This window comes from Abramis brama, assembly GCF_963993115.1.
Source record: "Abramis brama genome assembly, chromosome: 22".
NCBI lineage: Eukaryota > Metazoa > Chordata > Actinopteri > Cypriniformes > Leuciscidae > Abramis > Abramis brama.
The window spans coordinates 17283272-17750097 of record NC_139984.1 but is presented as its reverse complement, the minus strand read 5'-3'; the positions used below and the strand labels follow the sequence as shown (position 1 = coordinate 17750097).

At 37.9% G+C, this 466826-nt stretch overlaps 20 protein-coding genes across 55 annotated transcripts; 6 read left to right on the top strand and 14 right to left on the bottom strand.

Annotated features, from left to right (window-relative positions):
• Positions 1–659: 659 nt before the first annotated feature.
• On the bottom strand, positions 660–45752 carry arhgef10lb (Rho guanine nucleotide exchange factor (GEF) 10-like b; the record flags this gene model as incomplete). 12 transcript variants are annotated; one of them, XM_084098041.1, is made up of 29 exons in its annotated part: positions 660–2227; positions 2439–2561; positions 2774–2945; positions 4436–4578; positions 6094–6251; positions 6388–6602; positions 8016–8102; positions 16406–16527; positions 16669–16769; positions 17933–18060; positions 19667–19782; positions 21420–21592; positions 23443–23588; positions 24917–25087; positions 26180–26272; positions 26446–26562; positions 27224–27403; positions 27833–27910; positions 28056–28159; positions 28445–28553; positions 31084–31197; positions 32450–32583; positions 33712–33840; positions 36838–36908; positions 37282–37309; positions 37433–37759; positions 42792–42858; positions 45014–45057; positions 45574–45752. In XM_084098041.1, 27 exons carry the CDS (start codon positions 42826–42828, stop codon positions 1689–1691), a joined length of 3915 nt encoding a protein of 1304 aa, XP_083954167.1. In that variant the 3' UTR covers positions 660–1688. The 12 variants fall into 12 exon arrangements, 10 of the variants coding, with proteins under 10 accessions (XP_083954167.1, XP_083954168.1, XP_083954166.1 ...); XR_014604056.1 differs by lacking the exons at positions 31084–31197; positions 45014–45057; positions 45574–45752 and adding an exon at positions 44354–44651 and having other exon boundaries at positions 660–1194; positions 1534–2227; XR_014604057.1 differs by lacking the exons at positions 31084–31197; positions 45014–45057; positions 45574–45752 and adding an exon at positions 44358–44651 and having other exon boundaries at positions 660–1194; positions 1534–2227.
• A 90-nt stretch (positions 45753–45842) lies between these two features.
• rcc2 (regulator of chromosome condensation 2) lies at positions 45843–56003 on the top strand. Of its 2 annotated transcripts, none has more exons than XM_084099778.1 (13): positions 45843–45992; positions 46999–47213; positions 47737–47830; positions 48885–49028; positions 51604–51735; positions 51855–51943; positions 52046–52160; positions 52571–52737; positions 52818–52998; positions 53081–53186; positions 53281–53353; positions 54462–54539; positions 54631–56003. In XM_084099778.1, exons 2-13 carry the CDS (start codon positions 47010–47012, stop codon positions 54733–54735), a joined length of 1488 nt encoding a protein of 495 aa, XP_083955904.1. In that variant the 5' UTR covers positions 45843–45992; positions 46999–47009; the 3' UTR covers positions 54736–56003. The 2 variants fall into 2 exon arrangements, with proteins under 2 accessions (XP_083955904.1, XP_083955903.1); XM_084099777.1 differs by lacking the exon at positions 45843–45992 and adding an exon at positions 46048–46383.
• A 502-nt stretch (positions 56004–56505) lies between these two features.
• LOC311073799 (large ribosomal subunit protein eL22-like) lies at positions 56506–57528 on the bottom strand. Its single transcript, XM_084099779.1, has 4 exons — positions 57431–57528; positions 57047–57157; positions 56815–56939; positions 56506–56702 (listed from the first exon to the last, which is right to left on the bottom strand). Exons 1-4 carry the CDS (start codon positions 57440–57442, stop codon positions 56558–56560), a joined length of 393 nt encoding a protein of 130 aa, XP_083955905.1. The 5' UTR covers positions 57443–57528; the 3' UTR covers positions 56506–56557.
• Positions 57529–57615: 87 nt separating this feature from the next.
• rnf207b (ring finger protein 207b) lies at positions 57616–74461 on the top strand. 15 transcript variants are annotated; one of them, XM_084099760.1, is made up of 19 exons: positions 57616–57621; positions 65988–66057; positions 66374–66564; positions 67542–67674; positions 68839–68983; positions 69100–69181; positions 69265–69340; positions 69447–69572; positions 69719–69765; positions 70579–70651; positions 70743–70811; positions 70922–70990; positions 71064–71185; positions 71266–71443; positions 72638–72823; positions 72906–72957; positions 73047–73164; positions 73642–73734; positions 73837–74461. In XM_084099760.1, exons 3-19 carry the CDS (start codon positions 66374–66376, stop codon positions 73979–73981), a joined length of 1905 nt encoding a protein of 634 aa, XP_083955886.1. In that variant the 5' UTR covers positions 57616–57621; positions 65988–66057; the 3' UTR covers positions 73982–74461. The 15 variants fall into 15 exon arrangements, with proteins under 15 accessions (XP_083955886.1, XP_083955894.1, XP_083955895.1 ...); XM_084099768.1 differs by lacking the exon at positions 57616–57621 and having other exon boundaries at positions 65920–66057; positions 69100–69175; XM_084099767.1 differs by lacking the exon at positions 57616–57621 and having other exon boundaries at positions 65924–66078.
• Positions 74462–74699: 238 nt separating this feature from the next.
• icmt (isoprenylcysteine carboxyl methyltransferase) lies at positions 74700–77943 on the bottom strand. The gene is made up of 5 exons (XM_084099776.1): positions 77708–77943; positions 77303–77391; positions 76986–77155; positions 75982–76199; positions 74700–75613 (listed from the first exon to the last, which is right to left on the bottom strand). Exons 1-5 carry the CDS (start codon positions 77924–77926, stop codon positions 75431–75433), a joined length of 879 nt encoding a protein of 292 aa, XP_083955902.1. The 5' UTR covers positions 77927–77943; the 3' UTR covers positions 74700–75430.
• A 520-nt stretch (positions 77944–78463) lies between these two features.
• Positions 78464–83598, bottom strand: draxinb (dorsal inhibitory axon guidance protein b). Its single transcript, XM_084097899.1, has 7 exons — positions 83489–83598; positions 81400–81872; positions 81131–81309; positions 80695–80806; positions 80292–80384; positions 79257–79346; positions 78464–79173 (listed from the first exon to the last, which is right to left on the bottom strand). The coding sequence occupies exons 2-7, from the start codon at positions 81869–81871 to the stop codon at positions 79061–79063; spliced, it is 1059 nt and encodes a 352-aa protein (XP_083954025.1). The 5' UTR covers position 81872; positions 83489–83598; the 3' UTR covers positions 78464–79060.
• A 5889-nt stretch (positions 83599–89487) lies between these two features.
• Positions 89488–90764, top strand: LOC311073924 (transcription factor HES-5-like). The gene is made up of 2 exons (XM_084100040.1): positions 89488–89593; positions 89699–90764. The coding sequence occupies exons 1-2, from the start codon at positions 89534–89536 to the stop codon at positions 90089–90091; spliced, it is 453 nt and encodes a 150-aa protein (XP_083956166.1). The 5' UTR covers positions 89488–89533; the 3' UTR covers positions 90092–90764.
• Positions 90765–92714: 1950 nt separating this feature from the next.
• On the bottom strand, positions 92715–94186 carry LOC311073853 (transcription factor HES-5-like). The gene is made up of 2 exons (XM_084099902.1): positions 94088–94186; positions 92715–93973 (listed from the first exon to the last, which is right to left on the bottom strand). Exons 1-2 carry the CDS (start codon positions 94145–94147, stop codon positions 93581–93583), a joined length of 453 nt encoding a protein of 150 aa, XP_083956028.1. The 5' UTR covers positions 94148–94186; the 3' UTR covers positions 92715–93580.
• An 8738-nt stretch (positions 94187–102924) lies between these two features.
• Positions 102925–104399, bottom strand: LOC311073737 (transcription factor HES-5-like). Its single transcript, XM_084099676.1, has 2 exons — positions 104301–104399; positions 102925–104186 (listed from the first exon to the last, which is right to left on the bottom strand). Exons 1-2 carry the CDS (start codon positions 104358–104360, stop codon positions 103794–103796), a joined length of 453 nt encoding a protein of 150 aa, XP_083955802.1. The 5' UTR covers positions 104361–104399; the 3' UTR covers positions 102925–103793.
• A 3446-nt stretch (positions 104400–107845) lies between these two features.
• Positions 107846–109587, bottom strand: LOC311073657 (transcription factor HES-5-like). Its single transcript, XM_084099561.1, has 2 exons — positions 109431–109587; positions 107846–109316 (listed from the first exon to the last, which is right to left on the bottom strand). The coding sequence occupies exons 1-2, from the start codon at positions 109488–109490 to the stop codon at positions 108924–108926; spliced, it is 453 nt and encodes a 150-aa protein (XP_083955687.1). The 5' UTR covers positions 109491–109587; the 3' UTR covers positions 107846–108923.
• Positions 109588–110998: 1411 nt separating this feature from the next.
• Positions 110999–112171, top strand: LOC311073646 (transcription factor HES-5-like). Its single transcript, XM_084099550.1, has 2 exons — positions 110999–111155; positions 111261–112171. The coding sequence occupies exons 1-2, from the start codon at positions 111096–111098 to the stop codon at positions 111651–111653; spliced, it is 453 nt and encodes a 150-aa protein (XP_083955676.1). The 5' UTR covers positions 110999–111095; the 3' UTR covers positions 111654–112171.
• A 3576-nt stretch (positions 112172–115747) lies between these two features.
• Positions 115748–116816, top strand: her12 (hairy-related 12). Its single transcript, XM_084099539.1, has 2 exons — positions 115748–115858; positions 115960–116816. Exons 1-2 carry the CDS (start codon positions 115790–115792, stop codon positions 116335–116337), a joined length of 447 nt encoding a protein of 148 aa, XP_083955665.1. The 5' UTR covers positions 115748–115789; the 3' UTR covers positions 116338–116816.
• A 3571-nt stretch (positions 116817–120387) lies between these two features.
• Positions 120388–128600, bottom strand: tas1r1 (taste receptor, type 1, member 1; the record flags this gene model as incomplete). Its single annotated transcript, XM_084098625.1, has 7 exons — positions 120388–121570; positions 122837–123207; positions 123622–123742; positions 124814–125035; positions 125154–125909; positions 127901–128189; positions 128440–128600. 7 exons carry the CDS (start codon positions 128598–128600, stop codon positions 121016–121018), a joined length of 2475 nt encoding a protein of 824 aa, XP_083954751.1. The 3' UTR covers positions 120388–121015.
• Positions 128601–129593: 993 nt separating this feature from the next.
• On the bottom strand, positions 129594–152010 carry iffo2a (intermediate filament family orphan 2a). Of its 2 annotated transcripts, none has more exons than XM_084099234.1 (9): positions 151151–152010; positions 141100–141160; positions 140644–140742; positions 138802–138978; positions 138491–138636; positions 135614–135821; positions 133965–134054; positions 133752–133888; positions 129594–133329 (listed from the first exon to the last, which is right to left on the bottom strand). In XM_084099234.1, the coding sequence occupies exons 1-9, from the start codon at positions 151696–151698 to the stop codon at positions 133206–133208; spliced, it is 1590 nt and encodes a 529-aa protein (XP_083955360.1). In that variant the 5' UTR covers positions 151699–152010; the 3' UTR covers positions 129594–133205. The 2 variants fall into 2 exon arrangements, with proteins under 2 accessions (XP_083955360.1, XP_083955361.1); XM_084099235.1 differs by having other exon boundaries at positions 135614–135791.
• A 7626-nt stretch (positions 152011–159636) lies between these two features.
• Positions 159637–214803, bottom strand: ubr4 (ubiquitin protein ligase E3 component n-recognin 4). Its single transcript, XM_084099010.1, is given in 105 exon segments — positions 159637–160820; positions 160924–161086; positions 161199–161289; positions 161982–162206; positions 162292–162486; positions 163440–163565; positions 163660–163802; positions 163889–164002; positions 164090–164308; positions 164392–164491; positions 165159–165332; positions 165430–165620; positions 165718–165837; positions 165907–166014; positions 166095–166222; positions 166327–166414; positions 166491–166571; positions 167070–167267; positions 167364–167485; positions 167566–167739; positions 167851–167932; positions 168014–168155; positions 168279–168388; positions 168473–168630; positions 168716–168845; positions 168924–169051; positions 169230–169314; positions 169436–169526; positions 169609–169952; positions 173419–173547; positions 173636–173761; positions 173939–174077; positions 174169–174408; positions 174514–174707; positions 174799–174886; positions 174981–175066; positions 175217–175361; positions 175456–175624; positions 175747–175959; positions 176153–176231; positions 176318–176545; positions 176953–177102; positions 177192–177401; positions 179497–179610; positions 180019–180223; positions 180319–180487; positions 180594–180731; positions 180961–181065; positions 181180–181357; positions 182084–182214; positions 182302–182413; positions 182501–182622; positions 182700–182837; positions 182919–183093; positions 183195–183329; positions 183818–183881; positions 184613–184829; positions 185385–185601; positions 185698–185861; positions 185951–186152; positions 186766–186940; positions 187031–187188; positions 187308–187535; positions 187952–188104; positions 188188–188346; positions 188439–188621; positions 188703–188873; positions 188969–189202; positions 190053–190200; positions 190293–190363; positions 190443–190634; positions 190742–190805; positions 191298–191685; positions 191769–191869; positions 191960–192061; positions 192713–192919; positions 193001–193158; positions 193243–193340; positions 193480–193598; positions 194290–194519; positions 194845–194967; positions 195083–195265; positions 195353–195481; positions 196323–196402; positions 196556–196688; positions 196774–197053; positions 197188–197357; positions 197456–197541; positions 197629–197785; positions 198215–198402; positions 200680–200797; positions 200889–201026; positions 201112–201211; positions 201860–202050; positions 202131–202190; positions 202283–202407; positions 202501–202625; positions 202707–202848; positions 205074–205176; positions 206014–206056; positions 206058–206157; positions 211936–212065; positions 212158–212261; positions 212421–212518; positions 214673–214803. Coding segments are annotated over 105 exon segments (15447 nt in total). The 5' UTR covers positions 214798–214803; the 3' UTR covers positions 159637–160755.
• Positions 214804–215626: 823 nt separating this feature from the next.
• On the bottom strand, positions 215627–226371 carry emc1 (ER membrane protein complex subunit 1). The gene is made up of 22 exons (XM_084098033.1): positions 226253–226371; positions 225961–226088; positions 225192–225257; positions 225013–225106; positions 224804–224932; positions 224546–224672; positions 223729–223884; positions 223457–223624; positions 222131–222202; positions 221951–222049; positions 221766–221862; positions 220709–220825; positions 219733–219932; positions 219502–219651; positions 218931–219092; positions 218734–218853; positions 218511–218648; positions 218237–218410; positions 217926–218136; positions 217317–217401; positions 217067–217196; positions 215627–216917 (listed from the first exon to the last, which is right to left on the bottom strand). Exons 1-22 carry the CDS (start codon positions 226342–226344, stop codon positions 216738–216740), a joined length of 2895 nt encoding a protein of 964 aa, XP_083954159.1. The 5' UTR covers positions 226345–226371; the 3' UTR covers positions 215627–216737.
• An 874-nt stretch (positions 226372–227245) lies between these two features.
• megf6a (multiple EGF-like-domains 6a) lies at positions 227246–288392 on the top strand. 2 transcript variants are annotated; one of them, XM_084099997.1, is made up of 37 exons: positions 227246–227386; positions 227763–227897; positions 228505–228614; positions 229843–229947; positions 258525–258647; positions 264313–264438; positions 267247–267369; positions 267808–267930; positions 270308–270445; positions 270778–270900; positions 271051–271173; positions 271947–272114; positions 272198–272329; positions 272916–273044; positions 273235–273363; positions 274507–274641; positions 274724–274858; positions 276701–276826; positions 278212–278343; positions 278523–278651; positions 279637–279768; positions 279844–279972; positions 280050–280178; positions 280476–280604; positions 280989–281117; positions 281276–281404; positions 281511–281639; positions 281711–281839; positions 281929–282060; positions 282955–283083; positions 283990–284118; positions 284197–284325; positions 284504–284632; positions 284731–284859; positions 286392–286520; positions 286602–286730; positions 286821–288392. In XM_084099997.1, exons 1-37 carry the CDS (start codon positions 227301–227303, stop codon positions 286868–286870), a joined length of 4650 nt encoding a protein of 1549 aa, XP_083956123.1. In that variant the 5' UTR covers positions 227246–227300; the 3' UTR covers positions 286871–288392. The 2 variants fall into 2 exon arrangements, with proteins under 2 accessions (XP_083956123.1, XP_083956124.1); XM_084099998.1 differs by lacking the exons at positions 227246–227386; positions 227763–227897; positions 228505–228614; positions 229843–229947 and adding an exon at positions 252117–252406.
• On the bottom strand, positions 288285–357509 carry kcnab2b (potassium voltage-gated channel subfamily A regulatory beta subunit 2b). 6 transcript variants are annotated; one of them, XM_084100002.1, is made up of 17 exons: positions 357338–357509; positions 351075–351157; positions 340034–340155; positions 339812–339850; positions 310304–310347; positions 310110–310147; positions 309447–309526; positions 307806–307850; positions 304788–304832; positions 303443–303486; positions 303126–303212; positions 296127–296212; positions 295638–295758; positions 295459–295553; positions 293899–294019; positions 292082–292170; positions 288285–291323 (listed from the first exon to the last, which is right to left on the bottom strand). In XM_084100002.1, exons 3-17 carry the CDS (start codon positions 340099–340101, stop codon positions 291234–291236), a joined length of 1092 nt encoding a protein of 363 aa, XP_083956128.1. In that variant the 5' UTR covers positions 340102–340155; positions 351075–351157; positions 357338–357509; the 3' UTR covers positions 288285–291233. The 6 variants fall into 6 exon arrangements, with proteins under 6 accessions (XP_083956128.1, XP_083956129.1, XP_083956127.1 ...); XM_084100003.1 differs by having other exon boundaries at positions 351075–351122; positions 357338–357421; XM_084100001.1 differs by lacking the exon at positions 357338–357509 and having other exon boundaries at positions 351075–351245.
• Positions 357510–387265: 29756 nt separating this feature from the next.
• On the bottom strand, positions 387266–442097 carry pax7b (paired box 7b). Of its 2 annotated transcripts, none has more exons than XM_084098487.1 (9): positions 441649–442097; positions 440439–440674; positions 440025–440169; positions 439651–439779; positions 421664–421860; positions 414024–414189; positions 413011–413207; positions 393835–394084; positions 387266–389303 (listed from the first exon to the last, which is right to left on the bottom strand). In XM_084098487.1, the coding sequence occupies exons 1-9, from the start codon at positions 441731–441733 to the stop codon at positions 389188–389190; spliced, it is 1521 nt and encodes a 506-aa protein (XP_083954613.1). In that variant the 5' UTR covers positions 441734–442097; the 3' UTR covers positions 387266–389187. The 2 variants fall into 2 exon arrangements, with proteins under 2 accessions (XP_083954613.1, XP_083954612.1); XM_084098486.1 differs by having other exon boundaries at positions 389041–389303; positions 440040–440169; positions 441649–441884.
• A 14974-nt stretch (positions 442098–457071) lies between these two features.
• errfi1b (ERBB receptor feedback inhibitor 1b) lies at positions 457072–463187 on the bottom strand. 2 transcript variants are annotated; one of them, XM_084099233.1, is made up of 4 exons: positions 463013–463187; positions 459957–460149; positions 459768–459854; positions 457072–459466 (listed from the first exon to the last, which is right to left on the bottom strand). In XM_084099233.1, the coding sequence occupies exons 3-4, from the start codon at positions 459784–459786 to the stop codon at positions 458520–458522; spliced, it is 966 nt and encodes a 321-aa protein (XP_083955359.1). In that variant the 5' UTR covers positions 459787–459854; positions 459957–460149; positions 463013–463187; the 3' UTR covers positions 457072–458519. The 2 variants fall into 2 exon arrangements, with proteins under 2 accessions (XP_083955359.1, XP_083955358.1); XM_084099232.1 differs by having other exon boundaries at positions 459772–459854.
• Between the last annotated feature and the right edge of the window lie 3639 nt (positions 463188–466826).

Sequence of the window (466826 nt, the reverse complement as noted above, 5' to 3'; positions counted from 1 at the left end):
ATTAGAAGTCTTTGATGTAAGCATGGTTTACAGTTCCTCAAACTAAATGAGACTCCTTACCAACCACACCACAAAAGAAACTTACTGTCCTAGAGAAAAATACCATCCTCAAAGTGAACCAAATTTTCTCTTCTGCAAACATAATAGCTGTTATATTCAATAATGGACTAGGTTGATACATCTCATCTGAGCATGAATTAAATGCTTCCTGTAATTGACTTGAATGGCATCACAGGAATAGCACAAACATTACTAGATGAAATGAGCATGCATTCTGCTTACAAAACATTTATATGATAACAATGAGTGACAGCTCCTTTAAATCCTGACAGGTCAGTTTTACTCCGCGCCTGCCAGAGATGTGATTTGGCATCCTCTTCACGTAGCACTAGTGTCACAACGTGCATGTATTAAGCGCCGCCTGAGCTGCGCCATACTGCGTTTGCTGATATGTTTACTGTGAGAGCCGGCAGTGGCTGCGCAGAGATAAAAGGCAGAAAATATGCTGAGATTCAACATAAAATATTACTCTGCAGTATTAATTTACAGCAGGTCTTCGCACACAATGCCATTTCAAAACCATTTCATGTTGAGTCAGTTTAAAATCAAATGCAATGCTTTTAAATGAAATTGTATTGGAAAAATTGCAGAAACTTCAATCATAGTAAATATGATTTATTTATTTATTTTTTAAAAAGTGACACTGCAAACAATGAGAACCACCAGAAAAAAGTACCTACACCGAAGACTTTGTTTCACATTTTACACTAAAATAACATTAAAACACATTTAAATAGACTGTCCACAAATATTCAACCTTACTTTTCTGTACACACCGCTTCGGTGGTGCTGCATAAAAAATATCTTTTATCATTTAAACAAGAAAGAATTGGGTCACAGGCAATAATCAGATACATACTAAGGATTACTTTATGTATTGCATATGAAAAAAAAACAAAAAACAATAACACTTACCCTGATTCCTTGCATGCAGATGTGCTATAAAAAAATTTAGTCATTTGGTGTTATCAGTCGTTTAGTGATATTTTCAGGTGAGATTATTTCATATTTAGATGTGGTGCATTATATAGCCGACTGAGCACATGCTATTATTATGACAGACGAATGTCAGTTCGGATGTTTATCAACTTAAAGGAATAGTTCACCCAAAATTTTTAATTCTGTCATCATTTACTCACCCTCATTTACTCGCCTTGTTCCAAACTTGTATGTTGAAACTGAATGCAAAAGAAGATATTTTGAAGAATATGGATAACCAAACAGCTGATGGGCCCCATTGACTTCCATTCAAATTCAATGGAGCGCATCAACTGTTTGGTTATCCATATTCTTCAAAATATCTTCTTTTGCGTTCAGCAGAAGAAAGAAATACATACAGGTTTGGAACAACTTGAGGGTGAGTAAATGATGACAGAATTTTTAATTTTGGGTGATCTATCCTTTTACAGGAATATTCCAGCTCAAACGACAGCATTTGCGGCATAATCTTGATTAAACTTGCCCCTCATTTACTTAAAAAAACCTTCTGGAGGAGAAGTGGAATAAATAATCCTCATAAACCATACAAATACAAGCTTAGAGTCTGTTTGTCCTTCAATGATCCAACAATCCTCCATCACTGCAAAAACACCTTATGAAAGCCAAAGGATGAATCATTTATTACTTCCTCAAACTGTAATGGGCAATTGCCAGACCATGAGCGTGTTCTCGCTTGAGTCATGTGAGTTAGAGGAGCTAGCAAGTCGGTGGAACCCTTTTCCACCGGATATAACGGCGGTTGAAGTCACTTTCTCCCTACGTGCTGATTCCTTAGATGAGGGCCCAGGCCCTCTGACCCAAACATCGGGGTCATCGCTCAGCTCATAGATGGAGCCGTCCTCTAGGCTGTGCTCCAGAGATTCCTGGGTCGAGTTGGACGTTTCTTCAGGCCGGCCCGTCAGGACTTTTCCTGGGAGCTGAGAGGTAGAGCGGAGGTGGTACTGCAGCAGCACTCCTTTGGCTTTAGCCTCTCCCTGAGAAGAGCCATCCGCCTGCTGGAGCGACTCCTGAGAGGAATTATTCGCCTCCTTATCTTCACCTTCAATATTTGAATCCGCACCCTCCATGGCAGAATCTCGCTTCAGGAAATCTTGAGGTAAAACGCTGGAGGTGGCCAGCAAGAATTCAACAGGGCCACTGTGAGCGTTGAGTGAGGTCATCCCTTTTCCTGATGGGAAAGAGGAACAGTTTAGCAGTTTTGTATTACATTCCAAAGAGGTCCATTATCAGCCACACAGTGGAAAATGAAACCATATCCGTACCAGCTGGAATGGTTAAGCAAAGAGAGCACTTTGGTCCGATGGGGGAAAAGCGGCTTTTGTGTTTAACCAAAAGAAGGCTTAGATGCAATACTTTTTTTTGTTTTAATTATGGCTCACCTGTTATTTTGGGGATGCCCTCCAGTCTGGGCACTGGCAGGGTGACAATAATGCCCTGAGCTGTGCCCACCCATAGAAGCCCCTGGCAGATGAGCAGGCTGGTTACACACACAGCTTTTTGACCTATGAAAAAAAAAATATATATTTATTACATTTTTAGTTTTGTATCCATTTTTCATTATATATATATATATCTTTTTCAAATTTCTCTACCAACTCCTGGTCAGTTTCAAACATTTTTGTGAATCTTGACACCTGACACTATCAGGGCCTGTGTGCCAAAACATCATCCAACTGAAATTAAATCCTACACCATAATCATAATTTGGACTTGCCAGGGCTCAAATATGCAGAGGGTGTTGAAATGTTGATCTCTTGGAGGTGTTCCAATGTTTCTGTATGAAACAGACGTAGGGATGATCCCTCTGAAAACGCCATCCACACCCCTCCTCCAGCGCGCACCATGTGGGTCACACTAACCATAGGGTCTGGATGAACTTCAAAACTCTGGGAATCATAAAAGATACAAAATAATGATGAAAATGCATAAAAAAGAGAGAGCAAGAGTAATTGTAGATTTAGGGGAAAAGAGAGAAAAAAAACCCATGAAAGTTTAGGCCAACATTCTTGACTCAAAAGTGAGTATAATTCAGTCAGACTATATACTGCCCAATTAAAGTCGGTTTGGGTATGTGAGGATGGGCATATTACATCAGAGTGACAACTGTTAAGGAAAACCGTAAAAGCTTAAATAAGTAAACAATCCACTTAGATCCACTAAAAATGCTTAGGAAATGGATTATTTAAGTGCAAAAAAGCACTTAAGTCAGAGTAATAAAACTAAGAGGCAATTATATTATGAAATATTTAGAATCTGATCATTTTCTAATATACTTTCTTTTTTCTTTTTCTTTTTTACAAAAGATAAATTTCATTTTTATTGGGGTAAGTTGTCAACTGTTAATATACACACACCATCTGTATTTTTTTATCAAATTAATGCAGCTTTGGTGAGCATAAGAGACATCACAAACAAATATAAATCATACCGACCCCAAACTTTTAAACAGTAGTGTGTGTGTGTGTGTGTGTATGTGTATATATACATATACATACACGCACTGTTTATAAATGTCAGGTTGGGGCAAGTTGTCACATTTTTACTGGGGTTACATATTGACAATTTAAATGTACAAATTAACATTTTTTATATTTATACACTTTGTTTATACAAAATATTAATAAATATTATTAATGTTAAAAAAACATTTATTGGACAAAATAATGGTTTGATAATTTCGCACCCATAATATTTAATTGCAAGCTCTATTTCTACAACATAAATCATATGCCCTGTTGTTTATCTTACAGAGCTATTTTTTTCCAGCTATATAATTGCAGTGTATGCCAGTACTTCCTGCACATTCGCTCTGTTTTACAAGAGATATTCTGACAGATGCTTCCTCTATAGGTGCAAACAACTATTGACTCGCAAATGTAAACAGGCTGACGTGTCCATATGAGTACCCACATCTTATCTTCCGGTTGAACTGAACTTCCAAAGCTGAATTTAATCCTGATATTAAGCATCAGGAAGGCAGAGGGAGGGTGCACTCCTTGCGGCAAAATAGAGAGGTTGGCTCAGCTGTCAGAAGTGATCAAAGGCTAGCACCCTAACATGCTGTTGGGCTTCTACAGGGAGGATACCTTTTATGTGTGGTTTAAGATGCTCTCTCATAATGCATCTAGCATGGGAAGCCGCCTAACAGAGAAATTAAATGTAAAACTTTGAAATAAAAGAATCATTTCAAGATTTCATAAACCAACCTTTGTTACAGAACAGATCTCGAGCTTAGATAGGTGACGTGACAGTTCACTCTTAAGACTCGTACGGTCTAATGAAAAGCACTGCGTCTTCATTGGGAAGGTGGTGGAATCCCATTCAACACATTTCTCAGAGGAGAATTATCTAATGTCAATCACATGTGGGTGTATACCTGAGTCTTGAGAGAGGATCCCTCAATCACAGAGACCTGGTTGGCACAGCTGGCCCACACATACTCGTCTATTCGGAGGAGTTTGAGGACGGGCGCACATCCAATAACCACATGTCTGCAGGAATCTGGATCCCACAACCCATCTGCAACCGCAAAATGCATGCTGGATTTAGAGCTGCTACTGGAAATGGCTAATATTTACACATCTTTTACAATGTAACAGTAGATTCAGAGAGAATATTAAGCATATTAATTACAGTTGCAGGAAAAAATATGTGAACCTTTCACCTAGAGTTCTAAACAAACTGGACCCCATTGGCTCTAATTATATGGAAAAAAAGACATCTTTTGTTTTCCACTGAAGAAAGAAAGTCATACAAGTTTGTAATGACATTATGGTGAGTAAACGACAAAATTTAAGTTGTTGGATGAACTATCCTTTTAACATTTTTATTTTTTAATAACCCCAACCCCAACTATTTTACAAGGTGCAGATTTTGTATAAATGTGTACAATGTAAGATTTGTACTGCATCGCTTGAAGGTCCACTCATCGAGTGTAACTGGTACAAAAATGTGTAAAATGAGATTAGCCACCATTTTGCCAAAACGTAAAATAGTTATGAATTACCATGAGAGTGTGTTGGCTAATTTGGAATCCCAAAATTTAGAGTCTGGGCAATGGAAGTGTAGCATATGAAAAAAAACAAAACAAACATTTTTAAGCACCTGTATGTTTTGCCAGCCCTACTTGCAAAATATTATGTGCACAGATGAAGCCAAAGGTGTTTGAAAGTAGTTAGCAGCTCTTAAGAAAAACTGGGATGGAGGGACATCATGGGGCTTTGCAGCCTTGGGATCTGCACAGCTTACTATCACTGACAGAAAAATCACTTCCCAGGTTTATCAGGTCATTTTGCAGGAGGATGTAAGGTCATCTGTTCGCCAACTGGAACTCAGAAGTCGAGAGATTCAACAGGACAACCATTTCAAGCACAGGACTACATCATATACAAAATACACCATCTGATGTGGCTCAGTCCTGACCTTAACCTGACTGAGATGCTTTGGCATGACCTCAAGTGAGTGATTCACACCAGACATCCCAAAAATATTGCTGAACTGAAATGATTTTGTACAGAGGAAACACTTTTTCCCACCCTGCCCTGTGAATCGTTACATTGTGTGCCCAATAAAAACATGCAAATGCATCATTGCTTGTGTGTTATTCGTTTAAGCACATTGCGTTTGTCTTTTGTTGACGATTAGATGGAATTTTAGGACCGATTTATGCATAAATCCAAGAGCTCACATATTGTTTCCTGCAACTGTAAATCCAAAGTAAATGAAAAAAGAATTAAATTTATAAAATGTAACATTGTAGATTTTATTAAAGGGATAGTTCACCGAAAAATTTAATTATGTCATTATTTACTCATGTCGTTTCAATCCTGTGTGACTATTTGTTCTGCGGAACACAAAAGAAGATATTTTGAAGAATGTTGGTAACCAAACAGTTTTGGTGACCATAAACTTCCATATATTTTTTTTTATGTTGCTCAGAACAGAAAAAGAAAGTCATACAGTTTTGGAACGACATGAGACTGAATCCCTTTAATTTCTATTTACACTGAAAATTACACTATAAAATTATTCTACCTTCACTTTTTCTGTTGTAAATGGCAACTTTTCCATTACTTAGTCCAGCAAACAGAAAGTTGGCAGAGTGTTTCAGGCACAGAACCGGGCAGCCCTCAGGGTTACAGAATGTTAGCAGACACTGAGCAGCGGTGTCCACACTTCCATAAACCAGAATGCTTGAAACACACACACACACACACAATATTACAAGCCTTTCCCAGGGAAAAAAAAAGTTATTAATTCTTACTTTCTGCATAAAATTAACAAGGTAATGACTCCAGACCGTACAGGTACGTATTCAAAAAGACTCACTTGCCGTCCAATAATCCTACACAGATGGTGTTGCCGATCTTGGAAAGAACTTCAGAGGTCTGTGTCTCTAGTTCTTCATCAGTGATGGGTTCTGGGATATACTCCAGACAAAGCACCGGGGAACCTAGAGAGAAACTCTTGACTGAGCGTGGAGTGGGTCGGTTAAGGGAGAAAATCTCCACCTGCCCATGCGAGTCGTCACCCCCACTAGCCACCTGTGCAGTCGAAGAGACAACAAAAAGAAAACAAACATGAGAAGGAGGACATCCAGTGCCTGAACTCAATGACATGGCCCTCAGAGAGGCTGCAGGCAAAAAAAGATGGAAGAAAAAAAACGTGGAAGCACAACCACGAGATAAATGATTTATAGAATGTCTTTTGATGTGGAATACTTGATGTTTGTTTCTCGAGCTGCCTTTCGAGAAACTTTTAATACTGCTTCCCTTTTCTTTTAAATGTCGATCAACCTATTCTAACAGTGTTTTTTTGAGGAGCTCCTGCTACGATCACATAAAAGTAAAATTCCATGTAGGAGTTGTGATTCATGATTTGAACTGCTTCATGGCCTCGAAACTTTTTAGTGGAAATTATACAAGAGACTTTTCACTGTTTGTCTCCATTTTTATATGACTCCTGCATGTTACACTGTTATGATGAATGAGTCATTGAATCATTCATTCAACTGATTCAACTGACCATTTCATTCAGGAACAAAACAAGTGACTGTGGACCTGTCCCAATACCCACACTTGCGGTCTTTGCACTTGACCACTTTTCTTTGTTCAATTTGACCCAAGTGTTCAAGTGGGCGTGAAGACAGCAAGTGTGCATAGAACTTTTGATTCCCAAATTGGACACACTAATAGCATAGTGATGTAAAAATGCAAGTTTACTTAGACGTTATTTGCACATTAAAATAATCTTCTAATTGTCTGTTCAGTAGTGCCTATTTAACAGACAGTACAAATTAGTAATTAAGTGTAATTAATCTAATAAAGTGATTAAAAGCAGTTGCAAATGTTTTACAAAATACACATACTCATCTCTGTACCAATAATATTTGCCACACTTTACGTTTTACTACCAAATAATATGCAATGTCTAATTCATTTTACTTACACTGTAAAGTGTAATGAGTATTCAGAACAACGGCACTCTACCTTGCGCGATATTTCTAAAATATAACTGAATACTGTGCATTGCAGAGGCAAATTATGCTTAATGTGCAATAGTACATAAAATGCTAAAAGGTTCAAACCCTGCAAGGAAAAGTCCATGTGCTATTTCCATTGTGCCTTTGAGCAAGTATACTGTAGTGTAAGTGAAAAAAAAAAAAAAACATATGCCAAATGACTACTTTAGTTAAGTGTGATAAAACTGGAGGTCTGTGAAATTTGCATATTGTCAGTATGTTTAAATGGGGAGCTTAGGCTGTTCTCTCTTGTACCGTACTGATGACAGCCCTGGTCAGAGGTAGACTATTCAAATGTTTGTGTCAAAGATGAGGTGAGGGACCCCCAGGTGCATCATCTGAGATGTACAGAGATACTGTAGTATGATATTCCAGCACCAGTGGGCAGATTGATTTATAAAGAAGAAAAGATGTCATTGTGCAAAAATGTACCTACCCAGAGGTAGCCCTGAGGCAAGGATGTGCTGGCAGCAGAAAAACCAAGAAGTGCACAGTGGACAGGGTTATATAGGGCAGCCTGCAACTGCAAAAAAAACAAGATAAAGAGATCACTTTTGAAAATCAGCATTAAAACAGTTAAATTGCAATACAAAAAAAAAAAATCATTTAAATTATATATACAGTACCAGTCAAAGGTTTTGGATCCAGTACCAGTCATAAGTTTTGGAGTAAGATTTCTAATGTTTTTAAAAGAAGTCTATTCTGCTCACCAAAGCTGCATTTATTTGATTAAAAATACACACACAAAAAAAACAGTCATATTGTGAAATATTATTACAATTTAAAACAGCTGTTTTATATGCAAATATATTGTAAAGTGTAATTTATTCCTGTGATCAAAGATGCATTTTCAGAATCATTTCTCCAGTCTTCAGTGTCACATGATCCTTCAGAAACCATTTTAATATGATGATTTGATGCTCAAGAAACATTTTCTATTATTATCAATGTTAATAAAAAACTATATTTAAAATTGCATATTGTCATTGCATTAAATTCTCATAATATTTAACAATATTACTGTTTTTTTGTTATTGTATTTTTAATCAAATAAATGCAGCCTTGGTAAGCAGAACAGACTTAATTTAAAAACATTAAAAATCTTACCGAATCAAAACTTTTGACTGGTGTATATATATAATGTTTTTAAACAAAATGTGCATTCAACAGGATATTTTAAAAAAGTCACGACATGAGAATATTCCTTCAAGACAATTCAGTTCACTTAGCGGCCATCTTGGTAACATCCCCAAGCAGCGATATCAGTAATAGACTTGCAAGAACAGCTACATGAATGATGAAAAAACAAAATTTGTCTGGGTTGCTGACAAATCTAATGAGATCAGCAAAATGTTGTGCCGGTCAACAAAAAAGGTAGGATATTATTCTGTTTACCCTCAAAGTAAGCATCTTCAGGCTCGATTTCATGAAGGCAAGCATTAAGAATGGCCTGCTTTTGACAACAGGAATATTTGATAAGTATAAAAATGGCATTCTGTCACTCACAGAACTCAAGCTTGTGCTCAGAGAGATGTCAGCAACCCTGACAAATGTTGTTTTTTCATCATTCATGTAGCTGTTCTTGCAAGCCTATTACTGACATGCTTGGGGATGTCACCAAGATGGCCGCTAAGTGAACTGAATTGTCTTAAAGGAATACTCTCATGTCATGACTTTTTTTTAAATATCCTGATGAATGCACATTTTGTTCAAAAACTTGATCATTAGAGTACTGCAACAGTGGGATCAAAGAAAGACTGTTTTTTGCATGTTCAAAAAGCCAACTCAGAGCCAAAGGATTATCTAAACTCGAGGACAGAATTATTCTTTTTTTTTTTGGATTGAAGGCTTTAAATAGGGCATGATAAATATGATGCACATCTTTTGATTTTCCCCTCAGTTTCAGAAAGTGATATTAAAGGGATTTCAGATTCTTCCAATTCATTTTATTTCATTTTAGGCTACGAAAAGCATGGTTGTTATGTTTTTGTCCATGTTTTGGCAGCTGAGGCGACTCTGATACATGCTGAGTTGCTGCATATCTAAAAGGGCTGGCCAGCACTTGGCTTGAAAAGAGAAGTAAAATAAGTTAATTGACTGCAGTGTGTTTTGGCTCAAATTAGACAGACATAAGGTTATTAAACACCCATTGCCATTCACATATAATTTATGCACAGCTATTATTCCAGGTTTAATCATTAACGGCCCATATGTCTAGTGACAAACCCACACCTGCCAACACTGTGTTAATTAAGAGTACACTGTTTACACAGCAAGACAACACATCAATCAGCACATGTTGTAGTGACTTATAATTATTATTTGATTATAATAGCTCCTTGTAATTACAGCTCATGAGAAGTAAACAACAAAGGTTTTAAGAGTTTGGGTTTTGTTTCATAATGGTACACTCTCAGAAAAAACATTGTTCAAAAGCTGTCATTTGACCCTTTCAAAAGGTTATAATATGTACCATTTAGGTACTGATATGTACACTTTTGGTACCAATATGTATCTTTTTAGGTACTAATATGCACTCTATATGTACAAAGGTGTACCTGTTGAAAGGGTACCACCCCAGTGAAGGCTTTTGTGCCGGTATGTAATGAATGTATTGTCATGTAAATATAATGGCATATCCAATTAAGTGTAACATGACACACAATACAGAAAAATGTAACTAGTTTCTGGGTTGCTATTAAAGTAATACTTTTAAAATAAAAACTGAGTCATTTGGACCACTTACCTGGTACTTTCACAATGCTTTTTGAGGCTTGAAAGCTCTAGTAATTGGTGGTGTTTGTAAGCACCTTTTTTATCAGCTTGAATAGACCATAATTTTTTTTTTTTTTTAGCTTGAAATCATTTTGCACACACTCAAGTCATGTTCTGTTATTGTGTTTCAATCTTTCCATAAGATAAACAGATTTATTACTATAAATTTTATGAAGTTTTCCCTTTTTATTACTTGTAGGGTTTAAAAATATTATTGTAATATTAAGTTAATATGTGAAATTGTCATGTTTAAATAACATTTACCCATGATCAATTACCCATGAGGTTTATTTACTTAATTTTAAGGGAATGGGTTTCCTCACTTTTGTTAAGTTAAGTCAACTGATTACTTTTTACAGTGTTCACTAAAGGACCAGCAAGCAACACAACAACACTAATTGAAATGGGGGACGGGGCAGGTTTTATCTTTAATGTAATGAGAACCCATTACATTGTCATGACACATTAGCCTATATAGCACATTTCCATGCTAAGAGGATGACCTGTTTAGATGAAACAGACCTTATTGTGTTTGAGGAGGATCTTGCGTGGGAATCGCAGGCTGCTGCTGTCCCTCTCCTGCTGTGAGCCTGATGCTCAGCACTCTGATGTGCAAAACTTGCTCTTCCTGGATATGCACAGTGGGAACGGAGCCCCTTTTCATCTTAAGCAATCTACTGGGGCCAAGGCTTTTATTCACATTTTCCCCTCCATGGAAAAAACAGGCAGAATATTTAATATGTACATGAATTAGCCCACTGGAATTATTTATGTAAGGTTCTGTGTCAGGCTTGTCATTTTCCTTTAGAATGTGCTAAAAATGTTGTGCTGCTGCATCTTACTGTAACATTTCAGAAAAACATCCTTTAAAACAGAAGACTCCTAATGACCTGATGACAGATTTTTATTGTCCTCGTTCCAGCTTTCGATCTCAGAGCTCATCGTTACTTTTTTTTTTTTCCGTACTGATAATATGGGGGTGGATAGGTGTTATATGAGAATACAGAGTTTAGACACAGCCACATTTGTCTCATGGGTGTTCATCCTGAACACAGACTAAACTTCACATCACATAAGCAACCACTTGTCTATTCCTGCATCTTCTCTGGAAGCCACAGATCTGCCTCGCTTTTAATCTGCAGTAACGAAGGTATTTTCCCCCACACTCTTTTTACCATCAAACATTTCCCACAAAAAAGTTTTTAGGGCAGGTTTTTTTATAGAGGTAATATTTAAGAACTTCTTCAGATCTATTCTGTCACATCAATTTGTGTTCACAAATATAAACACAGATACTTCCATTTGTATGGTCTCTAGAAGCTTCTCATGTGATGAAGACAAGAAATTCTCTTCAACTTCGCTTTGGACTTTTCTTGGAATTTAAGGATCTCACCCATTATTCAACAATGATTTAATTGGCTTGCTCAAAACTTTTCTTGTCGCGCACTGGGAGAAACCTATGGCTCATGAGCCAATACATAGTTCTTTGACCAAAATCATGTAGCTTTCCAGGTCTCTCACCCTTTACCAAGAAATGATCAATAAAAAAATAGACACATCACTAAAGATCAGCTTTCTGCAGAAAAAGCGAGAAAGCAGCCAGTTACAATTTCTTTGCTGATCAGGATACCGGAGTTGTGTTCAGTGCTGTTCGTGAGTGCCATGACAGCAATCAACACCAACCACGTTTTAATGGTAACCTAGAGCTCCTGCACTCAGATTCAAGCAGCTATTCTTAGCTTGTTTATGGCAACGGTGAAAAGAAAGATTTTTAGAACAGCAGCGAAAAAGTAAAACTGGTGCTATGCTTTTCCAAGAGACATTTCGAAACATTTCACCGGCCACTTTCACTTTTGCCGCAGAGACCTTTTATGTCCTATAAATGTGTCGTATATGTCCGTATAATCCGTGCAGTTAGTTAGTAGTAATAAAGAAACATGGATTCTGGAGAAAGTAAAGAGTGGTATGTGCTTGATATTTATCAAAAATAAATATTAAAAGCGCAATAAGCCACAAAAAAGAACTAAATCCGCTACTGATAGGATGCTTTCTGCTTTCCAGACAAGCAAAGGAGCCTCTGTCTTTGGTTGCGCGCCTAAATGGTCAAATTCACACAGATATATGTAATAATGCCTGCCTTGGTGAGTATTCACGTCGACGTAAGCACTCTGTGTTGTTAACTGACTGACTGACTGACTGACTGGCGTATCCAATTAAAGGACAAATCCAGTGAAAAATGAACCTAGGGGTAATTAACACATGGTTACCGAGTCGATCGTTCCCTGCAATGCGTCTTCATGAAAATCGAATGTATAGAGTTTTAACTTTAAAAACAGATTAGCTCATAACACTAGTATATGGGGCACAGAGTAAGTAAAAGTAAATCGCTAGTTAATACCACTAACAAGGCTCAAAATAGCCTCACACTAACACGGTAGCATAATGAGGGTCCCTACATGCAAACCGAAGCATTGAGAACTTTGTAAGTGTACAGACAGTTTAATAAGAAGATACTTTATAAAGACAGTACATTACTGTCAGGCTATTTTGAGCCTTGTTAGTGGTATTAACTAGCGATTTACTTTTACTTACTCTGTGCCCCATATACTAGTGTTATGAGCTAATCTGTTTTTAAAGATAAAACTCTATACATTCGATTTTCATGAAAACGCATCGCAGGGAACGATCGACTCGGTAACCATGTGTTAATTACCCCTAGGTTAATTTTTCACTGGATTTGTCCTTTAAGTGTAACATGACACAAAATACAGAAAAATGTAACTAGTTTCTGGGTTGCTATTAAAGTAATACTTTGCCAAAAAAATGAAAATTGAGTCATTTGGACCACTTACCTGGTCCTTTCACAATGCTTTTTGAAGCTTGAAAGCTCTAGTAATTGGTGGTGTTTGTAAGCACCTTCTATTTTTTATTTTACTTATTGTTCCTTTTTAGCAGCTTGAATAGACCATAATTACAGTTTTTTGTTGTTGCTTGAAATCATTTTGCACACACTCATGTTCTGCTATTGTGTTTAAACTTTCCATTAGATGAACAAATTTATCCTCAGCTATGGCATTAAAGTATAGCCACAATCAACAGCCATTTCTCCAAGCTCACGTTCACCTCCACTTCTGAGTGCAACGACCACATCTCAACGTCTAATCAAGAACCGATGCAGATTTTTATTTTCCAATAATCTGTACTTTATTGGTACAGATTTACTTTATTGTACAATAATCTCTCAGATGTATGTATGTAGCAATATGAAAGAATAGATCAGTCGCAGACTTAAATGAGAATATTTCATTACTACACTTCCAATCCAAATATTATATTTAGATAAGCGAGTATATTGAATATCATGGAGGCAAAGCAAGGAATCAAATCAACCGCAGAGAGTGCGTGAGCTATGAAGACATTTCTTCTAGGGACTTGTGAGCTACAGTACAGCAACATATTCAAACTCATTTTGGGCAAGGCTGGCACTGGAGTGTAACTTCAAAAAGGATGATGACAGAATGCAGATGAAAGCAGATGCATGTTCCGAAGGTTAAGACGAGTGTTTGTTCAGTACCAAAGAGGGAAGATGTATACACGCTAGCTGAAACGCAAGCTGAATGCAAATGTAATCATAGAGAAAGTGAAGAGTTAGCTTGTGGGAGAAAGTTTGATTTGATCACAGACTAAAATACAAGGGACTATATTTAGTCCTTAATCTAAAACCCTCTGCCAGCAATGAACAATGGGTCCTAAGGCTGCAAACTTATGACTTCAAAGTAGTACACATGCGAGGCAAAAAGAACATCTGCCGTCAGAAGACATAAAAAACATCAGGTGCAGGATCAGGATCAGAATGTGAGGTTTATAAGAACGACACCCAGCCAGAAGACGCATCAGCCACACATCCAGACTTGATAGCGGTATGGAAAGAAATCATTAAAGGATGATTGCATCACTCCTTCAGAATAGTAAAGCATATTCAGCGGCAGCAAATGAGCTGTGAAGAATTTGTTATATTGCTTCCTATGGAACACATTTGCTATGGGACATTAGGGATTTGGGAAGACGTTTGAGCCACACAAAAAAATAATTTCATAGCTGTCAGGTAGACAGAGCTAATGAACCAGAAGCATTTAAGCCCAAACCCATATTTTGTGGACAATGAGAAGACGTGGCCATAAACTATACTGATGAGTGTTGGTAAAATATATTGTACTATATTACATTCGTGCCATTGCAAGTTATCCTTACATTGTTTGTCTACTTTACAAAAAGAAATGTACAGAAATTAATCTTCTTAAAAAGAAGCTTAGCTGGAAATTATTATATAGCTACGTATGTTGGAAATCCAAACATTTATAAACACTTTTTCCTAAAACATGATGGCATCCAGTGTAAAACATTACTGATGGTTTGGAGCTTTCAACACATTCTTACTGATGCTTTTAATAATATCACAAGTCATCCTCATATGTTACAGCTAGATAACAGTATCTTAGAGGCAAATCCAAAACTCAAAATTCAAAAACTATGTTGAATACACTGTAGAAATCAACAAGCCACTCATTGAGAAAGAATATTGAGATACTAACCTCAACACAATGGTAGTTCTATGACCAATCATAACAGTACTATAAAAGCTAATGGGAGAACAGAACCAATAAAGATAATCAAAACTAGACTGGCAGAAGGTCTTGGTTAAAAAATGTGAAGTCACCAACCAGATGTTGTGAAGTTGCACACAGACCTGGAGGTGTAGAAAAGGAATGCTGTATAAAATAAAAGATCAAAGCTCTATGTAAATGTAAGGCAACATGTGTTTGGTTCAGACACCCTGTCTGATTGCAAATACTATGTAAGATTGCCAGTTCTCCATGGTGTGCAGTACTGATATGACTGTGTTGGTCAAGCAGTAAGCAGTCAATTACAGACTTCCGCATGCATACCAATGAATGTCTGAATGTTAATCTGAGTACGCTCTGCCATGTCTTCGATCAAACGCTGACTACCCAAAGGAAATTTTTTACCCCACATACAGGAAAAACATTGCTCATATGGTTGCTCTTTCAGGAGTTTGCAGATAAGGGTCATTTCAATATTAACTCCTATAATGTTGTAGGATAAATAAACAGATACAAACAAGACTATTATTGCAATACAGTACAAGAAGTAGAGTTCTTATTGAAATTTAAGGTCTTTTCCAGAAAAATCTGAGAAGATTTTATAATCTCACTGCTGTCTAAGATAGGGGTTTTCAAACTTGAGAGGGACCCCCTTTCTAAAATAGAAAAACAGCTATACATTTTCATGCGCAAAGACCCATTACTAAGAAAATTGTTTTCTCTGTGAGAGAAGTTATTAAATATTATATCAATATTATGATACATTTGCTTTAAAAAAATGTTTTATGTCATCCCCTCTGTACTAAAATCCAAAGCCAATTATTAAATATGATATGAAATATTTATGTTTTAATCAAGTTGACTGTGTATGTTTCTATCCATTATTACAGTAATATTATTAGATAAACCCAAAGGGAAATTTTTAAATACTATATTAAATTCATTTATATATTTTCTTTATTTATATATTATATATTTTATTTATTCTAAAAACATAAAACATATACCTTATGAATTAAATCTAATATATTATATTAAATATATTTTTATATGACACATATTAATAAATATTATTCCAAAGTATTTTTATTCAACCCATAAATAGTAAAAAAAAACTGTGTTAAATAATGAATAAACAATAAATGCTTAATATCTGCACACCCCCAGCATCCCCTTGAAAACATCTTGTCTAAGAGAAACAGCTGAGATCTCATTTTTTCTTTTCTATAAGTAGAACAGCACAAGTCAGACTTTTCACCACTAACAAAACATGAGGGTGAGTAAAAGATGACAGAACTTAAATTTTTCAAAAAACAACAACATAATGTGACTTCTGTGTGTAGCTGGATAGTTTGTTTCAACTCTGTGTTCTTTACTAAGTATACACAAATGCAAAATCTGTTGGAGTGGTTGGATATCTCTCACTTACCTTCAGATCTTGCACTTTTGGGGCAAACACAGGCACCCGGCAGGCCAGTAATGGGCACCAGAATGGAGGCTTAGTCTTTTCATCATCCTCTACACACACCCATCCAGGCAAGTTCTCTTCTCCTACACATACGGTAATAAGCTTAGCCAGAGGCACAATACTGTCACTGAAACTGAAAGCTAAAAACTGGAACATTTATACAAGAGAATGAACCCATGAAAATGATAAGTGAAAGATTCATGTCAAAAACCTGTTACACTTACTCAGGGCGATTTTAGCCAGATGCAGGCGATTGACCCAGGAGATTTTGCTAATTGGACTGGGCGTACCTAAGACCACGGTGAAACTGACTGGACGGCCAGATCTGTCAAGAGATACACACACACACACACACATGCATGCACAAAACTGTGAAAATCCAAGAGGGATTTAACACAATCAAAATCCAAGTGAAACAAAGCCTCTTTCAGCTCCACGCATGACTAAAATTGTACAGCTGTATTTGTGCCAAGAGTCAAAAGAGTTTGGTTCTGCTAAAAGGGAAAAAGTAAGGCAACAACAAAAGACACAATTCAGCTTAAAGCAGGGGTCTTCAACGGGGGGTCCACAGCGGTACGGCAGGGGGTCCGGCAATTACTGTTTGATATCAGAATAATATGTTTTATGCATTAAACAATATTAAGTTAATTTCACCCAAAGTTTTCATTGTGCTTCCCACGCTATGGTGTTTAATAGTAATGTAATGACTATGCTGCATTTACTTGAATAAAAAAGTAAAAACAGTAATATAGTAAAATATTACTACAATTTAAAATAACTTTTTATTTTATTTTAATGTATTTAAAAATGTAATTTATTCCTGTGATGGCAAAGCTGAATTTTCAGAATCATTACTCCAGTCTTCAGTGTCACATGATCCTTCAGAAATCATTCTAATATTCAGATTTAGTGCACAAGAAACATTTATTACTATTATCAATGTTGAAAACTGGTGCTGCTTAATATTTTTGTGGAATCTGTCCTAAAAAAAGGACTTTTTTTTTTTATGAATAAAATATTCAGAAGAAAGACATTGATTTGAAAGCAACATAAATATAATGCTGGACTATAATAATAATAAAAATGTATAGGCTGTATGTAACAGGAGGTCCCTGCTCTGTCTCATTATCCACCAAGGGGGTCCTTGGCCCATAAAAGACCGAAGTCGAAGACCCCTGCTTTTAAACCCTAATGGTCCATTAGAGCTCATGACCAGAGGTCTTAAAAGCTCTTAGTTCAGCCTTCCAATTAAACTTCCATTTGATCAACAAAAGTCTTTTGGCTGTGTGGAGTGATAGAGTAACTCCAAAGCCTGTCAAAGACAAATCCAAGAAAATGTAAATCCTTCTGGTACAAGTATGATGAAATGGATGAATGCGTTTCAGTTAGAGTAACTGTCTCATCCGCCCACATTTGAAGGGAATTTAATGCACATCTCTATTTTGTGTAACCTGTGCCCACTGGCATCAGTGGGTAGTCGACACTCACTTGTCAGGCTTCCCAGGAACCATCAGCCGTAGACGGCACTTGTTGGCACACTGGATCTCGTCCTCTTTGATGCGGATAAGCCTCTGAAGAGCCATGCACCAGTCCTGTCCCACCGTAGTGTTGAGATTCTGTACACGCACACAGTCACATTTACGGGAGACAGCTGTCAGACTGACTAAGCACCGGTTACCACAATTAGCACCCTGCTTTTGACATTAACAACACAATAAGCGCAGAGAGAGGTTAGAGAACGAAAGAGCCTCACACAGGGACTAGGTATAGGTATTATTATAGCTAGTATAATTAGCTATTCAAATAGCGAGGTCAACAATGCAGTTTCAAAATTCTTAGCAGGCGTGCTTTAAAAGGGATGGATTTACAGAAAAAACTTTGGTAACACTTTACTTAAAGCCTTTATTTATGATGCATTATAAAAGTATTTCGAATGCATTAATTATGCCTTGTAATGCATTGTATGATCTCATGAATAATTGTAACCCCAGTTATAATATATTATAATACATTGATACACCTTTATAAATACAATACATTATAAACAACCAATTTCAGATGTAACAAGGAAGGATTTATGAAATTATTGAATGCATTACAACATACATTATGAATACCTTTATTATGCATTATACCTAAAGGCTATCTCATTGAGGGTGCTAGCAGGCTGAAAGCTGCTAGACTGTGAGCACGGTAAACTCTCTCAGAGAAGTTGCGTCTCTAAAATTCTTCCCTTTGACAGCACCGCCAAGCTTTTGTTACAAATCCACCGTCTTCAACAATACATTTCAAGACAATTACCGTCGGACTTCAAATCGCCTGCTGTGAGCAATGTTTCTGTTAGTATACATAATCCGGTTTTTGTGTGGACTAGATGTGTGCAACAAAAGGTTGCAGATATATTTCACATAGCTGTCAGTAAACTTTGGATATTAGTCTGGGTAGATGTAAATTTAATTATTTTGTTTTTAAATATTTACATTTTCATTCATGAAAACAAGGCTGTGGAAGAGCTTATCTTATACTAACAAAGCTAAAATAGTCCAATTAAACATTTTCAGAAATGATGTTACAAAACAAATGTTTGAAATTTGAAATTTTGAATATAGGAAGGAACATGAAATGAATGACATAATAATACAGTACAAATCTGTAACTATATAAATGACTATGAAATATACATGATATAAGCAATGTTTAAGGCTGATCTCATGCTGCTTTTTCGTGCCTATGCCTCTATTTGAACACCCCTTCAGCAACATTTGGAGGCATCTCTATAAAAAGCCTAAGGGCTTCCTTAAATTGATAGTTCACCCAAAAATGACCCATATACTCGTATGGTAAACAGAAGTTCCGAATAGTACTCATATTTCCACATCTCTTGCCATCTTTTGCATCTCACATCTCTCATCAATCTTTTGCGGAACACAAAAGAATGCATGTTGAGGAACAGTGGAGTCCAAGCAACATTAAAACCCCATTGACTTTCAGTGTAAGGACAAAACAAAACACTTTTCTCAAAATATCTTCTTTTGTGTTCCACAGAATAAATAATGCGCAACATGAAGGTGAGTAAATTAAGACTTTTAAATGAACTGTCCTTTCAAGAACATCTAGTCATTCAGATAACTATGTTTTGCACATCCCTAATAGGAAGGGAATCATCCGCTGACAGTCAGAAATTGATCAGGTGTGCGACAGTGTGATGATTGAGGATTTTACCTGGTACGATCCCTGCAGGGTGCCCACCAACAACGTGACTTCCTCTACCACAGAAAGATCATGCTGTAACTCCTGCAGTTCCTGGAAAAGCCGCGGTGGTCCCAGAAACAGCTTTCCTGAACAAATAACATTTCCATGATAATCAGTAATTATATTCACATTAAAGCTTTTGGGTCTGAAACAATACGCCTCCAGCAGATTCTTGCAGCGGAAAGGCTGCGCTCAACTAACATTGTAATTCTGTGCAGTATTTGTATCAGGCTGAAAGCTCCAACACAGCAGGAAAGAAAAAGTTGAAGTTTCTGATGCAGAAAAAAAAGAAGAAGAAGAAAAAAAAAAGTCACCCAAGGACTTTTGGTTCATGTTATCCGGGAATTAGACCCTCTGTAGTGTCTTCTGACTGTGAGTGTATATTATCCCTGCTGAAGAATATGAGCTGGGTTTAAAATTGAGCTCTGAGGAAACCTTAGGTTTTCTGAACAAGATGAATGTACCAGGAGGAATATGCACTGATATTAGTTCTGGGAGAGTGATTTGTCAAAGGTAAAACAAGCGTAACTGTGGGAAAATTGGAATTTATTGTCAGTGTCAGAGAATAGTCAAAATCGACACAATTTATAAGGAGATTGAATATTAATACTATGTGACAGTGTTTCCTGCTCCACTATAATACCGCAAATACAAACTAGTGTACTCCAATTAATTTCCATTCTTTATAATTCATAAATTATTACATTATTGTACCAGTTCTTTTAATGAAACGCACATAAATCTTTAGGTTTGAATCACTGACTCATACTGAACTGTAAGCCACCATCTTCAGTCTTGTTCAACTCGAACCAAAAAAGCCACAGTGTCAATACTGACTGGTTCTTTATATTACATGTAGGTAAAGATAATATTATTATTATTATTTTATATATTCATTACAAATGATGTAATTGTAATACATAATTTAAGTGTATTTTATTACAATTAAAATATAATTTAATCAATACAAAAACAAAATAATACAAATTAAATCATTAAAATATTAAAACGTACACATAAATACTATAGTTCAAAAATGTATGTTTGATAAAATTTGTTGTTTTTGAAAGAAGTCTCTTATGCTCTCCAAGGCTGCATTTATTTAATCAATTCTGAAATATTAATATAAATTAATTAATTCTGAAATATTACAATTTATATTATATATTATATATTACTATATATAAGTACTATATAATATATTATTACCAATATTATTACCAATATTTACACTTATTATTTATTAAGTTAAAATAACATTTTCCTGTTTTAAATGTAATTTATTCCTGTGATGTAAAAGCTGAATTTTCAGCATCATTACTCCATTACTCTTAAACATGATCTTTCAGAAATCATTCTAAAATGCTGATTTGGTGCACGAAAAACATTTATTATTATTATCAATGTTGAAAACAGTTGTGCTGTGGGAAACCGTGAATCAACAACAACAACATAATTTTAAAAAAAACGATTGGATATTAATTTGAAAAACAGGTATTAAATTTCCTTTAAAAAAGAAAATCTTACTGACTCCAAAATTTTGAATAGTAGTGTATATATACACACATACATATATAAATCTGTAGAAGGACCAATTATGTGTCTGTACAATATAGAAAAAACTGCTATGAACAAGCTTTACTGACTACTTCAAAAAGCCAAGTTCGTTATTTTTCCCATGCTCCTCTAACCACATGAAAGGAGTACACTTAAAAATACCAACCTTGAAAGTTGGTGGAGCTCAGACGCTTGCTTCCACTGTGCTGGTACACGCTGTCTTTACGCTGGGGGGTCTCCTGGCCCACCTCCACCACTTGCACTTGCAGCAGGGGGGCACTCCATTTAACTGCGTATTTTGGACCGATGGGGACTAGGCTGCTGATATCTGGAGGGCCCCTGATTAAACACAAAAGAATTGTTTTAAGATCGCAAAACAAAGTCCAACTCGCAATTACAAACAATGCGTGATCAGAGGACGTCTGAACGATGGTGACGGAGATCCAGGAATTAGACGGGCAATTAGAGCTTTGTGATCAGAAGGATTCCCAGAGAGCCTAACACCCCCTACTGTGATTTCAGGAAATTATTATTCATGTATTCCTCTGTTATGCATGATCTGCACTGAGAACAGCTCGATGAGGTTGAGGAGTGCAGGAGAACTTTGAAGCCAGTGTAAAATCATTCTGATCCGAAGTCTTTGAAAACAGCATGACCCAGTGGTCATTAATGAAAAAACCTGCCAGATGTGAGAATGTTACCTTGGCTCCTCAAAGATGTTATCAATGCCCGTTTCAATGTCTCAGTGTGTCAGTTAAGAGGGAGTTAATAAGAAGATGGCCTTAAAGGGTTAGTTCACCCAAAAATTCTGTCAGTAATTACTCACCCTCATGTTGTTCCAACCCCGTAAGGCTTTCGTTCATCTTCGGAACACAAATTAAGATATTTTTGATGAAATCTGAGAGCTGGCTCACTTCTTCATAGGCTTCTATGTAATCGATATCTGCCATCCCAGAAAAGTTAGTAAAGACATTGTTAAAATAGTCCAAGTGACTACAGTGGCTCAACCTTAAGTTTATCAAGCGACGAGAATACTTTTTGTGCACAAAAACCCCCCCCGACTTTATTCAACTATTCATTTTCTATTATGTGGGCCTCTGAGTGAGTTCACGTAGTGTAACAGCGCAGCGCTTCTGGGTTCTACGTCAGAATGTAGGCTCACTATTGGCCGACGCTGGTCATGTGTGTGATGCGTGTGATGCTGGCCAATAGTGAGCCTACGTTCTGAAGATTTGTGTTCCGAAGATGAACGAAAGTCTTACGGGGTTGGAACAACATGAGGGTGAGTAATTACTGACAGAATTTTCATTTTTGGGTGAACTAACCCTTTAATTCATAAATTATGAGCAAGTAACTGAATTCTACTCATTTATTAATTTATATCTAATTAACCCAGAAATGAAAGATCTGACATAATTTATTCACCCTCATGTAATTCTAAATGTCTTCTGTCAAACGCAAAAGAAGATGCTAGGCAGGATGTTCAAGCTGCTCTTTTCCATTCAATACAAAATTACATAAAAGTACCATAAAAGTAGATCATATGACTCTATATAACATGTCTTCTGAAGCCATACAATAGCTTTTAATTTAAGATTATTATTCATAGAAAATCCTCACTCCCCCCACCAAAGCTCTCAAATCTCATGTGCAATTTAAATATTTGCATATGTACATATTTAATCTGGCACGTTGCAATCGGTTACGAAACACATGAGAACCAAATATGTCAAACCTGATGTGATATGTTTCGACGCGCCAGATTTGAACATGAATGAGATTTGAAAGATGCGTCGTCAGAGAACATTTTTAATGAAAAACAACTTAAATTTGTCTTTTCCTCAACAGCATGCTATCGTACAGCTTCAGATAACTTGGAATAAAGCGTTGTAAGGACTACTTTGCTATGACTATGATACTTTTTGTCATCAATTTTGAAGCTTGATGGCCCTTGGTCACCATGCACTTTGATTATATGAAGAAAAAAAAGCAGAGCTTCATTTTTTATTCCACAGAAGAAATCAAGGTTTGAACAGCATAAAGATGAGTAAATGACAACAGAATTTTCCTTTTTGGGTGAACGATTTCTTTCATTATAATGCAACATAATTAAATGAGCTTAGATCTCTCTCATGAAAGGACAGAGTTGTGATGTCCACATTGCTGGACATGTGAAGAGGAGTACTTACTTTACATTGATGTTTGCACAGACGAGCATATCATTCAGGAGGAAGACTTTGCGCTCCTTAGACTTGAGGACTTGACCCTTCTCACCATAGACGGTCTCAATCAATGTCTCAGACAGAATCAGCTGCTTCTGATCAGAGTTCAGCTGCTGTTTAAAAAAAGAATCATTTTAAAAAGTAAATGAATACATCCACACCATGACAGAACACTTGCATCACCTGTATGTCTGTGCTCTTCAGTTTAGACTCTTGACTTTGAAGTAATGTCTTTTGATTGATCTCCTTCTTCTTAATTCATTCTCGTTTTAACAGCCTTGAATGTAACACTTGCACAGTCTAACAAATCTATAGGTTAGAAAAACTGCTTATTTGCATATGAATGTGAGATATATTTGTGTAATGCATCTGCTGAGGGAAGTGGGAACTCTCTAGTGCCGTGGTTCTCAACCAAGTGCTCCGGGCCCACTTGGGGGCCTCAGCAAACTTCCAAGGGGGCCACAGGATGACTTAAAATAATCTAAATTAATATTTTAAATATGTATATTGTTAGTAATATATTAAATCAGTCTAGCTTAATTAAATGATTAATATTAAAAATTACATAATTAATTAGTTAATTTACCTATGACGGCACTCCCAGTTTAATTTTAAGTGATAATTTTCTAAAAGTTAACTTATTCTGTGATTGAAAACCCCAAGAGGGATGCAAAAGGGGGGGAAAAGTGTAAAAATATAATAAGTTTATAATTTAGCTTTACTCAAAAAGTGGGTCGAAATAAATGTGCAAAAAAATATGTTGTTAACTCAATACAAAGTAATAATTTTATGATAATATATTAATAACTTCTTTTGGCTTCAGAACAACGACAGTATACAAGCCACTTTAATTTTGCAAAGAACATGTTATAAATACAATCCAAATAAATTTGAATTGAAAAGTGTTTCGTTTTTCTGTAATAGTGGGTAGAAAGAAATACATAAAAAATATGGTGTTATGCTGTTAAGCAGAGTATTTCCATATTTTTTTCTTTTGGCTTTAGAACAATGAAAGTCAGTTTAATTTTGCAAAAAACATGTTGTCTTTATAATTTCACACATTGCAGAACATGGGCCTTCCTAAATGAAAAATATAGTTGTCTTTATGATTTAGGAAGGGGCTCCTCCATGCTAGCAGATAGATGACCTCAAAGATAACAGATATGAACTGAAAGCCACAAAACTCCTTTGATATCATAGGGTCTTTATTAGCGGCCACTAAAATCACTTTCATGGACAACTCCCCATCCTGACAAGAAACAATCTTTGTCAAAGTTATTTCTAGAAAGAGGAAATGTGGAAATAGCAGTCCAATCACACTGACAGCTCATGTCCTTCCACACTGCCTGCCAAATTATCTTGTAAAGCCAAGTCATTGTGTTTTTGGGTTGGTAAAACTTTGAAGTGTCCCATGTGTGTTTGTAGTGCGGTGGTCTCTAACCTTACTAAGGTTACGGTCACCGATGCTACGAGCAAGTTGTTGGATCTCTGCGAGCTGCTCGGCCAGCCGTTTCTGCTCGTTCAGCTTCTCGGCGAGAGTCTCAAGCTCAGTGAGGGCCAGCTGCAACGGCAGCCTGTCCTGATGCCCCACAGGGGTGTTTTTCAGCATGTCCTGTGGACCACACACAGATATGTCAGCATATATTCAGTCATTACTACCTAATCTGTCATTCAGCCAACGCTTCAGTCCCCTGCAAGCAAAAGATGTTTCTCAAGGGGAACAAGATCCACGTGATGTGGGAAATAAACCTACAAAAATTCCGTTAATCCAGTATAGACTTTTACTTTACTCAGTTCTCAATTTACATGCAATAGTGCACATTAAAAGGAACATGAAATGAAAACTGACCACATTTACTATAAAATCAAGTCCCACCCTCACTGGAAATATGTCAGATTACGGATATAAAATGGACTGTTAATGTGATTTTATGGCAAACTCTCTGTGATTTCTCCAGTTTAGACATTTCAGCACATTTTCAACTGTACACCCATATAACACCCCTCATATGAACTCAAATGTCCCTGAAAAACAGCCTGCGGTAACAGCCTCATCACCCCAGAGGCTACATGCAAATGAAGTCATTGCATATAAGAATGATCTAATGACAAAAACATAATCTTATACATGTAATCAGAACATACAAGAGGGATTTCACCAGCGTTTAGGTTTACATATTTGAGCATTAGCTGTGCAGTATCAGATCATGGTTTTGATAGTAAGCACATGTTATGTGTAAATTTAATGTGCTTTACTAGCAATCTGTCTTTCACTTCCCCATACAGAAAAGCCTGAGGAAATTCCACCATCATAAAATACTCTCTAAATAGTTCAACGTATTAGGGTCATTAACTGTGTCTGTCTATGTGTGTGTGTGTGTGTACCTGTTTTTCTATCCTGGTGGGGACTTCAACCTGAATGCACACAAACTCATGGGGACTCGTGTCACAGTGGGGACCTAAATTGAGGTCCCCATGGGTAAACAAGCTTATAAATCATACAGAATGAGTTTTTTTGGAAATGTAAAAATGCAGAAAGTTGTGTGTGATGGGTAGGTTTAGGGGTAGGGTTAGTGTAAGGAGATAGAATATACAGTTTGTACAGTATAAAAACCATTAAGTCTATGGAGAGTCCCCACAAAGATAGTAAACCAGTGTGTGTGTGTGTGTGTGTGTGTGTGTGTGTGTGTGTCAGAGCACTAACCTGCAGGAGGAGTATGAACTGAGGAAAGCGTTGGATTGGTTTGACCATCAGGCCATAGAGTGTGATTCTGTCTGTACTGGCAGCTTGCTTCTTCTACAACCCAGAACAACACAAAATGTTATAATGTCTATAACAATGTTATAATGTCTAAAATCACTTGAAACCTAATCCTAAATATGAATAATAGTAATGCTGCATTAGCAAGCAGCACATATTAAGCACTGAGGAGGAACGATAAACACTTAGGGGCAGGTTGAGGAGTTTACCTTGAGGAACTCCAGGAATGCTGGCTTGGACATACAAGCTTTCTTGATCAGAGCCATAGCATTGGTGAAGTTGTTGACATAGTCACTGTACACATCTAGCACCATTGACTTGGAAAACTGGAATGAAGACAATGATAAACTCAGTGGCGGACATAACAATCCACATTTCAGACATAATATCTGTGTACTAATGATCTGTGACCGTACAATGTGCACTGAGCTTGCATTTCTATTGTCAATAGTTATGAAGGGACTATTTGCATGATTGTTTTAAATTTTACTGATCCAACGGTCTTAAAAATAATGTGCTCAGCTGCAGGGCAGAGCCTGGGTGATGCAGAGGAAACTTGCACACTTAAAATAGAACTGCTGACTAAAGGATGTTCTGTTTTTCCATCTACAAAGATCCCTCATCACAGAGACCAACAGAAAACGAGTCAATTTAGGGTCTAAATACAGACCATTACACATTAATACACATATTTACTTTAATAAGCGGATATGACAATGCTTATTCATGCAAAAACCTTTTTCTTAAAATGTGGAGTGGAATACAAAAGGGCATTTTTGTGGCCATACAAATCCGCTGGATCAATGCTATGCAATTGTGCATAAGTGTGTCTTTTAAATCGAAAACAAGTATGACAAAATGAGAGTTCAAGCAGAGAAATCCTAAACTTTTTGTAACCAGAGCAAAAAAAAAATCTATGAACAAACAATCAGAAGCTGTGAAAAACACCACAAATTGAATGTTTTAGTAGAACAACAGGAGACATACTGAAGCAACAAAGAGATCTCCGATTTTCTCAGTGTTATCCCATTCTGCTACACGGGAGGCCAGAGCAATCTGAAACATGGAGTGACACTGCAGGATCTCCTTCAGCCTGTAAAAAATGGGCTGGATCTTCTTCAAGCTCAGGATCCGGGGCTCCGCCTCCATCAAAGGCTTCTTATATTCCTAAAATATAATTCAGGCGGTAGGTATGAGTCTCTTTTACATTCAGATTGTGATGTATCTATTAATTTAATAAAAACAAATGACATCTATTTTTGTCCATTTACAATAATACAATATACATTTTGTTTTTGTCTTCAACCTACTGAAAAAAAAAGCTTAAATCACCCTGCCCAAGTTAGTTAGGATGGTCAGTTTTGATGGTTTTAGAGGGGTTTTAGGCACCTTCCGCTGGACAGGCTTGGAGACCAGCTGGCTAACCAGCTTAAACTGTTTAAGACCAGCAAACCACCTTAGGCAGTTTTAAGCTTTTTTAACACAGTATTATTTTCCCCTTTGAGCTATATTCCTATTTTTGCCATCCTTTCCACTTCATAGAGAAAATTAAGGAATATTATTATTCAGATGTGATGTCAGGATTGTGTCACTGACCAGCAGGATCCTCTTGAGTGAGTCTAAGTAGCTTCTTTCACTCTGGAGGATAGAGCCAAGAATATGACGTCTGACAATCTGTACATACAAAAACAAAATGCAAAATGCTCATTTCAATTATATTAGGCTAAGTGACAGCACACCAGCAGCTTCTAGCAGGGCTAGAATGATACTGACAGGAATGCAGACAGATTCACACACAAGTACAAACATAAACACGCACCTGTTGGCCACTGAGTCCTTCTGGCATTGGAGAAAGTTGAGGTGGTGGATGTTTGAGTTCAGATACAGTCACATCCAGATATCCAGAATCATCCTCTGTGTCATCTGCACATTGACACAGTACAGCACAGTTAAACTCCTCATTTACACTGTCATTACTGACTATTCCAATTTCTGCCATATTGGCTCACTCCTCCCTCTAATGTACACACTATTCTGTAGCTCTGTGATAATATATGCCAACTGTTATCTCAGAATAATTCAAGCATTCAAAACATTCAAAGAGGTATCTAGTTTCTAGTATTGTTTCTGTACTGAATCCTTCCAGGTGTCAGAATAAACACCAGAAATGAACAAGAGGAAATGAGAGTCAAAAAGTCTGAGTCAAACCTGTGCAGTCTTTTTTACTCAGGAAGGACACTTTGCGCATCATGGCTATTTTGGTCTTTTCCAGTCCATCTTTCGTGCCATTCCTAGCTGCTTTCATTAGCTGTTGAACCTATGGGAGGAAACAGAGCGATAGGCAGACCGCAAAAGATGACAGCGAGGAACAAAATGAATCAGCAGAACTAAAAGAGAGGAGATAAATTCCTGTGTGGATCAGCGTGTTTAGCAGCAGGGCAAACCCTCAAGGTCCCTCTCTACTCAGTTGCAACAGGGTAGTTGATGTGACGTGGCTTTTTCACCGTCACAGAAGATAAAAAATAATTTATTTCACATTTTCATCATTTAGAATACTGTAAATGGTTAAACATTTCCTTGTTTTACATGAATTTGTTGTTTTAATACCCGAGTTTTTTTTTTTTTTTTTTTACAACTTTGAGCCAAATCTCAAAATCGTCCTATGGTGTGACGGTAGACAAAATTATTTCATAAATATTAACTTTTATAAATAAATAAAATAATGTTTAAAAATCTTAATGAACACTCCTGGCATAATTGTGCAAGTGTCTATTTCACTAAGTGGCCATCACTTTTCCTATAAACACATTTCTAAAAGTGTAGGAATTTCATAAAGTTTGTCACAGAAAAAAATGGCCTTTGGTGTTGTGCAATAACCTGATATTAAGTCGGGCAATGTCATGGACAACTACATTTAGTTGAAAGACCCCATTCAAGGTCATGTGACTGAAGACCCCTATGAAGCCCATGAGCAGTGCACATGGTAAGTATTTCTCTCAGAATTGTTCAAATATTTAACTATGTTTTCAGACCACTGAAGTTGTTAAGTTTTTTTGTCCTTTGGTGTGACACCCCTAAATTTCATTTTTTAATTCAAATTTGTATTTTTAACAGCAGGACTATGTAATATTATGCAAATGTATCATGCCAATTGCTAATGACAGTTCAGCTAGTATTAGCATGGTTATTAACTGCCACAAAAGCTCAAATGTTTTGATGTGACACTTTGGCCTGTCACACCATAGGACACAGATGTCACACAATAGGACAAGACCTCCTTAAGAAGCTATTAAAACAAATAGATAAAGTTTCAACAAAAAACAAATGTCCTCCTTTATAATTGTTACAATAAACACTATATATTCTGACTCTTTTTATGCAATGACTATCTTTGTCCTTTGGTGTGACGTTTTGTCCTATGGTATGACAAACATAAAACAACAGAAAAATATACTTATTTTAAAATATCTTTTAAAAAAAGAGTCAAGTTTGGCATTAGGGGAGTTACAATAATATCTCCTCTTAGATAGGTACAATTTCAAACAGTTTTGTAAGGTTGGCGAAAAAGTTTTATTGACATTGATGGTGAAAATGGTTCTAATTAGTACTTCCATGTAAAATAAATATCACTTTAAGAAAATAATGTTTAATAATGTGAACAATTCTGTCTCAAGTATTTTTTATGTTATTTAATATAATGTCTTAGTACTTTTTAAATGTCACACCATAGGACACATTTACAGTACTGTTGAGTGAAAACGTGAAAAAAATATGTGAAGTCATTTACAAAATGAGTGACCACTACTATTTTCTGAAACTGCAGTTTTCATACTCCATAAATATATGTATTTTTTCTTAAAAAGTTATGTTTTCCAAAAAAAGTACTTTTTCTTGGCCATTTGTCAACTACCCAACACTCAGTTTCATTTTCATTGTGCAGAAAAAAAATATGATGGACTACTTCATACCTACAAGGCGTACAAGCTGTGTGAATTTTGGTGAATACTGTCTAAATTACAGATGCAACTAAATGTACATTATCTAGATTTAGTCTAATGTGAAATATAAAACTGATCCTAAAAAACTGGGACAAAATGTGCTGCAGAGCTTCTTTTTTTTTTCAGCTATATTTCTGCTTCTTCCTTCTCTACGATGTTTTTCCTTGACAGTCATTCAATATGCATCAAAACCCCCCATATATATATATATAAATATAAACCGTTCTGTTTTGGTTTCGTTTTCATTCTGTTCCCTGTTCTGCTTTGCCTGAGTTCTGTTTGCTAGTTAGTTTCTATGGATTGGATTACGTTCAACTGTTGTCCCTTCAAAAGTTTTTTTTATGTTTTATTAAATGTTTTAAGAAGTCTTTGCTCAACAAGGCTGTATTTATACGACCAAAAATACAGTAAAACTATACTGAGATAATACGGTAAAATATTATTCCAATTTCAAATGACTGCATTTATTTGAAAAAGAAATATTTTGTAATATTATAAATGTCTTCGCTGTCAACTTTGATAATTTAAATGCATCTTTGCTAAATAAAAGTATTAATTTCTAAGAAAAAGCAAAAACAATACAGTAGATTTACAATACAAAATATTACAATTTATATTTTGAATATTGCACATGTATTATATGCGAGAGCCGTTTTGCTTCGTCTGATGTTTCTAGCTACTAACAGAACAAACATAAAATAATGGAAATTCTATAAAAATCCCAAACTATTTCTTTACAGAGTTGACACATCATGGTTATTACAGAAACTCAGTCATTCATAAGTTGACATTTTGTCCCATGTCTCAAGAATCAGTGATAACCACATATTTACCACTGTATAAATGTACCTTAATGTCATAGTTTTGTTTGAGTTGGCCAACATCTCGAGCCCCTAACCGCATGGCTAGCTCACGCCTGGTCTGGACACAGCGTTGCTTCAGACGCCGTACATCGGGGGAAATCTATATCCATTACCACAAAGCCATGTCCACGAGCAGTAAGGGGTGGGGTTGAATTGTATCAGTGAATAGAGAAAGGTGGCAGATAAAGAGAAGAGGAGGAGGAAAATAATGAGATTGAGGGGAGTGACAAACACAGGCAGACATTGATAACATCAAGGCCAACAAGAGAGGGAACTTAAAGACAGACATAACAGAGTAAAAAAGACAGCAAGACCAGAGATTTAGCCTCAGATAGTGTCTGTCTCAGTTTACGTTACTAAATCTTCACAAGTAAACAGCTCTGCTACTCACAAATTAGTCCTTAAACAGATGTAGTCAAATTCAGACTGCATAAGGCCCAGTCTGAACTCTCTGGTTAGTCTAGTTAAGGCTTTCTGTACCTGTTTTCATGCATGATGTACAACATCTGAGGATTAAGACCTGATCTTCTCTGCATGCATCAAAAGACATTAACTAAGAAAAGGAACAGGGTAAACCCGGCAAGGAAGGAGAACTGAAAGAACCAGGCGTCAAAAAAATCTTTCCTCTTTCCCTTTTTAAAGCTGAAGTGTGTAATTTCTGCTCTACTTGCATCACCAAACAGAATCAACATTAAAAATGACTGTTTTTAAACTGGATTCAAGAACACGCCCCAATCTGCCACTGGTCAGACAAAACAATAGCCCAAAACACACACCATTGGCTGAGCTACACAGAATGCTATATTTTAAAGTGATATGGAGGAGATTAGGAGGAGAAACGGTTAGACAGACTCGGCATTAGAAACAGCACTGACGAGTCGAAGAGATAACACCGGTGCCATGCAAAATTTACTTCAAAACGACACATCTACACAAACTACACTTTTCAAACTACACATCCCTCAGCATGATTATGATCACTGTTTTGCTTTAGAAACAGTTTCATATTAAATCTAAAGGGGGAATCTGTTAGACTGTGGTTGTCATAAGCTGTCAATTGTGGTGATATAAGCGAAACTGGCTATTTTAAAAAAGGGGAGGAGCTGCTCGATATGTCTCGCCCTGTCTTCCTGTTTCTGAGAGTTTCTAGGCACTTCAGTGGGCATTTAATAATAATTTAACACTTTACCTTTCAACTAAAAACTGTGCATTGATTCAAAACTGTTAGAAACATCATGAGGACTTACCAAATGAACTTACGAAATGGGTTTCTAGCTTTTAACAATGCACAGCAATCCATTTATAAATAGATTTTAGACACTCTTGATGGTGAATGGGCAGTGTCTTTGTACCTTATTGCGGGTGGGCTGCTTGGTCTCGCTGTCTGACTGTTCGTCGTAACTCTCAAACTCACTGGAACCCCAGCCGTTGTCTATCAGTCCGGACTCGCCAGACCTCTGCACCTCCTCATAGATCACATCATCCTCTGAACAATAACACAGAAAGAAGTATGTCAGATGGGAGGAAGATTGATGTCCTGAATCAAGTTACAGTAACAGGAAACATAAGAGGGTTGAATTGTACAGGTTGGTTACTACAGGATGAAAACAAGTCTTTGCTTGCTATGCAAATTGATTGATTATAGAAGGATTGCTCAAGGGAAAATTATATTGCTCAGAGTTTGCACTTTATTAGCACCTTCTGCAATTTTGTGGTTCTGGGTCTCATGGCCTCTTCATGACTCACAGATGCCCCTAGTGGGTTCAAGTAGTGAAATTCAGTGGCTCAGGCTGGTCACCAAGAAGATCTGTCACCGTCCTTTGTGCATTCATGCATATGTTTGTGTCAGATGTTTCTCCTAAATGTATTTAATGTGGATATTACAATTCAGATAGTTTGACCTTGGAAATATTGTTACGGAAATGTTTGAACTCAAACATTAATATATAGGCAAATCTGTCCACGGTTTGCAAACTTTTTGAGATCTCTTTCGAAACTCTACACTGTATGAAAAAAATCCGGTAACACTTTAGTATGGGGAACACATAATTACTATTAACTGCGACTTTTGCCTTAATAAACTCCTAATTTAACTGCTTATTAATAGTTAGTAAGGTTTGTGTAGCATTTTAGTTTACGTATTGAGTAGGATTAAGAGATGTAGAATAAGGTCATGCAGAATAAGGCATTAATATGTGCTTTATAAGTATTAATAAGCAGCAATATGCACGCTAATAAGCAACTAGTTAATAGTGAGAATTGGACCTTAAAATAAAGTGTTACCAAAAATCCATAGAAAAACAGATAATGCACTGCTATATAATTAGTTTATGGACAATTCATTCAACTCTACACAATATGTAATTCATATAGAGGTGAAAAACCAATGCAGAAAATATTATACTAACACACATATCTTTACAAACTTTTTTAGAGTGTAGAGTAGACACGTGTGAGATTACAGTTTTTTTCTCCCTGGAGAAAAGTTTCAATTTGCTCTCCATTTCACCTCATTGCTATCTTGAAGAAACATTTGAGATATCAAAGAGCTTTCATGTGTGAATATTCATATGGGTGATGACATTGTTGACCTGGATAGGTAACAGACACTGACCTGCATCTGGGGGCGAGTTGTTCTCACAAGGCACATCATCGTAGATGACCTCTGAGCGAGCAGAAGGAGCTGAGTTCACCTTCAGCTGTTCTGGTGGTGAATCTCCGGTTGATTCAGAAACAGCTTTCCCTAGAGGAGAGAGAGACTTAGAGCATCATTCATATATGTAAAAGAAAAACTTTTAACCACATAAACTCTTCGTTTACTTCGATGGATATTTGAGCATATTCAAAGCACGGATAACAAAAGGATGGGATACTACTTTAAGTGAGCAGGACATTGGGTGTAAGATCATATTTGAAGGACCAGTAACAGCAAACATCATTTGATAATCATTTATCAGAACTTTAGTGAGGTACTAAGCCCATTGCAGGTCGAGCGCAAATGAAATTCAGCCCTGATTAGCACAGAAAAGCACATTAATAATCCTTTTGGCACAGAATTAAGCTTGCATTCCGACAAAAGTGCTACAAAATAACTAACATACTCCTCCACAAGAACGACAGATTGACAATACATACACTTGTCTAAGTTGTCTCTACTGTGACAGTGTGTACAGATTTGTTGACAGCCTCTTTTTACCTAATGAAGAAGTCGCCTGCTGAGTCTCCCCCATGAGAGCTTAAAATACCTCAAAGTGAAATGTTCTTCAAACTGTTTAGGCTCTGAAGGATATATTGAGACTACTGTCTGGGATGTCAGAGGGAGATCATTTAAAATTCGGAGAACACATTAATTAGGAGTAGGAGTACAATATAAATATCTTTCCTGGGAATATTCCAGGTTAAACACAAGTTAAGCAGCTGTGGCATGCTGTTGTTTACCACAGAAAATCATTTCTCATCTCTTACTTTGTAAAAATGTGTGAAAAATGATGAAATTCTATGGGGAAATGGTTGAATTTCTGGTGTCGCACTTGCATTAGTGCATTTCTCTCAACATGTGTGGTGCGAAATGTTTTTCTGCAGTAATTGACATCATGTCACAGATGTTATTGATATAGCTTTACTAGTATTGAAACAGAATATTTTTGTATGTGGTTTTATGACACTGATTGTCAGTGTGATGTTGCACATATGTAAAAGTTTATACACTGAGGAAAAGACACAAATATCTAAAAGGGTGTAGATATGACAGCAGCAGGGAGTGGATATGGAAGTTAGATTTATTACTCATTACCATTCATGTCACAGCAAGCGCCTGTACTTACTGCATCAATACAGTGCACTACAATGCAGTAGGTATATCTACAGTCTAAAACTTCAGTACTACAATGCCGAAATACTCCAACAGTCTAAAATAAAATACTCGACAGGGTTGACAGTCATTCCTGAAGCTTGGTAAACAAATACAGCAAAGGGTTGACAGATCTAACTATGCTCTGTGTAAGGGATAATGTACAGTCAGCTGGTCATTAATGCAAAATAGACTGCTTATTATTACACGGCTATTGGCCAAATAAATAAATACACTACCATTCAAAAGTTTGAGGTCAGTAAGATTTGTTTTTTAAGGAACTTAATACTTTTATTTAGCAGATATGCATTCAATTGATCAAAAGAAACAGTAAAGACATTTATAATGTTACAAAATATTTCTATTTCATATAAATGCTGCTCTTTTGAACTTGATATGCATGATGTTTGAAGGATCATGTGACAGTGAAGCTTGGAGAAATGGCTGCTGAAAATTCAGTTTTGGCAATCATAGTAATAAATTAAATCTTAAAACATTTTAAAATATTAATTTAAAAAGATTTTTCTATTTTAAATTAAAATAATATTAGCAATATTACTGTTTATACTGTATTTTTAATTAAATAAATGCAGCCTTGTTGGCATAACGGCATAACAGACATTTTAAAATATCTTATTGACCACAAACTTTTGAACGTTAGTAAATGTTTCTGTCACCCATGGCATACTTTCATGTCTCTCGAACATGACGATCGACCGGGTGGCGATCGACCAGTCAGAATCAAGTATTCCAGAGAGCCGTGTAATAGAAAAAGGATATCTATGCAGGTATGATTACATTCAAATACAAAGACGGCACAACTATACCAACTGTCCTGGGGAGTGGGGATTGTACCTTTATGCAGTCGCAGAGTGAGCTCTGAAACAACACTGAACCATTCCCGAGAGTGAACCGGGGCTGCACACACATAGCAGAGACTGTTTAACAGCCGAGGGACACAGCTTTGAAGTCACTTCTACTATGACCATTGAATTTGACGTTACCAAGACCTTAATACTTTATTCCAAGTAATTTTGTTATTTTACAGATTATTTGGAACATGCATTATTTTTTTCTCAAAGCTGTTTTCACAATTTAGGAAAATAAATCATATTGACAAGGGCATATTATATTCATTGTATGATTTTGTTTGCATTATCACTTGTTTGTTGTGTTATTTGATTGGATTGCAACAGAATCATCAAGAAAAATCTCCAAAGAATCTGATTTATTAGGCTGACCCATTTGTGGACATTTGGCATGGGTGTGTTGTTTTCTTTCCCGTGAGATTCCTGTGGGTCTGGATTGGATTAGTCATAGCTAGTTTTCAGATCTCTGGTTTCTATGCTGATTTGTAGATTTTGCATTAGAGTGGATTTACAGGAAGGCATGGCATAGCCCCTTCTCAGAGCCACCAACCTGTCTGAACCAGTTTGTGGGGGGACTTCTGTATAAGTGTGTAGAAGCCCTCTGGCCCAAAATCTGAACCTGGAGATACATTTACAACAGACTTGTCAGATTTAAGCACTGAATTGCCTTCCCAGTTGGCATTTCAGTGTTTTTTTAATCCATGTCATTGATCAAGGTGAATCACTGTTGAATTTTGTTCCAATTTGTGAACTAAATTAACGTTGATGCTTACAACATTGCATTAAGTCATTCTTTCATCAAATTTCAACAATGATTTATCAGTATTTTGTTACCTTTTTACAACATCTAGCATTAAAATTATTTCAACAACATTTCAACATTGAAGGTCAGTCACTAGACGACTGGGTCTTGGGAATCATTTTGGGACATCCAGCTAGTCCAGCTAGACTGCTTTAAATAGATTCATCCCAAAACATTCATAACCACAAAAATATACAGAAATATGCTCTAGTGTAATACCTTCATAAATATTATTTCTTTTCCAAATGCTCTCTTGTTCATCTACTCGAGGCTCGGCTGAGATGGAACTCCTAAAAAACAGGAATGCAAAAGTATTGAAATACTGTTCCTTCATGTTTATTCTTATCAGTGTTAATAGGCACATCACATTATCACTAGATGTCACTAGAGCCAGAGCAGGTTGTTTAATAACTAATACAATACAAAAGTCTTCACATATGAGGTAAATAATTAACCCTAGGTCTTCACAGCTAAAACAGAATGTATAATAAAGTCCTTTAGGGAGAAACACTTCAAAGCATATAAAGAATTATAGTCTCTCTATGAATGACATCCTGTTTAGAATAATAAGGTTCAAGATATTCAAGTGAAAATTGTTCAAAACATAACACATTAGGCATACATCTGTCATAAATTCAGAAGTGTTAACACAAACATTCTTACCCATCAGGAGATTGTCTGGCTACCATGTCTGCAGGGAGAACAGAAAGTATGTTTAATTTACCGAATCTCTACCCATGTCTGATTTCACATACAGAACATTTTACACATAAATACAGTCATATTATGTGATTAACACATATTGCAGACTGACCTGGGCATGTTGTGTGAGGATTTGTGGGGATATTTTGGTCCTCCAGACCAGCAGGGGTCTCTCCATTTCCAGTTTGCTGATTATGCTGTGTAACACGCGTCATAGCTTGACAATAAAGTGCATTTGCGGCAGTGCTACCTTTAGTACTCTCTGAATGCTCAGCATCCACATGAGGAGTTTTTGACTCTTTATTCTGAACAGAGTTCTTCACTGTATTCTGCTCGTCTTCGCTGTCATCAAACTCGAACTTCTCACCAGTTTCCTCATCTTCATCACCATCATCTTCCTCCTCCTGTGGCTTCTGAGTCACACCAGGAACTATGGACTCTGAAATAACACAAGGGCTCAATTTGAGTGTTGGGATGGTGTTCTGAGTGGCTGTTTGATGTTCTGAGTGGCTGTTTGAGTGTTGTGATAGTGTTCTTAGTGGCTGTTTGAGTGTTGCGATGGTGTTCTGAGTGGCTGTTTGAGTGTTGCGATGGTGTTCTTAGTGGCTGTTTGAGTGTTGCGATGGTGTTCTGAGTGGCTGTTTGATGTTCTGAGTGGCTGTTTGAGTGTTGCGATGGTGTTCTGAGTGGCTGTTTGAGTGTTGCGATGGTGTTCTGAGTGGCTGTTTGAGTGGCTGTTTGAGTGTTGCGATGGTGTTCTTAGTGGCTGTTTGAGTGTTGCGATGGTGTTCTGAGTGGCTGTTTGAGTGTTGCGATGGTGTTCTGAGTGGCTGTTTGAGTGTTGCGATGGTGTTCTGAGTGGCTGTTTGAGTGGCTGTTTGAGTGTTGCGATGGTGTTCTGAGTGGCTGTTTGAGTGTTGCGATGGTGTTCTGAGTGGCTGTTTGAGTGGCTGTTTGAGTGTTGCGATGGTGTTCTTAGTGGCTGTTTGAGTGTTGCGATGGTGTTCTGAGTGGCTGTTTGAGTGTTGCGATGGTGTTCTGAGTGGCTGTTTGAGTGTTGCGATAGTGGGCTGAGTGGCTGTTTGAGTGTTGCGATGGTGGGCTGAGTGGCTGTTTGAGTGTTGCGATGGTGTTCTTAGTGGCTGTTTGAGTGTTGCGATGGTGTTCTGAGTGGCTGTTTGAGTGTTGCGATAGTGGGCTGAGTGGCTGTTTGAGTGTTGCGATGGTGTTCTGAGTGGCTGTTTGAGTGTTGCGATAGTGGGCTGAGTGGCTGTTTGAATGTTGCGATGGTGTTCTGAGTGGCTGTTTGAGTGTTGCGATGGTGGGCTGTTTGAGTGTTGGGATGGTGTTCTGGGTGGCTGTTTGATGTTCTGAGTGGCTGTTTGAGTGTTGTGATAGTGTTCTTAGTGGTTGTTTGAGTGTTGCGATGGTATTCTGAGTGTTCCCCAAGTGGCTTTCTCTGCGAACGTTCAGAGACAGAGAGGAACACGGATAAGCAAAGTGAACTTTGATGTCAAAATGCCCGGCTTGGTGAGTATTTGCTTAAACACCATTGGTTATTTCTTAAGTGAACATAAACAGTTGGGAAAGTTGCATGTGTATCAGTATAATAGATCTTTGCAGCTCTTAAAGTGACAGCAGCCTAATATTCCTGCTGCTGTCTGTGTCATTAATGAGTTATATTAAAAAAATGTCCTGGCTCTTCCAAGCTTTAGAATGGCAGTCAAAGGGTATATTTTTTTGGAAGTCCATCAAAGCGCATCTATCCGTGATAAAAATGCTCTAAATGGCTCTGGGGGGTTAATAAAGGCCTTCTGAAGTGAAGCGATGCGTTTGTGTAACAAAAATATCCATATTTAAAACTTTATCGACTAAAATAACTAGCTTCTTGCCGGCCGTACGCAAGTCGACTTACGCCAAAAGAGTAACACTTGACAATGTATGACGTAGGATGTAGGAGTAGCGTTTTTTTATTTATTATTTATTTCACAGGAATGCTATATTTGTTAAAGTGCCGTAACAAAGTATACAAGTCGTACAGACGACTCGTATAGATGGTTCAGGGTCAATTCTTTCTTTTGGGAGAAAATAACTTTGTTTATCGTGCACTTTCGACTTTATAACTTTGTAGAACGTTTACATTCACAAACAGCTATATTACACACTGCATGAAAAGGAATTTGAAACCTTAATAGGGGCACTTTAAGCTGTTCCTAATCACCTCTAAGATAGGGAGTGGAACATGTTGCACATATTGCTTGCCAATAAATAAAGAGTTGTCAATTCTTAATACTTTCTCATCTCTTAATTTACATAAAAAAAATTCGTAAAATACATTGTTGTAGTTGTTTGTGTGTTGTGATGGTGTTCTGACTGGCCCACCTCCAAGTCTCGTTGTACATTATCACAAACATGGATTTGGAGATATGTGGATTTTAAGAATAGAGAACAACCCTGGGCCTGTATATTTATTTTATTTTGTGAGCATTGTATTTATCAGTGTAAAGACTAAGCCACACAGCTCTAGGACCTCCCTGCTACGGACTGATTCCAATGTGACTTAGTATGTATGATGTAATTTCACATAAAAAGCATAAAGACAACAAACAAAACGTTGCGTCTTTATAATTCAGTGCACACTCTGTATCTAAGCAGCTACATTTGTATTCCATTATGATGTTGGATTGAGTCAAAGAGGAGGCTCAAAAATATGTTTTGACCATAACAGACAAAACCCTTATGAGTCATAAGATTTGTTCAGAAAAACACCCAAAACTCACAAGCTTAAAGCCAAAACTCCCTCCCTCTGATAACACACACCACAAACATTGAACAGATGGACAAAACAATACAGACAAAAACAATTTGCTACATACACCAAATGTATGAGTGTGTTGTGAGTTGAATACGGTAGAGTAAACTTGTTGTAAACTACAAAGTCAAGTTAAGCGACAAAAACATTGCATCACTTTTTGTGCCATTTTCTGACCAGTTGTTGGAACGTTAAGTTTAGCAAAGGAGCCAAAGCACAGGGATAGAGATTACACACTCTGCACTGGACGAAGAAAAACAGATCATGTGAAGAGCAGGATTACACATGTGACCATATGGTCTCTATAGAGAATACTCAACTGAAAGTATTTCATACCAGTAAATGTTTTCACTTGCTCCCACTATGAAAATGAGTTGTGCATAGCAGCAGTGTAGCAACCAATTACAACAAAGAAGAAATGTCTATGCTCACATTTCTCTGTTACAAATTTCCCTGCTTTAAGTGCCCTCCGATTTTTCCCTGGTGCACATTTACCTTATAAAATAACATGAATCAGTTACTCAAGTCAATATAAGCTCACACATGACTTTAAATGTGTGACTTCAAATGGCTCTAAAGGTCTGTAATCATGCAGTGCTCAGGTGCTCTATTCCCTTCAACAATCACTAAACCAACAAAACAATTGTTTACCATGCCTCTTGTCCTCATTCCCCTCACTCCAGCAGAAGTATGAGAACCTCTTAGACCCGGCCAGGTGGATTTTGGGTGAAACTAGAAATTTAAGCGATTGTCTCATGCAAGCAGTCTCCATGGCTTCAGGATAGATGTGTGTCAAGAGCAGGTGACATATGGTGGAAGAACTGTTCTGCTGCAGCATATGGTCAGTTACCTTGAGCGCTGCAGTTTTCCAAGCTCTCTGGAGATTAAGAGGGTAATGCCGTATTCCCTCAACTAGGTAACTGTGTTTCAGAGTTCTACCCACTATACTATTCTCTAATATACCAGAACAGGTGACAGACAGAGGTCATTAACAGCTCTTAAACTGTCATTGTGGTTTCTCTTTGTTTGAAAAGCACGCACCCTGATGTGTCATGCACAGATACCCATTGTTTGGGCCTTGTTTGTACCAGAGAGAGCAGTGAACAGTGTGATGTCACATGACGTACCTCCTAAAACATCTTGGCAGGACTACCGAATCATGACTAAGCACCACTTTGGGTTTGGAAGATTTGAATTTGAATCATACTATGTGGGTTAATTATGTATAAGAGTGTCCAAGATAAAGAAAATCTTCTAAAAATCTAGTTTAAAACACATATGCCAAGTTCTTGAATGTACTCGTCTCTTTGTATGCATGTTGGTATACCATTTTTAAGAAAAGTTTAGTTTGGTGTAATCATTGATTTAATTATAAATACATTTCATTTTCCTAACATCTTGAATACATGTGTGTGTAAACACCTTAATTATTATGTTAACAAATATATCATAAATATCCACACCACATGACATTTTACAACCTGAACTAACCTTGCCCTGTCATAAAATGTCAATTTATTTGATATTTTAAAAAACTTGACAATAATTATTCTCAAAGTCATAAGGGTCTGCAGCAGTAAAACTAAAACTATTAAAAAGTGATTTTGGTAACTGAAAAATAAATAAAATAAAATAAAATAAAATATGAAAAACAAAAATTAGAAATGTTGCTTTTGCAACTAACTGACATAAATATTCAAGCTGAAATACAAAAATGACTAAAACTGAAGAAAAACAATTAAAGCTATATATAAATATAAAACACAAAAGCACATAACAACATTACTAAAAACTTAAAGTAAAATATATAAAATATAAAAGCTAATTTAAAATATGAATAAATGATATTATAGTATATAAAAATGCTAAGATAACTTGATCTGCATGGGTTTTTTGGAATAAATTAAAGTGGTGGTAAAATGCCCTTTTCACAAGATGTAAAATAAATCTCTGATGTCCCCAGAGTGTATGTGAAGTTGTAGCTCAAAATACCCCACAGATATTTTTTATAGCATGTTAAAATTGTCACTTTTTGAGGGTGAGCAAAAACGCACCGTTTTTGTTGTGGCGCTTTAAATGCAAACGAGCTGCTGCTCCCAGCAATGAAGGCGGAGCTTCAAGAGCTCCAGCGTGTTAGCAGCTGGATTACCTCACACAGACAAGAACTGAACATTTCAAAAACTTTTAGCCTTTTATGTTCAAACCGGAGTCGGACAAAGATGGAGAGACTCAAGAAGAAGTGACAACCTGTAGACAACATTTCTGAATGGTTAGTTGATGAATTTATGTAGCTTATGTGTAGTTATCTTCTTGTCATTGATTAGCATATTCTGTCTTGATAATCTATAAATCGTGTTCCGGGGGGCGGGGTTTATGCAAATTTTAGGGTTAGTGATGTCAATAACCCATGAGGAATGTCGTGTAGTCCCTACCAGCCATTTGTTGTAGTCCTTAAAAAGCAATTTCTTTAAAAGCAAATGTCTCCCTTTGCTTTGAACTTTGAGTGTTGTAACTTTGCAGATGTTGTTTATGCTCAAACAGCAACATTACACACTAACTAAAGTTAGAAAAGTGAAATCATAATTAACCACCCCTTTAAATAACTTTTAATTATCGAACACATCAAGAAATCAACAAGCAGCATGATACATGTACTAACCTTTTTTAGGAGGGTTAAGAGATTCTGGAGATGCCATGAAGTTTAATATTTAGTCATGTCTGCACTCCTGTAAAAGAGAAATGTGTTAACATATTTACTCTAAAATGCTCAATCCAAAGTCCCTAAACACACAGGATATTCTATATGACAGTGAAACACAATACTGTAGTGTACTTTTGTTGTCCTATGTTGGACATTCAAGGTTACTAAAGGAGACAGGGTGAAAATGTTAAATTCCTCAACAGTGTGTGGCAGATCCAGGCTTGCCTTACCAACTGACTCCTCACACAACATCTCCTCCCACATTTACTGGGAAAGACTCTCAGCATGTGTCAGAACAACACAACTCAACCGAGAGGAATGACCGGAGGGTGATACAAAGAAATGTGCAGGGTTAGTTGCGTCAGTACTAGTATTTAGAATAAAATGAGACCACAAGAAAATGAGGCAATTCATTAACCACTTTGGATCTCTTTCATCCCTGTAGTAACGGCAAGGTCATGAGTTTGATTTCCAGGAAATGAATACTGTCTTTGAATACACCATAATTTGCTTGAAATAAAAGTGACTGAAAAACTTCACAAAAGTACTTGAAAAGAGTTTCTGTCGATCTTGTTTCCTGATAGATAACCCTACAGCTGGAGGTCAGTGTGCATGAATTATTCACTAGAAAGAAGGGCAGGGGCAAATAGACAAAGGAAAATAGCATCTTTCCCACTCGGAGAGAGCACTGCAAGGTTGAATGGTTGAGAGTAAAGCACACATAAGAACTGCAAGCCCATTGAATGGCCTAGAAACTCCTTTCAAATAAATAACACAGGAATCACCTTGGACACAGGCACAATGAGAGAGGCATCTGGACCGCCACACATATTAACTCTCCATGCCACCTCTTTTCACAGGCTTCTCCCTATTTTACACTGACATCATTCGCTACTTCCTGCTATGTAAATTCACAGTTAACCAATGCACTAGACAGCAAATCTGATCATGTAAAGGAAGACAAGCTTTTTCAATAAAAAACTGTAGCCTTGAGGTTAAAACTGACCAACACGAATGGTTTGATCCAATGTGAGTCAGCTGATATCAAACCACTGGTAGGTAAGGCTGAAGGACAGACCATGATCTCTGCTCTCAGATTAGCTTTAGCACTGGACTGATAAATAGATGTAAGATTCATTTAAATATCACAAATATGCTGTTGTCGTCCACTATTGCCATCAGGTGAAATATAGTTGTTTTTGCCAGCCATTCATCATAAGAGGCCAGAATTATAATAATATCAAATAATTATCACAGAATCTTCATATCACAAAAGAAAACAAAACGATTGTCAACATGTTCTTTATTATGAAATCAATAATATTAGTAAACGAATCAGATGGCACAAAGTGGTCAGATTACTATGCACACTAATTTTTTCATCTGAGAGTCTGGATGGTTTTTTATATTAATCTACAGTCTCACTCCCCCCCAGTGAGGCTTTGTTGCACTGTTATATTTTCATATGTAAAACAGCATAAGCACTACATTTTTTGCTCTTATTCCAAAGAAAGACTTACTCACAAGCCTGGCTTTATGTCACCCCTCTGATATTGTCCTTATTGATCACAAGTTATCAATACAGATCCATTGTCATGTCTGCTCCCATCTTTGCGCAGTGCAGCCATCTGATGACACCACTGTCTCTTCATCAGAAAGCACAGCAATTGTAAAGAGCTGATTTTAATTGTTTTCTTTTAGTGGAGGAACAAGTTCTGAGACTCCCAATGCATTAACTGACGCGGCTTCTCCGAAGAATATGAAAACTCTTCTCCCTCTTTCTTTTCCCTCAGTCCCTCCCTTTTTTCCTTTCTTTGCACTCACTCCTTCCCCCTGCCGTACATCAGGAGAGAGCACTATGCAAATACTCAAAGAAACAGCCAGCCAATAGCAGATGATCAGGCCTGCACTCTCACCAATCACAGAAGAGCAACTTTTCTTTCAATAGTTCCTTGCTGGGGGTTAGGAATTAAAATGCTCTCAGCAGGAGAGGAATTAAAATGCTCATGAGTTGATTATAATAGATAGATGGGTAGATGGATAGATAGAACTGGTCATTCAAGGTTCTTTTACCCAAAACGATATTAAAATAAAGTCAATATTTTAGATGTATGTGGCAGTTGTCTCTGACTATTAGAATAAAACGTGTTTTTGCCTTTAAGATCTTTATTTAAATGCACCTTGGTATGATCATCTCTTCACATGAGTTCAAACGGTTCAAACGCTGTAAAAAAAAAAAATTACAAGATCAATAAGTTGACATACAGTATATTTTTACATTTTACATATTTTTAACTCGTCAAAATAAGTTAAGCAATTTCAACTTTTTTAATAAAAGAATCAACTAATTTTTCAGTTTAAGTCAGTTTAATGTAATTTAAGTTGAAATTGATTGTACTTAAAAATTAACTCGGAGCTCAAGTAATGCCTCGGCTTCGAGCCTCATCCAAGGACAGCAAGCCAAGTTAGTTTACTATTAACCTTTAAGACTGAATGGGCAGGCGAACTTAACATGTTATTTTAGCAGTGCAGTTATTTAACCTCATATCATGATGGGAATCATCATTTTAAATAATGTGCACCTGCTCAAGAATAGTGAATCCTTGTGGGTTGATTTTAGACTGCATTAAAAACGTTTATATTAAAAATGACATTCTATTAAAATTGCACAACCTATTATTTTTATGTCATATGGGATTTGTTTATGTGGGCCACAATCAATGATCAGACGCACACTTACCATATACACTCCGTCTACAGAATTCCCTTTTCTTTTTTATTTAAACGGACACCGCTTTGCACATGTAAGCATAACAGAGGTTGTTGTCGGCAGAATGGATAGATACATATTTTCAGGACACAAAAACAACAATCCGATTTAAATGTGTCGACATTCAAGTCCTCCACGGATGTTTTCAAAGGTTGTTTACGATCCGCATGTCATCCAACTCAACAGAGGGCGCTATAGTCTCATCAACAGACTCAAATTTGTAGTTCGTGCTGCATCCCATACTCGTGTTTTTGTTTTGTGGACTACACGCTCACTGACATGAAAGTTACATGAGTGTTTTAATTGTATATCTGAACCTTACTTAACGTAGTGAAGAGAATAGAGGAAAATACCTCTTGAGTTCAACGCTTTCATTCCAAGCAACACAGGTAAACTTAAATTTTTTAAAGTAAATGAAACTTTTATGTGTGCTTCTACACGAATGACTTTAAAATCATGTTAAATGTACAAATCTTGGAGATTTTCTAGTGGAAATTCAGCGCTCTCTCCGCCAGACAGATGTGTGCGATATAAAGCCCCGAGTGTGCGCTGAACCCACGTGGTTTGATCGCGAGTCTGCGAGTCTTTTGTTCCGAATCAATCAAAAAAACGAGGAAGACGGACAGACATAAGTAGAGCATCTGAATCAGGAAATCTACTTGCATAATAAACGCATCTTTCAGCACAACAGACCAAGCCGCAGCCACTTGACTTAACACGACTATATTCCGTCAACTTAAATATTTGTATTTAAAGTAGAGGGGGGAAAGTTTTACTCAGGTGAGTTATAATATTCTCGATGTTTATGATTGCGGCTTCGGATGCAAATGCAATATAGCATGCTAACACGGCTACGTCTGCATCATACACATCTGTAAACGTTATGTTTTTCAAATGCACTTTCCATGGGACATACGTTGATGATTTGGACCTTTTTTACGGGACGGGGGCAGATATAACACGTGGGTAAGGGAATAGTTTAGTTACTAGTTTGGTTGAAGCAGAGCGGTGCTAGTTGGCTAACCGGCAGCTGCGTTATAAAACATAACAAAGAAACAAATGGAGACTGAGAGTGAGACAGACGCGTTGCTGCTGATTCTTTTGTTACAGCGCTGCTAGTGTGTTAGCATAGCACTGGACCTCTGCTTTTTACAACACTTTATATTTCTAGTATCATATATACCTAGAAACCATGCCTTGACATTACTAATACGCAGAACATGCGTGTGTTTTCTTAAGGATTCATTCGCTGTGAGATAATTATGATTTGAATCATATTGACTTTGTTTCTTCAGTCGGATGTTTTCGGCTCGTTTGATTCTTCTTTCTGTCCTTTTATAGTCAGACCAGTAAAATGCTTCCCAACTACTTTTTTGTTGTTTGTTTTTATTGTAGGATTTTGTACTATGCCACGCAAGAAGCAGACAGATGTGGCTGGGAACGGTGGATTGAAGAGGAAAAGAGGAGGTGGAAAGAAGAAGGAAAGGGAGTTTAGCAGTGATGATGAGTTTGATGACTTTGAACAAGAAAACACAAAGAAACCTGGGAAACCAGCAGCTAAAGCGGGTCTGCAGCCGGTCACTGTGGCTGATGATGTGAAGGAGAAGATTGTAAGGACATATTATTGCTTCTATCTACTGTATGCATATAGAAGCTGTCTACACTTTATATATACACATATACACTAGCATAAGTACAGGGGTTTTCAAACTTTGTATTGCCAAGGACCTCCAAATATGACAATCTTGTTATGGAACCGTTTAAAAAGCTGCTGTATATTTAATAAGTATGGAGGCTTATTTCCCCCTCAATTACATTTTCCAAGGTTAATGATGCACTGTTATGTTGTCATTGTTCTCAAAATGCATTATTAAAATATTATCTGATGAATGTTTACTTTGCGTTACTATAACGGTATCTTTTTTCCTTACTTTTAATGTTAGATGTATAAATCTATAAAATAATAATTAAAACAATAAACAAACACATTTACTTTGATAGCTTTGAAAACTTAAATTGATATATATATGTTTTTTTACCTGTTCCCCCTAGCACCCCCTGTGGTTCTTCAGAGCTCAGTTTGAAAACTATTAATTGATTTTTGATGGATTTCTTGCTTTTTCTGTTGTGCAGAAACTTGAGGTTCCCAAAGTCAAAGGTCAGCTGCTTGTTTTTGGAGCCACCAACTGGGACCTGATTGGCAGAAAAGAAGTGCCAAAACAGCAAGGTACGATCATGCACGAGCCAGAGATATTTGGGTTACAGTATAGTTTCAGGAAAGTCTCGCCCAAGTGAGTCATCTGTGCTAATCCGTTAATGGGACATTGTGACTCCAGGATTTAATTTGCACTTGTTTTTCACTTTTGTTTTCTTTTGAAAATGTAGTTAAGCACTTTTTTATGTATACAGAGATTTAAAGAAAATAAAAATCTGACATCCTCATATTGGCAATTTAAGATGAAGTGTTGGATAGTGCCATGCATAGATGACATAGACCTGTGCCGTTTTATAAATCAGTAAATGTGTATTTTCACTGTTTTGATCTTTATAACAACTAGTTAATTTATAATCTCAACAAAACATAGATATTGGTATTTAAGTTGGTAAGTAAAAATAGCAATATAGTGAAATAATATTGTTACAATTTAAAACAACTGTTTTCTATTTAAATATGTTTAAAAATGTAATGTATTCCTGTGATGGTAAAACTGAATTTTCAGTATCATTACTCCAGCCTTCAGTGTCACATGATCCTTCAGAAATCATTCTAATATTCTGATTTGGTGCTCGAGAAACATTTCTTATTATCAATGTTGAAAACAGTTGTGCTGATTAATATTTTTGTGGAAGCCGTCATACTTTTTTTTTTTTTTTTTTTTTTCAGGATTTGAAGTGTTTATTTTTTTTGTAACAGCCCTTACTCTCACTTTTGATCAATTTAATGCATCTTCAATGAATAAATGTATTATTTTTTCAAAAAATGTATTCGACTATTTCAAGTACTTGTTGGCTGAAAAGTACTGCAGAGAATTTACACTTCTGTGTGAGATAAACAGGATTTAGTTGGCCGTAACTGATAAGTCATATTTTGAACATCAGAACAGGGACATTTTTAAATAAACCACCAACATCTCACACAGAAAACCTAAGATAAATCTGTCAGGTGCTGAAATTAACTTAACACTTAAAATAAGAAAGAGGAAGTGTGTGGGTTGCAGTCATTTATAGAGTCTTCACTTTTGTTAGTGAGTATTCATGTGTGTCTGTGTGTTTTTTTCCAGCTGCTTATAGGAACCTTGGGCAGAATCTGTGGGGTCCCCACCGCTATGGGTGTCTCAATGATGTCGAGGTTAGCTGTGTGGTGTCTGGTCCCTGTGCTGCCCACAGTCTCATCATCACCACAGAGGGCAAACTCTGGAGCTGGGGTAAGTGTCCACACAACAGCAGTGTCAGCAGGTCTTAAAGTGACAGCAGCCTAATAAACCCTCTGCTGTCTGTCATTAATGTTAATCAAAGAACAAAAGACAAAGAGAAAATCACCCCCTGCTCTTGACTGAATAACTTGAGGCTTTAATACAGAATAATCTTATATTAGATTTATAATTTATGCAGGGAAGACTGTCCAGTGTTTGTTTATTCAGTTTCTGAATATACAGTATCTGTTAGACCTACCCGAAAATCTCAAAGCACTGTACAATGTTACATGGGTCAAAAGCCAAGTCGGTACTGAAATTTAAAAAATGTGATGATACCAACATTTCCCTCTAGCATTTTGAACAGATTTTTAAACACCTCTGGTTAGCCATTGCATTCACAAGCTCAACATATGTCTCTGATTGGCCATTGCGTTCACATGCTCAACATATATGTCTGTGATTGGCTACAATGATCAACGCTTCAAAAACATGTTGTCTTCACCGAGAGCTTACACAGATACACATGGGAGCGTTTGAAAGCAGGCATCTATTAGCGGATCTCTAAAATATCCACTGATACACGGATCTCCTGATCGACGCCTGTGGGTTTACAATGGGTTTATGTAAAGATTGTTTTAAGTTCACTTAAATTAAGTCGTATTTTTTTTTTTTAATGCCTATTAAATATTAAAATTAATAGCATTCAATTATACTGTAATGTTGAATGGCTAAAATTGAGAAAAGAATCTATTTAATAGAGACATCAGTATCAGTACTGTATCAGTGCTACTGACCTTCATTCATAGTGCTTAGTAAAAAGATGCCATTAAACAAATATTTAAAATATACCATCTTTATGTTGTTTCTATATTATTTTGGAGATTCAGTGTGAAAGTATTACAATATAAAAATATATTAAAAACGTATATGTTAGGTGTGCAGTAAAATTAGTTAAAAAAAAATTAGTAAAATTAATTATAAACTTTTTTTTAATCAATTGACAGCGCTAAATAAAACCAGTAATGTGAAATTATTAGTTTAAAGTAAATGTTTTCTATTTTAATGTATTTTAAATTGTAATTTATTCTCGTGATGGCAAATCTGAATTTTCAGCACTCATTCCTCCAGTCTTCAGTGTAAGGGGTTTTACAGTCAAAGACCCAGAACCAGATATGATGAATGAAGACCCGGAGTCAGAATTATAATAAATTGAAGAAAAGATTTACTGAAGATAGTTTGCAGTTTCATCAGCAGAAGTCAGCTTCAAGACTCACACAGGAGTTTGTAGGCCGCCCCCCTTTACAGTTACAAAGTACCCTTCACCAAGGTCTAAGCTACGTCCTTGCTTCAGGTTGCAGTTTCTGATTGGCTAAGAACATACAGTCTAAGCAAATTTCCACATGGATAAATAGGAGAGTATGTAGCCATTAGTCAAGATAGTTGTCGCACGATTCCTAGATTTAGGTCTGCGGTGACCTTTAGGTCTGCGGTGAGGTCTGAGAAAGGCGTCTTCGGGTCTGTTGTTGCATGCCGAAGTGTCCCATAGCTTCTATACAAGACCTGCACAGAACATCCAACGCACACACAAAAGCACTAGGGAATCGCAATTTCTCCAAGGTTGAAGAGGGCCTGAGCTAACTATTATCAAGGACAAACTACCAAAACATACTTATAATACATTCCCTCCTCAGGAAGAAGTACAGATACTATTCACTTTAGTTTCTAGAGAAATACACATGAAAGAGGTACAATTTTGTAAATCAGGTGAAGTCACATATAGTTGGACCCCGTAACCTTAACTCGTCAGCTAGAAAGAGATATATAGACAACACATGTTGAGGGTCACATCAGAATGTACCTAAAAGCAGCTGGTTAACACTCACAGCAAACATATGATTAAAAGTATATTTGAATCACTCATTGAATATAGAAATTATTTATGTGGAAATACTTATCCTTGATTATTAATCACTCATTACATATACAATCCACCAATCCACCCCCTTCATCATTGTCACATGATCCTTCAGAAATCATTCTAATATGCTGATTTAAAGATAAAGAAACATTCTTTGAATATAAACTTTAAAAAGAATAGCATTTATTTGAAATAGAAATCTTTAGTAACATTCACTGACCTCTTTCTTACCCCAAATGTTTGAATGGTAGTGTATATATTTTTCCATATTGACAATTTGTCACTAATAAACTGACACCATATCTACACTGGATGTGAGTGGCGCGACACAACAAAAGCAAATAGAACCCATTATAAATATAATCAGCGATGCTGTCTACACTGTATGTGGAGCGATGCGACCCTGCAAATTCCCAACAGTAAACTGATGCACTGGTCTATTTCTGACATACTTCACTCTACTACTGACACAAAGAACAAATGGATTTGCAACGGTCGCTTTGTGGTGGTGTGGCGCGACAACTGTCACATCCAGTGTAATAAAAATCCAGCAATCTTTATAAAAGAAAAAAAAAAACAGTACCGAAAAACAACTGAAAAAAAGAAATTCATGCATCAAAAGATGCGGAAATCTGGTTCCTAATTTCTGTTCCTGGTCCCTCTCAGGTCGTAATGATAAAGGGCAGTTGGGTCATGGAGACACTAAACGATTGGAGGCTCCAAAACTAGTTGAGGGCCTGGGGGAGGAAGTGATCGTAGCTGCTGCTTGTGGCAGAAACCACACCATGGCTTTAACAGGTAGGCAACCGTCTGCTATATGCAAAGTGTTTGTCATATAATTGCAGTTATTATAATTTGTTGCATTGTTATAATGATAATGTAACTCCATTGTGCTGTTCTTATGCTTTGTCTCACAGAAAATGGTACTGTCTACACCTTTGGAGAAAACAAACTGGGTCAGCTAGGTCAGGGCAATCAGACAGATGCTGTGCTCAGCCCTGCTACAGTAAGACTCTCCCTTGGTTTAATTTACTTAATGGGGCTTCACTGGAACATGTTTATTGTGTTTTAAATGCTCTACAAAGCAGCTGAATTTATTTACCTACAGATCCAGTACAACGGGCAGCCGATAGTCAAAGTGGCCTGTGGCGCAGAGTTCAGTATGATTGTGGACTGCAAGGGGAACCTTTATTCGTTCGGTTGTCCTGAATACGGCCAACTTGGTATGCAACAATGTAGTCCAATGATGCTTGTTTAAAGGGATAGTTTACCCAAAAATGAAAATTGTCATCATTTAGTCACCCTCGTGTTGTTCCAAACCGAGTTTCTTTCTTCTGTTGAACACATAAGATAATATTTAAAGACAAGTTGACGGCACCTTTTGACCTCTATAGTAGGGGGGGGAAAAATACAATGGAAGTCAATGGGTGCTGTCAACTGTCTGGTTACCAGCATTCTTTAAAATATCATCTAATGTGTTCAACAGAGGAAAGAAACTTGTACAGGTTTGGAACAACTTGAGTGAGTAAATGATGACACAATTTAAATTTTTGGGTGAACTATACCTTTAACTGAAAAACATTTACCAAATGCATCGGTTTGATTATTCAACTTTGTGTTCTGTATCTAAAAGGGCATAACTCAGATGGAAAGTTCATTGCTCGTGCCCAGCGCATTGAGTTTGACTGCGAGCTGATCCCTAGACGGGTGGCCATTTTCATTGAGAAGACCAAGGATGGCCAAGTTCTTCCTGTGCCCAATGTTGTGGCTCGGGATGTAGCATGTGGTGGCAATCACACGGTGAGTAGCAAGTTTGTGGATTGTGGTGCATGGCAGACATGGATGAATTAAGGCTGAACTATTTTGTTGCTTTCACACAGCTGGTGTTGGATTCCCAAAAGCGTGTTTTCTCGTGGGGATTTGGGGGATATGGACGACTAGGCCATGCCGAACAGAAAGACGAAATGGTCCCACGATTAGTCAAGCTCTTTGACTTCCCAGGCCGTGGAGCGAGTCAAATATACTGTGGCTACCAGTGTTCCTTTGCTTTGAATGAAGCAGGTAAGCATGCAATTCCTCCCTTGGAAAAAGACACAATTGAATACCCATAATGTATTTGTGGTTAATGCTTCTCTTTCCTCAGGTGGTCTGTTTTTCTGGGGAGTAACAAATACGTCCCGTGAGTCCACCATGTACCCCAAAGCTGTGCAGGACCTGTGCGGATGGAAGATTCGCAGTCTGGCCTGTGGGTAGGTAAAGGCAAAGGATTCTGAAAATGTCTTTATAAAACATTTTGAAAAGTTTACAGAATGTTGATTAGATGTTGTCTATAATTCCTCTCAGGAAGAGCAGTATTATCATTGCAGCTGATGATAGCACCATTAGCTGGGGACCATCACCCACATTTGGAGAGCTGGTATGTGTGTCTTCTGTGTAAGGCTTTGACTTGTTTTAAAGGTGCAATGTGTGATATTTCTGAGGATCTATTGACAGAAATGCAATATAAGATCCATTACTATGTTTTCAGTGCTGTATAAAGACCTTACTTAATGAGCCGTTATGTTTTTATTACCTCAGAATGAGTCATTTATAGCTACATAACCGCGGGCACCCCCCTTCTATGAAGGTCGACATACTGTGACGTCATGTTTCTACCGTAGCCGACAGCGAACAAACATCGCTACAGAGCGCGTTTCGTCACTAACTTGAATGAGAAGCAGCAGAAAAAGACGCAGCAGAATACTCAGGTTGTCCCTGACTCTGCAAACGTGGAGAAAAACATGCTGTCTGAACGACGCCTCGAACATCGTAACGTTAGCTATTTCCCCTTACCTAGATGCTCTTATCCATAGCTCTTATCTTATACTAACTACTAGCATGGAAACAGGCTCATTGCTTGACTTGCTACTCTCTGCTGACTCAGACGATGACATCTTCCGATCCTACGTCGGCCACTGTAGCTTCTCATTCGAGTTTTCAATTTGAGGGATGGGCCACGAGTGACTGTCTGTTTGCAATTCGCAAATCTCACCACTAGATGCCGCTAAAAATCACACACTGCACCTTTAAAAAAACTACACAAGTTTGGGGACAGTAAAATATATACAGTATTTTAAATAATACTTTTATTTAGCATGGATGCATTAAATTAATCAAAAGTGACAGTAAAGATTCAAGATATTTATAATGTTTCTACAAAAGAAGCACAACTGTTTTCAACTTTGATAATAATAAATGTTTTTTGAGCATCAAATCAGCATATTAGAATGATTTCTGATTCAGGATCACGTGACACTGAAGACTAAAGTAACGATGCTGAAAATTCATATAGGAATACATTTTAAAAAGTTTTAATTTGTAATAATGTATTAATATTTTACAGTATTTTTTTAACAAATAAATGCATTGGTGAGCATAAGAGACTTCTTTCAAAAACATTTAAGAAATCTTACCAACCCTAAACTTTCGAACAGTAGTGTATATTTTTTTTCCAAATTTCTCATATTTAAATTTTGTATTTTAAGGGCTATGGTGACAACAAACCCAAGTCCTCCACCACTGCTCAAGAGGTCAAGACTCTGGATGGAGTGTATTCAGAACAGGTGAATTCTGCTGGCAAAAACGTGACTCGTATCCTCACACAATTCTGTTCTCTGTGATATAAAGGTATGCAACTGAAAACTTTCATTTCAGGTGGTGATGGGCTATGCGCACTCCCTGGTTATTGCTCGGCAAGACACAGAGCAGGAGAAGGAAAAGCTCAAGAAGCTGCCCGAATACAACCCGCGAACACTCTGATTGGACCCCATTCTTGTTTTCTCCAGGGGCTTTTTTTTTTTTTTATGGAATGCCTCTGTTCACTAGGTCACCTGGGTAATCACAATTTGGTTGGGATGGGATTGTTTATTTTTCTTAATTTTTTTGAAAAATTTTTTTGGGACATCAAATTACATTTTTGAAAGACAATCCACGTGTCGGATTAAAGTATCAAAGAATTGCATTAACTGATATGTGTAGGCTCGGGTGTTTCAGAATGGTAATTGTGGCGTCACACGCCGGTTTTAATTTCACGACAAAACCAGCAACTGCTCAGAGCACTCGGGATTCCACTGGATCCATCCCCTTTACTTAAACATTCCTAATGGAAGTTTATCACAGATTGTTTTGTTGTTTATTTTTCCGTAACAATTACTGTGAGATCCATGTCTGCTCTCTTCCAAAAACTGGTGCTAAATCATTCTAATGCAGACTATCAATGGACTAATGTTAACTTAAAGACACACTCACTCCATTCTTGTGCCTTTTTAAGTGAGATGATTCAGGCTGAGGAAGTTCAGTTAGTCCTATGACATCTCAAGTTTTATGGGGCACTTCACCTTTTAAACATCACTTGCATTACTTCCAGCTCCATGTTTTCATCACCATAGATAAGAACATCATTTTCCTCAAATCAAGTAACTAATCGGTAAGATTTTTTTTTCTTTTTTTCTCCATTTTCAAGATGCATACTTCTGTTAATCTAATCAGGGAAGTATTTTCAACTCCTACAATGCAAATGAGACATCAGCTGTGAGATTTTTATTAAATTAATTCTCCCTTTTCTAGAAATGCAAGTCATAAATGTTCATGCCCTTGCTAGTGATATAAACTACAGAAATGCTGTTCTCGTGTTGATGTTAGCATGTTTTGGAAATAATGAACTTGATGTTGAGAAGAGTAGATTGTCCCATCATCAGGGACCACAATGTCTTTTCAGAGCATTTTTTCATGCAATACGTTAAATACTGTGCCATTTCTTTGTTCACCTGGGCTTAAACTGTGATCACATTGTTATCTTTCATAATCCGTATGAAAGTCCATACAAGAGTCCATCCAGTTTGTGGGCGAGCAACAAGCTTAAGTTTTATGTTCTATGAAAACAACAGTTTTAAATTGTGTACTTGCAAGAAATGTGTTAATTTGTTTAAACAGTATATGTCCAGGAACTGGAATTTAAACTCCTATTTTGATTTCTAAAATGTTATTTTGTTTTCTTAATATTAAATAAAGGTTCATGTAAGTTGGTATATGTTGTTACACAGTATTCTTTTTTTTACCCATGGATCTGATCTTTTATGTAGTTTTGTTTTTACTCAAGTTAGCAGAACAGTGTTCTCTTAAGATTGACATGAAATGAAAATTCACCTTATATATTTCCATAATGCATGCTAGATCTTATGAACAATTCAGCTGTGCATGTTTCTTTTTTTATTTACCTCAATGTTTAATCAAAATATTATAACCGGACCTTCCAGTGAAATGACAGACTTCTCTCTGGTGACACATGCAGGGCTTTTCCAATCATTTAGTCCATTTAAACTTGTCCCTGCAAGCTCACGTTAATCTGCCTCTACTTTTGAGTGCAACGTCCATATCTCGGCATTCAATCGGCAGCTGATGCATACAACCATGTCACCCCTACATTTTTCCACCTCAATATTCTTTTACACTTGATTGTATATCACAATATTGGAGAAAATATCTGCTGCTACTTCAGTTTCATTTTGGTTAACCAGTCACAGTTTAAAATGTAGTTGTATATGAATTTATTTAAATGTAAAAAAACAAAAACAGCAAGAATTTAATCCTCGTCCTCCTCTTCTTCCTCATCCTGGTTGATCTGGAAGTATCGAAGCTCATAGCTTTCTTTGGTGTTAGCCACAACACGCAACCAGTCTCTGAGATTGTTCTTCTTTAGGTATTTCTTTGTGAGATATTTCAGGTACCTGCAAAGTAGATAAATACAGTGGAATATATGTAATAATGCAAGGTGCAGCTAAAAAATAAATAAAAAAATGGCAAAACAAATATGTTTAAGATGTATCAAAACAGACAAACCTTTTGGAGAAGGGCACCTCAGAAGAAACTATGATTTTGCTCTTGCTTCTCTCAATGGTGACAACTCCACCTCCCAGGTTTCCTGCTTTCCCGTTGACTTTGATGCGCTCCTGTAGGAACTGCTCCTGTAAACACACAAGCAAACAAAAGACAAACTCAGACAGCCTGTGGTAATCTGACATTTCCACAGTAATAATCACAAATAGGCTTCACAAGGACTTGATCTACTCACAAAGTTGGCAGCATCCATGATACCATCTTCAACGGGATGCGTGCAGTCCAGCGTGAACTTCAGGACCTGCTTCTTCTTCTTCTTCCCACCTTTAGAGCTCTGCTGCTTCCTCTGCAATTAATTGCACAAAATGTGCGCTTTCAGTCTTGTGTCTACGACAGGCATGTCATTATCATCAGAATAACACAAATATTCCCTGTGAATGTGACTTCACGTCACCGGGTTCATTCAATAATAGAACAATTGTCTTACGTATTGGGATATTACTTAAGTTACTTTATGACAGCGATAGAGATTAATATGCAATTTCGTATGATTTGTGTACATGGAAATGAATGGAAACATCAGTTATTTTATTAACTTGGTCCGTGTGATCGAACTTACAACAGGCGCCATAGTGAGAAATTTCGTCGAAAGGAAGAATCACGACTGCGCAAGCGTGACGTCGCAGTGTTCGATTTGTCTGTTGATTTAAAGGAACAGTTCATCCAAAAATAAAAATTTGTCATAGGACCCGTCACATGACGCATTTCCTGTATTTGGCCCCAATGTTCAAAGGGGCATGGAGACCGCAAGTATGTGTTGACTTTTGATTACCATAATGGACACATTTAAAAAGCAAGTAAAGTTTTTACAGAGCTAAGGCAAAGTTTTATTTACACATTTTGATTTTCAGTAGCTATACTTTACACTTTAAAAAAACCTCTAAATATCTGTTCATTAGTCGCTATGTAACAGTCAACACGATTTAACAATTATGATACTTATAGAATATAAAAAGCAGTTGCAAATGTGCATTCATCTCTGCACCAATTAAACGTTGCACTACCAAATTCTAATATCTAATTAATTTAACGTACACTGGAAAGTTTTCCTCAACATCTCTTGATTTTGTGGCATGTGAGTTCCTGAACATGATGAATGATAGATACACTTTACCGCTACAATGCCATATTAGAGATAGTGTGGATTTATGGTGCGTCTACAATCGAATATGGGATGAATATAGTATCAAAATGTTTAACATGTGCAAGCACTATATATAATCCATGAACTTGATAAATGTTGCAGATATGTTTTACTATCTACAACCAAATGCCTTTCAACTTGCGTGTGCAAAATTCTAAATTGAATGAATGTGTAGCAATTTGTACAAATAGAGACATTTTTGTGAATACAAATGTTTTCTTCTGTATTAGTGTATCATAATTTGCACATGCAACAAAGAAGATGTGCGTTTGTGGATCAGGTGACACGCGTACATTCATTGACGTCTTTTCTGAGTCAATCTCATTTGATTCATTTGGATTTTGAGACTTTCCTTTCACGGTTTTTAAGCATTTCACAACCCACACACAAACAAGTACAAATTAATAGGCCTGGTGCTAATTATTAACAAAGAGCTGAGTGTGATGGAGATCACTTTGGAGGTGATGTATGATAAACTTACTGTTGTGTGATTCAGTTGAGAAGTAGTCTCATGTAGAGTAACGGCATAAAGTCTGGTCCACATTGCAGTGCTAGTCTAGTCAAATTTAGCGCTTTTCAAATACACATTGTTTCAAAGCAGCTTTACAGAAAATCATGTTAATGTTTATAATATCTGAATTTCTGCATGCCTCTCACATTTATCAGATTAGAGCTGGGCGATGATATAGTTTACATTTTGCAACAATACAAGCAATCAAGCAGTTGAGATCTGCTATATACATTATGCTGATACTGTATGAATGCGAATAAAGTTGGACATGCTTAAATATCCAACCTTATATAAAGAACTGGGCAAAAATGTTATAAAATTTTGCAATGAAATAAAAAATCAGGCACCTGAGACTATTTAATTACTTTCAGCTGCCTGATTTTTATATATATATACACACACACACATAATAGATATATATAATATACTATATATATATATTAATATATAGCCTATATATATATATATATATATATATATATATATATATATACAGTGCCTTGCGAAAGTATTCAGCCCCCTTGACCTTTTCGACCTTTTGCCACATTTCAGGCTTCAAACATAAAGATATAAAACTGTATTTTTTTGTGAAGAATCAACAACAAGTGGGACACAATCATGAAGTGGAACGAAATTTATTGGATATTTCAAACTTTTTTAACAAATAAAAAACTGAAAAATTGGGCGTGCAAAATTATTTAGCCCCTTTACTTTCAGTGCAGCAAACTCTCTCCAGAAGTTAAGTGAGGATCTCTGAATGATCAAATGTTTACCTAAATGACTAATGATGATAAATAGAATCCACCTGTGTGTAATCAAGTCTCCGTATAAATGCACCTGCTCTGTGATAGTCTCAGAGGTCCGTTTAAAGCACAGAGAGCATCATGAAGAACAAGGAACACACCAGGCAGGTCCGAGATACTGTTGTGGAGAAGTTTAAAGCCGGATTTGGATACAGAAAGATTTCCCAAGCTTTAAATATCCCAAGGAGCACTGTGCAAGCGATAATATTGAAATGGAAGGAGTATCAGACCACTGCATATCTACCAAGACCCGGCTGTCCCTAAACTTTCAGCTCATACAAGGAGAAGACTGATCAGAGATGCAGCCAAGAGGCCCATGATCACTCCGGATGAACTGCAGAGATCTACAGCTGAGGTGGGAGACTCTGTCCATAGGACAACAATCAGTCGTATACTGCACAAATCTGGCCTTTATGGAAGAGTGGCAAGAAGAAAGCCATTTCTTAAAGATATCCATAAAAAGTGTCGTTTAAAGTTTGCCACAAGCCACCTGGGCTGGGAGACACACCAAACATGTGAAAGAAGGTGCTCTGGTCAGATGAAACCAAAATCGAACTTTTTGGCAACAATGCAAAACGTTATGTTTGGCGTAAAAGCAACACAGCTCATCACCCTGAACACACCATCCCCACTGTCAAACATGGTGGTGGCAGCATCATGGTTTGGGCCTGCTTTTCTTCAGCAGGGACAGGGAAGATGGTTAAAATTGATGGGAAGATGGATCATGGAGCCAAATACAAGACCATTCTGGAAGAAAACCTGATGGAGTCTGCAAAAGACCTGAGACTGGGACGGAGATTTGTCTTCCAACAAGACAATGATCCAAAACATAAAGCAAAATCTACAATGGAATGGTTCACAAATAAACATATCCAGGTGTTAGAATGGCCAAGTCAAAGTCCAGACCTGAATCCAATCGAGAATCTGTGGAAAGAACTGAAAACTGCTGTTCACAAACACTCTCCATCCAACCTCACTGAGCTCAAGCTGTTTTGCAAGGAGGAATGGGCAAGAATTTCAGTATTTCGATGTGCAAAACTGATAGAGACATACCCCAAGCGACTTACAGCTGTAATCGCCGCAAAAGGTGGCACTACAAAGTATTAACTTAAGGGGGCTGAATAATTTTGCACGCCCAATTTTTCAGTTTTTTATTTGTTAAAAAAGTTTGAAATATCCAATAAATTTCGTTCCACTTCATGATTGTGTCCCACTTGTTGTTGATTCTTCACAAAAAATTACAGTTTTATATCTTTATGTTTGAAGCCTGAAATGTGGCAAAAGGTCGAAAAGTTCAAGGGGGCTGAATACTTTCGCAAGGCACTGTATATATTGTTAAAAAATATGCTATTTTTGAGAAATGTTTAAGAACAAGAACATTTTGACATCAAAACATGCACACTTAGTGCGGGTGTTTAAACTTTTGCTTTAAATGCAATTTGTTTCATATCAAAAGGAACCTCTTGTATGTCGCTATGTTGTCAGTGTCCTCTTTACTCCGCAATGTTTTTCACTGCATGAGAAAACAGACGTGTGGTGAGAGAGTGTGAGAACAGCGTCAATTACATGAGTTTCACACTCAAAAATGCTCAAAATTAGATTACAGAGCTTGCCAGTTCAAGAAAATGTTTTCCCAGTTTTGTGTGCAGTATTGATCAGATGGTCAGTCAGATAATCTTTGCTGTGAAACTCCAATGTGTTTTAAACAACCAGCCTCATACTCACCATTTTAAGAAGTTTTGTGTTTCTGCAGAGATCAGCTTCCTGTGTGGTGGAAGACAGTTGGCCACAGTTTCTGAGCTGACCACCTGCGGCCTTTTCACCCTGTCATTACAAGAGTTTCAGGAGATTGAGGAAGAGTTCCCACATTTTGTGAACGAACTGAGGGGAGCAGCTCCCCACTAAGCAAAATGATGTCCAAAACACGTCTTTTCAACGTCTTTGTCACAAAAGTCGGACGTTGAAAAGACGTCCACTGAGGAGCCAGAATGAAAGTTTTTATGACGTCTTTTTTTGACGTGTTCTGCACGTCCGATATCTAGACGTTCATCGAACCTTCGTACAAGGTTAAAACTAGTTCAGATGTGGCCATTGTGGACATATTTCAACATCATTTATGGTCTCATTTATACATAATTACTTTGACTATTGCTGTCAGATGATCTTAGTGAGAATTAACAGAGGTTTAGATGTTGATATGTGTTTAATTTGAAGTGTCACCATTGTGGCGATCAGTGTTTGCTTTAGTTGGGCTCTTGGTCCCCTTTCTTTTTACTTTAACTTTTCTTTGGCTGCTGTAACAGTGTGTTTGTGTAACACAATTGTTTTGGCAGAGAAAGCCTAGAAAAAGTGTGAGGTGTTATCAGCGCAATGTTGATGATGACATAATCATCACAAAATGGGCATCTAATATTGTGTTTAAAGTTTTGTGTTTATATTTGGCGTTCATAACCACCAACCTTGTGGAACTGCATTATTGGTGCCAAAAGCATTAAAATGATCACTTATTTAAAGGTGTATAAAAAGCATGTGCACATGATGTTTTGAGCAAATGTATCATATAGTCACACACAGACATCAAGATTTTGCATATGATTCACAACAATGGTGACAATTAAAAAAAAAAAAAAAAAGCTTCATGCTGCAATGCATGATGGGTAGCTTTCATAGTACAAAACTTATCCTTAATTCCCAAGCTTTTTTGTTTTGATTGTCACCGTTGTTGTGATTCATATCCAAAATCTTGATGTCTGTGTGTGACTACGTGACACACTTGCTCAAAACATCATGTGCACATGTTTTTTATACACCTTCAAATAAGTGATCATTTTAATGCTTTAGGCACCAATATTGCAGTCCCACAAGGTTGGTGGTTATGAATGCCAAAGCATCTGACAACATTAGATGCTTGTTTTGTGATGATTTCATGATCATCAATAAGCTGAAAACAGCTGATCTTACTTATTATTGGCTTTCTCTGCCACAACAATTGTGTTTTACACACAGTTAAAGCAGTCAAATAAAAGTAACGGGGACCAAGAGCCCAACTAAAGCAAACACTGATCACCACAATGGTGACACTTCAAATTAAACAAATATCAACATCTAAACCTCACTAAGATCATCTGACAGCAATAGTCAAAGTAATTATGTCTAAATGAGACCATAAATGATGCTGAAAATATGTCCACAATGGCCACATCTGAACTAGTTTTAAACTTGTACGAAGGTTCGATGAACGTCTAGATATCGGACGTGCAGAACACGTCAAAAAAAGACGTCATAAAAACTTTCATTCTGGCTCCTCAGTGGATGTCTTTTCAACGTCCGACTTTTGTGACAAAGACGTTGAAAAGACGTGTTTTGGACATCATTTTGCTTAGTGGGTCAATATGGAGGACCAGGAGTGCCACTTAAAAATAAAATGAAGAATCAATTTATCAATTTAATAATTCAAACATAAAAATGTATATAAATAAATCACTTTTAAATGGACAAATTAATAGACATTTTTAAAGTTGTTTATTTTATTAGCTCAACAGTATAAAAATGATCTAGAAAGTAAGTCTTGCATTATGAGTTGCTTTGTACACTGTAAAAAGTGAATAGTTGGATCAACTTAAAAAAATTACTTCAATTGGTAACACCTAAAGAAATTAAGTTTTCTCAACTTAAATTATCACGTTTTTCATGATAAAACGTGATAATTTAAGTTGAGAAAACTTAATTTCTTTAGGTGTTACCAATTGAAGTAATTTTTTTAAGTTGATCCAACTATTCACTTTTTACAGTGTACGGTCATCGGGAGGGGACATGTTCGGTTCACTTAGTTTTGTCGTGGCCATGACACATTAACTTGTGGGAACGTGATAATAAGTTGTGGCCACGACGAGATCATTTTGTCCAGGTAATGCATCCTTATTTCGTGTAGTAGTGGGAAGTTCGGATCATTTTACTAGCTCGGATCTTTGAATCTCGTTCATCAAAATGAACGAATCTTTTTTCGAGTCATTTCATTCATTTCATCAGAATGTATTTAAAATGTTACATGTTAGCCAAATTCCCCAAACACATTAAATGCTGATCGCATTTAGAATAAGAAAAAAAATTGCAATGCAAGGAAAAGGCCAAATTATGAGAAACAGAATCGATTAATTCATTGATCTTGGTCTTCAGGCTATGCAGTCTGTTAGTTTACCTCACCTCCCGAAGCCGTTCGTTCACCCCGTGACATCCTCATAAACTGAGCTTTGCAGTCTGTACCGGATACAGAATTGATTAGTTCATGTTTTGAGTCTATCGACTTCGGGTTCGAGTCATTCATTCATCACGTGACAGAAGAACGAAAGACTCAGAAGAATCTAGATTAAAAAGTTTGTCGAGACAGACTTTAAGTTGGCTTGAGAAAGTTTGGACCAGAAAGTTTGAAGAAGTTTAAAGTAGTTTGAAGTTTAAATTAGTTTAAAGTTTAAATTAGTTTGAAGTTTAAATTAGTTTAAAGTTTAAAGTAGTTTGGAGTTAAAGTGTCCTGGGTGGTTGCTAGGTGGTTGCTAGGGTATTCTGGGTGGTTGCTAGGCAGTTGCTAGGGCGTTCTTGGTGGTTGCTATGGTGTTGCTAGGGTATTCTGGGTGGTTGCTAGGCGGTTGCTAGGGTGTTCTGGGTGGTTGCTAGGTGGTTGCTATGGTATTCTGGATGGTTGCTATGGTGTTCTGGGCGGTTGCTAGGCGGTTGCTAAGGTATTTTTGGTGGTTGCTATGGTGTTCTAGGTGGTTGCTAGGCGGTTGCTAGGGTATTCTGGGTGGTTGCTAGGGTGTTGCTAGACGGTTGCTAGGGTGTTCTGGGTGGTTGCTATGCTGTTGCTAGACGGTTGCTAGGGTATTCTGGGTGGTTGCTAGGGTGTTCTGGGTGGTTGCTATGGTGTTGCTAGGCGGTTACTAAGGTATTTTGGATGGTTGCTAGGGTGTTCTGGGTGGTTGCTATGCTGTTGCTAAGCGGTTGCTAGGGTATTCTGGTTGGTTTCTTAGGGTGTTCTGGGTGGTTGCTAGGGTATTCTGGGTGGTTGCTAGGGTGTTTCTAGGCGGTTGCTAGGGTGTTCTGGGTGGTTGCTATGGTGTTTCTAGGCGGTTGCTTAGGTATTTTTGGTGGTTGCTAGGGTGTTCTGTGTGGTTGCTATTGTGTTACTAAGCGGTTGCTATGGTATTTTGGGTGGTTGCTAGGGTGTTCTGGATGGTTGCTAGGCAGTTGCTATGATGTTCTGGGTGGTTGCTATGGTGTTGCTAGGTGGTTGCTAGGGTATTCTGGGTGATTGCTTGGCCGTTTCTAGGCGGTTGCTAGGGTGTTCAGGGTGGTTGCTATGGTGTTACTAGGTGGTTGGTAGTTGTCACAGATGGTTACTTGGAGTTTTTATAGAGTTATTTTTAGCATGATCTTGGCATGATTTAGCACTTAAATAAATCACTATTAGCATGTAGCTATTCACTGCTAGCATGTATAGGTATGTTTGAAGTGCTGTTTGCTAGCATGAGTCAAAAGAGCCAACCCTCATCTCTATACAATGTTCTGATACAGAGATATAGGTCTTGCAAAACGGTTGCTAGGGTACTCTAGTTTGTTTGATATGGAGTTGCTTGGGAGCTGGAAGCTTTAAACTTAAGAAGTTTAAAGTAGTTTAAAGTAGTCAGAGAGTATCGTCACTACCAGCGTCAATGGATTTGCGACACGAGACACCAAACCCTCTTGAAACCAAGGGGGTAATCCAGCACCCGGAAAGCGTACCTTCTATGAGGGCATCCATTGGCTAACAAGCCATCACCTGCTGTTAGCATTCCATTGATTCCGTTTTTGTAAAAATAGGCCAACGATTGCGTCATAACCACGCAACTCTCTGTCGCACAGTAGAGAAATTACCATATACTGTAGACAAGAGGAGAAGCTCGCAGTCAATCGGGGGGACGTGGAGGCATAAAGTCCGATAAAGTCAAGGGAGAAACCCCTAGAGAGTCATAAAGTTGCTCCTGCTCCAAGCTCATGGACAGCTCCTACTCACGCTCTCCGTCTCGGCAAGATTCAGAAGGGAATGATTCAGATTTCTCTTGGCACAGCTACTAGAAGTCTTACAACTGTCAGACAGGTTGCTCACGTCACATCTACGTCATCAAGCTCAGTTTGAGTCTGCGCAGTATGCTCAGCCATCAGGAAGTGAATACTTCTAAGTGACTTCACTTGTCTCCGTTGAAGTCTATGGGGTCGCTGTGTCCATTTCTTTTACTGTCTATGCTAGAAACAAACTTCTTCGTCTTGCAGTGAAAATGAGAGTCGAGAATCGATATGCTCCATTGCTTCTGTGTTGTGGTTTTATTTGTGTAAAAGAAATGGACACAAATGAAATGGATGCTGTGCCGAGGCACAACCCACGTAAAGTTGATAATTCCGCGAATAACTGCAATTGCAAATTTCAAACAGAGATGGAGACAAAGAGGAAAAACTACGGACTGCAGCTTTAATTTTAGATACCTCTGCTTTTGACAGACAAATGGCATCTGGTTTGTGTTGTGTAATCAAGGTCTGAGTATTCTGGCCCCAACATATCAGTTCGTCATACAACAGATAGAGGAGTGTGAAGTCATTGTTTGTTTTTGAAGCCATATCCTGCATTTAGGAACCCTCACAGAACCTTCACACGGCATTCTCTGTCACTCCACCCAGCAGAAGCACTCGGACAGGACAAGGTACATACATATTCTTTATAGGTGAATGCAATTAAATGTGTATATATTTCAATATGCATTCATTCATGTCACTTTATGTTTCTTCGCAGCCTATTCAAAGGCATGTTTCTGTTTTGGAGCTATCTTCTATAATAATAAATATTGAACTTGGATCTCAACTTTTTCACTGTATATTCTGAATCAATGACAGCCCAAGGATACTAAGCATACTCAGAGTAATATGTACTATAGATAGGCTATAAATGTGCAATGTGTAAATGTGCTCCTGTAGCATATAGTATATCAGAATATCTGAAGGTCTTTATTATATTTTCAGATGTCTGGAGAGATCTTTTCCCCTCTGGATAATCTCTATGACCCGGACAGTGCCAACTGCCATCCTCTGGTGTGCCACTTGTGCCAAGAACAGTATGAGCATCCATGTCTACTGGACTGTTATCACACTTTCTGTGCCAGCTGCCTGCGCGGAAGGACTGTGGACAGCCGACTGACTTGCCCTCTCTGTGGGTAAGAATTTACTTCATTTAATCATTGATCACCTTATTCTGACAATTCACACACTATATAAATTATTGCAATGGGGTGGAAAGGGCCCACAGTGTTAGAACAGATTTAAACGCAAAGATAAAGCCTATGACATGTATGCATTTGAAAAAGATTGTATTTATAGATTTGAATGAGGAATGTTTCCTCTTGAACATTGTTTGGCCAGCTCTATGGTGCCAGGGGCATCTGTAGGAGGGATTACCTGTTAACAGCTGCAACTGGTCTCTGGGCACATTCCGCCAAGGCCACTGTGGCATCAAACAATAAACATAACACTATCTGACACTTGACATTGGATACACGGGTCCTGGGCTGGCTACAATTAGAGATGGCTGAAATGCCTGTGCGCTCACCCTTCTGCTGCCATATAGTAAGTCTAGCAGCAGTTTAAGCACACTGTAGATCTTGCACTTATGGAGGGAATCTATAAAAAAATAGAAAAAGGTTGGTGTTCTTTATAAAGAAGCATGTTAGAGTAAGTATGAATTTGTTTTAATCTGATTCAGTGTTAATTTGTCAAATGTCTCAGCATTTTGAGTGTTACATTGTCATTGTGATCGCATGCATTTTTATGCATCAGCAATGCAAAGGACCGTGTTAATGTTATTATATAGGATAATATTGTTGTTTAAAACATTTTGTCAAATACACTGTAAAATCTTCTCATAAAAGTGAATTAACAGGGGATCTTTGAACTGTTAACCTAATTAGTATTTTTTATTTTATTTGTAGAGTTGATTGAGTCCCTTTCTGTTTGTGTCTATTTCCGTCTCTATGGGGGTTTATGAATCGCTATCTCAGAATTCAGAAGAGAGCTATTTGTGTCGTTGTTGCTATGAAGGAGGGATAAACACATCAGTGCCAGATGTATGACTAAGACATTATCAATGGGTCAAAAGTTCTGCACAGACACACAAAACTGTCTGTTTCTTTTGTAGACATCAGTCAGTTGTGAAAGGAATAAATGCACTTCCTCCAGAGGATCGACTCCTGAAGTTCTTGTTGGACAGTTCAGCAGACAGTGAGGAAACCGTGCAGTGTGCTAACTGTGATTTGGAGTGCAAGAAACAGGTCTTGTTATCACAATACTGTAACGTGCACTTAAAGAATAATTTATTGGTTCCCCATCCTTAAAGTCACGATGTAACACAAATAGTGACAGATATTTTATTCACATAAACATTCATCAACTCGCACATTAGTTGTGGTAAACAGGCATGTTTGCTTAACGTGTGAGAACCAATAAGGTTCATTCTTCTTGTGTTAAAGGGTTAGTTCACCTCAAAATGAAAATGTCCTGATAATTTACTCACCCCAATGCCATCCAAGATGTCCATGTCTTTCTTTCTTCAGTGGAAAAGAAATTAAGTTTTTTGAGGAAAACATTTCAGGATTTTTCTCCACACAATGGACTTCAAGGGTAACCAAATTGTTGAAGTCCAAATCAATGTAGTTTCAAAGGGCTTTGAAGTGCCTCAAAGGGCTCTGCACAATCTTAGCTGAGCAATAGGGTCTTATCTATCGAAACGATCTGTCATTTTCTTAAAAAAAAAAATATATATATATATATATATATTAATGAGTTTGATTTACTAAAAAGATATTAGAGTAATTTGTTCGAGAACCGGACTACAGCAGTTGCACTTTATATTTTTTATTCACTAAAAAGTCACTCATTGGGAATTTGACTCAGCTGATCGTGCTGTTGATTCAGTAGCAGTGTTTGCCGCATTCAACTCTGGGTTGCACTTTATTTAACAGTATGTGTACTTACGTGTACTTACAGTGTACTTACCGAAGAAAGTACTGGTTAATATAAGGTGGGTTAAGGTTAGGTTTAGGGGTAGGTTCAGGCCAGGGTTAGTACCTAGTTGTGTAAGTACATACTGTAGTATGTACATGGGGAACAGGACTGTAAAATAAAGGGTAGCACATATTTATACACATATGTATATGTACTTACATATGTACTTATTGTAGTAATGACTATAACTGGGTAATAACTAGGCACTAACCCTGAACCTACCCCTAAACCTAACCCCATCCCTTATTGTTACCTCACATTACTCAGTATCTTCATGCGTAAGTTAGTACACTGTAAGTACAACCAAGTACAACCAAAAGTGCAGCCAAATAAAGTGCTACCAAACTCAAATATTACAGATGATATATTTTTTTTTTACAGATGAGTGTTTTGTTTGTTTAAGTATTTAATTCTTCTGTCACAAACCCCAGGATGTGGATGCAATGTATTATTGCAACACTTGTTGCCAACCACTGTGTCGAGACTGCAGGGAAACCACCCATAAGGCCAAGATGTTTTCCTGCCACGAGATTGTCTCCTTGGCAAAGCGCACCAAAGAAGCCCACAAAAAATGTGGTGTGTGTGAAGCTCTATTTTGAATTAGTTCAAAGTACTTAAATTAATGACATTTCTTTTGTCAAGAACTCTTTAATGCTAAAGCTTTGGGATTTGTGCATGTTATCTATTTGCAGCCCTCCATGAGGAACTCTACATCATGTTTTCTACAGAGAAAAAGTCCATGCTCTGCATCAACTGCTTCAGAGACATGCAAGTGTGAGTTCTAAACTTAACTGAGTATGTAATTAGCATATGACCCATATGATTTCAAAATAATGTGGGTTAGTCTTATTCCATAGGGAGAACAGAGCACACTGCATTGATATTGAGACAGCATATTTACAAGGCTGTAAAAAACTGGACCAAGCCGTCTTAGTGAGTTTCTCTCCCATCCTTTTTTCTGCAGTAATATGTACTTTCATCTGTGTCTGTATTGTGTGGAGCTGTGGAGCTCCTATTGAAGTCATTTCACTCTCCTCAGGCTGTGAAGGAGCTTCAGACTTCAGCTCGGGAAGCAATTATTCTGCTCAAAGCCATGATTGGAGAGGTCAGAACCAATGTGGATGAAGAGGAGAGCGCCATCTGCACTTTGTTCAATAATATGCAGGTGCCATGCACAAATACTCAGTTAATCTGCTACACTTTTATGGTTTTGATTTGAGATGTAAAATTCATTTGGAATGATTAATAATAAAATTGCTGATTTGCACATTTATTTATTTTTTTTATATTTTTTTATTATTTTTTGCTCAGGAAAAACTAGCAGAGAGAAAAAAGATCCTACTCAAAGCAGCACAAAGGTAAATACATACATACATATATACATACATATATATATATATATATATATATATATATATATATGTAAATAAATAAAAAATTTAGCACTTTATTTTACAGTCCTGTTTCCCATGTACATACCATGTACTTATTATAGTAATTACAATAACTGGGTAATAACTTGGTACTAACCCTAAACCTATCCTTAAACCTAACTTTAAACTATGTAGTTAACTTATATTAACCAGTACTTAGGCAAGTACACTGTAAGTACACGTAAGCGCATGTACTGTAAAATAAAGTGCAACCAAAACTAAGACATACAGTATTGTCCAAAAGTGATGTCCGGCCATTGAAATATTATAAAAAATGTGTTAAATATTCTGTAAGCAAATTGAATAGTTGTGCTTGAAGTCAATTGTTTTATTTGTGATAATGCAATGAAACATGCCAAATTGTGCAGACATAATTTTTTAGCCATCTAGATAAAGAAATTATTATTATTACTGATAATGATGTAGTCAATGAATGCTTTTTCCTATGCATTCTTTGCATAGTAAAATCAAACCTGTAGCTGGAGTTTGCCTCTTTTTTTTTTCTTTTGCCAAATAATTTTGTCTGATAAATACCTTAAAATATTTAACAAATATAAAATATTCACAAAATTCACAAACCAAACCCCTCCGAACATCACTTTTGGCCACTACTGTATATTCTGCATCACTTACATGTGTATATATAATCTTGCAGAAAGGGATTAAGGTGAAGGAGAACCAAAGATCCTGATAAAGGAACACTTGTTATTAATCTTCTTTTGTGTGTTTATTTTCTAGCCAGCATGAGGAAAAGGAGAAAGCCTTTAAAGAGCAGTTATCACATCTTGCAGCACTCCTCCCAACTCTCCAGGTAAGTGTGTTTACTTCTCCATCTCCATTCATCTTAGCTTTTCAAATATTCCTGCTTGCTTTCAAACATGTTTCTTTTAACTTCTCTCCAGGTTCATCTTGTTACATGTTCTGCCTTTCTAAGCTCAGCAAATAAGTTTGAGTTTTTGGACATGGGATATGTGAGTAAAAACAAATGATTTTTTTATTTTCATTTAATCATAAAAAGAAAATTATTTCAAGGCATGCAACTGAGATTGATTGATTGATTGATTGATTTGAACTCACACAGCAATTAATGGAGAGACTAAAGAAGATTGTAAAACTACCACACAGACTGAGACCAGCTCAAAGCAGTAAGGTTAGTTTACTAAATGCAAGTATGTTAAATAAGTCAGTGCATAAGTTATATCTGCTGTTATCCATCCACGCAGATAAACACAGAGTATCGCTCTGAGTTTGCGCGCTGCCTGGAGCCTCTCTTGCTGTTGGGACATCGGCGTTCACTGTCCACTACAGGGAGTGTGGCTTTAGGTCTGGGAAACGCCAGTGGACTGTGAGTCTTGGTAGTAGGTGCTACTAAAACTTTAAAAAAGTTACTTAAAAAAGTAACAAAATTAATATTTTTTTATTTAGGATGCAATCATCCCTGTCAGTGCAATGTCACTCTCCAGCCATTAGTGACATGTCACTGTGCTCCTCGGTGGTGCGCAGGCCGACCTCACACCGTTACATCAGCACCAAAGTTCTGCTGGCGGAGGGTGGAGAGACGCCCTTTATGAACCACTGCTGCAACTATGAGAACAGCTACAGGGTGAGCGTTTCTCATGTGCTCCTGGCCATTATATTTTACTTTCAGACATTTTCCTGGCTAATTACATTTATTGTGTCGTTGCAAAAGAAAAGCAACAACAAAGTAAAATGAATGGTAACCAAATCCCAACCCTCGCGTGTCGGTCAAAAATGGCCGAATTGTTTTTATTTTTTGCCAATTAAAGGTGCAGTGTGTAAAATGTATGTACTATATTTTAGTTTGATGGTTTTATTTAATATTTTGTATTTTTAGGGGATTTTTTTTAATACTAAATTATATTTACACTGTATTTATAATCCATTTATTCACTTTTTGAGCATAGACCTGAAAATTAAATTTCCAACTTAAACAGACTTAAGTTTGATCGCTTTTCAAAAACGACACTTGGCAGATTATTGCTGAAATAAAAATTTATTTGGTTTTAACAGAATTTTACGTGTATTTTGCAGCCATTTTGCAGCGGCGCGAAAAGCCTGCTCACATAACACGTCCCTTTAGGTGAAAGACAGGAACAGGAGGCACGCGCGCGCACTGTGTGCAATCGATGTATCTTTCACTCGTGTGATCTTTCACGATGACATAATTTTGACAGTAGATTGTCGCGTCCTGATTCGTACTCGTAAACAAGACTTCGTACTCGTAACCCAGCAATCGTAAAACTGTATTTTGTGTGTGTAAATTAAACCAGTCGTAATTTTTTACAGGTTTTAGAATTACGCACGTACGGTTTGGATTTATGCACGTATTATTTTTGACAGTCTTTTTATTCCATAAATTGTTATGAAAAATACACAGAAATATTATTTACATTTGAAATATACATTTTCAAAATCATGTTTTACTCTAAAACTGCAAGAAAATTAAAGCCATAAATCTAAAAAAGTTGTGTTCCAAATTTGAGCTTGATATCTCAAAAAATTAGCTTTCAGTAAGATTTTGTTTGGCTGCAGTACCAAGTTTTCACTAGATAAAATTCGTCTCCCATTTATTTCCAATGCGGTCATTTTTAACCACGAGGAGTACAAGTGTGACTATTTTTTACAGGACCATTTAACCTTTTTGAATCATGTTCATGATTTTTTTTTTGTGTTCACATAGCAAGTGCCTAAACCTTTACCAAGTTTTGTACCGTTCCAATAAAGTAAAAAAAATATTGTACTGCAACTGACAGATTCTCCATGTGTGTTGGACCAGACTTTACAGACCCAAATCCAGAAGCTCAAAGACCAGGTGCAGGAGATTCACAGAGACCTGACCAAGCACCATTCCCTCACCAAACCCGACACCATGAGTGAGATTTTAGAGCGTTCTGTACAGGTGAACGGACAGATATCTATAGAGTACTCCTCAGTGGAGCTCATGCGGGCCATTTTCGAGGAGGTGAGATGGTAATAGTTTAAGACTGGCATTAGGAGGAGGCGAAAAAGAGGAGGGCTCATTATACCATCGATTTTGTTCTTAGATCTGGGAGGAGACGTTACAGAGGGTGGCAAATGAACAGGAGATTTATGAAGGTAAGTGAATTCATTCGATTTTCTCACTTAAATCTTCTCACTACTGAGTTTAAGTATTTAGTGATTCTTGTTTATTGTTCATTTTTTAGCACAACTTCATGACCTGCTTCAGTTAAAACAGGAGACCTCTTATTTGACCACTATCTCCAGACAAATAGGCCCTTACATTCGCTCCATAGCGAAAGTGAAAGAGCGTCTGGAGCCCAGGTACAAAGAGCTTGATGTATCATTCACATGGCTTATAGAGTAATATACACATATTACTTTATTTTCTACATTTTTGAAAGAAGTCTCATGCTCACAATACAGTATTTATGTGAAATATCATTACAATTTAAAATAGTTGTTTTCTATTTTAAAAGCTGAATACTCCATTACTCCAGTCTTCTTTAAAAATCATTCTAATATGCGGATTTGCTACTCAAGTAACCTTTTTTCAGGATTGTTTGATGAATATAAAGTTCAGTAGAACAACTTTTTTTAAATTTTGTAACAATGTAAATTTTGCTATGCCTAAAAAAAAGTTATCAAACAACTGACAATTTAATTTACACACCAAGGCTAATTTTTACCTGCAATCTGACACTTGGCAAGCTCACCATTCATAACTTACATTATCATTCACTCATACCCATGTATAATAATTATGGATTTTAATTTTTTATCTAATTTGATCTCTAACAGGCTGAAGGAGCCTAAAGAGCTGAAAGATGATCGCACAGAGATCATGCTGAAGCTCTATGAGGACAGCACCTCGACTGCAGACACACAGCCCAGGCGAGTTCCCTTCAATTTCTCAGAAGTATATTACAATGTTGACATTTGCAAGTTAATTAAAAGCAGTTCATTTAATGGCTATTCCATGCTTCACTGATACAGTAATGAGCTTTCCTGTAACACTGAGGACAACTGGACTCCAAACAGCCTATCAGAAGAGACCAATCCCAAGAACAAGGAATACTACAGGCCAAACAAACAGAAGAACACCACTGATACAACCAATCGCAAAGAGATATCAATGTGAAACCGCTTTTGTGTTGATCCTACAAACGGTTGTCAGCTTAGATGTCTGTTAAACTGAACAATAAGCATGTGTTAATGTAAATCTGATATACCGAAGCTTGAATAAAAACAGTTCACAGTGCTTGCATTTTAGAGAATCACAGTAATGTCAAATAAAAGTGATAAGCGTTCAGTGTTTATTTTAAAGGTTTGTTACATTTTGCTGAAGGTGTTAATAATGTACAGTTATCATTCAAGAGGTAGGGTGGTCCTCTCCCATCAGCTCTTTGCACGAGCGTAGTGCAAAAAACCTATTGCATGTGTTCAAATGTCCATTACCTGTACCTACGCATATATTATAGTGCTCGTCATTGGTTGAAAGTGTGCAAGAAATTCCTATTCTTTACCCAATGTCTATTTAAGCTACATCATGCCAGGAGGACAGCGAAGCCTTCCTCCTAGAAATGTAAAATCGTAAAGATAAAGACTTTGGATACAGCATACCCCTCCGGTGTTCGGCCCTCTGAATCCCACCTTCGTAGAAACAGATTTTTCTTGTTGAATTATCATGCAAGTGTGAAGGAAAGTGAAAAGACATGGATATGGTAATGAGTGAGTGTGGGAGTGAAGATGAAAGAGACTAATGCATTTGACAACTGTTAGATGAGAGTACATATGCATTGCGAAATACTGCAAAACTGGAGGGCTGTAAAGACCAATGGAAAGAGGAATGAAGCCTGTAATTTATCAGATACCTTTATTTCTCTAATCATAATATTAAAACTGTCCAACAGCATTGACAAATCACAGATATTTAGATTGTCTGAAATCAGTAGGCCTGTTGTGACTGGCAGAATTAGTGCAATCCGCTTCGGCAGATCTTAAATAAAAAGCCCACTTTCTGAGACATTCTAAACTAATTTTTACACAAAATGGACAACGTCTAAATGGCCACTGCAGTAAATATATCTTGGGTCCAATTTAAAGCTTCTCTGAATAAAACTCTTTACCTCAAGGTATTTAAAAAATCTAATGAAATCTCTGGACGTTCATAAATTAGTAACAAACACTTGTCCTGAGTCTCACTCCTAAGGTTTCTAAACACAAAACCAAGGGATTTAAAAAAGATGGAGCAGCGTATGAAGTTACATGGTGCAAATAGGAGGATAAATGATATATGACGTATGTAAACGAGGAACAGAAATATGATGAAGTGCTGAGGAAGGTGGTTTTGGTGTACTAGTGTCTCTGATGGTGTTGAGGGTGGAAGCTCCATCCTGCTCAGGGCAGACCAATGTGTCTCAGAACAGATCAGCGGGTCAGTTTTACTGTGCTGCCACCTCATATATCTGTGCCGGCCCCAGGGGCCGCGCCATGATGCCACCAGGCAACTAGCTCACTCAGAGTGCCAGTCAGAGGTGTCCAGGTGTGCACTTTCAGACTATTTCCTCCCCTCAATGCAGCAACGGCCTTAAGAGTTAACCCTGATTCCTGAGATAAAGGGCAAGCCAGTGAAGACCTTCTTCTTGTACTCAACGTAGTCTTCTCCAAAGAAATGGATGAGAGAAATCTCCTCTTCCTCAATACGCTCTCGAAAGAACCGCCAGCTGGCGATTGTATATCCCAGTATACATATCGGGTTGCACAGCATTATCTGGAAAAAATGACAAATAAGAGCACAGGTTTTAAAACAAAACACATGAACATCTTCTAAACTAACAACTAAATTTAAGGGATGGTGAAAAATATAGGGATAAGACACATCGCAGCTGTGCGCTTCTGCTGAATAGCTATTCAAGCTTAGCTTGAATAAAATCTCACACTTTAATTGTATTTATAGCTCCTCCTAACAGGCTGTGTGACTATGAGGAATGATTAACTCAAAATGTACATCCACTTTATTTAAATGAAATACATACTCTTTCTCTATTGTCACGTGCCAGTGATTATCCTTCAGCGTGCCATAGGTTGCCGCCCCCTGCGCTATACGAATAAATTCCATTGAAATAATGGTTAAAGTACCTGAGTACCAGTGCTCCAGTAAAACCAGCCCACATAGGAAGGATGTCTGAAGAGAGCGTAAACTCCTGTGGTGACCAGCACGTGGCTCTGGGCTTTCTCATTCTGCACTATATGGTTAAAGTTGGACCCTGCCGTCAACATGGCAGCTTTGCGCAGGCTGTCCCCACAGAGAACCATCACCAGACCCACCAAACAGAGCCAGTTCACCTGCTTTATCTCTGTCGAAAAAAATAAAAATTAAATTCATTTAAGGAAGCATTTCAACTGTTCCTGAAAAAAAGAAACAATTAAAATGAACAAATAAATTAACTTTAATTATAATATATATATTATTTAATGATAATAGGCTAATGTTTTGGCAATATATTATATTTAATAAGTATATAAGAAGCTTATAAAAGCTTCCGCCATACAAATTGACAAAACTTACATTATTTTGTTTCCTTACTAATAGGCTTGTCACAATCATGAAGTTTAAGCTGACGACTGTCATACACATAATTGCAATTATATACAGTACTGGTCAAAAGTTTGGGAAACATTACTATTTTTAATGTTTTTGAAAGAATTCTCTTGCGCTCATCAAGCCTGCATTTATTTGATCAAAAATACAGAAAAAAAATGTTATATTGAGAAATATATTTACAATTTAAAATAATGTTTTTCTATAATTTAATATACTTTAAAATATAATTTATTTCTGTGATGCAAAGCTGAATTTTCATCAACCAATTACTCCAGTCTTCAGTGTCACATGATCCTTCAGAAATCATTCTAATTACTCTGATTAGATCAAACAACAGCGAACACATGATTTATCAATAATTGTGACAGTCGATCTTGCTTACAAAGTAACTGAATGTCCTAAGAAAAAAAATCAGTGACATTAATTATTTAACAAACCTAATATTTGTATTTTAACACCATTAATGCTGTCAAGTTTACCAAAAAAAGCTAAATCAATTTTGATCAATTGGGATTTACTGACAAAGATCATAACAAACCTGGAATAAGGAGCATTTCCACAGTGAACTCTATCCAGGAGGAAATAGCTGCTAATGTGTACTCAATACTATGGTTGAGCAGGAAGGAGTCTAGAGACAGACTGCGTGGGTTGATGATGGCAGTAACCAGGTACTCAGAGTAGTGGAAAAATGACAGTGAACACATATACCTAGTGGAACAAAACAGGAGTTATTCCATAATCGAGCAAATTCATGTGACTTTTAAGGCAGGCCATCCTTGTTTTCATTTCCTATTTTTATTACATGTGTATGTTAACCTCAAAAAGGCCTAACCCATTTCCCAAAAGTTGAATTACCAGCCAAAGTGTGTCCATGCTGTATCTGCCAAACTTAAAATGAGACCACATCCAAAGGCAAATCCAAGAAAGCAGGCTCGAACAGCAACCTGATCAAGCAAAAAGGCAGGAAGTGTTAGCTAGATCCTGACACTGCAAATCCACATACAGTAAGCTGTCTTCTAGGAGAGCTTGTTCATATGAGAAACTCTTACAAGATCCCATTAGAGTACTAATGTAATAGGATTATACCTGCACACTTGCACACAGGACATTACCAATCGCTGTCCTGGCAAAAACAGACCTAGATATATCTTATCTTTATTCATTTAAAACATACATATGGATATGACAGGGGTTCCAGCTACGCAATAATTGTTCTATTAGTATAACACACATCCTTCAGACTGTCTCTCTGAGTCTTACCTTGTATAAAGGTCCCTTGTATATGATTAGCAGGAAGCCATTGATAACTGTAATGTACGCCGCAATGGCTATTTTTCCGTTCACATCCGTGAGGTAATCGAATATCCAGTCAATGTGAGAGCCGAATTTTACAAGTAAAGGTATTATAATTACGGCCAGTCCTGATATAAAGCTAATTATACTTATCCTCCCTTCTAGCACCAACTTGCTGCCTGCCATGTTGAAAACAGCAAGATCTCGCCGAGAAATCTCGCGAGGCTTCCGAGCTCACGCTGACTTGCTTACTAATTGATTTGACAGCGTTTTCAAGCTCACTGAACTGTAGCTGTGTATTAATTTATCCTGATGTGCGACTGTAATTTCAAAAGATTCAATTATTTAGTTACTATTATTATTACATCATGCATTTTAACAGTAGTCTTTATAAAGCAGTGATAGTAATGGCTGTTTTGTAGCCACAATTTACCAATGAAGCTGCTGTTTCCCTCAAGATGTAGAATAAGGGTCCTATTGTTCATCAACATTAAATGTTAATCTACAGCTGTAATATGTGGAATTTTAGGAGGTGATGATGGTGGTAAATACTACACAACAACACACTTCCAGTGTCAGATCAGTAAAGAACTGAACTAAGATGAAGAAGCACAAGATCTCCCATGCATATAATAATGAACGCTTGGCTTTCATGAGCATGATGAGAAGCATTATTTCAGTGTAGCACAAAGCGGTGGAGTAATTCAGATTTGAGCCAAAAGTAAGATTTACTGGTTTAATAATGTGAGATGAAGATCTCCCCTGTGTTCTTCTTTGTGTCCATTCCAAAGCTGCTCGTCTGATTGGAAGCTGGGGACCTGGCAGGCGTTGTAGTCCCAACATTAAAAAGACTGTCTTTGCATGCATGCTCAAGTCCATCTATTCACTACTGTTCCCTTGTGATGACAACAACAGATCGATGCAACTCAACCGCATGAACACAAAATGCAAATGAATCATGTTTACATGCAATAACTTCTAATACATTTGGTACAAATTTTCAAAAATTCCACAATGACACATTACTCAATCTTCATATCACAAATTACATATCATAACAGAGTAGCTCAATTTTCATTAATTTGAATGAACAGATCTTGTAGTTACTGTACACACAATCTGTTTAGTAAAACTCATGCAAATATGTAATCAGTCTATGCATCCTCAAAATATTGCTGTCAATATTTTACAATTTTTGGAAACAATTAAATCCAGGAAAGCAACCAAATGATACAACTAAACATGTATAAAATCCAAAACAGTGGAAAATGTAATTGCATGCATTTGGAAAGGAAAATATGACAAATTCTTCTGCCTCATTTAAACAATAAGGACCATGCCACGGTTTAAGCTTATACCCTCAGGATCAACACATTGTCCCTTTTTGCTTGTGATGCGGTAATGCCTGTGCAATTTAGCATAGCAACGAAGCCCTGTGAAGATGTAAGGAACATTTTAAAAGATGATTTCCACTTTGTCAGCATGTGTAATAATCAGTTTGAAAACACTTGCTCACCTTCCTCGCACATGCAGCTGTCATAGCACTTGTTGTTGAAGCCACGGTTGTGAAGCTCACATACATGTTTTCTGAGATTACAGCACGACCCTGCCATTTCATATAAATGAGGTAAAAATGGTGTGATCATTTATTTGACTTCAATGACTTTCAACTTAATTCAAAACTTTGGGGACAGTAGGATTTTGTGATGTTTTTGAAAGAAGCCTCTTATTTTCACCAAGGCTACATTTATTTGATCAAAATTACAATAAAACAGCAATATTGTGAAATATTATTACAATTTAACATAGCTGTTTTCTATTTTAATTAGTGCTGTCAAATTGATAAATCACGATTAATTGTATCTAGCATAAAACATTTTGTTTACAAAATATATGTGTGTGTATATATCATTATATTTATGTATATATATATATATATATATATATATATATTATATGTCTGTGTGTGTGTATATATACAGTACACACACATATATTTATACATATATATATATGTATAAATATAGGCTAATAATATTTACACATATATTATGTAAACAAAAACGTTGCAATTAATGCAATTAATCACGATTAATCCATTTGACAGCACTAATTTGAATATACTTTAAAATGTAATTTATTCCAGTGATGACAAAGCTGAATTTTCAGCATCATTCCTCCAGTCTTCAGTCACATGATCATTCAGAAATCATTCTAATATGAGGATTTGCAGCTCAAGAAACATTTTTTTTATTATTATCAGTGTTGAAAACAGTTGTGTTGCTTAATATTTTTGTAGAAAACGTGCTTATCTTTGCTTATTTTTTTTAAGGATTCTTTGATAAATAGAAAGTTCAAAAGAACAGCATTTATTTGAAAAAGAAAGCTTTTGTAACAATGTAAAGGTTATTATATTATATTATATTACATATTGCATATTACATATATTACATTACATTCTATTTTTAATTACTCAAATTGCTATAGCTCACTGGAGAATATATATAGTATAAGGTGCTTGTTGTAATAATGCAAAAGGTGAAAAAGTCACCTGGTAGACAATCCAGGTGATGTTTACAGCTCTCTTCTGATGTAAGAGTAACAAGTTCAGTGCTGGGACTTTTTGTGGCCTGTTTGTCAGATCCTAGATAGAAATAGAGTGATGGTCAAGTGTTATTAGAACATTTTTTTCGCATATTAGGGCATTTGCTGTTTTCCATGCACAGGCTGATGAGATATGGGAACACTTAGATGAATTTGCCGAAAAAATTCTTAAATAGTTAATTCTTGTGGTTCCAAATGCAAAGCACCATTAATCTGTTAACTGCAAAGCATGCAAAAATTATCTCAGTTCGCCATTTCAAAGCAAGCATACTTAAAAATTGCGACTTCTAACTAAAACTCACAAAAGCAGAAACAATGTGTCTGTATTTGTAAGTGAAATATTAGTCTACCTTGCTTCTTAGAAAATTGCTTTTTGTCTGCAGGCCTCATATATTCATAATCAGCCCAGTCGAAGAATGTTATGTTGAAAGTGGGCGTCACATCCCCACCTGAACTTCTGTCCTGAAGTACAAAACAACATATTCAGTATTCATGTCACCATATGAAGTATTGAAATTTCACTTTTTCATATGAAAGTAAATCACTTTGGCCAATTGTTAATCCTTTGAGGTTCAATGGAACAAATTGTGATGGTCTGTTGTATAGATTGAGACAATAAACAAGAAATTGTTTCATGTGTGGATTAAATTGATGACAACCTATTATTCCTCATAATGTAGGTCATTGGGATTCAGTTTTATTGAGCCTTTTAGACACTGACAGATGAGATGCTGAGATATTTTTAATCAGTGTTATTAAAAAGACCAAACAGCTAGATGATGTTACCTGTGGTTTACTGGAGGGGGTTGGCTTTGTGGACGGCTTCCCACCGACTGCTGCAGTCATGGGTATGAGGGAGCCAGCAGTGGCTGCAGGGAACACTGACTCTGTGGGACTCCCAAAGGAGTTCATATTGAACCTTTGATCAAAAGAAACCCTCCGTTTCTTCCCTGATGCCAAAGACTCTATGCGAAGAAAATAGCAAGTAGATAATTACAAAATGGCAGGACAGTTATAAGGGAGTTTTACTTTAGAAAGTTTCTTTTTCTTATTACCTTCATCATGAACAGCCCTAATGATGTGCCCTCCAAACACATTGCGCCCAGTGGGATGTCTCATTGCCTTCTCTGGAGTCCCAGCGCCAGGAGAGATATTCATTTGCTCTGGAATTAAGGAATCAAACCCCTTGAAGGTCCTCTTTCTTGCACTCATTACTCGTCTTTTATCTCCTGGCTCTATCTCTAAGCGGACGGGACTGAGGCCCTCCAGGCCTGGCCCTTCATTTTGGGTGTGGAACACAGTAATATGGGGCATTTCTCTGAGCAGACCTGCTGTCATCCTCTCCTTGCGACCTCTGTGCTTCCTGTGATGACGGTGTTGATGTATGGATGCCTCTGGCATGGGCGGGATAATGATATTGTCGCTGAAGATTTCCATGGCTGAATTGTGGCCCATTTCGGTGCTCAATGTCATGGTCCCCAAGTCAAGGAGGAGAATTGAGCCAAAATACCAACATAAAGCCACCATTCTAAGAGTAGAAAAGATTAAACAAATAATACAGTAATATAATACAGTAATAAATAATAAATAACACATCACAGAATAAAGTCATATTTTCTCATGTATATATTAAAAACTTCTGGAATTTTAAAATAAATGAATTATATTTATTCAGCAAGTATGCATTAAATTGATCAAAGGTAACAGTGAAGTCATTAATGTTACAAAAGATTTCAATTTCAAATAAATGCTGCTTTTTTAAAAGTGGTTGAGGAGAGACCCCGACATGATTGTAAAGCACTTTGGGAGTACAGTAGTACATATGAAAAGCGCTATATAAATGCCTCATTCATTCATCCATTCATGATAATACTTAGAAAAAAATCTTGAGCTTATTATGATGCCAGTCTCCATAAATCCATTATTTCACCAAGTGCAATGTTGCTATGTTGGGCAAAGACTCTGCATGAGCAATGGTGTCTGGCGACTTAAGAAATGTTATATTCCCTATCTGACTTATTACAATATATAATTCAGACAGACATGTAAGCGCATTCGCTCTAACTGTAATTTTTGTAAGCATCTTAGAGATGAGGATGAAGGGAGCTGATCCAAACCCAGGGATTTTTACCCTCAGAAAATGGATTACACACACACTGAGCAGATGAGTGTGACTAATTAAACAAGCGAATTTAGCTTTCATGTACTGACAGACTAGAGTTGTGACAAATCCAACATTTCCCAACTGCGGCTGCATTTACATACATGAACTACAAACCTTGGAGATTTAACCGAGAGCTTAATTTGGATGCTATAGATAAAGCCTGAGGATGTTGAAAGATTTACTGGAATATTATTCACTTTAGTTTAACTTTTTCTGATATTGGTGAAAAACCCTCAAGCTCGTATATGGCACCATGCCACGTAAACAAGTAAGGGATTGATGTATTTTTATGAAAATATTACAAATTACAGGATGCACTAAACACGGATAAAGTAGGCTATATTTAAAACATTAGTTTCCGTAACCAACATAAAAAGAAAATGCAATAATTTGAAAGTTGTTGCAGTAACACATTTCTCTTTGAAGCACAGCATAATGGTAATTTGCAAGAAAATTAAACAAATAATAAGTGTCTCTCTGTTTCCTATGTACTTAATTATTCAAATTCTGCAAATGCAGCTGATCATGTGTTCATATTATCTTCATTAATTTCAAGATCTCATGCTGTGCACGCCAATGCTGCTCAGGAGCCTAAAAATATCAAAGCTTCACCCCTTTTTTTCTCATTAGTCTGTGTAAACAGTGACATGATTAATTCAATGGGGAATCTGGGCTTGTTCTTCATTGTACAGAGACTTTTCCTATATTTCTTATACGACTATCGCAAAACTATTCACTTTAAAAGCAACTGTAATATGCATATCCATGCCATATAATTATCTTGCAATAAATGCAGTAATACTGTTAACATAATAACACATGGAAAGCATCCATGCGTCCAACCACGAATTAACATCTAGCCTACTAATCTTTAAGTTTTAACACGGCAGAATTGTTCAGCTATGCTTGACAAAACAGCTCAATAACGACTAAAGAACATTAACAAACATTCAAGAGAAAATAATGAAGAAAGTGGTCACCTGTTCTCCGGTGTGTGACACGTTATTTCTGCTTGCAGTCCACAATGAGCGCGTGTGAGTTGTAGAGGAGTGCGCGCGCGTGCGATTGTGAGAAGCGCAGTCTCGAGCTCTCTCACTGAAGATTGGAAGTCACGCCTATAACCTAAATACCTGAACAAAAGAAGCGCTCTCTTTCTGACTGAACCAATGGTCTAGGCGTGACAGTTTTAATGGTGTAGGTTTTGACGAATCTTTGATGTTGTTACCATTCGTGTTATTACACTAAATAACGACTATGTGTAATTTTCAGAGGTGGACAGTAACAATGTAAATTTACTTGAGTAGCCTACTGTAGCCTACTTAAGTAGCCTACACTTTTTGAGTATTTGTACTTTAGGCTACTTGAGTATTATGTTTTCTGGAAACGTTTTACTTTAACTTCACTACATTTGAAAGACAAATATCGTACTGTCAAGACTATTTCTGTCAAGGTCCTTGAGTAGAAAATAGTAACGTCAGTCAGGGGATGATTTTGGTTGGAAATTAAAGTCGGGTTGACGTCAGAAGTTGAACCGACGTCAGATTGACTTCAACATCCAACGTCGGAGAGATTTAACTGAGATTCATCAGAAAGAATAAGTCTAAGTCAATGGACAATACGTCTAATAACATCTAAATTACAGCCTACCTATCAATCACTGATCTGTGAAATTTGAAAATGCATTATAGTCTCTGAAAACGTTTTATGCTCTGCAAGGGTTAATTATGTGACACCGTGAGATACTGTCAAATAATGTCACTGCAGCCATGCACTGAAAGATATTTCTGAACTACACATTGCTGTTCTGACCCAGTGCATTGCATTCTTGTAAGTGTGATTAAACTGGGAGGGGTTCATTCCAAGTACATCTCCCAGGGGTTTGATCATATAAAGAAACCAGGCCAGGAGCACAGAGAGTGATTGGTGGATGACAGTAGTAATGTGGAGCTGGAGGTTTTTGGGGTCCAGTGGAACAGCAGTGGAATGAGTTGCACACATCTCCAGGGGAACACATGTAGGCTGCCCCTCAGCAGGAGGCAATAAATCAACCGTCCCCCTCATGCTTCTGTTTTTTAATGTGAGTGCATCACACACCGCTGAGATGTACCAATGGTAAGATGTACCAAGCTCAACAGATCTCTGTGTTTCAGTCTAAATCGCAATGAACATCAAACTGTAAGGATTTAGGTTAGAATAAGCTATGTGTCATTGTAAGTGGACATTACTTTAATGCTGTCTGCAAAAAAATGCTGGGGTATTTTTTGTGTTTTGGTTTTTGTTAAGTAACAGCTATAACTCAAGGCTATAACTCAGGGGCATGTTTGTGAGGGGCACATTGTAACATGGCCATATGACAGCATAAAATGTTATCTGATCTAATCAAAAAAATATACAAGACAAACTAAAATATTTTGTCAATAAAATACAATTATTAACTTTTTCATATACAATTATTGCATTTGTTTTATAATTAAAAATAAAGTAATTTTTGAGTTTGACAACAAACACACCACAGAACACAGCTATACAGCATATAGTTCAAAACATAATAATAATTAATTTCTGAACATTGACTCTAAGTCTTTATTCACCTTTTTCTCATGGTTTCTCAATAGAATTAATAAAAGTATAGAATAGAATAGCATAGTTCTAATAGGGGCACATTGTAACAAGGTGTTACAACATGCCCCACCTGTGCAACTGGGATTTAAACTCTGCTAGTGTCTTCTGTTGGCTAGATCAACTATCTCAACTGTTAACAGTTATAAGATTGAAATAATATTAGATTTGTCTAATTTTAATAAACACGAAAAAAAAAAAAAAAAAAACAGAGATGAGAAATTTACTTTTGCTATGCCAAACCCCGTTTTGAATGTTCAGATATGCTATTATTTGCATGATTCATGTAATTAATTAGGTTACTGAATGAATTACCAAAGTTCAAGAAGTGGTCAAGGCCTTGATATAACTGATTTGACATGCTCTGATCCCCGAACTTCAAGCTCAATATACTGTCATTGTAGTGACTCTTGGGGACCTCAAGAGAGCAGTACAGAACAGCTTATGTCCTGCTACTGTAGGCCTATATAGTTTTGACACTCAGTGGGAGACTGAACCCACACAACATGACTACTAAACATGGCAAGTAAAAACTAAACACACTCTTTTACTTCAGAAGTGGTATTCCTTGTGGATTGTGCACCTCTATAATATCTTGTGTGATAAAATAATATTTGTGTGAATGGTAGCACTTATTTATAAGCATTTATTAACCTTTGTTAATGTTAGTTCATAAAAATGTTAATGTTCATCTTCAGGTGCATTAACTAATGTTAACAGATCGACTCTCAGTCTTAAACATGTATTTGTAAATGTTGAGAATAACTTGCAGTAGCCTATTGTTAATCCTTAAACTGATTAGTTGACTAAACTTAAAAAAGTGAGGAAACACGTTGCCTTAAAATGAAGTATTAAACTTCATGCGTAATTAAAATAATTAAGTTATATGGAATTGTCAAGTGCACATAACTAAATTTTTATAATTATGCATGCAGTTTACTACTTTTTGAGTTAAGTCAACTGATCACTTTTTACAGTGTAGTTCATGTTAACAAATGTAATGATCTAATATTAACAAATGAAACCTTATTGTAAAGTGTTACCATGTGAAAAGATTGTCTAAAAGCTGGAAAGGATGCAAGTAATACACATGAAATGGATTTATAGAGAAATACTTTTTTATTTACATTAAACATAAATGTGTCTCATTAAATCATCTTTTTTTAACTCTTTAGTAATCAAGACTAACATAATCTCTTGCATAAACAGCATACAAAACATTCCTTTTAATTAAGGAATATAGTTTTAGTTTATCATTCATCAATTCTGAATGTACATTTTTCTCTGTATATTGCATCAAAGCAATTACCTGCAATTGTTGATATTACAACAAATCTCAACATAAGATCCATTTCTGGACCAATAAAAAATTCTCCTCAGCGTTCATTTTGATTTAAATTTTGTCTTTACAAAAGACTTTTCTGCATTACGATTTTGGGGAAAAATAAAATAAGATAGGAGAATAATGCTTCCATTTCAAGTAGACAGGGTGAGTTCAGTTCAACACTTCTGGCAGACCAAGATTTGGCAAATGCAGATCCATCTCTTTCATGGCACTGGTTCTTGTCACTGAATACACAGAGGAGCCACATCTTCTGCTGAGTCTGGGAATATGCGAAGTGTCTCCCTCGAATACTTGGAGTATCCATTGTGGAAGAGCAAGGTCTTCTTTGGGGTGAAGAAAGAGAGCGTTTTTCCCCAAAGGTCAGTGGGAGAGACACCGTTGTGCATCCGCTGCCCCAGAACATCCATCATCTGCTCTACACCATCTGAGCATTTCCTCTCCAGACTCATCATTTTACACCTAGAAGACAAGGAAACATTTACATGAGTTACATTTAGTCTAGAAACTTGATTATAACTGTCACAGACGTTTATTAATAACATCATGTCAAGGCTTATGGCTGTTAACTTACGTTTTCTGCAGATCTCTCATGGTGAAGGACTGGGTCGAGATGTGTTTAATGTCGAGATGTGATACGCATTGACTTTTCTCTTCCCACTGGCTTGAATTTATACACAGCCTGGCTGAATTTAATGAGATGTAAGTTCTCACACTTTTTAACCAATCAGGAAACTGCAGTTTGACAATAGTGCAAGGGCGGATTGTTTAAATAAATAATGCCAAGGCCCTGAGAACCAAATGAGCAGGTGGGAGGGAACTCTTGTTTTATTTTGTCTGTCAGTCAAGGACTGAGATATTGCTAAAAGAGCAGCATTGAGACTCTGAATTAGCATTGACCTCATTCATGTTGTCAGCCAATAATATGTGGTGGGAATGTGCACTGAAACATCTGTCCAAAAGCAAAACTCAGCCTAAAAGTTGATAGCAAAGAGATTAATGTTTAGACATTTAACATCAACTTATTTATTTATTGCACACATTAAACATCAATTTATTTCTATTTTATTTATTATTTAATATTCATACTTATATAAATATTTAATATACATTGATGGATTTTTATATCTCTAAAACAAGCGAAACTAAGTTAACAAAGAGATTAGTGTTTAGATATTACCTATTTATATATTTTTTATTTATTTATTAAACACACATCAAACATTTTTTCTCCTTTATTTATTTATTTATTATTTGTTTAATATACATATTTATGATGGATTATATTGCTCATTGATCTAAAACAAGCCAAGATTAAAGTTTATATTTAAGATCAATTTATGTCTATATATTATTTATTTATGCACATTTGTATTTATTAAATACACATTAAACATCAATATATTCCTATTTTATTTATTTATTATTTTATATTCATATTTAAGATTAAAAATATGTAATCAATTTAAAATTATGGATATTTTGTTAATAACTCTAAATAAACGAAACAGCTTAAAAGTTGATACCAAGGAGATCAATGTTCAGACATTAAACATATTTATTTATTTATTAAATAAACATAAATCTATTCCTATTTTATTTATTTATTAATATACATATTTATTTGTATGAATATTTATCAAATATGATGTATTATTTTGCTCATAGTTCTAAAACAAGCAGGTGATAACAAAGAAATTTTACATAGCCTACATTTATTTATTAATTATTTTTTTATATACATATTTGTTTATTTAATTTACAGTCTTAAACAGGAATTCCTATTTTTATTTATTTATTATTTAACATACCTATTTATTTATATACATATTTATTAAATATACAATGATGGGTTATTTTGCTTATACACAAAAGTTTAACATTTTTAAAAAAACTAATAAAAGCATGAAAGTGTTATAAATATAATCGCATATGCGATTCATTTCTACATTATGATAAATTTTGTCTAAAAATGTGTTCGAGTGCGCAGATGATGTTCCAGCACACACTAGAGCTGGGAGCTGTTGTTTATGGCTGGTAATTGAATGATGCCTCCAGATGGCGAGCCTGTCTGCCTGGGGGTGCTGTGAGAACAGTGCTGGGTCACTCTGACATTGTGTAATGAGCCACGCTTTCTTTTATCAGTCGGATCAGCGTCATTATTGAATAAGTGTGGGAAGCCGTGGTGCACCAGCGCTCCCAGGTTCTCACTGCTGAGAGTGGAGTGTGAGAGAGTCGTCCAGCGTCAAGCAGACAGCAGGCCAGACAGCTGTAAGTGTCTTAAGTATGTGTGAGGAGAGTGTGCCAAGACAGAAGTGTGCTGTTCAGACCTCATAAAGCTGGGAGGGAAACTGCACACACTTCATTTGCTCTTTACTTTGCAAACCAATATACAATATGAATAGCAGATTAAATGATCCTGCAGAAGCAGTGGAAATCAATTCCTATATGTATAAGTAGCCTATGTGTGTGTAAACTATATTTATATATACTATATATAAATATTATATATATAAAGCTACATATATATATATATATATATATATATGTGTGTGTGTGTGTGTGTGTGTGTGTGTGTGTGTGTGTGTGTGTGTGTGTGTGTGTGTATGTGGTACAGATCCTTTTCCTCTGAATATTTTGGAAAACATACTGTATGAACCATGTGGCTCATGTCTCTCAAGAGACAACAGGACAATTTTGGACTTGAGGACACAACAAACTGTTCTTTAAAGACCAAAGCGACTTGCAGTCACTTAGATCACTTTACGAGGTCACAGATTTCCCACATTCACAGGCCACTAGCTGAATCAGTCTTCATCCTTCTAAAACCCCCCCTCCACCTGCTCCCCAGAGATGTGCTCATTGTGTTGGAGCAATAAGGGCTTCAGCCGCCATGTGTCAGCCTGAACGCTCCCATTGGCTGCAGACTGTGAGAACCTCCAGCAAACTCCAGACTCACACATTCATATGGAGATTTTGGAGTATAAATGGAGGAGCGAGGAGAGGGAGTTCAGCACAGCTCAGATCTGATCCTAACAGAGAACTGAACACAAGACACACAGCCATGGCTCCTACAATCACTGGATCAATCATCAGCAGAGAACAACTTCCACTCACAAACAAGGTAAACATTCAACATTTCACACCTGACTCTACTAAATCATGTATTCTTATGAAATGTGACTGATGGATGAGTGTTTCTAAATGCACGTTCTTAATGTTTCCTCAGCTGAGAAAGCCAATAGTGGAGAAGATCCGCAGAGAACGGATCAACAGCAGCATTGAGAAGCTCAAGTCTCTTCTGGGTCAAGAGTTCCTAAAGCAACAGCCCGACTCCAGACAGGAGAAAGCTGATATCCTGGAGATGACGCTTGATTTCTTGAGACGCTCCCAGAATCCCTCAGGCTGTTCTACTGCAGCTCATGACGGACACTCCAGATGTGTGCAGGAGGCCGTCAACTTCCTGTCTCAGTGTCCAGTGCAGACTCAGTCCCACAGAAGACTTCTGAAGCACTTCCTGCACATGCAGCCGTCCACAGAGAACAACACTCATCAGCTCCATTCACCAGACGCAAAGAGCAGCAGCAAAGAGGAAACTCTGGCGCTCTGGAGACCCTGGTAGAGCCACAGGACCGTATGATTTATCAGACAGAATTCATAATGCCAGTCTGAGATTTGGCATGGACTGTAATTCTAATGTAGGAATTGATTTCCGCCTCTGCAGATTCTGCAGGATCTTTAATCTGCTTTCAGAGAAAGTTGCTGTTTTATTGAAACTGTGTGACCAGTCATATTTGATCAGAATGTACAGAATCATTTGCTGTGTAAAATGATTATTACATTTGTGAAAAATAAGATTCAAAGTATTTGGTCACAGAAATGTTAAAGTCTGATTCAGACGTTTGAACTCTCGTAGGTCTTTCACCCATATTGGGTTTATTCTCTCTTACATCTAAAGGATGACGACACTGCTTTCATTGACTGAAAGCTTTTGATTTATATTTCACTTGTTTGAAATACATCTAACGCTTCTCTTGTTATATGAGAAATATTTCTTCATTTGAAAGATGTAATTGTGTGTTGTAAGCACAAATGATTGTTTTTTAATGTTTGCATGTGTTTACATGAATGAGACATTTCCCCTGTAAAGGGCAGTTGAATATTGTCACTGTTAGTGATTGACTTCTACTCTTTACTTTCAAAGTCAAGTTCTTTCCTTCTCTGAAGGTATATCTTCTGTGCATTACTTCATATTGAAGTACAACTTGAAAATAAATTTAAATATATTTTCTGCCTATCTGTTGTTGTCACTGAATTCCTTGTCCATCAAATTAACTCACAAATCACATTACATTTGCACAAATTCAAATAGCTGTTTAGTCAGTTTGTACTTTATGGTGATTCACATACCTTTACCTATAAATATACTTTATTATACTAGATTATGCATTTTCAATTCAGATTCATGAGAAAATTCATAGTGTCTCTATATTCAGGTCTAGTTTGCAATTCATTCAAGTCATACTTATCTACACTGAGAAAAATAAAAGTTGTTGGATTTACCTTGAAACAATTTTCACTAAGAAGTTGCTAGTAAATTTCACAATGAAATGACAAGTAACACATTGAATTAAACATGAGTTTTTGCATAGAAATACTGAAATGGCATTTACTTGTAAAATATAATCCAATAATCTTTGTTTTATTTACGAATTAAAAAGAAAAAGAAAAAAACATTTACACTGTTGCACCAACAGATGCACCAGATGGCCTCACATTTGTCTCTAAAATACTTTGGTATAAGAGGAGTTCATGGTCATCTCAAATACTGCAAGATGCCCTGGGCTGCAAAACAAGCCCAAATCCAGTGTGATGGACAGTTTGCATGAGGTGTTTGTGCTGATATGCTGAGGTCAGTTTTCGCCAAACGTGGCGCTGTGCATTATGGCCAAACATCTCCACTTTGGTCTCGTCTGTCCAAAGGACATTGTTCCAGAAGTCTTGAGGTTTGTTCAGATGCAACTTTGCAAACCTAAGCTGTTCTGCCATGTTCTTTTTAGAGAGAAGAAGCTTTCTCTTGCAACCCTTCCAAACATGCCATACTTGTCCCGTCCTTTTTTAATTGTACTGTCATGAACTTTAACATTTAACATGTTTATTGAGGCCTGTAGAGTCGGTGAAGTTCTTGGGTGTTGTGTGATTTCTCTGGGCAGTGCACAGTCTGACCTTGGGGTGAATTTGCTGGGACGTCCACTCCTGGGAAGATTGGCAGTTGTCTTGAATTTTTTCCACTTGGAATAATCTCCTTCACTGTAGAATGATGGACTTCAAATTGTTTGGAAACGGCTGTATAACCTTCTCAGATTGATGGCAGCAACAATTGCTTCTATAAGACTGTTGATGTCTTTACTCCTTGTCATTGTGTTAACACACACCTGAATGCTCCTGACCAGCAAACTGCCAAAACTTCTGCTTTTATAGAGTTGGTCACACTTCCTGATGATCTGTTAATCAAAGGCATTTGATTAGCAGCGTCCGACTGCTACTTACCCTCTTAATTCCTATGGAAGCAGTAAGGGTGTACTTAGTTTGTCACACATGGCTTTTCCATTTTGGCCTAGTTTTGTTAAATAAATAATGACACTGTGTGATATGTCGTGTTCATCTGAGGTTTTATATGCCTAATTTTAGGACCCGATTTTGAAGTTCATATGGTCATATGCTGAATTGTTCTCAATGAAATACTTTTGTTGAGTTGTATGAATGGGAAAACTAAAAAATGAGGTCTCATTACAGCTTCATCCCCATCAGTCAGGGCTTCTTTCAGAGACACTCTTCTTCTGTTTCCTTATCAGTGGATATTGATTTGTGATGGATTCTGGGTTACTTATCACACAAAAACTATTTTTTGTGTAAGACTCTATGAGCTGTATACAGGTATACCTGCATGGAAAAAAATGTTTTCAGATTTTTATCATATTTTAACAACACATCATCTTCCACGTCCAAAATGCTGATTTCAGGTCAAGCCTAGGTTTATGGCTGAAGTTTAGGAGTGTAAAGTTATTTAAACACTGCCAACAGTGAAATACTGATCAGTAAGCTTTTGGAGAATTTGATCCAAAATATAAAATAATGCATTTTGAGTTTTTGACAAAACTGTTCATATACTTAACTATATTAAAAATATTTATGATGTATAGAGTTAAATTAAACAGAACACTGGACAAGAACATTGATTGTACAATTTATTTTGTCATAAGCAATATGATTACTGTTCTTAATACGAGCAAATCTGACAATGAACATTTGCTTCAGCTTTGAAGAACATTCATGCCTTAAAGTAATAAAGCAGTAACATATTAGATACATGCATCTTTTCACAGTTGTGAAGAACTCATGGTAGAATGTTTGTACTTCCTTTGAACGAGGAAGAAATGAACAATGTCACAGACATTTAAAATTCAATTAGTAATCAAAGACAGTGCAATGTGCAATGCAAGATACCTTCACAGAAGGAAAGAACTTGACTTTGAAAGTAAAGAGTAGAAGTCAATCACTAACAGTGACAATATTCAACTGCCCTTTACAGGGGAAATGTCTCATTCATGTAAACACATGCAAACATTAAAAAACAATCATTTGTGCTTACAACACACAATTACATCTTTCAAATGAAGAAATATTTATCATATAACAAGAGAAGCGTTAGATGTATTTCAAACAAGTGAAATATAAATCAAAAGCTTTCAGTCAATGAAAGCAGTGTTGTCATCCTTTAGATGTAGAGAGAATAAACCCAATATGGGTGAAAGACCTACGAGAGTTCAAACGTCTGAATCAGACTTTAACATTTCTGTGACCAAATACTTTGAATCTTATTTTTCACAAATGTAATAATCATTTTACACAGCAAATGATTCTGTACATTCTGATGAAATATTACTGGTCACACAGTTTCAATAAAACAGCAACTTTCTCTGAAAGCAGATTAAAGATCCTGCAGAATCTGCAGAGGCGGAAATCAATTCCTACATTAGAATTACAGTCCATGCCAAATCTCAGACTGGCATTATGAATTCTGTCTGATAAATCATACGGTCCTGTGGCTCTACCAGGGTCTCCAGAGCGCCAGAGTTTCCTCTTTGCTGCTGCTCTTTGCGTCTGGTGAATGGAGCTGATGAGTGTTGTTCTCTGTGGACGGCTGCATGTGCAGGAAGTGCTTCAGAAGTCTTCTGTGGGACTGAGTCTGCACTGGACACTGAGACAGGAAGTTGACGGCCTCCTGCACACATCTGGAGTGTCCGTCATGAGCTGCAGTAGAGCAGCCTGAGGGATTCTGGGAGCGTCTCAAGAAATCAAGCGTCATCTCCAGGATATCAGCTTTCTCCTGTCTGGAGTCGGGCTGTTGCTTTAAGAACTCTTGACCCAGAAGAGACTTGAGCTTCTCAATGCTGCTGTTGATCCGTTCTCTGCGGATCTTCTCCACTATTGGCTTTCTCAGCTGAGGAAACATTAAGAACGTGCATTTAGAAACACTCATCCATCAGTCATATAGTTCACATTTCATAAGAATACATGATTTAGTAGAGTCAGGTGTGAAATGTTGAATGTTTACCTTGTTTGTGAGTGGAAGTTGTTCTCTGCTGATGATTGATCCAGTGATTGTAGGAGCCATGGCTGTGTGTCTTGTGTTCAGTTCTCTGTTAGGATCAGATCTGAGCTGTGCTGAACTCCCTCTCCTCGCTCCTCCATTTATACTCCCAAATCTCCATATGAATGTGTGAGTCTGGAGTTTGCTGGAGGTTCTCACAGTCTGCAGCCAATGGGAGCATTCGAAAGGCTCAATGGGGCCGAGGGTCGCCACATGCTATAATGACATGCTTATAGCTCAGGAAACAATGAGCACATCTCAGGGGAGCAGGTGGAGGGGTGGGTGTTGAGGATGGAGTGTGTGTGAGAAAGTGGAGACCCCTCGTTTAAAGCTTTGCTTGTTGTCTGACATTGGGGTCATTTATTGACAAAGCACGTGCCATTGTGCCATGAGTATCTTTTTAGTGTAATTTAGATGTCCATTTTCTATATAAACCAGATGTATGTCGATACCTGGGGGCATTTGGGGGTACTTGAAAAGATTTCGTTTTTTCCTTGCTAAATAATTAATAAAATATACAATATAACATAACTAATAATTTCTAATATATATATATATTAACTTTAATAATATTAGTGACTTTAATATTATTAACAATAATGATAAATAATATAAACCATTATGAATTAATATAGGAACACATTTCTGTTTTGTGCTGATAAAGTGGTAATTGAGCCTTACTGATGGGGCTTTAAGGGTACTTTGAATTACCATTCAAAAGTTTGTGATCAGTAAGAATTTTTTTTAAAGAATTAATACTCTTAATCAGCAAAGATGCAATAAATTGGTCAAAACAGATAGTAAATACATTTATATTGTTACAAAACATTTCTTTCAAATAAATGCTGTTCTTTAGAACTTTCTATTTGTTGTCACGGACACTAATTACGTTCAGCTGTGCACTCATTAGTCACCATCATAAACACCTGTATATATGTTCAGTTCTGTGTCAGTTCAGTGTCATCTATGTTAAGTGTGTTGCTCTCCGTTTGCCATTCTGTTGGATCTGTTGTAAATAAAACCTTTGTATGTCTTCCTCATCTGTCTGCCAGCAACCACCCGTGACAGAGAGACTTCTTTCAAAAACATAAAAAAAAAATCTTACAGACCCTATTTTTGAAAGTAAACATTAGGATAAACACCTTTTGTAAATTTTTGCTTTTTATGAGGCAAATGACAAGAATTGCAAACATCTCTCATTAGTCATGACTCTGAAATTTACATAGGATAACCATCATTTGAAATGGCAGTTTCAATGTAACAAAACATTATCTAGTTCAGTCTTTTTCTATGTTTTATATACAGTCATGTGAAAAAGAAAGGACACCCTTTAGAATTTTATGGTTTTACAAATCAGAACATAATAAAAACCATCTGGTCATTATCAGGTTTTAAAATTTTGTAAATACAATCTCAGATGAACAACACATGATATATTACACCGTGTCATTTATTGAAAAAATAATAATAAAGCCAAAATGGAAAGGCCATGATTCAATTGCTTGTATAGACACTTTTAACAGCAACAAATTGAAGGAATTGTTTATGACAGTATCATTCTCTCGCATCATTCAGGAGGAATTTTGGCCCGCTTTTCTCTACAACGTTGCTTCAGTTCATTGAGGTTTGTGGGCATCTGTTTATGCACAGCTCTTTTAAGGTCCTGCTAAAATATTTCAGTTGAGTTGAGGTCTGGACTTTGACTGGCCCAGTGCAACACCTTGATTCTTTTCTTTTTCAGCCATTCTGCTGTAGATTTGCTGGTGTGCTTGGGATCATTGTCCTGTTGCATGACTCAGTTTCGGCCAAGCTTTAGCTGTCGGACAGATGGCCTCACATTTGTCTCTAAAATACTTTGGTATACAGAGGAGTTCATGGTCAACTCAAAGACTGCAAGATGCCCTGGGCTGCAAAACAAGCCCAAATCCCAAATCCAGTGTGATGGACAGTTTGCATGAGGTGTTTGTGCTGATATGCTGAGGTCGGTTTTCGCCAAACGTGGCGCTGTGCATTATGGCCAAACATCTCCACTTTGGTCTCGTCTGTCCAAAGGACATTGTTCCAGAAGTCTTGAGGTTTGTTCAGATGCAACTTTGCAAACCTAAGCTGTTCTGCCATGTTCTTTTTAGAGAGAAGAAGCTTTCTCTTGCAACCCTTCCAAACATGCCATACTTGTCCCGTCCTTTTTTAATTGTACTGTCATGAACTTTAACATTGAACATGTTTATTGAGGCCTGTAGAGTCAGTGAAGTTCTTGGGTGTTGTGTGATTTCTCTGAGCAGTGCACAGTCTGACCTTGGGGTGAATTTGCTGGGACGTCCACTCCTGGGAAGATTGGCAGTTGTCTTGAATTTTTTCCACTTGGAATAATCTCCTCCCCTTTAGAATGATGGACTTCAAATTGTTTGGAAACGGCTGTATAACCTTCTCAGATTGATGGCAGCAACAATTGCTTCTATAAGATTGTTGATGTCTTTCCTCCTTGTCATTGTGTTAACACACACCTGAATGCTCCTGACCAGCAAACTGCCAAAACTTCTGCTTTTATAGAGTTGGTCACACTTCCTGATGATCTGTTAATCAAAGGCATTTGATTAGCAGCGTCCGACTGCTACTTACCCTCTTAATTCCTATGGAAGCAGTAAGGGTGTACTTAGTTTGTCACACATGGCTTTTCCATTTTGGCCTAGTTTTGTTAAATAAATAATGACACTGTGTAATATTGTCACGGTTGATTTATGCACTGTTTCCTCTGTGTCTCGTGTCACTGTTTGTTTACATGTCTGTGAGTGTGCGCGAGTGGGCGTTGTCCCGCTCGCGTGATTGTTCAGTGCTCCAGCTGTCATCAATCACTCTCATTCCCTGTTCAGGTGCAATCCATTCCCGCTCTCCATAAATACTCATTCACCTCTCCTTTCCAGTGTCCATCCGTTGTTTGCAGTCCTGTGTGTTAGTGTTGTGCCGTCTCTTCCGGATCTGAACTTCCTGTGGATCGCGTTTTTTCTGTTTCACCGCACACGAGCACCGAGCACTGAGGATTCCACGGATTCACCGCACCCGAGCACCTCTGCACTTGACCATCGAAGTCCCTGCGAGAGTGAGCCTGATTGTCTTCCCCTGAGAGCGTCTGTTTGCCTGTTTCCTGAGAGCGTCTGTTTGCCTGTTTCCTGAGAGCGTCGGTTGCCGGTTTCCTGCGTGCATCGGATCGCCAGTCCCCATGAGATCGTTCAGCATTGACTTTTGAGTGATATTACTTTTGTTCTTGCTGTTCGAAATAAACTCTATTTTACCTGCTATTGCTTCCAGTATTCTATCATGACAGAACGGATGGACCCACACATGGAAGCAGCAGGGGGATCTTCAGCCTCATTGGAGGAGTTTATTCGAGTATGCATCGGCCGTATGGATGCACAGGAACGCAGCCAGGGGGAGACAGGACGAGCAATTCAGGCTCTTGCCTCGCAGGTGTCCGAGCTCACCCAGCGATTCCATCAGCTGCAACCTCCCACTGCGCCAGCACCACCAGACGCACTGGCAGTTCCCCCCACACCAGCTGTGCCTCTCTCCCAGTCGGAGCCCAGACTCCCTACTCCTGAGTCATACTCCGGTGAGCCCAACTTCTGTCGTCCATTTCTAACACGTTGCAGCATGCATTTCGCCCTACAGCCTAAGACTTTCGAGAGAGAGGAGTCGAAAGTGGCGTTCGTATTGACGCTACTGACTGGGAGAGCGGCGCTTTGGGGAACTGCCGTGTGGGAAAATCAAGACCAGTGCTGCTCCTCGTTCCAGGCGCTCGCGACGGAAATGAGGAGGGTCTTTGATCGTGCCGTCGCGGGAAGAGAGGCTGCCAGGGTGCTGGCAGAGCTACGCCAGGGAGATCGATCCGTCTCGGACTATTCCATTGAGTTCAAGACCCTGGCAGCCGAGTGTCGCTGGAACGAGGAGGCGCAGTGGGATTTATTCCTGCATGGGCTGGCCGAACGCGTCCAAAGGGAGATCTACGCCCTGGACCTGCCCCCATCACTAAACGCGCTTATTGATCTGGCCTTGAGGGTGGACGCTCGTCTATCTCGGATCGGCCAACGAACGTCACCCACCAGAGTCCGCGGCAGCGTGGAACACCAGCGGTCCAGCGGCATGGACGCGTTCGGTCCCCACGATCCCGAGCCCATGCAGGTAGGGCGAGCTCGGCTTTCCCGGGAGGAAAGAGAAAGGCGGAGATCCCAGGGCCTTTGTCTATACTGTGGTGGCGCAGGACATTTCGCTCATTGTTGTCCAGTAAAAGGCCCAGCCCGACAGTAAGTATGAGGCTACTGTCGGGTGGGATCTCCGCAGAAAAGACCTCATCCACTTCCACCATCCTCCCGGTAAGACTGAGATGGTCAACTCACGATCACCACTGCAAGGCACTTATTGACTCGGGGGCCGAAGGTAACTTTATGGATTACAGTTTTGCTTTACAGTTTCATATTCCCCTCCGAACACTCCCTCAGACCATCACTGTAAACGCATTAAATGGACAAACACTACCAGCCATCTCTCAAGTCACTGAGAGCCTCACACTCATCACATCTGGAAATCACGCTGAGACCATTTCATTCTACATCATGGACTCCCACCTCACACCCATCGTTTTAGGGCACCCCTGGTTAAGTTTGCATAACCCCCGTATTGACTGGAAACTCAGGACCATATCGGCTTGGAGCACTGAGTGTCATAATTCGTGTCTAGTGTCTGCTTGTTCTGTTGTTTCTGTCCCTGTGTTGCAGGAGGAAGCAGTGGATTTGTCAAACGTGCCCGTAGAGTACCACGACCTGAGGGAAGTGTTCAGTAAGTCAAGGGCTGCTTCTCTCCCTCCGCATCGTCCCTATGACTGTGCAATAGATTTACTGCCAGGTAAGTCTCCGCCCAAGGGCAAGATTTATTCACTCTCGGTTCCGGAGAGAGAGGCTATGGAGAAATATATTTCTGATTCTCTAGCAACCGGGTTCATTCGGCCTTCCTCTTCTCCAGCGGGGGCGGGGTTCTTTTTTGTGGGGAAGAAGGACGGCTCTCTGCGACCTTGCATTGACTACCGAGGGTTGAATAACATCACGGTAAAGAACACCTATCCTTTGCCATTGATGTCTTCAGCCTTCGAGAGGTTGCAGGGAGCGTCACTCTTCACAAAATTGGACTTACGTAATGCTTATCATTTGGTCCGCATCAGGAAGGGGGATGAATGGAAGACTGCTTTTAACACCCCTAGGGGGCACTTTGAATATTTGGTTATGCCGTTTGGTTTATCCAATAGTCCCGCAGTCTTCCAGGCACTCGTCAATGATGTGTTGCGAGACATGATCGATCAATTCATATATGTTTACCTGGATGACATATTGATTTTTTCTTCGTCTCTCCAGGAACATGTGCAGCATGTTCGACGAGTGCTTCAACGATTGCTAGAGAATGGGCTTTTTGTCAAGGCGGAGAAATGCGTTTTCCATGCACAGTCGGTTCCTTTTTTGGGACACATCGTGTCGGTTGAAGGTATGCGTATGGATCCTGACAAAGTTAAGGCTGTGGTAGAGTGGCCAATCCCAGATTCCCGCAAGGCCCTGCAGCGGTTTCTGGGATTCGCCAACTTCTATCGGCGGTTTATTCGCAACTTTGGCCAACTAGCCGCACCTCTGACCGCACTGACCTCCCCCAAAACTACGTTCAGGTGGTCAGACGCAGCTGAGGCTGCGTTTGCCAAACTAAAGAGCCGCTTTGTTTCAGCTCCCATCTTAATCGCCCCTGATACTTCACGTCAGTTTGTGGTGGAGGTCGATGCGTCAGAGGTGGGGGTAGGCGCAGTTCTTTCCCAACGCTCTCCTTCAGACGACAAGATGCATCCTTGCGCGTTTTTGTCACATCGTTTATCTCCTGCCGAACGTAATTATGACATTGGTAACCGAGAGTTGTTGGCGGTCAAGTTAGCTTTGGAGGAATGGCGTCACTGGTTGGAGGGATCTGGGGTACCCTTTATCGTCTGGACAGACCACAAGAATCTGGAGTATATTAGAACCGCCAAAAGATTGAACTCCAGGCAGGCCCGGTGGGCACTTTTTTTCGGTCGTTTCGATTTTACTCTTTCGTATCGTCCGGGGTCCAAAAACATCAAACCCGATTCTTTGTCGCGTATTTTTGATCGTCCCGAACACGAACCTACTCCCGAGCGCATTTTTCCAGAGACCCTAATTATCTCTTCGCTCACATGGGAGGTCGAATCGAAGGTCAAGAAGGCCTTGGAAGGGGTAACGCCCCCGATCCGGTGCCCACCTAACCGCTTATTTGTGCCGGAGGGATTACGATCAGACGTTATCCAGTGGGGTCATTGCTCTAAACTAGCCTGTCATCCAGGGGTGAGTCGTACTATCTCCTTAGTTAAGCAGCGATTCTGGTGGCCACTTATGGCTCGTGATGTTCACAGTTTTGTTTGGGCTTGCTCTAGTTGTGCCACTGGTAAGTCATCCAATCGACCCCCAGATGGGTTACTTCAACCGCTGTCGGTGCCTTCGAGACCCTGGTCCCACATCGCTCTAGATTTTATAACCGCCCTCCCACCCTCCCAGGGTAACACGGTAGTTTTAACCGTGGTGGACCGGTTCTCGAAGGCGGCCCACTTTATTCCCTTGCCCAAATTGCCTTCAGCCAAGGAGACAGCGGTGGCAGTCGTAGACCACGTCTTTCGGTTACATGGCCTCCCGACAGACGTGGTTTCGGACAGGGGACCCCAATTTGTGTCCAAATTCTGGCGAGAGTTTTGTAAGTTGCTGGGGGCGACGGTCAGTCTGTCCTCTGGGTTCCATCCCCAGAGCAATGGTCAAACTGAGAGAGCCAACCAGGATCTGGAAAGAACACTACGATGTTTGGTCTCCAGGAATCCTTCCTCTTGGTGTCAACAACTTTCTATGGTGGAGTACGCCCACAATACGTTGCCAGTGTCATCCACGGGCCGGTCTCCGTTTGAGTGTAGTGTAGGGTACCAACCACCTGTTTTTCCTAGTACGGAATCCGAAGTCGCGGTCTCCTCCGCCCACGCCTTCATCCAGAGGTGTCACCGTACTTGGACGAGAGCCCGGGAGACACTCCTCCAAGTGCGGGAGCGCACCAAGGCCAAGGCCGATCGCCACCGGTCAAGGCCTCCTGTATACGTCGTCGGTTCCAAAGTGTGGCTTTCTACCAAGAACATTCCTCTCCGCTCCGTTTCGAATAAATTAGCTCCCAAATTTATTGGCCCGTTTTCTGTCACCAAGATTGTTAGTCCGGTGGCAGTCCGCCTCAACCTTCCTCCGGCGTACAGGAGAATTCATCCGGTTTTCCACGTTTCAAAGATAAAGCCCGTGTTTTTTTCACGTATTAATCCGCCAGTCCCGGTTCCCCCACCGCCGCGGCTCGTAGACGGGGAACCATCCTATTCGGTCCGTCGCATCCTGGATTCTAGGCGGAGGGGACGCGGGTTCCAGTACTTGGTGGATTGGGAAGGTTACGGTCCGGAGGAGAGAAGTTGGGTTCCTGCTCGTGACATCCTGGATCACTCCCTTATCGATGATTACAATCGACAGGTAAGGGGGTCTGGGAATGCCGTGAGGCATTCCTAGGAGAGGGGGTACTGTCACGGTTGATTTATGCACTGTTTCCTCTGTGTCTCGTGTCACTGTTTGTTTACATGTCTGTGAGTGTGCGCGAGTGGGCGTTGTCCCGCTCGCGTGATTGTTCAGTGCTCCAGCTGTCATCAATCACTCTCATTCCCTGTTCAGGTGCAATCCATTCCCGCTCTCCATAAATACTCATTCACCTCTCCTTTCCAGTGTCCATCCGTTGTTTGCAGTCCTGTGTGTTAGTGTTGTGCCGTCTCTTCCGGATCTGAACTTCCTGTGGATCGCGTTTTTTCTGTTTCACCGCACACGAGCACCGAGCACTGAGGATTCCACGGATTCACCGCACCCGAGCACCTCTGCACTTGACCATCGAAGTCCCTGCGAGAGTGAGCCTGATTGTCTTCCCCTGAGAGCGTCTGTTTGCCTGTTTCCTGAGAGCGTCTGTTTGCCTGTTTCCTGAGAGCGTCGGTTGCCGGTTTCCTGCGTGCATCGGATCGCCAGTCCCCATGAGATCGTTCAGCATTGACTTTTGAGTGATATTACTTTTGTTCTTGCTGTTCGAAATAAACTCTATTTTACCTGCTATTGCTTCCAGTATTCTATCATGACAAATATGTCGTGTTGTTGTTCATCTGAGGTTTTATATGCCTAATTTTAGGACCCGATTTTGAAGTTCATATGGTCATATGCTGAATTGTTCTCAATGAAATACTTTTGTTGAGTTGTATGAATGGGAAAACTAAAAAATGAGGTCTCATTACAGCTTCATCCCCATCAGTGAGGGCTTCTTTCAGAGACACGCTTCTTCTGTTTCCTTATCAGTGAATATTGATTTGTGATGGAGTTGGGTTACTTATCACACAAAAACTATTTTTTGTGTAAGAGCTGTACCTGCATGGAATAAAATGTTTTCAGATTTTGATAATATTTTAACAACATATCCTCTTCCACATCCAAAATGCTGATTTCAGGTCAAGCCTAGGTTTATGGCTGAAGTTTAGGAGTGTAAAGTTATTTAAACACTGCCAACAGTGAAATACTGATCAGTAAGCTTTTTGAGAATTTGATACAAAATATAAAATTTTTGACAAAACTATTCATGGATACTTAACTACACTAAAAATATGTATGATGTATAGAGTTAAATTAAACAGAACACTGGACAAGAACATTGATTGTACAATTTATTTTGTCATAAGCAATATGTTTACTGTTTTTCATGCGGGCAAATCTGACAATGAACATTTGCTTCAGCTTTGAAGGACATTCATGCCTTAAAGTAATAAAGCAGTAACATATTAGATACATGCATCTTTTCACAATTGTGAAAAACGCATGGTAGAATGTTTGTACTTCCCTTGAACGAGGAAGAAATTAACAATGTCACAGACATTTAAAATTCAATTAGTAATCAAAGACAGTGCAATGTGCAATGCAAGATACCTTCACAGAAGGAAAGAACTTGATTCTTTCAATAAAGAATAGAAGTCAATCACTAACAGTGACAATATTCAACTGCCCTTTACAGGGGAAATGTCTCATTCATGTAAACACATGCAAACATTAAAAAACAATCATTTGTGCTTACAACACACAATTACATCTTTCAAATGAAGAAATATTTCTCATATAACAAGAGAAGCATTCAATGTATTTCAGTCAATAGAAATATAAATCAAAAGCTTTCAGTCAATGAAAGCAGTGTCGTCATCCTTTAGATGTAAGAGAGAATAAACCCAATATGGGTGAAAGACCTACGAGAGTTCAAACGTCTGAATCAGACTTTAACATTTCTGTGACCAAATACTTTGAATCTTATTTTTCACAAATGTAATAATCATTTTACACAGCAAATGATTCTGTACATTCTGATGAAATATTACTGGTCACACAGTTTCAATAAAACAGCAACTTTCTCTGAAAGCAGATTAAAGATCCTGCAGAATCTGCAGAGGTGGAAATCAATTCCTACATTAGAATTACAGTCCATGCCAAATCTCAGACTGGCATTATGAATTCTGTCTGATAAATCATACGGTCCTGTGGCTCTACCAGGGTCTCCAGAGCGCCAGAGTTTCCTCTTTGCTGCTGCTCTTTGCGTCTGGTGAATGGAGCTGATGAGTGTTGTTCTCTGTGGACGGCTGCATGTGCAGGAAGTGCTTCAGAAGTCTTCTGTGGGACTGAGTCTGCACTGGACACTGAGACAGGAAGTTGACGGCCTCCTGCACACATCTGGAGTGTCCGTCATGAGCTGCAGTAGAGCAGCCTGAGGGATTCTGGGAGCGTCTCAAGAAATCAAGCGTCATCTCCAGGATATCAGCTTTCTCCTGTCTGGAGTCGGGCTGTTGCTTTAGGAACTCTTGACCCAGAAGAGACTTGAGCTTCTCAATGCTGCTGTTGATCCGTTCTCTGCGGATCTTCTCCACTATTGGCTTTCTCAGCTGAGGAAACATTAAGAACGTGCATTTAGAAACATTCATCCATCAGTCATATAGTTCACATTTCATAAGAATACATGATTTAGTAGAGTCAGGTGTGAAATGTTGAATGTTTACCTTGTTTGTGAGTGGAAGTTGTTCTCTGCTGATGATTGATCCAGTGATTGTAGGAGCCATGGCTGTGTGTCTTGTGTTCAGTTCTCTGTTAGGATCAGATCTGAGCTGTGCTGAACTCCCTCTCCTCGCTCCTCCATTTATACTCCAAAATCTCCATATGAATGTGTGAGTCTGGAGTTTGCTGGAGGTTCTCACAGTCTGCAGCCAATGGGAGCGTTCGAAAGGCTCAATGGGGCCGAGGGTCGCCACATGCTTTAATGACATGCTTATAGCTCAGGAAACAATGAGCACATCTCAGGGGAGCAGGTGGAGGGGTGGGTGTTGAGGATGGTGTGTGTGAGAAAGTGGAGACCCCTCGTTTAAAGCTTTGCTTGTTGTCTGACATTGGGGTCATTTATTGACAAAGCACGTGCCATTGTGCCATGAGTATCTTTTTAGTGTAATTTAGATGTCCATTTTCAATATAAACCAGATGTATGTCGATACCTGGGGGCATTTGGGGGTACTTGAAAAGATTTTGGTTTTTCCTTGCTAAATAATTAAAGTGTTAGTTCACCCAAAAATGAAAATTCTGTCAGTAATTACTCACCCTCATGTTGTTCCAACCTCGTAAGACCTTCGTTCATCTTCGGAACACAAATTAAGATATTTTTGATTAAATCTGAGAGCTGGATCACTTCTCCATAGGCTTCTAAGACATTATAACTTGCTGGCCCAGAAAATGTATTAAAGACATCGTTAATATAGTCCAAGTGGCTACAGTGGCTCAATCTTAAATTTATAAAGCGACGAGAATACTTTTTGTGCGCAAAAACAAACAAAAATAACGACTTTATTCCACTATTCATTTCCTTCTCTCTGGGCCTCGAGTTATTTCACGTAGTGTTTTAGCGCAGCGCGTCTGTGTCATTGCGTTTGGAAACAAAGATGAAGTTCTCAAGGTGAATGCATACCTTCACTCTAGGGGTCAAACAACTAAACATCAAGTCAGGAATCTTGGTGTGACACTAGAGTCAGACCTTAGTTTCAGTAGTCATGTCAAAGCAATAACTAAATCAGCATACTATCATCTGAAAAATATTGCAAGAATAAGATGCTTTGTTTCCAGACAAGACTTAGAGAAACTTGTGCATGCTTTCATCACCAGCAGGGTGGATTATTGTAATGGACTCCTCACTGGCCTTCCCAAAAAGACCATAAGACAGTTGCAGCTCATACAGAACGCTGCCGCCAGGATTCTGAGCAGAACCAGAAAATATGAACATATCACACCAGTCCTCAGGTCTTTACACTGGCTCCCAGTTAAATTTAGGATTGATTTTAAAGTATTATTACTGGTATATAAATCATTCAATGGCCTAGGACCTCAATACATTGCAGATATGCTCACTGAATATAAACCCAACAGATCACTCAGATCATTAGGATCATATCAGCTAGAAATACCAAGGGTTCACTCTAAGCATGGCGAGTCCGCTTTTAGCTATTATGCCAGCCGCAGCTGGAACCAGCTTCCAGAAGAGATCAGATGTGCTCCTACAGTAGTCACATTCAAATCCAGACTCAAAACACATCTGTTTAGCTATGCATTTACTGATTGAGCACTGTGCCACTGTTCGTCCGACTGTTTGTACTGTACTGTATTTTATTTTATTTTCTAAACTGTTTTAATTATTCTTATTTCTTTTTATTATTTTAATTTCTTCTATGTAAAGCACTTTGAATTGCCATTGTGTATGAAATGTGCTATATAAATAAACTTGCCTTGCCTTGTCTATATAGCCACTTTTAACAGCAACAAATTGAAGGAATTGTTTATGACAGTATCATTCTCTCGCATCATTCAGGAGGAATTTTGGCCCGCTTTTCTCTACAACGTTGCTTCAGTTCATTGAGGTTTGTGGGCATCTGTTTATGCACAGCTCTTTTAAGGTCCTGCTAAAATATTTCAGTTGAGTTGAGGTCTGGACTTTGACTGGCCCAGTGCAACACCTTGATTCTTTTCTTTTTCAGCCATTCTGCTGTAGATTTGCTGGTGTGCTTGGGATCATTGTCCTGTTGCATGACTCAATTTCGGCCAAGCTTTAGCTGTCGGACAGATGGCCTCACATTTGACTCTAGAATACTTTGGTATACAGAGGAGTTCATGGTCAACTCAAAGACTGCAAGATGCCCTGGGCTGCAAAACAAGCCCAAATCCCAAATCCAGTGTGATGGACAGTTTGCATGAGGTGTTTGTGCTGATATGCTGAGGTCAGTTTTCGCCAAATGTGGCGCTGTGCATTATGGCCAAACATCTCCACTTTGGTCTCGTCTGTCCAAAGGACATTGTTCCAGAAGTCTTGAGGTTAGTTCAGATGCAACTTTGCAAACCTAAGCTGTTCTGCCATGTTCTTTTTAGAGAGAAGAAGCTTTCTCTTGCAACCCTTCCAAACATGCCATACTTGTCCCGTCCTTTTTTAATTGTACTGTCATGAACTTTAACATTGAACATGTTTATTGAGGCCTGTAGAGTCAGTGAAGTTCTTGGGTGTTGTGTGATTTCTCTGAGCAGTGCACAGTCTGACCTTGGGGTGAATTTGCTGGGACGTCCACTCCTGGGAAGATTGGCAGTTGTCTTGAATTTTTTCCACTTGTGAATAATCTTCCTCAAAATGATGGACTTCAAATTGTTTGGAAATGGCTGTATAACCCTTCTCAGATTGATGGCAGCAACAATTGCTTTTATAAGACTGTTGATGTCTTTCTTGTCATTGTGTTAACACACACCTGAATGCTCCTGACCAGCAAACTGCCAAAACTTCTGCTTTTATAGAGTTGGTCACACTTCCTGATGATCTGTTAATCAAAGGCATTTGATCAGCAGCGTCCGACTGCTACTTACCCTCTTAATTCCTATGGAAGCAGTAAGGGTGTACTTAGTTTGTCACACATGGCTTTTCCATTTTGGCCTAGTTTTGTTAAATAAATAATGACACTGTGTAATATGTTGTGTTGTTGTTCATCTGAGGTTTTATATGCCTAATTTTAGGACCCGATTTTGAAGTTCATATGGTCATATGCTGAATTGTTCTCAATTAAATACTTTTGTTGAGTTGTATGAATGGGAAAACTAAAAAATTAGGTCTCATTACAGCTTCATCCCCATCAGTGAGGGCTTCTTTCAGAGACACGCTTCTTCTGTTTCCTTATCAGTGGATATTGATTTGTGATGGAGTTGGGTTACTTATCACACAAAAACTATTTTTTGTGTAAGAGCTGTACCTGCATGGAATAAAATGTTTTCAGATTTTGATCATATTTTAACAACACATCCTCTTCCACATCCAAAATGCTGATTTCAGGTCAAGCGTAGGTTTATGGCTGAAGTTTAGGAGTGTAAAGTTATTTAAACACTGCCAACAGTGAAATACTGATCAGTAAGCTTTTGGAGAATTTGATACAAAATATAAAATTTTTGACAAAACTATTCATAGATACTTAACTACACTAAAAATATGTATGATGTATAGAGTTAAATTAAACAGAACACTGGACAAGAACATTGATTGTACAATTTATTTTGTCATAAGCAATATGTTTACTGTTTTTCATGCGGGCAAATCTGACAATGAACATTTGCTTCAGCTTTGAAGGACATTCATGCCTTAAAGCAGGGTTCACCAATCTCGGCCCTGGAGGGCCGCTGTCCTGCAGAGTTTAGCTCCAACCCCAATTAAACACACCTGAACCAGCTAATCAAGGTCTCACTAGGCATACTAGAAACTTTCAAACAGGTGTGTTGGAGCTGGTTGGAGCTAAACTCTGCAGGGACAGCGGCCCTCCAGGACCGAGATTGGTGACCCCTGCCTTAAAGTAATAAAGCAGTAACATATTAGATACATGCATCTTTTCACAGTTGTGAAGAACTCATGGTAGAATGTTTGTACTTCCCTTGAACGCGGAAGAAATTAACAATGTCACAGACATTTAAAATTCAATTAGTAATCAAAGACAGTGCAATGTGCAATGCAAGATACCTTCACAGAAGGAAAGAACTTGACTTTGAAAGTAAAGAGTAGAAGTCAATCACTAACAGTGACAATATTCAACTGCCCTTTACAGGGGAAATGTCTCATTCATGTAAACACATGCAAACATTAAAAACAATCATTTGTGCTTACAACACACAATTACATCTTTCAAATGAAGAAATATTTCTCATATAAAAAGAGAAGCATTCGATGTATTTCAGTCAATAGAAATATAAATCAAAAGCTTTCAGTCAATGAAAGCAGTGTTGTCATCCTTTAGATGTAAGAGAGAATAAACCCAATATGGGTGAAAGACCTACGAGAGTTCAAACGTCTGAATCAGACTTTAACATTTCTGTGACCAAATACTTTGAATCTCATTTTTCACGAATGTAATAATCATTTTACACAGCAAATGATTCTGTACATTCTGATGAAATATTACTGGTCACACAGTTTCAATAAAACAGCAACTTTCTCTGAAAGCAGATTAAAGATCCTGCAGAATCTGCAGAGGCGGAAATCAATTCCTACATTAGAATTACAGTCCATGCCAAATCTCAGACTGGCATTATGAATTCTGTCTGATAAATCATACGGTCCTGTGGCTCTACCAGGGTCTCCAGAGCGCCAGAGTTTCCTCTTTGCTGCTGCTCTTTGCGTCTGGTGAATGGAGCTGATGAGTGTTGTTCTCTGTGGACGGCTGCATGTGCAGGAAGTGCTTCAGAAGTCTTCTGTGGGACTGAGTCTGCACTGGACACTGAGACAGGAAGTTGACGGCCTCCTGCACACATCTGGAGTGTCCGTCATGAGCTGCAGTAGAGCAGCCTGAGGGATTCTGGGAGCATCTCAAGAAATCAAGCGTCATCTCCAGGATATCAGCTTTCTCCTGTCTGGAGTCGGGCTGTTGCTTTAGGAACTCTTGACCCAGAAGAGACTTGAGCTTCTCAATGCTGCTGTTGATCCGTTCTCTGCGGATCTTCTCCACTATTGGCTTTCTCAGCTGAGGAAACATTAAGAACGTGCATTTAGAAACACTCATCCATCAGTCATATAGTTCACATTTCATAAGAATACATGATTTAGTAGAGTCAGGTGTGAAATGTTGAATGTTTACCTTGTTTGTGAGTGGAAGTTGTTCTCTGCTGATGATTGATCCAGTGATTGTAGGAGCCATGGCTGTGTGTCTTGTGTTCAGTTCTCTGTTAGGATCAGATCTGAGCTGTGCTGAACTCCCTCTCCTCGCTCCTCCATTTATACTCCCAAATCTCCATATGAATGTGTGAGTCTGGAGTTTGCTGGAGGTTCTCACAGTCTGCAGCCAATGGGAGCGTTCAGGCTGACACATGGCGGCTGAAGCCCTTATTGCTCCAACACAATGAGCACATCTCTGGGGAGCAGGTGGAGGGGTGGGACAGTGTGTGAGAAAGTGCAGCCCTGTTGCTCACATTAGGATTAATTGCTCACAAAAGCACGTGCTGTTTATATAAAAGACTTACATTTAAAAAAAAATTAGCTCAAAACAATCTCACACTCTAGGAATACATTTCTACCTTATTTTAGAACAATTTAGAGAAATATCAAACATAACTCATAATAGAGATTAAAAATGTCCAATATAAAGGGTATGAAACAGAAATTTTGAAATTCACACTCCAGCCAATACATAAACTATTAAATAAAATAGTGTTTTCTTTAATTATACAATGACAAATATATTTGGAAAATTATAGTTTTACACTTTAATTCTTTAGTAGGACAAACAAGCAAACAAATGCCCGTCTCAATTAGGGACGGTGTCATAAACACCCCTGTGAGGCTTCTATGGAGCCCCTTGACAACATGCCTAATTGCCTGCAGTAAGGCACACTTCTATTCATCTCTGATGAATGGACAGAGTGTGGGAAAGTTGTGGAAAGCGCAGTCCCAGTCCTGCACTACATCACCTTCAAGACTTCATTGTGATAGAGGACATCTGAACTGCCAACATGTGGCACCTTACTATCAAATTGCTGTCCTGTTTTTTGTTTGTTTTTCCTGGACATCTGAAGGATTTTTTTAAAGGCTGATTAACTGTCATATTACAAAATTTGAATATGGTTGATTAAACCAGAAGCTATTGAGCAAAACATTCTACATGCTTTCTGAATACTTGAACTTTATTCGTCAGATAGTATAGGAGAATTATGGCATCTGGAAACCACACAATGGGGTCTCTTGGATATTTTTCTACTTACAAGCAAACAAAACATTGTTTAAAAAAAATTAACCAAAAGTGTTAAAAAATATTGATTCTGCACTTAATAGATCACTAATCAAATAAACAAATTGCCTGATGACGTTGCTCATTTAAATAATTTGGAATTAATACAAATCTGTTTAATTAAAAAGCTAAATAAAAGCATTTTCTAGTGGTCTCAGACGTGTGGTTATTAAGAATGGCGCATGCTCTTTTACAGGTTTCCAAGCAGCAGATTAGGCTTCAAAAGGGGTTTCCACTTTCTCACAAACTTCCTCCCTGTAATACACACCTCTCCACCTGCCTGTCAGAGAAGTTCATTGTTTCCTGTACAATAAATGCCTCACTGAGCATGTGGCGGCCCTCTGCCCCATTGAGCCTTTCGAACGCTCCCATTGGCTGCAGACTGTGAGAACCTCCAGCAAACTCCAGACTCACACATTCATATGGAGATTTGGGAGTATAAATGGAGGAGCGAGGAGAGGGAGTTCAGCACAGCTCAGATCTGATCCTAACAGAGAACTGAACACAAGACACACAGCCATGGCTCCTACAATCACTGGATCAATCATCAGCAGAGAACAACTTCCACTCACAAACAAGGTAAACATTCAACATTTCACACCTGACTCTACTAAATCATGTATTCTTATGAAATGTGACTGATGGATGAGTGTTTCTAAATGCACGTTCTTAATGTTTCCTCAGCTGAGAAAGCCAATAGTGGAGAAGATCCGCAGAGAACGGATCAACAGCAGCATTGAGAAGCTCAAGTCTCTTCTGGGTCAAGAGTTCCTAAAGCAACAGCCCGACTCCAGACAGGAGAAAGCTGATATCCTGGAGATGACGCTTGATTTCTTGAGACGCTCCCAGAATCCCTCAGGCTGTTCTACTGCAGCTCATGACGGACACTCCAGATGTGTGCAGGAGGCCGTCAACTTCCTGTCTCAGTGTCCAGTGCAGACTCAGTCCCACAGAAGACTTCTGAAGCACTTCCTGCACATGCAGCCGTCCACAGAGAACAACACTCATCAGCTCCATTCACCAGACGCAAAGAGCAGCAGCAAAGAGGAAACTCTGGCGCTCTGGAGACCCTGGTAGAAGCCATTCTTATGTTTTTAAAAGACAACAATGTGAACTACCACGATTAACTCTGTTATAAGAGAAAATGTTATTCTATGTAAACCTCTTTCAAGAGGTATTAATTGCTTGTATTCCTACATCTAGAATTCACTGTATTTTTGCCATTGGCAAATCATGCTTCAAGCTAATTGAATCTGCTATGTTAGCAACTATATATCTCACACTGAGGTGCAATATTTGCATTCTATGAATGTTCCATGTTTCTGAATAGATCTAATTGATCTTGTGATTTATATTAACTTCTTGTTCTTTTTTTTTGAACATTGTATTGTTGGTGTTGTAGATTTTTTATAATCAACTATAACTGACAAATTCTTTTATAAAGATTATTTAGATAATTGTGTTTTAAACAAGAGTCTAACAATCAAGCACAGTGGTAGTAAAAACACTGTACTTTAAAATAAATCACTACATGAATATGCTGGACATAATCTACAATATGTTTTATAAAAAACAATAAAAATTTATTTTACATCAAATGTTCTGTGGCAATGTGTTCATTCTTTTAAATAAATTGGTAACTTTATTTCATGCCCCTGTTATGCATCTCACATGTATCTACTAGTAATAACAGTAAATTATGCACAATTCCAAACCCTAAACGTAAGAACATAATACATATTATTACTGAGTATGTTGGCAATATTACTTAGTACTTATTTGTATAATTACACTGTAACAAGGGTACCTTAAAATAAAGAGTAGCCGAAAACATCAGGTACTTTCTGAGTTCAGACAACTTTTAATGCATTCCAATATCTTTTTAAATGCATCAGTTGGTTTCAATTGTTTATTTGATAATTATGGAATTACAAACAAGCACTTTGCTTGTTTGCTTTGTTATCCACTCAAGCAACTATCTCCTAACCTTAAAATCAATTAGATAGGTGGTATCCCATGTCACCAAAAAGTGATGTTCAACTTAGACCCAAAATTTGCCTCAAAGGGGCGGATCCTGTAGAGATTCACAAATCCGAACAGGTAAATTTAAAAAGTAAACTGGACAGATAATTTATAATCAATTTTTAAGAAACATTACACTTCTCAGATGCTTCTCACTTGAACAAGGGGAGTAGACAGTTAAATAGACAAATTTCATTTAAATGACATCAGTGATTGGAGCATGCTGACTGCCTCAACCAATGACACCCGCCAAGCTAAAGTAAAATATTTACAATAGTTTTTGTGTGTTCTATGGGTAAAAATGTATGCTTACATTATTTATGCATTTAAATAAATACATTTAGTAAGTTAGTAAGAATTTCTAGGTTTGAACTGGTTTGAAAATTGTTCCTGAATCCTGGGAAAATCCTAAAAGTGTTTGAACAGTGTCTAAAGTCCAGATGGTCTTTCTACGTCTTAGGTCCCCCCACTAATAAAGAGAGTTCAAACACCGTAACTAATGTTATGTGTAACAAGACACACTTCTTTTGTTTCCTTACTGTGGGCAGTCAATGAACAGACTGTGGGAAAGGAAGACAGGACTCTCACACACAACTCATGGGAACCTCAGTGAAAACCCAGTGCCTATGTTTTCAGGCCTGCTGCTACAGGTGGTTTAAAACAGAGGAATCATAGTATCAAAAGCACTTAATATCCAATTCAACTTAAACATAGAATATAGTTATACATCTGATATAGTAGAGAATACTTCAGAAAAAGTATTTTTTTAAATTAAATTAGGGTAAAAATGTCTGAAAATTGTCATAAGGTGGTGGGTATATTAAGACTTTTTTGCTCAACCACAAGTTTGATTTCCCAAGTTTGTTTGTGACACTAAAAGACTGACTGTTTGTTTTACAACAAAGATGCAATTAACATTTTCAATGGAGCCATTAGTGAATTGTTTGCACTCCTCAGATTAGAGCACCCAGGTTAGTGGGAATGTCCTCAAACACAAACTCACAGTATTTCAATAGTAGGCTATATGTGAAAAATACAAGCAAACACAAACACACAACACACACACACACACACACACACACACACACACACACACACATATATATATATGTAGATTAAACACTAGTCTTTGCTCTCCATCACAATACAAATAGAGGCATCACCAGGGTTATTATCGTAGACTGAAACTAAAAATACTAAACCAATAATAAAAAAAACTTTTTTGTCAATTTAAATAAACAATAAAATACAAAAACACTTAGGGAATTTATTTTAATTCAGCTAGTTGCCAATAGGCAACATTTCTTGTTTTCGTTTAGCCTAGTTTAACTATAAGTAGGCTACTAAAATAACAAACTAAAAACGAATTATTACAAATTAATAAAAACTAAACAGACATTAACAAAAACTAATAACAATGACAAACACCATAACAAAATAACACAACAAATTAAGACAGACGATAAAACAAAATATATATTTATATGTGTTCTGAAGAAAATGTGAATGCTGTTAAAAGATCCTGTCAAATGCAGAGGGGGTTTGTGTGAGAGTGCTTATGTTTTCTGAGGGACTTCCAAGCATGTTTATTCAAATAGAAATCAAAGCACCATTAATAATCTATATTCACCTGCTCATTGCACTTCGTTACCACAGTAAAACACTTTACTTACGTGCTGTGTCTTTCCCACAGTTATGACAATGGCATGAGTCTCTGTCCTGACCCTTTTGGCGTCTGCTGGTCGTGTGCCATTAATAATCTATATTCACCTGCTCGTTCTCATTGCACTTCGTTACCACAGTAAAACACTTTACTTACGTGCTGTGTCTTTCCCACAGTTATGACAATGGCATGAGTCTCTGTCCTGACCCTTTTGGCGTCTGCTGGTCGTGTGATGGGGCAGTTAAGAAGCAGCAGCAGGAACAGCACAATGAACCTCACTGATCTCAGCACGAGCTCCTGCGCGTGCTGGCCATGAAGTGACGACAGACACGTAGACATAAAATGAGATGAAGCAAAAAACACTTTTAATCACGTTACAAAACGAACTAGCATTATTTCGATTCACACAAATAGCAGGTGAGGGCTGAGAATGTTTTTTAAAAGGATATTAAAAGGATATCAGATTTTCTCAAGCGTGCCTTCACAGCGACATGAGGACTTCCGTAATTTGGCACGTGGACGCGACTGTTCTGTCACCTAACTTGTGGAGCTGACAGTCATGTTGTTAACAGTTATCAAAGGAAAATTCATGGGAACGGGCTCAAATCTGTGTTTCCAGCTGTGTTTCTCGTAGCTTTGATGTTATGTCACAGACAGTTTTAACCACGTGCCATTGTCGCAAGTAGGTGTTGGTCACGCTCCAGACCTGAGCTGCGTTTCCCAGAGCATCGTAAGCTAATGGCATCATTAAACTTAGCTCACGATGCTTTTGAGAAACGCTGCCCCTGGAAAATTTGCACAAGTTTGCTTATCCTACAAAAATAGTAGCCTATAATAATGAACGCACTTTGTACAATATATTTAGGTTACAAAAATCACTTATCAAATAATTGTATCAAGATTTCTTTGTTTTGCATTTCTTTGTTTTTCAACACTGCATGGTCAATTTTTGCATTGATTACACAAGGTATAAATTAGATGCACAAACATATCAAATAAGAGTTGCCATGGTTTACTTTATTGCATTAAAATGTATGTGTAAAAGACAAGTTTCTGCTAGAGTTTCCCTTGCAATATATTTTGGTTACACAAACCTCTAAATTAGATACATGCGCAAGCACCAGTCATGGTTCATCTGATATATTTTATTTTAATCTTTATTTTTCTACTATATGTGCTTTTGTGAAAGCAAAGTGCATTTGAAAACCTACATTCATCATTTTTTTATTCTATTTTTCTAATTGGCTGAAGGACCAAATTCCTTCACTGAACCTTCAAGAACGGCGCCTCTCTGATACCTTGGGAAACATTCCTCCAGTGGAAGCGAGCAGGCATTTAACCATAAAATTAATGTCCTCTATTGTTGTGATGAGCCGGCCCTCTGGTCTCAGAGTGTGGGAACAGTAACACAGCACAGGCCACATGGCTTTGTGATGGTAATGCTGCTCTATAAATACAAGGGGTTCTCCTCAAAGAGGCTCACAAATCGTTTTGGCACAGAAGAAAAGCAAGCTGTTTCAGCACGGACATGGCACCACATTCAGCTACACTCTCCTCTTTTGACCATCTTCGCTTCAGTGATAAGGACAAAATAAAGGTATGTTCAATTTAAATGCAGTTCTTCTTCCAAAGCGTTTCACCCAAAATTTGAATCTGCGTTTGAAAAATGTTCTAACAAGTGTTTCCGTTTGCCTTCAGCCAAGGAAGCCAATTGTTGAAAAGATGCGCAGGGACCGCATCAACAGCAGCATCGACCAGCTCAAAAGTCTCCTGGAGAAGGAGTTCCACAGCCATGACCCCAGCACCAAACTGGAGAAGGCCGACATCCTGGAAATGACGGTCAGCTTTCTCAAACAGCAGTGGCAGCAGCTTCCTCAGAGGGACTATAATGAAGGCTACTCTCACTGCTGGAGGGAGTCTGTCCACTTCCTCACTCTTCATTCCACCGGAGGAGGATCTGGCCGGGAGCTCCAGCACCTCCACAGCGCCCAGCGAGCGAGCTCTGCTCCAGCAGCACCCTCGTCCAAACTGCAGCAGCCGGACAGCAGGAGAGATGGAGTCTGGAGACCCTGGTAGACATGCTGTGAAACTGTAAACCCTGAGGGACAGTAATATTAACGTCTCTCATCAAAGTAGGAGATATGCATTTCCAAAGTGTATGTTTGTGCTGTCATCATATTGATTGACAAAAACTTTAGATAAACATGTGTTTGTCAGTGGAAGGAGGTGGATTATTTATAGCTCTTAGGGTGATTTTTTTTTACCACATTATTACTTAACTTGTTTGGTTTTTGTATGCATATTTAAATGAGATTGACTCCAGTGGAGTTTTATGTATCAGACCTTTGAACTGATATTGTACTTAAAAGTTTTTTCAGAGTATATTTCTGTTTGCACTGAGATTTCTGTATTGTTGTTTAGGTAAGGCATGCATGTTGTACCTTTGATAAAGGATCCTGTTTGTTGTCTTGACCAATTTTTTTTATTATTATTCTTAGCAAATGAGCTCTTACATCAAATATTTTCTGCTAATAAAATTCTACATTTTCAATGAATGGTTTTGGGAGAAGATTGAATCAATGTTTGTATGCTACAGACTACATGATGTGATCTGTTCAAAGTCAGATTGTATTTAGATCCTGTTTGTTTGTTTTTTGCTTAAGCAACTGGAACAATATGTTTAATCATTTGCTTAAAAAACATCTGCAATGAAAAGACAGAGTTGAGACTATAAATTAGCAAGTTAATTATGTTAACAAGTTAGTAATTACAAAAAACGTCACTTGTAGCAAGGGGCTGATCTACTGAGCTAATTGACTATCTCTCAACTTGTGTGAACCATTGATTTTCTGTAAATGTATGTAGTTCTGTCAAATAAGGTGTTCCGGAATTATATATAATAAAATATAAAAATATAACAACCTTTAAAACTTACAAAATTTACAAAGTTTGATTGGAGGGCCAATTTTACCAGATTTGTGTGAGTGTGTGTGTGTGTGTGGAGGCATACATAAATTATTTTTATTATTTTGCTGGAATAGTCAAATTTAATATGATATGCATTAATTATGCATATGCATTATTTTAAACTCTCAAATAACTCTAGACTGTCTATATTAGGTTTCTATTCACAGATGGGTAATGTCAAGTAAGTACAATTACACAGCCTACTTCTGCAGGCACACGTCTATTGTTATCCTCTCCTGAGAATATCGCACTCACAATGGAAAAGTAGTGTGGGAAACACTTCCCTGCTCCCAACTCACACGTTCCTGTGTCAATGGAGATGACCTTCCTAACAACAGCAAGCCTTTCATAGGCTACTATCTTTTCCCAGGGGCTCATGCAAGTGTGTGTGCGTGCGTGCGTGCATGTGTGTGTGTGTGTGTGTGACTGAGCTACAGAAGAGTTTAAAAGTCTACATGGAAAAATTAAACCTGGTAATAAACAAAAAGTTTTAGGATTTAGGAAAAATGTAAATAAAAGAAACCTTATGACAAAAAAAGGAAAACATATTTCAGATTCTATACTATTTCTAAGTCACTATTCAAAGTAAAATGGTTCGTGACTCTTTGGCGGTCTGATCTTTCTTCCATTAAAGCTCAAGATGCTCTTTGGATAACATGATCATCAGATTTTACACAAACTTTTAGAGTTTATGCATCACGAGTGCTTCTGTCTTTAAAGCAAAAGAGGTGATGATGAATATTACTTAGGCTACACAAATTATTTCAGGAAAATAAAACAGGCCTACTTCCCAGCGGGCACCTTGACGTCAATTTGACATCAACAAATAGTCAAGATTTTGACCACCATGTATGACATGCATGAATATGCATATTTTCATTATATTTTGTAATTATTTCCTTGTGGTTGTAAAGATGCCTAACAAAGGTATCAATCTGACATGTTTTTTCTGGTCCCTACATCTCAGGTCAATATCATTGACATTAAATCGATGTTGATTTGATGTCAGGAAATAAGACGTCAGATTGATGTGAAATTTATGACAAAACATTTATGTCAAAACAATGTCTGAAAAAAGTATATTTATTACTCATTGTAAATCATTGTGAATCATTTTCAACATCTAAAAGACCTAGCCTGAATGATCTTGAAAGTTGTAGACCTAGGTCTATGTATTTTGCATGTGTGTTTTTATTTATTTAAATCCTAGCATATTTACATTTAGTTCACGTTTAAAATGACAGAAGGCACTATAATTGCATATACTATAAAAGGTAAATTTAGTCTGACATTGAAGCTTGATATTGAATGATATCAAAATAGCATTAAAATGACATCAACATCATGACATCCTGACGTCAAATAGATGCCCAGCAGGCACAGGGTATAGACTACAACATCGGTCAGACGTTGGATTTTGGTTGAAAATGAAAGTCGGGTTGACGTCTAAATCCAATGTTTGTTTGACGTCAAGCTCCAACGTTGGGCAGTCGTTGAATTTTGGTTGGAATAAACCAAACAAAAAGGTGAAATGCATGGCCGTACACTTATTACCAGCTTCACTTAAAACTAACCAGATTTACTTTATTTAATTTCCGGTTTAAAGAAATAATATTTTGTATTTTAAAGTCACCATGATGGTGGTTAGCGTTTGACTTTAAAATACAACTATTGATTTCATTAAAACGGAAATTAAATAAAGTAAATCTGGTTAGTAATAAGTGAAGCTGGTAATGCTGTTTGTGTTGTTTAATCCTCCTCTGCTGAGATCTTCACAGATTTAATGTGCTGCCATGCATGTCACATTTTTTTGCGGTGCTTATTCCAACCAAAATTCAACATCTGTCTGACGTTGGAGTTTGACGCCAAACAAACGTTGGGTTTAGACGTCAACCTGACTTTCATTTTCAACCAAAATGTGACGTCTGACTGACGTTGGATTAGTTTGAGTCCAACGTCTTCCTGACGTCACATTGACGTACTGTGTTTGCTGGGTGTAGAATTGACATCAAATGCTAACAAAGCTTAACATTGTAATGACAGCAACATCATGACATCTTGATGTCAAATAAATGTTGAATTGACATCAAATACCAACAAACAAAGCATGACATCAAAATAACATCAAAATGACATCAGCAGAGGTCAAAATCTTGACATCAAATTGACATCGACACTTTGACGTCAATATGACTTTCATTTTTGACCTATTTCGTGACGTAATTTTGACATCAATGTTGATGTCATATTGATGTTAAATTGACATCAAATGCCCACTGGGTTGCCATGCAACTGTGTCTTATAGGCATATGTGTACATTAGGCTATGCTATTAGCCATCATATTGAATACTGGCATTTATTGCCACACTTTAATGGGTAAATTAATTGACCAGAGAGAGCTGACTTAACACACACGACACGAACATAATATTGAAAATGCAGTGTGTGGAGGCTGCTTCCTTGAGGAGCTTCTATCACATGCTTTTGGCTGCTTTTTACTAACCAGCAGATGGCGATGTTTTCTATGAAATTTTTTTTTCTCCACAGAATAAAACATTTTAAAAGATAATTGCGACTTTTTATCTCGCAATTCTGACTTTTTTCCCCTTAGAATTGCGAGATATAAACCAGAATTGCAAGATATAAACTCGCAATTGCAAGAAAAAAAAGTCAGAATTGTGAGATAAAAAGTCGAAATCACCTTATTTATTTATTATTTATTTTGTGGCGGAAACAAGCTTCCATAGTTTTCGACACTTTCAAAGCTTTGAATATTTTCCCAGTCAGGGGAACGCCTAATGAGGCGTCGTTTCTCCATCCTTACCAAATACTAATACATTTAAATTATTAATAATTTCGTTTCAATTCATTTTTACTCAAATTATGTAATTGTAACAGACATGGATTCCTGTTCTTTTTATGGAATATTGCTCTATTATAAATGATTTATCCATGCACATCACTTTGACCTCATAATCTTTAATCAAAATAACTTCCCCTCCTCTTGCAATGGCATCTCTTCTCTTTTCTAATGATGCGTGATGGCGGGACATATTGTCACTCTCATGAGATCACAGCAATAGCAAACCTTTACAATCCAACGATCCAATCAATTTCTGATGGACAAAATCAAGTCTCACCCCACACTTTTTCTTGTTCATGAAGCTGTTTTATTCAGATACGTAAAAGACAGATACGCAACTTCCATCATATTTAATAGACCCAAGCTAACATGAATAAACAATAAACAGTTGCATTTTTATAAACTAATGTTAACAAAGATTAATAAATACTCTAACAAAAATATTGATCATTGTTGGTTAATGAATTAACTAACGTTAACTGATGGGACCTTATTGTAAAGTGTTCCCATATTTATCCTATATTTTTGACTATATTTACTGATAACTTTGGGCAATGCGATTTACTGAAGACAAACAGGACAAGTGACACCATCTGTCCTCGTATCTGCAAAATTAGCTGCCCAATTAAATCTTTTCTCAGAGTTGTTTGGAGTGAAACTGGGCACCCATGAGAGCGGAGCACATGACAGATGTTCACGCAGGGCAGCCGAAACGGTTGCTCTGCCCTTTTGGTAGCCAACACAATTAGGCTTTCTCTGACGATCTGCCCACTGGCTACGCATATGCCAAGCAGTCACAGTCCCAAGACAATCAGAGTATCGGCTCCTTCTAAGACTGAAACTGGGATTATGTTGCTCTGTATTGTTAGAAGGCACTATTGGATTATCCTAATGTTGAGAGACACAGAAAGTCTTATTCGCTTTCACTGCTTGGACATGGTGTACATTTGAATGCAATTTTGGAAGTGAGCTGTTGTATTCATTTGGGGTTTTATCAAGATTATGTACACCTTCGGCAAAAAGTAGCCGCCGAGTATCCCTAGCACACTTAAGAGGATGGCGCCTACATTTAGGGCCATGGCGAAGCTCCCCCTGGAAATGCAGTAAGCTGTAAAGAAAGTGATCCAAGAAATCATGTATATCATGAGACTGAATGTAATGCATTTAGCCTCATTGTAATTGGCAGGCAGGTCTTTTCCAATGTAGCTCAAGCAGAAACAAATTAAGCTCAGCAGACACACAAAAAGGAGCTCGGCGAAGGCCCCGAGAGACAGAGTCTTGCTGCACTCCAGAACAATGCTGTCATGGTAGAAGTCATAGTCCTGAGATGGAAAGGGGGGGTCGAGGACCATGCGAAGAACCGAGATGAAGACCTGCACCACTGTCATGATGAGGATGAACATCTCAGGGCCGCGCTTCCTAGCCCACGTCTCATAGAATCTTGGCAGCTTGGAGGACCATTTGAATATACAAACCACCTTCCAAGAGAGAGATTCATGTTGTATTATGAGAACTGATAAATAGGAACGTGATTTATCATGAATGCACAATGTAGCAATACCATATCGTTTTTGGTGAAAATTGGATATTTAATTGTTCATGCTCATTTCCCGTACATTACATTTAGATGACCATTTATTCATTTAAAGGGGACCTATTATGCCCCTTTTTACAATATGTAATATAAGTCTCAGGTGTCCCCAGAACGTTTCTGTGAAGTTTCAGCTCAAAATACCCCACAGATCACTTATTATACCATGTTGTAAATGCCTTTTTGAGTGGAAGGAAAAACATGCTGTTTTCATGCATGTATCTTTAAATGCAAATGAGTTGCTGCTCACATGCTAGAATCTTGTTCTGAGACACTGCTTATGATTTATGGGGATTAAAAAAAGAGGAGTGGGCAGATTTTTATCATTATAGGGTGGTTGTGTACACACACTGCCAACACACATTTATGTTCAAACAACATATAAAAGTGAATTTTGCATAACAGTTCTCCTTTAATAATAATTTAATAACACTGTTTGGTAACACAGCTTTCATTTTGTTAACATTAGTCAACTAGTTAACTACAAAAATTGTAATTGCTAATTTTAGTTAATACACTGTGAGCTAACATGAACAAACAATAAACGACAGTATTTTTTATCAACTAACATTAAAGATTAATGAAAGTTGTACAAATATATTGCTCACTGTTTGTTCACATTAGTTAATGCATTAGACCTTATTGTAAAGAGTTACTCGCTGTTTAATGTAATTTTTGGCAAATCTCAAAACAAATATTAATGTTTCAAACTGGACATTTTAATGTTATGTCATAGCCTATATATATATATATATATATATATATTTTTTATATATTTACACAAAATACAAAGTAAATAATTTTAATAACTGCTATTTATCATATTTAACTTGGATAAATATTATTGTATCGGCCAGAATTGTATTATTGTGCATCCCTCATATTTAATAGTAGATCAATTTGAACAGTATATCATTTGTTCATATTTTGACTTAGACACAACACTGAGTTCACCAACATCTTTTTGCTAAATGTTTTTGTGCCCTTTCATTAAAATAAATACTGGCTTTGTTATCTAATGCATATACATTCAACGAGGTAACTTAAGTGTCCAAATACATTTAGAAGCCGCCAGACAGAAATGAAATGTTAAAGGGTAAATCAGCTAAAGCCATTAACCTCTTCACGACCTCAACAACATGGCCAAACATACCTGAAAAGAGCGCACAGTCACACACGCCAGGCACACGGTGAAGCTGATGATGAAGAGCGGCTGTTTGAGGAGGCAGCCGGTGCTGGACGGTCTGCTGAAGTGGCACAGTGTGCTGGAGGTGGCCACGGTCAGAGACGCCAACATCAGCAGACAGGTCTTCCCTCCGGCCGACTTCACCACAGGGGTACTGAGGTTAAACAGGAAGATGAGAGCTGTGCCCAGGGTGAGGAACAGGGTCACACCCAGGTAAATGAGCAGGGCAGTAGTGAGCGGAGTGCCCAACGACAGGTACAGCTCTGCCCTCTTCTCACATGTCTCACTCTCTGCTTTAGACCAGTCATCTTTGGCACACGCTTGGCAGCTAGTGTAACCTATGAGGACACAAGTTAAGTTAGCGTAAGAAGCTTTCAAAATGTTTCATAACAAGGCTCCATACAGAATATATTGATAATGTGGACGTATATTTCGCTTTCTCATGGGTAAACTAACAGAGTAATGTTTTGCTAGTGTCCCAGGGCTACAGTGTTTATACTATTGGAGTAAACCCAATTACAAATGGAATACTAATACGTATCTATGCAAAAGCTGTGATTTGAGAAAGTATTTTAGCCTGAAGGGGATTAAAAGCAAACATGGGAGTCATAACTGAAGAAAATGTGCCATCTGTTGGACATACTGTGAATGACATCCTGTGTCTGGTCATTCTGATCTAGTTTCCTCCATTAACTACTGTACTGTATATACTTGTACTTGATAATTATATGATATTTGGGGTGTTTTTGTACCAGTTTTGTTGAGGAAGGTGGTAGCAGGGCATGCCATGCAGTCAAAACAACACTTATGCTGTCCGGTCATGAGCTTTCTGTGTCCGTAGGGACATTCTGGGGAACAAATTGACTCGGGAACCTGGAGAGAGCAAAAATATGATTATTATTACACTGTAAAACTTTTTTTTACAATCAACTTTGATGTTGAAGTCATTTCAACTTAAATTACATCAAACTGACTTTTTTTTTAAAAATGAGTTGAATCTTGTAAAATTTATATTAAAAAGTTGAAAATTGTTAAAGCAATGTAAAAACACATGATGTCATAACTTATTGATGATATAATTTTTATAGTGTATAATTATTATTATTATCACTCTATCTGGTACCTTATTTTAATTATTTTTTCTTCATTAATACGATAATTTCATTTTCAATTATTATGATTATTTTTGTATTTATTTGCCACTGCTTTTGTTTGTGAATAGAAGCTGATGGAAAAAAGTTGGGAAGCATGTATAATGTATACTACTGTTCAAAAGTTTGTGTTATTTGATCAAAAATATAGTAAAAACAGTAATATAGTTGTTACAGAGTCCAGTCTCCCCGGTTTACCCATCTCTCAGTCACGAGCACCCTCTCCCGAATTCTAGCGCAATGCATACTTCCCCATTAGTATGCATCATTTGTGCAGTTATTGCCTTCACCTGTCCTGCATCTCGTTACAAAAGTGAAATATTATTACAATTTAAAACAGCTGTTTTCCATTTTAATATATTTTAGAATGTGATGTATCCCTGTGATGGTAAAGCTGAATTTTCAGCATCATTACTCAAGTCTTCAGTGATCCTTCAGAAATCATTCTAATTTGATGATTTGATGCTCAAGAAACATTTTTGATTATTATCAATGTTGAAAACAGTTGTGCTGCTTAATATTTTTGTGATACCATGATAAAAAAAACTCCAGGATGAATAAAAAATTCAAATAAACAGCATTTATTTGAAATAAAAGTCTTTTGTAACATGAATGTCTTTAATTTCACATTTGACCAATGTATGCATCCTTGCTGAATAAAAGTATTAAATTATTTCTTACAAACATAAAAAACATTTAAAAAAAACATACTGACCCAATCTTTTGAACAGTCATATGTTATACAGGGCCAAGAAATGGCATAATGCATATATAAGGAATGATACAGACTTACCTTGGTTACAGGAGACACCTGGCCTGGCCATTGAATCTGAGAGGCGTCTAACTGAAGATCATTCGGACCGGGACTGTAACTTCCCACCACTTTAAATGACCACTGGCCATCCATCCATAACCATGTCACAATATCATAACCAGTAGGAGGGTCTCCATTCTTATCAAAATAAAATGATGTGTTTCGAATTGAAAACTGAACTTGTTTCAGCTGGTGAAATACCTGTGGAGTTTAAAGAAAATCATATAATGTGTAATGATTTTCAACACTATTCACAACACACACTGACTGCATGTGTGCTATATTATTATTTCAGTGATTTAAATCTAAAAGCAATCACCTCCCATGGCTGCACCTTATATTTCTGACATAGTCCAGAGTCACAATCCAGGATTTTGTGCAGCGCATGAGCCACTGCGTACACGGCCTTATACACATTAAAGGAGGAAACAATGTCATACTGCGCCAAAGACAAGCCTTTTATCGCTATTTCATAAAGGTCTGTATTTTGCATACATGGGATGTTGAGGTTGAATGAACTGTTTAGACCACTGTCTTTAAGTCCAGGCACAGAAAGCCTTTCAAAATCTTCATACCCACTGAATTCAGTATATTTGACTGCGACACCAATGACAGTCCCTATCGTACTGATCCCTGGGATGTTACTCACTATTGGCGCCACCGACCAGTCCTCTGTCCCAATCCACACTTTACCTGTCACGTTTTGGTCGATAACAAAAGGAAAGAAGCCAGCGGCCCGCCTCTTATTGGAAAAGACAACTATAGTGTTGACTTTGGTTTTGATGATGTTTTTGACCATGTCTTGCATGTATTGTTTCGTCTTGTCAGTTACAGCGGGTATCACGGCTTGGTATGCAATACATAAATCGTGAAGTGAAGCTAGCTGGGAAAGGCTTCGCATTCCTTGAATACCATATGAGTTGTCACTACCGAGAAGGGCGATCCAGGTCCAGTTAAATTTGACCAGAATCTGTATCATTGCACTGACTTGGTTCTTGTCACTGGGAATGGTGCGGAAGAAAGCTGGATAGAGCATTTTGTTGCTCAGCAATTCGTTTGTGGCCTCGTAGGAGATCTACAAATACCAAAGAAAAAAAAAAACGTGAATGTATAAAATTATACATAATTTATATGTTTCATTTATACAGCATTTATTATGCAATGGATATATATAAATATATAATCAATCGATTAAAAAAATAACTAATTAATCGCACATTTTTCTGGAATTAATTGCGACTTATGTTAACACCTAACATATACGTTTTCTATACATTTTGATATTGTAATACTTTGACACTGAATCTCCAATATAATATAGAAGCAACATGAAGATGGTATCTGTTAAATGGTATTTTTTTTTTTTTTACTAAGCACTATGAATGAAGGTCAGTATCACTGATAAAGTACTGATAGGCCTACTGATGTCTCTATTAAATGGATTTCCCCCCTTAATTTTAGCCATTAATTATAGCAATTCAACATTGAAAGCTATCAATTTTAACATTTAATAAGCTTTAACGACTTAATTTAAGTGAACAATCTCTACATAAACCCATTGTAATGAATGTCACCTGTGCCTTTAATATATCAGGGCTCAACACGAAGGTTTTCCCAGTCGGGCCAGTTCAGATTTTTACCTGCCCTGCTAAAATGCACAAAAAATTATTGTTTTCGTTGTTTTTGACCCACATAACTTTGTAAACAGTGCTTTAAGATTTTCAGGTTGATCTGACAGGTCCTAAATAGACAGAAATTGAATAATCAAACACTGCACAGACTTCACAGCAAAAATCATAAATCGAATATAGATTAATCCCTATTATAGCCTCAAAAGTTATTCAGTCAAGAGCAGGGAGTGATTTTCTCTTTGTCTTTTGTTTTTTGATTAACAGTAATGACAGACAGTAGCAGGATTAATAGGCAGCTGTCACTTTAAGACCTGACGCACGACGGATCCCCTATTTTCTCTCCTATGGCAAGCCGTTTTAGCTTAAATTGTACCCAGCGTTACTCGTCGTAATTGCATTTTTACTAGTAAGAATTAAATTTGAGAGCTCTACAATTCAATTCTTACTAGTAACAATTCCAATTAGAGAGCTCTACAAATGAATTTTTACTAGTCATATGTCTCCATTGACTTCCATTCATTTTTAATTACGGAGCTCTACAATTGAATTATTACTAGTAACAATTACAATTAGAGAGCTCTCTAATTCAATTATTATTAGTAACAATTAGAGAGCACTACAATTCAATTATTAGTAACAATTCCAATTAGAGAGCTCTACAATTCAATTATTACTAGTAACAATTACAATTAGACAGCTCTCTAATTCAATTATTATTAGTAACAATTCCAATTAGAGAGCTCTACAATTCAATTATTACTAGTAACAATTCCAATTAGAGAGCTCTCTAATTTAATTTTTACTAGTAAAAAAACAAATTAAAGATATGTATAATTGCAGAGCTCTGTAATTGAATTAAAGAGCTCTCCAATTGCATTCTTACTAGTAACAATTCAATTGTAGAGCTCCGTAATTAAAAATGAATCAAAGGAGACATATGACTAGTAAAAATTAATTTGTAGAGCTCTCTAACTGGAATAGTTACTAGTAAGAATTGAATTAGAGAGCTTTGTAATTGTAATTTTTACTAGTAATAATTGAATAAGAGAGCTCTCTAATTGTAATTGCTACTAGTAAGAATTGAATTGCAGAGCTCTCTAATTGTAATGGCTACTAGTAAGAATTGAATTGCAGAGCTCTCTAATTGAATTCTTACTAGTAAAAATGCAATTACGACGAGTAACGCTGGGTACAATTTAAGCTAAAACGGCTTGCCATACTCCCCCCTATTTTAACTCTTTACGTTCATTTTGAGAACTTGACATGGCACTACAGTACAGATTTGTACAGTACTTTTTTTCTGCATCATCGCATTGAATGGTTTAATAGTACTTGAATGAATGATAGCGTGTTCATATACTGATATAGCGGGAAATGTAATGGATGCAGGGTTAATTCTGACATTTTTTAAAACCTTGATCTACTGACCCTGTACCTGAGGCACCAGGAATGTACCAAGAGCAGCGGCTGGTGTAAAAGAGTAGGAACTACTGTCAGGACCGATGATGGCCACAGAGCGGCTGTTGACAACTGATCTTTGGTGCTGCTGGGTCAGCAGATCCAGGGTGGCCAGATTGCTGGCTGGCAGGGAGCACAAGTCATATGTCCGGTAGCCTAGCGTGACCCCTGGAAGGAGTTGCTTATCCTGAGTGCCGTTGTTAATTTCTTCCACTGCATATCTGAAGGCCTGCACCAGATGATAGCCATGCCTGTTGATCAAGCCTCTAGGAATAAAAATTGCAGACAAGAGTTGTTTACATTCTGTACAGTGTGGTAAAATGTGGTTTAAATGGCAAATGATATTATCGGCACAACAATTTTGTGAAAAAGTAGATTTTTTTTCATGGATCAAGAGAATAAAATAGCTTACATGCCTGTAGAAAACGCTGACGTTATCATTGATATGATATAAATGGAATATGCAAAGTACAATAAAATGACATTATCAGATTGTTCTAATCGGCTCATTCTTACTGTGTGCAGTCAGTCAGGTAAGGTGTCGATGGGATGGTGGAATCTGAATTATGGAGGGGGAACCAGCCAGAGATGATATAATCCCCTTGAAGGTGAAGACCTCCACTGTCACTAAAGCTCAAGAGAGAGAGAAACACAAACCAGACCAACATCTTACCCATTCTACCTCTGATATGAGCTCTTCAGACACATTTGTGCTTATAAACACTCTTTTCACATCAGCCCACTGTTTATCCATACTCTGTTGGTGGCAAGGATTTGCATGCTATATGTAATTTCCACGGAGAATGCATTTGCCTGGGGAAATATGTCACCAAACTGTGTAAATGTTTGTATTGCGATTGTAAGTAAAAGCACACATAGGCAAATGTGATGTTGGAGTTGACTTATTTTGTGTCTTCATTAGATGTTTGCTCCCTCAATGAATATAGCTTCAAATGAAGCAGCAATAGCAGAACAGTGATGTTCTAGTTCCTGAATATGTGTTTTTAAATAATTAGTTTGAGCGAAAAAGAATCAGAGTAGGGCACTAACTATGATGTTATTACATATCCAAAAATGTTATTATAGTTTGACAGGAGAAAATGACACTTTTGCTGTAATATGAATACAGTATGTTGATAAAACATCTAACATCATGGATAAAAACTGGCTCAAAACAGTTATCTTTAAACATTATAGTCTTATGCTGTTAAAGGATAGTTCACCCAAAAATGTTGACAGAATTTTTAGGCGAACTATCCCTTTAAGAGAATGTGACACTATAGTGATGGCAAAACAAAGCTGTATTTCTGAAGAAGTGTGATTTGTGTATCACCGCCTGAACCAGTTGGAATGAATTTGCCTGTCTCAATATCTTTTTCCCAGAACTTTGACCAATAAAATAGACCACAGTTTTCATTTCTCTTCTAGAGATATGTTAAAACAACCTCAACACCCAAGCGACAGGTAAATTCATGCAAAATAAGTGAGAATTGCTCAATCATGCAAAACTAAAATTTCCATGTGAAATCTGTTGGGAAGCTCAAATAACATTCATTGTCACAAATAATGATATAATAAACATTGCATGCTGCAAAGATGAATCGAAAGTTTAAAAAGTAGATTTTGGATGAAAAATAGTGTCATAAAAGACTGAAAAGGCAAACTGTTTTTTATTTATTTATTTAAAACCAGCATAAAATCAAAGTACAACTACATAAGACTTGCATAGTCCTCCAGATTTCCAAAAACAAACTCTCATTTCCAGACATGCTGTTTTCAGCTCAATATCAATCAGCTTATTTATTTAGTATACAGCACAAACTAATACATTTTATTAGAATGGCCCATATTTAAGGCAAATATTAAATCATAAATTGTATCAACATACAACATCTGAATGACCATATAGAGGATACTATAAAATACGGAATGATTCATTTCCAATAATTAAAAAAGGCAATAATAGCAAAACTTAACCTCCATCACCCAGATACTGTTTAAAAGCAATTAATCATTAATGTTTAAGTAATAATAAAACAGAAACAATAATAATAAAAAAAATTAACAAACATAATAAAAGCAATGCATGTATTATGCTAATATGAACATAATTTTAGTTTATAAAGCCAATTATTCATTTTACAATGAAATAAATAAATAATGAATAATCATTTCCATTTTATAAACCACCTCTCGAATAAGAAGCCAAAATCATATTTTGTGGGAGGGGAGGGGATAGTGTGTGGGTCGTTCTTAGGAAGTGATGTCATTAGTGTGCTTCCCCATGACTTAGTCCCATTAAACAATTCATTTGACTGTTTGTAATGCAAATATATAATTTTTTATTTTAAATAAAACAATTTGAATTCTTAATGCTTGTTTAACATTTACATTATACTGTAAAAAAAGACCTTTATTTTATTGAAATGTAATTATAATTTTCTGAGAAATGTAGAATTTGTCTCTGCGTCTTGTGACATTTTCTCTTTCTGACAAAAACCTTATTATTATAATAGTTATGTTTTTAAATGTTATAAATGTATTTCGAGTCACAATGACACAGAGTTATACTAAACATACAGAATCTACTCTCTATTATAAGTACATTAGTTTGCTGTAATATGGTTGAAATAATTTAGTGCTTTAGGGTTAGCATATATGTACTTTGATACTTGGTATTTAAAATCTAATTTTTCAATATTTTTTTCAAACAGAACACAAAAGTGCACAAATAGCATTTTCATGAGAATGACCCACACACAGAACTAAACGTAATAGCAAAGTTTTCAGTATCTATTTTGCAGCTTGACCAAACCTTTCAACACCTGAGGACAGATATAGTATGGCTTGAGATCATCCAGAAAATCTCATGTCACACCATTTAACATCTTAGACATTAATTATACAGTATGTCATCATCTGTACTAAAGATATGATTCAGGATTTAATGGTCTATAACAGAGCAAAGCATGTCCTTAATATATTCAGAGAAAAATATAAGGCAACTAAGACAGTGTATATTTGTAGGCACATGAGTTTGGGTTTTACTGCTACTCTCCAACACTGAAAGAGCCAATACAAAGAAACAAAGGCAAAACTAAGGAGAATCATCAACTCACACATACTGAATCTGGTTCCAGCTAGAAGAATCACAGAATGTAACATCAGTCCAGATTATTGCATAGATCTTAGTGCACGGTGGTCTAGTTGAGCAACAGTTTTATATGGTGAAAACATCTGAACTGGTGAGATATTTCAAGATATTTTTGTGAAGGATACTGCATGGCTGATCTACTGACTATTGTGACGTTAAAAGCCTGAATCTATTCCAGAGCTCGATGTAGAAGAATACTTTCCTCTATAATGTGTTTTAATATGTGTGATATTTAAACCGATGGGTGTGTAACTTGCCTTTTAGATTCATGTAAACAAAGGAGCAAGATAGCAGAAATTATGCATTTAATAAATAATATTTATATTTAATATATTATCATAATATTTATATTATAGGTAACACTTTACAATTTACAACATCAGTTAACAATGAGCAATATACATTTTTAAAGCATTTATTAATATAACTTTGTTGATGTTACTTAACAAAAATGTCCATGTTAATGTTCATTCACAGTGCATTAACTAACGTTATTACACGGCTCTGTGGAATGCTTGATTCTGATTGGTCAATCACGCCAGCCAGCAGTATGTTATTCCTCGATAACCGCCGAAAACAGTTAACACAGTCTCATCCGGGTTACTGAAGTCAGCAGCGCTATACGCTTGCTAGGAACGTTTTTTCTTCATGGAAGTTTTGCATTTGGCGAGCTAATAAAATATTAAAACTCAGTCAAATCCATATTTTGTGTAACGTTAGTTATTGTATTATGCCATCCAGTATCGTGGACTCGCTCTCTCATTTCATACAAATGCAGCTGCTGACATTTTGCGACGACTGTTTTGTACAATGTTGGATTATAAGATACAAACAGGTACGATTTCAATGGTTTAATCTGAAATAAATATAATCCATAATTATTTATGTGGCGAAATGCCGTGTAATAAGTGGTATGAATGACTGTATACCATATCTCTTAAATGTCTGTCTAGTTTGAACTTGCAGCGCTAGCAAATGCTTTCTCCGCGGAAGCTTTACTTTTAAAGACCTGATCAAATATTTCAACGAAGATCAATATTTCGTGTCTAATTATTTACTTGTATGGCAAGTAGCCGTGTAATAAGCGGGATAATGTACATCCAGTCTGTTGTTATTTCAGAATAAACCCCGGACAGGGTGATTCTTAACAACCAGCTGGATGTACATTATCCCTTACTTAACAGACTTAACTAAGATTAAAGCTGCCGTCGGCAACATTTTTTTTATCATATTCAGTGAAATCGACACTATAATCCGACAGAACAACATAAATAAGGTGGTTTTAGAAAAAAACCCGAGCTTCTAACTCCACCTGGAGCGCGTTACTTGTTTTGCAAAAATCCACCGCTCCCGGATCATCGGGTCCAATCAGCGCAGGGGGGTGTGACTCGTGTGAGATCTGACTGTCAATCACAGGTCGTGCACACGCCACAGATCCCCCCTCCCTCGCGGCGCGCACGTTACAATATCACATGCACACGACATTCCATTTCCTCGGTTATTGCTATCTATGGGTAGATTAGCCAGGGCAGGGCAGCCTACCTCCGAGTCCATGGTGTTGATCGATGCTGAAGAGACGGACGCGTTCACAGAAAATCAGGTACACATACACGCACGAGCACGACCTCGATGGGAGGGTGCTCGCTGGTAGTGGGGGAGGGGCATGAGAGTTGTAAACATTCAAAATTTTGGCTAAGTCGACCCAATCTGCCAGACTTGCCGACTGCAGCTTTAATAAATGCTGTAGAAGTATTGTTCATTGTTAGTTCACATTAATGTTAACAAATGAAACCTTATTGTAAAGTGTTACCATATTATATGATGATATATTTTATAATATTATTTATAATAATATGCATTATTATATATGGTATTCATCACACTGTAAAGAGTGACATCAGTTAAAGCTAGTGAGGAAGACTATGGAGCCATGCCTTGGCAGTGCTGATGAAGAGGGCACAGCTAGTCCTGCTTTAAGACAGCATATAAAGCACCAATACTTAGGCTACTCTTTGGGAATCTGAAATTCCACACTCATCCATACTGTGTAAGAAAAGGTGACCAGAGACTTAAAAGAGTGACTGGTTCACAAAGAAGCTGAGAAACCAGAAAGACACAGGGCTGATCATCATCTAACTTCTCCATTCATCTCTACAGCCCCTTCTTTCTCTCCATCAGGCTCCAGCTCATCCTGGATGTCATCGGTGTTTCCTGAATCGCTGCTGGCCACAGAGCTGAAGGAGGGCGACTGTCTGCATTGGAAAACAGAGGACATGAACATAAATCATTAAAAGCCTTTGTGGAGATTCATACAGTTTTACTTTACATTCTCAGTTTGGTTTCATTTTAAAGTCACCATTAAATCAAATTGGACAATTCAAAATCTTTAATCATAATAACTTCCCCTCCCTCTTGCAGTGACTTCTCTTCTCTGATGATGTTTACTGCCGTGAGGGCGGGACAACCTGTCACTCACATGACATCACAGCAATAGCAAACCACAACCGTCCAATCAATTCCCGATGGACAAAATTAAGTACCGCCCTACATTTTTTCCTGTTCGAGAATCCGTTTCACTTGGATATACGTCACAATAGGGAAGAAAAGTCTACCACAACTTCCATTTCATGCTGACTTTAAAGTTTTGCTAAAACTAAGATACGATTAAACCAACCTGCCGGTGGGGGCTGTGCTTTGGATGAGCCTCCGGCAGGTCTCCATCTGTACATCCAGCCCTCTCTTCATACTGCACATCTCCATGTACTCATGCAGGTGTCTGTTCATGTCACTCTTAGCCGTGGCCAGTTCCAGCTGCGGGAGGAAGATAGTGGTTTTTGAACTCAAGTAAATATCAGCTGAAACGTGTCATTCACATACGTTCTCTCACCTCAATCTCTCCGATGGTGTCCTGGTACTCCTGCTCTCTGGTCTTAAAGATGGATTCTGTTTCATTTATGAGGCTACCTAGACTTCGATCCTGGCGGGATAATGCATTATGTATTATTAATATTCTCAGGAGTCAACATACATTTTGTACTATTGTACAGCCAGTAATGGTCAATATTAGTAAGACAGCATATTTAGCCACAAGAAACATCCAAAAAATACATAGGCAGCATTTTTTGGCAATTCACTACCATTCAAAAGTTTGGGTTCTGTAATTATATTAAAAAAAAAAACGTTTTTCAAAAAGGGCTCTTTTGTTTACCAAGGCTGCATTTATTTGATCAGATTCAGATTATTTTATTTATTGCCATGTCAGCATTCAAAGCTATTTTCATGGCAAAAATTAAATTACAAAAATACAAATATCATATAAATACAATAAAAAAAAAAAAGTCATATTATACAAGATTTTTTAAATTAACATATGATAAAAAATCCAAAACCTTTTCAGCTATAATATTATTAAATATGTCCTTAAGTGAAGTAACTTCATAAAAGAGCATTCTGCTTGTATTAAGTCCAGGACAATCCAATAAAATATGTTTGACAGATAAGGGAATCTTACAAAACATACATAAAGTTGTGGCTTCACCTTTAAGCAAAAAAGCATGGGTCAGACTTGTATGATGATGGTGTAGACCACTTGATCATGTCTAGTTTTAAGAGTGATAAAAAGTCTGTTTGTTATTTCCGGATGAGTTTCATACAATTTATTATTTTATTTGATAAAAAAAAAAAAAAACATTAAAACAATAATATTTAAAATAATAACCGTTTTCTATTTGAATATATATATATATACATATATATATACACACACACACATACACATATATATATATATATATACACACACACACACACACACACGTATGTATGTATGCATGTAATATATATATATATATATATATATATATATATATATATTTAATTTTCAGCATCATTACTCCAGTATTTAGTGTCACATGATCCTTCAGAAATCATTCTAATATGTCGATTTGCTGCTCAATAAACATTTCTTATTATTTTCTTATTATTATCAATGTTGAAAACAGTTGTGCTGCTTAATATTTTTGTGGAAACCGTGCTACATTTTCCCCCCCAAGATTCTTTGATGAATAGAACGTTTAAAAGAACAGCATTTATTTGAAATAGAAAGCTTTTGTAACATTATATACGTCTTTAATCTCACTTTTGATTAATTTAATGCATCCTTCCTGAATAAAAGTATTAATTTGATGGTCAGTAAAAAAATTACTGAGTATTTTAAATACTTGAATACTTAAATACATATATAATTAAATATAATTAAGTTTATATTAAATGTATACTTATGATATATTTTAAATGTATTTATAATTAAATAATTACAAAAAAAGTACTAAACATATCACACAGAAATAAAGGTAGTATTTTAGCCAATATGAGAGTGATTCTTCTTATGCTTGTGAGTGAGCATTAACAGAGTTGTTGCCTACTGTATTTAGTTTAATTTAATTGGGTGCTTCCTGTAGTTGCCTATATAGACATTACATTTACATTACATTTGAATCATTTGGCACTTTTATCCAAACATGTTTGCTGACTCACCTGCTCCTGAGGTTCTCCGTGAGAGTCAGATGCGCAGGACACTGTGGTGCCTGTAGCAGCAGCGGCGGAGGTGGTGAGACTGTTGTAGTTACTGAAATCCTCCCAGAGCAAAAGAGTCTCCCCCGTCTCCTCCCACGCCAGACTATCACAGTCATCGTCAAACTCGAACGTTTCCCGCCTGCCAACAAACCAATTAGCTGAGCAACCTCTGCGCACAAGACAGGCAGCAGACACAGACGTGGAAGAGAAAAGAGAAGGAAACGAGGAGACACAAGGAGAAGAAAAGGAAAGGAAAATCAACAGATCCACAATCTAAAGGATTACAAACAAAAGATAACAAACAAAAGACTATAAAACATAACATAGAACAAATTAACATAAGAAAAACAAGTTAATATCCAGATTTTAATTAAAGCAATTAATAAGAAAAATGGTAATAATAGTAATTTAATATAAAAATAATATAAAAAGAGATCTCTCTCAAATAGGAAAATACACAGCACACAAAATGACCATGTTCCCCATATGTACACAAGATGGCAGTAAGTGATCATACAAAAGTCCATACTCTATACTTTTGCAGCATTTTGTTTTCCATGTTATAAACCCTTAATGATCTTACAAACAACAAATGAACTAAACACTACAATAATAATAAACATAATAATAATAAATCTCTCTCTCTCACACACAAAGCCATCAGAAGGTGTCCTCCAAATGCAGTGGTTCTCAACTGGTTTGACGGTGGGACCCACAATTTCTCATGGTCATTAGGCCGTGACCCATATATATATATATTTTTTTTATTTTTTATTTATTATTATTTGACCTAATTCCTGAAAAATTATATATATATATATATATAACTTATATATTCTGTTTTTGTTTGGTTCTGTTTTGTTTCTATTCCCTGCATGTGTATTTTGACTGAGGGTGCGTCTCAATCAGATCCCTAGTTCAGTAGTCAGGGCACTGATCAGGGAGTCAGCCATATTAAGGGCTGTCTCAATCACATAATACTTCCAAAGAACTAAAAAGTTCACTACCTAAAAAGTCCCACAATGCACAGTGAAAAACAGGGAGCATCAATGCTCACTATGTTCTCTTAAAGGGGTCATATAATGGTACATGCACTTTTACAAGTTGATTGTACTGAAATGTGTGTTGGCAATGCTTGTACACAACCATCATATAATGATAAAAATCCATCCAGTGTTTTTTTTAAAAATCTCCTTATATATGTTTTCCCCCCGTCTCAAATCGAGCCGTCTGACCGTGTGACGTCACACGGTCGGACGCCCCTCTCACGATTGTTAATTGACAGCAGTGTTTCAACACAGACACGCCCTGAGCGAGCTGTCATCATAGTCCGCCATTGTTTATACGCTGGAGCAGAATGGCGTCTAAGCGATTGTGGTGTTCTGTTCTTGGGTGTAATAAGGAACACAGCAGTTATTTTGATGTTCCTAAATCCGAACCGCTGAAGACGCAGTGGCTGAGCTGTTTTCGAAGGGAATATTCCACGCTAATCATTTCTCACCAGACTGCTTTACAAACGAGGTCAATATAAAGCTGGTTTCGCTAAGAAGCTGCTCCTGAAAAAAGGATCGGTACCAACTATTTGTGTTCCTGCTGCACCTCCAGAAAAAGTGAGTGTAACGTTTTATTAACCTTTATATTAATCTTTGCAAATCGCTTGCACGCTTCACAATGAATGCGGCTAAGGTTTACACTCAGGGTACATTACGGCATGTTTTCTATGTACAACGTTCTCAATATAATTCATAATCCCAAGTTTATAATGAACAATGCATTATGGTTATTGTGTTATTACAAACGGTGTACGCACAGAACAGAGGGCGGGGTGGGCAAAGCTCATTATCATTTAAAGACACATGCACTTAAACGGCGTGCTGAAAACAGAGCTGTTTTTGACCAGGTAAAATGAGTGTTTTCTTACAATACTAATGAGAATTTTTAATTAAAGTGTATTACAAACTTTTCATTTAGACCCTAAAGAATCATAATAACTTGTACAAAAATGGCATTATATGACCCCTTTAATGGAAGTTCTGAAGCTCGAATTTTAACTCACTACACATAATTGACATGCGATAGATGTTAAAATACAAACCATTATTTAATTATATTTCAGCTGCATAAACATACATTGCTAGACAGGTAATGAACAATCTAGCTAACATTAATAATTTATTTACAGCTGAAATGTTGCACATGTATGTAACAAGCAAAGTATTTATCATAATGTCCTTAAAAATCATTACAAGTAATGTTAGAAAGATATCAGCTCTGCGTGTGTGTGTTTGTGTGCACCAGTTAAACACTAATTAAGTTCACCTGTTGTTCATTTAGTTCCCTTTGTTAGCTCTGTGTATATATAGCCCTCATTTTCTGTTCATCCTTTGTCTGTTCTCTAGTCAAAGTAAATTGCTTGTGTATGTCTTTCTCGCCTGTGTTTATTCTGTGCTACTGAGTGTTTAACGCATTTCTATTATTTTGTTTGAACTGTTAAATAAAGAGATCCTGCCTCCTAACTTCCATGGTATTTTTTCCATACTATGGAAGTCAATGGGGACTATCAACTGTTTGGTTGCCCATATTCTTAAAAATATATTTTGTGTTCAGCAGAAAAAAGAAATTCTAGGAACAACTTGAGGGTGAGTAAATTATACTGATTTTTGGGAGAACTATCCCTTTAAACTGAGTCTGACAGAAGAGTCAACAGCTTTCGTTCACGTCTTTCAAAATTAAAGTCTCAATCCAGAAAAAACATGTTTTTTTGACGGCACACCCACTCAAAACAGTCTTGTGACCCACCAGTTGAGAAACACTCCTCTAATGACTATGAAGACTCACAGCTGGTTGAGCATCCTCTTCATCTCATCAGTGATATTGAGAGAACCAGGCATGTCCTCCTCACAGTGAGCAGAATCAACATCAGTCTCCAGTCTCTGCTCCTCTGATTCACCCTTACACTCCTTCCTCCTACATACCGCCATCCCCTACAACACACACACACATTCTCTGATTGCTGAAAGATTCAAATTGCATGATAAGCTGTTATATAAACTCCATGTACTGCAAATCAAATTTGAGCTCCAAATTTGCACAATGTTCCAGTAAATTGGAAGGTATCATCAGAATCTATTGAGAGTAAGTTTCCGTACCCCTTTCTGCTCGGGAGGAGCTCTGGATGGGCTGCCGTGCAATATCATGCTCATGTCTTCTGAGTTCCTCTGCTGTGCCACGTCACACAGCTTGGCTGTGATGTCAATGCGTCTGCAGATGTCCATATCAACCGTCATGGCTTTCTCCTGGATTTTAGTGTCCAAGTCAGACACTTCCTATACAAAAATGCATGATAATGAAACATTTTAGACGTAATCCGTCATGCACTGATTCAGCAGAAAACTGGAACAGGAAAACATACCTCTCTAGCTTTATAAAAACGTAACACAACATACTTAAGCAATATTACATAGAAATATCATGCAAACAGCCCTGTGGTGTGAAAAATCTTTTTTAAAAGTACAAATGCAAATATTCTACACAGCCTCAGTTAAAGGCACAATATGTAAGATTTTTAGATTAAAATATCCCAAAACTACTAGAACAATGGTATATATTTTGCTGAATTGTGTACTTACATTATACCAAATGTTTCCAACAATGTTCAGAACCAGAGAAATCAGTAATTTTAACCAGTGAAATGGCCAGTGTCATATATATACACACAATAATATATTAGGCAGGTGAGCAACTGTTGACCAAGTTAAACAGCGTTGCGTTACCCCACGATTTTAATTCGTCAGATAAAGCATTATAAAACAGCAACGTAAAATGTCCCAGGCTCTCGACCCATACCACAGTAATGTTAATATAACTTTAATACATTAGCTCATTCATGAACACAATTTCTGCCCGAGTCCCGTCGGATTGCTTTCCATCGGCTGTGGACGTGAAGACGACAACTCCCATGATTCCACGCTCATTTACGGCATCATCAAGCTGCGCCTGTGTTATTGTTATGAATAAGCGACCTCTAGTGATGAAACTTACATACTGTGCCTTTAATATTAGATAATAAAAACTGCATGAATAATAATAAAGTTAAAATGTTAAAATAAAATGTTAAGCAGCACAAGTGTTTTTAGCATTGATAATAATAATAAGAAATGTTACCTGAGCACCAAATCAGCATTTTAGAATGATTTCTGAAGGATCATGTGACACTGAAGACTGGCGTAATGATGCCGAAAATTCAGCTTTGATCACAGGAATAAATTACATTTTAAAATATATTAAAATAGAAAACAGTTCTTTTAATTTGTAATAATATTTTGCAATATTACTGTTTTTACTGTATTTTTAATTAAATAACGGCAACCTTGGTGAGCAAAAGAGACTTCTTCAAAAACATTAAAAAATAGTAATGTTTCCAAACTTTTGACATGTACTGTATTATATAATTATATATATAATTATATTATTATAGAAACTTGTGTGCATAAACAGCACTACACTGCTTTGTATGGGTTAGTAAGCATTTTAAAAACCTCAAAGGCAGATCAACTTCTCTAAACTCATTTGGCTACAACAGATGGTTGAGCTTCTTTTGAAATGCTTTGTAACAGTGTGCATTCACATTAATGAACATATTATCCAGGGAGGCAGCAGTCAGCTGTGCTTTATTACTGGGACTCAGCAACAGCTACTCAACAGTAAAGAACAATATGCATCTGTTCCAGGGCCAGAAGCCTAACTGCTTCATTGCTTATTTGTCCACACAGATCTATGGGTATCTATTCAGTCTAATGCCAGAGCTATTTACCTATGGGTTCATCTTCATTTCCCTGAAAGTCAATCTTGTAATCTTTATTAATCTCTCACAGGTGCAGTCAAATTATACTCTTTTAAATGAGGAGGTACTGTTGTAAATGGATATTTGCATGTTTTGCATGTCTTTAGTAGTGTGCAGAAATTGGTACCAGATAAAGCAGGACACTTACATCATGAGGCATTAGGCTCTTGAAGACCACCAGCTCTGTTTTAAGACGATCCATCTTCTCATTCAGTTCTCCTTGCAATGCTTCAGACGACTGAACACTCTGTAAGGAAAACATTTAGAAAGTTTTGCTGTGCACTGTAAAAAAAAAATGAGTGGGTGAAAATGAAGGCAATAGTTTGCATGGCTTTTTTTAGTTGAATATATTTACTTAATTATTTTAATGAAATGTTTTGACTGAACTTAATGTTAAGTTTCCATGCTACAAAACTACAGTAATCAAGCAACTCTGGTTGTTTTTTTCTGCATAATTTACTTGGTCTCAGAATATATTTTTACAGTGTGGGTGGGGAATTTTCTTCCATACAATAGAATTACCTAAAAGCTAGACATGCATCGGTGCAGATGTATGGATGTCAAACATCAACACAGTCACAATGTAATAGGGCTGAGATCTCACCTCCTGTAAAGTCTCCACCAAAGACTCCATCTGCTGACGTTTGGACACCTCCTCCTCCCATCTGGAATACAAGCACAATAACAGATTGTACTTGAAATAAATGTGCACAGTTTGTCATAGTGTGATAAAGTCTTGATCTGGAGTCAAATAATTACATTACAAATAATTAGTGGCTCAAAAGAGGATGAAAGTTATTTAAAATAAAAATGTATTTACCATTTATTCAAAACTGCTTTTTAAAAAACGTACAACATATAGTTGTACACAACTCTAAAAAATCATATGTATGTAAAGGTTTACCACAAAAGTATGTTTGTTCAGTTACATGTATTCAAAAGAGACTTGAGAAAAACATCAGTATCCTCCCTCTGCCACTGACCATTGAGAATCTTCCTGATAACTTTAAAACTCCCCAAAAACACTAGCAAGCTCCCTTTAAATCACTATGGAGACTGTAGTGCAAAGCAGGATGTGAATAAAAGCTTAACTTTTGCAGGAGAAATGCTTGAGGTAAAGTATTGTGCCGGTTTCTTTGCTCTTGTTCCAGAAGCAGTGTTTAACGGTGTCTGATTAAAATCTTTTCGGCATTACCTACACTGCTTTACACTACTGAATCTTCTGTCACATGTCTAAAGATTTTAGAATTACCCGAGTTATAATTGTGAATTCGGCATCTATATTGAATGTGATACACTAAATTGATTGTACACTGCGGGTAAAATGTATTTATATAGATTCCTCGTGTAACACATTTAAATAAACATACAACAGTCAACGGAGTCTGATTCACAAAGAGATGATTCTTATGAACCAGTTATTTTAAGTGAATCAAACACGTATAACGCAAACAGTGTGATCCGATTCCCATGCAAATGTGCCAGTTCTTTCTGTGAATAGTTCAAAAAGTCCAGCCCGGTTTAAATCAGTCTTGACAAATCCTTCACTGAACCAAATCTATCAATGTGGATGCGGTCACTGAATCAATGTTACTTAATCATTTTGTTTGGTCCATATCAAAATGAATTAGGTTTTGGGTCAGTATAATTACTGGATGACTATCCATATGACAATGTCTCGTTAAAGAAATATAATAATAATAATAATAATAATAATAATTCATGCATCAGAGGTTTAAATAACCACCTGTCTACTGCAAAGTGTTAACATGCTGCGGAATTCCTCGTCAGATTCTGTAGTCAGTTATGCAGTAAGATTCCTCATCGGCTGGATTAAGGGATGACAGCTTCTCTTGTTTTATAAGATCCCAATCCTTTGATTTCTCACATGCTCAAGGGATTATAGACTCCATTAGTCTTACACTTGCATTGTGTGATGGTTCAGACATCAAGACACCTGCAAGTGCTGACTCAACATGACAAGATCCAGAAGGGATCATCTGTTTAGTACAAAGAGTTGTACTTGTTATGTTAAGCTGATCTGTAGGCCAGGCATGAAAAGCATGTGGAGGCTGTGGATCTTCAGTGAAAACAAGAGGAGTGGATAAAGTTCTCAGGGTATAAGAGTGAAAGTGCAATCCCATAATCATATAATACACAAACTACCGGTCAAAGGTTTGTGGTCGGTGAGATTTTTTCAGATTTTGAAAGAAGTCTCTTATGCTCACCCAAGCTGCATTTATTTTTTAATTTAAAAAAATACAATTTTACATTTTTTTTTTACAATTTAAAATAACAGTTTTCTATTTAAAAAAATATTTTAAATACATTTTATCCCTGTGATGGCAAAGCTGAATTTTCAGCATCATTACTTCAGTCCTAGAGTCATATGACCCTTCAGAAATCATTCTGATATGCTGATTCACTGCTCAAGAAACATTTCTTATAATTATAAATGTTGAATACAGATGTGCTGCTTAATATTTTTCTTGAATTTTCTTTTTTAGGATTCTAAGATGAATTGAAAGTTCAAAAGAACAACATTCATTTGAGACATAATTTTTTTTTAACCAGCTATCATTTTTTGAGAAAGACCACAGGTAGATGAGAATCAGAAATCTAGATCCATATAGAACTGATCCAGGTGTGGAGATCCGTCATGGATCTGGCTGTTCAGACAGTGCAGGGTCAGTGTGGATCTCTCTGAATGTCACTGGGATCCAGTGGAGCTGACTAGACAACAGCCCAAGGTCATGAGAATCAAACTCCTCTCATTTCCTCTGCTGCAGCATAGACTGAGCTTCCACTTCATCCAAAAGACACTGAACACAATATAAACGGAAACTCTCACAATGGCATGAGCAAATGTAGATGAATACTGCATATCGAAAGCTTGTGAATGCCCACCTGGTCAACAATAAGCACAGGATTAAAACTTTTGAATGAACTGCTATTTATGAAAAGAAAGATGAGACACACCACAAAATGAAGAGGTGCTTTCTTTGTTCTTCACTATATGCCATCACTGTACACATTGCTGTGAATTCTCCCATTGTGTGAGATCGGGTCGGGGTTTCAAAGAGCTATTATGAGGAAAGAGAAGGACAGGGGTAAATCTGTTATAGCTCAAAAGTTCTGTGTCCCATTGTAATCTTAAACTGCTTCAAAAGTGTACAAATGAATAGGGCCGAGTGATAACGTGAGGTGACCGTGAGGGGGTTCATCATGATAGCACCTGTGAAGACTTTCAAAGCATTATGTCCCACATAAAAACACACCCTTTTTTCATTTGTCCACCACCTCTGAAATGCCTGAAGTGCAAAGAGACATCATCTCACCTAGAATTTACTCAAAAAAGGAGCTCAGAGTGAGATTATCATAAAGATCAGATGAGACCACCAAAGAGCGGAATCTAGAGAAGACCACCAAACTGATCTAAAGTGACATTTATGTTACAAAAAACTTATAGGCTATTTCAAATAAATGCTGTTCTTTTGAAATTTCTATTAAACAAAGAATCCTGAAAAAATGTGCAGTATCCATGACAATATGAAGCAGCACAACTGTTTTTAACATTGATAAATAAATAATATGAAATATTTCTTGTTGAGCATAAGAGGCTTTTTGAACGGTTAATGCATATAAGGGCAGAATAATATATGCTCAGAAATTTGTATCTCAGGAGAACCTACTATTGCCCCCTTAACATATTTTGCAGACAGAAATTGTGGCAAAATGCAGAGAAAGCTGCAGTCACGAGCTGCTATGTTAGGTATGTAAACGAGCAGTTTTTTTTTCAGTGTCTGATTTTGTGATCCAAAAGGTTCCCAAACCTTTTCAAGCAAACATGTGTAGATGGAGTTGACTGATGTTTCTTGAAAGTTCAGTGGTATGTTCAGTGGTATGTTAGGCATGTAAATGAGTACCCTTGCTTTCTATATTCGTCTGTTCTGTAACCACTTTTGTTGAGGAATGTACCATATTCTGTCCATGGACATTCATTCGCAGCGCATTAAATGTCAAAAAGCAAGTATATTTCTGCTTAATTTCTGAAGATACAGCCCATTTGTTAAACTTTCACTTGAGACACTGATCTCTGAACTCTGCTTTGATTTTTTTTATAAGGTTCAGTAAAAGTGTTCAAGTGATTTGATCAAAGAGGTTTATGGACTGTACTGGAATTGGAACTCCACTGGTCAATAAATCCATAAAATGATAATGATTCACAGTCAAAACAAGGTTGGGCCTTTGATTAACAGATCATCAGGAAGTGTGACCAACTCTATAAAAGCAGAAGTTTTGGCAGTTTGCTGGTCAGGAGCATTCAGGTGTGTGTTAACACAATGACAAGAAGGAAAGACATCAACAATCTAATAGAAGCAATTGTTGCTGCCATCAATCTGAGAAGGGTTATACAGCCATTTCCAAACAATTTTAAGTCCATCATTCTACAGTGAAGAAGATTATTCACAAGTGGAAAAAATTCAAGACAACTGCCAATCTTCCCAGGAGTGGACGTCCCAGCAAATTCACCCCAAGGTCAGACCATGCAATTCAGAGAAATTGCAAAAAAGAACAAAAAACAAGTCCTACACAGGCTCTACAGGCCTCAATTAACATGTTAAAGTTAATGACAGAAAAAGACGGGACAAGTATGGCATGTTTGGAAGGGTTGCAAGAGAAAGCTTCTTCTCTCTAAAAAGAACATGGCAGAACAGCTTAGGTTTGCAAAGTTGCATCTGAACAATCCTCAAGACTTCTGGAACAATGTCCTTTGGACAGACGAGACCAAAGTGGAGATGTTTGGCCATAATGCACAGCGCCACGTTTGGCGAAAACTGACCTCAGCATATCAGCACAAACACCTCATGCAAACTGTCCATCACACTGGATTTGGGCTTGTTTTGCAGCCCAGGGCATCTTGCAGTCTTTGAGTTGACCATGAACTCCTCTGTATACCAAAGTATTCTAGAGACAAATGTGAGGCCATCTGTCCGACAGCTAAAGCTTGGCCGAAACTGAGTCATGCAACAGGACAATGATCCCAAGCACACCAGCAAATCTACAGCAGAATGGCTGAAAAAGAAAAGAATCAAGGTGTTGCACTGGGCCAGTCAAAGTCCAGACCTCAACTCAACTGAAATATTTTAGCAGGACCTTAAAAGAGCTGTGCATAAACAGATGCCCGCAAACCTCAATGAACTGAAGCAACGTTGTAGAGAAAGCGGGCCAAAATTCCTCCACAACGATGTGAGATACTGATAAAGTCGTACAGAAAATGGTTATTGCTGCTAAAGATGGTTCTACTAATCATAAAGTGTACTTAGTTTGTCACACATGGCTTCTCCATTTTGGCTTTATTTTTTGTTAAATAAAATATGACAGTGTAATATGTCGTGTTGTAATTCATCTGAGGTTGCATTTACCTCATTTTAAGGCCTGCTATAGACTAGATGTTTTTGTATTATGTCCTAATACTTAAAATCATAAAATTCAAAAGGCTATCCTTTATTTTTCACATGACTACTATGATGAAATTGTTCAATACTGAGTTATAAAACTGTAGCTCAGTCTCTCTAAAAATAAATGTAAAAATAAGCCTTTTAAAATAAAACGAGGGCCTCGTGCCAGGTCTATTTTATGCATTTGGACTTAGTGGGCTCATTAATTCCTGTACATTATATATCCTGCCTGCTGCTGGATAATGACTCGCATGCATTTCCTTTTAAAAAAAACAAGAAAAATCCAATGATAGCTATACACAGTAAATACACAAAATACTGTGGTAAATATGCAATATTCGTGGCCGAACACACAAAAAAAGGCTTTCAGGCTATATACTCCATTTCATTTTAGTGATGGAACATTACTAAAACGTCCGTTTCCTGTGCCAAAATCAGCTTTTGGCAACATTCTTCTGTCCTAAACCCTCTGACCATGAGCTAAATGTATTTGAAAAAAAGGTGATGCTTACTTGAGGGTGGACTGTTTTAACTTGGAGTCCTGGACCAGTAAGAAACCAACTAAAACATCTCAGCAACTGCATAGCAACCACCCACATCACTCTAGCATCAGGACTGACTTTTACAATGTCCACATGTTATTAACTTTCCAAAGTCAAAATCATGTTTATTGCCTTAGAGAATGACCGCTAAATGAAAATCCTGACATTATGTGCAAAGTTGACCTACATAGCGATCGGTCTCAGACAGTCCCGTGGGTCTTCAGTAGTGCACATCTGTGTCCACACCCAGAACATCAGAGGAGGAGCGAGCTGCGTTTCAGATCGATACAGAGCTCTCAAGAATCTCAGACACATGATCTAAACCCCTCCCTTCTGTGGCACAGGGGGTCTACACATAAATCAGGACAAAAAGCAACTCTTGTGAAAAAGAAATGGGTTTAATTATATTGAATGTACACTTGTATATTTAAAAAAACTATCATTCAGTTCACACTTAAGTATATTCTTTTAAAGTACATTCTTTTCATAATAAGTTCTCTTTTTAAAAGCATGTTAAAGTGTACTTCTTTTTCACAAGGGAACAGTCAATATCCAAACCAGCATGACAGTCAGGCTTTTATTAAGCATTTGCGTCACCAGGGCTTTTGAGGTTCAGTTTTTAAATGCATAGTGTCTTGGCTGGCAGCGTCTACTCCATCTGTCTGTACACTAGTTGGACATTTACAAACCCGCACAATAAACAGTCTCTCAGAAATCTATTTACCACATAGGCTAATTGACAGCAATCTGGCAGAAATAAAATCTTTTGAAAGTCAATCATGTGCATCATCATGAAAAAACTTGCTAGCTGAGGAGAAAAAGCAGAATAACTTCTTTCAGGAAAATTGACAAGCCTGAATAATTTGTTAGCATCAATAGCCCATTGATTTATATATAAGTGATGTATAAGTGGCGCACACAGTTTGGACTTTCTCTGCTTTACAATACAAGGGTAAAAGTAGTGCTTTAATTTGGAGATATGAGGTTTCTGCCCGACACACATACATACACACACACATAAATATTCTGAAGTTTTAAAACAAAAATGTACCTTAAAATATGTCTTGCATTCAAGATTAAAAAATAAAAGCTTTTATTTCATACCAGTTGACAGCTGTTTCTTGGATGTGTAAAAATGTTCAGAATGTTCTAGTGCCCATGATTTTGGACTCCCAGCATGAGTGGGGGGAAGAAGTGATTTCCTGCCCAGTGAGGCAGCACTACTAAATCATTTTCTGCCTGGAGAGATGATCTCACTTTGCTGCAGGCTTACCTCCTGTTCACTTACACACCAGTGATCCCTCACACAAAACATCCCCTCACATGCAGCTACAGCCAACATGCCTGACCAGAACTTTACACCCTGACTCACACGGGTCAGTGGAGAGCATCTGCTGGGGTTATAAAACACCTTCTGAAAGAGTGTGTTCCTGAAAGTTGTCATCTGCAGAATGCATGGCTTTTGTGCTAAAGATTTATAACTCGAGTTGATTTCACAAAAATGTGTCATGTGTTGAATCATAAAGCTAGAGCTCAGAAATGATAAACTGACTCCCAGCACAAAATTCATGATGGACTGATAAATATGATTTAAAGTCACCATGTGACTGTGTGAAAATGGGGGGCATGAGGATGGGACAACCTGTCATTCACATGGGCAAATCACAATGATACAGCGATCCAATCCATTCCTGATGGACAGTAAAGTCCTGCACTAGTTTTTCTTCTTGTACAAGAAGCCACGTCACTCATATACATATCACAATAGTTAAGAAAAGACTATCATTCTCTCATGCCTACTTTAAATAGTTCTCGGTGTCATATTAGGCAAAAAGGCACAATCAATCCAAACCGATGCCATAGAAATGGTAATGAATCTACAAACATGACACCAATTAAAAAATTACACAACACCAAAAGAGACTTAGTGCTCTCGGTTTACTTGGGGTTAGTTTCTTAACAATACAAGAGGAAAACATTTATTGAGATGTCCAGAACAGTTTAATAAACCTGTATTTTTATCAAAGCCATGGAATTCCCACAAAGGATTAATCAGACAAAGAATTCCAATGGAACGGGAGGATGGGTGAAGAATTCGCACAAAACTCCAAGGGGTGGAGCAGAATGACTCCATTCTCTAGATATGCAAAGCTACCTAAAATGTTCAATCAGTTCGAGATGATTTGTATGTTAGACAGACATGAAAATAACTGGGTTGAATATCTTTTTTCCCTTTCAATAATGGTTTTTGGCTCAAAACTCTTGACTTAAGTAATGTAATTTTGACCTCAGAAACTCAAAACTCTGAAAATAGCCAGATACGATTAAAATCAGCAAACGCAAACTCTTTAACAGTTTGCAGTTTCTTTAATTTGGCTCTGTACTAAGAACAGTTGCTTTGTACTAAGAACACTAGACCAAACATTAAGCTGGTTGCCAAACAAATGCTTAATTTATAAACCGGTTTTATATTTGTTTAAATGATTTCCTAGGAGACGGTCTTTGCATATGAGCTTGATGCCACACTTCCCACCTGTTTCAGATCGCATTTAATATAACAGACCACCAACATCCATCCTAACCCACCGGCTGCTACTGTGACACTCTATCTGAGGGCCAAAACAAACATGAGATGACAGCAGAGCAAAGAGGGCCATGCAAAAAAAGAGTTAATTTTGTGTTGGGCACTTAAGGAAAGACAAGTCGAACATACAGTATGACTATTTACTCAAGCATTTATCAAAGAAATAGCCCATTCCTAACGGTATTGTAAGCTTAGTAAGCACTGAATAATCTAAGGATACAGACACTCTTTATAAAGTGGGGTTTCCACCTCACTCAAGACCTGGAAATGAATCATTGTGTGGCTCATTTGTCCACTTCTTCTCACAGACAGTCCACTTCTGTTCTGGCAGATGAGAAACAATTTCAAGACCTTCTATAGCCAGACTATTATATTACTATTACATCAGCCACTGAAACAAACTATGATAACAACACAGCCAAGAAGAACAGTCTGGGGAAACAATTCAGGGTTACTGTAGATATTGTGAGAAAATATGTCTGGGGCTACAAGATGACCGGAAATGCCTTAAAGTTACAGTAACATATCTGTGTTGAGCAATGAATGAGTCCCCACACTAGTGCTCGGAGAATTGAGGAATTTGACACATGTTTTGTTCATCACTTTTCCAGCAGTACACACACCAAAATCAAGCATCTTTTAGCAACAACAACAGGGAATGTATCCTCTAAATCAACATGTACTGGATCATTCCCACCGGCAATGAAAAAAATAAATGGTTGAATCAGCCTGTGAATTGAATGACACACCTCAAAAAGTCTAACAGAGAATATAATCAGGGGGAAATTCCCAATGTATGAACCAAACCCACACAGAATGGGTGGGAGTGTATTACGTGGACTAATGGTCCCAAAAGGTGTAAAGAGAAACTGTAAAGAGATTCTACTGAAGTTCTAGGGCAGTTCCCACAGACTCATATTGAATGGGAGGATTTTGCAGAGATCCCCATTTGGAAGAGAGAAAAAGCTAATGTTTCTGTCTGATAAAATGTCACCCCTGCTTTCTTGGGTTTCATATCCAAACTGGACGCTTTGTAATAAGATACTAGAGAACATACAGGGGTTACTGATAGAGCCTTACTGTTTAAGACACTATGAAAAACCTATACCCCAGGGACAGCCATATAAAATAGAAAGGAAACACACAGTCTTGTTTACTATGAACACACAGGGGGGAAAAGTTCTTGTTTTTGAAAGGAGAAGGGTTATTTTTGTTGAAAGTTTTTGATAATCAACCCAACTAACAAAAATATGTTGCTGTTCTCATTAAGATATAAAACGCTATTGTTTTCTGAATGTTTAAAATGTCCAGTTTGTTCTTGGTTATGTGATTGTATAGTGAAAAAAATTAAGGGAATGTTCTATTCTATCATTTTGCCAACATTATGGGAACATAACTTTTAAATGTTCTCTGAACGTTCTGAAACAAATATGCAGTAATGTTAAACAATGTTAGACGAACATCCAACTAAAATGTTACAAAAGAAACCCCAAAAAACTTTAAGAAAACTTTAAAAAATGTTCCGTGTAACTACACGTAACTAAGGTTACACTGTAAAAAAATATTTTCATGATTTGTTATCACAACTTTTTATCTTTTGTCAAATCAACTTAGATAACTAATGTGGTGGAGATAACATAGGCTACTATTTTGAGTTTCTGTTTATTAAACCAATCTTCATTGTATTAACTCAAATTTTTAATTCCAATGAACTCAATTTTAAGGCAACCAGGAACTTGCTTTTTTAAGTTAAACCAACTATTTGTTTACAGTGTAGTTGTGGCCAAAGTACAATAGTTACTGTAAAAAAAGTCTAGGCTAATGGTTTTAATTGTCAAACTATTATGCATTAATATGGCATCTCCAATTAGTGTATCAAGCTTTCAGTTTGTTCCACTTATTTATGACATTGGTAACTAACATCAAGTAACCAGAATTTTGTTGGAGTAACAAATACTGCGGTATCCATATTTCCCCTGAATTACAAAAATTGCTGCTAAAGAAATGAGCTTCCTCACTTTTTTTTTTGCAGGGCAAACACTTGAAATAAGCTCAAGCTGGACTTACTTTCTTCTGTACTCGTCTCTCTCGCGCTTAACTTTGGCCAACACATTGTACAAGGCCCTGAGTTCAGGTGTTATGGTGTCAATCTGAACCCCGACACCGTCTGGATGAGTCCAGGACACTCCAGGCCCCTGATGAGTCTCGAACCGTCCTCCGCATCGGGCGGTGTGCGAGAAACTCCAGATTTTACCGGGGAGTCTCGATTGACACAGTGCGTTTGAATAAGGCAGTTCGAGGTTCGTCTGGACCGCTTTATCCCGGGAAAACAGCAGTCGGTACCGGGATTGCTCCTGGGCGTGCTGCAGCTGGATCTCCAATAACTTATTTCTACGCTCTAATTCGTGGACTTTGGAAAGGAAGCAGCGGAAGCGGAGATTCAGTGTTTTTAACACATGAATGTTGGAGCCAAAATCGTTTCTCAACGCGCTGGTTGCCATGGCGCCGGACCCGCTCCCAGTCGCACACGCTTCATTCATAACGAGAGAAGCAGCGGATTCATTGAACAGTATCGGGTTGAGAAGCGGGTCTGGAAAACGACGAGGTAAATCCATCTTTATCCGTGAGCAATGTTTCTACGCATCAAACTGCAGATGCTGTAAAGCAGCATACGTCACCTCCATGCTCTCGGACGCAAAGGTGCACTCCCTTTATCTAATATCACACAAGTAATAGGCCATGCTCGCGCTTCTAGCGGCCGGTATACATTTTATGAACTCTCAGCTGCCCTCCTACCATCCGCTGGTGATGAAATGGGCTGGTTATTGGTCTCAACTTGCCGTAGAGACTCAGGTTTCAGCCCAGTCTGAGCATAGCCGCACACCAACCGAAGGAAAACGGGAGGAGAGGAAGACATATCTGTCTTATCCGCCCTCCAGTAACAGTCGCATTGGATACCGTGTCTTTAAGACACGCCCCTTCAATTTACATATTACATGAGGGGCGTGGGCACACACACACACACACACACACACACCCCTGAACAGTAGCATTTTAAAAGTATTTACATATTAAATATTTGGCGTCTGTATACAGTGTTCCTGTGATAAAAGAGAACTTTGTTTGTTTCTGATCTTGACAAATATGATACTGGGGTCATTCCAACAGTACTTTCTTTGAACTAAACATTTTGACATTAAAATAAACAATTAAAGCAAATATTTCTAGAGAATACTAAGACATATGCTGTGATCATGCTTCGACAGTTTTCTTTTTTGATATTTTTATAGCTTAAATATAAATTAATTAATACTCAGAGAATCCACTGCTAATAGCTACTTGTGTTTTTGTGCTTTTCCTTTCCCACCAAAAGAATGTCACTTCCCAGAGGAAGGCTTTTATTAGTTAAAGCAATATAACAGGATAAGGATATAACAAAGTAATATTGTCATACATTGAGTTGATAACCAATGTAAAAAAAAATTAACAAAAAAATAGTTTCATTTTGATTATAGAAAGGAATCCATGAAAAACCTCCACTCAAACCCAAGTAGTGAACAAATGCACCCCCTACATTTTCTTAAAGGGTCATATAATGGTACATGCACTTTTACAAGTTGATTGTACTGAAATGTGTGCTGGCAGTGCCTGTACACAACCATCATAAAATGATAAAAATCCATCCAGAGGTTTTTTTTTAATCTTCTTATGTTTTACCCCATTTCAAATCAAGCCGTTCGATTTTGTGACGTCACAAAATCGACGCCCCTCCCATGATTGTTGATTGACAGCAGCGTTTGAACACAGACCCACCCTTGCTCGTGAGCGAGCTGTCAATCATAGTCCGCGCGGACCGGTGCGGTCATTGTTGATACGCTGGAGCACTGTCTATGAGCAGAATGGCGTCTAAGCGATTGTGGTATTCTGTTCTTGGGTGTAATAAGGAACACAGCAGTCATTTTGATGTTCCTAAATCCGAACCGCTGAAGACGCAGTGGCTGAGTTTGTTTTCGAAGGGAATATTCCCCACGATCAACGTCAATGCTTTCATGTTTGCACAAATCATTTCACACACCAGACTGCTTTATAAACGAGGTCAATATAAAGCTAGTTTTGCTAAGAAGCTGCTCCTGAAAAAAGGATCGGTACCAACTATTCGTGTTCCTGCTGCACCTCCAGAAGAAGAAGTGAGTGTAACGTTTTATTAACCTTTATATTAATATTTATATTAATCTTTGCAAATCGCTTGCTGCACGCTTCACGATGAATGCGGCTAAGGTCTACACTCAGGGTACATTACGGCATGTTTTCTATATACGACGTTCTCAATATAATTCATAATCCCACGTTTATAATGAACAACGCGTTATGGTTATTGTGTTACGGTGTATGCACAGAACAGAGGGGCGGGGTGAGCAAAGCTCATTATCATTTAAAGACACATGCACTTAAACGGCGTGCTGAAAACAGCTGTTTTTGACCAGGTAAAATGAGTGTTTTCTTACAATACTAATGAGAATTTTTAATTAAAGTATATTACAAACTTTTAATTTAGACCCTAAAGAATCATATTAGCTTGTACAAAAATGGCATTATATGACCCCTTTAATGATGATTTAAAGAGCAGTAAGTGATTTGTTGAAAGTAGATTGGGCCGAGCACTAAAATAGCTGCCAATCAGCTGTTTAAAGAATGGGCCAATCAGCTGTTTAAAGAATGACAATTAAAGAATAGAGGAGATAGAGCCTTTGCTATTGCCGGCCCTAGGCTGTGGAACAGCCTTCCGGTTTACATCAGATCAGCACAATCTTTAACTGTTTTTAAATCTGCTCTTAAAACTTACTTTTTTTCTTTAGCTTTTAATTCATTGTGAGCTTCTGTCATGAATGTGTGGTTTTGCCTTTTGTCTTTTTACCTTGTGTTTTGTTCAGCACTTTGGTCAGTCATGTTTGCTGTTTAAAGGTGCTATATAAATAAAAACAAACTTGAAACTTGAAGGGGCGTATATACTCATTAGAGGGGAGGTACCCGTGTTGCATAAGGCTTGTTCGACTTCATGCAGCTCTGCGCAGACCGATCGGCGGCTGACTTGAAGTTTTGTCTGACTTGAGACAGCGCAGACACCACGTGACTGTGACGTATGGTATCAAAGTACCACAAGACCGTTTCAAGAGCAGCTGGAGAACTCACCCAGTGCAGTTTCTCAAGAGCGGCTGCAAGAGCTCTGATGACGACAGAGCTGTTTCACGATTGTTCCACTAAGTTCCACTAAAGCTCACAAATCTGTTTTTATAACAGTAAACACTCTTTTTATGTAGTCGCGATGTTATATTGTGTCATATTTATCAAAATAAAACTGATAAAAAAACATAGACCCCACTTCATTGATAGTATAGGCTTATGTTGAACTTTATTCTTGTACAAACAGATGCTGTATTAAGCAGTACATAAAGTATTGAATGAAAATGTCTCTGAAACATCTGTGTATTTGGCAAATATTGCATTTATTCCACTTCAGCTGTGGTAAAGTATGCTAACGCAGTGCGAGAATCACTACGGGAAGCAGAAAGTGTCCGACTTCATGTCTCCATTTTCAGCTCCTCCCCACCTGCACACGGCAACTCTCGCCAATCAGTTTGAATCAGCTATCGCTTCGTCGCCAATGATGCAAACGTGACAGGAGTTAGATGTGATGTCAGTAGCTGCCTCTGACTCGCTTTTTAAAGCTAAGTTACTCCAGTGATGTCAGGTGCTGAGGAAAATTTTACCTCCAGATCAGTCGTGTCATCCTGGTGGTGAGACAGTGTCAGTTGGGGCGTCTTTAGTTGTTGAATTACTGGAAGGAACATTAAAAGTGATACTAGCCCGCATTAATCTGGTGCACTGGTGCAGCACTCATTGTGTCTCCTGATGAGGCACTTCGCGAAAACGTGCGCTGCCCCAATGTTGAGTGTAGATGCACTGATGAGCTACTGTCACGTGTATACAATTCTATAGCAAGCCTTGGCCGTGTTTCTAATTCTTTGGCGCATATGCTTGTGGCCTTACACTCCTCTCTGAGTGAAGCTTCATCTGACCCATTAGTGGTGGATCTAACTGAACTTGCATTACAGGCCATTGGTGTTTTCGCTGATCATTGTGGCACAGTTTTGGGCACTCTTGTGCAAGCTCGATGGCAGGTATGGTTTGCCCAATCGTCCTTGCCAATGGTATGTCGGAATAATTTGAGATGACTGCCGTTGGTACCTGGACGAGTTTTGGATCAGCTGGACAGGAAGCTTGGGACCAACACGTGTCGGTGTCTGAAACTCATTCGCGTCATGGGACAGCCTCAGGATCCAGGCCCCCTCCGACAGCCTCTGTGTCCGTTATCACAATATTGGTGTAAGACCTACGTATGCCTTCTCAACATTTCCAACATTGGTATCCACAAGCTTCTCTACCCCCCAGACATGGTGGGACTCAGCCGCGTGGACTTTTCAAGCATGACACCCAGGCCCCCAATGACGTCCCCCCACGACGTCCCCCCAACTCTACAGAAAAGCGTTCACGGGACCACTGACGCGGAAGGGTCGACAGTGGGCTGTTTCATGGATAGTCACCTGGATCATTGGAGATCAATAACAAAATACCCTGTTGACAGGGTACCGTATACAGTTTCGCTGTAAACCTCCTGTTCATACTGGGATGCGACATAATAATAATAAATTGAATTTATATAGCGCTTTTCACGAACTCAAAGTCGCTTTACTGGGCAGGTAGATAATAAAAACAATGCAAAACAAAACAAGAATCAAACACAGATGAAAATGGAGGGGGTGTAGGGCTACGGATAGGCAGAGGTGAAGAGATGGGTCTTGAGGCGGGACTGGGAGATGGTGAGGGACTCAGAGGTGCGGATCTCTTGGGGGAGGGAGTTCCAGAGCCTGGGAGCTGCCCTGGGGAAGGCTCTGTCCACAAAACTGCGGAGGTTGGACTTGTGGATGCAGAGGAGACCGGCTGAGGTGGATCTGAGGGACTGCGAGGGTTGGTAGGAGGAGAGGAGGTCAGTGAGGTATGAGGGGGCCAGATGGTGAAGGGCTTTGTAGGTGAGGACCAGGATTTTGTAGGTGATCCGGTGGGAGATAGGAAGCCAGTGGAGTTGTTTTAGGACTGGAGTGATGTGGAGCCAGGATTTGGAGTGGGTGATGAGTCGGACAGCTGCGTTCTGGACCAGTTGGAGTCGTTTGATGTAGGTAGAGCTAATGCCAAGGAGTAGTGAGTTGCAGTAGTCCAGTCGGGAGGAGATGAAGGCGTGAATGATTCTTTCAGTAGCGGGGGGTGTGAGAGAGGGTCTGATTTTGGCGATGTTGTGGAGATGAAAGAAGGAGGTTTTAATGACATGATGGATATCACGCCAAGGTTGCGGGCCTGGGGAGATAGGAAGAAAATGGTGCCGTCGATGATGAGAGTGGGGTTATTGATTTTGCTGAGTGTGGATTTGGAGCATATGATGAGGAATTCTGTTTTATCGCTGTTGAGTTTGAGGAAGTTGTGTTGCATCCAGGTTTTAATAGCTGACAGACAGGAGTTGATGTGGGAGAGGGGAGGATTGTGGGGGGATTTGGTGCTGAGGTAGATCTGGGTGTCATCGGCATAACAGTGGAAGTCCAGGTTGAAGTGGCGGAGTATCTGACCAAGGGGGAAGATGTAGATGATGAAGAGGAGGGGGCCGAGTACGGAGCCTTGGGGAACACCTTGGGTGACTGTGGCTGTGGCAGAGGTGTGGTTATGGAGAGAGATGAAGTGAGATCTGTTGGAAAGGTAGGAGCAGAGCCAGCTTTTATGAGGATTTTATGGCTCACGGTATCGAAGGCTGGACTCAGGTCGAGGAGGATAAGGATGTTGAGGGAACCGGTGTCAGCGGATGTAAGGAGGTCATTGAGGACTTTGAGGAGATTGGTTTCTGTGCTGTGGAGGGGGTGAAAACCAGATTGGAGAGGTTCAAATTGGTTATTGGCATGAAGATAGGATTGTAGTTTTGAGGCGACTATACGTTCCAGGGTTTTAGACAGAAAGGGTAGGTTGGATATTGGGCGGTAGTTGTTGAGGGAGGAGGGATCCAGACCAGGTTTTTTAAGGATTGGGGTGACAGCGGCATTTTTGAAGGCAGAGGGGACAGTTCCAAGGGACAGTGAGGAGTTGAAGAGGTTAGTGAGGTAGGGGCTTAAGATGGGGAGGCAGGACTTCAGGAGTGGAGTAGGGAGGGAGTCAAGGGAGCAGGTAGTGGGTTTGGAAGAGCTGATGAGTTTAGAGATTTCAGGAGGGGTGACCAAGTTAAACTGGGAGAGGAGGCAGTGTGGAGGAGGGGGAGGGAGGTCAGGAGGGATGGGGAGAAGAAGGGCCGTGGTAGGTGCTGGAGTAGATACTGGGAGGTCAGATACAGGGGATAGAGATTGGTGAATGATGTTGATTTTGTCAGCGAAAAAGTGGAGGAATGAATTGCAGAGATCCGGAGTAGAGGTAGGGAGGGTGTTGGTCCGAGGCTTGATGAGGTTGTTCATTGTGGAGAAGAGGGTTCTGGGGTTTTGACAGGGGTTGGTGAGGATGGTGGAGAGGTAGGCAGATTTGGCAGCAATGAGGGCGTCTTTGTAGGCAGTGAGGTGGAGTTTATAGGCTTCATGGTGGACTGTGAGAGATGATTTTTTTGTCAGACGTTCAAGTTGGCGGCCAGTTTGTTTGTGCAGATGTATACCGGGTTGAAGAGGTGTTAACATTAGTTCACAATCCACACCAGTCAGAGGCACTTGCACACGAAGTTCAGATGTTGTTGTACAAGGGTGCCATAGAACTAGTCGACCCCCAAGTTCATCCCAGGGGATTTTTTTCCATTTATTTTCTGGTCGCAAAGAAAGACGGCGGGTTTCGACTGACATTAGATCTAAGAAATCTGAATCGGTTTTGTTTTTGCTGTTACGAATGCTATGAACAACTGATGTGTTACAGGCAATCTTGCCACAAGATTGGTTCATGACAATAGATTTGAAAGACGTCTATTTTCACGTTCCAATTGTTCCAGAACAGAGGCGATTCCTTCGATTTGCATTCATGGATCAAATATTTCAGTTCAGGGTTCTTCTGTTTGGCCTGTCTCTGGCACCAAGAGTTTTCTCAAAGTTTCTCCAGGCAGCGTTGGAACCACTCCAGAGGTCTGGCATGAGAGTGTTGCCATACCTGGATGACTGGCTTGTCTGTGCAGCATCACTCCAGCAAGCAGTGGATCAAACACATCAAAGCATCTACTCAGACCTTTTCGATGATGGCTCATTCAAAAACATCTGTGTTCAATACGAGACAAATACAAGAAAATCAGAGTCACACATTGTTGTATGTGAGCCCTAGCACCTTGGTCACAGGAGTTTCTCGTCAGAGGAGTACCATTGGGAGTACCACCTGCACAGTGGGAGGTCATAAGGACGGATGTCAGTCTTCTCCTGCTTGGAGAGGTTCTCTGCTCACAGCGCACATCAATGTCCTAGAGTTGACAGCATTGTTTCTTACACTTCTTCACTTTCAAACTGTTCTCAGGGGAAAACAATGTTTTGGTGTGCACAGACAACAAGGTGACTGTTTTTTATATCAACCATCAGGGAGGCACAAGGTCACAGAGTGTGCTTAAGGTAGCTCACAACCTGCTTATTTGGGCTCGAGTCAACCTGCTGTCCATCCAAGCAGGATATCTACCAGGCCGACTCAGACCGCGATTGGACAGGAAGATTGGACTCTACACTCAGAAGTGGTGCTAATGATATGGAGGAAGTATGGCGCAGCGGTAGATGTGTTCGCGGACAGTCAGACGTCTCACTGCCCTCGTTGGTTTTCCCTGATGGACGAACCGGGATCTCTTTCTTTCCTTTCCTGAAAGGAGCTAATCATCTGTGTCCTCTAATCTCGGTCATTCTACGTGCTTTGGCAACATCTTGGGCAGCGTTCAGAGTATCGCTTTCTGAAATTTGTTCTGCAGCAACTTGGGGTTCAGCCTGCACCTTTTCACGTTTCTACAGATTGAATGTGTGTGTGCTGCAGTGTCTCTGGTGCTTTCAGCACTGCATCTGGCGGTCTGGAGTGAAAGGAAATGAAATGCTGGTTACTAACGTTATGGGGTTATTATAGCCGAAGACACGTCATGAGTCACGAGGTGACAACTTTGTTATTCGACTCTTGGTCAAGCGTGAGCATGAGGGATTTTCTACTAGTGCTTTCAGCACTGCATCTGGCGGTCTTCCACTTAGTCATAAAACCAGTTAGGTTTGTAACCAGCATTTTTGGTAACTGAAAAAAAAAAGCTGAAATAATATAAAATATAAATATTACAACTAACTAAAATAAGTTTTAAGTTGAGGTACTAAATAAAAATAAACCTAAATAGGAAATTAAACTAATATTAAAATGACAAAAGCAAAAAAACTAAAACTGAAAATATAAATTAAAAGCTAAATTAAAATATTGAATGCAATACTAGCATATACATATTACTAAAACAACACTGCTTGTGTGACACATTGAGTCAGATATGGTATTCTTACACCTTTATTAAGTTGAGCTAATTCAAAAAGCAGACATTCAGCAACAGTTGAACATTGTAGCAGCGGGAATAGGCGAATAAACACTAAGTGGGTTTTCTTGTTTTCTTATTTTTAACAAACTTCACACCATGCATTCAGCTCAAGAACACCCTATCGCAGGTGTTTATATTGTAAGAATAAACTTAAAATCACTGAGACTCTTCTCAGTGGCACCTTGCTTACCAGAGGCACAACTTGCTCTGGGGAAAATGTTTAATCTGCGGAATATTATTGAGTGAATTACCGTCACATGGAAGACAAAACGAAAAATAAATTTAGTATTGTGATTTTGATCAAAACACAATAACACAACCAGAAAAACAAAGTGGAAAAAGGCTCCCAAAATAAATATGCAGGCCCTTTTTTATTCTCTTTATCTTTGCGTTTCATTGTTGATGCAGGTAAACCTTTTACAAATCAGAAAGTATTTCCATTTCACGGGAATAACACATTAAACAAGCTTTCATCTCACTCTTTAACCATTTACACATGGAAAACAATCATCACACATTTGCATCGCATCACAGAACCAGTGTCAGGCTTTGCCTTTCTTACAAACTGCAAACAATTCATAGAACACCACCGCAAAAAAAAAAAGACAATGAGAGATTAGTTCACATTTGAGTGAATCTGTAACTCTTAGAACTTGAGTCAAAAAACAAACAAAATCAAAAAAAAAGGAAAAAACAAATGCCATCAAGGTTGTTTATGAAATATTTCCCAACCGGATTACCTGCAACATTTCAGATTAAAACAGAATGGTGTGTTTATGTGTATTAGGTGTTACAAAACCACTGTAGAATAAATGCGCATTAACTCGTCACTTTCTTGTTTAGGAGAGAGTTATAACTGAATGAACCCACGCGGAGATCAGGAGCAGAAGTGGAGGTGAATAAGTGTGTATGCGAGCTGATGGAAGTTTTAGGAGCCTGGGCCCCGATTGAAAGGTGTCCCTTTGGAGTTGCGAATAGCTGGGTCCGGGTAGCGGACAGACTCCATGTTTAAGGAACACCTGCACTGGACAGAGCGGTCACAAGTCCATAAAGTGAGGTGCATAAATGTGTGCCATCAGGGCACAGAGTTCAACAGGTCCAGCAGGAAGGCGTCAGGGTCTGGGATTTCTGACAGAAGTCCTGGGAAGAGAGTCAGTACAAGAGATTAATATTCTGTCTGTACAGCCACATTATTTTACAGCTTGACAGTGAGAGAGCTTTGTGCGTGTTAAAAATGTCTGACCTACGACATCCAGGAACTCTGAGAAGGATTCAGCAGGCATGAGTTCATCCTGGAAAGACCTCAACACCCTTTCTGAAGCCTCATAGATAGGCATGTCATTGTGCCTTATGTACTCTGCGAGCGAGAAGGACCAGCCTCCTTCTGTGTTGCTGGTGGGCACTTTCTGTTGTAGGAACATAGCAGATAACATTAGATTTCATGGAAGCACGCGCTTATTAGACATCATGCTTACAAGGAGTCAGAAAGAGGGGAAAAACATCCTCATATTCTCATACCCTAAACATATCATAGATAAGATCCACCAGACCCCAGAAGAGAAGCGGTGAGCGGTAAACGGCATACTCCTTCACTGCTTTGTCAGTGAGCCTGAAATGATAAAAATGCAATCATGTATCAATTAAAATGCAATTAAAATAATGGGAATGGGAATAGCCATTAAAAATAAATAAATATATAAATAAAAATGATGTATACATTTTTAATGTGTACATAAATTGTATAATATATAGAAAAACATAAAATATGTTTTAATTATATAATGGCAACAATAATGCTAAAATTCATTCATCACAATAATATGAGCAAAATCATGAATAGCCATTAAAAAAACATTTAAAAACACTATATATATATAATATATATACACACACACACACACACACACACACACACACATATTAGACAGCTGTCACTTTAAGATGACACGGATCTGACATGCATTCGAACTTACCACCACACGAAAAAGATGAATGTTTGTTATTTATATTGTATAATATATAATTTATATATTATAATATCTAATTATAATACTAATTAATAATACAGAGGCCTGAAACAATCTGACACACCCAGTCCAAGCCATGCCTGATATAATCTTGCATCAATCCTCTTGGCATACTATAGTCTAGCTTTAAGCCAACATAAGCACTTTGAGTGAGCACAAAACACTTGCCAAATCCAAAAATATACACCTAAGCATGTAAAGCACAGCACACACTTATAAAAGCTCTTAAATGTTCAAGCTCTGACACGTGCAGAGTCATGCTTCGTTCCCTTACTTGTTAGCACCCCCTGGTGAGACTTTGCGGGCATGAGAGGTGACCAGCAGCCTGCGCAGGAAGTCAACACGTGAAGTCCTCCAGCGCTCAGGCGGTAGGATGTGCATGGCCAGTATAGTGAAGTAGTGCGGCCCGTCCACCTCGTATGAAGTCTCCATCCACTTCTCACCAGGCTGCTCTAAGAAGCTCTGTAGATTCTTTTCCTCTCGTGATGTGGCCCTTGTTCTATGGAGGAAGTCAGAAGAAAAAAAAGCTTAAAAACTAACGTCAAAATGCATTGGAATTTAAATCTCATCTTTGATAAACGTACGTGTTGAGGACGTAAAGAACTGTGTGAATGATGTAAGGGATGAGGTGGATGTTGCTCTCGCGGCCTCCTCCTCCTGTGTCCACGCTAAAGGATTGCTCCATTGCAAAGCGCAGGAACAGCAGCTTGGTATCATGAATGTTGAGCTGGTATGTGGGTTCCCTTTGCCCTGTGCACTCTTGCAGATATGTGTTGTGCCTGCAACAGTACAAAATAAGGATATATTCTTGGTAGATATTCAGGAGTACATCTTAGTACTCATTTAAAGGTCCCGTTCTTCGTGATCCCATGTTTCAAACTTTAGTTAGTGTGTAATGTTGTTGTTAGAGTATAAATAATATCTGTAAAATTATAAAGCTCAAAGTTCAATGCCAAGCGAGATATTTTATTTAACAGAAGTCGCCTACAGCGAACGGCCCGTTTGGACTACATCCCTCTACTTCCTTCTTTAATTACGTCAGTAGAACAGTTTTTTGACTAACCTCCGCCCACAGGAATGCTCCCTCAACCGAAATACGTTTATGTACTTGCGCACTTCTTATAACTTACTGTGTTTACTCAGCTCTTATGGTGATTTTCTGAAGTAAAACTGACGCTTCATCTTTTGTGTGATGTACAATAAACTTTATTAAACTCATCAGTAAGTTATATGTTTGATCATCATTCGGACCTGGTCCGAAACAGCAGACTTGTAGGCTATTAATAAATAATGGATACATACAAGCAGATGACAAATACGTTATAATAACCGTAATTAAACTACTAAACTATACCTTTTCCATCTCTATACAGCACTCTGACTCTGTAGGCATTATTGTCCGACTCGAAATGAACACCATTACTGAGAGTTTTTGATATTATCATCATTCCGTGAGATGAAATTGTCCTGAGAGACTGAGCGCAAGCTCATGAAGCTCCGCCCCCTGGGTCGTCCAGCAGCAGCTTATTTGCATTTAAAGGGCACACACTAAAACAGCACGTTTTTCTGAGCCCCAAAAAATGACAATTTAAACATGCTGTAAAAAATTATCTGTTGGGTATTTTGAGCTGAAACTTCACATACACACTCTGGGGACATCAGAGACTTATTTTACATCTTGTGAAAAGGGGCATAATACGGGACCTTTAAACTGGATGCAAGAATGACATACCTTGCCAGGCAGGTGGCAAAGGCAGATTCGGGTACGTGTGGCCCCCATACTGGTAGGAGCCCATTGCACTTTGTGTTGGCATTCTGTAGTGCCGCACTTTCCCATTCCTCACGCCCTCTGGCAAGCCTGATTCAGACACACAGAGAGAAAATTATAAACCAAGCAAGACGACTAAACCTTCCTTGATCAAATTAATTGTATTCACAGCAATTCCACGCACCTGACAGCAGCAAGGTGGCAGTCATAGTGGACTATGTTAAAGTGTGAGACAGTGCTGTAACCCTGCTGCTTGCGGGGTTTGTTCTCAAACTCCTCAAGGGCCACACGCTTCGTAAATGTGTAGATGCCCAGAACTTTGGTAGGCTGTGGAGTACAAAATATGAAGAGGCTGAACATTAACAACACAACAACCTACAGTAAAATGGAATGTAATTGGTAGAGAAACAGACCTGGAACTTGTAGCCCTCTCTACAAATACAGCAAGTCAAGCCAGGTTCTTCTATGAGCTCCTCCATCTGTTTGAGCAGGGATGTCTTAGTCACCACTTGGCCCTTCTCATTGGTCTGAAACAAAAGCAAAAAATTTAAATATTTCAATTCAAAGACTTTTTTATGGTTTAAACATTAAGCTTCTATCTATGTGCAACTCACTGTCATTCCCAGCGTGCCGAGAGCTTTCTGCCTCATCGCCATGGCCATGCGTTTCTTCTCTGCTCGAGTCTCCCTTCGAGCAGCGTCAATCTTTAGGTTAACCTCTGCGTGCTCCCTTAGAGCCTCCAGAAGATTCTCTGCTAAAGTGCCGATACCTTCGTCACTGGACACCTGCTCCAGCTTGTGCAAATTGGTTATTGAATCTGTTCCGATTAGCATCTATAACAATAAGAGATGGGTTTAATTCATTTTTGTTGTGTGCGTATGAAATAATTATCTCAAACTAGTGGTTAAAGTATTACCTGTGTAGGGGGGTGTTGGGTGGCCAGACCACGCAGCAGTCTAAGGATGAACGGAAGGGCTGGTCGAGCAAGGAATTTCTTCCAAACGTCTGCATCCAGGCTACAAAACAATATGTATAGTTAGGGTAATCACTCTGTAAACAGTAATGTTTTTATAAATGGGTAGATAAATATTTATTATATATTTTATTGTTTTATATTTTTATTAGTTAAAAAATAGTTCGGATTAATTATTTTACACGGAATAAAATTAATAAATATAAATGACTTATTTTACAATATAAATGTATATATTATTTATATTTATTTAAATGTTTTATTGGCGAAATTTAGCATTTTTTATTTACAATTTTGTCGTACAGGTCTGGGCGGGTCAGGGTGCTTTAAATATGTTAATAATTTTAACGCTATTTTTTCCATAATTAATCGCACCTAATGAACATGATAAATCAACAGCACTAATATATATATATATATATATATATATATATATATATATATATATATATATACATATATATACATATATATACATATATACACACACATATACACATACATACATCTATAAAAATATGTATATTTGGATATGGATAAAAGTTAATGTATTACTTATAATAAATAGTGATATATGTATTTATATAGCAATTCTATATTGTATTTATTACACAGTATATAATAAATATTATAATTAATACATTAAAATTTTATGATAAATGAATACATACATATATATAATATACACGTTATATTTAGACATTTCATACTTCTTAGCACAGGGGATATGTTTCTTCATATAGTCCAGAGCACTCTGGGTGATGCCCTTCTGTAAGATGAGGTCTTTCAGTTGATGGCCATTACTATTGTTCTTGATTCCTGCAGCTATTTTACAGAAGCAGTCCAGGAAGACCTTGTCATCAGCACTGTGCTCCTCATCATACCTGAATGCGAAAACAAATGGTGTTAAAATCAGCAAACATTCTCCATTGTTTCAAGGAGAAGTCAGTTCTAGATTATAGAGATGGACAAACTCCATACTTATCGAAGTTGCAGCAGGGTTTAAAGCGCTCCACCAGGATGTGCATCTTCTCTAGTTCACCAAAGGACAGGTAAGGGATGATGCGGAGCAGCCCCTGTAGGACACTGGGATTTGAACGCACAAACAACGTGTTGATCTGGTCCAGCAGCATCACCAGCTGGTCCTTATCACCCGTCAGCAGCAGGTTACCCTGGAGGAGAAACACAATGAAGGAGAGATCTAAACACAACTGGCTCACTTCTATTTGTTTGTAATATTCATTGCATAAATCAAAATGTCTTGCTGACCTTGTCTTCAGACACAGTCTCAGCATTTGCCTCATCCAGGATGATCTCCATAATACTAAGAACCTGCTCTGCTATGGATGCTCCTCCACTGTCCTTGCTCTCCTGCTCTGCCACCAATGCCTGAAACACAACATCCAATTACAAATATCCTCTTAAATATTACATTTTATCTTTAGGTATGTTACTTACCAGATTCAACGTGCCCAACATAACATTCAGTGTGTTCATCTCTGGTTTCACCAGCTGCTGTCTGTTGATTTTCACTTTCACACAGTAACTAAACAACTTAAGAAGAACCTATAAAGTAAAACACAATCATTAGAATTGTCTCTGAGGTTTCTAAGGAATGTGTAGAGAGAGGTGAACTTCACACTCACGGTGAGAAGGTGCCGCCCCTGTTTGAAATCTTTGATTCCAGAGAGCCTGTTCAACATGCACTCTAGACCTCCACACTGCGCCATCACTCCAGCCATCTTATATACCTCCTCATCATCCTCCTCTTCGTCTGCAAAGACACGAAACACCAATTACAAATAAGAAACATAAGATAAACTAGAGGAAAAAAACTGACAGTAATCTTAAGAAAAAGTCCTACAACATAACACTTACCTGTAGTTGAGTCCAAAGACTCAATGAACTCCTCTGTTGCATCTCCCAGAAGCCCCCTCATTCTGTAGATGATCCTCATTGGCTCACCCTTTATTGAAAGAAACAATTTTTAAATTGTGGTCGATAAGTAATTTTTTGTATCTTTTGAATTCTCTTTAGCTCACCTCATTGGTGGGGCACCAGACCTTCTTATAGACCTCAGCAACAGACAGATCCAGACTAATGATCTTGTTATTGACAAGGAGCTGCAAAGAAAAGTCATGTTTAAAAATTAATGCAGATAAATGTTCAAATAAAAGTGTTCAAGACTAGATAAGACAAAGTTTTTTCTTTGTCTTGATCTTGTTAAAATCGTGTTTTCCCCCCTGCATGTTTCTGGTTGCACAACTTAGTTGGGCACACCACATTTTCATATATTTATGAAATGTAATAATACCCCCTTATATATTTATTTTAATACATTTTACCAAATTATTTTAATACATTTTCAGGATTCTTTGATGAATAGAAAGTTCAAATGAACAACACTTTTGATCAATTTAATGCATCCTTGCTGAATAAAACTATTTTTACAAAAAGAAACTGACCCTTTTTTTTTTTTTAAGGTAGTGTAATTGACCCTAAAACCTTAATAAACGTCTTTCTTTTTTAGAATGATTTAAAAATAGAAATAATGGAAAATAAGGCTAAGCATATTATTTGAAATAAAGCCCCAGGACACTGGACTGTTGCAGATTACATACCTCCATGCCACTGTCGTCTTCCAGTAGTGCCACAAGATCGCAATCCTGGCAGATTTTGTTCTTGATATCCCTCATGAGAGGGCCAATGCCTGGTTCGTTACTGCTGTATGGGTTTCCTGGCATACGGCCCTGCAGGAAGTCCTCCTGCTGCGGGTCCTTCTCCAGCGTAACAAAGAACTCTGTCACCTCATTCTCCTCCTTCATAGACACAGATAAGATAAATTAGCTTGAGTATTGCCAAGATCATTTTTCCAAAAGCTATAGCCGAACATCAATGAGCTGAAGTCCACTCACCGGATAAATGATGCTACACAACCGCTCGAAGATGAAGACAGGGGTGCGGTAATCATCCAGATCGTACCGCTTTGCAGTTTCGATGCACACAGCCATGAACGCTTTGGTCTCTGACTCAGTTCCTACAAAAGAAGAATCATTGAGCTGATTTTGTCTCTAATATCTGCAATATCAGATAAGACCTGAAGGTGAAGGCTGGAACCTGTAGTCATATCTTCCAACATCTCCAGCAGCATGTCCTGGGTCTCATCTATCAGTTTAGTTCTCTGGACCACCAGCTTCCTCAAGCACAAGTAGCCGTTCAGGACTGTGCCAACCAACCGACTCTTAAAGTGACGCTTAATGGACTCCACCTCCACGAACGAGGACAGCAGGCCTGAATGAAAACATGAACTGTTAAAAAAGCCACAAGCTCTCAAGAAGTTTTAGTTTAATGAATTTAACTTTATTGATCCTGATCAAATAGGACACAAAAACTAAAATTCACCTGTTAAGCTCTTGAGGGCATATCCCTGCTGTAAGTCTGTGCTCAGTGTGGCCTCTTCAAGGGCGAGAAGATGAGCAATTTCCTGAAGAACACAAGTTCAGGTTAATGGAAATGACACATCCTCACTATATAACCATATAATATTTACAGTTTCTGATGATACCTTGGTGATAAGGTTGCCAATGTATGGCAGGACGCCCCGGGCAGCCAGATAAACCTTCCAGTGAGCAGGTTTGATGAGCTTCTGGTACAAAGCCAGGTATTCTGCAGCACACTCTCCCGCGATGCTAAGCTCATCCAGGTAACTGAAGAACAAACAACAAAATCTTCAGTCCAGTAAAAGATGTCTCCTAAATCTGACTCGCTTGAGTCTATTGTGAAAATATTGGGCCAAAAAGGATTTTATTATTCATCCATGTTATTTGTACCTTGTTAGAAGGTCCAGAACCTGCTGCTTGCGGCTGGGGATTGTTGTTAGAGCTTCGACGATGGTGCAAGCCGCCTGCCTCGCTGCCTGGGTGGCTGGGGTGAAGAGCACCTACGAGAGGGGTCAGATTACATTAGAGCACATAAATGGAGAATAGAATCAAGACACTCTAGAGACTTTTGAGGGAGCATTTACTTGTCTCAACCAGTTGTTATGGCCCAGTTTGAGCAGGCGAGGGAACAGGCCTTCTGATCTAGATCTCATGAACTGCTTCCACTTCCACACGTACTTCTCCATCAGGTACTGCCTCCTGATCTCAGCCTTATTCGAGGGTTTAGAGACGGTTTCCTGACCTGAGAAAGACGAGAGTGCAGAATCAAGTAAAGGATTTCATGTAAATAGCCCACAGCATTGCTGATGCAAAATTTGGATATTTACATCTAGCAGGAAGGCACTTTTTCCAGGCTTCATAAGATGCTTTCGGGTCTTTTTTGAGCCAGAGCTGGGCCTGTGCATGGATCTCGTTGTTATATGGCTTGACTGTAGTCAGGGATTCGACGGCAGTATCCTGTTAAGAAGCACAATTCAAGTAAGTGCATCAGAACGTATTGATCAACACATCATCAGTACTATGAGTCTATCGTACCTTATTTTTCTTGCTGGTGGGGGCAGGAGGTTTGATGAGTTTTTGCAGGATCCTCAGGCACATCAGTGTAATGTTTTCCACCACCACAGGGGTCTTTATATTCACCGCCATCAAGAACAGACTCAGGGCTGAAAATGAACAGAGGCATGAGAGTAGGGAAGCACTGATATAAATATCCTGGCCAACACAGATAAGCTGAAGACTATATAAAAAACATCTCAAGATGATATTTCTGTTGAACAACTATAGCTTGAGGATATATACAGGTTCAGACGTTTATCTCTGGAAATCCATCACAGTACTCACCACAGCGAAGTCTGAGCTCCCAGCATCCTCCCTCCTTAGCAATGGAGTCTGTAAGAAGCAGCATTTCATACTGCAAACTACTGACCTGAATGAGAGATGACAACTGTAAGAACTAGAGTCAAGTACTAAAGACCTGCCACATGCATCAAAAACAGTAGTTCAAAATAGCTAGATGTGATCTTTAAAATGTACTATGTAATAAATACCAGATCAGGGTTGGCCCAGTGTCCTTTAAGGGCAGCTGACACCTTGGCAATAATTAGGTCATTCATCTGTTGCGTGGCCTCTGGGTGATCTCTGCAAAATACATTGACATAAAAGTAGTGAGCAACTTGTAAACACCATTAGCTATTCTCTTCAGAGACTTATGTGTATATACCTGGTAAGCAAACAGACGAGCTGACGGACCTCCTCCCTCATGGCTCCGGTGCCGCGGCGCAGGTTGTACTCAAACAGCTCTCGGATGAGGCCCTGCAGTACCAGGATCTGCCTGATGGCAGTGTTGGTCGCCAGTGCGCGCAGCAGAGTGATGCAGTGGCCCGTAACTGCGGACGCACAGCCGTAGCACTTGGTGGAGGATGTGTGCCCACAGCCCAGCACAGACAGGGCTCGGTACTGGCTGGCTGTGAAGGTGGGTTGGGTGGAGGTGCGGGATGATTTGGTAGCTGCTTCCCGCTGCTGCAGGTCATACTCCAGCAGCTCCTTGCGCGACGCAAGCACTTTCTGAATAAGTAATAAAAAGAGACTCTTCAACATCCATTTTATAATAAATTTAACAATAATACTTATTCAAATATTAATATTTAACTTTAATATGCTATTAAACAAGTATAATTATAATAAATTATCATCAACACTAGCTACATAAATTATTATATAATTAATAATTCAATTTAATTATTACCACTATTTAAGGGGTGGTATAATGCCCTTTTCACAAGATATAAAATAAATCTCTGATGTCCCCAGAGAGTGTGTGTGAAGTTTTAGCTCAAAATACCCCACAGGTATTTTTATATAGCATGTTAAAGTTGTCACTTTTTGAGGGTTAGCAAAAACGCACCGTTTTGTGTCTGGCCCTTTAAATGCAAATATGCTGCTGCTCCCGACACAGAGGGTGGGGTTTCAAGAGCTCATGTGTTATCAGCTCCGATTACTTCACGCAGACACACACTAAAATTACAGAAACTGTTCTGCCTTTTATGTTTAAACGGAGTCAGACAAAGTTGGAGAGACTCAAGAAGTGACAACACGTAGAATGCAACAGGACGTCTCTGAATGGTTAGTTGATGAATTTATGTTGCTGATGTGGAGTTAACTATCTTCAATTATCATATTCTGTCATGCTAATCTATAAATCGCTCATATAGGAACTGTTGTGAGATGCACACAATCAACTGTTGTGATTTTCTAATGCATGTGAAAAGACGGATGCTACAGTTTGAGCTGACTCACAAATGTACTCGACAACAACTCTTCCTCTTCCCAACATGGACTGTGTGTTCCCGGGGGTGGGGTTTATGTAAATTTTAGGGTTGGTGATGTCACTAACCCTGGAGGAATGTCGTGTAGTCCCTACCAGCCGTTTGTTGTAGTCCTTAAAAAACAAATTCTTTAAAAACAAATATCTCCCTTTGCTTTGAACTTTGAGCGTTGTAACTTTGCAGATGTTCTTTATGCTCAAAAAGCAACATTACACACTAACTAGAGTTAGAAAAGTGAAATCATACTCAACCACCCCTTTAAGATAATAATATTAGTTAGTTAAAAGTAAAAATTAGTTAAAAGTATTTTATTATGATGTTATAATTAAATATTTATTATTTAACTTTAACCCTCTGAGGTCGGCAAACGCGCCGGCGCGTTTTGCTGGATTTTCTCCACATTGTAGCACTATAAACTTAAATTACTCCGTCATTTATGGTCATACAGAAAAAAGAAATATAAAAAAAGAATCTGTGATATTTCTGTGATATGTGTCCACTTACAATTAAATCAAAACATTGTGCTTTTGTAAAATAAAGAAAATAAACAGGGTGTGCGTTCTGCCTCTCCGTCGCGGTGAACTTTTTTTTCTTGAGCACATCTATAAACTGAAACAAAACTCAGCGAATACTTGTCACACATTTATGAGCCATATACCTTTATAAACATTTAAGTGTGTACTTTTAAATGATCGAATTCAAACTGAAAACAAATATTCTCTGTTTAAGTAATTTGTATAAAACCAACAAGATGTCCAGCTTCTCAAACGCTTCCTAATTATTTTTAATTTGACCACGCCCACGAGCGCAAAAGAGATTCACATGCAAATCTCCACATGGAACGCAAACGCGCTCCTTACCTCAACAACAAAACACCAAAACACTTCACAAGTCTCTGCTTTTCGTCGAGTTTGAAAGGCGCACCGTGAGCTTACATTGGATTTACCTCAGAAGAAGAAGAACGCGATTTGAAGACAAGAAAGATGTAAGGTAAGAAATTCTTACATATTAGTTTGTTATTGTTGCATAAATTTCACATTGCAGTTGAACTGTTGCTCTGTTGAACTGTTGTGTTTGTGGATATCTGCTCAAACGTAGATATGTATATGGTAACCATAATGTTTTATATTTGAGCGCGATCACGTTTGAATGTATCATATTTTGGATCGTGATCGCGTTTGAATGTATCATATTTTGGATCGCGATCGCGTTTGAAAAGCAAAACGCACCAAACGGCTTCATGTTTTTACTATTATCTCATTTCATATCATCATAACGAATGGAAACATTTGAAGTAACATGATAATCAATATATTTTTCTCTAGCTTAGTTGTTACTGAAATCTTTTGGAAGATTTATACTGCTATAGGTTATTGTTATTATTATTTTATCCAGCACTGCACATAGCCTATGCCTACAAGGCACAACAAACCTGGTGTTCATTATATTATATATTGTTGGAAACATTTGTGTGTGTGTGTGTGTGTGTGTGTGTGTGTGTGTGTGTGTGTGTGTGTGTGTGTGTGTGTGTGTGTGTGTGTGTGTGTGTGTGTATTCTGTGAATTTTAAAAAGCAATTTTAACCAGAAAAATCTAAAATTTATTCCCAAAATCGTGCAGGCCTTTCTCTTGATATCAGTATGTTCACTTTTTTTTTTTTCAGGGCCCAGATGCCACTGAGTCCTGCTGACTTCAACATTCACATGAGTCTCTGTACATGAACATGGTAAAGTGAAAATCAAACACCTTGGAAATGAAAGGTATGTACAATGTTTTTAGGAATGGCACAAAGGTCTCTGTCTTTGGATCATTGTTTTCAATAAGTGCTTTTTTGTCATTTGTTGTGTATCTTTGGATTATGTTGTGTTGTAAATAAATCCAAACAATTTAAAAGCCATTCTTTTTTAAATCTCCTCATTCTTTGTGCAAGGTTGCTCAGAATGACAGGGCCTGATAGCTCCTAATAGGGCCGTTAGGGGAGGGTCTTTGTCTTTCTCAGGTGTGAAAACAATACATATTAATGACCTCCCGCATAAAGCTTTCTCACACAAAACACGTCAAATCAATATATTGTCTTATCTGAATGAGCAGTCAGGGTGATTTTCACATAGTTTTGGAGCAAATATTCTAGGCTACGTCATACAATTTTCAAAAGTCTTGTGAAGAAATAATCAGTATGGGTTTCATGGCCTTATTTCAGTGAGAATTTTTTTTTTGTATTTTCACAAACCACGCATAAATGTCATCATCTCAAAACTACAAACTTTTACATACATGCTGCTGATATATTATTGTAGCAGAGTTTGTGCTGAATACAGTGTAATTAGACTTTAGCCATGAAAATGTCACAAGTAACAGAAATAACCACAAATGTCAGAGCATGTCAGAACACCTCCAGGGCCCAGAAAACAGCTCAGACCCCAGAGGGTTAATAGAATATTAGTTGCTACTGAAAATTGCTATGGTATGAACATTGGTATTAGTATCTTGTATTAGTATTAGTAGCTATGGTATGAACATTGGTATTAGTAAAATTTCTCTGGTATTGTTCTTGACTGCCATTCTGAGGTATGGTTCCCGAAGCCAACTATGCTCGCAAGTTCCATCGTTACCAACTTAATTCAACAAAACTTGCGACCACTGTTGGCTAACGATGCTTATGGGAAACCCACCCCTGGTATAGTAACAGCTCTATTGATCGCTAACCTGGATGATTTTGGAGAGCTCATCGAATGAAGTCTTGCAGTCTCCGCTGTATTCCTGTGCCAGCTGCTGAATGTACCGGTTAACACAGGCAGTGGACGTGCCCAGACCAGCACCTGCTCCTGTATCATCCTGAGAAAAATCATGAAAACATGAATGACACATTCAAAAGAGAAAAGTCATTGATCTGTCTGAAACTGATCAATGCTGACAGACTGACCTGTGGTTTCTCAGGTGCAGCCTCGTTAACTTTGGACAGCAGACTTTCCAGCTGCGGCCGGTGGCCCATGAGCTGGTGGTAAACCCGGTCAGCCTTGTCGAGTAGAGTGTTGATGTTGGTCACGGCCTGGACACAATAAATCGGTAACAAATGTTTTAGGAAGAGGATCATTTAGACTATTCTTAACTTAACCCGATCTGTTTTTATGTCTCATTTTCTGTTGGTGTTTTACACATTTCTGTTTTACATTACACAATCTATATAAATGGATATTTATATATTGGATATTTATGCCTGCCATACCTTTTTCCTATCTTCTTCATTTTCTATAGGATCCACAGCACAGCAGGGTTTTGCATACAGCATGAAGTCAAAGCGTGCATATTTACAGAAACCACAGGCATTGCACAGGAACGGGTCCTTTTCGTCGTAATTAATGGACCTGGAAAATTCAAAACAGACAATTACAACCTCAATTTCAGGGCAATTCTGTTCATTTTTAAAGCACATCTCAACATCCAGACCCTTCGTACCTGCACTTGTGACACTGATACACATTCTCTCCACAGTTGCCACAAACCCCTGGGTTGGCAGGGACAGAGGCGCTGCAGCGAGGACACTGCAGGGTCTCTGTAGACGCCTGGTAGTTCTCATAAAAATCAGAGAACTCGATCATGAGGTTGGAAGCTACGATGGGGAGAGGGAGGTCGATCTTCACTTCAGTTTGGCCTGGAGTCAACTGCACCTTCTTAGCTTTGTGCCAGCGAGCAGGTCTGTGTACATACATTTCAAATTATTGAATGTTTCATCAACCATCTACAAATACTGTCAGCAAAAATAGTCATTTTTTTACTTAAGAGTCTGATTAGCATGCTCACTTGTTCTTCAGTTCAACGATGGCCTGTACGGTCCTGTTGTTGTAGTAGAGGTTGATCGTGCGAACCATCTTGGTTCTCTTAAGATCGCCAATCTTCACTGTGACTTTGCTGATAGTGTGGCTGCCAATCAGCTTCACCACTTGCTGAGTGGTAGTGTAACGGGTGTCCACTTTGATAGATGAGAGTTTGATGTTCTAATAGCACAGGGAATAAAGTAGGCCAACATTCAGACCCATAGCACCTAAAACAAGCATTTAAATGTGACATGTCATGAACGTCACTCACAGAGAAGGGCACTTCAGGATTGTTGCACACCAAGCAGGGATCACTCTCCAGGTAAAATCCATCAAATTCCACCAGTCCAGACAGGGTACTGAGAAGATAAGTGTTGAGATGAAAAATTCTGAGATGTTCTCACATCCGTGACCCAAAATATCTTCCAATGAGAGCATGCTGGGAACACTTACTTGTATATGTTTGAATTAGGATGATTGGTCAGGATGTGGTTTTGTGCTCTCAAAATTTCTACAGCTTTTTGAGAGTATTCCTTCAGCTGGAAAACACAGAAGCAAAACATTAGGTGCAATGCAACACAGTCACACCAACATTTTAAACCTACTATAAATTACACTACTGTTCAAAAAGTATAATCAAATTCTACCCAGTCATCTTAATGAACAATCTCATATTTGAGTATGACTACCTTCTTTTCTGTCTGAGGTGTTTTGAGGGAGAAATATCCGAGCAGGTCCACAAACTGAGCAGCTTTACGTCCATAAGCAGGTAGTTCTGGCCAAATAGCCCACATCAGGTCGAGCAGCAACTCCTGCTGGGATTTGTTTGAGTTCCTGAAAGATAAATGTTCAGTTTAACATGACGGTTTAAGCTCAAAGCACTGGACACAAGGGAGTGCATTAAGAGAAGATTCTTGCTTCTAAGTACCTGTAGATATGCAGCGCGAGGCAGTGAGCTTGCCAGCGCACAGATGAAGAGTTGGACTCGAGCAGGAAGCAACGCAGGAACTGAATGAGAGTCTCCTTATCTGCAAATTTGTTGAGCTGACTAACAAGAGCCGTACACAACTGATCTTCCTGACTGCCAGCTCCATCTCCTGCAGGAAACACAACAGGAACATTGAGAAAAGTGTCATGAATAATTTTTCGGATTTTTAATCCTAAATGAAAGTGGTTCAATGATCAAAAATTATGAAAGATCATTGAAAAAACATCAAACCTTCTTTGTCCTTTTCCTTGTCCTCTTTCTTGCTCTTCTTGCTGGAGGATTTGCTCTGAGAGGGCTGAGATGTCCCTGAACCTCCACCTGAAGATCCTGTCGAGGCTGCCAGGACTTTACTGCCACATAAGGCGCAAGAGAGCAGCTGCAGCAGGACCGGAGAAACACCCTCATCTACTAGAAAACTCACTTGCAGCAGGAAGTACAACACCGCTACACAAAGACAGAGAGAATTCGATTAGTACCATATGTGACTTTACTGTTTGAGCTACAGGAAGGCTTAGCTGTTCTAGTTCTCTTAATTGTAGAGTCATGGATTCAATTCCCAGGGAAAGCAAGAACTGACCAAATTTGCACCCTGAATGCAATGCAAGACTCTTTGGATAAAGGAACATTGTACACTTACAGTCATCCTTCATGCAGAACTTCTGCCAGTTGATTGTTCTCTGAGTGGCTATTTCAGCACATGCTTTAAGGTGTTCCATCTGTGTAAAAGGAAAAAAAAGTTCACACAAATCCAAACTAAAAGAAGAATAAAAATCATAGGGCGTCACACATGCCTGTTACTCACCAGACTAATGAGAGTGTCATACTGTAGAGCGGAGCCAGATGTCGCTGTGACGATTCCTCCCCTCAGGAAGATGCCCTGCTCCTCCAGAAGCTTCTTGATGCCACGCACGTGAGAGTCAAGCGTGTGGAGGTCTCGGAGTTGGCGGTACTTCTCTTTGGATCCGCAGATGAACAGCAGAAGCTTCCTCACCTGTCGCCTCACGAACGGTGTCTGCTGGATCATCAGATACTGGAAAACAAATCGAAAGGGGGGACATTTAATATTCAACAATATTATTGATCTGCCTGCATTGACACCATAATATAAGAACTGAACTGGGCTGGACGATGATACCACTGTTTTCTCCAGAGCGGCTATATACATATATAAATGAACTAAATTAATAACTTTTTTTCCAACAAAAATGAACTGATTCTTAAACTGGACTATAACGCTACTTTCTTCTAGATCTGCTGTACAGCAGAAACAAACTTTGTTGCATTATTTTCCTGTTATCACTGTAAAGCTGTTTTGAAACAATCAGTATTGTAAAAAGCGCTATATAAATAAAAAATAAAGGTGAAAGAGGTTGATCATTGCTGAATTATTCATTGATAACTCTTCAGCACAGGCCAAAAGCGAATTACGTGCATTACCTCTGACAGGAAATAGAACCAGGAGTGATCAAAGATAGGCGGTGGGATGCGCGGGTTGGCATCTGCGATTTTCTTGATCTGGTAAGGCAGTCGGAGGACCATCTCGGTGAGGAGCTGAGAGTATGCTTCAAACACATCAGCAGCGTGGCCCTGAGAAACACCCACAATTTAGGATCCGGATATTTCCTTATACAATACATTTAACGTTTGGGTAAGAGCAAGCTTTTTAAGAACTGTACCTTGACATATTGGCGCAGGAAGAAGGGGCTCATGTCTGGGGGTGAAGACGAAGTGTGGGGTTTAAGGAGCTGACTGGTGGCCGTTGGCTCTTCCTCACCCTGTTGAGTCTTCCAGAACTCCAGCAGGGATTTGAGCACATGCAGGCAGTAGTCTATCGCTCCCATGCTGAGCAGAGCGGTAGCAGTTGCGTTGGAGATGAGAGAAGACGACTGGCGAGAAAACAGATGAAACTAAATTATTTAAAGGTTTTTTTACACTCACTGCTCTGCAAAGTAAACCTTGTAGCATGTAAACAATAATATTAGAAATGAACTAGATTTAAACTTCCCAAAACAAAATTTATTGTTACATTTGAGGTAAGCTTTTAGGCTTTTTTGCATAAATTAAATTATGAGAGCCACGTTGCTCTTATAATGACACTTTTCTATTGGCTGAATCAATACTCTGGAACATTACTGGAAAAATAATAAATGCATAACAGATAACACATAATGGGCCGTTCGGACATGTGCTGCTTTGTGTAAACTATAGCTGGTTAAATAGATGCAAGGTAGGAAGACCAATCAGAACTAAGTATACAAACAGATGTAATCAATTTAATAGTGTGGCTGCCAATCAAATTAATGTTCAACAATTATGTCACCAGCTACATTTTAAATACTTAACATTTTATTAAATGTAAATAATAGAAGATTTAAAACTTTATAACATTTCTTAAAAGTATACTTTAATATTAAATTTCCTAAACATGTATAAGGAAATAAATAATTTAAAATTAAAATGTATTTCTTATTTAAAGAATTAAATATAATTTTAATCTTAAAAAACGTATTTTGTAAATTTACAAAATCCAAACAGAGACCTAAGAGTGAAATAATTTATAAAACGTTTGTGCTCAACCGTTCACAAGTAAAAATAGTTTCTTTTAAAGAAATTAACACTTATTTAGTAAGGATACATTAAATTGATCAAAAGTGACAGTAAAGAGTTTTACAAATGTAACAAAATTCTATTCTAAATTCTGTTAATTATAATTAAAGTAAAATTCTTTTGAACTTTCTATTCATCAAAAAAATCATGAAAAATATGAAGCACAACTGTAATCAGAAATGTTTCTTGAGCGTCAAATCAGCATATTAGAATAATTTCTGAAGGATCATGTGACACTGAAGACTGGAGTAATGATGCAGAAAAATCAGCTTTGCCATCGCAGGAATAAATTACATTTTAAAATATATTAAAATTGAAAACAATATTATACATTTACAATATTTTATAATATTTAAATTCTTCTGGATTCCGTTCCCCCCCCCGGTTTAAATTTTCCTGGATGGTTAAATTAAATTTTATTAATCAAAAAGCATGTGTAATTCATTTAAATCATGAAACGTGTTCAATTTAACAGCAATTTATTAACAGTTTAACACTTTTTTTTCTACCAAATTCCATTTTATTTTTACCCAGTTCTTTTTAATTTTGTCTATATTCCATTTTAATGGTTTAATCAAAAACTTATCTAATTAATTGAATTCATAAAAACAACTTAATTTATTAATTTGTATACAATAATAGGGCCCAATAAAAAGTTTTTGTTTTTTGTTTGTGTATTTAATTTATTTATTTTTCTGGTAATCAAATGAAGGCATAAAACATTAATTTATCTTTATTAAAATTTAAATGAAACAAGCTCTTGGCAAACAAGTGCTACACAACAGAGGTTTACTGTTAAAATTATAACATGGAAGAAAATTTGTTTTAATAATATTTGTATTATTATTATTAGTAGTAGTAGTAGTAGTATTACATTAAGATGAACATTATACTGTACAAGAGAAATATATTTCTATCGCAGTTTCAAGTTAAACCAAACTTTTATTTTGACGGGTTGCCGTCTAGACCTCCTTCTGTGATGTGATGATAGTTTCTCTCAAATGAAATGTTGTCAAAGTGAGAATATTAAACCGCAAAGGTCTATTTAAATATGAATCCTAGTGTAAACTAGTGTTTTTCCTGGATGCCTCGCCACAGCCAACACTTGATTTGAGCACATCATACATGCTGCATGCTTATTGTTTCACTGACGTTGACAAGATTATCCTCTCAGGTATCTAAATGTGGTACCGAATGACAAGACATTTTTTTGATACTCGATGGTATCGAGGCAATTCGGTTGGTGCCTAAAAAGTATCAAACTCAATACCCAGCCCTATTTAATTCTCAGACTTAGTGGTTCAAAATAAATATTTTAACCTTCAGAACAAAGCTTTGTGAGCACGATATTACCATAGCGAAGCTGACAATTACCTCAGAGGAGGATTTTGAGCCAGACTTGGTGCGGGACATGAAGACACTGAGGAGCCTCATGATGACCAGGTGCACCTCGTTTATGGAGCAGCGCTCATTCTTCTTTGAAACATCCTGGAAACCAAAAATGACAATCTATATTCTGTATATTTATATCTATATATTCCATCTATCTATGTCTCCTTTATATATGTATATTGATATCTATAATATAACCTATGGCCTGGTTTAACAGACAAGGCTTAGATTAAGCCAGGATTAGACTTTAGTTCAATTAGGACATTTAAGTAGCTTTTATAAATGTGCCTTAGAAAAAAAAAAAAACATACTGGTGTCCATCCTGAGACAAAACAATGGCAATGACAATGGCATAAGATATGTCAGTGCAAGTTGCTTTCAGTTAAAACAGCTCAAACATGCATTTTAGTCTGTGACAGGGCTTAAGCTTTGTCTGTGAAACTGGGGGTATACATTCCAAACTAGAACAATGCATTTACGTGAAGTTCTTGCAATCAGTCTCACCTTCTTGTGCATGCCGAGCTCTGCGATGAGCTGGGCCAGAAGGTCGTCCAGTGCTCCCTTGTCTTTCTCGTCCTCTCCATCTAGATCTGTGGTCAGCATGAGGATGACCTGCATGTAGGGAATGGCCTGAACTCCACCAACAGCGTGGAGCTGGGACAGGTGCTGCAGGAGACGCTCCAAGAGCATCAAACGCACCATGTGCAACCTGGTTAGAGGAGCGAGACAGGCAAATAGACAATTATTATACAGAAACGTATTTTATTCTAGTTTATAAAAGATAAGTGCTCCATGTAGACAGACCTGTTGCTTGTGTGGATGTCACCCTCTGTCTCTCCTTCTCCTTCTGATCCATCTCCTTCATGCTGGGCCGTAGTGGTGCTGATGGCTCCAGTGCTGGAGCTCACGCTGCCTGGTCCAGCAGGGTGTCCTTCAACAGTTGTGTCCCCGTAAGCACTGCTGCGGCCAGACACTGAAACACACAAATTGTCCTGAGTGGATGAAACTCCCCAAAACAAGCAACTTTAAAATCATTTTGGTTTAAAAACATCAAACAAACAGTAACAATCAAGTCTTACCATTGTGTTCACCGGCAACTGAGTCGACGGCACTGCCTCCGCTCTCAGAGCCCACGCTGCCCCCGTGCTCGGCAGGAGAGGTGCGCAGCGTGGAGCCGTCTGTGGCCGCTGTGCTCCCCTCATCATCCGAGGCTGGGGCTGAAAGCATAACCAGAGCTGTTACAGGAAAAAAACAGCAGGCTTTGCTAAGGGGGGGTTTCTAAAGGTGCACACGAATATATACATAGAAAAACAGCCATATGTTTGAAAATTATTGGAAATTGGAAGAAACAATGACATGAAGGGATGACAGAAGGAATGGTGGGTGAGCAATGAGCATGCAATAAGTATTACAGAAAGAGATTTGTGGAGAGATGGGTGCAGTTACCTGATGCAGTGGTGTCTGAAAGGGTCCCTGCGTCCAAAGATGAGGAGCTGGGGGCCTGACCGGACAGACCCAGACTCTGTAGACCAAGAGCACTGCTGCTGCTGCCTGCAGACACAGCATACATTCAACATTAGACACCTGATGGTCATATAACTACCTAAAAAAAAAAAAAACTGCATGCTGGTTTCTCTCTGAAGGTGGAAAAGTGGAAACAGTGACCTTGCTGGTCTTGTTGCAGACTGAGAGCTATAGCCAGCTCCACCATGGTCTCGTCATCAGCATCTGGGGGGATGTCCAGCATGGGTGGGAAGCCCTCCGCCCCTGCCAGCAGAGCTTCCAGAGACGAGGGGTTCCCATTGCTCACATTCTCTGCCGTCTCCAGCACCATAGACTCCGACTGCAGATCAAACAGAGAAAGAAGAGGATTATATAACAACCGCCTTCTTTAAATACAGAAGTTTGGACAACGACTTAAAGCAACTACCTCCATCGCAAATGTTTACCAGTGGCAGGTTTTTTTGGGGGCTGGCTGTTTAAGGCATGAACTGGACTTTTGATTTTCTTAGTTTACATGAAGTAAATTGAGCTGCTGAGTTTATGTTTGTGAATCATTATCCATTATGTGTATCCACTTGGGAAAAGTTGCTTGGAGATAAGCTTTAACGCACCTTGACTCACGATGATTATTTGTTCATTACCTGTTATATTAATATATAGATAGTTATATGACTTGCATGATTTAAAGAATCATATTACTGCCCAAAATTAAATTTGAAACTTAGTCAAAATTTGATTATATTATTTAATATGATTAAATTATATTAATATTTCACAATATTATGGTTTTATTTTATTTTTAAATCAAATAAATGCAGTTTATGAGAATTCTTTCATAAACAAAAAATCTTACGGACCTTAAATGTTTGAACAGTAGTGAATATATGCATTAATTACAAATCAATCCAAAATAATCAAATCGGTTCAGATCAAATCAAACCAAGTCCCTCCCAATTTAAGAGTGAATTTCACAATCATAAAATAATAAAATCCAATCTAATCATTGTCAGATAAATTAACACTCTTAAGGTCCAATAGAAGGACTAATAGTGGCTGCGAAGCTCACCACCATCTCAAAGTCACCGTGGTCCACCTCATTTTGCTCTTGACTCTCCTGCCTGCCGCCTTCCCCTCCCGTCATGTTGGAGGACTGCATCTTCTCATCAGCATCGTCATCATCATCATCATCTTTATCTCCTAGCACAGAAATGCATTGTTTGAGATTGATTCATTGAGGTGTGCGTGTATGATTTAAGTCACAAAGCTGAAAGGCACGGCTCATACCCATGGGCGTGTTGGAGCGTGGGGGAGAAGGCAAGGTCACATGTCTGCGCTTGTTTCTGGGTCTCAAAACTCTAATCAGCGCCTGTTTGCAAGCAAAGCTCACAGAGGTGTCCTGTAGACCAAAAATATTAGATTACAATGATAATTGTTCTCAAAAGATATAGATTATATCGGAGAAGAATGACAACGGGATACATACAGGGCAGAGCAGCATCTGCATGTAGATTTTGGATGCCACATTTATGTAATCCAGCTCACAGGTGCAGTAGCCATGAATGATATCAATTAGAGCATTCACTGTGGCTTCAATGTGAGTTAGACCTTAGAGAAAAACAAAACGATGTCAGTATTTTGAAACAATACATCCGTGGACTCTTCAAATCTATCCGACCACGTACCTGGCAAACAGGCTGGAGCCAAAAAGGCATTCTTAGGTTTGAGGGCATGAAGTTTCCAGAAGTTAGTGACCAGTTGCATGATGAAGCTACAGCTCTCAGGATCATATTTCAGGCCATCCTTCCCATCATCACCTACATCTGACAAGAGAAAAACTGCCTGTATTAAGAGGCACATAAAATGACTACAAGATGAATGTACAAGAGGTTTAATGAGCGTACCAGTGTCTGATTGAGGAAATCTGGACTCGGTGAAGTGCACAAGGTTATTGGGTCTCATGATGGCGATGGAGCGGGCTGTGATCACCAGCCTCTGGAACACATCAGGGTCCAGCTCCTTCCCTTCTTTACTGCAGCTGTTCAGACACTGTACTGCATTGCTCAGCAGAGACTGATCCTAAATACAGATTCAGCACCAGTTATGAAGCTGAGCGTAAAAGATGTGGTGATTCATGTTTAACACGGGATCAATTTCTAATCAGCAGTGATCATGTGTACCTTGTGGTTGTGGTAGGCTGTGCGGCTGGTGTGCAGGCTTGCCAGAAGGCCTTTGGTCTGTTGCAGTACTCCAGCAGGAGTGGGGATGGACAGGAGGAGAGTGGCCAACTCTAGAGCTGCAGTTTTATTTTTCTCCTATAGATTTTAGGGATGGAAAAGCGTCACACAAAAATGGAAATTTCAATCAAAACAAACAGAAAAAAATGAAAAAAGACAAGAATAGTGTTGCTATTTTTAACAATTAATTTTTTTTAAAATAAAATATAAACATTAGATTAAAAACTTTAAAATAATAAGTTACATTTACAACTGATTGAAATAAAAAGTTGAAGTTGAAGCACAAATGACTAAAAAAGCACAATAAAACAGCTTTTATTAGGAAACTGATATGATTTTTATCTTATTTGAATGTACATCATTTTAAACATGCATTCAAAACAAATATTTTCTTGTGTAAAACTAGTATACCTTTCTGATTTACTGAAAGGCAAATTTACTAATCCTATAGACCAGGTACTACCAATACCTTCTGACTTTTTTCTTTTAAATTTTTGGACCAACTTAGCAGCAAAGCAACAGTACTTTTGATATCCCCAATCTCAAAGAGAATATCTCTCCCTTACCTTTTCAACAGGGGAGCCCACGGCAAAGCAGCTCTCTAAAGCTTCCAGTGAGCTGACCACCAACCTAGAGATCAGACAACAGTTAGATAGGGAAAGTAATGCATTGTATTAAAATTATAGCAGTCCATACTAACATATTCAAATTCTACACCATTCTCAAAGCATTGTCATTCTCAAACCATAACACATTATCATCAAACATTAAGAGTGTTAAAGAACAACTGTGTGATTACTAATGTCTTTATAAATGCTGTAATTGTCCTGCATGATCTACACCAGAGCAAGCTCAGTCTGACTGCTCTCTCACACATACACACACACACACACACACACACACACACACACGAGCAAACCACCATGCACACAAGCAGAGAAAGGGCGGTTACTAACCGGTCCAAGGCTGATAAGGACTCAGTTTCACAACTTTTTTTATTGTTTTAGGGAGCAAAGAAAAAGAAAAATGTGTGAGGATCACAGAAAAGAAATACGTAAAAATGATTTGTATGTCAAACACAGGAAACGATTGCATGCAAGCACGAGGTCATTATGATGGCAGCCATGCACTGGACACGTCACGCGCACACCCCCCCCACTCCCTCCTCTATCCTCTGCTCTTCGTTTTAGTTATGTTAATCGACATAAAATACGGACACTTTTAGAGACAATAATATAGATTAAATGCAGTTTAAGGGAAACGAAGACAAAGACAGAAAACATCATGAATTATTTTTTACAGGAAATCAAATCAAGTAATATGTTGAAATCAGAACACACAGGTTAAGGTGACAAGTGTACCTCTCCAGTACAGTGCCGCTAGTTGCGATGGGGCTGGTGACGTCACTGTCTCCGGCCCCGTTGCCCTGGTTGAGGTTGGGGCTGCACACGTTGTTGACTGCAGCTGAAGGAAAGTCCTCCGGTGGCTCATCTGGCCAACCGAATTGCTCTTTGGTTTTGCCATAAATCTTAATGGAGTCCAGCATGGTGACACCTGCTGGGTCGACTGAAGCTCCAACTGAAAAAAAAAAACACGTGAAAATTGTCAATATACATATTATTATAATATATTAGTAATACAAGTAATACAAATATTTACTTTATTATAAACGTTACAATTTTACAATATAATGTAAAAAAAAAAAAAAAAAAAACGTACAAATTTACAGTGACCTTGTTACGTTACAAGCACTTATTGTAGTAATAACAGTAAATTATGCATAATTGCATGCAACTAAACCAAACCCCAATCCTAACCCTATCGTAAGTAAATAGTACTTATATGTATAATTACTTAACATAAAGTGTAACCATAAAAAATTATATTATTTTTAAATGTAATATTATAATGTAATCGGTTGTATTATATAATTTTATTGAAATGTCAAATATTTAATGTTCATGTCATACATTTTTTTCTTTTAAAATGAATTTTTATTATTAATATTATGCTAGTTTTATAGTAAAATCGATATACAGTTAATAATTATCATAATAAGGAATGAGTAGGTGTGTCCAAAAGTTTCACTGGTAGTGTACATGAAAGTAGTTCTGATATCTGTTGGGATCTTACTGAAAATGGAGAGCTTCTTGTCTGCCTGAAGGGCTTCCTCACGAGTGAAAGGGAAGTCAAACCAGCGGGAGCGCGTCAGGTTCAACTGCATGGTGCGTCCAAAGATTTCAATGTAGGAGGGAGCTCGCTCAATGGCCTGAGTGCCCACCTGCACCCTCATTCCCGTCATCACCATCGAGTTGTTATTGTTCACTACTTCCACCGTGAAACCTCCAGGCTGTTGGCGGGAAACAACACAAATGACTTAAAGTGGAAAAGCAAACCACTGATGATCATTTCAAAATTATATTGTAGCTAGAATCATTTTTTATACCTTAGTGTTGGCCACATACATCCCTGTAGAGTTCAGCCGGTGTTTGATTTGTTGGCCGTTGTAGACCTGCAGCAGGTCGTTGCCACCAAACTCCACCTCTGTCAGCTGCTGATTGTGCTCGAAAAAGTCTACAGGAAAAGTGACTTGGCTGGATGTGCGTGTGGCTGACGAGGGAAAACAAAAAGGCACATAACCATCTCTAAACAACACTAAACAACATGTGATGAATCCGAGAGAATGTGGCGTGACTCACTGGCCGTGGCTGTCTTGCGTTTACGGACAGGTTTCATGATGCTGATCACACTGCTAGGCTGAAGGGAGGGCTGGAGCCAATAGGACGTGTTCTCCACGTTAGCCATGTATATACGGAGGCTGCCATCTTCACACAGCAGAATCATAGTGGTGCGCTGCTGCTCGTTGCTCGCTGTGTGACGGATTGCTACCATGTCCTGAATCTGAGGGGAAGAGAGAGACTTGTTTGCTTGACTTGGCATAGTAGTAGGATTTATTGAAACCAAACTTTTGCCCATTCCAGCCTCTGGTACCCTGGTATCAGTAGTAAATTGGGACTTGGGTGACTGGCAAAATTTTATAATTCAGTCTCAATCTCCTTGTAATCTCAATTTCTGGCATTCAATAATTGTTTAAATGCATCGGTAATGCACGGAACTCAATGTAAATCTTTTAGTATTATTATTAAATAAAAAATATCTATTTATTTTTAAAAAATACATTAATCTATATTTCAGTAAATATTTATATTTATTTTATTATATTTCCAAGGCTGTGAATCCATTTTTAAAAAGTAAAATGCAGTTTTCTGTGATTAATCACACCTAACATTATTAATTGTGATTAATTAGTGTGAGCATATATGCTAGCCACAGGAAGTGAGCAAAAACATTAGCACAGCCTCAAAAGGGGGGGTTGGGGCAAAAAACAAATACAAATGTTGCATTAAGCAGAACACACTAATCACAGAAAACACTGTGTTTTACAATATAATATAAAAACTTTCATAATATATATTTTATACTTCCTCTAGACTAGGAAAATCTAGGAACTGACCTTAGCTTTCGCAGGCAGGGTTTTGATTTCCTGGATGAGGAACGTGTCTGGCTTTACCATGATGACCAGAGGGATTCCTGTGGTCTGCTGTACGCAGCATAGCAACCCTGGGTGGTTCATCACTTCTGACCACTGACAGAGTGCTGGAGAGGTCTTACTACTACCTCCATTAGAACTGGATGTACAAGAGAATGAACATTAGAGAAATACAAAACACACGAGTGACAGAGTATTACATAAGAATAGCCTTGTGTAGAAATCCTACCCTTTGACATTGATGGTGAAGAGTCTCTGGGTTTCCATGCTGCTGCGGCTCACTGTGGCAGCGAATGACTTGCCCTGACTGTAGCTGAAGAAGAGCATCTGCAGGACGTGGGAGTAATACACAGAGACTCCGCCTCCAGCCACCTGGCCATTACTATCCTGCGAAGCAAACAAACCACTAACTCAGCATGCTGTCATGCTCAATCTATTCTGAAATCTATTTGGTTAACTTATTTCAGTCTAACTGACTATATAGCAAAAGATAATGTCGTAAGAACCTTCAGATCCTCGTGGTTGATCTCCAGAACGTTGGTGACGTAGAAAGGGCCATGCTGGGCACTGCTGGACTCATCCATCACCTGAGTGTACATGTAGCCAGCTGAGGACATGATCACAATGATGTTTTTTCCCTCCTCGTTGAACAGGAATGTGGCATCTCTGATCTTTGAACTTGGTAGCAGGAAGTAGTACATGGGGCTCAGGGCATCCACAGATAAGTCGTAAATCTGCAAGGAACAGTCATTTGAGGCACAATACTTTAGGTCAGTAACTATATATTCATATTTATCTCACATTTGAGGACAAAATTATTTTTTAAGTAAAGACAGCAAGAACTAGCATTATACTTACACTACTGTTCAAAAGTTTGGGATCAATAAATATATATAAGAACAGATATTTTAAACTGCAGTAATATTTCACAATATTACTGTATTTTTGACAAAAATAAATACAGCCTTGGTGATCATAAGAGGCTTATTTAAAAAAGATTTAAAAAAAAAGATTTGATTTTGATTTGATAATCAAAAATAAACATTATCCATTGTTTGCACATTTTGAAAAAGATAAACATCTAATTGGAAGTTGTTTGCCAACTTTCAACCAATAACAAAGCAGGTCCATGACAAGTACAATAATTCACCTTGACAAAATCAGCAGTTATAATGGCCAATTCAGTCTGTGATCCAGGAAGCCAGATGGCCTTGATGATGAAGTTTCCAGTTGCAAGTTGCGGATGCAGGACTAAGTGATCTGACACAGAGCCTGTGCTGCTGAACGTCAGAACGTGACAATCCTGTAGATGATAGGCACAGAGAAATGAGACTAAAATCATTGGGAAAAAAAATGTTATGTCATAGTTTTGTCTGCATTTGCTACCTTGAGTCCACACACTGCTAGATAATCCTCATTACAGGGGTTTCCTGTGAGGCTGAGCACAGTGAAGGGAACCGGAGCGGAGGCTAGACGAGTCAAAGTCAGTTTCCTCTTACTGGAGTCAGCCTGCTTCAACAGCGCAGACAACTGCAGGACCGTGATCTGCAAACAAAATAAAAAAAAACACACCATGTAGTCTCAATAAAACATAATGTAGCGAAGATACAAACTCATGTTAAGGTTTTCTGTATTACCTTGCCCTTCTCATGGCTGACAGCGAGGTGTTGTCTGCGTCCGTGAGGGGACGACAGCACACACATGGCCACCCGACGCAGCACATGCGCGCTGATGAGCTGGCGGATGGTCTGTCCTTGATCTCCACTGTAGTTCATTCTGACATTCTCAAAAGCACCCTCTTGTGAGCCCAGCGTGGGAACCTGGAAGATAAAATCATGTTTAGTTTCAGCAATTTTGTTTTGGGAGCATTAAGAATTAGTCTTTAAGCATTTGGTTCATACCATGAGCTGGTCGGTCATCTCGACGGTCTTGTCTTGAGTGTGTAATTCGTTGAGAGCGTGCTGAGCCCGGCTGCTGCTGCCCACCGCTGACGCCTGCTGGAAGTTGGTCTGAATGGCGTCCATTAGGAAAATGAGCAACTCCAACACCAGGGCTGCTGTGGAGGAGCTTGACTGCAAAAAAGAACGATAGCAGTGAGACAGGTCCGGTCTGCTTTCAGTCAAAACATCAATGATTCAGAGAACGAAGAGTGAGGAAATTCTCGCACCACTTGAACGAGCAGGTCCTCTCTGCAGCCCTCGATGTTTTTACACACGCTGCTCTTCTTAGGCTTGTCGTCGTCACTGCTTTTGCCGTCACAGATGGTGACTTTTCCTTTGTCCGCGGGTGAGGCGCTCTGGTGACGGATGGCGCTCTCTGGCATGCGCAGCTCGCTCTGAAAGGCCGAGGACTCCTTCATGGTGGAGCTCATTCCACTGCTTGGACTTCTTTTCACTAGAGCCTGTAAAACAAGGATAAAGACCCAGGATCAGGGATACAGGATGCATTGCATTGGCTAAATTACAAAGATGTTTATGCTTGGGGAGGGAAGGGGACACCACAGGGAAGAGGGAAATAAATTAGATTGTTACATGCTTTGTGTTTCCATCAAGGAGACATGCATGAGTGGATATGGCTTAAATGTTGAAATGTTAATCTGAAAAGCTTTTTAGACTAGAAAAATAAGTGGAAATCTTATGGATATACAACTACTATAATGAAGATTAAAGGAACAGTTCACCCAAATATTACAGGTTTAACATTATTTACTCACACTCATGTCGTTCCAAACTTGCAAGTTTCTAAAAAATGTTTCAAACTGAGTACTAAACAGTGTCTGAAGTTATTTTCCCCCTACATTTTAAATAAGTGTTTTTTTTTTTTTTGCTTCTGGGGATATAATAGATGGATATCTTCTGAAGCCAATCAGTAGTTCTATGGACAATTTTAAGGTTTTTTTTTTGTTTTGTTTTTTTTGGGTGCTTTACAGTGGTCGTTACTATGGAAAGTGCTGTGTAAAATTACCTTTTATGTTCCACTGAAACGGTTTGAAACGACACGAGTAAATGTTTGTTATAGCAGGTGAACAATTCCTTTAACAATATAATCAAATTAATCTTAAGTAATATACTACCAAACAATAGAGGACAAACTTGCTTTACAACCAAAAAAAGGAAAGGTGAAATGTTGCAAACCCTGATGAATTGGGGGAGATCTGAAATGAGCTAATGGCAGTCAATGATAAATGATTTGCAAGCCAAAGTTACCGCTGTTGCTCTTTTCCCATGATGACCTGAAGTATTCGGTCTCACCTGGCAGCTGCCATCCTCCTTGGCACCGCAGTCACAGAAGAAAGAGCCGTATTTGGCATAGGAGATCTCATGGTCTTTGTGACAGACCTTGGCACACACTGTGCACACACCTACCCCATCCACCATCTTACAGGTGTGACAGTGATACCTGTACGGGGAAGAGCGTGAGATTAAAGGCCAACAGCACAGCTTCTGAACGCTTCTGTTTCATAGCAAAGGAAGGCCGTGTGGGTCCATTACCAGTGCTGGTTCATGAACTCCTTTTGAGTGATGGTGAAGGTGCATAGCTTATTGCAGAGTGAATCCTCATCCTATAACACAAGAAACTTAGATATGATTGGAAAAATCAAAGCAATCTTTAAATCTACAGTGAGCAGACTGTTTCCTGACCGAGTCTTCAGCCTGTGAGTCTTCCTCCTCTACAGCTAGGTCCTCCACCCAGTCAGAGTCCACTTCAATGGCCTTCTCCTCTCCCTCCATCAGGAGCTGGGACGAGCCCTGGCCACTGCTCTGTCTCAAAGCGTTCATCACATCCGCCAGATAGGAAATGATGTGGCAGGCACACTCCAGCATGCTGGCATGCTGCAAACAAGAGTGTTTCACTAATGGCCCGAAACAATTAAATCCAAGACGTGTGAATGGTTACCGTAGAAATGGACTTTTGACTTTTACCGTCAAATTGCACCTACCTTGCCTTGCGACACATTAGCGGTAACTTTTTCCACAACGTTCTTCTGATACAAGTATTTTTTACTGAAAGAAAAATAGGAAAATTTCAGATTTAGGAAGCAAATACCCCATAAAATCAGAGTTGTGGTTTTGTGGCTTCAGTCTATGAGTGGCAGTTTCTAATTCAACATTTTTAGCTGATATAAAAATACGTATACAATTTAGTCCTTCATTCTCTTTTAGGAAAAAATAGCAAAAAGTATAATGTACTTTAACAATTTGTCCAATAAAATGCTGTGAAAAAGCATTATATTCTTTTAGTAAAATTTTATTATTGATTTAAAGTTCACCTGTAATCAATCTTTGATCCCCAAAATTACATATTGAACATGAGCTAACATGAACTCACAATGGAACATTTGGACAAATATCAATAAATACTGTAACAAACGGATTGCTCACTGGGAGTCCATGCTAGTTAAAGCATTGTCTAAAATTAACTAATGGGACCTTATTGTAAAGTGTTACTTTTATATTTTTTAAATATATAATTTCCCTCAGATGCCAGTCACTCACCATCTTGTGAGCCAGTCAATGGCAGCTCTGTGTAGCTGTAGATGTCCTGCTCCTTGTCCTGCACTGGCTAGAGTGGCCATGATGACCATGAGCTCAGGAAAGCCTGCCCCATCCCCGCTGGCCAGCATCTCCGTTGCCATGGGTATGAGAGTGCTCAGAAGCACCGTGCAGACGCCCTCGCCAACCTGGCTGTTATCACGGACAATGTAGGAGGTGAGGAGTTGCAGGAGCTGCCTGTTCTCTTGCACTGTGTCCAGCTGGTCTGAATCTTTAGGAGGGGAGGCCGTCATGCGCCTCAGCCAGGCCTGCAGCCTCATGGGCTCCACACAAGCCAGCTGGGCCAATGAGCCGCACAGGCACAGAAGGCTGGGATTGGGGCTCTTTTCCGCTGAGGGATGAACACAGATGAGAAGTGTAAGAGGGGAAGAGTAAAAGGGGCAAATTTGTGAGAGACATAGCATGGCTACATACTGAGCTGGAACAGTTTAGTGAAGAATTTCAGAACTCTGTTACAGAACTTTGCAGATAGATTCTCGTTGGCTGTGGCCATCATGATCTGCACCAATTCTCCACTACAAGACAAGGGGGGAAAAGTGATGTATTAAAATGATGCAAAGGGTTTCAAGCAATTCCTAAAAAGAGTTTATTCCGTTAGAATGTACCTGAATGAGAAAAATTCCTCCATTGCTTTGCGGACCTGACTGCTTTCCAGCTGTTTCTCCAGGTACTGTAGACACTCTTCAAGAATGGACTCGTCCAGACCACTAATCGGAAACAGAACCATATTAAAGGTATAGTTCTCCCAGAAATGAAAATTGTGCCTCATGTCGTTCCAAACCCTTAAAAATTGGGTTACCAAATTAAACCCAAATTAAGAAATTTTTAGTCCTTCTTGTAATTTTTAGTCCTCGATTGACAGTCCAGGTAACCAAAATTTAATCCAAGTCTTGTGAAAAGAAACAATCGCTTTATATGATGCACATATTTAATTTAGGCTTTAATTTACATCACATATGGTAAACATGGAAGCTTGTGCGTGTCGCACGCCAGAACAAACCTCATTGGTTTTCAAGCAGCACACACTCATGAACAAGAACCAATGAGGTTTGTTCTAGAGCGCAACACACACACACACAAGTTGCCGTGCTTAACATATGTGATGCGCTCAATCTATATGTGCATGTTTATATGTGAATAAAAGCCAAAATTTAATCTGTTCATCATATAGTGATCGTATCTCAGGATTAACCAAAGTCTTATGGGTTTGGAAAAACATGAAGGTGAGTAATTGAAGACAGAATTTTCAATTGTGGGGGAAATAACCCTTCAATCTAGATTATTTTAGATTAGAGACAGTAATCACTCCTAAAGTTTAGGAGTCTGTTTAAAAATCATATGGTCATCTGGGGTCTCACCTGTTGGGGTCAGAGTGATTGGCGATGATGTTGTAGCAGCCTGTGATGAGACGCTCGTAGACGAGAGCCAGGAAAGCATCAGATTCGGCGGGGCCCAGGATCCTCTCCAGTGAGGTGCTGCAGATCTCCGCAACGCTCTCTGTGCTACTCTCCAGCAGGAGGGGCAGCAGCGTGCGGATCACCTGTGGACTGTTCAGCTCCTCTGTGCTATAGCCAAACACAAAAAATCTTTGGCATCTATCAATATGTTATACCATGCATCTGTTTCAACTGTCGCTCAAGACTTACACAATGAGGTCCCCAGTAAGGCGCACTAACGAGAGCAGAATGTGTTTGAGAGAGGAGGCTAAGGGCAACGATTGGTTGCTGAGGGTCCCCAGGTGGGCCGCTTGAATCGCACTGATGTAACTTTCCGACGGGATGGTGTCATTGGCAAAGGCGTTTCGCTGTGAACAAAGAAACCGATCAGTGTAAAGTAAATGACTAAGAGAGTATGTTTACTGTATGAGCTGAAGTAAAAGCATGCATACCCATGAGCCAATGTTAGGGAATTCATTAGTGTGAATGTTGTTCCATGTTTCACAAAGTGTTTGAACGGCTGATGGCAGATTCTGCATCACAGTCTGACCTGAAAGAGCAAAAACAGCAGACATATATTAAAAAACACCTGTATGTACCCTGCACTGAACAAAAAAAAAATGGATTAGATATGCCATTATACATAAAAAACATTGTGTCAATAACATCTTGATATCTAGAATTCTTACCAAGCAAGTTGGCTTTGCAGCGTGTGGATCCGATGGACAACACAGCAGAATAACCCTGCAGTTTAGCTTCAGTGGGTTTGTTTTCTCCTTCCTCTGGCAGGCTCATCAGCAGGTATGACCTGAGCAAACATATCACCAGCAAACCAATCAAGAAGGGCTTAAGGACAGTTCCATTCAAGTATTTGGTTTCATAAAGTTTATTTAAGGACTTTAAAGGGATAGTTCACCCAAAAACAACCTTGGAACACAAAAGGAGAAATTTTAAAGAACCTTCATACAGCTATTTTCCCAATATCACAAGTTCAAGCTCCAAAGAGGATAAAAAGTGCCACAAAGGTATTAAAATCATGTGCACTATATTAAAAGTGTTCTGAAGCCATTTAAGGAACATAATGAAATATAAGAGATTATTTGCTGATATTCACTGTACCCCAAGAAAGCCATTAACTCAAAAACTACTTTAACAGGACAGAGCTGTTGAGCCAGTTCTTTTCAATTAACAGTTGAACCAATTCACAAATGGGACTGCACAATTTGTTCAAGAAACGAACCAATCTGTTTTTTGGGTTTAACTTCATGATTAATAACGGCAAAGATTAAGAGTAAACAACAACCACTTAAATTTCAGTCTATTCTTCACACAAACCTATCAAGTATAAGCCCTTCATATTTTGCAGTCATATGAACTTATGAACATATGAATAATAACCTTTATGGTGGTTTGAATAAACGATGGCAGAATTCTCCTTTTTAGGTGAACAATCATTTAAAATCTGTAATAAACAACAATTTACGTGGTGTAATCAGAACCTGGTGAAAGCTGTATAGACGTCAATGAGCTGCAGTGTGGCAGGCAGCAGGTTTTTGGTGATCTCAGAGGATTTGTGAGGGTCTGTATCAGCAGCTACTTTGGAGAAATGCTCATCTAAAGACACTTGCACTTTGGAAATCACAGCATCCAATGTGTAGATGGTTTGTAGAGAGGGTACTTGGTGAAGAGGTAGGATGCTGTTGGGGTCCACGCAGCAAAATGACGAAATCTATGGAGGAGATATTTAATGAGGTCATATATTAAGAGACAAGGAGATCTATATCAGCCATTAATGGCTACTGCATTGATAACATGCTCACATGGCAGGTTCATGTTGACAATTTATGTTCTAAACTCCAACAAAGACTGTACTTGCTGAGGAGACTCAGATTGTATGGTGTCAACAAAAAAATTTATTGATTTAGCATTTATTATAAATTCTTATCTATTTATTTATTCTTTGTTCTGGAAATGCAGCATACACTGAGCCCAAGACAAATTTCCCTAAGGGGACAATAAAGTATATTGTATTGTATTGTACTCTGAGAGTGTACCTGTCTGGCGATGTATTCCTCTGCAAGATCCACATCATATTTCACTGCACTGCATTTGGCCGAGGCCACTACGATCAAAGATGTGGCGTGGTCAGCTTTCATTCCTTGTTTCACTAGGTTTTCCTGATAAAAGAAGAGTTAACAGAGATGAATCTGAAGCTTAGATGGACTTTAAAAAATACAGGACACTATGATCATTAGGTCAAGATTTTCTTAATGTTACGGTTATAAAACCGACCTGGATCCAGTTGACGAAAGTGCTGACTCGCAACCTTGATGACCACCTCAGGGTGTGTAAGATATCACTCTCGCTGGGGTCAGTGTTGCCACTCTTAAGCTGCTCAACATAGGCCTTTGAGGGTGGCAGCACTCCCAAGATCTTCCACAGCACTAGGAAGTAGTACTGCAAGGAACATGCTTCCTGTAACAGAGATTGACAGCGACATTTAGAAGTCAACCAACACAAACACAAGGTGATTGTGAAAATGACAGAATGTGTCTAACTCACTACTGGGGTGATGGGCTTATTTTCCAGCCGTCTCGCTGTGTCAAAGCGGGAGCCTGCAGCCAACAGGGAGATCAACGAGGAGTATAAATCGTCATACTTGACTGCACCATTGAACAGCACTTGGAAGACCTGTAACAGTTGACAAATAACATGCACATTAACTTAAACATTTTGAACATTTAGAACATTTATATATATTTGAACATTTATATATAAACACGGGTCTTCAAACTTTTAAGGAAAAGAGCCACATGGTAAATAGAGATGGAACAGGACCCCGAATACATATCATATACAACTGCTGCACTAAAAAGCCTGGCCTATAACATGTTTATAGTACCATATTAATGTGTTTTTTTATATTAATAATTAGTATTATTATTGCTTAAAATTATAACACACAAATATAAGAAATAAATAAACCATTAAAAATATTTGATGTGCATTTTAATTTAATTTAATGTGAGGAAGACATTTAGCTAAAACATTTAGCTGAAATTTAGCTTTTTAACTTGTTGTATTTTTAAAGTAATCCTTTTTCAGAAAAATTTGCTTGAAATGAAACAAACACTTTTCATTTTTTAGCGATTATCATAAACAGGGCATCTGCTGCCCTTAAATTCTAAGACTAGAATCTTCAGACACCGCACACTACACAACATTAAACACCGACTGTTAACACAGACCAGTGCATCTGTGCATGATCAGTCGTAAGGACCAAATTACATTAATAATCGGCCTGAGAGTAGTGTAGTGTGTTCCCCGCTAAACAGTATATCGCTGGTCACATATTCTGAACTTCTTTTTACCCCTAATGGTTGTGAGTATATCGGGGACTTAGGACACTGAAAAGTTCATGCAAACTTTCCAACAAAAAGTTTTGTAATGACCAAAACGATTTTCTTTAACTAGGTGCACAGACACTCCCATGGCTCTAATACTTCTATAGACTTGTGATGCATGGCCTCACCTTGCCGTCAAGTCGACTCCTGTCATCCTCTGAGGCTTCAGGGGACAGAACGCAGTAGAATTTCGGCTGCACCGTGGAATCTAAATGAAAGCAACAACAGACATCAATAACAATCAAAACAGCTCTTGCACTAAATTAGCAAAGCTTTCAACTGTTGTTTGTTGAGTACTGCTTTATGTGTGATTATCAAGGGCATAATGGAGAGAAATACAAGAGGTCTGACTTACTCCTACCTGTCGAGCAGTGCTTGGCCCAGTTCTCCTCCACCTCTTTGAAACCATAATAAAGTGGGATGGCACCTCTCTTCCCCCCCTCCTGTCCAGAACTGGCTCCGGATGCCAATGGTGTCAGGAGATTGTACTGAACCTGAGTGTGGAAATAAAATCAAACTGTTAAAAACTATCTACAAATCAGTGGCATGTTTCCAGTGAAAGTACTGCTACATTCGTACCTGCTCAAACAAGTACATGGGAGCTTTTGAGTACTGGTGCAGCAGGTAGTCGAACACAAGCAAGATGCGGGCCAGGTTGAGGGGTACAGCCTGAAGCTGAGAATCAACGTGGGCCGCGATTTCAGCGATGGCCTGCATGCAGAGGGTTAGGACGTTGCGGCGGCCCTTTTCAGAGAAGTTGTGGAAGATAAGCAAAAGCAGCTGGAGGTGTTCTACGTTTAGGTCCTCGTCAGCAGGCACCGCTCCCTGTAGCGTGTGCTGTTTTAGAGTGCCCACAAACCTACAGAAAATATATTCCAGTTGTGAATATGTTATACAACGAATTTGATGTTAACACACAATATATCTTGTGAAGAATCCAAAGCTACATTTGAGAAAAGAAAAGTAATTCTTAAAGATTGAGTGATGTCTTACCTCTCCCAGACCTTCATGCACTCGGGTACATCAGGCTCCCCCTGCTGGCTGGCTTTATGCTGCCAGATCAGCAGTAACCTGGAAAGCACTGAGAGAGACTGAGGATGGATGTACATGGGCCAGGGACCCTCTGAGAATGGGGCAACACCCAACTGCTGCAGAAGAGTGTTCTGAAGAAAAGTTATACAAAACAAGGTATCAGATGCCTGTTGTCTGTAATATTGAGATGCAGCTCAGGCATTTTTAAGCATATTTTTTAATAATTTACCTGTAGGGATGGAGAGGGCAGGTCTGACGTTACCAAAGAGTGATTGAAGTGATAGAGGGCTGAGGCAAATTCGTCATCAGAGGAACCTGGATGGCAAAAAAGTTGCATGTTAGGAAAGGCCTAAATGGAAATCTAAATGTAAGACCTAGATAAGAGTGGGGGGCTTTAAAAACCTTTGACATCTTTGTCGACATCCTTGATGATGCTGGCGAGGGTGGCCATGTGCTGCTCTGTGAGGGACACGCTCAGGTAGTTGCGAATGAAATTATTTCTGGACTTCAGCATGGAGGTGGTGATGAAGTTTAGTATGCTTGAGGCCAAACTCAAAAACTAGAACAAGAAAAACATCAAGTCAGCATGAAATGGCTTTTGCAATCGATTTCACTTATCGTGTAATGTAATGTAAACCGATATGGCAGTTATATGGGATTTATTAACTGACAACCTAGTGGCATGGCTGAAACATCACACAGAAGCTGTGTTTTTGAATACTTTTTACAAAGTGCCTTCAAAAAAAAAAGAAAAGAAAGTAAAATAAAGAAAACCGTATCAATTTTGATTTCAACATATCAAAACAGCCACAGAGGTTTTCTTATTTCATACTGGTTTTGAGTAGCTGAATCATGAACTTAACATCTCTGCATAGATGAGTCTGATTTGGTTATCAGCTCGCCACATAACAAATGTGTTTGTACAGGACATAAAACAACATTTCAGTTCCAGCAGCAAAGTTAGTCAAAATCAGATCTGTGGCCTTACCAACTCCGGGTCCTTGCGACTGGCCAGGATGTTGCCGTTCTCTGCCGTGTTCAGCTTGCTGGGGCTCTTGAGTCTCGGGGACGTTTCCAGAGGTGGGGGAGGAGGGGGAGGTGGAGGTGCCACCTTTTCTTTACTGGGAGAAATAGTCTCTTCAAACCACAGTCCCAGAATGGGCTCACTATCATCATCTGAAAACACGCCAAGAGTGACATTCAACACCACATTCAATGAAGTCACTGTACTGTATGCAAACAGTGATGTTGTTTCCATTTAGCCATGGAAATAAATCTACTTAAGATCTTTTTACTGTTTACTGCAAAATAAACAGAAGCATAATGAGACACTACGAGTCTGACCTAAAACAGAGATCTGCTGACCTGAGAAACAAGCTGCTCTTGTCCTCTCCTGTCTTCTCTCTGCTGAAATAATGAACACTGTCACTAGCTGTGATGGCTGCCAGATCAGCACAGTTAGCAGAGCATGCTTAGCGTGCCACAGTGTTCCGGAGCAGGAAGTAAACTGACCTGACTCTGAGCTCTGGGGAGGACTGACTTCTGTCCTTCTACTACAGCGTGCAGTGCTCAGGAACTGCCTGAGAATGTCCCTGAGATTCCTCAGCCCTGACACTAGCTCAGTAAACCACAAGCAAACCCTGTACTCAGCTGCATAGAAAATAACTCATTCTAATATCATTAAATAAGACAGCTGGGAGAACCTCGCAAAAATGGTCAAGAAAGGTCATGTTTCACAGGTCATGTTTCAATGCAAATATCGAAAGTACATTTTGCATTAAGAAAATTAAGACTGTTTTTAAGGAAATTAAGTTTGTATTTTGACATGATTGATATAATAATTAAGCACATTTAAATCCTCCCTTCCCAACTGTCAGTAGACTATTGGAATGCAAAAAGAGAAAAAAAAAAATAGCATTACAGAAATGCATAGTTTTTTAAATTATAAAATGCATTTATAAAGCTTACTTATTTAGGGGTAAAAAAAAGAGTCAACAAGGAAACTGTGCAGTTAAAAAAATTATTAAATTAAATCTTGCAAAGAGTTTATTACATTTTTTTTTTTTATCTTGCAAAACAGGATAAAATATAAACATTTTGCATAAAAGAAAATTAAGTCTATTTTTGTTTGTTTTGACATTGATAAAAATAAGTGCAATTGTAGCAGCAATAAAAAATCATTACAGTAAACCATATATCAGAATTGCAGTAATTATTATTTTTTTAATTCTAAAGTGTTTTAAGAAAGCTTATTTAGGAGTAAAAAATAATCAACAAGGAAAAATAAAATGAACAAAATAATATAAAAATATACATGTTTGTGGACAGGATGATTTTCATTATTATTCCATTCATTAATGTTGCAGTGCTGAGAATGTGATTTTTCTTCATTGCAAAATGTGCTTAATTGCTGAAAATCAAAAAAAAAATTTTTTTGTGAGAATCACCCAGCTAGACATCAATCTAATGGGGAGATTTACTGGTAAAAGCAACTACTCTGCATATAAACTGAATGTCAGGTTCTTTCTTAATTACAAGATCAACTACAATGTCTGACCTCACTGTGGCCTTCATTTACAAGGTTAAAGGGTTATGAAAAACAACTCATTTTTTGAGATGTTAAGAGATATGTACCGGTTGCACATTAATAAAAACAACAATAGCACTCATGTTTATTATTAAGAGAAAATTGAGGATGTGTTTTCGTTTTTCTTGGGTATTTCGTTCTTCTTGTTTAAAAAGCAAAGTTGAATCAACGTCACGAAAAGTGAGGTATATGCGTTAATTCAGAGTGGTAAGAGTGGCTGGAGAGTACTTGTCATCAGTTTCTTTGTATTATTCTTGAGAATAAACTCTTTTAATCCAATCACTGCGTTGTATTACTCATGAGAATTCAAATGTCACATAAGACCGGTTCAGCGTTGTTCGTTCATCTCTGCCTGTTCAGCTTTGCGTTCGGACACTCTGTGTAAGTGTATCAGAACAATAGCACAAGAGTGTTGTTTGCATTTCATGTCAGAGATGGAGTTTTGATGACAAGATGGATTATTCTGATGCACAGAAGAAAATGATGTAGACCCAAAATTCAAAGAAGAATGGACCAATAGCTCTGCAAATTTATGATGCTGATTTGTTGATATTTCTAAGAATAATTTAAAGTATTTGATTTGGTCATGATTGTTGTTAGTAGAATCTAATGATACGATTTCAGTGAGTTTGTTGTCATAGGGTTATATTTATAAAATACATCAAGGCTCACATTTAAATATTAATTTGTCTGTATAATGAGTGTGTTGCAAATGTTTTATTTTTGTTATCTCCCTTCTTCCCACCCTCTACACTCCCACTTCTCCAGAGCTTTTTTTTTTTTTTTAAATAAGTGTGAACAAGCAGTGCTCAAACAGGGGGGTTTCTTGACCCTTAAAATAACAAGAAATCTGCCGTGTTCATTACCTTGACTGCTGTCCTCTTCTGTGCTGCTGAAGTCATCTTCATAGTAAGTGTTGGAGTCAGTGGAGGCACTGGCGTCACTGCTGACCGAACCCTTCCTCTGTCGCTGCAGCACACATGCCTGAATCAAGCACAACCAGAGCCACCACATTCATCAAACACAACAGACCACTTCCTCATAGAAACCATGATCGAATCTAGTGGTCACATACCTTTTTATAGGAGGTGGAGAGCAGCGTGAAGAGCAGGTTGGTGAGAGGGACCGAGTCAATGAGTCTCTGCACTCTCTGGATAGATGTGCTCTGGGCCATGATGTTCAGCTCTGCTGGAGGACCGTCACTAGCCCAGCCCTTGAAGACAGATAACGGCTTCATTCACATTTACAATAGAAACATGCCCTGGTATTTCAAAAGAAGCTAATGTGTTTGGCCTTACTCTGTGAAGAGCCTCCACTTGTAAGTCCTGGAACAGTGATGTGAGCAGCTTGATCGAGTGATTGGCCAGAATGACTGACAGAACCCCAAAACCTTGGTGCCTGATGGAAAAAAAAAAAATCCAATTCATAAATACAATGAATGTAATACATTTCAGCGATTATGAGCTTGTCTTTTAATTTATTTCTGTATTCATTTGTTTTAATTTTATTTTAGGCTGGTGGTGGGGGCATAAAGTAAAAAATGTCAGGATGATGCTCTCCTAATATCATAACGAAGAAGAAAGGGGCCTCATTTAAAGAATGAAAACCATAAAAAGTAGTTTGACAAAATATTTGATTTCTTTGAAAAAAGAAAACTTTTTAGTTACACTTTATTTTAAGGTGTCATTGTTACAGTGTAATTATATATTTAAGTACTGAGTAATACTAAGCTACTAATAATTATGCATAATTTACTGTTATTACCATGGTAAGTACATGTAACAAGGACACTGCAAAATAAACTGTTACCCAACTTTTTTTTAACAAAACTGCTTTATAATTTATAAATATAATATAAATATTATGATATTAGGAAAATATCATAATAATAAGAGGATCCTGCAGACCATCAGGAAAAATTGTCAAGGTCAAAAAAATCTCTTAAACTTTAAAAATAAATAAACCTGAGGACCAGTGTTTTAGGACACTCTTATAACTCATATTCATTAGGCAATCACTTGAAGCACAGAACACAAAGGCACTTACCCTTTCCCCGGGCCAAGTTTAGGAGATCCTGCTCCGTCCTTGGTTCGGGTGGAGATGTCTCGGACCCGTAGTGCTGCCAGGGGATCTTTCTCCTTCCCTTTATCAGCCAGGGCCGTGGGGCTTAGGTTCAGTATCAAATACAGGCTGTTCAACAGGCACCAGGCGCCCAAGAGTTGAAAGTTCTGATAATGCTGTTGAAACACGAAACCAGATCTCAGATGTGGGCCATTCTAGCTTATGTTGTATACTCTGTGGTAAATAATTCACCTACCTCCCCTCCAGCTCTGCGAGAGTTACTGATGGCCTGTCCAATCATCTCATAGATTTCAAGCTGTTGAAAAAAGGAAAAACAGAAGATCAGCGGTGTAGCGAAGACAATAAAACTTTCAAAAGTCATCTGCCACCTTCACTAATGACACGTACGCATTTCTGCACAATGGTAGCAGCATCATTTTCATAGTCTTCCTCCTTGGAGCCAGTGGAGGCTGCACGAAGCTGCAAGCCACTGCCCACCTGCAGTATGGCCATGCAAGTCGCCACACTCACACCTGAGAGAAAAAAAAAAAAACACACACACCTGAAGTTCTCTGTGTACATCTGAAATCTACAAGAGGAGCTTTTTTTTTTCTCAATGAACCCACCTGCATAGAGGCAGCTTAGTGCTAACACAGTCACATCAAGTAGTCTCCCAGGGGTCAAAGGCTCCAGTACAGGCAAGGAAAGTGTGTCCAAGGCCATGGTCACATCAATCACCAGGGAGTGAAAACTGAAATGGGGATGGAAGTCAGTGTACTCACTCTTTACAGGTTCAACAAAAAGCAGTGAGCTGAGGGAGTCTTTGGTTTACCCATTTCGGACAGCGGTAGCATCTGCCACAGTGGCCGGCATGATGAAGAAAGAGTTGGCGGATACCGCATCCTGGAAGCGGTTGATATACCGTAAGAAGTAAGGAAGGTTGAGGCACACACGCAGCAACTTCTCTGAACCTCCTGTAATGCATGGGATAAGAATTAGGACTTATAAATGTTAAACTTAAATAAGTTTACAATATTAAAAGCTTTGGGCAACTCAAATGTGCGACATCCAACTCTTGTAATGTTTTTTTCCTGTAAATATTGAAGTCCATATGTATAAAAGAAAGCAGCAAAAAACTAAACATGTAACTAGCAACACATACAACATAATGCGATTTTCTCGTGTGTTGATGTAGGTTTATAAATGATTTACCTTACAAATCTGATGAAATGGTGCATTGCATTCCCAGATGAACGTTATAAGCAACCCAAACTCACAGCATATGCAGAGATGGAGTTTGAGACGCACTCCACGCATGTAAATAATAACAGTTCATGTGGAGCAGCATTTACTGTGAACAGAGCCGCTCTGAGACGCACGTAACCTACACCAGTAGTTCCTAAAGTGGGTGCCGTGACAACTGGCTAGGGGTGCCGCAGAATCTCAGCTTTTTTCCAACTTAAACAGCCTAAAATAACTATCCTACCATATAATATTTTTTTATAGCATATATTTTAAAAAATATAGAAAAACACCAACATATGAGCATGTCCAAACGAATATAAATAAGCGAAACAACAATGATATATTTCAAATATATTTAAAGTTTAAATCCCAGCTCAGCTCTGCCCTCTGTACTGGTGCGCACTCAATTTGATATTTCACGCAGAGATTGACAGGATAGGGCAAAGATGGAGCAAGCGTTAAACAAAAAAGCCAGCGCCTGTAAGTGGAGCACGATCTACGAGTTGCTCTATCCTCAATCTTCCCTAGTATCAAGAGGCTGTGCTCGCAAAAGCAGGCACATGCATCCCATTTAAATGCCCGCGACACTGTTCCAGGTCAGGTTTGAACAAAGCAAATGAGAAACTAGAGAAAAAATTTAATTGGAGTTGGTTATTAGCTATAAAAGAGTTAAGTATCAACCTTTAAATGTGTTTTGTTCCAATGATTCCCACATAAAGTAATTGGTTCAAATCACTTACTGAAACAATCGCTGTCATAAAATACACTTGTCTGTTAACAATGAGTTGACAGTTTGAACGTTCTTGTTCACTTTTATTTATTTTGAAGATCTGAAGTGAGTTGTTGCTTTCAGTACGGCTATAAAATACACACAAAATGATATTCAAACTCACACAGATGCTTTTAACATTAAATAAAGCACATAAACTGTACCTGAGATTATCATACTTTGTTGTTGTTCCAGCCGTGACGTCGCAGAAAAATAGAAACCGTTTCTAAAATATAATGATCGCTTGTCGCCGTCGTGGCTGGTTAGCACCCGATGTTAGGCCTATGTCTGTTGTGATGCATTCATAATAAATTCATGCTGCAGTTTATGCTTCATTTGTTGTTTGCTTATCTAGCTTTAATTTTATATATGGGTATAAATACCCATATTTTTATATAAAGTGCCTTTGGTGTCCTCATCAGAATCACGGATGAAAATAATGCAAAATAATGAAATTCTGAGGTTTTATGATAAATTAACAAACATTTACACACATAGAAGTACAATGATAAATCTCTTGAAATGTGTTTTTCTCATTTATACCATTTTCTTTGACTGGATGTATGTGACTTTGGCATGTAGCCTACAACTCGCTGCTCAGCTAACTTTTTGAGTGTAAAAAGTGGTGAAATGACACAAAATTTAAATTAATCTTATTTTTCTCAAGTTATTTGATAGAACAAGTCAATTTGATCATTTATATGCCATTTCCATAATAATATTAAACATATGTATGTACACATGGGAAAAACAAACAATGCTACAAAGGGGTGCCATGCTTTCAAAAAGTTTGGGAACCACTGACCTACACGGATGTAAATAATTAAAGCGCATTTGACCCACAGGGCTAAATTGAATCGCAGCCTTAGTGAATTCACAATAGCACTACGCTATTGTATGGTTTTTAAATGCGGTTCAAGGATTCTTGTTCCACTTCCTCCACTTCCGACATTTTGCAAGTTACTTGACAAAGGTAAATTGCAATCAAGGATTTTTTTTTAATTGAGTACTTGAATTCAACATGCAATTGTAATCTTCCCAAAATGTCTACATAAATATTGATATTAATCAAAATGGCATTGTGAGTATGGTCTAAATAGGGAATATTGTGCCTAGAAGGTACTTGGTCTGATTTGATCATGTGGTATTTGGGTTGAAAAGTTTGAGCTCACAAGCTCAGCTCACCTAATTCTTGTAAACTGGACACATTTTGAGAGATGAAGGCATTCTTCATTTTGGCCTGCAATGCCTGATCTGTTGTTGTCTGGTCATCACACTCATTCTCACCCTGAAAAACACATGACATTACAGTTTTGTCCTTAAACATCATCTTCGTTTGCTCATAACAAAACAGCAGAAATCCCAGGAGTGATCACATCATTAGCTGTGTTTACATGGACCCTAAAAATCTGTTCGTATTCGGACTAGTAGCAAAGTCATAATAAAAATAAAAAAAGTCACATGTAACCACATAAATCATAATGGATTTCATTGAGATTGTAAGGGGTGGTTTAAATGCTGGTTTAAAAAAGCTGGTGGTGCTGAAACCGGAATTTTCTGCACATGTACAATGATGTAGAATTGGCGTAATGAGGTATGACGCACAGGAACGAGCTGTTGTTGTTGAACATAGAGTCATAAATGACTGTCTTGTCATTATAAAAGTCTCCTTTCACTCATCGTCTATGAAGTGGTGCAGGACAACATTGTCCCACTAGTCCTTGCTTCAGACTCTCATCCACAGACACCTTGTTTTGGGCGTAAGAAGGGGCATTTTTACTGCTTGATAAATATAATCAGCATGGCACAATGCTTCATGTGCTCATCGTCTCCCTTAAATAAATAAATAAATAAATATTAAGTCTGCTTTTTAAAACAAAGATAAGAAAGAATAATAGGAGGATGGTTGATAAGTGCCAACAGCACAAACTCTATATTCATGCAGTGTGCGCTTGACAGAAGATCAATTCCGATTTCAGGCTTGTGATATTATAAACACGCACATAAACCCAATCACTTTATTTAGTGTTCATGTAAACACTATGTTCAGATTTATCAAACAAACAAAAGGTACCCATGTAAACATAGCTATTGTGAACTCAATTGAAAGAATAATCTAATTCACTGACCTGCATGTGAACGGATGGAGAGGCCAGCACGGTAATGTCAGGGTTAAACACTGACGTCAGCTGATTGAAAAAGTTCATTTGGACTTCTTTATGTCTGAGCTCGGGGTTAACAGGGGAAGGAAGCTCCTTCTGGTCCTCCACTGGAAAGCAAGAGCACCAAAAGATGATTGCAGAATATCAGCAGACAGAATCTCATCTTTGAGTTGACTATTCTGGAAAAAGATGATCTTAAATCCTCTCTGACAGAGGAAAGAAAACAAAGCTTCCTTTCTACCATTTCGGCACTCACATGAGTAAAAAAGGTTAATACACTCAGATGAGACAATGCTTTGCTTGGACTGAATAGTGTCAAGGAGGATGTATTATTTTTTTGGAAAAAGTAGACAATGATTAATTTGTAGGGCTGTCAAACTATTGAAAATTACTTCCATGATGTATTGTTAAATTAAATTATTTGTATACAATCATAAAAAAAAATCCTGAGAAAAGCCCCCAAATGAACATAATTTGCTGTAGGAAAATGACATATTATTGGATGTTTTAGAGTTTTTAGAGTTTCTGAATTACAGGAATGCCTTACTAATTTATAATATTAAAGAATGCAATTACTAAACAGAACAGCTCCCTTCTGACTTGATCTAAACGCAGTAAACCTCACAAGAGAGCTTATAATTAGCCACAATAATCAAATGAGCAAGAAAACAGACACGCAAAAAACTATGCTTCATTAATTTTCATGTATAGCAGATGACAAGTTGTAGGGGTGTGTGCGATATTGACAAAAATAATCTCTCACCTTTATGGGATTTTATCGATAGCGATAATTAAACGATATTTTACTGTGTTTATTGTGCTGTTGCCTTGGCAGGTTTAGGACTGCCATGGCCAGTTGCCTCTTAAGTTTTTGATATTCTTCATATTCTGTGTGGTGGTCAGTTCACAGCAGTGACAGAACTCATTTTTTCCAATACGTTTCAATTGATTTTTATCTTTATAAATCCATTTTTTAAACTTAATTATATGCATGAATCATCTTTTGCATCAATTTCATATATTTAATCAAATTCAATAATAATAATAAGACTGTATAATAATAAAGGCTGTTACCAATTAAATTAAATAAGTATCAACAATTAGCCTAATCTTTGCAATGGAGAGGTAACAGAAGCTGCATTTGAAGTGGCATTTTACACAGGCTGTTTAATGCAGCTCAGAGGTGACAAATGAATAACCTGCAGTTACAAGCGCATAAATAATGTTTTAAACGTAAAACGTTGAATATTGATATTTGAAATGATTTAAAACATGAAAAGATACTTTCACGCCAATAGGTGGAAGCAAGTCACCATTAATAAATGAGTCATTGAGATTCAACAGATTCATTCAAACGGCTGATTCATTCAGTAAGGAAACACCGCTGTGTGTTGCTCAGGGACGCAATTACAGTAACGTGGCTTTGATTTGAACTATTTTCGTTGGCGAACGTTGGAAGTTAGTGACGAACGTAACTGTGGTTGTATGTGAAAGTAGAAGACCGCCAGAGCCAGATGTTGCCAAAAAATGTGTAGAATGACAGAATAGATGAGGGCGCAGACTGCCCAACAGACTCGTACGCATGAGAAATGACCTGCGTCACCCAGTGCGTCAGCCTCTGTTAAGAAAGTGCAGCACCTCTGCGTGCATCACTAAAACAAACAAACAATTGATCATTCTTACGCCAGACTGCTGTCTTTTCAATGTAAGCCTTCAAAGACCTAACTGGACATAGCTCCAACCATATGTCAGCTTGATCTGCTGGCAGTGCAGCCAACACAATAGGCTGGTTCATAAACTGTGAAGACAAGATCTTGGGTAGAATGCCAGATTGGGCCACAATGAAACACTACGGAATCCACCACTCCAGCGCAAACAGGGGGCACTGATAGCGTGTGAGTGAACTCCATGCATTTCGCTGTTGTAATGGCCAAGAGAAATGCAGTCTTAAATGACAGCCATTTATTGTCAGACTCTAACATTGGCTCAAATGGGGGGCGACACGGAATTGAGAACCATACCCAAGTCCAACTTTGAACTCCACACGCCCCGTGGAGGACACAGACAATTAGCAACAATTTCAGGAAAGCAACAATCAGCCAGTCAGACCCAAGTTATGAGTCACTAAACTCTGACCGGTGAGCTACTGAAGCCCCCACATACACCTTTAGTGTGGATGTAGAACGTGTCCAAGTTCCAAAATATGTTGCAGAAAATCCAAAATGCATCCAACTGAGCAGCGTAATGGATCAACATCACAGCTAGAACACCAGTCAGAGGACATCTTCCATTTACAAGCATACAACTTTCGCATGGATGCCGCACGACGTGTACTCAAAACAGTGTCCCTGGCCCTCTCTGAACACTCCAAGAGAGTTCTGGTGGGCACGATGGCTACACCCACAGTTTCAACCGATCTGGATGTGGGTGCCAAACTCTTCCTTCTAGCAGACTCAGGAGGTCTGGTCTGTTGGGCAGATGACAAGATGGTCCTGTTATCAGTGAAAACAGAGTCTGAAACAATGGCCTTGCAGGCCAATGAGGAGCCACTAACAGCAGACGCGAAGCACTCTGCAAAGAGTCCTCCAAATCAGTGGTAACGGGGGGAAAGCAAATAGTGTCACGTCTGGCCAGTCGTGGGCTAATGCATCCAGACCCAGAGATCCCTGTTCGTCCATCAGGGAAAACCAACGAGGGCAGTGAGACGTCTGACTGTCCGTGAACACATCTACCGCTGCGCCATACGTCCTCTATATCACTAGCACCACTTCTGAGTGTAGAGTCCAATCTTCCTGTCCAATCGCGGTCTGAGTCGGCCTGGTAGATATCCTGGTTGGATGGACAGCAGGTTGACTCGAGCCCAAATAAGCAGGTTGTGAGCTACCTAAAGCGCACTCTGTGACCTTGTGCCTCCCTGATGGTTGATATAAAAAACAGTCACCTTGTTGTCTGTGCACACCAAAACATGTTTTGCTCTGTGAACAGTTTGAAAGTGAAGAAGAGTGAGAGAGACCCTCTCCAAGTGCCATTCACTCCCCTCTTGTGCAAGAGTGCCCAAAGCTGTGTAATGCCACAAAGCATATGCGCCAAAGAATAGGAAACACGGCCAAGGCTTGCGGTAGAATTGCATGCACGAGACAATAGCTCATCAGTGAATACATCCTGAAGAACTCTTCAGCAGCAAGCTGCACAAAATATAGTCACTTTGATTCAATCAGGACAGAATGAGAAAGAAATTGATTTGACGTGTTAAGTGGGTATTATAGCTGAAGATACGCCATGGGTCACGAGGTGACAACTTTGTTATTCAATTCTCAGTCAAGTGCAGGGGATTTTCCACTAGTGCTTTAGCACTGACTCTGGCAGTCTGGAGGCAAAAGGAAATAGAACAGGCAATATGGTGTCTAAAATTTAAGTCACTTAAAATGAACTTCTTGTGTATATTAAACTTGTATAAAATCAATATCACATTTGTTATGCTGATATCTGGAGAAAAACTATTTAATTTAATAGTTAATTTAATATTAACTACTAAATTATATAAATATAGACTATTACGCAGGGAAAATGTGCACCCACACTAGTCTAATCTACAAGACTACATCACGTATGCATGCACTCTCTGTGTGTGAGGGATATACTTGATAATGTCAAATCTATTTCGCACACCCCTAGGGGGACAAATATAGTTATGACACATCTGGGTACCACCAGCCCTGCATCATCATTGCAAGACATGAATGAACTGCAAAGACACCTTAAAGGGATACTCCACCGTTTTTTCATATTAAACTATGTTATTCCCTTAACTAAGACGAGTTGATACATACCTCTCTCGTCTCAGTGCGTGCACTCAATCGCTCTGTCTTGCGGCGAAACTTTGTTAGCACTTAGCTTAGCCCAGTTCATTCAATATGGGCCAAGCAGAGAAGCTACCAAACACCTCCACGTTTTCCCTATTTAAATACAGTTACTCGCGTAGTGTAACTCGACCTAGGGCGGTGACACAAAACGTTGCGCTTTTCTAAGCGTGTAAAATGGATAACTATATTGTATGGCGGAATACCATAGCAAGTGCTTGTAAGCACTTCGACTTGGCGCAGTAATATCTTCACTCGTGAAAAATCCTCTCACCGGCCCCCGCTCCCTCTAGTGAAGATATTACTGCGCCAAGTCGAAGTGCTTACAAGCACTTGCTATGGTATTCCGCCATACAATATAGTTATCCATTTTACACGCTTAGAAAAGCGCAACGTTTTGTTTTGTGTCACCGTCCTAGGTCGAGTTACACTATGCAAGTAACTGTATTTAAATAGGGAAAACGTGGAGGTGTTTGGTAGCTTCTCTGCTTGGCCCATATTGAATGAACTGGGCTAAGCTAAGTGCTAACAAAGTTTCGCCGCAAGACAGAGCGATTGAGTGCACGCACTGAGACGAGAGAGGTATGTATCAACTCGTCTTAGTTAAGGGAATAACATAGTTTAATATGAAAAAACGGTGGAGTATCCCTTTAAGGAATCTGTCCACATAGAATATGTCCCAGCAGAATTGCACACTATTAGAACTTCCATAAAAACCTACAATCCTACAGAACCTCTGCCCCTTTGTGTATGTTTATTTAATATTTTGTCAAAAACCGATCATTTACCAAAAAGAGTATCCTACTTTCTTTCAGCTCCTTTTTACATTTTTTACCATATACACTACCATTCAAAAGTTTAGGTCAGTACATTTTTTTTGGGGAAGAAATTAATAGGCCTACTTTTATTCAGCAAGGATGCATTACTCAATCAAAAAAGAGACAGTAAAGACATTTATACTTTTACAAATATATATTTTTTCAAATAAATGCAGTTCTTTTAAGCTTCCTATTTATCAAAGAAGAATCCTGAAAAAAAAAAACCTTCAACCGTTTTCAACATTGATAACAAGAAATGTACTCCAGCAGAAAATGATTTCAACAGGATTAAAAAAAAAACTTACAGACCCCAAACTTGAACAGTTGTGTATAAATTAATTCTGTATATATTCCCACAAATCAACACAAAACCAGATGTTATGTCCCTTTAGCCTTTTTAAGGCAAAAGGCAAAGCAAACATCTTCACCAACTGAAGTTATTTACTTCTGAACAGCTGAGTTGAAATTATAACAAGCAAGAGGCGCATCATTTAACACACCAAAACACTGCTGCTGTATATTCCCATCCCGTAATACTGGGTCTAGCCTATATTTAAACCACAGAGATTAAATACAAAAAAATTCCAGGTCATTACACCAAACAAGACATTTCATTTGCCTTAGGGTGCTTTCACACGGGCAGTTCAGCTCGAAACGTGGTATGGTTTGCATGAAGATTTGGTAATGTGAAAGCTGTCATACGGACCCGATGCTACCTGTAGGTTTGCTTACACTGGAACTGTGGCGCGATTTGATTGAATGTGTAAGACTCGGTGCGCACTTGTTCAGGAAGTAAAGTAACCTGCGTGTGCATTTTAGCAGATTATGACATTATTAGTTCAACAAAGCACATGTAAGGGATGACCGTGGTGACGATTTACAGTGAGCATGCAGTGTAATCACGCATAGTGCAATCAGAGTGGCAAATGAAAGGCTCGCACTCAGCTTGTTCCTCAGAGTCCGTTTGCAAGCAGCAGAAAGCAGCCTTTATGCGACTAAATACAGTAAACCCAAGTGTAGTTCACTCTGCTGCACATAATAGCACCAAAATTAATAATAAAAAAAATTGAATCGCTTCCTGGGGGCACCGTGAATGATCGCGCTTCTTGGACTCGGACCACAGCAAACGTGCTCAGTGTGAAAGAACCCTAACAAGAACTCATTTATCCGGTAACACAGGGCTATGACAATTTAAAACAGCTCTTACCATCAGAAAGGGTCTTGACAGTTTGGGGAAGTTTGGCCGACTTCATCATCGCAGTAAAGGTGATGATCTCTGTCCGATCCAATCGACTGCAGCCAGTACAAAGGCCTTTTATTAAGAGGATCAGGTGCTTCTATTGAGCGGAAAGAGAAAGGAAGTAAGTTTATAAGAAAATGCTATGCTTATTCAAATAGAACAGATCAGATCAAAAGGTGCATGTCTGACCTGAGAGACTGCACATGCTTCATCAGGATTCTCCAGACGCAGCAATGAGAATTCAATCAATACTTTACATGCTGCAGCTACTGACAGCAACTGATTTCTGGGGACTAAAATGTGACAGAAGAACTGTTATTAAATGGGAATATTGTGAATAGCCAGTTAAATCTGTGTACGTCTATATTCAGTTAAAACATATGATGTAGCCTACTTCGGCTGGAAATTAAGGAAATTATAGATTTAGAATAAAATATTGAAATTTGACATACTTTGTCCACAAACAGTGGTGATGTAATGTGCAGATAGTGCCACAAAAGAGGAGTAGAATGGCTCATACTGTTTGTCATGGTGAAGAATCTCAGATTCACTATAAAAAAGAAGAGGAAAAACGGTTACAATCAATGCAAATTGCAGTTTGCAACTCATTTTACTTTCGTAATGTGACATTTCCAAGTGACACCAGGTATGTAATGAGATCAAATGTAGGGCGGGACTGGATTATCCAGTATGAATTGACTGATTTATGAAAGTCAGTGCAACATATCAGAATGCAGCCAGACTCGGCTAAACTAACTAAAGAACTCACTAAATGCTGTTCCATCCAGCAATATTATGAAACTGTCCTAGAGTAAGCATGTAACAACTAGCCTAGTTAGCAATAAAAGGTGAAAAACAAATAATTCCAAAGCTTAAACATTTCTTTGGAGTAGGAATGCATGACCTTATCTGACAGACTGAATGCTTGCATGAAAGCAATATCAAAGTTCCTCATTTGTATAACAACAACAAACACTATATCAAACATCATTAAAAAGTGTTTAAGGTGCATGTGTTAAATGATTCCTAAAATCTCTTTAAATAACTGCCCAGTTTGTACCAGTTATTTTAGTATTATTTACATAATTGTATTTAATAATTAGCTTTTTAATATTTCTTTTCATTTAAATTTTGTTTTAGTAATGTCGTTTTGTGCTTGTCATTTTTATTAGTTTTTTTTTGTATATAATTCTAATATGCTTTAATTTATTTTTATTTCAGTTTTTGTACAACACCTTAAACCTATTTTATTTCAGTTAGTTGCCAAGGCAGCATTTCTACATTGTTACACCTTAAAGCTTTTTATATACACATTTAAAAGAATTGCATTGGGAATAGACTTTTATTTTTGAACAAATACACTCATGTCAGCAAACAATACTGATCATAATGAATGATTCTGAATCCAGACAGACGAACAGACATATGGGACAGTAACACAAATTGTTGCATTTTGAATTTAAAAACAAAATTTAGACTCAATCTTTATTAAACCACTAACATAAACAGGTTTAGTCCAGTATAGGTTGACAGCTCAATCGTACTACTTTCACTTTTGACTGGTTAAGTTGCACTTAGCTCATGAACACCGAAAAAAAACAAAAAGACAACAGTTAACGTTTTTTTTTTATCATAAATTCAACACATTGTGTTTAATGTTTATTTTAAAGCTCAGACAGTTGTTTGGCTCGTAGTCAAATCAGTGTTTATTAAGCATTAAATGACACACACTGTAATGTGTTTATATGCGCACACGTCACACCTAACACGTTTCTGTAAAAACGAAACTTGATGACAATATGTTGATGACAGTAACGTTACACATATTTACACCGAAACAAATAAGCCTTTGAAATGGACAGCTAAACCTACAACAAACTAAAACACAGAATTTCGACGTTTATTTATTAACCAAACAAGGCTAACTCACAATTAGCGAACCATCAGCAACACTAGCATCAGCTGCTAAGTCATAGCTGGCTAGTTAGCAGGCACACCCCCATAAGCATTAAATTGAACTGACTAAAATAAAAACTTTGAGTAAATTGGACTAATGTGGTTTCCACTGACTGACAGAGGAAGATTTATTCGGTTGACATTTTAAAGGGACGCTTATGAGTAGCTCTTGACAGTGGCTAGCAGGCTAACTAACTAGCGCTGTTTGGAGTTAGTCGAGGGAGGCTAACAAGCTCATTCGGTGTCAATTAATTCACTTCCGACACGAATATAAAATCACTTTATTTAGGGTTGGATGTCAGTGGATTTAGGGTTCATTATAAGCAATCGACATTGTTAAAATATCATTCGGGCCGGTTATATGAACGTAAAAGAACGGATCCCCGGCCTGATGATAAAGCAGAATCTGATGTTTCTGCTAGTGTAAATGCACAGTAACGTTAACACTCCAGCTGTGTCTTAAAACCAACGAGCTGGCTACGTAGAACGCATTTTAAGGCATCATTTGCGCGTTCAAAATCATTTTTGGCTTTGAAAACCATTTCAGACAGCATTTTGGACCATTATGTGCGCAATGGGAACGGCCCAAACCCTCTCATGATGCCCAGAAATGCTGTCAAGGTAGTCAGCTGACTAGGTTTTGAGTCAGAGCCTCGGTGCTGCCATAGCATCACAGCTAATGCGGAGTCACTCAACAGTTTATTTCAGCCCTGCACGGGGCAACTCAACAAACAAGCCCTCGTCTGACCTGTTTATGATGGATCCTATAAGCTGAGGTAGCTCTTTCGTTTCGAAAGCCGTGTAGGACGCTGATAAAAGTGGCCGTACGGCTGCGGTCCACTCAGGTTCTCCATCTCCTCCACTCGACGCCATCTTGAGATACTCTATTAGAATCCAGGAGCGGAAATGAGGTTAATCATCAGACGCCAAATAACAGGAACTGTAGTCAGAGATAAACATGAAAAGTCTTGGGTGTTGTGTCATGATGTGAGCACGTTGTAACCTGAGAAAATAATAGGACTGTGATGGACGGTTTTTACTCTTAAGCTTAAAACCAACAGCTTAGAAAACCGTTTACTTAAAGGGACAGTTCACCCAAAAATAAAACAATTCTGTTATGATGTATTTTCCACCATGTCTTTCCAAACCTGTAATACTTAACTTACTTTTTATGAAACCTAAAAGGAAATGCTGGGCAGAAAGAGCCTCAGTAGCTATTCAATTAAATTTGAGTAAATATGTCCGATTTTTTTTTTTTTTTACTTTTAAGTGACTAACCTTATCCCTTTAAAGTAATCCAAAATCAGACCAGTTGCACACAGTCACTTTTTTTGTCCATATAATGGAAATCAATGGGAACAAAAACGGTTTTCATACAAACATGATTCAAAATGCCGCCTTCTGTGGTCCTTTCAAGAAAGTAAGTCATACAGGGGTGCGTTTCCCGAAAGCATCGTTGGCCAACTATGGTCGCAAGTTCATCGCAATGTCCATTGAACTCTATTGGTAACGACGGAACTTGCGACCATAGTTGGCTAACGATGCTTTCGGGAAACGCACCCCAGGTTTGTAACGACATGACGGTTATAACATTTTTGGGCTGAACTATCCAGTTATTGCCCAACTACCCACAATTGTATCAGTTCTAACTTCAATAAATACATTTTAAGAGTATAACGTTACACAATTCAAGAGTCAACAATTATGAAGGGGATATCTTTTATTACTGATTGGGGGAAAAAGAACAAATAATTTATGCATGTTTAAAAAAGCATTAGGTTTGTTACCAACTTAACTGAATATCTATCCTTTTGTTATAAATGTTATTAATAAACAATTTTTTTTCTGACATCATTAATTTGCAGCAGAGGGGATGCTTTCAAAATTATATATATATAAACAGGCCTATTTATGAAAATCAAAAGAGTAGAAACATTCTGCACAATAGTAAAATCACAAGGATTTGCATGTGTATGAGTCAAAATCAAAGTATATGGCATATAGGATCTTGCTCATAAATATATCAAGTAAGAACATGGCTCCAAACCATCCAGTGCATTTGACATACCATAGAATAACTACAAAAAGACTATCTGAATTCCTCCTATGCAGAACCTTCTATCATTAATGTACAGGAGAAAATGATCCAAATGTCTTGACTCTTGAAATTCCATATTTCTCATGTGCACTAGTGTTTGCCCATTCAAGTCATGTACATGAAATGAGGCAATATATTCTTTAACAGCTCAACAGATCAAATTACTACTATTTTAATTTAAAACCAAATCACATTATTCAATCTTTTCATTAATTTAAATAAAAATAGCAGTCCCTTTGAAATAATCCTTCCTCAATATTGATTTTGAAAATACATCCACTCATCCTTCAGCCTCTTCGAAAGTCAGACTCAGACTTACTTAATGAAAAATAGAATAAAAAATAATAATAAAAAAATTAAAAATTAAATGAGAGTTATTTTTTTATACTTGCCGAGTCTACCTTTAAATCACATGAGTTGTTACCCCGAAAGGCACAATAAATTAAATTAAACAGTGAATTGTTTAATGCTGGGGGAAAAATAAGACCTACATCATTACATCTCTCTGAAAAGGGAAAAAAAACTATCATGGCCATCTATGCACTTACACTCAAGACGCCACAAGATCCCTAAGACAGCTGGTTGCAAAAATACACCAAACTTATCAAATGATCTTGCAGTTTTGACACGGTCACCAGCTAGTCTCCTGCCATCAATGTGTCAACCACATTGCAGTGAGGGCGAGAGTGAAGTCAACAGGCCATTAGGGTGAGTCTTATCGCCATGCCCTGTTCAGCAGTTTCACTTCTGCTAGACGTTTGCTGATCATGGTGGCAAAGAAGAGGCCAAAGAGTACACTGCTGATTAATACATAGTCATAGTCATCCTTAAGGACATCAAATTGCTTGGAGGGGAACACTCTAGTCTGGTAGATGTCAAGACCATACACAACCACCTGTAGGATAAAGAAATGAAATGGAAATTATTCAGTGTGACTATGTATAACGTAATAATGACATGAATGTCAAGAGCTTAAATTAAGACTAATCATACCAACAAAAAGTTACTTAATACTGTGATTTGAAAAATGGACTAAACTATTACCAAACAGGTAGACTCCAGGCCAGAGGGGGCAGTGTAGATGCCTCTTACTCTTGACACAGTTTGGTTGTAGTTTATAAACCACTCTGTACGAATGGGCATTTCTGGAGCATATGGTATGAGGTTTTCTTCCCTAAATGGTAAGACAATCATTGTTCAACTTGGTTACTCAGCAAGCAATTTGTTAATCATCAATATTAAACCATGTGTGTGACATTTCTCTCAACATAGTAAATATTAGTTGAGAACCCACCGACTCTGTTCTGAGATCAACTCTGGTCTCCGTGGGTCCAGAAACATCTTTGGTAAGGATAAAATGTTGCCTGAGGGCAGTCCCACTATGATGAAAAAAGTAGCACCCAGAATTACAACAATAAATGAGCTCCAATATATTCAGAATTCCACAGGCAGGGTCCTCACATATACCAGGAAATCTCCCCACATTACTCCAGTTTTACACAGACTACATTGGCTACCGTATTCAATATAAGACACTTCTCATCACATTCAAAGCCCTCCATGGTCTTGCTCCCGGGATATTTCTGACCTCATTCATACCCAGTACACCACTATCTGAACACTTAGGTCCTCTGAATCTGGTCTATTGCTGGTCCCGCGGCACAAATCGTTTGGTGGCAGGGCCTTCTGTATCTCTGCCCCCACCCTCCGGAATTCCATTCCCCAACACATTGGCGGCCTCACATGATTACACACATTTTTTAATGTCACAAATTTACATTTTAGTGCGTTTCAATTTAAATGTTTTAAAGTAGTATACATTTATAATATTGTAATAGCAATAACATAAAAATAATTGTCAATATCTGAACATTCCTAACTGCAGGATATGCTCAATACTAACCAAGGAGGTGTCGGCTGGTGATGCCTTTTTCTGTAAGTGTGGCCTCCAAAGTGCTTATGGGAGCAGGAAAGATGTACGACTGCTGCAGCACCTGAGGTGTATGTGGTCTGTCCAGGGAGCTGAATACTGTGCTGTTATAAAGCTCTGCTCCCTCAAAGAGCTCCAACACAGAAAACTCATTTCTACGAAACTTGGAGTTCCAGTACACATACTATAAGGAAGAAAACACAAAATGTAGTGTTCAATTCTGTAGTAGTGTATAACATCTATCACTGGAAAATTAAAAAACAAACCAAAGCCTGTGTACTTACCACCAGCCAGTTTTCAGAGTGCACAAAGTGAACTGGTCCTCTGGCCTTCCGCTGCACCGCCTCGTGAACAATACGGCCAGTCACGCCATCAATCAGGAAGATTCCAACAAAGCTGCGCTCCTGATGAATGTCTGTGCTTTCCGTTATCACAGCCAAGAGATTAGGGTTTAGATACTGCAGAGGAACAACAGGTAAGACAAACAACAGATAGGACATACGATTAGAAATGTGATCTCATTTAGCCAATAAGAGCAGTCATAAAGGTCAGCAGTACCTTGTAGAGCACGCTTCGATCCCCCATCACTCTGCCCTGGGAATGCACATGCTCATTTGCACGCTTTCCTTTGACAGCCACTATCTTCTGCACCTCAGTGGGGATGACCACCTCCCAGATCAGCTCTGTAGACAAATCCTGAAAAAAAAAAAAAAAATAATCACTTATGAACACCAGCACCAAAAGTGCTTTCTATCTGTATGCTTGCTGAATGAATACCAACCATGCGCAGACGAAAACCCGACAGCTTTCCCTGACTGGAGTCCACTAGGTAGAAGAATATGGAGGACGCCGTGTCTTGAAGTTGCTGTAGGACATTCTTAGTAGATGGGAATGCTGTGACCTGTAAGAGAAAATAAAAGAAATGGGTTCACGTTCTGCAAGGAACACAGAAGGTTTGTCAGAAGGACGGATACCTACCTTGTACTGATCGTCAATAAGTAGAAGGACTTTAGCATAGTCCTGGTCGATGACAGGTAGCAGAAGGGTCTGAAGCACAGGTCGGGGTAAAGCAGGGACACTAATGTGACTCTTCTTGCCGAAGATAGGATTGAAGACATATAGGCTTCCAAGACCCGTGTCCTATAAATACAATCCATTTTTAAATTTAGCACAAAAAAGTAATTATGTTCAATATTGAATCATCCTATTTAAATTATGAACACATAACAGCCCTAAAATAAACAAAAACAAATGAACAAGTTAAAAAACAAGTGAACAAGCAACCGAATAGACAAATTAATGAACAAATGCACAAATGAGTAAACTAACAAGCAAGCAAGCAAACAAACAAATAGGCAAACAAGCAATTACACAAGCAAATGCAAAATTTACAAACTAGCAAACAAAGACAAATGCACAAATGAGTAAAACTAATGAACAAACAAACAAAGACAACTGCACAAATGAGTAAACAAGCTAACAAAAAAGCAAGAAAGCAAATAAATGGCATTAGACCATAAAATAAAAAAAGCGAACTTCAAAATATTACCTTGTTTTTTATAAGAAGTGTGCACTGTGGAGGATGGGGAAAATGGGCAGTGGTCCTTTGCACTATGAGCTTGAAAATGGAGTTGGGCTGAATGTCTTCTAAATACTGTTTCCACAAAACGGTTCCTGATTTACTGTCGATGCCAAAGAGCTGTGTAGAAAAACGACACGTGTTTGTTTACCGGCAGGACAGCTAAAAGGACAAAACAACATCTGTGCTTTCTGAACTTACTTTTCCAGAGGCAGTCACCATCACCATCATCTTCTGCAGGTTAAACTCATCCCGAGACAGTGTGTCTATGGTGACTTCATTCTTCACGCTGCTGCGAGGCTTCCGGGCATCGTAGAAGAGTTTCCAGAGGTGGGCCATCCAGGCCTGCAGCAGGATAAACTGGGAAGAGAGGCGCTTGAGGACCATGGGTAACAGCCCATCTGAAGGGAACAAGAGATCAGTGAAGTTTTTGCATTGAAGAAAAAAAAAAATCAGCTGTAACATTACTTTAGTAACATTCTTGAGCCAATGTATTGTCTAAAAGTTAGAGACACTGACGTTGCATAAAATAAACGGGATTAGGAAGAGAAGCAAAATCAAGAGGAAGCTCTCTACTTTACCTTGAATAGCTGGATCCGAGTGCAGCGAGTGCAAAAGAAAACACAGAAAGAAATAAATACAGAAAGAAATGGCACGCCATGGAAAACAGGACAGATGAATAAGAGAGAAGTTTTTTTTGTGCTTAGCCAGCAAAAGCAGCAACGTCACAACACATATACAGAATGCAGGCTTACATAACACATATATAGAAAATGTTTATTGGGGTTTATATCTAAACAGATTTTAGACTTTAAAGTCAACATGAAATCAAAATTGTTCTATATTATTTTATAATATGTTTTAAATTGGTGCATGTATTTCAAAAGGCAAAAATGACTTTCTAATCAAAAAGTAAGTCATATAAAGACAACTTTTCATATAAATAAATTCCTGATGGATAAAATAAAGTCCAGCTGTACTTTAAGTTAAACATCTTAAGTAAAACGGCCTTTAAATGACACTTCATGTTGATTTAAGATGTGTGTATTCATATTGTGAACTAACTCTTCTTAACCTGATTGCTCCAAAATGACAGGATGGAAGAATAAGACTAAAAACAACATGTTAAGAGCAAAAAAGGACATAAACAATGGTTTCCATTTATGTTGCACTTTACCAGCTTTCTTTCCAAACTCTCCCTCCAGCTCTGCCTGTGTTCCAGTGAGTGGCAGATCAACCATCTCCATGGTGACCACATCAGCCAGGGCCTCCTCCCTCATCCAGACTACCCTGCCTACAGTAGAAAACAAAAATCAACCCTGTGCCTTTTGTTGTTTATATTAACTCTTTCCCCGCCATTGACAATCTTCCGTCATTTATGAGACAACGCTTTCCCGCAACTGACAGAATTTTCCAGCTTTCCGTGTTTTCAGTGTTATACGGTAGTGGGGGCGCTATTATGCATCTTCTGAAATAGTACCGAATCTCCTGATCAAAACAGGCAAAGAAGCAGACACAATTGATCAAATCATTGCTTATGCACACTGTAATGCACACTGTAAAGAAAGAAAAGAGAAAATTCTCAGCTTTTTGTTCAAAATGTAGCTTTTTTACGAAACTTACCCAACATTCAAGTGCATGAAGCTAGAATAAAACCTTTTGTTTTGTCTAAAAGCAGGGGCTTTGTTCTCTATTTTGATATACTGCATGTCCAGCTATTCATACAATAAAATATTCTGAGGGCCATGAAAGTTTTGTGAAAATTATCAAAAATGCTGGCAGTGGCTGAAAACTTTTTTTACTTCATAAGGAGCATGATTATTATTAATAATATCATCCTATTATCAATAACATCATATTATTTCTCTGAATTTTACATCGTTTACAAGTATAGTATGGCCGTCCAGGAGAGCCACTTAAAAACAAAATGAAATAATTTATCAACATTAACTCAAAAATAAAAATGTAAATAAGTCAGTTTCAAATTGACAAATCACTGTATTGACTTTTTAATTTAATTTGAATAAATTTAGTTAAAATGTAATAAATAATCATTAAAAAATGTATTATTTAAATATTTTAAATGCAAAAATGTTCTATATACATTTGTCAGATGCATATATGAATTAAATAGTTTTTAAATACAGTTATTTATTTGTAATTCATTATTTGTAATTCAATGTAATTAATAAATTGGTAAATAAGTGTGGCGTCCTCCATACTGTAGTTCATACCAGGTTGCTGTAGAAAGGTGAGTGTAAGGTCTTCCGTCTGCACCATGACTCTGTAGCCCACAGAGTCATCTTTCTTCAGAAAGGCATGGACATATAACTAGAGGACAGACAAACCATATTTATCTACAACACAAATGATTGGCCTATAATCGTTCAAGCTCATATTCTTCAGCATCAGTCCTCACTCTGTTTGGCTTTCCTCCATTAGGGTCCATGTGGTAGATAATGGTAGTGTCAAGGTGCCTTCGCCCAGTGTCAGCACTGAACAGGTTAATGCTGCAAGCCTTGAGTAAGAATAACAAACCATTACAATACAAGCATACATAGAAATACTTTTTTTTTTGAGTTTTTGAAATGTGACTCACAGTATCATTCTTTGGGGTCATCACAGCAGCAACTGTCTTCTCTCCAGATGTAGCAAAAGCAGCCAAATATGACTGAAATATGAAGAACATTGGGCTTTAAGTCTTTGAATGAACAAAAATACTAATTTCTATAAGGAATTTAATGGTTCTGGTCCCACTCTTAGGCTACATTCACACTGTCCGTTTTTAGGATTGACAAGTGCATTTACTAATGGGTGTGAGTCTCTAAATATCCCATTCACACTGCAACTCACAGTAACATCTTGAAAACTGACTGTATGAACGTGCAATGGGAGTCAAGCCTGTATTCTCAACTACCACACATAAAAAAAGCTCTCGCACTGTATGACATGACAGACAACTAGTTGTCCAGTCCGGTTTAGTTCACAGTGTGGGTTTTTAGAGAATGCGGTTGTGAGTCCTGAAAATTTACGGTGAGATTTCGGTTGTAGAATGCAGTTTTCAATCCCGTAAATAACGTAACTGTGTGTGAATGTAACTGTATTAAGGACTCAAATACAGGACTGACAACCATATTCCGTTGCTGTGCAAACCAGGGGTTAAAAACAGGTGATAAAAAAAAAAAATGGGTTCACTCCAAGCAGAATCAGTATTTTAACATTTCTGTTCATGCATTCCTTCAGAAACATTACATTACAAAAACTGTTTGACTAGAAAAAAATACCGTCTCAGATGATGACATCCTAATAACTGACAAAACACAAAGATCTGACACTTGCTGGTGAAAAACCTTGTAACTCCATTGAGCTTGATTTTGGTAAAATGTTAACATAATGACGCATGCAAGTGTCTGATCGTACATAAGGCCGCAATACTAACTTGTTTAATTCTTAAACATTTTGTTTTTCTTCCATTTTCTGACTAGTAGTGGTTCTACCGCAATTTTCACTAGTTTCAAAACACACCACACTGGATATTACCTAATTTTCACTTAAACGGTTGGTGACTTATCCTTGGAAAAACCTGAGATGCAAAAGCAATGCCATTGCCAAGCGAAGGCATTTTAGGCATGATGGAAGCACCAATGTCACATTTGCATAGGCTGTACTATTTGAATTCATGTTTGGTTGACAGCCAAATTAAAATAATAAACAGAATGATAAAATAACATTATTAACTGGTTAATGGTCATTTCAAATAAGCGTTTCTGCTCGGAAAGATTAAACTTGATTTCGATTTCATTTTTGTTTTAAGTTCCTGATAAAATTTAGTTCATTTCCAGTTTTTGTTTTAATTCCTTGAACCGGTTCAGAGCCCTGGTGTGAACGTGGCCTAAGATGTGTGAGACATATCAGTTCTTCTTACTGGATTGAAGTCTCGGAGGGGAGCGATGAGGTCATCTTTGAGCTGCAGAAGGATGTGATGATCTGGACTGAGCTGAAGGAAAAACTCAGCGAGAGGAGGTTGTGCCGGATTGGGTTGAGTGGACGTCAGAACAGGCTGGAATCCAGATGCCACCTCCAAATCTAGCGTCTTTGGGGGGGGGAAGAGAGAAAGAGACATCCATGATATTACAGATAATTACAGAAGATTGAGGAAGCACTGTGCGTTAAACACAAATGTAGAGACATCTGCACCTGGAGGTGTATCTGTCTCATTTCTGTGGGTTCTGCAGACTGCAGTGGTAGAGTGTACAAGGACTGTGTGATCGGATCCACACACAGTAGGTTCCCTGAGCTGATGACGGCGCAGCTGTTCTCCAAGCTTGACATCCATGCGGCTTCAACTGATTTCTAAGAAAAACAAGTGTGATTGATTGTATCATCATCTATGTAATCTGACTCTCTCAATAAGAAAACTCAATTTATTTTCATTTATTTATGTATTATTGTCACATTATATGGTAAGATTCAGATCGGTAAGATTTCTTTTGTTTTTGAAAGTCATCTCGTGTTCACCAAGCCTGCATTTTATTTGATCAATATCCAGTAAAACCAGTAATATTGTGAAATATTACTACAAATTAAAATAACAGTTTTTTATTTGACTACATGTTAAAATGTAATTTATTCCTGTTTTTTTCCATCATTACACCAGTCTTCAGTGTCACATAATCCTTCAGAAATCATTCTTATAGGCTGCTCAAGAAACATTTCTTATTATTATCATCATCATCATCATCTTGAAGAAAACATTTAAATCATTATAATCCATTATAATCATGTTGAAAACAGTTCATATTTTTGTGGAAACATTTTTTCCAGGCTTTTTTGATGAATAGAAAGTTCCTAAGAACAGTATTTATTTGAAATGTAATTTTTTGTAACATTATAAATATCTTGACTGTCACACTGTTAATTGAATGTATCCTTACTGAATAAAAGTATTAATTTCTTTAAAAACAAATCTTACTGACCCCAATCGTTTGAACGGTGCTGTAAACTGTAAACATACCTTCTTCATGATTTCTCCATCTTCAATTTTGTATTCAACAATAACAATATGGGAGCTTGGCACAAATCCCAAAACAAACACCAGTCCATTCCCACCAGAATAAATAGTTTGATACTGAACAGTGTCACTGTAGGACGCAAAAAGATAAAAAAGTCGTCGAGAGCTAGAACTAATCTCTAGCAGAGTATTTTCACAGCAATCAGAATAATCAGTAATAATTGCAATATGAAGAAAAGCTGTTCCAGGATTTCTCATCACCTGTCAGGTAGGTTTTCCACCCATATCTGACTGCCACTTGAAAGGTCATGGAGAGAGATAGCAGATTTTTTCAGCACAGCAACATACTTCACAAAGTCTTGAACTCCAATTAAGGCGGCGGCCTGAAAGCTGGGGTCAAAAGAGGAAACTCAGTTTGATGCGTCAGTTAAACCTGATACGGTCACAATAAAACATACACAAAATACAACCTCCCAGTATCAAGCACTGTCTCCCACTTCAAGCCACCGACTGTGGTCTCCCAGGAGCGAAGCAGACGGCCATTCCCGACAACAACAACAGCATCTAAGAGACAAGAACCATTTAAGAGCCAAAAGCCAAGCCCAATTTCACAGTACACACACAAACACACTTTTCACCACATGCTTACCTTGTCCATACATAAGCAGCGCATCAATATGGCCCTCTGGTCCAGTTTTATCCACATGACGCCAGACTGCAAGAATTAAAAACATTTCACAAACACTATTAAATGAATTGATCATAAAACAATTTTAATTAACAAGTTTATTTAGGTAGGCATATTTTGACATCCATAATGCAAACCTCTCCACCTAGATTATTTTGATTATGATTCAGAAACCCAAGATGAATACATTTGGTATTCAGTAAATTAGTTAGCCTAATCATGAAGTAATAAAGAATAAGGATAGATACTACACCCATTCATAAAAATGTTGAGTAAATGAGTAGCAGAAGAGGTTCACAACATTAGATAAAGAAAAAGCAGTAAAACAGCATCTTTGATCTCAAACAAGTAGTTATTATATTATAATCAAAAGTTTTATTTTTTTTCCCAACAAGTTTGTAATAATTTCCATATCTTATTATTATGTTTTTTTTTGTTTGTTTTTTTAAGAAATGCACATTTGTCAACTGCAAAAGAACACATATGTAAATACATATGTAAATGATGCATCACTTTGTCAGACAGACATGTTAAATGTATTTTGTCATTAAAAAAAAAATTATAAAAAGGACACTGATTTTAAATTATGGGTCTTTATCACGTAAAACGTGTTTTTGGAGCAACATTATTATGGACGCTCATTCTAGAAAAAAAAAAAGCATTTTCACCGTAACTTCTATACACAAAGCCTATATAATATCTAATGTGCAAAATGAGCGCAAAGACTTACACAGGTCTCCAGTCCTTGAATTGAGTGAAGCAAACACGTTCTTGTCAGTTGCCACCAGGAGCTTTTTAGACGCTTGCGAATGAGTGTCAAACAAGGCAAAACGCACTTTGCCGACGAACTGTTCCCTCCTGAAAGAAATCGCAGTGAGTTGAGAGTGATGTTAACAATCAGCCAGGTGTAGCTGCCAACAGTCAGCAGCCTGCTTAAAGTACCGGCTGTTTTTACAGTCGCAGAAATCCCACAATGGATTACACGTGAAACCAACACACAGCTACAAATCCCGTTTACATACCAATCAAATTTTCCAACTTGGTCTTCAAATACCGCCGATGCAGTATATAATAAAGACAGCGATATTGCTAATCTGACTACAAGCCAAGCCATTGCTGCAGAGGAACAACTCCCACAATGCTCTGCGGTTAAGGACCCAAACAGCCAACCTTAATAAAAAGGGATTTGTGTATTCTTTCCATTCTATTTGATATTATATTTTAATTTAATTATAGAAATACAAAAAGTATTTTTGAATGTAATTATATTTATCGGCGAGAACCGCTGCTCAACAAATTAACATCAGGCATTCGCGTGCTGCCTATGACTGGATTTATTGGGTCATGTGCACAATGTAAAATATAGGCAGTTTATTAACTAAAACTACTAGCAGAATCATAAAGAAGTTGTTATAAAATATGAGCGATATTATGAAATGGCAAAAAAGATTTTTAAGCAGAAAGACCTGCAGAACAGAAGGTGTGTCCTAACGTTCTTTAACATTTCTTGTGACATAAATTATAAAATTAAATTATTTTTCTCCATAAATATGAAATTTAAATAAATTCGTAATAAACGTTGGAACCTGACATTTTAACTAGTGCAGTGTTCCTAAAGTGCTGTTTAGGCCATTAGGTGGCAGCACAATATAAAGACAATTTCAAACTTAGTTTGTTTGTACCTATACCTACGCAGATGCTCAATGTTTGCTGCATCCCGAACTGTTTTATTGCTAAACTCATTGCAAAGTTCAATGAACACGTTTGCAATGCAAGTGAACAAAAAATAGATAATAAATAAAACATGACTAGCCTACAATTAGGATAATTAAAAAATTTTTTTTAGAGAGATGGACAAAAACTTGGAAACTTTGCTCATAATTATGTAAAACTAAAATAAAAATATCGCCTGCTCATGCAACACGTTACTGTTAATGCTATTATAGTAAACACTAAGCTGAACTGTACCAGACATGCGGTTCCTACTGAGCTATTTGCTGGCTTACAGATGAAACCTGAACACTCTCAGTTGAAGCAGTATGGAAAAGTAAAGTGCTGTCAGACACTGACATGGATGTACACGCGGTGATATTATTATTATTCCTGTTTGCAGAGATACTTTCATCGCGCTGTCTTCGAGCTCTGCAGCCTTTCATGTAAGTATCATGGAGATATTCATGTTTTTATTTTAATTTTGTGATTTTATTGGCTGCATGATGATTGTAATGTTTCTTTTCTTGAAACGTTTTTTTTCCCCCTAAAAATATTAATTAATTAATTAAAAAATAATGACATTTCAATTGCAATCATTTTTTGATTCTTACAGAACTGTTAATTATTATTAAATATATAGTATAAAGTTTTCTCATTTTGAAATAGCCCAAACGTTTCTAATACTATATTATATTGTATAATAGTATTAGTAACTGATTACACATCAATTTCCAGTTATTTTTTCTTAAAGACTGTTTAGTAATGAGCTGCATTATGCACTTGAAATGGAAAGTGATTGTTTCGTTCTCTTTTGTTCAGGCCAAATGTCTGCTCAGAGCAGGAGAGAGTCATCACAGCTGAGAAACAGCCATGTGTGCAGGCTTTTACACGTATGGTGAAGGTTTGGAGACAAGGATGCACAGGTCATGCTTGGTGTATGGACTATGAGAGGAGGTACTTGTTTATTTGTCTGTCAGATTGAAGAGCCGGTTAAACTGTTGTCAGGCTGAATACATCTACAACGATTATGATATTTTAAAAGTTATAGGTTCTAGGTTTTACGTGCAGCAAAGAATCCCTCTCTCCTGAATCACTATCAATAGTCCTTTTTTAGCCCGACAGCCATTTCTCATTGGCACACCTTTCAGTGCCAGCCAACTTCTAGACGCTTTTGAGAATGGGCAGAGGGCTAGAGAAAGACAGCAGTTAGAAACTGATCCTTTTGTTGAGAGACGATGGTTATTAAGGGTCTCAGATGCTTCAGGAATCAAAAGGAAGCTCAAGACTCTCAGAGCCATCAACTCCCTTGGCAATTATGGAAGGTGATTGAATAGCCCTCATGAAACAGGCACTGGGCTTGCTAAATGCTGCCATTGCACTGAACAAATACTGAACTAATTGGGGTTTAGACTGAGCAATCTATCTTTTCAGAAGTCTATTATTACACCACTCTCTCTTTATTCTGATTGGCCGATTTTCATTGTCCGTGAGACTCTGCTATTTGTCTCAAGTTTTTACTAACGTAGGTTTACAGTAATCATATCTTCTAATCACTTTGTAGGACTGCCTACTACATGGGCTACAGACAAGTCTACAGACAAGACTTTAAGACTACGTACAAATGCTGTCCTGGATGGTCCCAGCTCAATGCAGAGGAAGGCTGCATCTATCGTAAGTGTTTGCACAGTCAGTTCTGTCATATTTCTGATTAAATAGATATCTAAATGACATGAAATTAAAGTGATAAAGTGTAGACCTGCAGGGCTGACGTTAATTTATAAACATAATTCACTGAATGATTGTGTAGTGAATGGCTTACATGATACATTAGATTCTTGTTCTTCTCTGTAAGTTCCTTGAGAAGTATTCTGGCTTTGTTGCCATTGTCAATCACATAAATCATCTTTTCATCAGATGCTTATTTCAATAGACTCTTTATTTTGATTCAGGATGGTTCAGGGTTGTTTGGGCACAATAAAACTATATTCTCTAACAATCAAATAGTAAATCATTGTGCATTGGATTCAGTCAGTGAGGTGTTGAAATCCATGAGAATAGTTGAAAAGATACTATTAGATCTCTGTAGGTCACTGTCACTTCTGCTTCATTTTGTTTTGTTTGTTTTAATGCTTTAAGGCCATTGTAAGGCAGAGCTTAACTTCTCATCAGTGGCCTTGTAAGAATCTGGAAGGCTTTGTGACCTCTTCTTGCAGTGAGCTAGGATACAATGCACCTTTGTGATCATCAGAGGCAGTGGCAAGAGACAGCTGTACAGCCTTGGCCAAAAGTATTGGCAGTGACATACATTTTGTCTTCTACACAGTTTGCTGCTTCAGTATTTGTAGATTATTTTTTCACACATTTATATGGTAAACAATTGATAAGCATTTTAGAAGTTTTAAAGGCTTATATTGGTCAAAACATACAATATATGCAAACAGTCAATATTTACAGTGTTGACCCTTCTTCATAACCTCTGTAATTTGCTCTGGCACGCTGGATATCAGCTTCTGGGCCAAATCCTGAGTGATGGCGATCCATTCTTGTCTTATTATGTGCTCGGAGCTCATCACAATTTGTGGACTCGCCTTTTGAGGATTGACCACGGGTTCTCTGGGATTAAGATCCAGGGAGTTGCCTTGCCACGTATCCAAAATTGTAATGTAATGATCTCCGAGCCACTTCATTATCACTCTTGCCTTGTGACATGTTCTTGGATCGTTGGGAGAACTTGCTCTGTGACATGCTCCTGGATCGTTGCTCTTGCAGGACATTTGAATGAATAATTTGATCGAACCCACTTTTAATATTTTCTGTGAAGATGTATTTTTCCTGTTAAATTTCCCCATAGAATTATCAGTTGGACTGTCTGCTTCTAAATCTCTTTTTCCTGCTCCAGCTCTCTGCGCTTACGGTGTGTGCTTTAATGGGGGTGTGTGTACAGGCCACGTGCATCAACTGTGTGACTGCCTCCCAGGATTCAATGGATCCAGCTGTCAGTATGGTGAGCACAAGTTATCTGAGCTTTGAACTAAGGCTCTATCTCATTCATAAAGCACTCAATGAATGTCAGTTGGCTTGTGTAATGCATTTAAACAGACTGTGTTCCATAACTCATAATAACACTTACATGAAAGGCTGTTTTCCTTCCTTTATTTGTTACTACTGAGTGTGTCTCTTGTGTGACCAGATGTGTCAAATGAATCCATTTCATATTTAATGTACAAAGCAGATGTTTATGATGCTACATTTAATTTGATTTACATTTACAAACACTTCTGGTGGAGAGAACGCTGGCGCATGTTGGCTGCCGCTTCTCCGTCCATCTTTTTTAAATTTAATTTATTCATTATTAAACAGTATTGATTTTATTAGTTGGTGTTTTTACACTGCTTTTAACGATACTGGAGTTCTATTGTGGAGTCTTAGCGCTTTGGGTTTTAGAAAAGCGCATTATAAATAAAATGTATTATTATTATTATTATTTAAAATGTGATAATAGACTAGAAATATTAACATACCTAATGTACTATTTGTATATGATGTCTCAACTATAACAAGATTATATATTTTCTGGTGCACTTCCCCCCTCTTGCTTTATTGCACGCTATCTTAAAGTAAATCTTTAAAAACAAAGATAATTTAATAACACTGTTAAATGTAATCTTTAGCAAATCTCAAAATGAATATCCATTTTTATACTGTATATTATAATGTGATACTTAAATGCACTTTTTTTTATTTGTAATTTATTTAGACAAAATTGTTTAGAATTGTAATTTATGTTGGTTATTGGTTGTGACTGTTTTATGTTTGTTGTGGACAGAAATATTATTTGTTGCTGGAAACATTTTACTCACACAGTGCTAGTCAGAGCTAAGTGAGTTCTGACAGTTTCAAAAATGTAAGGAATTTTGCAATTTACAGCAGCTTGCAGGACTGAAGTTATTTTACTGCAGCTGACAGAGCTTATTTGATTTAGTCACAAATTTACATGTTACATTCATTGTAAAAAAACACATTTTTAGTACTTTACAGTGCAGCAGAACCTTGTATTTCATCCAGTACCAGCTGTTTCACTACACTTTTCTTTGAAATTGAATATGCTATGAAGCACCTCAAACCCCTGTATCAGAATATATGTTGTCCTCCCAAAGGGCTTCTCACTTTCATTATTGAATCCTCTGGACTTTTCAGTCAGTTCATTCTGCTTTGCTCATTTTGTTGCCCAGCACTTCCACTGCTTTCCTACAGAATATCCTCCAGGTGCATCAGCAGAACACAAGCACTCTAAGGTCACAGCAGGGCTGATAGGGCAGTTAAATCCCTCTCCTTACACTGTATGATCAGTGTTCCCTTATGGCATCACTGTAGAAGTGAGTGTGAGAATAAAGTTCTGGAAGAGAGTCAGGCTTCTCTGTGAAGTGGCTGTGATTTAGAGCAGATCTCAAGAGGGTTCGGGGGTCCATCTGCACAGCTGCATTGTCTGTGTGGGTGGGAAAAACATGCAGGTTACCAAAGACCTTCTGGCTGCTGCAGAAAGTGTTAGAAAATAAGGAAACAACAAACTGATGTGTTATTGTATTTCATATCAACCACAGCAGTGTTGGATGTTTAGAGGTGTAAAAATGTAATTCAGTGTCAGTTGGTTTTGAAAAGTCACAAAAATTCATTTCTTTTTATACATTATGGTTTATTCTAGTATTTTAAGTGCAGTTTTACATACAAGTTTAATGGGGAAAAAAGAAGAAGTTTGCTCATTTTAGTGTGTTTGGGCTGGTTTAGCTGGTCTCCCATTTGTTAGTTAAGTATTTTAAATAGCCTAATATTCTCCCCTCATGTAGCCTCAACGTAGTTACTTTTTGTTTGGCAGTTAGTTTGTATAGTTAACTACTTTTTGTGAAAAGAACAGCTTGTCTTTATCAGATTCATCATGAGCAGATTGTAGCTTAGCATGCTAGCATGATAATAACAAAGTAGATTTCCAGTACTGCTAATTAAAAAACATTTAATTAGTTAGTGTCCTAGTATTTTTTGACCAAACGACATCTTTTGATGTTCTTCTAATAGCACTATCAAAAGTGGACACTGGTAAAGTATGTGTTGTAAAGTAAAGTATAGCTGGCAGAGCCCAGAGGACGAAAGCCAAATATGTGCAGACAGACACATCCTGCCGGACGAGTTTTATAAGACCGTGTGACAAATTATGGAAGTGTCTTACAGGCATTCAAGCAAATCCATCCAAGTTACATTTGTAGAAAAGCTTAATCTACTTAATTTAATTCAAATTAAATTAGGTTCCACCAAAACTGTAGTTTTTTCCAGTTTGTAGAAAATTAAAAAAATGCGGAAAAGATTGGTAACACTTTATTTTGATGGTCCACTTTAGACATTCTACTGACTGTAAGTAGCTTTGCAACTACATGTCAACTAACTCTCATTAGAGTATTAGTAGACTGTCTTCTTAATTTCTGCTTACATATTATTTGTTGCTCCTCCAACAGACATTCTACTGACTGTAAGTAATTTTGCAACTACATGTCAACTTATTCTACTAACCCTAACCCTAACACTTACTAACCTAACAGACTACTAACACTCTACTAATACTCTGATGAGAGTTAGTAGACATGTCATTGCAAAGTTGGACCGATTTGATGTAGTTTTTGGAAAGCTCCCCAAAGAAACAACAGAATCGCAAAAATGTTGGATTGGATGTATGGTCAATATCCCAGAAATGTAATTCCATTTATATAGTTTAAACAATGGCCCACAGTTTCCATTTTGTCAGAATTCCATTCTTTCCAAAGGGATGCTGTGTGTTATTTGCAAAGGTAACTTAGATTATTTTCCTGGAAATATGAGAGGAAATCTTTTTCCAAAGAAATCCCTCATACAGTAGTTCTAAAGTTATTAAGGGTCAGTGAGAGTGTGATGAGATGATTGAGATGTTCTGACTGCTCAGTTTAGTAGCCTTGGATGGTGACAATTCACAGTATGTTTATTGCTTTTATGAATCATATTTTCTAAGTTATTGTAAGATATTTATTTGCCCGATTTTATTTTCATGTTCGCTGATGCTTGATAATTACTATAAATAATTCTTACATTTTTGTAAATTTTGATACGATTTTTGGAATTTTTAATTATTCCCTTCTGGCCTCCCCTGACCTCAGTTTTTTTAGTCAAATGATTGTGTTGGACACACAAACCTCAGCAGGTGGTCTGTCTCCCTCTACAGATCTGCTGCCTTGTGAAGATTGCGTGTGAAGGTGCCCATGGGGCTGCAAGACCTGTAGTTATGGACGTGATGTTACTGACCTTTTATGTCTCGCGGGTCTGATGGAATGGCTCTCATTCCTGTAGTCAAATGGAGTGTTTGCTCGGTGGCCCTTTATGACACTCACATCATTGAGCAGACCTCGTATTAATCCTGCCAGAGATGTGACCTCATAGCTCTCTGAACCCAGATAGAACAAATGTTTGGAGGACATGCTTTGGTATTCTCTCACAATCCTCAGAGTTTGATCACACCACATGTATCAAGATGGAGGGAGCGTTTTGGCTGAACAACAGCTAGAATCATCAACAACAGGGCAAAATAAAATCCCCAAGTCCCATTTCTCATGTTTGCCAACTGTAAAAGAAAGGGCTTTTGTTGTACCATCAGTTGAAGACAACAATTCCCAAGATGTTCTTCAAGACAAATGGACAGCAGATTTACACTGCTTTGTGTCCTGTGCTGTCCATTTGTCTTGAAGAACATTTTGGGAATTGTTGTCTTCAACTGATGGCACAACAAAAGCCCTTTCTTTTCCGGTAATAGCATTATCCATTTTGTCCTGCTCTGATAATTTATCATTCTAGGAGTGGTAGAAGAACAGTTTGGTGTGCAATTATTCATCGCAATAGAGGGAAAACCTGTTCGCTCATGTAATGAGATTTGTCACGGAATTTTTTCGGATATACTTCAGATTAACCGTTTTTCTTGACAGTTTAAGTTTCAAAAATCACTTTAAGCCCCATAGCAGTAACTGATTTCATCATAACTGAGCTAGTTACTCAAAGTCTAGAACACTGGGTCTCAATTTACTAAGCATGTATGCGCATTGCGCACAAATTTGTGTGTACAAACATTTTACAAACAAATCATGATTCCCTAATGCCTTTCATACTAAAACTGATTCTAAGTTTACGAAAAACGTAGGAACTACTGACACAAACACATGCGCAAAAATCACATTTTCTGGGTGGCCTTATTATTGTGTTAAGATGAAATTTTATACGTGGAAATTTTATCTTAAATATATTTTATCATATACAGTGAAGCTGCGTTGTAGCTCAAGCTGCGAGGTGTCTCTGTATAACAATGCAAATACAAGAATAAAGGTCTTTATTGTGTTTGAACTGGTTTTGAGGATGGCACACTGGGAATCTCTGTGGTCCCTTGATGCACTTTGCGTCATGAATCACATCTAAAGCAATCCGTGTCAAATAGCCTTGGCCGAGGTGTCTGGTGTAGTCTTGATGTGGTTCCCTCAATGGATTTCATTACATGGAGAAGCTGTGAATCTAATTTTCAATGGACATAATGAACATGACAGTTTCTCTCTTGCAATATTTTCAGTTGCTAAAGCATAATTGATGGTTTTAACATTAGACTGTCTGAGGTTGTTTTGAGTTCAGGAATCTTGGACATTATACAGTAGTTAGTGCTAGTTTTATTGCTGAGTCTTTAAGTAATCCTGGAATATGCAACAGGCTAGTGTTTCCTTCAGCAAACAGGGCTATGTTTACAACATGAAGGATCTGTGCCGCTGAGGTCAAAGGGCATGTGGACACAAAGGAGACTAGAGCATTGATGATTGTCTGTGGGCAGAACTTTGGTGACTGTCCAAAAAACAGCTTTTTATTCAGATAAAGATTTGATTCAACAGAATTTCATTTTATATCTTGGGTGATCTTGTCTTAAAGGGATAGTTTACCATAAAATTAAGTCACGTATGGCACTTTCTTCTGTGGAACAGAACACTTCTGAGTCACTGAATCACATTTGAGTCAAGTCAAGTTTATTTGTGTAGCGCTTTTCACAATATACATTGTTTCAAAGCAGCTTTACAGAAAATCATGATGTTGTTGTTTATAATATCTTAATATATTAATTCCTTATTTAATGGAATGCCTTATTAGTTGCATTTAGCCGATTAGAGATGGGCAATAATATAGTTTACATTTTGCGACGATATAAGCAATTAATCAGTTGAGATTTGCTATATAGTATACAGTATATCACCCTAGATGAATGCGTATAAAGTTAGGCATATTTGTATATCCAACTTTTTATAAAGAGCTGGGCAATAAATAATCTAGTTGACATATTGCGAATTTGCGACAATATAAACAATCATGCAGTCGAGGTTTGCTATATCGTACAGAACACGGTGAACTTTATGAGTATTCTTTATATATGTAAATAAAGTTGGATGCCACATATCCAACTTTTTATCTTTTGACATCTTTATGTTTATTGTCATTAGGTGCAGTAGCAGTGTTTTTTGCTGAAATGAGTTTGATAAAATACTTCAGCAATTTGCCGTTTCGTTGAGCCCCTGATACAAGACAAGCGCTGGTCATGGTCTCACATTTCTAGATAAATATTAGACAATATCCTTGACGTTTTCCATGACTGCTGACTATTCCACAAATACTTACCAATGACATAAAAGTATTCTGAAGGCATTAGTAGAGACAGATGAGTCAGTAGAGCATGCTTTTCAAATACTTTAGAGATTTTAAAACATAAAATGTTGTGTCCTGTTCATGAACTTAAACGCTCTTACCATATACTTTGATGGCTGTAATTTAATTCACAGACCCTCTGAATACTAGCAGCAGTAGCAGGTGATGCATTTTAGCATGAAGTCTATAGGGACTCATATATCTGGAAGCTTTACGTTAAAACCATGCAAGGCAGAGTGACAGCTTTGACTAATACTGGACAGCAGTGTGGCTAATTTTTTTTGTTTTTTTTTTGTCCTGCACTCTTTCTGTGATAGATGCCTTAAGGTGCTTGTAAAACAGAAATTTATGCTTGAGTGATTCATAAGTATTGCTCTGGAAATAAATACATGTGAATGCACTTTGTTATTTCATTAAAAAATACTGGAACGAATCAATCCGTTAACGGTTTTTATAGTGCATTCCTCCACTGATGTGAAGGGAATAGCATGCCACTACCTTCAACGGTGCTGCAACAACACTAATGAATTACATTATTAAAATGATCATTTTTGCATTTATTCCCCCCAAATATTTATTTCTTAAATAACTAAAAAATATTTGAATGGAATCGTTAAAGAACTGCAATCATTAAAGTCCCTCTGCAGTCAATAATTTTATCTCTTAAAACTCATCTTTGATCACCAAAATGACATATTTAAATGTTTTTTCCTTGAAAAAAAAACTTGATGCCTTAAAATCGCTTGAATGTAACTCTACACCATTGCCTCATTTAGTATACGCGGGTTTATGAATATGCAAATTATCCCCGCCTCCACTCATCCACACCAGCTCAGAGATCCACTTGTTGACGATCACACTTTGATGTGATTGGTTACAAGGTAGTTTGTGACGTCAGAAACTCCAGCGATTTCAAACTGCGTCTTTGGTCCACTGCAGTTTTAAGGAGAAAATACTCAGCAATGGTGTTGACTTATGAATTTGTACATGGTTTCTCTTAAATCATATTAAAAACACCACCACATGTGGACTTTAACAGGAATCAGAACCGGAACCAAAATTGTTACTTTCTTTACGATTCCCATCCCGAGTTACTTCACATGCTGTTTGATTTACTAAGTATTTGTATTAGTATTTACAAACATAGAATTTGTATATGTGAGTGTTACCAAGCCTTGGTTCAGTAAATGTTCACTTCTTAAAGTAGACAATAATCTTTACTCCTGGACTATATGACGCCTGCTATCAAGATGTCAAGACGTGCATGTTCAGTCTCATGCATTTGTGTCTGGAAGACATCCAACTTCCTCTAAAACCTGCTGAAATATATGTGTATGAGTTATGTTTCCCTGCCATGAACTGAAATCTGATTGGAGTCATGTGCAGGGGAAAAGAATTCATGTGCTGGAATAGTAGCTATAGCGTTGTGTAAAATCTTAACTCTCATTAATTACACTTAATTTGAGAGGGAACACAATGGTATCACTCTCTGAAGTGAAATTAGTCCTTCTCTTTTCTCTTTCCCTCTCATTCCTTACTTTGCTTATGTCTCTGGTCTGTAATGATGGGGTATTACTTGGGAAGTCACTTACCTGTGAGGGAATTGCAGCAAGGTATTAAAGGCTCATATTGCTCAGATAATGGCTTATTAGGAGATCAGCATTCTGTGTTGGCACTGGGTTTCTTGAAGACAGAAAAGGAAGCTTGTCCAGAATTTTGTTTTTGGCAGGAATTTTTTTTATCCTAGATGATAAAATCACACAAACATTTATCAGGAGTAGGACAGTAAGAAAGTTTAGCCTGATTAATTAGAGGCTTCTCTTGTGGGGATTCCAAAATATAAACCTTAATATTAAATGACTAGGCTAAAGTATAGAAGCAATCAAGAGTTTATGAGGATCATTATTCTCCTGACAGAATCTATGCAATCTATAATTTTTAAAAGCCACATACATGTTCAGGTTTGTTCTGTAGGTTATGTTGTGGTGTAATTCTGTATCATCCATCCATCCATCCATCCATCCATCCATCCATCCATCCATCCATCCATCCATCCATCCATCCAAATTTGTTGTAAAAATAAACATGCCATTTTTCCAACCTAGATGATAAATTAGGAAAAGGAGACACTGTGTTTCTTGAAATAATGCCAGGTAATTTTAGAAGTGTTTTCTAGGTCTAGTTCAGTGAATCATGCATTTTCTGTAAAGCTGCTTTGAAATGATGTGTATTGTGAAAAGCGCTACACAAATAAATGTAAATTGATTTGAACTGAATAAGCTAACTAACAGGAAATCCAGTGTTAGGCTCAATTAGTGGCATGAAACTCGACTAAAGGCTAAAGCTCTGTCCAGGCCATCCCCCAGAATCACAAACTTACTTACACAAACAATTTTTGTCACTAAATTACCTTGCATACAAGTGAATTCACCCCTGAATCAACTGCAGATTTACATGATTAACCAAAGGTCTTCATATAGTGTCCAGTTTCCCTCTGAACAGACTCCGGACAATACCATAGTCTCACGAGAGAGATTTTCATTTATTGTTCTCAGCACACCTGTGTTGGCATGCATCCACTGCAGGGACCTATAGTTTCTCATCTTACTGTCCTTAATGGGACATCCTCTCTACTCACTTAGGGAACATGACACCACATGCGACCTGAAGCTCTTTTCTGTCATGTGTTTTGCCTTTATTTATTTTATCTTCACAACTAAATGGTTGTTTTCTGCTTTAGTTTACACAAAAAAAATATATATTTTGTCAGTATTTACTTACCTTAATTTTGTCCAAAACATGCTGTTATGACAAGTATCAACAATATAAATACTATTCCAGAAATGGGCAGATGTTGCCCTCTACTGGGGGTAATATGTACTATTTTTAATGGTTAGACTCTGTATGACATCTACATTTCCACTCTGTATTTGGTGAATATGGATAATGAACAGATTTCTGCTAATTGAGGGTGGGAAAATTATGACAGAATTCTCAGTTTAAGGAAAAAATTGCTGTAGAAGGTATAACTTTTAGAGATTTACATGGAAATTTCTATTTATTTTATATTTTCCAGAATAAACTACTTTACTTTGTTACCTATAATAACTGTGGCATATATATATATATATATATATATATATATATATATATATATATATATATATATATATATATATTAATCGTTTCTGAACCGTTGATTTGTGCAAGCTTTTGTTGTTTTTTATTGCAATAATCGAAGTGACATTCAGTTTGAATGAGCAAGACATTTCTGATTCATTTTATTTCAAGATATCATAATTAAAATAATACAATAATAACAATAATAAACTTAATATAGAATAATATACATGTACAATAATAGAAGTGTTCTTAAATGATGGACAATTTGTTGCACTATTATTTAAATCTCTTTCAATATTTTTTTTAATCATTTATTTATATTTATTTTGTATTATGATATATATATATATATATATATATATATATATATATAATAAAATCACTGCTCTAATGCAGGGGTTTCATGGAAGGAAAATGAGATCTATTCCAGAAAATGTTGAATGATTCTTCACGAAGCATGTGAAATCTCTCCATTTGATTAATGTGGAAGTATTAAATGAGAAAACGTCCCTTGCGGTGCTGTTGCAGGTGTCAGCAGTAATTGAGTCTCAGGGCGGACCTTGAATTTGACTCAAAATGAAGAAGCAAATATCCGGCTGAGGTCAGCATGTCAGGACCCAGAAGAAACTCAGGACCTCCACCGCACATAATTTCACACCCCATCCAGATTTCAGAACTTTGCGTACTGTAGTCGAGAAGAAGCTGAGCCCTTTGTTCCCACTGCCCGGTAAACTATAAAGCCAAAAACCTCCCATCTGTTCATAGTTACCTGATGTGTGCTCTCCTTTACCCTCATCAGAGTATTGGTTAACTGCCAACCTCACTTTGAAACTGATACACACAAATCTTGCATTTCCTGTAGATTTCATGCTATAAATCACATTTTGATGGATTTATTGAAGCCTTTAGTGCTAGGAAAGCTATTGAACTGTATTATATTCTTAAATCAAAGACTTACTCTATTTCAGCAGTATGACTTCCAGGTCTGTGATGGATGTGGCTTTGCGTGTATTCTGTTTGTTTCTGTTTGTTTAAACTGCTTGCTTTCCCCTCCCCCTGCAGTTTTCTTTTAGGTCAAATACACAGCTTAGATGAGAGAACTATTAGGGTAAAAGCCCAAACAAAACCTGGCCTGAATATATAGCCATCCTTTTAGATCTCACTTGCATCTTTGCTCTGCAATCAAGCAGAAACTTCTTCCCAAGAACCCAAATGTCCATAGTGAAAGCTTGATTAAAGTGAATTGTCATGATGCTGTAAAGCTTCTTTCCATTATTTTGTTAGCAATTCCACAACGTGACCCAGCAGAGAAAATCTGTATTTTCATTAAATGGGTGTGATGATCTCAAATGCTTAACATATGACGCAATATTTCTTCCTAATCTCTGCATAAATCGGTAGAAGGGGGAATAAGTGGCAGCAGACCTGTCTAGACAGTTTCATCTTCAGTTCTTTATCTAAAGATTTGTGTCAGAACATGGTAGCTCAGGACGTGACTAGCAGTGTGTTTTTGTTGGAATGGTTGTCTCTTTGGAAGATGGAACAGCACTGATGTTCATCAGAGACAAACTGACAGGGCTTCGCTCCCTTGGGCTCACTTGTCCAGGGTGGATTGGGTTTCAGCATCAAAACACACCCATGTCTTAAAGAGCATTTAATCCCACATTTAATGGGATTTGTCAGAGCAGGAAAATAGTTTTGCCTTGACAGGGTTTTATTGACCAAAATAGTCATTTTTCCTCTATAAAGCAGTGGTTCTTAACGGATTTGGCTTCAGCATTTTGCATTGGACATGAAGAGGAAACCCAACTCGGTACCAACATTATTTGACATACAGTACAAAAGTACATAGATGCCAGTTAAAAATGGTTAAAAATTTCCTTGGTTCTAATTAAATACTTTATTTTTCAGGGTAATTTGAATGATCTAACACCACAGTATGGACAAAAAATACACATGCTGTGATAATCATTGGCAGCTAGTTATTGATTCTTATGTCCAGATAAAATTGATAACATTTCATATAGAAATTATTTCCCTTTTTGGTCTTGAATGGTTCATGTTTCTGCTTAGATTGCAGCTACACATAAAACAGAGGGAAGAATAGTTATATAAAATAAACCAAACATATTTTCCAAATTATGAAATTAGAGGAAATGGCTTTTTGTGATGTTGGCTGTGTACATTGGCTGTTTTTTTTCCCCTGTCACTATTTATATATGATTGTAGAAATAAAATAAACCAGAAAGTCTTTTTGTGTCCGATCCTGCAACTAAATTGTGTCCAGCTTTCTTTGGTGTAAGAATACTTACTTTGTTCATACTGTAATATTTTATGGCCTTTCATTCTCAAAGGCACTAGGGGAAAAAAATAAATGGCATAGTAGCTTTTCCGCACCAGCTTTCCAGTTATGCTTATTGGAAAGGCTGCGTTCCCACAGCACCACAACCACTTTACAGTTTCCACTGCTAGACGCTTTACACCTATCAATGGAACAGCTGCCCATCAGCATCATTACTGCATGTCTTTCTGCATTCTGTTTATTATTTGACATGCAGGACTGTTTAAGTGCTCTTAAACTTAATTTCTGTTTCATAAATGGGAATAAGTGTGAAGCGGCTAATAGAGTTTGCTCTTACCTGCCAAGGCATGAATGCTTTATTCTGTTTTTGGTCATTTTTTCATCATATTTTGCGCATTTGTATTTAAAAAAATGAATGAAAATGTCACGCCAATCAGGTGCCAGTTGGATACGCCCAAGCATGCCTAATAAGTATGCAGGAGTTCAGACGGACACTCCCTGCTCCATTAGATCTGCTTTAAAGTGTTTAGGTGTGGTCTGACTCTGGCTAGTGTCCTAAACCTGAAGTGTCTCTCATTAGACAGGACAGGCTTAGCTTTGTAATGACACTCATTGAACTACTAGGACATCAAAAGTTCCTCTTTAAGTACTGGGTAAGGAATGAAGCCCTTGGGAGTACTCATTCATTTATCTGTCTTTGTCCAGAACTTCATACCATGCAACCTCTATTTAGGCTAGTAACTGATAACATAAGTAGTACATGGTTTCAGAGTGAATTTTGTTTTGTTTGCATTGTGTCTGTTAGTGGTGCTTGCTAAAGTGATTGCATTAGTTTTCCTCTTCAAGCCAAAATTTAGGTGAGTTACTCCTTCCACACTGTTTTATGACCTATGGGTATGAATGAGACCTCAAATAATGTGGCTTATTGTGGATATGAGTCTTAAGACTTTTTTTCTGATTTGACTTACTAGGTTTGCTGATTATCATAGAGACTTTAGTGTGGACTTAGCTGTTCAGTAACAGCCTAGCAACTGGCAACACCCTAGTAACCACCCAGAACACTCTAGCAACCACCTAGCAATGCCTTAGCAACCACCAACACCCTAGCAATGCCTTAGTAACCATTCAGAAGCACCTAAAAATTCCATGGCAATCACCTAGCAGTGCCCTAGCAACCACATACACCCTTTCAACCACCAGTGCCCTAGAAACCACAAACACCATAGCAACACCATAGTGACCACCAAGAACACTCTAGCAACCAACTAGCAATGCCTTAGCTACCACCAAAACACTAGCAATGCCTCAGTAACTACTCAGAAGCACCTAAAAATTCCATAGCTATCACCTAGCAGTGCCCTAGCAACCACAAACACCCTTGCAACCACCAGTGCCCTAGAAAACACAAACACCTAGCAACATCCTAGTAACCAGCCAGAACACTCTAGCACCACCTAGCAATGCCCTAGCAACCACAAACATCCTAGCAATGCCATATTAATCACCCAGAACCACCTAGTAACGCCATGTTAAAGGAATACACCTAGAAATGGCACCCTTGGGAACACCTTTTAACTCACATTCAGGACACCCTAGCAACCTCTTTCAAGTGCTATAAAAGCCACAAACACCCTAGCAACCACCAAGTAATGCCCTAGTTTCCATTCAGAACATCCTAGCTACTACCTAGCAATGCCTTAGCAACTACACAGCAAAGCTCCCCAAGCATATGAATGAAACTACATACCGGTAGTCAAATTATCTTGGACTTCGGATAACATTTTTCTCCACAGTAGGAGTTTTCTTCCCACAAAGTGTGTTGGATAAAGAAAGGTTATCAAAACGGAAAGGTTATTTCATAAAGACATTCCACAGTGAATACATACTTCTAAGGCTACAGTTTATTTATCTGAATGGTTTATTGTGCATGTTACAGTACTGTACGTTCATTCACATCTGCATGGGTGATGGATCAGTCCAAAACTACCATCGACCACAGAAACTTGAGCCTTCTATAAGTCCATCAATAAGACTTGCTTTTGAGATAAAGAGGGAGGTTTGGACGATATTATAAATCAAGATAACATGCACGGTTTGCATTAGATTTTGGCTAAAAATGTAGGTCTTTCCTTCTCATCATTAATCAAAGGAAATATTGGTGAGCTCAAGTGACATGTGCACTGACTACACTATACAGACAACTATATTAGATATGTGGAGAGGCATGACTCTGTTTATGTGTTTCAGAACTAATTCAGTCCATTTTGAGAAGCCACTTTGCCCCTCAACAACCAGCATACTTAGCAAACCAATTTTCCATCTCATGCTAATGGTTGCTGGGCATAATATCTCTAAGAAGTTCCTCTCAAAGAACTTCTTAAAGATGAGCTGAAAATCCCTCAACCTGAGATGGGCTTTATTGCATATGAGGTTCGCTCTGAGATCAGTCCTGCTGGCAAGAGAACGGCATCATAAATGTAAGGAACATTTCTTCCTCTCTAATCTCCCAAGAGGTCAAAGATCCATGGAAAAGACAGAAGAGATTCTGGGATACTTCCAACATTATGGTGGATGTCAACATTATTGTGAGAAATGGATTTAACCAAATTACTAACTGAAGTGATGGCACTGAACGCCAGTTTCAGATCTTTTCCTTTGGTGTCCTTTTCAACCTCTTTCAGGACAAGGAAAGAGGCATATCATAATGCGTATCATAATGTACATTTACTGTAATTTATATATACATTTTGTTCTTATTTTTTTTTTATTTTTATTTTTTTTTGCAGCATCCCTGCAACCATGACAAGCGGTTTGGAGAATAAATGGATGTGTCGTTTGTTTTTAGTGTCTTGTTTCACTTGTTTCACTTTGTTTTGTTGCTCACAAAAATTAGTTTGAGATCAAACAATATTTGGCAGACTCCCTGTTGAAGCATCCATTTTGCAAAAGTCTTTGACTGTATATTATAAGGCAGTACATTCAGTAACTATATAAACTATAGCTGTGTATTTTCTGTGGATCACCGACAAGTTGCCTGGCACATCTCTAAAGCTAAATGGCAACAATCTAAATATTTAGCTGAGCCGAAACTGGCAGTCTGCTTGGCATTCATTCCAAATACAGCAGCTATGATGGATTATATAAAAACAGCTCTCTTGTAACTCCCTTAACTGCTTACCTTGAATGTCTGAGACACCATATGATTTATGGTCAATCATTGGATGGATAATTTGAACGGCTTCACGGCTTAAAGATGTATGGTCTATTGAGCTTAATTCATGACTTAATGAAGATCATTAAAAAATGCAATGTCCTGTAGAATGGAAAACTTTTTTTCTTGAAATTCTGTGCCAGTCAGATGGCAAGAAGATTCAGTTCAAGGATTGATATCTCACACAGTTTATTGTGGCAGAATGGATTTCCGAATACACTTTAGAGTTTTGCTGCACTCATATAAAAACGATTAAGAAAAGCCTGGTTCTTCATGTGGATACTTAACCAGAATCACTCGCAATTGCCGTGACTGTTCAAGTACTTCTACAGATTTAAGGCAGTACGCCAGTCTTGTGGCGGGCCCAGCGTTTCATTCGGCACCCCGGCAGATGACATGTCTATCGCCACATCACAAGGTGGGCTTGACTCATCTGGAGATGAAGACTCGGCTGTGCTGCCTTCTTCGGGGGTGCCAGCATTGCCCGAGTCTGATCCAGAACTGACTGCCATGCTTTCCCGGGCAGCCGCAAGCATCGGGCTTGTGTGGAAGCACTCAAGGCTTGATGATTGCTTTTTGGGGGTGGTGCGTGCTGACGCCCGTCAGCACCCACCCCCAATTCCTTTCTTGCCGCAAGTGCATGAAGATGTCATGAGATCGTGGAAGTCTCCTTTGACTTTTCGCGACTGCTCAGCGGCCTCTTCTGCCTTCTCTGCCCTCGTTGAGGCCGCGGCCAAAGGGTACACTGGGGTCCCCTAAGCGACCCTAAGCACTCCTCCAAAGCCTGTAAGGCAAGGCAAGGCAAGTTTATTTATATAGCACATTTCATACACAGCGGCAATTCAAAGTGCTTTACATAGAAGAAATTAAAATAATAAAAAGAAATAAGAATAATTAAAACGGTTTAGAAAAATAAAATAAAATACAGTACAGTACAAACAGTCGGACGAACAGTGGCACAGTGCTCAATCAGTAAATGCATAGCTAAACAGAAGTGTTTTGAGTCTGGATTTGAATGTGACTACTGTAGGAGCACATCTGATCTCTTCTGGAAGCTGGTTCCAGCTGCGGCTGGCATAATAGCTAAAAGCGGACTCGCCATGCTTAGAGAGAACCCTTGGTATATCTAGCTGATATGATCCTAATGATCTGAGTGATCTGCTGGGTTTATATTCAGTGAGCATATCTGCAATGAATTGAGGTCCTAGGCCATTGAATGATTTATATACCAGTAATAATACTTTAAAATCAATCCTAAAATTAACTGGGAGCCAGTGTAAAGACCTGAGGACTGGTGTGATATGTTCATATTTTCTGGTTCTGCTCAGAATCCTAGCGGCAGCGTTCTGTATGAGCTGCAACTGTCTTATGGTCTTTTTGGGAAGGCTAGTGAGGAGTCCATTACAATAATCCACCCTGCTGGTGATGAAAGCATGTGTGGCAGTTTGCAATTTTAGGTTAAGTCCGACTACGCCACCCGGAAATAGTCCGGGAACCCACAGATTGTTCAGGTACACAAAGCACGCAGATACGTAGTGGCTGAGTCAGATAGCAGACAACGATGATAGTACAAAACAGTTTATTCAAAAAAACACCATTTAATAAAATACAACACGATCTTCAATAATAAATTGTAGAGTCAGATAAATCAACAATCACACACACACACACACACACACGCCTACCACTTCAGAACCTGGGGGATTTGTCCTGACTATTAGATCAACACAGCAACCACTCATGCTCTCTCACAACACTCCACCCGTTGTGAACACTGCAGACTGTCAGTCAAACCACCACCACACCCAGAAGACTTCAGGAACCACAGGTACCCCAGATTCTGAAGGGAAAAGACAAGAACAATCAATATAACAATAAACAAAAACACATACACTTTCCACATAAAACTCTGTCAATGAAGCGTATAATCACACCCGGCCGTAAAGGCCTGTCTTTCTCAGTAGCAATACCAGCCAACCAGCTGATGCTCGTGGACCGTGATCAGCACGATAGCGGACGTTAATCGGTCATTCCCCTATGTCTTGACAAACATATTAATCACAAACAGAAAATCAATTCAACACAAACAAAACAGAAAATACAAAAGAAAACCAAACATTCCTAATAATGTACAAATATAAGGGTGACACACATAGACCTTCGTCGCTGTAAGGTTACCCCTCCCCCGTCCTCAGTCCACCCGTCGAGGAACACTGTCACAGCCCCAATTTAGATGTATCCTGGCAGGCTGTACGCTCGGCGCGTATTTTGATCAACTCAGACGTCGTCCTTGACCGGATGGAGAATGTCACACTGTTGAATTAGAATTCGTATACAAGTTCACAGAAACTGTAGTTCAAATAAGAGACGGAAGGACGGGCGAACACAGCGACTTGGGAGTGAAACACAATCCGTCCGAAGTCGTTCAGCGTCACACACACAGATAAGATTTACAGAAAGTAGCACGAGCCGACAGTGTCTTCAATGCTCCCACAATCTGCAAAGCCCGCTAAGCCTGCTGCAACACCTCCACGCCTCATACCACTGCGGTAAATAACTCGTGCCGCGCAGTGCACTCAAGGCGTGCTAATAAAAGGCTCGCCATGATAAGCGTTCACTCCACGTTCTCCTCCGCCACACTCCTGAACCTAAACCGGCAACCCAGAATGACGTCACTTCCCGGACTCGGAATAGCACGCTTGCCTAGATGTCTGCCGCATCTCTTTTTATACCCGCAGAACACCATATTTGGGAATTAACCCTATGATGGCTGATTACATCACCACACATGCACAAGTTTCTCTAAGTCTTGTCTGGAAACAAAGCATCTTATTCTTGCAATATTTTTCAGATGATAGTCTGCTGAATTAGTTATTGCTTTGACATGACTACTGAAACTAAGGTCTGACTCTAGTGTCACACCAAGATTCCTGACTTGATGTTTAGTTGTTTGACCCCTAGAGTGAAGGTATGCGTTCACCTTGAGAACTTCATCTTTGTTTCCAAACGCAATGACTTCAGTTTTGTCTTTGTTTAACTGAAGAAAGTTTTGACACATCCAACTGTTGACTTCATCAATGCATTGGCACAGGGAATCAATGGGGTTGTAATCGTTAGGCGATAGGGCTAAGTAGATCTGTGTGTCGTCTGCGCAGCTGTGGTAAGCAATTTGGTTCTTTCTCATTATTTGGCTCATTGGGAGCATATACAGGTTGAACAGGAGTGGTGCAAGAATTGAGCCTTGAGGGACTCCGCATGTCATGGATGTCCACTCAGACTTATGGTCTCCTATACTCACATAATAACCTCTCCCATCTAAGTATGACCTGAACCATTTTAGGACTATCCCAGAAAGCCCCACCCAGTTTTCTAGCCTGTCAAGAAGTATGTAGGTTTTCGTCTACTCTGGTGGCGAAGACCTATAGAGCTGCGGGGCAGGCTGCCTCCTCACTGCATACTATGGCCATCCTCCAGGTCTACTAGGCCAGGGTGCTCAGAGACATGCACGAGGGTAGGGCTGATCCAGGGCTCATGGAAAAGCTGCGTGCCGCCACCGACCTCGCTCTACGAGCAACGAAAGTGACCGCACACTCCCTGAGTCAGATGATGTCCACATGCGTGGTCCAGGAAAGAGACCTCAGGCTTAACCAGGCTGATATGCGGCAGGTTGAGCGAACCCCGTTCCTCAACTCCCCCATATCCCAAGCTGGCCTCTTCGGTGGCGCGGTTGAGGACTTTGCCCAACAGTTCTCGGCCGCCCAGGAGCAGACTGAGGTTATTAAACATATTCTGCCCCGGCGGCCAGCTGCTGCCTCCACCCAGCCGCCGGCTCAGACGCCTCAGTCCGAGGGCGCTCTCCCGCTCCTCCTGCCCGGCCCCAGCAGCAGCCTTCAGCCGGGCCGCGCCGTGGAGGTAGCCGCAGGAAGGCGCCTCAGCCCGTACCAGCCCCGCTGCCGGCCAGACACCAGGCAAAGTGGCGCTCCTGATACGGGCAGCTCAGAGATGGGTTGCAGTTCTTCACAGGAGGTGGTTGCAGGGCCACCCCTTCCCCCAGTGGAGGGCCGGGGGAGAATCTTTTGTTCTCCCTTAAAGAAAGAACTGACTTTCCCATCTCTGAGCCCCCAGAGGCCGCAGATGGCAGTGTGCGACTCTCCGCCTCGCCACTCTCATCCCCCTCTGTCGCCAGACCCCTGTCACGTCTGGGCCGGTCATTCCGCCTCGCTGCCCCGTCGTGGGTACATCTGTGGTTCACATGACCCCTCTGGTTCAGTTTTTGGGAGCCTGGCTAGAGCTTCCCAATCTGTCCCGCTGGCTCGCGAGAACCATCAGGCTCGGCTATGCGATTTAGTTCGCATGGTCTCCTCCCTGCTTTCGGGGTGTCCGCTATACCATGGTAGGTGGCAATGCCCCTGTCATGCATGCGGAGGTCACCACCCTACTGGCAAAGGATGCGATCGAGACCGTCCCTCCAGCCGAAATTAAGTCTGGCTTCTACAGCCCCTACTTCATTGTATCCAAGAAGAGCGGTGGGTTACGGCCAATCCTGGACCTGCGCATCTTGAACCGAACCCTTCACAGGCTTCCATTCAAGATGTTGACAGCCAAACGCATTTTCGAATGTGTTCGTCTGTTGGATTGGTTTGCAGTGATCGACCTGAAGGACGCGTACTTTCATGTCTCCATTCTTCCTTGACACAGACCGTTTCTACGGTTTGCTTTCGAGGGGCAGGCATACCAGTACACGGTACTTCCATTCGGGCTAGCCCTGTCTCCTCGCGTCTTCACGAAAGTCGTTGAGGCAGCCCTTGTGCCACTCCGGCAACATGGGGTTCGCATCCTGAACTATCTCGACGACTGGCTGATTCTAGCTCACTCTCGAGATCAGGTTTGCGAACACAGGGACCTGGTGCTCCGGCACCTCGCCCGTCTGGGCCTTCGTGTCAACTGGGAAAAGAGAAAACTCTCCCCCGTGCAGAGGATCTCTTTTCTCGGTATGGAAATCGACTCGGTCGCCATGTACACGCAGCTTACGAGCGAGCGTGCGCAGTCACTGCTGAATTGCCTGAGTTCAATCCGTTTGAGCTTCTGCAAGAACCAATGAGGTTCACTCTCGTGTGTTACGCAGAACGTTTGAGTTTCCACAAGAACCAAAAAGGTTCATTCTCGTGTGTTACGCAGCACGTTTGAGCTTCCGCAAGAATGTTACCAATGAGTTTCATTCTCGTGTGTTACGCAGCATGTTTAAGCTTTCTCAAGAAACAATGAAGTTCATTCTCGTGTGTTATGCAGCACGTTTGAGCTTCCACAAGAATGTTACCAAAGAGTTTCATTCTCGTGTGTTACACAGCATGTTTAAGCTTTCTCAAGAAACAATGAAGTTCATTCTCGTGTTATGCAGCACGTTTGAGCTTCCGCAAGAATGTTACCAAAGAGTTTCATTCTCGTGTGTTACGCAGCATGTTTAAGCTTTCTCAAGAAACAATGAAGTTCATTCTCGTGTTACGCAGCACGTTTAAGCTTCAGCAAGAGGCTTGTTCTCGCATGTCAAGCAGGTTCAGCTGAACTTCAGTTTATATTCGCTGACCAATGTTTATATGTGAATAATAGCAAGAGGCTTGTTCTCGCATGTCAAGCAGGTTCAGCTGAACTTCAGTTTATATTCGCTGACCAATGTTTATATGTGAATAAAAGCCTAAATTCAGTCTGTTTATCATATAATAGTCTCTTCAGAAAATTTGGACTAAACCGCTCAATTCATATGGATTAGTTTTACAATCTCTTTATAAACTTTTTGAGGCATCAAAGTATCAGTTGCGTAGCTGCCAATAGAGGGACAGAAAGCTCTCAGATTTCATTAAAAATATCTTCATTTGTGTTCCAAAGATGAACGAAAGTCTTACGGGTTTGGAACGACATGAGGGTAAGTAATTATTGACAGTATTTTTGGGTGAACTATCCCTTTAAGTAGGTTTAATGCGTATCACTGGTTGGAAATCACTGTTTTCGGTGTGACATAATACCTTTCTCCAAATAAATAGCTGAAGAATGAGTAATGTTTTAACATTATATAGTGTGTAAATTGCCTTCTGTAATTCAGGGAAGCATTATTAATGTAATTTAATCAAATGGTTTAAGATGAGCCTTTACCCACACCTGGCAGTGGTTTAGACGGCCTCACTGACACAAAGACATCCACACAGAGAATAAGACATGCAGTGGCCTTCCTTTCATCTGACTCACAAAACTCACATGAAAAGAGACACTTGAATTGTGTCCAGCTGCACCTTTTAAACTCCTCTCAACCTCCATATCCTCTGGAAAAACTGAAACAACCTTTGTTGCATGCTTTTCCTCTTACTTTACGTATTTCCTTGTCCTTGTCACTTTGGATAGATTCCTGTGTTTTACAAGATGCAAGATGCATCTCATACTGCAAGCATATATACAGTATGCCATGTTTGGACTGGCAGTATTTTGATTTTGTAAGTCAATACCATACTTTGTTTAAGTGCAGCATTTGAGCTTTTCTTTGGATCCCCTTTACCCCCCCTGTAAATTAGTTTTCCATGTTTTCTCTCAGGGTCCACTGCACTGGACCAACAGCTTGTCAAAACTAGGGTTATTTGTAGCTCATTCAAATTTCTGTTAACTTCTCAGCTGTAACAATAAGTTGAATTTATGTAAAGATTAATAATAACCAAGTCCCTATAAATCACTGGGCTTGTGACAGCAAAGGCCATATGAGATTTAAAGGCCATTACTCCTGTCATCTTTTTTGTGAAATTATCTTAATCATCCTAACCCTAACAGCTGTAATGTCTGTTTCATTATCTGTCTATCTATCTATCTATCTATCTATCTATCTATCTATCTATCTATCTATCTATCTATCTATCTATCTATCTATCTATCTATCTATCTATCTATCTCTCTCTGTCTCTCTGTCTGTCTGTCTGTCTGTCTGTCGTTCGATGATTCTATCTATGTATGAAGACCTTCGATGCAAAAGCCTCTAAAAGCCACCTATGTCAAAAATGAGATAATAATATTGAGTGAATGCTCTCCGCACATAGTTTACGTTCATCAAATACTTTCACTTCAAACTCACTAAATCCCAGCCTCAACCCATTCAGAAATGCCGGTACTTAGGTAGAAACCTATACATAGGAGCCTGATAAAAATGTTACAGTAATATTAAAGAAAAACATTAGATGGACTTAGAGGCTTTTGGAAGACAGGAAGTCTTCATATATATTTTTCTATCAGTCGCTCTATTGTTTGTTCTATCCATCTGTCTATCTGTCGTTCTATCTGTTTGTTCTGTCGTTCCTATATTTAGATCTATAACAGAATTTAACGTGATTTTCAAATTTGAATGCCGCTCAACTCTGGTAATAATTCCCAATGGCCATAATTTATTTAATTGCATCCAATATTAAAATAAATGTTCAGTGTAGTAAAAGCAAAAGTGAAGAGATTATGTGCAGAGTTTAAAAAATATCTTTTGTTCGCTGTTTTGTTTTGAGTGAACTGCAGCTTACACATTTGGTAAATGTCTCAGTGTCAATGCCTAAGAGAGGAGGAGGGAGGAGCAGAGACAGACAGGAGGGTGGGACTGCGGAGGCCTGCCCTGCACACAGGCGATGGAGACATATCAGGAGACACATAGCCACGAGAAAATACATGTCTGTCAATGCAGAGAGAGAGAGAGAGAGAGAGAGAGAGAGAGAGAGAGAGAGAGAGAGAGAGAAATTTCTTGATTCTGATGCCAGGACACACAGCTTATTTAAATAGCTACTCAAGCCACAGCAGCAGTTATTGTCCCCTGTTGCATAATGGACGTGCTGAGAGTGTGTTTATCTTGTTTTGTTTGCATGATCTTATTTATTTCTATTTGAGTGAGGTTTATAACACATTGTGCTTGGACAATGCTGTCAGATTGGCTGAGGCTTGTGCTCGTATTTACCTTCTGGACACAGCTAGTCCCAGGTTTTGGTGCTGGGAATACACGTTACCGCTTCTATCACAGGAACTGCTACACCTGCTTCAATGGATATCATGGATACAACACAAGACACTTGGAGGCAGGTGAGTGTGACTGGATTCACTGTGAACAGATTCAACTGATTCTGCTTTTTGAGGGAATAACTTTTACTGTTATTTACTATCATATAAGATATTGTATAGTAATTCAGGTGATTATAAGAATGTGGTGGAACACATAAGTTAAATGATTGTGTGAATTCATAGAAGTTCTGGGACAGAACTTGATCGCGCTGTATGATTTGGTAATGTCTTGGCTGTGACAAAAGGAACTTCATTCAGTACTAGTAATTCACCATGAAGGACTGGAGATGATAATGCCTTCACTCCACTGTGAACAGATGTCAGATGTGTAACAAAACAAATAATAAACTGGTACATTAGTGCTTGCCAAATACTATAGAGACGACTCATGTTTTCTTCCCAATTTTAGAAACCTGCAACTTATTAAAACAATGTAATTATGACAACTTAGCAATATTTCATTTACATTCTTAAATGACAAAGACTTTAGGCTGTGTTGAAAACAAATTCTCAGAGTTGAGTTAATGGACACTGATTTATGGAATTGCTCTAAATTTAGGGATGTGGGGGTGTAGGCCCTGTAGGGAGACTGTCAGAGCACAACCAATCATTAAAACACCATGAGTCTGCGTTACTAGAGGAAATTTACTTGAGCTTCCAGCATTTGTCTCCTTAGAATTCATTACAGTGATAACTTTGATTAAGTAGGAACATTTTTACCATGCATGTTATTCATTTGGTAAAAATAAAGTCTGTTGGAACGATTTGTGGTGTTTGGAATTATTGAGTTTCAGTAGACCCTCAGGGTTATATCTTCTGCACCACCTATGAGAATCATGGATCAGATTTAGATTTGACTCGCTCTGTCTCTGCTGCTAAAAGTGAGGTGTCCCAGTACATTGCAACTAAAGGAAAGTGTTGATGACTGTGTAACAGAGGCCAGATAGTAAGAGCTGTGCAGGTAAACCTCACTACCCTGATCTCAAGAGGTGCTATAGCAACTCACGCTAGAGTCTGTAATCTTTAGCCTCCTTGTTAGAGCGCCCGCCTCCCACAGCGGAGACCTGGGTTTGAGGCCCGCACAGAGCACGGCAAGTAGGACCTGAGGGGTTGCATGCATAACAGGAAAATAAAGTAAACCATGTTTTCCCCCACAGTGTCATATACAGTAAGTTCATTGTGAGTAAAGCAATTAAAGGGATAGTTCACTCAAAAATACAATTCTGTCATTATTTTCTCACTCTCATGTTGTTCCAAACCTGCATGCATTTCTTTCTTCTTTTGAACACAAAAGAAGATATTCCAAGGTTTTCTTCATGACCTTAAACGGAGATCTGGTCTTGAATCAGGGTGCTCCAGGCTAATGCTCTCTTAGACGGAAAGCAAGATTAAGGAGAAACGTGTTTTGGATTAAAGGGAGGCTGCTTGGCATGTCCATTATTTTTCATTCCTATAAGAATTCCTCTGATCATCTTTATGAATAATGGTCTAACATTTTGCCAACTTCTCAAACTTAGATATTGGCACCACAAAATCACATATTTTTAAGCCATGCTTACTTAGAAAACCAAATGTGACAGTCTTCACACAATCCTGTAATGTTTTTAATACAGGTAGCAATGCAAGATTCATGCATGGCTCATATATGATATCAAGCCAGATCTTTGCTAAACTTCAAAGCAAAGGTCAGTGATCTGAACCCAGTGTTTCAGAACTTATCGTGATAAGAAGCAGTTGTTTGTATAACCTGTAGACCTGAAAAGTTCAAGGTCACATATGTCATTGATTTTACCCTCTTCAATTGCAGTGTCCCAGCTGTACCTCACTGTAGGACTCTGAGGGCCAAACAACATTTGTTATTTTGGTTGAAATGTGGGGTTCCTTATTACCTTGTGCACAGTGGGACCCAGAAGTCTGAGACTACATTCAAGTTATGAGATTTTAACCTGGAAATAAACAGAGTTTTAATGTTTGACATGAATCGAAGAACAAATAATTCAGATTCTGCACTTTTAAGTCACAAATCAAAGAAGTATATTTGTGATCATGTGACTCTTTGTAGGCCTACAGACAGTCCGGTGTTTTTTCTTCCATTGAAGCTCAAAATGCTCTTTTGATAATCTCAAATAATGCTGGAGATCATGATCATCAGATTTAACAAACTTGTGGATTTCATTCAGCTTGAGTGCTTTGTCATTAAAGCAAAGGGAGACAAACCAAATGCTAAGACATTCTGAAATTCATGCAATTTCTTATTTAATTTCTCTTAAATTGTTAGACTAATAATATTTGTAATTTAAAACTGTACTCCTCTCAGTGCACGACAGCAGATGATCAATCTCCATTTCACTGTTTTCCTGCATTCTGTGTGATGAATTGCAGGGGTCTGTATAGATAGCCCATGGGCCACAGCTGGGCTCTCATATGAATTGCTGCATTTCATAAGTCTCGTTTGAAAACTCTGTTTATTTACATCTTACTGCTGTGAATGGACCTTGTCTGCCTGAGCTCAGTTTTGCAGTTGTGTACAGCACTCTTGTAATTAAGGTCCCCTCAGGCTCTCCTGGACAGGTGGTCTCAATTACCTTCATGGTATCTTATCATCTCACTGCATTTCAAACCGCATTTTTGAGACTGTCTTTTGTTCACTGCCGTTTAAAGGAGTAAATACTCAGCAACGGTTTTGACTTAGAATTTGCACATGGTTTGTCTTAAAGCATATTAAAAACACCACATAGACATATAAACAATATTTAAAAACTTGATTTTCACCACAGGGGGTCTTTAAACTTAAAGTCGGCATTAAAGCGGAAGTTGCAGTCTTTTATTTCCTATTGTGATGTATAACCGAGTGAAAGGGCTTCTCGAACAAGAGAAAATGTAGGGCTGAAAATCTGAACATTGATTGGATGGTTGTGGTTTGCTATTGCTGTGATCTCATGTGAGTGACAGGTTGTCCCGCCCTCTCGCCAGTAAACACATTAGAGGAGAGAAGAGATGTCGCTGCAAAATGGTAGGGGAAGTTATTTTGATTAAAGATTATGAGGGCACATGAAAAAAAAAAAAGATGTGCATGGATAAATTATTTTTCATAAATACTGCAATATTCCATAAATAAAAGAAGAGTTGTCAATTTTGATTTCATGGTGACTTTAAATGAAGATACTCCCACCCCCAAACTCACACCATTGGTTGAGCCAATGTTGCTGTTGGGCTGGTCGGGATGCTCAAACACCACTTTTTGGCAAAATCAACCTACAAATGTCACCTATAGTTGTCACTTATAGTTATTACTTATAGTTGTTTCTACATATCAAGCTGGGGCAAGAGAAAGTATTTTAACATTTGAAAAAGTTCTAATGTAAAAGTCTACTATATTCACATCTTTATTTAGTCACAGTGATATTTTTTCCTTTGTCACATGCATGTGTCCCCTGTGTCAGATAACTACTTGTTTGTTCTAAATCAAATATGGATTTCATTTAGTTCTTGGCTGTACATTCTATTTGCAGTGTAGTTGTTTGTCTGGCAACAAAACAGAAGTGATCCATCATTAGTATCAATTATTTAAGTAAACTGCATGATATGCATTTACATAAGCCTATAACAACTGCTCTAACCATCATCCAAATCTAAACCAGATTTGTTGTTATATGTCAATGAAGTTTAAATAAGTAAGAAATGATATACAGCCAGACAGCCCGCAGAGGGTTCTTATATCATCCTGAAAGGGTTTATTTTGGAATCGTGACCAGCTGACTGCACGTTATCCCTCTTATTTCATGGCTACTTACCAAATAAATAAATATGTGGACATGAAATATTGATTCGAGGTTTAAATTTGTAGATTTGCTCAAAGCTTTTGCTAATTACAATGCTACAGTAATTTCTATTACAGTCCATAACAATAAGTAAACAATCCGTCTTGCAACAAGACACAACTATTCTGTTTTGTATATTATTAATAATAAAAATAATAATAATCTGCAATCTAAGATACTTTTTCTATGGACTATTTAGCTTTCTTTATTTTAAGTTCATGGAGCTTTATTATTCCTCTCTATATCATATTAATCATGAGAGCACCTAATGTACTCTGCTCCTGGCCTGTTATTGCGCTTTTATCAATCAGAACTGGGTCAGCCAGTATGTCTAAATGCTTGATTTAGTGTTTTAATGTTTAGTCTTAATTAGTAAAACCACTGCAGTCGAATGGACCATCACTTGCGTCTTCCTGACTAGTGAAGTAGTTGTGTGAGAACGTTTGCAGACCCTTTGGAGTAATATGTAGTCCTCCATTAATTTGTCCACAATGTTCATCTGGCAATTCTTTGTTATAGATAAAGAGGATTAAAACAAGTAATAAAAAAAAAAATTCTCATGTCCTTTTCACTGTATCTCTTGAAATGATGTGTGAAACTATAGGGAAAGTAGCTCTGTGAAGGGAATATGGAATAGTTAACTCAAAAAGGAAAATGATATCATTCTTTACACTAATGTCGTTTCAAACCCGTAATGCTCTTAGTTTTTCAGTGGAGCACAAAAAATATTTTTTTTAAGAATATGTATGATAAATAAATACGTTTAAATAAATAATGACCGTTTTTTGTGAACTGTTCATTTAATTATTATTAATTAATTATATAACTAATTTAATTATATTCACCCTTAATTATCATTTAGATGAATACAGAAGTAAGTATTGAAACAAACAGCAAACTTACATCTACTTCCTGAATCAGTTCCATAGTATGTTTTTAGGCTTTTTTCTCCATACAATATGACTTCAACTCTCCAAGGCCCAGTTGGTACATCAGTTAGAGCCCAGAGCACTCACTCACTCACTCACTCACTCACATACTGACACAGTCTGCTGGCATTACAGTCTCTCACCAGCAGGGCTTTCACATGCCTGCTACACATCTCTGAGCTCTGCACCTGTACTACTAAACCTATCCATTACTCTTATCTCCCCTCTGTATCTATTCCCTAAATACTCAGTGGGATCCACTGGGTCAGGAGTGTAAATTATATATGACATATACGGAATATTCAATGAAGGTAGACTGTACTGAATCAAACATCTTTGCTTTTCCTTTCAAAATGTCAGAACTATTCAAACTCACTTAACTATTACTGCTGCCATATTTTAAAGCAATGTTTTGACCTTTTAAATGCACCATACATAATTAACAAAAAATGAATCCTGTGTTTCAGATTGTCAACATTGATCGTTCTGCTGTGGGAAAAGTCCTGTTACTGTAATTAAATTAAACATAGACAGCGCTATTTTAAAGGTCAGGGTGATTGTAAGACACATGGCCTGAGTCAGACAGGACACAAAGAGCTTATTCACTCTGAGATCTTCATTATGTGCAGATTGCACATTTCCACATTTTCATAAGTGCACTTTCAGAAATTCAATCTTATAGCTTTAGCAGTTTAAGGGATAGTTCTCCCAAAAATGCAATTATTATTTACACACCCTCATGGCAATCCAAACCGGCATCGTTTTCTTTGGAACACAAAATAATATAGTTTGAAAAATGTTTGTTCTTTCAATACTTAATAAAATATTTTTTTTGTTTTGTTTGTGTGTTCATACACTTTTACAATGACATGAGAAATAGTAAATGATAATACAATTTTGGGATGAACTATCCTTTTAATCCAATCAATGAAATAACTGACTAAATGTCAGTTAATTAAGGGTTTCCTGATTTCTTTATGAAAAATGTGCATTATGACAATAATTAAATGCTTTTAATTAAAACATCCTTTTGAATATGCAGCAAAATATTTTAAAATAACTGTTTAAAACTAATGTTTAAAAAATGTTTAATAAATCTTTAAAAAAAAGATTTATGGTCTATGATTTATAATCCGTTTAATGGATTAATAATTTATAAAATAAAAACTAAAATGAAATATAAAACTTTGGAGGCTACTTCAATTACAAAGAACCTGAACAGCAACTGACACGGCTAAATTAACACTTTTGCAGTTTTCTCTGGAGTGGATAAATTAATTTAGTAAGTCAGAATGATTTATGCTTTGCTTTCTTAGGCTTTGAAAGTTTGTGCAAGAATCAAACCACGTTCCACTGTGTGGCCTCATGTGTCTGCTCTTTCCTCCTCAGATATTGACGAGTGCCAGGTTCACAACGGAGGCTGCCAGCATAGGTGTGTGAACACCAGAGGCTCGTTCTACTGCGAGTGCAACCCGGGGTTTCGCCTCCACGTTGATGGCCGCACCTGCATAGGTGAGTCGTTGGGGGGTCGTGAGAGGTCACTGACAGAGAGCTGACAGACTGGCCTTCATCCAAAGCTTTAGAGGCTGTAATCATCACGGCCTAAGAAAAGTTTGCTTTCACAGAATGGGTTTCTCTTCAAAGCAAGCAGGGGTCCCCACCTTGAGCTCTGTGTATGAGTGGGAATCAAAGAGCCTCTTGTTTTCTTAATAGTGGAATGTTTGCTACTGTTCTGTACTGTACTGTACATGCCTTGTCATGGTGAGTTTGCGATGGACCTTTGTGATAGACCAGAGCGGGTCCCAACTGTTCCCTTGCCAGGCCTGCTATCAAACCATCACGTCAATCTATTCAAATGCGACTGTTGTGTAAAAGGTGTCAGGTGAAACCCAACAATTCAGTTTTCAAAGGAAAAAAAACCCTGTAGGAATAAAGAGTTCTTTCAAGCATATCAGTTTTGCTAATGGTGTCTGGATGTAGGGGTTTTGCTTTTCAAATTTGTGGCAATAATAACATTAAAAGTATTTTGTAGAGCTCAGGAAACCAAAATTGTACCAATGTGCTATAAACTTTGAAATAATGAACAAAGTGACCAGTCTAATACCTTCTTCAAAGCCAATGCTGTGCCACACAATGAGCCCATGTGCTTCATCTTCCAGCTGGGACGCCACATGACAGCTGAAAAGTCTTTCATTTGGACATTACTCGAGAAAGAGCTTTTTTTTTCTTCTAGAAATATGTTTGTAATCTTGTGTTTTTGTGTGTGTTTGTGTTTTGTAAAATGTTTCATTGGGAATCTCGAGTCTGGATTTGACAGTTTTCTTCAAAGTACTTCCAGTTTTATGTGTTTAAAGCACATGAAATGCCATACGATTATTTAGTAGCATCTGCTGTTTTACTTTAAATAATAACAATACTGGACTGCTGTTGTATTATTTACTGAAGAACAAGTGAGAATTATTTTCTGTGGTAATCGTCTGCTTGTCACATATGATTGAGCTTAACTTGTATCGAACCCAGAACATTCCTTTCAATTTCCAAGGCAGTATGACAAATAACTAATGACATTTTTATTCCATTATGGAAAATTGCATTCTGGGATCTGTTTGCTTTGCTGAGAGTCTGATGCAGTAGCAGCGTTGCAGTTCATTCTGTTTCAGCTGAATCAGCAGCTGAATCTTTTACGCTTCCAAGAGACCTGAAGAGTCCAGGGCCATGAGCTCCAGTCAGGCTTCAGGCTTGTTTTTCAGTTTTTTCCGCTATCAAACCAACTGTTCTATAAAACCACAATCTAAACCAAAGCTGAGTGGGAAGGAACGCACTACTAGAATAAACCAGAAACAGATGCTGCTAATTAATCGTTGAGGGTTCTTTCTAGGATTACTTTTTTTGGTTAACAGTAATTTGAGAAGCTATAATCTTGCTGATATCTCATGCCAGAAGCTTATTAAGTTGTGACTTATGACCACAGATAAACCCTTAATTATTTTTAATGCACCCAAATATTCTCTGCCAAGAGAAATATTATCATCATCCTTCATTAGATACACTCTCATAACCAGAATATAAAGATTTCATTTCTTCAACCCCTCTTACACTACACCACCTCCCACCACCAAAATATCCCGTTTCAACAAATTATCACTATTATTTGCTAATTTATATGCAAGTGAGACAATGGTCTGATTATATTGGATTATATATGTGACATTTTCAAATCTGTTTTGGACAGTTTGCAGAATCTGCATATATTATATGCAAGGATTTTTGATAACAGACGCCGCACTCCTCCACATTGAGGTTGACTGATATTCCTGTTATGACAGTATATATTTAGTCTAACTACTGAAATATAGACTGTGCATTGAGGACATTTGGCAGTCAGTGTGTTCAGTGTGATTTCTGATTTGGGGTATTATCCTCCCTGAGACATTTGAGTGGTGATCACATACAAGGGCTGCATCCGAAATTGCATACTTCTCTAATATATAATAGGTGAAAAACAGTATATGACAAAAGAAGTATGTCCGAATTCAGAGAACTCGGTAAAAAGTACCCGGATGACCTACTTCTTTCGGCAAGATTCTGAGGTGTGCATACAATGTACACTTGAGGCCATGGGAGACGATTTGTGAATGGCAGTAAAGCGACGTAACTGACGCTGGTAGGTCACATGACAATGACAACATGGCGAATGTAGTATGTCCAGATTATATTCATACTGCATTCACTCTCATACTATATAGAACACACTTTTTAGCGGTTGTGGAGTAATATCTTATTCAAAATAAGTACCTATTCAAGAGAGTGTGCGATTTCGGACGCATGCTAACTGTATGTGTTTACCTAGAGCTGCAGCTGTAGCCTTTGTCTGACCCTGTTTGATGAAAGAGGTGAGTGAACATTCTCAAAAAAGTTTACAGTTACAGTTTAAAATATATATTTATAATTAATTTTAAACGGATTATAATTAATTATAAATATTTTAATTATTTTTAGAATTGACTGTAGCAGAATTAATAGTACAGTTATTTAATCAGCTCATCCAATGAACAGAAAGCACACTGTAAAAAAAAATTACATCCCCAAGTCAAAAATTTCAAGTGACCGATAACATCTAAATTTTTCAATTAGTCTGACGTATTATTTCTCATTGAGCCAATGTTAACAGACTATTGCAACAAGAATTTCACTTGGGCCAATTGAAAAATTTAGATGTTATCGGTCACTTGAAATTTTTGATTTGGGAGGGTTAGAAATTTTTTACAGTGCATAATCAATTATTAATTCTAGGAAATATATTATCCTGGCCAAGAAAGAATAACCATTTCCAACTAAAGTAAATAAAGTTCTAGCAGGGTAATAGCATAGGTATCGCTAGATCAAGATGTTTAAGTGACTTCGATATGTGGCAAACACAGAGACAATAAAACATGGATATAATGGTTTAATAAACAAAACTACGGTAGGCTACACACAATTAAACTAAGCAAAGATTGTATACAGAATCAAAGAAAGTAAAGAAAAGTGAAGAAAGAGAGAGAGAAGAAAAGAGAAGGGCAAGATTACAATCAGTTAACCACAACCTACGAGAAACATCAGAGAATCAGGGTCACCTTAAAGGGGCACAATAACTTAGAAACGCATCTAACGGCTGCGAACAGGTACTTGCATTGACTTTGGTTGCTGAACAAGTCCAGATGCAGGAGATTCTTGATGATTTCACCAGGAGTGCGCCGCTGAAGCGTTCGTTTGGGTTCTTGGGGTGGTCCACGTTGAATCCAAAGAAGTTAACTTGAAGATGAAGTTGCCGGAAGAAGACAGGAGGGTGTTGTCTCAAAGAGATTGAGCAAAGATCTGAACTAATCAGATACTCTTAAAGGTCCTATCATTTCACACCCATTTGTTGAGGTGACCAATCTAAGATGACCTGGAGAAAGTCTTTGTTCCATCTTATCTCCATTTGCATGTTCTTGCTGGCATGGAGAATTTGTGCAGTCTTTACACAAAAGTATGGTACTAATATTTATGATGCAATTTATCAAAACATGTTGTACACCATTGATTATAAAATCAAAAGGGGATTATTTTGATACTAAAACATAGGGACATGCATAAAACACAGGAGAAATACTATAAACTTTTGGGTAAAGTTTGTGGGTAAGAATGGAGTAAATGTCCTTTGTGTATTGGAGTTTGTCTCTATAATCTTTAACCAAATGGCTAGTGTCTCATGTGCTGTCTTTGAGGCTTGTAGACACAGTCTCTTGCTGAGATCGTTCAGTGGAGCCGAGGTGATAACAGCCTTTGAAGAGAACGGGTTTTAGGGCCGATGACAACGGGGAGAGGGGGAAGGTTTTCTGATGTCTAGGTCATTTTGATTAAGGCCATTCGTTACAGTGGAGACGAATTGAAAGGCCACTGACATTAGGACATCATCTGCATCATTAGAGAAGAGATAACGAAAGAGTAATCAATGGATCAGTCTTTAATCTGAACTACTCAGGATTTACTTCAGAAGCATCATGCTAGGCATTAATGTTCTGAGATTACAGATTAGATTATTGGTCATTTAGAGTGGTTTTCAGTCCAATGTCAGTTATCAACCACAAACATTCCCACAGACCGTTCTCGTATCACAACACCAAATAGTTTTTAAATGGTGCAGAAATATGTTATTTAGTGGTATTTTACTGAATATTATGATTGGTTTCTGTCCTGAGGAAAACAGAAGAATGACAACATTGCCAAGCATCACAATCCAAACACTTGAGTATTATGATATGTTTTCCATCCAAACTTCATATCAGTCATCAAAGAAAAAATAATCCTTTTAAAGTGAACTATTTTATAATCACTAAATGATTCAGGTTTTGAAAATAATTGCTTGGTACTATTTTGGATAATTACTGTGAAGAATGCTTTTGACAAGGCCGTTCAATGATTATTCCACATTCTCTTCTATTATCAGAGAAATAATTTCTTCAAAGAGTGGATATTAAAATCTAACATTAATAAAATATTTTAATCTACATGTAACATTTTAGTTCAAGAAGAAGACAAGGTAAGCCAAGAGGATGTAAAAAAGCTGTGTAACTTTAATAAACAAAACAAAAGAGTTTAATTCACATGAGTAATCCAAAAACAAGAGAATAAACAGTGTGCACAATACACAAACAACACCAGACAATGAGTAAACTAAACTGAGGGCAATATACACAGAGCGAGCTAACGATCTAACTAAGGAACAGGTGTGAGAAATCAATCAAACAATGAATAACCATGACAACCAAAGACAGGTGGGAACAAAGGAAACATGAAACAATGAGAATCAAACTAGAAGTCCATGAAAATGAAACAGAATGTGACAATACACTTGTATTTTTAATAAAAGTAAATATTAAAATCTACACACTTTCTTTGAAATAAAATTATCATCAGAATATCAATCAGAATATTTTCACCTTAAGTAATATCCAATAGGTTATAACATTAAATAAATGAAAGCAAATTCCATGTCATGTTCAAAGATAAATCATTGCTCATCTGACATCAAATTAAGATATTTTGGTACAAAACGTGTTGCCTTCTGCCAGAAAGCTGAAATGAATGACAATACAGTACGCATTCAAATCACACATCCAGCAGAAGCTGGAAACTATTTAAAAAAGTAAGATCAATTTCCTGGAAATGGTGACCGTGTCAGTGGTCAGGCTTCAGCTCTGTAACAAATCTGTGAACTGACCCACACCGGGCTGTGAACTGGAAGTCTTCTCGCAATTTGAACTTTTCTGCACGAAAAGGAGGGATAAAATGGGAAAATCCAGATGTCCTGTGTTAAGGGAGTCCAATCCAAACAGAATTACTGATGTAATTAAAGCCAAAGGTGCTACCACAAAGTGTTATATAAAGTGAGTGCACTCTAATGCAAACAAAGCACTGACAGTTTTGCATTATTTTCTCCCAAGAATAATACATTTGTTTTTCAGTTTAATGTGTTATGCTGCAAGATCTTATTAAAGCCTTACAGGAATTGTTTGAATTTTAATGCATAGAAATTCATTCACAAATACGTATATATGTTTATGATTATTTTGATTATAATTTTTTTTTTTTTAAAGAATTGTTTGGCTGTTAACTGTCATTTCCCTGTCATTTCTTTGTTCCCTCCCCTCAGCTGTCCTATCCTGTGCAGTGAATAATGGAGGCTGTGAGCATGAATGTGTCCAGCTTTCTCCTGTTCACTTCCAGTGCCGCTGCAGACGCGGATACCAGCTCACAGCTGATGGCAAGACGTGCAGACGTGAGTCTTGCTCTTCTACTTGTGTATCTAAATTTCATAACCGTGGCTGGACTTGGTGGTGCTCAATGTTTAGATTAAAACAAAATTAACTTCAGATGGTGCTTGTTTTCGCTGTTTCAAAATAGCAAGGCTTCATGTTCAACTTACTACATAGTTGATATAATGTTGTTGACAAAACTTTAGTACAGTAGTAAGAAGTCAAATATCATATGTTTTGGATACTGGTGCCCCCATCTAAAACCAGCACCAGACCAGCGTTAAGCAGTCTGGACCAGTATGGAAATTCATGTTGGTGTAAGATGGTTATTTCAGCAGGGTATAGAAGCAGTTATTTTTGTTGCTTATTTAAACTCTTTACCTTTTGAAAGTTTTGTTATGTTCATTACGTTGTCCATAAAATGTCCTGGCAGTGCATATCACATGCTGTTAGTCAAAGGGCATGCTGACAAGATGATGAAAGTAGGAAAAGCGTTGGTCTAAAACTGTGTCATAAAGTCAGTATGTAGCTTTTGGACGTGTGGATGAAAGGGTTCTTGGTAGAAAGGTAGAAGCTAAAGAAACTGATCAAAACACTAAAACCCAGATGTTTTTCTGAGATATTGGCCACTGATTTGGCGACTTGAACACTGTAAAAAAAAAATTACATCCCCAAGTCAAAAATTTGAAGTGACCGATAACATCTAAATTTTTCAATTAGTCTGACGTATTATTTCTCATTGAGCCAATGTTAACAGACTATTGCAACAAGAATTTCACTTGGGCCAATTGAAAAATTTAGATGTTATCGGTCACTTCAAATTTTTGATTTGGGAGGGTTAGAAATTTTTTACAGTGAAGGTTGCAGAAGAGGGCATCTGTATCAGTCCTGACTGAATTCAAATAAGGTTAGACTAGTGTGTTATAACCAGAACTTCAGACCTTGCAGTGTGAGTCACTTGAACAGCAATTTCTTAAACCTATGTGCATTTTTGGCCTGCTTTAAACAGCAGTTTTCACTGAGAGAAACTTATATTATTCAGGCGATAGCATCCTCATCTTGGCGGACACTGTGTCAATTCCAGTGTGTCTGCCAAAATTCATATTCAATCTACACTACCACACATATCCAATGTCCTGACACTCACCAGATACAATTGTTCCCCTATGAAGTCTTACCACTGAGAGTTAGGTGAAGACAAGGAGAAAGAAGGAGGGAGAAAGAGAATGTGTATCTCATTGTGTAACTGTAAGACATTGCCAAAAAAAAACCTTCCATGCATCAGTGTGGTCACGAGAGAGTGTGGAGAGTTCAATTCGGCAAATGGAAAATGTAATTTTATTGTTTTCAAACTGTTGTGATCAAAGTACAGATGAGTCCTGGGACAAAAGTATTTGTACTTGTTAGTTTACTTAAAGACAATGATATATATGTTTATATCAATTAAACATATGATATAAAGACTATATCATACAGTATATATCATAAGCATCATATGCTGCATTACATTTTCAAGCAGTTTCACACACTGTTGTTCTGAATCAATCAATACAAAACCTATTACAATATCCACCTTATGTTCAATGTAAAAGCTTTTTTAACTTGCATGTGCAAGGCTTCTGGTTTTAGCTTTTTTTCTATAAAAACAGTTTGTTGTGCTGCGTGATATGGCAAAATAGTATTTGTTGTTATTTTAATGTTATCGTAATCATAAACACACTGATTTGTAGAGCAAATAATCATACCGTTTACTGTACTTTATTCTTCTATTTATTTAGTAGCTAATGAGTCGGAAGTCTTGCACATTCACAGGAAATGGTTTACTTCTGCATTGAAAAATAAGGTGAATTTAATTACTGATATTCAGACAAACAGCATTGCACTGTTTTAAATAAACAATCAGTTAATAATGAGTAACTTCGATTTAAGAGACATATTGTCAGCTCTTTGTCTTTTTTGAAAATAGTTCAACACAAAGGCCAAAGCAGAATTAATGGTTTGAGTAGAACACAGAAGCTCCTTTGCTAAGTGAATCCATGTTTTTGACAAATCGCTTGAGTGAATGATTCAATGACTTGCTCAAAGTCATTCATAAGATCATTCATAAAGTCGCTGTCATTTTCACCTGCTGTTTTATGAATACTATGAAGTCAGACATACTCTTTTCACATACTGTTTTTTATCTACTATATAGTAAGAAAGTAGGTATATTTGGACGCATACAGGGAGTCATTTGTTCCAGTCCTTAATGTTATCAGTGTTTTTGAATGAATCGGTTGAGCCAACAAATCAATGATTCACTCATTAAGACAAACTATTGGCGTAATTATGTGATGTGTAGAAAGAGTCACCTTAACATCTGGAATGGACAAACACAGACAAGCTAAGTGAAACAGTTCCAGAGCTGTTGTACTGTATATCAGCAATAAATATCATATTCATGGCATGATTTAAATGGTAGGCCAAGGCCTCGAATCGTCAACGATTTGCTCACCCAAACCTATAAAAATGTGTTGAAAAATAAGTTTATAGCAGTCATAAACCTGGCAATATTTGTTTCTCCCTGATGTAGTATATCACGCTATATGTTAAAAAGATTTTTTAATATATTTATTTTGGATAGAAACTGTCCTCAAAAGGGTCTCAAAATTGCGTTGTATGATGTGTTTTATGTCATAACGTGACTGAGGCAAGTAGGGAATTCAGAAAGCAGGAAGTATGTGTACTGTATTACATGGACTGTGTTGACAAGATAATGAGAGTTTGTGTGCGTGAGGGAGACAGCCAGTAAAATGACTAATACGATCTGACTCAAATGGCATGTGTTTCAGTGAGGAACCCATGTGCGGAGAGGAACGGCGGCTGTGCGCACTCGTGTCGCAGTGATGCCGGTCATGCTGTGTGCAGCTGTCACCAAGGCTTCACGCTGGCCCCGGACCAGAAGAACTGTGAAGGTAAAAGCTTCTGACAGCAGCAGTGAAGGGCCTTCCCACCTTGCTAGGGTTCAGTTACGCTGTCATGGAAAGTATTAAAGGGTTTCTCCTCTGCTGGATGCTGGATCCTCTTTTTCCAAAGTTTTTAAAGAAGTTTCTTTCCCATGGTGTGAGAACAGTGGAAGCACTGTTTTTAATTAGATAGCTGAAAACTGTAGAACATGGCTCATCTTCTCAACGCTGGCCAGGACTGGAGAGGGAGACAGTGAGCAGAGCTTTCCACTCTCAAGGCCATGATGGAACCAGTTAGAGCTTGAGAGGTTGCACTCATTGATATTCATTGAAGAAATTCCTGTTTTCTGACTCAACAAATCCAAAGGGAATTCTCATCTAAGTAGATCTCTGTATAAGTAGAAAAAGGTGACATGTCATCAGGAACTTGTAATTGGTGTGTTTCAGATGTTGATGAGTGTGAAACGGGACTGGCGGCATGCGCTCACAGTTGCCGGAACACCCCGGGCTCTTTCTCCTGCTTCTGCAAACCAGGATATGAGCTGGGCTCTGATGGCAGGAAATGCTACCGTGAGCTAACTTTCTCTTAATTCACTTCTGAGCACGGTTCACTGAACCCCAATGGTCCCAAAAAGTAGGGATGGGTGAGACAAGTCTGAAGTATTGATACTTTTAATAATGTAGTATCGATCCTGCTTGTGGATGAACTTTAACTACTCTACCATTTAAAAGTTTGGGGTTGGTAAGATTTTTAACGAAAGAAGTCTTTGCTCACCAAGACTGCTAGCCTGACGTCGTCATACTCAGATTCTAGTCAGAATGTGAGTCTGATACTGATCCATTGAGCTGTGATTATGGGGCGTGTTTCAACCGAACCAGGAAGGAAAATGCCTCTGCACTCAATTGGATAGACCTACAACCAATCAGAGCAATGGAGTAAGTGACGTATGTTTTTCATTCATGTTTCCGATTGACAAATGCCTTGATCGCGGTTCTCTGTTCCTTTTTTAAAATTAATGCGCTGTCGATATCTTCTATAACAGACGCGATGGCGGAATCTACACATGATGTTTTATAAACAAAGTTCGGGAGGAGCACGTTCAAATTATCAATCCAATCAACTTGTCATCAAACAATTACCGTCTACGGTCTACACTATCAGCATGAGAGGAAGCATATATTTATTCACTCTGTCAACTCACCGAACATTCCTTGACAGTTTTCAGCATCCCTCCAATCACTCTCGGCTTGTTCTTCCACAGCTTGGAATACGGGGGGAGTAGCCTAGGGTTCGGGCCGAATACCGAGCCTGGAGCCTCTCCTTGGACAGGCAAATACGCCAAATATGCATTTATTCTATCTGACTTATTTGTAAGCGTGAACTCGTGAAATCTCAATTCTCCAGCGGCAGTCATTTGAATTCAACCCAAGCGCTCGTTGATGACGTGGATGATTACGTTACCGTTGCTCATCTGTCCATCATCGTATAAAGCCCGCCCTGACAATTTGATTGGTCCGAACAATTTTTGTTTGGGCATAATAGCCATAGATATCATATATAAACGCTAGATGTCTCGTGCGCGCTGCTGGCCAATGGAGGTCGACGTCCGCACGTGGCGGCCATCTTGCCACAGTGTGCTCGCTCACTCGTTTAATGGTGCATGTACTTTTAAATAACCATAACTTGCTCAATTTTCTACCGATTTTCAAACGGTTTGGTTTGTTATAAACGTCAGAGATGTAGATATGACACTGCATACATACACTGCATACATATGAATAATTATAACATACATGTTCAAGCATTCGGAATTATAGCCACGTTAATAACGTTTGTAAGAAACCAAACCGTTTGTAAATCCGTCAAGATTTCAGCGACATACGAGGATTTGTGTGCATGCTGATCATTCACCTTAATTCACAGCTTCACTGTGACAAGATGGCTGAACGGTGATGCCGGAAGTGACTGTGCCATAAGACATCTAGCGTTTATATATGATATCTATGATAATAGCTCCTCAACGGATCGAGTCCAGACCGAACTTCCCGACCTAAAATTTTTGTAGGCGGGGCTAAGTTCGGCTGGCATCCAGGCTACAAGACTGCATTTATTAGATCAAAAATACAGTAAAAAAACAGTAATATTGTGAAATATTATTAGTTTAATATAACTGTTTTCTGTTTTTTCTATTCCTGTGTTGGGAAAGCCGAAAGAAAAGAACCCTTTTGTAACATTATAAATGTCTTTGTTAACACATTGATTAATTTAATGCGTACTTGCTAAATAAAAATGTCTTTCTAAGAAGAATCTGACTGACCTAAACTTTTAAACGGTAACGTGTTTGATTTATTTAGCAAGAAAATAATTCATAAAGTAAGCTTCAAAATGACAAAGCTGAACTGTATTAGTGAATAGAATAGGAACTATTTATCAGCTGTAAATGCACAAAACGTTTAAAAAAACGTTAAGTTAAAATTCCTCATGTTCTGTAATTGTTGTTAGAACATAATACACAAAGATTGTTTGTTGAACATTTGCTGTTTAGGCCTATTCAATTTTGAATCAATATCAGTGATATTGGCCTAGCACTTGCTATCAGATTTCTTTTCTTTTCTCTTCTTATGAAATTTTATTATGAAACTAGCACAGTATAGGAGATTGGCTATAAAAATTGAAGTTGAATTAAATAAACAAATAAATATACTGGTAGTGGAGTTATTGGTATCGATATCAGCAAGATTGGCCTAGCACTTGACATGGGATTAACTACACTAAATATGAACATGTTCCACTAACATTTGAAAACCAGAAAGTGACAACTTTGCAATAAATGACACAAAGTTTGATATTTGTTATGTAATGCAGTGAGATTCATGCTGTTTAAAGTGTTCATAATCATTTTTGTTTTTAAACAATTGTTCCAATGAATCATTCACTTTCCTGTAGGTATTGAAATGGAGATTGTTAACAGTTGTGACTCTGATAACGGTGGCTGTTCGCACCACTGTCAGCACGGCGCACTCGGACCCGTCTGCAGCTGTAACCAGGGTTATCAGCTCGCAGAGGACCTCAAAACCTGTTTGGGTGAGTGTGCAGGTGTACAGACAGATACATAAATTAGTTTTACAGAATAACTCCAATGAAATCTATCTCTTGGCCTCAGCGTGCATCCAGCTGCACTGATAAACCTTTAAAATCATCATTCCTCAAACAAAATGAACGACTATTTCCTGCAAAAGCGAATGTCTGCCAGCTGGATCTCAGCAGTTTTAGGTCTTGTGTTTTTCTGGCTGTGCCCTGAAGGTTCTCTCTTCAGAACTGGAATTGTGCTTATGTAAATACCCGGTCTACAGAGTCCTAATACACACCAATGGCTCATGGCCTCGCTTCCTGTGCTGCTTTTATTTGTCTTGTAGATCTGGAAGAATGTGAGGAGGGAACTTCATGCTGTGAGCAGGACTGCACAAACTACGCTGGAGGTTATGAGTGCTACTGCAGGGCAGGATACAGACTCAATGCAGATGGATGTGGATGTGACGGTACATCACAACCTGTTTATTACAGATCGACTATTAAAGAAGAGCGAGGAGACGTATCAGTTACTGGCAATGCTATAATGAAATCAGCCCTAGTTACATCACAGTGCAGTGACATTGTCTAAGAGCGTTGTGTTTTCTTCTGGTGTGTAGATGTGGATGAGTGTCTGTCTGATAATGGGGGCTGTGAGCACATTTGTCAGAACACCGCTGGCTCCTATCACTGCTTCTGTCAGTTTGGAAACCAGCTCGCTGACGATAGACATTCCTGCATCTGTAAGTACACTGTGGGGTTCAAAGTGGATATTAGTTATTTGCTATGCATTAGGTTTGCTTTATACAGCTATTTAGATTACTTGATTCTGATTGGTTAGACACATTCTGTGGTCGGATATGTACAGCAATATGGTCATCGTTGCAAAATAAACCCTAAGTGATCAGGCGCAGGATCACTTAGATTATGAAGGGGTTTGTTTTGCGATGATGACTAGCTGACTGTACATTATCCAGTTATTTCATGGGTACTTGACAAGAAGTAATTAAATAAATGAATACATACGGTACAATTTTTTTTTTTTTTATATTAATAATGGAAGGGAAATGTCATCATACAAAAATATTTGACCTCAGAATCGACTGACCAATCCGAGTCGAGTATTCCAGAGAGTTATGTACTAATTTTGTAAAATTAAAGCTAACCTGTTTACATAATTTCCTACATAGTTCTGGTATGATTTCCAACAGTCCATAACCTTTTGTCTCACATAATGAAGTAATCAGAAATGAAAAATCAATATTCTATGTACATATTTGTTTTATATATATGTTTTCAATATATTTAATATTGTCTTATGGACCCCTGGAAGACTCGCAACCACTCTTTGGAACCTCATGGGGATCCGAATAAAGATCTGAATAATTTTATTTGGCATTTGAAAAATATCTGTCTAATAAGAAGCACAGTGTGATAAACCTATTCAGTATGATACATAGTTGTTGTAACAGCAAGACAACATTGATCATGTCAATATATCTGTTTCTCTGTGTAGCCCTGGAGAGAGCAGTTGAGGAATTGTCCAGTCCAGTGGTGGTTGAGAGACCTCTCCTTCATCTCACTCTCCTCCAGGACTACCCACAACCCCTGGAGCGCTATCACGACTATGAGGAAGACCGCTTCGGAGAGCTGCGGGCAGAGAGCACCCTCTCTGAGAAATTTAGTGTGTTGTTTTTTTCAAGTGTCTTGGTTTATTATTAGTGGGGCTTGCTTCTTATTAATCTTAGTTTGTCTTGTCCATCGCAGTGTGTTTGAATGGGACATTTGGCCATGACTGCAGCCTGACGTGTGACGACTGCTCTAACGGAGGACTGTGCAACATTGACACAGATGGTTGTGACTGCCCAGATGGTTGGACAGCGATAATCTGTAACCAAAGTGTGTCCATTATGTAGTGTGAAACATACACTACTATTCAAAAGTTTAGGGTCGGTAAGATTTAAAAAAAAAAAAAAAATTTGAAAGAAGACTCACCAAGGTTGCATTTATTTGATCAAAAATACATATACATATTATTACATTTTAAACTAACTGTTAATGTACTGTATATTAAAATGTAATTCATTCCTGTGATGGTAAAGTTGAATTTTCAGCATCATTACTCCAGTCTTCAGAGTCACATGATCCTTCAGAAATCATTCTAATATGCTGATTTGGTGCTCAAGAAACATTTCTTATTATTATCAATGTCGAAAACAGTTGTGCTGCTTAATATGGAAACCGTGATAAATTTTTTCCAGGATTTTTTTGATGATTAAAAAGTTCAAAAGAACAGCATTTATTTAAAATAGAAATCTTTTGTAATATTATACATTTTTTACTGCCACATTTGATCAATTTAATGTTCCCTTGCTGAATAAGTATTAATTTCCGAACCCTAAACCCAAACTTTTGAACAGTAGTGTAGGCCTATAGTTGTCATATTTACTTAGTACGAAATAACACTTTCTTTTGTCCATTTTAGCCTGCCCAGAGGGAACATTTGGTAGAAACTGTTCTTTCTCTTGTAAGTGCAAAAACGGTGGCACCTGCGACCCGATTAGCGGGAAGTGCCGCTGCCCACCTGGAGTCAGTGGAGACCTGTGCCAGGACGGTGAGTGACTGCCAGATTAGAGCATAAAATGAAATCGTATCTGTGCCAAATCTGATGTTCCAATTACTGTTGGTATGTTTATATGAAATATGGCCTGTGTTTTATATCTCAATTTACAGCTGATGATTTTAGTTGATGTTACTCTGTGAATTAAAGCTAAAATGTGTAGTTTTTACTCTCTGTGATTTAGGTTGTCCAAAGGGACTTTACGGAAAGCACTGCAACAAGAAATGTAACTGTGCCAATAACGGGCGCTGTCACCGCACATATGGAGCCTGCCTGTGTGATCCAGGGCTCTACGGCAGGTTCTGTCACCTTCGTAAGTCCAGCAGTATATCACACAGACAGTGACTTAAACTCCAGGAGATACTTACACAGAGTGATTTCCCCAAGTAGGACATGTTCCTGGATCAACATCCTTTTCTGGACACAACATTCCTGTGAAGCAATCAAAGCCCTAATCCTATTCCAAACCATAACCATAAAATCAAAGGGAAAGAGACAGTGGGGTCCTAAAGTCTGAGACCACTATTACAAATACAAGTTTGGGTAACAGTTTTTTTCAGTAGTCCACTTTAGACATTCTACTAACTATAAGTAACTTTGCAACTACATGTCAGCTACCATTCATTAGAGTCTTAGTAGAGTGTCTGCTAAATATCGGCTAACACTCTATTTTGATGGTCCCCCAACAGACATTCTACTGAATATTATTAGCTTTGCAAGTACATACTGTAGCAACATATACTACTATACCCTAACCCTAACCTAACAGTTACTTGTACTCAAGTCAAGTCACTTTTATATTTATTTTTTATACTTTATTTATATAGTGCTTTATACAATACAGATTGTTTCAAAGCAGCTTTACAGTGAAAACAGGAAAATGATTCAATGATTCTCTAATGATAGTTAGTTGACATGTAGTTGCAAATTAATAAGAGTTAGTTGACATGTAGTTACTTATAGTTAGTAGAAAGAGTTACTTATAGTTAGTAGAATGTCTAAAGTGGACTATTGAAAAATAAAATGTAGCCCAAGTTTTTGTTAAACCTGATAATCATGTTCTCCTGCATGATTTGAGATGATCCAAAGAGCATCTTAAGCTTCAGTGAAAGACTACTTCAGTGAAAGAGTCACATGAACATTGTCACAAATGTGCTTGTTTGATTAGTGATTGACGTTGCACTAAATACAAAATAAGGGGTTTTAAGAGTGTCTGTCATAAATGTTTCATTCAAAGCAGGTTTAAATTAGATTCCCAGATTTCAGATTTTCAGTGTGGTTTAAACCTAAACTTAATACCTGATTCATTGATATATTGATTCAGTTGATTGTTGTTCCAGAACCTACAAAGATGATGATCCAGGAACATTTCCTATTTGTGTTAATCATGTTATCATTTTAACATCTGATGGTTCTCTTGGTTATAACAGAATGTCCTACACAATGTCTTTTCCAGCTTGCCCCAAGTGGTCGTATGGATCTGGCTGCTCGTCGGAGTGTCAATGCGTGCAGCAGAACACGCTTGAGTGCCATCGACGTCATGGAACATGTGTGTGCAAGCCTGGCTATCAAGGCAAGACCTGCGACCTAGGTCAGTTCAGGGAAGTACAATTCACTGGATTGACAGCTTATGTGTGAGAAATATGTTTTATCTGTTGTTCTTTGCTTTTTAGAGTGTGATAGTGGATACTATGGTCCAGGATGTAAATCAAAATGCCAGTGTCCATTGGGAGTGTCTTGCCATCACATGACCGGACAATGTCAGCGCCAGTGCCCAGCAGGTCTTCACGGGGAGCACTGCGAACAAGGTGAGTTTAAGTCATGTATTTGCTGGAACAGTGTTAGAAGAGTTTCCATAAAAGTGGATTTATGGCCATCTCTGAGAGTCATTGTGTAAGTTACGCTGGACTAGTGTTTGACAGTACGAATAACATGAGGGGGCCAGGCCAAACACAGCTGCCAAACACTGATGGAAATACCTTTATCTCCTGGCCTGCTGGATGTGTGGATATGATCCTGTATTTCACTCTACTGAAAGATCTAGAATATTCAAGCCCAGCATGTTACAAAACAGATTTTGAAATATCATGGATAACAGGAATTTTCTTGGCCTTTTGAAAGTTTGATGAACTATGTGGAGGTCGCAGGTCAGTTCTGATATGGTCAGCAGGGAAAACAATGCTCAATGCTCATAATTAATGCTAAAACTAACAGTTTAATCATGCATTGTTAGAATAGAGTGATGCAGTGATGACATATTTTTGTAGGCCAATCTGGAAGTTAGCATCACCCTGGTTCCTTCAACAAAAAACATGGCCAGCAAAAGTTTGGTTCATCATCATAATTGTAACAATGAGGCAGGGACGAAGCGGAGAGAGAATCCACATGCAAGCACTACTTTACTAACAATACAAACAGGTAATCCAGGGCAAACAAAGAAACAGGGACATTGTAGAGCAAACAACAACTGACAAACCACAAGAGAAACACAAGGGCAATTTATACACAGGCTATCAAGGTAACAAGGGGGTGTTGTTGATTGTCATGGGAACACACGAGGGTAACCAAGGGAACTAACAAGACACACCTGGAGAGACTAATCAACATGAAAAACATGACATAAGACAGGAAATAGAACAAAAGTCCTCACACAAGACATTAACACATCGTGACAATAATCTTCACAAATTAACTACTTTTATGAGTTAAGAATTTTGAAGCCTAAATACAATTGGCAGAAGTAAAAAGCTAAACGTAGGCTAACTAAATCACAGTCGCATGACTTGCCTTTTTCAAGAAAACAGAAAAAAAATCTCAAGGGAGTATGTACTGATGTCTTTTATGTCGTAAAATGAAACATGAAAATATCTTGAGTTTTGTTAACCACAGACTTCATTTCAGGCTTTTCACCAAAAACCCGTTTAAAAAAAACATTGTTTTCCAAATTTACCAGATGCCAATGTAGAGAGGTTGCATACACACCCTCATTCTCAAACTATGAACATGAACAAAATGGTAACCATATTGTAAAAATAAGTTGCAAAAAGGGGTCAGTTTACATCAAAACGTTGGCAAAACCAGCTTGTTTAATACAAAGGGTCAGAAATGTTTGAAAATGGCTTGAACAAGACTTTTTTGGGGTGAAAATGTGAAAATGTTGAGTAAGTCATTTTCAAGGTAAGAAAGTTCAAAACTGTAGTTGGTCCTGCTTGAAACTTGCACACTTTTATTTAATAATGATATTCGGGCCAGATGACATTCAGTTGCGTGAGTTGATATGTATACTTGCCTTTTTATGAGTATAAAACAAAACTGTCCTGCTGCCATGATGTTCAGAACCCCAGCAGCCTTCATGCCTCAGTCCACTCCACTTGGCAGGGAGTACGGAAATATCCCGAATATTTCACCAGAAACACTGAGCTGGCAGTCAAACCCCACAGCCTGGAAGTCATTAAACGATCAGAGTGCTACGTCTGCCATCAATTAGGAACAACAGGCTGTGAAGAGAGTCACTTTGGCTTGCCTTTTTTACTCATAGCCTGTAGTTGCTTGACCTGTCAGTTCTTAAAAAAGGAGATTAGACAAACAAGCAGTATTAAGAGTCATTTACACTGTTTCATCTGTAAAAACCGATGTACTATATTTTACAGTGTGCCCTGTGAGACAGTTTGGAGTTGGATGCTCACAGTTTTGTGCCTGTAATGGAGCTCCATGTGACTCAGTGACCGGGCAATGTCACTGTCCCACTGGGCAGACAGGGGAACACTGCGAGGAAGGTAAGAAAAACAGCACTGGAGATCAAGAAAAAAAGTTAAAAAAAGAAAAAGAAAAGAGAAACCAAAGACAGAGAGTCATTTAATACTATCAAATAGTTTAGAGCGAGTTTGCTAGTGAACCATCATATTCACTTATCCCAAATTTATCTGGAATCATCATTTTACATGGTGCTTTATCTGAACCGTATTAAACAAGCAGACCTCAGCTTCTCTCCTCGCTCTACACGTCTAAGAGAGATTTAAATTTTTATGCCATTAATGACTTTTCATTCTGTTCTGGAGTGGATGAGGTAGTTTAGAGGGGAGAAATTGCTGTGTTTTTGGAGGTCTATTATTAGCCATAATTTGCTAAGCCAAAGATCACAGACATAACTCTGATAATATATCCCTCCTTACGGGCCAATCCATTAGAGGAGGTCTCTCTCAGATACACAAGGACATCATGAGATGCATTCCAGAAAGAGAAGAGTGAAGAGCTAGTTAACAAGCCAGAGACAACTATTAGCTGTTAATGAACAGTTAGTGGCTTCCAGCTGAGTGTGTGTGTGTGTGTGTGTGTGTGTGTGTGTGTGTGTGTGTGTGTGTGTGTGTGTGTGTGTGTGTGTGTGTGTGTGAGAGGTTAAATGTGAGGTGTGCTGTGATGCTGTCAGGACTCCCATGTTGACATGCCTGTAAGTATGAATAAGATGAACAGCTTTTACCCCTTATTTTTGATTATTTGGTTATATCTGTTCATGTATTGACATCATGCTATGTTATTTTACATTTTGAATAATATGTAGTAGGAAGCCCATTTTAGCCGCATAAGAAAAAAGAAATCATGCTTTGGTAAATTTATGAGATAAACCTTCATAATTATGAGATACAAAAGTTGAAATTATGACATACTAAGTCGTAATTATGACATCATTTTGAAATTGACAAAAAGTTGAAATTATGGACATAGGACAAATTAACAGGACATTATAAAAAAGTTAATTGTGCCATAAATGCGGCTTTTCGTGTCATAATGAATTTTTATCTCAATTTTGACTAACATGTCAGAATTTCCACTTTTCAATCACATAATTAGGTCATAATTATGATTTACCAAAGCATGATTTTTCTCATGTGGTAAAAATAGAATGATAGTTTTCCCAAAAAGAAAAATTCTGCTATAATTTATTCATTCCTCATGTAATTTCCTCAACTGAATGACTTTCTTTCTTCTGTGGAACATAAAAGAAGATATTTGGAGAAATGTATGTTTTTACAATGAAAGTCCAGTGTTGTTTAGTTTGAGTTCTTCAAAATAACTTCTTTTGTGTTCTGCACAAGAAAGAAATGCATACAGATTTGGAACAACATGCGGTAAATTATTAACTTTATTCTATAACTATGTTAAGAGTGTGAAGAGGGCCGTTGGGGACTGGGATGTGCAGAGTTGTGTCCTTCCTGTTATAATGGTGGAGTGTGTGATCGGCAAAACGGCACCTGCATTTGTCTGCCGGGATACATGGGAAATCTCTGTCAGAATGGTAACATTTTAATCTTTCATTTAAATAATCTTAATTCATCATCAAACCAGACATATGTCATGAGTTTGTAATTACATTTGTATTTCTGTTTTTCAAATGCAAGATCGAAAAACAGATTTTATCTGTTGATATAATTCACATGGTGTTTTTTATTTTTGCTTTTTTTTTATTTTAATCAGTCTGCCCAGTTGGATACTTTGGCCTCAGCTGCCAGTTGCGCTGTTCCTGTGAAAACAGTGGGCATTGCCAACACGTGACGGGTCTCTGTGTTTGTAAAGATGGCTGGACAGGGCCCAACTGCGCAAAAGGTAAGGTCACACTTAAGTCACAGATTAGATTTAGTTCCGTGGCTAGAACTTACAGTAAATGAGACCATACTAAATATGAGACAGCACTTCAGTGATAATGTCAAATGGATGTCAGACAGCTTCTCTTCAACATAAGACTGAGCTGTCCTACAGGACCAGCTGACCTTTCCTGGTCACATTATTGCAGCTGCCCAGTCTTGCCTCTTCATGCCCCATAAAATAACAAAATCCAGTCCTTCATGCATTGCCACAGATGCTACCACACCCAACTCCTTGTTCAGGATTTATTGTGTTTGGAATAGACTTTTGTACCCATTACTGGGTCTGTTATGTATATCTATGTATCTTTTATGTAAACATCTTGAGTTTACGCAAAATGAAGCTCCATGATGTGTGTTCCATCTCCAGAATTTCTCACATGCATTAGCTTCCTTATTTAAGGCCTCATTACCTATAATTCAGCCTGTATTTTAATAGGAATTACATCATATCCAGTCGGACGGCCACATACTTATACGTAGATGAAGCTCAAATAGAATATGATATTGCAACTCTTCACTGCCCCATCATTGCCAAAAAAAACTAAAAATCAACATTTAATAATTTTTATCAGCATTTTTGTCTGCAGGAATTAAATACACATTGTAAAAGATAATTTGATATTTATTTTCAAATAATATATTCAATGTTAAGAACTGGAAGTGAAAAGCCAGCTTGTGCCCTATTTACTTTCTCACTATACACTCCATCCAATCCATTACAAATACCTGCATCAGGTTTCTTCGCATAAATGATTCTTGCCCTCAGTGGATCCATGCAGTTTGTTGCAAAAAAAACGCCTGCCAGGAAACCCTAAAGTAAACGAGTTAACTGCTTTAATAAATCTGGTCTCTTTACTTTTCTCAAACTCGTAATGTGATCATCTCATAGTGACATAGTGGGAATTAATTATTTGATGTAATGGGGCATGTATATTCTGTGGCAGCTTGTGAGCCGGGACGCTGGGGGCCGAACTGTGCCAACCCGTGTGACTGCAGGAGCAGCGTGGGCAGCTGTGACCCTGTGACTGGGCAGTGCCATTGTGATGCTGGCTACACGGGACCACGCTGTGATCAAAGTATGAGCAACCATTGGTATGTCCTTCAGGGAACATAAATCTAGCATTTTCTGATGTTTTTGTTGTGTTTTCTAGAGTGTCCCCATGGTTTCTTCGGCCAGGGCTGCCGCCACAGATGCCAGTGTGAGAATGAAGCAGCGTGCGAGCATGTGAGCGGTGCCTGTACTTGTTTACCAGGCTGGACTGGAACGTACTGTGAAAAACGTAGGAAAAATTTCTGGTTATGTGCTACATATGTTTAAATCTAGTCCATTTAACCTGTTTAAATGTATCTTCAACAGCATGTCCTGAGGGCTTTCACGGTTTCGAGTGCCAGCAGAAGTGCCAGTGCTTGAACGGTGGCCGTTGTCGCCCCGTGACTGGAGACTGCCAGTGTCCCTCCGGCTGGGTCGGGCCCCTCTGCAACACCAGTGAGTCATTTTACTGCAGTCAACATCCCATGACAATGAATGGTAACAAGGAGCATGTTCAAAGCATTCCCTCTCTCTTTCGTGTAAGGTGAAAGACAAGTAGAGCAATAAAACAGATGCTTTGAATTTGTGTGTCAGTGGATCGGAACACTTTGCATGCCGGCAAGGCCTTGTCCTGATATGCCTTTGATGTGGAATCCTAGTGGCATTGTATTTCAGGATGTATTGCAGTACCTTTTGTTGTTTCAAAAAACAAAACAAAACATAGTTTTATTGATTATATATGTCTTGCTGTAGCATGCGAAGCTGGCACCTATGGCCCTGGCTGCAATCAAACCTGTAACTGCCACAATAATGCCACCTGTGACCCTGCTGATGGGCGATGTGAGTGTGGAGCAGGATGGACAGGGAACAGCTGTGAACAAGGTGATGTTTTTAATGTAACTGTCTTCACAAACCCCCACAAAAAACATAACTATATTGCTTAGTCACCCCACTCACCGACGCATCAACGGGTGGCATCGATGGGTCCAACGCATCAATCTTCCCACGTTAACATCAGCTATTTATGCGCTGTTCTTGTAAGGTGTACATTTAGGATGTTTGGGTTCTCCAGAGACCCTTGACAGTAAAATGTGATATCTAATTTTCTATTGTTTTCACTCTACAGTTGTGATTTTTATATTTGGGTTTATGTAAAATATGTTTATCTCTCATGCCAGAATCATGCTCATCTGAATGTTCATAAGATCTTTGTCTTTATTATACAAATTGTAGGTAAGATTTGTGTGTGTGTGTGTGTGTTCCCAGAGTGTCCAGCTGGCTGCTATGGTGTGGGCTGTCACCAGCACTGCCTGTGCCAGAATGGAGGGTCATGTGACCGGATCAGTGGGCACTGCACATGTCTTAGTGGATGGACTGGAGTGGCCTGTGAACTGGGTAAAACACACCAAACCGTTTACTGTAGCATTTAAAGTAATTCAAATAACAGTGTGCATTAAACCGTTTGGCAGAAGTTAGTTTGATTTTTTAAGATGTTAAGGTGACAATGTTTTTTTTTCTCCGCCAAACGTCCTATTATTGTTTTGTGTTTTCAGAATGTGCTCTGGGACATTTTGGCATGAAGTGTCAACACAGATGCGAGTGTGAGAATGGTGGCGTGTGTGACCGACAGAGTGGCAAGTGTTCCTGTCCAGCAGGCTGGATGGGCACACGCTGTGAGACGGGTAAAAAACATCATACGGTGATCTTATCATAATGTTATAAACATAAAAAAATGACCATAAGGAAGATGACATGTACATTTATTCCCATTCTGTGTGTTCTGATCAGCATGTACTCAAGGTTTATATGGGCCAGGCTGTAAGGAGCATTGCAGGTGTGATCATAACGCCCCATGTCATCACATCACTGGCACCTGCATGTGTCCGGCAGGCTGGAGAGGCTCACACTGCGAGAAAAGTAATTTCCCCCAATGTCTGTCAATTGCCCCCTGCTGACAGACCCACTGTAACTCATTTGTGCTCTTTCAGTTTGTTTACCCGGTTCATATGGGAAGCGATGTGCTCAGCGATGCCACTGTCCTCGCGCCACTTCCTGTAACCATGTGACCGGGGAGTGTGGCTGCCCACCTGGTTTCACTGGTAACGGCTGTGAGCGAAGTGAGTGATTATCTATAGATCTCATCACATTTACAGTGAAATATCTTTGACAGCACGAGTGAAACACTGATCTTGCTGGTGTGTGTCAGTGTGTCAGTCAGGCACATTTGGACTGAACTGTAACCAGGTGTGCCAGTGCTCTGAGGTGAATCAGCTCTGTCACCCCGTCACCGGTGTGTGTTACTGTGCTCCAGGATACCATGGCACCACGTGTGATACAGGTGTGCCCTTCATGATGACACCTTCTTTCATCTTATGGCCAATTCACACTGTACCGACAGACCAGCGGTGACAGTCAGATTACAGCACGTCACTTCACAGACATTCTAATTCCGATTCAGCATGTTCAGTCGGAGAAAACAAGCTCCGACAGGGATAACACACTGATCCGATAAAACCTGTCAAAGTGTCTGCTGCCGTCTGTCGGTGCGGTGTGAATTGGCCTTTGAAAGGTTTGAGACGAACAGAAAGGATTCAACATGTGACAATAGGGCAGTATGGGAAAAAAATAATTAATTTATGAATACACCAGATAGGCCAAATATGCTTTTATGTAATTGTATACAGGCATTATTATATCACAAGTGTTGATTTGTATTAAAACTAACAGATTTCAACTTAACATTTTTTTTTTGTCATATTAAAAACCTTTTTACATGCATTTATTTATTTGTGCTACTTTTCAAATGCTTTAAATATATAGATTTGTCCCAGACTTTCATCCTAAAAATCAAACATAAAAAATATTAATTACATTTATAAAATAATCTAAATCTAAACAAAGACTGTAGTAATCATTATTAATTTTTACACAATTTACAATTGTCACATTACAACTGACACTTTATAGGAACTTTTATCAAGTGTATTAAGTTAGTGTACTTGTTTAACATGGAGAACATTATTGGAACATGCTTGAGTTTGAATATAAGACGTGATGTGTGCAGAATATTTTTACAGTGTGTAATTTCCAATCAATCTTTTATTGTCATTTTATTACAAAAATGTTTAAATTAAATTTACGTTAGTGGCTAAAATGCCCATTGTTGAAGAAACACATTCTGTGAATTGTTAAAGGTTATAATCGTCATTGTACCATTGATGCCTCATTTTAGAGTGTGAGGCGGGACGTTATGGTCCCAACTGCGAAAAGGAGTGCCAGTGTCTGAACAACGGAGTGTGCAAGACCAGCACGGGCACCTGCACCTGTCCAGCAGGATACATTGGACCAAACTGCAATATCAGTTAGTCACACTTTTACAATTTTCATTTATTGTTCATTTCAAGATTTAACCCTCTGGACCTCTTGGTTTAGGTGTCACACTCTCCTCCTTCTCGGTCAAAAGTGACCAAAGCCTTGAAATGTAATTTTTTTTCAATGAAAATCAATGCAATATATTTTTGTTCAATAATATTTTTTGATTATTATTTTGAATTTTGAGGTGATTTTATGATACTATGCAATATTTATAAAAGTTTTTATGAGCTATTTTTCCATTAGAATATTTTTTATTATTTTTCAATAAATGCAATATTTCACAATAAAATAGAGTGAAGGCCTTTAAAATCTTTTTTTTAATTTTTAATAGTGCCATCTGGAGGCGTTAAAAAATAAAAAACTTTTTAGACAGAATTTCATAATTTTATGAGGTTTTGCATTTAGATATATATTTAGACATTCTAAATTTCATACTTTTGTCAAGATTTAGATATATTTTGTCAGATTAGTATTTGATAATTAAAAATCTAACAAAATAAGGAATGGATAGCAATAATTCTTAATTGCTGTGCACTTTTTTCTGCACAGTGGCTGATTTGTAGTTTGTACCACCAAAAGATTCTCTGAGTTTTCGTATTATTTCATATTTCCCATTCATTTCGTATATCGGTCATTTTAAACCGCGAATGAGCCAAGTGATTTTTTTAATTTTATTTTTTTTATCCTTTAACGTATCCAAATCATTTCCATGTTTTTTGTTTTTTTTTTTTTGTTTGTGTGTTTACATAGCTAATGCGACAAAAGTCACCAAGTGTCATCCCATTCCAAAAATTTAAAAATTTTTTTTTTTTTTCAGTCACTTCTGACCTAAGAGGCCCATAGGTTTAAGAAAGGTGAGTGTAATCACTAACAGACTGTTCTCTCTCTAAAGCCTGTCCGTTAGGCCGTTACGGGCAAGACTGTGTACGAGTAGCTTTGTGTGGTGAAGGGGCCCGGAGCGATCCGGTCACAGGCAGATGTGTGTGCAAAGCTGGCCAGCGAGGGGAAGACTGTGGGAAAGGTCTGACAGTATTTCTGCTAAAACTGAGGGTGGAGGGATTGAGTTTGTGTGAAATAAGCTGATGTAATTGTGTCTCAGGCTGTGCTAAGGGCTGGTTTGGGGAAGACTGTGCTCAGCGCTGTAACTGCAGTAATGGAGGAGTGTGTGACGCCGTTACAGGAAACTGCACCTGTGGGCTGGGCTGGACAGGAGACAGCTGTGATATAGGTCAGCACAGATTTTTGCACAGGTTACCCAAACATGAAAATTTAAATTCTGCTAACGCACCTTTTATCAATATTTTAAACCTGTGACGCACCAATATAAAAATTCAAGCCAATACCGATAAGCTGAGAATTATTTTCAGCCAAAATGTAAAATTCAAATGTGTTGTTGTGTTGATCAGAGTGTCCCAGAGGGAGATATGGTGCTGACTGCAGGGAAATGTGTGACTGTCAAAATAACGGCACTTGTGACAGAGTGACGGGCGAGTGTCACTGTCCTCCCGGATACTATGGGCATCTCTGTGAACATGGTGAGAAAACACAGGATCTTTTTCAAAGAATTTTGTATCCTGACTATTTTAGTCAGTTTTGTGATGATTCTTAATTTTTATTTTCTTTTAATCAAAAGCATGCCCTGTTGGTTTCCATGGTCATCGCTGCCAGCTTCTGTGTGACTGCCGTGCCAATGCACCGTGTGACCCTGGAACGGGCCGCTGCCTCTGTCCTCCAGGTTACCAAGGACTCCGCTGTGATAGAGGTACAGAGGAGCTCTTCTATAATGTTACATGTATATAAGTTTGGGGTCAGTCTTATATTTTTTCATTTAGCCACATTTCTCTTACTCTTAGTCTCTTATTCTCTTTTTTTTTGACAAAATACAGTAATAACATTTATATTGTGAAATATTATTAAAATTTAAAATAGCCACTTTCTATTTGAATATATTTTAAAATGGAATTTATTCCTGTGAAGGCAAAGCTGAATTTTTAGCATTTTTACTCCAGTCACATGATACTTCAGAAATCATTCAAATATGATGATTTACTGCATTTATTTATATTTTTGAGGAAACTGTGAGAAGGTATTTTTTTGGGGGGGATTCTTTGAGGAAGAGAATGTTAAAAAAACAAAAGTATTTCAATTCTGATACTTGTTATGTGTGTGTGTATATATATATATATATATATATATATATATATATATATACATGTCAACACAAACATGTTGGGTTTCCATGTTTTATAGGGACTTTCCATTGACATAACTTTCTGCATTTTTACATTTCCAAAAAAAAACAAAAAAAACCCAACAACATCAAAATGTCCACTTAAGGACAAGGATTTCGGATATTGCCAACTTTGTGGGGACATTTTGTCCCTATAATGTAGAGCAGTGGTTCCCAAACCTGTCCTGAAGGACCTCCAACACTGCACATTTTCTTTGTCTCCCTAATCAAACACACCTGATTCAACTCATCAGCTCATTAACCCATGTGATAATGAGCTGATGAGTTGAATCAGGTGTGTTTGATTAGGGAGACAAAGAAAACGTGCAGTGTTGGGGGTCCTTCAGGACAGGTTTGGGAACCACTGATGTAGAGTATACCAGGACCATTAACTAATGTTAACAGATTGATCTTAAAAGTTTATTAGAATTAACATTAACTATTAATAAATTCTGTATAAGTATTTTTATTGATAGTTCATGTTGACTAAGGGGCCGTTTACACGACACCATTTTCAACTAAAAACAGAAAACCTTTTATGCATTTTGGCCATTCATTTACACGACAGTGTTGTTTTGGGGGTCTAAAAATGTTAACTTTTCACTGTAAAAGAAAAGTTGCTGCCTTGAATTTTTAAGTACAATCAACTTCGATGTTCATTACTTATTCATCATATAATTTTTTACAGTGTTGGTTAAAAGTGCAAGTTTTTAAACCGTTATCTCCTTGTTAACTACAAAAACGTGAATTCGTGAAAAGAATCCGTGACGTCATCCGCATGTGTATTACGTGTTCAGTCTATAGGCATGTAGTGAAAGTGACATCGCCACCTACTGGCCCGTCATGCATAATACAGCGTTTTTAGTCGTTTTCTTGGATCCTTGTGAACGGGGATTGTTTTGACCGTGTTTTTCACGTACATACAACAACGTTAAGGAAATTTTTTCCCATTTTTAGTACATCGTTGTCTCGTAAACTTACCCTAATATAGTTACCTAATGTTAAGAAATGAAACCTTATTGTAAAGGATTACCATTATTGCATACTGTATGTGTATGTTTCAGAGTGTGAGCCTGGAAAATTTGGGCGTAATTGTGTCCACAAATGTGACTGTGACGGAGACACACCATGTGACCCTGTCAGTGGCAGGTGTCTGTGTCCACCTGGGAAAATGGGATCTCGCTGTGATATAGGTGAGCCTTCCACCAAATTTCTTGGAATTTTACTTTTTTGTCAGTCATTCAGTCAAATCTTTATTTCTGAATTGACATCAGACTGTGGGGTAAATCGATTTGGGCCTGACTGCTCAGAGAGATGTGAATGTCACAACGGAGGCCAGTGCAATCCACGCAATGGGCGCTGCACCTGTATGAACAGATGGGTCGGACCGAGCTGTCAAGAGGGTAATTTCACTATTGGTCATTCACAATAACCTTCGCATTTAACAGTGATTTCGGGGAATAACTTTCCTGTATCATATGTGTTAATAACAGGGCTCACATCCAGTCAGAGTACTAGCAGCAACAAAAGGAAGGACTCGTGAGTATAGCAGTCTCACGTTTTTTTCTCACGGACAGTGTCAATGACTGTAAACTGACCTGCCTTGAATTTTAGCCTTGTAGCATTTTTTTTTTTTTTTAAGATCTTTGAACGCAAAAGTCCACCAAACGATCAGATGACTCTGACAAGGACAAACTCTTGTGCCAGTTGAGACAGAGACTTCCAATAGTTAGTTAATAAATGTTAAACTTTCTCATGGAAAAGTGGACATCAAGTCCAACATGACTTGTTATATTGAAGCTCCATCTGGATGAGGACAAATTCAACTTTGAAACATTTTTTGAAGAGTTTTTTCAGCATCAGTTCTGCTCAGGGAGATCGAGCTTCTAAGAAGACTTTAGTTAGTTTAACTGTAATCAAGAAAAGCACCAAATCAAGGCCTTCGGTTCACCTGAAACTGAATCCCAGTGTCACTCTAACACCACTGTGATCCCAAACAAAGGCCTTTAAGGAACCACTTATTTACCCTCATTACATGGTTTGATATCCATTTATCTCCAGATTTTGTCTTGAATGAAAATTTTTGCAATTATTTTAAGATACTTTGAGTAAAACGCATGTTAATGGTATCTTACATCATTCATAATAAACATTTTCAAGTAATAACTTTAAGAATTTAGGTAGAATTTTGCACAAAAATTGAGTTAAATATATTACCATGGTATATAATATTTGGGTGTTGACTGTCTATATTCAAAACTTTGAACTTTTGCAAATCATAAAAATATGAAACTGGAGTCATTTTTTTTTTACCTGTGTACATATACTTTATGAATGTAAGTTTGTTTTTTTATGCAAATGCTTCTTTACAATTGTATTTGAAAGAAAACTGTACTGTAAACCTTATCCTTATACGATTCCCGTTTCATCCTTGTAGGTTTTTTGCAAGATTTATTTTTGTATAGTATAATATCTAACTACACCATGTGCATTTGTGATGTGTGAATTGAATTTTTACTTCAGACTATATGAACTCAAAGGAAATGTATATTTCAATATTTCTGCAGCTAAGTCAGGGCCAAAGATAGCACTTAAATTCTTCTGTTTTTGGCCATGTTCAATGCTTTTTCTTTGTTTTGTAATGGTTGAGTTTCTGGAAGCTTACACTTTTTTATATTATTATTCGGGATTAAACATATTTTGTTATGTTGTGCTTGGTGGACTTTAAGTGTTAAATTGACAAAAAAATCATAAGAATATTGGCATTATTTTGCAATTTGCACATCACTGAACTATAGTTCTTTAGACTTGCAAAAGGCATGCATTGAACTGGTACTGTTCTTTATGTTTTTTTACTGTTTTTCAGAACAAATTGCTATTTGTTTCCCATAAAAAAAAGAAAAAGTGATATCATAAATAACACACATTTAGACAAAAATTGCAAAGACTAAATTAAATAATTTTCAGAATTATTTATTTTCATCGTTTGAAGCTGTACATGTTTTTCTTCAAGCACAATGTCAAGCAATAATTGCCAATGAAAAAATAAATGAAGGCAAATGTGATTATGGTCATTAAAATCAGTATAGCATATAGAATTAGATTATATACATGTTATCAAACCATTCCATTATGTATCTACAGAGATCACCATAACTTAATGCATTTCTTTAACAGTAATGGTCATATTACAGTTAATAATTCTCAGAATACAAGGTTATACCAAAAACCGCCTATTCATATCAAATAAGCTTTAAAACATTTCAGATTTCCTGTACATACAGTTACAGTTTCTGTACATAGTTACTCCTATTGACTATTTTTTCAAATAATTTTACAGCAAAGTATTCAGCTGGGGCTCTTTCTACAACAATACCCTTGCAGGAAAAAAAACTTAAATATTAGGCTGTTATATTTGTGTACAGCAACAATTTCTCATTCAGGGACGTTTATCCTCCACATGACGAAACTGGTACATGTGGTGCGATTTTTACCATCTAATTACTGACAACAACAGTTATGACTTCCTGAGCGAGTGCAAACATATCAAAACATACTTTGAACCGAAAAGTACCTCTAACATTTCATGATAGATGCAGCCTTACTCAACATACAAATATAAGGACATTTACAATGAGCCTCAGCTAATGGCAACTGAAGCAATGCTCCCACTTCTATCAAAGCCTGATCTTCTTTGGTTTGCTACTTCAAAAAGCCTCTCGGATAGTAATAGTAAAGCATGTTCAACTCAGCATTTCCGCACCTACGACTAATGTGGCTCAATCAACAATCAAAACCCTTATAAGTTGCATTACATTCCAACTACAGGTCAACACTTTCATACTCAGCCAAGCATAATCATTGTTCTACACTAAAATATAGGCCATTATTACAATTCATTAATGTACATGCAGCCAATATTGAGACTCTTTGAAGATGACGATACATAGGCTAAATTTAGTAAAATGTCCATTCATATTGGAATGAGTCAGAATAATTTGAACTGCCTTGATATGATATAAATTCATTTATATTATTACAAGTTAATAATTACAATAACATAAGTTAGGCTATTCTATAACGCCTCTGTCACCTTCAGTAATGCTCACGATTTACCACTAATGGTTTTAAAATGCCATAACGCATACACTAGATAGCCTAATTCTGTTGGTACAGATGAAACATGCTAAATAAATGGTTGCAACACTGAATATTTAGCATTAGTACTGAATAAGGCATATAATCTAGTATTCTCAGACAGCAAATTAGCACTGTCCTAATTGGCTAATCAATTTTAAAATGTCTGAGTAATTTAAAATGTTTCATAAAATAATGTTTCATGGAGAACATATGTGAAATAAATTACACTTTATTGTAAGCTAATGATTTTATTATTATTATTATTATTTTTAGTGGAATAATGTAATTTTACTTATAATGTGGAGTGATGTGTTCCTGGCCAGTAGAGGGCGCCATTGGCCAAAATCAAACGTAGTAAGACCCATTCTACACACACAAGGACAAACAAACAACATTAAACATGAAAAGGTAAAATGTTCATAAAACTGTTAAATGACAACAAAAACACCTCAATTCCTTCAAATTTAGACAGTCTTGTGTGAATAAATGGACTGCATTTATATAGCGCTTTCACAGACCTATGGCCACCAAAGCGCTTTACCTATAGCCTCACATTCACCCATTCACTCACTCATTCATACACCGACGGCGGTGTCAGCCATGCAAGGCGCCATCCAGCTCGTCGGGAGCAGCTGGGGTTAGGTGTCTTGCTCATGGACACCTCGACACTTGGTCATGTGGAACCGGGGATTGAACCACCAACATGACTGACAGAATAAAATCATCCAGTGCGCTCAAAATGGTTCTGATAATTGAGCATCCATTAAAATTAAATAAATAAATAAACAGGAATAGAGATTTCCACATTCAAATACACATCATTAAGGCAATGCATCAAACACTGAGTACAGATGACACGATGAGTACCAAATAATACCATTTTAAAACAGTCACATGATCAAACGCAGGTGTTTGGAGGAAACAGACATTTCTTTGGTTTTAGCAAGACGAAGCTGACATGAGCACACAGTCCACCACTCAACTACTGTCTACACTGTATTAGGTATTCTAGAAAAAACGATGGGTTTACGAACACTTTCAGATATTGCACATTTGTTGAGGCCTGTTTTTGATTAATATTTCTGACAGTCTCACAACCCAAAGCTAATGTTTGTTTACCTACAGTATTATATATAACTCTATAATGACTATCCCTTTCTAGAATTAAAAAGCAGCCAGAAATGATAAAGCTTGTAGTATAAATGAGGTCTTGTAAACAATCACATATTGGCTATCAATTCAGTGATGTTTCCATATAAAACTAGAGATGAGTTACTTCAAATGCCTTATTTAGTTTGCTCAGTCATGTAATTGCTAGTGCTTCATCAGTTTCATTACTTCCTGTTATGCAAGGTTATGCAAATTCAGGTTATGCAAATTTATTTGTTTTCCAAAATGTAGGGAAAAAGCACTGGTCAGTGAATCTCATGCATTTCTAGAATAAGTACAAACTCTGGATCCCTAATACTGCACTTCTTAGTGTTTACTACAAGGGGACAAAGGGGAGGAGGAAGCGAGCCAGTGTGCTTGATCTCAGTGGTTTCTTGGTGGTTGGAGCGGCGTTCTGCTTATTGAGTAAGTGAGCATGCTTCCCTTCTGCCCGTGCGGATCTTGGCCTCTCTCAGGCTAATGTCGGCAGACTCTGTAGAGTGCGAGTTGGTGTCTCCTTGCAGGACCCGTGACGGTGCTGGTCCCATGTGCCAATGTTTAATTCAGTCAAAGCTCAGAGAAAGAAGCAGGTCGACATAGTGTCACTGACCTTCCTTTTAGGACCGGTAGTCCTTTTTACTGTAGGGCTTGTTGCCTAAGATACTGTCCACTTCATGTATAATTGATGATGATAATTTTGGAAGAACCTGAAAGAATGTTGGATTAAAGTTTGTGTTTTTCCAATGTTACAAATTTATTAATAACAAAACTCACTGGCCAAAACAATGGCCCAATATGTTTGTTACCCTTTATATTTTTTGTGGTTTCATAATTGTTTCAATCTTGGCTACAAAGCCTATAATAGGCCGTTTAATGACAGGTTCCGTAGTGACAACTTACACCATATAGTAGGTATGAACAATCGGCAGTTTTATCAAATACGTGATTTTTATTTTACAGTAAAATATTACAATAGTAAAATTTTGTTCAATATTTTATTTAGCAATCACATTAAAACAAAAATAATAATTATTTTATAGTCTTATTAACTTACAATCAAAAAGGTTTTAGCCAAACAAACAAGCTAATTTTTTATTCCATTTTTTTTACCACAATATATTTATACTTTTACAATTTGCTTATATATTCGCTGAGGTAAAATAGCTCTTAAATGCCCTGTAATGAGAATTATTATTTATAATTATATAATAAATTAGATTTTGCATTTACTGTATCTTTCAGTTATAGTGTAATATTTCAGAATGTCTAGAGTGAACAGTGAAATCTCATAAAAAAAATTCAAAGCTGTAGAGTGTTTTAAAATTATGTAACGCTCATTTTCACAGCTTGTTGCGTCATATCGTTCCTGTGCCATTTGTTGTTTGCAAAAACCGCAGCATCTTTCATCTCAGAATAAAAAGCTCTGTTCATGTATGTATCCTGCTGTCTGCTGTCAGTGTCTCACCTGAATGGCTCCTATGTTCTCCATCAGCTGGTCAGTGCTGGAGGCGCCCAGCAGAACACAGCTCACACCCTCATTCCTCAGACACCACGCTAGAGACAGACCAAAGCACAGACACTCAAAACACTCGACAGCAAGATTCTAGACCTGCAAATCTGTACATGTGAAAGCCATTTGAAAGCTCAACAAGAAATCTGGCCTCAGGTAACAGAGCTAAATCTAGATACTGGATTCTCTGAGGAGAGTTGAAAGCAATTCAGGCCTGTGTGCTTTTTATGTAATCAATAATGTCAGAACACTGAACAGATGAAAGCCAGAAGTAGGTGTACTTGACAGTGCTAACGTGTGGGCATTAGGCTTGAACTAACCGGTTACCGCTGAAGCAGGTGTGTTTAGTGGCACACAGAAGGGAAGCTTATTTTAGGCTAAAACTAACTATTAAATTCACTTATTTAAAGCATATTCCTCGTGTAATTGTATTTCTTCCCAACATTTTTTTTAATGTTGAATGTCCTGTTTCACACAGTAACATTATAGAAGTAAAATAAGCTTAATATTAACTCGAAAGTTTAAAAAAAAAATTCACAGAAAGCAACATCGCACATGACATCACAAGAACAGATCACATCAAGTGCCAAGCAATGCATATCTGGTCTAGTTCCCAGTCAGCACTAACCTACTGAACCCCAGCTGTTCCTCTGACCTTTACTGCTCTATTAAATAAGGTTATGTACAGTATAAATGATTAGTGTAAAAAATACAAGCAACAAGACCTGAAGCTACACAGGCAAAGCCTAATCTATTAACCGTAGTAGACATCAGCTGATTGTTTTATATGCTTAATGTGCTTTACACAGCAACTGTTGGACATCATTTGTTGTTCCTATCAAACAAACACTGACCTCTGTGCTTTTGGGACGGTTTAGAGTTAAGTTAACCTCACCTAGCCACACTTTTGAATTGTAGTGTGGTGCATAATATAGATTATTCTGGCCAGAAACAGACCAATTAGACATGAAGAGCCTGAACAACATGTAATACAAACAACCAACAGGTAATCCACATTAACACATTGAAAAAGATGTAGTGCTTTAAACAAAACTTTGAATATATTTTAAGACCTGTAGCCACAGAACAAGTAAAGTTCAGCAAATCCAGATCATGTCAATGAAAAAGATGATTTTTGCCTTAATAATAATACAGTTACCAGCAGTAACTAACAGGGCCATGCCGATCAGCCAATCATGTCCCCTCGCTTTAGGTCAGTGAATGGACAATGGTAAAGCATCTTATTGATTCATAGTAATGTTCAGGAACAGGAATCCTAATTATGTAAGGGGCCGTTTACATAACACCGTTTTTAACTAAAAACAGAAATCTATTTATACGCATTGGCCGTTCATTTACACGGCAACAGCGTTTTGGCGGCCTGAAAACGCAAGCTTTTGAAATTGGGTTTCAAAGTGCACGTTTTCAAAAACGATACGGTTATCATTTTTGTGTAAACTACAAAAATGCGAATTTGTGAAGAAAGTGACGTCATGCACATGTGTATTATGTGTTCAGTCAATAGGCACGTAGTGTTTCTTTACAAAGTGACATCGCCACCTACTGGCCTAGCAGCAGAATACAGCGTTTTTAGTCGTTTTCGCGGATCTGAGTTAACACACATTTAACAGACAAGTCCAACACATTACCCAAGACAACAAGACACAGGACAGAAGCAGCAGACGGGAACAGACAGCCTGTCCTGAGCTCCAGGCAGGCAGACAGACAGACAGACAGAAAGAGAGAGAGCAGCAAGGCCTGGGCAGTATTACCGATGGCCAGCTGGGGCAGCGTGCAGCCCAGCCGCTCCGCAATGGCCTGCAACTCTTTCAGCTTCGCCTGCTGACGGCGGCCTTCCTCACTCAGGATCTTGTCCTTCAACCACTGGTAGCCCTGTTTCAAACAGACAGCACACCTGCTCAGAGAGCCGCACGTCACCGGCCACAGAGCCACAGGAATAGCCAGTGGATATTCATTTTGTTTGTGAAGTGATGATGGAATGGATAATATCGGCATACATAGCCACAGGAACATGTTTTTATGAGAGGGTGCTGATGGGATTGTGGGGTGGGAGGGTATTTTACTATCACCTGCTGGTGAACATTATACTTCTCAAACTCTTCTTCAATTTGCTCAATACTGACACAAGAAATAGGACAAGGCTATGGTATTGTAAACATAAATTATTAATTAGTTTTAAAAGCTGTGTAATTACATAATTTATGCTACTTGTTTAATGTGCTTTTGACAGGCAGCAAGTCTTACCATATTTAAATATAGTGTTTTTGCACCTACTGTATGTATTACTCTAGAGTGCCATTGATGGTTCATTATTTATTCATTCTCGTCAAAAAAAAAAAAAAAGAAGATTTTTCTTATTCTTTAAAGAATAGAAAGTTGAAAAGAACATTTTGAAATATTTTTGTACCATTATAAATGCCTTTACTGTACTTTTGATCAATTTAATGCATTCTTGCTCTTACTAACTCCATACTTTTGAAAGGTAGTGTAGATTTTTTCCATAAAATAGTGAACATGGCCTCTAAAAAAAGCTCCAAGCTTCAAGCTCTATGGTTTTGGAATGACATGAGGGTGAGTATAAATAATAGCAGAATTACAATTTTAGGGAGAATCCTTGACGTTTCAAACTTATCCACAAGTACAAAACTGTAAAATATTTAATTTAATGCACAAATAGGTTCTGAACCGTCTGAAAAAATATGCATGTTACTTTTGTATTTGTGAATGTTACTGGATTTGTTATATGGATTTTACTGTTTTGTTATGATTATTATTTGTTTTATTAATTTTGCCGTTTCAAATACTTCAACACTTATTTATAATCATGTTAAACATGTATTATCATGGCAATCATGTATATTTACTATATACAGTAAATATACTGTATATAATACTGTACACTTATAAATATAAGTGTACATCATGTGACTCTGTTAAGGATGTGTTATGGTCTACTCATATCTGTAGGTATTCTTATCCATACAATGCAATGTACAGTAAATAGTATCACAAATGTTTCGACAATCAAAAACACTCAATGGCTATGTGTATAGATATATAAGGAAAGGCACCATATCACAGCACAGAAAAGAGAACAACACAGAAGTGTTTATACATTCATCCACATGCATGTGTGGCAGATGAACTGGAGCACTTCACAATCCCATAAAGTGATAGAAATGAAACAAAAACGCAAGCAAGGTCTTCACATTTAAAGCACACACAGTCACCAATGACGACCACCACGACAACAACAGTCAGGACAGACTGAGAGGAGTGCCGAGAGGTTGTAACTCATAGCCGAGGAATACCTTGAGAGAGGCTCTGGAATTTACAGGCACACCGCTGTCATACTTCCCTGAGATGATCCCACAGGCCAGCGGAGACCACGTCATGGCACCCACACCTGCACAAACACCATTGTGACATAGTACTATGAACCAGCAACCATGCATTAAAATGACTTTTCTCTAGAAAAAAACACACTCACCTATCTTATGGAAGAGTTCAGGCAGCTGTACTTCCACCTTCTCTCTCTGGAACATGTGATATTCAGCCTGCTCACAGACAGGCGGGATCAGGTTAAACTGTCTCGCCACTGAGTACGCCTCCTGAAAAAACATACAACAATATTGTCAAATTAAATTAAATTGTTTCAAAGTAAATCCTACACCATTAGCCGAACATAAAAGAGCAAAATAAAAAAAACAATTATAAAAAAAAAAAAAAAGGATCAGAAAACTTCTTTTGCTCTAATGAGAGCCGTAGTTAAGTTTGTAGGTAAGTATGTAGTGGTCGAATTATATGAATTTTTCAATTAAAGCACGATGAATGCTTGCCAACATAATGCTTATCTAAAAAACACTTCAATGACAGCAAATGAGATGCTGAAACAACATGAATACTTGTATGTATTTTCATGAAAACTGAAAGTGTTTTATTTTTAATGCTAGAAAAAATTCACTGTTTTCAAACCCACCATAATCTCCATGGAGCTCCAGCGGGAAGTACCCCAATACATGGCCATTCCCTGGTTAATCACATGGGTCATTGCTCGAACCGTCTCTGCCAATCAAAATATTAACAATCAGAGTCCAGATAACACTCAGACCTTGAGGGACCGAGGAACAAAATCAGATGCGGTCGGGATGAGAGAGAGTCAAATGACTGCAATGCACCTAGCCATTAAAAAACAAGGTTGGATATAACGGTAAAGTAATGGAAGTGGAGCAGAAGTAGCTTCTGAAGAAAGCTAAGAGCAACAAAGGCCATTTATCATATTTTCTTTATACAAAGTGACAGGGCATTAAAAAAGGCCCGAAGGTTATGCATGTTATAGTAATTCTACTCAAAGAGCTTCTTAGTGGGTGGAAAATAAATCAGAGTACGACTCCACAAGGCTGCATTTCATTGACATTTAGCAGAGGAGCAATTTTCCATGGTCCAGCCTACAATCTACTACATGTCATATTATTATACACTGCTGCATTAACATACCCTATTATGAGAAAGGAACCAGACACCATGGATACAAAAAACTGTATGAAATCAAGCTGCCAAGTATTATGGAGGTGTCACACCACGGGTCATTACATTAAACATTGAAGTAGTTCCATTCATTTACGTAAAAGTAGCAGGGGTATAATAGTCTCCATTCTACAAAATTAGAACCTTGAAAAATTGATTAGCAACATTTTCAAGGATTCCAAAAATGTGGCCTACTGTTTGTCTATGAAGTTTCTTTTTTCTTTTCTTTTAAAAGTATATATTTTTTTAATTTTCAAAGCAGTGTAAATGTATGACCAGTTATTTTTCGAAAATAGACCCACATTAGATGACAATATATGCAAAGTGTTTCTATTCACATTGTTTATTGTGACGCTTTTCTGTATTTCAAAGTTAATGATTTGGCCACACCACAGGAAATTCCCACATATTAACATAAATTTAAATAAATAAAATAAATAAATATTCAAATAGGTAATTTTATGCTATGGTAAATCATCCAAATATGTATTACTATTATTTATTAAGTAAAAAGCAAACACTGCAGGCAGGAAAAGACAGCATTCACAAACCTCTCGTAAATCAAACAATTTTCCATTCTGTACTAACAATCTAGACTAACGTACACTGTAAAAAAATTGCTGTAGTTATGCAGCTGTTTGCCAGTAACTTACTGTAGATTTAAATTGATGTTATTTACTGGCAACAGTTTGTTCAAAGTTAAATGAACATTAAACATTAACAAGTATTTGTCTTTACATAATAAAACTATAAAATAACAATCTTATGCAAAGCATTCTGGGAACCAGAAATCTTCATCAACCTTTTTCTGTTTTTTTTCCTTCAGATTTTGGTTCCCAGAATGCTTTGCATGAGGCTGTTATTTTAGTTTTATTCTGTAAAGATAAAGACTTGTTAATGTTTAATGTTCATTTAACTTTGAACAAACTGTTGCCAGTAAATAACATCAATTTAAATCTACAGTAAGTTACTGGCAAGTAGCTGCCAGTAATACTATAATTTCTACAGATTTTTTTTACAGTGTATTCACATGGTAGCATATCTCCAATTTACCAGTTTAAACTGGGTTCTGCTGAGCAGCTTTTATCTTTTTCAAGATTTGTGAATAATATCACCATCAACAATTAATAGACAAACAGAGAAAATATCAAAAAAGACAGAAAACAAAGACAGACACATGCAAAATATAGAGCAGCTATACTTGCAGTAATAAAATATTTACATGCAGGGAAGCTGAGGACACTGCAGGCAATCATCTTGCAAAAAATATTTTTCATTGGTTTTAGGAAAATCTGAACATTAGGCTAGAGGTTAGTATAAGCAGAAGCAGGTATTTTTTCATGTCTGACAGTATGTATTTATTATTATTTATTTAAAAAACAAAAAACAAGCGAAGCCTTAGCACCGACATAAATTAATTTCTAAGAAAAAATAATAATGGAGAAGATTTTAAAATGGAATGAAAATGCATGGTAAACATCCAACAAAAAGGTCTGAATTAAAAAAAGGAAAAACAATAATCACGGGTCAGTAAGATGCAATGACCTTCTCCAAATTTCACTTGCAAGATGGACAGGAGAGTCAAAGAAATCAATCATTCTACGGCATACCAGGTTTTTATAGGGAATTCTAGAAATCTTCAGCATTTTATGGACACGGTCAGGTTTCTCACACCAGGAAAAGAGGGCAAACTATCACAAATCAAAGCCATAAAATGCTTTTGGAGACAGGAGGTCAAAACTCTCACTGAGGGTACCATGTACCTTCTATGATGAATGTTCTTGATTTTGAAGTGTTAAATGGATCTCCTGGTGATAAACAAACAAACAAAAGACTGTGAAAAGAGGTTTACCAAGCAGCAAATGGAATGAAATCTCTGAAGGAAAAAAAGCAGCAGAACTGGACCAGGGGGGATTCTGACAAATCCCAGCGTTATGGGACCACGCTTGAAGTCACGAGGTGTGTGTGTGCACAAGCACGAGCATTCATGTCTAAATGACCATGACCTCAGAAGCATCAGGCTCAGTCTCTGCCACTGATCATTCTATCCACATACCCCTCACAGCTCTACAGCATGGCATCGTCACAGTATTAAGTTAAGCTCAATTAACAGCATTTGTAAGATGTTGATTAGTACAAAGTTTCATTTCGACTTGTCCTCCATTGTCCTTAAAATAAAAAGGAGGTTACAGTAAGGAAGTTACAATGGAAGTGAATGGGGCCGATTTTTGGAGGGTTTAAAAGCAGATGATTTTGCTTAGTGCTGTCAAATCGATTAATTGCGATTAACCGCCTCTAACATTAAGTTTGTGTTTACATAATATATGTGTGTATGTATGTATATATATTTTAGGGCTGTCAAAAGATTAATTGCGATTAATCACATCCAAAATAAAAGTTTGTGTTTAAATAATATATGTGAGTGTACTGTGTATAATTAAATTTGTATCTAGAAATACACACACATGCATGTATATATTTAAGAAAAATGTGTTATTTATATATAAAAAAATTATATTTATATATAATATAAATTATATATAAATATATACAGTATATGTATGCAAATATTTCTTAAATATATACATGCATGTGTGTGTATTTATATATACAAAATAATTATACACAGTACACACACATATATTATTTAAACACAAACTTTTATTTTGGATGTGATAAATCGCAATTAATCTTTTGACAGCCCTAATATATATATATATATATATATATATATATATATATATATATATATATATATATATATATATATATATATATATATATATATATATATATATATATATATATATTTCATATACAGACCCTTTCCAAAAAATTAGAATATCATGGAAAAGTATATTTATTTCCATAATTCCATTCGAAACGTTAAACTTCCATAGATTATAGATTCAGGGCCCACAACTTAAACGATTTCAAGTATTTAGTTGTTTAACATAATGTGGGCTTCCAGCTCATAAAACCCACGAAAACAGGATTTCAAAAAATTACACAGTGATACCATGGTCATTGAACCAGGTTTTGGTTATTTTGGCAGTGTGGGCAGGTGCAAATCCTGCTGGAAAATGAAGTGGTATCACTGTGTAATTACTGTGTGATTTCATGTAATATTCAAATTTTTTGAAATCCTGTTTTCGTTTTATGAGCTGGAAGCCCAAATTATGTACAAATAAACAACTAAATACTTGAAATCGTTTAAGTTGTGGGCCCTGAATCTATAATCTATGGAAGCTTAACGTTTTGAATGGAATTATGGAAATAAATAAACTTTTCCATGATATTCAAATTTTTTGGAAAGGGTCTGTATGTCTATACACACATATACATACACACACATATTTATACATACATAATATATATAACATTATATTATATTATATTATATAAACACAAACTTTTATGTTAGATGCGATTAATCGCGATTAATTGATTTGACAGCACTATTATAAGAGCACTTAGATAAATTCCTTCTTAAAACTGTATTGTTTAAGTTGTTTTAATCATCATTTTGGGGAGTTTTTTATGCGTCTCAATTCAACCCTTTGTATGCGTCACTTCTTTTTGATGAAAATTATTACCCAAAAATGTCGTCGACCGAGCTTAACATGTATTGAACCAGTATTATCCCACCATGTTTATGAGAAGAGAATTAACAGCCAATCGGGATTGAGGTGACAAAATCATACTGGTTATTTATAGAGTCTGATAGAATCACCATGCTATAGTGCTGTGAATATGCTATTTAAGTAACCTAAGATCTTTTAAGTCATGCTGCTTTGGTTGTTTAGCTCTATACCCCTTTCTATTATGAAAGATCTGAGATGTACATGTACTAGTCCATTTAATGCTTTTGTAAAACTCTCAAAAGCAAGACCATGCACTCTTACTTGATTAAATAACTTCACTCAACCATTAACTGCATAATGGATGCAACTGCTGTGATGCAAACTTGAATCATCTTGACAGCCAGGCCCGGTTCTTGGCAGCTAAGGAAGGGTGGGCTGGCATATATCCTGGGTGGGCTTTTTAGTGGTAAAAAGATATATAGATAGATCTTTAATGTGGCTGGTTTACACAGATACTTTTTCCATTCCACTATGCTACTTTCAATATAAACGCGCTAGATAGATAAGTTTAACCGATGAACTCGCATCCATACCTTTGCAGCGTCTCAGGCATGACATGCCACTCAAAAATGTAAACAATACAAGTTAAACTTAAAAAAAATATATGCAACTTTAGACATAAAAAAGTATCTTTTTTGTTATTCGCTTCACTGACCTGCGTCTCACATTTTTAACCACAAAAACGAGTTCTGTGTGACTGGCCCTTAACCGATTGAAAGATAAACAGTGCATCATTATTTTAGTGCTGTTATTAAGCAGACAGTTTGCCTGGTACATTCAGTTTAACACCATTAACAGCAAGCCAAGAGGTTTCAACTGAACTCAAGGCCGTAACTAGGCTGCATCCGAAATCGCACACTTCCCTACTATAGTAGGCGTAAAACAGTATGTGACAAAAGAAGTATGTCCGAATTCTTTGTACTCAGAAAAGAGAAGGCAAAAAGTACACGGATGACCTACTTCTTCAGTGCATTCGATGGACACTTTACTATCCCATGAGGCCACAAAGAAGATTTATGAATGACATTGAAGCGACAACTGACGCTGGTAGTTCACGTGATAATGACAACATGGCGAATGTAGTAGATCCAGATTACATTCATACTACACACATTCATACTACATAGAACATTTTTTAGCAGTCGAGAAGTAATTACTTATTAAAAATACATAATTACTTAAGAGAGTATGCGATTTCAGACGCAGGCAACATCTTGAATATTGGGGGGGGACCAAAGGGGGGAAGGGGGGGTTTACTGGTCTTCTTATTTAAAGAAATTAAATAATTAAAGGATTAAAAGGGATGTAAGGGAATTAAGAAAAAGAAAAAAGAACGGTAAAAGAAGGTCTGTCTAATTGTAGCCTTGTTGAGAAGTAATCCATTTAAACTCTTTGCAAATAATATTTTATTTAAAAATATGCACACATTCACTCTTATTTGTATGCCTAATGTCAAAAATGCGAAACGTTTCTTTTCTCGTCACATTCAGTTATGAATGACATGGATCATGTAAATAATAGCATATTTTCAATTAAAATTTGCGAAATTCCATAATTTTTTTTAGTAGTTCACATTATTGTCAGTCTATGAACATATCTATTGTAAAACAGTTGTCAAATATTAAATATTTAGCTACTTGCATCTTACCACGCACTCTTTCATTGTAAAAACTAAAGTGTTGCATTGGAATTTGCACTCATCTTTAATGAACAGTAAGCCACGCTTCTTTGATCTGATTGGCCATCATTTTGACATTGACGAGCACTGTTAGACCATTGAGGCAGACCAGCCAAACAATCTAGCTTTTTAAAATGTTTGTCATCCTAACAACAAACAGAGCATTGCGTAATGGAGTGCAGCAGAGCAGCATTAAGAATATCAAATATTGGAGTTGGGGATGTGAGCCATTTTTAAAAAAAATGAGGTGGGGGGGGGGGGGGGGTGCCTATGGTTGTAACGGCCCTGACTGAATTATACATTATAAACTTATACAGTATATACTATACACCTACATTATGTTCTTGTTCCGTCTATGTACGTTCTCAAAGCAAGGTTTTCTAGCATATTTCAACTACTCAAGTAATCTTTTTTAGGAGCGGGCGGCTAAATGACACTTTAAAATCAGCCAGTAAATATGCAGTTACATATTGATGAGGATACATTAAACTGAAGTCGCCTTATGAGTTTATAACGTGCCGCACTGTTACTTTCAATTAATAAAAATTATATATACTGCACTTTTCAGGTGTTTTCTTTTTTTTTTTTTAAATCATTATAGTAATAATAATTAAATATTATTATTATTGGTTAGAGTATTCTACAGTGCTTCGTCAAACTTCTCAACACACAGCCCCCCTCATATTGTTTTTAATAAATGCACAAATCATAAAAGATTAGTGTAAAAGATTAACACTATCTGTGCCTAAATTCTGATTGGATGGGCATGGGCAAGGCAGACATTTGGGAGGGCTCAGCCCTAGATCCAGCCCTGTTGCCTAGATCCGGCCCTGTTGACAGCACACTTAGACAACATGCTCCATTCACTGCTCAGTGTTCTAATAGACAATCAATTATTCTGTGTGATGGTGTAGTTTATTTCAAAATGAATGGGATGATTAGACCATTTTTAGAAATTCTCCGCCATTGGTCTCAATGTGTTTGATCTCTATTTTGTGAGTTGAGAGCTGTGCGACTGGTCTTATATAGTCCCATGCTTCAGTGCAAAGCAGTTAAGTGAGCCATTCCATTGCTGGTAGTCAAAGACAGAAAAACTCATCAAGCCCAGGATCTCATCAAGCACACCTACCTTCCATTGGCGTGTTGGGGTCGGGTCTGTTAGCAAACACTACGTCCACATACTCTAACTGAAGTCTCTCCAGTGATGCCCTTAGACCTGAAGGTCAGAAAAACAAAAGTACTGTTAAAAACTGTGTTCTACATCTTTCCATTTGGTGCTGCTACTGGCATACAAATGATGCACTGCAGCTTTAAATTAGTACTGTACAAATCCTTAAGGAATGAAGAACTTTAAGGGCTTGAAACATGGCATTGTTTGACCAAATTTCAGGCCCAAAACTATTTGACCTCAGGATATAAGATGCAATAATTTCTAACACGACTTACCCTCTATTATGTGTTTTCTGGACAAGCCTCTCTCTGTTTCTGCTCTGAAAAACATACAAAGATGTTGCATATTTAAGTACATCCAGTGAATATGGTCACTGTGATTTTGTCATGTACGACATGTTCCTGGATCATCATATTTTTTTGACCCTGGAACAACATTCCTGTCTGAAAATGTTGTCCTTACCATATCCCTACCCCTAACCTAACCCTACCCATATGTTATCCCTAAAATCAGAGGGAAATAATATGATTAACACTGATGTAAAAACACCTAACCCTGGTTGTAAGCCTAAACTTGACAAACTGTAAACTTATCCCTCAAATCTGATTGGTTGATTGGAATGTTGTTCCAGGAACATGTACTTGGTGAAATCACGTTCACCCAGTGGTTATACAGTAAAAAGTCTACACACCCCTGTTAAAATAGCTGGTTTTGTGATTTTGTGGTTACAACCAATGCCACTGAAAACCAAAGTGACATTTCAGAGAAAAACACATTGAAATAGCTAACTGCATAAGTCCGCACCCTCTTTTATAATTGGGTATTTGGCTGTGTTGAGAATTAACTATTCATCAAGCTCATGTGTAATATTACACACCTGTCTTTACCTGAAGTGACTCTGATTAAGTCCAAATCTCATTTTTTACATCACAAAACCAGCTGTTTAAACAGGGGTGTGTAGACTTTAAGTATTATTAAAGTTGCTTACTGAATGTGTTTTTAAAGTCAGCATGAAATGTAAAAACACCCCATCTATTACCTAAGTTTTTGTCATTGATCTTGTTAACGATTCATCTGTACAGATGTTTACTTAAAAAAAAATAAAAAAAACATATGACATACTCAAAGGTGATGTATGCCAGACTTCTGCAATCATTTAGTCTGCTTAAACCCAGCCCTTTCTTATAATTGAATGCAAGGTGTTGACGTGCAATGTTGCACACAATAATCAGTGATCTTCCTCAGGTAAATTTACCAAAGGTCATATTTAATACGGCCACTGATTCTGTACGTGAGCCTAATTACTATCAAAATGTGAGCACAGTGCCAATTTAAACCCATTAATGTTTGATGGTGACCTCACATCAGTGCTCGGCTTTGGCCTTTAATTTGCCCTGAGTGAAAGAGCACAGCTCAGAGGGGGGATTCGACCTAGATCGTTCTCCAGTGAGGGTCTGCAGGACTTCCCTTACTATACCCCACACGCAGCTTCACTCGCACTCGTATGAAAGAGACTATCATTAACCAGATTGCCCTGTTGTTCTCACAGTCAGGGGAAGGTATAAATCATCATTAACCTCTTTCTGACACACACACACATACTGTAAGCACAGCACTTACTTTCCACCCCAGTATATCTTAGTGGTGATGACCAAACTGGAACGTCTATGAAACACAGGAGACAAAGTGGTTGAAAGCGAAACAAAGGCAAGGACGGGCCAGACATCATGATGATTGATGTGTAAACGGTGTCAGTTTTGGCTTCAGGAAATTACACTGTAGTCTGTATGAAAAGACGCATGAAAAGACCAGGAAGTTCCATTATATTTGAATTATATATAAGAACAAGAGCATTCAACACATAAAAAAAAATAATTTAATAATAAAATTATTATTCTTATTGTTGCTGTTATTATTAGAATTAAATTCAATTGAATTAATTCCAAAATATACTGATTATTATATTATACTATTCAAATTTTGTTATGAAAACCCTAAAATAGCATTCTTATTTTAGAATAAATATAATAATTTATAATTTATCTTATTCTGTTAAAAAAGTACATAAATTGTAAATTCACCAACAATAACAAAAACAAATGTTAATTCTCTGCAGAAGATGGTCTCAATAAGAGGCATTTGTAGAAGGTCAGCTTGGCAGTTTCTTGGAGGAGCTTTATGTGCTACTCTCATCCTTCCCTGAGGATGGTACTCCTCTCATAGTTCTTGGAGACTTCAACATCCACCTAGAAAAACCTCAGGCTGCTGATTTCCACACTCTGCTTGCCTCATTCGACCTAAAACGAGTATCTACTGCAGCTACTCACAAATCAGGTAACCAATTGGACCTTATTTACATGCGTTACTGCTCCACTTAACATATACTGGTCACTCCACTGCACACCTCAGATCACCTCCTCCTCACTCTCATCCTCACCCTGCCTCAGAACACAACTCGCACTCCTCCACAGGTCACCTTTCAGTGAAACCTACGCTCACTCTCACCCTCTCACCTATCCTCTTCTGTCTCATCCACACTTCCTCCACCTGATCAGCTCTCAACACTAGATACTAACAGTACAGCTGATACTCTTTTCTCCACTTTAACATCCTGCTTGGACAACTTCTGCCCCCTTTCCTCCAGGCCAGCCCGCGCCACACCCTCTGCACCCTGGTTATCTGATGTTCTCCGCGAACATCGTTCTAAACTCAGGGGTGCAGAGAGGAAGTGGCGCAAATCGAAAGATCCTACTGACCTTGGTCTTTATCAATCACTCCTCTTCTCTGCTAATATCTCTACTGCTAAAATGACTTACTATCACAACAAAATTAACAATTCTTCTGATTCTCGCATCCTTTTGAAAACCTTCTCCTCTCTTCTCAACCATCCTCCTCCTCCACCAACCCTAACAGCTGACGATTTTGCCACATTTTTCATAGATAAAACAACCACCATCAGCGGCCAATTTACCAATCCACAAACTGACACACACATTTTACCAGCTAACACACACAGTTTGACACAGTTAACCACCAGATCCTCCTGTCAATCCTAAAGATGAAGGACATCTCGAGAACAGCACTCCAATGGTTAAAGTCTTACCTCTCAGGTAGGTCCTTTAGGGTGTCGTGAGGGGGTGAGGTGTCTAATACCCAACATCTAGCTACTGGAGTGCCTCAAGGCTCAGTGCTTGGACCACTTCTTTTCTCCATCTACATGACATCACTAGGATCTGTGATTCAGAAACATGGCTTTTCCTATCACTGCTACGCTGATGAGACAGAACTTTACCTCTCATTCCAGCCTGATGATCCGACGGTCCTGCCTGACAGACATTTCTGGCTGGATGAAGGACCACCACCTTCAACTAAACCTTGCGAAGACAGAGCTGCTTGTGGTTCCGGCCAACCCAATACTTCATCACAACTTCATCATTCAGCTAGGCTTGTCATCCTTAACTCCATTAAGGTCAGCCAGGAACCTTGGGAGTTGTAACTGATGATAAATTGAACTTCACAGACCACATTGCTAGAACTGCCCAGTCCTGCAGATTGGCCTTGTACAACATTAGGAGGATCAGGCCCTTCCTATCAGAGCATGCTACACAACTCCTTGTCCAAGCGCTTGTTCTATCAGACTGGACTATTGTAATGCCCTCCTGGTTGATCTTCCAGCTTGCACTGTCAAACCTCTGCAACTGACCTAAAATGCTGCAGCTAGAGTGGTCTTTAATCAGCCAAAGAAGGCACACGTCACTCCTCTCCTCACAAAATTGCACTGGTCGCCAGTTGCCGCTCGCATCAAATTCAAGTCACTGACGTTTGCCTACAGAACAACCATTGGCTCTGTTCCCTTTTACCTAAACTCATTACTTCAGACTTATGTGCCATCCAGAAACTTGCACTCTGCAAGCGAACGTCGTCTTGTGGTGCCATCTCAAAGAGGCACAAAATCTCTTTCTCTGACCTTTACCTTGACTGTTCCCTGCAGGTGGAATGATCTGCCTAACTCAACCAGAGCTGCTGAGTCCGTAGCCATTTTCAAGAAATGGATGAAGACGCATCTTTTTCGGCAGCACTTGATCCAGTAATACTAACACTTTCTCTTCTATTCTATTTATTAAAAAAAATAAAAATAACTGAGATTAAACTTAGAGGGGTCATAGCACTTGCATATTGTTGTCCTACTGTTCTCTACTGTTCTCCTACTGCTTCTATTGTTCTCATTTGTAAGTCGCTTTGGATAACAGTGTCTGCTAAATGAATAAATAAAATGTAAAAAAGTAGAAGAATATTCACGCTTAAATATTCAGATACTTGAAACTGCAGTCATGCCATGTTTCTAAAAAGGGCAAAAATTGTGTCCAAATTTAGACATCTTTCCCTAGGGGAAGCGGCTTTTCGCCTCAGTGCTCGCATACAGGGAATGGTAGGATGAATAAAAGCTGATGTCCCCTTAACTGCAAATTCCACATTAGTCATTCACAAACTAACAGGAGCTGCAGGGTATAAGCAAGCATCTTCCCATTGAGAGGATGTCAGCAGTTACTCTGACAGTCTGAGGAGAAAACCGCATGGGCAGATCGCATCAAATGAGAGTTTGAGAATGTTTTGAATACAGCAAATCAATATGTTTACCTCCATCCTTTCTTCTTGATGACACTGCCGAGAACCATTTCAGCCCTGTAAGAAAGTGAGAAGCAATTATCATGCTATTATTTTGTCCTAAACCTTCTCCTTCTCACTTACACCACAGCCGGTGAGCAAAAGCGTCCTCTACACTGGGGGATTCCCTGTTCTCAGCTTCTGGAGAATTAAGCTAATGAAGCATTCACTTTACAGCAATATGAAAGGAACTCACAAAGTAAACACAGGCAAAATGCTTCATGTTTTTTGTTTTATGTGAGCAGATTTTTAAAAAAAGGGGAAGAGCGGAAGGAAGGGAGTGCGTTTAATGACAGATGTTACATTTTTGCCCTCAGGACCAATGTGTTCTTCATGAATGGTTCTCCCATCAGGCCTCATCATCCCAATGCGAAAATGTGAATCCTTGTGACAGCTTGTAACAAATGAAGCGCTACTGTAACTAACGTGGACTCAAAAGAGCAGCAGATATCCTTAGACAAACTCACAAACTAGTCTTCCTTTTATACAGTATTAACTAGTAGTCTAGATGAGTAAATCCACAGAAAGGCGGTGAGTGTATGTGTATGAGTGATAAAGGATATTGTTTGTCTGTGCTGAAGTTTTTACAACACTCTCTTGATTATTCTGCATGAACTATCAACGCACTGAGCCACAGCCTCATGGCCAGCTTGACATGGCATGAAACACGGATGGAAAATGTGACAAACGACCCCCCACACACACAGACGAAATATATAAAGTTATGTCCTTTAACACTCTCAAAGTCTGCTTCATTAAAGTGCCATTTTGTATCGTTGAGTGGATTTCCACTGAGTCAGGCTATTCCCTCTCAACTTTATCAGCAATTCCCTGACGTTATTTTTCCACGGCATTGCAGAAAATAAAGACGCCACTGCTAAATTTACTGCAAGCTAGCAGGTTTTGGCTATTCACCTTTCCATCTTTTTTCTCTTCTTGCACGAGTGAAATCTGCTGACCAACCACTAATTTCTTTCACTAGGTTGTCTTAAACATAGATACCTAAAGTGTACATTAAACAGCAGTTGAAATGTTATAAGTGTAAATGTTAGTGTAATATATAGCAAGTCAACAACTTATAAAACATTGTTGGTATAGCACTTTATGTTACAGTCATTTTTTCTTATTGCAGTAATGACACTAACTGGGTAATAACTAGGTACTAACCCTAAACCAATGCTGTTAGCTTACATTACTCAGTACTTTTGTGGGTAAGTGCACTGAAAGTGCCCGTCTGTAAAATAAATTGTAACCACAATGTTCAATGTTATTAACATGATATATATATTATACACACACACTTACATATACGTATATATACATGATACATACATACATACATACATACATTCCAAAATTCAAGATTCAAGTTGTACCTTGGTGTCAAATAAAATAAAATAAAAAGATTTTAATAGCAAACAGTGATTGGGTTTCCTGAAAAGCATGTTAGACCCATCACATCTGTGAGAAGTAGGTCTATACAGTCCTATAAAAGATGATAATACTGCTAAAATTAGACTTAATACTTTACTAATCTCCCCATATATGAGCATAAATCCCTATCTTTGATGAGGAGTGCAGCAGTGAATGATGGGAAATCAGTAGAGCACTCACTTCCCTGCCGCATACACCTCAGCTGTGTCAAACAGATTGATCCCGTTTTCGTACGCCAGCGTCATCAGCTGCTCAGCTATCTGAGAGTAGAGAGAGAGAGAGAGAGAGAGAGAGAGAGAGAGAGAGAATGACAGAGAGAAAATGAACCGCTGAAAAGGCATTATAGCTTTATGTTGTCTTCAGCAGTACAAAACTCAAATGACATTTATTTGAAGAAATTATAATTATCTGCTTCTATTTAGTTACTGTATAGCACATGTTGATTAAAGCTACACTTCAAGCATTCTGCAAGGCTGTTCATTGTGGCCCTGAAGGTGGACTAAGCACTGTTTCGCTGGATGATACTTTTTATATTAACACCTACCATAAAACAGGACACAAATGTATAAAAATGGTACTTAATACTATAAAAAAATGTTGGTACTTTATGTAATTTCAAACAAACAATAAAATTGCTAACCGCACACTGAATTCAATCCAGACTAAAAATGTCTAGCTAAAATTAGTTTTATTTTATAAACTGCATAGTGAAAAAAGTGCAAAGTGTTTGCAGTGTTTTTTATGCTTTGCTGAAAAAGTGCTACTATGCTTAAAACCATATTAACCAGTAATTTGTGATATTTTTTTTTTCTTTTCTTTTTTACCAATCCATGAAAATCCTACCTCATCTGTGATTTGACCACCAAATGTCACCCAGGTGCCTGAAGAGAGAATGTACAGGTACTGTCAGATCTGACACATGCAGTATTGTATACAGTAACAGTGCTGCTCAGTTAATCCTAAACTAATTTACATTTCTTATATTTACAAGAGGCAAACAGTGATAGTCCACTTAGCCTATAGCATGTTTTACTCACCCAGCCCTAGACATGATACCCGTAATCCAGATTTCCCAAGGTTCCTAAACACAGAAAGAACCCCATCAAATATTCTAGATAACATGGTAAAATCAGATGCAATCATCATGAAGATAAACATAAATCAATGATAACATGTTTAAGTGTGGTATATAAATTAATGTGCTTCAGTAAGCATTTCTTCATGGTCTACGGATGAATACTGCATGTGTGCCCTGTGGTCAGCAGCACAGTTATGAATAAATCTCATTTAATAACTCATTTTATGTCTATACCAATTATGTGTAACATGGGTCAAAGGCTGCATATGTACAGTAGCAGTCTTTATTTGTTACCCCCACTCACATGTAGAGAGTATTGTGAGAGAACGAAATCCAATTTGGATACAGCACTACTGTACCTTCAACCAGATCAACCAATCAGACAACCACCTGGGTCTTTTGTTTGATATCCTTTGAGTTTGCAAAGAGCCAAAGTTACTATATGCTGAGCACTTACTATAAGATCAAACAGTCAAGGACACAGACTGCCTTCATAATTACAGCAAATCAGTGAGTTGATTCTTATTTAAAGGATGAGATGCAAATTATGACTGGCACAAAATGAAGAGGTTTCTTTAAAGGACCTTTTTACCGTTTCTAAGAAGAAGAAGATATAACTTTTAGATGAGGACAGCACATCTTATGAAAAGGCACAACATATCACAGAAGAAATCTATATTGAATTTATCCTTGAGAGACATTCCAACTGTACATAGTCACACAAGTTATTAACTGAAAAAAAAAGTGTGTTGGATTTACATGATTTAATCATGTACGTCGGTTTCACATGAGTCAATTAAGTAACACAAACGTAATCAGTTCACTTAACTTCAACACCTTGAAGTAACCAAATTATTTTGAAGTAACCAAATTAAGCAGTCTCAAAGTGATTTTATTTGGTTCCCTGATTGGATTCAATTCATTCAATTTTATATATATATTTTTGTAACATTACTGAATTATAAGATACTAGCTTGCTAATAAACTGTAGGTGCATTCATGCCATGTTGGACTTCGGACTTGTAAAAAGCGTAGATCTCGTAATAACAACTTGTAACCTCTGAATTTTCTGAGAGCTCCGACTTGTGCCACCTGACCCGCTGTACCACCTGACCCGCTGTACCACCTGACCCCTGCAGATTAATTTAGTTATTGATAGTTGCCATAAAAAACACATAATTCTGAGTCTGAGAATGTAAACGGCTCCGAGTAGAACGTCACAGGTTGTCATCTTGTAATTATGGTAATTACGACATGGCGTGAACACAGCATACTAGTGTGCAATAGCATGTATTAGCATGCTAAATGCTAAGTCTGCTCCTTAGCCACAAAGACTTATGTACCCGTCCACATAATTGAACATTAAACATTATAAAATCTCCCTCTTTTCACATCTTGCTCAAAAACACAAAAAATAATAATTTCCCACATTAAGTCCCATGCAAACATGCTAGGAACTACAGTTATGTGAACCAATCAGTAAATTTGAGAGAATTACATATATTGAAAGTAAAGAAATTAAGTTTGGAAGAGAAACAAAGTTTAGCAGATCTTATTTTTTTAAATCGGAAAATCTGTTTGTTTTTTCCTTCATTTTTTCAGTGCATCTGAGATGAACTGCATAACATAGATTTATGGACTAGTTTTTATGAGGGTAGCAGTAAAGTGACATCTAAAAATAGGCAAAGAAATCACCTAATGCCAACAAAACTTTACACATTTACAGAAAATAAGCAATTTTACATGTACAGTAAACATGAGCGCTTGGAACTGCTTGTTTTACAATTAATTATTATGATTTAACAACCATAAATCAATATTTTACATACTGTTGCTGGTGTTTTGAAATATATAACCAGAATGCACTTGTTCTTGAGTGCAGACTCTGAATAAAGGCCTATAGTAGATGTACGTACAGTGTATCCATTACCTGTACAGACTGTCATCAATTTCACCTTTAAGTGGCTTTGAACAGAACATCAGCGGGGAACTTATCTACTCAAATCAAATTATCAGTGAGCATGGAGGTCCTGAAAACCAGTGATGAATTTTTAACTGCTTTGATGGAGATATAGAGTTACAGAAAGGGAGATCCATTGACCAGCATGTGAAGGTGAACTGGCCACCTGTTGATGGGGCTCAAACTGATGCGCAAAGCCCTGCAATAATTGCTAATAATTGATCGTTCCATCTAACAGGGCACAGGCACCTCTCTGACAGTATAGTTGTGTAAGTGCTGAACAATGCTTTAACACTAGCATGCACTGGTGCTAGACAACTTTGGCTGCAACCAGAGAACAGAGAGATAGTCAAGCACATCTTTAGCCCTCTTTAATTATGGAACACAGCAAACTGTAGAACATAATCATTGGAGAGAATGTTTTGGTGGTTAAATGACAAATTCAAAAATATATTCATACATCATTTGGGATAATCGTATTTAAGTGGTCTGGAGCACCAAAATATGCCAATAATCTTAAATTAATAACGTGCTAATACAGAGATTCACAGACTTTGTCAGCCGAACCCCTTTGACCAACAGGGAGTTCACGAACCCCATTTTGGGGATCTCTTTGCTAATCAATAGAACCAAACTGATTTAGATTTACCTACTTACCCACCTACCTACCTACCCACCCACTAGGGGTGGGGGAAAAAATCGATTCTTAGATGAATCGCGATTCGGGACGTGGACGATTCTGAATCGATTCACAAATGTCAAAAATCGATTTTCTAAAAAAAAAAAAAAATTCTAATAACGTAACATTGACGGAACGCAAAAGGCGGAACTCTGAAGCGGACGTGCACGTGCGCGGACATTCTGTGGCGTGCACATAACAGAGACGCGCACATAACGGACGCATGATGGCTAAGCGCCAAATGTGCAATGCCAGTCACAAAAAGTTACATTTTGACTGTAAGTTACTCTCTGCAGATGTTCATTCACTTTCTTTGTATAAGCTGTTTTTGATTGTGGTATACAGCAAACATTTCAAGTCATAACTCTTTATTATTTAGTTGTGTACTATAAGTCAAGAGCGACTTTGTATGTTACTAATTATTCAGAATATGTCTGACAAGCATTATACGTTATGATAGCTTCTGGTACATAATTCTATATTTTTGAACGAAAACTGTTTGTGAATTTGCTACAGCAAAATGTTTTTTTTTTTTTTTGTATGAAGGATTATATTGCTAATTAGAAATAACAAGAGGATGTTGGTTAGAAGTCTATTATTAAATGCTACTATGCTAGAGATTCAGAATATGCTGAAGTTTGTATTAATTTACTACAAGTGTGCTGCTAGTACAAGCACACATTTATTTTCCTGTTGGTTCTCAGCAATGTTGGGACATATGCTGGCAAATGTAACCTTACAGTTGACTTGCCAAATCACTTCCATTTGTTTTATTAATAAAATTAATATAGGAAGTATTAGAAGTAAGTTCGTTATGGGTCATCATAAATACTTTGCTTTAAAAGTACCAAGTAAAAACATTTTTTCAATGTTTTTGATAAATGGCACTTCCCTGAGAATTGAACTTAATAAATGTGAAAAAGACACTTTAATGTCTGTCATTATGTTTGTCATTCTGTATAGCAAAGCAGATGAGAGTAGATCATGATCAGAAACCTGATTAGAAGTCATTATGAATAAAATCGAATCGTTTTGAATCGAAAATCTTTTTGAATCGAAAATCGATTTTGAATCGAATCGTGGCCTCAAGAATCGAAATCGAATCGAATCGTGAGATGGTAAAAGATTCCCACCCCTACCACCCACCCACCTACCTACCCACCCACCCACCTACCTACCCACCCACTTACCTACCCACCCACTTACTCATCTACCTACTTACCCACCTACCTACCTAACCACCTAACCACAAACCTACCTACCAACCAACCATTTTTAATAAATAAAAAATATTTTTTTTAAAATACATGAACCACATTTCTCAGCAAAACTTCAAGCCATGTTGCTATAATTAATTTTTTTTTAAAGACATTTATGTCCTCCATTGATCACACATATTTTTGTTCTACTGCTTTAAGAGCAAAATGTAGTAATTATGGGAAAACTGCAATTGATAAAATACAAATGTACATGGCTTGACACTAGGCATGGTATTTCAGCAGTGACGTGTAATGCAGTCACTCCTACTAGCCACATTGGCGGGCTGAATTTTATATAATATAAATTTTTCAATTGTAGTTTTTAAAAAGGCATCTGAAATAATAAACTAGTCTAAGTGGAATATAGTGTTGTAAAAAATATAGATTTACAGGATACACAATACCAGCTGCGCGTTCTCGCTCTCTCATCTCTCCGACAGCGAGTTACACACAAACCCGCTTCCCCTCACTCACTTGTTTCACTTGCTCTGGTGTTACAGGTCTTGAATTTCATCATAGGACTGTGCGTATTGCGCATAATTTTACTCAGTCCAGCAGATTTTGTGCTTACACCCAAAGTGCATGCACATGAAGCGAAGTATATTAGCTATATAAAACAGTATAATGGTCTGTGTTTCAGGTCTTAAAGTGACGGCAGCCTAATATACTGGCTGCCAAATTATAAGATAATATTAAAAATATCTATAAGGCAGTTTTTACCTATGGTATCGATGTCAAAATTGTGGCCAGTGAAAATGCTGAGTGTCTAGTAACTTTGGAAAACCTCTAGCCACAGTGGCTGGTGAGCAAAAAAGGTAATGTCAAGCTCTGTAACTGTATACAAACTCAAAAGTCACATCATACCAAACGTGAACTTCTAAAATCAAGCACATTTACAGTAGAATCTGTTATAACAACAAGCTCATTGACTTCTGTGTGGAAGAAAGTGATTGGTTTGCACAAAGCTCAGACCTGAACCCCATAGAACACTTATGAAACTGTGAAATTGGTCTCCATTTCTTCGTACGGCTTTTGAGATCTTCTGGAAAAGCAATTAACTTTTAAAGGCTTTCTCATTGATTCACTACTTGGGGTTTCCTTAATAGCGTACCAACTAAAAACGTATCCCTCATAATCCTTCCCCCTTAATTATATTCTGATTCTCAAAGGTGAAGTCTTATGCAATTAAAGGTTACTGTAATGCTCCATCTTGCTTTCATGTCCAGTCATCTGCTCGATGGATTGTTTGTCTCAACTGTATGAGCTGAAGATAGCTGGACAACATGGGTGCAGCCCTAGGTAATGCTGTGGTTAAATTCTGCATGAAACACAAGTTGCGATAGTCTTGTCTTCCCTATTGTGATGTATATCTGAGTTTAAAGACTTCTCGAACAAGAAAAATTTAGGGCAGAACTTGATTTTGTCCATTGGGAATTCAGGATTTTTGTGGTTTGCTACTGCTGTGATCTCATGTGATTGACAGGTTGTCCTCGCACCAGTAAACACAATATCAGAGAAGAGAAGATGTGTCTTAATAATGATGGGCAAAGATAAATCACTTAGAATACATACTGCAACATTCCACAAAAAAAACAAGAATTGTCCATTTTGATTTCATGTTGACTTTAACCCCAGATTGCCCAGTGTAAGTCTATTGGAAGTCACTTTGGGTAAAATACTTACATATACTTACCTGAACCAGTTAAATATATGGAAAATCGGAAACAAGCAGTTTAAACTGAATAATTTTCTGCATTCAGTTTGCTGACTGATTTATACATGTTTGTCTGGAATACAGTACAGCAGGATGTCTGGACACTTTTGCTATGACTGTAAAGCAGTATAGCGTATTAGTCAGAGAGCTTGCCTTGCTTCCTACCAGCACACGTGGAAACCCCATTACTAAATCAATCAACACATGAAGTCTGCAATCAATAATTCACCATGCCTTTAAACAAACCAAGCTTTCTTGATCTTTTAAGGTGAACGGCAGCAAAACTACTCAGCAGCATATGGGCGTTTAAAAGGCACGTTCACATTGAGAGGAGAAACTTGCTCAGTAACACCCCAGAGAGCTGCACTTGGCTGAGACTGCATGTGTGGGAGATGCTAGGCCGGCTCCACTAATCTTTGGCATTCGATAATGGATGTCGACAGGGCATTTACCACAGACCAAAATGGGTCTCTTAATGCAGCACGCTACTACCTACACTAACACAGCAGTAGATGGTGATGTAGTAACTGGACAGTGCTGTTGTTCACTGTTGCCCATTTAGCGATAATTAGAGTTTATTATTAGCAATAATAACAACATAGCTATATATATATATATATATATATATATATATATATATATATATATATATATATATATATATATAAGTACATATATTAGTACATATACACACACTTTTTACTTTAATCTAAAAAGAATGAATGAATCAGTAAGATCTATATACTCAGATTTATTCAAGAAATATTTTATTATCTTTTGTGTTATATTAATATCAAAATATTAAATATTAATATTAAACTTTTTATTGTGATGGTTACACCATAACACATTTTTAGAGTTAATTAATTGAAACTTTTCCTGAAAATGGTACAAAGGTTTTTCAAAATTAAATGAAACCAACATGAATACAAAGAGAGAAGAACTTAGCACATGTGGTTTAAATAAGACTTTTAAAAGATGTTTTCCTGTTATTTATCATGGACACTTTTTAAGAACTTAGCACATGTGGTTTAAACAAGACTTTTAAAAGATGTTTCCTGTTATTTATCATGGACACTTTTATTCATCATTGACCCTCACAACACAGCATGGTTCAGCTCAGTTGGAATACAAAACTGATGGGACAAAAAACTAGCTGGATCTCTTCTACTGCCCTATGGCTGCCCCAGACAGCAGATGTCTTAATTAAAGAACGCACACACACACACACATACAAGCTCGTTAGCATGGCAGATGAGCAAACACCCCAAGCTTCAGAGGATAAGAACAAGGATACACGGTTCAAAACACACATTTGATGTACAGTGAGCCACCAGGAATCCCTCTGAGAATGTTTTCATCATATCAAGCCTGATCTTTCAAACAAGATCCAATCAGGCAAGATAAGAAGCAAGTATATTCACCGTTTCATCATATTAAAAAAAGACTTTAAGTGGAAGAGTAGGAAGGTATGCAGCATTACATAACAAAGGCTGGGGGCACGGGTGATATGGTGAATAGGTAAAGAACGGATATGAAGGTAGTAAAATACAAAATTCTTAGAAGAAAAAGTTAGAAAACCAGGAGGAGGATGCATCAACAAGGGTTTTGCAGGCTACGCTTCGATAGAGAATACAGGCACGATACTGCCTGGGAGGCATGGGCATTTTATCAAAATGAGTAATCTTATCCACAGGGGGCCACTCTTCCCTGCCCAAACACTCCACATGGGGTGCCAAAACATCACAATGTGGGTATGAAAAATGGCATGTTAGGCATCTTTGCTAAGAAATGGTTTTGGAGTGTGTATGGATGAATTTAGAGGATAGAGTCACTACAGAAACAATGCTGTACTGGATTATTGATGGATTAATAACTTATCCAGAAAAAAAAGTGTACACATTCAGCCCAAATTTTGGTAGAGGTGCAGGACACAATGCAGCAAACAGCAAAAAAGGTGCACTACAGAATTCTGGACCCTCTGTCGACATTTGTGGTTGAAGCACAAAATTGACTTTACTTGTGGAAGAACATTTTTACATTTTTTGTTGTTGTTAACCTTCCTTAACCTTCCTTCTGAGTGCTCTTCTGCATAAAAAGGAAGGTCTTGCATGACATTTCTGAAGAAATATTTAATTTGAGCACGTAGCATATCTGCCACCATAATAGCCTTACCTTCACAAAACCAACACTGCTGAATATAAATTGCTATTGTATATATTATTATAAGGCATGACCATGCTTTTTATGCACTGCCTCAATAGTTAATTTCTTAAAAAAAAAAAAAAAAATTATCCACAAATCTGCTAATTACCAACTTTTTTTCAAAGTAGCTATTGTATAAACTAGTTTAAAAACCCAATATTATTTTAAACCACGCATACTCCGTACGCTCAGCTCATATGCATCTTGATTTTTTCTGCTAATTAGTTGGTCCACAAGAGGGTTTTTCACACTGTGCTTAACCCTGGGTTATCGTCGTTCTAAAAACCGCTTTCAATCCCGGAAAAACAAATCTTTCCCACTTGTAATTTAGAAACAGGATTACACCACTTTTTACCCGGGGTAATGAAACCCTGCATTGCGGAGCCAAACTTGTGCAATGTTAAACTCTGAGGAGTTAAAATGTTAAGGTCAGATCCTTTGCAACTGATAGCCAATTGCATGCCTCATATTCACATGCTTTTGATAGTCACGGAAACACTGCGCGTTGTATATAAACAATCATTTCAGCATTTAAGGGGACAAATGTCAAACGGTGACGGAAAACTGACACCGCAAAATAGGCAAGTTAACCCTGGGTTTAGGCTTGTACAGTGCAAAACATCAGTATAGGAATACCCAGGATTAATTGGGTAACCCTGGGTAAATTATGAGCAGTGTGAAACTTGAAGCAATAAAACCTGGGATTCTGTTTAGAATAACCCGGGGTAAACCATTTCAAGTGTGAAAAGCCCTAAGGTAGCAAAACTGGCCCCGGGCCGTAGTTTCACAACAACTATACTGGATCGAGAGGCAACAACAACAACAATCGGCCATTCTGACAAGTGTTTGTGTGAGGGGGTTAGGGATACCCACAACTTAGTTTAAAATACATTTTTATCACTTATAACTTATGGAGAGAAATACCACACTGGACAAAGATAAAACTTTCTATTGCCCATGTGTCGACCGTCTGCATCACATGGAGCATACTTTGAAAGGCTATACGTTCAGTTATACGCACACACTAAGCATGTACATCGAAACTGAAGTATACTTTAAACCTAGTCAATTGAGTCCATCAATCCAGCACTGCACACTTCCTGTTTTAGAAACATCCTCTTCCACATTGGGGTCTTCCCAAGATTGCACATTGAATTCATGGGTTTTTCTTGGACAAATAAAGAGTAGCTTGCATAACTGGCTGGCCAGACTAAAGAAATCCGGCTGTTTACTGCCCAGGGAACAGCAGGCAGAAACTGCAGCCCATTTGTGCATTTATGTAATCACCACTTCAGTTTTCTTTCTGCCGGCCCCAGAGACACACGCTTACACAATGCCTCAACACAACCCTCTTCATCCTTCTCATTCTGTCTGAACAAAACAGGCACATGAGCTTTGATGTTAGTTGAGGGATAAGTGTAGCAACCAGAGAGACACACACCACAGAATGGGACAGCACAGGAAAAAACCCTCCAGGTTGCATTTATCAGCTCATGATATTTCATTAGTGAGCATTCACAAATGTAAGAGCACAACAGACGCAGGTCACATAAGCATGTATGTTTCTTGTATTTCTTGGTATTCACTTGCCTCAGGTGCATTTGCATAAACTCATCCTCATCACAGTATGCCGGGGGAAAATTTCATGTTGGCTCATCAGACATGGAGAAGCTTCCACGTTACCATGTTACTCATTCATTGCCTGTTTCTATTAATCAGCATCATTGCACTGTTGCTGTCAACTGCAGAGGAAAATTGCGATTGTGTCAATTTCAGCACTGATGTGAACATATTACCAATTCAAACTTAATGGGACAGTTCACACAAAAATTAAAGATCTTTCATCATTTACTCTTCCCTGATGTTATTCCAAACCTTTTTCTGCAGAACACAAAAGAAGATACTTTGAAGAATGTTGGAGTCCAATTGGCATTCATTGTATAGACAAAAACACAGACATTTTTCTAAATATCTTCTTTTGTGTTCCACAGAAAAACAAGTCATCCAGGTTTGGAACAATATGAGGGTGAGTAAATGATGATAGAATTTTCATTTTTGGGTGAACTATCCCTTTAAGTAATTAAATGTCCAATTTATGAAAAGTCTGCATAATTAATTCATCATAGCATGTGATGAAATGAACAGGTTATTTAAAAATGGGTTATGAAGTTCGATTAATGAATGAAAAGTCAGATTTATAACAGCAGAAATTAATTCAGTGAATTTAAATGAAAAATATTTAGACAAAAATATATATAGCAAAAAGTGATGAGTCAAAAAAATTGATAAAGAAACATATATACAGGTGCATTTATATAGTTCCTTATTACTGTATAATGTTTAACTTATATAATAAAATCAATACATTTTTTTGTGAATCCTACTAGTAGATCCATAAAGTACATGAAAAGATTCATTGCATTATTGTACAACAAAGTTGTAAGTTATTCACCATTAAATACAGTGTGTGTAGAAGAGAGTAGTGTAAATATAATTTTTTAATCAATATAAACATAATTATGATCAGGTAAATTAAATGAAAATTACAAGACATAAATCATGTAAAGCCAATCCAAAAAAAAATGATAAGCCTCATTTCACATACTCAGCCTTCATGACTATGGCACAACATTTACATTTTTACAGCTTTAAATAATCAAAGACTTAATTTCAATGGGAGAATCCGCTTTAAGAGCCAAGACATTTGGTAGCAGCGCAGCGAGAGATAGAAGTTTCTCAGGTGTACAGTTACACATTAGTTTAATCAGGAAGTAGAAGACACTCTGTTACCTTGCACGGCTACAAAGTGCCTTTGATGTACAATTACACAAATTGCAGTATGGAAAACTGAGGAGGGAGGGTGGGTTTAGTTAAAGAATAGAGCACACTATTATTTTATCAGTGAGCAGACCGTGGGCAGCATGAGCACTGCATTCGAGATAGTGAGAGAGCACCCTATGCTCCTAATAATGCTAGCAGTGGAACATGATCACACTGCATCTCCATTTCATATAGAGAACATGCTAATGGGTTTAACAGGCACTAACAGAAACCTCCATCTCTACCTTCTCCTCTGAAACGAGAGAGCAGAGAAATATGTCTGCACAAATTCAATCAATTAGTCAAATGAAAGACTTGATCTTTAACTTTAGAGGCGTCAATACGCCATATGATCACACCTCTGCAGATAATATGATTAAAAAGAGTAGAGATGCATTCTGAATTCTGTCTGATATAGATAAGCCATTAATTATGGCTGACAACCAATAAATGGTTTGTCAATGCTACAAGTGAATTTTGGCATCACAACGTCATAATGTACAGCATTAAATGGATACAGCAGAAAAACTGGATTATTCATACTGAAATGTGTTAAAGATTACATTTCTACATACAAAGATTACAACTGAGAGTTAGATGGAAATGGATTATAAAATTAATATTTCTTTAATACAAAAAAAAACTCGAATATCACACAATAACCAATACAGAAATGATATTTATAAGAAAGGAGCCAATAATATAAAATGCCACAAAAAGTCAACCAAGCAAATCAATGACTCACTATTTCATTATTTAAAATATTCTCATTAATTTCTAATTCAGAGATATTTTGCTGATGTAGATTTCTGAAGGATCATGTGACACTGAAGACTTGAGTAATGGCTGCTGAAAATTCAGTTTTACCATCACAGGAATAAATTACATTTTAAAATATAAATAGAAAACCGTTATTTTAAATTGTGATCATATTTCACAATATTACTGTTCTACTGTTTTGATCAAATAAATGCAGCCTTGGTGAGTGTAAGAGACTTTACACTTTTCAACAGTAGAGTAGGATATGTATATACTGTAAGAGTCAAAGCAAATCAATTACTCATAATTAATTATTTGTAATATTACATTTTAATTCAGAAAACGTAGAGAAAATTTTTTAATTGAGTATCCTGAAAAATACGGTATGATAAAACATGCTTCTAACTCACTACCTCTTGACATTCACAATTACTAAATTTGCCATGAGAGATCAATGAACAAATGAATCCCACAAACTAACCAACCAACTAACTAACATTACAGATATTCTTAAACTGTGTGTTGCCCTTCAAACCAAATTGACCCTACATAACAAATCACATCCCCAGAGTCACATTTTCTGTTTGAGACTGAGCCAGAATGAAAACATTCGGTGACACTGAAAGCATTGTACAGTATTTGCTCAAATCACGACTAAACAGTCTAAACCAGAGCAAAATCACAAGCAACAGAACAGAAGGGTTAAAGTTCTACACATTAACTATTGGAGTCCTCCTCTCACCTACCTATATTTCATGCCAGTTCTCAAGCAGTGGTCACCAGAGGAGTGCATGTTCTGCACAGACAGTTGTCCCAGGCTGCGGGCCACCATCGCCACGGCGCGGAACTTGCTTTTGGTCCCCAAACTCGGGCTGTTGGTGTTCTGCCGGTTCAGTCGATCCTCGGTGCTGCGGCTAACACCTCGGTGGTCCGTGCACACGAACGACACCTGCATGCTGACGGCGAGCTCCCGCAGACAGACTTACCACAGTGAGGATGCTGATGCTACGTAGAGAAACTAGTCCTAAAATCTCCCAGGAGGCACCAAGCTGTTGCCTCAACGACTAAAGTTTCTTCTTCCCAAGAACAATGAGATGAAAAAGTCACTTTTCCCAAAACCTGAAGAAAATGCTGTTAAAAAGGTCAAAATGGATGTGGCAGGTGTCAAAAAAGGTGAGCCCAACACTCTGTTTTAACCACAAGTGCAGTTATTGCTTTGAAGTGCTGCCAGAGTGTGTATCTGTCCATGTGGTGTCTGTGTGTGTGAAACGTGTTTAAATAAGTGTCTCAATGCATGGTTTGCTAGTCTCTGTGAGAGTGAATTCCTGCGCTCTGGCTCCAGGGCAGCAGCAGCCTGTGAAGCGATGGACTCTGGGCACCAATCACATCAACACACAGAACAGGGGAGAAATCCCACATCCATCCACGTCACACTGCAGCACATCAAAGCACACGCTTATCTGCTCTTCTCTGCTTTTCTCTGTCTGCACTGTAAGTGAAGTTCCTTCTCTTTTTTCCCCCCACTTTCTTCAGTTGATTCTTGTCCGCCCAAACTGTCTATTCCTAATGTTAACTGACAGTGACTTTTCATACCCCGGCTTCTGGTTTAGATCATCATCCAGTCATGTGTGCTGAGCAAATGCATAAATGCTATGCGAGAGAGAGTTTATAAAACAGCATAGTATGACGAGTAAGAAAGCAAGCATGAGAGAGAGAGAGAGAGAGAGAGAGAGAGAGAGTGTGTGTACTAGAGAGAAAGTGGGAAGGTCTAATCTCACGCTATAGTGTTAGATCAGCTCGTACCTGATATTCCACACTGCCTACGCATGACAGAATGTCCGAGGACAAACACAATTCTGGTTTGAGACCGTCACATGTTAAAAAGAGTTGCTAAAAATCGCAGATGTGGCGTCCTCTTATTATTTATTTCTACTTGTTCTATCACAAAATATACTGTGGAGTACAATTAGGAGTACAATTCTCACATGAGTAGACTTTAGTGACTTCAGTGCACATGACAGCTGCAGCTCTATGGGCATAGGAATGTAGTAATGTCTATTATGCAGTCTGACCGACCATTAATATTCATGACAAATAATTGAGTATGCAGAATGCAGATTGTCCACTAGCCTTCATTTCTGATGACTTCTCTTGCAGCAGATGCCTTAAATTTCATTCAAGAATTTTGTTCTCATGCATAAGTCATATTCTTGACTAAAAAAATACTCAAAATTCTTCTGGATAATATAGACTACAGATAGTGATTTTTAAATTAATAATAAAATAACAGTATAGAGAAACAAAAATTATTCAACATTTTCCTTTTGGACCCATTTTATTACCCACTGATTACAATGCTACAAATAAAATGCTACATTTAAGTTTAGATAGAAAGATGTGGATATAACTACAGAACGATATATGTAGAATTATAGAACTAAGTAGAATGATACATAGAACTGTAGAACAATTGATAGAAGGATAGGTTGACAATAGACAGATAGTATGATAGAATGACATACATACATACATACATACATACATACATACATACATACATACATACATACATACATACATACATACATACATACATACATACATACATACATACATACATACATACATACATACATACATACATACATACATACATACATACATACATACATACATACATACATACATACATACATACATACATACATACATACATACATAATAGAACAAACAGAACGGTAGATAGAACCATCGAACGAGAGACAGACAGATAGATAAATAGATAGAACACAAGAATGATAGACAGAACAATAGATAGATTGAATCATTGAACGATAGACAGCCAGACAGAACGAATGAAAGGATGGATAGAACGACAGATAGATATATAGATAGAATGATAGATTGAACAACAGACAGACAGACAGAAAGAAAGATAGACAGATAGACACTGCATATGAAACACACTGATGTTTATTAATTACGACCACTATAGAGAAGAGTGTCTTTTAAATGTAGCATGACACTAGTAGCTGGAGGACACAATTAAAATGAGCAAAAGTAAAAATTCTTGTCAGGGATTTTTACATAGTTAAACAAACAAAATTTCTGCATACATCTACATAGTATTTGCAGAAACATGCAAATCATAAGACACAGCTGTAAGTCAGATATCAGAGGGGAAACCAAAGATTTAAAAACAGTACAAAGTACAATTCTGTAGTCTTAGCTAACTGCCGTGGTCCTTAGCGTGATTGCGAGCGTGTCTGAACGCGCATACGAGTGAACGTCCCGCAGACCGTAAACAGTGAGATGAGCTTTCTTATAATCTGACACACAAATGACACACGCTATTCCCGCATCTCTAGCACATTACTGAGCCTAAAGCATGCTTCCTAACGCATCTCATTAAACCACTGAGTGACGGACTCGGGATTAGAGGAATGTGTGTCATCCCACCTCTAGTTGAAAGGAAGTGGACAGATGGCTTAAGTGAACATACAGAGCTTCCTGAATGGCACTTTGACATTCGCTAGCCTCAGGACAAAGACTCTGCCAGCAGGCTTGAGCGAAGCAGCGGCCCATTTATATCAGAAAGGATACTGAACTCGGGCATCTTTCATCATGCTGGATCTAGAGAGAGGGAACTGACAGGAAATCAAGGCTTGAGATGAGATAAGAAATTCTGTGTCTTTAGATATGTAAACTCCACCCGCTGGCAACCAGAGTCACCCCGTCTGCAACTGCACATGAAGCTGTTAGATCCAGACATGCTAACATGACACACTGAAATATTGTGAAAATTTTAATGGCAATGTTAACCTAAGCTGACATGGCCTATGGAGCACACATAAATAAAGACCAAAAAAAATAGTGTTTTATATATAATGCTAAAAGAAAGACTGCAATGTTTGCGCTGAAGAGATGGATTATGTATTCGACTCATAGCACAACATCAACACAAACAGAGAAGCATATCAAGTGACCGAATAGCTGTAATGCAATGAGAGCTCATGAGTTGGTGGCTCTTCAATGGGGTTCTTCACAGTGTTAATATTGTCTATGAAAATGTTTGGTAGTTGCGTAGACAGTCAATGGAGGGACAGAAATCTCGCAGATTTCATTAAAAATACCTCCACTTGTGTTCCGAAGATGAACGAAAGGCTAACGGGTTTGGAACGACATGAGGGAGAGTAAATTATGACAGAATTTTCATTTTTGAGTGAACTAACCCTTTAATATATATTTCAATAAACATAAAATGTTTGAATATTGGGTTTAATTTCACATTTTCTTGTCAAATTCATTTATAGATATACTTCCATCAAAAGAAGATAATAAAAAATAAAAAAAATGGAAAAATTAACACTAGCACACTACACCACTACTGCTCTGGGAATCTACTGAATGATGCTATTGTTCCCTAAAAAAATGTTAAGCTCTAAGGTGTTCCAGGAGTGCAATGTGATCTTCCTGGAAAAGAGTCCACTTACTGTGAATAAACAAGGGGGTAAGAACAATGTTAAAGTTTATCATGGTCACGAATGTATTTGTGTCATTGTGACCATGTGCAGGGATTAACCCTGAAGTTACAAGTTGTACATTTAACAGGTCACTGCAATCCTCACGAGCACCTGTTAGCCTCCTGCCAGTCCGATACACCATTGTAAATCAAATCCGTCGTCGCTGCTTGTAGTTTCAGTGTTAGATTTACAGATGAGTTTTAAATATCACTGCAGCTGGGTGCACAAGCAGTAATTGAATTATCATTACTGAATGGAAACCAGAGCTGCAGGCCATTATGTGTTAAAAGGTTGAGTATGAGGCTTAGTGTTACAGCAGGAGAGATGTGACCTTTCTAAGGAGAGAGGTGGGATGTGTAAAGTGTACTTAAGAAAGAGAAGGCTCACGTGCACTAGCTGTGTGTTTGGATCTGTGTTAAGGGTGCTTGTTTTAGTGGGGGCATTTGCATCGCCTAGAAAGGCAGTCAGTCTGGAGGTGAGAGTCATGACCCAAAACCCTCTAAAAATTACAGATGGAGAGAGAATATTAGAGCTAAAACATAAATAGGCTTTCTTCACTTAAAGGCAGTGCTTTCACACTAAAAACCCTGGCACAAGTATGAGAAATTAGATGAAAGACTGCATAGTAACTAAGTATAAACGGTGTGAACATAAAATGACTTCATCGTGAAACATGAAAAAATTGGTGAGATCCTCCTTTCTTTTAAAGGGAGATGCCCTGTAATTTGGGAGTTTGGTTGGGGTCATAGGTCTCTGAAAGCAATAATCTCCCATTGTTCGTTGATTTAACCTTCTGGCACTTCAAACACCTCTACTCCATTTAAACTGTCAAGCTCTCCCTCCTTTTACCTTTGATTAGAAGCCTAACTCCACACTTATCCACAGTCAATTAAGCTCTGGAAAATCCTCCAGAGCCGTTCAATCATCTCCCACCTCACAGCAGAGCTCAGTCTCTCCACAGTGAGCTTCACCGCAGGGCTCCGGCTCTCTTCTCAGAGCACAAACAACTCTAGCATCCACATTAGATTCACAACTTTGTGGATTAAATGAGTAGTTCATCCAACTTTCATTCATTATTTACTCATGTTGTTCCAACCAAAAAAAAATTGAGCGATTATTCAGTGACGGCTGACCATTAACCGTAGACTGACAAATTTAAGTGTAAGCACACTATTCACACTACTTAAAATGGCATAGAATAGTGCACAAGTAGTGCAAATAGGACGCACCTATGGTGTACGATACAGTCTCCAGACTCACGCCGTCCCGGACACCAATATTTTAACGATTCCGTAAAGATGAATCACTGTCAGGACAACTGATATTTCGCTATGGACATAAAGGTTAGGCTCATGATTCTATATGCTAAGTAATATGCCAATCAAATGACTTCAGAAGACTTAGAATCTGCTTGTTAAGCGTTTCTGGGTCCAAGTGCTCCATCAGATCCTAAAAGCAAACAACAAACTGTGCTAATATACTGTACGCTATATTATCACCACTTGTTGTTTGCTTTTGGGATAAGCTACCAACACATAATACTTTTTGGTCTTATTATTATTATAAAGATATTATTGCTAAAATAATTCTACTTTTGTGCTCCACAGCACAGGTGTTTCTAACTAAATAAAATATATATATTTGGATGAACTGACTGTCCCTTAGCACAATCAGTGATAAAAAGTGGTAAATGTGTCTTCAGATCAGTTAAGCGGTTCATAGAGTACACATAACCTTTACCAGCTCTTTGTAAGACAGAATTTATGAGTGCCTGAACATTACTTGTGGCAGTTAAAGGGGTAGTTCACCCAAAAATGAACATGCTATCATAATATACTCACCCTAATGGTGTTCCTTTCTTCTGTTGAACACAAAATAAGATATTTTAAATAATGTTGGTAACCAGACAGGTAACCTAGCCATTGACTTCCATAGTATTTTTCCCCCCATTATGGAAGTTAATGGCTACTCTGTCCACTGTTTGGTTACCAAATGAGTATATAGTAAAAGAATTTACATTTTTGTGCGAACTATCCCTTTAATGCTTTGAATTACCCAGGAGCTGAGAGCGCTCAAGCCCTGAGTACAGGAGAATGGAACAAAATAGCGTGCCAGCTCATTCTGCTTGAGGATTCTCAGCGGGAATCAACCGAGAACTTTATCAGATCAGTCGTGATGACTCAAACATACAGAAAAATGTTTTTATGTGCTCAAATTAACTGAGAGATCACATAAAATATTTATACTTTTAAAACGAACTAATGAAAGCAAAAAGGCACCTAAAAAAATAAATGAAAAAAAAAATCACTCTTTCTTTATACAGTCATATAAATTGTAACCTTAAATCTTTACAAGGATTAAAAAAGTATAATGCATCAACTTCTTTTAAAAGGAGGAAAACACAAGGAGGTATTCATAAAGTCGCTTCTCATGCATATTTATAACTTTGTTCTGTCAGAGCCCTGGAGGTTACTGTAAAAGACTCAACATATCCTAAAGCTCTGCAATCCTGATGACATAAAAAAGAATTAAGTGCACACACAAACACGCATGCACAGGCTTCTCAGAAAATGTGCCTGCCAATATAGTGCGCAACTCAGAACGAAATCCATAAAGAAATATATTTAATATAAGCTGTCTTTTTACATAAGCTATATCTCATTAGACTGTAACATCCCCACCACTCACTTATGATGAAGCGAGAAGACTTCTAATGCAAAATCGAACTCTGTGTAGCAGAGAGCAGCTGCTTTGCCTCTCAATGTCAACCGCTGTGTGCTGTCATGAGTGTTTCAGAGATTATAGGTGGAACAAACATATTTATTTGAGTCACGTGCACAGACAAGCGTAGAAAAGGGGAAAATGTAAACCTCACTGGATTTTATAAAAAAGTAGTATTTGATGTGTGAGAGCCTGAGCAGGTAATAACACACCAGGTGGACAGCATTGCAATTACTGCAGCAAAACACTGACAGCAATTACAGCTACATATACAGTACCAGCTGCTGCAACTCAATGGTGCTGAGCTGGCCTGCAAAGCAAGGAAAATGAAGAGTGTAATGATCAACAAATTAAAATGATCATGTTGCAGAAAACTGCAGTTCCATGAGCTTTCTTCCCTCTAATGATGCACACAAAAGCGCAATCACAGCTCTGTAGGAATAAAGAAAAACCTTACAGGTTTAAGACATCTGTTCTGGTTCAATAGTCTTAACATATAAGTACATGTTCAGATGGTGCATTGAGAGAGGTGTAAAAGTCTGAGAGCATATTGAAAATATACATTTTATGATGTGAAACAGTGGTTCTTAACTTTGTTTTACTTTAAGGCCCCCCTTTGTCCATTCTGTGCATATATAAGAAGTTTCAATGTAAATACGGGAAACATTATATGAGTATAAACACATGAGTATAAATTATATTATATTATATTATATTATATTATATTATATTATATTATATTATATTATATTAATTATATTATATTATATTATGAGGATAAAAACAAACCAGAAATTTTTACAAGTAATACATTTTTCATTGTTTCGTACGTGAAAGTCTTTTTTATGTATTTATTTAGCAAATGTCACCTTATAACACTTTTTTTTTCTTCTTTTTTTAAATGTATTTATAAATTTGATAAAAGTAAGATAGAAGCATTTTGATTAGTGATGGCAGATTTTTCGACCATACTGTATTTATAGCGAGACAAACTTCTGCAAGTCAAATTCCCGACATTTAGGGAAAGATTGCTAGGATCTGCACAAACTCAACCCCACAAAAGTTCTATTATAGTTATAAGGATAAAATGCTGGGTCTCCCGTTTCAAGTTTACGCTGCATGAGCAGCTTAATTCACTGCTACAGCGCCCGCGGTTCTCACATATTGCTCCATCGCTCCATCTTCCAGACGCTCACAAAAAAAGCTAACTGCACTTTCTTTAAATTTGAATTCATACAGCCTGGCCTTTTACTGGGCAAACCTGGAGGCGCCAGCACTACTGAACAGAACAAAAGAATATAATAGATCAATGTTTAGATATGAGGTATGGGTAGGGTCTACAGTGTTATTAGAGATGTAATTACAACAATTTATGACAGATTACATAATTACATGCAGGTATTTTTTTATAATATATAAATATAATTTTAAATATAAGTAAAAACATGTATGTACACAATAAGTGCAAATGATTAATTTAAATGTTAGTGCATAGTAGTTAGACACTTCATATAAAGTAGGTCTGCATATTTTATCTTGGTGAGAAAAATGCTTATATGAAAACCAGGAGTGCATACTGCACTCAAATTCATTTTTCACTCCGTTTCAGACTATATGATCAGTTTTGAACAGAATAACTTATTTAGTTCAAATGCACAGTGTTTTATGCAGAAAGCTAACTTTCATATAAAGGGAAGACTAAATGTGATGGCATCCATTCCATTCGAGGCAGTTTTATAGCACCGTCTAATCTAGGCCCAGTGAACCATGTCTAATGGGTCTGTCTTTAGCTCAGTATCGGCCTGCAGAAAGCCCTATTTCCAAAATATGATTATCCCAATTAGTCTGAGATTATGCCAGACTGCAGGATGTTAATGCATTTATTCTCCTCTACTATTGCTTCTTTCTTCCATTGAAGTACAAGATGCTCTTTGGATCATTCTCAAATGCGGTTAATGCAGCTCAGAGAGAACATAAATACAAAGACAAGAAATTCATGTTAATATTAACCCTCACTGTGTGTGTGTGTGTGTGTGTGTGTGTGTGTGTGTGTGTGTGTGTGTGTGTGTGTGTGTGTGTGTGTGTGTGTGTGTGTGTGTGTGTGTGTGTGTGTGTGTGTGTGTGTGTGTGTGTGTGTGTATGTATATATATATATATATATATATATATATATATATATATATATATATATATATATATATATATATATATATATATATATATATATGCATGCATTTATGTATAACCCAGGCTACATTATATAAGTGCATGTTTAATCCAGAGTTCATTCCCTACGGGGAAATGCCACACAAAAAATAAAAGGGAAACACAGAAGGAAAAACAAAGAAACAGAATGAGCGGTGGCCTTTAATTGAAGAGGAAGTAGAGCAGAAAAGAGGCTTGCCTCATTAGTTCTGCAGGACAGAGACATAGTGACAGGGGCTTCAACTCCCTCCTGATCTGCACTTAATTAGTTATTAATTATTACTCTTGTATGGTTAAAAGATTACATTCAAGTCCAGGAGTCTTGGGGTGACTGCTAAATTGTATTGTGCTATCTGACTACGGTGGGATTCTGGGACAAACAGTGAATCACGGCAGGACCGAATGTCTTAAATCCATAAAAATGTCATCTCAGTAAGGGTTATAAATAAGTAATTCTATGAAAATTGAACTTGACAAATGAACTCACTAGTCCTGTCTTTGACAGACACAGACATACCGTAGCAGCACGTGTGATGTCAAGATGATGTGCGATTTCTGCCATCTGGTGGACGCAACTGGCACAGAGTCAGCTTGTAGAAGACTACACTATCCGGACCCAAAATGCACATTTTCCCCATTTGCAGTGGTTTAAAAGAAGCCGTATATTCTGTCCAAATAACATTCTTTAAGTAAAATATGATAACTGCTAGTAAAGGGCTTGGGATCGTTTAGACATGACAACATAGAGACTATTTTAATCCACACAGGCGAAAAGGACGGTAAAGGAAGTTGATGATGGATTTAGTTATTAAATAGACCAATATAGATGCGTGACCTGAGAGCATGTGGCAGGTAGAAAATAGACAACTGCTTTCAACAATTCAGCAACAACATGCCAGCCTAAGAATATCAACAGTATTATGAAATGATTCGGTGTAAAATGTCAGCCCTGGATTGTGGTAAATGTTACCTTTGCTTTGCCATTAGTATTTTTAAAGCCACTGCCAATAGTTGCCAATTATCCTCTGTAATATAATCATCTGTGCGATGATCTGTCTGTCCCACAGTGAACAATCTTTAACCCAAAAGGGAAGACACAGACAGTCGACATTCTACACCCCCTTTATCAAAACACCAACTGTCCTGATCGCCAGTGCAAACACGTCCTGCCTCTCAAATTTCAAAACCATCCAAAAGCATCACTGGAAAACAACACAACATAAAATTTACAGGGAAATTAATAATGATTTATGATTGCAGTTTTAACACTTAACAATAAGATTTGATTCATTAACATTAATGAATACATTAAGCAATGCAATAGGTATTATGAACTAACATGTACAGCATTTATTTAAGTTTGATCATTTTTATATTTATAAAATGTTATATACATTTTTTATAGATTATTTTCTATGTATTATGATGCATTCATGTATTATATTACAAACACTGAACAACTTTATTATTAACATTAACAAAGATTTATAAATGCTGTAAAACATTGATTGCTCATTTTTAGTTCACGTTAATGCATTAACTACTGTAATGTTAATAACTGAGCCCTTAACGCTTAACGTTACCATTAACCGTAACCAAGATGAATAAATAATGTTGTAAAAATGGTTAGTTCTTTATTCCTATGATGAATTACTTTATGTTAATGAATTGAACCGTAAAGTGCTCCCACTGCAGCATTAAAACAAGTATGACTAGCAATGCGTCACTTACAAAAACACTTATACCAAGTATCATTTTTGACTGATATATTAATATGTCTGATCTGTTGTTGAAGGGACAGTCATGTGAAAAAGACCCAAGCACCATACCAGCAGGCCACCAGTGCCCTCCCAATGGCTTATAAAAGCAAATCACTTAATCCAAGTCGCACAGCTGGTGCAGACCCTACTTCAGTCTCTGCTTAACACTTGCTATTCTCTTCGGGTGACTCAGATACACACAACACAGGCCACAACAGACTCCATTACACCTCTAAAGTGACAACCAATAGACTAATAGGCCAAGAGGTACTGGCCCGGTTTCACAGACAGGGCTTAGACTAAGCAAGTATTAGGCCTTAGTTCAATTAGGACATTTAAGTAGCTTTTATAATCATGCCTTAGAAAAAAAACAACATTACTGGTGTGCATCTTGAGACAAAACAATGGCTTACAAAAACTGACATATTTTAAGATATATCAGTCCAAGTTGCTTTCAGTTAAAACAGCTCAAACATACATTTTAGTCTGGGACTAGGCTTAAGCCTTGCCTGCGAAACTGGGGGACTATGTATGCAGTAAGATAACCATGAAGATTGGTGGCAAAATGATGACCAGCTTTGATGGACTTTAAGATGGGTTGAAAGGAGTGTTGTAATTGTTAACTAAAACTAAAATGGTAAAACTTAACAGTAACATTATATTTACAATAACGTTATATTTAAATGCATTAGATAACATGGACTAAAAATGAAAAATCCTATTATCCATTTACTGATACATTATTCAGATTAAAAGTTGTATCTGTTAATATTGTTTAATGAACCTGAGCTAACATCAACTAACAATGAACAGTTGTATTTTTATTAACTAACATTAACAAAGATCAATAAATACTGTAACACACTGCTCATAGCTAATGTTAGATAATGCATTAACGAATGTTAATTAATGGGACATTGGGAAGTGTTACCAGTAAAACTATTATAAATTCATTCTCAGCATTTGCAAAAGCTGAAATAAAATAATATAAATATTAGCTGAAAAACGTAAGTTATTTGACAAGGCAACATTTTTCATTATCTTTCAGAAGCACATAAACTGACTAAAAAATAAAAGCTAATTCAAAATACTATTGATGGTTATGATAACACCACTGGTTGAAACACCAATAACTTATCAATGAAGAAAGCATATCTTTTGAAATAATGATCAACCCTGATTAATTTGGGAGGCACAATTTCTATCCAGCATCAATCATCGAGCTAATCATCATTCGTGAAGCTAATCCCAAACTACAAAGCAAGACTTGCACCCTCTCCGGCCCTTACCTGTACCTCATGCCAGTCTGGAAGGAGATGGACTCCTGTAGCGACACTCCATTGGTCCTCAGAAAGTCCTCCAGGTTTTTGAACTGGGCGGCCGCCCGCACCTCTCGCAGACTCCTAATCTCACCCAATTCCCCCCCACCCTGCCGCAAAGGGTACAGGCCCTGGTCAGACAGGTAGCGGTCGATGTCGCTCCGCATGCTTTCGCTGAAGGACAGGGACAGCATCTTGCTGCTGCTAATGCTGCTGCTCCTTCGCACGCTGTTCCCCGGCGGTCCATTCTTGGGGATCTGCAGGGGTTCGGAGGGGACACTGTGTTGGCGACTGATGCTGCGGCCGGTGTGCCCGACCCGCAACTCAGTCAGACTGCTTCTGTGAGTGCCAAACATGCCCTGCGTCCAGGTAACAGGGTCTCACAGACACAGGAGTGAAGCGAGCGGCATGACAGAGACCAGCAGACTGTTGCAGGTCAGAGCCTTTGCTTTAAATAGCGCCCGCCGCCCATGACAATCAACACCGTACTCAAACGTCCATGCACTGCATTCAGAGGTCACCCTCCCGGGCCCCTCTTCCCCTGTGGGACTCAAATACGATGACAAATTTAAACCGGACGATCTGTACAATAATTCAGGTGCTCACAAACTGGGACTTTAACTCTTCCATACACATGCGTGATCAAGCAACAGATATGAGTGGGCATTCAGGCATGCGTGAAGAATGTTTGCGCGAGGCCTGTCGCAGGTGCTCTGGAGAACCCGAATGCCAAATCTATCCAGCATCCAGTCTGTTAAATCTGCCTCCTAATGTATGACGGTCAAAAAATAGACTGGCACTGACTCAAACAAAGGCCAGAATCTTAAAAGCATACATGATGTACTTTTCTCTTGTAGTAAAGTCAGCACAAACAGAGGCCTAAATGTCAAATGCGTCTATATGGATATTTCTTCAACTTTAGGCACTTTTATGACCGTGGGGTTGATTTTTACAAAAATGTAACACATTTGAACTGTTTTCTTTTTTTTCTTTTTTTTTGCTTTATCAAGATCACATTAAAATGATCATGCCTTCATCGCTTATTTTTGGAATTTGTTTTATTTACAGATTTTATTTCTTTAGAATTTCTTTAAAACTATTAAAATCTGCCATAAAAATATAAATTATTATATGTTCAAAATTATTACAAGTAGTGAAATAAACAATCTATTTTAATATTTATTGTGTGAAAATAATTCATACCCATTTTTTAAAAGTTGATATAAATCATTTTAATTGTATTGCTGGCTTTCTGCTGTAGTGTCATTTCCACCACACAGAACAATTTTTGCCTCCATAAATGTTGTAACGTTACTAGTGCACTTGGTTTCCAAAGAGACAACACGGTAAGAGCATGATTGTGAGAAGACTAAAAAACAAAACAAAAAATCGGTACATTAAAAATGTCAAAGTTATAAAAAATAATCTCAGTCAAGCTGTAGTTAGCAAATTCCGCAAACATTTTTCAAAAAGTGTGAAAATGCATTCATTTCATTTTGTGTATTAATTATAATTATATCTATGAAATTAGCTTTAAAAAGAAAAAAGTCCGACAGAATGATGCTAAACACAATATTTAATTGTTGGAAATGACACTGTGGTGGTAAAAAAAAAAATAATATCTCAGAAAAAAAAAGAAAGTCTCATTGTTAGTTGACAAATGTGATAATCTAGAGAGTGTGTGAAAATTGTGTTTTAAAAGATTTAAAATCCACAGGGTCAAAAGTACTTATAGCAGAAGAAACACCCTTTTTTGTAGTCATATGTATACAGTACTGTGCAAATATCTTAGGCATGTTTGTATTTTTACCCCCCAAAAAATGGCCACTTATTTATAACTTTTGCTGTAGAGGAAAAATTGCTTTTGTCTTTATCATTTTTGTATGCACAAGGAGTCTGACAACATCCAGTATGATCCACACTGAGATCTGATCTCACCATCATCGAGTCTGTCTTGGATTACATGAAGAAACGGGAAACTATTTCTTCATGTTATCCCAGATAGACACGATGATCAGATCTCTGTGTGGATCATACCGGCTGTTGTCAGACTCCTTGTGCATACAAAAATCTCACGGGATTATTACACTGAAAAAAATGATTCGTTGAATTTAATAAAAAAAAATGATGGTAAGTGGTTGCACACAATTGATTTTAGCTACATTTAAACAAATGCATTAAGCTGAACTAAAATTGATTAAGTTCAACTTAATGCATTTGTTTAAATGTAGCTAAAATCAATTGTGTGCAACCACTTACCATAAAAACAATTATTAAATTCAACGAATCATTTTTTTCAATGTACAATTAAAGGCAAAAGGAATGTTTGGAAATGTAAACTGATATTTCCTACTGACACACTTTTGTGTGTCAGTCACACTTTTCACATTTGGGTGAAAATATTATTGTGCCTAAGCACAGTACTGAATATAGTATATATATATATATATATATATATATATATATATATATATATATATATATATATATAAAACAGGTTAAGTGGTCTGATGCTGCTTATCTTTGGCTTTGATTAACATTCAACTAATTACAGATCTAAATATTTATAAGATGGTGTGCAATTCTCATAAGTCATGCTGAAAATAGTCACTGATCAAACAATACCAAAACTGACTGGTTATGATGAATGACAACGTAAATCCATTTCCAGGATCCCTTGTGCAAAGAACTGTATCCCTAGAACATATTTTAATAATTGACTCAACAAACTTCCACGTAACATTAAAAATAGATGGTTTCTTGCAAGTAATTTTGACAGTTAAATTAAGTGCAGGACATTTCATCAGAATCAACACCGGTCACAAAATGCCTTTAGTGTCACTGAGCACAGGACTGCATCTATGGGCCATGTATACAATCATGCTTGTTCAGATCGAATCATCTGAATTTCTAGCCCCGTGAAGAGTCACTTCTGCTCCAAAACGACTCCTCTTCCATCATAAAAGTAGCATCAGGCTCTACATATCACCAAATATATCAAGAAAGAGATATAAAATCTACACACAGTCCACCACATCTATACATTACAGCCTCTGCTCATTCTCCACAGCTTAGTTTATCTTTCTACCACGCAAATCTTATATCTTCTCTACAGAGGACAAAAAGTGACTCAGTATGAGGCAAACCTGCCTTGTTTACTCTCATAACTAAAACATCATGGTGCAGTAGCTGACAGCAGACCAAGACAGTATGTGGATCTAAACCCTGCTCTGTTTCCACATCATACTGATGCCTCTAACCTGCGAGCAGACTGTGGGCATGAGCAGGATCACCATGCAACATCACCTCAAGCGGGACCCATGTTCAGCTAAAGTACCAGACTTGTACTTACCCGGTTCCTCGGAGGGCGAGTCACGTATGGATTTTGCACTACACTGCTCATCTGACAACTTAATGGTGGTCCACACTAAAAAAGACTGTCGTTTTCCTCCTTAAACCGAGTGTCTTTCTAACATGAGCCTTAACAATTAGTGAACAGAAAAAAAAAAGCTCCACCCCTCAAAAACATCAGACACCACCCACTTTGGCAAATGTCACAGTGAATGTTTTGGGCACCTATCACAGCGCGAGAATGCTCTGCAAACATGAATTATTCAGGACAACTTTTGCTCTAAAAGGCTTTGATGTTGTAGCACAAGAAAGTGTACTAAAAGCCATTTTTGCTTGTTCTCGGTTTCATTCGAGTATAAAATTTAAATGCACAACCCAGCTATCCCAAGCAAAATGAAGAACAAGAAAAAGCATATTACCTTGTTCAAGGTAGGGGGGGGGGGGGGGGGGGGGGGGGTGTGTCTTTTTTTTATGTACACATGGGAAAGTTCGGCACACATAGGATAAACTCTTAATAAGGTGCAGCAATTATTTAATAACGAAAATGTCAACTCAAAAAAGTGATCTGTGGCTGTGCAAATGTCACTACTTGTTTTCAAGTGCACATATTCTGCATTAGATAATGACGACAATGGATTCAGGAACATAGGGATGCGAATTACATGCTGAAGAGAGAGATAGAGAGAGAAAGGTTGAGATTATGTATTCGAGTGGAAGTCAAACCCAGCAGACCGTAAACTTGTTCATACAGTAGATGGTGGTGAGTGCTGTACTCAGCTGCCCATTGCAACAGGAAACACATTAGCTTTTAACGTGTAAGCACAGTAGCTTATTTGCACTTGTGTTAATTACAGTTCTCCATACCGAGCAACTTTGAGATTGCTGCAAACGTTGCCGTTTCCTTCATTTCCCTGTGACTAAACACTCCAGGCGTGCCTTATAACAGTAGAATCTATTATTTAGTATACACCATTTGCCTGTGATGTCACATCCATTCTAAATATATAACTCATTTCATAGGCCAGTACGAGTCTGCGTTCCTCCTTTCAGACTGTCTCTTTTGTGAAACACTACAGATAATTGGTAAGCAAAGTGAAGTGTTCCTCCAAAATGACTCAGCAGGGCTCATTATGAAATAGTTAAACTACCCTGGCTTTGTGTAATATGTTCATGTCAGGAATGGTTAAACTGAGACAGCTACAGATAAAGCTACAGAATCACTACAACAAGATGAAAACGGATAATCATCGTGCAGAATGCTGGTGATGAATAGTGAGGGAACTATTAGCTTTTCAGATTCTGTTAGAATAATAATACAGTATTTTGTACACACATTTCCTAAAGCAAAGCACAGATATGATCTAAGCCTAATGTTTTGGGGTCAGTAAGATTTATGAATGTTTTTGAGGTTGCGTTTATTTGATTAAAAATTACAGTAAAAAAAGTAATATTGTGAAATATTGTGAAATATTACAATTTAAAATAACTTTTATTATTTTAATATATTTTAAAATGTAAATTATCCGTGAATTTTCACATGATCCTTCAGAAAATATTGTAATATGCTGATTTGTTGCTCAAGAAACAGTTATTATCATCAATATTGAAAAATGTTGTGCTGCTTAATATTTTTGTGGAAACAATGGTAAAAACAATTCAGAACTCTTTGATGAACAGAAAGTTCAAAAGATCTGCTTTAAAAAAAAAAAAAATCTTACTGACACCAAACTTTTAAACAGTAATTTATATACTTTTTCCAAGTATATACTGTATGCTTAAATGTCAATCAATTTAGCAATAATGTCTCTGTGGTTAAAAATATAGTTTCTCTGACTGAAGCAAAAAAAAAAAAAACTTTCATGCCATTTTAGAGCAAATATAAACACATACACTGAATACCAAATATAAACAAACTACAAAATACTAAGATGTATTTTTTAAACTACATCACCCAGTCCTACAAATGGTTAAAAGCCTTTGCTGTTAACACAAAAGTTTTATGTTAGAAAGTTAAGAGTTACTGATTTTACAATCCCCACTCCTTGTCCTTGAGCAAGGCACTTAACTCCAGGATACTCCAGGGGGACCATCTCTTCATTTTACTGTACTGTATAGAGTTATGGATAAAAGCATTTTATGTAATCTTGTGGAGACGTGGCTATATTTACACATGAAGGGCAGAGGTACAGTACCTGTAAAACTGCAGCTGCCTCTTTGGACTCCCACGAGCTCTACAGCAACAACAGCGTGAAAGACAAAGGACGAGTGTTAGCAGTTTGACTTTTTAAACTTAATTTAGTGGAGGCAAGAATAATATAATATACAGCTCATTAGTTATGTATTGGTCATTTAGGGCTTTTCATTTATCAATGAACTATTCAATTTCTTTGGGTAAATGAATTGTCTGTGCTCACGTATAAGGGGATCCAGTCTGCCGTGTGGAGAGACGAGCAGGAGAATCTGTGTTTGGTTCAGGGTACATGGAGCCGTGAGGGAGGAGAGACCAGCTGACAGCTCTCACTCAGACTCTCAGCTTCTGTACACAACAGAGAGAAAATACCAATCAGCAATGTAATGTAATAATTAAATAATTACAATAACCACATGCCATTGAAAATTGCTTCTGGACAAGATAGAAATGTTTTGGTTGTGCAACAAATAAACAGGCTATCAAAAATGTGATACTGGCAAAAAAAATGTGATACAGTGTAAGGCCAGTAGGTGGTGCCATCTAGGCGCACACACACACACACACTTACTCTGAAAATCAAGGCTAAATTGAACTTATTTCTCTTAGCTGGTTAACCTAGATATCCTCTGCCTGTATGGATCTGTAGGATTCTGCTTCTAAGTCAAACTAAACGTGATGTTATACTTGACATTTTTGTTGTTCTTAAAATATTAACATTAGCAACAATAGAGAAAAGACAGCAGGGTTAAAATGAATCAGAATACTCAAATTATCAAATTTTAAAAAGGACTATACCTAATAGTACCCAGGGTTGTAACAGCAAAGTCAGCCTTAATTACAGTAAGATGCAAGTCAGTATTGTTTGGAAACAAATGTGGCTTTTTAGTTATTAAAACATATATTAACCATTAATTAAAGACAAAATTTTGTTCAGTAACTTTAGTAAATTTTAGATTTTTTTTTATTTCAAGGGAAGAAAGGATCCAAATTAAGTTAAAGGGATGCTTCACCCAAAAAAAATGACATTTCTGTCATCATTTACTCCCCCTTATGTTGTTTCAAACCTGTATGAATTTCTTCTGCTGAACACAAAAGAAGATATTTTAAAGAATATGAGTAACCAAACAGTTAATGGGCCACATTGACTTCCATAATTTATCTAAAACATCCAATAGTTCACACAAAATAAACAATATGTGTGCCTGTAATGCTTTTTAAAAATTTGGGGATTAAAGACTGGAACAAGAACATATCACTGCAAACGGAACTTTTGATCAATGTAACTTAAAACAATAATGCCAAATAATAACATAAGGCATCAAACTGTAATAACCCCTGTGTGTTGTTTCCAGTATGAGTGAACTCCCATAATTATTGAACAAGCATGAATCTGCTGTTGAAAGCCTGATGAGTCCACCTGCTGTCTGCTCTCACCACATGGCCAACTGGCACGTCTCCAGCCTGGCAGAATTTCACCAGCAGTACATTATAAACTGCAGAGATAAAACATTCAGGTAAGAGAAATGAGAGAAAGTGTATGGTCGACACTTTACACAGCACAGTTTGGCACATGAGTAGCTACTGATGCTACTGCAGAGCAATATACCACTTCAGCAGAAAGAGGGGAAGAAAGAGACCATGGGGTGATATACACTTATAGACTGTATTAGCGCCCGCCCACTTTCCCTATAGAGAGTTTGTACTTCTGGAAGTCGACTGTTTTGTGTCCTGTGGTCTGTGTTGTGTTGAATCTCACTTTATAGGCTATAAAGTATAATACTCAGAAAGAACAAATAAACTAGAGTAAAGCTGTGTTTAGGGCAGGAAATATTGCATAGTCTAGCACTAAAGTTAATATTTACACAAGTAGTGCTGTTGTATTTCAATGGTTACAATGTTCCCAAAGAAAAGCTGCTCAATAGAAATTAGGATCACACCTAAACCAACCTCCTGAAACATACACCGACAATTAGGAACATTTAATCAGTCTTACGACTCTTGTATCGGAATACGTCTCATTTTAGGACACCCAAACCTTTAATCTGATGGCTTAATCTTTGGTTTTGGATGTCCATGTGATAAAGAGACAACAGCTACAATCTGGCCCTCGATCTGTTTACTGAGGTGTCCTCTGAGCGGCCAGGTGGCGTGATCTAGCAATCACCCTGCATGACCTGACCACACCGCAACGGACCATGAAAACTGCTGCAACACACAAACACATGAAGTCATCCGCACAGAGAGAAGGAGAAACTATGCACGGCACAGACTATACATGATGCTAGGCTTATTGATTGCCCTTTAACTAGAATCTAGTTACTTGATGACTACAGAACATTATGAACTATTGTATGTTCAACACAACCTAAAGAGTCAAAGGCAATAAATATCAATGTTCATAATCATTATATATAGCTAGTTGGAATTTGACATGCCAAAAGACCTGGGCCCGTATTCATAAAGATTCTAAGAATCCTCTCAGAAAACTCTTAATTTAGCTTAAAAACTTTTACGTAGGAGTCTTAGCTTAAGAGCAATTCGGGACTGATCTGAGAGCAACTCTGAGTAAGGAAAAGACAAAAACTTTTATCTTAGTAAGAAGGCGGGGTTGACCCCGTTGCTATGTATGACACTATCTTTTGACGACTGTGATTGGTTGGTTGTCCAAGAAGGGGAAAAAAGTGATTTTAAGTATAGGGTCTATTCTAAGCCTTCACTTTGAAATTACATGCGTCATTTTTCCTATTTGACCGTTCTCACACACACACATTATATATATAAATCCTTATTTTATTAACCATGCTGTTAATTTCCTATAAGGTATTTGCTTGGCTTAGAATGATAAAAATTGTTCCACTCTTTCCAAATACACTGATTGTTGGCATGTCTGTTTAAGTGGTGGTTTGAATGTTGGTTTTAATGTATCAAACATGGAATTTTCCCAGTTGCCAAATATCGTAATGTAGTGATTACTTTCATTTCGGGCGCTATGGCATTTCTGCGCTGTGACACAATCTTTTGACGACTGTGATTGGTTGGTTGACCAAGAAGGAAAAAAAAGAGTGATTTTAAGTATAGGGTCTATTCTAAGCCTTCACTTTGAAATTACATGCGTAATTTTTCCTATTTGACCACACACACACACACACACACACACACACACACATTATATATGTGTATATAAATCTTTTTTTTTTTTTTTTTTTTTTCATGCTGTTCATTTCCTATAAGGTATTTGATTGCTTAGAATGATAAAAATTGTTCCACTCTTTCCAATTACACTGATTACTGGCATGTCTATTTAAGTGGTGGTTTGAATGTTGGTTTTAATGTATCAAACATGGAATTTTTCCAGTTGCCAAATATCGTAATGTAGTGATTACTTTCATTTCTGGCACTATGGCATTTCTGCGCTGTGTTGGAGATGTTAGCGTGTCTCTAATAAGATCAGTCACAAACATGATCCCTGCACGATCTAATATATAGCTTCTTATTAACTCACTGTTATCCATCGTCTGCAACACATTTCTTCTCCTTCTTCGTCTTTCTGTCATTTTCTCCTCTGCTAAAGAAACTCTTAAGCCTCTTAAAAGTCCTCATCCGTGCTCCTAACAATTTTGAACTTAAGACCTCTTTTAAGGGTTAAGATGCTTTCTGAATTACTTTTTTCTTTACTAGGATTTTTTCTTCAATTTTAAGAGTAAACGCCCACATTTCTAAGAATTTTCTTAGAATTTTGTCACTAGGAGCTACACTTTGCATTAAGATTCTTTATGAATACGGGCCCTGATATCTTTTATTAATATATAAATATTTTATTACTATAAAATTATGGGGGTCATTAAGATTTTTTAAAGAAATTAATAATTTTATACAGCAAGGACACATTAAATTGATAAAAAAGGCAGAAAAGACATTTATAATCTTACAAAAGATTTCTAATTCAATTAGGTGTTGCTCTTTTGAACTTTCTATTCATCAAAATAGAATAGATTTTGCTCTTTTCTTTTATCATGGTTTCCACAAAAACATACATTTTGATAATAACATATGAAACATTTCTTGAGCAGCAAATCAGCATATTAGAATGATTTCTGAAGGATCAATACTGAAGACTGGAGTAATAATGTTTAAAATTCAGCTTTGCCATCACAGAAATAAATTACATTTAAAATATATTCAAATAGAAAAGTTATTTTAAATTGTAATAATATTTCACAATAGTTTGTTGCTGTATTTTTGCTTGTATTTTTTATTAAAGTGTCCCTGTATTGTGCCATTTTAAAGTCTCCTTATTTTGTTTTGGAGGTTTCCCACAACAGGTTTACCGGCATCAAAGGTCAAAAACACTAACTTTCTCATAATGTACATTACACAGCACCACATTTTTCAATGATTCTCAAACGACTTGTCCGAAGATTCAGTCTCTCTAAACCCCTTCTTTCTGAGAGCCTACTCTGCTCTGATTGGCCAGATGGCCCAGTCTGTTGTGATTGGTAGAACAGCATGTGTCGTAAACGAAATGCCTATTACCATAACTGAATTTCACCCCCGGAGGTTTCCTAAAGCTCAGCAATTGTACACACTGTAAAGACAGTAAAGATGGCGCCGATTTTCCCATATCAATCCGAGCGCGAATCCGATGATGAAACATTGGAAGAACTAGTCATTCAACCCGAACCTCCGTCGCAAGGATAACTTGAGCAGGAAGTTTCTCAGTGATACACTACTCAGTTTGACATACATTATGAGATGTTGCAACTGTAATTCCTCACTGTTACAATGTTAAAGTTTCAGGGAAGTAGGAAGCGGGAACCGGTGAAAGATCAACATACAGTAGGCCTACTTTAATGATAAAATAAACAAATACAAAACGAAAGTCCTTCACTGTAATCACTTTTATCCTCCCCGAGCTCCTCCGTGAGAAACTCGAGGCCGGTGTGGCGCGCAGGTGACGCCTATTAGCAACGTTCCCACGGCTCACGGGTGTTGTATTGCTGTGGTAATTTTAAGCACTGAATCTTCACATCCTCATCCTTTAGAAGTGTTTACAAAGAGAATTTGCTTTTGCAGAGCAGAAAACAGCATCTTCTTGACATGAACAACACGAACCAGCTACAGCGTTTGAGGGCGGGTCAAAGTAGTCATTGTTCGCGGGCAGCCGATGAAGACCATTCATAGGAGGGAATTACAAAAATGTGTTGCTGCGTTACGTATGCAGGTCACGTAAGTGAGACTGGAATTCCTGACGACTTGTTTAGGCGGTTCAGAGTCGATGCAATTATTAATGCAGTCTTGGTGAACATAAGAAACTTATTTCATTATATATATATATATATATATATATATATATATATATATATATATATATATATATATATATATATATATATATATATATATATATATATATATATATGGCTATACAAATTTAACAAGGCAGCATTAAGGTGACAAAGTTGCCAGTATTGGCCTGCATGTTCCAATACTTCAGTTAGAAGCGAATTCACCTAGAGCAAATTACAAACTGTTCTGTAACAGCTCAGTTGTAAGACATTTAGCCAGTGGATACTTGCATTCTGTGGCATTTTAAAATGGAGAGAAAATAAAAAAGAGAGAACGAGAAGAGAGGGAAGAGAACAATTGAGGGGAAATTAGATTTATAATATCAAGTTCACATTTCTGCTGTCTCATGCTGTTACAGGTGGCACAGTGTGGGGGGAAGGGGTAGTATTGACTGCAATACTCAGTCAGACATGAGCACCACTGCAAATGTATGGCGGGACTTGTTTTTGTCCATGAGGCATTGATTAGGTTCATTGGATTGTTGTTGTTTGCTATTGTTGTAATCTCATGAGTGACAGGTTGTCCCGCTTTCACGCCAACAACACGTAATCAGAGAAGAAAATAGATACGAGGTCATATTAATTAAAAAAATAAAATACAATTATGTGCATGAATAAAACATTAATAATAAATACTGCAATATTCCATTCAATTTTGATTTCATTATGAATTTTGATCCAATGAGGTCAAAACATCTGAGGTCACACTGGAAATCTAAAATCTTAAATTGATTTAAACCTGAAAATAAAGTACTTTTAAAAAAATCTTTTCTCTTTTAGATTAATTTAAGATTAAATGTAATTAATAATTAAATCTAGATGTAAAATGTAGAAATATTTTGAAAAATATGTTTATATGTTTATGCAGTAATTTGCATATGCATGTTAGCGCTATTATTTAAAAATGGTAACAGATCACAATTAAAAACATTACATTTATTATCTATATTAATATTTACAGCATACTTAAGGTTATGTAACATCCTAGTTGAAATAAAGTGAGCAGGGAAACAGAGTGATCCACCCTTCAGACATATGGAGTGAGTCAGGTTTAGAAAGAGGTGGGGCAGGGTTTGAGATCATAATGCAGTGAAGCCTCACTGTTGCCTCATCAGGATTCTGGGCAGCGTACCGCATTGTCAGCATGCCCTCACTCACTCTCTCTCTCTCTCTCTCAGCACTCCTTCAACTCCTCTACAGTGCTTTGGTGGCTCCTTTTGTAACTGCTGTGTGTTAGAGATGAGCTGAGTGGTGGTCAGTGACTACTGTAGGCATCCCACTTCCCCTAGGGCTTTTAAGAGCAGCTGAAGAACACAGGAAGTGCTGGCTGCCTTCGTACTAGTCCTCATTAGGAATGCATCCAAAATTGTTTCTCTTTTGTGCCTCTCTCTCCATCAGTTAACTACAAAATCAATCATAAGTGCTCTGTTACACTCTTTGTTGACATATTTACTAAAATTTACTAAAATTCCCATTTAATTTGTTTTGGTCCCATCTGAAACCTAAAAATGTTGTCTTTCATCTGTTTTGTGTAGTCTGTATTAATGGATGTATCCTTTGCTGTACATGTTATCCTACAATTCTGGGGGGAAAAAGCATCTAAAAGCATATTGAAAGAAGTCAAATAAAAAAAGTAAAAGGGGAAAAATAACAGACTTAAACTTTACATTAGACTTGTTTCTACAGGTCTATGTTATTGCTGTTGATTTGCTTGTTACAAAAAAAGTGTCTATTAAAGAACACAACAACTAATGATTACAAGTGGCAGTGCCACCTACATGCATAATGGGGAATAGCAGTATTAATACATACGTACAGAACATCCATACAAACATAACATATCACACATGGAGCACCCGTGAGTGTCATTAGATTTTTGTCTTCAGAAGCCACTGAAGAACTCTGCTCTTGCTTGATTTTCTCCCGGGGGATAAAAATCTAGAGTTTTCATGGAGTGCATTCGGCTCTCGAGGGAGTTGAAGGCATTCATGCCGGTGCATTCGCAGTAAGAGGCTCTGTTATTACTTGATTCTCTCTAGAAAGAGAAGAATCTAGCACTTGCACAGTGAGCGTTCGGCTCCGTTCGGCTTTCGAGGGAGTTGAATGCATTCATTGTGATGTGTTCACTGTGGGAAGCTCCATCCATGCTTGACTCTCTTGAGGAATGAGAGTCGAGCGTATGCACCTTGCGGTTTGGGTCTCCGTGGCCACCAAGGTGGCAGAGCAGGATCGATTGCAGGGATTGTAGGCAGAGTATATGGAGGAGCCTAATGGAAGTTTTCACTTGCTATGTTGTTTCATGTCAAGGAATCTTCCGACCTGACTGATTAATGTGATCCGCCTCTTCCGCTGTCCTGCATATAAATTTGTAAGCCTTTTATTTATTCTATATCTCCACATTGAGGTGTCAAGATAATGGAGGAATTTATACTCAGATCGTAGTCTTTCCCATGTATTCAAATTATTTGCATGCGAGACTGAGTAACGATATGTGATGTTGTCCCAGTTGAAGAGCAGCTTGCTAGCTATCTCTCCCCTGGTGCTGCATCCTCTTTGAAGGCTCCCACTTTGCCAAAGGAGTGAGCGGTTCAGCTCGAGGAAACTGAATCCAATGAGCCGTGATGAGGGAGCTCCCATTTCAAGTCAGGTGTTTGCACCTCGCGGTTCGGACCAGTGTTTGCTGAAGCAGCATGGCAGCCTCGATCATGGGGTCACAGGTGGGCAGATTAGAGGTCGATGTTATCAAATAATCCGCCTCTTCTGGTTACCACCTTGTGGCTCTTGGCAAGGCATATGCAGAGTCAAGACAGGCCTGTGGGGCCCTGCACACCATGAGATCCGTCCAATTTCCGCTCAGCGGTGTTGCTGGAAGATGGTGTCCCCCCCCCTAAGGTTGAGACACGGCTGTTGCGGTGACTCCAGGCCTGCCCACTAAGTGGCCTGTCCATCTACTGAGGCAGTCCAAAAAAGATGCTCAAGTCACAGATCTAGCCACCCGTGCCAAAAAGCAAATGGCCAGTGCATCGGCCGTTCTATGGTTCCATAGTTGCCATGCATCTGTTATAAAAAAAACTTTCTCCTCTATGCTTTGTTCTTACACTCTGACCTTTTGGTCTGCCAATGAGACAGTCGTAGAGAAGTTTACAGAGATGGGGTCTCAGTCAGCAGCTTTCAGGAGATATATCCATCTCTGTGGGTCTGTGAGGGTTGATGCAGGGTGAATAGAGTTATGTAGGGCAGTATAGATTCCCACTACTTCGTTTACCTCCCTCCCCAACTACTGTTGGGCTTTCAAGTAGGTATGTATGTTCCCCTTTGGATGGGTGCTCTACTATTTCGTAGAGGAAGTTCGATTCTGGGGTATCCCTCCTTATTATTTGACACTTCCTATGGTTAATGCCACAAAAAGACGAAGTGCTAACTATAGCAGTCTTAGATACAATGCCTAACTATAGCAGTCTTAGATACAATGCCTTGACTCAAGGAAGGGTGTGGGCTGCCCTCCCTCAATTATATTTGGGTGTTTAAGCAGGGCCAAGCTTCCCTACAGCTTCGTTGGAGTTTAGAGCATGGGTGATGAGAGTTATTGGGCAAACTGTATTATGTCCCCCTTGGATGGGTGGCAATACCGAAAGGAGGTGCTAATTATGCTCCTCTGCGGAAGGCTGCTCCCTAAGTTGTCAAATAGTGGTGAGATATGCCTGACATCGCTGAGGCTATGTTCGGTATTTTCCCTTAGAGCTCTGTTCTTGGGGCCATATATGGCCGAGGCCTGTCCCACAGGTGAGAAAGGAATGTATAACAGCCAGGACTTCCCTTGCTGTAGAGCATAGAAGCATAGAGTCAATATATGCTATTCCCACAATGCTTGTGCATATTCACAGCCTAGTGAGGCAGGCATTCCCTCAGCATGGCGTAGTGGATATTGGCTCCCCATAGCATCAAAACCAGATGCGGCGTCGAAGTTCCACTTCGAAAGGGAACATCTTAGGTCAAAGTATTCAACCCGGTTCCCTGAGAAGGGGAACAAGACATTGCGTCTTGTTGCCATACCTTGGGCCTGCCTGCGCACCTCCTTCAGACAAAAGAGTTGATAACTCAGGCGCCCTTTTATGCTCATGGGCACTCCGCGTGTGAAGTCATGGACTGCCGTCTGCCAATGATTATTGGTTTTGTTTTCATGTGCCTCAGACACTGGCACACTGATGACGTTCCCCATACTCGTCAATACCAGACGTGGCCATCTCGTTCTTCTCAGAGAACCTGGTTGCATACGCAACCTAAGACGATTTTAGGGGTAGAGCTATGCCAGAGGATTCACACTTGCAGTGGCATTAAAAGGTTAGTTCACCCGAAAATTAAAATTCTGTCAGTAATTACTCACCCTCATGTTGTTCCAACCCCCTACGACTTTCGTTCATCCTCGGAACACAAATTAAGATATTTTTGCTGAAATCTGAGAGCTGTCTCACTCCTCCATAGGCCTCCTCCAGAAAAGTTAGTAAAGACAATGTTTAAAATAGTCCAAGTGACACGCATCACACACATAACCAGCGTCGGCCAATAGTGAGCCTACATACTGACGTACAACACAGAAGCGCTGCGCTGTTACACTACGTGAACTGACTCAGAGGCCCACATAGAAGAAAATGAATAGTTGAATAAAGTCGTTATTTATTTTTTATTTTTTTGCGCACAAAAAGTATTCTCGTCGCTTGATAAACTTAAGGTTGAGCCACTGTAATCACTTGGACTATTTTAAACATTGTCTTTACTAACTTTTTTGGGCCGGATTGTTTCAATAACATAGAAGCGAAAGAACGAAAGTCTTACGGGGTTGGAACAACATGAGGGTGAGTAATTACTGACATCATTTTCATTTTTGGGTGAACTAACCCTATAAGCTATATTAGGCATGTAATAATCTATCTCTTTACAATGTACCAGGATACTCTATATTTACTGATATATAAAGTACAGATCGTATAGAATGTGTAATAAAGTTTCATGAGGATTTGATCTGTTATCAATTGTAAACTTGTGAAAAACTGTTTAACTTCACTACTGCAACGAAACTCATGTGGCATGATGCATAACTTAGAACTTTATACACATTCCTTAGATCCAGGTATATTTACATATAGCCTAATTCAATTCAATGGATTAAGTAACACTTTTAAAGGAAGTTCACACAACATGAGAATTCTGTGATGCCTTATGCCTGATGTAATTCCAAACCTTATCACTTCTGTAGAAAAGAATATATTTTGAAGACACCACTGTCTTTCATTGTTTTGACAAAAAAAAAAAAAGACAAAAAAAAGACATTTTCAAAATTTCTTCTTCAACCTTCTAAAGAGTCATACAGTCACATGTTTGTAACGTCATGAGAGAGTAAATGATGTCAAAATTCTAATTTTTGGGTGATCTATCCCTTTAACTCATCAACATACAGAGCAACACAAAGCTGAGACAGAAGTTTAGGACCTCCTCTCCACCTTCTCATATAGGCAACTCCAGACTATCACAACAATCTCACTCTAGTGAAAATCCAGTATAACAATGTATGAGGCAGCTAGCAACACTATGACTGCAGTGAGCCAAACACAGCGGAGTTTGAACCGAAGCCAAAACTCTGCAAAAGTAGACAGAAATCATCTACAGAGTGCTAAAACCTGAGTATACACATCAGTGTGCAAATAAAGATGCAATGCATCTCTCCTAACATTATCAGACATTACATTTGTTAAGGAGGAGCCAAGGTTATTCCCCACAAAATAGAATGCGGTTTAACAACTCAGTGAGCATCAAATAACAAAGGTTTAGCATTAGCATTAAACATGTTAAATCATACACAAAGACTAGTTTACTGTATGACACTAGCATAGATTAAAAGACATACTGCAGTTGCACACTCACCGGTGTCTTGTGCTGTGTTGCTGCCTGATAACTCCAGCTTGGCTTTCACTGTGGAAACACAGATGGGCTGAGCAGAATCCTGTCTGAAAGGTGTAAGACAGAGAAAGCAAGAGAGAGAAAGGGAGGAGTGTGCTCAGGATGATGCCAGTGCTTTGGCTTGCAGTATGTATTGAATATGTAATGTATTCCTCCCCAAGCTCAGCGAATCTGCTACCCGGCTATGCAGATCATGAACTCTGAATGTGTGTGTGCGTGTGTGTGTCTGTGAATGTGAGGAAAGAATCTGAGGTTGAAAAACAAAAGCATAATAAATGCTGCTCATGTGCATTTTTAAGTGCTGAGCAAACTAAACAAAAGCCATTCAGATCAGCCTTGTAGACTTTGACAGGCAAACAAAACAATGCAAAGTGTTTCACATATGCTAACCAGTACATTATAAATATGGATTGCAAACAAAATCCATAAGAATTAAATAAACAAATATGCAGGTATTTAATCTTGCATGACTGTTTTCACTGCCATTTCTGTGATGATTCTCTATGTTCTAACACACCGAATGTACATAGGCAGTTTTTCAAAAATATCCGATCCAGATGCATCACAAAAACAACAACAACAACAACAACACAAAACAAACACACAAAGCTGTCGTGAATTTCAGTTGAAATATTTTAAGAAATATTTCTTCACTCTAAAAAAATAAAGGTTCCTAAAGGGGTTTTACATTTTTAGCGTAAAAAAAAGAAACTTTTCCACTTTACCTTTTGTTCTTTTTCCAAATAACCAATTGAAAGGTTCCATGAAAGTAAAAGGTTCTTCATGGAACCATCAATGGCAATCAAGAACCTTTATTGTTAAGAGAGTTGATGAGAGAATGTAGTAAGATTAGGCTGACTATTGTGTTTTTGTCAACTCTGACAAAAAACATTTATGCTGAATCATTGTCAACTACCCAGCATGTTTTATGAATATACTATCTGGGATCATGATAAATTTACAGGCAAAGTAAATAATAACTAGAAGAAAAGGTTCCATTTCTGTTATTTTCAAATGCTTGTTATAAATGTAGTTATTTTTTAAACTTTTAGTAGGATGTTATTAATACACCTCATGTTGTAATACATCTCATCAAGTACCAAAGTAAGATACATATTTTAAATATTTTAGCTTAAACCAAAAACGTTAGCTTAGCTTTTGTTTTGTTATAGCAATTATCCACTTTTGACTAGAAAAAAAAACTATAATTTTATTTTCAATAGTAGGGGTGATGTGACTGGCCTGGTTTGAACCTACAATCTTTCAGAGCTTTAAACACTAAAATTCAAACTATCTTTAGTCTGCCACTCAAAAGTGTACTATAAATCACTGAATAATAAAACACCGGAACAAAATATGCTTAAAATGCTACTTCATACACTTTAAAACAATATGTGTGTGCCAACATGGAACAGTAAAATACCTCATCTTCTTACAGGTTCCACTAGGCTAAACTATCACTTTGCTGCCAGGGATACAGAGGTGAAGGAACACTTTCTATAGATAAGCTCTAGTTTCTGTCTGGGCTGTATAAGGTGACGCTGCATCGCAGGGTTTGTTCCATCCAACTAAACATTCAACACTTAACTGAAACTCGCACCCAAAGCTCAAAGAGCATCACTGGAAATAGAGGTGATAGATGCTGAGGTGATGGCAAAGCTCTGCTACGGGCCTGTCCTTGAAGTACTGTATAGAGTCAGGAACGTTTTCTATCCTCTCTGTCACTTCGAGTCTTACATATTGTGATGATAGACTTGCTTAGAGCAGCAGAAATCTTTTATGTCACACCACTTAAGTCATGCAAAAAAATCTTGTGAGAAAACCTTTGGATATTTAAAGTCAAATACATATGTTCATATTATAACATATACAGTATTCCTGTATTCCTATATGTCCTGTCAACTCCATGAGAACTAAAATCGGATAACATGTCATCGAGTACGGCAATGGAAAATGACAGCATCTTCAATTTAGATGTATTATGTTTCCATGAATAATGCATTTGCCAAAATGTTTTATTCAAAGTTCATAACGATGAATTGGATTTGGCATGTAAAATGGATATGAGGTGCTGAGTGGACAGTCACAGATACTTTCTTTAGACCATGTTTTGAAAAAGTGTCATTTTACCAAGGTCAACACCACTGAGCAATAAAACTGGCAATATGTTTTCCAGTGTCCTCTGACAATGGAGATACAATTTCATTTAGAGGTCAAATAGAAATCTGAAGCCTATACTGTAGTTGTTAACTTTGAAAAATAGACAAATTTAATAATTATTAATTAATTATTTAATTATTTGCCCTTATCAAAATTACCAATGACCTCCTCATCGCTGCTGATTCTGGACATATCAGCATCCTCATTCTTCTAGATCTCTCGGCAGCCTTTGACACAGTTTCCCATACTATCCTTCTCAACCGTCTAGCTGAATGTGTTGGCCTCACCGGCTCAGCACTCTCCTGGTTCCAGTCATATCTCTTCAATAGGGAACAGTTCATCACCTTTAGAGACTCCAGCTCCCCCCCGGCTACAGTCAAACAAGGTATGCCTCAAGGCTCTGTGCTTGGACCCCTCCTTTTCACCATTTACATGCTCCCCCTCAGTCAGATAATACGTCACCATGGTCTCAGTTTCCACTGTTATGCTGATGACACACAGCTGTATATCAGCACCAAACCATCCACTCAGCTTCCCCCACTGTCACTTGTTGACTGTTTGAATGAAATAAAAACCTGGATGTCATCTAACCTACTCAAGCTAAACAGCAACAAAACAGAGCTAATGGTAGTGGCTCCTAAGCCACTCCTCTTGATGGTAGGTGATTTACTCCTCAAAGTGGATGGTTGCTCCATCTCTCCATCCCAAGAAGTCTGCAACATTGCTGTCATTCTGGATTCTACCCTTTCCTTCCAGTCACATGTCAAACTCATTACCAAATCTGCCTTTTACCACCTTAAAAATATCTCCAGACTTTGACCTTTTCTCTCAGATTCTGTGGCAGAGTCACTCATTCATGCCTTCATCACCAGTCTTTTGGACTACTGTAATGGTGTCATGTATGGGGTACCCAGCAAGGTCCTGGACAAGCCATAATATGTCCAGAACTCAGCAGCCAGGGTTCTCACACACACCAGGTCGTGGCAGCACATCACCCCAATCCTCATTCAGCTTCACTGGCTCCCGGTCAAATTTCGCATCACCTACAAAATCCTCCTCTTTACCTATAAATCTCTACATGCCACTGCCCCCCAGTACCTTCTGGACCTTCTACATCCCTACATCCCCTCACGGAATCTACGGTCCATTGACAAGGGCCTGCTCTCTGTCCCCCACACCAGACTGCGGACTTTTGGGGACAGAGCATTCAGCGTCGCAGCCCCCACCCTCTGGAATTCCATCCCCTCAGACATCTGAAATGCCCCTTCTCTGGACACTTTCAAAAAACTTCTAAAAACCCACCTCTTTACAAAGGCGTTTAACCTTGAATGACTTTTCTTTTGTCTCTGCAGTTATGTGTAAAGCATCCTTGGGTCCTGTGAAAGGCGCTATATAAATATAAGTTATTATTATTATTATTATTATTATTATTATTAATTAAGATTATTAAAAGCATGAGGAAAATAATAAAACTGTAAAATAATAAAACTGAGAAAAGTTATATTTTACAAATATAAATGAGTTCGGGATAATGTACGTCCAGCAGGTTGTTATCGCAGAATAAACCCCAACAGGGAGATCAGGTCTTCTTGTATCACCCTGAAGGGGTTTATTCTGAGATAACAACCGGCTGGATATACATTGTCCTGCTTATGACACGGCTACTTTCCATACTATTTTTTAAAATACTTAGACACAAAATACTGAATTAAGTTGAAATATTTTATTAGGTCTTTCAAACTAGATGGACATTTAAGGGATACGGTAGTCATACCACTTATTCCACAGCATTTCAACACATAAATAAAGTGCCCCATTATGGTTTTTCAAATATTCCCTTTCATGCAGTGTGTAATATAGCTGTTTATGAATGTAAACATTCTGCAAAAGTTCGAAGTCAAAAGTGCACGATAAATAAAGTTATTGTCTACAAAAAGAAAGAATCGACTCTGAACCGCCTTTCCGAGTCGTTTGGGTTTCGAATCCCACTGCTTTACAGTTTTACGTCACTAGAAGATACATTTGCATAATGCCCACCTATGTTGTACGTTGTCCGCCCACTAGGCATGTGCCGGTATCAAATTTTCATGCTGCGATTAATTGATTGAGCTTTTATCACGGTATACGGTATTATCACGATATTCTAATTGCTCAAGAGAAACAGATGGATGGGGGGGGGGGATGTAGAAAAAACAACAACTTGCATCACAATAGGTGTAATTGTGATTGTCAAAACATTTGGTAATAAACAGAATTTTACACAATTTTCACGATTTCAATTCAATTATTGGGATTTGATATCTTTATATTCTGTTTTGGTCATATTTTTCAACCTGTTCCGATTTTTCTGTTCTCTATGACGTTTTTTGAACTATTACGTCACAGTATTTGCAGAGGAACTGCCAAATAAGGACATTGACTTCCGGCCCGCCACTTCGAGCAATCCGCCATTTTTATTTCTCGCTGCAATTTTGTAGTCCAAGCTAAAGGATGCAGAAGTTACGAGAGGGTAAGTTAAAATGTTCGGTTGTTGGATGTAGTAACCCACACGCTTCATTACACCGTCTAATGTAGATGAACTGCCGAACTTGTGACAGGCCGCATGTTTAACTGAAAGAACAAGCAGAGAGAGAGAACCGGTTGCGCGCGCGCACTCTCTCTCTCTTCGGAGTCAGGCGAAAGTGTAAACAAGACTTCACCGTCTCCAAACTAGACGCTGTCTTGCCCCCTCTCCCTCGCACATATTAATCAAAATAAATCGACACGGTGGTAAAAGGTCAGAAGACCAAAGTTTCATGTGTAAATACAGTAACACACCATTGCGATACATCCATATGAAGACGTTGTTCTGCAGGTTCGTCGTATTCATTTTCATCTCGCTCCGGCTCCGACTCTGGCTCGAACATGTAAGGCTGGCTGGACAAGTCTTCCGTTGTTGACATTTTGTTAATAACGTGTGAATAAAACGTTTCTGTGCCGCTAGATAATCGTATCTCTGCTATCAAACTATAAAAATGGCCGAACGGGGTGGAGTTGAACCGAGTGTCACCTCTGCAACCTGGAGAGGGGGCGGGGTATGAAGTGTCTCAATTGTATTTAAAGAGACCGCACCAAAACGAGTTGCTCTCAGACGCACATCAGAAAAGGGGTAGAAAAGGGTCCTGTGGAGCTATAATAATGAGGAATTCAGACCCAAGCATTGCAGTTCCGCTTTATATAGACTACAAATGTATGATTTATATGTAAAAAGGAACGATTTAAAAGCATGATATGTCTCCTTTAAGATGGCGAAATACACTGTGAAGTCCACTTCGCAGTCCACTTACAGTCGAATGGAAGGTACCTTTACTCACGTGTGGAGTCTGTTTTCAGGCATTCAGCTTAGCTCTCTCCAGCGACGGAAAGCTTTTCCTAAGGTCCTCCTAAAGCTCTTTCCTGATCATAACTCTTCATTTTCCAGTGATTTCTTCTGAGCTTTTCTCTTTTGTATTGTGTCTCACTTCTATTTCTTCAGTCTTTCTTCAAATCTCCCTCTTGTAGGCTACTCATTGGCAACACACGTTTGATGTTGTTTGTTCGTGTGACTGTCTGACTAACTTCCAAACAGTGTTTTTCAAATACAGCTTACCCCACCTAACATAGTGATTGCTATCAGGATGTGAATAGACTTTCAACCTTTATAACAAAAAATGTTTCTGGATCAAATTACCTACCCTGCCTTTAAGCCATGAAATGCAATGACAACCTTGGAAACCAATACAAAAAGTCAAAAGGTAAAAAGAATAATGTTCCACTATAATGCACACATCACACAGGACAAAACATAGCAAATGCAAATGCAACCATATCTTGTCATGGGATTAGACCTTGTAACATCATGGTTCAAATTTTCATAAGTATCTGTAACTGCTGACAGAGAGGAATGCACCACATGTGTACCCATTTATATGAATATATAATGCTAAATACATTTTACGTATGTTTTAACAGTGACTGATGTCTGCAAATATGTGCTCGCGATGAGAGTTCTAAAAACACATTTGAGCTCTCGTGCTTGCGTGCCTTACCTCAATGCTGAGACATGCGTTCTCGCTACGAGATGTTGTAGGGGAAACAACAGAGACATTGAACACCTCTAAAGCAAAAACACGCGCCACAGTTGCACGCGAGCAGCTGTCATTGGGCATCAGTGCAGTGGTAGGAAGCAAACCGGTGTTAATGACGCCATTTGTGAGAATCGCATTACGTCACCGCGGCGGCCGGCCAGTGTAGCGTTCAGTGACTGGAAAATTCTTTCACGTGACGTTGCTTAAGATTTTCCATGACAGATTAAAATGTTTAATTATTTTACTCATTCAAGATAAGGTATAAAATAGTTCAGAGGCTCACAGCAGCATCTGCAGATGAGAGACAATAGAAAAAAAGTATTTTATAATTTTGCAAACATTATGGGAATGTTACTTTTGAATTTTTTCTGAACTTTCTGAAACAAGTAGCCTAACATTTAAAAAAACGTTAAACGAACGTGAAACTAAAACTTTCCACGAATGATGTATGCTTTTGTGCTGCCGTTTTGAGAACAAAAGACCTGATAACTTTTAACGAACGTTCTATTAACGTTACTGGAAGAACGTTTGCTCATAACTTTGAGACAGCCGCCAGAACAGTAGCCAAGTTTCAGAAAACTTTCCCTGTTAGCTGGGCTGTCATGCTAAAACGCTTAATTGCCTTGAAACTATTTTAATTCTAAATTACAAAGCTTTTTCTTCGGAGGACATCCACATTGGAATGAATATATTTTTATTTTACTCCTGCTGCAATACAGTTTAGGCTACTGAAGTCAGCTGAAGCCAGAAGCTTATTGCTGGTGAATGTTGTGAGTGCTCACATTCATGACGTGCACACATAACGTAGGCCTACAGTAGGCTACAAGCAGAGTACAACGTGATTCAAGGCCACGATTTAGGCTAAGTCACGCTAAAGTTATTTCGTTCTTTGCTTACAAGTAAGAAGTTGGAAATACCTTTGCAGTGATATGTTAACGATCATCCAGACGCCGTCCACGCTGCTGAGAGCGAATATGTAAATGTACAGCGGTGAGAAAAAAGAAGAAACCATATCGATGTGGATATGTTTGCACAAGCGGAATTCACCGGCATCGACATGTGATAGGGTGACCATATTCCAGGACATGTCCGGCCGGGGTTTCGAGATCGCCCAAAATATCCGGGATACGGCTTTTGCTTTATCGTCGCCATTCATTTTGTTTACATGCACACCTTTTGATTCAGTAGGACTGAATTAATTCCGATTGGTGAATCTGAATGTAGTGTTTACATGAACGCTAAACAAGTGATCGGTTGATGTGCGTTTTACCATTGCTAAGAAAATTCCTGTGTTTTCGTCTCGATCGGGATCCGTGTGAAGCAGAATGCATGACCTGCAAAGCTGGCACGTACGTGTCAGTGTCAAATAATGTAATAATGTAAACATAATGAATGGTGACTGTAGAAAGCAAAAGCCGAATCCCGGGCATTTTGGGCGATCTCGAAATCCTGGCCAAACATGTCCTGGTTAAACAGGACGTATGGTCACCCTAACATGTGAGGTCATTAGAATTACACTGTTATGATTGATTAATGATTATAAAGTATATTTGAGACTATAGACAATATAGATCTGTAAGACTAGTTTGAATTAATCCCTTTCTTTGCATGACACATTGATATTACCGTACAGAATGGCTCTTTCAGCTTTATCCTGAACATTTTATATAGCATTCGTTTCATGTGTTGTAGGGCCTTTAGGCTCTAGGGAGCGTGTATTGTCTCCTTTTGATTTTCTTGGTTGTTTTTTGGAAACATTCTGAAAGTTTCAGTGCACTGGATGATGATGATGCAGGATATTTATTCTCCAGGATATTTTCAGTGATTTTTGACAGGGGCCTACAGCCTTATAAATATCCTGAAGAGCAAACTTCCAGCAGACTTCTGTTCCAACACACCTGCCTGTAATTTTCAAGTAATCTTGAACACCTTGATTAGCTGGTTAATTGGATTTGGTTGGAGCAAAACTTTACAGGACAGCTTTTCAGGGTTGGAGACCCATGGCCTATACCATAAAGGACTAACTGATCCAGGGCTGCGTTTCTCAAAAGCATCTTAAGCTAAGTTGATCGTAGAGACCATTGGTGGCAATGGTTCTACGATCTACTTAGGCTTACGATCCTTTTGGGAAACACAGCCCATAACCACAGCTGAACAGGCCAGCTGTCTAGTGCACATTTTGAATCTGACAAATCCAGTTTAAGTTTTGAACTGTTGATATGTATCAGGTGGGTTAATACCTCCAAAATATGCAGCAAAGGGATCTTCCAGGACCAAGATTGAGAAACACTCTGATTTTCCAACACTGCCACTAGATGGTAGTATTTGCTTATTTTGAAGTGAGGTGATGTGCATTTGCTGGATAATTTACTTCACGAAAATTGTCGATAAAAAATATGTAAAAATTATTATATTTAAATAGTTTAAGTAAAATTGACTATACAGTAATTGTAATTTTAAATAAATAAGAAACAGAGAGGATACCTGGTCATACAGTACCATCATTCATTAAACACTAAAACACATAAACAATGCAGTATTTGTTTTGTATCCCAGAACATTTAATAAGCAGGCACTTTTTAAGCAGCAGTTTGCATTATGATATGATATATTTCATGGGTGTGTTGTTTGAAACAACAGATTAAACAAAGATTTGGGTGGCTTGAGCCAGCCTATTTCTATGAGTGTGTGCAAATCCACCAGCCACTGTGGTGATTACCAAAATATGCAGCTGGGCTTTAGGGTCTCACCACAGAGATTCGCCAGCTATTTCCCCCTACTCAGGCGTCTGAGTGCTTTTATTTATTTATTTTATTTCTCACAAAAGAAGCTTATGATGTGCATATGATCATAGTGAGGGAACTTGCTTGTAAACCAGGTAACCTCCTAAGAATGGGGATTAGATTCAGAAACACTAACGATGCAAATACACCCGCTGTGCCATCTGTGAAACACTGCAAACTTAAATCAGCCATAGCACAGTATCTTCCTAAACACCCAACTTTTTTTCCCAGCCCTCTTTGTTGTCGTAAAGCAGGGGAAAGCCGCTCCAGACGCAGTGCTGGAAAGAACAAAAAGCCTTTTGTAAACTAATTACTCTGAGCTATTCTTTCCCCTACTGCAAATAAAAACATCTTTTTTATGATCAATTCAGATTTGTTCTCAATGAATCTGACTTCGCCTACACAGCAGAAATGAACAATCCATGGTGTTATGCAGCATCACTTAAAACTTTGTTTTGCAAGGCAGTTATTTCTGAAGTTTATAAATCTTCTTTGTGACCGCCCTTACAAAAAATAAGTATACTTCAAGTTCATTTTATTAAGTATACTTAAGTAAAGGTCAAGTATATTTTAAGTAGTAAGTTTTAAGTAGTAAGTATACTAATATCAATGTATACTTGTAAGTACTATTTCAATACTATTTTGACTAAATTGGCCCACTTTTTAGTATACTGTAAGTGTAAAAAAGTAATAAACTTTGAGTACACAACTAATTTACAACTATGTTTTTCATTTGTACTGCAACTATACTATAAGTGAACATGTATATTGCTGATAGTTTACTAGTTAGATACTTGTAGCATATTTTTTTTAGTTTATGAAATTATATTCTACTAGCTACTAGTTTATACTTAAAAGTTTTATTTAAGTGAACTTAACATCATCATACAGTACTTATTTGCTGTTTATATATTATTTTTTGCACTTTATTTTGGTATACATTTTTTATACTTGAAATATACCTTTAAAGGGATAGTTCACCCAAAAATGAACATTTTGTCATCATTTAATCTCCTTCAAAGAAGATATTTTAAAGAATGTTGGTTACCAGACAGTTGACGATAGCCATTGACTTCCATAGGAAAAATAATACTATGGAAGTCAAAGGCTACCGTCAACTGTCTGGTAACCAACATTCTTTAAAATATCTTCTTTTGTGTTCAACAGAAGAAAGAAACTCATACAGGTTTGAAACAACTTGAGGGCAAATGATGACAAAATGTACATTTTTTTTGGTGAACTATCCTTTTAACTGTAGTTTAACTCTATCTCTGCCAGCATTTTTATTTATTTTTCTATAAAGTTGCAAGCCAAAACATTTAATAGGTGTAAAAGAATAAACACAACTACAAGCCAAGTACACTTAGAATACTTAATTATATACTTTTTAGTAGCCTATATTTCGATCAGTAGATTGAGTACAAATATAGGCTAAATATACGTAGACTTTTCTGTAGCCTGTAAGTCAAGTATACTTAAGTGTAATTTGTATATTTATATATAAGATATGTATCGACAATGATCAACTTAGATATATATCTTATTTTTAGTTTAAAAGAAGTATAGACCTACCTACTAATAGCACACTTGAATATTCTTTTGTAAGGATGACTATTATTTCACAATAACACTCGCTCATCAAAATAAACAATTCCACTATGACATATAAAGCTATATTAGACATGACCTAGAAAATTGGTTTCTCAGAAATCTGGATAATAATAAATTAAAATAAATTACTCTTGTAAGTGTATTGAAGTGTCATTTAATTTTAATTTAAATACAGTATTATTTTGCTCTCTATACTCATACTGAACATCTGAAAGCTCTAAAAATAATAGTCTGATTTGTTAAAGATGATCATGGCTGTCTTGCCAACCTCAGATTATTTGTACCAGATTAATATCTTATTCCCTCTATAAAATGGTGAACTGATGACAAACATCAGCCTGTGTTATCAATGGCAGCATTATCAGATTAATTTTAAATGGAATGCTGGAAAGTTGTAAATCTTGTAACATTTCAAACCACTATAGTAATGAATAATGCTGAATAATATATTTTATAGAGTGGATATAATTTTGCATGGAGCACCTGACTAATTATTTTAAAAAAAATTCATCAGACATACATTATACACTAGCCTACTGTTCAAAAGTTTGGGGTCAGTTTTTTTTTTTTTTTTTTTTAAGAAATGAATATTTATATTTAGCCAGGGTGCATTAAATTGCATTGAATTGACAGAAAAGAAAGAAGATTTAAAAATAGTTTTTCTATTCATCAAAGAATCCTGAAAAAAAATGTATCTTGGTTTCCTTTAAAATGTGAAGCAGCACAACATTTTTTTTAAACATTGATAATAATAACAAATGTTTCTTGAAAAGCAAATCATCATATCAGAATGATTTCTGAAGGATCACTGAAGACTGGAGTAATGATGCTGAAAATTCAGCTTTGCCCTCACAGGAATAAATTACATTTTAAAATACATTAAAATTGAGAAGTTACTTTAATTTGTAATACTATTTCACACTATTAGGCTACAGTTTTACTGTATTTTGATACAGCAAGAAACTTCGTTTAAAAACATAAAAAAAATCGTACCAATCCAAAACTTTTGTATGGTAATGTACATTATACATGTCATGGAAATATTATTACATTTGAATATAAAATGTAGTGGTTTGGGGCCAACAACATTTCTTGCCGAAGAAGGAAATAGAAAAAGAAAATCTACACAAATTAAAACCAATAAGCAGTATCTTTCAATATCATAGATTAGAACCACTAAAATAACTTAAACTGCACAATTTTAGAGTGGCAGTGCAAATCACTGTGTGGCTCCACATAACGGGGTGTTTTTATTATGCTTTCAACATGTCTCAGATGCAATATGCATGACATGTACGCCTGTAGAGGTTTTGGAGTTTCTTCTCGCTGTCCTCAGACCAGCCCCACATGCCTTGTATCACTCGCACCTCACGTCAAATCAACGGCTTCAGCTAGCTGCCCTCGGCCTCCATTACAACACCCACAGGAAAGAGACAACTGATCCCGCGGCAGCACGCAGCTGGAGGAAATGTTGCCATACAATGTAATAAAGACACTGGGATTATAGCAATGACTCACAGCTTCACTGCTCACAGTGTCCCTCCTTCTTCCCGCCATCATGGGATAGACTGATGTCTTTATGAGGCGATGGTGATGAAATGTTGCATTGGGGAAACAAGAGGAGCCATTGAGGAGGAATCTGAGGAGGGCTGGATAAGCCCATGATTAAGTTTACAGGCTATTTAGTTGGTAGTTGGAAAGGGAAATTCACCTCTTCACTATACATCAAGTGGGACACAATGTCATACCATGGAGATGAACCTTATCGTGAAGATTTGATACTTCTTATAGGAAATGAGTCGTTTTTACAGAATACAGTTTAGTCACTGTCAGTGCAGTTAGGTCAGTCTCCTGGACTAAAGACATATTCATGTACAAATGTGCTGGTGCGGCATGACGAATAGCAGTCTCTTGCCCTTGTTTCACACGGTAGCTTCCGCATAGGCTGTGTTTGCTTTCATCTGGTAGCTGGCTCTGGTTTTGCAATGTGTAATGTCACTTACAGAAGACCCTGACCTCCGTTAACATATGGACTCCATCGATTTACCATTGCCTCCTCTGAAAACCTCAAAATCCCCTTACACACGGGAGATTTACACCCAAAACATCACGGTATAATGTTTCTCCCTTCCCCTCTCTCTCTCTTTCTTGTTCGTACTCTTTCCCTGACTTTTATACTCTGCCAACATGTTTGCATTTGGGCTGTTGGTCATGGTGCTGTGGATTCACATAGCAATGGAAATGGAGAACAGAGGTTTTTCTGTTAATACTTGGCTTGGTTTACATGTTTGTAACACCTCATTAGCCAGCACTGAGAGGCCTTGCTCAAAACATATAGGCTATACAGTAAAGTTTTCTCTGTATGTTTAAAGAGAGAACATCATTAACACATGAGATCATTCACGCATATAAGGAGCCTTGGATAATTTGTCTAAAAGCAACTCTGCCATCTATATCTTGTCCCTACGCTTTCCGTGTATTTAAATCTTCTGCACTGTTATTAAAAAATATCCTGTTAAATTTATGGTATCAAAACTTAAAAAAAACAAAACAGTCTAATGTTATTATGTTTGCTGCTGTGGCTGCCAGAAACACACTGTAAAAATATGATGACAATGTTTCTGGTATTATGGAATGGCATGTCGGTGCCTTTTATATTTTACATACTTTATGTATAACCATACACTTCATAAAGTGATATAACATTAATATACTACCAAAATCTGCTTTTTACCTTAATATGTAATAATAACGTCTAGGTTACATATGGTAACCCTCGTTCCCTGATGGAGGGAACGGAGACGCCACGTCGAGACCGACAAAATTTCAGTGGGACCGCTGTCCTGCCTTTGAACGTATTCAGGCAGTTCAGCACTGACCGAGTGCATTCTTCTGTGAGGCGCGCTGTCTGTGCGACCAAATCCAACTCCATACCGAGAAAAGAGATCCTCTGCACGGAGGAGAGTTTGCTCTTTACCCAGTTGACCTGAAGACCCAACTGGCTGAGATGCCTGAGCACGAGGTCCCTGTGTTCGCATAACGGATCTCGAGAGTGTGCTAGTATGAGTCAGTCATCAAGATAGTTGAGGATGCGAACGCCCTGTTCTCTCATGGGAACAAGGACCCCCTCCATGACTTTCGTGAAGACACAGGGAGACAGGGACAGCCTGAAGGGCAGGACCTTTTACTGATATGCTCGACCCTCGAACGCAAAGCACAGAAACGGCCTGTGGCGAGGGAGAATCGAGACATGAAAGTAGGTGTCCTTCAGGTCGATCGCTGCAAACCAATCTCGGGGACGGATGCATTAGAAAATGCGTTGAATGGTAGCTTGTGGAGACTCTGATTCAAAACTCGCAGGTCCAAGATCGTTCATAACCCACTGCCTTTCTTGGGTACAGTGAAGTAGGGACTGTAGTGCCCTGACCTCATATCGGCTAGAGGGACCGGCTCTATCGCGTCCTTCGCCAGTAGGACTGCAATCTGCGCTTGCAAGACATGGGCATCGGCTGCTCTCACTGTAGTGGAGTGGATGGCCCGAAACTTGAGGGGACGCCGGGCGAACTGAATCGCATAGCCGAGCCTGATGGTCCGAATGAGCCAGCGAGACGGACTGGGGAGCGCTAACCAGGCTCGCAGAGACCATACAAGCGAGACCAGTGGGGCAGGGACACGGCTCAGGAGGCTCTCTCTGGGAGGCGGCCTGTAGCGGGATCTGAGTGTGCTATGCAACACTTACCTGGTTTCACAGGGTAGAAGGCACAGGAGGAGGCTTGGTTGCGTTCTCGAACTGCACGCTGCTGCCCTCTGGCAATAGAAGAGGCAGATGAGAGTGGTGAGGATTCTTTCCCCCCACTGCTCTCCGGGCCCACTTCGGACCCAGAGATGGAAGAAACTGCTCTTTTATTGAAAATTTGGGTACCGCTGGTTTTAAGGCCAGCGGCGGAACACAAATAAAAGGGAACAAAAGATTTTCCACCTGGCCCTCTTCCGGGGGAGCGAGCGGTGCAGTCACCATCTCCTGAAGAGCAGTCCCATCCATCTCTGGGTCGCCCATCCTAGGGTCACTTACCCTTGGCTTTGCCGCTCCTCTTGGCGGGGGCCGGGACAGGCGGGGGCGGCCTGCCTGCGACTGGCTCCTCGGCGCCGCTTAGGTGGAGGTTACTGCTCCGCTTACGCAGGAGGATGCCCCCGGCGACAAGCAGACTGAGGGGCCGCAGGCGGTGGGGTGGAGGCAGCAGCTGACCGCCGTGGCAGGATGTGTTTAATCGCCTCAGTCTGCTTTTGTACAGCCATGAACTGCTGGGCAAAGTTCTCGACCGCGTCGCCGAATAGGCCGGTCTGGGACATGGGGAAGTTAAGGAACCTGACTTTGTCGGTCTCCCTCATGTCAGCCAGACACAGCCAGAGATGGCGTTCCTGGACCACCACAGTGAACATCGCACGACCCACTGACCGCGCAGTGTCCTTCGTCGCACGAAGCGCGAGGTCCATTGCGGCACAAAGTTCTTGGAGAACTTGTGGATCATGACCTCGTGCAGGTCCTTCAGTGCCTTGGCCTGATGGAACTGCAACAACGGCATGGCGTGTATGGCAGAGGCGGCTTCCCCACAGGCCTTGTAAGCCTTGCCGGTAAAGTCCGATGAGTGCTTACAGGCCCGGGAAGGGAGACACGGCTCTCTGATGACAATGTTTCTGGTATTATGGAATGGCATGTCGGTGCCTTTTATATTTTACATACTTTATGTATAACCCTACACTTCATAAAGTGATATAACATTAATATACTACCAAAATCTGCTTTTTACCTTAAAATGTAATAATAACGTCTAGGTTACATATGGTAACCCTCGTTCCCTGATGGAGGGAACGGAGACGCCACGTCGAGACCGACAAAATTTCAGTGGGACCGCTGTCCTGCCTTTGAACGTATTCAGGCTGTTCAGCACCGACCGAGTGTGTTCCTCTGTGAGGCGCGCTGTCTGTGCGACCGAATCCAACTCCATACCGAGAAAAGAGATCCTTTTCGGCACGAAGTTCTTGGAGAACTTGTGGATCATGACCTCGTGCAGGTCCTTCAGTGCCTTGGCCTGATGGAACTGCAACAACGGCATGGCGTGTATGGCAGAGGCGGCTTCCCCACAGGCCTTGTAAGCCTTGCCGGTTAAGTCCGACGAGTGCTTACAGGCCCGGGAAGGGAGACACGGCTCTCTGCGCCAAGTGAAGTTAGGGCACAGTTGCATAGCAATGGCCCGCTTCACTGGTGGGATGTGCATGTAACCCTTAGCCAACCCGCCATCAAGGGTGGTGAAGGAGGAGGAGCCACCGGTACGGTTTCTGGCAGTAAAAGATGCCGTCCACGGCCCAGTGAGCCCCAAATGCACCTCCAGGAAGAAAGGCACCGGGGTGGGTTGCTGAGAACCAGCGCGCGCCACCCCAAGATACCAATCGTCCAGCCTCAAGGGCTCGGGACATGGTGGAGGGTTCCACACGAGCCCGATCCTGTTGGCGGCCTAGGAAAGCATGGCCATCATCTTCGGGTCCGACTCGGGTGTGGCAGCAGCGCCGAATCATCATCCGCAGAGAAGTCTGACCCACCCTCCGATGCAGCAATCGACATCTGTTCATCGTGATGAGCGCCGAAGGAAACGACTGGTACACACCTCGAGGGTGGTCCAGGGCATTCCGTCAGCAGCTCTACTGGCTGCTGAGCGTAGGAGGGATGAGGGTTTCTAGGGGGTTGGTTACCCGAAGGAAGCGCGCTCACTGCAATCCTCAGGTCACCTGCACCACTGCCTGAAGTAACCCTCTGTGGAGGATTAGATTGCGGCAGAGACGCAGGGACTCCGCCCCTTTGCAGGAACGAGAGTCTCGACCGTAGCTCCAAGATGGTCATCTTCCCACAATAAGTACATGACTCATCCACGAACGCTGCATCAGCATGTTCAATGTCCAGACGCAGCATTCGTGACCATCCCGCGATCCCAGGTAATGACCGCATCCAGAAACACACAGGTAGAGTGACATCTTTAAAAAGACACGCTCTACCCGTGTAAGCTCTTTCAGGGGACTGCTCTCTTTGGTGCTGACACACGCAGGGGAACAGTCGCAGCGAACACAGACAGGGAAGTGTGGAGCCTGTCGTGCGCTGTCTCTCTCTCGCTGCGATCTTACCAGCCGTAAGAACAGTTTACAAACAACACAAACACAAAAAGACAAAGAGAGAGAAAGAAGTCAACCACGCTGTATCGCCCACACCAGACGTGAGAGATCCTCCTGGAGAGCTTGCTTGTTTAATATAAACAGCTTTACTGAAGAGAACAGCATTGAAACGATCTGCTCCGAAGCAAAAAGCTGAAGTGCAATCGTAACTGCTGCTCATTATATGCCTGCGCTGCATGGCTGAAGAGCTGATGCAAATGATTGCACACCAATGTGCATTGGCTCGTTTAGTTTCACTCGAAGTAGATTGGCCTCTCTAGCGAGATTCCTATTCGTCTGTCTCGACATGGCGTTGACTGACCGACTGAAGAGGAACCTCTGATAGATGATGAATCAAATTTTAGCACAAGTGACCTGCAGTCCATAAAGCCTGTGTAGATGCATTGGAATGCAAAGACAAAACAGGGTAACACACAGGGTAACTCACATAATGCTAAAATAATGCACTAATAACATAAAATGTATTCTAAATTTCACCCTATTCTAAATTTGTAGAAACAAATTTATTTATTCTAAATATAATTAAGTCCCATTCATGGACTTCTGGGAATGTTCTTACTGTTTTCATTCATTATATAGGCATACAGTTTTGACTTGCAAAAATGATACATTTGATATTATTTTACTATCCGATTAAAATCAGAATCATCTGATAATCAAAATGACTAAACGGTACACTTAAAAGTGATATTCAATGTTCTTCATGAATAGACCAAACTGTGTAAATGCCACTTGACATTGAAATGTTAGCAAATTCAATTTTAGTTTCTGTGCATTCATAATAAATAATGAATCATTAATAAATAATATTTTTGTTAAATATAATTTATAATAAACAACATTATTAAACAATATTATTTTAATATAATTAATGATAAAAAAAAATCACAATAAATAATGTTTAACATTTCTGGTTAAGCATGGTGCTACCGATTCTAAGGTCAAACGTTAAGTTCTCAAGGAACACATGGACTGAAAGCAACAGGTGTGGGAACAAAACTTTGCGGTGGGCTTAGCCAAAAATAACAAACAAAAAGTTGCCACTGTCTAAACCCAATTGTAACTAAATAAGCTTATCAAAAGAAAGAAAATAAAAATAAAGTGGTCTTACCTCACTCCCTAATTACATGAAGAAGAAAAAAAAAACAGCATAAAAAAATTTACAAAAAGAAAAATTGGCACCCAACCCCTACTACTTCAAGGGAAACAGAAAAATCAAGTATTTACAATATTTCCAAAAAAAAAAGGGACAACACCTTGCCACAATAATGAAAAATGGGGAAAACTGCAAATTGGACAAAATTCAAAAGGGAAAAGAAAAAGAAAGCTTTTCACTTTACACAGGGAATTTCATGTTACAAAGGGTAAAAGAGTCATGAAAAAAGCAAATTTCAAAATAACACTCCTATCAACTCTCGATAACAGAACATGGCAACAACATCCCCCGCTTGCTGTGGATAAAAGTATGCATAAAATAAACATCAATGTCCAATCAAGATACAAGAAATTAGGGCTGGGGCGGTTACCGCATTACCGCAATACCGGGGTGGGGGTGGTTGATTTAAAGCGGTTTACCGCTATACCGCGGAAATTTCTTGCTTTTCAACCGCGGTAAGAAAAAATCCATACCGTCCCAGCCCTACAAGAAATCAAGAGATCAGGCTGAACCCCAGCCTCTCTTCCTTAAAAAAAAAAGAAGCAACTTTTTGCACTGATAAATTGGAAACAAAAGTGCACAGAGAAACAGGATTTTCCATATGGGAGAGGAGAACAGTTCAAGAACATGAAAAGATGTTTCTTTATCCACATGCTTCTTTTGCCTGCATGTCATTAAAGTCAACTGTGTCAAATGTGTGCCTTCAGTGAGTCACAAACATCACAGTGAGCTGAGTGCAAACATTCATATTTTGCTCTCTGGCTGTCCAGCGAGTTGCATCATAACGATGGATGTCAGTGGGATGATCCAGAAAATGCTATTTACAATTTGCAGATTGTATATGCAACCTACACATTTAACTGTGACTGAAATGCTCTCCAAAATCACAAAATTGAAAGGACAGACTTTTGCTATTTTCTTCTAAACAGTATAGTGTTAGTCATGGAATACAGAGGAAATTCAATATACAGTATACAGAACATATCAAAAATAGCTACAGCTCACTGTCTATGTTTGAAAATATCTCATGATTTTTGCTCTAATCACAGTTGGAAAGGCCTCCGAAAAAGAACTCAGAAGATGATTCACGCTGATTCAGTTTGTTTTAATTTTGAACGGCTATTTGTCCCTCTTAAAAGGGTGAAAATTGATGTTTCAGCCAATTGACCAATGAAGACATCCAGTCACTGTCCATGCGTCACAGCTGGAGAGGCTGGCTGAACTTTTCTAATGCAGGTCAGTGGAGCTGCGTGTCCATCTTTATAGGCCTCTCTCACTCGACGTGCAAAGCAAACCGTGTCGGTAGCTAGCTATACAATACATGTGCATTGTGGGATGCGCTGGAAGGACAGTGGAATTCAGCTGCTATCTCAGGCTTGTGCTGTGCATGGCGCCTCCGCTTCCACAGGATTTGCTCACCCAGTTGCTCCCTGATGTCTGCTGTGGGCTACTGTCAGTGATTTAACCATTACATGGCTGTGCTGTGTCTATAAATGTGATTATGGGAAGATTAAAGAGTAGCGTTAGGAACTGAGAACCGATGAATTAAATCCATTTTAAATGAACAAACAAATAAATAAAAAACGCATCTGAATCACGTTCAGTAAACAGATTGTGCATACGCATTCTTCCGCCTGTTCGGATGGAATATCGTAATAAAATAGGCACTTTAAGAGAATTTCATGAAATACTTAGGCTACCGTACAACAGCACTGAAAACACTGGGAATTAATCTACTGCATGAAACAGACAGTAGCGCTGCGTCTGAAATCGAATACTTCCATACTATTTAGTATGGGAAAAACAGAATGCCAAAAGAGTAGCAGTCTAATCGATGTATGACATCAAAGTACTGAGCCGTTTGCTCTCTAATCGCTCTTATGGTTTGATGTCATACATCGATTAGACTGCGCAGCGCCGCTTTAAGTCGAACACACCTAAGCTGTGTCCGAAATCGCATACTGTCTGAGGAGGTAACATACATTTGAATTTGAACTTACTTTGCGACCGTTAAAAAAGTAGCCGTTCTATATAGTATGAATGTGTGTATGAAATTCAGACATACTACTTCAGCCATGTTGTTACTGTTATTTGACTTACCAGCGTCAGTTACCTTACTTTACCAATCATAAATCATCTCCCGTGGCCTCATGGCATAGTGTCCAGTGAATGATCGGTCTGCACAGCGCCGCTTTAAGTCGAACACGCCTATCGTGATTAGTGTAGTTCGGTTAACAAACAAATGACCTTTACGAGCCGGTTCTTTTTAGTGAATGAATAACACAGGCTGCGTCTGAAATTGCTGCCTAATTCATGACTGCTAAAAGAGTGTGTGTAGTATTGATGTAATCCAGACATACATTCACCATGTTGTCATTATCATGTGACCTACCAGCGTCAGTTGTGTCACTGCCATTCACAAATCCTCTCATGTGTCCTCATGGGATAGTAAAGTGTCCATCATAATAATCATATGCACACTTCAGAATCAGAAGAAGAAGGTCATCCAGGTATTTCTACTGTGAATTTGGACATACTACTCTTGTAACAAACTGTTTTTCACCTTTTATATAGTAGGGTAGTAGCCTATGCGATTTCGGATTTACCTTGCATCCAGTGTATCCTGAATGATTGAGCCGATTCAAGTCAAAAACAAATGTAGTTGCATGTAGCAGTTCATATGAAAGCGTGTAAAGTGGGATTTTATAAATGAAATAAATGTTAGCCCATTTTCTGTTTGTTTACTATCGTCGTTAATCTTAAAGCCCAATTATTGGATTCCACTTATGCTGCTTCTATAGCCGTGTAAACACAGATTTGTTTTAAATGTTGCATATTTATTGTTGGAATTTTCATAATTTGGCAATGGAATGGCTTTTCATTTTTCCAAATATTTCTTGTTTTAAGAATCGTTAATGGAACCTTTAAAAATAATATGTAGCCTAATTCAATACAATTCTTATCCCTAAACGGGTGCAATACAATATCAAGTCAACAGAGGGCACCCTTATCAATTATAGAGGGCTCCAAAGATATATGCTAGTGCAGTGGATATGACCCAAATATGTTCAGCTAGGACTGAAGAGTTCATCCTGCACTAAAATTTTTTAAAATATGCTTCCTGTAGTTCAAGACAGAATCTACAGCATTCTATTCACATGTTTTCAAGCTATAAAATGTCTTCAGGCTTAATCCTCTACATTCACCGCTCACCTCAAACCTTCCTCTGGACACTTCGACTCATTTCACAAACTGATGTGTGGTACACATTTTCCAGACATAAAATAAGTTACTGGCTGATCACAGGGAATTTACAATGCTAGGTTAACTGGTAGAAACAGCTGCACTTCAAGCAGGTGTTTGGTCAAATCGCACAGTAAATTTTCATTGATATTTTGCTATGAGATTATCCTCACACCAAACGCACTGTCACAAACACCCCCAGCCGTCTGTGTTTAAGTGACATGAGAAACCCTGCGCAAATACCCTGCACAGCCTTGCAGGCTCGACGTCATGAGCGGAGGGCTATCGACAAGCTGCTTGTATATCTTTATTAGCCAAATCCAATGCAGAAAAATGGATCCCTCTGCTTATCAGCGTGGTGCGTACTGTGGCTGCTCATGAGCCAGAGGTCAGAGACATGACACCAAATTATGGGCACTGTAGACTTATTATATTGATGGAGAAGATGAAGGAGGGCGAGATGGGAGGGTTCGGATGAGGAGGGTGGGGGGTTAAGAGGATACTGAAGATTAGGAAGGGAATTGCCGCAGTACACTGGCTGCTTTTGTGAGCCCAGTGTCCGAGGGGAAAATATCTCCTGGGGCAAGAGCAGTCTGCCACAAAGCACTAGTCCTATTATAGATACAACAACTTGTTTTCAGACTCCTCAATGTGAGACACCACGTTTTGAGTGCTAGTTTGGAGAGACGGCCATGTGAGCAAGGTCATGTAAAATAATTGTGGGACACAAATAGATGCTGGATATGATGTTTACAGACAGAAACAGTCCAAGAAAAAATTAGCTGAAGGGAGATTGGCGTTGTATGTCAGTGGTTCACTTACAGTAGTTCTTTTACCAGACATAATGTACACTGTAAAGACAAAAATATTGTAATCATTTTAAATGTAAAAGACTGTAAAAATGCTACAGTAAAAACCTGTTAATTGCATAACAGTAAGTTCCCTTATGGGGAAAAACTAATCAATCTAACCTTATATTTCATATAATTTTATAGTAAAATACTCCTAAATACTGTTTTTTGGAAGTAAAAAAGAACATCTTATAATTCACAGTGAAAATGTGTTTCTGCTTCCCACTGGACCTTTGGTGTGTAGGGTTTCTTTTGTTGTTAAATTATTGTTTATTGCATTATTTTAGTGTCATGTTTTACCATGATGGTGTTTTGTATTTGTGTGCATGACACTGTGTGTACCTTCTTAATATTAATATAAATCTCAGCTTGTGGAAAGGCTATACTCTTGATCAACTTTGATTTACAGGTTCTTATGTAAATATCTTTACATTTTTACCATTTTACAGAATTATTCTGGCAACCACAGCCATCAGTTTTTTTTTTCTGTAAAAATGACAGGATTTTCTTTACAGTATAGTGCTCCAGTAAACCTTTAACACATGAAAGCTGAGGTGGAGGTTGAAGAAGATAAATGATTTAAGGATGAGGGTGGATAGTGAAAAATTTGTTAAAATGAAAAGTCTTGAAGTACAACAAAACTTTTTAACCAGCCATCCCAGAACAGATTGACAAGTAAAAACCCAATTTGTACGAACAAAGCCCCAAAAAGGGCTGGCGGAATCTAAAGCGTATCTGGAGTACTTACAACTTTTCGTTTGATGGTGTCGTAACCTTAAGCGTCAATATGAAACAGAATAAACAGACCAAGTTTCCTCAAACATGATACAACAAATTGTTTTAGACTTAGATGGTGTGAGATGAAGGTCAGGTAAAAACAAAAACAAAAAATTGCACACCACCTCAGTATAAGGACTACATCTGAAATAAATTAGATGAAAATGAGTTATATCACTAAAGACATTATCACTCCAGTCTTTAGTGTCACATGGTCCTTCACAAATCATTCTAATATTCGAATGCTTCACGTGGACACGCAAATATGTTTGGATGTGATGGGGTTAAGGGGTTTCAAAGTGTTATGTTACTGAAAATTTCATCTATGAAAATAAACAAAAGCTCTATGGCTCTGTAAGTCAGTATTCATAGAAAGTAATGCCTTTTCTCTTTAGCTCCAGTGAGAGTCTCATCCCTCCTATTTGATTGCAGTAAAACCCCTCTCTCCCTGTTAAGGACCGAAGGGTAGTTCGCAGTCTCAGGAAGCTGCTTTGTAATGCTCCACTTATTAAAAAGCAATGCTGGGGTCCCTGAGGTGGCTCGGTATGGTCTATACACACAGGCACAGAAAGAGAGATGTTTGGTTTACGTGGTTCATATTAGCATGGACGGTGATCTAAGCTCCATAACGAAGCCTTCGAGTCTCTCTCAAACAGAGGGCCCCTTCTCAGTGCTCACATCACAGTGGGGCCCTATCAGACATCACATCTCCTCTGCTGACATTTATATGATATAGATCTATGGACTCTCTTTGCAAATGTAGGCTTAATGTTTAAGGTAAAGCCCACTCTTTACTTGAATTTCTCAATTTCCTGAATAAGCTATAAAGCCACTACTTTTGGATGGGAACTAGTATGAGGATCATTAAGGTGTAGCTACTCCATAAAAACATCTAATTAGCAAATGGGTAGTATTTAGGGATGCACGATATATCGGCCACCATATCGGTATCGGCCGATAAATGTTCATTTTTAATGTTATCGGTCCAATAAAAAAAATGTGGCTGATATATTAAAGCCAATAAATAAGCTGAGACACTTCAGATATGCACTGTTCGCCATGATGGTTTTGAATTGCTTGAAATGTGATTGGAATCCATTCAAAAAAGGAAAATACAGTTAAGTGCAACATGTGCAGCGCAAATCTGTCATATAAGCTACATAAAATTATGAGAACACCATTATAATTGTGTGCTTGGTGAGAATTTTGTTTTTGTAATCAGGCTCTCAAAAAGTATATAAAAACTTGGATTTAGATTTATGGGCTTATATATAATTATAATATATATATATTGGTTATCGGCTTTCAAGTATTATCGGTTATCTGTATCGGCCAAAATTTCATAACTGTGCATCCCTAGTAGTATTACATCTACTGTTTTATCATTGAAAAGCTAACACACTTTTTGTTATATATGGATATAAGATATTTTAAGTATGTCTTCTACAAATATTAAGTGATAGTAATCTATAGAATTTTCAAAGTGTTGTATTTTTCAAAGGGAAAAGCTAAGTGTCTTGTCTTAAAAAGGTCTGGTATCATTTTATATATTTTAATTGAACTTGACCAGTCATGAGGATCTTCAGGGATGATTCTATTTTTTTAATAATTAAATTTATAGGACAAAAAAAAAAAAAAAGAGAGCATCATGGCATAATCAGTAGCAAAGTCAAATCCAGACACCTCACCTTTCCTGACATCCAGATCTCTCTCACGCTCTCACACTCGCAGCCTCTCTCTGTGTCGTCTACTGGGGGCCAGCTGCCCTCTGATGACATCACACACCCTTCCAGCTGCAGTACTGATGGTGATAGGAACAGATGTTGGCTTTTGGGGGGGCCTGTGTCCTCTGACAACCACTACCCACCTCCAGTTACAGGGCCAAGAGTACTGTTGACATCTGCTCTCAGCATTTCACTCATAATAAAGCCTTTGGCCAGGACTAAATTTGTGGGAAACCACCCTCCAGCTTGCCACGTCCAATGCATTTCATTTTTGATGGCACTATGAAGTTAAGTTTGTTCTCATGATGCATCCAAAAATGCATTTAAAATAGTCAAGGCATTCAAACTGCCAGGAGTCACATGGCCCAAACTGATATTGTAGGTAAACTGAGCATATGAATCGTATTATCCATATTAAGAAAACAGGACAGGATGATTTATTTGGGTTCCAAGGTTTGATAATGACCTGCTTTGGGTGAACTAAAATTACATTAAACAAATGATAGCAGCAGATGACCTTTTGTATCCTCTTTTAACCCTGCCATTGAAACAAAATCACTGTTTGTTGAGCGCCGTCAGTGAAAGGGGAAAACTAGGAATGTTGTCCTGGGTCCTGTGACGAGGGACCACACTAAAGTTATTTTTTTTTATATAATTTTTTTTATCGATATTTTATTTAAAAAATAAAATAAAAATAAACCATGGTCAAGGGTACACCCATAAAAAATATAAAATGTTAGCAAGAGTCCTGATTGGCACCACAGACTGTTCTGGGCCTTGTAATGGAACTCAAACAAGAGATAAATGATTATGAAATAAATCAGTTGTTTCTCTTCTGTATAAAAAAATAATTCTTAACATATCGTTCATAAAAAAAAACGTTAAAAAAAACTGGGAACACTGAAACCTCAGAGAACGGAGCTTCAGCCCGGCTGCTTGGGTACCCTCACCGACACATGGAAGGGCCGCAGCTGTTCAGCCAATCTCTCTTTATGCATGTGGGAGAAAAAACATTAAGCAGGAATGGGCATTCTCCCCACTTTTCTCATTACACAACTTTCCCCGTTCTGGCACAACATCACAACCGTCCCTCACACACATCTGTGGGCACAATGAGCTGTCTCTGGCCTAAAGGATGGGGGAGGACGGAATCTCAGCTGTTCTAGTTGTCAGAACCCTGGGAAAGTGTTCTCTCCTCTCTTGCTCCCTCTTTCTATGCCCTCTCTCCCTATTTCTCTTTTCTCTTCCCTTCCCCCCTGCCTCATATTTGATGCCCTGAAACCTGAGGACTGAGCCCTTGATCATAATTTTAAGTAAGACCCAGTGAGGGAAAAGAGAGAGGTACCAAAAGGCTTAGAGGAACATTTATACTGAGGCACGAGATCCCTTTAGATTTGATTGATTGCCGGTTCTGCTTTGAGTTGTGATGTTGATCCCACCTCACCTCAAATTGAACAGGCGGATCTGTTTGATGGTTGCTACAGCTGTACCCATTTTGTCAGTGCCGTTGTCTTATATAGCCTACACATGTACTGGTCAGCAAAACCAACTGAGGTGGAGAGCTAGAGTTATACTTGATTTGTCTTAACACTAAAAAAAGTAAGAGAGGTACAAAGAGAAAGGAAAAAATCCACACAGTGCTATAGCTTAAATAATCACTGAAATGGCAACTTTTTAAGTTAACTTACATTGTAAAGTTGTCCTTAAGCGGAAATTGCGATGGTCTTTTCTCTGTACATCCAAGTGAAACAGCTTCTTGAACAAGAAAAAAATGTAGAGTAGGATTTGATTTTGTCCATCACGAACGGATTGGATTGTTGTTGGTTGCTAACTGCTGCGATCTCATATTTGTTAAAGTAGGCATATTTATAATAAACACCACAATTTTCCATAAAAACATGTCAAATTTGATTTCATGGTGAGTTTAAAAGCAGTATTCCTATATTTAAAGATTGGCTCCTCAAATAAATGCCTTTTTAACTGCCTTAACCCTTCCGCATCTGTCAACCCAAATGCTCAAAATAATTCAATGGTTTGAGTAGCGTAAACTTAAATTAAACAAATTAGTTCAATCAAATTAACTTTTATGAGTATATAGCTCTTTCCTTTTCTTTTGAATTCACAAAACTAACACATTTTAAGTCATCTGAATTGTTTCATTGATTTGAATTTTATTAACTTTCTTCTATTCTTTTAATTTAACTTAAATTGAACTGAAACTGAACTTCACAGTATGCTTTGCCATGACACTCGAAAGGGAGAGTAAATGTTCAAATTAAGTGTTATTTAATGTTTTTTGTACAAAAAAGTTGGAGATTTAGTAGTATTTAGCAGTGTTTACAGTGCATTTTCGGCCACGCACAGTGGTGTTTTGTTCCTGAATGTCAGTGTTTTTAAATTAATCGGTTGAGAGAACGATTTAAATGACTCACTCATAAAGGCAGTCAACTGTCGCTACCTACTGGCAAATCTATTCTTCCAGAATAATAGGAGTGATATAGGCCTGGTTTCACAGACAGGGCTTAGATAAAGCCAGGAGTAGGCCTCAGTTCAATTAGGGCATTTAAGGAGCTTTTATAAAGTGCCTTAGAAAAAACTAATGGTGTGCATCTTGAGACATACTATGGCACTGACATATTGTAAGTTATGTCAGTGTAAGTTCCTTTCAGTTAAAACAGCTCAAACATGCATTTTAGTCTCGGACGAGGCTTAAGCCTTGTCTGTGAAACCAGAAGTATATTTCTAGTTGTAGCTTATACTGTAACTAAAATACATTTGAATTTGAATGTGAAGGAAATGTGAATGAGATTAATGTGAAAAAAGTGGTGTAATGCGACTATGATGTAATGTGACTGTAAATAATTCTGATGGTTCACTGGGTCGAGCTACTAAGCAGTTCAGTTGTGCCTCTCCTTCAAAATGTATAGACATTTTAGGATATTCTTCATCAAAGAGCTGTAGGTTTGAGCTCCTTCTTTAAAAATAAGTACCTAAATCTCAGTCATCCCACTGTGTTCTGAAACATTTGACGGCATCATGTCTGTACAATCAGGTTGATCTGAATTGCTCTAATCCTTCAAATTAAAATGTTCTCCCCCTTCTGTGCTATTCTTAGATCAGTACCAAATGCCTGTGTGTGCAATTGTAATGAGGGTGGAGAATTCTATAACTGATATAAGGCCTTGTAATCCCACTCTCGTCTAGATGTTAAATTCATTTGTAATTGCCCTTTTCCCAAACACAGGTCTGTTGCAGACGTTCACTATTCCCCTGACTGCATGCGGGGACAATGAGAGGGGGATTTCTTATTTTCATCCCAATGAGACTCCAGAGAGCATAAAAGATTTAATACAGGTGTTGAGCATGAGACAGACGGCAACTGATTTGCCGTCTCAGGGATTAACATATTCTCGAGAAGTGAAGGACAGTCCCACAAGACATTCTGAATATGTTTTCATACTGAGGAGTCATTATGCTAAAGGCCCCAATATATTCATTACAATGTTCTTTTCATTCTTTGCTCAGGGGTAAAAAGAAGTAGCATAGAGGGAGTATATGACAATCAGAGAAAAAACTTGCATACACAAACTGTAAACCATTTTTAAAGACAGTGGTCTTGGCCTTTCAAACCTTGGAAATAATCATTTTTTTTAAAATTGCGCACGCAACAGACGCACCAAAGTAGCCTAACTTTGATTAAACATAACATCTCTTCTCTGTTGATGTGTTTACTGGCGTGAGGGCAGGACAACCTGTCACTCACATGACATCACAGCAATAGCAAACCACAATGAACCAACAATCCAATCAATTCCTGATGAACAAAATCAAGTCCTGCCCTACTTTTTGTTTGTTTGAGAAGCGTTTCACACGGATATGCGTCACAATAGGGAAGAAAATACTATCGCAATATCCGTTTCCTGACGACTTTAAGGTATAAAGCTAATGTATTTGTCATTCGGTCACAATCAGTCAACTCTGGCAAGGCGATTAATAGGCCTATTATAAATTATTTAAATTTATAAATGATTTAATACTTTCACCAGGTCTCAAAAATAGAGTGCAGACTGGGGCAGTTTCAAACGCCTGGACTCTCTGAAATACTTGATACTGACTGGCCAATCGTGGCATTCAGCTATTTGCTAAAATATCTCTGTCCATGGCAATGCTGTATAGAAAGATACATAGTATCGCCCATCACTGCATCCACAAATAATGAAGATTAAGCCTTTAAATGCTTAACAAGAAAGTCTTCCGGAGTATTTATGTGTGTGAGACTTCACGTTCTTAAGATTACTTGTAAGCCTCTATTCTTTATCTAATATTTACACAATCAAAACTTGTGAGAACATCAAAACAATGTGGCTCAGCAAGAAATGTGGAATGAAGATCTATGCAGAATAAAACCATACTTAAGACTCTTCATCTCTCAAGACCGCAGGCTTTACACGACGTATGGGACCCCTCGTCATAATTATTCTTCCTTCCATTCAAACTTGTCCTCCACAAAAGAAAAACGCACTTGTGCGGCTTGGAGAAATGTCGCTGCACGTATTGTAAACTGCATTAAGACGTAGCAATTGGCCTCAGTGTCCAAAAGCCTGTTGGTGCTACATACAATACTGTCCCTCCAGCCTGAATGCAAAGAAAGACAAGCCTCCGGTTAACAGAGAAAGATTCCTTGCACTGGCAGAGGCTGACTGGCACAACACAAGCACCTTTTATTACCGTCATAATTAATGACCCACAGTGCCGCAGATCTGAAAAGAAGCCAGTTTCCTTAAAGGGAATTAGAAAAGGCAAAACGACAGCCAAAAAGAGCTCAATTAATAACAAAGTGGGCACAGCTCTGGGATGACACAAACAAGGCTGAACATCAGTCAAACGCACAGACATGTTGGATAAACAAACGCTCGATTCATTTCTCCAGCCCGATGGGACTACTGATTAAATTAGAAAGCTGAAGAAGCGACAATCAGCAACGCTAGTGCGCTGTAGGCGGCAAAACAAAATTAAACTCAGAAACATTCAATGACGTTTGACACAATTCTTGAGCCCCAGCTGGGTCAACGCTGAGCATGTCACACAAAATATATATGTAAACGGGAAATGTCCACCTCAATACGTCACACGCTGCAAAAGGTAAATGGATCCTCTCACAATGTGTGAATCAGAACATTACTCAGATAATAATTGGACAAATCGTTGTTGAATATTTCACACTTTTCAACATCAGTTGCTTCAAGTAATATTTTTGTCTACTTTTCTTTGTGATAGACAAAACAAACCTGAATTAATCAATGGTGATGTGTTTCCTTTTAGGAAATGAATTACATTACCATCAAATTCATTGGACAATAAATGAACTGGCATTGATGGTTCCACGAAGACATCCATGGAACCTTTCCATTCCACAAAAGGTACTTTATAGTGGAAATGTATGTATGTTTTTATCCTTTTTTGTTGTATTTATATGTTTCATATTGTCTCTTAATGTTATTATTGTTGATGAGCTCACCAGACAACTAGGTTATTATGGCAATAAAATATATATATAAATATAAAAAAGGTTCTTTAGAATATAAATGGTTATTTTAAGAACAGTTGATTGAAAGAACCAAAAAGGTTCTTTATTGGCATTGCTGTGAAAACCCCTGGAAACTTTTTTTCCAAAATTAAAATAAGACTTAAAATTATGTAAAATTTAAGTAATTTAAAATAATCTGTTTTACATATTTCTATATTTAATTTAAGGGTTTTGTGAGTGGATGGTGACATTAGTGTGCACTGCAGTTCCTCCTATAGGAAGCTGAATTTTGAGGAACTCATGCTGGGCTTTTCGAGCGAAAAGCAATTTTGCCTGCTCTCTCCTGCTTGTGTCAAGTTTGCAAAGTCCAATTTTCACATAATATGAAGGTCGTGACTGAATCTGCACTGGTCTTGGTAGGACATAATGGCAACAGAATGGTAAATTGTTTTTGGGGGAGGGTTGGTTAAGGTGAGGGAAATTACCATTGAGCAGCGGTAACACAGTCAGGGACACCGACGAAAAGAATAGATTTTCCATCTCAGTGTGTCACATTAGATTTTCGGAGGTGCTCAGTGGCAGGTACATGGGATTAGTAACACTTTAACAATGTAATGAACTTTTTAGTTTATCCATCTTCCAGCTCAAGAATGCAAAAAGATCCACCTGCATGATGTGAATGGAGAAAAGAAGAGGAATATTTTTGAGATGGTTCAGTATCAGAATTTTATGTTAATCACAAGTGTTTTTTCTTTTAAATATTTTTTACTCCTTACATCCATGAGGATTTTTTAAAATACATTTACAAAAACATATCGTATGCTTTTTTCTCTCTTTTTTTCCACATGCACTTCGTCAAAGTATAAAACTAAAATTGAATTTCCACAGGAGACCATCAAAAACACGGCTCGGTTGAAATTGAAGGTCACAAAGCCCTGTTTTTAATACCTTGTTTCTGATATGCCGCAGCGCTGTGTTCTCCTTCGCTCTCTTTAGCCTTCTGGTCCTTGAGTTGAGGTGGTCAGGGGCTAAGCCTCCAGCGGGAGGACGTCTGCATTCCTCCAGCTTCCAGCAGCCCTGTTCTTCACTCGTCCTCTTTGTGGCTCACAGTGTGGTGGGGTTAGGAGACTGCCGCCTGAGCTGGCCAGAGCCCAGAGCTGCCGCCTCAAACAACTTCAATGTTAATTTCCCTTTCATCTTGTGTGTGAAATTGCTGCTGGTGTGGCGCTGACCCCCAGCATTATGAGGTCAAGTGTTGAAATCTGATGTGCGCCTCTCAGGCAGACAGTGCACAGAGATAGATAGAGGAGTGGGAGGGGAGGTATAAGGAAGGGAAAAGTCTTTACAAGTTCTCTCCAGAATTGTTAAAGGCTTCATTGGGCATGAAGCAAGCCTTCACATGTGAAGAAGAGAGAGAGAGCAAATCCACAAAACCCTCCATCATTCCAAAACAACTGCTGCTGTTCTCCTTCTGCAATATTCAAAACTGTGTGAGATGAAAATCTATCAAAGAAAAGGTCAGCAAGGCCATATGTTGTTTGTAAAGTGGTGTTGTAATATATGTTTCAATTTGCTTTGAGAAGAAATACTGACACACAATACAGCAGCACACTCACTCTGTTGGTTGGTCACATATGCTTATTATATTATTAGATGTATTATGTTTTGTGACTTGCTCATGTTACAGCACTAGATTTGAGTACGGTAGCCTATTTCTTTTATAAAACGGTTACCACACAATACTGATATTAAAGCCAAAAAATATAAATACATGTATCAATGCAACTTTCATTAAGTAAAATCACTAAAAGCCTTCCTTCCGCTGGAAAAAAATAGTCCCTGGCTGTGAACAGCAACAACAGAAGTTAACGTTACATTATTCCGCCTTAGATAGCGGCAAAGACTGTCTTCGAGTGAGTCAGTCAGTAGAAAAGACTTTTATATTGAAAGGACTGTAACTTTTTGTGAACACTGAGAAGCAACTGACGCAACTGACAAACGGGAAACCCCCTTAACAGTTACAAGGAAAAGATGTGGAAGCGGACATTCAAACGGATTTTTATTACGAATATAGGACTGACCTGAGGGAAAATGCTATATCTAACGTTACTGTAAATGCAGGTAACGTTACACTCGCTTATTCGGTCTCTCACAATTCTCTACTTTAATAAATAATATCAATGAGATTGAACAAACATTTGTAAAGCGATCTGGGAAAACCCGTCGGATGTCGCGCTGGTACTTTTTCAGAAGGCCTACAAATACTGTAGAATAGATCGAATGTCAGTTGTTGTTTTTTTGTTTTTGTTTTTGTTTTTCAAAATTGGGTTTTTCTTAAATTATTATTCTTAATTAAATTCTAAATTCTGATTATAAAAAATATATAGTTCTCATTCTCTTAACACTACAAAGACAGTTCACCTATCAAAATAAACCACACAACAGAATAAAGGTAAAGTTAGGCCTATCAGTGTGCATTTTCCGCCAGTCCTGTGTCGGTTTTACAAAACGGTTTTCACAGGATGAATTTTGTGTTCGTAAGTTTTTAATTTGGAAAGGGCTTGAAACCAGCTTTAATATGGCATCAAAACCTGTAATAGGTAAAATATCACCCATGTGGTGGGTTTTCCCAGATATCATCACATTTGTTTACATTACAAAGAGTGGTTGCTAGGGGTGTTGAGGAGTAGGCCTAGTATACATAGATTGGACCGTTGGGTGAAGCGGTCAAAGCCATGTTTTATCGTGAATAAAACACAACTATTGACCAATCAGAATCAATGAGTGGAACTAACCGTTTTATATTATATTATCCACAATAATCTCAGAGTTCTACACTTGGTGATATAAAGTTTCCTGAGACTGTATTTGCATATAGATGCCACCTGGTCATTGGCATGCATCTCTCTCATCATCCTTGGAGGCTGCACTCACCTCTGAATTACATGCCTTGTTCTTTTGTGCCACTTGCAATTCACCATAACTTTCCAAACGAAATGCTCAAGTTAACATCTTTTCTTCTAAAGATATTCCTAATCATAAGTAAATGCAATCTCTGGGAAAGAACAGGGGGTGCAGAGAGGAGGGAGAGAGAGAAACATCTGAGTATAGATAACCATTAGATATGATTCCCATGATAAGACTCTGTAATTTGGCTTTTAGAGATAACTCCAGGGGCTGTCAGGCTGAACGGCAGCAATTTACTGTTTGTTTTATTTTTTTCCCCCATCCCTTTTTTACACATTTTTATCTGGCCTGTTAAAGGGCTTTTCATCTTAGATGATTTCCACTCTTTTTTTTCTGCGTTTGCCCCAGAAGGTGAGATCAGAAGAAGGCTGACTGGCGTGTTTTAAAGCGATGGACAAAATACAAATATTTGAGAATGTATTTCATGGTAATTATGTCAGGTTTCATGGCCTGAGCTGTGCACTGAGGCGCTGCCTGGATGCCTTAATTTGTATAGAAATTGTAATCATTTGTTCATTTCAAGGTGAAAATTGCATTTTTTTAATTCAAATTGTATCCTGCGTGATAGGCTATTATCTAGAAAAATTGTCTTTGTGTATCAGAGTCTATACCCAGGCGTCACGCTTGTTAAGAGCTGACTGTTTTCAAAAAGGTTTATGAATGTGTCTCCCACAGAATGCAGAAGCTTGTGCTCATTATTTTCATTCTGTAGTATTTCACCTCCATTTTGGATTATTATGAATAAGTCTGCAAGCTGACTGTAGATTTCGCGAGCAACCTGTAAGCAGACTCCATGACTTAGGTTATCTCTTGGATGTATACCTGCATGTTCACCTTGAAATCCCGCCTTTTTTCCTCACTGAGGTGAGATGGCACGGAGGACAGAAAGAAATAGACGCCATACGACAGTAAAGGGAGATATGAGACATAGGCTATTGGGGGGGAAAGTGTTGACTGCTCTGATACTTTTTTCAATAGGGTGTATTGAGAGCCTTTTAGATCGAGCGGGGTTAAAGCGACTCCCAGCTCTCTCACAGCTTAATTTTGCAGTGATGCTGGAGTGTGGAGATTAGAGTCTGGGGGCAAGGAGGGGCACACGGAGGCTTGGGTGAGGGATGCCAGGGTTACTATGGGGGACTATAATCTTGTATTAGGTGCCTGGAAACAGCAAATGAAAGACTGGGTTTAAAAAGGGAAAGTTCATGTGAATTGCAAGGAGAAATAAAATTGTCTTACCCTATTGACATCTGTACTAAAAAAAAATCCATTTCAGAAGAGTATAATGCTTGGGAGAAGCAGAATATGTTGAACAATGGAGTCTGTCAAAGGGATACATTCTTCTCTCTGTAACAGTCTCCTGCTAAGCGCTCTACTTACCCATCCAGGTTATTAGGCAATCATGCGATCTGTCGGTGTAAGCTGATTGTAGGAATGTGGAATCCCTTCGGTGAAGATCAGACACCCGGGCTCAGGTACATAATGTATCCTGGAATAATTATGGGATTTAAGGAGATGTTAGGCTTTGTAAGTGCTTTCTTTGTTACGTTTTCAAGAGGTTGACACCGCAGAGTTTCTAAAACATAATAATAACAGCCAAAGGAGGGGGCAGGGGGGTCTCGCGGTGAAATTCTTCAGACATGTTTTAATCAGTCTGTACCTCATGGCATGTTCTTACCTCAAAATAACAACGTGTGAGTGACCCAAAATACTCATTATCATGAAAGAACCACATCCCAGAAATTCTTTAAAAACTCCCTCAGTTGGAAAGTCAATTCTTTCATTCAACTGATGATATTGGCCATTTATTTAGTCATTATGTAATTAATTATTTTCTTGTTGATATCAGATTTATCAGTTTTTGTTCACAATAATATTGGGAAAATCTCTCTCTCTCTCTCTCTCTCTCTCTCTCTCTCTCTCTATATATATATATATAATTTTAGACATCAAGTACTGATCAGATTATCTGCAAAAATATAAATATACTGTAGTCCAAATTTATCAATAAAAGTTCTGTCTTCTGTATTTTAAGGTCTTTATTCTTTTTAAGGTCTTTATAGTTAAATAAAAATAGATTCATAGAATTGAATAGAATAAATATAATATAATATAAAATAATCATGACCATCCAAAAAGCAAGTTTGAGATCATCCGAGCAGCTGCTCCCATAATAGTAATATTGGAAATATCTGAAATGACATTTTATGACATCACATTACATTGAGGACAGCTGAATCATAAAGAGGATTCCTCAGTGCAAAATCACATTCCAGAGACATTCCCTCACTGTGTGAATCCTCTAAGTGAACCCAGATGGCCACACTCAAACTTGTTTACAATGAATCTTCCTTTAAAATTCTTAATTAAACACAAGAGTTTAAAATCCGTCATCAGAGAGGAGTTCATTCGGATTGGAGGTGCAACGCATCTTCCCCATCTTGAGGCATTAATGCCGTTACACATTGGCTGGTATTGAGTGCCCAGCCTGTGCCCCCAGAAGAAGTGCAGTAAATTCCCTCAGGCCCTGCAGCTCTTCTGTGAATGCACAGCTCTGAGAGTCTCTGTCGTGACACTGTCTGCAACACTTCACTCTATTCACTTCCAGCCCAACTCAATTACTGGAAACTGATATTTTTAGTATCTTAAATCACCACAACTGTCATGATGCTCTTGACTTCAAAGTGGCTATAAAAATACAACATTGTTAAGATGGGGATTAAATCATGATTATAGCTGACAGCGACATCAAAGCAATGAAAAGAGTGTATATGATAAATGCCAATAGATTTTCATGTTTTAAGTATTACAGAAAATGAACATTACAGATTAAAAAGCTCTACATAAATTTAGTAGATGGTAAAGCAAGTGTACAAGATACTTCTTGCCATATATCATCATTGAGTGAACTAAATGCTTAATAAAATGCACAAGTGTTATAAATAAAATAAAAACATATTAACAGATATTGTGAGCATATATGACTATTGTATGATACATTTAGTGAGTGATGAGGAAGAAAGAAGCAGTCTGTGTTTCTTTGTCCACTTTTTTGAGCTTTAATCCATAACAGATATGCCAGTGCTACAGTAAAGACACCAACAGGCTGAAGGTAGTAAATGCCAATACAAGTTCCCACTACGCTAGTATTTCATACAGCTGAATAAATTATGCCATGATAATATACACACATGCTGAACGGAAATATATCAAAGGAAAATACATATGAGCAAAAAGGTAAACAACGAAAGAATAAAGAGCAACTGAGTTTGAAACGATTTGGGAAATGTGTATCGCCTAGTCAGATAGTGCTTTATATATCCCAAAGATAGAATAATGATTGCAGTAGAAATGAGTGCTACACACTAAAAACATGATTTTTTTTCACATTTCTTTTTTGTCTTTTTTATTTACTAAAAATATTTTAAGTGTTAAAATGGAAATGTCCTGTTGGCACATGGTCATGTGTTCATGTTTCAGTTATTCTCCTGAATATATATGGCATTTTAGGGCACGTCTGTAGTGACACTGGAGCACAGTTCAGTTTCAGTTCATCTTAGCCACAGAAATCGTCTCTGAGGTTTAAAACACAGCTGAGAAAAGGTGGATTAAGGAGCCATTGTGGCGAACATTAAATGTAAACACAGATCCATAAATGTGGTCATATATTCCATCTCTCAATATAATAGCTTGGAAATTTTTAAGACAGTTATTCAGAGACCATCACACTTTTGAAATGTAACCTGGCATAAGACGTTTTTCTCTACAAATCAGATTCCCATTGTACAGTTTCAGTCCATTCTTTTACAGTGACCACAGAGACAAATGAAGTTCCTTGTGAATAAGAAAAAAGTGCTACCAATTTAGTACATCCCCCTACAAAATATCCGAGACATGAATTTACAAATCGCCCTTCAGCCTTTAGATGGCTAATATCGGATTGCTTTTAAGTTCTTTGATAAATTGCAAGCTATATCAATACTTTCCATGAATAGCCAAGAAGCATATTGGAAAGTATATAAAATGCCATAAAATGCTAAAAATGGCATTTGCCCATCAGGGCTCATTATAGTGACCACAGAGAATAATTTAGTCTGTGTTCATTGCAAAAATTAATCAAAACTATGTAGCCTATTTTTGTCATTTGGTCATCATATTCCAGAACAATGCATGTTTTTAAGATGAAATGATCATAAATAACACTGATAATTTACCCATATAGAGCAGGTCACAGACTGCTGTTTAACCCCATAACAAGGCTCCTCCAACCCAGATGCCCAGGTTTTGTGGAATGTAAGGTTTAAGATCTAAATAAACCAATCGTAGACGTTCGTTGTAGCTTTGCAAACAGCCTTCCTGCGTATATCCATCAGAAATGTAATGTTGCAGAGCAAGGCCTTGTGGTTAAAATAGAAACAGGAACTAAACATGAGAAAAAATAAAAATGAAACATGTAAACAAAGAGTAATTAATTACAATAGTAAATGCAACAGCAATAGGAACAACCACATTTATAATAACAAATATAATTATAATACCATCATTTTCAGTTCTATAAACAACATGGTCCGAACAGTTTGGAATGGGCAAGCAGTAACCTATGTGTGCTAACACTGGATGCCGACAGGCAGGGCTTTAGTGATTTGGGATCAGACAATTGATGCTCATTTTTCCCTCAGCTTCTTTCTGAAGCCCTGAAAGGGTCTCTTTGTTGTGAAAGAGAGAAAGGATCGGGACGAATAAGGAGATGCGGCACAATAGTGTCTTTTTTTTAAATGTGGAATGGCTTTTGTATTCACACTGCTATAGGTAGAAAGTCTAGGACTGCCTGTGTTTTTATATAATTTCTCTTGGTCTCGTTCACTCCTAGTCAGATGGTCCACGTGTGGGCGCTGCAGAAAGAATGCTGGGATGCTGGTGAAGCACATGGGTGGATGTTCAGTTCGAGAGCCATCAATACGCCTGTCCCGTCTCCACCTGTAGCAGTCCGAGCACAGCCGAGTGCTCTCCGAGCTTCATCCTTCTCTGCGTGGACAAGCTCACATTCTTAGCCAGGTAATCCACCGCAGCTGCACACAGAGACCAAAACAACACATTCATTTCTCAGAGATATGAAACTCATGAAGTGACAGTTTTTGCCTGGATCTGTAAGTGCACGCAATTCATACAGATAATTATGTTCTGAGATGAACACATTACAATTCTGTTTATTTTCTGTGACTTATATAATATAAAATGTGTAAGTTATTAAAATGTCTGATCTCATTAAAAGGCTAAAAGTCTTTTTTTTTTGTTGCCATAATCAATCAATCAGTCAATCAAATCGATCTAAAGTACACACAATTTATACAGTCAAATACTTGAATACACCTTTTAAAATTCAGTTTTGTTTGTGGCGCATCTAAAATTGTTATGAATTTATATAATATTATATATATTTTAAGAAAATAAGCAATTTTTTTTTTTTTAAATATCCATATATATTTTTTTTTTTTACTTGAAAAAGTTAGCGTGGTATAGGCAACATATATGACAGGAAAACCATAACACGGAGAGATGATGCTCTTAATGGAAGTTGGAATGGACGTTTAGTTGAAAGACAAATTGAGTAAATCAGAGAAAACAATTATATTCATATAAATAGATTTCCTTTTTTTAATAGATATATTTTTATTTTTCACCTTTTAAAATTTTAATGAATAAAAATATTAAAAAAATATTATGATTAAGGTTAAGAAAAGATTATATTAGTACTGTTAAATGTAGGGTTGTACCACTGGACATTTTTTAGAGCCTTTGAATCTAAATTAAAATGAAACCATGAAAACAAATGTTGCATTTCTGTCGGACATCATTATTTGTCAGTGTTTCATATGAGCAAACTAATATTTTTATTTTTACATCTTTTAAAAACATTTTTGAAAATAATGATTACATTTAGGAAAATATTATACCACTTTTACTTCAGGGTTACACCACTTCACATTTTAGTGTCTCTGAATCTTAATTTAAAAAAAAACAAAAGAGTTTTTTACCCAAAATGTATTAAATCCAAAAAGAAAGGGGACATTTTAACATTTTAATCTCGGACATCTTTATTTGTCACTGATCCATATAAGAAAACTAGGATGGGTTTAGTTTTGGGGTTGAGTTTCAGAGCAGACACTTCGCATCACTGAGCTCTCATGAACACACTGCTGATTCCAGAGCACCTGTTCCCCACTGTCACTCATTCCTGTCATAGTGAGTATTCCTCAGCACATTCCTCATTATGTCTGTCATCCCTGTTCTCAGAATTCCACACTTTCTATCATATAACATCATATTGTGACATGCCAGTCTATTCCATCTATCCATCTTTCTTTTAAAAATGCCACCCAAAACACCATAAACAAAGAAACAAATTTTAAATAAATAAATGCAAAAAAAAAAAAAAAAAGCCATTTCAAAGTTCTGTTTAGTTGATGTAGCTAAAACTTTTTCAGCTGTACTGAGTAGATTTAGATAATAAGTCCACTCGATTTTCTACGCCTGTGAAAACGGTTTCTGTTGATCAAGATTAGTATCTGTACGGCTACGCAAAATGCAATAGAGAGGGGAGAGACGGCAGAAAAAGTGAAGAGATTCCCACCAGATAGGTGTAGCACACAAAATGGTGTGACTAACATATCACCTGAGGGCATGACTCTCATTGGATTGATCTGGAGTCTGGCTTTACTGGGAGATCTTTATCAGGAGCACGTGTCGACTCTATCCCGCGGGCTAATCCAGGGTCAGAGGGCACCCCGAGTCCCGCTCGCAACCCAGGACCTCAGCATTGATCTGCCTCCCATCTCACACTGCTTCAATTTAAATACACAAGCTAAAGACATTAGGGACATTTGATTGGTGGAAAAAGACAAGTGAATCGGGTTTGGGGTTGCGAGGACATACCAAAGACAGGATGGAAGTGGTGCGGCGCAAAAACCGAGGAAGCTCCAATTATCCCCTCTAGCCACTTCCCTTTTAAAACAGAAAAGCAACCCTCACTGAGTCCAACTGGAATTGGCTAACTTATTAAGTTAGCACAGCGCAAGCTGTAACCTTCAGGTAATTATTTGCATAGACGTTTCCCACCTACATCCTCAAAGCCGAAATGGAAAAAATGAAAAGTGGAAACTGTCGAGCGGAGGAGGTTAAACCTGAGGGCTTTGCATTTTGAAACTGACAGGATTGACTTTTCACTACTTTTTTTTTGTTTTTTTGGAGTTGGCATTGCGAACACAGCCACTCCTTTTCCGACAAGCGGTAAACACAGTGATCATTTGATCAAAATGTCAACAACAATGACAAAATGCATCACGACAGAGACGTCTATGACTAATGGATATAAAAAGGCTTCTGAAGGTGAGCATTAGCTCACTGGCATTAGCTTCTGGGATGTCAAGTCTCTCTGATGTTTTTTGGTCGGAGGCCCTTTGATTACCCCAGTCGAGGAGGTGTTATTTGAACCTCTACTTCCTTTATTCATCATTAGCAGAAGTGTCGAGGCGGGGCAGAGCGAGGGGTGCGTGCGGACGGTGCCAGACATCTGTCAGTGTGACAGTAAGCGCCGCACGTTAGCGTCTGTAAGCAAGAGCAAAAAAGGAAGCTGTCAGGGAACGGCGGCGCGTACGGTAGCTGCCGCATACCTGTGGGTGGGCTAGCTGTCTGTACTGGAGACACTGGTGCTGACAGCTAGCAGAGAGAGTAATCACAGCTCATTTAACCTCTCTCCCTCAGGAAGCCTTCCTTTCCTGTCAGCACCGTTTACTGCTTAAATCCCGCTCAGACTGAATCTTTACCTTCCCTAAGAGAAGCACAGAATCTGCTCTCTGACACTCACGGTCACAGCGAACACACGCAAACACGCGCCTCTACAAAGTGCGCCCCTAAGCTGTCTCACGAATTTCAATGAAATATTAGACAGGTTGGGCTAAATCAGTGATTTTGCACCCCATGGAACATTTAAAGGAACAGTTAAACCAAATTTCTGTACTTGACTCAAATAAATTGTAGAACTGAATATAAAATAACTGATTGTAAATGATTTAATGAATAACTTACTAGGCACACTTTTCCATGTAATAGAAAGTGAAAACATAAAAGTGGTTCATGACACATTATACTGCAAGTCTTCTTATGTTATATGTTAGCTTTGTCTATAGGAACAGACCTAAATTTTAAGTTGAACTCAAGAACCAGATCTGCTTAATTAATGAACGAATCATTCACGTCTGTTTCGTAACTGATCAACTGATTCATTGAAAGAATCTGTTACTTTTCTCATGAACTCTCATGATCTAAAGTGCATGATTTCATTTGACTTAAAGTTGCTTTAAAAATACTTCAGATATAGTACACTATAGTGCACAAGTTGTATGGACCACTTTTATTTAGATTTTGTTTTGTGGAGATTTTGGAGCTTTACAGCAAATATATTTAGTGGCTAGGATATTTAACTAAAAATTGTCCCTTTGCGTTCCATAGAAGAAAGAAAGTCATATGGTTTGGAACAACTCAGGGAAGAAATGAATGAACTATTTCTTAAAAATGGTTCCGGGGTCAAAAGTTTATAATAATTATTTGCAATTTCTTTCTTCTTTCTTTCTTGTTTAACCTTAACACATTCATTTCTTTTATGGAAGTAAATCCAGTATAACTGCAGTTCTCAACCTTTTTGACGTCCACTGTCAAAGACAATATTCAGAAGACCCCAAGATATTCTTGGTACTTATGCTTTTTCAAATATTTTTATTTACAGAAACTAAAAGAAACGAAAATACCTGCATATACTTCAGGGTACACACTTTTTATAACCAGTGAATTAACTGAATTAATGAATTAATTCGTAATTTCTTTCCTAATTATTTTTTTCTAGACAAACTACCCGATACATTATTTTGAGCTTGACGTGACTAGAAAATTGTATATTTATTATAAAGATTTCCATGACTTTTGCAGGTAATCACACTTTTAAAATTCCCTCATACTGTATATCCAGCTTATATCCAAGACCTGGCACTACAAAAAATACTTTCATTATTCTTTTTTTCTTTTGTCAAATCAACTTAAATTAACTAATATTGTTCTATAACATAATATTTTGAGTTTCTGTTGATTAAATCAATCTCTGTCTTTGTATTAACATTTTAAGTTCATTGAAACATACTCAATTGATACTTCATTGATACTTTTTAAGTTAAACCAACAAAAATAAATTTAATCCCAATTGTTGAAGGAACAACAATAGAATTTCAGTTTACATCTTGATTTTTAGATGTTGTCTTGATCAAGTCATCTTAAAGCCCATTTAGAAGTTTGCCTTGGCCCCATAGTGGGTCTCAGCACCCTGGTTGAGAAATCACTGCAGTTTAATATTAAAAAGAAGTTACTACTAGGAGTTTAAAGGAACACATTTTAGGTTTGGTGTCAATGAAGGGGTAATTTACATTTACATTTATTCATTTAGCTGATGCTTATTTTATCTAAAGCGACTTTCAAATGAGGACTACAAGTGGAGCTGTGGGGGTAAATGTGACAAAAAAAAGCTATTTAAGTAAAGAGTAGAGAGGCACTTACTCTGGCCGTACTGACTGTATTGGTAGCCTGCAGTGACGGGGTCCACGCTGTAGCTGGTGGTGCTGTACGTAGGGTGGCAGTAGGACTGGGTGGAGGTGAGGCTGTCGGCGGTCTTGATAGGCTCGGAGCGCTGGCTACAGCTGGCTGAGATGGGGTTGGAGGCCTCCAGGCCGCTGTGCAGGGGGGATATGGAGAACTCATGCTGGGACTGAGGGGCCACGGCACTGGGGTTGCTGAGGATGCTCATCACCTGGTGGGGAGAAAGGAACGAGAGGCAGGATCAGCAAAAACACATGGAAAACACTTCATATAGGCAGTAAATCTACATGTCACTCAAAGTTCAAGGCCTCATCCCTGATAGGGGTTAAACATCTTCACAACGACCCTTTTCCTGCATCCCAAGGGAGCATTTACCAGCCTGAAAACAGTGTCAGCCTAAATAACAGAGACAGAAGGGACCAGTGTAGGGCTGGGTGGTAGAGGGGGGTGTTCAGAGAGTGCCAGGATTGTCTGTCCTAAGGCTTTTCTTTATAACAAGCTCCCAGGGTGAGTTTAATCTGGAGCCCTCAGCCATCCCACAGTCTCAACCCTCATGAATGATTAAAATAATAAACACTCATATTACAGTAGATGCCCCCAGAGTTTAGGAGATTAGACACTTGACAAGGTCTGTCCTTGTTTCATGTAAAATTGTTTACATCAAATATAACCCAATAAATTGTGCAATAGTACTGTATAATAACTACTGTATAGTAATATTTTAATATATTCTACCACCATCCCAAATTTTGGAATCATTAAGTTTTTTTTTAAGAAGCCTCTTATGCTCACCAGGGCTGCATTTATTTGATAGAAAACATACTAAAAATATTTTCAAATATTATTACAATTTAAAATAATTTCTCTATTTTAATATATTTTAAAATGTAATTTCCTGTGATGGCAAAGCTGAATTTTCAGCAACACATTCTCACTCCTAACTCGTCACATGTTGACGCTTGGCCTTAAAACTATTGGTTATCCAAAACATATTCTTTATAAGGAGTATGAGCTGATGCCCTTGGATAGAAGATATACGGTACCAACCTGTAAGTTGAATGGGTATAAATTCTCTCTTATCCCATTATCAATTAAATTATTGAACAATAAGGAAATATTGGTGTGTGTGGGTAGATGTGTAATGTGTTGGGCATTGTGTAATGTCTTATTTGTTGGTATAGTGCAATATTAAAATTATGAAATGACTGATAAATGCCATTTGGAAATGTTATGTGTGTTGTATGGATGAAGTGTGACTGTATTGTGGATTGTTGGGTGTTGACCTGCTCTTTCGATTGTCCTGCTCTCTGGTGTTTGAAACAAATTTATCCTAAGGGAGACAATAAAGGATAAACTAACTAACTAACCAACTAAACTAACTATACATATATCACATTTACATATTCATACATACAAACACACACCGACACACACGCACACCTATTCACACGCACCTATTCACAAAAAAAAAAAACTGTTTGAAAACCACTGTGAAACAACCGGATAGAAGGGGTGGAGACAGAGGGGGGAAAAAGTGTGTGAAAGGAGGTTGCTCTGCCTGCCACATGCTCCCCATCCGCAGACTGAAACAAAGCATCCTCCTGAACATCAGGTTCACGTTGTGGCTCGCTACGCCCCGCTGCCCTTTGGCCGTCTCAGGACCCAACCTGCTAAACCAATTAGCCCATCACAGAGCTGCTGCGAGCGAAATCAAGCCCACATGCACCGCTCAAAACAACATCCATGGGCTATTTGTTGAAGTCTGATACAACCCAGGAGTTGACAGAGGACTCCAGAATAGTCAGCTGCACATTGGGAAATAAATCAGTGTACTAACGCAAGGAAACAACCCACCAGTGTGCATACATGCTCAGACGCATGGCCTAAACAGATAAGTGAATTTAGACTAATATCCTCCCAAAGCTTCCAGGAAAATATGGAGCACTTGAAACATATTAAATACATAAAAGGGCACTTGAAACAGTGCATGTTGGACTATTTGAGTGCGGAAAGTCCCTCTTCTCAGTTGTGGCGCATGTGATATATGATATGAGCTGGCCAAGAAGACTTCCTGTGATGAAGGTAGTGGAGAGAGAGAGGGAAATGTGTTAATTAACGGGGCAGCACATGGCGGGCTGTCACACCGCTGAGCGCTGGTGTTTGACCCTGGACACGGGGCGATGGGTCAGGGGCAAACCGCCTGCCCGACAGGGGGCTGAATGGGCAGATGGAGGGGAGACAGACTTAACAGGCGCTTAATTGAGGTCTGATTATATTCATCTCTAGCCGTTAAATGAAATGCTCAGGTCTGAATGCAGCACTATTGTGTTGAATGTGTTGGATGCAGTTTTAAAAGTCGGTATGAAATGAAATTCAACCTGTATATTTTCTATATGCACACTTTTGATCTTATTGTGAACATTTCATCAATGCAGGTTTCTTATATTTTTCAAATTTTTCTCGTAATTTTTAATCAAAATGTCATAGATCTTACAGTAAACCCATTGTTTAAACCCAGCCCTTTCTTACAACCAACTGCAAGCTTGCTTTCAGATCTGCCTCCATCCAATCAACAACCGATGGATTGAACCATGTCACCACATTTTTCACTTTTCTTATAATCCATTTCATTCAGATATACATCACAATATGAAAGAAAAGATCTGTCTCTACTTCTGTTTTATCACGACTTTAAATAACTGAGTAATGTCTTATTTGTCTTTATAATATGTCATCTAACATCAGTGACATTTAATCATAGACAAGCACTGACATCCAACCTTCACCATAGGTGCCATGTCTGATTTAACAAATTATCACAAATTGTGTTCATCACAAAAAGCTATTATACGACTTGGGACATAGTGCCTGAGACGAATGAACACATTATGCTTTTGGAGCTTCCAAAAAAAAGAAGAAAAAACACCACAAAAGCATCATAAAGGTGTTCATATGACTCAGACACTATATTCCAAGTCTTTTGAAGTCATAATAGCTTTTAAATTGTGAAATTTAAATGTGATGAACACAGTCTGATTGACAGATGTGGTCACTTTAAACACACTGGGGCGGTCACACTACACATTTTATTCAATCGACTTCCATTCATTCACATGCGAATGCATCAGATTGGAAACGCAAGCTCCCGCGAAAAGTGTCGCAATTTGCTGCATTCCAAAGTTCAAGTTTGGTGAACTCTGACCTGTGAATTCGCGTCACAAGAAGACGTGTGACCAGTAGAAGATCGATACTTCACGGCATGACTTCTTGTCTCGGCTGAATTAAAAATCGAGTATATTAAATATGTTTTTACATTTTGAATATATTACTATTTGTTTATGTTGAATTCATGTTTATAAAAAAAGCGTGACATCATATCACGACCGTTAGTGTGACTGTGGCTGTATGGGAAAGTGCTGCATGAAGATTCTTCATTTTGTGTTTTGATGGGAAAATAACAGCAAATGGGTTTTGAAAGTGATTAGATTAAAAAAATAGAGTAAATAATGACATATTTATTATGTGAAATACTCTTAATATTTTATATATCTATACCTCTGCTCATTTAAACTAGGAATAACAAGAATTTCCAGCAATCCGCAATGAAGTTGTGAAATTCTGTAATCCTCTATATTCCCCAAATACTGACGTTTCACTGTAATATGAGGTAATTTGAGCTAATAGTAAAGCTTGAGCCTATGTAAGTTCAGCATCTCCCCAGGAGTGGAGTTTTAATCAGATGAGCGGGGGACGCTAACACAAGGGGTGTCAGCCCAGAATGTGGGCAGAGAGGTGGGAGAGCGCCGGGTGCCTGACACCTCCATTCAGTCCTTCGCTTAAGCAGCCTGTAGCCTGGGTGATGCCATTATTGTGCTGGAAGACAAATTATTCAAATCTTCAAATTTAGCATAACCTTATTGACATCAATTAAAGTGGCAAACGGAGAATATTCCAGCCCGGTGAGAGGTAGAGCCTGGCTTTTATCACGAGAGGCAGCACGTGGTGAGGCTATTGTCAGCTCAATCCTCTCGCCGCACAGTGCACCGCGGAGAGAGGCCTGCCTTAAACCGCTGCGCCCAGCCAGCTGTAATTAGGACATTCAACTTAAAGTGCACATGGAGCCACAACACAAACACTAACAAACAGCAGGACTGCCTGTGAACTCTTTACATGGGCTACTGCACTCACAGTGGGACAACTGCAAAACAGAAGGGCTAGAAACGAGAGTCTGGCTCTGTTTTAGGAAGGGCTCATTTCTCAGCCACGATTCTGTCACAGGAATCGTTGTGCTCAATTAAAAGACAGCTTTTTTTCAGGGTTTGTACAAATACTGTAAAATGAAATTCCAGGACTTTTCAAGCACTGCTTTTTTGGTTTTCAAGGACTAAAATCAGAGATCACACTTATCAAACAATATCTTTAGTATTTTTTTAAAGTATTTTTTAAAACTCAAATTACAGATTTAAGGTATCCAAAATACAACTTACAACGCATTTAATAATATATTTTAAATACAAAGTTTATAATGGCTATTATTGTTCATTAAATAATATTTTATATTATAATGTTGGCAGTACTCTCGTATCGAGAAAGGTCTGATGGGGGCCGCAGTGTTAGTTTTGCGTGTAAAGATTGTATTTGTGTTTTTTGAAATGTATTTGAATAAGTCAAGCACTTTTCAAGTACCTCTTCGTGAATATGGCTGTTTTCAAGGGTTTTCCAGGACTTCATTTTTAAACAGTCAGATTCAAGTGGGCTACTTTAAGCACCTTGTACGAACCCTGTTTTTTAGAAGTGGATGAAATTAAATGTTCCAGGCTAAATACAAGTTGGATGATTAGCATATATAGAAAACAACATTGGCCCTCAGTTTGAAAATAAAATAAAATTATAAAATGGTAAAAATAATAAAATAAAAATATATAAAATAGTACATTTGCCCCCATAGACATTTTTATGTATTGGGATACTGTGTATCAGGGTTTGGGAAAATGATAAATATGCCAAATGTGGTATTCATTTTTTATATTGTGTAAATAAACTGAGTATCAGTCGAAGATTCTGTTAAAGGGCAAAAATTATAAATGATAACTTGGATGACCTTGCCTGCAGTTAGAACCTAAGACTATAACCGAGTGGAGTCAACAGCCCAGCTAGATGCAGAGTTGTAATCTATTATTTCCTGCCATTGCTAAGTAAAAATCAATATCCTTTCCACATGTGTAACCTTTTTTGTATCTGATAGGGCTGGTGGGAGGAAGCTGGAATATTTGCCAATCAATCTGGCTGACAAACAACATCCCCAGGCAGTGCGACAAACACCAGAGGACAAATCCAGCCCGGCACACACAAGCACACAGTACGTACACCCTGGCTGAGACACACTTAACTTTCTTGAGCCCTTTCAAAGGAACCCCTCACCCCCACAACCCTCAACCCCCCCACCCAACTATTTCCTCTTTCTCTCACTCGTGCGCTCTCTTTCATTCTGTGAAGCATCCCCCCAGTAGCTAGGCTTTCATTTGTTGTCGGTCTGTGTGAGAGCTGCTAGTGCAGATAATGCCAGGCAGGATCCAGTTTAAAGGACATAGCTGCAGGCATTTCTCCTTTCCCTTGCTCCTCTTCACTTTCTGTCTCTCCACAGATAGATTACTTTATAAATAATAATGAAAAGTAATTAATTCTCTCAACTTCAGAGCCCTCTAGCCTGCAGCAGTGTAAATGTAAAACTGGAAATTGATACAATGTGCATCCTTTCAGATAAACAAACAGTGCAGAGGCAATAAAAAGGAAAGCTTTTCACACTACCATAATTTCCTTAACTGTCAAATTATAGTTTTTTGTCTGAGTCAATGTTTGACGTGACTTGGTTCTTTGTTGGAATTTTTTTTTTTTTTTTTTGTGCCGAAATGGAACCAGGCTCATGCTTAGCTGGAACAAAACTGAAGTGTGATGACAGTGATTTTGGTCTCTAAAAGGGGGAAAACAGAGAGGCTAATTGAACAAAACTGGAACTAAACACTTCCACAGAAGACGGCTTAATAACAGTACACTGTTAACAATGTGATATATAAATAATCACTAAATCACTACATAAACCACTGTAATTTGGGGAATTAAAAAAAAACAGAGTTTTAGGGCTTGCTGGAAAAATACAATACAATGTTAAAGTAAATTTGGGGGTTACGGGATTTCAACCCCCTGTTCTATGTTAAATAAAGGTTAAATAAAAGCCATAGAAAATAACTGACTCAAAATCTGTAAATGAATACTTAAAAATATAAAAATATATTTAAAAAAATGTACATTGTAAAATAAATAAATAAATATATATATACTTTTTGATGTTAAATAAATCCAAAATTATTGGAGTATACATTTTAGAAAATACTAGTTCATTCTTTCTACCTCAAAACTTCACATGTGATCCAATGTGTTTTTTTTGCTATTTACATTTTTACTCTAATTATTTGTGACATTTACAAGCAATTTCTACATTGTATCCTGCACCATTTTTTTATTTATTTTTTAAATCTGTGTATACATTTCATTATATATTATACTAATATAAAGTGTGTCATATATATTACATGTATAGATTATAAAATATATTAATATAACAGTAATATAATTTATATAAAATATCTGCTTCCAGTTATTATGTCAATAGATTATATAAACGAAAATACACTCGTAACATGATTTGTCAGAGAATAACAAGTGTTATGCTGTAGGTTTTTCATAGGTGAGTTTTCTGTAGAGAGCTATAGTAGCATAAAAAGACACTCAGAATCCCTGACAATACAGCCCAGAATCTGGCCTGTCCACCTGCTCTGAGAGAGAGAGAGAGAGAGAGAGAGAGAGAGAGAGAGCGCGCAAGCACAGAAGGACAAATGTGGGTGGAGACTCTAGGAGGACAGTGTGTGTCTATGTGCCAGCCCTGCTTCTGCACACACACAAAATCTCTCTTTTTACACACAATCACACTCAGCTTAATCTGTCCAAGACTGGATTTGCTGGTGTGTAAGAGAGCGGCTCTCATTTTACTGGAATATACACAGGCATGTTGGGAAAATGTCACCTGTACAGGAAGCTGGAATTACAAGGGTTGATGTCATAAGGCTATCTTGCACAGCTAAAGGTTACATGTCCTACCCTTCTAGACCTCAAGTCTTAATATCATACTTACATAGATCAGCTGTAGTAAATAAACTGGTTTAAGGGGGATGTATGCGGTATGAATTCAGTAAATACATAAAAAAAGGCATTGCTTCCAAAAATGATATTGGATTTGAGGATTAGGAAACAGAGCACAATGTGCTCTTGAGTGACACGACTATAAAAACACTCAGTGACTTCGGCATTACATTTCAGGGGCAATATGATGCAATGCCACTGTAATTAAAGAAGCACTGCCATTCTTTGTCGGGAAGTCGCTTTCCAGAGAGAAACCATAATCCTTAAACATCCCAACACCCACAATGCCAGAATCAACTAGCAAACAATGCCAAGAGGCAAGAAAGCAAACAGGCAAATGCATAAATGAAAATGTGGACATTTGAGCGTGGTAGTTCCAGAATGCTGTGATGAGTGATGCAATTCCACCCAGATATGGGCAACACAATCATGACTCAGTGCTGATTAGTTAAAGGTAAAGTGTGCCTTTCTGTATGGTGTGAAACCATACAGAATTGTAAAAACAATTTGTTACAAATAATAATAATAGTTATACACAAAATATAACAATTTAAAAAATAATCTCTATAATTAAGTATATAAATATGTATTTTCTCCAAATTCACACCAGAGGACAATATTGTTACACTATTGTTCAAAAGTTTTGGGTCAGTACAATTTTTATAATGTCTTTGAAAAAAGTATTTGCATTTATTTGATCAAAAGTACAACAGTAATATTGTGAAATATTATTACAATTTAAAATAACAGTTTTCCATCGTAATATATTTCAAAATGTAATTTATTCCTGTGATGCAAAGCTGAATTTTCAGCATCATTACTCCAGTCTTCAGTGTCACATGATCCTTCAGAAATCATTCTATTATGATGATTTACTGCTCAAAAAACATTTCTTAATATCTTAAAGTTGAAAACGGTTGCACTGCTTAATATTTTTGTGGCAATAATGATACATTTTTTTAGGATTTTTTTTTTTATGTATAAAATGTTCAAAAGAACAGCATTTATTTGAAATAGAAATATTCTGTAATATAATAAATGTCTTTATTGTCACCTTTGATCCATTTAAAAATATATTTTTTTGTAAAGTGGTAGTGTATGCCGAATCCATTCAGGACACTCAAACAAACAGATTGCAATTCCAGAAATTACACCAATCACTTTTAAACATGCATTAACCATTATAAATACTCTATATAAAGTATCTTCTGTGATATTGTTCACTGTAAAGCCTCGAGATATCAAGAATGCAAGGGGCTAATCATGCAATATAAATTTGTTTCCACATATCATCCCCAACATTAGCTGGCACCATTAATAGGGGAGACACTATGAGTCTTCTAAACATACATGCACTCACACAGCAGAATCAGACCATCATGACATCAGTGCAGTCGCCTTGAAAGATGAGCAGCCTGAGACGCAACGCAAGACCCCCACCTGAGAGACAAAATGGCCATTTCTGAAATAAACACTATTGCATAAAATCAATTAGTGGTTTTGTCACGGCTGGAGGCAGAGGTGGGTAATTAGAAGACCCGTCTATTTACAGCGGGACCTTTGTGGGATCTCTCTCTCCCCTAGTGGCAGGGAGCAGATGACATAGATGATTTCCTGTCCTGGCTCGATGTCACTGCGTTAATTGGCCACAGCACATTAATTGAAAGTGAAAAGAAGAGTCGGCCAAAAGCGGAGAGGGCGGGGGTGGGCGTTTGACTGTGAGAGACTGTGATATAGAGTGGAAGCGGAGGGTGAAGTGGCTGGGGAGTCTTTAATTGTTTCAAATTAGGCATGTGATTGACAGTGACAGAAAGTGGGCATTGACAAGCTGGGCCCAGATGAGAACGATTAGCGTGCGACCAGACAAGCTGTCACTTCTCGCAACATGTTATCTGTAGGAAATATTATGCATATGGCTCTTTTAACCCTGTATAGTAACCCAGGGCTCTGAGAGAACATGATAGGAACCAATACGATAAATCACTTACACTGACAGTTACATAAAACAAACATGGTGGGTAAAACTTTACAATGACGTCCCATTTGTTAACGATAGTTAATGCATTAACTAATATCAACTAACAATGAGCAATACATTTGTTACAGTATTTATTCATAATGTTAATGTTGGTTAATATAAAATGATCTTTGTTAGTTCATGTCTGCTCAGGTCCATTAAATAACATTAACAGATACAGCTTTTGATTTTATAGTAAATGTTGAAATTAATATCTAAAATTAATAAATACTTTAGAAGTATTTTTCATTGTAAGTTAATGTAGTTAACTAATGTTAACCAATAGAACCTTATTGTAAAGTGTTACCACATGGCAAATAGGTGCAAACTAAATTATTATATTATTATGTATGATGTAAAGCAACAAAATGGTCTGCAGAATTCCATAAAATTGTAACGTTTCATTAAATATGTTCTAGATATCATCTAACCCTTACATGTTTGTTTATTATATTTAGTAGTGTTTAGAATGATAGAAAGTGGTATTTACAACTCCATTTTACCAGGTTTACATGCATTCCGCAAAATTTCACATATTCTCCACTCAAATCAGCACAGAAAACTTGGAAGAAGTCTGCAGATTCTATATATTTCTTTTAAAAGGAAGGAATAGAGAGCCATGTCTGGTTCTCTGCCCAGTGTCACTATAGGCTACAACCCTTAGTTTTATTTTTTATTTTATTTTGTTGAAATATCTTGCATAACAGTCACTGTTAAGCGGCTCTAGTGTAATACGGACAAGGCTTTTCAGTACCACTGGACCCTAAATGTCCCAAAGTGCTACAAGGCCTGGAGTTAACCAAAGGTTAATGAGCTGATATAGGAAAAAGTGTGAGGTGCAATCTGATTATTTTATTCAGTGTTTGCGGATGTGTGAGATAGATTCAGTCACAAGGAAAGAAACATCCCCCTCTGACCTCTCATCCCACCCGCCGATCTTTTCACGCCTTCGCGCTGCCGCCGCCTCCGCTTCTGCCAAATGAAACGTCTGCTTTAAATGATTTCACAAGGATCGGCTCGGCAGCAGCTAACGCCGTCCAAGAATAATGCAAGGTGGAGAGTTGGCATAGGAGGCGGGAGGAAGGGGGTGTTTGTTTGCTAAGAACAGCAGGGAGCAGGCCTAGTGAAGAATGTCAAGTCAAATTGTTCTTGACAGAGTTAATATCTGCACCTCATAGGGATAATTACATGTAAATAAATAGTGAAATAGCTCTCAGCTGGAGTCTGAGGGGAGAGAGCGGGGCAGTTAGTGTCAGCCAGCTGGGGACTCCATCGCTAAGGATGGTTAGGGTGGGGGAGGGAAGGATACAGAGGTGAAAAAAACCTCTGATGTTATAAAACCCACATCACAGAAACTGTGAAACTATTGTAGCTTTACATACAAAATCCTAAACAATAAGACAAGCGTACAAAAGTCTGTCATAATCTGTGGAGTGGGCAGGGTGAGTGGCAGTTGTAGTTTTTGCGAGGCTGTAGTATTAATCATAACTTCACACCTGTCAGACTGGCATCTGGAGCTAACAGGAAGCATGTGCACAAAGCTGACCGCCCCAATCCATGGTGTTTTGAGCAGGTTCATAATTGTTGGAAGTTTTCTCTGTTCATACCCAGTGACCCTGCACACACACTCACTGTATGACAATAAAATAAAATAAAATAGCTAGATTGCTCATTTTAAAGAAAAGTGGTCTCACACAAAGGTGCACGTGTTCAAAGTGGCTAAAAAAAAAAACTCCGACGAAAGATTTCTGAAGAATTAGGTTATCATTCAGAAAAAAAATCCATCAGTCTACCCTTTACATTTCTGTTTATGAAATATTTTACCATGTTTAAATCCATCCACACCAAAGTGTTCCCTCCCAACTGTCAACTGTATTGTTCCTTATTTAGAAACATGTAAACACTGAGAAAAGTATGCCTTTTATTTTTTTATCAAAACAAACCAAATAATATACTTCAATTAAGTTTTATGAAAATAATAGTTGTAGAAATTTACGTTCATATTCTTCAAGCACTTTTAATAGATATAAATAAATATATAAATAGGATTTCCTCATTCATACATGCAAACAGCTTTGGGTTTTTTTTGTGTGTGTGTGTTTTTTTTTTTTACTTAGTAAATGCTGAGCTAATACTAAAAGGTAATAGTATTTTTCCATCTAACAGTTAATTCACCCACAATGCAATGAGAGTATTGGCCTTAAATCCTCATCTCCTGCGCTGCCTCCGTGAGATAAATGTAAATCATGTTCTCTTATATCCCGTATTTTTCAGGATGCAGCAGCTCACTTTCTCTCACAAACACTCTTGAATTTATATTGTGCTTTTATTGTCTTCTGCAGCCTTTCATCTATATAAGAGAATAGGAATCCTTCTCTGTGTAAAAGAGAAGAGAGAGTGAAATAGATGCTGTAAATGAAGAAAATAAACAAAGGAAAGAAAGGATGCTGAGAAATTAAGACTGTTTGGACCATACTATACACGCCATGTATTGTAAAATGAATGAAAACAAGAGATAGACTGCAAAGTTAAAAACGTTACAGCCTTGTTCTCATTCACGAAAAATTACAAAAGGCATTTGCTATCAAAATAATAAGACTCATGCATTCCAGATATTCAAATTCTCTGACTCCCAGTGCTGAAACTTGCCTATGTTGTGGAGATCATAATTAAATCATCCCTAATTTTTTATTTTTTTTCCTGTTTTTCCCCACATACGGTTAAACGACAGACCCTCTGAAAAACTATTTTCCATCTAGAGCCATTGGAGATGTTGAATGTGAAATTTACATATGTATTTGAGTGACCTGAGAAACCTGCTATGTTTCATTAACACATGCACAAGACTCCAATTTCACTCAGCTTGTGCTAGAAAAAGAAAAAAGATAGGATGAGAGAGAGAGAGAGAGAGAGAGAGAGAGAGAGAGAGAGAGAAACTAAATAAATTCATGCAGAAAACATTCTGCCAGTGGATATGATTTAAATTCCCCTGATTTTCTTGGCAGCTTTTGAGCAGGTCTCATTTTTTTTTTTTTTTTTTTTAAAGCCTCTTACTTTTTAACTCTTGCCAAATTGAAACAGCATCTGTATTTAAGACGGGTTCTAATTAACAAGTATTTCTCCTCTGCTCTCGGAGCACAGGGGGTGATGTAAATATGCATTTATTTAGTCTTTTGATTTGTCGATGGTGACACATGCCAGCTGACACCGTGCCCGGCGGGCGGCTTAATGCCGCAGTCGTAATAATAGCAGAGACGGCACATAGATTCACTCGCTGACATTCAGGTGCACAAAGTCTAGTCAAAAATCTGCAAAAAAAAAGGGAAAAGGAGTGAACCAAAACTCAATCTTCTTCTTCCTCTCTCTCGCTCTCTTTCTCACCCCCTCTCTCTCACTCATATAATTTTTTTTTTTTTGGCAACCCCTGTGCAGGCTTCTTAAATATAATTCATCCAGTTTAAAGTGGCTGCTGTGCTAATGGGGGAGAGGAGAGAGGTTGGAGTCCCCCCTCCCTTATCTCTAGCAGACAGTTGTCAGGAATCACTGGTGAGGCCTGAGTTTTGCGCGTGGCTCAGGCAGGGAGGCCTGGGGATACGGATCAAAGGGAGTGCTGGTGAGCACTGCTCTGCCTCTGATCCCCCAGTGCTGAAACCCAGCCTATTCGCTCTCCCTTCCTAACATCAAATGCTAGCCAAAGTTCCTTCATTCCAAAACACAAATCTTCCAACTGCAATGGAGAGGCGCACAAAAAAAAAAAAAGATACCTTTGCCATTTTTCTTTTAATTTTGTTACAAGTGTGTGGATGTATTTGTTTGATAGAGGACCCCCCCCCCCCCCCCCCCCCCATTTGGATGTTTTTTTAAATGCTTAAAAATAGGCAAAATGAATTAAATGGAATAACACTTAAAACACATTAAGCCAAAAATCATAGCACATTATACATATATACTGTATATATAAAAAAGTTCACTTGATTCAGGGGCCATTTACATGACACCATTTTCAACAAAAAACAGAAACATTTAAATGAATTTTGGCCATTCATATGGTGGCTGAGAGAGCTCAACGCGCTGCAACTGCAAATAGAAAAACACCCGCAAATTAAGAAAACATCATCAGTTTTACAACACGTGTGTGCCCCAAATACTCACAACACAAACAAATACAGAAACGCCCTGCAAAATTTCACAACACAACCAAATACAGAAATGCCCTGCAAAAGTTCACAACACAACCAAATACAGAAACGCGCTGCAAATAGCACAGAACACAACGGAAATGTTTCAATAAGTGACGTGCTTATTGCTCGTGAGCATCCCTATGCCTTACTCCCTTCGAAGGGCAGACGGCAGAGCCCTTGAAGTGGGGACTTTGGAGTGAGCAGGGCACTTGTGAGTCATTATGTAGCCGTTTGGAACGCACTCGGTGAAGGGAGCAACGAAAAACAACGTAATTTCCTCATTATTTTCACCTGGGATGTTCCCATGACAACGCACCAGTATTGGAGCACCCATGTGTTGTAAAACTGATGATGTTTTTTTAATTTGCGGGTGTTTTTCTATTTGCATGTGTTTTTTTCAGTTGCAGCGCGTTGAGCTCTCTCAGCCACCATACATTCATTTACACGACAACGGGGTTTTGGGGGCATGAAAATGCAAACTTTTGAAAAAGGGTTTCAAAGTGCAAGTTTTTGACAACGATACAGTTATCGTCTTTGTGTAAACCGTTAAAATGTGAATTTATCAAAACTGTGATGTCATGTGCATGCGTATTACGCGTTCAGTCTATACCTGTAGGCGCATAGTGTTTTGTTACAAAGTGGCATCGCCACCTACTGGCCTGGCAGCAGAATACAACGTTTTTAGTTGTTTTCCCAGATCTGTGTGAACAGGGACCGCAACGTTGTCGTTGTGCACAAAAAAATGTGAAGGAAAAACTTTGCTGTTTTTAGTACATCATTGTCGTTTAAATGCACACTCAATGGAGAAGTGAACAGTATTACTAGAATATTATTTTTATTTTTTACATTTATAGTAGCCTATATTTTAAATTTGTTACTGTCTGTTTATGATGAATCACTTATATTGTTTAATTTAACAGTTTTAGTCCCTAAAAAGAATTTATATAATAAAATATAAATATAAATGTTAATAAATATAAAAATCTTGTAAGAGAATAAATATGAAAATAAAATAAAAACTTATAAAAGATTAAATACAAATATAAAAGTCTAAAAGAATAAATATAAAATGCAAGCATAAATATAAAATGTATTATAATAACATTTAAATGTTTATTAATATACAAATCTTCAAAAAGAATAAACAGAAATTACTAAAATAACAAATTAGTTTGTTAATTATGTCAATATTGCACTCAGACATCATAACTAGGGCCTAATGAACCTGACACTAATGTTGCAGAGAGCAATTTCAGTAATGCTCATAATAATAATAATAATAACGAGACACACTAGAAGCTTTACTAGATGACTCGAGTGCCTTGAGGGCTGGCGTTGTTGCTACGAGGCCCAAAACAAAAAGCATGACTGATTATACTGAATGGTTGGTTTTAGTAAAACCTGTTCATTAAAACAGGTGTGTGTTGTGTTCCTCTCCAGTTACGACATCGGACAACAACAGAACAAACCTGCACATATCAGACACACCAAAGCAGAACGTCTCCCGTTGTAAAACCCAATCACCCGCCTGCACAAAGCATCTGTTGTAGGAGGAGGAATGACTGTAGTAGTAAAGCAGGCTACAGCTTTATTACCGCATTCATTCCTTCTCCACGTGTCCAATGTTTGGACTGGTCTCAATGTCCACCAGAGGATGAAACACTGAAAAGACATGCATTCAAGGCCATAGAAATCTGTCCATAGCTCTGACCCGGTCCAAAAGCAGGCTTAATGGAGATTAGGTCTGGCATTGCATAATTTTCATCCGAACTAAGCTGCAGTGCTGTTTAATGTGTTTTCCAGAGGTTGCAGTGAGAAAGCGCTCTGGTTCTGCTGGCACATGAGAAGAGTGAGAGCGGGGTGTGCACCTGTTGGTGTTGTGAACCCAGCAGGGTTGCATTTCATTCTGGCACACAGCCATCATAGCACATTTACTGATTCACAGCACATTTTCTCCACTCGATGGAGGCTGTAAAGCAGTCCATCCACACAATTGTGCAAAAGCGCATCTAAAAAAAAAATGAGCATACCTCTCTCACATTTTCGCAAACTAAAAGCCAGGTCATTTCTATCATGCAGTGCCTTTTTTAATGTAGTACAATGATAAAATATTAAACGTACTGATAATAGTGGTATATTTTAAAGCATTTTAACACCGTCTTTGAGTGAATTTTGCCATTTTTGCTATATGACCCTGTAAGGCCCGCTATATTGGTCCAATCTGCCGGTTCGCCAATACACGGGGAAGGTTATCATGTGTTCTGTCCTCACTCATACAAAGTATTGGTTGGTTAAATTTGCAATACATTTAGTTATGTATTCTCTCATTATTTCATCTGACTCCATAAATGAAAGGTTTTAATGATATCTGTGGATCATTAATCATGAGTGAATGTTTGACTATTCCGTTTAACTCTTCAATGAAAATAATATCAAAATCAGTTAGAATAATCACGTTACAGTTAATATTTCAGATATCAGAGATCAATTCCACAATCAATTCAAATATCTAGTGCATGGTTATACATTGGTTACACTAAATAATCTTACCCAGCTTGCACCTGAGAGAGAGAGAGAGATAGAGAGAGAGAAAGGGAAAGAGAGAGAGAGAGAGAGGAGAGAAAGAGACCACCTATTCCATTCGTGACCAGCAAAGAAGAGCCCAGAGAGAGGGAGCACACCTTCCTTTATCCTCCTGACCAGGTGACATGGGGGATGGGGAGACCACCCTCAAATGGCTTAACCAGTTTTCTCTAAACTTCTATAAACCTTATTACCTTTTATTTTATCTATCTGGATATGATATATCTGTACCACTCACTTTGAGACATTTTAAATGACACCAAAAACATAACAACAGTCAATGATAAACATTCACATTAAACCATGTTCTTGTGTGAGTTCTTTGTTGTTTCTGAGGGGAAGTCAGGCCGTATGGGGGAGGTCAAATATTAATTAGCCAATAGGGCCCTTTAGTCTCAGAGCAGGCCCCAACCAGTATTTTCAGTCTTACAACCCCTGCAGGCTTTGTGCTCTAACTTATAAAATGAAAAAAAAGGTAAAATTTTCTAGTTGTTTCTACATATTTTTTTCTCAATTTAAAAAAAAAAAAATGTTTTAAAAGAAACTGTCTTGGAAATATTGTCTAATCAGTGTGTAAGTTCCTCATCTTATTTGTCTTATGTAATTTCTCCAAATAAAATGTGCATGAGAATATTTTGAAAAATGTCAACAAAACAAAAAAAGTTTCTGCATAATAAGATTAAACCAGTGGCATAGCAGAAATTTTTTTTTATTTCTGCCCATTTCTAAGCTTGGGACAGTGATTTTACAAAGGAGTCAGGCACTGCAGAAGTCAGGATACTAAATAAAATAAAACATAAATCAGACGGAAATTGAGGTAAATGGAAAAGAATAAACAGGATTATTCTGAAACCGTCAGTTAGATGTGCCTCAAAGAATCAGTGAACCAGCGTCAAAGAAGGGTTTGTCCAGACAAATGAGAGAAGGCCTCTAGAGAATTACACAACTATGACAACAACTGTAGGCTATAAAGCTTTTAAAAATGGCTGATAAGATTTCCCAAGCAAACAAAACCAAACAAAAAGCTCTCTGTGCAATCCCACAATCCTCTACTATTTGACAAGCATTAGAAAAAATAATTGACAACTGTACTCTCAGTATTCAAACTACACTACATTAGACTCTGCAGAATCTTGCACACACTAGCTTATTTGCATTGATTTGCATGAACTGTCTTGGTTGAAGGCTAAATTAATGTGTTAAAATAAATTAGTCGAGGGGGCTTATAAGTAAAAGAAAGACAGTAGAATAGACAAATGATGGAGAAAATCGTCATGTACAAAAACAAGCTTGTGTTAGGACTGCCATGTGGACTCCCTGTAGCTGAGAAGAATGGGGGGGTTTTGGCTTGTGGGGCACTGGCGGCCCTTTCATGGACATTGAGGCACAGTGTGATGCTTGGGTTGAACTATGATACTCCTGTCAAAAAGAACATTAATTTTTCCTACAATAAGGGCCTGATGGAATAGCCACATGTGACATGTGGAGATGGGTGAGAGGGGCTGGACAAGGGTGGGGAGGTTAGGGGGCTGAGGAGGGGTCACATGGAGGGTGAACCATCTTCATCTTAGTGAGAGATTCATACAAAAATTCTTGAAGAAAAATATAATTTTCACAAGTATAATTGCTCTTTTATCCTCTTTAAACGGATAGAAAATTAAACGAGGAAGCAGTGCACCATAATTTGATTAATAAAAGTGCACCATCATTTTTTGATTAATTTCCTATGCTGTAGCAATAAAATAAAGTAAATAAAATAGTATTACAGATGACATTTGTATTTATTCAGAATAAAACAAATTACTTACATAATCTATACTGCAAAACAACAGAGAGCTATTATTTTATATTTTATCCATTTCTGGCTGCAAGTACTCCCCCAAAAAATGTACAAAAATTCTCCAGCCATGTTCAGTTATTTATGCAGGTTTGCAGCGAGAGCATTAGTACTTAAAGCCCCTCCACCACGATTAACAATCAAACATGCTGAGAAACGCTTATGTTATCCCCAACTCCGCAGTACAAGAGAAAATCTCTTTTTTGTCATCAAATCCCTAATTCTTTCCTCTCTTTTGGAAAAAATGGAGTAATACCAGTTTCCAATCTGCTTTGAGAAATATTTGGTGAGGAGGGGGGGAAATGGCCATAAAACATGTGAACAAGGGGGTAATTGTGGACAAATGCAGTATTGAATTTCATCTTCAACTCCTTACACACCATTTCAATCTTATTTTCTGCCTGTTAGTCAGATCTTCTTGGTTATGGTGGGCAGAACTGCCCACTAATGGTGAATAATTGCTTGTAATATACTCTTCACCAATGATGTGCATCAATAGCAGCCATTTTCCTATTATTTAGCTCAGTGTAGGATCAACCCTGAGCAAAGAGTCTTATTTTACACGCTTTGTTGAAGGTAGCAGGTAACAATGCTATATAATGTCTATAACAAGAACCTTCACACAGAAACACTGTCAAACTGAAACAAAACCTGTCTATTTAAATTCTATGAAACAAACACAAAAAAAGCCACATGCCTTAAATTGAATTTACTGGTTTCCCATTTTATACTTTCCTCTATGTCTATGGTATACTGAAATTGAATAGGATTCAAAGATGTATCAGAGCCTCACAAGGCAATACTTTTTTGCTCTGTTCCGGTTAATTAAAACATCTACACTTAGTTAAACATCTGTTAACTCTTGAAAATTACTTCCAGACAATTAAACATACAGATCCATTAGTTTGGTGAGATTATGCTCTTTTCTGAACGAGGCGCAGTGCTGGCAGCTCTTTGACTGCATTTGGGATTTCTTCTCTTTAGGGTATCCTGTATTGTCTGAAACTAATTTTCTTAGAATCAAACAATTAAATCTTTATTTTAATTAGGAGAGTGAGTAAAACAAAGGAATATTAATTAGAAAACATTATCTTATGAACACTTCACGAGCACAAGGGAGGTATCAGCAACTAGAAGACGATTTCTCCAAAACATGTCTGCTCAGTACACATGAGACGCATCTAATCACCAAACGAACACGGTAGCGCACAAAGAATATGCTGTTTTATCTTCAGAGAGGTCTCATAATTCCACTTGAAAGACTCCTTGACGTGGCTATAGAGAAGAGTATTTAAACACTGTGGCCAGTGACCCTTACTGACCTGTGGAGATAGTCCATTGCTCACGGGATTCATGTGATTACTGGTCGCTGACTGGCTCATGAAGGTGTCGGTGTAGCTGGAGAAACCGTGGCGGTTGGACGAGAGGCCATAGGCGGAGCCGCTGTCGCTCGAGAGCCCGCCCTGATGCATGGTGGAAGGAGGCAAGGGCTGGGGCCGATGCACTGTGCCACTGACATCTGGATAGAACAGCATATTTAATTAGTTCAGAAAACTATTCTCAAGTGCATCATGGGAGCTTTAAATGTATTGCCATTCCTGTATTAGATAAGTCTGAGTATTAAATAAACATAAAAAAGGTAAAATTCTTCACAAAGGGCCTGTTTACACCTGGTCACTTCATGCATTTTTACTGACTGGATAGCTATCAAGTTTGTTAAAACTGGTCCATTTACACTCGGCCACAATAAATGCATCTCCGCTAAACGAATATAAATCCAATCTTCAGTTCCCATGCTATATGCAAATTTACGTCAGAAATTAGCTGTATTTTATTCATCAACAGCTAATTTCAAGATCAAGACCGCAATAGGAGAGATAGATGGTAAGACAATGACGTCTCACTATACTTTTGATGAAGATGATTGTGTGTTGAGCTTCTGGATGCGATGCCACACTTTTAGTTTAATTTGAGGCAGTGTGCGCATCAGCTACTCATCTGAAGCGGGCCTTAAGTGTGGCGAGTACAGCTGTCATATCTGGTTACCTGAGCAGGTAGCCTATAACACACTCACAAGTTTATTTTTATTTATTTTTGCCATTTTGGGAGGAGTAATATTTACATATGTGTCTTCAACAACCAGATGCATTTACACTTGCCCAGTTTTATCTGGAATGCATCTCAAACCACCTCCTGAAGTGGTTTGAGTTATCGGATTTAAATCCGTTTCAGAGGGCATTTACACTTGGTCTTTTCACGACCTGATAGCTATCTGATCAGAGAAAACGCATGAAGTGGCCAGGTGTAAACGGGCCCAAAACAACGATTAGCTTACCTTGTTGTAATGTTGATGAAGGGTAGCTGGACTCAGGAAGCTGGTATGTTGGTAGAGTGCCCATGCCTGTGGGTGGGAATCCTCCAGGTAACAGGTGGTTAAATGCCGCCAGTTGATTAGCTCCAGCTTGTTTACGCCACCTGGCTCGTCTATTGCTGAACCAAACCTAAAATTAAAAAGTAAAAAAATCAATAATAATAATAAGTGCACTGAATTCTGGCCGATATGATAAGCTAATTATTTTCATGTTCGATTACCAATAAATGGGCGATATTATACATTTATTCTACTTGATTTTTTAAAAAAGAATGAAAATGAAAACACTGAAAAATTAAATGGATTGTTTGCTAAAAGGGAATTTAGGCACCACAATATTTTATTTTAAAATCTGTAGAAACCAGATTATTAAGATATATATATATATATAATAGAAACCAGGTGGTTATTCATTTGTTAACTAAAACTAAAACCATAAAAAACATCTTCATTATTTGAAATAAAATGACCATTAACTGAAATAAGATAAAATGTAAATAATAATAGTAATAATAATAATTATAATTCAGTTAGTTGACAAAAGGCAACATGTGTCATGAAACATATATAGAGACATTTTAAAAAACACAAAAGCACAAAACATAATTACTAAAAATTTAAAAAATAAAATCAAAATATTAACAAATTATAAAACTATAATACAGTGTTACTAAAATAACTGATCAGGAAAAAGCTAAAACAAAAGACCTTATATTAGAGGAGAGATATAACAGGGGTTACATGCATTACATTGTTATGCACCTCACTCTGCACCCTCAAGATTAAAATCTATTAGTATCCCATTAATTTAGTGCAAAGTTATCTAAACCTAAAAATCTTATAATAAATATCCAACAATGACAGAGAATGATGAATTAAACCTTGCTAACATTGGCCGAGAACCAATATGGTGCCAACTAAAAGAAAAAATCAAATGAAAATATCTCTGGATTTGACGTGTTTGAGATATTTAATGAACAAAAGCCTTTCTTTATAGAAAGAAAGAAAGAAAGAAAGAAAGAAAGAAAGAAAGAAAAAAAGAAAAAGAAAGAAAGAAGTGCCTCTGCCACATTAAGACACATTTTCAAAGTTTCATTCTAATGTGAGTCATTGAAAGGGGGAGCACGGCCAGTAACCTGCACCTCTCTGGGGCCGAGGCGCTGCCCCTGTGTATGCAAAAGAGTGAATGACATTGATCTATGCCTCAGAGGGGCCATTCTTCAGACTTTAATACACTGGCAGTGCAGTTAATCTACTGTTGTTTTTCAAATGGTCCCCTCCATTGTGAGTGGAAGTGAAAGAGGGGGACAATGGCCCTTCAATGAATCGGACCACAAAGAGAGGGCGTCCCTTTTTAAACAGCTCCTCAAGAATGACGCTTTCAGCCCGGGCATTGATCAAGGGGCTGGCATAGACATACTGTATGAGTACACACTCTTTCTCTGCCTCTCTCTCTTTTATCCTCCCAGGCTGCCCTTCACTCTTTGTATACAACGTGACAAAGAAAGAGAAAAATTCTGATTATTTTTCATAAAATCTGAAATTCATATGGTAGCTAATGCAGGCATAGAGAGCTGTTTACAGCAATATATTTTTGATAAATTCAATTGATTCTCAAAAATGTGTCTTTATGGTACCTGGATACAATAAAATGAACTAAAATAAAAAATAAATAAAATAAGATAAATAAATAAAATAAAGCCCCACCCATAAAAAGCAAATTTTTTGGCATTCCTTTAAAAACTTCCTGTTGCATTCCCATTTCTAAACAAAAACTAGGAAACACCTATAAGACTTGGGGAAACACCTATAAGACCTATATAATTATTAACACACCAGGGGACTAATTACACACATGGTTAGCAACTGCTTTGAGTAAACCTGTTCCCAACACCCTTCCTTACCTCAACATTAGTCTACTGGAATTTTTCAAGATAGGTTTTCTTTTTCAGTATTAATCAATAAAAACAGTTTAAATCAAATAAAAGTCAGCAGTACTCAACTATCCCACACTGCTCCTTCAACAATGCCGTGCATCAATGACCCTTCCCATAAAACCACAAGTCCCGCTGACACAAGCCCCATTACTTTACATGTCTTAGGTTAGGATGGCTTCTGGTATTAGTGAGAACTGGAGAGTAGCACAAGGCATTAGAAAGCGTGTATCTCAGTGTTAGAGGCTAGAGCGCCTGCCGCCCCGCACTCAATGGATCTCCTAAGAGGCTTGCTGCGAGCTGGGGCTTCTGAATGCGCCATTCTGGAACCCGATGGCAAAGGCACCTTGAGCGGGGATTTTCTCTCTGCCGCTCCTTCTAATTCCCCACTCTTCTCATTTCCCTGCTCAAGCCGAGACACAAAGCACACTGCCCAACTGAGATGGCCAACTCATTTCATATTTCTGAAAGAGTTCAAAATAATTTCCTTAAAAGTGAACGGAGTCACTTGGCGAAACATTTAAGAGAGGAGATTTCTTGGAGTGTGGCTGAAGGAGCTGTTGTGTGATTGCATTCGGTTCGGAGGGAATGGAAGTCGAAAAATTCAATTCAATATACTCTCAATCTCCGAGTGTACAGGGGGAGTGGAAGAGACAAAAGGAAGAGGGGTAAATGGAAGACAAATCTGATTGTGGACTGTGTCACGATTTCACATTCCACATTCGGCCAGCATCTCATGCTCTCATCCAATATCAATCACCCGGGCCACCCTATCAGTTCCTCTTGCTTTCTTTTTCTTTTGCCGTCTCTCTCAGACGACGATGGTTATATGTCTTCCTAGGATTACCGTTTGCCATGCACAGGGCAGTTGGTGGACAGACTGGAAGACGAGGAGTAAAACCTGGATAACGTGATTGAATTTCACAGCAAAAAAGAACATAACAGTGGCTGAGAAGCGTAAAAAAGGCCGACATCAATCTCAGTGCAGGGCTCCATCCAGGGGTTTAGGGAATCTGGATGGGCAGTGGGACAGGATGGGTTGGGATAAAGGGTTGAGACGGGCTGGACTGGGTCCTGAAGGTAACAGTGTAGCAAGACTTTATAAAATGGCACGTCTCTTCAGCAGAAACATCTGCAAATTTTTCAACAATTCAACTTTTACTACACCCAGATGCCTTGGTTGAATTGTAGAAGACATGCACTTATTAATAATTGTCATTAAGTACATGCACATCCTCTTTCTTCCTTTTGTAATCATAAATATACATACGTATATACATATATTTATTTTATCTATTCATTGAAATCCCAAATTTTTTCGTAGGTCAGGAGAATAAGAACAGAATTATTGGCTCCAGATTTTGCAAGGATCAATCAAAACGCACGTGATATAACACATCAGGGGGCTGACACTTGTGCCCTGGAAGTCCAGATTGGATCAAAGGGGGCTGGATTATAGAGGGGAAGTGGAGACATCTTCAAACCTGAGTAACACGTGGAAGGACTAACTCTCCTCACTCCGTGCCTGACAAGTATACACTATCATTCATACACTGCCAATTTTTTTTTTTTATTCTAATAATATTTCACAATATTACTGTTTTACTGAATTTATCAAATCATTTTTAGCTGTATTTTTATAAAAAATCTTGCCGACCTTTTGAATGGTCAAACCTAAGCCATAGTATCTAGTTTAATTCATTATTTATAATATAATATAAAGAGGAAGTTTTCATTGCGATAACGTAGCACGTCTAAGTTCTTCCCTCCATCTGTCGATCCTCCATGAGTTGTCATACACACAACCCCAAACCTGATACTTCAGCACATCACAAAGATTTCATGTCTAACTGAGTTTATAGTGACATAACTGCCACTGCCTATGAAATTTCCTGTAAATCTCAGATAATTCATCTTGTTTCTTCCTCTGGCTTTACAGATTGCAGTAAACCAGACAGACAGGCAGCAGTGCAGTGAGACCTGGAAGCACTTATCCCTTTGCTTAGTCAGATATGGATCACTTCCTCTGATTTGTCATACGGAACAGTAAAACAGTGGAAGCATGAGTAACGTGTCTGTGGTTAAGAATAACCACAGTGACAGTGCTCAATGAAGACAGATGACATCTAATAGAAAAGCACCAAACACATAAATTAACACCTTTGACATCATTACTGATCCATGTCTGACTTCCTCTCTTTGGCAGCAGGAACACTCCCTCCCTCTCTCCCTCTCTCCCTGTTTCTCCCTCTCTCTCTCAGACATCTGGATACTGTGTCAGCGCAGCTGCACTCAAGTGGGTTGACACTGAGGCCGCGGGGTCTGCCAAAAGCCAACAGGGTCAGACACCTTCCCCTCCACAAAAGCAATGATCCCAGAGCCCTGGCATCTCCTTGTGAGCTATCTCGAGCCAGAGATCCTCACACATCCTCTGCTTGGCCTCTCAAGAACCAACTGCTGGGCTGGGACAGGGTTGAGAAAACAAAACATGCGCTGTTGGGACAATATATCAAGGATGTGGTGGTCTCATATGGTCTTTGAATGATCTGAACATTCCAGTCAAAATGGTGCAAAAGAGCATTTGAATTCACATTCATGATTGGATTATCAGTTTTTACAAATATAACTCAGGTCTGACATACACAGGTCAGAAGTGATATAATGTTTATTCACTTGTCTAATTAGCATCAGTCACCATAAACACACAAAAGGGCCAAATGTCCCATGGGGCTCCTTTCAGGGAGAGCTGAATCACTGACATGGCCAGGGAGAGATATTCTCTCTACCAAAAAACCTGCCACGAGGCTACTATGGGTCAACTTCTTCCAAAATTGAGTCATTCCTCAATGTTTTAGATCCTTTTTATACCAACATTTGTTTTGATTGATTTGATTGTTTGGAACACAATTCATAATCCAAATGCTGCTATTAAAACAAAGCAATATAAAGCGTCTGCAGCTAATCACAGAAAGAGTAAGATATTTGGCAACTTGAAAGGTGGTGACGCCAATTTTGCCAAACATGGCTGAGAAGGAAAGAGAGAGAGACAGCTGCATTTCAATTATGCAATGATGTCATTTAGGCAGCTTGCAAAGATCTGACATACAGTGTTAACATATTAAAACATATAATATTGTATCACAAAATCGAATAACCAAGTCAGACTGACCTTACATGGTATTTCACTATACATTACAACATTAATGTAATGTCCAGAGCATTAGCATTTGAAGGGCCCAATCCTGTACCATTGCAGAGGTGAAGCAGGCAGCAGGGGCATGGCGAGCGGTCATATTTTTTACAAGCTCTTGATTGATTAATGTAACTGGTGGAGAAGGGTTCCCAAGAGAGTGTGTGGGATGCTCTCTGATATGCAGCAAATTTTACAAGGAGCGGTGGTGGGCTTGAAAGTGGTGGGAAGAAAAGATCTCAGCCAAAAGCTGAAGTGAGAAATCCATCAGGAATGCACTCTCGCTCTTTTTATCCCCCTCCCTTTGCTCCCAACAGCTGCTGCCATAACTCTACTGTATTTTCCCCCTCTCATTGTTTCAACTATCCACATGGTTGACAAGCTGTCAGGACCAGTGGTGGGAGGAGCCAAGGTTCAATGCACTTTTATCCCTCAGATAATCTTCAAAAAAGTAGTTTTGTAATTTTGTCTTCAAGTGTTTAGGTTCCTCTAACGTGTATTTTTAAAATATTTCTATAAATAGAAAAATTCAAGAGTTCAAAAAGTTTTCCATCAAAAGATGCAAAGGTTTAAGTTGTAATGTAATGGAAGAAGCAAAAGATCTTTTCCTCCATATCGTTGAGGTATATCAGAGTGAAACGGGTCATCAAAAAGTAAAGAAATGTAGGGCAGGACATGGTTCAATTTATCAGTCGGATGGGGGCACGTGAATGCAAACTTACAGTTGATTACAAGAAAAAGGCGGAGTTTACTAAATGATTGGAGAAGTTCAGCAAACATCACCAGAGAAGTCTGTTGTTTCACTGGAGGATCGAGTTATGACATTTTGAAGAAAAAAATTTAACGAAACATGCATGGATGAATCGTTCACACTAAGATCAATTACATGCATTTAGAAAATAGATCAGGTGAATTTTCCTTTCATGCCAACTTTAACAGACGCAGTGCCATGTTAGCCACCTGATTGTGTTTCTCTCTGATATGGCTGACAGGAAGAGGCCCGCTGTGTTTTTTAGCACTTTCTTTGAGATGAGCAGTTGCATTGTTACACGCATCATCAATCAGAGAACCTTAGTCCAACAGATCCAGTGACACTTTAGAGCTCTATAGACCTCAGAGCACATAGCTGAACTCTTACTGAGCTCTCATTGTGCCATCTACATCTCCAACTGAGAGCATCAGTCTTATGAGTACCATATTAAACTTCATAGATGAGCACAATTAAAAGAATAATACACCCAAAAGAATTAAAATTCTGTCAGTTACTCACCCTCGTGTCGTTCCAATGACTTTCTTTTTTCAAAAGACGATATTTCAAAACTAAATGGACAACATTGGACCCCATTGACTTTGATTGTATGTATGCTTTCATGGTCACCATGATTTTGCCAAGTAAGATTTTTGTTGATCCTGGAACAACATTCCTTTCAGAAAATGTAGTCCTAACCCTACCCCTAAGCCTAAACTTACCCATAACTTATCCCTAAAATCAGAGGGAAATGATAGGTAAATAACACTGATGTAGAAGCATCTAACCCTGGTTGTAAACCTAAACTAGACATAAACTGTAAACTTGCCCCCTCAAATCTGACTGATTAATTGGAATGATATTAATCCTGGCATAACAGACATAGGCCAGTAAGAGCTGTGCGTGTAAACCTCACTCCCCTGGCCTCAAGTGGCACCCCAGCGGCAAGAGGCTGTGGTCTATTGTGTCCTTGTTAGCGCACCCGCCTCCCACGCCAGAGACCCCGGTTCAAATCCTGCTCTGAGCAGGTAGAGTAGGACCGGTGACATTTGGTGCCGTGACCCGGATGGGAGTGAGGTTTAGGGTGGTGAGTGTAACAGACGTAGGCCAGTAAGGGCTGTGCATGTAAACCACAAGAAACGCGCTAGCAACTGACGCTAGAGGCTGCCCACCTCCCACTCCACAGCAACCCCGATTCGGACACTGGTTGTTGGACACGGGACAGCAGGCAGCAGTTTCTCTGGATCTTTTATTCCCTCTCCCATGCAAGTACAATACAAAAGGGCCAGAAAAAGAGGAGCCCAAAACAAACTCTCCCATTCAGTTACAATGCAAAAGGGAAGAGGCGGAGACAGAACAGGAAGTTGATTCTTGACATCGCATCAATTAAAGGAGAAAGCAGGAATATCAGGAATATGTAAATTAACAATTTTGTGTGATTTCTACTAAACAATACATGCAATTAACAGTATAATTTCTATACCCATTACTTGAACATGTTGCACTTGGTGAAAATTACCATGTGGGTCATACATGTTTGGAATGACATGAGGGTGAGTAAATTATTTCATTTTAGGTGAACTATCCCTTTAAGTTTTGTATACAGAATGACAATAATGGCTCTTGATTCAATAAAACACATTTTGAGCTGCATTTCAGTCAAACCATGTGTCAACCATGTGTCAATCTCTAGCAACTGCAGACACTACTTTAGTATTTGATAGTGTCATACCTGTACTCTGGCCTCGGTGAGCTTGGTTCTCTGGGCTAGTTCCTCTCTGGTGTAGATGTCTGGGTAGTGTGTCCTTTCGAAGGCCTTCTCCAGTTCTTCCAGCTGCTCGGCTGTGAAAGTGGTCCGACTGCGCCTCTGCTTCCTCTTCAGGGGCAGGTCCGGTTCAGACTCCACTTCCGAGCCTTCGTCCATTCGACCTATCAGAGAGGATAGAGAACGAAAGAACTGAGTGCGATGTGAACGCCACTATAGGAGTATAAGGCATCTACTTTCCATAGAGATGCACTTCCCAGAAAGCTCTCTGCTCATGAACACTGTCATGATCATACTAATTTTGATGTGTGAATAAATGTAGACACCCCCCAAAAAAACAGATGGATGGCGGTATGGTGAAATGTAATGGATTCATGTGGCTTTCAAGCGAATATTATTTCAATGCACAGCTATTTATATAAGCGAAGCTCTTGTAAATACAATCCCACATCAGTGCGCATCCCAGTTCGCCCCGAGGCCATAGAGGGAAAAGGGGGGAGTTAATCTCCACAGACCACCTTAGCGATCCTTGTACTGGTATTCTGTGCTAAAAATGAAACAAAACTGGCACTTTGCAAATAACTCAAGTATACGATTGAGAACATTTCATTAAATGCCATCCACAATATATTCTTGCAGTCTTTAAAATACGAGCGGTGGATTATCTGTCAAATGCAGCCATGTCAACTATAGCATTTCTGTTTAGTGGTTAGCTGGAGAAAAGATGAGAAACAATAAGCCCAAATCTGATCTAATGCAAACCAGAGGTGTGTGGGTGGCAATTCAAGCTGAGTAGCTTAGTGATGAAACAAAAATGACACATTAGCTTATCCATGCTGTGCAAAACAGTGACCTTTATACAGGTGTGTGAATTTCATTGCTAACTTTTTTGCAGCAGGCATTAATATTAATAGGTCTAGATTAAGTATGCTGGCGAAAAAAACTCACTAACAACAGAGTTTCCTTCATCCCATTCTTTAGTCACATCAAGACCATTTCCACATATAACAGGGAAGATCTTACAGCCTGTTTTTATCATTTCATTTGAGTTGATTCCTTATTTATTTCCAGTTTGGCTGGCACTGGGCTGATCCTTGAAAATCCCTTCAGCAGCATTGGGGGCCTAGCTCGGCAGACACTGGCCTTAATCCAGGCCATGACTTCCCGCTAAATTGAAGCAATTCTACATTAGTGATGGCTGAACCCTGGCTTCTTATTGGCTAATGCTGGTGTGGGCTTCCAAGACTGGCCCCTCTGAATATGGTTGATTATAGGAGCCGAGTGGGCTGCGCTCTGCCTTTCCTTATACGTTAGGGATGTTTTTTTGCCCAAATAATCGCAATTCATCTAAATGAATCTGATATTGATTTGTACAAATTTGAAAAAAATCTCTTAAAATGAACATTTGACATTCATTGAACTGTTTCAATATACAAAAGGTTCTTTATAGTGGAAAAAGGTTCTTCAGATTATTAAATTCTTTACACTAAGAAAAAAATGTTTTAAGAATTGTTCCGTGAAAGGTTATTTGGGGTACTGAAAATTGCTATTCTATGGCTTTGCTGTGAAAATTTGTAACCTTTTGTTTAAGAGTGTGTGTTGGCTGAAACTCTTCTCTGTGTAGCAGAATGAGTATTCCTTCCTTTTTTTTTTTTTTAACAAAATGGACATTATAACTGAAATGAATCTGGAATCTAATCAAAATTTAATTGAATCAGGAAATCTAGCCTATATCAAAGCCCAGCCCTACACAATTTAACAGTGAGCTTCAGAACATATATTTTACACCCTAAACATCCGCTTTTTACCAGGGTCATTGGAAAGACTCAGTAGAGTAAGAACTGTTTTTTCAGGCTAGGTGAAACCCAACAGGGATTTGAGAAGTAATTCAATGACAGTAAAACTTGTAGATGACAGCAGATCTGTTCATTCTGATTCTACACCATAGGGCACCTTGAGGCAAGTTAGAGAAATATAAATTCTTCCAAAAAATCATAATGTTTGAAAAATTTAAAAATTGTTTTTATTCATTTAACCAAAAAAGTTTTTTTTATTCCCCAGATATGAGTTCAAATGATTCTGAATGATTTTACATTTCTATTTTTTATATGAAAAATGTCATGTTTTTTCTTTGCCAGTGTCACCTGACATTGGTTTGGTTACAACAACAAATGCTAACCAAGGGCAACACCAGATTACAGAATGAATATGTTTGCAAGTCACTATATTTGTTTGTTGGACGATTGGACAGAAAGTCCCAAAAATAGCCTCCAAACAAAAGTCCAACAATGAAAGAGCCATCAAAGTGGCTTCGACTCCAGGCCAGCTCTGTCTTTTAATTAAACAAGGAATTATGGGATTACAGGGAGGTTCTCATTACAGGCCACTTGAGGAGTCCTCTGGTAGATGTCTTTTTGTCTCCCAGAGCTCACGCTCAGGAATTCTCGACGGATTACACATGGCCGTAGGACATGAGGCCGCATTAATTAAATCAATTCCTTTGCCTTTTCTTTTAAGATTCATTTTGCCAGAATTCTCCCCTCATCCAAACACTCAGCTAAAAACATACTCAAGTATACATATATATTGGAACTCATGTTCTTTAAATCCCTTTGTTGGTTTTGGAGAAATTGTGACAAAGTGATTTGGTTTTGACTCGCCATGACGACCACTTAAGGCTGGTGCAGTGATCTGTACTGATTGTTTTTTTCCAAAAGGTAGCCACCACTTTCACTGAAGACACAACATGGAATTTATTTTTCTTCCCTACATGCTGCTAGCACTAGTAACTAGCCAGAAATAAAAACCATCATGCCATTTCAAACCTGCATTTCTTTTCTTCTATGGACCACAAAAGAAGAAATTGTGAAGAATGTTTTTGTCCATGCAATGAAAGTCAATGGGGTCCAAAACAAAACTGCCATATAGACAACAAAAAAACATATCTTAATTTAATTTCAACAGATGAAAAAGTCATCGGGGTGAATAAATAATCCAGTGAACAATCCCTACATGTGGTAGAAAATCAAACTTGACTACCATTTAAAAGTTTGGGGACAATTTTTTTATTTAAAGAAATTATTATTTTTATTCGGAATGGAATTCAATTGACCAAAAGTGACAGCGAAGACATTTAGGTTACAAAAGACTTCAATCACATGTTCTTTTGAACTTTCAATTTGTCAAATTAATGCAAAAATATTAAAACAGCACAACTGTTTTCAACATTGTTAAGAAATGTCTCTTGAGCAGCAAATCAGCCTTTTACAATGATTTCTAAAAAAAAACATTTTTAATCTTACAGACCCCAAACTTTTATATCCAGCCACAATTACCAAAGCAGATTTGTTTCAAAACAAGCCATCAGCCTCTCGGTTTCCCCACATTTTTACCTTCAGACAGATGAATGAAAATCAAGGGGACAAATCTAAGAAACCCAGTTTGAAAGTCTACAAGCTTGATGCAGTGGTCCCTGCATGACTGATGACTATGTATTCTGCCACATCTCATTCTGCCCTTGTCACAACAATTACGATGTCATTTTGCTGCCATAACAGAAAACCCACAAGCTGCTCCTCAGCCAGCCCTGCAGAGACAGATAAAACCAGAATAAGTTTGACAGCACTCTCCTGCTAAAGGTCAGCATCTATCGCTCTCCTACTCGTAGTATAATGAGGACAGGATTATGGAAATGAAACAGACGCTGATGCAGATATGCGTCTAAACCTGGACCTCATCTTTGTCTCTGCGAGATCCCGCGATTGACATGCTGGGTCCCATCACACGAATGAGACCATGGCAAGTACCCAGATCTGTCGAATGTGCCGCGGCATAAATATAACGGAGTATGAAACATTTTGTCTCTGATGGCCTGGAGCAGACAGCAGCGAAAGCTTTTGAATAAAAGGTAAATAGAGCAAAAACTGGGTTTTAAAAATAAAAAGAGCTCTTTGGCCAAACCACTAATCGGAAAAGAACAGGAACATTTAATTACAATAAGACAACACTCTTAAATCTATTAAAAAGTTGAAGGAATGCTGATAAAATGTTTTTATCTTAAAATGTGGGCTTAATTAAAAATTCCCTGTGAATATTACTCCTTTATCCATGTAGTCCTCCAGGGTTCCCAGGATATTGTTCAATTCAATATGTTTCAAGCAAAAGGATGCAAAAACACGGCATGATTTTCGAACCGAACAAGATAATCTGACAGCAAATGAGCGATGTTTTCATTCAAACAAGCTCTGACAAGAACCCAAATCCTATTATTTTACGAACTTAAAATTGTCTCTTTGCATCCCTTCAGTTATTAAGAGTGAACGTGCCCCATGGGATCAACCTGATTTGAAGCACTTACACATCAAAGGCAGTTAATCAGAGGAGAATTGGCCTAATATATCTTGAATAGGAATTCGATTAAAAGCCCTTTGGTGAAACTGAACCAGAAGAGTGGCTGTAACACTTTCAAACTGATTCACGTAGATTTGCTTCATACAGCCAACCTGACTGAGCTTTTTTGTTGACAGCTGGGCATAAAACTCCCCGAGAGGCTACACCGCGGACAGTGATTAACCGCTACGGGTGAGGAGTGACTAAGGCCAAAGAGAAGTCATGACCACCCAACATAAGCCTTCAGACCACTTCCATCACCGATGAGCCTGTGAGCAGATGGGATATTCATCATCACGGCCACACTCAGACCTCTTTCTCCTCTCTGTTGTCTTTTTATTTTCATTCCCTCGTTCTCGCTCTCTCTCTCGCCCTAACCTTTCCTGCCACAGTTTCTGTGTAAAGAACTAAAGGGCCTCGGGTAAAGTGTTCGTCCACAGCTGCACATTCCACTAAGCTTAGCATGGTAGCACACATTTACACATTTGTCTTCATCAGAGTTGGCTCTCAAAACAATATTGTACTCAGGTTGGTCCGGTATTTCTGAGGCACACAACTGGCCTCCTTGTTTCCGACATATATGTACTCATCTTTGAGAGTCCAACTGGGTAAATCAAACCAATGATTGTCCCATTTATTTCTAAATTATTACACGTATACATTCATATGTGGATCTATTTACAACTGCTGTTTCATTCAAACTGTCATCCAAACATATCTGCACTCTCAGACTATATGAATAAAATGCTGTACAGATATATTCTTGCTGCCGCTTACACATTCATTTGCTCTTGCTTCCAAACAATCTCTGCGATTTAAGGTTATAAAAACCATAACCTCCTAAAGAAAATGTCTGTGGTGTTTGCCAATCTCCACAATGCAAGGAGGTTCTAGGTAGTTACCATTAGCGATACACTTAAATTTTGATAACCAAAAACCAATTTGATGCAACAACAAAAAATAATTTTCCGTTTAGCCGAAATCATTGATCGAAACAGTGATCAATGACACGTTTGGACTTTATCAGTGTCTATTTCGTACACACAACATGGACTAAAAGTAAACATGTTAGCAGAGTAGATGCATTACACAGTGACCAAAAATTATGATTAATAATTATTATAATAAGTAAAATTTGTACAACTAAAATATCGAGAGGCGGCTCATTGCTGAAAAATTGTACTACGACTGGTTTATCATCTTTAAACACGACAGCCTGAACAGCATAAGGAGTACAATTACCCAATCACCCAAATTTAAATACAGAAAATGTATTTCCAGTTTTTGGCTAGAGCCGAAACGTTATCTCCTGTCTATAATAAAATATTTTGCAGTTTTTTTTGCAATTTTGGTGTATTCATTTTGCTGTAAGTTGGTTGCTATGTGGTATACTTACTGGCCCAAGTCAAAAGATGCCATCCCATAGTCTCTATGATATTGTGGGCCATACATATGACTAAGGATCCTTCTTCAGTGTCAGTCAAAGGGATTGTTTTCACTGCCTTATTGTCCAATAATCAATAATCATCCAATAAAATTTGATTTAAAAAGCCACACAGTTTGATGAATCATTTATGTTTGCAGCACAGTGTAGGATAAGTTATGTGCCACAGTTTAATACCTATATGGTTAGGAATTGACATAGTAAAAGTATGAGCAAAAGTAAAGTAATGGTGATGTTACTAATTAATTTGGATTATTCCAAAGATGAATCAAATCAAATACATTACATTGCTGAAAAACTGATGATGATCAAACTTAATAGCATTTATTATTCAACACTAAAAACGATAACACCGTTGACCGTAATGAATAGTTTTTTTAAACTGAATGCTACAAAACCAAAACACAATAGTCCTGCTCAGTTCAGATTTGCTTTCTGCTTCACATTCATTAATTTCTTTCCATGGAATAAAAGAGGGAAAGCGGCGTAATTTTGGCTCCCACAACAAACAATTAGCCCTCTTTTCTTTTTTTAGCATTCAAAAACATTTGAGAGAAAGAGAGGGAAGATGTGAAGGAGAGGTGATGGGTGATGCTCTTTTATAGGTCCTGTCATGTGTATGAAGGCTCAGTGGGCTTTTTGTCCAGCATGCCTGTGTGAGAGTGTGCTCACCTTAAACAACAGAGAGACTCGGGGGCCTCCGTGGCCTTTCAGGCCCAATAGAAGACGCACCTTAGGGGGCCATTTAAGCCTGAAAAGAGGCCTGACAACCCTGTGCAGCTCTGAGGGCATCAATAAATGCTGACATATTGACTCTCTGTGCCCAAGCGCCACTGGAAAATGCTGCCTGAATATGAATCCATTTAGGAGCAGGGAAAAGGGGGTGGCAGTGCAGAGAGACAGCGAGAGGGAGACTCTAAGGATGGCTTGTGTCTCTTGGGTTTTGAACGTTCTGGAATGTGGTGACTGAAAGGGAGTTTTGACAATGAAACTATAACTATTGACAGATAGGATAAAGAATGTGGAACATGGAATATGTTAGGATAATAAGACCTACTTTGGATATCATGTTAAAGAAATCATGTTTTGCTTTAGTTATCAGATCCACACAGAACATCAATGTGAAGATCACATCTATTCTGCTGTATTTCGCTACACTGCTATTTAAGAACAACTCTGAAATGGTTCTTAAAATATCTTTAGGCAATTGGGAGGCGGGGGGGTGTTCTTTATAGATATGTGCAGCGCTGTCAATTTGGTGGGAAGTGCTGACTTAACTTGGTCAATGGAAGCCGGAGAGAGCTCTAATTTAGTTTCTAGCTGCGAGAAACTGAAAGGCAGGTGTCCGTTTACTTCCCATCTCATTCTTTCTTTTTCATACTGAGTTTTCATTTCCTGGGATTGAGATCCCGCTAATTGAGGTCAAAAGCAATCAGCACCGTGGAACTTAATCAAATATCTAAAAGGTGAGAAAGACGACAAAATCAGCCATTTAACCTACCGTGCCTATAGCTTATTAAACTACAGTGTGTGTGTGTGTGTGTGTGTGTGTGTGTGTGTGTGTGTGTGTGTGTGTGTGTGTGTGTGTGTGTGTGTCAGAGAGGACTGAAACATGAGTATAATTCATCCTTCAGCACATTTCAGTTGGAACAGGAATCTGTACACCATGTAAGATTTTAACTGCCCCACATGATACATTATAAGCAGAAAATTAATTTACTCATCTTCATATTGTTTCAAACTGAAAAAAAAAAAATGTGGTGTAGGATTTACTTTAAAACAATTTTCACCCAGAAATTGCTAGTAAATACCCACAAATAATTACAAAGAAATGGCAAGTAACACAGTAAATTAATCTTGGAATTGAAGTAGAAAGACTGCAATAGTATTTTCATGTAAAACGTACTCTAATAATCTTTACTTTATTCTCAAGTTCAAAAAAATATATATATATTGGAAAATTTCATTTTTGTCCGTACAATAAAAGTTAATGTGGTACAATGTCATTTTGGGCTCATTTTCTTTCATTGCAGAAGAAAAAAGAAAGTCAGAATGACATGACAGTGAATAAATAAATTTTCTGTTCCCCAGTCATAAATATTAGAACCAGCTCTGACACAAAATGCCATTGTTAATATCCACTGGCCTCAGATAAAAGTTTCCTTGCATTACTGCAATAAAGTAAATTTGCAGAAAACTTTATGCTTCTCCATGTGAGGCCTTCCCTGTAAATACTTACAGTAAAACTGCAGCTGAACTTAATTCCATCCTCACAAAGATGTGTGTGTTATCATGGCTTTATGTCTTAGCAAACTACCATTTATTAAATGCAAAGCCTTCATCCGCTTTTCCCACAGCGGTGGCGTGTGTCTCTTCTTGAGATAAAACAGTTGCATAAACAAAAAAATGCTGAATGTCAATTTTACCACTGACTTAGCTTATGGGAAATAAATCTTAATATATCAATGTGAGCTTTAAGTGGACAGCCTAGGGCTTAAATACAAATGCCAAAAGTGAAAATAAATAATAATAAAAAGGCATAATCATATTTCCTAAAGAAAAGCAAATAAATAGTCAGAGATGAAGAAAAAGTGATTTGAAATGCATCTATATAGTGCATCTTAAAGAAGAGGTAAGCTTTTCTTTGAGCGGTCTGTCAAAACACAGACCCTATAACATAAATGAGGGGCTCTGATGTCTTTACGTGCTAAATACAATTCAATGGGGGGCCATAATAACTCAACGCTGCACCCAGAACAGTTTTGAAATGACAAATCTCATATCAAGAGATGCAAAAAACTGTGAGCAGTACTTGCTTTTGTATACTGCAGGGTGAGAGAAAAAAGTCCATGTGGAAAGAGTAGCCTGAAGAAAAACTGACAATGGCTGCATAAATAAGCCCATTAGTTAAAAATGTACGACAAGTGCCTTGTTTGAAGCCAGCATGGGGAGAGGGGAGCGGGCTAGACTCCCTCACAGCTGCCCGGCCCCTCTGCTGCTCTCACACTGCCCAGCACATTCACCATTTAAGTTGGTGGAAAAATCTGAGCAAATTTCTGATTTGCAACACTCTAGGAACATGTTTATTGTCTTTGTGTGAGTGCAAAACACACATATAAATAAAGCTAATGAAGAATCTCGGGGTGAAGCCGCTAAAGAGCATAAAATGAGAAATTTTATGGCCATAAGTAGCGTGGGCTGACGCTGATTTTTAAGCCATTGGACCATGTGGTTCGGCTCTAATCACAGGACTGATGCAGCGCAATTGCCCTCCTCACTTAATTACTGTTACCTATAAAATGGGCCATGCTTCTTTAACTGGACAGATTTCTAAGGGTTTTTTTTTTTTGTTACCAGAACATATTATTATGGAAGTGCCAACAGTTATTTGTAATCATGGTCTTCCACCATGAGAATTTTAGAGTTAAAAGATCTTTTAAAGGGCTTTACATAACACCGTTTTCAACTAAAAACAGAAAACTTTTCATCTGTTTTGGCCGTTCATTTACAAAACAGCGTCATTTTGGGGGCCTGAAAACGCAAACTTTTGAAAACGGGGTTCAAAGTGCACGTTTTTGAAAATTATTCAGTTATCGTTTCCGTGTAAACTACAAAAACATGAATTTTTCAAAACGGTGAAGCAATGCGCATGCATATTACGTGTTCAGTATATAGGCGCATAGTGTTTCTTTACAAAGTGGCATCACCACCTACTGGCCTAGCATGCATAATACAGCGTTTTTAGTCGTTTTCGCGGATCTGTGTTAACGAGGATCGTTTTGACAACGTTGTCGTCTGCGCGCGAAAAACGCGAAGGAAAACCTTTTTCGTTTTAAGTGCATCGCTATCATGTAAATGTAACCTTATATTACTGTACTGACTTTTTATATTGTGCCAGACTGAGTAACATGATGTGAACAATCATAGTTAAGATCAAGTGACTAAATTATTGCTCAAGACTAAAAGAACAATCAAATCAACAGTTTTATATTATTATAGTGCATATACTGTTATATTTTCACAATAGATGTCATTTCATCCCAGAGAGATTCATCAACTTGTTAGCAGATACAGCTATTAAATTATATACTGATGCAAACAAAGTGCTGCAATGAAGGAATTAAATACATTTTCAGTATCAATCCCTTACAAACATAGCATCTTATCCATTACAATTACACAAAACAACTGTAATGAGGAAAACACATAAATCACTTGTTTGTACACATCGCTCTGTTTCTGAAAGACTTGTTTTTGGAGTTGGCAATGTGAAAGCCATTCTCGAAGTATTCTAATTTTTTAGCCAAAACTAAATTGCTTTGATTCATTTCTAAACAGAGTCAACATTGTGGACCGGAGGAGAATGCAATTATACTTCTCGTGCCAGACAGAAAGCAATGCATGCTTCCTCGGCTTTCACTGGCCTCTTTATGGGTCCTCAAAAAATAACTCAATATAGACATTTGTGTAAAGGGACAAGTAAACAAGGCTGCTTGAAAACAACACAGAGAAGACAATGAACAAATGAATGCTATAGTATAAAACAAAGAAGTTACAGAAAGAAAAAAAGTTTCTGGCCCAAACTGCCTCGACCTGATAAACTCACAGCTGAAATGCACATCACAATAAACTCAAAATAAAGACAAACACTGCCAATAATCTAAACCATTAAATAAATAAACGATGTGTCTCGTGCTCTTTTAATTGCAAACAAGCATTTGAAAATAAAGCAATAAAATCTATTAAATTATTTGGTAAAATGTAGATTCCTAATTCATTCAAACAGTGCTATTTAACCAGATATGGCATTAAAGTTGAAAAATTAAACACACCGCGTGTCTACATTTTGAAACCTTAAACCTTTACATGGAAGCCCTATAAATCCCATTGCCTGCATTAAGACAAAATTCAAATCCTACAAACAGGCAATTTCAAGTCATTCACTTGGAAAATGCTCTGTTTAAAATGTCAAAAGGAGGGTGACTCTTTTCTTGTGCTCTTAGATTACCATATTTCTCTCAGGCTTGTGACACCTGCAGCCCACTGAGGGCGTGCAGAACATAGGACTTTACTTCAAACAGCCCAAAGGGCTGTGGGTTTGGGCATTGACTGGGACTGAGCTCGTCCAGCTTGGACCCCTCCTACCGCAGATGTACATTAATGCAGGAGAAATACAAATCTGGGCAGCAGAAAGAAAGGCAGTTCCTTTTAACATGCTGTTGTCTAGCTTGATCGTGTCAGTTTGAGGGAGCCCATTCAAAGGTATTCATGCATCTGCTTTTGAGGAACAATGGCAGCTAGTTTATAAACTGTCTCTTTTGGCTGCCTAAAGGCTTTAGACACCATTGTTTTGCTCCTCTTAATAAACTTTTGGAGGAGTTCATCAACTTGCCTGAATAGCCTACGCAGAGAGGCCAAAGACACAAAATAACAGACGGTTGGCTTTCCCCTTTTCTTTCTCCCTTTTGAAGTGACTGTCTTTAAATCAGGAAAGAGGGCTGTCAGACACCAGAATAATTTTTGGTCAAACAAAAAAGCAAACCGCAGAAGGAACAAAAGTTAATTCACAGAAGAATGGAGGACTTGACTTTTTTAATGAAACTGATAGAGGTGCACCTTGAAACATGGTTTAAACTCTCTAACATCACATGGTCGATTTGTTCCTCCATTAATTAATGAGCTAAATGATAATTAATGGCCTCCATTATGCAAATCTTGATGGGATTTTAGTCAGAGCAGCTTGAATTCAAGTAGGCTACTTTATTTAGAACTTTTTGTCTTATAGGTCAAGTAAAAACGTTTACTACAAATTAGTCTAAACTTCAGGCCAGAAAAACAACAACACTGAAATAGACAAAAATGTTCGCTTTTTAATTTTTGCTCATTTAAATTGTATTTATAAAATAACAGAGCCATACTTTTTATCTTTTTTTTTTCTTTTTTTTTTCATTAAAAATAAATAAATACACATTATGGCCAATAGGCTATTTCGACTTCCATTTTCAAACAGAGCCAATCCCGTTATTTTTGTCTATTCAATGACCCTACATTAATAGTGTTTATTTAGCGCATTTGTACACGGACACCTGCAGTGGATAAAAAATGTCGGAGCAAATTCTCATTTGCCCGAAACACATAGGCTACGTGGACCTATACGTTTCAACATTTGTCCTCAAAAAGTTATAGATCTATCGACAAATGGTTACTTTTCCTTTGGTCTGTTTATGAGTGCCCTGAATCACGTTTGGCACTCCTTCTTTGTGGAAGGATTCCCTTTTGTTAGATGATCAGTCTCCCATTGGGTCTCCAGACAGGATTCTTGGCATTTGTCGGCAAAAATGAAAGAAGGATTAAGGAATGGCTACTGAACACTCCATGGTAAAGGAGTGGGCAGCAATTCCCCCGATTCAACCCCCCCTCTTCCACTTTGGTAACTCCTCTTTTCGTATATTTGTATTCCCAAAGAGGCCATTAAAGCTGGTTTGAAAGCGATACGAACAATAAGATCAAAATCAACAAGTCGAGACGTATGTTGAACGTTTGCAAGTCTTTGCTTGTTTCCTTAATTTGAACACCCATAAGAGGCAATTAAAGCATACATATATTAATTGCCTTTTTTGCCAATAATTCCGTCTGATTTTTACGCATATCCGATATTGTTGAAATGCGTTTATTTTACAATTTAGGCGTGTTATTTTTACTCGCGGCTACTCAATATATTCCTAATATTTTGCAGCTACAGCCTGCTATAAAATATGATGTATAAAATATTATATAAAATATTATGTCATGCTGCATTCACGTAGTTTCAGAAATAAAGTAACAATTGGCTTAATTACATAGCCTAGTTCTCAACCGATCCGCGTTGTTGATTTCGAAATGGTATTTAAATGTCTTTTGGACTAATGAATGAAACATCTAGGTTTTTATATGGGGTCACCAAGAGTCCCGTGCTCTTCCACTTATACAGGGCACCGTATACAGCGCAAAAGCGATGGCGAGTCCAGGGCATCAAAAACACTTTTGTGACATTACATAGGAAGCCCGGAGGCCAATACATTTATTAGTGTCAGCAGGAGTTTTCCCTAGTCGTTTGTTCGTTTTGTTCTTCTGCTCTAACAGGATGCCAGCCCCCTCAACTCTATATAGCACAGTGCAAATCTCTGACTTCTAATTGTATGATTGCCCAAAACATCCTATAGGTTGCAGGTATGTCAGGACTTCCTAATTGAAAACTTATTGGCTTCATTTTTATTAGTTTTGATTGTTATTGAGTGGAAAAGGATTGTGCGCTTACTTTTTATGAGAAGGGGGAAAAATCGCAATGTGTGGACAGTGGACATATGAATTTCACTAAGTAGCCTATGCCGAAATGTAAGATTGTCCCTTTCACAAAATAATAATAATAAAGAGAAAAAACAGCTGATATCCAAAAGCCATTCGCCTATGTGCACTGAGATAGTCCTTGTCCCACATGGCAAGAAATATTTTAATTAATAGACAGGCCGTCTTGAAAGCAGCACTGGCAGTCTGTAATATGATGAACTCCCATTGTCGTGGTGTCACCACCAATGTTTCCGATAAGAAAAAGCACCCAAGGATCAAAGACTATAAGCCTCTCAATTTCCTCCAGACGCCTCGACTTTTCTGCACCTACTTTCTATTTTTTTTCTTCCTCTCTCCCTTAAACATCTGAAACACACAAAATCCTCTTCATTGCATCTAGTATAGGATCCGCCCCAGGTTAACAGGTCAGCAAAGCTGTTGAAAATAATTGCATATTAATATTCTGTTCAAGGGGACTTACGCAATCTTTTGACATTTTCTAAATGATTAACGTCAAATTTATATTCTTAAAAACTGGCTATGATATGACGCTATTCAGACACTTTGACTCGAATATTTTCGACTATTTTTGCCGTACACAATATTTAGAAATATTTATTAAACAATCCACATACAACATGCTATTTAATCAATGATAGACGGAAATAATCTATCAAAACGATCCCAAAACAAATTCAAGGAGAGAGGTGTAAGAGATGATTTTTAAAAGCTGTCAAAAGATGTGAGGAAAACAGAAACTGTATTCGACATTTTCCGACATTCGATTCGTTCCACGAATTAAAGACCTGGATTTGGTGCAGGCATAGTTTTTGTAGAACTTCATCCTGGGTGTACGTTTGGAAAAAAAATTCCTCAGCAAAGTGCAGGACTGAAGTTAACTAGCATGTAATTCAGTTACACTGCAAATGTTTCACGAGGCAATGCCGTTGACACTAAACAGGCGCTCTGGTGTCATGATCTCTGGATTAGCATATTTCACAGCATAGTCTCATCATTAGACGATGATCTTGCAAAGAGATTGCTTATACAAACGCCAGACTTGTTCTATTATTCGGCAGAATTCTTACTGTCTCTCATTACTGTCCAACAACAGTTTTATCATATTAGGCATATATGTGCATTTTAATAACATCTGCTAAGCATTCGAATAGCAGGAAACGCTTATAGCAGTGTCCACGTTACAACATAGCCTACCTACATTTTACTTTGATAAATTATGTCTAACAGTGAAAAGAAAAATATATAATTACCAGAAGCTACACATAATATTTGCACATGAACTTATTCTAACGTATTTTGTATTGAACTATAATTCTGTGAATACATATTTATTTGAATACTGTATTGTATAATAATAATAATAATAATATAAATATGAATAGTTATTTATTATTATTATTATTATTATTATTATTATTACAAAACGCCCCCCATCTCAAACTTCCAATGAAATGTGTTGGGTATAGCAGTGTAGGGGAAAGGGGAGGTTAATCCGAGTTTAATACATTGATGCACAGCGCAGGACCGCGGCTGTGATGATTGTGTTATCTCTTCCCAACATTTGGGTCTCCCTCAATTTCAGCCCAGCCAAATAGCTGCGAGAAAGTGCAGATGGAGTGACTCTCGATGCCTGAGGAAAAAATATTAATAGCTAAATAACTTCCCCATACTTTCACTAAATCTCTCTCTCTTTCTCTCTCTCTCTCCCCCCATTCCAGATGGATTTGTTTGAAGTGGTCTCTCGACTCATCCCATGGTCTTCTTTCTTCAAACGAAGCTTATTTCAAAGTCTCAAGTATACAGTAACTTCGGTTTCTCTACAAATATCTGGGAACTACCCGCTTGCCAACACTTTGCATTCTTTCGATGTAATTGGTCTTTTGCAGCATTCTGGAAAGGAATGACGAATGCTAATTAAACATTCATCAATGCCGCCTTCATCTGCTATCGGAATTATCGTAAATAACCTACTAGTTTCCTAGTTAAAAAATTGGACATGAACGCCCTCTCAAGTCAAAATTTGAATGCGATGAGCTCGTAACCACGACTTCAGAAGTGGGAAGTAGGACATTTCCTAGCACGTGAAGACAAATAGGCCTATTCGCCACACAGCAAAAAAAAAAAAAAAAAAACTAAGTAAGAAATGCACGTAATTCACCGATTTGTTTAAACGATTTTTTTTTTTTTCGTTCTTGTGGGATTAGTCCCTAAACGCCAATTGGTTTAACCAACTGATGTCAAATGGGCAAATCAGTCAATCTCCATTAATTGGTCGACAAATTTTTCTGTGGGTCAAATGACATTTTATTGGTCGAGAAGGCTAAAGCACCACATGTGCGCCGCCTCTCATACTCAGATTCAAACACTGATTTAAGGGTTATGTGAATGTCAGAACGTAAAAAATAGGAGCACAACAACTGTGAAAATTCGTTAAATACAAAATGACAGGTATGCTTTGGGGGCAGCTCGTTTAAGAAGTTACTAAATAGACAGACTTATGTTTTAAACCAGCATGATTAGACCCATTTATAGACAAAGAGTGGAGTTTTGGCTTGGTTATGAAGCCAGGACTCACTTCTCTTTGTTCAATAATTTCACACCCATAGTAATACAAAACTGCCCAATTTGTCCACAAATAATCTGCTTGGGGTCTCATTCATTTGCCATGTATTCGTGCGTCAAATCAACTAAAATAGACAAAAAATACAATAAAACAAATATACGAACAAGTGTGAGAAAAAGGAAAAAAATCTCAAGAAATTGTGCCGAAGGCTAGCCAGTGAGGGCCGTTTAAAGATGAAAGCGAAGAGAAAGAAAAGGCTCAATTTAATCTGCTTTAAAACCTTTCAAAATAACGTTGTGCTTGGAACTCAGGCAGTGAGAGCTGATTGGGGATAAATAAGTTTCTTGCTATGCCTGTGAGCTATTACACCCATCTCCAACACAGCCGCTTGTTCAAAAGACACGTTTTCATTACGAACTCTAATAAGTCTTAACATTATTAAATGCCAGTTGGATGATCAAGTGAAACAAGCCCTGAGAAAAAAATCTTTTTAAGTCTTGAAAAATATTGCACTTTAGCCCCATCTCTCTTGTATGACACTGGATAAAGCTAAATGTGAAAAGACATTTCACAAAATGTAAGACAAATGTGGAGTAAATTTGGAGATGTAAATAAACATTAGGCTACTGATATTTAGGCTACACAAATTATTCATGAATCCTAGCAGAAATGCATGCATTCATAAGTTTCAAATAGGCCTATTCATATTCTCAACCCACAGCGTTTAAGGCAATGGCAAAAATTTCTAATCACGGATTGTCACTTCGCATATCCGTAATCCAATAGCTGTGGCTCCTGCTGGCCTCTGAATAAAGTCCACAGAGGTTGTGTGAGGGTTTTGAGTTTGCGCGCCACGCACACATACGCGTAAACACAAACTTGGGTTCTAAAACGATACAAATTTGAGATCAATCGAGCACACAGTCATGTTAAAGGCCATTTTAAATAGTGCAGAACGAATAAAAAAAATAAAAAAAGCCATTTGCCATATTTTAAAATTACAATAATAAAACATTATTATTCCATGTAAAAAAAAATAATAATATTGAATACGAATAAAACCGACGAATTTCCTATAGCCTATCAATAACCGATTAATGTTGCATTAATTTTAATGTTGAAATAACGTAATAGCGTAATGACGGGCCGAGCACCTCCTATCCAAACCACCTCTCTAAACGTCAGCTATATAAACACAATAGTGATTCCAAAAAGAGCAGTGGGCATTTCCAAACAAGAATAAAACATTTTGCACCCTCCAAATCTCATTCTATTCCAACAGACGATTCCATAATATTACAAAACTATCTACCAGCAGGGTGTATTGAATAATTCATCTCTCTATAGTCCTCCTCTTGGCCTTTTGTTAAAAGTTTTTCCCCCCTTTACGGGTTTTTGAATGTGAAAGGAAGGCTTCATTCCTTCTTTCGAAGCCTTGCTTTAGATTCCTCGCTCCAAAAGAACTTCAGTGAAGCAGAGATCTTTGGACTAAGGTTCATCTTCAAGTGTAAAAAAAAAAAGCGACTGTCTCAAAACGAAAATGTTTTTTAGCACTATTATTTTAAGCAAACAATACGACTTGTCTTTTTGTGGTTAATTATTCTACCGAGATAAAACAATGGACACGGCTATAGCCTATAGACAATAGCTCAAAAAATAAACTATTGTGTTATTTCATAATAGTGAAAAAAATAAAATAAAATCGAAACCACCTAAAAATTATTCATATTATTACAGTGTTGTTAGGGGAAATGCTCATTACTCTTTGCCAAGATGCAAGGTCTGTTAACGTGCGAATAAGCGTGCCGAATTATCGCGAGAACCAAGCGGGCAATGCTGAACTTATGGGCTGTAATTGATATTGATTGCCACATCGGTCATCTGTCAGTTACCGTTTCCTCGGCATCAAATCAAATGAGTCTGTCTGTTATACAAATAGATCAAGGCCTAAATACCATCCGTCAGAGCCAGTATAAATACACACTAAATCAAATTACTAAATGACAGTTGAACAAGCAGAGAAATCTCAAGCGATGGGAAAGACGCTGAGCACTGACACAAAAAGCACACACCGATTTATTGTGCAGATTTAACAGATGCCCAATAAACTCAAGCGCAAAGTTTATTTAAACAAGTAGTCAGGTGTTTTTCTCTTTTTTTTTTCTTCTTCTGCATATAGCCTACAATCAGAAGACAATTTAAATGATTTACCTTTCTCTCCCAGTATGCCGTCAATGCTGTGCTTGGTTTTTTTCTCCCCACTGTCATCTTTTTTGTCGCAATCGTCCTCATCGTCTTTTTTGCCGAAACGCGCACGTAGAACCCGGCTGATAGAACTTACTGATGGGATAATTAAAATAATAATAATTATTATAGTAGGGAAATAATAATAATAATAATAATAATAATAATAACGTCAACATTACCTATACTTGTAATTTATAATTAATATAAACTATTATAGCCTACAAATAATAATAAAAAATAATCTATTTTTATTTTCTGTTCAATTTGTTAAATTATGTACAAAATGATTGTGATAGAAATTACGCTGGAGGACATGGAAAAAAAAGGGGGTTGCTTACCAGATGAGGCCTCACCTGAGGGAACTGTACTTCTGTCACACACACCGTCCTTCAACAGTTTATCCCGAATCTCCCAACTAAACATGCCGGGATTTTCGCGCTTGTATTCTTCGATTCGTTTTTCCACGTCAGGTGTTGCCACCTGCTTTTGTGTTTGATAGAAAAGGAGAGGAGATACAAAGAGAATGGAAAAATAGAAAGTGTGGGTCAAGAGGAAAAAAAGAACAAATTTTAGAACAAATTGTATAGCCTATATTAACGTGCTCAGTGTAAATATCCTTTTCTTCCTTTTACTTTTGATATGCTATCATCTTTTCTCAAACGTAGGTTTTAAAATGAAATCATTCATAAGCTAGACAAATAAAATGCACAAAATACAAAATACCCAGCTAATAATAATAATAATAAACTTACTCTGGGTTTACTTCCTCCTATTGCTCCAGGACGGATCGAACCAGTTTCTTGATACCGGCAGAGGATTTTGGACACACAACCGTGGGAAACGCGAAGTTGTCTGGAGATCACGCAGGGACGGATGCCGTGGTGAGCCATTTCAACTATTTTATGACGGATATGATTTGGCAAAGGCCTGCCATTGATGAAAACTCCGCCAAGCTGATTCACTCGACCTTGACCCAGAGGAGTTGAAACTGCAGTAGAGAAATGGGAATTAAATCTAACTTTGGCTAGCTATCACTAAGAATCCAGACATACATTTTCCTTTTTTTTTTTTTTTTGTCAAAAGGCGTCAAATAATAGGCTGGTTATATATAATAAATAGGGTACTTGTATATTTGATAGGCTATACAAATATATCAAATAGCCTGCATGAGAAGCACTTTGTACTAATGGAATATTTTTTTTTAGTTGAAATTTGTCTTACAAAAACACAATAACAATTTGTTTGTTTTTTTACTCTTCTAATTAAAAAAAAAATGCAAATAAAAATAAATTGAATCAACTTAATGCTCTTGCTATACTTACATTTCGTGACAAGCTGTTTGAAATTCGCAGCTGTTTTAAATTGTAAATTGTGTTTTCTGTCAATTACTGAAAGAAAATCTACTAGAATTTTGCATTTAATGTAATTTCGCAGATTGCTCTTGAGTGGTCCTCTTGACCTGCTTCATTATTCGCATGTTGTTCAAATTATTAGTAGGCTATAATTCTTTGTGCATTCTGGATTCACTTGCGCCACTATAGATCACAACAAATACAGTGACGGGTATGGCTTAGTATTTTAAAGTTTTATTTGAACCACTTTAATACGATCTTTGCCAGCAAGAAAATGGCCCTGAGAAAAAATATATATTTTATTCTGATGCACTGAATCGCACGCTGATCATCAAAATGTAATAAAGCCACAAAAAGGGGGGGGAAAACTTTAAGAAGCGAAATCTCGGACATTTGCGTACAGCATCTCAATACATTCGATCATTTGGTACACTCGCAAGTGAAAATATAGGCCTAGGCTACACTTTAAAGTATTAAAAAAAAATAAAAAAAATAAACCATTTTGACTAGAATAGGCCTAAATCTGTAGCCTATCTTGCAGCCCTGATATTGTTTGCAACAATTAATTACAACAAAAGAAGGTATGCTACCCTACACCTGTCCAACCAACCTTCCAAGGGGAATCCAGTGCGGGGATAGTTCTGTCCCGGAGCCGGTCGCATCATTCGCGGTACTGTTCCCGGTAAAGATGACATTCTACTATTAACAAATGACGAGGCACAGTAAGGCTGATGATTAAACTGCAAAAGCAAGTCCAGACTTGTTGATGAATGTTTCCTTAATAACTAGAAATGCACTTAAGTCCTCTTTTCAAAAAAGGAAGAAAAAAAAAGATATCCAGCCAGACTATCGATGGGTTTGTGAAACCTCCAAAAAATCAAACAAAGATAAACACTGTCGTTTCGTGCGGAGGGGGTCATGAGCCAAATAACTACCGCAAGAACAAGATGCAGCGCGCGCCAGGGAGGGGGTACTCCAAACGCTCTCGAGTGAACAAAGGTTACTTAATTCTTTGCAGTGTTTTCTTAAAAGGTCTGATAGTTTTGGATGACAAAGTCTGCTTAGGGGTTGGGAGTAGTTGAAGTGGATAACTTTAGCGCGCGGTGTAGGAGGGGTGTCGCGCGCGCCGATAGGCTCTCGCAGTCTTCTTTTATTCATGTGGGCATGGAGGGGAACAAGCAAGTTTTTTTCGACCAATCACAAAAAGCACAGGGTAAGACAAACACGCACGAACACGCGGAGTGCCCAGCTTTTCATTTACTCCATCAGATTGCCTTTGAGCAGAAAACAATGCAAATATTTGATTGATCGCCTGCCATTTGTTGACAAGAGCTAAAAGTCATAAGCTAATAAAGCAGCACTTGTTAAGATAGGCCTAGGCATACTTTAAAAAATATATAGATAAGTGTGTTTTGTTCATTCATAGTGTCAGTATATTTACAGCCTACTTGGCCTTTCATTCAACACAAAACAATTGCAACACAAATAGGCTAAAAACTAATTTTCAAAATAGGCTCATGTTAGTTTACCCAGTCCCAGTCCGTCGAATCAAATAAATCTTGTGTCTGTGCTAATTGAATTGTTCTGTTTTACTGTAACATAAAACCTTTAATTAAAGTAGCCTACAGATAAGCTAATAATGTTCCCGGTAGGACTTGAACGTTCAAACCGGGAATTGCCTATAGCCTATAAGCACTGCAACATATGAGTCGTTTTTAATCGTTTTACATTAGACATCACGACTGATAGAAAACCCAAGAAAAAACTTATTATAGTTTAAAAACAATGAGCAGAAACTGAACACAACAACACTAAACGAAAAAGACAATTTACAAAAATAAGACAGGCCAATAATTCGTATTGCGGACAAGAAAAAAAATGATCGTGAACCTCTTTTAAATGGCATAATTTTCAACAAAATAGTCAGTCTTCCGATTAAACGATGAAAAAGAAAACAAAGCAATTGCATTTTTTAAACGTGCGGCTCATGAAGGCGATCGTCTTGTAATATTTTTCATAACTACATTATGATGCTTAACATTATTAATTTACAGTCAAATAGCAACAAACATTCCATTACATTTTATATAGGCCTATTGTTTATATAATTGCATAAATGTGTTAATGGTATCTTTGAAAGTTATATCAAGTGTCTCATGAAAGTTCTTAAGTCCTTGAATCAGATAGGCTAATGATTCATTATCATAAATTCTTCCATGTCTATGCACATACATTGACAGTTCAGCCTTCTTCTTCTTCTTCTTCTTCTTCAAATCAGGAAGAATAGCATTGAATTATAACGTTTAGTGTCCCTGTGATTAACCTCTGCCAATTAGCAGTGATTGCTTAGGCGTCCCTGTGTGTGCAGTAACATTAGAATTCAACATAAAGAATAAACATGCAGTAATGACTTGAGAACTTTGCGTTGATGTCAACAATGGTATCGTTCATTTGTGTGCATTGCTGGCTAATATATAGGCATAGTTCCACATGACTAAGCATGTCACATCCCAAGGGACCAGTAATGCCTTTGTGGTCTCTTAAACAGACATTGGAGTAAAGCAAGAACTCCTGATGCCAGGAGTTATCTTCACCATATCAGTCTATGAAGAGTCAGGAGATTAATCTAGTGTCTACTACTTTAATTGTGGCAGAGGTGTATAGAAGATATATAGCCTACTGTCTGGGATCATCATCACTTTTCATAGACACTTGCTTTAACGTGTCCCTTCATTTTTTACATCGCTTCTATGGCCTGCATGGCCCATGTCAACATGTTTTATGTTATTCAGTAAAATGTGGAAAAAAATAAATAAATTACAAATGCCATTAAAAAAAACAAACATTTGGTTTACCAACACAGTTATCAGTTTAGTGAACAACGTAGCTATGAATGGAATACAAACCTAGACTACAAAATAGATTGAAAATATTTTAATATAAATATGGTCTACAACAGATATACAACACTGTAAAATAATTATTTGATCAGTAAGTGATGACAACATATGTTTTTAAATTACTTTAATTCATCAACATAAGTTAAGAAATGTTCAACTTTTTTTTATAAGTTATACAAGATTCAACTCAACAGTTTAAGGTAATTTAAGCTGAAATTACTTAAACATCCACGTTGACTGTAGGCTACTTAAAAAATTAAGGCAGCATCTTTTTTACAGTAAGGAAACACCACTCGCTGAAAACTATATTTCCTCTAGACCCTTCTTTGACTTCTTTCTCCAATCATACCAGATCCACACGATAATGTACATACAAATATATGTAGTTTCACACGTGGCCATTGTTGGTCTAATGTGAAAACCATGCTGCACATTACGTCTTCGTCATCGAATGACATAAAGTTTAGGACTTGACTATAAATTATACACCACTAGATGGCGATAAAGGCCCAAATATAATTCCTCATGATTTTCTCAGTTTTTCACTTGGATTACATTCAACTTTAGTTTAAATGTCCCATGATGTTCAGCATACACAGTTAAGCAAAAAGTGCTGACTTCATAACATATACTGTATATGTTTCTTTAATCATAGTTAACCTTTAATTTTATAGTTAAATTCTTTAATCATAAATATATCTCACAAATTGTGTTGCCCTATATGTACAGTGAGAAGAAGAGCAAAGGAAGTGAAAGTGCAGCGCTGCTGCATATCTGAAGCATGAATGCGAGAGAAGGAGAGAGAGAGGCTGAGGGAAAGAGAGCAGGTGCACCAGAGCACACAAAGCCCAGCAGACTAAGGTTGAGTTCCATATGACACTTTTAGCATTGGGGCAGAATAGCATTCCAGCTGGAAGCATTTAAGAGTGTTAAATCACTAGCTTGGTAATGACATTTTGTCCCCATACATCACAGAAAGCGAGGGAAGGAATGTCTGTCTTTCTCACAGGCATTCCTACCCATTTCCACAGCACAGTAGCGTAGATGAATGTAGAGATACTTCAAAATAACTAGCAAAACAGATGAGGTCTGGTGCAGCTTTTCACACCCTTTATATTTTACTCAGCTGCAAATAACAAATCCAGTCTTTAGAGGTATACTATTAAACCATAATTGGCTAAAATATGCAGTACTGTTTAAAAGTATGGGGTCAGTAAGATTTTTTTAAAATATTTGAATCCTTATTGTATAATAATATTCAATATCTATAATAGGCTACTACTTTGAAAATATGCATTCAATTGTTCAAAAGTTAAATTGTTAGTCAACATTTGAAGTGGATCAAAAGTTCATCAAGGTTGTCCTAAGACAAGAACGGGTATTCTTCAAAATTGATGTATAACTTTGTTGAAAGGTTTTGATCCACTTCAAATGTTGACACACACACACACACACACACATATATATATATATATATATATATATATATATATATATATATATATATATATATATATATGTATGTATGTATGTATGTATGTATGTATGTATGTATGTATGTATATGTATGTATATACACATATATACACATATATATATCCTATATATTTGTATATGTATATGTATCATGATTTCCACACAAATATTAGGCAGAACAACTATTTTCAATGATTATAATAATGGGTCCCACTTTATATTAAGTGGCTTTAAGTACTATGTACTTACATTGAAATTAATAATTTGATACAATGTACTTATTGTGTAACTACATGTTTTTACATTGTACTTACATTTTAAAAATTCCTGCATGTAATTACAGCTGTAATTAATTTATGTAATTACATTTGTAATTACACAGTTGACCTTTCCCTTACACCTTAAACCTACCCAATCCACCACACCTGTCCCTAACCTTACCCGTATCACACCTCAATAGCAGAAAAAGTGTTTTACAATACAACATGAACACAATAAGTACATTGTACTTATGTTTTGATGTAAGTACATGGTACTTAATGCCACTTAATATAAAGTGGGACCTAATAATGTTATAATATGTTTCTTGAGCAGCAAATCAGCATAGAATGATTTCTGAAGGATCATGTGACTCTGAAGACTGGAGTAATGATGCTGAAAATTCAGCCATCACAAGAATACATTTCATTTAACCCTTGTATGGTGTTCGGGTCTGTTGGACCCGTTTTCATTTTTTATCAAAAGAAAAATGATACAATTAATTATTTTTTCAAACTGAGACTCATTGGCCTTGGCTCATTTTCTGTGAGGAATATATATCAGAACACATTTTCAATGAAAACACACTGTACACCCCCCCTACACATTTATATTACACACAGGATGTTCGGGTCCACTGGACCCGGGGCTAATAAAAGTGTGGAAATTGTAGGTCCTGTTTACCTTTACTCTGTCCTCCTCCTGTCAGGGACTGCTGTTAGTGTGTGTATGTTCTTGTATATGGTTTATGAGGACACAAATGTGTATAATGACATGGGTATTACAACGTAAACATGGTTTATGACGACATCTGTGTCCTCATACTAAAACATACTAAATGGTGTTTTTTGAAATTCAAAAAATGCCAAAAGTTTTCTGTGATTGGTAGGTTTAGGGGTAGGGTTAGTGTAGGGGGATAGATTATACAGTTTGTACATTAGAAAAACCATTATGCCTATGGAGAGTGACCGTACACCACATATCCAAGTGAGTGTGTGTGTGTGTGTGTGTGTGTGCATGCATGTGTATGTGTGTGTGTGTGGGGGGGGGGGGGGTGTTTTGTGTGTGTCTGTGTGTGTGTTGTGGGTGTGTGTGTTGTGGGTGTGTGTATGTGTGTGCATGAGTGTGTGTGTGCGTGCGTGTGAGAGAGAGATTGTGTGTAAGTGTGAAAGAGTGCAAGAGTGAGTTTTGTGTTTCTACTCCTGCCATTCCCACACGAGGTTGCAATTCTTAAATGTGATCTAACAAAGGTAAAGAGAAAATATTAACCATATATGCTGTTTATATTGCTTGTAATTGGGATGAAGTAAACATCTTTTGAGTATTTTAACATAACATTTTTGATTGTGTTGAATTAAAAACCCAAAAATGCAGCGGGTCCACCAGACCCACGAACACTGGCCGAGTAACAAAAATATGAACACCACACAAGGGTTAAATATTCAAATAGAAACATTATTTTAAACTAAGTCAAGTCACATTTATTTATAGAGCGCTTTATACAATATAGATTGTTTCAAAGCAGCTTTACTGTAATTACAGGGAAATTCTGCATTTCGACTGTTGTTCAGCTGAAGTCAGTTCAGTGTTGATTCAGTTCCGTTGTAAAGATCATAAATTATTAAATTAGTTAATTTCATAAAGCAGTTCTGCAAAAAAAATATTTCAGCGTCCAGCTCAATTCAGTTCTCATACAACAGCGTCAGTACAGTCAGATCAATAATATTGTTGAATATCACATAACTGTACACAATGTTACTGTACTATTGATCAAATAAATGCAGCCTTGGTGAGCATAAGCATAATAAAAACATTAAATATCTCACAGACAGACATTTGAATGGTAGTGAAAGTCATACAACATATTTTTAGGCAAAAACAGACAAATCAGGTTAAAAAAAAACACAAAAATAAAAGGCTTTGAAATAAGTAGAACTAATACTCCATCACAGGCATGTCAGTCAGTCGATTTTTGGAATACTGTAAAGTACGGTTAAAATGAGGTACACAATGAAGAATGCCACTATTTTCAAACTACCACACATTTAATCCAAAAAACTGGTACTTTAAAATTCAAACATTACACTGTATTTGAATACTACAATACTGTCTACACTGTATTTGAATACTACAATACTGTCTGTGGTTTTATTCTCTTGCAGGTACAGTTGAAAACTCTCATCTTACAATAAAATAATGGAATTTTAAGTTTGGTGCAATGGCAGATTTATTATTCTTTCTCCTTCCATCTTTTATTCAGACATAAAATGCACCATGAAGGCTCTCGTATACCAAGCATGTGATCTTGTCATGGAACACCAAACCACTGCACTATGAACTCTTGTGTCTCGTCTTCTGCCATGATACCTCCCCAGCTCCCCTTTCATGTGCTGGTGAGTGCTGTGAAGTCTGACGGGGGGCATGTGTGAGCGTGAATAGGTCGTGACCAGGAAGGTCATGCTGCATGGAGAGTTTCTTTCTCCCTTAAACCTGAATACACTGAGACTATTAACAACATACAAATCAGGGGTCATGGGCAGGCTCAGTAACACAGCTGATTTGGAATCACTTTGTGTCACTCATGACTTTATAAATAATATCATGTTGGTATTGGTATCATGTTGAGGTAATTGACCCTAGATGAACAATCAGTGCATTTGACATATTTTGGACTCCTGCAAGATATATTGTAAATTAGGACAAGTTACAGGCTTATTTGGGTCAATGACTCATCTGAGTGTCCATGGAGAAGTAAAAAAAAAAGGAAAAATCACCTAAAACTGTAATGCACAATACTACTTAAAGGTGCTCCAAGCGATGTCACGTGTTTTTTAGGCCAAAACATTTTTTGTAACATACAGCAAACATCTCCTCACTATCCACTAGCCAGTGTTGTAGTCGAGTCACCAACTGTCGAGTCCGATTCGAGTCTCGAGTCCCCAGTGTTCGAGTCCGAGTCCAAGTCCGAGTCACCAAAAAAGAGTCCGAGTCGAGTCCGAGTCGAGTCACCATTACCTGAGTTCGAGTCAGAGTCGAGTCTCGAGTCCCCAGTGTTCGAGTCCAAGTCGAGTCATCAAGGTTGAGTCTGTGTTATATTTCAAGACTGCCTACATTTCTCCACTCTGGCACCTTTAAAGAGCTGATATAATTGTAAAAGACTTCTGATTTCAATAATGTAGGCTATTAGTATGCTGTAGAAGTGCAGTTTATTAATAGTAAATGTTACCTAATGTAGTTAACTAGAGTTTAATAAATGGAACATTATTGTAAAGTGTTACAGATTTGTTATACACGATTCAGACGTCTCGTGAATTCATTGTTGGACAGACGGACAGTTGTTTTAACCATTCCATTATTGTGAGTCGGTTCAAAGGAGTCATTAGTTCGCGAATCGGACGTGTCATTAATGGACGTGTAGCCTATGGCACGCGTTGTGAATTGTGTCAATTGATTTTGAAGATGGTGAGTGTGCGCACAGCCAGGGCTTTCTCTGCTCGTTCATATGCGGAAAAAAGAGATCCCAGCCGGTCTTGGAGCCCGAAACAGGAAAAGTGTAACATCTTAAATCAAAATTGTATAACCTATTTGGTAAGAAACTTCATCCAACGTCATTCATTTGATGAATGCTCAAGTCCGATTTTATATATCCTCGAGTCCGAGTCCAAGCACGAGTCATCAGTCCGCGAGTCCAAGTCAAGTCACGAGTCCAGAGAATAGAGTCTCGAGTCGGACTCGAGTCCAGAGAATAGGGACTCGAGTTGGACTCGAGTCCGAGTCCAGGACTCGAGTACTCCATCACTGCCACTAGCTGCCTGTCCCCTGAACACACTGTAAAAAAACGCGGTCTCTGTAGACAGCCCAGGCTCCACAAACGGCAAGAAAAACAAACTGGCCCAGACTGGACCACGAAACATAACAAACAGTGTTCCAGCCAATAACCGACAAGAATGATTTGGGGGTGGGGGTTGGGGGGTTAGTGAGCTAGCCTCCGTTTTGTTTGACAATACTTTGAACGTCAACAAGAAGTGACGTCACCCAACATCGCTTAGAGCACCTTTAAGTTTATGGGTCAATGACACATCAGTGACACATAATCCACAATACAAAAGGAAACAAAACAAAAATCAACTTTTATACCTTTTTAAGTTTCAAAATGTCATGTGCTTTAACAATCAAGGAAACAATACATTTTAATGTACACATCTCAATCTTATTTTTCAAAAAACATTTTAAAATATTTGTTTAAAGCAAAAAGTAATTATTAATTCATAAATATAATACGCTTTAGGGTCACACCACATGATATAACATCAGTTTATAGATTTTATTTATATATTTCTTTTTTCACTTCAATTTTAGTTAAAGTTTTAGTAATTTAGTTGTTTTCAACACTGATAATAATAAAAAATGTTTTCTTGAGCAGCAAATTGCAGACTCCAAACTTATGAACAGTAAGTCATAAATCATCTTTTTAGGAAAAAAATGATAAATAATAAAAGGCTTTGAAATAAACATAGAACGAATACTCCATATCGCTGTAGACTATCTGTAATAGCTTTTTTGTTCATTTAACATTTAAGTCACAAAAACGCTTTATGGTTTTAGATTTAGTTAATGATATAATAACCCTGCACTACATGACATTTTGCCACCAGAACTAACCTTGATTTTTTATATTTATCTTAAGAGACTTATTGACCTTGATAGTCAAAATAGTATGTTTAATTTTAAATCATAAATTAAATACATGATCATCATAGAAAAGGGGTATTCATCTTTCATTGTATGGGAGAATTGCATTTCTAATGCATTATTGAATAAATTAACAGATAGGACAAACGGAAAAACGAACGAGTGTCCCATAATTGACTTAAATAAATACTGAGAAAAATGTTATGGTACAATATCATCTGAATCTCTTCTGTGTTTAGCGGTACGGTGAGGGGAATCTAGGCCTGAATGGGCCGCTCAGTAGCATGAGAGTGGAGGTTATACCTCCTCTAACAAGACATGTCTCAAGCTTTATCAGCATGTGATAGACTGGTTGTTTTTTGCCGTAATCAGTTTGTCTGGACCTTCCCAGAAAATGTCAGAGAAGAAAGAGCTCCGTTTCATGTAGATGAAAGTAACATCCCCAATTTTACATGCTGCCCCAATTGGTTTCACTAAATCAATCTGAAAGACTAGGGCATGCAGAGAATCATTTGATGCCCCTTGTGGCTCTCCTAACTGTGACTTTTGCCCCTTGCGTGTGTACTTGCTCTTTTAAAATTTTATGGAAAAAAAGAAGAAAACGAGGGCATTAAAAGGATGTATGATATTCTAGTGTCCAAGTTTTATCAAATGATTTGTAAGTTCCTGTTTGAAACAAGCAACCTATTCCTCAGCTTTACCACTCAAGTTCCTTTCTAAAAGGCTAAGACAGAAAAGACAAGAACCTTGATGTTTAATCTATTCATTTCACAGATTTTTTTTTAGTCAGTGTTATATTTTTTATGATTAAACATGTAGAACTCAAGAGTAATTTCAGTCACATAACATGCCAGTAACAATGATAAAAGAAAAAAGTGATTGTTAAACTAAATTAATATGTCTAGAAAGCCTAAACATTGATTTAATCCTCATTTTTTACCATAATTCGTCTGCCCTGTTTAAGGCATGCCAACTCACTCATCGACAATGAATCCAATCAAATTACTCTGCAAAATTTGTCTCAATTTGGTGTCATTCACTGTTCAGTAGCGTGGAGGTTACAGCCAAACACTGAAACACAAATATTAGTTCAATTGATAATCCAATTGAAGAAGAACATTTCCCAAATCCCCCAAAACTCAAGAAGGCCTTAGTTCATATTTTAGAAATGGGAGTTATGGTAGATATAAATATCTAAAAATGACTTTAAGTAAATAAATACATATTTTACAATCTTGAATGACCTTAAATTTAATTCTGAGAAATCAGTCAGGATTGTAAAATAAAATAAAAAATTTACAGTCTTGGCTCACCTAAAAAATTGTAAATGTGAGATATTTGGCTCCGAGACAGTGAATAATCCCACCATTCAATACAAAGTGTGAATTTTCATTTGTTTGCACTCACAACTAATCACAATCATATTTGTAACATTGTAAAGGCAGAAATCACCAGATGCAATGTGAATATAGCAATCAGACAGGACTCATGTGTAACTTTTGCGAACAAGCCAACTAAACACACAGTCTTGTGTTAGCGCAGGCGTTGTAAACATAGCTAATTTAGTACGGTGGTGTATTTTTTGCGCTTTTCAGGGTGTTATCAGGTCATCCCAGCATCTCGAAGTTGTTTGTTCATAGATGATTATGACTGGAACAGACAGCCTTGGAATCCAGAAGAGCATGAGACCTTCATGCGGGGCTGAGCCACCTCCGGGATCAATGTCTGCATTTTGTTGATCAAGAACTGCAGATCCACCATGCAAGATGCATTTTGTTTGCTAAATAATTATCTGAAGTCTCTATTCATTTGCAGATTTTTCACACACAAACAGAATGCATGATAATGACGTTGTATGGTTGAATAACATCTTCAGTCTTTATTTGGCACAATAGGTGATTAACATAGTGAGATGGCTTCTGGTGCTTCTTTATTTACTGCATGCTTTGGCTTTGCTTTATGTGTATGTCTTAATGTCAATTTCCCACTAAATAAGAGTGCAATGTAGAAATATTTTAAAGTATTAACAAGTTTGAAATGATTGATGCATTGGCAATTAAAATGTGACTATTCCACTGAGTCTATAGGGTTTGCCATCAGTGATGTAAATATAAATGTAATATGTTAGTCATTTTTTAAAGATCCATGTTACATATTACACATGGACTTAGAGTTGTATGTGCCTTAAAGGGATAGTTCACCAACAAAAAAACAAAAACAAAAAAAATCTCACCCTCATGTCATTTTAATAATTTTTTAACCAAATCTTTTTTTCTGTAGAACAAAAGATGATATTTTGAGATTTCTTTTTCCACATACAATGTAACCAAAACTGGTTCCTATATATTTTCTCTTCCGCAGAAAAAAAAAAGTCATACAGGTTTGAAAGTACATGAAGGCGAGTAAATGATGAAAGAATTTCCCTTTTTGCGTGAACTATCCCATCAATGCTAAAAAAGTGTTTGTATTTATTGTGGAACTTGCATGGCCATATAGCTATAAATTAAGTTACATTTGCTATGATTTGCTGATTGTGTAAGAACAGAAAGAGTCATAACACAGAGTATTAGTTAATACCATCAGTTTGGCCAATTAGAAATGATCAACGGGATGAAATAACTATAACATTTGTATCAACAAATGAATTTACAAACTTTATGGATAAGCTGCTACCCGATTTTCACTCTCATTTGTAGCAGACAAATATTGGTTAAAATGTCACACCACTTTCTAAAGAAGAAAGATTTCAAAATGTATACAAAGCTATTTCATATCGTGCTTTGTGAAGAGTATAACTTTATTTATTAATAGTTCTTTCTCGTTGCTTTTTAACTGTCTACAGCAGGTGCCCAAATTGCCTCAACAACACACATGCCAGGAAGTTTCAATAGCCTCTACTTAGTAAGACTTTGATGCATACACACTTCCCTACTATATAGTAGGCGAAAAACAGGATGTGACCACAGAAGTATGTCCGAATGTTCAAAAGTAGCCTACTCATAAAAGAGTAGGCAAAAAGTACCCGAATGTCCTACTACTTCTGAAGTGTGCATACGATCCCATGATTCAAAATAAGTAGCCTACCTATTAAAGAGTGTATGCGATTTCGGACGCAGGACAGTGGTTGGACCCACCTGCTCTACAGCATTTGAATTTTGAACATAAAACAATGTTTTACCGCCATCTACTGGATAAAGGAAAAATGCATAGCACAGCGACGTTGACGAGAGTTTCGTAAGAGAGGATACGAATCTTATTAAACATTACTGAATACAGTTAAATAAGTATGCTTTATCTGCCCGTTCATCTCAAATATATAGAAAAATAATGTGATTGCACAAGAAGTGGACATGCAACATTAAAAATAATGAGGAGGAGGATTGTGTGAGAATAAGTTCACTGATTACTCGACTGTAAATTGTCACAAAAAAAATTATCTATTCATTAATTCATCAGAATCAAACTATTGTTTGGCCAAAAAACGAAAGCAAATTACAAACTTTAAAACAAAACGACCACTTAGTCTAATAATAATCATGTTTTATTTGCCCAACAGCTAAAGAAAAAATGTCTGTAACTTTAGTTTGGTATAATATCATTCACAAAAACAATCTAATTTAAGACATTTACTACAACTAGGCCTACATGTCACATCTGTGCACTTCCAGGACGTTTGATTTAAGCTACTGATATACACTCAACAATATGTAGGCTACGTTAAGCGTGGCCTTTCCCAAAAGCACTACAAGCCTAATTCGATAGTAGTCCTTCAAAAGCATCGTAACTTCAGTAGGCTAGACTACTTTAAAACCAACAGCAAATATAAATGCATGGTGAATCAAACTCGTGCACTTGCAGGACAACACCTAAACTTATTCAGTTCGTTTTTATATGCTGACACCTAGCGGCGTAGATAGAATCACGTGGAATAACTTTTGAGTCATCGATGCAGCAGTTGTAGAAATTCACTTATCGCCCACAGTTTTGATTTATTTCAGAAGTGAAAATGTCCAATTACTGTAATTACGGAGATATAGTTTAGCCTGCACTGCAAACAATTCTCTTTTCTGAAAACTATACGATATGGTCACCCTAAATGTTAATCAGAAATTCCTGTTTACGTGGTAGTTTCTTAATCAGAGTATTTGTCTTAATCGGTTTAATATCGGAATATCGTTGTCCATGTAAACGTAGCCTACTGATTATTACAATGAGGCTTCACCCCGCAAAGTTTCAACACAGCTAGCTCAGTTAACTAAAATATGTTCTTAGAGTGTTTCGCTAACATTCCCATTAAGTAATGAAAACAACATTTCTGAATGTTTTCTAAACTTGTAAAACATCCAGTTTTTCTTTTTTACAAACTTTTTTTTCTTCCCAGACAGCTATAGTGTCGGCACAGATCCGGGCCACATCTGGTGGATTCCGCACGTAGGCTACCAGATGTAGGCCGGATCTGGACTGACACTATGTGTTGCTGTCTGGGTTGCACGAACGTTAAGGAAACATTCCATTTTATAGCCTAATCATTCACACATTATGAGAATGTTACTTTTGATTGTTCTCTGAACATTATGGATCATTAGCAACATTCAAGGGGGTAATCTTTCAGCCGAAACTGAAGCTTCCCCGGGGGCCGCCATTGATTAGCAGACCATCACCTGCTGTTAGCATTCCATTGACTCTCATTCATTTTGGCGTCACTTTGACAGCGAATAACTTTACATCTGAGGCGTTTAAAGACTCCATTTGTCCATTATTTATTTCTAAAGAAACACGAAAATGTATAAAAGGCTCCATTACCTTGTATCTTACGTTATGGCCCCGTAGAAGCAGTTTTTGTAAAAATAGGCTAATGATTGCGTCATAACCACGCGACTCTCTGTCGCACAGTAGAGAAATTACCGTATGGACAGGAGGAGAAGCTCGCGGGCAATCAGGGGGACGTGGAGGCAAAATGAAAAAATAATTAATCAGAATACTTAGCAAAAGTTGCTCCTAGCTCATGGACACCTCCTACTCACACTCTCCGTCTCTGCAAGTTTCGGAAGGGAATGATTCAGATTTCTCTTGGCACAGCTACTAGAAGACAGGCGGGTTGTTCACGTCACATCTACGTCGTCAAGCTCAGTTTGAGTCTGCGCAGTACGCTCAGCCATCAGGAAGTGAGTGCTTCTAATTGACTTCACTTTTCTCCGCTGAATCCAATGGGGTCGCTGTGTCCATTTCTTTTACTGTCTATGGCAACATAGACAAATGTCTAATCGTTTCAGAAAAAATAAAAATTATCTCATAATTTATTCACCGTCAAGTCATCCTATAACTTTCTTCTTTCAGCCAAACACAATCGGAATTATATAAAAAATATCCTGGCTCTTCCAAGCTTCAGAATGGAGCGAATGGTACCATATTTTTAAACCCAAAAGAGCAAATCCGTTAACTAAAATCACTGAGTCAAGTTCCGGCAGAACACTGAACTCTGGCGTTGGGTATGACGTAGGATGTAGGAGTAGGGTAAGCTTAGGTGAGAGCAGACGCCTCTAACGGTTCAAACAACCAGGGCTGGGCGACAAACTAAAGCTCCTCTGACATTTCTCTTCTCTTCAAATTCTCATTCTAGACTTCTAATTTGTGACCAGTGTTTTGTTTTGCTCCATCTTCGTGATACGTCATGCGCCAGGTCAGTCACTAACTCGGCTCACGTAAGGTCATTACCGGAAGCCAGTGATTATAGTTTATAAAGTTAGAAATATGGATTTTTTTATATATATACAAAAACACATTGCTTCTCTTCAAAAGGCCTTTATTAACCCCTTGGAGCCGTATGGATTACTTTTATGATGGATGGATGGAAGAGTCAGGATTTTTTTTTTTTTTATATAACTTGTGTGTGGCTGAAAGAAGAAAGTCATATACACCTATGGCTTGAGGGTGAGTAAATTATGGGATAATCTTGAACTAAATAAGGATTAAATAAGGAAGCCCATTTTTCTGCACACATCACGTTAGGACAAGAGATGGCGCTGATCGACTGTTTCAATAAGGCTCCCCAAAATTCAAAACTCTATTGCTGATGAGCTGTAGATGGCGCAACTTGCTTTATAATGGTAAACGTTTAGCTTTCAATTCATATACAGTTTTACTTCTACTTAAACGAGGGCAATGACCGGTAGTTAGCAATAAAAATCCATGTGCATAGACAATATTTGAATCATTTGATAATTATGTGGTCACACACATGATCTGACAATAACATAAGGGAAATGGCACTAATTTTAGTAGTCCATGCCACACCACAAACCCTAGACGACAGCGGTGACTCACTGAAGGCAGCTTACATTAGAAATCTTCCACTTCTCTGTAACATTTCGCACATTGATGAGGTCGTATTTTAAAGGAAGTGACTCAGGCTGAAGTTCCAAAAGTTTGCCCGTCTCATTATAACAGCTTTGAGCAAACAGCAGAGATAGACACAGCAATCACAAGGAAACGGATATCACCTCTCTACATATCCTTCATAGCTGTAGGCGCCAGACTTGATTTGAACAAAAAGAAATACCTGTATCATTCATTGATTTTACATAGATAGATAGATATCTGGGTTCAGCCCTTTGATAAAACAAGATTTGCTGTGATCTGTAAATTTGAATGTAAAAACCAAAAGGTATGATAAATTCAACACACTGCAATTGAAATGATCCAAGAAATCTGTGTACAAATAAGTTACTTTATTTAAATAGTCTGGTGTGAAAAACTACACCAATACTGTACATTTTAGAAGTTCATGTTTCCTCAGCAGATGAAACAAAGTCAGTTAACATTAGCCTTCTCACAGAAAACAGTCATTTTGTTGAATGAACAAAACATAAGTAGCTGGAAACGTAAACAGTTACTGGTCTGAAAAATGTCAAGATTATAACAAGTTTAACCAAAAACCAACAACAAGTGTGCTCAACTTTTGGTGAGAAATACATGAAATACAAGGTCAGGACCAGTCATGAGCTTCCGTTTCTTCCTTTCATAATTTTCCTTTGTGATAAATGCTTCAATGAAGCAACTTAAAGATAAATGGTACAAAGATACAGCAAAATACCATTCATCAACTACCCACTTACAACCAGCGTCCTGCATTTGGACACCAAACGGCAAGGCAGTGGCATTTCTACCCTTGTAACAGAGAAATGAAACTGCATGTGCCATTCTTTAAAAAAAAAAAAAAAAAAAAAAAAATCTAATGGATTAATTTTGTCACATCTGAATGAAAAAAAAAGCAAGCAACGGAAAACAAAACGTTTTGATTAATCTTCTCACAAAGACTAGAATACTAACCCCTGTGCCCAGTCTATAGTAGTACTTACAAGTAGTTTTGATCATCACACTTCTCATTGCTGTAAAACACATGGCATAGTCCTTGTCTTGGACTTAAAAATGATCCAATAAATATTGACAGCTCTTTTAATTATCTGGAATCCAGGTGATCCCTATAGCTAATACTAGTCAGTTGTCATTTTTCAGCAATAACTGAATTTATACTGTTGGTGCAAAATTTCTTAAAAAGAAAACCAACATGCACCTTTCCCAAACCATATTACAGAATGGAAAGAAGAATTAAAAAAAAAAAAAATCATAAGACCAGCTTATACTCAGGTTACACAGTTCATCCAATTTCTTCATAAAAGGATACTGTACATTCTAATTTAACATACTGTAAGGAAATAGTAAAAAAAAAAAAAAAAAAAAAAAAAAAACACAACACCAATACATAGGGCAGCACGATTTGGGGGAAAACTCTAATTGCAATTTTTCGGATAAAAATTAAACCATCTAGCTTTTCTGGCAGGTGACCTTAAATCTCTTGTGTTGACAAGTCATTCCACCATTTCGGTTTTATTTTGCTTAATCGTGCAGCCCTACAGTAAAAGGACACTTTTAACAGAGCTGCTCTGCAATTTCCAGCAGTGGTAAACCAATTATTTTTGTTTTTCTCTGCGTGTAGTCCGAGGACATACTGTCCAACCCCTAAACAGACCAGTAATTCATAACACTGAAGAATCAGTTCAGTCAAACAACATATCAGTTTATATCCGGCCTCCCTTATTTCCACTTTAAACAAGGGAATAATTTCAGATTCTAACCGCTCAGTCCCTAATAATCACTATGAGTCTGACTCTTTAAAAAACCTCTCAAACTTGTCCAAGTACCCGGGTCGCTGAGGGAGGAGGAAGTAATGTGTGCTGCTGACTTTCTTCCCATCTTCCATGATGGGCAGAATACAGGGGCTGCGAGGAGCCGGCAAGCCCTCACAGCTCTGCTTGTGTTGAGCCTTACTGACATACTCCGGATAGGGAGCGAAGCTCTGAGTAGGAGGCATTACCCCGTTGATGTAAATCGGGAGACTTTTTGGACTAATGGCACGTGGTATGACCTGAAGGATGGGCTCCCTGGGTGGAACTTTAGGGGGTTTGTCCATATCAAAGTCATCGGATGTTGGCCGCTTGCTGTCCGTGCTCTCGCTGAGGCGAGCGCGGATTGGAGCGCGAGGTGGGACTTCGGGTTTCTCCTGCTGGAGGCTGTGGGGAGAATGGTGAAGGCCGGTTGGCCTGAAGTTGGTGGCCTTGAAGGATCCGGCAGGGCCGGAATGGGAGCGATGTAGCCGGCGTTGGTGTCTGTCTTGGTTCTGCGTTACCGCCTGCTCCCACTGAGGCTTCACCCCGCAAAGTTTCTGATGTTCCTGTAGCCCTTCGTAATACGCAAAGTTTATCTGACCGTTTCGCCGAAAACTGCGCCTCCCTGGCAAGCCGTACTGGAAGGATGAGGTTTTAGGCACCAGACACTGGCTCTCAGAGGTGCTGGAGAAAAACTCCACCTCGTTGTCTTCTGCTTCATCAGAGGACAGGTCGCCTATGTCCGGGAGGGGCGGGAGGGGCTTAGTCGTTCTCCTAGGCGAACAAGGGGGTATGTGCTCATAAACAGACAGTTTTTGTAAGGACGGAACCACCTGGTCTCCCTCTGGTGGGTGGCACTGGGAGGAAAACAGCAGCTGTGTAGGATTTGGAGTCTTGGGAGACAAACACGGAGGAGAACAGGAGCCAGACGTCCTTCCTATGAAGTAAAAATACAGAAAAGAAATGAGGATTTAAGCTCAGATCAACTACCATATGACATACATGCTCAATGGTGTCATAAACATAATTTAAATTGTTATTTTTCAATGGCTCTATCTCTTGAGATGGATCTATCACCAGCCTCAACATAGGGAGTTTATCAAAGGATTCACTTATCAAGACTTTCATACAACTTCCTATAACCTTCTGCGCTTCCTGAGAAACATCCGCATCATGCTCCAAGAACAGAGGGTGACCAGACTGTGATATAGCTGATATAATTCAATATCACTACTCACTCACTTTCAAAGCCCACATTTGCAGAGTTTTGCTGATACATTCTCAAGCTGTGATCCATGGACTCCGAACCAAATCCAAAAAACAGCCTGCAAAACACAAAAATGGAAAGCGTCAAAATCTGGTGACTAGAGAAGAAGGTCTCTCATAATACACGAGTTGGTTGAGCTGAGGACTGCTTTCACACTCACTTATCCATGGTGTCGTGGTCATGGTGTTGATCCCAGTATGGTTGGGCTGTGGCCATAATGTTTAGAAGAGTGGAGGCTAGTTCAGACCTGTGGGGGTCTCCACTATTCTTGATCCTGCAGAACTCATAATCCAGCCATGGGTAACCAAGACAGGACTTTTTGCGCTCCACTTTTCCGACGGCAATGGGAAAACCTGCATGGGGGGAGGGGGGTTATTAGGCCACTTTTTCAGTCATCTTAAAATGGTTATTGTTAATGCAACAGCTTTTTGGTGAGAAAGAAACAGACATAAAATGACCATTAACAAACTAAAAGTTAGTTACATGTTTCATTGTCCCTCCTATAAAATTTAAGATGTTTAATATACAGTACTGTTCAAAAGATTGGAGTTAGTAGGATTCCACTGAATTGATCAAAGGTGACAGTGAAGACATTTTTAATTAACAAAAGATTTCTATTTCAAATACTTGTTCTTTTGAACATTCTATTTAAAGAGTTCCGAAAAAATGGATCAGTTTCTACAAAAATATTAAACAGGACAACTGTTTTCAACATCGACAATAAATAAATAAATGAAGTAGAAGAAAAAGAGGAGATTTATGAGCATCAAATCAGCATATTAAAATTATTTCTGAAAGATAATGTGACACTCAAGTCAAGTAATGGCTGCTGAAAATTCAGCTTTGCCATCACAGGAATAAATTATATTTTTAAATATAAACAATTATTTTAAATTGTAATTGTTTTTAATTAAAAAAAATAAAATAAAAATGCAGCCTTGGTGACCATAAGATATTTAAAAATACATAAAAATTAGTGCTGGGTAATGATAAATCGTGATTAATTGCATCCAAAATAAAAGTTTCTGTTTACATAATATATGTGTGTGTACTGTGTATAATTATTTTGTACAATATATATAAATACACACATATGCATGTATACATTTAAGAAAAGTGTTATTTATATATATAAAATTGTTTAAAATATATATATGAAATGTTTTCATGTATATGTATATATATATATATATATATATATATATATATATATATATATATATATATATATATAAAACATTATTATTATTATTATTATTATTATTATTATTATTATTATTAGCAATAATAATAATATATAGCAATAAGGAACTATCACTCTTCAAGCAATCATTTGTGCGGCCAAAAAGAATCTCCACTTTAAGCAATTAATGTCGATCTAAATCACCCATTTAAACAGGACAAAATCATTACAGAAAGAAAAATTATTGGAAGAAATGCAATTTCTTGTAAAAGCCACATGTTTCTTTAGATGAATATGCAGTCTTTCCATTGTTACATGTGAAGGCACATATAACAAACAGCTCAGCTATGAAGCTGTGGTGATGCAACAGTTCCTTAAGACATTACACCAAAACACAATAAAGCATCTGTGCTAGAAAACAAAACCATTCAGTGAGAAATGTGCTGGAATGCTTGGGCACAAGTCAGAATGTAATCAATGAAATACCCATGCAGGCTACATTATGCAACTTATCACATGCTCTGCCTCTGCTTTGCCTCAGTCAGAACCGTGAAAGGCAGAAACTAACAATCGTCAATTCTCCCAGTAAAGACCTCAATGCAGATGCGACGCTAAAGCATAAATGGTTCTTTGTGCGTTTGCGTTGGGGTGAGTGCCTGTGCATTTTCAACATCAGGCAGCTCTTATCCGTGAGGTTAAAGCCCTGCCATAAAGGCATGAAAGAGGTGTGAGGTAGGAGGACGTCACAGCAGGGCCTGGGAGAGGAGCCAGAGGACGCACTGATCCACTACTCAGAGGAACACCATCAACGTGCCAGATAGTACAGTGGTGCAAATTACATCTTAAAAAGTAACACTACAGAAGGACCCAAAAATATCTTTCACTAGAAGATCCTATTTGAACAGAAGTAGTTATTCCTGAGGAGATAAATTCATGTTTTGCTGTCCAAACAAAGTCTGCATTTACTTTGGTTTAATAAAAAACAAAAATAATAATAATAATAATATATATATACACACATATAATATTTTAATAATAATATTTGTATATATATATATATAGTTATAAATGTATACTAAATACTGTATGACTACTATATCCATGCTGATTCTTCCATCCTGAATGTAGGGTATGTATGTATGTATGTATGTATGTATGCATGTGTATATATATATATATATATATATATATATATATATATATATATATATATATATATATATAAAAGTTATAAATGTATACTAAATACTGTATGACTACTATATCCATGCTGATTCTTCCATCCTGAATGGTGTTTGCACATAGACACATTTTTTTATGGTGTTTGTACAGACACATTTTTTCCATTCAATTATTTTGATACATCACCTTACCTCACCTTAATTAATTCTTTCTCTTAATTATGTAATTACGTAATAATATATGCAATAATATAGCATTAACGCCTATAATACAACACTCCCTCTTCAGTAATTATTAACTAGACATCCTAATCCCCTCCAAATTAGTAGGCCTGCTACATGGCAGGCTATAAGCAACAAAGATGAACGCCTACGGGGGGAATAAAAATACGAACAGAAAATATATAGGCAGGCCAGCCTACAGAAAAAGCAGGATCATCTGGAGCACGAGGTTGTCAGGCGCACTCGCGAACAGGAGATGAATTACTACAGAAGACGTGCAAGAGCTCAGACATCTGTAAATGATAAACCAGGTTACTACTACACGGCACAGATCGTACTCAACTGGTTGTTGTTGTCTTGTAAACAGTTCTATGAGTGACGCAGGGCCGCTTGTAAAGTACGAAATTACAGTGCTAATAAGATCCTTCTGATATATGGACAGTTTTCTACATCTATTTCAACACACCCACTGACAAACCCTTTCTGACTCAGGTGCGACTCATCTCATATCCCGGTCCAAAGAACAACTATAAGCCTATAAGGAGTTGTGAATTACACTTAATAATTTGACATATTTCTTTGAAACGTGAACAAAACATAAGTAACTTCAAAATACTTAAAGCTACTTACCGGTTAAATGTTTCGTAGGGCTTGTGTTTATTGCTCTCTTATGTCCAGTATAACTAAACGAGTGCTGTTAGTAATCCAAGCGTATCTTTGTAAAACATTCACCACAATTTATTATTAAACAAAACGCACGTGTGGTAGAAGATGCTGCCGCTCAACAACTTATCGCTCTCATCATGGAAAGCTGAGAGCTGGGAACTATTTATAAGGACTGTTTACGTCAGACCGTAAGCGCCGCCCACTGTCTTAAAGGGGCCGTTTAGTGCGACCTTGTGACATGCAACACCTCTGGTTCAGATATGTACTAAATTATTTAATACTTAGAAAGATTCCCTGTATTGAAAAATTATTATAAAAACAAATTTCAGTCTCGCATGATAATAATATAAATTGCCAAATAGTCTTTGAGATAGGCTAAGCTAGCATTAATAGGCCTGCTATTCACATTCTGTTGCACGTTGCGGTGGCTCAATTTATTATAATCGACTTTGAGCTTGTTTATTTAATAAAGCCCAAATATGGGCAGTTTTTTTTGTGGGATCATTTCCAGAAATACAATTGCGTAACACAAAATGACCGCTTGGTCATTATTCAGTGTGAAATATCAGATGTTTCTCTCTATAATTTCGGGTTGTGTTGATGAGCAAGATAAACAACTATTTGCTGACATAGTTCATTTTTGTTGATTTTTTAAACCTATGGTTCAAATGAACTGTCATGGTGAATAACCATTAAAGAATGAATTTAAAGATTTTTCTGCAGATCAATTCTTCAGAATTAATCGACTCATCTCTACTCGTGAGAGATATCGTCATCGATGAAACTGTGAAACTTTTTAGTTACGTTTGTAAAAGGATGTAACTGTCATAAACATTTATTTCCAGAAAGATGCATTTCTTCACATAATCAGATCAATTATATTAAGAAATGTGAAGTATGCAAAAACGGGGTCACTTTTGGTGAGGCAAGCCGCTTATTTTGCAAATGTTTAGTCAGACCACGTCACTTATTTTTCTAGCAAGATCTGGAAACACTGCTCACATCCAAACCGCTGTAGCCTACGGATGTTTCTTTAAGCCCTCCACATGCACAGGCTGCAGTAGGGAGGAACACGTGGGCATGTCAAGCTGTCATAGCATGTGGGCGTAGAAAGTGGGAGTGTGAGGGTGGAATATTCAGTGGAAGTTCGGTTGCACGTTTCCGCTGGATCTCTCTTCCATATGGAGATGTGTGGTTCTGAATCACTGCTCTAGAACGCAAACAACTCTTGAGTCTGAGGCTACAGAAAAGGATTATACTAACGTGTGATGAATCACGTCCACTGAAGTCACTGAAGGCTTTGCATAACCCATTAATAAGATTGAATAAAACATTCAGACTCAGACATAGCCTACATATTTTCACTCTGAAGTGTGGATGAATAGCCCAACTCATTCTGACAAATCATGTATGGGAAACAGAGTCACAATCATTGCTAATAAGAAATACAGCATGCTAACTTAACAGATGAATGTTTGAAGCGTAAATGATTGTGGAAAGACACCCCCCTCAGCAGCCAGCATGTTGATGTGCTGTGCTGTTTGTGTCCCTGAAGCCTGTGATGATTGTTGAGAGGCTGGAGCCACAGGGGGACTGAACTCCCAGGGAGAGGGTCAACTCATTTCCTGTCCCTGGTCCCACACAGCTGCTGGTGTCATGCATCCCATGTGAACAGTGTCCTTAGATAACTATATCAAAGTTGACCCACAATTCCTCCAGGAATGTTTCTGTATAATAATATCATTGTTTACAGACAATCTCTATAAAGATTACATCATCACTGCCTTCTGTGATAGGAAGTTTATAACATTTTAAATAAGGAAGGTGACAGGAAATCTAGAAATCTAAAATATATATTTACTCTCTCGTTGTTTCATTGTATGTGATGCCATTTCTTTTTTAATTCGATTTGAACACATTGAACTTTGAACTGTGAATGTTTTGAAATTATCTAATTGGGAACTGATTGTTCTACTCAACGTGATTGTAAAAATTACACATAATCTCTCATAATCATCTAAATAAACAGCAAATGATTATGGTTTTAGTTTTCAGTGTGACAAAATAGGCAATAGGTCAACACAGGGCAGATAATCCAAAAAGACAACAGGGCAGAAAAACACAGGCAAGCCCAAGAAACCAGGCAAAAAGTCAAAACCAAAACATGGGTACCCATAGAGGACACGCACTCAGAAATGCAGTGTGACAATTTCAAGACTGGGCAAAGAATGATCGAAAAATCAGGACTTAAATAGGCAGGCATTAACAAGATAATGAGACACAGGTGTAAGTAATCAAACATAATAAGTCCAGGCAATGGGTTATGGGAAATGCAGTTCATGATAGAATAGCCCAGGAGTCAGGAGGAGTGCCCTCTGCTGGAGATTATGGGCACTCAGGAAGGAGTGAACTAAAAATATTGCTAAAATCAGTGGCTGCATCCGAAATTCTACTTCCCTACTATATAGTAGGCGAAAAACGGTATGTGACAAAATAAGTATGTCTGAAATCACAGTACTCATAAAAGAGTAACTTCCAGCACGATTCTGAAGTGTACATTCGATGGACACTTTACAATCCCACGAGGCCATGGGAGAGGCCTCAGCCATTCATTACATTTATGAATGGCAGTGAAGCGACGTAACTGACGCTGGTAGGTCACATGATAATGACAACATGACGAATATGTCCAGATTACATTCATACTACATACATTCATACTATATAGAACATACTTTTTTAGCGGTCATCGAGTAATTACTTGTTCAAAATAAGTACCTACTCAAGAGAGTATGCGATTTCGGACGGAGCCAGTGACTATAACTGTAAAATTATATAACTGCTATAATGTTTTTTTTTTTGTAATCAGTGTTATTTTTGTACTATTTATATGCTGTAGCAGTATTTTAAAATATATTTTTAATTAGTTTTTATTTTTATATTTAAATTTAGGTTTAGTAATTTTATGTGCATTTTTATTACTTTTTATATATATATATATATATATATATATTCATGTAGATTTAAGTAATTTTAGTTTAGTTTTAGTAATTTTAGTACTTTGTCTTAAAATTTACACAGTGTTCCAAATTATGATGCAAGTGATATATAAGTAGGATTTTAGTACAATAAGCATTCAGATTTTTTTTTTTTTTTTTTTTTTTTTTTAAGAAAGTGTTTGTTTGTTTTATTTCTCATTTATTTTTAATATATTTTTATCTTATATTTTTAAGATAACTTCAATCTCAGACAGGTTTAAGTAGTTTGTCAGGTCTTATGTAAATGGAAAGAGGTTGTTCCACATTATTAAGCAAGTCACAGTTCTCATGCCACATGCAAAAGATCTTTCTGAAGATGAAAAGCATGAAATGGTGCAGTGTCTTGCAAAAGGCATACAAAATTATAGTTTGCAAAAACTGAATAGAGATTTTCGATTTGTGATTGTCAAAAGATTTGTGAGTCCACAGAAGCACCTGGTCAGATAAAGGCTTGTGAAGGGATTTACATAAGAAGACCTGGCAAACTACTTAACAAACTTGTCTGAGATTGATAGTTATCTAAAAAGATATAAGAAATAAAACAAAAAAACACTTTCTTTGAAAAACTCACATCTGAATGTTTACTAAAATCCCACTGATATGTCACTTGCATAATTTGGATCACAGTGTATTTCTTTCCATTATAGTTGCCAAGGATTTTCATCTAATATTTACCGCTTTATTTATTTTATTTCAGCTTTATTTCAATTACTGAAAACGATTTTTAACAATAACAACAC

Bases quoted from the DNA above. Each gene is read 5' to 3' on its own strand.
- rcc2 (XM_084099778.1), top strand. From the start codon at position 47,010: ATGCCACGCAAGAAGCAGACAGATGTGGCTGGGAACGGTGGATTGAAG. The intron at 47,831-48,884 runs GTACGATCATGC...GTTTTTTTCCAG, and splicing joins AGAAGTGCCAAAACAGCAAG to CTGCTTATAGGAACCTTGGG. The intron at 52,161-52,570 runs GTATGCAACAAT...TGTATCTAAAAG, and splicing joins TCCTGAATACGGCCAACTTG to GGCATAACTCAGATGGAAAG.
- LOC311073799 (XM_084099779.1), bottom strand. The intron at 56,940-57,046 runs GTGAGTAGATCA...GTGTGTTTACAG, and splicing joins TCATGGATGCTGCCAACTTT to GAGCAGTTCCTACAGGAGCG. The intron at 56,703-56,814 runs GTTTGTCTGTTT...TCTACTTTGCAG, and splicing joins GAGGTGCCCTTCTCCAAAAG to GTACCTGAAATATCTCACAA.
- rnf207b (XM_084099760.1), top strand. From the start codon at position 66,374: ATGTCTGGAGAGATCTTTTCCCCTCTGGATAATCTCTATGACCCGGAC. The intron at 68,984-69,099 runs GTGTGTGTGAAG...ATCTATTTGCAG, and splicing joins AGAAGCCCACAAAAAATGTG to CCCTCCATGAGGAACTCTAC. The intron at 70,652-70,742 runs GTAAGTGTGTTT...ACTTCTCTCCAG, and splicing joins CACTCCTCCCAACTCTCCAG to GTTCATCTTGTTACATGTTC.
- icmt (XM_084099776.1), bottom strand. From the start codon at position 77,926: ATGGCAGGCAGCAAGTTGGTGCTAGAAGGGAGGATAAGTATAATTAGC. The intron at 77,392-77,707 runs GTAAGACTCAGA...TTGCTTGATCAG, and splicing joins ACAAGGGACCTTTATACAAG to GTTGCTGTTCGAGCCTGCTT. The intron at 75,614-75,981 runs GTACTTTAACCA...CATTTTTTCCAG, and splicing joins ACTGGAGCACTGGTACTCAG to ATAATGCTGTGCAACCCGAT.
- draxinb (XM_084097899.1), bottom strand. From the start codon at position 81,871: ATGGTGGCTTTATGTTGGTATTTTGGCTCAATTCTCCTCCTTGACTTG. The intron at 81,310-81,399 runs GTAATAAGAAAA...TTCTTCGCATAG, and splicing joins TAGGGCTGTTCATGATGAAG to AGTCTTTGGCATCAGGGAAG. The intron at 79,347-80,291 runs GTGACTTTTTCA...ATGAAATGGCAG, and splicing joins TCACCTGGATTGTCTACCAG to GGTCGTGCTGTAATCTCAGA.
- LOC311073924 (XM_084100040.1), top strand. From the start codon at position 89,534: ATGGCTCCTACAATCACTGGATCAATCATCAGCAGAGAACAACTTCCA. The intron at 89,594-89,698 runs GTAAACATTCAA...ATGTTTCCTCAG, and splicing joins AACTTCCACTCACAAACAAG to CTGAGAAAGCCAATAGTGGA.
- LOC311073853 (XM_084099902.1), bottom strand. From the start codon at position 94,147: ATGGCTCCTACAATCACTGGATCAATCATCAGCAGAGAACAACTTCCA. The intron at 93,974-94,087 runs GTAAACATTCAA...ATGTTTCCTCAG, and splicing joins AACTTCCACTCACAAACAAG to CTGAGAAAGCCAATAGTGGA.
- LOC311073737 (XM_084099676.1), bottom strand. From the start codon at position 104,360: ATGGCTCCTACAATCACTGGATCAATCATCAGCAGAGAACAACTTCCA. The intron at 104,187-104,300 runs GTAAACATTCAA...ATGTTTCCTCAG, and splicing joins AACTTCCACTCACAAACAAG to CTGAGAAAGCCAATAGTGGA.
- LOC311073657 (XM_084099561.1), bottom strand. From the start codon at position 109,490: ATGGCTCCTACAATCACTGGATCAATCATCAGCAGAGAACAACTTCCA. The intron at 109,317-109,430 runs GTAAACATTCAA...ATGTTTCCTCAG, and splicing joins AACTTCCACTCACAAACAAG to CTGAGAAAGCCAATAGTGGA.
- LOC311073646 (XM_084099550.1), top strand. From the start codon at position 111,096: ATGGCTCCTACAATCACTGGATCAATCATCAGCAGAGAACAACTTCCA. The intron at 111,156-111,260 runs GTAAACATTCAA...ATGTTTCCTCAG, and splicing joins AACTTCCACTCACAAACAAG to CTGAGAAAGCCAATAGTGGA.
- her12 (XM_084099539.1), top strand. From the start codon at position 115,790: ATGGCACCACATTCAGCTACACTCTCCTCTTTTGACCATCTTCGCTTC. The intron at 115,859-115,959 runs GTATGTTCAATT...GTTTGCCTTCAG, and splicing joins GTGATAAGGACAAAATAAAG to CCAAGGAAGCCAATTGTTGA.
- iffo2a (XM_084099234.1), bottom strand. From the start codon at position 151,698: ATGGATTTACCTCGTCGTTTTCCAGACCCGCTTCTCAACCCGATACTG. The intron at 135,822-138,490 runs GTGAGTCTTCAT...TCTTGTGCGCAG, and splicing joins AAGAGGATGCTCAACCAGCT to AGGTTGCTCAGCTAATTGGT. The intron at 133,889-133,964 runs GTGAGAGAACGT...TTCCTCCCGCAG, and splicing joins ACACCATCGGAGAGATTGAG to CTGGAACTGGCCACGGCTAA.
- emc1 (XM_084098033.1), bottom strand. From the start codon at position 226,344: ATGGCTTGGCTTGTAGTCAGATTAGCAATATCGCTGTCTTTATTATAT. The intron at 222,050-222,130 runs GTGAGTCACATT...TTCTTACTCAAG, and splicing joins TGACCCCAAAGAATGATACT to GCTTGCAGCATTAACCTGTT. The intron at 218,137-218,236 runs GTAAGTACACAG...TCTTCCTTATAG, and splicing joins ACTCTGAAAACTGGCTGGTG to TATGTGTACTGGAACTCCAA.
- megf6a (XM_084099997.1), top strand. From the start codon at position 227,301: ATGGATGTACACGCGGTGATATTATTATTATTCCTGTTTGCAGAGATA. The intron at 276,827-278,211 runs GTAAGAAAAACA...AACTATGTTAAG, and splicing joins AGGGGAACACTGCGAGGAAG to AGTGTGAAGAGGGCCGTTGG. The intron at 286,521-286,601 runs GTGAGCCTTCCA...AATTGACATCAG, and splicing joins GGGATCTCGCTGTGATATAG to ACTGTGGGGTAAATCGATTT.
- kcnab2b (XM_084099999.1), bottom strand. From the start codon at position 337,671: ATGAGCAGTGTAGTGCAAAATCCATACGTGACTCGCCCTCCGAGGAAC. The intron at 310,148-310,303 runs GTGAGTAAAACA...TTCTCTCTTCAG, and splicing joins GGTATCATGTCTAGGGCTGG to GCACCTGGGTGACATTTGGT. The intron at 292,171-293,898 runs GTAATACTGCCC...GTCTGTCTCTAG, and splicing joins GCTGCCCCAGCTGGCCATCG to CGTGGTGTCTGAGGAATGAG.
- pax7b (XM_084098487.1), bottom strand. From the start codon at position 441,733: ATGTCATCTTTACCGGGAACAGTACCGCGAATGATGCGACCGGCTCCG. The intron at 421,861-439,650 runs GTAAATCATTTA...CCTCTCTGATAG, and splicing joins CGGCATACTGGGAGAGAAAG to GTCGAATGGACGAAGGCTCG. The intron at 413,208-414,023 runs GTAAGCTAATCG...TGTTCTATCCAG, and splicing joins TTCATCAACATTACAACAAG to ATGTCAGTGGCACAGTGCAT.
- errfi1b (XM_084099232.1), bottom strand. From the start codon at position 460,012: ATGGCCACAGCCCAACCATACTGGGATCAACACCATGACCACGACACC. The intron at 459,855-459,956 runs GTGAGTGTGAAA...TGTGTTTTGCAG, and splicing joins GACCACGACACCATGGATAA to GCTGTTTTTTGGATTTGGTT. The intron at 459,467-459,771 runs GTGAGTGAGTAG...TTTACTTCATAG, and splicing joins TGCAAATGTGGGCTTTGAAA to GAAGGACGTCTGGCTCCTGT.